Source organism: Paramormyrops kingsleyae, chromosome 7 (genome assembly GCF_048594095.1).
Source record: "Paramormyrops kingsleyae isolate MSU_618 chromosome 7, PKINGS_0.4, whole genome shotgun sequence".
NCBI lineage: Eukaryota > Metazoa > Chordata > Actinopteri > Osteoglossiformes > Mormyridae > Paramormyrops > Paramormyrops kingsleyae.
In genome coordinates, this window is record NC_132803.1 from 20,029,992 (window position 1) to 20,517,578 (window position 487,587).

Here is a 487,587-nt window from a genome sequence, read left to right on the forward strand (position 1 = left end):
GATAGGCTCTGGTCCCCCCTGCGACCCCAGTTGAGATTAAGTGGTTACATTGATGGATGGATGAAAGGTATTTCCCAAAATACAGTCGAAAGGGTGCCTAGCTTAATCAACAACACTGGCATGTTGCTACCTTTCTATGCTACCTCTCAGCTTTGGTGTACAAAGACATTTGTGTCCTTAAAGAACTTTTAAGTTGTTTGTGCAGCAGAGAACATTTTTTTTTTGTGTTGGCACACTTTTATATTGACTGACTTACTGAAAGCTTAGAAGCTTGTGTCATTTTCTGCTAAAAGTAATCATCCTAAGTAAACTTTGGCACTTCTAAAAGGCAACTGACAATTCACAAAAGATAAATATGTATTTATACATATTGTAGATTACTCATGCAATATTGGTTTTTAAGTGAAGTAATTTGCAGGTAAGATGATTAGCAGGATACCTTCCTGAGAACTTATAGAGCAAAAACATTCTCTAAGTGTTCTCCATCTGTCCATTATTGTTCTTAATCGTGAATGCCAGTATCACCTGAGCCTGTCTCAGGAAAGAGTTGGCAGGATCTTGTCAAGTTCAGATTTGAAGGAATCTAGGGATTTAGCTTGCACTACCCCTTCAAGCAGACTATTCCCTACTCTAATTGCGAGCTCGGAGAAGAAGTTCTTTCTCAGATCCAAACTAAAGTGTTCCCTCACTAGTTTCTGACTGTGGCCACAGGTTCTTGAATTAGAACTTATTTTGAACAACTTGGATGAACAGCATGTAGACCTGTATTTGGTGTAGCTAATTTTAGGTTTATAATGGAATAACACAGATGTACCATGTAGGAATTAATTGAACTGAATTTTATTTGAACTGACTTATTCTGTAAATATTCAGTTGAAATTGTTATAATATACTGTTTATATTATACACAGAATCTGTCTTCATTCACTGGATAGTTGATAGTGCAGAGGGGACTGTAATTGTGTACCTTCAATGTGAGTGAGCTATAAGCAAAATGTGTTAGGTTCATCTGGGATGGTTGGTGACTTGGTGTCTTTAGTCAAAAGCACAGAGTTGTTAAGCCAATAGTAAGACTGAGCTACAGTAATCTGGGTAAACCTGTAGATCAGCCAATAGAGAATGTGCATAGAGATTTGAGATTATGCATATCACAGTGTGATAATGGAGCGAGTGTTAAAGTAGTACAGCCTGTGTCATGCGAACTGGATGAGAAACTCTGGTAAGTAGAGACACTAGTCAGATGAGGACATCCAGGTCATTGGGGGGGGGGGGGGGGGGGGTTAGGCCTGGGGTAAATCTTAACCCCAGTTCTTAAAGTAATCCCAGAAGTAGTATATATTAATATCATGGCAATTCTGTGCAGTGAAAAGTACTTGTTGAATACGCAGATTTATTTTTGTCTTCACTTAGTAGGTAGAGTTTATCTAGAACATACTGGGATTTTACGGGGTGGGAAAACTCCATAGCTTGGTGAAGGAAGCTGGATAAAGTCTGGGTAGAGTGAGAGCAGGATGAAGGGAGAGAGTGCGAAAGGAGGGATGCAATGTGCGCATCATTGAAGCTCCTGTCTAGATTTCTAGTTATATTTGGGTAATTTGAGAGTGTTTGTACATGTGTTATACCAATGTAACTGAATCTTATAATAATTGTTATAATATACTGTTTATATTATACCCAGAATCCGTCTTCACTCACTGGAGAGTTGATAGAGGGGACTGTAATTGCGTACGTTCAATGTGAGTGAGCTATAATCAAAATGCATTAGGTTCATCTGGTGGGAACCATACCCCAGGACCCAAGGCAAAAACTACCCCATACTCTTTTCTGTTCGTGTGGCAGAAGGGGGCTACATAATTAATTGAAATCTTCCATCCAGTTTATCCCAGACATACAGTTTTATACGGCTGGAGATGAATGGGCAGGCTAGGTCATTAATGGGAACCGCACCTGCAGAATTGCAGCGCTCGCTCACTCAGCATCTTACGGGGACTCAGCAGTTGGACTCAGATATTCCAAGTTTTGATCCATTGCATAAGATCCTCTTCCACTTTTGTTAATGAACACATGTGAGTCAGATCAGGTTTAACCTGTTACATTGTGAACCCCCACTCACAGAATCCAAATTGCCATGATAAAGCTGAGGCACTTGGCAAGAAAGACATATTCTTCTCTTGGAAAGTTACCATCAGCTCAGCAGGCCCCTGTGACCTTACTGAGTGCATTGCTGCTCAGCTTACCCTAATTCCCACCCCTCTTTAAAATAAAATAACAATTGTGTCATACCCTGGCAACAGCTCTAGTTGGACACTTGTAATGCCAGACCTGACTTTTTCTCTCAGATCAAAACATTAAGCATTATAGTCAACAAAGTAAAGAACAATCTGCCCAGGATAGAGTAAAAACATTCATAAATATCCATCTTCCCAATAAAAGGGCCTCTTTGTTTCTTCAGTATTTATATGCGAATCCACTCCTCTGATATTTCTAAAGCTGGTAGCAGCTTTACTCATAATTTCACTGGATCTGTCATGAAGGCAAATACAAGTGGAGCTCTAGATTCCTCACTTATACTCATGAAATGGAACAATGATTATGCCGTGCTGGTCCCATTGCACAAAACAGAAAGTGGCGACTGCAGACTGGGATGTCAGTAATGTCCTGACACTGGAAAAAGTAGCATGTCAAAATTATGCTTCTGGCAGTCAAACAATTGTTAACTTGACAAAGGAACAGACGTGCCCTGACACGGTTAGATAACGCTGCCACAGAGTGCCACATCAACTCAGACACTGTGTCCACTAAAGTGATTCTAGCCAAAGGCTCTTCCCCTTATAAAAAAATATTTAATTATTTTTATACTCAGGAGCCCCTTGAATGTGCCAGAGTACCCATATACCTCTGATGCCCCTGACCACCCAATGAGTCAGTCTCCTTGACCCACGGGCTGATCTGCTGCAATTGTAGAATCACATGTAGAATCCCAGACTCATTATATTTTAGAGCTTTTTTCTGTTGAATGATGATTGTATGGATATTGTATTTTCACCATCTGTCATTGGAATGTGGATTGGGTGAGGAGGCTTAACACAGTCAATGGACAGTGAAAACCAAGTACTGTACATTGTTGTGTCAGTGAGCTGGGTCTGTGTTTTGGGGCTCATTTACATCTCCTGTCATGTCCCATGGAAACTGTACATAGCCCCTGCGTGTCTATTGTGGTAAATATTACATGTCATGTCCCTTCACAATTCATGTCATGTCCCTGATTGTCACGTGTTTATCTACTTGTGTTGTGTGTGATCCTTGTCCAGTCCTCATGTGTAAATGCTTACCATGTGTGCAACCTATTGTGTGTGACATGACTACCCCTCTGTTTCTCCATTGTAAATTGTCTTAGTAGCAAGTTATATTCTTGCTTGTTGCTTGTGCAGGTGTAGTGAGATTAGCACTTGCTCATTGCAGGTTACGAGAGTGCTTTTCAGGACTAATGATAAGAGTGTGGTTTTACCTGCTAGGCCGTGATGCCTGGGTTTGCTGAGTGCTACACTGGTGCCAGAAGTGGGATGCCAGAACCAGCCCCATGGGAGCAATTGGAGCAGACCCAGGGGAACCTGGAGAGGGAGATTGCAAGGTTTGAGCTCGAGCAGTCCTCTGGACCTCAGAGGAAATGGCAACCGAAAATGGCTGAGGAGGTGAGCAAACCAGGTGTGCAATGTGCGGAAAGTGCTGATGAGCCTACCCTATAGCAGCTCCACCTGCTACCCTGCTGGCCTTGCCTGCCCAGCTCCCATTGTACAATGGGAGTACAACAATGAGAGTACAACAATGAGAGTACAACAGCTGTGGAGCTCTTCAAAGTCCAGCTCGAGCTCACTGCCAGGAGCAACTCCTGGGAAGACCAGATGGTGGCTGCCCACCTAGGCCTGGCGCTTGAGGACGGGGCTCTCCAAGCCCTGATAAATATTACTTCTGAAGTTCAGTTCCATCTGACAGCTCCTCAGACAACGCTGAAGCAGCAGTTCAGGAGCAGGAGAGGGGAGGTTTAGTGCTTGGCAGCTGTTTGGCATCAAGTGGCGCCGAAGAGAGCATCAGCTGGGAGTGCTGCCTGCCAATATCAGTGCGCTAACCCAGCAAGCCTACTCTAACTATCCAGCTGCTGTCCAAGAAGACCTGGCTGTGGAGGCTCTCCTCCCAAACCAATTACAACAGCAAGTGTGACTGTTGACCCCACACAATGTAAAGCAAATGCTGGTGGAGGCTGAAAGAGCGGAAGTGATCCTCAGCTCAGCATCCCAGGAAGGCACTTCGACGTGCTCGGCAGCAACTTCCCGATGGGGCTGACCAGGAAGAATCAGGAAATGAACAGGAGGGGCAGTGATCACATGATGTGCCTATGGGCTCAGACACAAATTAAGGGCTTGAAGACGATTCGATCAACTTTATCAAACGCTCTCCACCTGTGTGGTTTCCTCACTGGCAAATAGAGAGATCAAGCTTGAACGGGCGCATTGTATTTACCCGAGAGCCTCCACTGACCAGAGGAGACATCACATGTTCATTTTGAAGTTGCTGAGCAGCACCAAAAGATATCTAATTTTCCAGGAGTCCAGGAGGTATGGTCCAGCTCTGATAGTGGACGGTCCAAAGCTGAGTTTTGCCCCTGATTTTTCTCCGCTCACAGCTGCAAAGTGAAGCTTGTTTGATGCCGTGAGAAAAGAATGGAGAGAACCCGGCATCCTGAACTTTCTTCTCTATCCAGCGATTTTGAAGGTCATTGTAAGTGGTCAGGTCACTCTGTTACAGTCTCCAGAAGAAGCCTCCCATTATCTTAGTTCCCATGTTCAACCAGTTACACCAGAAGAGGCTCAGAGGTGGGGACTCGAGTTTGTGACTCTAACTGGAATCGCACTTGAGTCGCTCTTAAACTGACTTCCGACTTGACTTGCAACTCGTTGTTTTTTGAGTCAGACTCGACTCCAACTTGTTGATAGCGACTTGTGAACAATAACAGTCTTTAAGGCTGAAGAACACCGTTTTGTGTCTGACATACCGTTCCAAGTCAGCCTGTATTTTCTTACAATTTAGAAAGTGCCGCACCGCTTCATCGTGCCCTTCGTATTGCATATAACACCAGCAAATAATTCAATTAAACAGTAACATCACTGACTGCTCTCCCATAAATAAAAGAGCAACACGACGGGGACGAAAGAGCCAGAAGGACCCCGTGCCCATGTCTGTCCCTGTCCTTACTGCTGCCTGTTCACGCCAGTCTGTCTCCACCCTACGAGCACTTTGCCTGTTGAGAACCACTGCACCAGCATTAAAGACTCCCAGCCCTGGGATACTCACTTGGCCCGCAGTCTGCACGCTGGACCCGGATGAGACCGTCCCTGATCTAATGGTACCTGAGCCCATTCTAATGAGATCTCTGTATTAGGATGAACTCGTGGACGATTACGTCGCCCATGTAGTATGCAAATTGCTTAGATTAATAAGTGTTGTTTACTGTCCCCCATATGAGGTGGATCAATTACTTCAGATACGTCGTCCATGATTCACCCATAATATCACTGTGCCAGGGCTGAATAACTTGTTTCTTATAAAAGGAGCCAGGATGCTCGGACAGTCGTAAAAACTCTTGTCCTGGGAAACTTATTCTGTTTAAAGACACTTATCCTGTTATTTCTAACTTATGGGATGCTTACGCTGTTAAAAAGATGCTCACCTTGTGATTCTCTAAGGGGTTCTTCCTGAGGGGGAGAATAAGTGGTTCCATATGTTGCACTGGTAAGATGCATATCTCGTCCTCAAGAAAATGGAGGATCGGTATGCGGGACACTTGTCTTTAGGAAACAGAGGACCTTCTCTTGTTTAGCAGGGTCGGGAAGGCACTGAGCAAGCAGTATTACCTGGACGGAAGTGGGAATTGGACAATGCATTGCCTGAGGGGAGGGGTGAGCCTGGCCAGCTCGTCCCCTAACCGCACGCAGTGTCCAATTTAGTATACAGGGAGGGGAGAAAACTCAGTACTGACCGAAGCTCAGCTGTGGGATAGAGCATGCATTGCCCGGCACTTTCTAGGGACTTACGTGTTGGTCTCCTGTCAGGACTGAAAAGGGCCCCCCAGTCTGTGTGTAAAGCTGGGTGATGATGGCACGTCCAAGTGTAAATAGCTTTGCAACTGCTTATGCCTTTCGTTGATTCTTGGGAGTAATTATCACCGCTTGTGATAATAATCTGCAACTTCTATGTTTCATTGCTTCTTCTATGTTTCATTGCTTCTTTTCTACTTATATATTTGTATCTTTGCATCTATTATTATTAGCTATAATATATATACTATTCGATACCCCTTGTAGTACGAGGTTATTTTCCATTGTTTTCGATATGATAGCTTGGTATTGATGTTAATGAGAGATTATTTTGTATTACTTATTAAAGTGTTTTTGAGTGCACCTAAGCGTACCTGTTTGTTCCTTCCAGAGCCCTATATCCCTCTCACATCATTTTAATACAGTCTCCCCAGTGTCTTCCAGCTAGTGTCTAATTGCTGAGCTCCTGTGGATCCAAACTTTGTTTCTTCAGTAGTGGTCTGATTACTGCTACTTTAAATTAGTCAGGCACATTAGTTATGGCAGTTCTAGGTTTTTTCAGAACATCCAGGGATTCTTTAAGAAGTTGAGTGGGGATCGGATCCAGTGGACAAGTAGTCGGTTTGTTTTTAGCTATTACTGTTTTTAACTCCTGTTTGCATCGGAATTATTTGTGAGCCATTTGAACATGTTTGAAAATGAACCCTCTGGGGCCTGAGGCCTCTTTTCCACTTTCGGGGTAGTCTGACATGCCTTGACATTTTAAAATATTTCACCTATCTAAAAAACATTTATCCCAAAGTGTTACATGTGCTTTTATTCAGCACAAACTCAGCACCAATAATCTGAGACCACTTAAAATGTTATTATTCTATTTTTTATTAAAATCAACTTTAAAAATATACCTTTCAAAAACCTATTTTCAGACAAGCTGAGAAATTGTAAAAAATCACATGATAGACATTTCTAGCTAAGACTTTTGAGCTCTGAAGCTTTTGAGCTCTGTTTGTAATTTTATCATCAAAGAAGTCCATAAAATGTTCACTACCGATGTTACCTAGTAGCACAGGATCAGCCTTATTTGTTAGATGAGCTAACATGTTTCACCTTTGGTAATATGCGATGCTTTTTCTGCATGTTCGTAAAGGCGCACGGCCGAGACCAGCGGACTTCGTCCGTTATAGACGATATTCCGTTATAAGCGGATCCACTATAACTGTAATTATTTTTTAATTAATTGGAATGCTAAGACGTGATTTTACAGGCTTTATTATATTGATTATGTAGCAATCTCAGCTCTGTTCTCCATATTATGGAAGTATCACGCGGAGCTTTATTTCAGAAAAAATGGTTTTTATTCTCTGCTTTCTCGTCTTGCTTTTACTCACAGCACTGACTACATAGTTCCATTTTTTTATATACGTATATACAAGACTCATTCTCCCGCTAACTCAAACAAAATCATGTAATTTTGGTACACCTTACAGATTAACAAAAAAGTTCAATCAGATAATGTAAAATATAATGTCAGATGAGGACATATAATTCAACAGTTTACATGACATGAATAGTAAGATCGCGGAATTTCGTCCGGCGGAACGATCTTTTGGGAATCTGTTCCCACACGTCGGACGTTCTTTGAGACAATGCCTAAACTAAGCGAGACTGTTAGCCTGGTCTGGACCAGTCTTGTTCGCCGGCGTAAATTTCCATGGTAATTCAGCGGGGATTCATTTAAGACACGTTGATGGAACGGAACTCTCACTTAAGTAAGACTGACTTGTCGAAATAAGTCAGACTTTCCCTTAAGCCTGCTTCATGGAATACCCCCCATGGTATTTTTGTTTGTAGCATTGCCAGTGTTTAATATAGGCTATCTGTAAATAAACCCGTATTGTTTTGTAGAGCCGTAATTGGATTGTCACCTCCATTTTTTCCTGCCTGTACCATGCCCCGAGTCCATGACAAGAACCCCCGAGTTTGTGACATCAGTGTCTGTCTGATAAGTAAATAAATGTAAATTTAAGAATAGTCTTAGTAAATACATTATAATTACAGTATGTGCTGTTGTTTTAATATTGTCCTGGGAATATCCAGTCGTCGTAAAAACGTTTTTCTATTTTTTATTTTATATAAAAAAGGCTACATCACACAGAGGTAACAGCACAGGGACAGTATCTATTGTGAAGGTTAATTTTTATTTAGTAACTCATGCGATTAAAGTTAAATCATTACTGGATATTAAATAGTTATGTTTCAATTCAAGGGCGTAGGTTTGGTTTCAACATTGGTATAGGACCAATTCACCCCCGTAAACACAAGATACTCCAGCAATATTGGTAGGGATGATGTCCCTACCGTCCGTACCCAAACCTACTCCCTTGTTTCAAATTTTAACTTAACTAAAGGCTGTTTCGTGCTTACATCATTAATCACACGTTTTGAATATACAAATTGTAATTAGGCTACAGCCACAGTTTATTTTTAAGTATTGTGTTTCTTGTGTGACTTGTTCCTTCGGTATAATCAGCTATAAATTTAAAGTTTATTGGGTAAGTAACAAAGCTTTTTGCGCAAATACAGGCTCGGAGCCCCATTGCCATGCATGTATGACAGAGCATGTAACATGCATTCCGCTTGAGTTTTCAGGCACCACTGGCTTTAACTTTGACTGAGGTGAAGCCCATCCCCTTACAGTGACGGCTGAATTCATCACTACCCAGCACCAGCCAGCCGAAACATCATTTAGTGACTGCAGTTCCCTTAACATGTGGGGAAACGCGCAGATGCCACGCACAGAGAATGATTTACATTTTGTAAGTTGAATTGATACGGCAGCACGGGCGTCCTCTTCTGTGCATCTTCAGAAAACTGAAATACATCTTTTTTGAGACACTTCTCCCTTCATTTTTGTATTCATTTTCACCTTAAGGAAAGGTAATCATTGTCTTTTCCAAAAACAAGTCGAATACATTTGTGGCTGTGCTTAATAGAGGTAAGTTTTAAAATTAATCTTTTTCAGAACAGATTGATAAAAACATATTCTTTTTAAGTTGGCGGATATCGTGCTTGATGATTAAATAATACACGTTACAGGAAATACAGAAATGCAGACTTATTGTGTGTCATTGTGGGAGAGTCTTAAGAAAATACGACCTGTTACATTTCATTGGAGTTGCTATACGGTTATTTCTGCGTTGTAGCCAAAATCCCCTGATGTTTGCAATCTGCCGTTCTTCCAATTCCGCTTTACTCTGTTAATTATTTTGTTTCCAAACAGTCGTTCGCATATAATATCATTCGTTACCAAAACCCGAGTGGTTTCCTTTTCCAGATTTGTTAATTCGGCTTTTGCTTAGATATGCCACATGCCATATTAGAAGAGATTCTGCTAAAGATAACTGGCTGGTTAGCACAGTTTTCATTCAGCGCTGTATATCGCAGACATGTATTACCTTATGATAACCTATCTACCGGCAAATTAATTCTTTAGATCTCAGCTAAAAATTACACCGATTACATTACAGAAAACAGTTACACATGTTGTGCACTTGTGGCATTGACTCACATTATGGGGTTGGTTGGCACAGCATTAATATTCCATGAATTTTGTAAGAATCTAGCATCATACAAAAATAACGTAACTTTTGCTTTAATCTAGAGTAAAACCGAATATCCAGTGTCAGTGAAATAATGCTTCAGAAACTGTAAAACTACAATATCAAATCAATTTAAACATTGTCTAGAGAACAGTAATAAAACAATAAAATATGGGTCACTTAATATTTCAAACAGGGCATTGTTTCTCCAAATACATTCTTCAATTAAACAACTGTTTTTATTTATCGAACAGAAAATTCTATTAAAATACACAATATTATGTGCCAGCCTACCCTTCTACACTCTTTATGCGCTTCACAATACCAAGGTGGCATGACTTATTGCAGGCTTTCAAATCTTAGCACAGAATACAGCTAATCCACATCTCTATTTGGTGCAATTGATTTGTTTTCAGTATCTCACACAGATACATACAAAATTAGACATTTCCTATTAGGTCATTTTTTAAGGGATCGACACCTTAGCAGTGTGCAGCTTTCCAATCTCTTGACAGGGTGGATGAATGTAGCTAATGTGCTCACATCCTATAATGTTGGATTTGTGCGAAACCTCTCTCTACTCGCTTGGAAATTATTGCTGTGTCAACCAACCCCTACGGCCAACCAGGCCCAGTCTCCCCTACCTGTAGAGGGTAGCAATGTTTGTCATTCCCTGCTCAATCAGTACAAATTATTTTATGAGGTTTAAAAAGCTTTATGATTGATCATCTCCATTATAATTAAGTAATTATATTTTATCTAAGAACTAATATGTTTTAGATTTTGGCATGTACTGTATATACAGTACAGCAGGTTTTGCTTATGAAGGTGTTGCAGAGCAGCATGGCACAGGCAGGAAAAGAATGTCGATCCGCTGGCAGCTTCGAGGACACAAGGGGTTTATTACAGAATAAAACACACTACAAAACTTAAAGGATCACGAAGGATCGGAAAAACGGGAAACAACTGGGAATAAACTAAATCATAGAATAAACACACCTAGAGGACGAAGAAAACACAGGGAACAAGATTAGGCAAAATAGCAAATTAATAAACCGTAATAAACACTTCTGAACTCTAACATACAACTGCACACCATAACCCGAACACACAGAGTAACATCTAACAATGACCAACTGCGGAAATAAACAAAGGCAAGCAGGGGCAGATAACCATATACAAGACAAATTAAACACAGGGATAAGCAATATCAAACTAAGGATAAAACAATAATAAATAAACAAAGGGGGAGTGGGGAACAGTGGACAACCGCTTAGCTTATTCAGCTACATGGCAGCTTGGGGGAGCAAACATACATACTAAGGACTAAGGGCTAAACGACAGAAGGGAACAGGACAGCCAGCAATGGAGACGAGACACATAAAACAGAGACAGACAGGAACCGACCCTGACATCCAGATTTTTAGCACTCATCTTTTCTATAGAATACGTATTTCTGTGCACGTTTGGGTGTCCTGTTTTTTGTAAAACATTGTTTTTAATTTTAAATGTTCAGCAAACATAACCATAGTTAAGATACAGAACGATTTAACAAGAAAGGGAGAAAATATAGGCACACAAACAGATAAACACAATTCTAATGCAAAGACAAAGTAAGATTGCAGCTTCATAGCTACAGGCTAACTCAGGTTATCTCATTTTCCAACACGTCTTTAATGTCTCTATGTGAAATACAAGATGGGACCCCATATTTCTTGGAATTTAGAGTGTGATTCCTTTAGTTATGCATATGATTTGTTGATCCATTGATAAGTATAGTGACATATTCTTCAACCACTGATGATTTCTCTGTTGATCTCTGTTGATGATTTCTCTGTTCCTTTCCAGAACAAAGCTAAAAGACGTTTAGCGTCAACAATACATACATTAATTAACGTGTGTTATTTCTGGTAATAATGTTATTCATAAATATACCCAAAACAATGATTTTAGGATTCAAAGGTAGGTTTATGGAATCCATTTGGAATTTTATTTGAGAGAAGTCCTTCCAGAATTCACTTTTGAGCAGTCACATACAGTACAAAAGTGTACCTTTTGAGACTTACCATTTACTACATGTATCAGAGATATTTTCATTTGATATATTTAATCTAACTGGAGTAATGTACCAAGGGAGTAAGTAATTTTGTAAAAGTATGTTGTGTGTTTAGGGGGACGGGGTTCGGGGCTGATTTGGTTCCTACCAGTGTTGAAACCAAACCTATAGCCTTGTAATAAGCATTCTCATGATCTAATTATATTGTAATAACTTCAGTTGGCTGTTAAGTTTGTTTATGGGAATGTATACATGCCTTGCCATACCTCAGATGGGATATCAGTTTGAAGGTACTTTGTCTATGAGCTAAGTTTATATTCTGAGGATTCTCTAGAACTAGATAGTAAGAATGCTGAGAAAAATGTCAGAACTCTGAGAAAAATGTCAGAATTCTTTTTGTCAGAGTTCTGACATTTTTCTCAGAGTTCTGACTTTTTTCTCAGAATTCTCTGAAATGTATTTTACGTGGCCCTAATCCTCTTCCGTACAGGAGGGATGTAGCCTAACTTCTGAGCTGTAAGTATTTTACAATGTATAGATTTTTTTTGGAATGTTATACTTTGTTGATTTTTAACTCTGTGAAGGACATCAATATGTTATCTTTATATACATTGTGATTTTTTTTGTAATCCTTTTTAATGCATGTTTTGAATTCCATTTCTAAATGGTTTGAATTTTAATTTCCCTAAATTGGAGTGAAGGTAATTTATTTGACTGATCTACATATTTATGAACTTCATACCAAACATCAATGATGTTCACCAAGCATGGGTGATCAGAAATGGTGTTTTTGCTTTTTATCACAGTACTATTTCTATGGAGTATAGCTATAGGTTGAAGGGTAGTCTGGATTTGACAAAAAAATATTCTATTTTCAGCTATGCCAGGAAAGGCGTAGAAGAGAAGTAATTGTTCGTAATTCAGGTGCCCGGTACGTAGTAAAGGTGTTAGTCAACAGTATGCTTTGATGCATTCCGGTGTTCTTCTGAATATACAGTATGCCGTATGTGTTGCTGATGTAGGCCTACCGTAATTTTTGGTAAATGTACCGAACAAATGCAGCAAATGTGGAACCTTTTTGTGTTTGTTGTTTTTCCCCCAAGCAACATTCAGAAAGGGGTGGATGAAGCCGCACCATTACACATGCGTGTTTACATCCTAATGTGAATCGGGAAATTGTTAATATAAATACATGTACAGCATGGGTATTTTTTTTAATGCTGTACCATAACGAATATTTATTATGTTATATTTTGTATTTTTTAGACAATATTTGGAAGCTGCTAATGTGAATACAGTACAGATCAGGTGCAGTTAATTTTCCAAATGTGCACTTTAATGGATATTTATTAAATTTTTATTTACATGAGAGAATATTTATTTTGATTTACTTTTAAGTACATTTTAGTTTTTTATTAGTAGGTTACAGCAGTATTGACAGAGACGTTGTATTTAAAAAAAGAAGCAATTTATGTTTTGTTTCTTTTACCTCTGCTGTACGAAAAACATACCGAAACGTGACTTCAAAACTGAGGTACGTACTGAACCGTAATTTTTGTGTACTGTTACAGACCCTTAGACAGCCAGCAGTAATAATGGAAGTAGGGGTGATCAAAATAAGGTAGCAGTATCGCAGTGGTATCACTCACTGGTTTACTCATGAATTGCTCTGTGGTCCGGATCCCTTTTTCCCTTGGGAGATTTAGCTACATCCCAAGCTAAAATAAGTAGGTTTTTACTACATACTTAAACCTGAATTATATCAAAAAACAGGATCTCTCGGTATAACAGGTGTGTTCTCTTTTCTGTGTGTATCGTTTCATGCAAGTTATACCAGGAAACTTTTCAAGGGGGAGTATGGGGATGCAGATCTCTAACAAATATTCATCTAAGTTACTTCTAGGTTTTAATGCCGAGGAAAGGTATTTTAAATAGCAGTATTTTATATGTTTGCATGTCTTCTTCATATTATGCAAGTGTCCTCAGGGGACTCCGATTTCCTGTCACAGTCCAAAGGCATGCAGTTAGGAGAACTGGCCTCACTGAGTATCCACAGTGTGTTAGCCCTGAGATGGACTGGCATCACACGAAGAGTAGGCCAGTACCCCTGCTTTGTTCTCTGTGCTATCTGGGATAGAGAAAGCACCTCTGGGACCTTGCTGTGGTTAGGAAATCACTGGCTGCATGGATAGAGTATATTGCACTAAATCTACCAGTTGATGACTCCATAGAGTAGGGGCATCTTCACATTTTGTCATGGTCCATTTAAACATGCAAATACATAGACAGTAAAAAAACATAGATGTGATATGTTTATGTAAGACAAAGTAAGGTAAGACATACTGGACGCTGTCTTTCTAACGATGGGATTTGTGGTTCTAATCATACGAGGATCACAATTCCACATCTGCTACCTCAACACTGGAAATAAACCCTCTGTGTTCAAATTCCATTGTCTCACAGAATATCCCAAAAACTGGCAGTTAATTCAGCACATTTGGAGTGTTTTCTGAATGGGGAGTGTGGGTCAAACTTTTGATTGAGCTGACCGATTCCATCAAGTAGCGTGCATTTTCTATCATTGTAGGCATTTTAGAGGAAGGCAATAAAAACAATATCTTAGTACAGCTTGTTTTAAACCAGTGTTATCCTTGTTGAACAGATTACAGATGGACTGATTATATTCAGCATATAGGTAGCAATGGTATTGCTAATGTATAAACCAATTAGCCATGAAAACCACCTGCCTACCATTGTGCAGGCCCCCATTGTGCCACCAAAACAGCTATCAAGACATGAATTCCACAAGACCTCTGAAGGTGTCCTGTGGTGTCTGGCACCAAGACTTTAGCAGGAGATCCTTTTAGTCCTGTAAGTTGAGAGGTGGGGCCTCCGTGGTAACTGGACTTTGTCCAGCACATTCTTGCAGTTTTGCAGGGTGCATCATCCAGCTGACTTGGGGAATACCACTGCATTTAGGTAGTGTGTTTGGTCTGCAGTAATGTTTAGGTAGGTGGTATGTGTCAAAGTAATGAATACCAGGACCTAAGGTTTCCCAGCAGAACATTGTCCAGAGCATCACACAGCCTGCCCCGGCTTGCCTTCTTCCCGTAGTGCATCCTGGTGCCATCTCTTCCCCAGGTGAATGACGACACACATTCGCAGCCATCCACATGATGTAACAGAAAATGTGACTCATCAGTCCAGACCACCTTCTTCCTTTGCTCCATGGTTTAGTTCAGATGTTCATGTGCTCATTGTAGGCGCGTTTGGGGGGTCAGTATGTGCACTCTGACCAGTTTGCGGCAACACAGCCCCTTACACAGCAAGCAGCAATGTAGTGTGTATTCTGACACACTTCAGCATTAACTTTTTCAGGAATTTGTGCTACATGAACTCTCCTATGGGATGACACCAGACAGGCTAGCCTTTACTCCCCATACTATCAATGAGCCTTGGGCACCCATGACCCCAATTCTAGTTTATTGGTTAACCTTCTTTGGACCACTTTTGGTAGGTACTAACCACTGCATACCAGGAACACCCCACAATACTTACCATTTTGGAGATGCTCTGCCCCAGTCGTCTAGCCATCACAATTTGGCCCTTGTCAAAGTCGCTCAGATCCTTACGCTTGTCCATTTCTCTTGCTCATCAATATCAAGAACTGACTCTTCTCTTGCCTAATATATATCAGCACCCTTATCAGGTGCCATTGTAAAGAGATAATCAATGTTATTCACTTCACCTCTCAGTGGTTTTAATATTATAGCTGATCGGTGCAAATGTAGACATTTTACATATATTTTTACAGTATGAATATATAGAAATTGAACAGCTTCCAGTTGAGTACTCTGATGGGTTAAGTGAATAGATGCTTTGTTTGCATTATTAGTAACTGAATAGTTTTGTGAACTATCACTGAATCACAAGAAGCTATCTGTATATTTGTTTTATTGCAAAATTACAATGATGGATACAGATGACTCTAGCTATAGGCAGAACTGACAGTTGCCTAGGGCCCTCAAATTACCTTGAGTTGTGGAGGATGTGGAATAATCATCAATTTTCTTGGTAGTGGGGGCCTCCCAAGCAAAGCTTCGCCTAGGCCTAGAGGTAGTCCTGGATGGATATAAAGTTCTTCTTATACATTGCACTTGGTCTGTAAATATACTGCAATAGCACAACCCAGCCTGTTAGAGGGCTGACTTTAACTAATCAGGTGTGCATTTCATTTTATCCACCTTGGTATTGTTTGCTTAACGCCAGTACAATGCTTATAGATAGGGTTGATAGCTCATACCAATAGGCTGTTGGGTCAGTGCTCTTAGCTGAGGCCAGTGTGAGTTACACTTACTTTTAGTTGCTTTCCAAGACTATTTTGTTTCCTCTAGCAGGATACGGGCCGTAAGGCAGGCGCTCAGCACCTATGGCTGTTAGCTGTAAGCGAATACAGTTTCAGTTTCCAGATGCTTGTGACTTGATCTTGCTTGAAAAGCTGGCTTCTTTCAATGGTCTTCTGTTTTACCACCATTGTTACATACTGTCAACTGTTTTTCCCATTCCAGAGCTACTGGCATCCACTTCTAATTTCAATGGTTTTTCAAACCAAGGAGCAGCTAACACCGGTGAACTGCTGAGCAACGCTTTAACAGAGGCAAAAGCAGATTAGCAAGAGGGAGACCACACAAATGGGGTATTTTACCCAAGCAAACAGGTGAGGGGCAGAACAACATCAGGAAAGTTCTTGTGAAAGCTTTGATAGTACCCCGCCATTCCCCAAAAACTCCTGAGCTTACTTTTTGTCTTGGGCACAGGAAAAGACTCAATAGCCTGCGCTTTGCCATTTAGGGGTCTGACCGTTCCCTGACTTACTAATTTTCCAAGGTGCATAATAGTACCCTGATCAAATTCACCAAATTTCTCCAGGTTAAGCACCAGGGAAGCCTGTTGTGGGCATAGGAACACCTATCCTAATGTCTCCATGTGCTCTTCTCATGTACTGGAGTAAAGCACCACATCGTCGATGTACATTTCACAGTTCTGCACACCCCCTAATACCTCGTGCATTGAGTGCTGGAAGGTAGCTGGTGCGTCACGCAGCCAAAAGGGCATCACGGTGTACTGGAAGAAGGTGTCGGGTGTGACAAAGGCGGATGCTTCGGACGCACAGGGCATCTGGCCGGTTAAAAGTGCTTTGTGACAATGACTGTTGTGAACAGCGCTATATAAATAAAATTGAATTGGATTGAATCAGGGGTACTTGCCAGTAACCTTTCAAAAGGTCCAGTTTAGTGACAAATGCAGCAGATTCGATGCGATCAACACAGTCCTCAGTCCTAGGGAGAAGAAAAGCGTGCAGAATCGATTAGTGCCATCTGGCTTTGGTACAAGCAAACGCGGTGAACTCCACAGGCTACACCTCGGAACAGCCAGCATGTGCTTGGGTAAATATGCGGTTTCCTTTTAAAATAATGTGCATTTGCGTGGACTCACCTGATAGGGATGTTGCTTAATGGGGGCTGAGGTGGGAGAAACTGTCGAAGGATTAGCGACAGACTGATCCATATCGGGCTTCAACATATTTATACTGTATGATACATGCCAGTCTTCCTTCTGTGATTTGGGGTCTGTACTACATAATCCATGGGGCTCAGTTTCTCTTGCACGACATACAGTCCAGAGAATCCGGACAAATGGAGAATAACGAATACCCAATCACCGGTCTGAAAAGCCTGTTCTTTTGTCTTCTTATCAAAGTCTTTCTTCATCACGACTTGGGAGGTACTTAACGAGCATTTAGCGAGTTCACAGGTGCTGTTAGCCACTCTCAGAGTGAGCCCACATAGCTTCGTTTCTCTGTAGACTGAGGAGGCATGGTCGGAGACAACCATTGCTCTTGTAATATTTTTAAGGGTCCTCACAGAGAGTGTCCAATAAAACTCCACTGGACTGAAACCTGTGAACTCTTGTAAAACATCTCTAATTGCAAAGGGAGGGAGGGAGGGAGACGCCCCACTCTTTCCCAGGTTTGAAGCAGAAGGTGGGCACCATATTTTTAAAAGATTGATGAAATGACTCCAGGGCTCCTTGACTCTGATAAGCGCTGGACACAGTTTGCTGAATGTTCAGCTCACAGATGACATGGGCAAACAATTTTGAAGTGAAGTTCGCACCCTGGTCTGACTGCACATACTTGGGTAGCCCGAAAGTAGTAAAAAAAAAACTAATAAGGGCTTTTATTATTATTGTTGTCCTCAAGCTACGGATATGAATAGCCTCGGGGAAGCAAGAAGCGGCACACATGAGCATAAATAGATAAGAATTCCCCAAGTGAGTTTTTGGTAGGAGCTCCACACAATCGATTATCACATGTTCAAATGGTTCCCCGGTTATGGGAATGGGACATAACGGGACAGGCACAACTACTAGTTGACACGTATGACACACCTTACAGTACTGCTTAACTTCCAAACTTACCCCAGGCCAAAAGAAATGTTTTACCACTGTTGCCTCATAAATCTAGTGTTGGGACCAGAATTCCACCTCTGGTCTTTGTGTGTGGATTTTGCATGTTCTCACTGCATTGTCTGGGTTTCCTCCTGATGTTCTGAGGCATACAGTTACTCTGATGTCTCTGAATTATCCTGTGTGTGTCTCGTAATGGACTGGCATCCCTATCAGGGTGTACCCCAGCCTTATGCCCTGTGATGGACTGACATCCCTATCAGGGTGTACCCCAGCCTTATGCCCTGTGATGGACTGGCATCCCTATCAGGGTGTACCCCAGCCTTATGCCCTGTGATGGACTGGCATCCCTATCAGGGTGTACCCCAGCCTTATGCCCTGTGATGGACTGGCATCCCTATCAGAGTGTACCCCAGCCTTATGCCCTGTGATGGACTGGCATCCCTATCAGGGTGTACCCCAGCCTTATGCCCTGTGATGGACTGGCATCCCTATCAGGGTGTACCCCAGCCTTATGCCCTGTGATGGACTGGCATCCCTATCAGAGTGTACCCCAGCCTTATGCCCTGTGATGGGCTGGCATCCCTATCAGAGTGTACCCCAGCCTTATGCCCTGTGATGGACTGGCATCCCTATCAGAGTGTACCCCAGCCTTATGCCCTCTCCTATACAGTATCCTGCACCATCTGTGACTCTCTCCAGTATGCAGAAGACAATAATAACTGTCAATTCTAATCGAACACAATGTTATTTTTGTGCTTCTGTTTTTTAGATTCATCATGAACCAAAGATTGGATCCAAACATTACACTGGGGGAAAGTCAATATTGGTATTTTCCCAATAGCTCTCAGGAATATAGCTACCCTCAGCAGAACATCACATATGTGGTATATTACCTCCATGAGCCGCCTGTGGTGGCTGTCTTCATCATCTCCTACCTGCTCATCTTCCTGGTCTGCATGGTTGGCAACGGGGTGGTATGTTACATCGTCTTAAGGAGCAGAAATATGCGCACAGTCACCAACGTTTTCATCCTGAATCTGGCCATCAGCGATCTCCTTGTGGGAATCTTTTGCATGCCAACAACACTTGTGGATAATATCATCACGGGTGAGTACCATGGTCCATACACAGCACGGCACAGGATAGGGAGAGAAATTGTGCACAGATGAGTATCTGGGTAGCTAATTAACTTTGACAATGGCACCATAAGCAGTTGGGATCTCTGTACTTTTAACCTTTACCATTTAAATAGTATGTCTGCTTTCAGATTTGAAAATTGTGAATTTGGGATAAAAGAAGCTAAAATGGGATTTTAAAAATGATTAATGAACAAAATTTATGACTGAGTGGTTAAAGTTGTTTGACATGACCTGAATTACTCCATAAAATATTAAAATAATTTAAATTAATATCTGATATTGATCTTGCATATTATGTCACTCATTGCAAGATCCTGATCTCTAGATAATATGCTAATCTAAGTCCCAGAAACCCTGCTCCAGTTATACAGTTGGAAGATGGATGAATAGATATAATCTATATGGGTTGTCTTGCCTGAAAGACAAGGCAATTACCATAAAACAAACAGAAGTTTTAAGGTACACGAGACCCTGTAGCTGATGCCCTAAGGATACTACCTTCATATTTGAGAGTTTAATAACACTCTTCACTGAGAATGTTAAATATATACTGAATACATCCACAGGCATATGATTATAGTGATTTTGTAATATTTTAGCATAGCTGAATAGTGAGAGGCCTGGCGGGCAGCATTGTTACATCACACCCTTCAGGGCTTTCTCCCTGTGTTAGGCCGGTTTCCTCTAGGTGTTCTGCTGCTCTGCTTTCCCGCTGTAGTCCAAAGACATGTATTTAGGCTCTAAATTACTCATATTGCATGTACAGTATGTGCCCTGTGATGAACTGGCATTCCATCCAGGGTGTATCCAAGCCTGGTGCCTTATGCTGGCTCGGATACGGTCGGATGGATGCATGAATGCAAGCACAGACTGGCCATCAGAAGTTCAGGAAATTTCCCTGGAGGTCGGACCACCAAGGCCCTCATTTCCTGCACAACAATATTTTTTTTAAATATTGCGATTATACTGATAGTGTTTATTAGTAATATTGATAATAATAATAATAAGAGAAGAAGAAGAATATTATGATCCCCATTTTCTGCTGAAATATAATTAAGACAGTCTGCTATCTCTTTGACAGGCTGGCCATTTGGAAGTCTGGTGTGCAAAATGAGTGGAATGGTCCAAGGAATATCGGTGTCAGCTTCAGTGTTTACACTGGTCGCCATTGCGGTTGACAGGTCAAATCATTTTATATGAATAAACGTAAAACAATGTTTTTGTGTCATTTTTTAATAAAGTGCCCACATTCTAAGTACCATATTTGGCACTTCTAATTTCTTAGAAAATTAATAGAAACTGTTAAAGAAATGCATATATAAAAACGTTGAACCTTATGCAGTAGAACATATTTTAACTTAAGGTAAAAGGAAGTGTTATATCAAATTATTTTGTATTGCTTTGGTCATACAGTGAAATGTACTTTTCCCCATTTTAGGTTCCGATGCATTGTTTACCCTTTCAAGCAAAAACTGACAATATCAACATCAACACTAATAATTGTGATTATATGGCTTCTTGCTCTTTCCATTATGTGCCCATCTGGTGTCATGCTGCAAGTCACCAAGGAACAGAATGTGCGTGTTCTTCTAGGCAATGGCAACGAGACAAGCCCTTTCTATTGGTGCAGGGAAAACTGGCCCAATCAGGGAAGAAAGATTTACACCACTGTCCTCTTTACCAGCATTTACCTGGCACCGTTGATTCTGATCGTGATTATGTATGCTTGGATTGGTGTTACCTTGTTTAAAACGGGCATGCCTGCAGAAGGAAGTTGTGGTCATGAAAACCGACAGATAGTCTCAAAGAAGAAGAGAAGAGTCATCAAGATGTTGCTCACTGTAGCCTTGCTTTTCATCGTGGCCTGGCTTCCCCTCTGGACTGTAATGATGCTGAGTGATTATGCCAGCCTGACCGAGTACCAGTACAGAGTGATAAACATCTACATCTATCCATTTGCACACTGGCTCGCTTTCTTCAACAGCAGCATCAACCCCGTCATCTATGGCTTCTTCAATGAGAATTTCCGAAGGGGATTCCAGGCCGCTTTCAAGTTACAGCTGTGCTCGGCAAGCGTGGGCCGCAAACAGACCTACTCGCACAGGGTCCACACAAATTCCGTTCTTCCCGCCAACCTGCATGTGTCCAAAGGGCTCGCTCCTCTCAGCGTGAACTGCGAAGAGAACAACCGCTCCACAGTAAGCTCCAACCTGAACGACCAAGACCTTATAATGGAGGACCTTGAAAAGGTATATTGCCTCACGGTGTGTGGTACTTCACACATATTTAAAGTAATGATTTTTCATATTCAATTGTCTTATTAAAAAGCATTTCATCTAAAGGTGGTTTTATTATTTAAAAATATTATTATTACCAACTACCACGTTTTCTTTGCATATGTACAGTTATGACAAGTTACCCTCTTCTCAGGCTACGAGTTGAAATTATGCCACTAGCATGCAAATAAAAAAGTAAAACAACTGCAAGTTTAAAAAATGACTAATTAATCTGACCCAGGCAATGTTGCTTTTGATTTGAGTGATGATAAAACTTAAGTTCCCTATACTATGTATGTATATATAGCAATTTTCAAGACACCAAAAGCACCAAACCAGCCCACACCTGGATGATGTGACAGCAGCCATTCACCACACAGTAGCTAATGTGGTGAAGGGACAGGGAGAGGATTTACTAATTAGTTATAGGGGATGATTACTGTAGGAGGCCAGAGTGTCACCAATGCCCAGGGATCTTTTATTGGAAGGACAGTGCCATTGCTACAGTACAGTGTCCCATCACTGCATTGGGATCCACACTGACTACAGGATGGGCTAACCTGTTGTTTACTCCAATGCCTCTTTCAGCAGCAACCCAGCTTTCTTCATTAGCCTCCCATCCAAATACTAGCCAGGCCCAAACCTGCTTAGTTTTAGATTGAGTACCTAATCCTAACTGCAGGTGGTACGGCTACATTGTACTATGGCTACATTGTACTATGGCTACATTGTACTATGGCTACATTGTACTATGGCTACATTGAACTATGGCTACATTGTACTATGGCTACATTGTACTATGGCTACATTGTACTATGGCGTTTAATTTTACCAGCAGCCTGAATTGTCTCAAGCACTCCCAGCAATAACTGTCCCTGCAATGACATCGAAGCTTGTGTTTAAAAATGTTTTTATATGATTCATATAACCTCGTCATTCCATCCCAGAGGACTTCAGAGGTTCTTAATGAGATATACTGAACTGACTGCACTGATTTTGTTCCCTTCCATGTTCAGATATATACCCCCAGGCAGCCTGACAGTCATACCCAACAGTGATGAGGTCCATCTAATGGATTCTTTCAGGTACAGTACTTGTCATCATCCCACACCGGGGTGGCGTTTCTTGAGTTTTTGGTGGCCGTATCTTCAACATGGAGAAGTTAGCTGGCAATTTTTTTTCCATTTATAACACAGATGGTAAAATGTAGGGATTCATATGTGTGTTTCATCCATTTATTGATTGCTTGCTGTTTTTATTTTATTTTATTTTATTTTATTTTAACCAAAATAGAATTAGCTAGGAAGAATTGTGCTCTTTTAAGAGCACAGGTTGGGACAGGAGGGCTATCTGATATGCTGATTCATTAACTCAAAATTAGTCTTCCGTTTGCAGCTGGCAAGTCATTTCAAGTTTGTATCTTTTTCATGTTTCAGGTAGACAGAAGCATGATACCAGTTCACCCTAATGACTGAATAGTAGGAAACAGGTATAGGACTTTTTATGCTTGACTAACCCCAATTAAAATTAATTTGGGGTGGAAAATGTACTTATTATAAATATGGGAAGTATTGTTTACACTTTCATTAATGAATCTGAAGAAATTTGGGAAAAATATTACAATATTTATTTCAGTGACATATAATTATGTTATTTAAAAGAAATATTAAGAAAACATTAGTTTGAAGTGCTCACTATTTTGCTACTAATTATATGAAGCATGTTGTTACTTTCGCTTTTCAGCTATTCATATGCATGCTTCACTCCACTGGGTAACCAAAAAGTGAATACAGTTCGAGGGGCTCGTACCCTGACCATGGAATGGAAATGTACAGCCCTCTTGTTCAGGTCATGCAGTGTTTTGATGTTTGGCCTGTTGGCCCCGATGACTCATATTTAAAGAACGGTGCTTAAACTCATTACTCTTACTGTTGATGGTAATAGAGTGAGATGTGTGAGGCGTGGAACAATTTGATCAGTCTCTTGATGGGGTTTATTTTACTGTCGGCCTTGATTTTGTTTGTGAGGCTATTGTAGTTTCAGAAGCACTGTCAAATGAATGTACTGGCTGAAGCAGGGGTCTGTGTTCCACTCGTGCTCGTCAAACTGTGTTCTGGATTACGTTCAGACTGAGCTCTTAATTAATTTGCTTTGATTGACCTGACGGTCGAATGAATCACATGATTAATTACCCGGGGCTAGGGTACAATGCCAAATATTTAAAGCAGCAGTGGATTAAAATGAACAAAGATCTGCAATGACAGTATTTTTTCTCAAATTGGTCTTCTTTTTTGCTGTTTTTTCAATCCACTGCACAATTATTTTCACATCCTGAGAGAGGGGCAATGCACGCTATGCTTATTTTTTTCAAGTGTTATTTTTATTTTTTGCCTGATTCTGATTTTTTGAGCAACTTGTCATTTTACATACGTGAAGCAGACTTCACTCGGTTGGCTTGCAGACAAATAAACTGGATGGATGGATGGATGTGGACATCTATGTTTTTTGTTTCAGTGTTCCTGAAAGGGAGGACCGGCTTTTTCCCTTACCATTTTGTTAATCTTCAACTGATATACCAGGCACATTAAACGACCTGTTACGTAAAAGTTACACTCTGTCTTTCTTCTATAAATTCTTATTTGTTTTAATTCTTCCATTAAAACCAAAAGAAACAAATTGTGTTTTTTAAACCCCTAATCATCTGCTTGTCATTCCTCTGTGGGAATCTATTAAGTGGCATAAGCTTTCAACCAGTAATCATTTATATCTGGAGTAAATGCATTTGATTAGTATTTGTCCAAACCATCAGTAAGAGTGGGGGCGGTGACTGAGCCGCTGTTCGCATAAACAGAGTACAATAAAGGAGATGTACTTAATATGTCTTAGCCTGCACATAACATGCAACTAGATGTTACATTTAACGGCACTTTAACGTGATATATTAACCATAAAAGTGTATTTTGTATGAAAACATTAGGGCAACCATATATGATGCAAGACAGGAATAAAAGTTGAACATTGATCAAGTTTGAAACCTGCTCAAATAAGTGCAACAAATAATAATAATAATAATAATAATAATGTGCTGTGCCAATTCACCCATCTCCTCCAATGTTATGGAATAGTGACAGGACCAGTTAGGAACATGGGACCCAGATATGGAGCAAACCAGAAACCTAAACGCTAAGCGAGAGTCGTCGTCGGGGACGATAGCTAGGATAAGTTAGGTATTCTGTCCAGAGGAGGGAAGGGAAAGACACACAACTCCCTCGATCTGAATGCTTATTTGCTGTGCTTCGTCTTAATGCCACCGCATTGCGTAGAAGGCAAGTTTTTATTAAAGCTTGTTTCAAAATCAAGCAATCAAGTTTAACCAAGTAAACACAATAGCTCTAAATGTAATTAATGACAGTTCTGTCAGCAGAAACATCTTGTTACTGAGAGCCACCAGGCCACGAGCGCAAAAATAAAATGTTCAGTACAACAATGGTCTGCAGAATGGTTTCTCCGAACATCCAACTCCTCGACCTTGGATGTGGTTCTGGAGACAAAAAGACAAAACGAGTTACACTGCTTCTTAGAACAGCATCAGATATATTTATAAAAATGTAGGTTTTCCTATTTCATATTACATTAAACATCTAATCCAAATCATACAACCAAAGAAGGTGAAAGACAGTACTGTACATGTAAAGAAATATCAAAACTGCATAGGGAGAAAAACCTCAGACAGAGCAATGAGATATAACCAAACACTCAGCGCAACTGTGATTATGCACTGAAATTATTTGGAAATGGGCATGGCTGGTAGAGCAAACTAGATTTTGGAACCAATGTAACAATTGTGTACTATTTTTAGCTTTAACAGAATAATTTGTTCCAAAATGCGTTTATGTCATACCACTGTTTGTCAGCAGAAAAACCAAGCTCACTTACAATCTGAGAAAAGTCAAAACGTATTCATACGCCTCATTTTAAATGACTAAAATGTAACTATTTCTGCCTTACATCTTGTTAAATGGATCACATTATCACACTGAATAAAAGAAATACTTTCCTTGAAGGTTACAAGTTCATAAATTAAACTGTATTGTAAACAAAACTGCATTTGTGTTGATTTTTTATCAGTTGTTTTTCAGCAGTGAAATTCTGCATTGACAGTTCATGGGACTGAATCCAAATGGCATCCTTGCTTGCAACCTAATTAAACTGATATGGCATACCACAGATAACAACAAGTATTGCTTATAAAGATGAGCTAGAAATCCAAAATCAGGCATAAAAAGCATTGTGGGCATAAAATCTATTTAATAATGTATAATACAATGAACTATACAAATAATCAAAACAAATTACTGTCATGGAAAAATTCCCTCTCAAAACAAACTTTAATAACATCAACATCCAGAGAGTCCCTTCGTTACCTGTACTGTAACTATCACCATGAACAAAGGATTTATAATTCAGACAAAATTTTGATCCCCACTTACCCAAGACCATCCTTTTCATTTTACAATATCAACACTGTGTTATCAAAAAATTAGGCACGGCTACACTACTAATGGTGATTTCAACACTACTAATGGTGATTTCTTGTCAGCAAGTAATAGATTTAAAGGACTAAATATAAACTCTTTAAACTAAAAATATTCATTTAAGGCTTACTGTTAATAGATATTGATTTTATTTCATATTTATGTATGTTTTATTAGAACGCATGTCCCTACAATGTTGTCAAGGAAATGGGGACTGGAAATGGATACATGGGGAATCTACCTGATTAGGTCACTTCCCAGTGCCTCCCAGTGCTTGAAATGAGCTATAGTTAACTAGGGACATAAAGGTGCCTAACAAAATAATATGTTTTCCTCCTTTGTCCTGGTATTTCAGCAAAACAACATTTGACATTTTTCGAAAGAGGCCAGGTCCCACTGCGGCCATCAAGGCTGTTTATTAAGTACTTGAGCTGAAGTGTACTTATAACATTGAAGAGAATACAGGGCTGTGGATCTGCAATCCATAGGAACTTTATACAGTCAAACCTCCAATTGCGATTTACGAGTGTTTTGCAAGACGAGCAAAAATTTTAAATAAATATGTATTTATTTAAGGTATGAGGATTGCTGTGTGTTGTATGTAATTTCAAACAGTGTAAAGGTAGCTAAATAAGTTTTGAGTCAATTCGGAATGATCAATGTTATCTTTTTTTGCAGGTTGTTTATGACCTGAGAGAAGAAAACAAACTGAAATGAAGGTATATTTTGCCTCTTTTGGAATGATCCTAAATGGTTAAAAGGTTCCAATGGCTCTTGAATAATTCATGACAGTTGAGAGCTACAATACTAACAATGCGATTAATAAGACAGTACTTCCTTTAAGACATTGATAGTAATGGGCATTTCTGTGTTTGTCAATGTTATGTAAATAAAAATAAATAAATCAGTGTCAAGCAATGTTAATATTTTTGAATTATTACATACAACCATCTATTTACCAGTGTGCTGTGTTGTGTGGTCAGCATGTAATGCTTGAATAATCAAAATGATGGTAACATGGGGCACAAATAATATAGTATTATACTATTACTCATATATATATAATATATATATATATATACAGTGGTACCTCAGTTCTCGAACTCATTAGAACTAGAATTTCTTAATTTCTTAAATAAGTGGAACTAACCAGTTCGAAAAAAAAATTATCTAGAACTCGATCTGAATCTCAGAAGTCAAACCGTGAACACCGGCCTAAGATAACTTGTACACGCGAGGAGATGAGTTACAGTATGTGGCACGTCTCTCAGCAGAAATAAAGGGTAACGCTTCAGTCTCAGCCTCAGCCTCGCATTCGCTGTGATAGCATCGTGCATGTTTACACTAGCTGAATACATACACTCACCTAAAGGATTATTAGGAACACCTGTTTAATTTCTCATTAATGCAATTATCAAATCAACCAATCACATGCCAGTTGCTTCAATGCATTTAGGGGTGTGGTCCTGGTCAAGACAATCTCCTGAACTCCAAACTGAATGTCAGAATGGGAAAGAAAGGTGATTTAAGCAATTTTGAGCGTGGCATGGTTGTTGGTGCCAGACGGCCCGGTCTGAGTATTTCACAATCTGCTCAGTTACTGGGATTTTCACGCACAACCATTTCTAGGGTTTACAAAGAATGGTGTGCAAAGGGAAAAACATCCAGTATGCGACAGTCCTGTGGGCGAAAATGCCTTGTTGATGCTAGAGGTCAGAGGAGAATGGGCCGACTGATTCAAGCTGGTAGAAGAGCAACTTTGACTGAAATAACCACTCGTTACAACCGAGGTATGCAGCAAAGCATTTGTGAAGCCACAACACGCACAACCTTGAGGCGGATGGGCTACAACAGCGGAAGACCCCACCGGGTACCACTCATCTCCACTACAAATAGGAAAAAGAGACTACAATTTGCACAAGCTCACCAAAATTGGACAGTTGAAGACTGGAAAAATTTTGTCTGGTCTGATGAGTCTCGATTTCTGTTGAGACATTCAAATGGTAGAGACAGAATTTGGCGTAAACAGAATGAGAACATGGATCCATCATGCCTTGTTACCACTGTGCAGGCTGCTGGTGGTGGTGTAATGGTGTGGGGGATGTTTTCTTGGCACACTTTAGGCCCCTTAGTGCCAATTGGGCATCGTTTAAATGCCACGGCCTACCTGAGCATTGTTTCTGACCATGTCCATCCCTTTATGACCACCATGTACCCATCCTCTGATGGCTACTTCCAGCAGGATAATGCACCATGTCACAAAGCTCGAATCATTTCAAATTGGTTTCTTGAACATGACAATGAGTTCACTGTACTAAAATGGCCCCCACAGTCACCAGATCTCAACCCAATAGAGCATCTTTGGGATGTGGTGGAACGGGAGCTTCGTGCCCTGGATGTGCATCCCACAAATCTCCATCAACTGCAAGATGCTATCCTATCAATATGGGCCAACACTTCTAAAGAATGCTTTCAGCACCTTGTTGAATCAATGCCACGTAGAATTAAGGCAGTTCTGAAGGCGAAAGGGGGTCAAACACCATATTAGTATGGTGTTCCTAATAATCCTTTAGGTGAGTGTATATTTAGACAGTAAAAATACATTTAGACAATGATAACAGTAATTATTATTATATAATAAAACACACGTAAAAATAAAGATTCTTTATTAATTATTTTAATTTTAATAATAAACCATTAATACATTTAATTATAATAATATTGTTGTGCTGAGCGGGGACGGACCGGAGACAAAGACGCAGACGTCAGGGTATCTGGTAATACGGGGTTTAATTACAGGTAAGGCAGGCAAAACGCAGACGGACAATACAATGACCGGACTGAGGAAACAAACTGAAACGCGGACTAAATACAGAGGACTAATGACAACAACCAGAAACAGCTGATCACACAGGGATTCCACACGGGTTTAACGAGGGGGCGTGGCACACGGAAAGAGCGGACGATCGGGGCAGTACACATTGTTTGGATACATTTATTTTCTTACTTTACAAATTACTGTTTTGATAAATGTGCTTAGATGTGTTCAGTACAGTATATGCTCTTCTTATTTTATCTGGTTCATTTTGTGTTTAAATGTTAAAAAAACATATTTAGGTGTAATTTTTTGGGGTCGGGAAACAATTAATTGGTTTTCCATTATTTCTTATGGGGAAAATTGGATCACAACTCGAACTTTTTAGGATTCGATCCAGAGTTCTGAACGGATTAAATTCGAGTTCTGAGGTACCACTGTATATGATTAACCACAAAGTCATAGTTACATAATGATCTCATGTTAATTCATCATTAATGATTCACAATGCATGTTTTATCTCAAGCAGTTACTGTATTTGTTACTATATCTGTTAATTCTGTACATCTTTTTGAATTACTAGAGGAACTACTGAAGGAACAAGTCATGGATAACACAAGTGAAATACTGATCTCATGTTTGTTCATCATTAATGAATCGTGATGCATCTTTCATCCTAAGCAGTTACTATATTTACTATATCTGTTAGTTCTGTAAACCTTTGTGAACTACTGAAGGAACTACTGAATGAACAAGTAATGAATAACACAAGTGGAACACTAATCTCATGTTTGTTCATCATTATTGGACCATGACGCATCTTTTATCCCAAGTAGGTATATTTGTTCATGATTTGCACTTCAGTAGAAACTGAGTTTCTAATAAGTATTTGTGCCCCATCAAGTAGAGTATAACCAGTAAATGCATGATGTGCTTTACTACATATTTATAAGCAGATTTTTTTGTTTCCAAATCCAGTACCAATTTTATTATAGTTTTTTGGTCATTGTATTATAAAATGATATTTTTGGACATAAATTACATGTTTAAATATATATATATATATATATATATATATATATATATATATATATATTGTTAATACTAAAGAACTAGAGTTTATGAGCTTTGCTCTGTATGTGAAAATTTGTGCACTAAACTACTTGTGTCATTTAATTATTTACCAGCATTTAAAAAAATGTAATATTGTGATTTAGCCATTATAAAAAGAGTGTTATAGCTACAGGTGCTGCTGAATGTAATCTCAGTGTTTATTCATTATGTGGCGGGGGAAAGTGCATACATTTGTCTGGAAGGATCATGTCAAGATGACCCTTTCCATACTGGTGTGCAGTGACTCAAAAGAATTTCCTAAGATTACTATGTTTCATTAACAATCAAGTGTTGTAACATAGGCATCTAAATAAAAAATACTGTACTACTTCTTAAGCTTTATCTTCTTAATACAATAATAAAACACAAATTACAAAGAATAGAGAAGCATTTTTTCAGATTTGTTTTATCTTAATCTTTGTAGATTTTAATTAATCTTTATTTAATTTTAGAAAACAAATTCATAGTTTCCATACTTATTTTTTATGGGAAATCATCTCACTGTTGAAACTGTAAATGTGGCATAAAAAAGCCAAGCTAACTATCCACTTAGCAATGAGTGTAAATATTAGCATTTAACACAGCAGTTAATGTCACAGTCATTATTATTGACCTGAATATACGTATATTCTGTCTCAGAGTTGAAGATGGAGTCAGGTCTTAAAATAGAAGAAAGGACACAAAAACACATCATGTCATGTTATAAATTTGAATTTGAGTTGTTCTCTGTGTGTATGTGTATGTCAGGTGTCACATCCTGTCACAATTAAAATCTAGTAAGTAATGTTTTCCTGTTGTTCCTGTAGTTTTAATGCTGTTCAGTGTTTCCTGGAGAGTTTAGCAAATTACTGAGGAATAGTAAAGAGGGCTGGGAGATCAGCCATAACTGAGTACTGATGACATAACATTAACAACGTCGAGGTGAATATTATTGATTATCTCATTACAATGGCACCTGTCAGGGATACCATTATATATTAAGTAAGTTAACAGTCAGTTCTTGAAGGCTCATTGATACACGTGGGGAGTGGAACCGGAACCAGAACAACACTATAGCACATACTGTATTGCTGAAAAAGTTAACGCTGGCTGTGACAGAAGTCAGAACACATAGTGCGTCACAGTTTGCTCTGTATGGGGCTGCGTAGCCACAGACCAGTCAGAGTCCCCATGCTGACCTTTGTTGAAAGTGCCTACAATTGGCATGTGATGAGTCACATCAATGTTCTGGACAATATTCTGCTGGGAAACCTTGGATCCTGGCATTCATGTGGATGTTACTTTGACACGTACCACCTACCTAAGCTTTGTTGAAGACCAAGTACACCCCTTAGCCTCCAAAATCCTCAGGTCTCAAGGCAATCAAGCATCTGTGACATGTGCTGAACATACAAGTCTGATCCATGGAGACCCCTCCCCACAACTTACAGGACTTAAATGATCTTTAACACATTCAGATGGTTTATTCAATAAACCATTATGCTGCATCTTATAATTTCATTACCCAGGGTCTGCTTGTTTGCCTTACTGAACGCTACCTTTGTATGTAGAACAGTAACCTGTGTGATTTTTGCAATGGAAGAAGTATCAGCCTGTGTGAGTTTACTGTGGGGGGATACTGGAGGCATTGCCCCCCGGCAGAATTGACGGGAGTTCCTGTAAACAGACTGCTTCCAGCTAAATAACCTGTCACTTGTCTTCCCCAGAAGAAGCTGAACACTGAGCGTGAGAGCAGAAAAAGCAAGTGTGCAAAAGAGAGCACAAAAGGTCATGACAGGACCCGGCCAGAAGGGGCAGGCTGTTGCTCAAGTGTAATTTAGTTAATTAGTTTATATTTAGTTGTTTAGCTGAAGGTTTGGTCGCAAGTGATTTCTAATTTCTGATATCATACAATTAATTGCAGTCTCTAGATCGTTAATTTGTAATTAAACTTATTTTATTGATTGGTAGACAAATCAACATAAACAGAGTTTGTTTACAGTCAAGTTTAAATATTATTTTTCAAACACTAATATATTATAATGAACTGATCAACAAGGTACAGAAACTGCGTGGCTCAGTTCCACAGCTTAGTAAGGAACTGTTTTACTTTGGATAGCACATGGACAGTATGCCTTTTGTGGTGTCTACTTACATAAAGACGTCTTCCTTTCTGACATACATTCATCTTTTTGCATTGTGATAGTCATTTTTTTTTATTTCACATTATGTTGCAACATATTAAAACACTTAAGACAATAATTTAGTTTTTTTATACATTAAATTTGTAAATCTATTGTGCTGTTCTGACTGTCATGAAAACAAAAATAGACACAAGTAAAACCAAGTGTGACAAAGATGTGACTGACAACACTGGATTTCACTTTTCATCCTGTATATTATGGGACTACCTGGTGACATCAAATAAAAGAAGATGGCACTGACAAATAGCCAGCAACCCTGCCCAAAACCCAGAAGTAAAACAAAACTAAATCTAGCTCGACAAATTCAGAAGCTAGTCTCTGAACCAAACCAAACTGTAAACCTTACTCTTAACAAATTATGACAACAAATAAGCACTGAGCGATGCTCACTGTTCTGTTGAAACTAGATTGTGTGTCAGCTATACCTGCACTCAGATCCAAATCACACTGACCTTGCTCAGTTACCCATTTGCAATTGCAGTACAGGTACAACACCTCACAACACATTCATTACCTAGTACCCAAATCTGACTCCAGAAAAAGATTTTGAATCCAAATTCAGGTAGCAGCAAGGTAGTGCATTAGGTAGCACTGTTTTCTTACACCCGTGGGACTGTGGTCCCCACCTGGATCAAACGTGTAGAGTTTGTCCATTTTCTCCAGGTGATCCAGTTTCCCCCCAGTCCAAAAACATGCTAAGGTGAACTGGAGTTACCAAGTTGTCCATAGAATTTCAAATTCATACCAGCCACCTTGGTTATCAATGGCTGCCATATTTGCATTCTGCAGTAGGTTTCATTTTACCTGGTGCCCTGCACAGAAACTCCTATTGATTTGTGTATGCAAACCAGATATTTGCTTAGCAGACATGATGCTTAGCACAATGTTTGAAAAACATTGAACATATAATACAAGAAATCATTAAGTCATGCTAAAGCTTCATATAGGCTACAAATATACTCTGTGGACTCAGATGGACTTGGGAAGATTTTTTGAGTCAGTAAAAAGTCAGTAAAAATTCACCCCAGTGCGTAATAAGACCACATCCATTCATATCGAGGCCGGACCTGAGTCCAAATCTGGACTGGAGTACCACAACTCTCTCTTTGTGTGTCTATGTCTCAAAAGGATAGCGTGATGTGAAAAGAAACGTTCCGATGTACCTGTACTCATATGCAAATGGTAAAAAAAGGATCATTTAATTTAATTTCAGATTTTTTGCAGAGGTAGGGAGAATGTGTAGGGAAGGCTTGGATAGTTTTACGGTTTCTGTTTACTGCAGAATTTTTTTGTTGGTTTTGATATCTTGTGGCGAAATTTATCCTGTCGGGCTCAGAGCATCCAGATAAAATCACATTTATTAGCGTTCACCTTTCCAGTTGATCCATCATGTAATTATAGAAATTGTAAAGGTTGGAGATGTGTGGGTGGAAGAAGGATTAGTTGGGGGAGGGGTGATGGGCTGTTCGGGGAATACATTGTTGTCGTTCACACAGCAATTACACATTGCTGTTATATTGCAAACGTCTTTGATGGTGATACACTGTATTAATTGAATTATTTTTTTGTTTTTGGGATCTGTCACCAAAAAATATATTTAACAGATGAAGTTAAATCTTTGAAATCGGATGCTGGCAGTCCTCTGTTCACTACGTCAATCTTTTATCCTAGGTAAAATGTTATCCTCATCATCTACAGATTACCTGTGCTCTTTGAACCCTCTGGTGAGTAACCTAGCATTAGAATGCCTGTCCAACTGACAGAACAATTTTGTTTTAAACACTTGACACAGTTTATTTTTCTTTTGCAGAACAAAAATGACATGCATATATATTCTACGCATTTGAATTCTTCTGAAATTATAATGCCGGCCTTAATAAATATGAATGAATGGGCTACACTTTACATTAACTGCACCTTCATAATGCCTCTGTAATCCATTCATAGAACATTCAATGCACTAGCAAACATTTATATGATAATAACAAATATTATAATTGTATAATCATGTAATGTTTGTTATCAATGTTTATTAAAGCTGTTAAGGAATGTTAGGATGTTAAAGTATACTTACGTGCTGCTTATGAATGTTCTATGAATGCATCATTAATGCATTTGTCAAGACGGGTGTCTGTCTGGCCCTGTCCCATGTCTTCAGAGTTGTGTTACCTTATGGTTGTTACTATGTGTTAGTTCCTACATCATTTAGTGTTATACTCCTTCCTCAGTCCCCACATTGTTTTTGACCCCTCATGGTCCCTTTATGTTATTCAAAATTCAAATGCAAATCTTACAAGCATTATCTGACCCAGCTGCATTTAGAAATGTATGCAGTAAAACAATAGTTTTGGGGCTCTTTATGAAGAGAAACACATTCTTGATGCATTCATAGAACATCATGAATGCATGATGTTCTATGAACAACCTAACATTCCTTAGCAGCTTTAATATACATTAATAATAAATATTATACGGTAATAACAAACATTATAATTGCCTAATCATATATTGCTAGTTATTAATGTATAATAAAGTTGTTTATTTTTAAGTGCACTGAATATTCTACGAATGCATTACAGAGGCATTATGAAAATACAGTTAATGTAAAGCATTACCAATGTTAATATTTTAATGTTATTAATATTTTAATGTGATTTTTTCACTGTTTTTTTTCACTATTTCAAATTGTTTAACATTAACAAAAATGTACTTACAGTATGTGGTTATTGTCTGCTTATAAAGTATTTGTTTATCTGTTTTTGTTCATGAAACTGGCCTAGATTGCCTGGAAAAGTTTAAAGGGATAATTTTATTTCTGATGCAAAAATTGTTCTCTGTAGCGTATGGATTTGAGACACTAATTATAGTGGTCTAAATACTGCCTGGATTAATTATGCCTGAGAAAGTCCATTGTGTGTGCAAGTGTACAGTATGTGTGTGTATAGGTGCTGTTATTGACCAAATGGATAGCTATAAATATTTTGGTATTGCTCTTGATAACAATCTGTGTTTTGAATCCCATGTTGATGATACCTCTAAATAGATCCCGCAAAGACTTTAGTTTTTTAGAATGATGAATTACTTGAACATTTTGATTGAGATGATGATTCTTTTTTATCAAATCTGTTTTATTGCGTGGTCTGGAAACCTTAATTTGTCCAACAAGAGCAGGCTTGGAGGTCTTGTGGCCAGCAAGATCTCTGGGAGGAGTCACGCCAAATTGTTGGACATTTATAATGGGCAGGTTCTCAAAAAGGAGAGCTCATGCTACACTGGACTGTCAGAACCATCCACTAAAGTGGGAGTTTGTGTTGTTGTCCTTAGGTTGGCATTTCAGCATCTCTGTCTGTAGGACTAAGAGTCTCCTTCATCCTCAGTGCTACTCCTATGCTTAATAGCAGATAGCACTGCCTCGTATTGGATATGGGCACACTAACATATTTTCACATTGAATACTGCACTTAAAATTGAAATATTGTGCTTAAAATTTAAAATGGACAAAATTTTCCCTTTTTTCTGCAAAACTGTACATTTGTGTTTGCCTTCTGGTACTTCTTATGTATCTCCTGTATTGTGTTGTGTTGATGTTGAAGTCTATGTTGTTCTTTCATGCTCTGTTGGATGTGAACACTGGCAGCAAAATTTCCCTTGGTGGATAATAAAGTTATCTTTGAAACTTTAACCTTTGAAGTTTTATGTAAACTCACTTATAGCAAGATTATGAAAACAAGGCTATAGTGTTGATTCATAAAAGTCTGTCTAGATAATTTACTGGGGAATTAAGGACTTCTTAAAAACCTTAAAACTGTAGGTTTACTGCATAAATTTGTGATTGCAGTCACAGATGATTGGATCAGATAATGCTTATAAGATCTGCATTTGAATTCAGAATGTATTCTGAACATACTATTATATAATTAGACTAAAATCATATTTTACAATATGCTGACTTCAGTATGTTTTTTTTTACTCTAACAGAATGTAGGAACATTTATGTAGAGATTTATGCAATTCAATCAATATTAAAAGGAGAAAAAACTCAAACCTGTGTATCTTGCAGTGGGCTCTAGACATACTGCTGCACTGTAATGAACAAGCAGTTGCAGTAGATGGAAGCATAGCAACAATAAGGGGCGGGGCTAAACTGATCGTGTTGACAGAATTCATTGGCAAGTGGTTATCAACACTATGCCAATGAATTCCTCATGTAAGCAAACCCTGCTGACCCTCATTTGGGCCACTACTAACATGAGGATTTATGTGGGGGTAGCTGAGTGGATTTGAAGGTGGTTAGAGACCATAATAAGCTCTGGCAGTAAGAGGTTGAGTTGGCGGTTAGGATACCATGTATAGGGAGTTTTTAGTATAGTAGTATGAGATATGCATGGACCTCTGAACAGTAATATTTCAGATGGAGTTCAGTAGAGAGGAGTACAGGGCTTCGGGGTGCATATAGAGGACATCACAGCCAGCATCTCAGCTGAGGGCTCCCAGAATGACCAGCTCAGAGCTCTTAGCATATGCTGAGGCTGCCTGCCAGGCCTTGTTAGGGCTGAGGGTGGCTCCACGCTCCACCTTTCTGTCCATGCCGGTCATGTTGAACTGCTGACAGGCATTAGCTGTGCAGGCTGGTGTGATGCAAACACTGTCAACACCTGACTGGGTAGAGTGGCGCGCTTGTGAGGTGTCCACAGGTACTGTGTGACATGGTTACCTGTCTGAGCATGTAAGGGTTTTATCCCAATTTAGGCTGCTTTTGCAACATAACAAGCAAAGCATTTTAAAAAAGCTATGTGTATGGAAGAACATGATTATATTGTAAGAATTATAATGATTATAAGCAGAAAGCTGTACATATAGTTATAGAGACCAACAATGGTTATGCATTTGCTATCTTCAATACAATACAATGTGTACAGTACAATGAAGCCTACTTTTAGATGGGAGGGGCAGGGGGGATCTTTCACCCATGTTGGCTGTGACCTAATTCAGGCTGGAAGTCCTTAGGTCAATATAGATTTAGCAGTGAGCTTTGTATGGGGATAGGCATGCTGCACATCTCATCCTGTAACCTCTCTTCCAGTCAGTAGCCCAAATCCCTGCAGTCCCGTTCTGGGTGCTTTCTGCTTACTGGGAGTTTACTAGGAAGAATTGCTCCTGTGTCTATTGGGTCCTCGTATTAACAAGTAGCACTCAGTGGAAGATAACGAAGCCAACTAAATATACTTAGCATGCCTGTTAAGTCTAGACCTCATCTAACATTCAGTTCCTTTGGGTATTTACAGCACTCAACATTAGTTAAAGAAAATGATTTGAAAAATACGAATGCTATTTATATACCAGGTACATTTTATTTTTACTATCATTATTATTGTTTACAGTATATATGAATCCTTAGTTTATTTTTTGTACTGAAATTGAAAAATATATCAATGTAACAAAGCCACACTTTCAAACTAGGAACCAGTTCAATTTCTTTCTCTGTAAAGAGATCTTTATTTGCCAGAATTATCTCTCTAAAGTATTAATGCCTCATCTCCGAATTTCCCAAATATCACCTGCAGTTTGACTTTCTACTCCCCAGTGTACAATCCTAGATTCCTAAGTTCAAATATTTACAGAAAGTAACAGTGCTAAATTTTATGAGTAAACTGGTTTTTCTTCAGAATTTGTAAATTCAGTTTTAATGTCTGCACATCAGAGGCGGGGGCAGGGCGGAGCCCACCCCAACAATGACCATAGCACCCCCCTCAGCCCCCCCCCCCCCCCCCTAAAACACTGGTTTATTTTTCTTTTATAATGCCAGTAAATTACCAAAGCCATGAATGGCAATACATTTTTTTTTTACTGTTTTCTCTTGATAATGGAATAATTTTCTTGACATTGTTAGGCTACACGTTTGAAAAGGACTGAAGTTTCTATACAGGTTCATTTCCGTTGAAGAAGTAAAGTTAAAATTGGATATTTTAACATTATACCTATTATTTCATTTCAGATTCAGTGGTGAGTCTATTTTGATGCTGCTTCTATTAATTTATATACACTTGTGATGATTTGAGCAATGCCATTTCTACATTTTTTCTCTCATAGGCAAAGCCCACGCGTTTCCTGCTTTATCAAATTCTGCCTTACAATAATTTTCTTTTTAAATTAGGCATAGACCTATATTTAGCAAATATGTTGTTTTAACTGTCTTGCTGAGAGAAAAAAAAAAGTAAGTGATATATTGGGCTTGGAGCTTTTTTTGTCTAAACTACATATGGGACTTCTCAAAGTTAGAATTTATTTAATATTTTATTATCCTACATAGCTTACACTGCCGTGTGCTTCCATATATCTTGTAGTTTGGCATATATCCATGTAGTTAAAGAGAAATTTATTTGCTGCATATCAGACATTCTCAGCCAGTCACAAAATGTGATTCCTCCATATTGGGGCAATGAACAGAGGGGACACCCAACCCAAGCTAAAGCACCCGCTCGAAATAATTTACCTCCCCCATATCACCTGCAGTATTAAATCACTAGTGCACCCACTGCTGCACATTCTGTATTCTTATAAAAAAAAATGTCCATCCATCCATAACTGCTTATACCGGACACGGTCATGGGGAGATCTGGAGCCTATTCTAGGCAGTCAAGAGAACAAGTTTAGGGCTCACACAATCACAAACTTTGATTAATTTAGCCGTCAGTTAGCCTTCCTGCGCGCTTTCAGACTGCAGACACGTGCAGACACGCTTTCAGACTGCAGACACATGCAGACACGCTTTCGGACTGCAGACACGTGCAGACACGCTTTCAGACTGCAGACACGTGCAGACACGCTTTCAGACTGAGGAAACCAGAGCAGTTGGAGGAACCTGCATGCAAATTCAAATCCCAACCCCGAAGGTATGAGACACCAGTGCTACTCAGTGGGAAACCGTGCCACCCACTGTCATCTATGCAGGGGGCTTATTTATTAGAGAACCAAGAGAAGATGTTAGCAGATGCATTTCCCCTGGGGGATGATAATCAAGCATTTTTTGGTCATTTCTATAATAATTCAAATAGCATTTCTTTTTGGTGAGAAGTATGAACCACTTCTTTCATACCTTTCTGTGTGATATCAATGCATAGCACACAGCTTATCACATGATCTGAATGTGGTAGACAACACGCACCTCTGCACCGCTTAGGATTACGTCTTCAGACTACTTATCCTACCCAAAGAGCCTCAGCAGATTAGCGTCTCTTGTGTCACCTCTCTAAATGGGTGTTTAAAATGTATCCTTCAGCTCCACTGCTTTAGTGGATCCTTGACAAACACATTGTCTTCCTATATACTCATCTTGTCCTTGACTTTCAAGAAATGTTTCACAGAACCTGACCAACCAGCATCTACCATCATTTATAGCACACTGTTAAGGGGATAGTACAATATGTGCCGACACAATTTACAAATATATGCTCTATAACAACACCTAATGGTTCTGTAATCAATTGTTATTTTTTTCCCTTCTTCGTATCTATTTCCTTTCTTTTCAAATTAATGACAACTTCTTGTATGCTTCCTCGTCTTTAAATTTAAAAAATGACTGCAATCAGTTATGACATAGAGAAAGTCGTAGATCAACATGACAGTTATATAACTAAACATTAGAAAAAAAACTTCTTCAATACTTTATGAATATGGAAAAACCTATGGGGGTCCAAGGCATACTGGAACCTCAGCTTCCCTGGGTATGTAAACCTTATACAGCTATAAGAGTATTAAGTGAGTATAGCTAACCCTTAGCTGAGTATAGTAAAACCCACACATTTTTGAGCATTTTTGTATCTCTTTGCTTTTAGGCTTATTACATTGTATGTACATGAGTTAGCCACATGTGCTTTATGTTTGTTTTCAGGACATTCTGAGGTACTCAGTTATGTCATAATTTGATATGTAAATGTTGACACAGTCTTGATATCATCCTTTTTATGAGGAAAGACTACTTGCGCCTATTGAAATTTCACAATTTTTGGTCTCATCTAATAGAAACATTTGCAGGCACTACAAATATGATCTTATAAATGTTGAGATTAGAGTCTCGATGATGCAATGGTTTCATTGGGGACATTTCTTTGACTTAGTTTTGTGAGGGAATGTATGGGTAGTGTATGGGTTGGGAACAGGGAAGCAGGCCAAATGAGCAGTGGATACGAATAAACGGGATTTATTGCAGGGCAACACACTCCAAAACACAGCAACGTTAATGACCGAGCTGGGGAAAACATACCTAATGCAGACTTTGGACTAATGGACTAATGACAGCAACAAGAAACAGCTGGTAAACACAGGGAATCCACACGGGGTAAATGAGGGGGCGTGGCACATGGAAGGAGCAGACGAGCAGGGCAGGACCCCCCAAAGGCGCACACTCCAGGTGCACCTAAGCAACAAGACCGGGAGCATAACAGAAGAACCTGGGGAAACGTCAATGGACCAAAGGGAACAGCACCGACACGCAGAACAGACACAAGAAAACCAACTCAGACAACAAACGACAAACCATGGGGAACGCAGATAGACACAGAGACACGAAAGACGGAAACACAGGACCCGGGAACACAAAAGGGGACAACAGAGGGACAACACCAGGGGGCGCACAGGAATCAGAAGGGAACAAAGGCACAGAGGGATGTCGTGCAAACACAGGGGGCACAAAGGTAGGGGGCAAGGAGGTAAAGGGCAGGGGCTAATGGGGAACTGGAGGGAACCCCGGAAGGCAAGGGGCGGAAGCCGCAGGGGCAGCAGGCGACCATGAGGCCAGAGCAGGAGGGACCCTCAGCAAGAGCAAGGGAGGAGCTTGAGGGAACGTCAAAAGGGGGTGAGGAGGAAGGCTGTCAAAGTTAACGTGTTATCGCATGCAATACATTTTAAAATAGTAACGTGCTATTTTTTAATTGTGTTGACACAATTTGCATATTTCTGATGGGGAGTCCAAAGACTGCTGTGGTGTTGCTTATAACCTTTGAGAAAGAGTTTTCAGCTTCCAGTCAACCAGTGATCTCCAAATTAATGTTAACAGAGACAGTAATGCCATACATGTATTAATGCCATTAATGCATTATCACGGAAGTAACTGCTGGGGCTTTATTATTTCTTTTAGTCCATTTTTGATGTAATCCTGTGGACCCCCTGTGACAATTCTACAGACTCCCAGACAGTTTCCTGCCCCAGGATGAAAAACCCTGCCATAGACTAATTCAATGAACAGTTTACTTATTTTTAATTTTATTTATAATGCTATTAGTGTTTATGAAGTCGAGTGGGGCTTTTTGTCACACCAACCATATTCAGTACGCTGTATAAGGTGACACAAAATAATGTTCCTTGGATATATACAGTATACATAAAGTACATGGATAGACAGGACAAGTGTGTGTGCGTGTGGAGACATGCATTAAAACATTGACACACAAGGTTAAAGTAAACACTGATGGAATGTTTCAAATGGACAATGATGGAACATCAGAATGGTACATAGGAGTAAATACAACACTCCACACTTAACGAGCTACCTGTTTAATGACCTCCTGGACTTACGCTATGGCAGGACTTACCGTCCGACCATTCGGTACTGTACACTGTACGGGAATACTAGTCGTGGAAACGGCAGCATGGCATTTCTATTCTATAGTGTTTGTTCTGGTCCCTGATTTATTTGGGTTGGTGAAGAAAGGTTGTATATTACTTGCTGTAACTGACTTTTATTTTTTGATCAATGAATCAATCAATCAGTTTTATTTGTATAGCGCATTTTCACAACATTACATTGTCTCAAAGCACTTTACAATATCCCCAGTGAGCAAGCCAGACACAACAGCGACAAGGAAAAACTCTTAGAGGGAAGAAACCTTGTGAGGAACCAGACTCAAAGGGGGAGCACATCCTCCAAGGGCTGGCAGGGAAATCAAATGGGCAAGTTTCCAATTGACACTGTCCCAATTTTAACATTTGAGTCTCAATGCAGGGGGCAGGGAGTTGATGGCAAGCAAGTGGTTGTGCTGCTTCCGATGGCAGGATGAACAGTGGTACAGCAGCAGGAGATTCAGGAGAGACATCACAGGCAGAAGGGTGAGCAGGCCAGAAAGACGTCACAGGTAGTGGAGACGTTGCAGGCAGCGGGGTAGGCAGGGTATCTTGATAATTTGGGGTCTCTGTGCAAACGGTTAGGTGAGTGCATTATGTAAGCTCTAGCAGATATGGCCATGGCAGCATAAGTAGGAGGGAGAGGCAGGTGGGAACGCAGGCATGGGGAGTCCCTGAAACACCAAATCCCAAGCTAGAGTGACAGCACTGATAGTTCAGTTCATACAGTATGTCAGTTTTTTTGGATCATTAAAGGAGAGCATCTTCCAAAGTTTGGCTATGTACCGTAAATGATAGAACATAGTATTAGTAGCACATAAATCTGAATCAACCCAGACACCAAGATCTCTGACCACTGTGTTAGGCTGAGTAGGAAGACCACAGAGGTTGAGGTTGTCAAACTTACACTATATTGTCACAAGTATTGTGACACTTGAACTTTAATGACATCCCATTCTTAATACATAGGCTTTAATATGGAGTTGCCCCACCCTTTGCAGCTATAACAGCTTCAACTCTGCTGGGAAGGCTGTCCACAAGGTTTAGGAGTGTGTTGATGGGAATTTTTGACTATTCTTCCAGGAGAGCATTTGTGAGGATAGGCACTGATGATTTGTTATAAAATCTGCAAATTCCTTAGGAAAACTACTATACGGCGGTCTGTACACAATAATAAAAATGATTGGAGGTGAAAGATGAGCCAGCAAAACTAAGAACAAGAATTTCTCAGACACTCCTGAGCTAGACTGAAATATTGCAGCAACACCAGCACCTTTGCCATCTGGTCGAGGGTTATGCTTATAACTGTAATCAGCTGGAGTAGATTCATTTAGTGTCATGAATTCTTTTGGTTTAAGCCAGGTCTCTGTAAGGTATAAGGCACCAAGACTAAAATCAGTAATCTTTTCATTTATTATTAATGCTTTAGGAGCCAGTGATCTCACATTCAAAAGTCCAAGTTTTAGCCTCGCATTACACCTATTATCTAATGAAGGATTTGGTTTAATTTTTAATAAGTTATTATGCCATACACTACGGTGGAACAGACCTCCATGATTAAAAGTGCAGGAAACAGATAGTCTCAATAACTTGAACCCTGGGTGTTGACTCTAAGTGACTAGCAGGCAGTCAGTTATGCCGGTTTGCCTGCCGCCTGGACTTGGCTCTGGTTAGTCAGCGATTTGCCTCGAGACTATGAGCTATGCTTCTGGATAGGAGATCGGCACCAGCCCAAGATGAGTGAATACCATCCCTCTTCAAAAGCCCAGGCCTACCCAAAAACATCCGCCAATTGTCTAAATATCCCACATCATTTATTGGGCACCATTCCGACAACCAGAGATGCAGTGACGATAATCTGCTGCACATTTTGACGCCATGTCAAGCAGGGATGGAGCCAGAGCACGTTGCTGACACAGACATCTTCTTCGCAAGGTTGCACACCTCTATGAAATTTGTCTTAGTGATCTCCGATTCTCTCAATTGGGCATCATTAGTGCCGACGTGGATGACAATCTGAGAATATTTACACTTACTGTTAGCTAACACTTCTAAATTTGCTGAAATATTGCTTGCTCTGGCACCAGGGAGACAACTTACTATTGTCACTGGAGTCACTACTCACATGATTGTTAAAATAGAATCTCCAATTACCAGAGCGCTTTCAACAGGCGTCTCAGTAGGTGTTTCGCTTAGTGGGGAGAACCTGTTGGAAACACGAATAGGTGAATGATGCCAGTGTGAGTTTGGTTTAGACTTACGACTATGCCACCGGGTTGTCACCCACTTGTCTTGCTGCGAAGACTCTGCTGCCAGAAGAAGAATAACTAAACATACTGCACTCAGAACACGGAACAGGAGCAGTAAAGTTAGTGGGTTTGATATTCACCAGGCATTCACAGATCTTCTCTGTATTTGTTCTTTTACATTACAAAAACAAGGAAACTCCACATTCCCAAATTCATGCATGTTCGTGAAATTACATGCACACCTTGGTTTTTCAATTACTTCATCCAATAAATTGTGAAAATGCAAAATAGTGCAGCTACTACAAGGTCCACCAACACTCGTAAAACTGTAAAAGGGGTTCCTAAATTTAAGTTTTTAGTCAAACAACATGAGTAAACCTACACATATCCTGTACTTTGGCACTTGTGAAACCTCTAGGTGATTTGTGAAATTAAATATGTCTCGTCCATTATTTTCTACTCAGGTGGAACATACAGTACAGCATCCTAATGGTCCAAAGCCAAAGAACCCAGCAACTAAATTTCAGCATTTGGTCAAAGGACATGAGTAAACCTGAGCATATCATGCACTTTGGCACTTGTGAAACCTGTAGATAATTTGTGATTTAAATGCCTCACATTCATGGAACACAGAGCAGCATCCTAATGCTCAAAAGCTATTTCACAAATTGCTTACGAGTTTCACAAGTGCCAAAGTGCATGATACGCGTAGGTTTACTCATGTCCTTTGGCACATGAAGCGGAGAGAACTCCGGCCTTGGAAGGTAAAGTCCTTAAAAGTTGACATAAAACAACTTGTTATAAAAGCATTATACTGTATGAATTTGCGCAATTTAGCTATGTATTCCATGAAAGCTGTTAAAATTATATATTTTACAACTGTAGAAGACATTAATACAGATCTGGCTTAGCTGCAATATGTCAGCACCAAACAAGCCATGTTGTGTTCAAGCCACCTTCATATGTATGACTTATCATTTCACACCGAACTTGCAACCAACTTTTATTTCTATATGTTGCCTTTAGTTTGATGTATATACTTTGTATCCTGGAATAGGGGACCTCCAACAGTGCGTAAAGCACAGATGTGTGCAATGTCAAAGTTTCCCTGTGTCTTATTCTTTTCTTACATCTTCAAAAGCAATGGTTGTAAGTTTTTTTACTTGTTTCATGTATTAGTTAATAAGTGAAAGTGACTTACAGTATGTTCTATGTGCTGTTTTAGTTCGGTAATGTGCCAAAGGACCCTAACATTGATTCATTGGATTGCAGGGTTCCTAATTTGCGATACATGTCTACATATGTTAGCATATCATTTATTTGTAATTCCGTTGATGATTAACGTGAGCCATGGACGCCGTTAGGTCTGATCACTCGAGGCTATGGCGCCGAGTATTTTATCCTTTCTTTACTCCTTTCTTATCGACCAATTCATTTTAACGACCTAGTTGTAGGAACGAAACTTAGTCGGTAAGTGAGAATTGTCTATAAAAAATCAAAGGTATTAAATAATGAGAATAAATACCAGAAACAGTACAATAATGGTGCAAATGATGTTATGTTTGTGACTTGTTCAACTTAAGACAGTATATGATTGTAAAACCTACATGACCTTGACCATGGTAAGTGGTTCCAAGTCAGATGGAAGACCATTAAACCAAAGTGTGGTGGTTTTGATTATTTTACTTTTGTAAGAAATTATTCAGGATTTATTCTGGCTGTTGTTTTTCTAGTATGTGAGAATGTGTGTCATCAATATTAATATGTTAATATATTAATATTAATATGGTGCAATTCCATTCAGATTATAATATTTAATATTACAGTGTACCATCATATTAGTCTTTTTCTGAACAATGATAACAAATCTTAGTATATGATTGCACAACTGTCGAGTCATGTGTCAGTGGAGAGATACAAAATGTTTACAAAACCTGTCACTTCACATGAACATTTTCCAGTCACCTAATATTACACCCATCCATTTTCAAGCTGATTTCCAGGACAGGGTTACAGGGGACCGGGAGTGTATGCCTGGCAGCATAGATCAAAAAGGAGAATTACAACCAGGGCAGGATGCCAGTCCATCAGAGGGAACACATCTATAACGGGAACCTCACTGTCATCAAGCATGCAAACAGAATGGGTGGGGGATTCAGCCAAGGAGGTGTGAAGCAGTAATGTTACCACAGGGCCACTCAACATGACACGTGCAAACTTTGTCTACATGAACAGTTAAGTTACAGAATTGCTTGCCAAATGTAGGTAAAAATGAAAGAATACAATTTGAGTTTGCATTGACAAGCAAGTACAGAAAATGGATGGATGCATGAATGCATGGTTGGATGGATGGATGGATGGATGGATGGATGAAGTTAAATCATTATATTTTTAAAACACATTTAATACACCAAGTTGATTGATAGATGTATGGATGGGCATGTTGAGCAAGCTCGGGCTGCTATAGCCAAAGCTTTGGGTACTCGTGCCAATGCCAAACATTGGTTTTAATAGTGCCAGCAGTGCAAATCTTGGGATGTGAACAAGAGTCCACCTTCACTGTCTTGCCCACATCTGGGGGAGTTATGGTGTGGAGAAGCTCCAACGGCCATGTTCACCCAATGGATTAAACATTATACCCTGAAGGTGGTGTATCAGGATGATAATTAGAGATGCACCGATCCAATATTCAGATGGGTATCAGCACCGATCCAGACCTATTAGACGGATCGAGTATCCATCAGATGCGACCATATGCGAACGATCCACATCCACGTTGCTTATTTTGTTTTTATAAAGATGGTTCTTATTTCTTGTTAAATCGATATGTACAATCAGTTGCATGACAGCTCTTTCATATTTTAGATATTTTTTTTGTGGCATTCAGGCTGAACGCTAATGCTGCCACTCATTTTTTTTCGCCACTCATTGGGTGTGAGCACAGTCACTACATTTACATACATACTAAGAAATTCGAATTATTGTGTTAGTCTGACTAAAACTGAACTTTTAAAGTACATGTAAACATCTTAGTCCAACTGAAATCGCACTAAATCGAATTTCTCCAAGTCGGACACCCAGATAATGCGATTGGGAGTCGATTTACTCCTGCATGTACATGTTATACGTTCAATCGGACTCAAACTGGCCTAGGAGCTCTGCTCATGCTCCACATTCCCCCCTGGGCTTGATCTGACCTGACCTGTTAAAATCACTCCAAGACGGTTCGTGAGAATTTTATGTTGAATTCCTTTTTTGTTTCACAAATACCCCAATATTTATTACAACAAAATCACATTGCAACATTTGAAAAATTTCCAATACCGTGCTGTCATAGTGTATTATACAAAATACTTTATTTCTTGTTATCCTATCCTGATCTTCTTGTATCTGTTCTTCCACGTCGCAATCAAAGCTTGTGTTGTCCACGCATCCCCTATTACTAGTTTTATAATTTTTTTGTGATGTGATAGGTCACTCGGAAAAAGCCCAATATTACCAATCATACTAAATACTAACTATCTTCGCTTGGAAGATATTCAAATTGAACTGCAAAAGCCTCATAAATGCTTAAAACAAGATATGCAAACGAGGTGGAACATTGCATTATGTATGGTACCAGTAGCCTAATTAAAGCTTTTTGGCATACATTTTTTTTAATTTGTATTTACTAGTATTAATAGTATATAAAGTATACATATTTATATATTATATATACATTTATTATATTAAAATGTTAAAGCAAAAAGAGCTCTTGTATTGGAATCGGCAGATAGGTATTGGAATCGGATCAGAACTGTTAAAAATGTGGATCGGTGCATCCCTAATTATAATACACCAATTCACACAGCAAGACTGGTGACAGAGTGGTTGGATGAACATGAAAGTGAAGTTGAAAATCTCAAATGGCACAGTCACCAGTCTGAGTATTAATGAGCCACTTGATTTGGAGGAGCAAGCCAGGAAATATTTTCTTCCACCGGCATCACACTGTGACCTGGTGACAGTTCTGCAAGAGCAATGGCTCAAAATCCCTCTGGCCAGTGTACAGGACTTGTATGTCATTCCCAAGATGAATTGATGTTATATTGGCCACAAAAGGAGGCCCTGCACCATGCTAATAAATCATTATGGTCTAAAACCAGGTGTTTCATTTTCATTGTCCAACCCCTGTATGTAGATGATATTAATGTACAAAATGGCAGGGAACGTGTGGTCCTGGCCCCATCGCCTAATCTCGGAAGGGGTGGTGGAAGTTGCTGCAGGATATTGAAAATCAGCACTAGCCGAGTTCCGTGGGCAAGGGAGTGGTCTCTCATGTCTCCACCAGTATGTTGGGCAAGAAGGCCTGAGAGATGGAGTTACAGGAGATACCAACACGGAGACAGTGTTTCATGTAGGGAAAACCAGAGAGCCACACACTTTTAAAATGCTGGGGCTGGCTTTCAGTATTTCACCAACGTCTTTAACCCCCCATTGTTCCAGGGGCACTTGCAGGCCCTGCTGTCTGATTCTCACTTTCATATGTTTAGCAAGAGTAAGTGCTGAGCAGGCTGTGGGAGACTGGAGTGTGAGGGTCATGCTCCTTCCTCATGGCCTTATGAGAAATCATAAGCAGGCTGCTCACCAGCCAGGCCTTCCCACCCATGACACAGGCTGGTGTCTTTCTGCAGCAAAGACAGGCTGGCAGCTGCATCCTGTTGGCTTTGATAATAGGTATTTCCTCAGCTGCCAATCGGTATTTTGCAGTGGCAGCATAGTTCTGATCATCATCCATTAGGTTTTTGCAGTCTATCTTGCACCCACAGCATCACACATGCTCTAATGTATTGATTTTGCACAGTGATCCATGGGAAGCTGTGGTGTGTGTATATATTGATTAAAATATGGACTGGATTGCAGAGACAGAACTATATTAAAATCCTAAAATAAATTCACTTGTTATTTGACTTAACCTTATTAGTATTTATTTTTGCTGTTTTTGATAATAATAATCTTTATCATTATTATAAACAAAAGTCTCAGAATCTGAGACAGGTAATATCAGCCACCAGAAATAAGAATGAGAAAAAATTAAATTATTATTATTATTGTTTCTAAAATAGTTATCTAGTAATTATCAAAAGTCTGATGCAAACAACTGGATAGAAATGTTGCAAAGATTCCATCATGAGTATAATGAAATTGAAATAATATACTTTATAAATGTTGCGCATAATCAATATTTGTTCTACTTAATTTTGTAGATCTGATTCTATTAATTATATTTTATGTATCATAATCATTTTTGTAGATGGATGTATGGTAATTTTTTATGATTGAAACATCATGAACATACACTAACTAACAATAAGTAGCATTAATATAACAAATGGCATTGCTGTTTGTTTCTACTGATACCGTATGTCATCATTAGAAGAATATTGACTAATAAAATTCTGTTTCTTTGGTAACATAAACTCTATAATGTCTGTAAAGCCAATCTATTAATATTTTAATTTCCACCTATAACTTTGGTCTTAATTTGGTTAGGTCAAACATGTATTAATCTGTTTCTACAATATAACCTTATATTTTTAACTGGGGCATGAAAAGCCTCGCTCAAAAGAAGTCATGCAGATATGATGTGATAACGCTGAAGCCAAATCAATAGCAGTGCTGTGCTTCTGCTTAAGCATTGTGTGAAAATCCCTCACGTTTTTTTTCTTTGTGTGAGACAAATCTGATGCAGTTTGACATTCAGGGTTATTTTTAGCAACATTTACCAGGAGGGCCATAAGCAGAATATTGTCCAAGGAGGGGTTAAGAAGACATTACATCTATCAGAATTGATAGATCAAAGCACAAAAGTGGTTGCCTCCTTACTTGGCTATCAAAGATGCTCAGACTATAATTTAGTCAGAAAGAGACACATGCAACCTCAATATGTAACCATGAAAGATTCATCTACCCAGTGTCTTAGCCTCAGTAACCCAGTGGGGACTGAACAGTGTCAGAGTCTTTGTCTCTTTGAAAAACAGGCTTCGAAAAGGGCAGCATATGTACTTCAAGTCAAGTCAAGTGGCTTTTTATTGTCATTTCAACCATATACAGTAATACAGTACATAGTGAAACGAGACAGCGTTCCTCCAGGTCCATGGTGCTACATAGAACATTACATCAGAACAGGAAGTGCAAGTGTGCAAAAAGTGCATACATTGCAAAAACAGTGTGACAAGAAGAAAAACAGTGCAATAGAAGAAATAGAAGAGATGACAGTAAAACATGTAGCAAGACAGGCTTAAAAAAAAGTGCAACAGTGCAATAGGTTGTGCAAAAAGTTATTGAGGTAGTGGACTGTGTGAGGTGTGTGTGTGTATCAGTCCGGTCTCTGATTGTTCAGGAGTCTGACGGCTTGGGGGAAGAAGCTGTTGCACAGTCTGGCAGTGAGGGCCTGAATGCTCCGGTACCTCTTGCCAGAAGGCAGGAGGGTGAAGAGAGTGTGTGAGGGGTGTGTGGGGTCCTCCATGATGCTGGTGGCTTTGTGGATGCAGTGGGTGCGATAGGTGTCTGTGATAGAGGGAAGAGAGACTCCAATGATCTTCTCAGCTGTTCTCACTATCCGCTGTAGGGTCTTGCGATCCGAAACGGTGCAGTTTCCATACCAGACAGTGATGCAGATGTTCAAGATAGTCCCTCTGTAGAAGGTGGTGACACTGCTATGTCTCTGATTAGGTTTCTAGTTACATCTGTTTATTTTGATTGTGATTTAATTAAATTTTATTTTTAATGATATTGCACCTGATTGATATTCTTTATATATTTTTCTAGTGTATTAATCATACAAGATCAGTAGCTAAACTTTCTCGTAGTATGGCACATGGTGCACAGACAAGGACTCCAGGACACTAGGAGTTAGGAAAATACGGGGGGGTTTAATTAAAGAGAAGGCAAGCGAACAGGCAGCAAACGCAGACTGACAATACAATGACTGGACTGGGGAAACAAACTTAAACGTGGACTTAAATATATTGAACTACTGACAGCAACAGGAAACAGCTGGTAAACACAGGGAATCCACACGAGGTTTACGAGGGGGCTTGGCACATGGAAGAAGCAGATGATTGGGGCAGGATACAGTATAAACAAACGCAACCCATCGAAGTCAAATACATTCCTATATGCCTGCATAACCCAGGAAATACATCAAGCTTTATCAATGTGTTACACATCTAGTGCAAAGTCCCTGATGCTCACCTTTTCACTGGTATTCCTTTGTTCTCAACACCTATCAAAATAAAATTGTGTTGACATGAGCACATCATTTGCTTTATTTTGTCATATTTTGAAAGTTGTATAACTGCTGCTACTGCACGAACTTTTATGCGCAAGGAATTTTTAAGGTGTTACACACCCTTGAATACAACATAAATACTATCATCTCTCAAGAGAGCAGGAGGTAAAAGCAAAAAGATGGCTGGAGAGAGGTATTACAAAGTGCCTTTTGTTCTTACCACCTGTAGGTGGGCTAGAAATGGAGCCTAGAAAGGGGACAGTATAAGTTGCCTGAAGTGATACATATTAGATATCCCGAGAAACAGATGTAAAATATATGTATACAGATATGGGTAGCATTTCAGTTAAATGTGTTTAAAATATGTAATTACTTCTGAGTATTTCATAATTTGTGTTTTGCTGAATGGACAAAAATCAGTTGCAATTTGTAGCAAAATATTTTGAGAGAGTATTTTTGTCACGTTCGGTAAGCGAGCTGGCGGTCAAGCAGGCAAGCGGAGCCGTGGATCAGGACAAACGGGGGCTTATTCGACGAACAGGCGGGTAACGGAGGCGGTACATCGAACATGACAATACATCACAATGACAAATCTAGGGTACACTGACTGAGACTAGGCAAACGTAACAGGCAACAGGTGAGATACATCAGGTTTCGACAGGAGGTAATGAGGGGGCGTGGCACACACGAGGAGCGTTCAGAGCTGAACGTGACAATTTTATGTGTTTAAAATGTTTTTAAAAAAATATGAAATGTCATTTATTTGTTTATTTATTTATTTTCTTTCTTGATTGTTTGCTCGTTTGTTTGTTGGATATTCAGCAAAAACCTTAGAGACTTTTAAATATAGCCTATTACCATCTTTAGCTAGATGCAAATAAATCACCTGACACATCCCTTTGAGCGCAGCTTGCTCCTTGTGAACTTCGTTTTCCCATGATTAGTAGTCCAAGGAAAGACGCTGTTTTGGTGCTTGGTGCAAAACGCCTTAACATAAAGTATGTAAGTATGTAGAAAAATAGGCCTATATTTCTCACTGCAATGACTCACTGTCATTATAGGACAGAAAAATAGAGCAACCAGCAAACAGCATTGCTGTGCTCTAGAACTTGTGAATGAACTTGCTAGTGACATTCTGGAAAATTTCAACAGGCATGCATCTTGTGGTTTATTATATATGACTGACTTAATTAGCAAAAAAACAACACTGTTCCTAAGGACAAAATAAATTTATATCAGCTAAATGAAAGTGTTTTATGGGCCTGTGTAAAAGGGAGAACCAACTTTTAAATTTTATGTTGCATAGTATATGCATGGTTTCATCTAGCAGGGAAGAAATTTCACAAGCTCACTTATTCCAAAGGTGGCATCCTATGACAGCACCATGCTTGAACTCACTGAGCTCTTCAGAACGACCCATTCCTGTAAACCTGAGTGCATGGCTAGGTGCTTGATTTTATATACCTGTGGCAATGGGTCTGCAGGAAACATCTAAATTCAGTGAGTAAAAAGTGTGTCCCAAAGCACTTGTTCATATAGTGTGTGTGTATTTTTCTTTCTTTCAGTTAATTGGAAATTATCTTTAATTTTAAGGAAATGGTATTAAAAAGTATTCAGAGTAGTAAGCCATGGATTATAACACTATTTCCACCACACACCAGAAACAACAAAAGTGTCTTAGAGACATGCGCCACTCTGCTTTTTTCCTGATGTCTTGTCTTTCATAGGTATTTGGCAATATGATCCACATTGACCCAAATGAAATGTACTCCTTTGACATACAATGACACTGTGTAATGTTACATTTGGATATATGCACCAGTCTTTTAAACAGCTTCAATTGCAGTTTCTCTCTTGATTGTCTTTTCTGAGATTTCAGCACATTCAGTGTGATGTATATGCCGGTGTTGAATTTGATGCTTGTGACCCATGTAGGTTCTTGATAGATCACGTGCATTTTCAGAAGCCAAACTGTCTTGCCAAAAAAGACATCAAATATCTCCTAAGCTCAGTAGAAATCCTTGAAGATGTAAGATGCTAAACCAAAGGATGAAACCAGATGATGATGATTTCAGATGATTTTCAGCACAAATGTCAAAAAATGTCGCTTCACAACCCCCCTAAAAGAAGGAAATTACTGCAGTTCGTGGTAAATATAATATTTATTTTATTCTTTGCCATCAGTTTATGCATGTAAATTTGACTTACTATGCATTAGATGGATGTTACATTAAATAAGAATGTAGCATATTTATGTGAATGTAATGATAGTGACATATGGATTATAACTTATTTAGCAAAGCAATGAACCAGGGAATGTAGCATTTTTGCATTTAATGAGAGTTTATTTATCTTTTCATTTATCACATTTTAAAATTGAAGTACTGAAAATTATGAAGTGTTACGATAATATTGTATTCATTGTTTATTGTCACGATTGAATACTTTGCGTAAAAGGTCGATGACAATATAAGGGAATTACTGTACATTCCCCCTGGGCAGCAAACTGCATTTCTGAAAATCGCCCCGTTTGTTTCAGTTCTTTTTGGATTTGTTATAATTTCTTAAATGATTTGGTACCTAACTACTGTAAGTGAGGTTTTTTTTCTTGAGGGGGGACAAAACAAAGCTTTACCAGCTGCATTGTTATGTCAGCCTGTACATTGTAAATTCCTTTGATTAGCTGAGTGAATCACTTTCCAACATGCTTTATGTGATAATCTGTGACATCATATAAAGAATCAATAGTCATATAAAAGGATCTTGGCTGTTTAAATATAGTCAATCTACAGTCACATTTAGGGTCAACCTTCTTAAGCTACTGATTTTTTTCTTAATCCAATTGAAACAGTGAGCTTTGACATGCAATAAAACCTGGAATTTATTTGTATGCCATGCTCTGCCATAACAAAAAAATAGCATTTGTTTAAGAAAGCACCGACTTTGGTATTTTTGAGAAGACCTGTTAGCCAGACTGGATGAAACTTGTAAATATACATTTTATTATCAACAAAATACAAGTCTTCAAAATAAAACATAATTTAAAATATCCTCTAGCCTGTGTAAAAGGGGCACAGTGGTCACAACAATAAACAGGTAAGATTAGATGCACAAAAGCATAAAAATTCACATTTATGCTAACAAGAAATATTTATACCAGTTAAGTAAAATTTTCTGTTATTAGTTTGGAGATGTTTTAATGAAATGGTGGCTGTCTCTTTAGTAAGTCCTCCTTGGTTAATACCTCTGCTTGCCCAAGCATAGTGCCTGATACTTGTGTTGAGGCCTCTTGTACTAGAATCCCCAACAGATTTTCGGTTAATTTTTCATACTTATTTTTCATATCTCTGTAAAAAAAAGCCAGTACCTGAAAACAGTCATTACCTACACATAATATGGGGTTTTATTTCTTTGTAGACAGGAAGGATTTGGAAATTCCCTTTGATGTCATCATGGGTGTTACTCAACAAAGCACCTAAAACATAATTAGGAGACCAGGATCAGGCCGGTTAAAGTCAGCAGCTCAAGTGGACAAACCATGAATTACTGGTATCGCTCTTGTTTTTATATGAAGACCCTGTGGCAAGTCCATTGAAGAGTCTAGGCTACATTTGCTGCCACCTAGAGGCAACATTGCAAATTTAACCCTATCCCGGGGCCTTAGGGTGAATCAACAGGTATTTGGAAAACAGGCAATATGCTACTAAAGCATGCTGAATTGTGGTTTCCTATCCGTGTAGGGAGCAGGACTGTCATAAAAACACATGTTGATCTCTGGATATGCCATAGTTTTTCTAACCCTAACCCTAGCCTCAGTTTGCTAACCCTAACCCTAATTTGGGGCCTTAGGGTGAATCAACATGTAGTTGGAAAGTAGGCAATAGGCTACTAAAGCATGCTGATTTTTGTTTTCTCATCCGTGTGGTGAGCAGAACTATCATAAAAACACATGTTGATGTCTGAATATGCCATAGTTTTTCTAACCCTAACCCTAGCCTCAGTTTGTTAACCCTAACCCGGGGCCTTAGGGTGAATCAACAGGTAGTTGGAAAGTAGGCAATATGCTACTAAAGCATGCTGAATTGTGGTTTCCTATCCGTATGGGGAGCAGGACTGTCATAAAAACACATGTTGATGTCTGAATATGCCATAGTTTTTCTAACCCTAACCCTAGCCTCAGTTTGCTAACCCTAACCCTAATTTGGGGCCTTAGGGTGAATCAACATGTAGTTGGAAAGTAGGCAATAGGCTACTAAAGCATGCTGATTTTTGTTTTCTCATCCGTGTGGTGAGCAGAACTATCATAAAAACGCATGTTGATGTCTGAATATGCCATAGTTTTTCTAACCCTAACCCTAGCCTCAGTTTGTTAACCCTAACCCGGGGCCTTAGGGTGAATCAACAGGTAGTTGGAAAGTAGGCAATATGCTACTAAAGCATGCTGAATTGTGGTTTCCTATCCATTTGGGGAGCAGAACTGTAATAAAAACACATGTTGATGTCTGGATATGCCAAAGTTTTTCTAACCCTAATCCTAGCCTCAGTTTGCTAACTCTAACCCTAATTTGGGGCCTTAGGGTGAATCAACAGGTAGTTGGAGAGCAGGCAATATGCTACTAAAGCATGCTGAATTGTGGTTTCCTATCCGTATGGGGAGCAGGACTGTCATAAAAACACATGTTGATGTCTGAATATGCCATAGTTTTTCTAACCCTAACCCTAGCCTCAGTTTGCTAACCCTAACCCTAATTTGGGGCCTTAGGGTGAATCAACATGTAGTTGGAAAGTAGGCAATATGCTACTAAAGCATGCTGATTTTGGTTTTCTCATCCGTGTGGGGAGCAGAACTATCATAAAAACACATGTTGATGTCTGAATATGCCATAGTTTTTCTAACCCTAACCCTAGCCTCAGTTTGTTAACCCTAACCCGGGGCCTTATGGTGAATCAACAGGTAGTTGGAAAGTAGGCAATATGCTACTAAAGCATGCTGAATTGTGGTTTCCTATCCATTTGGGGAGCAGAACTGTAATAAAAACACATGTTGATGTCTGGATATGCCAAAGTTTTTCTAACCCTAATCCAAGCCTCAGTTTGCTAACTCTAACCCTAATTTGGGGCCTTAGGGTGAATCAACAGGTAGTTGGAGAGCAGGCAATATGCTACTAAAGCATGCTGAATTGTGGTTTCCTATCCGTATGGGGAGCAGGACTGTCATAAAAACACATGTTGATGTCTGAATATGCCATAGTTTTTCTAACCCTAACCCTAGCCTCAGTTTGCTAACCCTAACCCTAATTTGGGGCCTTAGGGTGAATCAACATGTGGTTGGAAAGTAGGCAATATGCTACTAAAGCATGCTGATTTTTGTTTTCTCATCCGTGTGGGGAGCAGAACTGTCATAAAAACACATATTGATGTCTGGATATGCCATAGTTTTTCTAACCCTAACCCTAGCCTCAGTTTGCTAACCCTAACCCTAATTTGGGGCCTTAGGGTGAATCAACATGTAGTTGGAAAGTAGGCAATATGCTACAAAAGCATGCTGAATTGTGGTTTCCCATCCGTGTCGGGAGCAGGGCTGTCGTAAAAACACATGTTGATGTCTGGATATGCCATAGTTTTTCTAACCCTAACCCTAGCCTCAGTTTGGTAACCCTAACCCGGGGCCTTAGGGTGAATCAACAGGTATTTGGAAAGCAGGCAATATGCTACTAAAGCATGCTGAATTGTGGTTTCCTATCCGTATGGGGAGCAGGACTGTCATAAAAACACATGTTGATGTCTGAATATGCCATAGTTTTTCTAACCCTAACCCTAGCCTCAGTTTGCTAACCCTAACCCTAATTTGGGGCCTTAGGGTGAATCAACATGTAGTTGGAAAGTAGGCAATAGGCTACTAAAGCATGCTGATTTTTGTTTTCTCATCCGTGTGGTGAGCAGAACTATCATAAAAACGCATGTTGATGTCTGAATATGCCATAGTTTTTCTAACCCTAACCCTAGCCTCAGTTTGTTAACCCTAACCCGGGGCCTTAGGGTGAATCAACAGGTAGTTGGAAAGTAGGCAATATGCTACTAAAGCATGCTGAATTGTGGTTTCCTATCCATTTGGGGAGCAGAACTGTAATAAAAACACATGTTGATGTCTGGATATGCCAAAGTTTTTCTAACCCTAATCCTAGCCTCAGTTTGCTAACTCTAACCCTAATTTGGGGCCTTAGGGTGAATCAACAGGTAGTTGGAGAGCAGGCAATATGCTACTAAAGCATGCTGAATTGTGGTTTCCTATCCGTATGGGGAGCAGGACTGTCATAAAAACACATGTTGATGTCTGAATATGCCATAGTTTTTCTAACCCTAACCCTAGCCTCAGTTTGCTAACCCTAACCCTAATTTGGGGCCTTAGGGTGAATCAACATGTAGTTGGAAAGTAGGCAATATGCTACTAAAGCATGCTGATTTTGGTTTTCTCATCCGTGTGGGGAGCAGAACTATCATAAAAACACATGTTGATGTCTGAATATGCCATAGTTTTTCTAACCCTAACCCTAGCCTCAGTTTGCTAACCCTAACCCTAATTTGGGGCCTTAGGGTGAATCAACATGTGGTTGGAAAGTAGGCAATATGCTACTAAAGCATGCTGATTTTTGTTTTCTCATCCGTGTGGGGAGCAGAACTGTCATAAAAACACATATTGATGTCTGGATATGCCATAGTTTTTCTAACCCTAACCCTAGCCTCAGTTTGCTAACCCTAACCCTAATTTGGGGCCTTAGGGTGAATCAACATGTAGTTGGAAAGTAGGCAATATGCTACTAAAGCATGCTGATTTTGGTTTTCTCATCCGTGTGGGGAGCAGAACTATCATAAAAACACATGTTGATGTCTGAATATGCCATAGTTTTTCTAACCCTAACCCTAGCCTCAGTTTGTTAACCCTAACCCGGGGCCTTAGGGTGAATCAACAGGTAGTTGGAAAGTAGGCAATATGCTACTAAAGCATGCTGAATTGTGGTTTCCTATCCGTATGGGGAGCAGGACTGTCATAAAAACACATGTTGATGTCTGAATATGCCATAGTTTTTCTAACCCTAACCCTAGCCTCAGTTTGCTAACCCTAACCCTAATTTGGGGCCTTAGGGTGAATCAACATGTAGTTGGAAAGTAGGCAATATGCTACTAAAGCATGCTGATTTTTGTTTTCTCATCCGTGTGGTGAGCAGAACTATCATAAAAACACATGTTGATGTCTGAATATGCCATAGTTTTTCTAACCCTAACCCTAGCCTCAGTTTGTTAACCCTAACCCGGGGCCTTAGGGTGAATCAACAGGTAGTTGGAAAGTAGGCAATATGCTACTAAAGCATGCTGAATTGTGGTTTCCTATCCATTTGGGGAGCAGAACTGTAATAAAAACACATGTTGATGTCTGGATATGCCAAAGTTTTTCTAACCCTAATCCTAGCCTCAGTTTGCTAACTCTAACCCTAATTTGGGGCCTTAGGGTGAATCAACAGGTAGTTGGAGAGCAGGCAATATGCTACTAAAGCATGCTGAATTGTGGTTTCCTATCCGTATGGGGAGCAGGACTGTCATAAAAACACATGTTGATGTCTGAATATGCCATAGTATTTCTAACCCTAACCCTAGCCTCAGTTTGCTAACCCTAACCCTAATTTGGGGCCTTAGAGTGAATCAACATGTACTGTAGTTGGAAAGTAGGCAATATGCTACTAAAGGGTGCTGATTTTTGTTTTCTCATCCGTGTGGTGAGCAGAACTATCATAAAAACACATGTTGATGTCTGAATATGCCATAGTTTTTCTAACCCTAACCCTAGCCTCAGTTTGTTAACCCTAACCCGGGGCCATAGGGTGAATCAACAGGTAGTTGGAAAGTAGGCAATATGCTACTAAAGCATACTGAATTGTGGTTTCCTATCCATTTGGGGAGCAGAACTGTAATAAAAACACATGTTGATGTCTGGATATGCCAAAGTTTTTCTAACCCTAACCCTAGCCTCAGTTTGCTAACCCTAACCCTAATTTGGGGCCTTAGGGTGAATCAACATGTGGTTGGAAAGTAGGCAATATGCTACTAAAGCATGCTGATTTTTGTTTTCTCATCCGTGTGGGGAGCAGAACTGTCATAAAAACACATATTGATGTCTGGATATGCCATAGTTTTTCTAACCCTAACCCTAGCCTCAGTTTGCTAACCCTAACCCTAATTTGGGGCCTTAGGGTGAATCAACATGTAGTTGGAAAGTAGGCAATATGCTACAAAAGCATGCTGAATTGTGGTTTCCCATCCGTGTCGGGAGCAGGGCTGTCGTAAAAACACATGTTGATGTCTGGATATGCCATAGTTTTTCTAACCCTAACCCTAGCCTCAGTTTGGTAACCCTAACCCGGGGCCTTAGGGTGAATCAACAGGTATTTGGAAAGCAGGCAATATCCTACTAAAGCATGCTGAATTGTGGTTTCCTATCCGTGTAGGGAGCAGGACTGTCATAAAAACACATGTTGATCTCTGGATATGCCATAGTTTTTCTAACCCTAACCCTAGCCTCAGTTTGCTAACCCTAACCCTAATTTGGGGCCTTAGGGTGAATCAACATGTAGTTGGAAAGTAGGCAATAGGCTACTAAAGCATGCTGATTTTTGTTTTCTCATCCGTCTGGTGAGCAGAACTATCATAAAAACACATGTTGATGTCTGAATATGCCATAGTTTTTCTAACCCTAACCCTAGCCTCAGTTTGTTAACCCTAACCCGGGGCCTTAGGGTGAATCAACAGGTAGTTGGAAAGTAGGCAATATGCTACTAAAGCATGCTGAATTGTGGTTTCCTATCCGTATGGGGAGCAGGACTGTCATAAAAACACATGTTGATGTCTGAATATGCCATAGTTTTTCTAACCCTAACCCTAGCCTCAGTTTGCTAACCCTAACCCTAATTTGGGGCCTTAGGGTGAATCAACATGTAGTTGGAAAGTAGGCAATATGCTACTAAAGCATGCTGATTTTTGTTTTCTCATCCGTGTGGTGAGCAGAACTATCATAAAAACACATGTTGATGTCTGAATATGCCATAGTTTTTCTAACCCTAACCCTAGCCTCAGTTTGTTAACCCTAACCCGGGGCCTTAGGGTGAATCAACAGGTAGTTGGAAAGTAGGCAATATGCTACTAAAGCATGCTGAATTGTGGTTTCCTATCCATTTGGGGAGCAGAACTGTAATAAAAACACATGTTGATGTCTGGATATGCCAAAGTTTTTCTAACCCTAATCCTAGCCTCAGTTTGCTAACTCTAACCCTAATTTGGGGCCTTAGGGTGAATCAACAGGTAGTTGGAGAGCAGGCAATATGCTACTAAAGCATGCTGAATTGTGGTTTCCTATCCGTATGGGGAGCAGGACTGTCATAAAAACACATGTTGATGTCTGAATATGCCATAGTTTTTCTAACCCTAACCCTAGCCTCAGTTTGCTAACCCTAACCCTAATTTGGGGCCTTAGAGTGAATCAACATGTACTGTAGTTGGAAAGTAGGCAATATGCTACTAAAGGGTGCTGATTTTTGTTTTCTCATCCGTGTGGTGAGCAGAACTATCATAAAAACACATGTTGATGTCTGAATATGCCATAGTTTTTCTAACCCTAACCCTAGCCTCAGTTTGTTAACCCTAACCCGGGGCCATAGGGTGAATCAACAGGTAGTTGGAAAGTAGGCAATATGCTACTAAAGCATACTGAATTGTGGTTTCCTATCCATTTGGGGAGCAGAACTGTAATAAAAACACATGTTGATGTCTGGATATGCCAAAGTTTTCTAACCCTAACCCTAGCCTCAGTTTGCTAACCCTAACCCTAATTTGGGGCCTTAGGGTGAATCAACATGTAGTTGGAAAGTAGGCAATATGCTACTAAAATATGCTGATTTTTGTTTTCTCATCCGTGTGGGGAGCAGAACTGTCAGAAAAACACATATTGATGTCTGGATATGCCATAGTTTTTCTAACCCTAACCCTAGCCTCAGTTTGCTAACCCTAACCATAATTTGGGGCCTTAGGGTGAATCAACATGTAGTTGGAAAGTAGGCAAAATGCTACAAAAGCCTGCTGAATTGTGGTTTCCCATCCGTGTCGGGAGCAGGGCTGTCGTAAAAACACATGTTGATGTCTGGATATGCCATAGTTTTTCTAACCCTAACCCTAGCCTCAGTTTGGTAACCCTAACCCGGGGCCTTAGGGTGAATCAACAGGTATTTGGAAAGCAGGCAATATCCTACTAAAGCATGCTGAATTGTGGTTTCCTATCCGTGTAGGGAGCAGGACTGTCATAAAAACACATGTTGATCTCTGGATATGCCATAGTTTTTCTAACCCTAACCCTAGCCTCAGTTTGCTAACCCTAACCCTAATTTGGGGCCTTAGGGTGAATCAACATGTAGTTGGAAAGTAGGCAATAGGCTACTAAAGCATGCTGATTTTTGTTTTCTCATCCGTGTGGTGAGCAGAACTATCATAAAAACACATGTTGATGTCTGAATATGCCATAGTTTTTCTAACCCTAACCCTAGCCTCAGTTTGTTAACCCTATCCCGGGGCCTTAGGGTGAATCAACCGGTATTTGGAAAGCAGGCAATATCCTACTAAAGCATGCTGAATTGTGGTTTCCTATCCGTGTAGGGAGCAGGACTGTCATAAAAACACATGTTGATCTCTGGATATGCCATAGTTTTTCTAACCCTAACCCTAGCCTCAGTTTGTTAACCCTAACCCGGAGCCTTAGGGTGAATCAACAGGTAGTTGGAAAGTAGGCAATATGCTACTAAAGCATGCTGAATTGTGGTTTCCTATCCGTATGGGGAGCAGGACTGTCATAAAAACACATGTTGATGTCTGAATATGCCATAGTTTTTCTAACCCTAACCCTAGCCTCAGTTTGCTAACCCTAACCCTAATTTGGGGCCTTAGGGTGAATCAACATGTAGTTGGAAAGTAGGCAATAGGCTACTAAAGCATGCTGATTTTTGTTTTCTCATCCGTGTGGTGAGCAGAACTATCATAAAAACACATGTTGATGTCTGAATATGCCATAGTTTTTCTAACCCTAACCCTAGCCTCAGTTTGTTAACCCTAACCCGGGGCCTTAGGGTGAATCAACAGGTAGTTGGAAAGTAGGCAATATGCTACTAAAGCATGCTGAATTGTGGTTTCCTATCCATTTGGGGAGCAGAACTGTAATAAAAACACATGTTGATGTCTGGATATGCCAAAGTTTTTCTAACCCTAATCCTAGCCTCAGTTTGCTAACTCTAACCCTAATTTGGGGCCTTAGGGTGAATCAACAGGTAGTTGGAGAGCAGGCAATATGCTACTAAAGCATGCTGAATTGTGGTTTCCTATCCGTATGGGGAGCAGGACTGTCATAAAAACACATGTTGATGTCTGAATATGCCATAGTTTTTCTAACCCTAACCCTAGCCTCAGTTTGCTAACCCTAACCCTAATTTGGGGCCTTAGGGTGAATCAACATGTAGTTGGAAAGTAGGCAATATGCTACAAAAGCCTGCTGAATTGTGGTTTCCCATCCGTGTCGGGAGCAGGGCTGTCGTAAAAACACATGTTGATGTCTGGATATGCCATAGTTTTTCTAACCCTAACCCTAGCATCAGTTTGGTAACCCTAACCCGGGGCCTTAGGGTGAATCAACAGGTAGTTGGAGAGCAGGCAATATGCTACTAAAGCATGCTGAATTGTGGTTTCCTATCCGTATGGGGAGCAGGACTGTCATAAAAACACATGTTGATGTCTGAATATGCCATAGTTTTTCTAACCCTAACCCTAGCCTCAGTTTGCTAACCCTAACCCTAATTTGGGGCCTTAGGGTGAATCAACATGTAGTTGGAAAGTAGGCAATATGCTACTAAAGCATGCTGATTTTGGTTTTCTCATCCGTGTGGGGAGCAGAACTATCATAAAAACACATGTTGATGTCTGAATATGCCATAGTTTTTCTAACCCTAACCCTAGCCTCAGTTTGTTAACCCTAACCCGGGGCCTTATGGTGAATCAACAGGTAGTTGGAAAGTAGGCAATATGCTACTAAAGCATGCTGAATTGTGGTTTCCTATCCATTTGGGGAGCAGAACTGTAATAAAAACACATGTTGATGTCTGGATATGCCAAAGTTTTTCTAACCCTAATCCAAGCCTCAGTTTGCTAACTCTAACCCTAATTTGGGGCCTTAGGGTGAATCAACAGGTAGTTGGAGAGCAGGCAATATGCTACTAAAGCATGCTGAATTGTGGTTTCCTATCCGTATGGGGAGCAGGACTGTCATAAAAACACATGTTGATGTCTGAATATGCCATAGTTTTTCTAACCCTAACCCTAGCCTCAGTTTGCTAACCCTAACCCTAATTTGGGGCCTTAGGGTGAATCAACATGTGGTTGGAAAGTAGGCAATATGCTACTAAAGCATGCTGATTTTTGTTTTCTCATCCGTGTGGGGAGCAGAACTGTCATAAAAACACATATTGATGTCTGGATATGCCATAGTTTTTCTAACCCTAACCCTAGCCTCAGTTTGGTAACCCTAACCCTGGGCCTTAGGGTGAATCAACAGGTATTTGGAAAGCAGGCAATATGCTACTAAAGCATGCTGAATTGTGGTTTCCTATCCGTATGGGGAGCAGGACTGTCATAAAAACACATGTTGATGTCTGAATATGCCATAGTTTTTCTAACCCTAACCCTAGCCTCAGTTTGCTAACCCTAACCCTAATTTGGGGCCTTAGGGTGAATCAACCTGTAGTTGGAAAGTAGGCAATAGGCTACTAAAGCATGCTGATTTTTGTTTTCTCATCCGTGTGGTGAGCAGAACTATCATAAAAACGCATGTTGATGTCTGAATATGCCATAGTTTTTCTAACCCTAACCCTAGCCTCAGTTTGTTAACCCTAACCCGGGGCCTTAGGGTGAATCAACAGGTAGTTGGAAAGTAGGCAATATGCTACTAAAGCATGCTGAATTGTGGTTTCCTATCCATTTGGGGAGCAGAACTGTAATAAAAACACATGTTGATGTCTGGATATGCCAAAGTTTTTCTAACCCTAATCCTAGCCTCAGTTTGCTAACTCTAACCCTAATTTGGGGCCTTAGGGTGAATCAACAGGTAGTTGGAGAGCAGGCAATATGCTACTAAAGCATGCTGAATTGTGGTTTCCTATCCGTATGGGGAGCAGGACTGTCATAAAAACACATGTTGATGTCTGAATATGCCATAGTTTTTCTAACCCTAACCCTAGCCTCAGTTTGCTAACCCTAACCCTAATTTGGGGCCTTAGGGTGAATCAACATGTAGTTGGAAAGTAGGCAATATGCTACTAAAGCATGCTGATTTTGGTTTTCTCATCCGTGTGGGGAGCAGAACTATCATAAAAACACATGTTGATGTCTGAATATGCCATAGTTTTTCTAACCCTAACCCTAGCCTCAGTTTGCTAACCCTAACCCTAATTTGGGGCCTTAGGGTGAATCAACATGTAGTTGGAAAGTAGGCAATATGCTACTAAAGCATGCTGATTTTGGTTTTCTCATCCGTGTGGGGAGCAGAACTATCATAAAAACACATGTTGATGTCTGAATATGCCATAGTTTTTCTAACCCTAACCCTAGCCTCAGTTTGCTAACCCTAACCCTAATTTGGGGCCTTAGGGTGAATCAACATGTGGTTGGAAAGTAGGCAATATGCTACTAAAGCATGCTGATTTTTGTTTTCTCATCCGTGTGGGGAGCAGAACTGTCATAAAAACACATATTGATGTCTGGATATGCCATAGTTTTTCTAACCCTAACCCTAGCCTCAGTTTGCTAACCCTAACCCTAATTTGGGGCCTTAGGGTGAATCAACATGTAGTTGGAAAGTAGGCAATATGCTACTAAAGCATGCTGATTTTGGTTTTCTCATCCGTGTGGGGAGCAGAACTATCATAAAAACACATGTTGATGTCTGAATATGCCATAGTTTTTCTAACCCTAACCCTAGCCTCAGTTTGTTAACCCTAACCCGGGGCCTTAGGGTGAATCAACAGGTAGTTGGAAAGTAGGCAATATGCTACTAAAGCATGCTGAATTGTGGTTTCCTATCCGTATGGGGAGCAGGACTGTCATAAAAACACATGTTGATGTCTGAATATGCCATAGTTTTTCTAACCCTAACCCTAGCCTCAGTTTGCTAACCCTAACCCTAATTTGGGGCCTTAGGGTGAATCAACATGTAGTTGGAAAGTAGGCAATATGCTACTAAAGCATGCTGATTTTTGTTTTCTCATCCGTGTGGTGAGCAGAACTATCATAAAAACACATGTTGATGTCTGAATATGCCATAGTTTTTCTAACCCTAACCCTAGCTTCAGTTTGTTAACCCTAACCCGGGGCCTTAGGGTGAATCAACAGGTAGTTGGAAAGTAGGCAATATGCTACTAAAGCATGCTGAATTGTGGTTTCCTATCCATTTGGGGAGCAGAACTGTAATAAAAACACATGTTGATGTCTGGATATGCCAAAGTTTTTCTAACCCTAATCCTAGCCTCAGTTTGCTAACTCTAACCCTAATTTGGGGCCTTAGGGTGAATCAACAGGTAGTTGGAGAGCAGGCAATATGCTACTAAAGCATGCTGAATTGTGGTTTCCTATCCGTATGGGGAGCAGGACTGTCATAAAAACACATGTTGATGTCTGAATATGCCATAGTATTTCTAACCCTAACCCTAGCCTCAGTTTGCTAACCCTAACCCTAATTTGGGGCCTTAGAGTGAATCAACATGTACTGTAGTTGGAAAGTAGGCAATATGCTACTAAAGGGTGCTGATTTTTGTTTTCTCATCCGTGTGGTGAGCAGAACTATCATAAAAACACATGTTGATGTCTGAATATGCCATAGTTTTTCTAACCCTAACCCTAGCCTCAGTTTGTTAACCCTAACCCGGGGCCATAGGGTGAATCAACAGGTAGTTGGAAAGTAGGCAATATGCTACTAAAGCATACTGAATTGTGGTTTCCTATCCATTTGGGGAGCAGAACTGTAATAAAAACACATGTTGATGTCTGGATATGCCAAAGTTTTTCTAACCCTAACCCTAGCCTCAGTTTGCTAACCCTAACCCTAATTTGGGGCCTTAGGGTGAATCAACATGTGGTTGGAAAGTAGGCAATATGCTACTAAAGCATGCTGATTTTTGTTTTCTCATCCGTGTGGGGAGCAGAACTGTCATAAAAACACATATTGATGTCTGGATATGCCATAGTTTTTCTAACCCTAACCCTAGCCTCAGTTTGCTAACCCTAACCCTAATTTGGGGCCTTAGGGTGAATCAACATGTAGTTGGAAAGTAGGCAATATGCTACAAAAGCATGCTGAATTGTGGTTTCCCATCCGTGTCGGGAGCAGGGCTGTCGTAAAAACACATGTTGATGTCTGGATATGCCATAGTTTTTCTAACCCTAACCCTAGCCTCAGTTTGGTAACCCTAACCCGGGGCCTTAGGGTGAATCAACAGGTATTTGGAAAGCAGGCAATATCCTACTAAAGCATGCTGAATTGTGGTTTCCTATCCGTGTAGGGAGCAGGACTGTCATAAAAACACATGTTGATCTCTGGATATGCCATAGTTTTTCTAACCCTAACCCTAGCCTCAGTTTGCTAACCCTAACCCTAATTTGGGGCCTTAGGGTGAATCAACATGTAGTTGGAAAGTAGGCAATAGGCTACTAAAGCATGCTGATTTTTGTTTTCTCATCCGTCTGGTGAGCAGAACTATCATAAAAACACATGTTGATGTCTGAATATGCCATAGTTTTTCTAACCCTAACCCTAGCCTCAGTTTGTTAACCCTAACCCGGGGCCTTAGGGTGAATCAACAGGTAGTTGGAAAGTAGGCAATATGCTACTAAAGCATGCTGAATTGTGGTTTCCTATCCGTATGGGGAGCAGGACTGTCATAAAAACACATGTTGATGTCTGAATATGCCATAGTTTTTCTAACCCTAACCCTAGCCTCAGTTTGCTAACCCTAACCCTAATTTGGGGCCTTAGGGTGAATCAACATGTAGTTGGAAAGTAGGCAATATGCTACTAAAGCATGCTGATTTTTGTTTTCTCATCCGTGTGGTGAGCAGAACTATCATAAAAACACATGTTGATGTCTGAATATGCCATAGTTTTTCTAACCCTAACCCTAGCCTCAGTTTGTTAACCCTAACCCGGGGCCTTAGGGTGAATCAACAGGTAGTTGGAAAGTAGGCAATATGCTACTAAAGCATGCTGAATTGTGGTTTCCTATCCATTTGGGGAGCAGAACTGTAATAAAAACACATGTTGATGTCTGGATATGCCAAAGTTTTTCTAACCCTAATCCTAGCCTCAGTTTGCTAACTCTAACCCTAATTTGGGGCCTTAGGGTGAATCAACAGGTAGTTGGAGAGCAGGCAATATGCTACTAAAGCATGCTGAATTGTGGTTTCCTATCCGTATGGGGAGCAGGACTGTCATAAAAACACATGTTGATGTCTGAATATGCCATAGTATTTCTAACCCTAACCCTAGCCTCAGTTTGCTAACCCTAACCCTAATTTGGGGCCTTAGAGTGAATCAACATGTACTGTAGTTGGAAAGTAGGCAATATGCTACTAAAGGGTGCTGATTTTTGTTTTCTCATCCGTGTGGTGAGCAGAACTATCATAAAAACACATGTTGATGTCTGAATATGCCATAGTTTTTCTAACCCTAACCCTAGCCTCAGTTTGTTAACCCTAACCCGGGGCCATAGGGTGAATCAACAGGTAGTTGGAAAGTAGGCAATATGCTACTAAAGCATACTGAATTGTGGTTTCCTATCCATTTGGGGAGCAGAACTGTAATAAAAACACATGTTGATGTCTGGATATGCCAAAGTTTTTCTAACCCTAACCCTAGCCTCAGTTTGCTAACCCTAACCCTAATTTGGGGCCTTAGGGTGAATCAACATGTGGTTGGAAAGTAGGCAATATGCTACTAAAGCATGCTGATTTTTGTTTTCTCATCCGTGTGGGGAGCAGAACTGTCATAAAAACACATATTGATGTCTGGATATGCCATAGTTTTTCTAACCCTAACCCTAGCCTCAGTTTGCTAACCCTAACCCTAATTTGGGGCCTTAGGGTGAATCAACATGTAGTTGGAAAGTAGGCAAAATGCTACAAAAGCATGCTGAATTGTGGTTTCCCATCCGTGTCGGGAGCAGGGCTGTCGTAAAAACACATGTTGATGTCTGGATATGCCATAGTTTTTCTAACCCTAACCCTAGCCTCAGTTTGGTAACCCTAACCCGGGGCCTTAGGGTGAATCAACAGGTATTTGGAAAGCAGGCAATATCCTACTAAAGCATGCTGAATTGTGGTTTCCTATCCGTGTAGGGAGCAGGACTGTCATAAAAACACATGTTGATCTCTGGATATGCCATAGTTTTTCTAACCCTAACCCTAGCCTCAGTTTGCTAACCCTAACCCTAATTTGGGGCCTTAGGGTGAATCAACATGTAGTTGGAAAGTAGGCAATAGGCTACTAAAGCATGCTGATTTTTGTTTTCTCATCCGTCTGGTGAGCAGAACTATCATAAAAACACATGTTGATGTCTGAATATGCCATAGTTTTTCTAACCCTAACCCTAGCCTCAGTTTGTTAACCCTAACCCGGGGCCTTAGGGTGAATCAACAGGTAGTTGGAAAGTAGGCAATATGCTACTAAAGCATGCTGAATTGTGGTTTCCTATCCGTATGGGGAGCAGGACTGTCATAAAAACACATGTTGATGTCTGAATATGCCATAGTTTTTCTAACCCTAACCCTAGCCTCAGTTTGCTAACCCTAACCCTAATTTGGGGCCTTAGGGTGAATCAACATGTAGTTGGAAAGTAGGCAATATGCTACTAAAGCATGCTGATTTTTGTTTTCTCATCCGTGTGGTGAGCAGAACTATCATAAAAACACATGTTGATGTCTGAATATGCCATAGTTTTTCTAACCCTAACCCTAGCCTCAGTTTGTTAACCCTAACCCGGGGCCTTAGGGTGAATCAACAGGTAGTTGGAAAGTAGGCAATATGCTACTAAAGCATGCTGAATTGTGGTTTCCTATCCATTTGGGGAGCAGAACTGTAATAAAAACACATGTTGATGTCTGGATATGCCAAAGTTTTTCTAACCCTAATCCTAGCCTCAGTTTGCTAACTCTAACCCTAATTTGGGGCCTTAGGGTGAATCAACAGGTAGTTGGAGAGCAGGCAATATGCTACTAAAGCATGCTGAATTGTGGTTTCCTATCCGTATGGGGAGCAGGACTGTCATAAAAACACATGTTGATGTCTGAATATGCCATAGTTTTTCTAACCCTAACCCTAGCCTCAGTTTGCTAACCCTAACCCTAATTTGGGGCCTTAGAGTGAATCAACATGTACTGTAGTTGGAAAGTAGGCAATATGCTACTAAAGGGTGCTGATTTTTGTTTTCTCATCCGTGTGGTGAGCAGAACTATCATAAAAACACATGTTGATGTCTGAATATGCCATAGTTTTTCTAACCCTAACCCTAGCCTCAGTTTGTTAACCCTAACCCGGGGCCATAGGGTGAATCAACAGGTAGTTGGAAAGTAGGCAATATGCTACTAAAGCATACTGAATTGTGGTTTCCTATCCATTTGGGGAGCAGAACTGTAATAAAAACACATGTTGATGTCTGGATATGCCAAAGTTTTCTAACCCTAACCCTAGCCTCAGTTTGCTAACCCTAACCCTAATTTGGGGCCTTAGGGTGAATCAACATGTAGTTGGAAAGTAGGCAATATGCTACTAAAATATGCTGATTTTTGTTTTCTCATCCGTGTGGGGAGCAGAACTGTCAGAAAAACACATATTGATGTCTGGATATGCCATAGTTTTTCTAACCCTAACCCTAGCCTCAGTTTGCTAACCCTAACCATAATTTGGGGCCTTAGGGTGAATCAACATGTAGTTGGAAAGTAGGCAAAATGCTACAAAAGCCTGCTGAATTGTGGTTTCCCATCCGTGTCGGGAGCAGGGCTGTCGTAAAAACACATGTTGATGTCTGGATATGCCATAGTTTTTCTAACCCTAACCCTAGCCTCAGTTTGGTAACCCTAACCCGGGGCCTTAGGGTGAATCAACAGGTATTTGGAAAGCAGGCAATATCCTACTAAAGCATGCTGAATTGTGGTTTCCTATCCGTGTAGGGAGCAGGACTGTCATAAAAACACATGTTGATCTCTGGATATGCCATAGTTTTTCTAACCCTAACCCTAGCCTCAGTTTGCTAACCCTAACCCTAATTTGGGGCCTTAGGGTGAATCAACATGTAGTTGGAAAGTAGGCAATAGGCTACTAAAGCATGCTGATTTTTGTTTTCTCATCCGTGTGGTGAGCAGAACTATCATAAAAACACATGTTGATGTCTGAATATGCCATAGTTTTTCTAACCCTAACCCTAGCCTCAGTTTGTTAACCCTATCCCGGGGCCTTAGGGTGAATCAACCGGTATTTGGAAAGCAGGCAATATCCTACTAAAGCATGCTGAATTGTGGTTTCCTATCCGTGTAGGGAGCAGGACTGTCATAAAAACACATGTTGATCTCTGGATATGCCATAGTTTTTCTAACCCTAACCCTAGCCTCAGTTTGTTAACCCTAACCCGGGGCCTTAGGGTGAATCAACAGGTAGTTGGAAAGTAGGCAATATGCTACTAAAGCATGCTGAATTGTGGTTTCCTATCTGTATGGGGAGCAGGACTGTCATAAAAACACATGTTGATGTCTGAATATGCCATAGTTTTTCTAACCCTAACCCTAGCCTCAGTTTGCTAACCCTAACCCTAATTTGGGGCCTTAGGGTGAATCAACATGTAGTTGGAAAGTAGGCAATAGGCTACTAAAGCATGCTGATTTTTGTTTTCTCATCCGTGTGGTGAGCAGAACTATCATAAAAACACATGTTGATGTCTGAATATGCCATAGTTTTTCTAACCCTAACCCTAGCCTCAGTTTGTTAACCCTAACCCGGGGCCTTAGGGTGAATCAACAGGTAGTTGGAAAGTAGGCAATATGCTACTAAAGCATGCTGAATTGTGGTTTCCTATCCATTTGGGGAGCAGAACTGTAATAAAAACACATGTTGATGTCTGGATTTGCCAAAGTTTTTCTAACCCTAATCCTAGCCTCAGTTTGCTAACTCTAACCCTAATTTGGGGCCTTAGGGTGAATCAACAGGTAGTTGGAGAGCAGGCAATATGCTACTAAAGCATGCTGAATTGTGGTTTCCTATCCGTATGGGGAGCAGGACTGTCATAAAAACACATGTTGATGTCTGAATATGCCATAGTTTTTCTAACCCTAACCCTAGCCTCAGTTTGCTAACCCTAACCCTAATTTGGGGCCTTAGGGTGAATCAACATGTAGTTGGAAAGTAGGCAATATGCTACAAAAGCCTGCTGAATTGTGGTTTCCCATCCGTGTCGGGAGCAGGGCTGTCGTAAAAACACATGTTGATGTCTGGATATGCCATAGTTTTTCTAACCCTAACCCTAGCATCAGTTTGGTAACCCTAACCCGGGGCCTTAGGGTGAATCAACAGGTATTTGGAAAGCAGGCAATATCCTACTAAAGCATGCTGAATTGTGGTTTCCTATCCGTGTAGGGAGCAGGACTGTCATAAAAACACATGTTGATCTCTGGATATGCCATAGTTTTTCTAACCCTAACCCTAGCCTCAGTTTGCTAACCCTAACCCTAATTTGGGGCCTTAGGGTGAATCAACATGTAGTTGGAAAGTAGGCAATATGCTACTAAAGCATGCTGATTTTTGTTTTCTCATCCGTGTGGTGAGCAGAACTATCATAAAAACACATGTTGATGTCTGAATATGCCATAGTTTTTCTAACCCTAACCCTAGCCTCAGTTTGTTAACCCTAACCCGGGGCCTTAGGGTGAATCAACAGGTAGTTGGAAAGTAGGCAATATGCTACTAAAGCATGCTGAATTGTGGTTTCCTATCCATTTGGGGAGCAGAACTGTAATAAAAACACATGTTGATGTCTGGATATGCCAAAGTTTTTCTAACCCTAATCCTAGCCTCAGTTTGCTAACTCTAACCCTAATTTGGGGCCTTAGGGTGAATCAACAGGTAGTTGGAGAGCAGGCAATATGCTACTAAAGCATGCTGAATTGTGGTTTCCTATCCGTATGGGGAGCAGGACTGTCATAAAAACACATGTTGATGTCTGAATATGCCATAGTTTTTCTAACCCTAACCCTAGCCTCAGTTTGCTAACCCTAACCCTAATTTGGGGCCTTAGGGTGAATCAACATGTAGTTGGAAAGTAGGCAATATGCTACAAAAGCATGCTGAATTGTGGTTGCCCATCCGTGTCGGGAGCAGGGCTGTCATAAAAACACATGTTGATGTCTGGATATGCCATAGTTTTTCTAACCCTAACCCTAGCCTCAGTTTGGTAACCCTAACCCGGGGCCTTAGGGTGAATCAACAGGTAGTTGGAAAGTAGACAATATGCTACTAAAGCATGCTGATTTTTGTTTTCTCATCCGTGTGGGGAGCAGAACTATCATAAAAACACATGTTGATGTCTGAATATGCCATAGTTTTTCTAACCCTAACCCTAGCCTCAGTTTGTTAACCCTAACCCGGGGCCTTAGGGTGAATCAACAGGTAGTTGGAAAGTAGGCAATATGCTACTAAAGCATGCTGAATTGTGGTTTCCTATCCGTATGGGGAGCAGGACTGTCATAAAAACACATGTTGATGTCTGAATATGCCATAGTTTTTCTAACCCTAACCCTAGCCTCAGTTTGCTAACCCTAACCCTAATTTGGGGCTTTAGGGTGAATCAACATGTAGTTGGAAAGTAGGCAATATGCTACTAAAGCATGCTAATTTTTGTTTTCTCATCCGTTTGGTGAGCAGAACTATCATAAAAACACATGTTGATGTCTGAATATGCCATAGTTTTTCTAACCCTAACCGTAGCCTCAGTTTGTTAACCCTAACCCGGGGCCTTAGGGTGAATCAACAGGTAGTTGGAAAGTAGGCAATATGCTACTAAAGCATACTGAATTGTGGTTTCCTATCCATTTGGGGAGCAGAACTGTAATAAAAACACATGTTGATGTCTGGATATGCCAAAGTTTTTCTAACCCTAACCCTAGCCTCAGTTTGCTAACCCTAACCCTAATTTGGGGCCTTAGGGTGAATCAACATGTAGTTGGAAAGTAGGCAATATGCTACTAAAATATGCTGATTTTTGTTTTCTCATCCGTGTGGGGAGCAGAACTGTCAGAAAAACACATATTGATGTCTGGATATGCCATAGTTTTTCTAACCCTAACCCTAGCCTCAGTTTGCTAACCCTAACCATAATTTGGGGCCTTAGGGTGAATCAACATGTAGTTGGAAAGTAGGCAAAATGCTACAAAAGCCTGCTGAATTGTGGTTTCCCATCCGTGTCGGGAGCAGGGCTGTCGTAAAAACACATGTTGATGTCTGGATATGCCATAGTTTTTCTAACCCTAACCCTAGCCTCAGTTTGGTAACCCTAACCCGGGGCCTTAGGGTGAATCAACAGGTATTTGGAAAGCAGGCAATATCCTACTAAAGCATGCTGAATTGTGGTTTCCTATCCGTGTAGGGAGCAGGACTGTCATAAAAACACATGTTGATCTCTGGATATGCCATAGTTTTTCTAACCCTAACCCTAGCCTCAGTTTGCTAACCCTTACCCTAATTTGGGGCCTTAGGGTGAATCAACATGTAGTTGGAAAGTAGGCAATAGGCTACTAAAGCATGCTGATTTTTGTTTTCTCATCCGTGTGGTGAGCAGAACTATCATAAAAACACATGTTGATGTCTGAATATGCCATAGTTTTTCTAACCCTAACCCTAGCCTCAGTTTGTTAACCCTATCCCGGGGCCTTAGGGTGAATCAACCGGTATTTGGAAAGCAGGCAATATCCTACTAAAGCATGCTGAATTGTGGTTTCCTATCCGTGTAGGGAGCAGGACTGTCATAAAAACACATGTTGATCTCTGGATATGCCATAGTTTTTCTAACCCTAACCCTAGCCTCAGTTTGTTAACCCTAACCCGGGGCCTTAGGGTGAATCAACAGGTAGTTGGAAAGTAGGCAATATGCTACTAAAGCATGCTGAATTGTGGTTTCCTATCCGTATGGGGAGCAGGACTGTCATAAAAACACATGTTGATGTCTGAATATGCCATAGTTTTTCTAACCCTAACCCTAGCCTCAGTTTGCTAACCCTAACCCTAATTTGGGGCCTTAGGGTGAATCAACATGTAGTTGGAAAGTAGGCAATAGGCTACTAAAGCATGCTGATTTTTGTTTTCTCATCCGTGTGGTGAGCAGAACTATCATAAAAACACATGTTGATGTCTGAATATGCCATAGTTTTTCTAACCCTAACCCTAGCCTCAGTTTGTTAACCCTAACCCGGGGCCTTAGGGTGAATCAACAGGTAGTTGGAAAGTAGGCAATATGCTACTAAAGCATGCTGAATTGTGGTTTCCTATCCATTTGGGGAGCAGAACTGTAATAAAAACACATGTTGATGTCTGGATATGCCAAAGTTTTTCTAACCCTAATCCTAGCCTCAGTTTGCTAACTCTAACCCTAATTTGGGGCCTTAGGGTGAATCAACAGGTAGTTGGAGAGCAGGCAATATGCTACTAAAGCATGCTGAATTGTGGTTTCCTATCCGTATGGGGAGCAGGACTGTCATAAAAACACATGTTGATGTCTGAATATGCCATAGTTTTTCTAACCCTAACCCTAGCCTCAGTTTGCTAACCCTAACCCTAATTTGGGGCCTTAGGGTGAATCAACATGTAGTTGGAAAGTAGGCAATATGCTACAAAAGCCTGCTGAATTGTGGTTTCCCATCCGTGTCGGGAGCAGGGCTGTCGTAAAAACACATGTTGATGTCTGGATATGCCATAGTTTTTCTAACCATAACCCTAGCATCAGTTTGGTAACCCTAACCCGGGGCCTTAGGGTGAATCAACAGGTATTTGGAAAGCAGGCAATATCCTACTAAAGCATGCTGAATTGTGGTTTCCTATCCGTGTAGGGAGCAGGACTGTCATAAAAACACATGTTGATCTCTGGATATGCCATAGTTTTTCTAACCCTAACCCTAGCCTCAGTTTGCTAACCCTAACCCTAATTTGGGGCCTTAGGGTGAATCAACATGTAGTTGGAAAGTAGGCAATATGCTACTAAAGCATGCTGATTTTTGTTTTCTCATCCGTGTGGTGAGCAGAACTATCATAAAAACACATGTTGATGTCTGAATATGCCATAGTTTTTCTAACCCTAACCCTAGCCTCAGTTTGTTAACCCTAACCCGGGGCCTTAGGGTGAATCAACAGGTAGTTGGAAAGTAGGCAATATGCTACTAAAGCATGCTGAATTGTGGTTTCCTATCCATTTGGGGAGCAGAACTGTAATAAAAACACATGTTGATGTCTGGATATGCCAAAGTTTTTCTAACCCTAATCCTAGCCTCAGTTTGCTAACTCTAACCCTAATTTGGGGCCTTAGGGTGAATCAACAGGTAGTTGGAGAGCAGGCAATATGCTACTAAAGCATGCTGAATTGTGGTTTCCTATCCGTATGGGGAGCAGGACTGTCATAAAAACACATGTTGATGTCTGAATATGCCATAGTTTTTCTAACCCTAACCCTAGCCTCAGTTTGCTAACCCTAACCCTAATTTGGGGCCTTAGGGTGAATCAACATGTAGTTGGAAAGTAGGCAATATGCTACAAAAGCATGCTGAATTGTGGTTGCCCATCCGTGTCGGGAGCAGGGCTGTCATAAAAACACATGTTGATGTCTGGATATGCCATAGTTTTTCTAACCCTAACCCTAGCCTCAGTTTGGTAACCCTAACCCGGGGCCTTAGGGTGAATCAACAGGTAGTTGGAAAGTAGACAATATGCTACTAAAGCATGCTGATTTTTGTTTTCTCATCCGTGTGGGGAGCAGAACTATCATAAAAACACATGTTGATGTCTGAATATGCCATAGTTTTTCTAACCCTAACCCTAGCCTCAGTTTGTTAACCCTAACCCGGGGCCTTAGGGTGAATCAACAGGTAGTTGGAAAGTAGGCAATATGCTACTAAAGCATGCTGAATTGTGGTTTCCTATCCGTATGGGGAGCAGGACTGTCATAAAAACACATGTTGATGTCTGAATATGCCATAGTTTTTCTAACCCTAACCCTAGCCTCAGTTTGCTAACCCTAACCCTAATTTGGGGCTTTAGGGTGAATCAACATGTAGTTGGAAAGTAGGCAATATGCTACTAAAGCATGCTAATTTTTGTTTTCTCATCCGTTTGGTGAGCAGAACTATCATAAAAACACATGTTGATGTCTGAATATGCCATAGTTTTTCTAACCCTAACCGTAGCCTCAGTTTGTTAACCCTAACCCGGGGCCTTAGGGTGAATCAACAGGTAGTTGGAAAGTAGGCAATATGCTACTAAAGCATACTGAATTGTGGTTTCCTATCCATTTGGGGAGCAGAACTGTAATAAAAACACATGTTGATGTCTGGATATGCCAAAGTTTTTCTAACCCTAACCCTAGCCTCAGTTTGCTAACCCTAACCCTAATTTGGGGCCTTAGGGTGAATCAACATGTAGTTGGAAAGTAGGCAATATGCTACTAAAATATGCTGATTTTTGTTTTCTCATCCGTGTGGGGAGCAGAACTGTCAGAAAAACACATATTGATGTCTGGATATGCCATAGTTTTTCTAACCCTAACCCTAGCCTCAGTTTGCTAACCCTAACCATAATTTGGGGCCTTAGGGTGAATCAACATGTAGTTGGAAAGTAGGCAAAATGCTACAAAAGCCTGCTGAATTGTGGTTTCCCATCCGTGTCGGGAGCAGGGCTGTCGTAAAAACACATGTTGATGTCTGGATATGCCATAGTTTTTCTAACCCTAACCCTAGCCTCAGTTTGGTAACCCTAACCCGGGGCCTTAGGGTGAATCAACAGGTATTTGGAAAGCAGGCAATATCCTACTAAAGCATGCTGAATTGTGGTTTCCTATCCGTGTAGGGAGCAGGACTGTCATAAAAACACATGTTGATCTCTGGATATGCCATAGTTTTTCTAACCCTAACCCTAGCCTCAGTTTGCTAACCCTTACCCTAATTTGGGGCCTTAGGGTGAATCAACATGTAGTTGGAAAGTAGGCAATAGGCTACTAAAGCATGCTGATTTTTGTTTTCTCATCCGTGTGGTGAGCAGAACTATCATAAAAACACATGTTGATGTCTGAATATGCCATAGTTTTTCTAACCCTAACCCTAGCCTCAGTTTGTTAACCCTATCCCGGGGCCTTAGGGTGAATCAACCGGTATTTGGAAAGCAGGCAATATCCTACTAAAGCATGCTGAATTGTGGTTTCCTATCCGTGTAGGGAGCAGGACTGTCATAAAAACACATGTTGATCTCTGGATATGCCATAGTTTTTCTAACCCTAACCCTAGCCTCAGTTTGTTAACCCTAACCCGGGGCCTTAGGGTGAATCAACAGGTAGTTGGAAAGTAGGCAATATGCTACTAAAGCATGCTGAATTGTGGTTTCCTATCCGTATGGGGAGCAGGACTGTCATAAAAACACATGTTGATGTCTGAATATGCCATAGTTTTTCTAACCCTAACCCTAGCCTCAGTTTGCTAACCCTAACCCTAATTTGGGGCCTTAGGGTGAATCAACATGTAGTTGGAAAGTAGGCAATAGGCTACTAAAGCATGCTGATTTTTGTTTTCTCATCCGTGTGGTGAGCAGAACTATCATAAAAACACATGTTGATGTCTGAATATGCCATAGTTTTTCTAACCCTAACCCTAGCCTCAGTTTGTTAACCCTAACCCGGGGCCTTAGGGTGAATCAACAGGTAGTTGGAAAGTAGGCAATATGCTACTAAAGCATGCTGAATTGTGGTTTCCTATCCATTTGGGGAGCAGAACTGTAATAAAAACACATGTTGATGTCTGGATATGCCAAAGTTTTTCTAACCCTAATCCTAGCCTCAGTTTGCTAACTCTAACCCTAATTTGGGGCCTTAGGGTGAATCAACAGGTAGTTGGAGAGCAGGCAATATGCTACTAAAGCATGCTGAATTGTGGTTTCCTATCCGTATGGGGAGCAGGACTGTCATAAAAACACATGTTGATGTCTGAATATGCCATAGTTTTTCTAACCCTAACCCTAGCCTCAGTTTGCTAACCCTAACCCTAATTTGGGGCCTTAGGGTGAATCAACATGTAGTTGGAAAGTAGGCAATATGCTACAAAAGCCTGCTGAATTGTGGTTTCCCATCCGTGTCGGGAGCAGGGCTGTCGTAAAAACACATGTTGATGTCTGGATATGCCATAGTTTTTCTAACCATAACCCTAGCATCAGTTTGGTAACCCTAACCCGGGGCCTTAGGGTGAATCAACAGGTATTTGGAAAGCAGGCAATATCCTACTAAAGCATGCTGAATTGTGGTTTCCTATCCGTGTAGGGAGCAGGACTGTCATAAAAACACATGTTGATCTCTGGATATGCCATAGTTTTTCTAACCCTAACCCTAGCCTCAGTTTGCTAACCCTAACCCTAATTTGGGGCCTTAGGGTGAATCAACATGTAGTTGGAAAGTAGGCAATATGCTACTAAAGCATGCTGATTTTTGTTTTCTCATCCGTGTGGTGAGCAGAACTATCATAAAAACACATGTTGATGTCTGAATATGCCATAGTTTTTCTAACCCTAACCCTAGCCTCAGTTTGTTAACCCTAACCCGGGGCCTTAGGGTGAATCAACAGGTAGTTGGAAAGTAGGCAATATGCTACTAAAGCATGCTGAATTGTGGTTTCCTATCCATTTGGGGAGCAGAACTGTAATAAAAACACATGTTGATGTCTGGATATGCCAAAGTTTTTCTAACCCTAATCCTAGCCTCAGTTTGCTAACTCTAACCCTAATTTGGGGCCTTAGGGTGAATCAACAGGTAGTTGGAGAGCAGGCAATATGCTACTAAAGCATGCTGAATTGTGGTTTCCTATCCGTATGGGGAGCAGGACTGTCATAAAAACACATGTTGATGTCTGAATATGCCATAGTTTTTCTAACCCTAACCCTAGCCTCAGTTTGCTAACCCTAACCCTAATTTGGGGCCTTAGGGTGAATCAACATGTAGTTGGAAAGTAGGCAATATGCTACAAAAGCATGCTGAATTGTGGTTGCCCATCCGTGTCGGGAGCAGGGCTGTCATAAAAACACATGTTGATGTCTGGATATGCCATAGTTTTTCTAACCCTAACCCTAGCCTCAGTTTGGTAACCCTAACCCGGGGCCTTAGGGTGAATCAACAGGTAGTTGGAAAGTAGACAATATGCTACTAAAGCATGCTGATTTTTGTTTTCTCATCCGTGTGGGGAGCAGAACTATCATAAAAACACATGTTGATGTCTGAATATGCCATAGTTTTTCTAACCCTAACCCCAGCCTCAGTTTGTTAACCCTAACCCGGGGCCTTAGGGTGAATCAACAGGTAGTTGGAAAGTAGGCAATATGCTACTAAAGCATGCTGAATTGTGGTTTCCTATCCGTATGGGGAGCAGGACTGTCATAAAAACACATGTTGATGTCTGAATATGCCATAGTTTTTCTAACCCTAACCCTAGCCTCAGTTTGCTAACCCTAACCCTAATTTGGGGCTTTAGGGTGAATCAACATGTAGTTGGAAAGTAGGCAATATGCTACTAAAGCATGCTGATTTTTGTTTTCTCATCCGTTTGGTGAGCAGAACTATCATAAAAACACATGTTGATGTCTGAATATGCCATAGTTTTTCTAACCCTAACCCTAGCCTCAGTTTGTTAACCCTAACCCGGGGCCTTAGGGTGAATCAACAGGTAGTTGGAAAGTAGGCAATATGCTACTAAAGCATGCTGAATTGTGGTTTCCTATCCATTTGGGGAGCAGAACTGTAATAAAAACACATGTTGATGTCTGGATATGCCAAAGTTTTTCTAACCCTAATCCTAGCCTCAGTTTGCTAACTCTAACCCTAATTTGGGGCCTTAGGGTGAATCAACAGGTAGTTGGAGAGCAGGCAATATGCTACTAAAGCATGCTGAATTGTGGTTTCCTATCCGTATGGGGAGCAGGACTGTCATAAAAACACATGTTGATGTCTGAATATGCCATAGTTTTTCTAACCCTAACCCTAGCCTCAGTTTGCTAACCCTAACCCTAATTTGGGGCCTTAGAGTGAATCAACATGTACTGTAGTTGGAAAGTAGGCAATATGCTACTAAAGGGTGCTGATTTTTGTTTTCTCATCCGTGTGGTGAGCAGAACTATCATAAAAACACATGTTGATGTCTGAATATGCCATAGTTTTTCTAACCCTAACCCTAGCCTCAGTTTGTTAACCCTAACCCGGGGCCATAGGGTGAATCAACAGGTAGTTGGAAAGTAGGCAATATGCTACTAAAGCATACTGAATTGTGGTTTCCTATCCATTTGGGGAGCAGAACTGTAATAAAAACACATGTTGATGTCTGGATATGCCAAAGTTTTTCTAACCCTAACCCTAGCCTCAGTTTGCTAACCCTAACCCTAATTTGGGGCCTTAGGGTGAATCAACATGTAGTTGGAAAGTAGGCAATATGCTACAAAAGCATGCTGAATTGTGGTTGCCCATCCGTGTCGGGAGCAGGGCTGTCATAAAAACACATGTTGATGTCTGGATATGCCATAGTTTTTCTAACCCTAACCCTAGCCTCAGTTTGGTAACCCTAACCCGGGGCCTTAGGGTGAATCAACAGGTAGTTGGAAAGTAGACAATATGCTACTAAAGCATGCTGATTTTTGTTTTCTCATCCGTGTGGGGAGCAGAACTATCATAAAAACACATGTTGATGTCTGAATATGCCATAGTTTTTCTAACCCTAACCCTAGCCTCAGTTTGTTAACCCTAACCCGGGGCCTTAGGGTGAATCAACAGGTAGTTGGAAAGTAGGCAATATGCTACTAAAGCATGCTGAATTGTGGTTTCCTATCCGTATGGGGAGCAGGACTGTCATAAAAACACATGTTGATGTCTGAATATGCCATAGTTTTTCTAACCCTAACCCTAGCCTCAGTTTGCTAACCCTAACCCTAATTTGGGGCCTTAGGGTGAATCAACATGTAGTTGGAAAGTAGGCAATATGCTACTAAAGCATGCTGATTTTTGTTTTCTCATCCGTTTGGTGAGCAGAACTATCATAAAAACACATGTTGATGTCTGAATATGCCATAGTTTTTCTAACCCTAACCCTAGCCTCAGTTTGTTAACCCTAACCCGGGGCCTTAGGGTGAATCAACAGGTAGTTGGAAAGTAGGCAATATGCTACTAAAGCATGCTGAATTGTGGTTTCCTATCCATTTGGGGAGCAGAACTGTAATAAAAACACATGTTGATGTCTGGATATGCCAAAGTTTTTCTAACCCTAATCCTAGCCTCAGTTTGCTAACTCTAACCCTAATTTGGGGCCTTAGGGTGAATCAACAGGTAGTTGGAGAGCAGGCAATATGCTACTAAAGCATGCTGAATTGTGGTTTCCTATCCGTATGGGGAGCAGGACTGTCATAAAAACACATGTTGATGTCTGAATATGCCATAGTTTTTCTAACCCTAACCCTAGCCTCAGTTTGCTAACCCTAACCCTAATTTGGGGCCTTAGAGTGAATCAACATGTACTGTAGTTGGAAAGTAGGCAATATGCTACTAAAGGGTGCTGATTTTTGTTTTCTCATCCGTGTGGTGAGCAGAACTATCATAAAAACACATGTTGATGTCTGAATATGCCATAGTTTTTCTAACCCTAACCCTAGCCTCAGTTTGTTAACCCTAACCCGGGGCCATAGGGTGAATCAACAGGTAGTTGGAAAGTAGGCAATATGCTACTAAAGCATACTGAATTGTGGTTTCCTATCCATTTGGGGAGCAGAACTGTAATAAAAACACATGTTGATGTCTGGATATGCCAAAGTTTTTCTAACCCTAACCCTAGCCTCAGTTTGCTAACCCTAACCCTAATTTGGGGCCTTAGGGTGAATCAACATGTAGTTGGAAAGTAGGCAATATGCTACTAAAATATGCTGATTTTTGTTTTCTCATCCGTGTGGGGAGCAGAACTGTCAGAAAAACACATATTGATGTCTGGATATGCCATAGTTTTTCTAACCCTAACCCTAGCCTCAGTTTGCTAACCCTAACCATAATTTGGGGCCTTAGGGTGAATCAACATGTAGTTGGAAAGTAGGCAAAATGCTACAAAAGCCTGCTGAATTGTGGTTTCCCATCCGTGTCGGGAGCAGGGCTGTCGTAAAAACACATGTTGATGTCTGGATATGCCATAGTTTTTCTAACCCTAACCCTAGCCTCAGTTTGGTAACCCTAACCCGGGGCCTTAGGGTGAATCAACAGGTATTTGGAAAGCAGGCAATATCCTACTAAAGCATGCTGAATTGTGGTTTCCTATCCGTGTAGGGAGCAGGACTGTCATAAAAACACATGTTGATCTCTGGATATGCCATAGTTTTTCTAACCCTAACCCTAGCCTCAGTTTGCTAACCCTAACCCTAATTTGGGGCCTTAGGGTGAATCAACATGTAGTTGGAAAGTAGGCAATAGGCTACTAAAGCATGCTGATTTTTGTTTTCTCATCCGTGTGGTGAGCAGAACTATCATAAAAACACATGTTGATGTCTGAATATGCCATAGTTTTTCTAACCCTAACCCTAGCCTCAGTTTGTTAACCCTAACCCGGGGCCTTAGGGTGAGTCAACAGGTAGTTGGAAAGTAGGCAATATGCTACTAAAGCATGCTGAATTGTGGTTTCCTATCCGTATGGGGAGCAGGACTGTCATAAAAACACATGTTGATGTCTGAATATGCCATAGTTTTTCTAACCCTAACCCTAGCCTCAGTTTGCTAACCCTAACCCTAATTTGGGGCCTTAGGGTGAATCAACATGTAGTTGGAAAGTAGGCAATAGGCTACTAAAGCATGCTGATTTTTGTTTTCTCATCCGTGTGGTGAGCAGAACTATCATAAAAACACATGTTGATGTCTGAATATGCCATAGTTTTTCTAACCCTAACCCTAGCCTCAGTTTGTTAACCCTAACCCGGGGCCTTAGGGTGAATCAACAGGTAGTTGGAAAGTAGGCAATACGCTACTAAAGCATGCTGAATTGTGGTTTCCTATCCATTTGGGGAGCAGAACTGTAATAAAAACACATGTTGATGTCTGGATATGCCAAAGTTTTTCTAACCCTAATCCTAGCCTCAGTTTGCTAACTCTAACCCTAATTTGGGGCCTTAGGGTGAATCAACAGGTAGTTGGAGAGCAGGCAATATGCTACTAAAGCATGCTGAATTGTGGTTTCCTATCCGTATGGGGAGCAGGACTGTCATAAAAACACATGTTGATGTCTGAATATGCCATAGTTTTTCTAACCCTAACCCTAGCCTCAGTTTGCTAACCCTAACCCTAATTTGGGGCCTTAGGGTGAATCAACATGTAGTTGGAAAGTAGGCAATATGCTACAAAAGCATGCTGAATTGTGGTTGCCCATCCGTGTCGGGAGCAGGGCTGTCATAAAAACACATGTTGATGTCTGGATATGCCATAGTTTTTCTAACCCTAACCCTAGCCTCAGTTTGGTAACCCTAACCCGGGGCCTTAGGGTGAATCAACAGGTAGTTGGAAAGTAGACAATATGCTACTAAAGCATGCTGATTTTTGTTTTCTCATCCGTGTGGGGAGCAGAACTATCATAAAAACACATGTTGATGTCTGAATATGCCATAGTTTTTCTAACCCTAACCCTAGCCTCAGTTTGTTAACCCTAACCCGGGGCCTTAGGGTGAATCAACAGGTAGTTGGAAAGTAGGCAATATGCTACTAAAGCATGCTGAATTGTGGTTTCCTATCCGTATGGGGAGCAGGACTGTCATAAAAACACATGTTGATGTCTGAATATGCCATAGTTTTTCTAACCCTAACCCTAGCCTCAGTTTGCTAACCCTAACCCTAATTTGGGGCCTTAGGGTGAATCAACATGTAGTTGGAAAGTAGGCAATATGCTACTAAAGCATGCTGATTTTTGTTTTCTCATCCGTTTGGTGAGCAGAACTATCATAAAAACACATGTTGATGTCTGAATATGCCATAGTTTTTCTAACCCTAACCCTAGCCTCAGTTTGTTAACCCTAACCCGGGGCCTTAGGGTGAATCAACAGGTAGTTGGAAAGTAGGCAATATGCTACTAAAGCATGCTGAATTGTGGTTTCCTATCCATTTGGGGAGCAGAACTGTAATAAAAACACATGTTGATGTCTGGATATGCCAAAGTTTTTCTAACCCTAATCCTAGCCTCAGTTTGCTAACTCTAACCCTAATTTGGGGCCTTAGGGTGAATCAACAGGTAGTTGGAGAGCAGGCAATATGCTACTAAAGCATGCTGAATTGTGGTTTCCTATCCGTATGGGGAGCAGGACTGTCATAAAAACACATGTTGATGTCTGAATATGCCATAGTTTTTCTAACCCTAACCCTAGCCTCAGTTTGCTAACCCTAACCCTAATTTGGGGCCTTAGAGTGAATCAACATGTACTGTAGTTGGAAAGTAGGCAATATGCTACTAAAGGGTGCTGATTTTTGTTTTCTCATCCGTGTGGTGAGCAGAACTATCATAAAAACACATGTTGATGTCTGAATATGCCATAGTTTTTCTAACCCTAACCCTAGCCTCAGTTTGTTAACCCTAACCCGGGGCCATAGGGTGAATCAACAGGTAGTTGGAAAGTAGGCAATATGCTACTAAAGCATACTGAATTGTGGTTTCCTATCCATTTGGGGAGCAGAACTGTAATAAAAACACATGTTGATGTCTGGATATGCCAAAGTTTTTCTAACCCTAACCCTAGCCTCAGTTTGCTAACCCTAACCCTAATTTGGGGCCTTAGGGTGAATCAACATGTAGTTGGAAAGTAGGCAATATGCTACTAAAATATGCTGATTTTTGTTTTCTCATCCGTGTGGGGAGCAGAACTGTCAGAAAAACACATATTGATGTCTGGATATGCCATAGTTTTTCTAACCCTAACCCTAGCCTCAGTTTGCTAACCCTAACCATAATTTGGGGCCTTAGGGTGAATCAACATGTAGTTGGAAAGTAGGCAAAATGCTACAAAAGCCTGCTGAATTGTGGTTTCCCATCCGTGTCGGGAGCAGGGCTGTCGTAAAAACACATGTTGATGTCTGGATATGCCATAGTTTTTCTAACCCTAACCCTAGCCTCAGTTTGGTAACCCTAACCCGGGGCCTTAGGGTGAATCAACAGGTATTTGGAAAGCAGGCAATATCCTACTAAAGCATGCTGAATTGTGGTTTCCTATCCGTGTAGGGAGCAGGACTGTCATAAAAACACATGTTGATCTCTGGATATGCCATAGTTTTTCTAACCCTAACCCTAGCCTCAGTTTGCTAACCCTAACCCTAATTTGGGGCCTTAGGGTGAATCAACATGTAGTTGGAAAGTAGGCAATAGGCTACTAAAGCATGCTGATTTTTGTTTTCTCATCCGTGTGGTGAGCAGAACTATCATAAAAACACATGTTGATGTCTGAATATGCCATAGTTTTTCTAACCCTAACCCTAGCCTCAGTTTGTTAACCCTAACCCGGGGCCTTAGGGTGAATCAACAGGTAGTTGGAAAGTAGGCAATATGCTACTAAAGCATGCTGAATTGTGGTTTCCCATCCGTGTCGGGAGCAGGGCTGTCGTAAAAACACATGTTGATGTCTGGATATGCCATAGTTTTTCTAACCCTAACCCTAGCATCAGTTTGGTAACCCTAACCCGGGGCCTTAGGGTGAATCAACAGGTATTTGGAAAGCAGGCAATATCCTACTAAAGCATGCTGAATTGTGGTTTCCTATCCGTGTAGGGAGCAGGACTGTCATAAAAACACATGTTGATCTCTGGATATGCCATAGTTTTTCTAACCCTAACCCTAGCCTCAGTTTGCTAACCCTAACCCTAATTTGGGGCCTTAGGGTGAATCAACATGTAGTTGGAAAGTAGGCAATATGCTACTAAAGCATGCTGATTTTTGTTTTCTCATCCGTGTGGTGAGCAGAACTATCATAAAAACACATGTTGATGTCTGAATATGCCATAGTTTTTCTAACCCTAACCCTAGCCTCAGTTTGTTAACCCTAACCCGGGGCCTTAGGGTGAATCAACAGGTAGTTGGAAAGTAGGCAATATGCTACTAAAGCATGCTGAATTGTGGTTTCCTATCCATTTGGGGAGCAGAACTGTAATAAAAACACATGTTGATGTCTGGATATGCCAAAGTTTTTCTAACCCTAATCCTAGCCTCAGTTTGCTAACTCTAACCCTAATTTGGGGCCTTAGGGTGAATCAACAGGTAGTTGGAGAGCAGGCAATATGCTACTAAAGCATGCTGAATTGTGGTTTCCTATCCGTATGGGGAGCAGGACTGTCATAAAAACACATGTTGATGTCTGAATATGCCATAGTTTTTCTAACCCTAACCCTAGCCTCAGTTTGCTAACCCTAACCCTAATTTGGGGCCTTAGGGTGAATCAACATGTAGTTGGAAAGTAGGCAATATGCTACAAAAGCATGCTGAATTGTGGTTGCCCATCCGTGTCGGGAGCAGGGCTGTCATAAAAACACATGTTGATGTCTGGATATGCCATAGTTTTTCTAACCCTAACCCTAGCCTCAGTTTGGTAACCCTAACCCGGGGCCTTAGGGTGAATCAACAGGTAGTTGGAAAGTAGACAATATGCTACTAAAGCATGCTGATTTTTGTTTTCTCATCCGTGTGGGGAGCAGAACTATCATAAAAACACATGTTGATGTCTGAATATGCCATAGTTTTTCTAACCCTAACCCTAGCCTCAGTTTGTTAACCCTAACCCGGGGCCTTAGGGTGAATCAACAGGTAGTTGGAAAGTAGGCAATATGCTACTAAAGCATGCTGAATTGTGGTTTCCTATCCGTATGGGGAGCAGGACTGTCATAAAAACACATGTTGATGTCTGAATATGCCATAGTTTTTCTAACCCTAACCCTAGCCTCAGTTTGCTAACCCTAACCCTAATTTGGGGCTTTAGGGTGAATCAACATGTAGTTGGAAAGTAGGCAATATGCTACTAAAGCATGCTAATTTTTGTTTTCTCATCCGTTTGGTGAGCAGAACTATCATAAAAACACATGTTGATGTCTGAATATGCCATAGTTTTTCTAACCCTAACCCTAGCCTCAGTTTGTTAACCCTAACCCGGGGCCTTAGGGTGAATCAACAGGTAGTTGGAAAGTAGGCAATATGCTACTAAAGCATACTGAATTGTGGTTTCCTATCCATTTGGGGAGCAGAACTGTAATAAAAACACATGTTGATGTCTGGATATGCCAAAGTTTTTCTAACCCTAACCCTAGCCTCAGTTTGCTAACCCTAACCCTAATTTGGGGCCTTAGGGTGAATCAACATGTAGTTGGAAAGTAGGCAATATGCTACTAAAATATGCTGATTTTTGTTTTCTCATCCGTGTGGGGAGCAGAACTGTCAGAAAAACACATATTGATGTCTGGATATGCCATAGTTTTTCTAACCCTAACCCTAGCCTCAGTTTGCTAACCCTAACCATAATTTGGGGCCTTAGGGTGAATCAACATGTAGTTGGAAAGTAGGCAAAATGCTACAAAAGCCTGCTGAATTGTGGTTTCCCATCCGTGTCGGGAGCAGGGCTGTCGTAAAAACACATGTTGATGTCTGGATATGCCATAGTTTTTCTAACCCTAACCCTAGCCTCAGTTTGGTAACCCTAACCCGGGGCCTTAGGGTGAATCAACAGGTATTTGGAAAGCAGGCAATATCCTACTAAAGCATGCTGAATTGTGGTTTCCTATCCGTGTAGGGAGCAGGACTGTCATAAAAACACATGTTGATCTCTGGATATGCCATAGTTTTTCTAACCCTAACCCTAGCCTCAGTTTGCTAACCCTTACCCTAATTTGGGGCCTTAGGGTGAATCAACATGTAGTTGGAAAGTAGGCAATAGGCTACTAAAGCATGCTGATTTTTGTTTTCTCATCCGTGTGGTGAGCAGAACTATCATAAAAACACATGTTGATGTCTGAATATGCCATAGTTTTTCTAACCCTAACCCTAGCCTCAGTTTGTTAACCCTATCCCGGGGCCTTAGGGTGAATCAACCGGTATTTGGAAAGCAGGCAATATCCTACTAAAGCATGCTGAATTGTGGTTTCCTATCCGTGTAGGGAGCAGGACTGTCATAAAAACACATGTTGATCTCTGGATATGCCATAGTTTTTCTAACCCTAACCCTAGCCTCAGTTTGTTAACCCTAACCCGGGGCCTTAGGGTGAATCAACAGGTAGTTGGAAAGTAGGCAATATGCTACTAAAGCATGCTGAATTGTGGTTTCCTATCCGTATGGGGAGCAGGACTGTCATAAAAACACATGTTGATGTCTGAATATGCCATAGTTTTTCTAACCCTAACCCTAGCCTCAGTTTGCTAACCCTAACCCTAATTTGGGGCCTTAGGGTGAATCAACATGTAGTTGGAAAGTAGGCAATAGGCTACTAAAGCATGCTGATTTTTGTTTTCTCATCCGTGTGGTGAGCAGAACTATCATAAAAACACATGTTGATGTCTGAATATGCCATAGTTTTTCTAACCCTAACCCTAGCCTCAGTTTGTTAACCCTAACCCGGGGCCTTAGGGTGAATCAACAGGTAGTTGGAAAGTAGGCAATATGCTACTAAAGCATGCTGAATTGTGGTTTCCTATCCATTTGGGGAGCAGAACTGTAATAAAAACACATGTTGATGTCTGGATATGCCAAAGTTTTTCTAACCCTAATCCTAGCCTCAGTTTGCTAACTCTAACCCTAATTTGGGGCCTTAGGGTGAATCAACAGGTAGTTGGAGAGCAGGCAATATGCTACTAAAGCATGCTGAATTGTGGTTTCCTATCCGTATGGGGAGCAGGACTGTCATAAAAACACATGTTGATGTCTGAATATGCCATAGTTTTTCTAACCCTAACCCTAGCCTCAGTTTGCTAACCCTAACCCTAATTTGGGGCCTTAGGGTGAATCAACATGTAGTTGGAAAGTAGGCAATATGCTACAAAAGCCTGCTGAATTGTGGTTTCCCATCCGTGTCGGGAGCAGGGCTGTCGTAAAAACACATGTTGATGTCTGGATATGCCATAGTTTTCTAACCATAACCCTAGCATCAGTTTGGTAACCCTAACCCGGGGCCTTAGGGTGAATCAACAGGTATTTGGAAAGCAGGCAATATCCTACTAAAGCATGCTGAATTGTGGTTTCCTATCCGTGTAGGGAGCAGGACTGTCATAAAAACACATGTTGATCTCTGGATATGCCATAGTTTTTCTAACCCTAACCCTAGCCTCAGTTTGCTAACCCTAACCCTAATTTGGGGCCTTAGGGTGAATCAACATGTAGTTGGAAAGTAGGCAATATGCTACTAAAGCATGCTGATTTTTGTTTTCTCATCCGTGTGGTGAGCAGAACTATCATAAAAACACATGTTGATGTCTGAATATGCCATAGTTTTTCTAACCCTAACCCTAGCCTCAGTTTGTTAACCCTAACCCGGGGCCTTAGGGTGAATCAACAGGTAGTTGGAAAGTAGGCAATATGCTACTAAAGCATGCTGAATTGTGGTTTCCTATCCATTTGGGGAGCAGAACTGTAATAAAAACACATGTTGATGTCTGGATATGCCAAAGTTTTTCTAACCCTAATCCTAGCCTCAGTTTGCTAACTCTAACCCTAATTTGGGGCCTTAGGGTGAATCAACAGGTAGTTGGAGAGCAGGCAATATGCTACTAAAGCATGCTGAATTGTGGTTTCCTATCCGTATGGGGAGCAGGACTGTCATAAAAACACATGTTGATGTCTGAATATGCCATAGTTTTTCTAACCCTAACCCTAGCCTCAGTTTGCTAACCCTAACCCTAATTTGGGGCCTTAGGGTGAATCAACATGTAGTTGGAAAGTAGGCAATATGCTACAAAAGCATGCTGAATTGTGGTTGCCCATCCGTGTCGGGAGCAGGGCTGTCATAAAAACACATGTTGATGTCTGGATATGCCATAGTTTTTCTAACCCTAACCCTAGCCTCAGTTTGGTAACCCTAACCCGGGGCCTTAGGGTGAATCAACAGGTAGTTGGAAAGTAGACAATATGCTACTAAAGCATGCTGATTTTTGTTTTCTCATCCGTGTGGGGAGCAGAACTATCATAAAAACACATGTTGATGTCTGAATATGCCATAGTTTTTCTAACCCTAACCCCAGCCTCAGTTTGTTAACCCTAACCCGGGGCCTTAGGGTGAATCAACAGGTAGTTGGAAAGTAGGCAATATGCTACTAAAGCATGCTGAATTGTGGTTTCCTATCCGTATGGGGAGCAGGACTGTCATAAAAACACATGTTGATGTCTGAATATGCCATAGTTTTTCTAACCCTAACCCTAGCCTCAGTTTGCTAACCCTAACCCTAATTTGGGGCTTTAGGGTGAATCAACATGTAGTTGGAAAGTAGGCAATATGCTACTAAAGCATGCTGATTTTTGTTTTCTCATCCGTTTGGTGAGCAGAACTATCATAAAAACACATGTTGATGTCTGAATATGCCATAGTTTTTCTAACCCTAACCCTAGCCTCAGTTTGTTAACCCTAACCCGGGGCCTTAGGGTGAATCAACAGGTAGTTGGAAAGTAGGCAATATGCTACTAAAGCATGCTGAATTGTGGTTTCCTATCCATTTGGGGAGCAGAACTGTAATAAAAACACACGTTGATGTCTGGATATGCCAAAGTTTTTCTAACCCTAATCCTAGCCTCAGTTTGCTAACTCTAACCCTAATTTGGGGCCTTAGGGTGAATCAACAGGTAGTTGGAGAGCAGGCAATATGCTACTAAAGCATGCTGAATTGTGGTTTCCTATCCGTATGGGGAGCAGGACTGTCATAAAAACACATGTTGATGTCTGAATATGCCATAGTTTTTCTAACCCTAACCCTAGCCTCAGTTTGCTAACCCTAACCCTAATTTGGGGCCTTAGAGTGAATCAACATGTACTGTAGTTGGAAAGTAGGCAATATGCTACTAAAGGGTGCTGATTTTTGTTTTCTCATCCGTGTGGTGAGCAGAACTATCATAAAAACACATGTTGATGTCTGAATATGCCATAGTTTTTCTAACCCTAACCCTAGCCTCAGTTTGTTAACCCTAACCCGGGGCCATAGGGTGAATCAACAGGTAGTTGGAAAGTAGGCAATATGCTACTAAAGCATACTGAATTGTGGTTTCCTATCCATTTGGGGAGCAGAACTGTAATAAAAACACATGTTGATGTCTGGATATGCCAAAGTTTTTCTAACCCTAACCCTAGCCTCAGTTTGCTAACCCTAACCCTAATTTGGGGCCTTAGGGTGAATCAACATGTAGTTGGAAAGTAGGCAATATGCTACAAAAGCATGCTGAATTGTGGTTGCCCATCCGTGTCGGGAGCAGGGCTGTCATAAAAACACATGTTGATGTCTGGATATGCCATAGTTTTTCTAACCCTAACCCTAGCCTCAGTTTGGTAACCCTAACCCGGGGCCTTAGGGTGAATCAACAGGTAGTTGGAAAGTAGACAATATGCTACTAAAGCATGCTGATTTTTGTTTTCTCATCCGTGTGGGGAGCAGAACTATCATAAAAACACATGTTGATGTCTGAATATGCCATAGTTTTTCTAACCCTAACCCTAGCCTCAGTTTGTTAACCCTAACCCGGGGCCTTAGGGTGAATCAACAGGTAGTTGGAAAGTAGGCAATATGCTACTAAAGCATGCTGAATTGTGGTTTCCTATCCGTATGGGGAGCAGGACTGTCATAAAAACACATGTTGATGTCTGAATATGCCATAGTTTTTCTAACCCTAACCCTAGCCTCAGTTTGCTAACCCTAACCCTAATTTGGGGCCTTAGGGTGAATCAACATGTAGTTGGAAAGTAGGCAATATGCTACTAAAGCATGCTGATTTTTGTTTTCTCATCCGTTTGGTGAGCAGAACTATCATAAAAACACATGTTGATGTCTGAATATGCCATAGTTTTTCTAACCCTAACCCTAGCCTCAGTTTGTTAACCCTAACCCGGGGCCTTAGGGTGAATCAACAGGTAGTTGGAAAGTAGGCAATATGCTACTAAAGCATGCTGAATTGTGGTTTCCTATCCATTTGGGGAGCAGAACTGTAATAAAAACACATGTTGATGTCTGGATATGCCAAAGTTTTTCTAACCCTAATCCTAGCCTCAGTTTGCTAACTCTAACCCTAATTTGGGGCCTTAGGGTGAATCAACAGGTAGTTGGAGAGCAGGCAATATGCTACTAAAGCATGCTGAATTGTGGTTTCCTATCCGTATGGGGAGCAGGACTGTCATAAAAACACATGTTGATGTCTGAATATGCCATAGTTTTTCTAACCCTAACCCTAGCCTCAGTTTGCTAACCCTAACCCTAATTTGGGGCCTTAGAGTGAATCAACATGTACTGTAGTTGGAAAGTAGGCAATATGCTACTAAAGGGTGCTGATTTTTGTTTTCTCATCCGTGTGGTGAGCAGAACTATCATAAAAACACATGTTGATGTCTGAATATGCCATAGTTTTTCTAACCCTAACCCTAGCCTCAGTTTGTTAACCCTAACCCGGGGCCATAGGGTGAATCAACAGGTAGTTGGAAAGTAGGCAATATGCTACTAAAGCATACTGAATTGTGGTTTCCTATCCATTTGGGGAGCAGAACTGTAATAAAAACACATGTTGATGTCTGGATATGCCAAAGTTTTTCTAACCCTAACCCTAGCCTCAGTTTGCTAACCCTAACCCTAATTTGGGGCCTTAGGGTGAATCAACATGTAGTTGGAAAGTAGGCAATATGCTACTAAAATATGCTGATTTTTGTTTTCTCATCCGTGTGGGGAGCAGAACTGTCAGAAAAACACATATTGATGTCTGGATATGCCATAGTTTTTCTAACCCTAACCCTAGCCTCAGTTTGCTAACCCTAACCATAATTTGGGGCCTTAGGGTGAATCAACATGTAGTTGGAAAGTAGGCAAAATGCTACAAAAGCCTGCTGAATTGTGGTTTCCCATCCGTGTCGGGAGCAGGGCTGTCGTAAAAACACATGTTGATGTCTGGATATGCCATAGTTTTTCTAACCCTAACCCTAGCCTCAGTTTGGTAACCCTAACCCGGGGCCTTAGGGTGAATCAACAGGTATTTGGAAAGCAGGCAATATCCTACTAAAGCATGCTGAATTGTGGTTTCCTATCCGTGTAGGGAGCAGGACTGTCATAAAAACACATGTTGATCTCTGGATATGCCATAGTTTTTCTAACCCTAACCCTAGCCTCAGTTTGCTAACCCTAACCCTAATTTGGGGCCTTAGGGTGAATCAACATGTAGTTGGAAAGTAGGCAATAGGCTACTAAAGCATGCTGATTTTTGTTTTCTCATCCGTGTGGTGAGCAGAACTATCATAAAAACACATGTTGATGTCTGAATATGCCATAGTTTTTCTAACCCTAACCCTAGCCTCAGTTTGTTAACCCTAACCCGGGGCCTTAGGGTGAGTCAACAGGTAGTTGGAAAGTAGGCAATATGCTACTAAAGCATGCTGAATTGTGGTTTCCTATCCGTATGGGGAGCAGGACTGTCATAAAAACACATGTTGATGTCTGAATATGCCATAGTTTTTCTAACCCTAACCCTAGCCTCAGTTTGCTAACCCTAACCCTAATTTGGGGCCTTAGGGTGAATCAACATGTAGTTGGAAAGTAGGCAATAGGCTACTAAAGCATGCTGATTTTTGTTTTCTCATCCGTGTGGTGAGCAGAACTATCATAAAAACACATGTTGATGTCTGAATATGCCATAGTTTTTCTAACCCTAACCCTAGCCTCAGTTTGTTAACCCTAACCCGGGGCCTTAGGGTGAATCAACAGGTAGTTGGAAAGTAGGCAATACGCTACTAAAGCATGCTGAATTGTGGTTTCCTATCCATTTGGGGAGCAGAACTGTAATAAAAACACATGTTGATGTCTGGATATGCCAAAGTTTTTCTAACCCTAATCCTAGCCTCAGTTTGCTAACTCTAACCCTAATTTGGGGCCTTAGGGTGAATCAACAGGTAGTTGGAGAGCAGGCAATATGCTACTAAAGCATGCTGAATTGTGGTTTCCTATCCGTATGGGGAGCAGGACTGTCATAAAAACACATGTTGATGTCTGAATATGCCATAGTTTTTCTAACCCTAACCCTAGCCTCAGTTTGCTAACCCTAACCCTAATTTGGGGCCTTAGGGTGAATCAACATGTAGTTGGAAAGTAGGCAATATGCTACAAAAGCATGCTGAATTGTGGTTGCCCATCCGTGTCGGGAGCAGGGCTGTCATAAAAACACATGTTGATGTCTGGATATGCCATAGTTTTTCTAACCCTAACCCTAGCCTCAGTTTGGTAACCCTAACCCGGGGCCTTAGGGTGAATCAACAGGTAGTTGGAAAGTAGACAATATGCTACTAAAGCATGCTGATTTTTGTTTTCTCATCCGTGTGGGGAGCAGAACTATCATAAAAACACATGTTGATGTCTGAATATGCCATAGTTTTTCTAACCCTAACCCTAGCCTCAGTTTGTTAACCCTAACCCGGGGCCTTAGGGTGAATCAACAGGTAGTTGGAAAGTAGGCAATATGCTACTAAAGCATGCTGAATTGTGGTTTCCTATCCGTATGGGGAGCAGGACTGTCATAAAAACACATGTTGATGTCTGAATATGCCATAGTTTTTCTAACCCTAACCCTAGCCTCAGTTTGCTAACCCTAACCCTAATTTGGGGCCTTAGGGTGAATCAACATGTAGTTGGAAAGTAGGCAATATGCTACTAAAGCATGCTGATTTTTGTTTTCTCATCCGTTTGGTGAGCAGAACTATCATAAAAACACATGTTGATGTCTGAATATGCCATAGTTTTTCTAACCCTAACCCTAGCCTCAGTTTGTTAACCCTAACCCGGGGCCTTAGGGTGAATCAACAGGTAGTTGGAAAGTAGGCAATATGCTACTAAAGCATGCTGAATTGTGGTTTCCTATCCATTTGGGGAGCAGAACTGTAATAAAAACACATGTTGATGTCTGGATATGCCAAAGTTTTTCTAACCCTAATCCTAGCCTCAGTTTGCTAACTCTAACCCTAATTTGGGGCCTTAGGGTGAATCAACAGGTAGTTGGAGAGCAGGCAATATGCTACTAAAGCATGCTGAATTGTGGTTTCCTATCCGTATGGGGAGCAGGACTGTCATAAAAACACATGTTGATGTCTGAATATGCCATAGTTTTTCTAACCCTAACCCTAGCCTCAGTTTGCTAACCCTAACCCTAATTTGGGGCCTTAGAGTGAATCAACATGTACTGTAGTTGGAAAGTAGGCAATATGCTACTAAAGGGTGCTGATTTTTGTTTTCTCATCCGTGTGGTGAGCAGAACTATCATAAAAACACATGTTGATGTCTGAATATGCCATAGTTTTTCTAACCCTAACCCTAGCCTCAGTTTGTTAACCCTAACCCGGGGCCATAGGGTGAATCAACAGGTAGTTGGAAAGTAGGCAATATGCTACTAAAGCATACTGAATTGTGGTTTCCTATCCATTTGGGGAGCAGAACTGTAATAAAAACACATGTTGATGTCTGGATATGCCAAAGTTTTTCTAACCCTAACCCTAGCCTCAGTTTGCTAACCCTAACCCTAATTTGGGGCCTTAGGGTGAATCAACATGTAGTTGGAAAGTAGGCAATATGCTACTAAAATATGCTGATTTTTGTTTTCTCATCCGTGTGGGGAGCAGAACTGTCAGAAAAACACATATTGATGTCTGGATATGCCATAGTTTTTCTAACCCTAACCCTAGCCTCAGTTTGCTAACCCTAACCATAATTTGGGGCCTTAGGGTGAATCAACATGTAGTTGGAAAGTAGGCAAAATGCTACAAAAGCCTGCTGAATTGTGGTTTCCCATCCGTGTCGGGAGCAGGGCTGTCGTAAAAACACATGTTGATGTCTGGATATGCCATAGTTTTTCTAACCCTAACCCTAGCCTCAGTTTGGTAACCCTAACCCGGGGCCTTAGGGTGAATCAACAGGTATTTGGAAAGCAGGCAATATCCTACTAAAGCATGCTGAATTGTGGTTTCCTATCCGTGTAGGGAGCAGGACTGTCATAAAAACACATGTTGATCTCTGGATATGCCATAGTTTTTCTAACCCTAACCCTAGCCTCAGTTTGCTAACCCTAACCCTAATTTGGGGCCTTAGGGTGAATCAACATGTAGTTGGAAAGTAGGCAATAGGCTACTAAAGCATGCTGATTTTTGTTTTCTCATCCGTGTGGTGAGCAGAACTATCATAAAAACACATGTTGATGTCTGAATATGCCATAGTTTTTCTAACCCTAACCCTAGCCTCAGTTTGTTAACCCTAACCCGGGGCCTTAGGGTGAATCAACAGGTAGTTGGAAAGTAGGCAATATGCTACTAAAGCATGCTGAATTGTGGTTTCCTATCCGTATGGGGAGCAGGACTGTCATAAAAACACATGTTGATGTCTGAATATGCCATAGTTTTTCTAACCCTAACCCTAGCCTCAGTTTGCTAACCCTAACCCTAATTTGGGGCCTTAGGGTGAATCAACATGTAGTTGGAAAGTAGGCAATAGGCTACTAAAGCATGCTGATTTTTGTTTTCTCATCCGTGTGGTGAGCAGAACTATCATAAAAACACATGTTGATGTCTGAATATGCCATAGTTTTTCTAACCCTAACCCTAGCCTCAGTTTGTTAACCCTAACCCGGGGCCTTAGGGTGAATCAACAGGTAGTTGGAAAGTAGGCAATATGCTACTAAAGCATGCTGAATTGTGGTTTCCTATCCATTTGGGGAGCAGAACTGTAATAAAAACACATGTTGATGTCTGGATATGCCAAAGTTTTTCTAACCCTAATCCTAGCCTCAGTTTGCTAACTCTAACCCTAATTTGGGGCCTTAGGGTGAATCAACAGGTAGTTGGAGAGCAGGCAATATGCTACTAAAGCATGCTGAATTGTGGTTTCCTATCCGTATGGGGAGCAGGACTGTCATAAAAACACATGTTGATGTCTGAATATGCCATAGTTTTTCTAACCCTAACCCTAGCCTCAGTTTGCTAACCCTAACCCTAATTTGGGGCCTTAGGGTGAATCAACATGTAGTTGGAAAGTAGGCAATATGCTACAAAAGCCTGCTGAATTGTGGTTTCCCATCCGTGTCGGGAGCAGGACTGTCATAAAAACACATGTTGATGTCTGAATATGCCATAGTTTTTCTAACCCTAACCCTAGCCTCAGTTTGCTAACCCTAACCCTAATTTGGGGCCTTAGGGTGAATCAACATGTAGTTGGAAAGTAGGCAATATGCTACAAAAGCCTGCTGAATTGTGGTTTCCCATCCGTGTCGGGAGCAGGGCTGTCGTAAAAACACATGTTGATGTCTGGATATGCCATAGTTTTTCTAACCCTAACCCTAGCCTCAGTTTGGTAACCCTAACCCGGGGCCTTAGGGTGAATCAACAGGTATTTGGAAAGCAGGCAATATCCTACTAAAGCATGCTGAATTGTGGTTTCCTATCCGTGTAGGGAGCAGGACTGTCATAAAAACACATGTTGATCTCTGGATATGCCATAGTTTTTCTAACCCTAACCCTAGCCTCAGTTTGCTAACCCTAACCCTAATTTGGGGCCTTAGGGTGAATCAACATGTAGTTGGAAAGTAGGCAATAGGCTACTAAAGCATGCTGATTTTTGTTTTCTCATCCGTGTGGTGAGCAGAACTATCATAAAAACACATGTTGATGTCTGAATATGCCATAGTTTTTCTAACCCTAACCCTAGCCTCAGTTTGTTAACCCTAACCCGGGGCCTTAGGGTGAATCAACAGGTAGTTGGAAAGTAGGCAATATGCTACTAAAGCATGCTGAATTGTGGTTTCCTATCCATTTGGGGAGCAGAACTGTAATAAAAACACATGTTGATGTCTGGATATGCCAAAGTTTTTCTAACCCTAATCCTAGCCTCAGTTTGCTAACTCTAACCCTAATTTGGGGTCTTAGGGTGAATCAACAGGTAGTTGGAGAGCAGGCAATATGCTACTAAAGCATGCTGAATTGTGGTTTCCTATCCGTATGGGGAGCAGGACTGTCATAAAAACACATGTTGATGTCTGAATATGCCATAGTTTTTCTAACCCTAACCCTAGCCTCAGTTTGCTAACCCTAACCCTAATTTGGGGCCTTAGGGTGAATCAACATGTAGTTGGAAAGTAGGCAATATGCTACAAAAGCATGCTGAATTGTGGTTGCCCATCCGTGTCGGGAGCAGGGCTGTCATAAAAACACATGTTGATGTCTGGATATGCCATAGTTTTTCTAACCCTAACCCTAGCCTCAGTTTGGTAACCCTAACCCGGGGCCTTAGGGTGAATCAACAGGTAGTTGGAAAGTAGACAATATGCTACTAAAGCATGCTGATTTTTGTTTTCTCATCCGTGTGGGGAGCAGAACTATCATAAAAACACATGTTGATGTCTGAATATGCCATAGTTTTTCTAACCCTAACCCTAGCCTCAGTTTGTTAACCCTAACCCGGGGCCTTAGGGTGAATCAACAGGTAGTTGGAAAGTAGGCAATATGCTACTAAAGCATGCTGAATTGTGGTTTCCTATCCGTATGGGGAGCAGGACTGTCATAAAAACACATGTTGATGTCTGAATATGCCATAGTTTTTCTAACCCTAACCCTAGCCTCAGTTTGCTAACCCTAACCCTAGCCTCAGTTTGCTAACCCTAACCCTAATTTGGGGCCTTAGGGTGAATCAACATGTAGTTGGAAAGTAGGCAATATGCTACTAAAGCATGCTGATTTTTGTTTTCTCATCCGTGTGGGCAGCAGAACTATCATAAAAACACATGTTGATGTCTGGATATGCCATAGTTTTTCTAACCCTAACGCTAGCCTCAGTTTGCTAACCCTAACCCTAATTTGGGGCCTTAGGGTGAATCAACATGTAGTTGGAAAGTAGGCAATATGCTACTAAAGCATGCTGATTTTGGTTTTCTCATCCGTGTGGGGAGCAGAACTATCATAAAAACACATGTTGATGTCTGAATATGCCATAGTTTTTCTAACCCTAACCCTAGCCTCAGTTTGTTAACCCTAACCCGGGGCCTTAGGGTGAATCAACAGGTAGTTGGAAAGTAGGCAATATGCTACTAAAGCATGCTGAATTGTGGTTTCCTATCCATTTGGGGAGCAGAACTGTAATAAAAACACATGTTGATGTCTGGATATGCCAAAGTTTTTCTAACCCTAATCCTAGCCTCAGTTTGCTAACTCTAACCCTAATTTGGGGCCTTAGGGTGAATCAACAGGTAGTTGGAGAGCAGGCAATATGCTACTAAAGCATGCTGAATTGTGGTTTCCTATCCGTTTGGGGAGCAGGACTGTCATAAAAACACATGTTGATGTCTGGATATGCCATAGTTTTTCTAACCCTAACCCTAGCCTCAGTTTGCTAACTCTAACCCTAATTTGGGGCCATAGCGTGAATCAACAGGTAGTTCTAAAGTAGGCAATATGCTACTAAAGCATGCTGATTTTTGTTTTCTCATCCGTGTGGGGAGCAGAACTGTCATAAAAACACATATTGATGTCTGGATATGCCATAGTTTTTCTAACCCTAACCCTAGCCTCAGTTTGCTAACCCTAACCCTAATTTGGGGCCTTAGGGTGAATCAACAGGTAGTTGGAAAGTAGGCAATAGGCTACTAAAGCATGCTGATTTTTGTTTTCTCATCCGTGTGGTGAGCAGAACTATCATAAAAACACATGTTGATGTCTGAATATGCCATAGTTTTTCTAACCCTAACCCTAGCCTCAGTTTGTTAACCGTAAACCCGGGGCCTTAGGGTGAATCAACAGGTAGTTGGAAAGTAGGCAATATGCTACTAAAGCATGCTGAATTGTGGTTTCCTATCCATTTGGGGAGCAGAACTGTAATAAAAACACATGTTGATGTCTGGATATGCCAAAGTTTTTCTAACCCTAATCCTAGCCTCAGTTTGCTAACTCTAACCCTAATTTGGGGCCTTAGGGTGAATCAACAGGTAGTTGGAGAGCAGGCAATATGCTACTAAAGCATGCTGAATTGTGGTTTACTATCCGTATGGGGAGCAGGACTGTCATAAAAACACATGTTGATGTCTGAATATGCCATAGTTTTTCTAACCCTAACCCTAGCCTCAGTTTGCTAACCCTAACCCTAATTTGGGGCCTTAGGGTGAATCAACATGTAGTTGGAAAGTAGGCAATATGCTACTAAAGCATGCTGATTTTTGTTTTCTCATCCGTGTGGGCAGCAGAACTATCATAAAAACACATGTTGATGTCTGGATATGCCATAGTTTTTCTAACCCTAACGCTAGCCTCAGTTTGCTAACCCTAACCCTAATTTGGGGCCTTAGGGTGAATCAACATGTAGTTGGAAAGTAGGCAATATGCTACTAAAGCATGCTGATTTTGGTTTTCTCATCCGTGTGGGGAGCAGAACTATCATAAAAACACATGTTGATATCTGAATATGCCATAGTTTTTCTAACCCTAACCCTAGCCTCAGTTTGTTAACCCTAACCCGGGGCCTTAGGGTGAATCAACAGGTAGTTGGAAAGTAGGCAATATGCTACTAAAGCATGCTGAATTGTGGTTTCCTATCCATTTGGGGAGCAGAACTGTAATAAAAACACATGTTGATGTCTGGATATGCCAAAGTTTTTCTAACCCTAATCCTAGCCTCAGTTTGCTAACTCTAACCCTAATTTGGGGCCTTAGGGTGAATCAACAGGTAGTTGGAGAGCAGGCAATATGCTACTAAAGCATGCTGAATTGTGGTTTCCTATCCGTTTGGGGAGCAGGACTGTCATAAAAACACATGTTGATGTCTGGATATGCCATAGTTTTTCTAACCCTAACCCTAGCCTCAGTTTGCTAACTCTAACCCTAATTTGGGGCCATAGCGTGAATCAACAGGTAGTTCTAAAGTAGGCAATATGCTACTAAAGCATGCTGATTTTTGTTTTCTCATCCGTGTGGGGAGCAGAACTGTCATAAAAACACATATTGATGTCTGGATATGCCATAGTTTTTCTAACCCTAACCCTAGCCTCAGTTTGCTAACCCTAACCCTAATTTGGGGCCTTAGGGTGAATCAACATGTACTGTAGTTGGAAAGTAGGCAATATGCTACTAAAGGGTGCTGATTTTTGTTTTCTCATCCGTGTGGTGAGCAGAACTATCATAAAAACACATGTTGATGTCTGAATATGCCATAGTTTTTCTAACCCTAACCCTAGCCTCAGTTTGTTAACCCTAACCCGGGGCCTTAGGGTGAATCAACAGGTAGTTGGAAAGTAGGCAATATGCTACTAAAGCATGCTGAATTGTGGTTTCCTATACATTTGGGGAGCAGAACTGTAATAAAAACACATGTTGATGTCTGGATATGCCAAAGTTTTTCTAACCCTAATCCTAGCCTCAGTTTGCTAACTCTAACCCTAATTTGGGGCCTGAGGGTGAATCAACAGGTAGTTGGAGAGCAGGCAATATGCTACTAAAGCATGCTGAATTGTGGTTTCCTATCCGTATGGGGAGCAGGACTGTCATAAAAACACATGTTGATGTCTGAATATGCCATAGTTTTTCTAACCCTAACCCTAGCCTCAGTTTGCTAACCCTAACCCTAATTTGGGGCCTTAGGGTGAATCAACATGTACTGTAGTTGGAAAGTAGGCAATATGCTACAAAAGCATGCTGAATTGTGGTTGCCCATCCGTGTCGGGAGCAGGGCTGTCATAAAAACACATGTTGATGTCTGGATATGCCATAGTTTTTCTAACCCTAACCCTAGCCTCAGTTTGGTAACCCTAACCCGGGGCCTTAGGGTGAATCAACAGGTAGTTGGAAAGTAGACAATATGCTACTAAAGCATGCTGATTTTTGTTTTCTCATCCGTGTGGGGAGCAGAACTATCATAAAAACACATGTTGATGTCTGAATATGCCATAGTTTTTCTAACCCTAACCCTAGCCTCAGTTTGTTAACCCTATCCCGGGGCCTTAGGGTGAATCAACAGGTATTTGGAAAGCAGGCAATATCCTACTAAAGCATGCTGAATTGTGGTTTCCTATCCGTGTAGGGAGCAGGACTGTCATAAAAACACATGTTGATCTCTGGATATGCCATAGTTTTTCTAACCCTAACCCTAGCCTCAGTTTGCTAACCCTAACCCTAATTTGGGGCCTTAGGGTGAATCAACATGTAGTTGGAAAGTAGGCAATATGCTACTAAAGCATGCTGATTTTGGTTTTCTCATCCGTGTGGGGAGCAGAACTATCATAAAAACACATGTTGATGTCTGAATATGCCATAGTTTTTCTAACCCTAACCCTAGCCTCAGTTTGTTAACCCTAACCCGGGGCCTTAGGGTGAATCAACAGGTAGTTGGAAAGTAGGCAATATGCTACTAAAGCATGCTGAATTGTGGTTTCCTATCCATTTGGGGAGCAGAACTGTAATAAAAACACATGTTGATGTCTGGATATGCCAAAGTTTTTCTAACCCTAATCCTAGCCTCAGTTTGCTAACTCTAACCCTAATTTGGGGCCTTAGGGTGAATCAACAGGTAGTTGGAGAGCAGGCAATATGCTACTAAAGCATGCTGAATTGTGGTTTCCTATCCGTTTGGGGAGCAGGACTGTCATAAAAACACATGTTGATGTCTGGATATGCCATAGTTTTTCTAACCCTAACCCTAGCCTCAGTTTGCTAACTCTAACCCTAATTTGGGGCCATAGCGTGAATCAACAGGTAGTTCTAAAGTAGGCAATATGCTACTAAAGCATGCTGATTTTTGTTTTCTCATCCGTGTGGGCAGCAGAACTATCATAAAAACACATGTTGATGTCTGGATATGCCATAGTTTTTCTAACCCTAACGCTAGCCTCAGTTTGCTAACCCTAACCCTAATTTGGGGCCTTAGGGTGAATCAACATGTAGTTGGAAAGTAGGCAATATGCTACTAAAGCATGCTGATTTTGGTTTTCTCATCCGTGTGGGGAGCAGAACTATCATAAAAACACATGTTGATGTCTGAATATGCCATAGTTTTTCTAACCCTAACCCTAGCCTCAGTTTGTTAACCCTAACCCGGGGCCTTAGGGTGAATCAACAGGTAGTTGGAAAGTAGGCAATATGCTACTAAAGCATGCTGAATTGTGGTTTCCTATCCATTTGGGGAGCAGAACTGTAATAAAAACACATGTTGATGCCAAAGTTTTTCTAACCCTAATCCTAGCCTCAGTTTGCTAACTCTAACCCTAATTTGGGGCCTTAGGGTGAATCAACAGGTAGTTGGAGAGCAGGCAATATGCTACTAAAGCATGCTGAATTGTGGTTTACTATCCGTATGGGGAGCAGGACTGTCATAAAAACACATGTTGATGTCTGAATATGCCATAGTTTTTCTAACCCTAACCCTAGCCTCAGTTTGCTAACCCTAACCCTAATTTGGGGCCTTAGGGTGAATCAACATGTAGTTGGAAAGTAGGCAATATGCTACTAAAGCATGCTGATTTTTGTTTTCTCATCCGTGTGGGCAGCAGAACTATCATAAAAACACATGTTGATGTCTGGATATGCCATAGTTTTTCTAACCCTAACGCTAGCCTCAGTTTGCTAACCCTAACCCTAATTTGGGGCCTTAGGGTGAATCAACATGTAGTTGGAAAGTAGGCAATATGCTACTAAAGCATGCTGATTTTGGTTTTCTCATCCGTGTGGGGAGCAGAACTATCATAAAAACACATGTTGATATCTGAATATGCCATAGTTTTTCTAACCCTAACCCTAGCCTCAGTTTGTTAACCCTAACCCGGGGCCTTAGGGTGAATCAACAGGTAGTTGGAAAGTAGGCAATATGCTACTAAAGCATGCTGAATTGTGGTTTCCTATCCATTTGGGGAGCAGAACTGTAATAAAAACACATGTTGATGTCTGGATATGCCAAAGTTTTTCTAACCCTAATCCTAGCCTCAGTTTGCTAACTCTAACCCTAATTTGGGGCCTTAGGGTGAATCAACAGGTAGTTGGAGAGCAGGCAATATGCTACTAAAGCATGCTGAATTGTGGTTTCCTATCCGTTTGGGGAGCAGGACTGTCATAAAAACACATGTTGATGTCTGGATATGCCATAGTTTTTCTAACCCTAACCCTAGCCTCAGTTTGCTAACTCTAACCCTAATTTGGGGCCATAGCGTGAATCAACAGGTAGTTCTAAAGTAGGCAATATGCTACTAAAGCATGCTGATTTTTGTTTTCTCATCCGTGTGGGGAGCAGAACTGTCATAAAAACACATATTGATGTCTGGATATGCCATAGTTTTTCTAACCCTAACCCTAGCCTCAGTTTGGTAACCCTAACCCGGGGCCTTAGGGTGAATCAACAGGTATTTGGAAAGCAGGCAATATCCTACTAAAGCATGCTGAATTGTGGTTTCCTATCCGTGTAGGGAGCAGGACTGTCATAAAAACACATGTTGATCTCTGGATATGCCATAGTTTTTCTAACCCTAACCCTAGCCTCAGTTTGCTAACCCTAACCCTAATTTGGGGCCTTAGGGTGAATCAACATGTAGTTGGAAAGTAGGCAATAGGCTACTAAAGCATGCTGATTTTTGTTTTCTCATCTGTCTGGTGAGCAGAACTATCATAAAAACACATGTTGATGTCTGAATATGCCATAGTTTTTCTAACCCTAACCCTAGCCTCAGTTTGTTAACCCTAACCCGGGGCCTTAGGGTGAATCAACAGGTAGTTGGAAAGTAGGCAATATGCTACTAAAGCATGCTGAATTGTGGTTTCCTATCCGTATGGGGAGCAGGACTGTCATAAAAACACATGTTGATGTCTGAATATGCCATAGTTTTTCTAACCCTAACCCTAGCCTCAGTTTGCTAACCCTAACCCTAATTTGGGGCCTTAGGGTGAATCAACATGTAGTTGGAAAGTAGGCAATATGCTACTAAAGCATGCTGATTTTTGTTTTCTCATCCGTGTGGGCAGCAGAACTATCATAAAAACACATGTTGATGTCTGGATATGCCATAGTTTTTCTAACCCTAACGCTAGAATCAACAGGTAGTTGGAAAGTAGGCAATAGGCTACTAAAGCATGCTGATTTTTGTTTTCTCATCCGTGTGGTGAGCAGAACTATCATAAAAACACATGTTGATGTCTGAATATGCCATAGTTTTTCTAACCCTAACCCTAGCCTCAGTTTGTTAACCGTAAACCCGGGGCCTTAGGGTGAATCAACAGGTAGTTGGAAAGTAGGCAATATGCTACTAAAGCATGCTGAATTGTGGTTTCCTATCCATTTGGGGAGCAGAACTGTAATAAAAACACATGTTGATGTCTGGATATGCCAAAGTTTTTCTAACCCTAATCCTAGCCTCAGTTTGCTAACTCTAACCCTAATTTGGGGCCTTAGGGTGAATCAACAGGTAGTTGGAGAGCAGGCAATATGCTACTAAAGCATGCTGAATTGTGGTTTCCTATCCGTATGGGGAGCAGGACTGTCATAAAAACACATGTTGATGTCTGAATATGCCATAGTTTTTCTAACCCTAACCTTAGCCTCAGTTTGCTAACCCTAACCCTAATTTGGGGCCTTAGGGTGAATCAACATGTAGTTGGAAAGTAGGCAATATGCTACTAAAGCATGCTGATTTTTGTTTTCTCATCCGTGTGGGCAGCAGAACTATCATAAAAACACATGTTGATGTCTGGATATGCCATAGTTTTTCTAACCCTAACGCTAGAATCAACAGGTAGTTGGAAAGTAGGCAATAGGCTACTAAAGCATGCTGATTTTTGTTTTCTCATCCGTGTGGTGAGCAGAACTATCATAAAAACACATGTTGATGTCTGAATATGCCATAGTTTTTCTAACCCTAACCCTAGCCTCAGTTTGTTAACCGTAAACCCGGGGCCTTAGGGTGAATCAACAGGTAGTTGGAAAGTAGGCAATATGCTACTAAAGCATGCTGAATTGTGGTTTCCTATCCATTTGGGGAGCAGAACTGTAATAAAAACACATGTTGATGTCTGGATATGCCAAAGTTTTTCTAACCCTAATCCTAGCCTCAGTTTGCTAACTCTAACCCTAATTTGGGGCCTTAGGGTGAATCAACAGGTAGTTGGAGAGCAGGCAATATGCTACTAAAGCATGCTGAATTGTGGTTTCCTATCCGTATGGGGAGCAGGACTGTCATAAAAACACATGTTGATGTCTGAATATGCCATAGTTTTTCTAACCCTAACCTTAGCCTCAGTTTGCTAACCCTAACCCTAATTTGGGGCCTTAGGGTGAATCAACATGTAGTTGGAAAGTAGGCAATATGCTACTAAAGCATGCTGATTTTTGTTTTCTCATCCGTGTGGGCAGCAGAACTATCATAAAAACACATGTTGATGTCTGGATATGCCATAGTTTTTCTAACCCTAACCCTAGCCTCAGTTTGCTAACTCTAACCCTAATTTGGGGCCATAGCGTGAATCAACAGGTAGTTCTAAAGTAGGCAATATGCTACTAAAGCATGCTGATTTTTGTTTTCTCATCCGTGTGGGGAGCAGAACTGTCATAAAAACACATATTGATGTCTGGATATGCCATAGTTTTTCTAACCCTAACCCTAGCCTCAGTTTGCTAACCCTAACCCTAATTTGGGGCCTTAGGGTGAATCAACATGTACTGTAGTTGGAAAGTAGGCAATATGCTACTAAAGCATGCTGAATTGTGGTTTCCTATCCGTTTGGGGAGCAGGACTGTCATAAAAACACATGTTGATGTCTGAATATGCCATAGTTTTTCTAACCCTAACCCTAGCCTCAGTTTGCTAACCCTAACCCTAATTTGGGGCCTTAGGGTGAATCAACATGTACTGTAGTTGGAAAGTAGGCAATATGCTACAAAAGCATGCTGAATTGTGGTTGCCCATCCGTGTCGGGAGCAGGGCTGTCATAAAAACACATGTTGATGTCTGGATATGCCATAGTTTTTCTAACCCTAACCCTAGCCTCAGTTTGGTAACCCTAACCCGGGGCCTTAGGGTGAATCAACAGGTAGTTGGAAAGTAGACAATATGCTACTAAAGCATGCTGATTTTTGTTTTCTCATCCGTGTGGGGAGCAGAACTATCATAAAAACACATGTTGATGTCTGAATATGCCATAGTTTTTCTAACCCTAACCCTAGCCTCAGTTTGTTAACCCTATCCCGGGGCCTTAGGGTGAATCAACAGGTATTTGGAAAGCAGGCAATATCCTACTAAAGCATGCTGAATTGTGGTTTCCTATCCGTGTAGGGAGCAGGACTGTCATAAAAACACATGTTGATCTCTGGATATGCCATAGTTTTTCTAACCCTAACCCTAGCCTCAGTTTGCTAACCCTAACCCTAATTTGGGGCCTTAGGGTGAATCAACATGTAGTTGGAAAGTAGGCAATATGCTACTAAAGCATGCTGATTTTGGTTTTCTCATCCGTGTGGGGAGCAGAACTATCATAAAAACACATGTTGATGTCTGAATATGCCATAGTTTTTCTAACCCTAACCCTAGCCTCAGTTTGTTAACCCTAACCCGGGGCCTTAGGGTGAATCAACAGGTAGTTGGAAAGTAGGCAATATGCTACTAAAGCATGCTGAATTGTGGTTTCCTATCCATTTGGGGAGCAGAACTGTAATAAAAACACATGTTGATGTCTGGATATGCCAAAGTTTTTCTAACCCTAATCCTAGCCTCAGTTTGCTAACTCTAACCCTAATTTGGGGCCTTAGGGTGAATCAACAGGTAGTTGGAGAGCAGGCAATATGCTACTAAAGCATGCTGAATTGTGGTTTCCTATCCGTTTGGGGAGCAGGACTGTCATAAAAACACATGTTGATGTCTGGATATGCCATAGTTTTTCTAACCCTAACCCTAGCCTCAGTTTGCTAACTCTAACCCTAATTTGGGGCCATAGCGTGAATCAACGGGTAGTTCTAAAGTAGGCAATATGCTACTAAAGCATGCTGATTTTTGTTTTCTCATCCGTGTGGGGAGCAGAACTGTCATAAAAACACATATTGATGTCTGGATATGCCATAGTTTTTCTAACCCTAACCCTAGCCTCAGTTTGGTAACCCTAACCCGGGGCCTTAGGGTGAATCAACAGGTATTTGGAAAGCAGGCAATATCCTACTAAAGCATGCTGAATTGTGGTTTCCTATCCGTGTAGGGAGCAGGACTGTCATAAAAACACATGTTGATCTCTGGATATGCCATAGTTTTTCTAACCCTAACCCTAGCCTCAGTTTGCTAACCCTAACCCTAATTTGGGGCCTTAGGGTGAATCAACATGTAGTTGGAAAGTAGGCAATAGGCTACTAAAGCATGCTGATTTTTGTTTTCTCATCCGTCTGGTGAGCAGAACTATCATAAAAACACATGTTGATGTCTGAATATGCCATAGTTTTTCTAACCCTAACCCTAGCCTCAGTTTGTTAACCCTAACCCGGGGCCTTAGGGTGAATCAACAGGTAGTTGGAAAGTAGGCAATATGCTACTAAAGCATGCTGAATTGTGGTTTCCTATCCGTATGGGGAGCAGGACTGTCATAAAAACACATGTTGATGTCTGAATATGCCATAGTTTTTCTAACCCTAACCCTAGCCTCAGTTTGCTAACCCTAACCCTAATTTGGGGCCTTAGGGTGAATCAACATGTAGTTGGAAAGTAGGCAATATGCTACTAAAGCATGCTGATTTTTGTTTTCTCATCCGTGTGGGCAGCAGAACTATCATAAAAACACATGTTGATGTCTGGATATGCCATAGTTTTTCTAACCCTAACGCTAGAATCAACAGGTAGTTGGAAAGTAGGCAATAGGCTACTAAAGCATGCTGATTTTTGTTTTCTCATCCGTGTGGTGAGCAGAACTATCATAAAAACACATGTTGATGTCTGAATATGCCATAGTTTTTCTAACCCTAACCCTAGCCTCAGTTTGTTAACCGTAAACCCGGGGCCTTAGGGTGAATCAACAGGTAGTTGGAAAGTAGGCAATATGCTACTAAAGCATGCTGAATTGTGGTTTCCTATCCATTTGGGGAGCAGAACTGTAATAAAAACACATGTTGATGTCTTGATATGCCAAAGTTTTTCTAACCCTAATCCTAGCCTCAGTTTGCTAACTCTAACCCTAATTTGGGGCCTTAGGGTGAATCAACATGTAGTTGGAAAGTAGGCAATATGCTACTAAAGCATGCTGATTTTTGTTTTCTCATCCGTGTGGGCAGCAGAACTATCATAAAAACACATGTTGATGTCTGGATATGCCATAGTTTTTCTAACCCTAACGCTAGCCTCAGTTTGCTAACCCTAACCCTAATTTGGGGCCTTAGGGTGAATCAACATGTAGTTGGAAAGTAGGCAATATGCTACTAAAGCATGCTGATTTTGGTTTTCTCATCCGTGTGGGGAGCAGAACTATCATAAAAACACATGTTGATGTCTGAATATGCCATAGTTTTTCTAACCCTAACCCTAGCCTCAGTTTGTTAACCCTAACCCGGGGCCTTAGGGTGAATCAACAGGTAGTTGGAAAGTAGGCAATATGCTACTAAAGCATGCTGAATTGTGGTTTCCTATCCATTTGGGGAGCAGAACTGTAATAAAAACACATGTTGATGTCTGGATATGCCAAAGTTTTTCTAACCCTAATCCTAGCCTCAGTTTGCTAACTCTAACCCTAATTTGGGGCCTTAGGGTGAATCAACAGGTAGTTGGAGAGCAGGCAATATGCTACTAAAGCATGCTGAATTGTGGTTTCCTATCCGTTTGGGGAGCAGGACTGTCATAAAAACACATGTTGATGTCTGGATATGCCATAGTTTTTCTAACCCTAACCCTAGCCTCAGTTTGCTAACTCTAACCCTAATTTGGGGCCATAGCGTGAATCAACAGGTAGTTCTAAAGTAGGCAATATGCTACTAAAGCATGCTGATTTTTGTTTTCTCATCCGTGTGGGGAGCAGAACTGTCATAAAAACACATATTGATGTCTGGATATGCCATAGTTTTTCTAACCCTAACCCTAGCCTCAGTTTGCTAACCCTAACCCTAATTTGGGGCCTTAGGGTGAATCAACATGTACTGTAGTTGGAAAGTAGGCAATATGCTACTAAAGCATGCTGAATTGTGGTTTCCTATCCGTTTGGGGAGCAGGACTGTCATAAAAACACATGTTGATGTCTGAATATGCCATAGTTTTTCTAACCCTAACCTTAGCCTCAGTTTGTTAACCCTATCCCGGGGCCTTAGGGTGAATCAACAGGTATTTGGAAAGCAGGCAATATCCTACTAAAGCATGCTGAATTGTGGTTTCCTATCCGTGTAGGGAGCAGGACTGTCATAAAAACACATGTTGATCTCTGGATATGCCATAGTTTTTCTAACCCTAACCCTAGCCTCAGTTTGCTAACCCTAACCCTAATTTGGGGCCTTAGGGTGAATCAACAGGTAGTTGGAAAGTAGGCAATAGGCTACTAAAGCATGCTGATTTTTGTTTTCTCATCCGTGTGGTGAGCAGAACTATCATAAAAACACATGTTGATGTCTGAATATGCCATAGTTTTTCTAACCCTAACCCTAGCCTCAGTTTGTTAACCGTAAACCCGGGGCCTTAGGGTGAATCAACAGGTAGTTGGAAAGTAGGCAATATGCTACTAAAGCATGCTGAATTGTGGTTTCCTATCCATTTGGGGAGCAGAACTGTAATAAAAACACATGTTGATGTCTGGATATGCCAAAGTTTTTCTAACCCTAATCCTAGCCTCAGTTTGCTAACCCTAACCCTAATTTGGGGCCTTAGGGTGAATCAACATGTAGTTGGAAAGTAGGCAATATGCTACAAAAGCATGCTGAATTGTGGTTTCCCATCCGTGTCGGGAGCAGGGCTGTCGTAAAAACATATGTTGATGTCTGGATATGCCATAGTTTTTCTAACCCTAACCCTAGCCTCAGTTTGGTAACCCTAACCCGGGGCCTTAGGGTGAATCAACAGGTATTTGGAAAGCAGGCAATATCCTACTAAAGCATGCTGAATTGTGGTTTCCTATCCGTGTAGGGAGCAGGACTGTCATAAAAACACATGTTGATCTCTGGATATGCCATAGTTTTTCTAACCCTAACCCTAGCCTCAGTTTGCTAACCCTAACCCTAATTTGGGGCCTTAGGGTGAATCAACATGTAGTTGGAAAGTAGGCAATAGGCTACTAAAGCATGCTGATTTTTGTTTTCTCATCCGTCTGGTGAGCAGAACTATCATAAAAACACATGTTGATGTCTGAATATGCCATAGTTTTTCTAACCGTAACCCTAGCCTCAGTTTGTTAACCCTAACCCGGGGCCTAAGGGTGAATCAACAGGTAGTTGGAAAGTAGGCAATATGCTACTAAAGCATGCTGAATTGTGGTTTCCTATCCGTATGGGGAGCAGGACTGTCATAAAAACACATGTTGATGTCTGAATATGCCATAGTTTTTCTAACCCTAACCCTAGCCTCAGTTTGCTAACCCTAACCCTAATTTGGGGCCTTAGGGTGAATCAACATGTAGTTGGAAAGTAGGCAATATGCTACTAAAGCATGCTGATTTTTGTTTTCTCATCCGTGTGGTGAGCAGAACTATCATAAAAACACATGTTGATGTCTGAATATGCCATAGTTTTTCTAACCCTAACCCTAGCCTCAGTTTGTTAACCCTAACCCGGGGCCATAGGGTGAATCAACAGGTAGTTGGAAAGTAGGCAATATGCTACTTAAGCATGCTGAATTGTGGTTTCCTATCCATTTGGGGAGCAGAACTGTAATAAAAACACATGTTGATGTCTGGATATGCCAAAGTTTTTCTAACCCTAATCCTAGCCTCAGTTTGCTAACTCTAACCCTAATTTGGGGCCTTAGGGTGAATCAACAGGTAGTTGGAGAGCAGGCAATATGCTACTAAAGCATGCTGAATTGTGGTTTCCTATCCGTATGGGGAGCAGGACTGTCATAAAAACACATGTTGATGTCTGAATATGCCATAGTTTTTCTAACCCTAACCCTAGCCTCAGTTTGCTAACCCTAACCCTAATTTGGGGCCTTAGGGTGAATCAACATGTAGTTGGAAAGTAGGCAATATGCTACTAAAGCATGCTGATTTTGGTTTTCTCATCCGTGTGGGGAGCAGAACTATCATAAAAACACATGTTGATGTCTGAATATGCCATAGTTTTTCTAACCCTAACCCTAGCCTCAGTTTGTTAACCCTAACCCGGGGCCTTATGGTGAATCAACAGGTAGTTGGAAAGTAGGCAATATGCTACTAAAGCATGCTGAATTGTGGTTTCCTATCCATTTGGGGAGCAGAACTGTAATAAAAACACATGTTGATGTCTGGATATGCCAAAGTTTTTCTAACCCTAATCCAAGCCTCAGTTTGCTAACTCTAACCCTAATTTGGGGCCTTAGGGTGAATCAACAGGTAGTTGGAGAGCAGGCAATATGCTACTAAAGCATGCTGAATTGTGGTTTCCTATCCGTATGGGGAGCAGGACTGTCATAAAAACACATGTTGATGTCTGAATATGCCATAGTTTTTCTAACCCTAACCCTAGCCTCAGTTTGTTAACCCTATCCCGGGGCCTTAGGGTGAATCAACAGGTATTTGGAAAGCAGGCAATATCCTACTAAAGCATGCTGAATTGTGGTTTCCTATCCGTGTAGGGAGCAGGACTGTCATAAAAACACATGTTGATCTCTGGATATGCCATAGTTTTTCTAACCCTAACCCTAGCCTCAGTTTGCTAACCCTAACCCTAATTTGGGGCCTTAGGGTGAATCAACATGTAGTTGGAAAGTAGGCAATAGGCTACTAAAGCATGCTGATTTTTGTTTTCTCATCCGTGTGGTGAGCAGAACTATCATAAAAACACATGTTGATGTCTGAATATGCCATAGTTTTTCTAACCCTAACCCTAGCCTCAGTTTGTTAACCCTAACCCGGGGCCTTAGGGTGAATCAACAGGTAGTTGGAAAGTAGGCAATATGCTACTAAAGCATGCTGAATTGTGGTTTCCTATCCATTTGGGGAGCAGAACTGTAATAAAAACACATGTTGATGTCTGGATATGCCAAAGTTTTTCTAACCCTAATCCTAGCCTCAGTTTGCTAACTCTAACCCTAATTTGGGGCCTTAGGGTGAATCAACAGGTAGTTGGAGAGCAGGCAATATGCTACTAAAGCATGCTGAATTGTGGTTTCCTATCCGTATGGGGAGCAGGACTGTCATAAAAACACATGTTGATGTCTGAATATGCCATAGTTTTTCTAACCCTAACCCTAGCCTCAGTTTGCTAACCCTAACCCTAATTTGGGGCCTTAGGGTGAATCAACATGTAGTTGGAAAGTAGGCAATATGCTACAAAAGCATGCTGAATTGTGGTTGCCCATCCGTGTCGGGAGCAGGGCTGTCATAAAAACACATGTTGATGTCTGGATATGCCATAGTTTTTCTAACCCTAACCCTAGCCTCAGTTTGGTAACCCTAACCCGGGGCCTTAGGGTGAATCAACAGGTAGTTGGAAAGTAGACAATATGCTACTAAAGCATGCTGATTTTTGTTTTCTCATCCGTGTGGGGAGCAGAACTATCATAAAAACACATGTTGATGTCTGAATATGCCATAGTTTTTCTAACCCTAACCCTAGCCTCAGTTTGTTAACCCTATCCCGGGGCCTTAGGGTGAATCAACAGGTATTTGGAAAGCAGGCAATATCCTACTAAAGCATGCTGAATTGTGGTTTCCTATCCGTGTAGGGAGCAGGACTGTCATAAAAACACATGTTGATCTCTGGATATGCCATAGTTTTTCTAACCCTAACCCTAGCCTCAGTTTGCTAACCATAACCATAATTTGGGGCCTTAGGGTGAATCAACAGGTAGTTGGAAAGTAGGCAATAGGCTACTAAAGCATGCTGATTTTTGTTTTCTCATCCGTGTGGTGAGCAGAACTATCATAAAAACACATGTTGATGTCTGAATATGCCATAGTTTTTCTAACCCTAACCCTAGCCTCAGTTTGTTAACCGTAAACCCGGGGCCTTAGGGTGAATCAACAGGTAGTTGGAAAGTAGGCAATATGCTACTAAAGCATGCTGAATTGTGGTTTCCTATCCATTTGGGGAGCAGAACTGTAATAAAAACACATGTTGATGTCTGGATATGCCAAAGTTTTTCTAACCCTAATCCTAGCCTCAGTTTGCTAACCCTAACCCTAATTTGGGGCCTTAGGGTGAATCAACATGTAGTTGGAAAGTAGGCAATATGCTACAAAAGCATGCTGAATTGTGGTTTCCCATCCGTGTCGGGAGCAGGGCTGTCGTAAAAACACATGTTGATGTCTGGATATGCCATAGTTTTTCTAACCCTAACCCTAGCCTCAGTTTGGTAACCCTAACCCGGGGCCTTAGGGTGAATCAACAGGTATTTGGAAAGCAGGCAATATCCTACTAAAGCATGCTGAATTGTGGTTTCCTATCCGTGTAGGGAGCAGGACTGTCATAAAAACACATGTTGATCTCTGGATATGCCATAGTTTTTCTAACCCTAACCCTAGCCTCAGTTTGCTAACCCTAACCCTAATTTGGGGCCTTAGGGTGAATCAACATGTAGTTGGAAAGTAGGCAATAGGCTACTAAAGCATGCTGATTTTTGTTTTCTCATCCGTGTGGTGAGCAGAACTATCATAAAAACACATGTTGATGTCTGAATATGCCATAGTTTTTCTAACCCTAACCCTAGCCTCAGTTTGTTAACCCTAACCCGGGGCCTTAGGGTGAATCAACAGGTAGTTGGAAAGTAGGCAATATGCTACTAAAGCATGCTGAATTGTGGTTTCCTATCCGTATGGGGAGCAGGACTGTCATAAAAACACATGTTGATGTCTGAATATGCCATAGTTTTTCTAACCCTAACCCTAGCCTCAGTTTGCTAACCCTAACCCTAATTTGGGGCCTTAGGGTGAATCAACATGTAGTTGGAAAGTAGGCAATATGCTACTAAAGCATGCTGATTTTTGTTTTCTCATCCGTGTGGTGAGCAGAACTATCATAAAAACACATGTTGATGTCTGAATATGCCATAGTTTTTCTAACCCTAACCCTAGCCTCAGTTTGTTAACCCTAACCCGGGGCCATAGGGTGAATCAACAGGTAGTTGGAAAGTAGGCAATATGCTACTTAAGCATGCTGAATTGTGGTTTCCTATCCATTTGGGGAGCAGAACTGTAATAAAAACACATGTTGATGTCTGGATATGCCAAAGTTTTTCTAACCCTAATCCTAGCCTCAGTTTGCTAACTCTAACCCTAATTTGGGGCCTTAGGGTGAATCAACAGGTAGTTGGAGAGCAGGCAATATGCTACTAAAGCATGCTGAATTGTGGTTTCCTATCCGTATGGGGAGCAGGACTGTCATAAAAACACATGTTGATGTCTGAATATGCCATAGTTTTTCTAACCCTAACCCTAGCCTCAGTTTGCTAACCCTAACCCTAATTTGGGGCCTTAGGGTGAATCAACATGTAGTTGGAAAGTAGGCAATATGCTACTAAAGCATGCTGATTTTGGTTTTCTCATCCGTGTGGGGAGCAGAACTATCATAAAAACACATGTTGATGTCTGAATATGCCATAGTTTTTCTAACCCTAACCCTAGCCTCAGTTTGTTAACCCTAACCCGGGGCCTTATGGTGAATCAACAGGTAGTTGGAAAGTAGGCAATATGCTACTAAAGCATGCTGAATTGTGGTTTCCTATCCATTTGGGGAGCAGAACTGTAATAAAAACACATGTTGATGTCTGGATATGCCAAAGTTTTTCTAACCCTAATCCAAGCCTCAGTTTGCTAACTCTAACCCTAATTTGGGGCCTTAGGGTGAATCAACAGGTAGTTGGAGAGCAGGCAATATGCTACTAAAGCATGCTGAATTGTGGTTTCCTATCCGTATGGGGAGCAGGACTGTCATAAAAACACATGTTGATGTCTGAATATGCCATAGTTTTTCTAACCCTAACCCTAGCCTCAGTTTGTTAACCCTATCCCGGGGCCTTAGGGTGAATCAACAGGTATTTGGAAAGCAGGCAATATCCTACTAAAGCATGCTGAATTGTGGTTTCCTATCCGTGTAGGGAGCAGGACTGTCATAAAAACACATGTTGATCTCTGGATATGCCATAGTTTTTCTAACCCTAACCCTAGCCTCAGTTTGCTAACCCTAACCCTAATTTGGGGCCTTAGGGTGAATCAACATGTAGTTGGAAAGTAGGCAATAGGCTACTAAAGCATGCTGATTTTTGTTTTCTCATCCGTGTGGTGAGCAGAACTATCATAAAAACACATGTTGATGTCTGAATATGCCATAGTTTTTCTAACCCTAACCCTAGCCTCAGTTTGTTAACCCTAACCCGGGGCCTTAGGGTGAATCAACAGGTAGTTGGAAAGTAGGCAATATGCTACTAAAGCATGCTGAATTGTGGTTTCCTATCCATTTGGGGAGCAGAACTGTAATAAAAACACATGTTGATGTCTGGATATGCCAAAGTTTTTCTAACCCTAATCCTAGCCTCAGTTTGCTAACTCTAACCCTAATTTGGGGCCTTAGGGTGAATCAACAGGTAGTTGGAGAGCAGGCAATATGCTACTAAAGCATGCTGAATTGTGGTTTCCTATCCGTATGGGGAGCAGGACTGTCATAAAAACACATGTTGATGTCTGAATATGCCATAGTTTTTCTAACCCTAACCCTAGCCTCAGTTTGCTAACCCTAACCCTAATTTGGGGCCTTAGGGTGAATCAACATGTAGTTGGAAAGTAGGCAATATGCTACAAAAGCATGCTGAATTGTGGTTGCCCATCCGTGTCGGGAGCAGGGCTGTCATAAAAACACATGTTGATGTCTGGATATGCCATAGTTTTTCTAACCCTAACCCTAGCCTCAGTTTGGTAACCCTAACCCGGGGCCTTAGGGTGAATCAACAGGTAGTTGGAAAGTAGACAATATGCTACTAAAGCATGCTGATTTTTGTTTTCTCATCCGTGTGGGGAGCAGAACTATCATAAAAACACATGTTGATGTCTGAATATGCCATAGTTTTTCTAACCCTAACCCTAGCCTCAGTTTGTTAACCCTATCCCGGGGCCTTAGGGTGAATCAACAGGTATTTGGAAAGCAGGCAATATCCTACTAAAGCATGCTGAATTGTGGTTTCCTATCCGTGTAGGGAGCAGGACTGTCATAAAAACACATGTTGATCTCTGGATATGCCATAGTTTTTCTAACCCTAACCCTAGCCTCAGTTTGCTAACCATAACCATAATTTGGGGCCTTAGGGTGAATCAACAGGTAGTTGGAAAGTAGGCAATAGGCTACTAAAGCATGCTGATTTTTGTTTTCTCATCCGTGTGGTGAGCAGAACTATCATAAAAACACATGTTGATGTCTGAATATGCCATAGTTTTTCTAACCCTAACCCTAGCCTCAGTTTGTTAACCGTAAACCCGGGGCCTTAGGGTGAATCAACAGGTAGTTGGAAAGTAGGCAATATGCTACTAAAGCATGCTGAATTGTGGTTTCCTATCCATTTGGGGAGCAGAACTGTAATAAAAACACATGTTGATGTCTGGATATGCCAAAGTTTTTCTAACCCTAATCCTAGCCTCAGTTTGCTAACCCTAACCCTAATTTGGGGCCTTAGGGTGAATCAACATGTAGTTGGAAAGTAGGCAATATGCTACAAAAGCATGCTGAATTGTGGTTTCCCATCCGTGTCGGGAGCAGGGCTGTCGTAAAAACACATGTTGATGTCTGGATATGCCATAGTTTTTCTAACCCTAACCCTAGCCTCAGTTTGGTAACCCTAACCCGGGGCCTTAGGGTGAATCAACAGGTATTTGGAAAGCAGGCAATATCCTACTAAAGCATGCTGAATTGTGGTTTCCTATCCGTGTAGGGAGCAGGACTGTCATAAAAACACATGTTGATCTCTGGATATGCCATAGTTTTTCTAACCCTAACCCTAGCCTCAGTTTGCTAACCCTAACCCTAATTTGGGGCCTTAGGGTGAATCAACATGTAGTTGGAAAGTAGGCAATAGGCTACTAAAGCATGCTGATTTTTGTTTTCTCATCCGTGTGGTGAGCAGAACTATCATAAAAACACATGTTGATGTCTGAATATGCCATAGTTTTTCTAACCCTAACCCTAGCCTCAGTTTGTTAACCCTAACCCGGGGCCTTAGGGTGAATCAACAGGTAGTTGGAAAGTAGGCAATATGCTACTAAAGCATGCTGAATTGTGGTTTCCTATCCGTATGGGGAGCAGGACTGTCATAAAAACACATGTTGATGTCTGAATATGCCATAGTTTTTCTAACCCTAACCCTAGCCTCAGTTTGCTAACCCTAACCCTAATTTGGGGCCTTAGGGTGAATCAACATGTAGTTGGAAAGTAGGCAATATGCTACTAAAGCATGCTGATTTTTGTTTTCTCATCCGTGTGGTGAGCAGAACTATCATAAAAACACATGTTGATGTCTGAATATGCCATAGTTTTTCTAACCCTAACCCTAGCCTCAGTTTGTTAACCCTAACCCGGGGCCATAGGGTGAATCAACAGGTAGTTGGAAAGTAGGCAATATGCTACTTAAGCATGCTGAATTGTGGTTTCCTATCCATTTGGGGAGCAGAACTGTAATAAAAACACATGTTGATGTCTGGATATGCCAAAGTTTTTCTAACCCTAATCCTAGCCTCAGTTTGCTAACTCTAACCCTAATTTGGGGCCTTAGGGTGAATCAACAGGTAGTTGGAGAGCAGGCAATATGCTACTAAAGCATGCTGAATTGTGGTTTCCTATCCGTATGGGGAGCAGGACTGTCATAAAAACACATGTTGATGTCTGAATATGCCATAGTTTTTCTAACCCTAACCCTAGCCTCAGTTTGCTAACCCTAACCCTAATTTGGGGCCTTAGGGTGAATCAACATGTAGTTGGAAAGTAGGCAATATGCTACTAAAGCATGCTGATTTTGGTTTTCTCATCCGTGTGGGGAGCAGAACTATCATAAAAACACATGTTGATGTCTGAATATGCCATAGTTTTTCTAACCCTAACCCTAGCCTCAGTTTGTTAACCCTAACCCGGGGCCTTATGGTGAATCAACAGGTAGTTGGAAAGTAGGCAATATGCTACTAAAGCATGCTGAATTGTGGTTTCCTATCCATTTGGGGAGCAGAACTGTAATAAAAACACATGTTGATGTCTGGATATGCCAAAGTTTTTCTAACCCTAATCCAAGCCTCAGTTTGCTAACTCTAACCCTAATTTGGGGCCTTAGGGTGAATCAACAGGTAGTTGGAGAGCAGGCAATATGCTACTAAAGCATGCTGAATTGTGGTTTCCTATCCGTATGGGGAGCAGGACTGTCATAAAAACACATGTTGATGTCTGAATATGCCATAGTTTTTCTAACCCTAACCCTAGCCTCAGTTTGCTAACCCTAACCCTAATTTGGGGCCTTAGGGTGAATCAACATGTGGTTGGAAAGTAGGCAATATGCTACTAAAGCATGCTGATTTTTGTTTTCTCATCCGTGTGGGGAGCAGAACTGTCATAAAAACACATATTGATGTCTGGATATGCCATAGTTTGTCTAACCCTAACCCTAGCCTCAGTTTGCTAACCCTAACCCTAATTTGGGGCCTTAGGGTGAATCAACATGTAGTTGGAAAGTAGGCAATAGGCTACTAAAGCATGCTGATTTTTGTTTTCTCATCCGTGTGGTGAGCAGAACTATCATAAAAACACATGTTGATGTCTGAATATGCCATAGTTTTTCTAACCCTAACCCTAGCCTCAGTTTGTTAACCCTAACCCGGGGCCTTAGGGTGAATCAACAGGTAGTTGGAAAGTAGGCAATATGCTACTAAAGCATGCTGAATTGTGGTTTCCTATCCGTGTAGGGAGCAGGACTGTCATAAAAACACATGTTGATCTCTGGATATGCCATAGTTTTTCTAACCCTAACCCTAGCCTCAGTTTGCTAACCCTAACCCTAATTTGGGGCCTTAGGGTGAATCAACAGGTAGTTGGAAAGTAGGCAATAGGCTACTAAAGCATGCTGATTTTTGTTTTCTCATCCGTGTGGTGAGCAGAACTATCATAAAAACACATGTTAATGTCTGAATATGCCATAGTTTTTCTAACCCTAACCCTAGCCTCAGTTTGTTAACCCTAACCCGGGGCCTTAGGGTGAATCAACAGGTAGTTGGAAAGTAGGCAATATGCTACTAAAGCATGCTGAATTGTGGTTTCCTATCCGTATGGGGAGCAGGACTGTCATAAAAACACATGTTGATGTCTGAATATGCCATAGTTTTTCTAACCCTAACCCTAGCCTCAGTTTGCTAACCCTAACCCTAATTTGGGGCCTTAGGGTGAATCAACATGTAGTTGGAAAGTAGGCAATATGCTACTAAAGCATGCTGATTTTTGTTTTCTCATCCGTGTGGTGAGCAGAACTATCATAAAAACACATGTTGATGTCTGAATATGCCATAGTTTTTCTAACCCTAACCCTAGCCTCAGTTTGTTAACCCTAACCCGGGGCCATAGGGTGAATCAACAGGTAGTTGGAAAGTAGGCAATATGCTACTTAAGCATGCTGAATTGTGGTTTCCTATCCATTTGGGGAGCAGAACTGTAATAAAAACACATGTTGATGTCTGGATATGCCAAAGTTTTTCTAACCCTAATCCTAGCCTCAGTTTGCTAACTCTAACCCTAATTTGGGGCCTTAGGGTGAATCAACAGGTAGTTGGAGAGCAGGCAATATGCTACTAAAGCATGCTGAATTGTGGTTTCCTATCCGTATGGGGAGCAGGACTGTCATAAAAACACATGTTGATGTCTGAATATGCCATAGTTTTTCTAACCCTAACCCTAGCCTCAGTTTGCTAACCCTAACCCTAATTTGGGGCCTTAGGGTGAATCAACATGTAGTTGGAAAGTAGGCAATATGCTACTAAAGCATGCTGATTTTGGTTTTCTCATCCGTGTGGGGAGCAGAACTATCATAAAAACACATGTTGATGTCTGAATATGCCATAGTTTTTCTAACCCTAACCCTAGCCTCAGTTTGTTAACCCTAACCCGGGGCCTTATGGTGAATCAACAGGTAGTTGGAAAGTAGGCAATATGCTACTAAAGCATGCTGAATTGTGGTTTCCTATCCATTTGGGGAGCAGAACTGTAATAAAAACACATGTTGATGTCTGGATATGCCAAAGTTTTTCTAACCCTAATCCAAGCCTCAGTTTGCTAACTCTAACCCTAATTTGGGGCCTTAGGGTGAATCAACAGGTAGTTGGAGAGCAGGCAATATGCTACTAAAGCATGCTGAATTGTGGTTTCCTATCCGTATGGGGAGCAGGACTGTCATAAAAACACATGTTGATGTCTGAATATGCCATAGTTTTTCTAACCCTAACCCTAGCCTCAGTTTGCTAACCCTAACCCTAATTTGGGGCCTTAGGGTGAATCAACATGTGGTTGGAAAGTAGGCAATATGCTACTAAAGCATGCTGATTTTTGTTTTCTCATCCGTGTGGGGAGCAGAACTGTCATAAAAACACATATTGATGTCTGGATATGCCATAGTTTGTCTAACCCTAACCCTAGCCTCAGTTTGCTAACCCTAACCCTAATTTGGGGCCTTAGGGTGAATCAACATGTAGTTGGAAAGTAGGCAATAGGCTACTAAAGCATGCTGATTTTTGTTTTCTCATCCGTGTGGTGAGCAGAACTATCATAAAAACACATGTTGATGTCTGAATATGCCATAGTTTTTCTAACCCTAACCCTAGCCTCAGTTTGTTAACCCTAACCCGGGGCCTTAGGGTGAATCAACAGGTAGTTGGAAAGTAGGCAATATGCTACTAAAGCATGCTGAATTGTGGTTTCCTATCCATTTGGGGAGCAGAACTGTAATAAAAACACATGTTGATGTCTGGATATGCCAAAGTTTTTCTAACCCTAATCCTAGCCTCAGTTTGCTAACTCTAACCCTAATTTGGGGCCTTAGGGTGAATCAACAGGTAGTTGGAGAGCAGGCAATATGCTACTAAAGCATGCTGAATTGTGGTTTCCTATCCGTATGGGGAGCAGGACTGTCATAAAAACACATGTTGATGTCTGAATATGCCATAGTTTTTCTAACCCTAACCCTAGCCTCAGTTTGCTAACCCTAACCCTAATTTGGGGCCTTAGGGTGAATCAACATGTAGTTGGAAAGTAGGCAATATGCTACAAAAGCCTGCTGAATTGTGGTTTCCCATCCGTGTCGGGAGCAGGGCTGTCGTAAAAACACATGTTGATGTCTGGATATGCCATAGTTTTTCTAACCCTAACCCTAGCCTCAGTTTGGTAACCCTAACCCGGGGCCTTAGGGTGAATCAACAGGTATTTGGAAAGCAGGCAATATCCTACTAAAGCATGCTGAATTGTGGTTTCCTATCCGTGTAGGGAGCAGGACTGTCATAAAAACACATGTTGATCTCTGGATATGCCATAGTTTTTCTAACCCTAACCCTAGCCTCAGTTTGCTAACCCTAACCCTAATTTGGGGCCTTAGGGTGAATCAACATGTAGTTGGAAAGTAGGCAATAGGCTACTAAAGCATGCTGATTTTTGTTTTCTCATCCGTGTGGTGAGCAGAACTATCATAAAATCACATGTTGATGTCTGAATATGCCATAGTTTTTCTAACCCTAACCCTAGCCTCAGTTTGTTAACCCTAACCCGGGGCCTTAGGGTGAATCAACAGGTAGTTGGAAAGTAGGCAATATGCTACTAAAGCATGCTGAATTGTGGTTTCCTATCCATTTGGGGAGCAGAACTGTAATAAAAACACATGTTGATGTCTGGATATGCCAAAGTTTTTCTAACCCTAATCCTAGCCTCAGTTTGCTAACTCTAACCCTAATTTGGGGCCTTAGGGTGAATCAACAGGTAGTTGGAGAGCAGGCAATATGCTACTAAAGCATGCTGAATTGTGGTTTCCTATCCGTATGGGGAGCAGGACTGTCATAAAAACACATGTTGATGTCTGAATATGCCATAGTTTTTCTAACCCTAACCCTAGCCTCAGTTTGCTAACCCTAACCCTAATTTGGGGCCTTAGGGTGAATCAACATGTAGTTGGAAAGTAGGCAATATGCTACTAAAGCATGCTGATTTTGGTTTTCTCATCCGTGTGGGGAGCAGAACTATCATAAAAACACATGTTGATGTCTGAATATGCCATAGTTTTTCTAACCCTAACCCTAGCCTCAGTTTGTTAACCCTAACCCGGGGCCTTATGGTGAATCAACAGGTAGTTGGAAAGTAGGCAATATGCTACTAAAGCATGCTGAATTGTGGTTTCCTATCCATTTGGGGAGCAGAACTGTAATAAAAACACATGTTGATGTCTGGATATGCCAAAGTTTTTCTAACCCTAATCCAAGCCTCAGTTTGCTAACTCTAACCCTAATTTGGGGCCTTAGGGTGAATCAACAGGTAGTTGGAGAGCAGGCAATATGCTACTAAAGCATGCTGAATTGTGGTTTCCTATCCGTATGGGGAGCAGGACTGTCATAAAAACACATGTTGATGTCTGAATATGCCATAGTTTTTCTAACCCTAACCCTAGCCTCAGTTTGCTAACCCTAACCCTAATTTGGGGCCTTAGGGTGAATCAACATGTGGTTGGAAAGTAGGCAATATGCTACTAAAGCATGCTGATTTTTGTTTTCTCATCAATGTGGGGAGCAGAACTGTCATAAAAACACATATTGATGTCTGGATATGCCATAGTTTTTCTAACCCTAACCCTAGCCTCAGTTTGCTAACCCTAACCCTAATTTGGGGCCTTAGGGTGAATCAACATGTAGTTGGAAAGTAGGCAATATGCTACAAAAGCATGCTGAATTGTGGTTTCCCATCCGTGTCGGGAGCAGGGCTGTCATAAAAACACATGTTGATGTCTGGATATGCCATAGTTTTTCTAACCCTAACCCTAGCCTCAGTTTGGTAACCCTAACCCGGGGCCTTAGGGTGAATCAACAGGTAGTTGGAAAGTAGACAATATGCTACTAAAGCATGCTGATTTTTGTTTTCTCATCCGTGTGGGGAGCAGAACTATCATAAAAACACATGTTGATGTCTGAATATGCCATAGTTTTTCTAACCCTAACCCTAGCCTCAGTTTGTTAACCCTATCCCGGGGCCTTAGGGTGAATCAACAGGTATTTGGAAAGCAGGCAATATCCTACTAAAGCATGCTGAATTGTGGTTTCCTATCCGTGTAGGGAGCAGGACTGTCATAAAAACACATGTTGATCTCTGGATATGCCATAGTTTTTCTAACCCTAACCCTAGCCTCAGTTTGCTAACCCTAACCCTAATTTGGGGCCTTAGGGTGAATCAACATGTAGTTGGAAAGTAGGCAATAGGCTACTAAAGCATGCTGATTTTTGTTTTCTCATCCGTGTGGTGAGCAGAACTATCATAAAAACACATGTTGATGTCTGAATATGCCATAGTTTTTCTAACCCTAACCCTAGCCTCAGTTTGTTAATCCTAACCCGGGGCCTTAGGGTGAATCAACAGGTAGTTGGAAAGTAGGCAATATGCTACTAAAATATGCTGATTTTTGTTTTCTCATCCGTGTGGGGAGCAGAACTGTCAGAAAAACACATATTGATGTCTGGATATGCCATAGTTTTTCTAACCCTAACCCTAGCCTCAGTTTGCTAACCCTAACCCTAATTTGGGGCCTTAGGGTGAATCAACATGTAATTGGAAATAGGCAATATGCTACAAAAGCATGCTGAATTGTGGTTTCCCATCCGTGTCGGGAGCAGGGCTGTCATAAAAACACATGTTGATGTCTGGATATGCCATAGTTTTTCTAACCCTAACCCTAGCCTCAGTTTGGTAACCCTAACCCGGGGCCTTAGGGTGAATCAACAGGTAGTTGGAAAGTAGACAATATGCTACTAAAGCATGCTGATTTTTGTTTTCTCATCCGTGTGGGGAGCAGAACTATCATAAAAACACATGTTGATGTCTGAATATGCCATAGTTTTTCTAGCCCTAACCCTAGCCTCAGTTTGTTAACCCTATCCCGGGGCCTTAGGGTGAATCAACAGGTATTTGGAAAGCAGGCAATATCCTACTAAAGCATGCTGAATTGTGGTTTCCTATCCGTGTAGGGAGCAGGACTGTCATAAAAACACATGTTGATCTCTGGATATGCCATAGTTTTTCTAACCCTAACCCTAGCCTCAGTTTGCTAACCCTAACCCTAATTTGGGGCCTTAGGGTGAATCAACATGTAGTTGGAAAGTAGGCAATAGGCTACTAAAGCATGCTGATTTTTGTTTTCTCATCCGTCTGGTGAGCAGAACTATCATAAAAACACATGTTGATGTCTGAATATGCCATAGTTTTTCTAACCCTAACCCTAGCCTCAGTTTGTTAACCCTAACCCGGGGCCTTAGGGTGAATCAACAGGTAGTTGGAAAGTAGGCAATATGCTACTAAAGCATGCTGAATTGTGGTTTCCTATCCGTATGGGGAGCAGGACTGTCATAAAAACACATGTTGATGTCTGAATATGCCATAGTTTTTCTAACCCTAACCCTAGCCTCAGTTTGCTAACCCTAACCCTAATTTGGGGCCTTAGGGTGAATCAACATGTAGTTGGAAAGTAGGCAATATGCTACTAAAGCATGCTGATTTTTGTTTTCTCATCCGTGTGGTGAGCAGAACTATCATAAAAACACATGTTGATGTCTGAATATGCCATAGTTTTTCTAACCCTAACCCTAGCCTCAGTTTGTTAACCCTAACCCGGGGCCTTAGGGTGAATCAACAGGTAGTTGGAAAGTAGGCAATATGCTACTAAAGCATGCTGAATTGTGGTTTCCTATCCATTTGGGGAGCAGAACTGTAATAAAAACACATGTTGATGTCTGGATATGCCAAAGTTTTTCTAACCCTAATCCTAGCCTCAGTTTGCTAACTCTAACCCTAATTTGGGGCCTTAGGGTGAATCAACAGGTAGTTGGAGAGCAGGCAATATGCTACTAAAGCATGCTGAATTGTGGTTTCCTATCCGTATGGGGAGCAGGACTGTCATAAAAACACATGTTGATGTCTGAATATGCCATAGTTTTTCTAACCCTAACCCTAGCCTCAGTTTGCTAACCCTAACCCTAATTTGGGGCCTTAGAGTGAATCAACATGTACTGTAGTTGGAAAGTAGGCAATATGCTACTAAAGGGTGCTGATTTTTGTTTTCTCATCCGTGTGGTGAGCAGAACTATCATAAAAACACATGTTGATGTCTGAATATGCCATAGTTTTTCTAACCCTAACCCTAGCCTCAGTTTGTTAACCCTAACCCGGGGCCATAGGGTGAATCAACAGGTAGTTGGAAAGTAGGCAATATGCTACTAAAGCATACTGAATTGTGGTTTCCTATCCATTTGGGGAGCAGAACTGTAATAAAAACACATGTTGATGTCTGGATATGCCAAAGTTTTTCTAACCCTAACCCTAGCCTCAGTTTGCTAACCCTAACCCTAATTTGGGGCCTTAGGGTGAATCAACATGTAGTTGGAAAGTAGGCAATATGCTACTAAAATATGCTGATTATTGTTTTCTCATCCGTGTGGGGAGCAGAACTGTCAGAAAAACACATATTGATGTCTGGATATGCCATAGTTTTTCTAACCCTAACCCTAGCCTCAGTTTGCTAACCCTAACCCTAATTTGGGGCCTTAGGGTGAATCAACATGTAGTTGGAAAGTAGGCAAAATGCTACAAAAGCCTGCTGAATTGTGGTTTCCCATCCGTGTCGGGAGCAGGGCTGTCGTAAAAACACATGTTGATGTCTGGATATGCCATAGTTTTTCTAACCCTAACCCTAGCCTCAGTTTGGTAACCCTAACCCGGGGCCTTAGGGTGAATCAACAGGTATTTGGAAAGCAGGCAATATCCTACTAAAGCATGCTGAATTGTGGTTTCCTATCCGTGTAGGGAGCAGGACTGTCATAAAAACACATGTTGATCTCTGGATATGCCATAGTTTTTCTAACCCTAACCCTAGCCTCAGTTTGCTAACCCTAACCCTAATTTGGGGCCTTAGGGTGAATCAACATGTAGTTGGAAAGTAGGCAATAGGCTACTAAAGCATGCTGATTTTTGTTTTCTCATCCGTGTGGTGAGCAGAACTATCATAAAAACACATGTTGATGTCTGAATATGCCATAGTTTTTCTAACCCTAACCTTAGCCTCAGTTTGTTAACCCTAACCCGGGGCCTTAGGGTGAATCAACAGGTAGTTTGAAAGTAGGCAATATGCTACTAAAGCATGCTGAATTGTGGTTTCCTATCCGTATGGGGAGCAGGACTGTCATAAAAACACATGTTGATGTCTAAATATGCCATAGTTTTTCTAACCCTAACCCTAGCCTCAGTTTGCTAACCCTAACCCTAATTTGGGGCCTTAGGGTGAATCAACATGTAGTTGGAAAGTAGGCAATAGGCTACTAAAGCATGCTGATTTTTGTTTTCTCATCCGTGTGGTGAGCAGAACTATCATAAAAACACATGTTGATGTCTGAATATGCCATAGTTTTTCTAACCCTAACCCTAGCCTCAGTTTGTTAACCCTAACCCGGGGCCTTAGGGTGAATCAACAGGTAGTTGGAAAGTAGGCAATATGCTACTAAAGCATGCTGAATTGTGGTTTCCTATCCATTTGGGGAGCAGAACTGTAATAAAAACACATGTTGATGTCTGGATATGCCAAAGTTTTTCTAACCCTAATCCTAGCCTCAGTTTGCTAACTCTAACCCTAATTTGGGGCCTTAGGGTGAATCAACAGGTAGTTGGAGAGCAGGCAATATGCTACTAAAGCATGCTGAATTGTGGTTTCCTATCCGTATGGGGAGCAGGACTGTCATAAAAACACATGTTGATGTCTGAATATGCCATAGTTTTTCTAACCCTAACCCTAGCCTCAGTTTGCTAACCCTAACCCTAATTTGGGGCCTTAGGGTGAATCAACATGTAGTTGGAAAGTAGGCAATATGCTACAAAAGCCTGCTGAATTGTGCTTTCCCATCCGTGTCGGGAGCAGGGCTGTCGTAAAAACACATGTTGATGTCTGGATATGCCATAGTTTTTCTAACCCTAACCCTAGCCTCAGGTTGGTAACCCTAACCCGGGGCCTTAGGGTGAATCAACAGGTATTTGGAAAGCAGGCAATATCCTACTAAAGCATGCTGAATTGTGGTTTCCTATCCGTGTAGGGAGCAGGACTGTCATAAAAACACATGTTGATCTCTGGATATGCCATAGTTTTTCTAACCCTAACCCTAGCCTCAGTTTGCTAACCCTAACCCTAATTTGGGGCCTTAGGGTGAATCAACATGTAGTTGGAAAGTAGGCAATAGGCTACTAAAGCATGCTGATTTTTGTTTTCTCATCCGTGTGGTGAGCAGAACTATCATAAAAACACATGTTGATGTCTGAATATGCCATAGTTTTTCTAACCCTAACCCTAGCCTCAGTTTGTTAACCCTAACCCGGGGCCTTAGGGTGAATCAACAGGTAGTTGGAAAGTAGGCAATATGCTACTAAAGCATGCTGAATTGTGGTTTCCTATCCATTTGGGGAGCAGAACTGTAATAAAAACACATGTTGATGTCTGAATATGCCAAAGTTTTTCTAACCCTAATCCTAGCCTCAGTTTGCTAACTCTAACCCTAATTTGGGGCCTTAGGGTGAATCAACAGGTAGTTGGAGAGCAGGCAATATGCTACTAAAGCATGCTGAATTGTGGTTTCCTATCCGTATGGGGAACAGGACTGTCATAAAAACACATGTTGATGTCTGAATATGCCATAGTTTTTCTAACCCTAACCCTAGCCTCAGTTTGCTAACCCTAACCCTAATTTGGGGCCTTAGGGTGAATCAACATGTGGTTGGAAAGTAGGCAATATGCTACTAAAGCATGCTGATTTTTGTTTTCTCATCCGTGTGGGGAGCAGAACTGTCATAAAAACACATATTGATGTCTGGATATGCCATAGTTTGTCTAACCCTAACCCTAGCCTCAGTTTGCTAACCCTAACCCTAATTTGGGGCCTTAGGGTGAATCAACATGTAGTTGGAAAGTAGGCAATAGGCTACTAAAGCATGCTGATTTTTGTTTTCTCATCCGTGTGGTGAGCAGAACTATCATAAAAACACATGTTGATGTCTGAATATGCCATAGTTTTTCTAACCCTAACCCTAGCCTCAGTTTGTTAACCCTAACCCGGGGCCTTAGGGTGAATCAACAGGTAGTTGGAAAGTAGGCAATATGCTACTAAAGCATGCTGAATTGTGGTTTCCTATCCGTGTAGGGAGCAGGACTGTCATAAAAACACATGTTGATCTCTGGATATGCCATAGTTTTTCTAACCCTAACCCTAGCCTCAGTTTGCTAACCCTAACCCTAATTTGGGGCCTTAGGGTGAATCAACAGGTAGTTGGAAAGTAGGCAATAGGCTACTAAAGCATGCTGATTTTTGTTTTCTCATCCGTGTGGTGAGCAGAACTATCATAAAAACACATGTTAATGTCTGAATATGCCATAGTTTTTCTAACCCTAACCCTAGCCTCAGTTTGTTAACCCTAACCCGGGGCCTTAGGGTGAATCAACAGGTAGTTGGAAAGTAGGCAATATGCTACTAAAGCATGCTGAATTGTGGTTTCCTATCCGTATGGGGAGCAGGACTGTCATAAAAACACATGTTGATGTCTGAATATGCCATAGTTTTTCTAACCCTAACCCTAGCCTCAGTTTGCTAACCCTAACCCTAATTTGGGGCCTTAGGGTGAATCAACATGTAGTTGGAAAGTAGGCAATATGCTACTAAAGCATGCTGATTTTTGTTTTCTCATCCGTGTGGTGAGCAGAACTATCATAAAAACACATGTTGATGTCTGAATATGCCATAGTTTTTCTAACCCTAACCCTAGCCTCAGTTTGTTAACCCTAACCCGGGGCCATAGGGTGAATCAACAGGTAGTTGGAAAGTAGGCAATATGCTACTTAAGCATGCTGAATTGTGGTTTCTTATCCATTTGGGGAGCAGAACTGTAATAAAAACACATGTTGATGTCTGGATATGCCAAAGTTTTTCTAACCCTAATCCTAGCCTCAGTTTGCTAACTCTAACCCTAATTTGGGGCCTTAGGGTGAATCAACAGGTAGTTGGAGAGCAGGCAATATGCTACTAAAGCATGCTGAATTGTGGTTTCCTATCCGTATGGGGAGCAGGACTGTCATAAAAACACATGTTGATGTCTGAATATGCCATAGTTTTTCTAACCCTAACCCTAGCCTCAGTTTGCTAACCCTAACCCTAATTTGGGGCCTTAGGGTGAATCAACATGTAGTTGGAAAGTAGGCAATATGCTACTAAAGCATGCTGATTTTGGTTTTCTCATCCGTGTGGGGAGCAGAACTATCATAAAAACACATGTTGATGTCTGAATATGCCATAGTTTTTCTAACCCTAACCCTAGCCTCAGTTTGTTAACCCTAACCCGGGGCCTTATGGTGAATCAACAGGTAGTTGGAAAGTAGGCAATATGCTACTAAAGCATGCTGAATTGTGGTTTCCTATCCATTTGGGGAGCAGAACTGTAATAAAAACACATGTTGATGTCTGGATATGCCAAAGTTTTTCTAACCCTAATCCAAGCCTCAGTTTGCTAACTCTAACCCTAATTTGGGGCCTTAGGGTGAATCAACAGGTAGTTGGAGAGCAGGCAATATGCTACTAAAGCATGCTGAATTGTGGTTTCCTATCCGTATGGGGAGCAGGACTGTCATAAAAACACATGTTGATGTCTGAATATGCCATAGTTTTTCTAACCCTAACCCTAGCCTCAGTTTGCTAACCCTAACCCTAATTTGGGGCCTTAGGGTGAATCAACATGTGGTTGGAAAGTAGGCAATATGCTACTAAAGCATGCTGATTTTTGTTTTCTCATCCGTGTGGGGAGCAGAACTGTCATAAAAACACATATTGATGTCTGGATATGCCATAGTTTGTCTAACCCTAACCCTAGCCTCAGTTTGCTAACCCTAACCCTAATTTGGGGCCTTAGGGTGAATCAACATGTAGTTGGAAAGTAGGCAATAGGCTACTAAAGCATGCTGATTTTTGTTTTCTCATCCGTGTGGTGAGCAGAACTATCATAAAAACACATGTTGATGTCTGAATATGCCATAGTTTTTCTAACCCTAACCCTAGCCTCAGTTTGTTAACCCTAACCCGGGGCCTTAGGGTGAATCAACAGGTAGTTGGAAAGTAGGCAATATGCTACTAAAGCATGCTGAATTGTGGTTTCCTATCCATTTGGGGAGCAGAACTGTAATAAAAACACATGTTGATGTCTGGATATGCCAAAGTTTTTCTAACCCTAATCCTAGCCTCAGTTTGCTAACTCTAACCCTAATTTGGGGCCTTAGGGTGAATCAACAGGTAGTTGGAGAGCAGGCAATATGCTACTAAAGCATGCTGAATTGTGGTTTCCTATCCGTATGGGGAGCAGGACTGTCATAAAAACACATGTTGATGTCTGAATATGCCATAGTTTTTCTAACCCTAACCCTAGCCTCAGTTTGCTAACCCTAACCCTAATTTGGGGCCTTAGGGTGAATCAACATGTAGTTGGAAAGTAGGCAATATGCTACAAAAGCCTGCTGAATTGTGGTTTCCCATCCGTGTCGGGAGCAGGGCTGTCGTAAAAACACATGTTGATGTCTGGATATGCCATAGTTTTTCTAACCCTAACCCTAGCCTCAGTTTGGTAACCCTAACCCGGGGCCTTAGGGTGAATCAACAGGTATTTGGAAAGCAGGCAATATCCTACTAAAGCATGCTGAATTGTGGTTTCCTATCCGTGTAGGGAGCAGGACTGTCATAAAAACACATGTTGATCTCTGGATATGCCATAGTTTTTCTAACCCTAACCCTAGCCTCAGTTTGCTAACCCTAACCCTAATTTGGGGCCTTAGGGTGAATCAACATGTAGTTGGAAAGTAGGCAATAGGCTACTAAAGCATGCTGATTTTTGTTTTCTCATCCGTGTGGTGAGCAGAACTATCATAAAATCACATGTTGATGTCTGAATATGCCATAGTTTTTCTAACCCTAACCCTAGCCTCAGTTTGTTAACCCTAACCCGGGGCCTTAGGGTGAATCAACAGGTAGTTGGAAAGTAGGCAATATGCTACTAAAGCATGCTGAATTGTGGTTTCCTATCCATTTGGGGAGCAGAACTGTAATAAAAACACATGTTGATGTCTGGATATGCCAAAGTTTTTCTAACCCTAATCCTAGCCTCAGTTTGCTAACTCTAACCCTAATTTGGGGCCTTAGGGTGAATCAACAGGTAGTTGGAGAGCAGGCAATATGCTACTAAAGCATGCTGAATTGTGGTTTCCTATCCGTATGGGGAGCAGGACTGTCATAAAAACACATGTTGATGTCTGAATATGCCATAGTTTTTCTAACCCTAACCCTAGCCTCAGTTTGCTAACCCTAACCCTAATTTGGGGCCTTAGGGTGAATCAACATGTAGTTGGAAAGTAGGCAATATGCTACTAAAGCATGCTGATTTTGGTTTTCTCATCCGTGTGGGGAGCAGAACTATCATAAAAACACATGTTGATGTCTGAATATGCCATAGTTTTTCTAACCCTAACCCTAGCCTCAGTTTGTTAACCCTAACCCGGGGCCTTATGGTGAATCAACAGGTAGTTGGAAAGTAGGCAATATGCTACTAAAGCATGCTGAATTGTGGTTTCCTATCCATTTGGGGAGCAGAACTGTAATAAAAACACATGTTGATGTCTGGATATGCCAAAGTTTTTCTAACCCTAATCCAAGCCTCAGTTTGCTAACTCTAACCCTAATTTGGGGCCTTAGGGTGAATCAACAGGTAGTTGGAGAGCAGGCAATATGCTACTAAAGCATGCTGAATTGTGGTTTCCTATCCGTATGGGGAGCAGGACTGTCATAAAAACACATGTTGATGTCTGAATATGCCATAGTTTTTCTAACCCTAACCCTAGCCTCAGTTTGCTAACCCTAACCCTAATTTGGGGCCTTAGGGTGAATCAACATGTGGTTGGAAAGTAGGCAATATGCTACTAAAGCATGCTGATTTTTGTTTTCTCATCAATGTGGGGAGCAGAACTGTCATAAAAACACATATTGATGTCTGGATATGCCATAGTTTTTCTAACCCTAACCCTAGCCTCAGTTTGCTAACCCTAACCCTAATTTGGGGCCTTAGGGTGAATCAACATGTAGTTGGAAAGTAGGCAATATGCTACAAAAGCATGCTGAATTGTGGTTTCCCATCCGTGTCGGGAGCAGGGCTGTCATAAAAACACATGTTGATGTCTGGATATGCCATAGTTTTTCTAACCCTAACCCTAGCCTCAGTTTGCTAACCCTAACCCGGGGCCTTAGGGTGAATCAACAGGTAGTTGGAAAGTAGACAATATGCTACTAAAGCATGCTGATTTTTGTTTTCTCATCCGTGTGGGGAGCAGAACTATCATAAAAACACATGTTGATGTCTGAATATGCCATAGTTTTTCTAACCCTAACCCTAGCCTCAGTTTGTTAACCCTATCCCGGGGCCTTAGGGTGAATCAACAGGTATTTGGAAAGCAGGCAATATCCTACTAAAGCATGCTGAATTGTGGTTTCCTATCCGTGTAGGGAGCAGGACTGTCATAAAAACACATGTTGATCTCTGGATATGCCATAGTTTTTCTAACCCTAACCCTAGCCTCAGTTTGCTAACCCTAACCCTAATTTGGGGCCTTAGGGTGAATCAACATGTAGTTGGAAAGTAGGCAATAGGCTACTAAAGCATGCTGATTTTTGTTTTCTCATCCGTGTGGTGAGCAGAACTATCATAAAAACACATGTTGATGTCTGAATATGCCATAGTTTTTCTAACCCTAACCCTAGCCTCAGTTTGTTAATCCTAACCCGGGGCCTTAGGGTGAATCAACAGGTAGTTGGAAAGTAGGCAATATGCTACTAAAATATGCTGATTTTTGTTTTCTCATCCGTGTGGGGAGCAGAACTGTCAGAAAAACACATATTGATGTCTGGATATGCCATAGTTTTTCTAACCCTAACCCTAGCCTCAGTTTGCTAACCCTAACCCTAATTTGGGGCCTTAGGGTGAATCAACATGTAATTGGAAATAGGCAATATGCTACAAAAGCATGCTGAATTGTGGTTTCCCATCCGTGTCGGGAGCAGGGCTGTCATAAAAACACATGTTGATGTCTGGATATGCCATAGTTTTTCTAACCCTAACCCTAGCCTCAGTTTGGTAACCCTAACCCGGGGCCTTAGGGTGAATCAACAGGTAGTTGGAAAGTAGACAATATGCTACTAAAGCATGCTGATTTTTGTTTTCTCATCCGTGTGGGGAGCAGAACTATCATAAAAACACATGTTGATGTCTGAATATGCCATAGTTTTTCTAGCCCTAACCCTAGCCTCAGTTTGTTAACCCTATCCCGGGGCCTTAGGGTGAATCAACAGGTATTTGGAAAGCAGGCAATATCCTACTAAAGCATGCTGAATTGTGGTTTCCTATCCGTGTAGGGAGCAGGACTGTCATAAAAACACATGTTGATCTCTGGATATGCCATAGTTTTTCTAACCCTAACCCTAGCCTCAGTTTGCTAACCCTAACCCTAATTTGGGGCCTTAGGGTGAATCAACATGTAGTTGGAAAGTAGGCAATAGGCTACTAAAGCATGCTGATTTTTGTTTTCTCATCCGTCTGGTGAGCAGAACTATCATAAAAACACATGTTGATGTCTGAATATGCCATAGTTTTTCTAACCCTAACCCTAGCCTCAGTTTGTTAACCCTAACCCGGGGCCTTAGGGTGAATCAACAGGTAGTTGGAAAGTAGGCAATATGCTACTAAAGCATGCTGAATTGTGGTTTCCTATCCGTATGGGGAGCAGGACTGTCATAAAAACACATGTTGATGTCTGAATATGCCATAGTTTTTCTAACCGTAACCCTAGCCTCAGTTTGCTAACCCTAACCCTAATTTGGGGCCTTAGGGTGAATCAACATGTAGTTGGAAAGTAGGCAATATGCTACTAAAGCATGCTGATTTTTGTTTTCTCATCCGTGTGGTGAGCAGAACTATCATAAAAACACATGTTGATGTCTGAATATGCCATAGTTTTTCTAACCCTAACCCTAGCCTCAGTTTGTTAACCCTAACCCGGGGCCTTAGGGTGAATCAACAGGTAGTTGGAAAGTAGGCAATATGCTACTAAAGCATGCTGAATTGTGGTTTCCTATCCATTTGGGGAGCAGAACTGTAATAAAAACACATGTTGATGTCTGGATATGCCAAAGTTTTTCTAACCCTAATCCTAGCCTCAGTTTGCTAACTCTAACCCTAATTTGGGGCCTTAGGGTGAATCAACAGGTAGTTGGAGAGCAGGCAATATGCTACTAAAGCATGCTGAATTGTGGTTTCCTATCCGTATGGGGAGCAGGACTGTCATAAAAACACATGTTGATGTCTGAATATGCCATAGTTTTTCTAACCCTAACCCTAGCCTCAGTTTGCTAACCCTAACCCTAATTTGGGGCCTTAGGGTGAATCAACATGTGGTTGGAAAGTAGGCAATATGCTACTAAAGCATGCTGATTTTTGTTTTCTCATCAATGTGGGGAGCAGAACTGTCATAAAAACACATATTGATGTCTGGATATGCCATAGTTTTTCTAACCCTAACCCTAGCCTCAGTTTGCTAACCCTAACCCTAATTTGGGGCCTTAGGGTGAATCAACATGTAGTTGGAAAGTAGGCAATATGCTACAAAAGCATGCTGAATTGTGGTTTCCCATCCGTGTCGGGAGCAGGGCTGTCATAAAAACACATGTTGATGTCTGGATATGCCATAGTTTTTCTAACCCTAACCCTAGCCTCAGTTTGGTAACCCTAACCCGGGGCCTTAGGGTGAATCAACAGGTAGTTGGAAAGTAGACAATATGCTACTAAAGCATGCTGATTTTTGTTTTCTCATCCGTGTGGGGAGCAGAACTATCATAAAAACACATGTTGATGTCTGAATATGCCATAGTTTTTCTAACCCTAACCCTAGCCTCAGTTTGTTAACCCTATCCCGGGGCCTTAGGGTGAATCAACAGGTATTTGGAAAGCAGGCAATATCCTACTAAAGCATGCTGAATTGTGGTTTCCTATCCGTGTAGGGAGCAGGACTGTCATAAAAACACATGTTGATCTCTGGATATGCCATAGTTTTTCTAACCCTAACCCTAGCCTCAGTTTGCTAACCCTAACCCTAATTTGGGGCCTTAGGGTGAATCAACATGTAGTTGGAAAGTAGGCAATAGGCTACTAAAGCATGCTGATTTTTGTTTTCTCATCCGTGTGGTGAGCAGAACTATCATAAAAACACATGTTGATGTCTGAATATGCCATAGTTTTTCTAACCCTAACCCTAGCCTCAGTTTGTTAATCCTAACCCGGGGCCTTAGGGTGAATCAACAGGTAGTTGGAAAGTAGGCAATATGCTACTAAAATATGCTGATTTTTGTTTTCTCATCCGTGTGGGGAGCAGAACTGTCAGAAAAACACATATTGATGTCTGGATATGCCATAGTTTTTCTAACCCTAACCCTAGCCTCAGTTTGCTAACCCTAACCCTAATTTGGGGCCTTAGGGTGAATCAACATGTAATTGGAAATAGGCAATATGCTACAAAAGCATGCTGAATTGTGGTTTCCCATCCGTGTCGGGAGCAGGGCTGTCATAAAAACACATGTTGATGTCTGGATATGCCATAGTTTTTCTAACCCTAACCCTAGCCTCAGTTTGGTAACCCTAACCCGGGGCCTTAGGGTGAATCAACAGGTAGTTGGAAAGTAGACAATATGCTACTAAAGCATGCTGATTTTTGTTTTCTCATCCGTGTGGGGAGCAGAACTATCATAAAAACACATGTTGATGTCTGAATATGCCATAGTTTTTCTAGCCCTAACCCTAGCCTCAGTTTGTTAACCCTATCCCGGGGCCTTAGGGTGAATCAACAGGTATTTGGAAAGCAGGCAATATCCTACTAAAGCATGCTGAATTGTGGTTTCCTATCCGTGTAGGGAGCAGGACTGTCATAAAAACACATGTTGATCTCTGGATATGCCATAGTTTTTCTAACCCTAACCCTAGCCTCAGTTTGCTAACCCTAACCCTAATTTGGGGCCTTAGGGTGAATCAACATGTAGTTGGAAAGTAGGCAATAGGCTACTAAAGCATGCTGATTTTTGTTTTCTCATCCGTCTGGTGAGCAGAACTATCATAAAAACACATGTTGATGTCTGAATATGCCATAGTTTTTCTAACCCTAACCCTAGCCTCAGTTTGTTAACCCTAACCCGGGGCCTTAGGGTGAATCAACAGGTAGTTGGAAAGTAGGCAATATGCTACTAAAGCATGCTGAATTGTGGTTTCCTATCCGTATGGGGAGCAGGACTGTCATAAAAACACATGTTGATGTCTGAATATGCCATAGTTTTTCTAACCCTAACCCTAGCCTCAGTTTGCTAACCCTAACCCTAATTTGGGGCCTTAGGGTGAATCAACATGTAGTTGGAAAGTAGGCAATATGCTACTAAAGCATGCTGATTTTTGTTTTCTCATCCGTGTGGTGAGCAGAACTATCATAAAAACACATGTTGATGTCTGAATATGCCATAGTTTTTCTAACCCTAACCCTAGCCTCAGTTTGTTAACCCTAACCCGGGGCCTTAGGGTGAATCAACAGGTAGTTGGAAAGTAGGCAATATGCTACTAAAGCATGCTGAATTGTGGTTTCCTATCCATTTGGGGAGCAGAACTGTAATAAAAACACATGTTGATGTCTGGATATGCCAAAGTTTTTCTAACCCTAATCCTAGCCTCAGTTTGCTAACTCTAACCCTAATTTGGGGCCTTAGGGTGAATCAACAGGTAGTTGGAGAGCAGGCAATATGCTACTAAAGCATGCTGAATTGTGGTTTCCTATCCGTATGGGGAGCAGGACTGTCATAAAAACACATGTTGATGTCTGAATATGCCATAGTTTTTCTAACCCTAACCCTAGCCTCAGTTTGCTAACCCTAACCCTAATTTGGGGCCTTAGAGTGAATCAACATGTACTGTAGTTGGAAAGTAGGCAATATGCTACTAAAGGGTGCTGATTTTTGTTTTCTCATCCGTGTGGTGAGCAGAACTATCATAAAAACACATGTTGATGTCTGAATATGCCATAGTTTTTCTAACCCTAACCCTAGCCTCAGTTTGTTAACCCTAACCCGGGGCCATAGGGTGAATCAACAGGTAGTTGGAAAGTAGGCAATATGCTACTAAAGCATACTGAATTGTGGTTTCCTATCCATTTGGGGAGCAGAACTGTAATAAAAACACATGTTGATGTCTGGATATGCCAAAGTTTTTCTAACCCTAACCCTAGCCTCAGTTTGCTAACCCTAACCCTAATTTGGGGCCTTAGGGTGAATCAACATGTAGTTGGAAAGTAGGCAATATGCTACTAAAATATGCTGATTATTGTTTTCTCATCCGTGTGGGGAGCAGAACTGTCAGAAAAACACATATTGATGTCTGGATATGCCATAGTTTTTCTAACCCTAACCCTAGCCTCAGTTTGCTAACCCTAACCCTAATTTGGGGCCTTAGGGTGAATCAACATGTAGTTGGAAAGTAGGCAAAATGCTACAAAAGCCTGCTGAATTGTGGTTTCCCATCCGTGTCGGGAGCAGGGCTGTCGTAAAAACACATGTTGATGTCTGGATATGCCATAGTTTTTCTAACCCTAACCCTAGCCTCAGTTTGGTAACCCTAACCCGGGGCCTTAGGGTGAATCAACAGGTATTTGGAAAGCAGGCAATATCCTACTAAAGCATGCTGAATTGTGGTTTCCTATCCGTGTAGGGAGCAGGACTGTCATAAAAACACATGTTGATCTCTGGATATGCCATAGTTTTTCTAACCCTAACCCTAGCCTCAGTTTGCTAACCCTAACCCTAATTTGGGGCCTTAGGGTGAATCAACATGTAGTTGGAAAGTAGGCAATAGGCTACTAAAGCATGCTGATTTTTGTTTTCTCATCCGTGTGGTGAGCAGAACTATCATAAAAACACATGTTGATGTCTGAATATGCCATAGTTTTTCTAACCCTAACCCTAGCCTCAGTTTGTTAACCCTAACCCGGGGCCTTAGGGTGAATCAACAGGTAGTTTGAAAGTAGGCAATATGCTACTAAAGCATGCTGAATTGTGGTTTCCTATCCGTATGGGGAGCAGGACTGTCATAAAAACACATGTTGATGTCTAAATATGCCATAGTTTTTCTAACCCTAACCCTAGCCTCAGTTTGCTAACCCTAACCCTAATTTGGGGCCTTAGGGTGAATCAACATGTAGTTGGAAAGTAGGCAATAGGCTACTAAAGCATGCTGATTTTTGTTTTCTCATCCGTGTGGTGAGCAGAACTATCATAAAAACACATGTTGATGTCTGAATATGCCATAGTTTTTCTAACCCTAACCCTAGCCTCAGTTTGTTAACCCTAACCCGGGGCCTTAGGGTGAATCAACAGGTAGTTGGAAAGTAGGCAATATGCTACTAAAGCATGCTGAATTGTGGTTTCCTATCCATTTGGGGAGCAGAACTGTAATAAAAACACATGTTGATGTCTGGATATGCCAAAGTTTTTCTAACCCTAATCCTAGCCTCAGTTTGCTAACTCTAACCCTAATTTGGGGCCTTAGGGTGAATCAACAGGTAGTTGGAGAGCAGGCAATATGCTACTAAAGCATGCTGAATTGTGGTTTCCTATCCGTATGGGGAGCAGGACTGTCATAAAAACACATGTTGATGTCTGAATATGCCATAGTTTTTCTAACCCTAACCCTAGCCTCAGTTTGCTAACCCTAACCCTAATTTGGGGCCTTAGGGTGAATCAACATGTAGTTGGAAAGTAGGCAATATGCTACAAAAGCCTGCTGAATTGTGCTTTCCCATCCGTGTCGGGAGCAGGGCTGTCGTAAAAACACATGTTGATGTCTGGATATGCCATAGTTTTTCTAACCCTAACCCTAGCCTCAGGTTGGTAACCCTAACCCGGGGCCTTAGGGTGAATCAACAGGTATTTGGAAAGCAGGCAATATCCTACTAAAGCATGCTGAATTGTGGTTTCCTATCCGTGTAGGGAGCAGGACTGTCATAAAAACACATGTTGATCTCTGGATATGCCATAGTTTTTCTAACCCTAACCCTAGCCTCAGTTTGCTAACCCTAACCCTAATTTGGGGCCTTAGGGTGAATCAACATGTAGTTGGAAAGTAGGCAATAGGCTACTAAAGCATGCTGATTTTTGTTTTCTCATCCGTGTGGTGAGCAGAACTATCATAAAAACACATGTTGATGTCTGAATATGCCATAGTTTTTCTAACCCTAACCCTAGCCTCAGTTTGTTAACCCTAACCCGGGGCCTTAGGGTGAATCAACAGGTAGTTGGAAAGTAGGCAATATGCTACTAAAGCATGCTGAATTGTGGTTTCCTATCCATTTGGGGAGCAGAACTGTAATAAAAACACATGTTGATGTCTGAATATGCCAAAGTTTTTCTAACCCTAATCCTAGCCTCAGTTTGCTAACTCTAACCCTAATTTGGGGCCTTAGGGTGAATCAACAGGTAGTTGGAGAGCAGGCAATATGCTACTAAAGCATGCTGAATTGTGGTTTCCTATCCGTATGGGGAACAGGACTGTCATAAAAACACATGTTGATGTCTGAATATGCCATAGTTTTTCTAACCCTAACCCTAGCCTCAGTTTGCTAACCCTAACCCTAATTTGGGGCCTTAGGGTGAATCAACATGTAGTTGGAAAGTCGGCAATATGCTACTAAAGCATGCTGATTTTGGTTTTCTCATCCGTGTGGGGAGCAGAACTATCATAAAAACACATGTTGATGTCTGAATATGCCATAGTTTTTCTAACCCTAACCCTAGCCTCAGTTTGTTAACCCTAACCCGGGGCCTTATGGTGAATCAACAGGTAGTTGGAAAGTAGGCAATATGCTACTAAAGCATGCTGAATTGTGGTTTCCTATCCATTTGGGGAGCAGAACTGTAATAAAAACACATGTTGATGTCTGGATATGCCAAAGTTTTTCTAACCCTAATCCAAGCCTCAGTTTGCTAACTCTAACCCTAATTTGGGGCCTTAGGGTGAATCAACAGGTAGTTGGAGAGCAGGCAATATGCTACTAAAGCATGCTGAATTGTGGTTTCCTATCCGTATGGGGAGCAGGACTGTCATAAAAACACATGTTGATGTCTGAATATGCCATAGTTTTTCTAACCCTAACCCTAGCCTCAGTTTGCTAACCCTAACCCTAATTTGGGGCCTTAGGGTGAATCAACATGTGGTTGGAAAGTAGGCAATATGCTACTAAAGCATGCTGATTTTTGTTTTCTCATCCGTGTGGGGAGCAGAACTGTCATAAAAACACATATTGATGTCTGGATATGCCATAGTTTTTCTAACCCTAACCCTAGCCTCAGTTTGCTAACCCTAACCCTAATTTGGGGCCTTAGGGTGAATCAACATGTACTGTAGTTGGAAAGTAGGCAATATGCTACTAAAGGGTGCTGATTTTTGTTTTCTCATCCGTGTGGTGAGCAGAACTATCATAAAAACACATGTTGATGTCTGAATATGCCATAGTTTTTCTAACCCTAACCCTAGCCTCAGTTTGTTAACCCTAACCCGGAGCCATAGGGTGAATCAACAGGTAGTTGGAAAGTAGGCAATATGCTACTAAAGCATACTGAATTGTGGTTTCCTATCCATTTGGGGAGCAGAACTGTAATAAAAACACATGTTGATGTCTGGATATGCCAAAGTTATTCTAGCCCTAACCCTAGCCTCAGTTTGCTAACCCTAACCCTAATTTGGGGCCTTAGGGTGAATCAACATGTAGTTGGAAAGTAGGCAATATGCTACTAAAATATGCTGATTTTTGTTTTCTCATCCGTGTGGGGAGCAGAACTGTCAGAAAAACACATATTGATGTCTGGATATGCCATAGTTTTTCTAACCCTAACCCTAGCCTCAGTTTGCTAACCCTAACCCTAATTTGGGGCCTTAGGGTGAATCAACATGTAGTTGGAAAGTAGGCAATATGCTACAAAAGCATGCTGAATTGTGGTTTCCCATCCGTGTCGGGAGCAGGGCTGTCATAAAAACACATGTTGATGTCTGGATATGCCATAGTTTTTCTAACCCTAACCCTAGCCTCAGTTTGGTAACCCTAACCCGGGGCCTTAGGGTGAATCAACAGGTAGTTGGAAAGTAGACAATATGCTACTAAAGCATGCTGATTTTTGTTTTCTCATCCGTGTGGGGAGCAGAACTATCATAAAAACACATGTTGATGTCTGAATATGCCATAGTTTTTCTAACCCTAACCCTAGCCTCAGTTTGTTAACCCTATCCCGGGGCCTTAGGGTGAATCAACAGGTATTTGGAAAGCAGGCAATATCCTACTAACGCATGCTGAATTGTGGTTTCCTATCCGTGTAGGGAGCAGGACTGTCATAAAAAAACATGTTGATCTCTGGATATGCCATAGTTTTTCTAACCCTAACCCTAGCCTCAGTTTGCTAACCCTAACCCTAATTTGGGGCCTTAGGGTGAATCAACATGTAGTTGGAAAGTAGGCAATAGGCTACTAAAGCATGCTGATTTTTGTTTTCTCATCCGTGTGGTGAGCAGAACTATCATAAAAACACATGTTGATGTCTGAATATGCCATAGTTTTTCTAACCCTAACCCTAGCCTCAGTTTGTTAACCCTAACCTTAGGGTGAATCAACAGGTAGTTGGAAAGTAGGCAATATGCTACTAAAGCATGCTGAATTGTGGTTTCCTATCCATTTGGGGAGCAGAACTGTAATAAAAACACATGTTGATGTCTGGATATGCCAAAGTTTTTCTAACCCTAATCCTAGCCTCAGTTTGCTAACTCTAACCCTAATTTGGGGCCTTAGGGTGAATCAACAGGTAGTTGGAGAGCAGGCAATATGCTACTAAAGCATGCTGAATTGTGGTTTCCTATCCGTATGGGGAGCAGGACTGTCATAAAAACACATGTTGATGTCTGAATATGCCATAGTTTTTCTAACCCTAACCCTAGCCTCAGTTTGCTAACCCTAACCCTAATTTGGGGCCTTAGGGTGAATCAACATGTAGTTGGAAAGTAGGCAATATGCTACAAAAGCATGCTGAATTGTGGTTGCCCATCCGTGTCGGGAGCAGGGCTGTCATAAAAACACATGTTGATGTCTGGATATGCCATAGTTTTTCTAACCCTAACCCTAGCCTCAGTTTGCTAACCCTAACCCTAATTTGGGGCCTTAGGGTGAATCAACATGTAGTTGGAAAGTAGGCAATAGGCTACTAAAGCATGCTGATTTTTGTTTTCTCATCCGTGTGGTGAGCAGAACTATCATAAAAACACATGTTGATGTCTGAATATGCCATAGTTTTTCTAACCCTAACCCTAGCCTCAGTTTGTTAACCCTAACCCGGGGCCTTAGGGTGAATCAACAGGTAGTTTGAAAGTAGGCAATATGCTACTAAAGCATGCTGAATTGTGGTTTCCTATCCGTATGGGGAGCAGGACTGTCATAAAAACACATGTTGATGTCTAAATATGCCATAGTTTTTCTAACCCTAACCCTAGCCTCAGTTTGCTAACCCTAACCCTAATTTGGGGCCTTAGGGTGAATCAACATGTAGTTGGAAAGTAGGTAATAGGCTACTAAAGCATGCTGATTTTTGTTTTCTCATCCGTGTGGTGAGCAGAACTATCATAAAAACACATGTTGATGTCTGAATATGCCATAGTTTTTCTAACCCTAACCCTAGCCTCAGTTTGTTAACCCTAACCCGGGGCCTTAGGGTGAATCAACAGGTAGTTGGAAAGTAGGCAATATGCTACTAAAGCATGCTGAATTGTGGTTTCCTATCCATTTGGGGAGCAGAACTGTAATAAAAACACATGTTGATGTCTGGATATGCCAAAGTTTTTCTAGCCCTAACCCTAGCCTCAGTTTGCTAACCCTAACCCTAATTTGGGGCCTTAGGGTGAATCAACATGTAGTTGGAAAGTAGGCAATATGCTACTAAAATATGCTGATTTTTGTTTTCTCATCCGTGTGGGGAGCAGAACTGTCAGAAAAACACATATTGATGTCTGGATATGCCATAGTTTTTCTAACCCTAACCCTAGCCTCAGTTTGCTAACCCTAACCCTAATTTGGGGCCTTAGGGTGAATCAACATGTAGTTGGAAAGTAGGCAATAGGCTACTAAAGCATGCTGATTTTTGTTTTCTCATCCGTGTGGTGAGCAGAACTATCATAAAAACACATGTTGATGTCTGAATATGCCATAGTTTTTCTAACCCTAACCCTAGCCTCAGTTTGTTAACCCTAACCCGGGGCCTTAGGGTGAATCAACAGGTAGTTGGAAAGTAGGCAATATACTACTAAAGCATGCTGAATTGTGGTTTCCTATCCATTTGGGGAGCAGAACTGTAATAAAAACACATGTTGATGTCTGGATATGCCAAAGTTTTTCTAACCCTAATCCTAGCCTCAGTTTGCTAACTCTAGCCCTAATTTGGGGCCTTAGGGTGAATCAACAGGTAGTTGGAGAGCAGGCAATATGCTACTAAAGCATGCTGAATTGTGGTTTCCTATCCGTATGGGGAGCAGGACTGTCATAAAAACACATGTTGATGTCTGAATATGCCATAGTTTTTCTAACCCTAACCCTAGCCTCAGTTTGCTAACCCTAACCCTAATTTGGGGCCTTAGGGTGAATCAACATGTAGTTGGAAAGTAGGCAATATGCTACTAAAGCATGCTGATTTTGGTTTTCTCATCCGTGTGGGGAGCAGAACTATCATAAAAACACATGTTGATGTCTGAATATGCCATAGTTTTTCTAACCCTAACCCTAGCCTCAGTTTGTTAACCCTAACCCGGGGCCATAGGGTGAATCAACAGGTAGTTGGAAAGTAGGCAATATGCTACTAAAGCATACTGAATTGTGGTTTCCTATCCATTTGGGGAGCAGAACTGTAATAAAAACACATGTTGATGTCTGGATATGCCAAAGTTTTTCTAGCCCTAACCCTAGCCTCAGTTTGCTAACCCTAACCTTAATTTGGGGCCTTAGGGTGAATCAACATGTAGTTGGAAAGTAGGCAATATGCTACTAAAATATGCTGATTTTTGTTTTCTCATCCGTGTGGGGAGCAGAACTGTCAGAAAAACACATATTGATGTCTGGATATGCCATAGTTTTTCTAACCCTAACCCTAGCCTCAGTTTGCTAACCCTAACCCTAATTTGGGGCCTTAGGGTGAATCAACATGTAGTTGGAAAGTAGGCAATAGGCTACTAAAGCATGCTGATTTTTGTTTTCTCATCCGTGTGGTGAGCAGAACTATCATAAAAACACATGTTGATGTCTGAATATGCCATAGTTTTTCTAACCCTAACCCTAGCCTCAGTTTGTTAACCCTAACCCGGGGCCTTAGGGTGAATCAACAGGTAGTTGGAAAGTAGGCAATATGCTACTAAAGCATGCTGAATTGTGGTTTCCTATCCATTTGGGGAGCAGAACTGTAATAAAAACACATGTTGATGTCTGGATATGCCAAAGTTTTTCTAACCCTAATCCTAGCCTCAGTTTGCTAACTCTAACCCTAATTTGGGGCCTTAGGGTGAATCAACAGGTAGTTGGAGAGCAGGCAATATGCTACTAAAGCATGCTGAATTGTGGTTTCCTATCCGTATGGGGAGCAGGACTGTCATAAAAACACATGTTGATGTCTGAATATGCCATAGTTTTTCTAACCCTAACCATAGCCTCAGTTTGCTAACCCTAACCCTAATTTGGGGCCTTAGGGTGAATCAACATGTAGTTGGAAAGTAGGCAATATGCTACTAAAGCATGCTGATTTTGGTTTTCTCATCCGTGTGGGGAGCAGAACTATCATAAAAACACATGTTGATGTCTGAATATGCCATAGTTTTTCTAACCCTAACCCTAGCCTCAGTTTGTTAACCCTAACCCGGGGCCTTATGGTGAATCAACAGGAAGTTGGAAAGTAGGCAATATGCTACTAAAGCATGCTGAATTGTGGTTTCCTATCCATTTGGGGAGCAGAACTGTAATAAAAACACATGTTGATGTCTGGATATGCCAAAGTTTTTCTAACCCTAATCCAAGCCTCAGTTTGCTAACTCTAACCCTAATTTGGGGCCTTAGGGTGAATCAACAGGTAGTTGGAGAGCAGGCAATATGCTACTAAAGCATGCTGAATTGTGGTTTCCTATCCGTATGGGGAGCAGGACTGTCATAAAAACACATGTTGATGTCTGAATATGCCATAGTTTTTCTAACCCTAACCCTAGCCTCAGTTTGCTAACCCTAACCCTAATTTGGGGCCTTAGGGTGAATCAACATGTGGTTGGAAAGTAGGCAATATGCTACTAAAGCATGCTGATTTTTGTTTTCTCATCCGTGTGGGGAGCAGAACTGTCATAAAAACACATATTGATGTCTGGATATGCCATAGTTTTTCTAACCCTAACCCTAGCCTCAGTTTGCTAACCCTAACCCTAATTTGGGGCCTTAGGGTTAATCAACATGTAGTTGGAAAGTAGGCAATAGGCTACTAAAGCATGCTGATTTTTGTTTTCTCATCCGTGTGGTGAGCAGAACTATCATAAAAACACATGTTGATGTCTGAATATGCCATAGTTTTTCTAACCCTAACCCTAGCCTCAGTTTGTTAACCCTAACCCGGGGCCTTAGGGTGAATCAACAGGTAGTTGGAAAGTAGGCAATATGCTACTAAAGCATGCTGAATTGTGGTTTCCTATCCATTTGGGGAGCAGAACTGTAATAAAAACACATGTTGATGTCTGGATATGCCAAAGTTTTTCTAACCCTAATCCTAGCCTCAGTTTGCTAACTCTAACCCTAATTTGGGGCCTTAGGGTGAATCAACAGGTAGTTGGAGAGCAGGCAATATGCTACTAAAGCATGCTGAATTGTGGTTTCCTATCCGTATGGGGAGCAGGACTGTCATAAAAACACATGTTGATGTCTGAATATGCCATAGTTTTTCTAACCCTAACCCTAGCCTCAGTTTGCTAACCCTAACACTAATTTGGGGCCTTAGGGTGAATCAACATGTAGTTGGAAAGTAGGCAATATGCTACTAAAGCATGCTGATTTTGGTTTTCTCATCCGTGTGGGGAGCAGAACTATCATAAAAACACATGTTGATGTCTGAATATGCCATAGTTTTTCTAACCATAACCCTAGCCTCAGTTTGTTAACCCTAACCCGGGGCCATAGGGTGAATCAACAGGTAGTTGGAAAGTAGGCAATATGCTACTAAAGCATACTGAATTGTGGTTTCCTATCCATTTGGGGAGCAGAACTGTAATAAAAACACATGTTGATGTCTGGATATGCCAAAGTTTTTCTAGCCCTAACCCTAGCCTCAGCTTGCTAACCCTAACCCTAATTTGGGGCCTTAGGGTGAATCAACATGTAGTTGGAAAGTAGGCAATATGCTACTAAAATATGCTGATTTTTGTTTTCTCATCCGTGTGGGGAGCAGAACTGTCAGAAAAACACATATTGATGTCTGGATATGCCATAGTTTTTCTAACCCTAACCCTAGCCTCAGTTTGCTAACCCTAACCCTAATTTGGGGCCTTAGGGTGAATCAACATGTAGTTGGAAAGTAGGCAATAGGCTACTAAAGCATGCTGATTTTTGTTTTCTCATCCGTGTGGTGAGCAGAACTATCATAAAAACACATGTTGATGTCTGAATATGCCATAGTTTTTCTAACCCTAACCCTAGCCTCAGTTTGTTAACCCTAACCCGGGGCCTTAGGGTGAATCAACAGGTAGTTGGAAAGTAGGCAATATGCTACTAAAGCATGCTGAATTGTGGTTTCCTATCCATTTGGGGAGCAGAACTGTAATAAAAACACATGTTGATGTCTGGATATGCCAAAGTTTTTCTAACCCTAAACCTAGCCTCAGTTTGCTAACCCTAACCCTAATTTGGGGCCATAGCGTGAATCAACAGGTAGTTGGAAAGTAGGCAATATGCTACTAAAGCATGCTGATTTTTGTTTTCTCATCCGTGTGGGGAGCAGAACTGTCATAAAAACACATATTGATGTCTGGATATGCCATAGTTTTTCTAACCCTAACCCTAGCCTCAGTTTGCTAACCCTAACCCTAATTTGGGACCTTAGGGTGAATCAACACGTAGTTGGAAAGTAGGCAATATGCTACAAAAGCATGCTGAATTGTGGTTTCCCATCCGTGTCGGGAGCAGGGCTGTCATAAAAACACATGTTGATGTCTGGATATGCCATAGTTTTTCTAACCCTAACCCTAGCCTCAGTTTGGTAACCCTAACCCGGGGCCTTAGGGTGAATCAACAGGTAGTTGGAAAGTAGACAATATGCTACTAAAGCATGCTGATTTTTGTTTTCTCATCCGTGTGGGGAGCAGAACTATCATAAAAACACATGTTGATGTCTGAATATGCCATAGTTTTTCTAACCCTAACCCTAGTCTCAGTTTGTTAACCCTATCCCGGGGCCTTAGGGTGAATCAACAGGTATTTGGAAAGCAGGCAATATCCTACTAAAGCATGCTGAATTGTGGTTTCCTATCCGTGTAGGGAGCAGGACTGTCATAAAAACACATGTTGATCTCTGGATATGCCATAGTTTTTCTAACCCTAACCCTAGCCTCAGTTTGCTAACCCTAACCCTAATTTGGGGCCTTAGGGTGAATCAACATGTAGTTGGAAAGTAGGCAATAGGCTACTAAAGCATGCTGATTTTTGTTTTCTCATCCGTGTGGTGAGCAGAACTATCATAAAAACACATGTTGATGTCTGAATATGCCATAGTTTTTCTAACCCTAACCCTAGCCTCAGTTTGTTAACCCTAACCCGGGGCCTTAGGGTGAATCAACAGGTAGTTGGAAAGTAGGCAATATGCTACTAAAGCATGCTGAATTGTGGTTTCCTATCCATTTGGGGAGCAGAACTGTAATAAAAACACATGTTGATGTCTGGATATGCCAAAGTTTTTCTAACCCTAAACATAGCCTCAGTTTGCTAACCCTAACCCTTATTTGGGGCCTTAGAGTGAATCAACAGGTAGTTGGAGAGCAGGCAATATGCTACTAAAGCATGCTGAATTGTGGTTTCCTATCCGTATGGGGAGCAGGACTGTCATAAAAACACATGTTGATGTCTGAATATGCCATAGTTTTTCTAACCCTAACCCTAGCCTCAGTTTGCTAACTCTAACCCTAATTTGGGGCCATAGCGTGAATCAACAGGTAGTTGGAAAGTAGGCAATATGCTACTAAAGCATGCTGATTTTTGTTTTCTCATCCGTGTGGGGAGCAGAACTGTCATAAAAACACATATTGATGTCTGGATATGCCATAGTTTTTCTAACCCTAACCCTAGCCTCAGTTTGCTAACCCTAACCCTAATTTGGGGCCTTAGGGTGAATCAACATGTACTGTAGTTGGAAAGTAGGCAATATGCTACTAATGGGTGCTGATTTTTGTTTTCTCATCCGTGTGGTGAGCAGAACTATCATAAAAACACATGTTGATGTCTGAATATGCCATAGTTTTTCTAACCCTAACCCTAGCCTCAGTTTGTTAACCCTAACCCGGGGCCATAGGGTGAATCAACAGGTAGTTGGAAAGTAGGCAATATGCTACTAAAGCATACTGAATTGTGGTTTCCTGTCCATTTGGGGAGCAGAACTGTAATAAAAACACATGTTGATGTCTGGATATGCCAAAGTTTTTCTAACCCTAACCCTAGCCTCAGTTTGCTAACCCTAACCCTAATTTGGGGCCTTAGGGTGAATCAACATGTAGTTGGAAAGTAGGCAATATGCTACTAAAATATGCTGATTTTTGTTTTCTCATCCGTGTGGGGAGCAGAACTGTCAGAAAAACACATATTGATGTCTGGATATGCCATAGTTTTTCTAACCCTAACCCTAGCCTCAGTTTGCTAACCCTAACCCTAATTTGGGGCCTTAGGGTGAATCAACATGTAGTTGGAAAGTAGGCAATATGCTACAATAGCATGCTGAATTGTGGTTTCCCATCCGTGTCGGGAGCAGGGCTGTCATAAAAACACATGTTGATGTCTGGATATGCCATAGTTTTTCTAACCCTAACCCTAGCCTCAATTTGGTAACCCTAACCCGGGGCCTTAGGGTGAATCAACAGGTAGTTGGAAAGTAGACAATATGCTACTAAAGCATGCTGATTTTTGTTTTCTCATCCGTGTGGGGAGCAGAACTATCATAAAAACACATGTTGATGTCTGAATATGCCATAGTTTTTCTAACCCTAACCCTAGCCTCAGTTTGTTAACCCTAACCCGGGGCCATAGGGTGAATCAACAGGTAGTTGGAAAGTAGGCAATATGCTACTAAAGCATACTGAATTGTGGTTTCCTGTCCATTTGGGGAGCAGAACTGTAATAAAAACACATGTTGATGTCTGGATATGCCAAAGTTTTTCTAACCCTAACCCTAGCCTCAGTTTGCTAACCCTAACCCTAATTTGGGGCCTTAGGGTGAATCAACATGTAGTTGGAAAGTAGGCAATATGCTACTAAAATATGCTGATTTTTGTTTTCTCATCCGTGTGGGGAGCAGAACTGTCAGAAAAACACATATTGATGTCTGGATATGCCATAGTTTTTCTAACCCTAACCCTAGCCTCAGTTTGCTAACCCTAACCCTAATTTGGGGCCTTAGGGTGAATCAACATGTAGTTGGAAAGTAGGCAATATGCTACAATAGCATGCTGAATTGTGGTTTCCCATCCGTGTCGGGAGCAGGGCTGTCATAAAAACACATGTTGATGTCTGGATATGCCATAGTTTTTCTAACCCTAACCCTAGCCTCAATTTGGTAACCCTAACCCGGGGCCTTAGGGTGAATCAACAGGTAGTTGGAAAGTAGACAATATGCTACTAAAGCATGCTGATTTTTGTTTTCTCATCCGTGTGGGGAGCAGAACTATCATAAAAACACATGTTGATGTCTGAATATGCCATAGTTTTTCTAACCCTAACCCTTGCCTCAGTTTGTTAACCCTATCCCGGGGCCTTAGGGTGAATCAACAGGTATTTGGAAAGCAGGCAAAATCCTACTATAGCATGCTGAATTGTGGTTTCCTATCCGTGTAGGGAGCAGGACTGTCATAAAAACACATGTTGATCTCTGGATATGCCATAGTTTTTCTAACCCTAACCCTAGCCTCAGTTTGCTAACCCTAACCCTAATTTGGGGCCTTAGGGTGAATCAACATGTAGTTGGAAAGTAGGCAATATGCTACTAAAATATGCTGATTTTTGTTTTCCCATCCGTGTGGGGAGCAGAACTGTCAGAAAAACACATATTGATGTCTGGATATGCCATAGTTTTTCTAACCCTAACCCTAGCCTCAGTTTGCTAACCCTAACCCTAATTTGGGGCCTTAGGGTGAATCAACACGTAGTTGGAAAGTAGGCAATATGCTACAAAAGCATGCTGAATTGTGGTTTCCCATCCGTATCGGGAGCAGGGCTGTCATAAAAACACATGTTGATGTCTGGATATGCCATAGTTTTTCTAACCCTAACCCTAGCCTCAGTTTGGTAACCCTAACCCGGGGCCTTAGGGTGAATCAACAGGTAGTTGGAAAGTAGACAATATGCTACTAAAGCATGCTGAATTGTGGTTTCCCATCCGTGTGGGGAGCAGAACTATCATAAAAACACATGTTGATGTCTGAATATGCCATAGTTTTTCTAACCCTAACCCTAGCCTCAGTTTGTTAACCCTATCCCGGGGCCTTAGGGTGAATCAACAGGTATTTGGAAAGCAGGCAAAATCCTACTATAGCATGCTGAATTGTGGTTTCCTATCCGCGTAGGGAGCAGGACTGTAATAAAAACACATGTTGATCTCTGGATATGCCATAGTTTTTCTAACCCTAACCCTAGCCTCAGTTTGCTAACCCTAACCCTAATTTGGGGCCTTAGGGTGAATCAACATGTAGTTGGAAAGTAGGCAATAGGCTACTAAAGCATGCTGATTTTTGTTTTCTCTTCCGTGTGGTGAGCAGAACTATCATAAAAACACATGTTGATGTCTGAATATGCCATAGTTTTTCTAACCCTAACCCTAGCCTCAGTTTGTTAACCCTAACCCGGGGCCTTAGGGTGAATCAACAGGTAGTTGGAAAGTAGGCAATATGCTACTAAAGCATGCTGAATTGTGGTTTCCTATCCATTTGGGGAGCAGAACTGTAATAAAAACACATGTTGATGTCTGGATATGCCAAAGTTTTTCTAACCCTAATCCTAGCCTCAGTTTGCTAACTCTAACCCTAATTTGGGGCCTTAGGGTGAATCAACAGGTAGTTGGAGAGCAGGCAATATGCTACTAAAGCATGCTGAATTGTGGTTTCCTATCCGTATGGGGAGCAGGACTGTCATAAAAACACATGTTGATGTCTGAATATGCCATAGTTTTTCTAACCCTAACCCTAGCCTCAGTTTGCTAACCCTAACCCTAATTTGGGGCCTTAGGGTGAATCAACATGTAGTTGGAAAGTAGGCAATATGCTACTAAAGCATGCTGATTTTGGTTTTCTCATCCGTGTGGTGAGCAGAACTATCATAAAAACACATGTTGATGTCTGAATATGCCATAGTTTTTCTAACCCTAACCCTAGCCTCAGTTTGTTAACCCTAACCCGGGGCCTTAGGGTGAATCAACAGGTATTTGGAAAGCAGGCAATATCCTACTAAAGCATGCTGAATTGTGGTTTCCTATCCGTGTAGGGAGCAGGACTGTCATAAAAACACATGTTGATCTCTGGATATGCCATAGTTTTTCTAACCCTAACCCTAGCCTCAGTTTGCTAACCCTAACCCTAATTTGGGGCCTTAGGGTGAATCAACATGTAGTTGGAAAGTAGGCAATAGGCTACTAAAGCATGCTGATTTTTGTTTTCTCATCCGTGTGGTGAGCAGAACTATCATAAAAACACATGTTGATGTCTGAATATGCCATAGTTTTTCTAACCCTAACCCTAGCCTCAGTTTGTTAACCCTAACCCGGGGCCTTAGGGTGAATCAACAGGTAGTTGGAAAGTAGGCAATATGCTACTAAAGCATGCTGAATTGTGGTTTCCTATCCATTTGGGGAGCAGAACTGTAATAAAAACACATGTTGATGTCTGGATATGCCAAAGTTTTTCTAACCCTAAACATAGCCTCAGTTTGCTAACCCTAACCCTTATTTGGGGCCTTAGAGTGAATCAACAGGTATTTGGAAAGCAGGCAATATGCTACTAAAGCATGCTGAATTGTGGGTTCCTATCCGTATGGGGAGCAGGACTGTCATAAAAACACATGTTGATGTCTGGATATGCCATAGTTTTTCTAACCCTAACCCTAGCCTCAGTTTGCTAACTCTAACCCTAATTTGGGGCCATAGCGTGAATCAACAGGTAGTTGGAAAGTAGGCAATATGCTACTAAAGCATGCTGATTTTTGTTTTCTCATCAGTGTGGGGAGCAGAACTGTCATAAAAACACATATTGATGTCTGGATATGCCATAGTTTTTCTAACCCTAACCCTAGCCTCAGTTTGCTAACCCTAACCCTAATTTGGGGCCTTAGGGTGAATCAACATGTACTGTAGTTGGAAAGTAGGCAATATGCTACTAATGGGTGCTGATTTTTGTTTTCTCATCCGTGTGGTGAGCAGAACTATCATAAAAACACATGTTGATGTCTGAATATGCCATAGTTTTTCTAACCCTAACCCTAGCCTCAGTTTGTTAACCCTAACCCGGGGCCTTAGGGTGAATCAACAGGTAGTTGGAAAGTAGACAATATGCTACTAAAGCATGCTGAATTGTGGTTTCCCATCCGTGTCGGAAGCAGGGCTGTCATAAAAACACATGTTGATGTCTGGATATGCCATAGTTTTTCTAACCCTAACCCTAGCCTCAGTTTGGTAACCCTAACCCGGGGCCTTAGGGTGAATCAACAGGTAGTTGGAAAGTAGACAATATGCTACTAAAGCATGCTGATTTTTGTTTTCTCATCCGTGTGGGGAGCAGAACTATCATAAAAACACATGTTGATGTCTGAATATGCCATAGTTTTTCTAACCCTAACCCTAGCCTCAGTTTGTTAACCCTATCCCGGGGCCTTAGGGTGAATCAACAGGTATTTGGAAAGCAGGCAATATCCTACTAAAGCATGCTGAATTGTGGTTTCCTATCCGCGTAGGGAGCAGGACTGTAATAAAAACACATGTTGATCTCTGGATATGCCATAGTTTTTCTAACCCTAACCCTAGCCTCAGTTTGCTAACCCTAACCCTAATTTGGGGCCTTAGGGTGAATCAACATGTAGTTGGAAAGTAGGCAATAGGCTACTAAAGCATGCTGATTTTTGTTTTCTCATCCGTGTGGTGAGCAGAAGTATCATAAAAACACATGTTGATGTCTGAATATGCCATAGTTTTTCTAACCCTAACCCTAGCCTCAGTTTGTTAACCCTAACCCGGGGCCTTAGGGTGAATCAACAGGTAGTTGGAAAGTAGGCAATATGCTACTAAAGCATGCTGAATTGTGGTTTCCTATCCATTTGGGGAGCAGAACTGTAATAAAAACACATGTTGATGTCTGGATATGCCAAAGTTTTTCTAACCCTAATCCTAGCCTCAATTTGCTAACTCTAACCCTAATTTGGGGCCTTAGGGTGAATCAACAGGTAGTTGGAGAGCAGGCAATATGCTACTAAAGCATGCTGAATTGTGGTTTCCTATCCGTATGGGGAGCAGGACTGTCATAAAAACACATGTTGATGTCTGAATATGCCATAGTTTTTCTAACCCTAACCCTAGCCTCAGTTTGCTAACCCTAACCCTAATTTGGGGCCTTAGGGTGAATCAACATGTAGTTGGAAAGTAGGCAATATGCTACTAAAGCATGCTGATTTTTGTTTTCTCATCCGTGTGGTGAGCAGAACTATCATAAAAACACATGTTGATGTCTGAATATGCCATCGTTTTTCTAACCCTAACCCTAGCCTCAGTTTGTTAACCCTAACCCGGGGCCTTAGGGTGAATCAACAGGTAGTTGGAAAGTAGGCAATATGCTACTAAAGCATGCTGAATTGTGGTTTCCTATCCATTTGGGGAGCAGAACTGTAATAAAAACACATGTTGATGTCTGGATATGCCAAAGTTTTTCTAACCCTAAACATAGCCTCAGTTTGCTAACCCTAACCCTTATTTGGGGCCTTAGAGTGAATCAACAGGTATTTGGAAAGCAGGCAATATGCTACTAAAGCATGCTGAATTGTGGGTTCCTATCCGTTTGGGGAGCAGGACTGTCATAAAAACACATGTTGATGTCTGGATATGCCATAGTTTTTCTAACCCTAACCCTAGCCTCAGTTTGCTAACTCTAACCCTAATTTGGGGCCATAGCGTGAATCAACAGGTAGTTGGAAAGTAGGCAATATGCTACTAAAGCATGCTGATTTTTGTTTTCTCATCCGTGTGGGGAGCAGAACTGTCATAAAAACACATATTGATGTCTGGATATGCCATAGTTTTTCTAACCCTAACCCTAGCCTCAGTTTGCTAACCCTAACCCTAATTTGGGGCCTTAGGGTGAATCAACATGTACTGTAGTTGGAAAGTAGGCAATATGCTACTAATGGGTGCTGATTTTTGTTTTCTCATCCGTGTGGTGAGCAGAACTATCATAAAAACACATGTTGATGTCTGAATATGCCATAGTTTTTCTAACCCTAACCCTAGCCTCAGTTTGTTAACCCTAACCCGGGGCCATAGGGTGAATCAACAGGTAGTTGGAAAGTAGGCAATATGCTACTAAAGCATACTGAATTGTGGTTTCCTGTCCATTTGGGGAGCAGAACTGTAATAAAAACACATGTTGATGTCTGGATATGCCAAAGTTTTTCTAACCCTAACCCTAGCCTCAGTTTGCTAACCCTAACCCTAATTTGGGGCCTTAGGGTGAATCAACATGTAGTTGGAAAGTAGGCAATATGCTACTAAAATATGCTGATTTTTGTTTTCTCATCCGTGTGGGGAGCAGAACTGTCAGAAAAACACATATTGATGTCTGGATATGCCATAGTTTTTCTAACCCTAACCCTAGCCTCAGTTTGCTAACCCTAACCCTAATTTGGGGCCTTAGGGTGAATCAACATGTAGTTGGAAAGTAGGCAATATGCTACAATAGCATGCTGAATTGTGGTTTCCCATCCGTGTCGGGAGCAGGGCTGTCATAAAAACACATGTTGATGTCTGGATATGCCATAGTTTTTCTAACCCTAACCCTAGCCTCAATTTGGTAACCCTAACCCGGGGCCTTAGGGTGAATCAACAGGTAGTTGGAAAGTAGACAATATGCTACTAAAGCATGCTGATTTTTGTTTTCTCATCCGTGTGGGGAGCAGAACTATCATAAAAACACATGTTGATGTCTGAATATGCCATAGTTTTTCTAACCCTAACCCTAGCCTCAGTTTGTTAACCCTATCCCGGGGCCTTAGGGTGAATCAACAGGTATTTGGAAAGCAGGCAAAATCCTACTATAGCATGCTGAATTGTGGTTTCCTATCCGTGTAGGGAGCAGGACTGTCATAAAAACACATGTTGATCTCTGGATATGCCATAGTTTTTCTAACCCTAACCCTAGCCTCAGTTTGCTAACCCTAACCCTAATTTGGGGCCTTAGGGTGAATCAACATGTAGTTGGAAAGTAGGCAATATGCTACTAAAATATGCTGATTTTTGTTTTCCCATCCGTGTGGGGAGCAGAACTGTCAGAAAAACACATATTGATGTCTGGATATGCCATAGTTTTTCTAACCCTAACCCTAGCCTCAGTTTGCTAACCCTAACCCTAATTTGGGGCCTTAGGGTGAATCAACACGTAGTTGGAAAGTAGGCAATATGCTACAAAAGCATGCTGAATTGTGGTTTCCCATCCGTATCGGGAGCAGGGCTGTCATAAAAACACATGTTGATGTCTGGATATGCCATAGTTTTTCTAACCCTAACCCTAGCCTCAGTTTGGTAACCCTAACCCGGGGCCTTAGGGTGAATCAACAGGTAGTTGGAAAGTAGACAATATGCTACTAAAGCATGCTGAATTGTGGTTTCCCATCCGTGTGGGGAGCAGAACTATCATAAAAACACATGTTGATGTCTGAATATGCCATAGTTTTTCTAACCCTAACCCTAGCCTCAGTTTGTTAACCCTATCCCGGGGCCTTAGGGTGAATCAACAGGTATTTGGAAAGCAGGCAAAATCCTACTATAGCATGCTGAATTGTGGTTTCCTATCCGCGTAGGGAGCAGGACTGTAATAAAAACACATGTTGATCTCTGGATATGCCATAGTTTTTCTAACCCTAACCCTAGCCTCAGTTTGCTAACCCTAACCCTAATTTGGGGCCTTAGGGTGAATCAACATGTAGTTGGAAAGTAGGCAATAGGCTACTAAAGCATGCTGATTTTTGTTTTCTCTTCCGTGTGGTGAGCAGAACTATCATAAAAACACATGTTGATGTCTGAATATGCCATAGTTTTTCTAACCCTAACCCTAGCCTCAGTTTGTTAACCCTAACCCGGGGCCTTAGGGTGAATCAACAGGTAGTTGGAAAGTAGGCAATATGCTACTAAAGCATGCTGAATTGTGGTTTCCTATCCATTTGGGGAGCAGAACTGTAATAAAAACACATGTTGATGTCTGGATATGCCAAAGTTTTTCTAACCCTAATCCTAGCCTCAGTTTGCTAACTCTAACCCTAATTTGGGGCCTTAGGGTGAATCAACAGGTAGTTGGAGAGCAGGCAATATGCTACTAAAGCATGCTGAATTGTGGTTTCCTATCCGTATGGGGAGCAGGACTGTCATAAAAACACATGTTGATGTCTGAATATGCCATAGTTTTTCTAACCCTAACCCTAGCCTCAGTTTGCTAACCCTAACCCTAATTTGGGGCCTTAGGGTGAATCAACATGTAGTTGGAAAGTAGGCAATATGCTACTAAAGCATGCTGATTTTGGTTTTCTCATCCGTGTGGTGAGCAGAACTATCATAAAAACACATGTTGATGTCTGAATATGCCATAGTTTTTCTAACCCTAACCCTAGCCTCAGTTTGTTAACCCTAACCCGGGGCCTTAGGGTGAATCAACAGGTATTTGGAAAGCAGGCAATATCCTACTAAAGCATGCTGAATTGTGGTTTCCTATCCGTGTAGGGAGCAGGACTGTCATAAAAACACATGTTGATCTCTGGATATGCCATAGTTTTTCTAACCCTAACCCTAGCCTCAGTTTGCTAACCCTAACCCTAATTTGGGGCCTTAGGGTGAATCAACATGTAGTTGGAAAGTAGGCAATAGGCTACTAAAGCATGCTGATTTTTGTTTTCTCATCCGTGTGGTGAGCAGAACTATCATAAAAACACATGTTGATGTCTGAATATGCCATAGTTTTTCTAACCCTAACCCTAGCCTCAGTTTGTTAACCCTAACCCGGGGCCTTAGGGTGAATCAACAGGTAGTTGGAAAGTAGGCAATATGCTACTAAAGCATGCTGAATTGTGGTTTCCTATCCATTTGGGGAGCAGAACTGTAATAAAAACACATGTTGATGTCTGGATATGCCAAAGTTTTTCTAACCCTAAACATAGCCTCAGTTTGCTAACCCTAACCCTTATTTGGGGCCTTAGAGTGAATCAACAGGTATTTGGAAAGCAGGCAATATGCTACTAAAGCATGCTGAATTGTGGGTTCCTATCCGTATGGGGAGCAGGACTGTCATAAAAACACATGTTGATGTCTGGATATGCCATAGTTTTTCTAACCCTAACCCTAGCCTCAGTTTGCTAACTCTAACCCTAATTTGGGGCCATAGCGTGAATCAACAGGTAGTTGGAAAGTAGGCAATATGCTACTAAAGCATGCTGATTTTTGTTTTCTCATCAGTGTGGGGAGCAGAACTGTCATAAAAACACATATTGATGTCTGGATATGCCATAGTTTTTCTAACCCTAACCCTAGCCTCAGTTTGCTAACCCTAACCCTAATTTGGGGCCTTAGGGTGAATCAACATGTACTGTAGTTGGAAAGTAGGCAATATGCTACTAATGGGTGCTGATTTTTGTTTTCTCATCCGTGTGGTGAGCAGAACTATCATAAAAACACATGTTGATGTCTGAATATGCCATAGTTTTTCTAACCCTAACCCTAGCCTCAGTTTGTTAACCCTAACCCGGGGCCTTAGGGTGAATCAACAGGTAGTTGGAAAGTAGACAATATGCTACTAAAGCATGCTGAATTGTGGTTTCCCATCCGTGTCGGAAGCAGGGCTGTCATAAAAACACATGTTGATGTCTGGATATGCCATAGTTTTTCTAACCCTAACCCTAGCCTCAGTTTGGTAACCCTAACCCGGGGCCTTAGGGTGAATCAACAGGTAGTTGGAAAGTAGACAATATGCTACTAAAGCATGCTGATTTTTGTTTTCTCATCCGTGTGGGGAGCAGAACTATCATAAAAACACATGTTGATGTCTGAATATGCCATAGTTTTTCTAACCCTAACCCTAGCCTCAGTTTGTTAACCCTATCCCGGGGCCTTAGGGTGAATCAACAGGTATTTGGAAAGCAGGCAATATCCTACTAAAGCATGCTGAATTGTGGTTTCCTATCCGCGTAGGGAGCAGGACTGTAATAAAAACACATGTTGATCTCTGGATATGCCATAGTTTTTCTAACCCTAACCCTAGTCTCAGTTTGCTAACCCTAACCCTAATTTGGGGCCTTAGGGTGAATCAACATGTAGTTGGAAAGTAGGCAATAGGCTACTAAAGCATGCTGATTTTTGTTTTCTCATCCGTGTGGTGAGCAGAAGTATCATAAAAACACATGTTGATGTCTGAATATGCCATAGTTTTTCTAACCCTAACCCTAGCCTCAGTTTGTTAACCCTAACCCGGGGCCTTAGGGTGAATCAACAGGTAGTTGGAAAGTAGGCAATATGCTACTAAAGCATGCTGAATTGTGGTTTCCTATCCATTTGGGGAGCAGAACTGTAATAAAAACACATGTTGATGTCTGGATATGCCAAAGTTTTTCTAACCCTAATCCTAGCCTCAATTTGCTAACTCTAACCCTAATTTGGGGCCTTAGGGTGAATCAACAGGTAGTTGGAGAGCAGGCAATATGCTACTAAAGCATGCTGAATTGTGGTTTCCTATCCGTATGGGGAGCAGGACTGTCATAAAAACACATGTTGATGTCTGAATATGCCATAGTTTTTCTAACCCTAACCCTAGCCTCAGTTTGCTAACCCTAACCCTAATTTGGGGCCTTAGGGTGAATCAACATGTAGTTGGAAAGTAGGCAATATGCTACTAAAGCATGCTGATTTTTGTTTTCTCATCCGTGTGGTGAGCAGAACTATCATAAAAACACATGTTGATGTCTGAATATGCCATCGTTTTTCTAACCCTAACCCTAGCCTCAGTTTGTTAACCCTAACCCGGGGCCTTAGGGTGAATCAACAGGTAGTTGGAAAGTAGGCAATATGCTACTAAAGCATGCTGAATTGTGGTTTCCTATCCATTTGGGGAGCAGAACTGTAATAAAAACACATGTTGATGTCTGGATATGCCAAAGTTTTTCTAACCCTAAACATAGCCTCAGTTTGCTAACCCTAACCCTTATTTGGGGCCTTAGAGTGAATCAACAGGTATTTGGAAAGCAGGCAATATGCTACTAAAGCATGCTGAATTGTGGGTTCCTATCCGTTTGGGGAGCAGGACTGTCATAAAAACACATGTTGATGTCTGGATATGCCATAGTTTTTCTAACCCTAACCCTAGCCTCAGTTTGCTAACTCTAACCCTAATTTGGGGCCATAGCGTGAATCAACAGGTAGTTGGAAAGTAGGCAATATGCTACTAAAGCATGCTGATTTTTGTTTTCTCATCCGTGTGGGGAGCAGAACTGTCATAAAAACACATATTGATGTCTGGATATGCCATAGTTTTTCTAACCCTAACCCTAGCCTCAGTTTGCTAACCCTAACCCTAATTTGGGGCCTTAGGGTGAATCAACATGTACTGTAGTTGGAAAGTAGGCAATATGCTACTAATGGGTGCTGATTTTTGTTTTCTCATCCGTGTGGTGAGCAGAACTATCATAAAAACACATGTTGATGTCTGAATATGCCATAGTTTTTCTAACCCTAACCCTAGCCTCAGTTTGTTAACCCTAACCCGGGGCCATAGGGTGAATCAACAGGTAGTTGGAAAGTAGGCAATATGCTACTAAAGCATACTGAATTGTGGTTTCCTGTCCATTTGGGGAGCAGAACTGTAATAAAAACACATGTTGATGTCTGGATATGCCAAAGTTTTTCTAACCCTAACCCTAGCCTCAGTTTGCTAACCCTAACCCTAATTTGGGGCCTTAGGGTGAATCAACATGTAGTTGGAAAGTAGGCAATATGCTACTAAAATATGCTGATTTTTGTTTTCTCATCCGTGTGGGGAGCAGAACTGTCAGAAAAACACATATTGATGTCTGGATATGCCATAGTTTTTCTAACCCTAACCCTAGCCTCAGTTTGCTAACCCTAACCCTAATTTGGGGCCTTAGGGTGAATCAACATGTAGTTGGAAAGTAGGCAATATGCTACAAAAGCATGCTGAATTGTGGTTTCCCATCCGTGTTGGGAGCAGGGCTGTCATAAAAACACATGTTGATGTCTGGATATGCCATAGTTTTTCTAACCCTAACCCTAGCCTCAGTTTGGTAACCCTAACCCGGGGCCTTAGGGTGAATCAACAGGTAGTTGGAAAGTAGACAATATGCTACTAAAGCATGCTGATTTTTGTTTTCTCATCCGTGTGGGGAGCAGAACTATCATAAAAACACATGTTGATGTCTGAATTTGCCATAGTTTTTCTAACCCTAACCCTAGCCTCAGTTTGATAACCCTATCCCGGGGCCTTAGGGTAAATCAACAGGTATTTGGAAAGCAGGCAAAATCGTACTATAGCATGCTGAATTGTGGTTTCCTATCCGTGTAGGGAGCAGGACTGTCATAAAAACACATGTTGATCTCTGGATATGCCATAGTTTTTCTAACCCTAACCCTAGCCTCAGTTTGCTAACCCTAACCCTAATTTGGGGCCTTAGGGTGAATCAACATGTAGTTGGAAAGTAGGCAATAGGCTACTAAAGCATGCTGATTTTTGTTTTCTCATCCGTGTGGTGAGCAGAACTATCATAAAAACACATGTTGATGTCTGAATATGCCATAGTTTTTCTAACCCTAACCCTAGCCTCAGTTTGTTAACCCTAACCCGGGGCCTTAGGGTGAATCAACAGGTAGTTGGAAAGTAGGCAATATGCTACTAAAGCATGCTGAATTGTGGTTTCCTATCCATTTGGGGAGCAGAACTGTAATAAAAACACATGTTGATGTCTGGATATGCCAAAGTTTTTCTAACCCTAAACATAGCCTCAGTTTGCTAACCCTAACCCTTATTTGGGGCCTTAGAGTGAATCAACAGGTATTTGGAAAGCAGGCAATATGCTACTAAAGCATGCTGAATTGTGGGTTCCTATCCGTATGGGGAGCAGGACTGTCATAAAAACACATGTTGATGTCTGGATATGCCATAGTTTTTCTAACCCTAACCCTAGCCTCAGTTTGCTAACTCTAACCCTAATTTGGGGCCATAGCGTGAATCAACAGGTAGTTGGAAAGTAGGCAATATGCTACTAAAGCATGCTGATTTTTGTTTTCTCATCAGTGTGGGGAGCAGAACTGTCATAAAAACACATATTGATGTCTGGATATGCCATAGTTTTTCTAACCCTAACCCTAGCCTCAGTTTGCTAACCCTAACCCTAATTTGGGGCCTTAGGGTGAATCAACATGTACTGTAGTTGGAAAGTAGGCAATATGCTACTAATGGGTGCTGATTTTTGTTTTCTCATCCGTGTGGTGAGCAGAACTATCATAAAAACACATGTTGATGTCTGAATATGCCATAGTTTTTCTAACCCTAACCCTAGCCTCAGTTTGTTAACCCTAACCCGGGGCCTTAGGGTGAATCAACAGGTAGTTGGAAAGTAGACAATATGCTACTAAAGCATGCTGAATTGTGGTTTCCCATCCGTGTCGGAAGCAGGGCTGTCATAAAAACACATGTTGATGTCTGGATATGCCATAGTTTTTCTAACCCTAACCCTAGCCTCAGTTTGGTAACCCTAACCCGGGGCCTTAGGGTGAATCAACAGGTAGTTGGAAAGTAGACAATATGCTACTAAAGCATGCTGATTTTTGTTTTCTCATCCGTGTGGGGAGCAGAACTATCATAAAAACACATGTTGATGTCTGAATATGCCATAGTTTTTCTAACCCTAACCCTAGCCTCAGTTTGTTAACCCTATCCCGGGGCCTTAGGGTGAATCAACAGGTATTTGGAAAGCAGGCAATATCCTACTAAAGCATGCTGAATTGTGGTTTCCTATCCGCGTAGGGAGCAGGACTGTAATAAAAACACATGTTGATCTCTGGATATGCCATAGTTTTTCTAACCCTAACCCTAGTCTCAGTTTGCTAACCCTAACCCTAATTTGGGGCCTTAGGGTGAATCAACATGTAGTTGGAAAGTAGGCAATAGGCTACTAAAGCATGCTGATTTTTGTTTTCTCATCCGTGTGGTGAGCAGAAGTATCATAAAAACACATGTTGATGTCTGAATATGCCATAGTTTTTCTAACCCTAACCCTAGCCTCAGTTTGTTAACCCTAACCCGGGGCCTTAGGGTGAATCAACAGGTAGTTGGAAAGTAGGCAATATGCTACTAAAGCATGCTGAATTGTGGTTTCCTATCCATTTGGGGAGCAGAACTGTAATAAAAACACATGTTGATGTCTGGATATGCCAAAGTTTTTCTAACCCTAATCCTAGCCTCAATTTGCTAACTCTAACCCTAATTTGGGGCCTTAGGGTGAATCAACAGGTAGTTGGAGAGCAGGCAATATGCTACTAAAGCATGCTGAATTGTGGTTTCCTATCCGTATGGGGAGCAGGACTGTCATAAAAACACATGTTGATGTCTGAATATGCCATAGTTTTTCTAACCCTAACCCTAGCCTCAGTTTGCTAACCCTAACCCTAATTTGGGGCCTTAGGGTGAATCAACATGTAGTTGGAAAGTAGGCAATATGCTACTAAAGCATGCTGATTTTTGTTTTCTCATCCGTGTGGTGAGCAGAACTATCATAAAAACACATGTTGATGTCTGAATATGCCATCGTTTTTCTAACCCTAACCCTAGCCTCAGTTTGTTAACCCTAACCCGGGGCCTTAGGGTGAATCAACAGGTAGTTGGAAAGTAGGCAATATGCTACTAAAGCATGCTGAATTGTGGTTTCCTATCCATTTGGGGAGCAGAACTGTAATAAAAACACATGTTGATGTCTGGATATGCCAAAGTTTTTCTAACCCTAAACATAGCCTCAGTTTGCTAACCCTAACCCTTATTTGGGGCCTTAGAGTGAATCAACAGGTATTTGGAAAGCAGGCAATATGCTACTAAAGCATGCTGAATTGTGGGTTCCTATCCGTTTGGGGAGCAGGACTGTCATAAAAACACATGTTGATGTCTGGATATGCCATAGTTTTTCTAACCCTAACCCTAGCCTCAGTTTGCTAACTCTAACCCTAATTTGGGGCCATAGCGTGAATCAACAGGTAGTTGGAAAGTAGGCAATATGCTACTAAAGCATGCTGATTTTTGTTTTCTCATCCGTGTGGGGAGCAGAACTGTCATAAAAACACATATTGATGTCTGGATATGCCATAGTTTTTCTAACCCTAACCCTAGCCTCAGTTTGCTAACCCTAACCCTAATTTGGGGCCTTAGGGTGAATCAACATGTACTGTAGTTGGAAAGTAGGCAATATGCTACTAATGGGTGCTGATTTTTGTTTTCTCATCCGTGTGGTGAGCAGAACTATCATAAAAACACATGTTGATGTCTGAATATGCCATAGTTTTTCTAACCCTAACCCTAGCCTCAGTTTGTTAACCCTAACCCGGGGCCATAGGGTGAATCAACAGGTAGTTGGAAAGTAGGCAATATGCTACTAAAGCATACTGAATTGTGGTTTCCTGTCCATTTGGGGAGCAGAACTGTAATAAAAACACATGTTGATGTCTGGATATGCCAAAGTTTTTCTAACCCTAACCCTAGCCTCAGTTTGCTAACCCTAACCCTAATTTGGGGCCTTAGGGTGAATCAACATGTAGTTGGAAAGTAGGCAATATGCTACTAAAATATGCTGATTTTTGTTTTCTCATCCGTGTGGGGAGCAGAACTGTCAGAAAAACACATATTGATGTCTGGATATGCCATAGTTTTTCTAACCCTAACCCTAGCCTCAGTTTGCTAACCCTAACCCTAATTTGGGGCCTTAGGGTGAATCAACATGTAGTTGGAAAGTAGGCAATATGCTACAAAAGCATGCTGAATTGTGGTTTCCCATCCGTGTTGGGAGCAGGGCTGTCATAAAAACACATGTTGATGTCTGGATATGCCATAGTTTTTCTAACCCTAACCCTAGCCTCAGTTTGGTAACCCTAACCCGGGGCCTTAGGGTGAATCAACAGGTAGTTGGAAAGTAGACAATATGCTACTAAAGCATGCTGATTTTTGTTTTCTCATCCGTGTGGGGAGCAGAACTATCATAAAAACACATGTTGATGTCTGAATTTGCCATAGTTTTTCTAACCCTAACCCTAGCCTCAGTTTGATAACCCTATCCCGGGGCCTTAGGGTAAATCAACAGGTATTTGGAAAGCAGGCAAAATCGTACTATAGCATGCTGAATTGTGGTTTCCTATCCGTGTAGGGAGCAGGACTGTCATAAAAACACATGTTGATCTCTGGATATGCCATAGTTTTTCTAACCCTAACCCTAGCCTCAGTTTGCTAACCCTAACCCTAATTTGGGGCCTTAGGGTGAATCAACATGTAGTTGGAAAGTAGGCAATATGCTACTAAAATATGCTGATTTTTGTTTTCCCATCCGTGTGAGGAGCAGAACTGTCAGAAAAACACATATTGATGTCTGGATATGCCATAGTTTTTCTAACCCTAACCCTAGCCTCAGTTTGCTAACCCTAACCCTAATTTGGGGCCTTAGGGTGAATCAACACGTAGTTGGAAAGTAGGCAATATGCTACAAAAGCATGCTGAATTGTGGTTTCCCATCTGTATCGGGAGCAGGGCTGTCATAAAAACACATGTTGATGTCTGGATATGCCATAGTTTTTCTAACCCTAACCCTAGCCTCAGTTTGGTAACCCTAACCCGGGGCCTTAGGGTGAATCAACAGGTAGTTGGAAAGTAGACAATATGCTACTAAAGCATGCTGAATTGTGGTTTCCCATCCGTGAATGAAGCAGGGCTGTCATAAAAACACATGTTGATGTCTGGATATGCCATAGTTTTTCTAACCCTAACCCTAGCCTCAGTTTGGTAACCCTAACCCGGGGCCTTAGGGTGAATCAACAGGTAGTTGGAAAGTAGACAATATGCTACTAAAGCATGCTGATTTTTGTTTTCTCATCCGTGTGGGGAGCAGAACTATCATAAAAACACATGTTGATGTCTGAATATGCCATAGTTTTTCTAACCCTAACCCTAGCCTCAGTTTGTTAACCCTATCCCGGGGCCTTAGGGTGAATCAACAGGTATTTGGAAAGCAGGCAATATCCTACTAAAGCATGCTGAATTGTGGTTTCCTATCCGCGTAGGGAGCAGGACTGTAATAAAAACACATGTTGATCTCTGGATATGCCATAGTTTTTCTAACCCTAACCCTAGCCTCAGTTTGCTAACCCTAACCCTAATTTGGGGCCTTAGGGTGAATCAACATGTAGTTGGAAAGTAGGCAATAGGCTACTAAAGCATGCTGATTTTTGTTTTCTCATCCGTGTGGTGAGCAGAACTATCATAAAAACACATGTTGATGTCTGAATATGCCATAGTTTTTCTAACCCTAACCCTAGCCTCAGTTTGTTAACCCTATCCCGGGGCCTTAGGGTGAATCAACAGGTATTTGGAAAGCAGGCAATATCCTACTAAAGCATGCTGAATTGTGGTTTCCTATCCGCGTAGGGAGCAGGACTGTCATAAAAACACATGTTGATCTCTGGATATGCCATAGTTTTTCTAACCCTAACCCTAGCCTCAGTTTGCAAACCCTAACCCTAATTTGGGGCCTTAGGGTGAATCAACATGTAGTTGGAAAGTAGGCAATAGGCTACTAAAGCATGCTGATTTTTGTTTTCTCATCCGTGTGGTGAGCAGAACTATCATAAAAACACATGTTGATGTCTGAATATGCCATAGTTTTTCTAACCCTAACCCTAGCCTCAGTTTGTTAACCCTAACCCGGGGCCTTAGGGTGAATCAACAGGTAGTTGGAAAGTAGACAATATGCTACTAAAGCATGCTGATTTTTGTTTTCTCATCCGTGTGGGGAGCAGAACTATCATAAAAACACATGTTGATGTCTGAATATGCCATAGTTTTTCTAACCCTAACCCTAGTCTCAGTTTGTTAACCCTATCCCGGGGCCTTAGGGTGAATCAACAGGTATTTGGAAAGCAGGCAATATCCTACTAAAGCATGCTGAATTGTGGTTTCCTATCCGTGTAGGGAGCAGGACTGTCATAAAAACACATGTTGATCTCTGGATATGCCATAGTTTTTCTAACCCTAACCCTAGCCTCAGTTTGCTAACCCTAACCCTAATTTGGGGCCTTAGGGTGAATCAACATGTAGTTGGAAAGTAGGCAATAGGCTACTAAAGCATGCTGATTTTTGTTTTCTCATCCGTGTGGTGAGCAGAACTATCATAAAAACACATGTTAATGTCTGAATATGCCATAGTTTTTCTAACCCTAACCCTAGCCTCAGTTTGTTAACCCTAACCCGGGGCCTTAGGGTGAATCAACAGGTAGTTGGAAAGTAGGCAATATGCTACTAAAGCATGCTGAATTGTGGTTTCCTATCCATTTGGGGAGCAGAACTGTAATAAAAACACATGTTGATGTCTGGATATGCCAAAGTTTTTCTAACCCTAAACCTAGCCTCAGTTTGCTAACCCTAACCCTTATTTGGGGCCTTAGAGTGAATCAACAGGTATTTGGAAAGCAGGCAATATGCTACTAAAGCATGCTGAATTGTGGGTTCCTATCCGTTTGGGGAGCAGGACTGTCATAAAAACACATGTTGATGTCTGGATATGCCATAGTTTTTCTAACCCTAACCCTAGCCTCAGTTTGCTAACTCTAACCCTAATTTGGGGCCATAGCGTGAATCAACAGGTAGTTGGAGAGCAGGCAATATGCTACTAAAGCATGCTGAATTGTGGTTTCCTATCCGTATGGGGAGCAGGACTGTCATAAAAACACATGTTGATGTCTGAATATGCCATAGTTTTTCTAACCCTAACCCTAGCCTCAGTTTGCTAACCCTAACCCTAACCCGGGGCCTTAGGGTGAATCAACAGGTAGTTGGAAAGTAGACAATATGCTACTAAAGCATGCTGATTTTTGTTTTCTCATCCGTGTGGGGAGCAGAACTATCATAAAAACACATGTTGATGTCTGAATATGCCATAGTTTTTCTAACCCTAACCCTAGCCTCAGTTTGTTAACCCTAACCCGGGGCCTTATGGTGAATCATCAGGTAGTTGGAAAGTAGGCAATATGCTACAAAAGCATGCTGAATTGTGGTTTCCCATCCGTGTCGGGAGCAGGACTGTCATAAATACACATGTTGATCTCTGGATATGCCATAGTTTTTCTAACCCTAACCCTAGCCTCAGTTTGCTAACCCTAACCCTAATTTGGGGCCATAGGGTGAATCAACATGTAGTTGGAAAGTAGGCAATATGCTACTAAAATATGCTGATTTTTGTTTTCCCATCCGTGTGGGGAGCAGAACTGTCAGAAAAACACATATTGATGTCTGGATATGCCATAGTTTTTCTAACCCTAACCCTAGCCTCAGTTTGCTAACCCTAACCCTAATTTGGGGCCTTAGGGTGAATCAACACGTAGTTGGAAAGTAGGCAATATGCTACAAAAGCATGCTGAATTGTGGTTTCCCATCCGTATCGGGAGCAGGGCTGTCATAAAAACACATGTTGATGTCTGGATATGCCATAGTTTTTCTAACCCTAACCCTAGCCTCAGTTTGGTAACCCTAACCCGGGGCCTTAGGGTGAATCAACAGGTAGTTGGAAAGTAGACAATATGCTACTAAAGCATGCTGATTTTTGTTTTCTCATCCGTGTGGGGAGCAGAACTATCATAAAAACACATGTTGATGTCTGAATATGCCATAGTTTTTCTAACCCTAACCCTAGCCTCAGTCTGTTAACCCTATCCCGGGGCCTTAGGGTGAATCAACAGGTATTTGGAAAGCAGGCAATACAGTATCCTACTAAAGCATGCTGAATTGTGGTTTCCTATCCGTGTAGGGAGCAGGACTTTCATAAAAACACATGTTGATCTCTGGATATGCCATAGTTTTTCTAACCCTAACCCTAGCCTCAGTTTGCTAACCCTAACCCTATTTTGGGGCCTTAGGGTGAATCAACATGTAGTTGGAAAGTAGGCAATAGGCTACTAAAGCATGCTGATTTTTGTTTTCTCATCCGTGTGGGGAGCAGAACTATCATAAAAACACAGGTTGATGTCTGAATATGCAATAGTTTTTCTAACCCTAACCCTAGCCTCAGTTTGTTTACCCTAACCCGGGGCCTTATGGTGAATCAACAGGTAGTTGGAAAGTAGGCAATATGCTACTAAAGCATGCTGAATTGTGGTTTCCTATCCATTTGGGGAGCAGAACTGTAATAAAAACACATGTTGATGTCTGGATATGCCAAAGTTTTTCTAACCCTAAGCCTAGCCTCAGTTTGCTAACCCTAACCCTTATTTGGGGCCTTAGAGTGAATCAACAGGTATTTGGAAAGCAGGCAATATGCTACTAAAGCATGCTGAATTGTGGTTTCCTATCCGTTTTGGGAGCAGGACTGTCATAAAAACACATGTTGATGTCTGGATATGCCATAGTTTTTCTAACCCTAACCCTAGCCTCAGTTTGCTAACTCTAACCCTAATTTGGGGCCATAGCGTGAATCAACAGGTAGTTGGAAAGTAGGCAATATGCTACTAAAGCATGCTGATTTTTGTTTTGTCATCCGTGTGGGGAGCAGAACTGTCATAAAAACACATATTGATGTCTGGATATGCCATAGTTTTTCTAACCCTAACCCTAGCCTCAGTTTGCTAACCCTAACCCTAATTTGGGGCCTTAGGGTGAATCAACAGGTAGTTGGAAAGTAGGCAATATGCTACTAAAGCATGCTGAATTGTGGTTTCCTATCCATTTGGGGAGCAGAACTGTAATAAAAACACATGTTGATGTCTGGATATGCCAAAGTTTTTCTAACCCTAATCCTAGCCTCAGTTTGCTAACTCTAACCCTAATTTGGGGCCTTAGGGTGAATCAACATGTAGTTGGAAAGCAGGCAATATGCTACTAAAGCATGCTGATTTTTGTTTTCTCATCCGTGTGGGGAGCAGAACTGTCATAAAAACACATATTGATGTCTGGATATGCCATACTTTTTCTAACCCTAACCCTAGCCTCAGTTTGCTAACCCTAACCCTAATTTGGGGCCTTAGGGTGAATCAACACGTAGTTGGAAAGTAGGCAATATGCTACAAAAGCATGCTGAATTGTGGTTTCCCATCCGTGTCGGGAGCAGGGCTGTCATAAAAACACATGTTGATGTCTGGATATGCCATAGTTTTTCTAACCCTAACCCTAGCCTCAGTTTGGTAACCCTAACCCGGGGCCTTAGGGTGAATCAACAGGTAGTTGGAAAGTAGACAATATGCTACTAAAGCATGCTGATTTTTGTTTTCTCATCCATGTGGGGAGCAGAACTATCATAAAAACACATGTTGATGTCTGAATATGCCATAGTTTTTCTAACCCTAACCCTAGCCTCAGTTTGTTAAACCCCCAAGAAACATGTATTGGTTGAAGCTTAAGAGTTTAACCCCTCTGTATGATAGTTGATTTTAGCAGGGATTCCTAGCAGGATATGTCTCATCTCATCCCTGGTGAACGTTTTATATGGTGGAATCTTGACAAATCTGTATTTTCAAAGCCGCAAACTCTAGTGGAACTTGCACAGAGCAGCTCTCTTAGGAGCTGACCACATGATGTCCTCATACGATGCACCTCAGCTAATTCCTCTCAATCCAAAGGAACAGTGACTGTATTTATGGTCAGTAACATTTTACGTAAGGCTACGTTTTTAGTAGTTCATAAACACATTCATGACAATTAACAATGCATTCATGAAACATTATAAACATGGCTATAAATACTTATAAAAATGCATAACATTATAGCCATGCGTATTATGCATTATGAATCCTCTATGAAGCTCTATAAATACCTTTATAATGCATTATAATCATTGGTATAAGCATCAAGGATGGTTTGCTGCATTATAAAGGTATCTACAGTGTGTTATAGATGAGAGCTTCATTAGACAGTCATAATAATGCATAATAAACAGCTATAATGTGTTATGCCTTCTAATAAATATTTATAGACATGTTTATAATTCTTTTTGAATGCATTATAATACATTATGAATGTGTTTACTTAAGGCCATGTTTTTAATAATTTATGAAGTGTTACCTTAAGGTCTCTCTGGATGTAGAACTCCTCACCTTGTCAAATATGTGAGTCCACCAACCCTGTAGAGGAAACTCAGTTCAGTCACTGTACTTACTACCTTTTTCTTTTGGTAATTACTCACAAGTCAAAACCAACCATGAGGACAGAACAGTAACCCAAAGGGTATGCCCAGTATCTTGGCCCCCCGATACACCACCATGGATCTGCAGCCAGTAGCTGGTGCTGACTTTATAACTGTAAGTGTTCTACATGTTTTTAATATCTTTCTTTGTAACTGGTAGAAATCAACATACTTTAAAATAAATTTTGTTTGCCAGCACAAGGCGCAAAAAGGTTGTCCTAAGTCTCTTAATTATTCAGAGGCGCGTTTTGGACGTAATAAGCTATAAATGAATCGGAATGATGCGTCACTTCAACTTCAAAAGCCAGCAGTGGATGGGCTACTGTGGATTGCTATAACAATGGTGCATTTGCTCGGCAAGCCAAATCGTTTTTTGCCCGAGGAAACGGACGTGCTGGTGCGCAATGTGAAAAGCCGTAAGCATTTCATCTATGGGAGCACCACTGTTACACCTGAGCCTTTCGAGGTGAAGCAGGCATGGGGTGAGGTAGAAGCGAGTGTGTCCTCATTTTCCGGCATCACCAGACCGTTGGCATTGTGCTGAAAGGGGTTTAATGAGAAAATGGAGAAAACGGAAGCTCCCTGCTGAACGAGCACAGCGGCTGGGAACGGGGACTTAATTATCCATGTGTGTTTTTTTTCTTTTAATTCTGTGTCTGCAAACACAACCTACAGTTTTTACGGTGCTTTAAAATGTTCAAATAAAAGCCAATAATGCTGTTATTTTACATCCTCCAATTTAGATTCCTTTTCACCTTAGCTGTATAATAACATGTATGCAAACTCCACAGACACACATGCGGTATTGAGGATGGATGAATGGTCACATTTGCATTGTTATATGAATTGTTTTAATTTTTAATTTTAAGCTTGTGAAAGGGGTTTGTTGACAGATAATTAATGATCCAGAAATAAGCTGATGAGGTCATTTCGAGTTAAAGGCTGCCATTGAAGTACTCCAGCCATCCTTATGTATTTATTATGAGAAATACTTTAAACCCAGTGAAATTCACCTCTAATCTTTAGAATCAGCTAAGATGTCTCTTACAATGTTGTTGTACATTTTTTTCTCAAGGTTTTTCTTGAGGGAGTGTATGTGCTTTTAATCCTGCTTTTCATCATTAGTCTGAGTTGCATTGTGTTTCAGCCTGACTGCCTGTACATTATATATGCTTTTTTGAAATTAGACGCACAGAAGCTCTATGTGACCAATGCTCTGCTTGTTGAACACCTGTAGCTTAAAAGTAGAGCACTGTACCTGCAATGCTGAAGTCAGGGTTCGAATCCCAGGGAGGGGCCCATACAATTGTTAACACTTCCAACTACTGCAAGATGTGTTGGGTAAAGCTGCCAAATAAATAAGTTATTGCTGTAGTACCTCCCCCCACCCTGCCCCAACGTAGCAGTTGCTATTTTAGCTGTGCAGAATCATTATGAGGTCATACTATACATGGCATAATTTAATATAGTACAACTGAGAAGTAAAGGGAGAAAAACCTCACATTGAATACTATTTAGGTTTTAGATCACATATATTATGTAAGATCTGGTTCTATACTTTCAAATTCATCCTGCTTCATGCAACAATAAATCATCAATAAGAACCACTGAGCCAATTTTGAAAGCAGAGATGCACATAAGTGATCATATTACTTGCATCATGCGTTACTGATAAAATGCTGCACTTGTGGTCAGTCATGTTTCATTTATGGTCATAAAACACCGTCCACGGCACTTCTCACCATTTTTTTCTTACTTATTCAGATTAATATTTATATCAATATTTCATATTGATATTTAGTAGATGCTAAATGAATGTGACATGCAAGTGAGTAAAGCAAGACTATAGCACTCCTGGCACAGTTGGAGTGATATGATTTCTCCGCTGAGATTCAAAAACATGACCTTCCAGACCATGCAGGGAAGACCCATGAAAAAATGGCTCCTTGGACCCCCTGCTTAGGTTGGCACTTTCAATGTGAAGAAATAAGGGTAATTTGCCAAGTGATTGGAACCCCTTGACAGATTTTGCAGGACTGGGGGATGCCAACAGTAGATTTTGGGGCCCCTGTAAATTGCAGGGCCCCCTGAGTCATCCAGGGTCACCAATCTACCCATGCCGCATCCCAATGCCCCTGTTGCAGACGCAGGCACAGATCTCTAAAGCACAAAGCTACACAATGCACTAATTTGTTCCCGCTAACAATTCAAAACCAGAGAAAAAGAATCTCTAAATTCTAGAATCAATTTAGAGATGCCAGTTAGTCTAGCTTCATGTTCTTGGACTGCGAGAAGAAACCAGAGTATCCTGAGGAAGCCTGTGTACCACATGCAAGTTCACATACACAGAAGAGTTCGGATTTAAACCCTCAATCCATCAGTGCTATCTACTTAGCCAGCATGGCACGCACACTAAATAAATGATACATAGAAACACAAAATAACTGATTTGCCAGGACATTCTCTGATTACATTGAAATTGTGTTCACAGATAAAGGTTTCTGAGTGCCAAACAAAGAAATAGAGAGGCATGCAGTGACATAAGTGCATAATATTCAGTGAAATGCTGACAATAACATAACAACACTGCTGGCGTCATTCTTTCCTACAATATGATATATTTCTTATGGAATAATATTTGAGCTAGTATATGACTAAAATATCAAACATCATAAAAATATTAAGCAATAAATTCAAATAAAATTCTGTAAAATCATTTAATGAAAACATCCACAGCATGAAGTAACAAATTCACTGTGGTTGTTGCATTGTTTCGCAACAAGGAATCATTGACATGGAAGAGAAATTACTAGGAACTCTTTCATGTGTTTTAATCAAACCGCTTTGACAGTGGGAGACAGTAATTCAGTCATTCCATACAAATGACAATGTCTGATTTCAGCTCTCACTGAAGTTGCGTTTACTGTATGTTTTTAATGGTTTGGGTGATCATAGCTGAAGGTGATGTTTTTGAAGGAAAAACTGGAAAATAAAAAATGAAGACAACAATTGAACATGTATTGATTTTATGATAAACACTAATCTTCCGGCACCACATGTGCCACTCCACATCACTGTTCTGTCCCTTTGTTAATAATAGAATGACAAGCAATCATCAGCTTTGTGCCTGTTCTAGAATCAATACATGTTTATTGCTTTTATTTCAAAAGTTTCTCTCCGCCCAAACATACAACATCATACTGAAAGCCTCATGTTGATATTACTGACCTACTAAATAAATGCCATTTTTTAAATATGCAATGTATTCAGGATATTATTATCCTATCTATCCATCCATACATCCATAAATTCCTACAGTACAAAATAGTTAATGAAACCAGCTATGATTTTTATTTTTTTCAGTGTTAGTCTTTTACATAACAACTGTACAGCTAAAAATTTTCAGAAAAGAATATTTAAAAGCATTCTGGCACTGGGCAGATCGAGACATTGTGGCAGCAGCGGAAAAGAGGAGAAGAAGGGGACTCACACGAAGTTGGTCCTTATATCGGAGCTATATACATGGCTCACAAGCATGCCGGGACATGGAGATGTCTCTGATGCCATAGCATATTTAAGCCAAGTTACAGTGTCAAACTTGACTTGACTTGACTTATAGTTCTTAAAAACAGAATTGACACATAAAACACAACTGGGTATAGTTTTATTTTACTAGCTACTTTAAAAACCACAAAACCACTTTTATTTGGTCTTTTTGAACTCAAATGATACTATTTTTATTGTTGCATTTCATTGCAATATATCCAATAACTCATTTACAGAAAGTTAGTTCTTACAGTTCTAAAATATGAAAATGGATTAATTTAACTCAGAAGAAATTATTAAAGGCTAAGAAATTATTAAAGCTCTGTAATATACCAGATACATGGATCTGAAAGGTGTGCTGCTATTGTGTGTTTGCCTCATTAAAAATATGTAATTTTACTTCATTAGGAGCTATATATAAGGTTTTGATATTTGAGATCAGATATTACATAGCTTTCTAATGTAACACTTGGCATCACAGAGTATTTTTAAACGAAATGAGATCAGACTCAGATAGGTACAAATTCCATTTGTATTCTAAACTGTATCATGGGCTGTGAATTTAATTAGCCAATAATGACAGCTTAAATGTCATTATCAAATTATTTCAGCAGCACTTTCAGTTCCTCATGATTCATCATGAGCATCTGCAGTTTCGGCTGTACAGTATTTTTTCCATCTGTCAATTGTACAGTTTCAAGTGGATGCTTATCACTTTGTGGTCAAACGTAAACCAGCACAGCTTTGTATACTGGGAAGTGAAGTTCAGATTTGACTGTTTGCACCACCATATGTTTTTAAAAATCGAGTACTGGGAGATGTCTGTAACAAACAAGTGATTCTTGTCGCTCAGTCAATGGGCCCCCATTAAGATCTAGAGGAGGTACGCAAGTGGCAGGAAAAGATGAATAATCTTTAATGGATGATACTGACCAGCAAGAAGGTATATAATATTTTAATATAGACTCTGAATTTTTAATTATGCAAGCAACTTAATAAGCAAAATACAAGCAATAAAATGTATCTGTTTCACTACTGTACCATAAATAGACAGAATGAGATCTAGACCAATTAATGCATTCATAGCAATGCAGGGTCAAAACATATGAAGTTTCACTTAAATTTTTGTAAGAAATTTATAAGTGAACAAACCCACTCTACTTTTATTCTACTCATTTTCCTCACAAACCCATGCTGGTTATGTTCAGGAAGTGCTTTGATATTACTATTATACAGAGATACTCTTTAACCCACTATAATACAATGAATCAATATATAATATATATTTGACCTCTGTGATGTGGTGCTGGATAAGAGGTGGGAAGATGGATGGATGGATGGATGGAGACCAGACATTTAGTAGAAATACCTGCTCTATCCAAAACAGTTCAATCACTCAACAAAGCTATACAGAATGGAATGTTTTTCTAAAAATTCCCCTTTCACTCTCATAGGCTGTTTTTGTGTTTCTCCTAAAGCAATGCGATGGCTTCATTATACAAATCCTCTGTGAAGCAGAAGTCTATTAGATGTGGGAAGCCTGCCTTGCAGATTAATTTATTAGATCCAAAGTTATATTTACAATTAATTCACACTATTTTAACTGAGCAATGAAGAATTTAAATCTTTAATCTATATGTGCTCTTGTTACGTGCCGTAAGTGAGGAAGATACGTGCCGTAAGTGTTACGTGCCGTAAGTTCAGGAGGATGCCTACAGGTTCTTCGGACGTTCTGCCCACTCGCCCATTTGTCAACCGCTCCATAGACTCCGCCTCTTGGACCTGTTCCCGCCTCCCTTGCCTTCGGAGCAGTTTCTGGTTCTTCGACAGAAGAGGCTGCAACTTCGTCATTTCGTCTGCCCGCTGCTTGCTTCTCGCCTGCTAGTTCACTCTTCATTCGCTTTGTTTTCGGTGTGACTGCTCGTGTACTGTATGACTGTTTCTATTATTGATTTCCGATTTTCGCCTCGTCCTTATTGTACCATTTGACTGCCTGTTTGGTTTTGAACTTTCGCTCGTACTTCGACTTCACCTCTGGATACTGTTGCTTCGGCTGTGTGCATGTACCACTACTGTAGGTGTGTGTAAGGAGTGTCTGCCTTTTTGTTTTTTGTTTCTTCGTAAACGTGGGGATTACTGTTGGTTTGGTGGGAGATAGGCTTAGGCATTGTTGTTTCGTTTTACCCTTTTGTTGTGTTCACTTAGGATTAGCTTAGCTTGGGGTTATATTCGGTAGATGTGTTTTTGTTTGTTTCTTTGGCCTCTGTCACTTCTGACGTTCGTTACACCTAGTATTTGTAAAGTGTCTGTGAAAAACTATAAAAATTTGTGTCCCGTGTTCCCTTCCTCCTAGCTCTGGTTGTCTTGTCCTTCTCAATCCCTCCTTCCCTTTCACTTTGTTAGGCTCCAACCCTAGACTGGAGCGTAACAAAATTGAGGGCTCGCCCTTTCCTTTTTTCCTTCTTGTGCTTGTCTGGCAGATTTTTTTTGTGTGGGGGGGTGTTGTGGTAGTTGCGGCGATAGTGATGGCCCGGTTCGACCTCATCACTTTTACCCTTTACCCCACACTCGAACAATTTGATGAGCGCCGTAAGGACAATCTGCTGCAAATTGCAGAGTTTTGGTTCCCGCTGAGGCTTCCAAGCGGGTTGTTAAGCAAACCCTGCTCGACGAATTGATTCGGCAAGGTATTCTGCCTGAGTTGGGTGGGTCCCCGAGTGTTGCTGCCACCCCGGTTCGGTTGTCTGCTGCAGTGGAAGCCAGCAGCGACGATCTAGGGGTTGGACACCGTATGGATTTTGGCGATCCCTGCTCAACCAGGGAGGACCTGTTGCTTACGATTAAGCTAAGGGAGCTCGAACTCGAGATTGAGACAGGAGTACCAGGCTCAGCTACTCCGTGTCCAGGCAGTGGAGACTGAGGCTGATAAGGAGGTGGCATTACAAAGGTCGAGGATGGGTGACCAAAAACTGGTGCCTCTTCCGCGTAAGGTACCCACACCAGGTACGACTCCACCAGCAGCCCGCCCCGCCCGAGACCAAGCCGATGCCCTAGACGCTCCTATGCCCAGTCCCCGGTCTCCCTTGAGTTCCCCCCTGGATTAGAAAAATCTTGACACCCATGCTTTCTAGAGTAACACTCTGTGTAAAGTTTACACTAGTACATTTAGTCAGCCAGAAGTATTAAATCAGAATTGCATCAAATCATCATTCATTGTTCGACCGATAATTTTAAGTTCAATTTCATTGCTTTCAACTTTTTATAAGTTTGTGTTTTTTCTGGCCAATTAAGAAATTAAGATGAACTTCACTACAGGAAACAGTGCAGATTTTCAACCTAAAAGCGTAACTAGAAATCTAGACAGCATGTGTGTCAAGATTTTTCTAATCCAGGGGGGGTTTGCAGGGGATCCCCCTCAGTTGGTTTTTGCAGATAAAGTGTGTCCCTGCTTATGCCTACAAGGCTAGGAGAATGTCCTGTTTTAATAAGCATATGTAAATGTTAAAATTAATACATGCAAAAATAAGCTGTCTTCTTCACCTGAAATGTGCAAACCTGGAAAGGAGAACAAATATGATCTTTTTTTAATATACTCAGCTAGGATCTTTTACTTGTGAAGCAGGAAAATCAGTCCAATCTTCCCATTAATGTCCCCATCATCATGCATGTCCATTGCAGGCTTCCCAGTTGGATTTGTAGTTCTCAAACTGAGTATTACTAGCCGTTCTCTTTTCATGAATTATAGCTTCTAAAGGCTAAGTTAATGGTGGTAACATCTAAGTTTAAGTGAGACTTATTCAGCGCTGTTCATATACTGCACTAAGGGCTTTGATGAGGAAAACAGTAATTAGCTTTGCACTCAGTGGGTTTCACTTGTGTTTCCATCCTGTGCTAATTAGCACTATGTGTTTCAAAAGATAAGGTAACGGAGGGAGTGCAGTGTCAGTTCAAAGGGAAATTTTTCTGTTTATATTATTTCTAGCTGTTGGTGTGTTCAGCTGCCTGTCTTGGGATTTTTAATCAATTCCTTGTGCATCGTCCATGCAGTAAACAAAAGGCAGGGGCACTCTGGACGTAATGCCAGTCTGTCACAGAAGAGACACCTGCACACATACCTTGGGACAAATCAGAGGCATTGAGTCACTGCAGGAAGAAACGTGAGGGACACATGCAAGCCCCCACACTGGAGGTGTGAGGCTAATTTAACTGATATTAATATTAACATGCAGTAAAGAAATATCTGTTTGTTCAAATGCCTAAAGAAAGATTGCCAGTTCAGGTTTTTGATAGACCAAATGCTGAATTATCCAAACAAATATCCATGCATTATGTACACATTAGTGTTCCTGCAGCAGAATAAACATTCTAAAAAATGCTGCAAAGTCTTGATAAGATTGTCGCTATACTAAAGGAATGTGTCAGAAATTTCTAGTTTTCAGTATGTTTTTAAAGGTAATAATATTTTTAATAATATTTTTTCAGCCTTCCCTTGGATGGTTATATTTTTCCATTTCCAATAATGTTTTCATAACATTCACAGACTCAAATGAAATGCTTTTGTGAAGAACCAGTCTCAAATTTCATTATGTATAAATTTCATGGTAGCTCCTGCACTAGTTTTGAGTCAGTATATATCTGGCACATTTAATCAGTGCTTTGTGGAATAGAAAGTAGTGCTTATGTAATGTCAAATCACAGTAACGCAAACAGGAACAGACACTAGAAGACACTTCCATGCAGAGGATCTTCCCAGAATCTGAAGAGGAAAGATACTTGATTTGGGGGGGTACACTTTTGTTTAGTTTTTATATGGCTGGTTTCATTTTCAGGAAAGTTTGATCTTCAGGATTAATAGTTAGTAAAATTTAAGCAATGTGATTTAGGTAGAATGGTAGTAGCCTCAACAGGTTAAGTATTATACTTTCTGGACTATTATTAGAGTGTCAGATATTGGAATATGTGAGCTGAACATAATGACTTCAGAGTTTCTATTTTTGAACGTTATTATTTAAAAGCCCAGGGGTGGCACAGCGGTGGGTGCAGCAGTTAGCACTTATACCTCTGGGCCTTGGGTTCCGTGTGTGGAGTTTGCATGTTCTCCCCATGTTGTCGTGGGGTCTCCTCTGGGTTCTCCAGTTTCCCCCCACAGTCCAAAAACATGCTGAGGGTAACTGGAGTTACCAAATTGCCCATAAGTGTGCATGTGTGAATGAATGGTATGAATGTGCTCTGCGATGGGTTGGCGCCCCATCCTGGGTTGTTCCCTGCCTTGTGCCCATAATAGAATAAGCAGTTACAGAAGATGGATGGCTGGATATGAAATCCCCTTGTGAGAGATTTCAGAAGAATATTTCATAAAAATTTTGATTTATGGGACTCAGAATCTACAATTTGTGAAATATTCAGCTTGATTTGAAAGAGGTGGTCAGCTTTGGTGTCTGAGTGATCAGTGATGCTGCTTCCTCTGTTCCTGTCTTAGGACTTTGCACCAGTCACTTGCAGCTTCAGATTTTTGCTCCTTTGTATTTTGATGGCCAGTTTTCCAGACTCTTCTCATAAAATTCCATGTCCATTGCCACAACACTGAGCCATGTCTCTTCCACAAACCGAACAGGCACATTAGCTGCCTTGATACTGTTGTCATCCACATCCAGAGAATCACTAAAGCCTGAAAATGTCTTGAGCAACTTGCTGTGGCTATTTTCTCTTGTGCTGACAGCCACTGACTGAAAGCATAATTTTGTCTGAGTCGTTTTTAGTCAGCCACATGCTGTGCACTTTCTGTAGTGGCTACTTGTTCTGCAAAAAGAGAGATAAACCATAAAATGTGGTGAAAAGAATGAAAACATTTTGCTCCCCAACTTGACAGCTTTAGCAAAGTACAAACACATAAACTAAACACACAAACTTGAAGCCTCATCAATGCTGAAAATGTAGCTATCACCTGATGCATGCTTAGATGTTTCAATTGTGAAACAAGAAAATCAAAAAGTTAATCCTTCTATTAATTCCCCCATTTTCATGCATGTCCATTAGTGAGAAAGAGGTTCAAGGTTAAGTAAGTAATCTTACAAATGCATCACCACTGGGATGATATTCAACTACAGGCTCCATTTTCTAAAAGCTAAATGCTAATGCTAAAGAAAATAATTAGCGATGGACCATTTATTTTTTAACTAATTGATTGCCCAATGTATCATCTGCCTAAATATGTTTTAGAGCCCTTCTTGACAATTTTCACAATTTCTCTGAAGTTTTATAAAATAATTCTGTAGTTTTATGTAGATATAGGCAATCCCCGGGATACAAACAAGATCTGCTCCCTACGTCTGTGGTTAAGACGAATTTGTAGGCATAATAATAATAATACAGTACATTATAAGAAGACAGTGGTAATAATAGTAACTATAATAAGCTGACGAACCGTTGAAGCTGTGCAATGTTTTCACTATAGAGTCTCAGCATACTTTGTATGTTCTTTATTACAAACCATTGTATTTAACCCAAAGTTGTAGTGTAATAGACTTTACGGCAGTCACTTCATCTGCCTCAGCTCGGTCTGTTTAGAGTTTGGACGTTCTTAACCCAGGAGCTGCCTCTAAATAAAAAAATCATGACCACATGACAAATGGAATAGATATAAGAATGGTTTGTTCTAGAACAGATATAAGAATCTTGTAGGACATTTGAAAGTAGCACAATTTGCATTAAACTGAAATAAAATAAATTACAGAAACATTTACAAGTGAAAAGTGCAGTGCTAAAGGGGTTTAAACGTCAAAGTTGCAAGAGAAGATGTGAGCTTTTAAACAGGTATTCCTGGTGTACATCTCAGCTCTTAGGGCGATTAATCCTGTTTTGAGCAATGTACTAGCTAAATGCCTTGTGAGTTACATATTTTTAGATGATCCATCCTTAGTGATCTAAAAGCCCTGCCGTGTTAGTACTGAGAATGTCAGACATGCATTAGGTGATTTTTTAACAAGTAGCAGCACCTGCTGAGGAAAAAAAAAATCCTGTGGCAGTTTCAGAAATGAATAGGCAGGTAACACCGTCTGTGCCCAACTCGCACTGTGCATGCTAATTCTTCACAAGCCTGAATCTACTAAATTGTAATGAATACTATGAGTTGTTATATTTGAGTAGTAAACAGTAGTCTATAGTAGCTAAATGTCTTTACTGTTGGCTAAGGTCAGTTCCTCGAATTACAGCTGAAGCTCAGTTCATGCCAAAATGAAGTCTGTCAGGCATGGGGCAGAGAAGAAAACACACACACACTCACATACACACTTTGTATTTGTATTTTTGTATTCATATCTTTGTGGGGGTCATCCATTCATTTCTATATGCATAACCGAAATCCCACCAATGACAAACTTAATCCCTACTCAACCCTAACCTTAACCATAAGTAACCAAACAAAATACAACAGTTTTGGCATTTTTAATTTATTGATTGCAGTCACAGACTTTTATAAGATTTCTATAAAATTAAGTTTTGAAGATCAAAATGGCCCCCACAACATCAAAAAAACAGGTTTAACAAAATAAAAGGAACATTTGGTCCCCACAATGTAATATATATACATATATATACATACACACACACACACATTGGATAAGTGGTTAAGGAAAATGGATGGATGAGTCATGAATTTTCCGCAGATAATGTTTATCAGCTTATCATAAAGTACTTCTCATTTATTTAAACATACTTCTGAAATTGTTATTCCTTTTTAAAATTCCACAAATGGACAAACTCTGCAGTAGAATTTACTGGCATATTTTAATAAATAAAAATTATTTTCATGTAGAATCATAGGTTCTTAGGATTTTAATAACTATGTTTTTTTGATCACCTAAAACATACAATCTAAATAAAGCAGTGAATGGATGGTTGAACTCACTTGTCTCATGTTGTTGATTTTATTCTGTGTCTTATTTTGTCTTATATCTTGTCTGTTATAAGTAAAAGATGATGAGAAATCTGGATTAGTTGACATATATTTTTTTAACTCTGAGAACAACCAACCAAAGGTTTTTAAATTGTCCATTAAGAGGAAATTGTTTGGAAATGATCAATTCACTCCAAAATTGCAATGCTGCAATACAAAGATATTGCCTCATCAAAGCTTCAATTTCTTGCTCTCCCCAAAAATAAGCAGAATTTCACAATGCTTGAGCTGAATATTATTAACATTAGATGAGTTTCAATTTTTGACAGTCGTTACGCTTTCTATGAATGCCATGTCTATAGGAATCTATGAACACATTCATAAAGCATTATAATACATTCATAAAGTATTATAAACATGGCTATAAATATTTATAAAATGGCATAACACATTATAGCCATGTTTATTATGAATACTTTACAAATCTCTCATCTATAGTGCATTATAGCTACCTTGATAATGCATTACAAAACATCCTTAATTCTTATACCGACCACTGTAATGCATTATGAAGGTATCTGTAGTGCATTATAGATGAGAGCTACATTGGAGCTTATGAAGTCTTTATGCTATTATGCCATATGACTATTATCTATTATGCTATTATGCCATATGACTTTCAATAGAAGATGCTTTAATGCTTTATTAATTCTAAACTCATTATTATAATGCATTGTGAAGGCATGTGTAATGCATTATAGATGACATTTTAAGTAAAGTGTTACCCTGACAGTCTAACTGCAATATAAATAGTGAACTTTAAACACAGTCATGCACACAGTGTTAATGATAAGCATGTTTCACTGGGAAACCCAGGAAAGCTGTGGGCAGCACTAATATAGAGGACCACCAAGGAATCTCGGTCCTGAGGAAATCAGTTTTTCCATTCACACAGATATATTCTTGCTTTGTAAGAGGTTGTTGTGTAGCTCCTCCCCCAGTGATACTTACACTTGTATCGGGGCATTTGGAAGCTCAGCCTAGCTGCACTTATACCTGTTTGACTTTCTGATAGAATGTATGTCTGTAATGTGCTGTTTGCCTCATTTGTTCATCACTTTGGTCAAAAGCAACTCCTTCAAATATGTTGAAATTAATATAGGAAACATCAATGTGTTCTCTTTAATTAGTATAAGTAGTATTTACATCTTTTTCAATTTTAATTTCCAAATTTTACTTGCTCAATTCCCTATTTTAGCAGTGGATTTTTTTCTATCAGATTAATAGATTGTATATGTTTCCTGTATTTATGCACTGAACCGCTTCTTACAGATATGCATACCTCTCACACAACCACTGTAAGTTTGAAAAATATAAAAATAAAATGTCGCTCGGATCTGGTGCAGATATTGTGAGTCATATCCATCATCCATGGTGCAAAAACCTAAATACATTGTTTTGTCCTTTGCAACCTACAAATAACTTAATAAGATGCCTTGTCATACCGTCAGAGCTCTACAAATAGGCCATTACTGGATCAATACCGTAAATTAATTTTTAATCCTGATATTAGAATTCTGTGGTGTTTATCAAATCATTTCTAATGCATTAAACTGGGCCTTACTGTGAAAGAGACATGCAATTCATTTTTGATGGGCACAGTGTTTACAAAACCAGAAGATACACTTAAATTATTAATTTAAAAACCTTGTATTAAAGGCATTCAGAATTTGCCCAGAATTTGAAATGTGGAAACCACCAATAAAATATCTTCACTTGGGGAAATCAAAATTAGTAAATAAGGATAACAACGAGAATAATAATAATAATCTCCCATAACTGCATATTGTTATGGGACTGCATCGCTCATAACTGCATATTTCTCCATGACAGCAAGCCTGCTGCTGGTCTCCATATTTAATTAACTGTTCATAATACATATGTTCAGTAGCTGTTTTATTTGGTTCACCTGCTGGCTTACACCAATAGCTCACCCCTACAAACAGTGAAGCAAGCAGACGAAGTCAAGAAATTCAGCCGTTATTCACGTAAGAATTAGAATATGATTATTAATGCCAGATGTTTCAGTATCTTAGAAACAGTCACCATCCTAGGATTTTCACACAGCACAGTGTCTAAAGTTTGCAGAGGATGGTGCAATAAACAAAACAAAATCTGTGGCTGTAAACACCTTGTTAATGAGAGTGGGCAGAGGGACTTGTTAAAGCCAACAAGCTGCAATTACCAAAGTCCACAAGAAAAGTTTAAAACATTTCATCCCTCAACAAATTTACATCAAGTGGCCATTGAGTATATGAGTACTCCCTCTGCAGAGGTGGAATATTCAGGTCCAGAAAGTACAAATCCGGACTAAGATTTTGTTTCAACCAACCAATTAAATATAAAGAGTCAAAGTCAAAGAGTAGTGAAGTGGTTGATTGAAACAAAATATTAATCTGAATTTGTACTTTTTGGACTTGAACTTTCCACCTCTATCCTTCTGAACTGTTTATATGCAGACAACGGATCTTCCTCTTCTTGTGTGTTCTACTCGCAAAACTGCATGTCTTTTGACTGCAGGAAGAAACTGGAGTTCTCAGAAGGAAGCTGCGTGGTCGCATGCAAACTCTAAACAGACCGAGCTGAGGCAGATTTGAACCCCCAAATGTGGCAGTTCGAGGAAACAATGCAAAAAATCTATTAATTTTTAATGCATGCACTTTATGTGTGCTACAACACTTGCAATTACGCAGTGAATGCACGAAGAATGCACATGTGCTCCATGCATATGATACTGTCACACCCTGCACTCCTGCCCCCTTCTTCTTTCCCCAGTGTGGCTCTCACATGCCACACCTGTTATTAATTTGTCTTACCTCTCGTTTCAGCCTTTGTGTAATTCACACCAGCTGCTTCTCATTTGTTCCTCATCAGTGATGTACAGTATGAGTGCCTCCCATTGCTGTGCTCCCCAGTCATTGATGTTGCCCCAGTATGTGCTACAGTGGTTTCCCTACTTGCCAGTTTTGTCTTGTGTTTGAGCCCATGTGGTCAGCTTTTGTTTACCCTGTTCCCATTCCTTAATAACCCTCCTATCGGTTTACACTCTCGCCTGCTCCTGTCTCCTCCATTGCTGCAATGTGACAAATACTGTACATAGCCAAAAAATTTAGAATGCAACTATAAGGAAATGTTGTCCTCCTACATCATCTTTAATTTGTTCCAAACATCTTCAATGATGCAGGACCCCTGGTTAGCTTGAAATGCAGAATGACACTTTTGAATATACGGAAAGGTCATTTTTTTATTTTCATTGAGCAGGAAGAGCAGTGCAGACCTTGAGGCCACGTTGGTGATGCAACATCTAATGAACCATGGGTGAACTGCCTGTGCTCAGCTTCTTAAGATCAGCAGGACTGCCTGTCCAAGTGAATGCTAGGGAAGATCAAGCACATCTCCTGATTTTCTTATTTTTAGCCACAAGCACTGTTTTTATCCAATGCCTCTAAATGTTATCTGACCCTAAAAAGACCTGCTACAGCAAAAATAAAATAATATTTATCTCTTATCTCTTAATAAGTCTTATCCATATTCTAACTGCTTATCTAGTATAGATTCATAAAGGGGACTCCAGACTACCGCGGTAAGCACAGGGCACAAATCTGAATGTGATGCTAGTCCATTGTAAGGTGCAGACACACAAAGTCAGTCACATGATTACACATTGTGAGAGATACCAGGTTACCTCAGGGTTCCCCATTCCGGTTCTGGTGGGATAGTCTGCAACACAGTTTGCAGATTTTACTGCTCAAACACAGTTGTGTTTAGCTCACCAGCCAACTGCCAGGTTTAGTAGGTGTGTTTCAGCAGGTAAATCTGTAAACTGTGTTGCAGACTGGCCCACCAGAACCGGAATGGGGAACCCTCTCCTAAGTGCATATGTTTGGTCTGCAGTACCCAGAGGAAACGTGTAATATTAGGATATTAGGAGAACATTCCAGATTCACACACACACACACAGAACAGGGGCAGGATCTGGGCCCCCAACTGAGACATATTGCAAGATCCATATGTAAAAACAATAGAATATTTGGCATTGATTAATATCATTATTCTGTTGTTTTACTTTAAATCAAACCTGCTGTCACTGCATAGATTTAGGAATGCAACTGTATTATGGAATGTAGGATGTGGAAGCAAATGAGGAAGATGCAAAGGTAAAGATTAAAGTTTGTGTTTGAAACTGACTTCATTAGCAAGAAATCCACATATACAGATGGTTCACTGGCCTAATCTTCTGGGGGCTTTTCAAAGGTGCTTGTTCTTGTGTTGTGTGCAGGTAAGTAAATGAGATGAAGAATAAACTGATTATTGTATGGCCGTTAAACATATTTAAGTATGGATGGAAAAATATTGTTTTCTAAATATTGCCTCCTGGACTAGCATAGAGAAATGTTTAATTGAACCTAAAAATCCCAGTGGTTTTGCCCTAAATTGGTTTTGACATGTCTCCTAACCACTGCTGAAAAAGATTAACACAGATAAAAGAATAAGAATCGTTTCATGTGGTCCCCCAGGAGAAAATGTCATTTCCCTATCTTCTCTTTATTTTCCTAGAACTGTCAACATCAAGTACAAATAAATATATGTTTTGAATTTCTAATTCCTATGTTTGTACTTAATGGAGTTGATGGTGTTCAGATATAGGCCTAGGATGGGGCATGCACCTATTGTGTCCTACTGCCTTGCAAAAATATAGAGATAAGTGTGTATTGTATTTACAAGACTCACCTATAAGAATGAGATGTCCATTTAGCATTGTGACTGTAGTAGGGGGAAGAGAATAGACCAGGATGAATGATTATGTTTTTCACTACCATGTAGAAAGAGTTACTTTGATTGCATGTACTTGTTTGGACACTGTGAAATGTAACTGTTCTTCCTCTAATTATATGATTTCAAAATTCAGTGTCTAATTTAACTATTTCAGAAATGGAATTCTAGACTCAGACCCTAGGTAACACTTTACTTAAAACTCTCATTTATAATGCACTATACACTCACCTAAAGGATTATTAGGAACACCTGTTCAATTTCTCATTAATGCAATTATCTAATCAACCAATCACATGGCAGTTGCTTCAATGCATTTAGGGGTGTGGTCCTGGTCAAGACAATCTCCTGAACTCCAAACTGAATGTCAGAATGGGAAAGAAAGGTGATTTAAGCAATTTTGAGTGTGGCATGGTTGTTGGTGCCAGACGGGCCGGTCTGAGTATTTCACAATCTGCTCAGTTACTGGGATTTTCACGCACAACCATTTCTAGGGTTTACAAAGAATGGTGTGCAAAGGGAAAAACATCCAGTATGCGGCAGTCCTGTGGGCGAAAATGCCTTGTTGATGCTAGAGGTCAGAGGAGAATGGGCCGACTGATTCAAGCTGATAGAAGAGCAACTTTGACTGAAATAACCACTCGTTACAACCGAGGTATGCAGCAAAGCATTTGTGAAGCTACAACACGCACAACCTTGAGGCGGATGGGCTACAACAGCAGAAGACCCCGCCGGGTACCACTCATCTCCACTACAAATAGGAAAAAGAGGCTACAATTTGCACGAGCTCACCAAAATTGGACAGTTGAAGACTGGAAAAATGTTGCCTGGTCTGATGAGTCTCGATTACTGTTGAGACATTCAAATGGTAGAGTCAGAATTTGGCGTAAACAGAATGAGAACATGGATCCATCATGCCTTGTTACCACTGTGCAGGCTGGTGGTGGTGGTGTAATGGTGTGGGGGATGTTTTCTTGGCACACTTTAGGCCCCTTAGTGCCAATTGGGCATCGTTTAAATGCCACGGCCTACCTGAGCATTGTTTCTGACCATGTCCATCCCTTTATGACCACCATGTACCCATCCTCTGATGGCTACTTCCAGCAGGATAATGCACCATGTCACAAAGCTCGAATCATTTCAAATTGGTTTCTTGAACATGACAATGAGTTGACTGTACTAAAATGGCCCCCACAGTCACCAGATCTCAACCCAATAGAGCATCTTTGGGATGTGGTGGAACGGGAGCTTTGTGCCCTGGATGTGCATCCCACAAATCTCCATCAACTGCAAGATGCTATTCTATCAATATGGGCCAACATTTCTAAAGAATGCTTTCAGCACCTTGTTGAATCAATGCCACGTAGAATTAAGGCAGTTCTGAAGGCGAAAGGGGGTCAAACACCGTATTAGTATGGTGTTCCTAATAATCCTTTAGGTGAGTGTATATACCTTCAAAATAAATTATAATAGTCAGTATAGGAATTACTAAAGTATTGCAGCAGCTTCTATTGACAGTCATAAGGCATTACTGTTTTGATAAGCTCCAATGAAGCTGTCATCTATAATGCTCTATAGATACCTTCATAATGCATTATAATGATCGGTATTAGAATTAATAGACCATTATAGCATCTTCTATTTACAATCATAAGGCATTATTGTGTTCATTATAATACTTCATAAGCGCCAATGAAGTTCTCATCTAAAATGCACTACAGATGCCTTCATAATGCATTATAATGATTGGTATAAAAATAAAGGATGCTTTGTATTGCATTGTGAAGATATCTACAGCACATAATATTGGAGAGCTTCATAAAGCATTCACGATTCATATTTATTTGTTTGTTTGTTTGTGTCACGGATCTGGGCAGCTCGGGCGCGAGAACGTGGCATAGTGCACACAGAAAAAGGTGGACGACCCACTTGCGGCTCAGAGACAAATGGGGATTTATTTAAACAAAACAGAAAACACTAGAAACGCAGCAAAATCAAAAGGACCACGAGGGGTCAAAAACTAAAAAGGATTAACAAAGACTAAATAACAAAAACTGGGCAAATAAGCAAAATACACACCACACAAACATCTCAATACTAACCAAACACGATCAATACAAACCAAATACACATCTAACACTGAGAATATCTAACATCACAACCATCAAAACACAATCAACGAACCACTAGAGAACAGAAGCAGGGACTTAAATACAGAAACCAAAACTGGGTAATAAAACTAACACAGGACAGGTCAGACTAATTAACAGAGACCAGGAAAACAGGGCACAGGTGAAACGAATAAACTCAAAGGAACAAAACAGGGAAACTAAGAACTAACCAAGGAAACAGGGAAATAGAAACCAACACTAAGGAATTACAAACAGGTAAAGACACAAGCAGAGGCACAAGGAACAAAACAAAAACCAACTGCAAAATCAGACACAAGAACTAGAGAAACTCAAATGAAACACCAGGGATCAAAATACAAAAACAGAGGAGGTAGGATTCAAACACAGGACAGAAGGGTTCATAAACAATGGGCTGCTCAATGTGTTGAGCTATGATGCTAACAGAGACAAGGGAAAACACAAAGACTAACATGAAGGACGGGATGACCAGCAACGCCTGCTGGTCAAACGGGGAAGGACACAGTAGGACCACAGGGGCTGACCCTGACAGTTTATTTATTATTAGATTGATTTATGGGTTTTATCATGGTCTGGAGGACAGTATATGTATATATTTGAAAATATAATGTATAAGGTATGTTGTTTAAATTGTAAGGTGTGATTCTGCTGAACGCAATCTATGTTATGGAATGCAGTGGCTTGGAGTCCAAGACAAATTTCCACTCAGGGACAATAAAGTATACCTTACCTTACCTTAACATGCCTATAATGTGGTATGCCTTTTTATAAATATTTATAGCCATGTACAGTACATAATGTTTTATGAATGCACTATAATGTGTTATGAATGTGTTCATCGATTCTTATAGACGTGGTATTCATAGAAACTGTTACTCTTCTTGAAAAATGTTGGAAGATAAAATATGTATTATTTTTGAAAAGCAATGTCTTGGATGAACAATATGATTTGACCATTTGTGCTGGAGAATAACAGATTTCTCAAACAAACAGAATATATGTGTCTTTGGTAAGCTCAGAATAGTCAAATGAGATCTGAAACACTACTCATGTGTGCAGCATTCTCCACTGAAGAAAAATGTAATGTTTACATGTAACCCAAAGAAAGGAAATTTTACACTCAGACTCTCTGTATGGTTTCCAGCATGGCTACAGTTGGACTTAGCTGCCTCAGACCCCCACTGCAGTCACAGCCAATCAGATAATGTTCCGAGTCACCAGAAAACTTTAGAAACTTGCTGCACATTTCTTAATTAGCCTGAGATAAAAAAAAAGAAGTTAATCTAAACCAGGTCCTACAGTATGTGAAGTATTCAGAACAGGCGTCTCTAGGCTTTTCACCCAAGGGGTGCAAGGTTAGAGAGCCCAACCATGGATTACACATGAGTATAACTAACACAAGGCACATCTTCAAATATAACTTTACAAAATAATTAGATTCTATTGAATTTTATTTAAATAGGCTCCAGACCCCCGTGACCTTATGTAGGACGAGTGAGTATAGAATATGCATAAATGATTCAATGTTCAAATATCATTTTCATTTGACCAATAGGGGGAGAAATTGTCTCCCTTGCGCACCTAGAAAGAAGTAGGTTCAGGCAAACCAGAAGACAACCAAAGAATGAAAACCCGAGACCAGGAGGGAAAAAATGTTCTCCAGAGATTCAGGTCCAAATGGTTGCCCATCATGCCTGGGTATGTTCTGCTTGTTGTGAGAGTAATATTAGGAATGGACTGCCAGATTAAAATAATCTGCTGCCTAGGCTGAGGCTGGATACAAAGGCCAGCAGATAATATTCAAGCAGATGTTTTTGACGCAGAATGGAGAATGAGTCTGCTTATGACGTACATAAAATATACAGGAAGCAACATAACTGCATTAGGAACTGGGACTGACTCAGGCTGAACTGTAATAGTGAAGAATTAAAAACTTGAGTTATGTGGATTGGTGACTAAAAACTGCCACCGTGTATGTGTGTGTGCGTGTCTTTATGTATGTGCATGTGTGTCCCCATAACGTGATGAATACCTGTTTTTTTACCTTATTGGGACCTGGTCGCCATATGGGAAAACTCTATTTATAAAAATCCATGACTGCAATGAAAAAACTAAAAATGCAAAAACTCTTGTATTTTGTTTGGTTACTTATGGTTATGGTTAGGGCTGGGTAGGGGTTAAAGTTGTCATAGTTAACGTTAGCATTCTTCCCATAGAAATGAATGAGTGGTCCCCAGAAAGATATGATTACACGACAGTGTGTGTGTGTGTGTGTGTGTGTGCGTGTCCTGATGTGTGTGCACTCTTGTGTGTGTGTCTTTGCCCTGCCATGGATTGGCATCCCTCCCCAAATGTCACTCTGCCCTTCTGCCTTGTGTTGTCAGGCTTAAGCTCAAGGCCCCTGTGACCCTGTACTGGGAAAGATGCATGAGTTAAAGTCCAGATCTTATATGTTTTGTCCTGAATTCATCCAAGCTTATGATGTCCTCTGCATGGGGAGAAAAAGAAACAGTTTTTGTCATGAATCTACAGTCTTACATGTGAGCTGAAATTTAGGTTTTTTTCAAAGGACATTAAGATATAGTTCATGGATCAAACAATGATTAATGGGTGAATGAGATTAAAACAGAACAATTATATTTCTTTTGTCCTTGAAACTTTTCACTAGGATTCAGTGGAAATAAAGTAAAAACAATAATAATTGTTTCACACTAGAAAGGTATTAAGATAGTCAATTATTATTTACAAAACTCTTACCTTATTCCATTTACATTTCTACAAATCACAATACAACACACAGAAACACAACAACAGATCACTGTTAATTTTTGTATCCTTGTAGCTGATTTTTTTTTTGCAGGGGAAATAGTAAAAAATAGAATCTATATTACAATTTGATTAATGTACTTTCAAGTACCACAGTGGTTTTCAAGGTTATTTTCACATTTCGTTTCCTGCAGATGTGCAGTAGCACTGTTACCTCAGGGTTGGCTGCAGTGGCACTGGATCATTTGCATGAGGCTGCTGATCCTTCTTCTACATTGTGCTAATCGGAGCGCAGTGAGATTAGCCCTGTCAGGGTCATAAACTACACAAATGTAGTTTTAGTGCACAACCAGTCCAGTGAGGTCAATATAATTTTAAATAATTATCTTCACCATAGAAATGCCATCACACTGCTGAAACAATCACTTTTATTGATTTAAGTAAAACATTCACACTAATTATTTTAAAATATTTTGTGTGGTGAAACATTGTGGTTTCCTACTCATTTATGCTTTTAAGTGATAGTGAAATCATTTGTGCATGCTTGGTTGTCAAGACTTACCCTTTGAGTGGAACATTTTTCCTCAACATTTGTCATCATTAGACAGTAAATAGATTTTAAAGATTATTTTCTTCATGGGTTTCTCAGTCTTACTACCCATATATATTAATTCCCATATGCAGATGTCATAAAATTTACGGTCATTATCTTTCTAACTGAGCTCATTACTTATTGGATCTCGAAGCAATGGACGTAGTTAAGATATAAGCCCCACCACATTTCATATGAAATATATCTTTTCAGTCAAAGATGTCATTATATGACCAATGTAGATTAATCAAAGGACAAATTAATGAAGGAAAAGGTTAACCTGACCTATATGCAATCCCTGGAAAAATACTGTGTATGCCTGACTGGAGGTGTATTCACAATGAAAAACGATGGAATTGATGCAAAGAAAAGGTCATATGTGACAAACCACAATAAAGCAGCAAGTAGCTTATTTGTAGTAAGGAAGCATCCCCTGAAGGAGGCCAATTAAAAAATATTACCTGCCGGCCCAGGTTGACCAGGGGTATTAGAATAATGAGTGCTGCGATGAAAGTAAAGAGGCGTGCTAAATGGTGAATTAGCTATGTGTTGCTGTTAACGTTTGTGCCATCTGGGCCTGCATGTATGTCCTGTGCTGTGTCCTGCCAGGCATGAGAGCAGCAAGCCAAAGTGAGTAAGGCTGGATGTGATGACTCGCAAGCAGACAGGAGGCAGAGACCCCGTAATGCTGGAGAGCAGGTGCTTTATTGTGTAACTGGGAGCAGACAAAGCCAAAGGGGAAATCCTAGGTCAGAGTCGTGACGGAAGCAGGAGGTCGTAAGCTGTAAGTCAGTCCTACGAACAGGCACGACACGAAACGACGAAGGGGAAGGAGGAAGCGGGGGAGACAAAATAATGCTTGGTAATGCTCCTGATCATGGCAACAATATTTCACAAGGTTTGCGAGGACTCTTCTGCGGTAAGTAGCGGAGCTAACACTGGGGAATTGCTTGCAGCTGCCCTTGTGGGCGTGACACTGGATGGAATGGAAATTGACTATAAGATTTTGTGTGACCCTTAAAATTCTTTAAAAAGTGAGCAGGTTCTGCATCAGGTACATAGGGGGTGTCTGAGGGTGGATACCTGAGTATTATAGCTTTCTCTTGTCTAATCTGTTCCATTCTTATCTACAGTCATGGCTGAAATCATCGGCACCCCTGTAATTTTATCGGCACCATTTCTCCCAGAATATCGTTGCAATTAGAAATGGTATACACATGTTAATTTCCTTTATGTACATTGGGTCAACACAAAAAATCAACCCAATCAACTTCTAAACAAATTCAAGCTGTTCTGCAGACAGTGTCAGCTCAATCTATACGTTGACATCTGAACGATGGCAGGAGACCCAGGAGGACCCCACTGCTGACACAGAAACATAAAAAAGCCAGAGTGGAGTTTTCCAAAATGTACTTGAGGAAGTCAAAATCCTTCTGGGAGAAAGTCTTGTAGACAGATGAGACCAAGGTAGAGCTTTTCGGTAAAGCTCATTATTCTACTGTTTACAGAAAACAGAATGAGGCCTACAAAGAAAAGAACACGGTACCTACAGTCAAACATGGTGGAGGTTCTAAGATGTTTTGGGGTTGTTTTGTTGACTCTGGCACTGGATGTCTTGACTGTGTGCAAGGCATCATGAAATCTGAAGACTTCCAAAAGATTTTGGGGCACAATGTAGGGCCCAGTGTCAGAAAGCTGGGTCTGCGTCAGAGGTCATGGGAGTTCCAGCAGGTCAATGACCCCAAACATACCTCTAAAAGCACCCAGAAATGGTTGAAGACAAAGCACTGGAGAGTTCTGAAGTGGCCAGCATCTCACTTCTAGAGAGATCTAAGAATTGCTGTTGGGAGAAGGCGCCCTTCAAATCTGAGAGACCTTGAGCAGTTTGCAAAAGAAGAGTGGTCGAAAATTCCAGTTCAGAGGTGAAACATGCTTGTTGATGGTTATAGGAAGCGATTGATTTCAGTTATTTTTTCCAAAGGGCATGCAACCAAATGCTAAGTTGAGGGTGCCAATAATCTTCTCCGGCCCAGTTTTTGAGTTTTGTGTGAAATTATGTCAAATTTGACTTAATGTCAAATGTTTTTTGTGTTGTTCCAATGTTGTTAAAAAATAGTAATTTGCAATATTTGTTTTATTTTGTTGAAGGCTAATACCTTAAAATGAGGGTATTTTCAGTTATTAAGCACACTTTTAATGGTGGTCAGGAGGGGGTCCTACACAGGGTCGGCTAATGTACAGCAAGGTCCCACACACATATGACTGTGCTGCTGAGGTAGGTGCTAAAACCTGCAATTTTCTGATCACAGGCACCGAGATTTAGCCCACTGAGCCAATCACTGCCACCTAACAATGGAAATGACCTGCTAATATGCTACAGATTCACTACAGAGGGCCATTCATTTGCTGTGAATTCGCATGTGAAACTCTAGTGCTGCTTTTCAAATAATTAAACCATAAATATAAATTAATGAATGCATTTTATTTTTGATATTTAATATATTTTTAAATATTTATGTTTAAATTTCAGCAAATGTTGGTTGCTACCTTAAATCATGCCATGTCTGTGCTGTGGACAGTTTAAATAATGAAGCTAGTGCCTAGAAAAAAGACATTTTAATGTAATACAGAAGAACTCCTGGCAAGCTAATCATTCTTATAATATCCTCAATGGTTCCTCTTGTGATTTAACACCTGGAACCTTAAGAAATACACAACTAGGATTACTGCATTACCACTTGCCTGGATTAATCATGCTCGAGATGCAGCATGTGTACCTTACCCACAAAATCCTATTCATCTTATTGAGATATAGAGCAGCTACACGAATAAAGTCTGGAAACTGCTCTCCAAAGGAAAAAGGACAATGATGACTTCTTAAAAGTACAAAGTGGTTTCCTCAATTTCTTTCCTTGCCATTTTCTATTTTGTTTGCAGTGATATGACAATGTAATGGTTAGGTTTTTAAATTTTAAACTCCCACAGGGTGCAGAAAAATGCAAGGCTTTTTCAGTTTTACATTACAGTATACTGTATCTCAAAACCAATAATTTGAAAATGTCCCTACAATATAAAATGTTTAGTTCATCCATCCATTTTTCACTCACAGTACAAGGTGGTGGTGCACGGATATTTACTTATTTTCTATTCATTGGGTAAAATATTTGTTGGTATATATTTTTCAGACCACAATTAATAGATTCACTTGCAGTGAAGTCACTCTTTTGTTGGGATGGAAATGTAATAAATAAACAGCAAGTTTGCTATGCATTTCTTCTAAATGTCATTCATCAATGAATGTCCGTAGTGACATATCACAGTTTCTGACTCCTTTTCAACCTAAAGTTTTTACATATATTCATGTATAGAAAATAGCCAAGCATATTGCGATAAAGTGCACATTGCAGCATCACAACAATACTCTGCTTAACAATTTTTTGGTGAACACTTTATAATAATGTTCAGATATACCACCTATATAAGCTTTTAGTTAAACATTAGCCTGTAGTTAATGATGAACTAATCATTTGCAAAATCTTAAAACATTTATAAATTATTAAAAGAGGAAATTATCATGAACAAATCATTACTAAATGATTACTAAGCCTTTAGTTGATGATGAACAAACCCATTTACAAATTCTTAAGATGTGTATTAACAATAAGCATGTTACGGGTTTACAAAACCATAATATACATTTATAAATGATTAAAAGGGGAAATGATTATAAACAAATCATGGTAACACTTTACTTGAAGTGGTCATCTATAATGCACTATATTTATTATAATGGTCGGTATAAGAATTAATAAAGCATTAGAGCACGTTCTATTAACAGTCATCAGGCATTATAGTGTAGATTATAATACTTCAGTGTATCCACACTTTTCAATGTTTATGCAGTACAAAAGCAAAATGAAATTTACAATAAAACCCATGGTTCACCCTCCAGAGAGTATGCAACACAAAAGCAAAATCAAACATACAATAACCAACAGCAAAACCTTTGGTACAAACATACCCATGTAACACAGGAATTATTCTGAGCACTTCTTATAAAAAAATATATATATAACATGCATATGCATGCTGGGGGCGGCATGGTGCTGCAGTGGTTAGCACTGTTGCCTCACACCTCTGGGACTTGGGTTCGAGTCGCCGCTTGGGTCACATGTGTTTGCATGTTCTCCCCATGTCATCGTGGGGTTTCCTCCAGGTACTCCGGTTTCCTCCCACAGGCCAAAGACATGCTGAGGCTTATTGGAGTTGCTAAATTGCCCTTAGGTGTGAGTGAATGGTGTGTGTGTGAGTGAATGGTGTGTGAGTGTGCCCTGCGATGGGCTGGCCCCCCAGCCAGGGTTGTTCCCTGCCTCGTGCCCATTGCTTCCGGGATAGGCTCCAGACCCCCCACGACCCAGTAGGATTAGCAGGTTGGACGATGGATGGATGGATGGATGGATGGCATATGCATGCTATACTGAATGTGACACCTTTCAACACAGCCTATAATGGCGCGTACATGGCCGAGCATTCACAGTGCGATTACCGCGCGTAGCTCAGGGCGATGACATCACCCACTCTTCTTTAAGACACAAACACCTACAGTATGTCTCTCTGCCAGTAGAAACTGCAGCTTTACTGCTCATACGCATAATAATCCATGAATAAGTCATCTGTTAGCTAATGAAATGCTAGCATTAGCTTTTTGACTGATTTTTCAGCAGAAAAATGCCATGACATTATGAAACTATCTGTGATGCATTATAGGTGACAGCTTTAAGTGTTATCATGATTTGTTTATGGTCAATTCTCCTTTTAAGAATGTATACATGTTTATTAAGGTTTTATAAATAATCACTACAGGCTTCTAAATGTCATATAGAGGTGTTGTAAATGATCGGTTAATACTTAACTAAAGGGTAGTATATGTGGTATAACTGAACATTATGAAGTGTTACCAGTTTTTTTTTTTGTATCTGGTAGCTAGAATTGTACCAATGACAGCAACAATAGTGGATGCAAAAGTGATGCTTTTTTATAGACTTTGACCAGAGTGAACCTGTGACTGAGCCTGGGGTTTTACTTGCCCTTCATTTTCCTTTTTAGGAATGGTTTACTTCTGTGTACCGACTAGCCGCCTAATCATTTGCAGAGGGTGAATGAAACACTTGAGTGTCACTGAACTACTTGCTCCTCTGCATTAAAGCTTGATGAATACTCTTGGGCCTTGTCTCTCCACCATGTTTTCGTAGACCACCAGACAGTCCACATTTTTGCTCCCTGTCAGACAGTCCACATTTTTTCAGAACGTCACCTGCAATTCTCATTAGCCGATTCTTGTGGCTAGCTATAATCATCTTTCATGTTATATGCTCTATAAGCCAATGTAATGCACCTGTCTTTGCAACATACAGCAAATGTTTTTGAATTCATATTATCCTTCATTTATTTATATGTTTGTTTATTATTTACTCACTAGTCACTACAAGCCTTCATGGATGAGCAGTTGAAAGGAAGATCAAGATGCTAGGCATTTATGACTATAAAATCTTAGTACTTGTGCATTTCATAAAACTTATGTATTACATAGATTGTACTTTTTTCCTAATAAATTGTCCAGATTGCATTTAAATGCAACTTTTATCAGGCTCACAAATAAAACAAATGAATTATATTGGCAAAAAATCAAATTTTTGTTACTATAAAAATTTTGCAATATTTACTTAGGACTTTTTATAAGTCTATATTGCCTCAAATTAATATAATAAAGCTAAAACAATATTCGGTAACACTTTCGATGAATGCCATGTTTATAAGAATCTATGACTCATAACTCATTGTAATGCATTCATAAAGCATTACCAGAAATAACTGTGTCCTAAGTGGCCTGGGATAGGCTCCAGTAACCCTGTATTGGATGAGATTTAATGATAGCTGAAAGGATATATGTATGTGAAAAGGGACAGTTATCTTGAAAAAAAATTGACAATATGGCTCCATCTATTGACCATATTTGGAAATGCATTCCCAAAGTACAACGTACAAGTTTAGTACATACACTATATCGCCAAAAGTATTGGGACACCTGCCTTTACACACACATGAACTTTAATGGCATCCCATTCTTAATACATAGGCTTTAATATGGAGTTGCCCCACCCTTTGCAGCTATAACAGCTTCAACTCTTCTGAGAAGGCTGTCCACAAGGTTTAGGAGTGTGTTGATGGGAATTTTTGACTATTCTTCCAGGAGAGCATTTGTGAGGTCAGGCAGTGATGTTAGACTAGAAGGCCTGGCTCGCAGTCTCCAAACTAATTCATCCCATAGGTGTTCTGTCAGGTTGAGGTCAGGGCTCTGCGCAGGCCAGTCAAGTTCCTCCACATCAGACTCACTCATCCATGTCCTTATGGACCTTGCTTTGTGCACTGGTGTGCAGTCATGTTGGAACAGGAAGGGGCCATCCCCAAAATGTTCCCACAAGTTGGAGCATGAAATTGTCCAAAATGGCTTTGTATGTTGCAGTATTAACAGTTCCTTTCACTGGAACTAAGGGGCCAAGCCCAACCCCTGAAAAACAACCTACACCATAATCCCCCCTCCACCAAACTTTACACGTGGCACAATGCAATCAGGCAAATACCGTTCTCCTGGTAACCCCCAAACCATCGGATTGCCATACAGAGAAGCGTGATTCATCACTCCAGAGAACACGTCTCCACTGCTCTAGAGTCCAGTGGCAGCGTGTTTTACACCACTGCATCCAACGCTTTGCATTGCACTTGGTGATGTAAGGTTTGGATGCAGCTGCTCGGCCATGGAAACCCATTCCATGAAGTCCTCTACGCACTGTTCTTGAGCTAATCTGAAGGTGACACGGAGTTTGGAGGTCTGTAGCTATTGACTCTGCAGATAGTTGGAGATTTTGCACACTGTGCGCCTCATCTTGCGTTTACCTTGCTCTATGGTTTTATGTGGCCTACCACTTCGTGGCTAAGTTGCTGTTGTTCCCAATTGCTTCCACTTTATTATAATACCACTAACAGTTGACCGTGGAATATTTAGTAGCAAGGAAATTTCATGAATGAACTAATTGCACAGATGGCATCCTTGAATTCACCATGCTTGAATTCACTAAGCTCCTGAGAGTGACCCATTCTTTCGCAAATGTTTGTAGAAGCAGTCTGCATGCCAAGGTGCTTGATTTTATCGACCAGTGGCTATGGAAGTGATTGCTTTATTAATCTATATTATCTCAAATTAATATAATAAAGCTAAAACAATATTCGGTAACACTTTCTATGAATGCCATGTCTATAAGAATCTATGACTCATAGCTCATTATAATGCATTCATAAAGCATTATAAACATGCCGTACATAAGGCATAATGTATTATAGTCAGGTTTATTATGCATCATGAATGCTTTTTGATGCACACATCTATAATGCACTAAATATACCTTCATAATGCAGTACAAAGCATCCTTAATTCATATTTATAAAGATATCTATAGTACATAGTACACTGGGAGGAGGCCCCGGGGAAGACCCAGGACACGCTGGAGGGACTATGTCTCTTGGCTGGCCTGGGAACGCCTTGGGATTCCCCCAGAGGAGCTGGATGAAATGGCTGGGGAGAGGGAAGTCTGGGTTTCCCTGCTGAGACTGCTGCCCCTGCGACCCGACCTCGGATTAAGCGGGAGATAATGGATGGATGGATGGATGGATGGATGGATGGATAGTACATCATATATGAGAGCTTCACTGTAACTTATGACGTATTATAATCAACACAATATTGCCTTATGACTGTAAATAAAAGATGCTGCAAAGGTTTATTAATTACAACACCATTTTCAAAAAAAGTTGGGATGCTGTGTAAAATAAAAATAGAATGCATTATTTATAAATCATATGAACCCATATTTAACTGAAAATAGAACAAAGGCAACATATAAAATGTTGAAACTGAGAAATGTTATTGTTTTATGACAAATATATGCTCAATTTCAATTTGATTCTAGATTTCAACTGTTTCTCTCCATTCATCTCCTATCATGGAATCTCATGAAATATCATCACATAAAGTGTCTCTGCTTGTATAATGTGTGTATTCAGAATGAAATGTTATTCAACCAGTCTTTTGTCCCTAACTCTACATAACATATTCTTTGTCTGCATTATGCCTTGTTCTTCTCATATTATTCTCTGTATTCATTGCAGGTGGCTTGCCATTCACATATTACACTTTACTTGAAGGTAAACAAATAATATAGTAATATGTATTAATTAACCACATACTAATTGTTAGTTACAAACTGATGTCATGTTTGTTCCTCATTATAATGAATCATGATGCAGCTTTTATCCCAAGTAGTTATTATATTTGTTACTATATCTGTTAATTCTGTAAATCTTAGTGGACTACTGAAGGAATTAGTAAGGAACTATTGAAGTAACAAGTAATGAATAACACAAGAAACACTGATCTCACATGTGTTCAGCATTAATGAATCATGACACATATTTCATCTGTTAATTTTGTTGAAAAATTTTCATCATAGTTATCGTCAACTACCTTTATTTTCAGACTAAAATGAGAAGATAACTAAATACCACTTTGCAAGGCCTAAGACTATGACGAAGTGTATTGACAATTTCGTGAACGAATAAGAACGAGATGAAAATGTTTGCCTGAGACGAGATCCAATCAGAACTAATGTATTCTAAAGGTATTAAACTAAAATTTAAAGAGGTCCAGTTAGAGAAAATTTATTTTAAGCAAAGGTCCGGAAGATTAGAATGTCTAAATATTTAGTGTGACATATATTTAAGTAGCCTATTGGTTATATCAACATTGCATGTAATCAATACCTGACTGTCAAATAAAATTAATTTAGTACAACTGAAAAACTTTTAGACAGTATTTATTGTCACGTGACATAGAACTGAACATATATGTATGACTGCCAATATGTATAATGTTTTCTCATTTACAAAATAAAAGTAGGACTGCTTTTCCAAATAAGAGAAAATAAATAAAATGTGAAAATTGTGCATGTTTAAATAAAGTGCTTAACTTAAGCCGTAAAACCCTAATACATTCATGTTCATGTCATATATTTTAGTATTCATGGATTTAAGTATTGGTTTCGATGGTTTCAGGTGAAAACTGTGGATTTTACCTTTCATTTCAAATAAAACGCAGGGTTGCTAACTTCGGCCAGCAGGCTGGAGTGAGATTTTCAATTCAAGACAACTGTGCACATATGTAACAGTTCTTACCTTGTAAATAGTCTGCTTTTATATTTAACTGTGTAAATACACCTTTGATGTAGCTAATTTTATGTTTATAATGGTATAACATAGATTTGGCGTAAGATTTCCTGTGTGTGTCTGAGAGCGTGAGTGTCATGCCAGATTCTTGAGATTTGGCAACCCTGAAAACGTACATTTTTTTGTTTCCCCTGAGTTGATTTATATAACAAATAACATTACTTATTACAGTTATTAAAAAGCAGAAATTTCAACAAACATGAAATCACCAATAAACTATGTCTACATACTGTATATTTATTTTAATATTCAGAGAGAGCAGGCCTGGTGGCATTATAGCCAATGCACTTTTTCTTTTTAGTGCTTTTATTTTTGCACTAATGGCACTACTGATATTACAGTACTCAGTTTCCAGGTAAATAAACATATGTTTGTGTTTCAAATAAGAGTTAAATCTGTGTCTTTGTGTACTGCACAGTCAGACCTTAATATAATTCCTTAACATTGGTTTCATTTCATCTTGGTGAACAAAATGACTTTCTGACATCAAAGGGAAACTTTAAACATTACACTTTGCACTTTTAATTTTAGTCGACTAAATCAACTGTAGTTTTAGTCGACTGTAATCTTATGATATTTAGTCAACTAAAACTAAAATAATTTAGATGACTAAATTATGACTGAAACTAAATTACATTTTAGTCAAAAGACTATGACTAAAACTAAATGAAAATTTGCTGCCAAAATTAACACTGCATCTTAAGTAGCGACTACTGTATATTTGTTCATGATTTGTTCTTCAGTACTAACTGAGTTATACTGACTAGTGCTATTTCTGTCTTTCTGATTAGTTCAGTAATTGATTCAGTGAGAGAGGAACGCAAGGTCAGACTTATGCACAGGCTAATCAAAAGGTCCCGTTAGCAAGTTACACAGTTAGAACCATTCAGTCACATTGTTCCAACTATGTAAGATGCTAACATTGTTAGCAACTGTGCTTTTGGAAAAAATAACTCCTGAGTTGTAGGGAGGCTCGTTTTTTTTCTAGTTGTTGCAGCACAATTTTCGGCTGCAGGTACTCCAGGGTCCCCCACCCCCTTAAATTTGCCCGTGGAGGAAGGGATGAGTCTATGACTCTAGCAGCAGGTATGCAAGTCCTTGTTTATGGGCCACTTCTCACTCAGTGGGGGTTGAAATGGTTCCAACAAATATGAGAGAATGAGTGTGTGAGTCCAGTCCTGTTAGATCTTACTTGTGAACTTCCACCGGGGTGGAAAACAGTACACCCAGAGAAGCCCAGAATCACAGAATACTGTGGTGCTGGAAGCCTTACAGCATGATTTCACATCTAACAAAAATTGGCAAAAGTGTTCAATTGAAACAAAATGCAGTACATCATTAAGTCAATCACATGTCTGCCGTATTATGGCAGCATAATATTATGAAGATACTTCTCAGCAGGAAACTTTGTTCAACCTGAGGGAAATATGAGAAAAACTATATATATATATATATATATATATATATATATATATATATATACAACAAGAGTATCTTTCAGCTTAATAAAAACTTATTTTTAAAAACAGAGAAATTGAAAACAGAAATTGTTGCTAAAACTAATATGAAACTGTAATTTTTGTTTTGAGTATCCAAGTTTTTGGTTTATTTTTAAATTAAGGCATTTAATGCCCCATGATGGCCTTGCAGCCTGTCTAGTAAGTTCACCTGCTTCGTACCCTTTGCTGCCTGAAATAGGATCCAGACCATCCCCCCAGGAATCTGCATCTGAGTTGTTGGAAGATAGATTGAAAATGAATTATTTTCAAGCAACAGGCAGTAATGAGAAGCCAAAGTGGGTAGCACTGTTACCTCCTGCCTCCATGGTTGTGGGTTCAAGGCTCACCTCCAGTCTGTGTGTGTGGGATTAGCATGTTGGGGCATGTTGGGGCCTGGAACTAAGAACATGCATTTACACTAATTAACATCAATAAATTGCCCATTGTGTGTGTGTGTGTGTGTGTGTGTGTGTGTGAATGCCCTGTGATGGACGGGCATCCCATGTAGGGTGTACCTCAGTTTTTCGCCCTGTGCTGCTGGTGATAGGCTCCAGAAAACCCTCATTAAGATAAGTGCTTTGAAGATGGATGGATAATATGGATTGTTTTATTGTCTTTTCTGGAAATGGAGCAGCATAATAATGCTTTTGAATACTTTTCCTGGCATTTTATATTAGCCTATTTATTCTTCTACTTTCACAGCCCTATTTTCCTGGAACTGGATCATGTTGGCAGAAAGATGACCAGGACATCCCAGATCTCATTTACCCCAGAAACAGATTCCAGCTCCTAAATGGTACATTTAATCTGTAATACACAACCACTCAAAACACCAGTCTATACCCAAACTTCAAGTAATGTGTTCATTCTATATCCTGTCAGAACTATATGAAAAAGAGGAAGAAGAAGAAGAAAGATGAAGGAAAGTCATTAGTGATGCAAGTGCATATATTTGGGTATAGATGGTAAGGACATGTCCATACCAGTATTGTTTCTGCACCAAAATTTTTAGTGATCTTCAAACTTTTTCATGTTAAGATCCTCATGGTAGAATACAATGTAGTTCTATTCTTTAAAGTTCACAGTAATGATCTGGGAAGGAAACTACATGGATGAAGGAGTCTGGTTTGGAAATTGAATTAGAGCAGAAACTGCGAGCCAGGCCTCCTCGTCCAACATCAGTGCCTGACCTTACAAATGCTCTCCTGTATGAATGGTCAAAAATTCCCATAAACACACTGCTAAACCTTGTGAACAGCCTTCCCAGAAGAGTTGAAGTTGTTATAGGCAAAGGGTGGGCCACACACTATGTATTAAGAATGGGATGTCATTAAAGTTCATGTGTGTGTAATATAGTATATGTGTGTGTGTGTGTGTGTGTGTGTATATATAAATCCATAATATAACAAAAACCTGTTGTTTTGACCTTTGACCTGTAATGCAATCAGTCATGTATTTTGTTTGGTTACTTATGGTTAAGGTTATGGCTGGGTTAAGGTCGTCATGTTGGGATTGGAGTTTTCCCCATAGAGATGAATGGTGAGTCCCCACAAAGATATACAGTAATTACAAACCTGTGTGTGTGGGGGGAGTTGAGGGCTGATTTGGTCTCTACCAATGAAATCAAACCTATGCCCCTGAAGTGAAGTCATGACTGTACACAGTCACCTGACTTTAACCCCATTGATTTGATTTGGGATGAAATGGATAGAAAGATCAAGGCAAGGCTGCACATACAGCTGGTGCTGATCATTTGTGCATTTATTTATTTGATTACATTAGAACAATTTAACTGATCCCAGGGGGAAATTCTTGTGCAAACAGCAGCAAGGTACACAGACAAGAAATGGGTTTAGTGCGGAACAGGCAATGTGCCAAAACAGTACACATTGTGCAAATAAGTATACGTAGTGCAAACAAATAAAAAAAAGTACACAGTACACAAATGGAATCCTGAAAAACAGAATATTACAGAATATTAATTAAATAAATATTAAGAAAAAATAAAATTATAAATTGGGGGTGGTGTATGTGCAATTAGAAAACATACAGCACTGGAAATTTACTATTGCAGAGATTTTCTTATTACATAGGTGGTGTTCATTATTTGTTAATTTTTCTCCTTAATTTTGTGCATTATTTCTTTTCTTATGTGGTACTGATAGTTCTTAAGATAACAAAATGTAGGATGGATGGATGGAAACTACCAAGTGTTCAGAGACTTTTAAACATCAATCCGTTTAAGGTTTGAAGTCTTATCTCGAACAAAGCTTCGCATAAGCCTCTTATTTGTAGACTGAAATGTAAATAAGAATGATATCTTAGGAAAAATTTTGTTTTGTGCTTAGTGCAAACAGACTGCTGCGGCTGGCATGTGTGTATATGATATGGTGTCCTTTAACATATACTCTTTCATGTGCACTTCCTGAAAGCTTTAAACAAATTGTAGCTCACAGCATTCAATTTAGAAATGGGTGAAATAAGGTGGCCCTACTCGGCAGACTTTTAAAGTGCTCTAATTAATGCTGTACTGACACAACACACTTGAGTGTGTGTGTGTGTGTGTGTATCACTGAAGGTCAACATATTAAGATGAAATATTACAGCTACGTCTAACCCTTCTGTGTATAACATGTTGTATTGTAAAGAGAAAGAGTATGAGAGGAAGAGCAATGCAACACCTTGACTCAGGCAGTCTGTCACTCGCACATCCCTCATGTCATCAACTTTACTTTGCTCTGTTTCCCTCATTTGTTGTTCTCCCCTGACTCTCATTTCTTGAGTCATTTCATGGTTGCAGTTCACGGAGTGTCAACATCTTTGTGTGATTGTGTGAGTAGTCTGTGTGGGTTCGTTCATTTTCCTTGTTTGGTTGCTGTTTGTTTTTGATTTCTCAATAAAATATATCATAAACCTTCAAATCTTTTGTACATTCCTTTTGTCTGCAAGGTCTCTGTGTTTGTCATAGACTTTGCCTTTGAACAATGCATGGAGCTGAATGTTTTGACAGACCCAAAATGTTTTGACAATTTATCAACACGGTCAGCTTCTAGGATAACGAAAGGAGAAAACACCAGATATCAGTGGTTGAGCATTTAGCTCAGTGGATGACCAAAACACCAAGCCCTGCTCCCACTCCTCCCGCAGCCCCTCAGGCAGTTCCCCTTTGGCTCTGCCTTCCTCATGTGAGTGCCTTCAAGCTTTTCTGGAGTATTATAATGATTCCCTGGATGCTTGTTTGGTGATTCCTCCTGCAGTGTTCCAACTGCCTCACTCAGGAGGAGGCCCATTACCACTCTGGTGCCTCCAAGCACACTTTCATCATCACACTGTTGGAGTGGGACACAACAGCGTGGTAACAGCGAGGTGAGGAAAGGAGATAATAATCTTAGTTCACAGATCTCTTTCAGGCAGTTTTCCAGCATCCAGCAGAGGGATGGTATGGCAGGAGAGCAGCCGCTAAAGCTCACTCAGGGCAATAGGTTGACTGTAGATTATGGTTTTTCACTGCAAACCATAGCAGCCAAAAGTGAGTGGAATGAACAGTCCCTCATTGCAGTCTTCCAAAGTGGGATAAAGCAGGATTAGTTGATCTCGATATTTCACCAGTCCCCAGTCTCTTCTTTAGGTCTCAAGGGGGAAACATGAAGGAAAGGTTCCTGGTCACCTGTGCTGATAGGACATTCACGAACCCCAAATCTCATTTTACAATGATGTCAATAATAAAACATTTAGAATCACCAGCTTACAGGCCAAGGACCACCTGGATAAGAAACAACATTTTCTCTCAGGAGGTTCAGATCCATAACATTGCCTCCAAACAGTAATACAAGGCCTGTCAGCCCTTCACACTACTTCCCTGAACCTTCAACTTCCCAGCCACAGCCCCCACGCATAACACCTCCTCTCCCCCATCCTCTCAGATTTAGGAATCTGTATATATTTGCTCACCATTGTTGCTCATGCTGCTAAGGGTAGTGGCTGTTCTTGTCTTGTACAATCAGGTCAGGTTAGGTCTGGTTGGGGAGCATGCACTGATGCAGTGTGTTGCTACACCCACCACATGGCGAAACTCCTTCAGATCCGTTGCAGCTATAACAGCTTCAACTCTTCTGTCCACAAAGTTGCGGTCATGTTGGAACAGGAAGGGGCCATCCCCAAACTGTTCCTACAAAGTTGGGAGCATGAAATTGTCCAAAATGGCTTTGAATGCTGCAGCATTAAGATTTCCTTTCACTGGAACTAAGGAGCCAAGCCCAACCTCTGAAAAACAACCCCACACCATAATCCCCCCTCCACCAAACTGTACACCTCCACAATGCAGTCGGGCACGTACCATTCTCCTGGCAACCGCCAACTTCAGACTCGGCCATCAGATTGTCAGCAAGAGAAGCGTGATTCGACACTCCAGAGAACATGTCTTCACTGCTCTAGAGTCCAGTGGTGGCATGATTTACACCACTACACCTGACGCTTTGCATTGCACTTGGTGATGTAAGGCTTAGATGCAGCTGCTCGGCCATGGAAACTCATTCCATAAAGATGTCTATGCACTGTTCTTGAGCTAATCCGAAGGCCATATGAAGTTTTGTGCGCCTCAGCATGCATTGTCCCTGTTCTGTGATTTTACGTGTCCTACCACTTTGCAGCTGAGTTGCTGTTATTCCCAATTGCTTCCACTTTGTAATAATACCACTAACAGTTGACCATGGAATATTTAGTAGAGAGGAAATTTCATGAATGGACCTATTGCACAGGTGCCATGCTTCCTGAGATTACCTATTCTTTTGGAAATGCTTGTAGAAGCAGTCTGCATGCCTAGGTGCTTGATTTTATACACCTGTGGCTGTGGAAGCGATTGGGACACCTGAATTCAATGATTTGGAGGGGTGTCCCAATACTTTTGGCAATATAGTGTATATACAAAATCTGTATGGTTGTGGCATGTGTGCATCAAACATGTGTGTATATTGCTTAACTATTCAAAATATTTTATTGTTGTATGTTGAATGTATGATAGATTTTCAGAGTGTGTTTTATATTTTTAACTTATCTTACCTGGAGACGTGACATTTCATGCTAGTCATTTGGGCCATGGTACACCAATGTTTGTGCACCAGTTTCCTTATATGGTGAGATGAGAATAAAGAATCTTGATTCTTGAACATCCCGGTCCTCTCCTTCCTTTTGTAGTCGAGGTGTACACCTCAGCAAAAGGGGGCCATCATGTCACGGAAATCTTACCAGATTATATCCCTGGGTTTCCTTCTCGAAATATCACCTGGTGTGAGAGGATATTAAGTAGGGAACAGGGAGCTGTTAGCCATTAAATTAGCGCTGAAAAAGCAGTGTCACTGGCTGAGGGGAGTTCAGCATCTCTTTAGTATGTTCGTGGATCATTTAGATCTAGAGTTTATACATCATTATCAGCAATTCCCTCCCTGTTAGGCTAGGTTGGGCCTTGATTTTCATTTGCTTCTCATTTAATATTTCATACAATATAAAAACATGACAGCTGATACCTTGACAACTTGAGGGAGACCCATTACCCTGTAATACCCACTCAAAAAACATCTCACCAGTAAATAAATTATTTTGTAATAATTAATTTTTATTTGACTTTATTTTACCGGGAAGCCCCATTGAAATTAAAAATCTCTTTTACAAGAGAGACCTGGCCAAGGTAGCAGCCATACAAACTTACGACATGTTAAAAATACAACATACACACAAAAAAAATCCAGACATTACACAGTTATTCAAACTCACTGACCTCTCAGGAAAAACAGCTTCATGTCTCCTTCAGCAAATTCTTTATGATGCCCTTAAATCCATCAATGGAAATTAATCTGGCTAATTTTAGGTTGTTCTGCAGATACAGTGAGAAGGTCTGTGCTTCAGTGAGCAGCATGGAGACAAAGGGAACGAGTGTCGACAGCACATACACAGCCATCCCGCTGCCCCTTAAATTTTTTTTTTATATGTATATATATATATATATATATTAGTGCTGCCAAACATTTAAAATTTTTAATCAGATTAATCACAAGGTTGCTGTGGATTAATTTCGATTAATCACGATTAAATATCATTCATTTTTAATCTATATTAATCGCATTTCATTTTGCATGAGCAAACAGACTCAAGAAAAAATGGGATATATATGCACTTAACATGTTTATTGAACATCTTGAGCATGAGTCGGATGCATTCCATCTGCCACAGAAGTGCAATACCATGGATCCATATCAAAAAGCAAGATTAGCCGGAAAACTTGTCGGATTTAAGGTACCTCAGTTTAAATGGTCTTTATCTTTGTTCACTTACAATAAGCCCGAACTACCGTAAATCCGACAAATAATCCGACTAATCATGAAATCCAATTCTAGCCGGTTAATTGCCATTGTTATCAATATCAGTTGATTACACATTATGCGCGGTGCTTTACGTATAAAACTCCATAGCAACATGTCCACAGATAAGTTGGACGGTATAGTATGTGCGACCGATTTAAAGAGCCACAAATGAGAAGTAGTGCTTAAACAGTATAAAACTACAACTTTCCCTTCTGTTGATAAAGGGCGCAGCCATCTTGGATTCTGAACTCGGGATCCTTTGTGCTGCACCGAGATATTTCTCGGATCTCCAACAAACGGGAGCGCACATGTCGTCACTTCCGGCTTCAAAACTCGGAATCCAACTCAGAATACGAGTTCCGAGGGCAAATGGAACGCACCAAAACTGCCCGAAATGGGTTGACAGAGACATTTCAGGGATTTTGAGTCATTCTGCGCTGCAGATGGGTTAATTGTGTTAAAAATTTTAATCAGATTAATCATGATGATGGATTAATCCGCGTTAACCCGTTAATTTTGACAGCCCTAATATATATATATATATATATATATATATATATATATATATATATATATATATATATGTGTGTGTGTGTGTATGTTTGTATGCCCTAAAATTTGTGTAAATAGGGAAAAATTAAGACAACTGCCTGCTGTCCTGTTGGTGAAGAGGCAGGAGTCCACAGAGAATTTGTGATGCTTTTTGTAAATGCTGGAAACACCTTAAAGGGACATAGTGGGGCAACATGACCCGGCCCATCCAGAGTGTCCACCTAAAAAGGCTGCTCTGCTCTGTAGACTGGGAACCACTGATTCTGATACTATCTCAAGAGCTGAGAGCTGAGCGAGGTTTTACCGGGCAGTGGGAAACTGGCGTGTGTGTTCAACTATTCTGAGTCAGTGTTGTGCATCGTCCCACTTGCGAGTGGGGAGTAAGACACTCGGAAATCTGGCAGATATCGAATGATGCTCATAGCAGTAACTTGGAGCTTTTGAATCATATCATTATGCCTATATTGAAACGGAACAATGAGTCTAATAGCTCCTGGAGCGTTTATTCCTCAGGATGTGGAAATTCTGGTAATGATTGACATATTCGTCCATTAGGGGAGACAGCGATTTTTTTGTAATGCGAAACACACCCTCAGAAATTAAAGTCTGTCTGTGGTCAAAAGCTCCTCCTTTATACCTCTTTTAATGATTACACTGGTTAACAGGTCATTTTCATCAGAGGTAATTGTATGTGGGTTTTGTAGTATTTTTCATGCTGAATTCAAATCTGTGTTTAGTTTTTCTCTAGCACATCAAGTTTTTGTGGTGAAGCTATATGTAGTATGATATTATGTAGTCTGCCTAAGTGTATTACAAGAGTTGTCTGTGTTTTTTATCTTAGACAGCATCACCATTCTCTAGGTGACTAAATATTGATTTATGTTTTATTGACACTTGTCTAGTTGTGATTTGAGTATAATTAATTTGACCTAGTGCCCATTGTGCATGTCTTGTGTACAACTTAGTTTGGCGGGAAACATAGGTAGTTGTGCCTCAGGTTTCGTTTTGTTGACGTAAGCTTCTCGACAAATTTTTTATTTTCTCGAATCGTTGCAAAAGAAATACTAAATCTAACTCTCGAGTTTCAATTCTGGGTCATCGACCTGGAAATCGAAGGCGGAGGTGACAGACAGCATCAACAAAATGCATCAACATCAGCTAAATCGGCGAAAGGCAGCGATGCCATTTGGAATTCCGATGGTGTGGAGGGAACCGCGAGACCATCTCAATGACTGCTACTTTTGCCACACGAATACAAGTGAATTCTCAGCTAAAACTAAGCACAAAATTGTATATCCCAGCCTAGATTCTGCAATCAGGCCTGTTCCTCATGATGATTCATTGCCTGTTCCTGTACCGCCACAGGATGGTCTTGATTCTGTAGAAGGTGATGAGTATGGAGAAGGTACAGCTGGTTACAGTGAAAGCATGATGGCCAACTACTGCTGGATGCTGTATCGTGACAATCCAGACAAGGTGTACACAAGAAAATCAAACAAAGTGTTTTTGAAGAAACAATGGTGGTTATAAACTCTTTTCAATTTCGTTATGCCCACTGTCTGTTTATTTGACTTTGCTCTAAAGATATTTTACCCTATACTACAGTGATGCTTTTGTTTTAGTATACAATACTTGCAATTACGGTATTAACTAGCATTACACATAAATCAAAAAGTTGACATGACAGAAAACAAACTGAAAACAGATACGGAATCAGCATGAAAAACTGATTTGGAAAAATGTGTTTTGGTCTCTGATGATTTAAAAAAAATGTTTTGTTGTTGTCCTGTGTTATCAAACCACAATCAATGGATACAATATGCATGTGTTCCACAAGAGACAGTATTACAAGGAAGTTCTTTGCAGCAGTGCATGTATGTGTGGTGACTGTCTAAATAAGCACAAGATACACTAATGCTTGAGCAAAAGAGAAGGGAGGAAGACAAAATAGAGAGTAGGAAGAGTAGGAGTTATGACAGGATGAGGGGAATGGAGAATAGCAATAGAAAAATAAAGAACCAATTAGTACAAGAGAGATAGAATTTTTTTATGATACATTAACCACTTCTATAGGAACATTCTGAGGAAAATACTTCTAAACTAATGGAAACCCATATCTCAGGAGGTAAAATAGTATCTGAATTTGTGATTAGCTAGCACACCTCTAATTAGCTGGAGAATGTAAATGATCCACCTTAACTTCTTTCTGATGCGTCATCTTCCATCCTTTGAGACACACAAAGATGCACAAGTGACTATACAACTCTGCATCCCATCCAGTACAGAGAACTATTGAAGCACTTCTGGTCCATGTGAGTGGTTCTGGATGATAACATCCTCAAAATAAAAAGAAAAGAAGAAAAGCACAAATTCAATGGTGTAAATATTTGGAGTTGCAGGGGGTAGGAAGCTCAGGTTCAGGTTTACACTGCACATAGTCAGTGTTGTGTACTCACTATAGGAAACTGAACAAAAGGATGCATACCTTCTGCCTTCACCTGGATAATCATCAATATTTACTTGATGGCACAAATTGGTTTTCCACATTGGATTAAGTTAGCAGGTATAACCAAACCACAGATTCAGAAGTGAACAATCTAAAAAAGGATTTTTTTTGCCTTTCGAGCTTGTATTACACACCTAGTCTTGATCTTATTTTCTTTAATAGCTCATGTAGTACCAGTTTTGTAGATCTTGGGACTCACTGACTTTTTAAGTACTTGTGTAGGACTTCATGATGGTTACAACCAATGGCAAAAGTGAATTATGTGAAGGATTAGCATGTTTTACCTGAGACACACATTCCTTGTAAATAGTAATATAATTCCATCTGAAAAAGGTCACCTCTGAATGAACTGACATCATTAAAATTACATTTATTATTGCATAAATAATTTGTCATTTTTAAAAATTATCACGTTGCTATTTTGTAAATCAAATGATTTTATGCTAATTACTTGTTAGGTATTATATTTGTTTTAATGAAGCAAAACTGAAGCGATGTATTTTTACTGCATTTCCTCAGTGAAAACTTTCTTACATCACAAAATAAACTCATTATAAATAAAACTCAGACATGTGCTCTTGTTTATGGGAGTTTTCATGCATTTTCTTGACCCAGTAACAACTGTGAGATTATCATATCGTTATCATATGAATAGCGCTATTTGAAAATGGGTGGGCGATCAGTGTGGCTTCAAGACTCAGTGAGTCAGTGACTCTTGTGCTTTTTATTCTCCTTACAAAGCTCTAAAAATATATTTAGTTTCTTTCTATTTATATTTAAAATGTAGCCCTTTCAAGGTTTCTGACACAAACTTAGTTTCCTAAATGGTTTGTCTAGATTTCTGTTTGATTCCGCGTGCAGGTATGCTGACTCCAGATGGCCAAGCATTCAGTGTTCTATAAACATATAATCATTTTCAAACCATGTGCTTCTAACTCTTAGCTAATAACCCAATTTCACAAATTTAAGAGGGTCTAAGACAGACATCTATGTTAAAACACAGGGGCTATGGTTGTTTGTCTTGTGTTGTCTTGTAATCACTTGCTTCTTCACATGAATAAAAAGAAAAATATGAGGTATGTTTATCAATTTTCCTTAATTGCTGACCCAGTATAGGGTTGCAGGAAACCAGAAGCTTTTCCCAGGAAACATATTGAGGCAGGACACACACACACACACACACACACACACACACATGCTGTGGGCAGTTTATACTTTATGTCTTATACTTTGAGAGACTCTCTCAGCCCTGCTCTCCAAAACTACGAAAATCGAACTGGTCTCTCAACGCAATTGACACCATCTTCTCGACGAGAAGCCCAGGTTCAGGGGAACCTGACTGTCCTGCAGGAACGTACGCAGCTGGCTAGACGATGGACGGATGGGAGAAGTGGAGGGTCGTGTGTCTGGCAGCTCTGTCCGTGGAGGACATCGAAGATATCTACCTATTCGGAACCATGATTACAGGTCTTATGCTGATTGGATTAGGCATTGCCTTGGTTTATCGAAGATTGAAGAAAATGGTGACAGCCGCTCAAAGCCCCACTAGGCTGGCCAGGATGGCAGAGCTGTTTGCACTCAGACTGTCACTATAGATCGCAAATTGGATAACTTCACTGTGACTATTGATCACAAATTGGATAACATCACGGAGAAGCTCACGGCTTTGCAAAGGATTTTGGATGGCGGAGACCAGCGTGGACATTAGAGTCACGACTTTTTATGTTGTAAGGTGTAGTGACTTTGTGCTTATGTTGCTGAGGTGTTTTTTTCTGTTCCTACATTGTACTCCCTACTGGAGTACAGTCTGGGGGCTGTTTTTTTATTCTCCTCCTCTCTCCTCATGTAATTCTGTTTTCTCTGTTCTTCCTGTATCCCCCGTCTTCCTGACCTGTCTACCCCCTATAATGTGATGTTTGTGTATGTATGGTCGGGTTGATGGCCAGTTTTTTGTCGGTACTTGTGACTAGTGACATGGTGTATTGCAGCAGCAATAAAGGGTTTCATCAATCAATCAATCAAATGAACCTAATCACATCTTTCATGGGGGGGCAGTGGTTAGCCCTGTCAGCTCACACCTCTGAGACCAGGGTTCAACTCTTCACCATGGCTCTATGTATGTGGAGTTTGGGTTAACTGGAATTACTAAATTGCACTTAGGAATGCTGCGTGTGTGTACTGTGTGATGGGTTGTCACCCCATCCTGGGTTGTTCCCTGCTTGTTTCCTCCAAAAAAGGCTCCAGACCCCCCACAACCCTGAATAAGACAGATGGTTACAGAAGATGGATGGTTACAGAGGGCGGATGGACAGACATCTTTTCTGACTCTGGAAGGAGACCTATGAATCCCACAAACCTATGAATGAGAGATTAGCCACTATGTTCCCCAAGCAGCATAATACTGTAGGTCAACCTAAATCCTTTCTCCATATACAAATATATGCAGCTCTGGAGACGATGAACACATGCTGCCTAATCTGGGTAAATCTATGTCAGCACTGCAATTTCCAAAGGCTTAAAATAAGCAGACCACAAAAAATCACATGAAATAATGGGAACACAAAAAAGATACTTCAAATTCAAGAAGAAATAATTTTAAGTATATTTAATTTTGTTTATATAGAATAGTAAGTAACCTAATTCAAATCAAATGCAGTAGATAGCATAAATTAAGGTACAGGAAACTGGAAAGTGTCACACAGGACAGTTCTCTCTGGGGATGCAGTGGCACGTGCTTGTTAAGGGAAAAAAAATCTGTGAGTATCCTGAACAAAAGGCCGTGATGAGATGTAAATAGGACAAAAGCATGGTAATCAAGTACTGATTTCATGGCCTGCCATGGCATGAAACTTTCATTCCATTTGTAATTTTAATAGCATGTCAACCTAACCCTCATACTACATATAACACAAAAAACTTTTATGCAAGACTTTACCTATTGTCCTCCTGAGAGTGGGAGTATCTGAACTTCCTACGCATCACATTTCCCAAAGATAGAAAATTGGGTTCCTTTAATTTGAACTGCAGGCATCGGTCTTTCCTGCAGAAAAATGGGTCATTAGTCAGACATTCTGCTATTACCTTTCAAGTTCCCAGAGATGAGCTCTGCCTCTGAAACCTAATGTCTGAAGAACCAACTTCATTAGCCAATAGCACTGGATGCTGATGTGGCCTCTCACTAATTTCATATTCAATTCAATTTATTTTTATATAGCGCCTTTCCCAACAGGGTCACCCTCTTACAGGGGTGTGTTGTGATACATTACATCATTAAGGCAGAATAATACAAAAACCTATGCACCCTTAATGATTTTGCTCTGGACCCACACTGCTGCGGTCATCTTCTCCTCAATTGTTGAGCAGTTCTTGGAGTGGCAATGAATAAAACAGCTTGCTGACTTTGAATCAGATATATATTCAGGCAGAATAAATTGGGCTCTAGATGTAGAAAAGGTGATCTAGTCTTAGGAGTCCTTCTGCAATTCTATGCCAAGAAAGAGCATCCTAATCGTAAAAAGTAGGAATGTCTATTTGCCTAAGTATTGGATCTTGTTTGATAATAGAGAAGGCTGATGGGGAAAATGGAAAGCCTTGTCCAAAGTAACATACAACTGAGGCAAATAGCCCTCATACTGTACCTTTGACCTAACTGTTCTTTCAGTGTTGGATCAAAAAAGAGTGAGGTCTCTTTTATATAATTATAAATTTGTTACTTCAAAGATGGTATTGATTTTCTACATTGATTTCACATAATATTCCACTGTTGGATGATGTATCCATTAGACAGAGATACAGACACATACCACTTTTGGACTATGATGCTGTAAATGCCCACCTGTATCAACATGGTAGTGTAATGCTGCTGGCCCCACAGAAATCTGTGGTTCTGGATCCTTTGGGTCTGCAGTGTTATTCACCGCTGTAAATTCAGCTATAGAGAGACTGAACATGCACCCACTCATATATCTGCTGGATCAATCTCAGCCCCCACTGAGCAAGGAGTGGCCCACAAACAGGCACCTGCAAACCCCTCCTTGCCTTCCCCCCTCTCCCCTTGCCCACTTGTCCTTTGACTGAGTTCACACAAAGTCCACAAAATCCACATAGAATGAGACAAGTACCTGACTGAGAATCCGGACATTACTTTATGATGCTAAGGATAAGGGACTGTGGATTGAAAGCCAGAATGTCTGCTGCTTGGGATGGTGTGAGACAAAATTAAAGAGTAGCAGTCAGACAGACACTCTGAATATGCACATCGCAAAGCCAGGTCAGTCATTTCAAGTTTGAGAATTTTAAATTGGATTTATTTGTTTGTGTACCTGGTATAGTAGTTTTGAAGTACTACTAACTAATGAATTTGGCAATGGCTAATTCCATCAAATACTAGAATCTTTGGTTGCATCTATTTAGAATTATACTTTTGCAGTCTTAACAAGATAATTGTGGTTCTTAAACGATGTGAGCTATATTATCCAGGTGGTGGGGCTAGAGAGTATGTTAAGCTGGGTGCTAAATTAAATATTGTGTTAATGAGGGATTGCTGTGTGAATGAGAGTAATTCATGCAGCATGGAGTCTAACATGCGCATCAGAAATATAGCTAAATATAGCTAATTCCCATTTCAGACCATTGTTTACTGATTAATGGTTAAGATATTTGTTGCAAGTAAACCATTTCTCATAATAAAATACCCCATTTTGTTTTTCTTCCCTGAGTGGGCTGATTTAATTAATGTAGTGACAGTGGGCAAGCTACCTAGGTATCAAGTAGCCTGTGTTGTCCAAGAACATTACGGTATTGATTGATTAGCATCTGCAGCCAGACCACTCTCACACTTACTGTGTGTATACTGTACTGGGTATGAATTTCTTTGACTCTTTGTATTGTTTTGTACATGTGCAATATAGTTGTGTTATATAACTAAGTGGTAACTCTGTGCTTTGGTTTGAGTTGTAACTGATGTGTATTGTTCTTACCCAGCAATTACCTTGTGTTTATTAATTGTATATCTTGAATGTCTGTCTTGGTACTTGGATTATTGCAATTCCTGGCCAGGATTACTACACACTATAGCATAAGTATTGTGGATTACAATCTAATGACTTAGACAAACTTCCAGTCACTGAATTAGACTGACCTAACAAACCAAACTTGAGCTGAACCAGTGTGACATGCTGAATTTGTGCAAGTCCCTCAGCTGACTTGAATCAAATGACATTGTGAAGCCTCTGAGCTGGATTGACAAAACAAGTTGAAATTGTGGTAGTTTATAGCTGCCCTGCAATCCCTGAACCAGAATCAAACTAGTTTCACATAAGCAGCTAAGAACAAATCCTTTTCAGTATCACAGTCTGTAAACTGGGTGGGTATAATTTTTTTGTTTTTCATTATAGATTACCGTAATATCCGGACTATAAGCCACTACTATTTTCACTTGCTTTGGACCCTGCGGCTTATACAACGGTGCGGCTTATCTATGGATTTTTACAGCTAACGGTCACCAGGGGCGCACTATCAAGGAAGCGCAAAAGTGAGACAGACAGTTCGCGCCAAGGAAGTGTTCATGCACACACCCTCATTATGGAAAACAAACAGAGAAGCCGTGTTACTGCACCTTTACTGCCGTGTTACAGGCAAGCACTTTTAAAAACGAATTTAATTTAGCAATTTAACGTTATTGCCTCGTCAAGCGCTGTAAGCTTTGTTTTTTGTTATACTGCACTACTACGGTACTATGACTGCAGGACGTGCCCTGGGAGAGCACCGTTGTATTATTTGTGCACTGCACGAATGCTGTTCGTCATGTCAAAGATGTGAAAGTTTGATTGATTGATTGAAAGATTTAATGTGTTTCTCAAATGTTAATAAATGGGACGCTTTGCGTTCCCAAACAGTCATCTCTGTCCCGACAATCTCCTCCGTGGTAGCAGGAACCCTTATATATGGTAATTAAACATTAAAACACCTGCGGCTTATAGTTGGGTGTGGCTTATATATGGAACAATCTGTATTTTCCCCAAATTTAGCTGGCGCGGCTTATATTCAGGTGCACCTTATAGTCCGGAAATTACGGTATTTGAATTTAAGTGGGTGCCATTTGGACTGTGCAATGCCCCTGGTTTTTTCCAGTGACTGGTGTTTGGAGATTTGGGGTCTATATCACAAAGCAAGTCCTCGCTTAGCCAGATAACTTGTTGGATTTAAGGTAATGTGGGCTGAATGTAAGTGAACAAAAATAAAGTCCATTTAAACTGGGGCACCTTAATTTCAACAAGTTATCCGGCTAAGCAAGAAGTCCAGCTTTGTTACAAAGGTCCCTAAACTATCAGGATGTACTTTTATGACATTGTCATTTTTTCATCTCGTGTGGTGGGCCACTTGGATCTGATACTTAGCACACACCAGGGAAACTCAGAAAAGTTCAGGAAGTATCATGTTTAGACCATGTAATTATTAATGACGTGATTTCTACTAACCCAATCAAATAGTGGTGTTACATTCATATATGAGGGTGTGTATACAGTATCTCTCCATCTCTCTTTAGATCCCATTTCAATTCCGCCATCCAGCCAAGCCAGTAGTGGCTGCCCATTATTTTCCACGTATGAATTGTTTCTCTTTGTTTTTTGGTTAGTGAGGGAGTGAAGGTGGCAATTGTCTTTTGTTTTCTTTTCTTTAGGTTTAGGGAAGTCTTAACTGGTGCTTACGTAGGTAGTTCACTTGATTTGTTTATTGTTTTAGCCTTTGCCACTCCTGAGGTTCATCCTGGTGTTTCACATACTATATCAAAATATACTCTAAATATATCAGATCTTAACTATAGCTATACTGTCAGTCATTTCTTTTTCCATCCCATTCTCCTTTCTCCCTCCCCGTCCCCTGTTGTTCCCCCTGTTTACGACCTTAGACTGGGACGTAACAGTGGCTATCGCTAATTGGCCCCACCCCACAGCTGTCTCAGAAATTAGGTCCTTTTCGGGATTTTCTAGCTATTATTGGAAAATGTGTGATCTTATGTATAAAATTCAAGGGTTTACATAACCACCAACTGGTATAACTTATATAAGAACATAAGAACATAAGAACTATACAAACGAGAGGAGGCCATTCGGCCCATCGAGCTCGCTTGGGGAGAAAAGTATCTTGTGACTGGAGTCCATTTTATAATAAATGAATCTTGTCTTGTTATGGATTGCATAAACGGTAGCACTTACTTGCTATTGAGCTCAGGGCTATGGCAGGAGAATCTGTCCTGCAGATACTCCCCTATTGAGGGTGTAGTGTATGTGAGCTGTTGAAAAAGGTGTCTACTTACCAGTAAAAGTAGCCTAGTTAAGTACAAGGGTCTGCAGTATAACAGTTTTAGGAGGCCCTAGGTTTCTCCACAACCATGACTATGCGCTGGGACATTGTCATTCCCCATTCCAACTTCCCAGATCTCAGTAGATACTAGGTTTGTTCTTCTTTATATGGCATTCCATCAAGTTTCAAGTTTATATATGAAAAGAATGCCTTTGAAAGCAATAAACCTCTAATTGATGCACCAGCCAGCTGTCTACATACGTAGTTATTAGACTCAGTTCCAGAGCCGGCTTGTCTATGTTAGGCTTTTTTAGATGGTCTTCCAACAACTTCAGGGACCACTTTTACTGATATATATTTCAATTCTGTACAGAAAGTGAAGTGTTTTATTTCTGACAGTTATCCAACTCGGAAGAGTAGTAATTTATTAACATATATATTTTTAAATTATCCAGCTATTCTTCTTTTTACTTACTCTTATTTGCTTTATTGCATGGCAGAACAGTGTGTAATTAAGCACAAAGAAAATTCACTGAGGTACAAATATTTTTAAAGAAATCATCAAGCATATGCATGTTAGAAAGCTTATAGTGTTCTAAACAGTTACAGAGTTCTAGAGTTCTGTTTACATTTTTTACAAGTTAATCTATTCCGGATAACATTCTTTTTCACATTTTACCATTCCATCAGACATACAGCAAAGCAACAATGGGTATAACACAATGGGGAACATCTGAGGCTGCTGTGGCTAATAATTAATAGCATATGTTAAAATTGGATAACCCTAAAAAGTTCTGAATTTAAGTCAATGAGCAGTAATTCTTTTTCTAATTGAAGGGTCCCAAGTTCACTCAATGGCTATCATAGGCATTCCATATTCTTGCTGCGGTATATGATTCCACCAGATACAGACAGACTTATGCAGATACAGATTACGTCAAATGAAGCCCAGTGAAGACATTCAACAAAATGCGACAAGCTTAATCCTTGTAATCAAGGATTTAAATTGCCATGGCTATAGCTTCTGGAAAATTAATTAGGTGCCTGGTGTTCAAATTTTTCCACCAAAAAGAATCATAGGTCTGTTCCAGCTGTAACAGATTAGACTGCATAAATTGTGAAATAGGACAGAGTATCTCATTTTTGTGCTGAATACAGTGCTATAGGGTTCCAACATTTATTGTCAATAAAAGCTGTAGCAGAGTTACAGTGATTAAAAATGTGCAAAGATTTCCTCAGCAAAATATACTGTCATCATACAGGGTCATTTGGCAGAAACAGCTTTCTGTTATACCTAAAACATGATAGCAATAGTACCATTTGCAGTATAGTTGTTGTCTTTTTAATAAGATTTTGAACTGCACTTTGAAAAGCATTGCTCTGTTGGTTTATATTATTGTTTGATTCTCAGTGCATCCTGTTCAGTGTCAGGTAACATGTGAAGGGAATTGCATATTTTATATATAACACTTTAGTGTAATCTATGTTTATTTTGTCTCATTAAATATAATTTTAAAGTACATGAATTTTATATTTTATAAATATTGTTTGGTCCCCTCTTACATGCAACCATATTTCCCCAAGGTAGTCATGTTTTTCCACAATGGCCCTTGTAGGAAATCAATGCTAGTCAAAGTCAGTTTCAAGAAAGATTGTGTTTAAACCTTTTTGCGTGTCGTTAAGTTCAATACAGAAAGAAAAACATACCACAGTCAAGATGAATCCATTCCTAATCCAAATTACTATCCCTAATGCAGTTTCCCCACTATCATGATGAGTATGACCAAGGCTCAACAAGGGTGGACTTGTTTTTGACACTACAATCACGTTTCCAGACTAAGGTGATGACGTATTAAAAAGGCTGTCACAGGGCTTGCCAAGTCAAAATTCTTGGTTTTTTGGCTTTTTGTCTTTTCTGAAATGCTAACAAATCTCACAGCATAAACTTAAAATACCATTAAGTAAATACCATAACAATCAGTCTTCAAATGCTCAAACACCAGCTAGATTATGAAGTATTAGATAAATGTTTAAAAATGTTTGGGCTTGTATCATTTAATGACACAAGATTTTTAAATTCATCAATAATCACACAACATTTAAAGAAAACTAGACCTTTTTGAAAAATCAAAATAGCCCCAATCAAGGTGGCCTCGGGTAATGATATGGAGCAGGGCAATTGTATGTCACATAAAAAGAATCAGAAACAACTTCTTGGTACATTCTGGTACAGTCAGATAGTGGAAAAATCTCACAAGTTACTCTTAACAACCTGAAAATAAGAACAACGTATATCAGCATAATCAATCAAGCATTGATAGTCAAATGTTTCATGTAAGCAAAGAAAAAATTAGCGTGATCTTCAGCTTCTATTTTGTATGCTTTGATTCATTTTAAAAATCACATTGTTATAATGTGGATCAGAGTTTGTAAGACATTCATTGCAGAAAAAACAAATTATTTTAGAATGTTCCTTATAGATATGATGCTTTCGAGTGCTGACTTGACATTGTAAATTCAAGAATAGAACGATAAAGCACAAACATTTTTACATATTATCTGAAATAACATGTTCTTAATATCCACAGTGTAAACTTGCATGTATTTAGAATATTTCACATACAAAATATTGTAAGTAAACAAATATAATGCAAAGTATACCTGCAGTACTTCAGACAATTTTACTTCAAAATGTAAGTTTAACAGTTACAGAACACACATCACATGCAATCAGAATCAATTTTGTTTTTTTTTTCGTCTTTTTTTTGGCCTCGGGCTACAACTTACCACCAAAGACTAATTAAGTACACTTCAGGAGAAGGTGCCTTATCCCTCATACTGTACAGGATATGTTTAAGTCGGATTAAACTGCATGTAGATGTGCCAGATGTGCCTTTAGGATGAATATAATTCAAACACGAAGCCACAAAATGTAAAATAGCTAATTATATGTCACACTGAAAATAATTAAAGTGATGCAGAATGGAAAATGTGCCTTAAAACACTACAGGAAGGTTGTCGTGTGTTGTTTTATTTATATTCTTGAAATATTCTGTAAATAAATTTAAGACCTTCATCACTCCTTCAAAACTGTGTAACAGCAATTTAATAATAATCATGATCCAAATTCTCCATTACTGGCCATTGAAGATTTTTAACATTCTAAGTAAAATGTAATACATTTTGAGTAATCTTAAATCATTATGGAATGTGAAATCATTAATGAAAAATATAAAATGTAAAATTCTGGAAGAATGTAGGAACTGCATAACTTAATAAAACCACTGAACTGAAAATCTCACTATCCATTAAGTCGTGTAGAAGTTTTAAATGTATAAAAATACAAAACAGTAGTGGCGAGGCTTTATGGTTACACAATCACTGCTTGTTAATTGGATACAGGAGATAAATTGTCATCACCTAGCTAAATGTAATTTGAACAAAACTTTTTATTCACAGCCCTGGGAAAGCTTGCAAGACATACAACTTAATGTGCTTTATGATTGTGTACATAATTACATGGACAGAATGATACTATATTCAATTTTGCAAATTAGGAAATTGAATTTAAAAATTAATGTTTTGAAATTTTGTTGTTCCTTGTTTACCAAAAGAATAGTGATGTATTAACAACTCCATAAGGTCATAGAAAACCGACTGCCTCACTAAAATATCTCTACTGCAGCATTAGAATTGCCTTTATCATTTAAGTTTATTTGAATGAATTGTGAGTAAATAAACTGCTACAAATATAATGATTATATGTTATACTTTTTATTGAAATATTAAATTAACTTTTTTAAAATAGTAAACCTTTTTTATCATGCTTTTTATAATTCTGTATTTGATTGTTTTGATTATTATTACAGCCTAGATCCTGTTGTTTGGGGTTGTTTCAATATTTGCATGGCAACTAGTTAACATACACTAGTTCACATACACATAGAAGTAGTGGCTCTCCCCGTTGTGTTAGCAATGAGGAGGGGTGACCGGCGTCGGAAGGCTCTCCACAGTGATTTTCTTTTGTTAAAGCTGGCCGAGGGAGAAAGGGATTAAAAAAGACGCAAAAAGAGACAGAAAATCAAACAACTGAAGAAACGTAGTAAAAAGTTGTGCATCAGCTCTTCTCTTCTTCACTCATCTGTGTTCCAAGCATCCTTGGATTATCCTGTAAACACAGAACAGAAACCTTTTCTGGGCAGGCTCAAATAGTACATTACTGTACAATGGAACTAGAACATCAGAAGTAATTGAAATACATACAGTATACAGGGCATAGATACTTACTTCTCATACTAATCCTGCAGCAGAAAACAGAAATACTGCGGTTACATACATCATTTTTGTCAGTAGACTAATGGTTAATATGAAATAACATCACTGAACTTATTTTTAAGGTTAATGTAATATCATCGCAGCACTGATAATATGACAGACCCAACCTATGTTATCATCTTGATCTTCACTCTCGTCGTCACTAACGACCAGTTTGGCACTGGCCCGGTTTTGATGTTTTTTGTCCTTGTCGTGGTCACTTTCATCAGGTTTTATATTCACCTTCATAGCTTTTGCTGAAAAATTAAATTTCAAATTTCAATTGTTTTGCACCAAAAATGTACTAAATAAACCCCTGGTTAAGTTAAGGCTTGGTATCAGTTCCAGGCAGTACATACATTCTAATGCATTATAACACAAGAGCACAGCTAATGATAAAATCGGTGGGGATTTTTTTTGGATTGTATTTGCACTATCAAATAACAGTGCAATATTTGTTAATAAATGGGCTACCTAAGAAGCTGTGTACTTTTTGGAGTATTCATCAATGGAAATGACAGGTGTTTATGGCATTCTGCGACACTGACATGGTGAGATGACATGATATTTCCAAACTGTAACAAACTAGAGGAATCGACTTACAATCAGGCTCCTCTTCATCGTCATCAGCTGCGCTCTCATCTTTGTTCTCCACTTCACTCGTTATCTTCTGCCTGGCACTCCGAAACACTGACTGGAGGACAATTGAGTCCTCATAGACCTGCAAATTTAAAAAAACCATCGCACCTAATTTCAATGACTAAGACAACTCGGCATTAGGGTCCAATTCCTGTCCCTGCCATTGTTAGGTGATCATTCAATTTTCTCCAGTTTAGATGGGCTGATGTCTGTCAGTTGTGAGTGTGTATATTTACCACTGCTGATGAGATGTACCAGCAGGAACAAGTTAAAACACGTTTTTCTCAGATCACTTACATTGCAAATGTCATATTGCTGTGGCTACTGTACATTATATAAGTAGTGATACTGCTTTTCATAAAAAATAAATATTAATTTCTTATCTATTACAACTACAGCATTGTTCTACCACCAGTACGTCCAACTTTTGAATTTAATATGGATTCATGGGACAGTTCTATCAACAGACCTGGGATCCCTCCAGGTTAAAAGTCTGAGCATTATGACACAGAAGCATGACATCTTCCTCCAGATCTTCCACGCTTCTGTACTTGTGGTTACGGACACGTTCCTGAAAACACAAGTCAACCCCCCAGAGTTTAGCATTTGCAGTAACCATCCAATATATGTGTGTAAATGTAATTTATTGTATATATATAAACTGAAAATTGTATATATGAATATATAAAATTTATAATTATTCTATAATATCTCAATAATTGCTTCTCTAATGTATTTGGACTATGGAAATAATAAAATATTCTATTGCCAAGACTGGAGGAAAGCTTCAAGTCAGTATTGATTCAATTCATTATTGGTGTTGGATGGACCTTTATCTTTCTGAAGTCCACAGGCTTTCTTATCAGCTCATAGTATTCCGGCAGTTCTTTTCTGGAGGGCAACCGGACAAAAACTTCACTGAGCTTTCGGCCAGACCTGAAATGAATAAAAAAAACATACTATGCGAATCAGTACAGCTAGCATAAATGAATCTGATGTTCTAAGTGTTAGGGTTAGATGTCACTGAGGTTATACCAATCGAGTTGCAAAAAGACTGAGTGGCAGTGTTATAGTTCAATTTGGATACCACAAAATCACAGCTAAAATGGGAAAGAACGATTGCACAACAGCTCTTTCCCATTTTAAATAGAAATCAGAGCTGTCTTTTTACAGATTGCTGAAAACTTCAGTGCAATACGCAGAAGCAACTGGTATCCAGGCTCTAAAACGTGAGTTCTAGTTTGGGTCAGTTATGTTGGATTTTAAGTTATATACTGTATTGACTACTCATCAATTAAATATTTAATAGTCTTGTGTTCTGCTAACAAAGTGGGGGATGGTATTAGCTATCCAAGATAAAGCTGGTTTTCCTTATAAGGGGCTACTCCACAAAGCAAGTGCAGATGGCCAAATGTCTTTAAAAGTTTCTACAAAATACGTTGTCAGGAAACCCAATTCCAGGTCACATATCAATGTCCAGGGTCCACTGGTCCTTTGGAAGTTAAATGGTTCCCTGTCGAGTTCAACTGCCTTCAAACAGATAATCTTTTGTTGCACAGATTCCCCGACTAAAATCAGCCATGTTTGCCACTCCATTCATCTGAGGTGGCATGTTCTGGCAGGAAAGTGACGTTACTGCAAACCCTCTATGGAAATTATTCTGAATTAAATTAATATTTTTCATATTAAAATCATATTAAGCAAAAGTTCATCAATAAATTAAAATTATGAGTAGAATATTGAAATAATAAAACACATTTCAGTGCATTCATACATTACTTTATAAGCATCTTTTTACTGTTACACCATTAAGATGCAAATATCTTTGTTTAAGATTATTCAGGTTAAACTGTATTCCTGCATTCCTGTCTGATGTTGCATGAAGCTGATATACTTGTCAGAGATCCACTTATTTAACTGTTATGGGGCCTAAAACTAATTATTCCCGGTACACACACCAAAATGCTAACATTAAAAGGACTGGCAGATATGGTCATAAGACAGTCGTCTGTTTTTAAAGCAGTTTGGCCCAGAATTTCGATGATACAGAATATACCTGTCAGCACTCTTATGCAATAGCCCTGGGTATAGCTGGTGCCATGGCAACATAGAACAGCACTCCCGTTAACAATTATTCAATAACGGTTTATTATTTAATAATGGGTTTCTTCAAATTGCGATCCTAAAAACGAACCATGTTTACCTGGCTGAATTATAAAAATAATAATTATATTTTTGGACAAAGCATTTGTTTGATGGGATTATGTGTGTCTGACTGAAAAGCCAAGTTTACCAAGATAAATTTCCCTTTTTGAGTGCAAAAATATTTAAATCCAGGGGACCTTCTTCCTCAGGTCATAAACCAATGATTTTTGTAAGAGAGATTGCAGCCAATGTCTTTATGTAACCCATTATTATACAGTACACTGCTCAAAAAAATTAAAGGAACACTTTGAAACCACATCAGATCTCAATGGGAAAAATTATTATGCTGGATTTCTATACTGATATGAACTGGGTAATGTGTTAAGAATGAAAGGATGCCACAGTGTTCGATGGAAATGAAAATTATCAACCTACAGAGGGCTGAATTCAAAAACACCCCCGAAAATCAAAGTGAAAAAATGAAGCGGCAGGCTAGTCCATTTTGCCGAAATTTCATTTCAGCAACTCAAAATCGTACTCAGTAGTTTGTATGGCCCCCACGTGCTTGTATGCATGCTTGACAACATGTCCTAGGGGATCTCCTCCCAGATCTGGACCAGGGCATCCTGAGCTCCTGGACAATCTGAGGTGCAACCTGGTGGCATCGGATAGACCGAAACATAATGTCCCAGAGGTGTTCTACTGGATTTTGGTCAGGCGAACGAACATTCAATGGTATCAACTCTGTCATCCTCTAGGAACTACCTGCATACTCTCCCCACATTATCGTGCACCAGGAGGAACCCAGGACCCACTGCACCAGCGTAGGGTCTGACAGTGGGTCCAAGGATTTCATCCCGATACCTAATGGCAGTCAAGGTGCCATTGTCTAGCCTGTAGAGGTCTGTGTGTCCCTCCATGGATATGCCTCCCCAGACCATCACTGACCCACCACCAAACCGGTCATGCTGAACAATGTTACAGGCAGAATAACATTCTCCACAGCTTCTCCAGACCCTTTCATGTCTGTCACATGTGCTGAGGGTGAACCTGCTCTCACCTGTGAAAAGCACAGGGTGCCAGTGACGGACCTGCCAATTCTGGTATTCTATGGCAAATGCCAGTCGAGCTCCATGGTGCCTGGCAGTGAACACAGGGCCCACTAGAGGACGTCGGGCTCTCAGACCACCCTCATGAAGTCTGTTTCTGATTGTTTGGTCAGAGACATTCACACCAGTGGCCTGCTGGAGGTCATTTAGGGCTCTGGCAGTGCTCATCCTGTTTCTCCTTGCACAAAGGAGCAGATACCTGTCCTGCTGATGAGTTAAGGACCTTCTACGGCCCTGTCCAGCTCTCCTAGAGTAACTGCCTGTCTCCTGGAATCTCCTCCATGCCCTTCAAACTGTGCTGGGAGACACAGCTAACCTTCTGTCAATGGCATAAATTGATGCGCCATCCTGGAGGAGTTAGACTACCTGTGCAACCTCCATAGCCCTACTATTCAAATCACGGTCCTCGAGGTCCGAGCACTGCTGGTTTTCCAGCCTTCCTTTACCTGTCAGTCAGGTGTGAAGCCTCTGACCAATCAGAATCAGTAATTATTAAACTAACTACCTGGGAGAACTGAAAACAAGGCCTGGATTTGGAATCGAGGTCCAGATTTGAAGAACCCTGCTCTATAGGGTCCAGGTATCACCTCGTGCTACCAGTAGTGACACTGACCATAGCCAAATGCAAAACTAGTGCAAATACAGTCAGAAAACATGAGAAGGGTAAATGCCAGTGGCCCTCACCTGTTAAACCATTCCTGTTGGGGGTCGTCTCATTGTTGCCCCTCTAGTGCAGCTGTTGTTAATTTCATTAACACCAAAGCAGCTGAAACCGATTAACAACCCCCTCTGCTGCTTAACTGACCAGATCAATTTCCCAGAAGTTTAATTAACTTGATGCTATACTCTGATTAAAAAGTGTTCCTTTAATTTTTTTGAGCAGTGGCCAAATCACTTTGGTCAGATGATTGGGTCAGAGCATCTCCATAATGACCAGGCTTGCGTGGTGCTGATGGTCAGCAATGGTGAGCACCAACTGAGAGTGAGTGAACGAAAGCTGTCCCATGTGGTACCAACCAACAGAAGGGCTGCTGCAGCACAAATGGCAGATCATTTTGATAATGTTCATGGGAGTCACAACACACAGTGGATGAATCCATGCTACATATGGGCTTGTCAGTTCAACCAAATGTTAGCTTAGCTAATATATCTCACACCATAACATGAACGGTTTTTACTAAATAGTCAATATTATTTGCTTTACAAGGGGGCAGAAATAATGTTTTGGCTGATCGATGTTACATACATCACATTCAAACATTGACTGCGGTTTCATAGAATTCACTGAGTGTAATTTTAGAATTATTATACTTATTTAAAGGGGCAGTGATGCCGGGTAGCTTACATGATTATGGCTTTACTAAAAACAACTTACTGTCTTAGTCTTACCCATCTTTGTAGTTAATGACAGTCTCCACAATGGCATTCATCTGCTTGGTAAGTTTTGGAGGGTTAGGGGGGAACTTTTCAGCCGGGGGTCGGCCACGTCTTTTTTTCACTATTTCCCCATCTTCTTTCCTCATTTCCTTGACAACGTGCCTCCTGCGCTTTCGCTTCTTTAGACGGACCTCCTCCATTTCCTCTAAGTTCCCACCTTCAGACTCCTGTGTAGAAATAATTTCAAACAATGGTTTATTACTTGGGATCTGTCTTTTAGATGTCAAGAAAATGTACTGTAATCTACTGAATGACAAATTAAAAAAGGAGGGTCTGTCAACCGTCAATAGATTGTATTCAGGTTTTTGTATAGAAAATAAACAAAACTTGTCTTACAAAATGTTTTTTTTGCATTATTAAACCTGTAATATCATGCCTACAAGTTTCTCCCATTATAGTTTTGGATTACTCTATTTTTTCTGAACCAAAAAATGCCACGAAAGCTTCGGTGAATCAATAGCTGACTTGACACTTTTATCCACCAAAGGCTACTTTTGTACTGCAGCTTCTACAGATCAAGGACGAGTCACATCTGTCACTGGTAGAATGTGGGAACCTTTGGATAACAAATCATTTAAAACTACTTGTCCAGAGGCCAGCTTGAATACCATGGCCAACTTAAATCATCCCATATCAGAGTCTCAGGTGAGTTACAACATTCCAGTGCTACAAGATAACCAGGTATAATCTGGAAACAACTTAAGTCATTCCTCATGAAACAGTTTGGAATCAGCTGCAACTGATTAATTTACTGGTAAGTCTATTCGTCACTTTTTTTTAAGAATATTACATTAAAAAGTAACAGTCCACATACTAGTAGTATAATTGTTAACAGTATTACATACTAATACTACATAAATTTAGGGTAAAATTAATATAACCTTGCCACTCTGGACAAGCAGTTAGAAGATGGATGGAATATAATTATACTCACAGAATTTAAAAGTTTGATTGGATACAAAAAAGGAAATGCTAGGTATGATGATATAGACAGAACACTGATAAATTGTTGTGCCTACAAAGACTGTAGTATTTTACTGTTATATTTTGTGGATAATATATGACTGTCGTTTTGTATGCGTTACGATGAATGACCAGTCTAATTAGTTGAGTCGCCACACAATTAAACACATACTCCATTTCCGGAGATAATCTGCAGAAGGCTGCGTTGTTTTGCAGATATATACATAACATAAACCGCTGCCACATCTGCATTTTGCTTGATCTGGCATACCTCAGTATGTAGCGAATAATGAAGGACAGACTTCATTTTTAGAAAGCATAAAATATTTGATTGCAACCACCCGCTGAATTTCATTATTATTTCAATAGAAAACTATAAAATACTAGGAAAAGACAAGAAGCATTCACAACTAATGGCTGAACATACTGACATGCTGAATTACAGTATAACCACAATGTGAAGGCGACTCGCTGCATTCCTGTAACAAACGACAATGACACTGTAGATTCTGATTATATGAAACACGATTTACTTCACCACATTCTTCAAGAGTGTTTAGTAATCTCACTATCTCTCTAAAGTTACTGCATTATAGAACATTCTTTCCGCAAAAAATCTCACAGCAATAAGCAAACGTCTTATATATCCATGCATATATATGTCTATTATAATAACCAGTATATGATGCAGTGCACTATAAATATGAAAATGCAAATAGTACAAAAAGACCCTTGACTTCAAGAGGCTTGTATTTCCAAAGTATAAAGTACTCTCAGAGTCCGTCATGCCTGCAGAATTAAATATGTCAAATATTCCTGAACTATGCAAAAAGATGAAATTAATCAGCCTGGCATTTCTTCTCAATCTTATTTCTTTTGTTCACGCAGAGAGGAGAGGCACCAGCAGCCCTTCCTATCTCCCTTCTGCAGACAGAACGAGCTTACTCTCCTAGATTTTTCATCTTCCACACTGCAGCACCACGGTAAACGCAGCTAGTGCATTTCCATTGCAGAGCAATGAAATAGCACAAAGACATTTTGTGAGGCTAGCATTAACAATACACTAGGCAGAGAGATGTGTTCTAAGAGAACTGCACCTAATATGACCAGTCCACCCGGCTGCAGCGAAAGGAAGGAGAAAAAAAAAAAACCCTGAGCAGGGAGATTTAACTCAAAAGCTTCAACAGCCAGCCGATGCTTGAATCCGGCAAACAACAAATACATATCCTCAGGGATCTTGTGGGAGCAGGCCTAATAATCAACAGCAAAATCTCCATCATTCTCCGAGTGAATGCAGAATATTCCACAGCAAACGTAAATACCGGAGACGAGCGAATACGGCAAAGACGACAGGGACAGGAAAATCTGTTAATAATTGGTTGACTGCGGTAAGTTTAAAACGCTTCAAGCGTCTCCTCAGAGAGCTGCAGTTATTTTGGCTGAATTCCAGAGGATAAAGCATTATCTATAAAATAAAAAAAGAACTGCTGCATGCATTTTGTTATGTTCCATTTCTGTATAATCGCCACAAGTACAAGGCTGCCTTTACTGAGAATATATTTGATCTGTTGCACACTTACATGTTGTGTCTGTGATGTAGCCTCTCTAAATCCTGTGGATAAAAATAAAGAAGGATATTTACCTGACTGCAATCAGTAGGCCGGCTATCAGAAATCACAGTTAGTGGGGATAAAATTAACAACCCAGCAAAGCTGCGTGCAGCTAGTCTCTTCATCAGCTGATCAGTCAAACAGAGAGCTGGGGGAATGCTATGTTTTCAGATACAAGTAATTTTATCTTTTCTGTTTGAAAATTTAATACTGAATGAATTATCCGCTCCAGCTCTGCAATTTCATTCTTCTCTGTGCAAGGCCTGAAATCTTTCTCCCAAGGCTTCTTATAATATTGACAACCACTTACCAGTTTTTTTTTTCTTTTTCCACGTGTTTAAGCGGTCGGATCTATTTTTCTTTATTATTAGTATTATTTCGTTTTACATGCAGTTTCATTTGGCGAAACAGAGATGCCTGCTTTAATGCACACTTCAGCACTGCCCCATCTTAAAATCCAATCACTGCACAGGCAATTTGTCAAGCACAGCAACAAATAATGATGTAATGGTTGATGAAGTCTATGCTTACAATCATGCTGCAGTTGTTGAGTTATAATTGGGTGAAAAAAGCAAATATCTCATCAAACTGTGTGTGAGTAGTCATTTTTACTAAGAATTAAATAGGCTATATTTTCAATTACAATTCTATTAAGACACAAAATTCACACCTGTAGGAGGTACAAAATTAGCCTCAAAGTCAAAATTCACTTTGAGCAACTGACTGTAAATATCTCCATGAGATACTTTAACAGACCAGCTCCGTCCTAAAAAATTTTAATGAAATTGTGGGTGCAATCATAGCATAGCTATGTAGAAGTGCGAAATTCAGTCAGGAAAAAAATTTATGTCACACTTTTAAAAAAAGATTTGTGAAGATTTTGAGAAGAAATTGTTGTGTCTAAACTGCAGTCATTTTTGCACAGCTCTTTGCAGATTTGCAAAACTTCACATACATAAATCCCCAGAAGCTAGTGCCGAGGTAAGTGTAGCTATTTTTATGCACAAAGTAGCAATATGTCACGTGCATGAAAAATTATAGCAAATGGCACTTTTGGACAAAGAAAATAGTTGCCTAGAAAGCATAACCTAAGCCAATAGACATTTGGTTTCTTGGCAAAAATGCAGTAGATACATATGCAAGTTACAATAACAGGTCTGTTATTATACAATAAAATGTGTTTGGATATTATGCATTTCCACATTAACAGTGTAAATGGGCACACCTTATTTTACGTACCTTAACATTATTTTATTATGTATTTATATATTGTGGGCAGTATTATTGTAGAAAATAATTGAGAACAAAAGTAAAGTATTTGAGCAACAACACATTAACATTTTTACTTTTAGATCTTAATGATATTATTTCAAGTTCTAAATTGTATACTTATATGCTGGAGCTGAAATGTATCATTAGACACTTGTTATGTTATACATGTCTTATATATGTCTTCTTGTGCCTTCTGGAAATGTTTGACTGGTTTTGGAAACAGAATACATTATGTATGTGGTACACGGTAAATATACTTTGAACATAAACAATGTAGGCTTATTTCTGAACCATTCTCAAGCACTATTCTTAAAGAAGCCAATAAGGTGTAATTTTACATCATATTACAATGCTGGTGGCTTAAATGTGTGCTTCAATGCTCTTTAGAATCCATGGCATCATTTAATCCATTGTCAGTTTCCAAGCCTTGGTTGCACTTTCCCCATATCTTCCTTGTGTTACTGCTGGTATTGTGCATGCCTTACACACGATAATGTGATTTAGCTAGCCCTCGTACGTAAGTGTAGGCATGATTAAGCTACATGAGGAGCCTGGGGTCTAAATTCCACATCTCAAACATGCACATTATGTCCAACGATCAAGATAAGTCTAAAACCTATGACTCAAAAACAACAAGACCAGACCGAATTCACATGCCATAAACAAACTGCCAAATATACCGAAACCATTTAGCATTTAGCATGCAAACAATTCAGAGTGCAGCATAAATTCATCTTTCATTTCTTCGGTTGTTTCCATACATACATACATACATTTTCAAAAGCAATCAAGCTCTGAATTTGTATGCCTTCAAAGAACTGAATAAATTAAAGGCTTAAATTTGCATCTAATATATAAAAAAAGTGAATACAGGTATTGAAATTCAAATTATATTGTTTCGGATATGAATATAAAATTTTAAATAATATAAAAACACACAAAATAACAATTCAAATTAAAAGCAAATTCTGTCATTTTTGACACTAATCTCATTATATAGACTCCACATACTCCCAAACTTAATCTTATAGAGTATACATTGTGTTTACCACTAAGGCAAAACTTTTTTTCTTGGAAAAAAACAGTCTAGCATAATATGGTAACAAATATTGCTAAGGCCCTGAACAGAATTATCGTTCTAATCCCAGCTATGAACTAGCTACCGTAAAATAATTTTTCACACTGTACATTGTGTATACGTGGGCATGAGTAGTTGATTGTACACACAATGGATAAAATGGGTTCAGGGTGATACATTAGAAATCTATGAGGGAGAGCATATGCTGCTATGCTAGCACTATGGATATCGCTAGCAGAAGGCTCAAAGTAAACTGCATACCCTATGTAAGGTCATGTTATAAGACAGTTGATTTACCTGGATGATAAACTCACCTCATTAATTATTGTTTTATGAACAACTAAGTACATATATTCATGTTTCTTTTCCAAGCAAAGATCAAGTGATATTGGAGATCTGTGTGAAGGCTTTTGTCTTTGACTTACTAAGTCAATGACAAAGCAACCACATAGGACAGAGATAGTGAAAATTCAGTCAGTTTTTACATAATACTGACCTTTAACTAGAAAAGCCAAAGAGAGGATAATATAATATTTTCCGTATTTTGATAAGCCATTTTCACATTTCTTTGGCACAAGAAGGAAGAAAAAAAGAATTGAACAATTTACAAACAGTCACATACACGTATAGAGGAAGTGGCTCGATGAGTAGCAATACTACCTCATAACTTTAAGGTAAGGGGTTTGAACCCCAATTCCAATTTGGTTATATAGAGTTTACAAGTTCTATCCGTGATGTTGAATCCAAAAAATATACTTAAGCTATCTGATGCCTGTAGAATGTAATTTTTCATGTGTGTGCCCTATGATTGACTGGCATCATAACCCTGACTAGAGTAAGCAGTTGCAAGATGGACAATCATACATAATTTTGGGTAGAATTCTTTGACACACCTCCATGTCAAGTTATTTGCTTGTCAATTTTTTGGTAAACAAATTCAAAACTAAACATTACTGCAATCATTACAAATATACAAATGTGTACTCTATATAAGCAAAGCTTGCTGAAAGTAAAGAGATGGTACACATACTGGTATAAAGCGGCAGGTTATTACCCCGCTTTCACAATGATCGCTTCAGCATGAAAAATATGCTCTCAGTTATTTCTGTGAGATATTCTGATGCCGCTAGAAATGTATTATGTAAAAGTAGTATTATATTGTGGGTAGTCTTAAATCAGCAAATAAACGTGCTATACTTATATTACATATTTCAACATGCATTTGTCTAGCTACCTACATAGCAGTCATCAAGGTTCTGTGTACAGACTTTTCTCATCCACATATAGGCTACTAAGACATGATGTACCTGTAACCAGAATTTCTTCTGTGTTGGAAGCTCCAGAATCACCAGGGGTGGCAGCCACAGTTGTATCTACAGCCCTTTGTCTCCTCCTCCTCTTTGTCTCCAAAACAACATTCAGACTCCATTTTGTTTTCAATAATCCAGTACGGCAGCTCATTCTTCAACAAATGCACCTCATACTTCGCGTTCTTGGTCTCTCAGTGCTACCAGTTGCTATCCATTACCTGAAAAGAACCAAGTAATGCATTTTAAAGTCACACATGCAGTGGATTTATCTGGTCCATTGACATGTGTTACATCTTTGAGACTCATCTTTCATTTCTCCAAACACAATCCTAAATGACTTGTAATTGTTATTAATAAAATATTAAATGTATGTGAATATATAGACCAAATTAAGAAAATTATCCTTGATGTTTCTTTTTCCCCTTTTCAACTGAAACAAGTCCCCCTAAGGAGCATTAACATTAATGAAACAATTTTTAAAGAGAGAATTATTAATGTGAATTTGAATAATGTTTTTAAAATTCATCTCAGAAAAGATTAAACAGGTTCGAAAGCTAATTAAAGAAACATTGTGAAGAGGGAAGGAAAAAAAAAAATATATATATATATAGAGAGAGGGGGGGGGGGAAAAAACATATATATATATATATATAGAGAGAGAGAGAGAGCGAGAGAGAGAGAGAGAGGAAAAAAAACATATATATATATATATATATATAGAGAGAGAGAGAGGGAGAGGGAGGGAGAGAGAGAATATTGTGTTCCCTACCTTTGAAAAGATTTAATGCATTTTTACCATGACTTAAAGATAACCATGTTTTTTTCATGTTGTGAAATCAACCTTGAACTGAAGCATGAAAACAGCATCCAGGTACAGGAGTTAACATAAAATAATAGCAAATTATTATTCTTGGTAATGTCATTTGTTAGTCTTTAATGTAATTTAGCACCATTTTATTTGTCTATTGTGAGTATGAGTGGTTTTAAAGGTCAGTTCAGCATTTTTCACAACATTTCATAATATCCGTGAAAGAAAGCCCTTCATGGACTAGAATCGATTTTATCTTAAAGTACCCAGTTCCTCCTCTTTTCAATTCATCTTTTATTTCTATTTCTATTATGTATATGCATGCTATATTAAGTGGCTGAAAACCTTATTTTACTTGTATTTCACAAACATGTACAAAATTCTATAAATAACCACATGTGTTTCCTTCAGTGAAATATGAACATGTGGCCATTCACATTGATTTCCATACTGCATAGACCTGTGATCCACAGTAATTCCTCTGATGTTTGTTGCCATGACAACGGTAAATTAGTAGTGGATTTCACCCAGGGTAACAAATGAGAATTCTCTTTATATCTGCTGTGGCAGTGCTATACTGATTCACTACTCAAAATCCAAGGATAAGCTTGACTGTGTTCCTCACATATAAAGTGTAGAATAAAGGGCTGCCCTTTGACTCAGTGGATGACCTAGGTTACTGAATTCCATCACCCTGAATTTGTATGCAGCAACAGACAAAACAGTTAAATTGGCATATTTTAATAGCATAGACAACTAAACCTATACTACGATCTGTTGAATTATTATGATTTATTGGCTTATAGCATATTTTACTCAAGTTGCACAGTTTGCATACTCACACAGAGTCTTTTATGGTGCATCACTAACCGTACAAATCATGTTTACATAGTGCTTCTATTTAAAGGCACTATACATACTTAAGAGTATTTAACAATGCCAGGAGCCAAAATAACTCTCTCCCAGTACAGTACTACAACCCAGGACACAATACATTCATTTTCATAAGGCTAAAATGGCATGCTGTGTTGTGTTTTGATTCACAGCATTTAGAAAAGCACATGGAAATAGTATTAACATGGACGTATGTTGTTGACAGTGACAATGATCGATGTAACCATTCTTTTTGTCAGCTATTAAGATCTTCCATCTCATATCACTTTCATGAGGTACAATAAAATATTCATATTAAAATTTGCAGTTATTGCAGAGATGTTCACGTTCATTTTTACATGTCTCAAGCCACCACGAGCATTTTTAGCACAGCATTAATTATTCAGGTCACAGCATTCAAAAATCAATGCAACAAAGAAACAAAGGAAGGCTTTATCTGTTGACTCTATTTGGGAATAAATTACTTCATATATACATTTTGTTTATGTATGCATACACCAGAACACTTTCTGAATAACTGACAACCACTAATTTAACAAATGCAGCAGACACATAAAAAATGCTGCACTGTTTTTCATGTCAGTAGCTATATTTTTCACAAGCAAACAGCTAATGAAATCATGGCTTTCCCAAAGGCGACTGTGGTAATTAACTGCCTGTCCAGCAAATTGCGGATATTTACTTAACATGAAATCTCCATTGCATTTAAAATCAGCTACATCAGACATTTTATGCAGATATCAGAATTCTTCTAATTCTGAGAATAACAACAATTGTCAGATTGAACATCCTCAAAATAATACAGTACATGCAATTAGTTTATAATTGATAATTAATTATCTATTGGATCCAACACAGGATCATGGTGACCTGGAGCCTGACCCAGGAAGTCTGTGGCATAAAGCAGGAAACACTCAGGTCAGAGTGGCAGTCAATCGCAGAGCACACATACACACTCTGGTCGATTTAGACACACAAAATCACCCCACATTTGTGGACCACAGGAGGAGACCAGAGTGAACTGAGGAAACCGATGCCAGCACGAAGAGAACATGCAACTTCCACACACAACGCCAGGGGCAATAGTTCTGAAGATGGTGCTAACCCCTTAACCACAAGATTAAAAATACATCTTAACTGCATCAATGAGCTTCTTAAAGTTAAATTCAACTTAGATATGTACTCATTTTAATTGTAAAATAGTATTCTGTGTTATATTCATGGATTTAAAAATGCAAAATTTCTTTAACTCTAGAGTCAAAATATGATTGATTAGATAGCAAAAGGGGTTTATTTACACTATAAATTATAATTAAACTTAAATTTATTTAAAAAGAAAAAGATGTCCTTCCATTTCTGAAATGGGTAATATTAAATATAACCAAAAGGGGGCAGCAAGGACTAACAACTTATAAAAATTACAAGGATAATTTCCTGTTAAGAAGTTGTCAGTGAATAAAAACAGAAATCATCAAAATAATTGACTACACAGATTCAAATGCGTGAAAAAACATTTTTACAAAATTTCCGTAGCACATATCACAATCATAATTCCTTCTCATAGATACTTCGAAGAAATAAAGCAGGGTAATCAGGTGCTACCCAGACGAATCCGAAATAGTATTTATGAAAATGATTAGTCAGAAATGCTTCTGCAAGCGCCTGGTCTTTCTTTGGCTGCTATACTGTGATCCTGAAAGACACGCATCTCGATGGCAAAGAAGTGATGCATTATGGGAGGCAGTGATGTGCACACCCTGACAAAGAAATTACTCCCTGAATGGGGAATGGAGCATAACTATGACATTTCTATTAAATTCAGAATTTGTGAATTTACAATTGGATGCTAATAAATATGAATCATGACATACATTAATTCCATCTACCCCCTTTCTGAAACTTGTCCTTTTCAGGGTCGTGGGCGGTCCAGAGCCTATCCCGGAGGCAGCTAGGGGCACAAAGCAAGGAACGACCCAGGATGGGCTGCCAACCCATCGCAGACATATATGAATTTTTATATAAAAATCTGCCAGTAAATTCCACCCCACGCCACAAAAGTGCTGCCAACACACAACACGGAAAGCATTTAAAAGAAGAGCTCAATGAATTTTTCAAAATCACTTCATTCTATATATCAACATGATTTCGATATGTAGGCCTTTTTCCTGTAGTTGTAGGTAAATGATCTCATATATATATTTAAAATATTAGATAAAAACTTTGTGCATATTTGGACAGACTAACATCCCAAAATCTATGTCTCTTAAGTGGACCTAAAACCTGCCAGTAAATTCCACCCCACGCCACAATAGAGCTGCCAATACGCAACAGAGAGGGGAAAGAAACACTCGATCTTCTTTGGTATGTACTGCACATGTACTTGTCCACTTGTTGAGGATGAGTCATCTGACTGTTTTCCACTTCTCAGTGGACCACTGTCTGTGTCTTAACTCACAAAAAAGCAATTGTAATAATTTATTGTAATGTCAAAAGGGGTTTATGTTCTGCAACCCAAGCATACTATTCCTCTCTCAACACTCTACTTTATCAAAGTGCAGAGTTTAAAACTGGCATTTGGAGTCAACGAGCTCATCTGGTGTAACCTGAAATGAACATTATGGGGTATGTTCTTCATTTCACAGTTACTCCTAGATGATGATGTCTTTTCCCTCAACCAGCATCAACCTAACTAACCAGTGTTACACCAAGCGTCACTGAGGCTGTTTCCAATTAAACTGAAATCATTCAAGATCATTAAAAATCACTTTGATCTCGTCCTATAGGTCAGTCCTGATAGTCAAAAATAACAGGGACCTGAACCTGTCCAGCATTTTTATCACAGCCCAACGCATGATGGGTTAATTGAATAATTGACTCAGAAAACATGCTCCTGTCGTAAGTAACAAAGACTAAAATGGTCAAAAGCTTTATACATATAAAAAATATTTTAAATTAATCATCAATTTTGGCATTTCTATATCTGAATAAAATTATTTAATCAAAATTACACAATAATGTATTTACTATAGTGATTTATACACTGATAAATCAAGTCTTTGTAATAGAATAAGTAAAGTTCCAAGACCCAGGTTAGTTGATGAATGAATCGTTAATTAACAGATTAACTGTATAGCTGTACATATATGCCATGTATGTATATATACATATAACACAAAACAGTGACAAGCAAGACATCTACAGTACATATAATATAGATGTAACTTATATAATTATATAATAGATGCAAAGTTAAATAGTGTTTATTTTTGAGCAAATACCCTCATACTGAAGATACCTTTAAACATAATTGTTTTTAGTAGCTATATACACACATACACACACACACATACAAATACATAAAAACACACAATTGTAGGAAAGCCGTTGTGTCATGTGACACAGAAAGCTTTGTTTGTGTTAGAGCTCTGAAAGGGAAGATGGCACGTCTCCAACACAAGAAAAACACGAACATGTCTTCTTGCATCAAACAAAACATTGCCATTTTGATGGGGGGGGGGGGGCAAACGACAGCTTTATTGTTCCACTGAGCCATGGGTCTGGGATGAAGGGGCTCAGGTCTGGGGTTACTGAGAATACAAAGGAAAACACACATATACAAACTGAAAACCACAATTAGGAACAGGTGACACACTCTACAGCAAATAGGGACCATCAGCTGACTCTCCATCCTGACGTCTTCATCTTTGGAAAAATATAATTAATTTTTGTAAGTTAACACCTCTTTAAGCAATTTCCTCCAGGATAATAAAAGTATTCTGAGTCTGATTCGGATGATTAATGCATATTTTAAACATAATTCGTTAATGCAATCTCAGTTTGGTTACTTTTTTATAATGAGATATCAATGCCAGCTGAACATGGTCATCCATTTTTTTAAAATTTGTTTATGTGTGCAGTTCAAGTCCTGACAGGATGATAGTGAAATTCTACCTTAGGATCCTCCTGCCTTTGCTCCTGCCCATTATGGAACATGACTGACGGCACGATGATGTGAGATGCGATGTTTACTAAGGGCCGTAACATATCACATACACGGCATGAAAAATGCTGCAAACAAAACCCAGTTTACATAGTGTATTATTGGAGAGTGCCAGAGTTCTGGAAAGGCAAAACTAAACGGGCTCAGTGACATTTGCATTCTCGGTTATCGGAACACTTTATTTACCTGATACAAAGGTTTGTGTTTTTGCATTTGGATTTGAATTACTAAGAAAGTGTCTAGGACACGTATTTGGAGATCATTATGTACTCTTTTTTAACTCTTCATAGTAAAAATTCTAAAACACATACATAAACCTTGCCTTTTCATGCACTACAATAGTAACAGGTTTTTTACACAAATTCATGAATAAATTTATGCCAAACCAGGCAGGCTATACGAGAACTATATTATTAAAATAGTAATCAATCAGCATTTGGTATCAGGTTCTCTTTGGGGGGACTTTAAGAAAAAGATGTGATCTTTAACCATTATTGTCATATGACTACTGGAACATGAGAGCATTCTTATTGAATCAAATGTTGACACTTGTGTCTACTGCAATTGAGGCTACAGCTGTTTTGTTGTTTTTAAAACCTTTTAATATTAAAGGAATTATGTCTGGGTTAATTGTTTTACAACAGATGGTATAACACAAATATCATAAATATCTTATTATGGTTTAGTGTGCAAATACTAATAATAATAATAATAATAATACTTATTATTATTATTATTCCTATGAATAGGAGATGATAAGAACACTCCACGTCTCTATGATTGCTTTCTTTTTTTAACTGTCAAAAGTATCTGTTACATGAATTACATATAAATTTCTAAAATGCGTTCTTTTACACTACAAGTTAATTAATTGAATTATTTGTCACCAATGCAGATATAACAGTCACTTTAAACTACCATGTCACCTCCCCCAGTTCCCCCCCCCCCCCCCCCCCCCGACACTCAATGTGTTTGCACAGTGACAATGCTGACATTGAGGGGTGGAGCAAAATCATTAGATTTGTTTTTTGCAGGTGTATTCTAAAGCAACAAAGTGTCTGCTTGCTTTATATTTAGCACACCTTGTATTTGCATACGGCATCTGGCGTGGTGTTTATTTTCTCACAGTGGTCTAGCCTGGCTGATTAGCAAGGAAATAGCTTGTGAATATAATATCGATTAAAATCAGCTAATAAACACAAGCTGGGTAATATTATACTATTATCCTGTCGTAATCTGTAAATGCCACAAATAAATCAGTGTATATTCATTACTGCATACATTTAAAAGGCACTTAGTAAAAATGAATTAATAAATAACCTGAGTGTTTGATTCCATACATCCCCAAGAACATCTGGTTTCTGCATACCCGGCATTTCTGCTTGTGAACATGCTGGTTTACAAGCGAAGTTTTAACTTGCCATGAGAGCTTGCCGTGTAATGGTAGGACAGGTCTTCTTTCAAGGTATGGTGGGTTCCTAAGAGGTCATGTACTTCACACGACTAAAGGAAATGGGTGACAGGGAGTTCTTTGGACTTCCTTCATTTTTTGTTTTATGTATATATCCCTTGAATCAATTTAACACAGTTTGTGAGTAGATTTGCGCCATATATTAATATAGCTAACAAACAAAATGGTTTCATCCATTTTAATATTGCACTGAAGCCTGTATAATGTGTTCCTAACACTCCTTTGTAGAAGAAAAGATCATTATTCTCAGATGGTTCGAACTTGTCACACTAAATACTTTCCCCTTCGACAGCATGAAGTCAGTTGAAAACGTGCCCACCACAATGTAGTGAACATCTGTGAACTGTTAAAGCTGACAGAATCGCTTTATTGTAAAAATAATCTTACCGGCAAACCATACATGTTTAGTGTAAGATAGAACACCAGTAAAAACATGGAAGTAGAATGGCCAATCATTAGTTTGTGCTTCTAACATAAATTTCTATCTATTATGATGAGTTTGTTAAATAAGTTATTTTCTTTAAAATTACCCTAAGCAGGGAAAACACACAAGTAGTTAAAATTCTGAACTTGCCCACAACTGTCCTACATAGCACAGGTGGTCAGTGTCAAAGAAATTTCTCCATAATACCACTGATGTCAGTTTTCATGGCCCACACATCAAACATTAAACACCCTTTTTAAAGTAAATGCTATAAACAGCCTGGGCTCTAAGAAATTTCACGCACTTTTGCTGGCAAAGACGTGGCTCTTTAAAGGACAGAAGATAAGAAAAAAAATACTGAGATCCCTAATATATTTTTCCACTCATTATTTAGATAACTTTATGCTTGACTGAGTTAGCAAGCCATTACATGTCAGGGTATGTGGATAAACTCACTCAAGACCTGACAAGCAGGGCTTTTAATATGCAATGTGTAGCTCATTTTGTTGGCAATATGTTTCTTTTCAAGTGCTGAAAAACCTTAAAAACAGTTTGCATTGTTGCACCATCAAATTGTTCTGCATCTGTCAAACGTTAAACATTTCCATCTGATACTTTTTTGACTAAGTCCCCAGCAGCCAAGGTAAGGCTTGTGCACTGGATAAATATTTTCTCCTTGGATTATAATGAGAAAGACCCTTTATGTTGTTTTTAAAAGAACAACTATGTTGTTTTTGAAACATTCCTTTAGTCATGTTTAAAATGGGTTAATGTAAACATTCTGCATTTATTCTTTATGGGCAGCACATACAGCTCCTTACTTTAAAATATTTGCAGAAAAACAGCTATAGTTACTGCCAGGTTACAATAGTAGCACAATTACTCTTTCACTTAAGGATGTGATTTTATTGTCATAAAGGTATGTGTTTGGTTATGAAACATTTTCTGTTTGCTTGGCAGAACAATTAATTAATAGCGCTATAAATCCCATGATGTATCTTTATGACTATAACTGCAAAATATATAAAACCTTATGCATCTGTTTGCATCAAGACAGTGATATATTAAATATGCATCGATCATTAAATGGGTTTTTTTTTAAATCCTTTATTTTCACTTCATGAAAAAGATCATTCATGCTTTTTCAATGGAACAATAATTAATGTTGGGATTCTGCTGTTGTCTTTCCTGTACTCTATTTATTTAAATGCACATCACACAGTTCAGACCACTTTTAACCTTGGCTTGTCTGCATAGACCAGCGGTGGCCAATGTTATCCACAAAGGGCCGGTGTGTATGCAGGTTTTTGGGGTAACCTTTAGATCAGCTGTTCAAACCCAGGTGTGAGGACTCTTCAGTCAATCAGTCCTCTAATTAGTAATATAATTAGGAAGCTGCAGCGAAAACCCGCATACACAGCAGCCCTTTGTGGATAAGACTGGCCACCCCTGGCATAGACAAAGAATACATTTATACAGTGCTTTAAATATATTCCAGGACTGTAACAAAATTCGTAATCGTATTTTTTATTTTTTTTGTGCTTCAGCCAGCCTAATGGTGAACGTAAGAACATAAGAAATTTACAAACGAGAGGAGGCCGTTCGGCCCATCAAGCTCGTTTGATTACTATTTTTTTCCCAAATACAGAAGCTACAGAATATGCCAAGACTGCACCCCAAATGCTAGCCGATTTTAAAAGGTTTTCATTTGCCGATATTTTAGGATATTTTTAAAAACTGCATCCACACCAGTGCACACATTTTAGAATCTATAAAATACCTTCCATGAAGGCAGTCAATGGGTGGTCTGTAATGCGATATACTGCAAAACAGTGGACTGATATGGTGCATATTTTATATGTGCCACAAATTTTTCCACTTACTTTTACAACCCACTTCTAAACAACAAAGAAAAGTGTGTGTCTAGTGTGAATTACAGTGTTGAATGATGGCTTCTCCATACTTAACTGTGTTAAGCCAAAGAACATGCCAGTTACTATCAAGCCAATTTAATGCAGAAGGTTACTTTATGCATGGAGGTGTTGAAGAATCCTATATCACAGATTTCACAAAAATGTGAATAAAATGTGTGCACTAACATCATTTTGGCAGATAAGCCTTCCCCGGAGCAGAAATGCAACATTTTACTGACCTGACAAGGATATTACTGTAACATCCTAAATATATAAAATTATACACAAAAGCTTATACATAAAAAGCTAATCCATAACAGATCCAGATATTCCTGAGACATCATTCTCTCTTCATCATCGTTTATCCCTCTGTCAAATGTTATATTTTGTAGAACTGAAAAGCAAAAGCATTATCTGAGCAAAGGAAATCACTTTCTGTTGTTGGCATGGCTACAAAAACCAGTTTGATCCATGGCTTATAGCCAATGAGCTCAGTGAAAAGTGTACCTACTGAAGTAATTCGCAAAAGTGCATATTAAGTGATCAAAAGATTCAATAAGAAGGAACCAAGTTTGTGGAAAATGTCCCCTAAGTGACCTGAACCTTTTAGGGAACAAATCCAGCTTTTTCCAGAATGCAAAGTACAGTACAGAATGCAATGCAGAATGAGAAGACTTGTGGGACTGAGTCGACTTTTATGCTGATTGTAGATATACCTTTTCTACTTGTCTCTGACTTCTGTCTGATCCTGGTCAGAAGGAGATAGATCACTTAAAACAGAGAGGAGATTGCAGTTGTAAAAGTGGCAAGCCACCAGAAAGAGGGTGACCAAGTAAGTCAACCGAAAAGGATTGTAATAGGCAGCTGTGGAGAGTGAACCAGCTAAGGCAATGTCTACTGCATCAATCTGAAGTAACCAAGGAACACATGGCTTAAGAAAGTCACACTCAGGAGACTCAAAGTGGCTACCAACGCAAGTATAGGATAAGAAGACATATGGAGATTAAACAACACGACTCAGGGTGCCAAAGGTGGGCAGTGTCAGCACAAATTACAATTATCTTGTCATGGCCCAGGATCAGAGATATTCCCCAGTGATGCTTAAAAATCTAGACAAAAATGCCCCCTGGAGTGAAGGTGAAGCTGCAACATGAACACCAGTGACCCACTTACAGATGCACTTCACAGAACCACTAAGGCCTGTTGGGGTTTATAAATATTTCCACGTGATCATAGATCTTGGAAGCTCTTGGAAGCCAAAGTAACACAGGGGGAAAGAGCAGGTAAGGCGCTAAACACAAAAGTATTCTCTACCATCACTGATTTTGACTAAGGCACCCATGATGCATTGGGGTGGGGGGTGGGGGTAAGACAGAAGTTCCACATTTGGTATCTTTAACAAAGCCCAGCAGGAGAGGAATGCATGACCCTAACAATAATACACGATAAAACAAGGTATCCAAAAGACAAGTCGATCAGCCCAGATGTTGCTAGTAATGTTACGGAGCATCAGAATTACTCCAAGATACTGAGGGCAAAGGACTTTATTCTTCACCAAGATATGATATGAAAAACATACCAAAACAACAGTATGAAAAAGACAACAAAAACAGAATGAAAATCTGCAGAGCCATGCGAATTATCAAATACATGAAGCCTCTGAGGATGATTGAGACAATGCCATGAATCCACAGTCAAGATTGAAGAAGAGCAACTGGTGCAAATTCTTAAAAATAGACTAGGCCTGGACGATATGGCAAAAATTTATATCACGATATATTTTTTAATTTTGGTCGATACGATATAATTCCGATATCGATATGGACAATATTAAAAAGCCTCAGGAAAAAACTGCCAAGGACACGCACAATGGTTGTCTGCAAACTGAATTTGCAAAGTCTATAATACCTCCAGGCTCCTCCTATTAAAATTATATAATTTTTTTTTTAAATAAAAACAGTACAAAAAAAAAAGGTTCACTTTTTATTTGTATTTAGCCTTTACAAACAAGAAATGTGAAATAAACTATCAAATAAATAAAACTCTCAGACTCAGCTTATTAACAATAATATATTTCCATTTAAACTAGAACAGGCTGATGATTCATATACAGTCGAACCCGGTTATGTCGCCGGCCTAGGGGGTTGCCAAAAAGCGTTGAGATAACCGATGATCGAGATAACCGAAAACCAATATGGCAGCAATATATTAGCATGTGCTTGAAATGTATTTATGTGCGTTAATAACTGAGAATGTACATGCACGGGTTTTTGGCATTGCCGCGATTTGTTTGACGCGATCGGCATGCTATAAATATGTACATACATCGGGGCCGGTTCTAGACATGCATATATGAGGGGGCAGACAGAAATGTGAAGGGGGCACATGGTGGCGACAAAGGCGGGAAAGGGGTGGGGTGGTGCTCTGGATAACTGTTTTTGTCATGTAATTGGATTGCACTTTGTCAGGCCTCTACCCTAAGACCTGTCCAACTTGGGTGTCCCACCTGAAGGCTAAGCTTCTGCTGGTGTAGCTCTTAGGGTCACTGAGGCAGGCAAACCCCCTGACCACATAAGGTGGCAATCCCTCAGGGGGAAAACTGAAAAGTAAAACAAAAAATAAAATAAAATATTCCTCATCAGATTAAAAACAAGACATTTACCTTAATTGGATAGCCTATATCAAACATATTTGAACCCAACAAAACACTTTTCACTATTGCCGATATTAACAAAACTAAAAAGGGTAGGCTAAGTTATGAAAAAATCAATTCACCGAGTCTTGAAATATAAAACTGAAAAATAGGATCGGTCAGGGTTCATTTCACTACATGTTGTACTTGTTATAACTATGTATGTGACGAATAAAGAATCTTGAAATCACAATGAACAAGTCGCTCAATGAGAATGAATGACGTAACCGACTGGCTAAGCTGCTTCTAGCGCCAAGGTGGTTCAAATGGTACGATCCACACTAGGGGTGTCTAAAATCGTTTTACATAAAATTTTCCTACAAGGTGAGGTTCTTTCTTAAAAAAAAAAAAAAACAACAAGAAAAATGTTAATACCCCCCCCCCCCAAACTGCTATTTTTGTCTATTTGGGGGGGGTCTTGATCGGGGGGTACTGGGGGGTACAGTACCCCCCGATCAAGACCCCCCCAAATAGACAAAAATAATTCGAACCATGATCTCACTAGTCACTATGATTTTGACGAGAGAGATTGCGGTTTCCTCCAAACCTTCCGCAATCACGCAGCTCATTTCGCTTTGCCCTGCCTACTGAGAAACTGGCTCATTTGCATACTAGCAGTGATTGGATGTTTAGCTGGGGGGAGGGTGAGTGGGGGATCTGCCGAGTGCTGCGTGAGCCCGCGCACAAACAGAACGCGGAGGGAAAGAGCGAACAAGAAGTGAAATTTATCATCTCGTTTGTGCCTTTTTCAGTGGATTTTTCAGCTACTGTAGTAAATCTTGTCCATATTCAGTTTGTGGGTAATTATTATTTTCTTCCTCAACTTCTAAAAGTTTGATTTAAGGGGGCAGGACGTTTGCTTAAGGGGGCGTTGCCCCAGCGTAGAGCCGGCCCCGACATACATGTTGGCTAACAAAAGGCATACCACCAACTAACAGCAGAGATTTACCAGTATACAATAAAAACCACCGTCGTTTCTTGATACAAACCTTTAATTATATTCTCCAACATTGAAAACACAAAGATCGCTCACAAAATCACAAAAAACCTGCGGGGTGTACTGTAGTTCGTTTTCACAAAAAGCTAACCAGTGTCAAAATTAAATTAACGAGTCATTTCCCTCTGACGCAGCTCTGAAAAGTATCATACACGTGGTTACTATGGTTTCTTTACAAAGTCTAAAATGCTTTGTTGCTTTTGCTTTTAACAGTCTGCTTGAAAACAAATGCTTCAATATTATTTATGCTGTCTAAAAAAGTTTTACCTGGATCACGTTTCACAGCTGCGTTGTTCAGCAAATTAACATGCGAATGCGATTTGAATACGCGCTGTTTAGCACTTGTGATACATTTTTAAAAGCCGGTGAATATATATAATATTCAAATGTATATCGAAATATCGGAAATGTGTTTAAAAATCGTATCACCGTTATCGAAAAAAAGTATATCGCGATATATATTGATATCGAATTATTGTCCAGCCCTAAAATAGACAGATAATAGCTTGTCTACCTCCTGCCAATATGCTTCATAGCTATGTATTTTGCTGCATGAAACTAAAATGAGGCATGGCTTACTTTTGGTTAGGAAATGTGCAAGAGCCTTAGCTGCGGCAGCAGAGTCTGCTGGAAAACAATCAGAAATGTTTCCAGCACCCAGGATAAACATCAAGATAACTGCAACCTGCTGGTCTGTCATCCCTTTCTCTTCAAGCTAAGAAACTGAAAACTTTCCAAATTTAACCTTTTGTATTACAAGACATATAAGACAAGCGCAAAGTGCAACTAACATTTATAGGCATATGCGGCACGGAAAAAACAGACTTCGCACCAGCAAACTCTCTTTATTCAGAGGCGTGTTTTGGGCGTAACATGCAATGAACCAACCAGGAAGGCGTGTCACCTCACCTTTAAAAAGCAGCGACGCAAAATCTACAGCGGACTGCTATTACAATTTGCACGTTTTCCCGGCGAGCCAGATCACCTTCTTCCCGAGTAAACGGACGTGCTCATACGCATCTACGGGAGCGCCACTGTTCCATCTGAAGCAGGCGTGGGATGAGGTAGCAACGAGTGTGTCCTCGTTTTCTGGCATCAGCTGATCATCTGCGTATTGCCGAAAGAGATATAATGATGTCAGAAGACGGAGACAACAGAAGCTCGCTGCTGAACAAGAGCAGCAGGTGGGAAGGGGGACTTAATTATGCTTGTATGTTTGATTTTAATTTTGGGTCTGAGATCACAAAATATAAATAAAGGTACAGTACAATCTTTGTTCATAAAACCTCCAGTTTTTAAGGGTGTTTTAGAATGTTCAAATAAAAGACAATAGGGCTGTTGTTTTCCTACATCTCACGATTTAGATTCCTTACCAGGCTACAGACGATTCAGCTCCTCTGCCAGCTGACCCCTCCTTGCCCGCGCTGCTGCCAGCGTACTCTCCTTTGTTGGCATCGGCACATGCAGTTCAGCATCACGCCTTCTGAAGTCCTATAATGTGTCCTCATTTATGTCCGACAGACATCCATCACGCATGGTAATGTCACGCAACATACAACATACCACAAAGAATACCGTGACCTTCTGCGGGCTGCATTGTAATATTTACATGACTTAATATCTGAAATGCATTTTCAGCCATCCAAATGTCCTTTCAGTTACAGTATTACAGTATTTAATCCAGATAATGAACTCGAAAGGTTTTTTAAAGATACGGTTTGTTCTTTACTTAATATATTGCTTTTCTTGTGGTGTTACATGAAACAGTATGATTACAGGAAGGGACCAGATGTACTCTATGATAAAAACATATATAAATTAAATAAAATAAAAAACCATCAGTGCACCTGGAGTGCATACCTGTGCCAATAACGAGTGTTGTGTGCCCACACGTTTATAAACGATGCGGCACCATTTTATAAACGATGCGGCACCATTTAACAATGATTCTAACCTATTACTATGTGCAAAATGTTTATGGCGTCAAACATACTACATACAAGACAAAGCAAGCACAGGTGATAACTGTTTTTAAGAAACAAAATAAACACCATGCTACAGTGAAATAAATTATTTTTACTCATCAGCCAAAATGTAGCTCATAATTGTAATATTGACAAGAATCCTAAATATAAAACAAATTATCACTTTAAGAAAATACATTGATGAATGTTGAGTAATATTCATACTCATACAACTACTTTAAAGTAGTACTAATGATAATATTTTAGTTAATGCTTCAGATAAGGTCATTATTAATTTTTTTAGTTAACTTGCCACATGAAGAAGCAGTTTCATGTTCATGACATTCTCATGCAAAAACTCACTGATACTATAATACACTGACTCTACTGCTGTTGGACAGAAGCAATAAATGAAATCTGCATATTATTCCAGATATTATATTAAATACTATATTAGGGGCGTAACGATACAGAAAAATCGGTTTTGAAATCACTGTTCGGTACGTTTTTCACAGAACCCCATAAGAGACATGGGGGGATAGGTTGAGATGCACTTTTGTGAGATCTTGCAAAACGCCATGTCTGTATTTCAGAAAGTCTATAATAAATCTTAGATTTAATAGGCAATATCTAATGCATATTTCAGATAATAACTAGCACAGCAAAGTTCCAGGATTGACATGACCTAACCACTACTGCACCTGTAATACAAAACAGTGTCAATAAGTAAATAAGTATGATTGTAAGTGTATGAGTATCTACCCAGCACACAGCCATCGCCACCCCGCCGCTTCAGGCAATGCACAGCGAGATCATGAAGAACAGAGCGCGCCAAGATGACGCTGCCACTTTCCTTAGTGGGGTATGGCAAGAGGTTGAATGGTGCAAACTACACACATGTGGAACCCTGGCAGAGACCTGAACCCAGGTTCCAGAGGTGTTCCCACTGCACCGTGCTGATGAAGAGCAGAACTCCTAGAAGAAATGTTATCACTGTGTCCAATACTCACTTTGCCAGATATGAGGGTCACGTATCTGGAATTTACAGCCAACTCCTGTCTTAATTCCCCACTTTCAGCCCCATATTTGTATTAAATTTTGATCTTGGGATTGACTTTTTACTTGGACTGACTACCCTTGTTGGATTGTGATTTACCTTAGTTGTGTTATCTTATAACTGGTGTATTTTATGTTTGTCCCTGGGTAATTCTGTATACACAAAGGGTAGTGGCTGCCTTTTTGGTTCCTGTTTATATGTGTTTGGGCTGTTTTGGCTAGTTAGGGAGTTAGGGGCAGTGTTTGCCTTTTATTTGTAATTTCTATTGTTTTAGGGTATGTACGTTTTATGCACCTAGTTAGTCATCTGTTTTTTTTTGTTGTTTTGGACTGGGCCATTCTTGAACTTCGCGTTGGAGTTTCTGTATCAAAGTGTTTCTCGTTGTAGTTCACGTACTGCTCTTCCCTCTGACTGAAAATCACGCAAATACAAATGTTCCATGTCATATTGAACTTGGGTACTAATATATCAATCATGTTAGAATAGACTTGCGGTGTGATGTCACATGTTGTAGCAGGATGGACTGTACAGGATAAAACAATAGCTACAATTTAATAAGATAGAGAAAGTATCACCATGACATTAGTAATTTCATGACACAGCTGACATGCATTTCTTTTTGTCACAACACAAAATAACAGTATGCCCATCCATCCATTCATCCATCCATCCATCCATCCAACCAAAACAGGGTCACAATACAAGTAGGCCTAATAGTCATAAAATCAGGGATGGGCCGATCAGATTCCGATACCAATACAAAAGCTCTTTTTACTTTAATATTTTAATATAATAAATACATAATAATAAATATTTATATATTCCATCACTGTAACTGCTTAATCCCAACTGGGGTCGCAGGGGGGGACCAGAGCCTATCTGGGGAACAATGGGCACAGGCGGGAACCAACCCTGGGCAGTCGGCAACACTCCGCAGGGCACACACACACACAAATAGAGGGCCAATTTAGACTTCCCAATCAACCTGCCCGCTTTTGGACCGTGGAACAAAACTGGAGCCCCCATGCGAACTCCATACAGAAAGAACATATGCCCAACCCCGGGATCGAACCCAGGACTTTCTTGCTGTAAGGCAGCAGCACTAACCACTGCACCACCATGCTGGCCTATTTGACATATTTTCAATATTAAATACAAAAAAAATGTAAATACAAATAAAAAAAATGTATTCCAAAAAATCTTTAATTAGGCTACTAGAAACACATAACATACTGTTCCACTTCATTTGTACAACTTATTTTAAGCGTTTTTGAGGCATTTCAATTAGAATATCTTCTAAGCAAGGATACGCAAGTGGCAAATGTTTAAAATGCTCCACAATTTTTCTCCCACAGGTAACAGTGTCACTTGTACATTGTTGTGATCGCAGCCCTTCATATATCACAAGCTGTAGCGAGAGCACAAAACAGCCCAAGCGACTCCCAAATCATCCACTGCTTTTTTCATGTTACTCGTGTTGTCTCACACAAATGCATGCAGTCTGTTTAGTGTGATTTCCCACTAAATGCTACTTCCACCTCTCAAAGCTTTGTTTTTATAAAGATTGCAAATTGCTGTGCTACTAGTTGCTGTTAAAAGCGTAAAATGCTTCATAGTCACCCTCTTATCTGATGTTCTTCCACCCCAGCTGCTGCAAAGGGTATGCGCATGATGTCACAGCACGCCAAAGTCACTGCGATCACACCCACTGAGTGGCAAAAAACCTGAGTGGCAGCGTTAGCTTGAATTCCGCAAAAACACAACTAAAATGGGAAAGGGCTATCGTGTGATTTAACAAGACATAAGAGCTATCTTTTCACAGACTGTCAAAAACAAATAAGTAAGAATTGAAAGTGGATCAGTTGGTCGATACCTGATCTGCCTAATAGGTCTGAATCAGTGCCGATACCGATCTGAATATCGGATTGGTGCACCTCTACATAAAATATTAATATTTTGAGCTCAATCAATATTCCAATAACAATATGTCTTATTTGAATACTCACCATTAGCAGAATGCCTAAGAGGCTGAGTCAGAACTGAGTCTATCATTTCTGAGTCAGAGTTAGGCTGAGCTCATGACCTTCTCCATGAACGTTTCGTGCAGAGCCACTTCCTCCTGACATTGCCTCCCATTGTGGCTCCGTCGTCCCCAAACCAGGCTGCGATTTTACTCCAGGCATCGGCTTTCTGCCAATATGGTAGGCAAATACCTGTAAGGCCACAAAATTCCTGCATGGTTTTTTGAAAGTCTTATCAAAAGCCAGAACATTATTATTGTAAATCGCCTCTACATTAGAACGATAAACAAACTTGGAGCCAGACTTTGAGGCTAATTGTCTTTGTAGGATTTATATCCATTTTAGGTGCTAGAATGGTCAAATTATAGACATATTCAATTTTAGTATAAACTAATTATTTAATTCTAGATATATTTAGCATAATTTTAACTAATAGTTATCATTATTTGCTTTCTTATTTGAGAATTATGTTTCTTTATAGCAATAGCAGTACAAAAGTATTATCTGAATGCACAGCTTGGAGTGGTTCTGGAAAAAAGGGGACTCTACCTGGAACTACACAGGCGAGTGGCCACTGAATGTATGTTAGTAGTAGAAATATAGTGGTAGGAAGCTCCCTGTGGAAGTTATACAGAATTATCCCAATTTCCTTCAAAATGAGGAGATTTGGACCTGCTCCTGAGATACTGAAAAACATACTGAATTTAATTTTTTTTTTCATTCAAGACATATATTGTATTTTCTTCTTAACTTGGAATTGTGTCTGGTAGAAAGATCATATGAATATATTTTTGGAATTTTAATAGCAATAATATATATTTCTAAATGTATGTGTCCTTATTTTGCCTTTGTAGATGGGTATCAAACAATGCATATTAATAAACTACTAAGTTCATCAACTGCATCGTATTTCTTTAGAGATATTTGTTCTTCTAAGTGCCCTTGTTTTCTGGTTTTATTCTTTAGATGTATTATTTTGTTTACACTGCATCTGTGTTAGTTTTTAACAGGCTTGTGACCATGTTAAAATTCAAATTCATGTTCACATACTTACCACCATTTTTAGGAAAATTAACAGAAAGCAAAGGAGGTAGATTCGACAGTGACATCCACTTCTGCTACAAGGCAGTGAGGATGCTTGATTATGAGCTGAGCTGGGAAGATGACCTCTTCACTTTAACCTCCTCCAGAAACAGACACTTCATGTGGATACATTTCCACTGAACCCCCTTTTCTGCTCTGATACTACTCTACTTTGCTCCCAGTTTTGCTGCAATTTCATTCCACTGGCTGGATTTTGGCTGCCAGGAGGTTTCATGGGCCAAAAACTCCCATCTCAGTGTTATTTCTTTCAGTTTCCTCTTCTTCTTTGCTATATTACATCCAAAGTGGTTTCTCTTCTGCGCAGTACATAAAAATGCATAATAATGTTAAAATAAAATAATATAGAATAAGTCGAGAGAGAAGGGAAGTAAACACTGTTCTCCTTCAAACAGTTTTATATTTCCGATGATTAGATATATTTATATATTTATATTTATAGTAGCTTATAATGTGCTAATAAATGTTCGCTCAATATGTATCAAAAAACCCTTCAAAGACTGCATATTCACGCATTTTTACAATACTGATTAATCATTACATAAAGTGATTTTATTTTTATAAATAATGAGACGTATGACCTCGACGCTAACAATGACACTGCTGTCATTTCGAGCCGAGAGGATAAATGAAATCCAAAAGGTCCCACGACATACAGTTTATGATTGTCTGTAGTATGATAATTAGCGTGACCTAAAAAGAACGGGATGTTTTTATATTGTTAATTGATCAAAGGATACAGCTAAATCTCACTGCCGACATAACCGAATATCATGGATTCGGCAATGTAACGTAGCAGTGGCTAATCCGAAAAAAACAAGACCTGTAAAACAATGTAGTAAAAACGCACGAACTCGAGTAACCAACAGCAGGTTAAGTAATGAAATAAAAACAATAAAACCACATACTGCTGACTAGGTAGTTTAAGGTATCATGTAGGTTATATATCTAGCAAATAGTACTACATGATTATAGTACAGGAACAAGAAAAGCTACCTATTTCACTTTAGTGCAAAGAACGGCTGTTCGCGATATTCTTGTTTCAGTGGTGAAGTAACCTACTTAGAACGACATGTGCGCATTTTGTTATTCATTCAGCCTACATTTCTTTTCGCCACCTTAACTGTCCTCGTCTTCTATTTCGGCGGTTGTTTTACTAAATCGTATGAAAATGATTTATGGTATAGCGCCGCCTACTGTAATGGAGGGCGGATCCGAAATTAGTTGAACTGCCAAAAAGAGATTCCGGATTGTTACCATAATAAGAATCTTAGTGTAGTATTGTGACACTAGAGTTACACTAGTCTTTGTCCTCGAATAGAAATTTTTTAATTTAGACATTACATGTCATTTAAACTCGCACTGTATTATTTTTAATCTCATAAAGCTCTTTCTTGTTTTTCTTTGGTACACAAATGAAAAATGTACACAAAGAAAACAATTCAATGTGGGGACCATTTTTCAGGGGGTGGAGGCTGCGTATATTACATTATGGGGTTCATATGTGATAAAAATTATTTTGACCTTGTTGGGACATTTTTCCAGGGAAAGTTAATTATATTAAAAAAATATGTGAATGCGATTAAAAAAAAGAAAAAGAAAAAAAAATGCCCAAAGTATTTTTGTTTATCTAGTTATGATTCAGGTTAGGGCTGAGTAGAGGTTAAGGTTGTCATAGTTGTGATTAGGGTTATGCCCACAGAAATGAATGCAGAGTCCCCACAAAGATATAGATACTAGATCTGTGTTTGTATGAGTGTAGACTCTCCATTCTCTCCTACTCTGTTTTATTAACAGAAGTGGCCCTACAACAAAGAGTGTTACCATTCATATTGAGTGCCGCTTCAGAATGAAGTGTAAAATTAATATGAGGAGAAATGGAACAGGGCCTGAATGAGCATGCATGAGCGGATTTTCTGTATGCTATAAAGTATGCTTGCACAGAAATTATGCAAAAAGACCCTTTTCTGCTGTGCATGAGTATCTGGTTTTTGGCATTTCCCCCTGACCATTGATGCTTCCCCTATGGTCTATGCTAACTGAATTCCTGGCAGATTATGTGTAATATTATTTTGTACATATATATTTCTGGCATTAAGTAATGTATACAGCATTTCTTTTTCACCCTCCATGTAAATCATACCTTTTGTAGGTAGGGTTGCAGCAATATACTGTTTTCACCATGGTTTATAACACGGTATAAAAATCAAAATCATACTATGTACATTTGCTTATTACTGGTATTGAAAACAAAATGCAACCAAACGTCTGAACTGCTGTTAATGATTCTGCTGACTGAAAAAAATAATCAGTTTTCTTTACTTGTCATTTTATGCATTCACTCTTAGTTTGACTTCAGAATTCACTCCATTCGTCTATTTCCAGGTTTTGGATTAACACTATTACTTAGGCCCAAATATCACACTTTGAACTGAAATATGAAGTTTGGCATATTTCACATTTGTTGCAGTCATATTCATATCACTCCAAATCAGTGGGATTAGAAAAAAAAAAACGTTTCAGTCAGTATTTACTGTGAGTATTGTTGCCCCTCATTAGTCTTTGTAAATAAGTCCCTGTTTTTCTCATCATCCCCCGTTTGCTCATTTACATAAGTCCTCCTGCCTGCAGCCTCCCCAGTGCTCGTCTTCCCATTCTGATCCCTTGTGCTTCCTTTTGTTTCCCTGCTCCTGTTTGTTTTGCCCTTGGGTCCTTTGTCTTTTGTGTCGTGATAATGACATTGGTTGGTTACACCAAGTTTTGATTTATTTCTCACATTTATTTAGGATTTTTTTTGCCTTACATGTGACTTACGCCGTTTATGCAATTAGAAGTGGACGATAAGATGACAACCAATTGGATCTGTATCACCAGAACTGGAAATTCTGTTTGAAACCAGCAAACTCTGCAATCAAATAGAACAAATTGTTCTGCATATTTTTAAATTTAGTTCAGATACTTTTTCTAGTCCAAAAATCTAATTAAATCTATCAGAAGAATTAACCAAATAGGCCTTAAATGCGGGGTTTGAAGAGTCTCTTTGGAAAACCAAATCCGAATATAAATTTAAATATCAAATTTCTGTCTCTATTTCAATTTTGTTATGGAGCTATGATCTATATCAGGGGTATTCAACTAAAATTTAAAGAGGTCCAGTTAGAGAAAACTTCTTGAAGCAAAGGTCCGGAAGATTATAATGTCTAACTATTTAGTGTGATCTATATTTAAGTAGCCTATTAGCTGTACCAACATTGCATGTAATCAGTACCTGACTGTCAAACCAAATTAATTCAGTACAATTCAAAAACGTTTTGACAATATTTATTGTCACGTGACAAAGAACTTCGGGCAGCTGGCTGGAGTGAGACTTTCAATTCGAGATGTCTGCACACACATGTAACATTTATTACCTTGTAAATAGTCTGCTTTTGTATTTACCCGTGTAAATACACTTTTGACATAGCTAATTTTAGCTTTTTATAATGAAATAATATAGATTTGCCGTAAGATTTCCAGCGTGAGTCTGAAAGCGTGAGTGTCATGCCAGATGCTTGAGATTTGGCAGCCATGAAAATGTACATTTTTTGTTTCACCCGAGTTTATTTATATAACAGATAACATTACTTTATACATGTTAAAAAGCAGAAACTTCAACGAACATGAAATAAACAATAAACTACGTCTATTTATCCAATATATAATACATACTGTATTTGAAAACTTCAGCTTTACGATTTCAGGACAGACCAGTCACTCTGTTAGGAACATTACGGCTTTTTGGTTGTGGGTTTTAGCTTCGATGCTACTACTAACACTAACGGCACATTAGCGCAGACAAAGGGCTGCACACGCCGAACTACATCTTGCTTGGCGTTCAAAGGCGCTTGACGTTCATTGGCGTGGGAAACGGCGGCTCTACTGCTAAACCACTACCGAAAAGATTACAAACGCTGCGCCGGTTCAAATAGAAGCGTCCCGTCAGGTTTTAAATAATAACTTAATGTTTTGGCTATCGGTCCGGGTCCGGGTCCGTATGGGACAGCTTCTGGGTCCGGACCCGGCCCGCGGTCCGCCTGTTAGTGACCTCTGATCTATATTGTCTAATATTGTTTACTGTTTCTGAACAATAATGGTTTTTGGGCATTTTGTTTAAGCTTGCTAAGTTGTCTGAGTGTGTCTATAATCAGAAGTGCATTTGGATATGGTTGTAATGTCTGTGTGGTAATACAATTTTTTCATATTAAGGGGAGACAATGGTATTGTAATAATGTTGTTGTAGGAAAAGTGGCATAGCTGTATAAAAATATATAGCTTTCTCTTTGGTGGTATATAATGTATTAGGTATAAATACGGCTTTAGATAGGAGAAGTTCCCATTAATGTAAGTGCATCGTTTGACACTGGAAACAGCTCTGCTCGCAGAACAATTATGCAGACCGAAATATTACAGTGAACATGAAATGGACATTTGGATTTAGTTTTAGGGAAGCTCCTGTTACAGGGATTCCCATGAAATTGTAAAAATTCCTGTCATTTGCTCTCCATCTGCAATTAGTTTTGCTTTGGCTCATCAAAAGTGGCGGCGGCAGGTTGCATGTGAAGCACCATCCCTCACAATGACATGCACAGGGCAGAATGAAATATGAAATATCATGTTTCCATGGTTGTATAAGCTCCTGCTGCCCCCCCCCCCCAAAAAAAAGAAAAGAAAAAAAGAAAGGTACAGTAGGCCTATATAAATGCTTTCACACTCAGTAATGTGAAACATTTGCTATGAATTGTATGCCTCAGAGGTTAAAACACTGGAGTCAGAAGCCGTGGGGGGTCAGAACAGTGACTGGCAAATGTTAAAATGATGGAGGTGAGTCAGTGAGACATATTCATTATGATGTCATTAAGGTCTAGAGCTACACCCCCTCATGAATGACTACATTTGCCAACACCTACCACCACAAAGCAAGTCAGATTTCTGTCATTTTGTGACCTCCATCTTAAAGGGCATGTGATGTATCAGTTTAATCTTCTTCCTCTATATCAAACGACTTATAGGCTTGAAATGCACGGGAATATGAAACATTGAATACAATAAAATTATCTGTGAGATTATAAAATATGGGGACGGCACAGTTGTCTCACACCCCTTGGACCAGGATTTGAGTCTGTACCATACCTCCACATATGTGGCGTTTGCATGTTCTCCCTGTGTCATTTCCTCCTTGTACTCTGGTTTCCCCTCACAGTCCAAAGACATGCTGAGGCTAATTGGAGTTGCCAAAATGCCCATAGGTGTGAGTGTGAATCCCATCCTGGATTGTTCCCTGCCTTGTGCCTGAAACCTCCAGGATAAGCTCCAGACACCCATTCATCAAATCGCTTATCCGCCGACCCATCACAGGGCACAAGGCAGGGAAAAGCCCAGGATGGGGTGCCAATCCATCACAGGGCACACTCACACACCTATGGGCAATTTAGTAACTCCAATTATCCTCAGCATGTCTTTGGACTGTGAGGGGAAACAAGAGTACCCAGGGGAAACCCCACAATGACAACATGCAAACTCCATGCATATGGAGCCATGGCAGACACTCAAACCTGGGTCCCACAGGTGTGATGCAACAGTGCTAACCACTGCACCACCATGCCACCCTCCAGCCTCCCGCAATCCTAAATGGAACAAGCAGTTTCAGAAAATGGATGGATGGATGGATTTTAAAATATACCACATGTGCTTGGGACCATCTAGTTCTTTAGTCATGGATATTTTTTAGTTTGTTGCTGAGAATGCCATTGTTACAGACATAATATATTCATAAGCAAATTTTTATGCAGTAGTCTTTGTTTAAGATAGCAAAGCCATTCTTAAAAAAAACATAATAAAACCATAATAATACACATGCTGGTAATATATGGTTATTACCTTGTAAAGCAGTTTATTATTTTGAGCAGGCATTCTCTTGGACACTCCCATCTCTTGCTCTGGGCCATTAACTTTTTAGGGTATCTATTTTGAATCATTTATTTGACCTCTATTTCTCTATCACTAGAGAAGGAAAGAGAATCAGAATTTAATCATGGAATGGATTAGAATAAAATAAATAAATGGATGTGGCACAAAGTAAACCATACCATTAGCTGTGTCCTTAGCTAGGATTAGCTAGAACACTTTAGTTTGATGGTGTTTTTTCCTAAGCTCACTAAGTGTATGTAAGCAAGAATATAAGCTACATAAAAGCATTGGTTCTGAAGAGGGATCTAAATCAAAGCTTTGACTGAAGAGAATGCCAGCAAACTGTAGCTAACAAATCTGATTGTTAGTAATTAAGACATTTTCTGTTGGTTTTGGCCCGTGCATTGAGTTCAAATCAGTTATACCTTTAATGCCATTATGATTTTTTACAAATATTTTGTTAAACAAAGCTACATTTCATCTTAAACTTAGTGTGACACTGGCCCAGAAAAGTCCGCGGCCTATGGAAGGACAACACGACCTCAGAAGATTACAAACTGTGAGATTTACCCACTGTGATAGGAATATAGCAATAGCACACATCAGTCACACTATGGTTTCACAAAAGCACTTTACAGTCTTACAGCTAGATATAGGATTTTCCATCCATGCACCTGCAAGTCCTTCCAACACACGATCATGGTGGGTTTGAGTCTATCCCAGGCAGCACAAGGCAAAATGAAAATGAATATATGGACAGGAAGCCAGACCATGAAAGGTAATATATGCACATACACTCATACAATCACCATCCTGTATATGGTTAATAGTATTGTATTTCACTACATCACACCTGTGTGATTATATGAATGTGGGAGTGGGTTGAGCTTAACTAGAAAATGTGCCTGTTTTAGGTTACAAGTACAGTTTAATGCATGTGTGCAAAGCCCAAGTATATCTGATACAAGCCCTCAGTTATGTCATTATTATTAAATGTCATTTTCTATTTTGTGCAGATTTTCAAATAAAAAACAGTTGATTGTAAAACTTGTTGTAAAACTCATTATACTTTCACTAATGGAAAGAGTGTTCATTCACCATGGTGACATCACTCGACAAATGGTGTCGACATGTGTTCAGCACCTGAGAAGGGCCTGAGAGGGGTCAGAATGCGGCTGATGAGACGCAGCACACAAGGTCACAGAGCAAAATGCAGGGTTTCTCAAACACAAACAGTGTATCTTGCATAGAAAAATCCAAAGGGGTTCAACAGAAACAATCATAAACTCTAACCACTCCCTGTGGTCCATTTAAAGGCACACACACACACACACACACACACACACTGTAGAGGATCAACAAATAATGTTTAGTGCAGATGCTGTCATCAGGGAAAAGGCACTATTCCACACAGACTGTTTTTGATTTTTTTTTCTGGAAATCCTTCTGTACAAGCAAGAGAATCATTGGTGAACTGATACCAGAGATCCTCAATAATCAGGACCGTAAAAACATCCACTGTCTATCATTAATATTTGAATCAGACTGCAACCTGTCACAAAGATACTTTAAAGGAGACACTAAATCACTCTCACAGCATAAACAAATTTGAATACCAAAAAGTAGCCACCATTTACAACAGTGCAGTGAGACTTGCTAAAATGCTTTTTTGTGTGTTTTATGTGTATATTAGAAAGTATTAGATAATAGATTAAATTTTAAAAAGTCAAAATACTTTTTGGAGGTTTTCTGTTGAGTCAGCTAAAATATACGTATTATCCATCCATCCATCTAATCATCTACTACCCATTTATCCTGGTCAGGGTGGTCACATGTGCACTATGAGTAAATTAGAGATGCCAGTTAGACTGACTGCATGGTTTTGGACTGCAGAAGGAACTCAGAGTACCTAGAGAGATATACATTAAAAACATTTAATTGTCTAGAGTTTTACTCATTTTTATACCATTATATATTTCATTAAAATTTGTCACTACTGTATAGCTTTTATTATTTTCCATTGATGCTAAAAGTAATTCAAATGAAAGGCACTTATGGCTCACTTTCCTGTCTTTTGACAATTTATGACAAAACAACACAAGATTCTTCCTCATAATCACATTGACAGCCAGTTAAAGTTTGATTCATTGCTACTATCCAACATACTGATACATTAATTTTCAAAAATGTTTACAATATGACATTCTGAATATGCAGGTATGGAGGCTGATGTGTTAACAATATGATTCTTTATCCTGAATGACTGCATAAAATGAAGCATTCGTTAGTCATAAGTGGTCTTATACCATCAAGAATGAATATGTATATGAATACTATTGAATACTATTTTCCCTCAGGAACTGACATAGTGGCAATGGGTCAAGATCTTCTGAACATCTGTAAGCAACCTGAAATACCAATTACTACATTGTTGTTTGATGGCTAAATTTAAGATTTAACTGTGCTAAGGTGATGCAAGCCATCAGATTCTACAGTATGTAGGAGATTTTGCTCAATTCATTAAAACATAAAAAAGACTTGTCATTTGCTGCAGTACTTTTCCTGTGGGCATCTGTCAGCCCACATCAAGGAATCACGTACACTAATTGGACAAATCATTGTTTTGCTCTAAATGTAAAAACAAAAACTGCAGCCACATCAGATAATTTGTAGAAAGCACAACAGTGGTGTTATGTTTACTTATTGCAGCAAAGTCAATTTTTTTTTAATAAAATGATGTGGATATGGGGCGGAACGAAGCCCCGCATACATTGTCGCCCACAGGAATGAGAGTTTTGTAATCTCGCTACCAGACAGTAATCCCATATTGACCTGATAAGGGATGACAAACTGAAATTGATATGTTTCTTGATTCCTTTTAAACATTGAAGGGGATTTCCATCTACATAACATTAGTAAGTTCATTTTATTTCTCACCAGGTTACAGAACTCAGATTTCCGTATAGCAGTTACCATGGACTGAAAATTTAGTCTTTTTTATCACGATCCTCATACATCTCCAGAAGATTTCTGTTTCACTTCCCACTGGAAGTCAGTGGAGATTATAATCTAATTTGTAATTTGTATTTTGGCAATCTATTTAATTTCAAATTGCAAATTGAATTTTTTTTTTCCAAATAACATTCCAAGGGTATGTGATATTTACATCTGCGAATGATGTTTAATATCCATTTTCAGTTTTCTAAATCTTCAGTGTTAGAAGCTAATGACCGGTTTTGATGATGAAAATCTCCAATGTTGAAAACTGAACATCCCAGCTACACATTGATGTAAAAACTTATCCACATTCAGACTACAAAAATATGATTAACAATTTGAACTTATGGCTTGCAGTGTCTCTATCTTCTGAGTCCAATTCAAAATAGCACATACGGTAATGAAACATGTGTTCTCTTTCTGAGACAGATCAGTGGTGTCCATACAGTGACTTGGCTCTCGCCACAAAAGCAGCATCTGTTGGTTAACTAATGCCTGCTTCTTTGCCCCTTTTAAAGCCTTTGGAGATACAGTGTTTCCATTCTTCAAAGTGACTTATCCTCCTGGCATGTTTATGATGTGAGAGAAGATTGGTTGACAGAGGTGTCGAAAAATGGAGGTGAGGCCAAGCCTGAACGTTGCCCCTGAGCCTCACTCCATAGATGTAGAGCAGCCGAGATGTGGAGCACGAGTCAAGATTTTAGACGCCAACGTATTTTGATGGGAAAGGATGGCAGCCTCAGAGCGAGACATAAAACGTGAGGCTCTTCTGAACCACACTCCAGTCAGGCAGCTGGTCAAACGGGGCCGTTCGTCCACAAAAAGAAATAAAAGCAAGTATAAAGTTATGGTTGCACTTAGCTCCTTCTCAGGTTGTTAAAAGCATGTCATGGGGCCCTGGAGGATGGCTTTTTTATGGTTAGTCTTCTGATGAGCCCTGGGAAGAATCCTGACGGCCATTCCTGCCAGGAGATCTTCATTCCTTCCTCCCTACACCCTGCACCACTTGTCACGTTGCTCCGAGCACCATCTGCCATTGTTGAAATGTGCAGGCAGAAGGGAGGGCCTCATGATGAGCTGAACATAAACATCTGGCCACAGGAAACCCCTGAAAAAAAGGAGTAGATATAGGTCTTGATATTTCCTACAGATGTGCTAGACTGTATTTCATTTTGATGAGGTAGAGAACCGAGCAGGTTGTAGTGTACATGTACTGCCAAGGTGATTTTTTTTATTATTTGTCTCTCCCAAAATTATGTTTTTGTCAAGACAGCCAACTATAATGACAGGTGTATTTTGGAAGAAACCATTCTTGAACCTGAGAAGAATGTTCCATGCCATACGTGTTGCAAAACTAGACTTAAATAGGATTTACTGTACCCCAGCATCAAAATCAAGATGTTACTTCTGACCAGGTGTTTGTAATGACAAGGTAACCCAAACTTTGCCAAACAAAAAAGACTTATTAAAATATTTTTAAAGACATATGTACATAAGTATTAGATTTGGATTCTAGTGTTGCACTGGAAATACACTGATATCCACTTACAAGTCATGGATTTTCACCATATAACTCCTTCCTGTTCACTCCCTTCTACCAACACAAAAACACATGTGCTGAATCTATACTCCTCAGATACAACAGGAGATCTGAACACTGTAACAAAATGCACTTTATCTGGATTTAACATTAGAGACTTGGTCAAGAAGCCTAAAAATGTTTGTGCTGATCAAGAGAGATGACGGGAGACTTTAGATGATAGGTAACTCCATTTCAGGACCAAGATGGACTTAAGTAATTAGGCCCTGGATCTGAATAAAAATGCAGAGGTGAAACTAAATGAAACCAAGAGTTCACGTTCATGGTGGAACAAACTGAGAACCTCTCTGTTACAGGGACACATATCCATAATAGGGGTGCACCGATTGCAGTTTTCTGGCAGATCAACGATCACCGATCCTTAGACAACCTTACCTGCCGATCTCGATTTTTTTTTTGCCGATCTTGTTTCTTTCATAACTAAAAGACAATTACTTCAATATTTCCATTTTTATTGAGTAAATTGATATGAATACTCACAAAACATGAGGTAGTGTCCTCAAATATAAATAAACATATAAATGAGCATTGCTGTTTGAACTACAAAATCATATTTTTTCTTCCAGACTTTAATTTCTCTAATTTTGTAAAAAAAAAAATATATATATATAGCTGTTATGACACACTTGTCCAAAAAATAGGGAGGGAGGCAGCCTGCACTGCACCTCTCTCGGGAATGGGAGAAAAGGCTAATTTAAAAGCATATAACTAAGATCGGTGGATCTCATGGGAATATGGTCGATTTCTGATCCCCTCAAATTAACGTGATCGAGGCCGATAGATCGGTGCACCCCTAATCCATAAGCTAATGAGCTACACACCAACTTCATTGTGAATATGGATAGCAATGTGCATTATGAGTACCTAATTGACAAATGAAAGATATGTTATTTAGAATGTTAGTAAAGCAGATGAGAATAACAAGAAAGTTGAAGTTTGTGGGAAGTAATGAGTAGCCTTATGTATGTGATATAGATACAATGTACGGTATAACTTGCTGTGCTTCAACCTATTTAACTAGCTAGATATACATAACTTTCAGGAGAGGGCAAAAAATTATTGTGCCAAAAAATTCCTCTTTAAACAAAACACACAACTCATCCCTGAAGCTCAGTATAATTTTTCTTCATTTTCACACTGCAACATCATGCCTGCATGGATGATCTACAGATGACAGGAGTGGTGTAACTTTCACTTGTAAGTCTGCAGAAGGAATTTGTGCAAAGGCAAGCTGAGATGACCTTTGCAGTGTAAAAAAATCCCACCTGCACTGAAAGGATGCCAGTTCTCTTACACCATCAAGGAACCCCACAGTTATAGCTATTCAATGGTACACATACGTCAGACTGTTCCCACATAAAAAAGAAAAAGTCCTGTACAGATAATGTATTTTTTTCTATCAGATGTCTATGAAAAATTAAATAGTTATATACAGTACTGTGCAAAAGTCTTAAGCAGTCAAAGAAAATGATCTGGGTAGTAAGTGTATATTTGCTGAGAAAAAAAACACAGTTTAACGTCATAACATGAAAATTAAGAGTAACACAATTAATAACTTTTTTTCTTCAAAAAGTTATTGATATCCAATTGGATGTCTAGATGAATGCAGCTTTAGTTCCCAAACATCTCCTCAAGGGCATCTCAGCCTGTAAATGATTGTCCTATTCGGGGTGGTGGAGGCTATGTTGGAGACTAGGGGCTCAAGGGAAGGAATTACCAGGATGGTGCACGTCGCAAGACACACTCACGCACCATTCACTCACACATGCACACCTACGGGCAATCTGGCAAACCCAATTAACCTCAGTATGTTTTTGGACTGTGGGGGGAAACCAGAGCACCTGCAGGAAACCCCACGACGACACGGGGAGAGCATGCAAACTCCACACGTATGGAGCCATGGCAGAGACTCGAACCCGGTCACTGGGGTTTGAGGTGATGGCGCTAACCACCGCACCACCATGCCGGCCCTCAGCTATTCCATGTATTTGTTACGTTTCATCACCAGCTCACGTAATTAATTAATTTATTAGTTTAACAAACGTCAAAGAGCTATTGACTAGCCATACAAGGTGTGCTAGTGGTTGAAAAATACATGGGTGTAATGGATGGTTACTGCAAATACAAGGTAACCTTAGGGGAGGTTTTAAAATGGCTAAGCTGACACACGTTAACAGACGTAATATCATAGCTTTACGTCAACATTAATATTATTTAAACATCATTTTCTTCTATGCAGTTTTATGAAAGATATTGACATAAATACATCCATATAAGAACATAAGAACTATACAAACGAGAGGAGGCCATTCAGCCCATCAAGCTCACTTGGGGAGAACTTAACTAATAGCTCAGAGTCGTTAAAATCTTATCTAGCTCTGATTTTAAAATATTTTTATATTTTTATAATTATATAAGTTGTATGTAGAACAAAATATAGAAATCTAAGAAACAAAAATACAATATTCTAGCCTAAGTAAATATTTTGGACGTGTTTTTTTTGCATATTTGTCCTCACCAGTTTATGTTAAATCCCATTTTTCAACAGTTTACAATTAAAAAACTAGACTGCACAGGAACTGCACACACCTGGATGTCTTCAACTTTGAGTCATTACGTTTCCCTTTGTTTACCCTTAGAAACCTCCAGTAATAACAGCATTGTAAATGTTCAAGGCCTTACAAAGTGCCTTTATTTTGTATCTACCTATACATTTTGCGTTAATCTTTTTATACCACAGCCTAAATTCACCAAATAATTTCATGAATAGGATTTGGACTATATACTGAATGGCGTGCTTTGTGTCAACAGACATTAACCAAAAACAACTTCTGTCAGATAATCTACTAAGATGACAGAAAAAAATCTTTATAGATATTTTTTTAGTATACTTACTCCACTACTATTACTTTATTATAGGGGTTAATGTGTAACATACTTCTGACTATAAAAAGGACATTTCAAGTAGCATTCTGATGAACAGTAGAGCACAGATTTCTTCACCCAAATGTGAATGCACAAGATTAGGAAATTCAAGGAGGATTTATCTTATAATTCCCGCTCCATGCCCTTTTCATGGCCATTGTTGCTTTTAGTAACCTGAGACCTAAGTCTGGAGCCATCTTTCGCTATGTGTCTTGTAAGAATTGTCATCAGAGGTTTATCTTGTATCATCACACAAACACAAATGGAGTTTGATTCTTAGTATCTGCATTGCACATTTTAATGGAGCTTATATTTCCAAGTCTGCAAAGCCTCCACAGCTACTCCAACAGGCTTGATTTTGATTAGATTTCATTTATATTTCCAACTTATTTTCACTGTTCAGATTAAAATTTCCATATAGTCAAATAATTATTCATCCATTGACCATACAAACACATATCTAATCAAGGTCACAGAGGGCATAGAGTCCATCACAGGCAGGACAAGGCTGAGGTACAGATCCATATGGGATGGCAGTTTGTTCACGGCACACAGAGAGGTTGTTCCAGGATTGGTTGCCCTTATAACAACCAGTTTTTTAAAACATGATTTTAAATTGTACTGGCATGTACTTCTAAATATATAAATCGATTTCCCTTTAACTAGTGCAATGGTTTTTTTTTTTTTTTAATGAACTATCATATCTTTCTTGAGTTGGTTAAAAAAATAAGCATTTATCAATATAACTTATTATTGTGAGGTAGGGAGCTTGTGTCTTGCAAAAATGATCTGAATATTAAAAAGGGTAGAATATTAGCAGAGCATTTCACATGCACAAAATTAGGCTGCACACAACAGTTTGTAATGTCTGAACATGGCTTAACACGCGAGACCTTACAGTCAATTTTAGCAGAGCTGCTGCATTAACACTTGCCATCTTCACTTTCACTGTCCAGAGGTTGGCTAACTGATTACCGTGCCTCCGCTCTGCTGTTTTGATATTATGCATTTTAATCAAAAGTCATTAAATAAGGTTCATTTGTGCTCCATCTCTGTATTTCGCTTGCATTTTTATTTAAAATTGATAAATGTTTTGAAGTAGAAAAAATCTCCCTTATCTTAAGCAATACACATCACATCACTATTTTCATATTTACAAGCATTTATTTATGCACTATACTTTTGGCTTAAAAATTTTTTGCATTACAAAATTAGTAGGCATAGAAAGAAGTCACATTTTGCAGTAAGGTTCAGAAATTTCACAGACTGAATGTGAATCAAGAGTTAAAATGGTGATGGAGTGAACAGCATCAGCCACAGCGCCAAGGTCGTTCATGTTATTGATGGGCATAGTTTGGAATAACTGAACGTTTTTTCAGGATTGACTCAACAGAAAAAGGCAAAGACACAGTGGATGAAAGCTTTACTTCCATTCTGTGGGATGTCAGTCCCTTTGTACATCTATCAGTGGCTCTAAAGCTGTGGTTTTCTTCTGCAGGGCTGTCACTGTGTTTCTTTGCAGTTTCTCCTGAGTGCTTTTTATAGTTTGGTTCAAGATCCAACTTGTCATTGAGCTCCTTCTGGATCAGGGACTGGAAAGAGTTTGACTTTGTGGAGAAGCAAGGCTTTGTGCTGTCATTAATCATCTGGCTTAGAACATTCTCATGCCGGTCGTGGAATGTTGCATTGGGGAATGTCTGCATGGGACAGTTTTTGACTGTGGAAATGGTCGACCACTCCCTGGAGCTTTGAATGTGCCCCCCTTGAGACTGCACCCGTGCTTGCCAAAGTCCACAAGCCCCCCGAGCCATTTGTGAGTGTTCAAGTTTTACTGACACTGGGTCCCTACCTGGTGTGGAGCTCCTCGGGGTTGACAATGGTTCGGGGTAGCGTGCATCCTTGGGTTTTACAGTCTGAACAGATGTGGAATTCACCAGGCACTGTTTGTAGAGCAGACCATCTCCAACATCATTGTGCCCTGACCACATCTTGAACTGGGGTGGAAGGGGATATTGTTGGTAAGAGGTTGCCATGCTCACGTTGGATGAGAGAAGCTCCATGTTCCCAGGTCTGCCATACTGCAGAGAAAGGTCCAGGCATCGTGGGAGAACATTGCAGATATCACTGGGGAGCAGTTCCACTCGCGGGGATGCATATTCTGTCCTGTGGGAACTGAAGGCCCCTGCTTGGCTAATGCCACTGAGAAAGAAGGAAGAACTTGGCTTCTGCGTGGACTCCAGCATCTCTCGTTCTTTGTGCTCTCGCTGCATCATGATAGTCTCTAGCTCCTTATCAGCAAAAGCCCTCCTTTTCCTCATACGGTCGCTTAGAAGAGGCAAAAATTGGCTTCCTTCCAAATAAGAGCTTGTTTGAACGGGGTGATATCCTACTACATGAGAAATGTATTAAAATCCCAAAAATCAACATTTCCTGCATTCTTTGTTTACTGAATTAAACAATCTGTAGAAATATTTGCTATTCACTAACAGTTTTAAGAAAAGATAACGAAGAATATCAAAAAAAAAAATTAAAATTAAATCTAAAATATAGGCCTGGACAGTACAATATCATACAAAAAGATAGATAGATAGATAGATAGATAGATAGATAGATAGATAGATAGATAGATAGATAGATAATTTGTCAGAAGTAGCAGTATGCTTGTGAAGAAAAACGACCGTTGATAACTTAAAACAGAAACCAACACAGAACTAAAGAAATCAGAACAACACTTATCTTACCTTGGAGGATACTTTTGGACAATGTGTTTATTGGCTGAAAATGAAACATTGTCCTGTTTTCGGGCGTCGTTTGTTTTCGTGAAATGCCTTTCTTATCCTAAAGTGATATAATGTGTTACTAATAAATCTTTTTATTTATTAAATATATGATGCAATAAATGATAGCAATTCCATGAATTAATAATAATTCAAAACATAATAAATAATACTAAATACACAGATGTGCTATAATTATTTCTCCTCATATTCATACTATTAAATAGCAAATTTAGGCGGTACATCATAACGTTAATCCGACGCGGTCTTTGGGATGCAAACCTCCGTGGCCTGCTGCCTCCTGAGCGCCACTTGCGCAGCCATTACGCGCTGTCTCTCCACCACCAAGAAGCAATTAGCACATTGACAGTCTCGCCACCGACAAAACCGTTTGTGGCCTTTCAGTGAAGAGACAACTCCGTGATTTCTGCACCGGGCACATTTCGGGGTGCGACCCAGCTTCTTAGGGTCCCCTGATAAATGCATATTCTCATCTGTCCTTTCATCGTCAGTTTTAATTGTTTTGTTGTCCTCTAATTCAGAGAAGTTGAGTTCCGCTTGGTCATTTTCAGTTTGTAGGTTCTCCACATCTATTTCTATATCCGTCATGATAACTCAGGTGAAGTTCTTAAATAGGCTTATTCTCAGGTACTCAGACGTGTCCCCGTCTAAAAAGACAAAAGAAAAATTTGAGACACCATATCCTGTAGTATACCGTATACATATGGGAATCAGTATGAATATTAAATAGCCTATAAAATATAATTCTCTGAATGCACGTAAATGTAAGTAAATATTCTTCATATTTAATTTTTAAACATATTAAATACTACGATTTAAAAATCAAACTTACCTAAATGCGTCCAACACTCGATTGTGTACAGTGAAAAATCAACTGTATTTTAAAAGCCTAAATAATTTTATTTTGAAGGGACATAACTTAAGGGTTTTGAAATATTGTCGATTAAGCGCAGACTGTGATTTGAACTCTCAACGTCTATTACCATGCATAAACTTCCACTAAAATAATTACCACCTGATTGCCATCGGCTTTTTCCCCTGTGTAGCGTCATAGCGCTTCGTTTTTAAGGCAAACTTGAGTAACTATAGCCTGCGTTACCATTGGGCCGCTCGGTACCTTCGCCCCTATTGGATATTCCGGATTTTGGGGTGTTGCTTGTCCCATATTGAAGAAGCTTCGGCGGTGAACAGCCGGGTTTGCCAAGTTTGGTCAGCTGGCTGGAGTGAGATTTTCAATTCGAGGCAAATCTGCAAACACATTTACATGTATGTAAGAGTTTATTACCTTTTAAATAGTCCGTTGGGTTCGCAAACTACCCCAACGCTTTTGATGTTATTAATTTTAGCTTCATAATAGGATAACATAGATTTCCTGAGTGCTGGCACCCCCGGGAACAACCAAAACTAAATGTTGAAGAGAGTTAGGTTGTATTAAAGTTCGTAGTATATTTACATTCGCATTTGTGTTTGTGTGATTTATGTTAAATTCGTGTAAATATTAAAGAACACACCCAAAACTTTGATGTCTGGGAGATAGTCGAAGATATCTTAAGCTTTCAAAAGGACATGGGTAATAACTTTTTATTTTCTATGATAACATATTTTAAGGGATTTTTAAGGGATGTTTAATCGACAATAACGAAAGCAATAATGGAAGCTCGTCCTTTGTCAACAAAAGGGAACGATGGGCATCTAAATTCAAATCAGTCTTTGGAAATGCAAAAAAGTGCTCAGGGCTTTTCATGAGTATTCAAATTCTATAGACTATATAGCAAAGTTTCTTGCCTGAATAATCGATATTTTTAGAGGGAGGCATAGCTAAATACAACGCATGCGGGTTAACAATGCAAATACTAAATGCCATGCAAATACTTAGCTTTCAGTTTACGCTGTGGTTTAACACCTCAAGTAATTTGAATGGAATTACAGAAGCGACAAAATGCCTGCCATACCTATCTTATTTTACTAAATTGTCAATATAAACACAAGAATATTTGTAGAACGATGTATTATTTGATGTGGTAAACGGGCTATAAAAAAAACCCAAAAAAATAGTAACAGTATATCACATACCCTGTAGGCCTATATTACAACTGTGCTCAATCTAAAAATATATTTCTTTGGGTTATTGTAATAAATAACTTATTTATTATTTTATATAACTCTATGTATTGTATATATTTATGTGGTCCCATTCATTTATTTTCCATGTAACAATCTGTTTGCTTATTTATGCATGTAGATCTGGATGGCTATAGCACTATGTATGAAATGTTTGCATTATGTTTGTGGCTCCCTTCCACACTCCATAGGCATCCCTGTACTTCTTAGGACAGCCTGCAGTATCTTCACCACAAAAGTAATGGCTAATTGGTTTATTGAAAACGGGTACATTTTTGCATGTAGACTGATACCAGCTCTCTTCAGAACTTTTTTAGCTAGATCCCTCCAAACACCCACCTTTAAATTCAGGCATCTTCTACAACTTTAAAACAGTACAGGGTCTATGTGAAGCCTGAACACTATCCCAGGAAGGATTAGAGACACCTAACCCTAACTAGAGATGACCGATACCGATATTCGGATCGGTATCGGCGACGATTCAGACCTATTTGACGGATCCACGTCCTATACTTACTTATTTAGTTTTTGGCAATCAATCGCACGACAGCTCTTTCACATTTTACATGTGTTTTTTGCGGCATTCAAATCGAACGCTATCGCTGCCTCTCAGTCTTTTTTGCTACTCAGTGGGTATGAGTACAGTGACTTCCGCCTGCTGTGACGTCATGCGCATACCCTTCGCAGTACGAGGAGCGTAAGATAAGACGTGACGATCTGGGAGTATTTTACGCTTGTAACAGAAACCAGTAACACAGCGATTTGCAATCTATGTAAAATAAAGTTTTGAGGTGGGAATAGCGTTTAATGGATAATCCCATTTATCAAAGCGCGCGCAACTGCGAGACAAAACAAAGCAATGGATGATTTGGGAGTCGCTAACTTAATTGGACTGTTTTGCGAACTCGTTGCAGCTTCAATGAGCTCAGCTTGTGATACAAGAGGGGCTGCAATCGCATCAAAAGTGTAACTGCACTGACGCCAATGGGAGAAAAACTGTTAATTTTAAGCATTCGCCACTTGTGTATTCTTGCTTTGAAGATATTCATATTAAACTGCAAATGCCTCAAAAACGCTTAAAACAAACGAGGTGGAACAGTACGTTATACATGTTTGTAGTAGCCTAATTAATTTTTTTTGTCATACATCTTTTCCATCTGTATTTACTAGCTTTAAAAAATAATATATAAAGTATATCAAAGTAAAAAGAGCTCTTGTATCGGAATCGGATCGGAACTGAAAAAATGTGGATCGCCCATCTCTAACCCTAACCACACACATGGGCCGTAACTGGCAATCCCGCCCCAGACCTGTAGGTGTCAGGCTACCGTCACCCAGGCTGTCAGAGAAAAGTCTACAGCACTGGTATACGGTATTATACCCAAAGGTATGAACACCGTTAATATAGCCCCAATGGTACAGAAATGTTCCTCGCAGTCCATTTCTGTACCTTAAAAGGTACAATTACCTACAGCTATAGGGTTCAACTATCAAACCCTTGAGGGTACAGCCTCAGTGACAAGTAATTGTACCCTCAAAGGTACGAATTGGTATTTTTTTCTGACAGTGCACATTGTTGCCTGTAAATCAAAGGAGTGAAATTGTTTTACCTCCTTTAACACAGTAGTGTTCATTATGAAGCCATGATTCACCAGGATAAATGTTCAACAGGCTTATTTTGTTTATGATGAAGGACGTTCACAGCAGGGTCAAGTTGGGTTCATATTAAGTATTTGTTTCCAAAATATTGTTTTCGCAGTTAAACACATGGTTTAGTAGGCCTGAGATATGTTTCATTGTATTCTTTCTATTTGTTGATTATAAAATTGTGTTCACTATAAAAACAAATAATCCAATAAAAAATAATGTGGATATTGAGCTTTGCAGTATAGTACCGTATGAAGGCAGCAACAGCATCACCACTGAACCAAGGCCACTGGGCAAGACTTCTAAGTCCATGTGATAGAATGCACAATATAACTAGTAATTCCTACATATACTGCAGAATATCCTAAATTGAATTTGCCATATTAGCTATGTTTTAACTCGTTTTTTCAACACTCTTGTTAACGTAATTTAAGTATACGTTAAAATATTTTAATAAATGCTTTTCAAAGAGACTGAAAATTAATGGATCACTTTGTATTAGAATTGCTCTGAAGGAACTGTTCGAAATGAAAATAAGTACTGTACCTTGCCAGTAGATGGACGTATTGCTCCATTTTTGTCATTGTTACCGTAGTACATCTACTATATATGTATTTACCGTAATATACTAAAGCTATGAAATTTATACACCAAATGCATACTGACTGCAGGTGGTGCTTGTGTGTTTTTCATGCAACTATGTAAACTATTTTATTTAAAAGACATTTTCTTCACTATATTCAGTAAAAAAATATACCATTTTGGTGTATTTAGAAAATACAATGCATAAAATGTGTAGTATCGCGACTATATCAAGGTGCAGGTAACGTATGTGTTGGCTTGGTGTGATGGCTGTTATGTGCACATTTTACCAGACTAAACCTGGTAAACAGGGTGATCTTGATTCTAATGCCTCCTCTCCAAATACTGTGTTTCTAGGGTCATTAACAAAAGAGGATAACAGTATGTCGGATTATTTCAGGTTATTACCGACGTGGGATAGCCTACCTGAAGTAGAATACCACCAGGAATTTCAGTGGCCGAGAAAAAACAAACCACATTACCATCTTTTCTATATGCTTGAAACTGTCCTCCCCATTTTAATCATAATACAGCCGATGTCTTTTATTAACGCCTAGTTCAAGTTCACTCCCAAAATTAATTTATTGCGTAACTTAGTAAGAGTAACTTTGTGCGTAAATAAGATGTAGTGCATCATAAATTCATATGATAAAACAAATTAGAATGATTCCAGAATGTTATATGGCTTACCAGCTACATATTTGTCTTACGGTATTTGCTTTTTACAAATATTTCTGAGCGTTCGCATTTTTAAGCGAGGAAAAATTATTCATTAATCCTGTTTAATTGCCATTATGAAATTGTTCTTTCTGTTGTGTTTTTGTGTATATGAAACATTTTGCACAAAAATGGAATGTGAAGTATTTACCTGAATGGTGGAATGATGTTAACGTACTTTGAACGTCTTTTTCTATTTTTTACGAAAATGAATATAATAATATAGACATGAAAGAACACTACATATTTCTTTGTTTTTTATATAGTTAATCATATAGGCAAATACCTTCTAGGGAATTTGGTGCTTCAAATTAAATCCAAAAAGACACAAATTAAGCAATGGCATCCAGCAAATTCACAGTATATCATTTTACAGTTGCATTACACTACATTTAGCGGATATTTTTGTCCGAAGTGATATGCAAGTGAAGTATCATTAATTGTTTTACAGTAAGTGTTTGCAGTTCTTTTAATCCATCAATCCTCGAACCACTCCTGTCGGTCAGGCTTGCAAAGCACTTCTTTTCAGTAGTGTTAATGTCTTGTCTAAGGATCAAGCATCAATATATAACAATCTCTTAGAAATCTCGTGAAAAACGTATTGATAGGATGGCTATTAGATTCCCCTTATCTAAATCTGCATTTCTTGTTAGATCCACTATTTGTCTTTATTTTATTCTTTAGTTTTAATTAATCTGTCTCATATCCTGTAAAAACAGAAAGAATGACACAAAATACATCACATGGGTTTATTTCGTTCACACTCAACATGCTACATAATTTGGTCATTTCTAATTGTAGGGCATATCCATTGTAGATTACATGCAAACTTGTGATACATATCAATATTAATGGACAAAATGGGCTTTATACATGTTTTAATTATTTCTGCATCTCATTTTCTTCGGAAGTTCTAGAAGTGCCAAGTGCCATAGGGCTACTTACTACTTAGGAGTATTTCAAGCAAAAATCAGCACGTGACATTTCAGTGAAGTTTTTTTCATTGTTTATTTGTTTAGATTTGTCTTAGCTATTCGGGTCAGGCTGAGGAATTTAAAATCCTAGAGTCTGACGAGTCGGATCTCTCATCATAGTCATCTTCTGTGTAGACAGTCTGTTTGGGTACCATGGTGCATCCATCCTCCTGTATTGTAATCCTGTGATCATCAGAGGGACGGGAATGGAGGACAGAGGAGCTGAAGATGCTGCTGGACGCGCTGGAGAAGGGAGAGACATACTGGGACCTGAGCTGATATTGCTGCTGCAGAGTCATGGTATTCCACAGAGTCACATCACTGGGCACAAACGGGTTAGTCTGGCCCCTGGATATGGAATTCCTCAGCATTAGGGGATAACGAGGCCCCTGGGAAAAGGGATGCTGCAGAGGAACAGCTAAGGGACTGGGGACAACATTGGTGGTCTCAGAGGGGAACCTCAAAGAATCAGGAACTCTGAAAGCAGATCCCACTGACCACTTAGATGAGGATACAGGATAGGACCCCAAGGTGTGTTCAAACAGGTGCCTGTTAGATGGTAAGTTAAGGTTGTCACTGCCTTCAGTGGGTGCTCTATCTACTCTGGCGGTCGATCTACTGGACAGAAGTACCTCAATGGCTCCTACCAGATCCCCACCACAACCTTTAAGGATCAACTCAAGAACTGCTGGTTTGTGACTGGGGAAGATCTTTCTTAGCACCTCTAAGGGAGGACGATTAGCCTTGAGATTTAAAGGGAGGGACACAGACCCTGAGAGACCCTCGATGACTAAGCTCTCCTCTCTGTGGAATTTGGCACTGTCAGATTTGGTCTCAGTGTCATTGCCGCTCTCTTGAAGATTGTAGTGACTTTCCTTTGATGCAGTGGAGACATCCGTAGAATCCAGATTGTAGCATAAACTGGACTTTGACATCTCAGGGGAACTTGAGCGGTCATGCTCCTTGTCACTATTGCTGCCATGGTCTGTTTCTGAGTGCTCACCTGACCGATCTTCATTAGGGTCTAAAAGGAAAAGTATCAATAAATAATCAATAAATAGCTTGATGTTTTCAGTCAGTCTGAGGAACATTGTGTAGACCTAACTGTAATGATCCATGACACATTTCAATTATTAAAACTGAGAGACTCTAATAACCATAGGGACACGATTATAGTTATCTGGTTATTGTTATTTATTTTTATTTAACAAAAACATTTTATGCAATGCAACTTTCAATCTAGTGTAAAAAAGAAACTACTTGGAATTGACACAGGAATTTCCAAATTAAAAGTTTTCCTTGCTCTAAGCTATCTGCAGAAAGAAATGAAGGCCAAGTATAAAATTGTATTAAATTGGCACAATATCCGTTATTTCACAATAACCTATTAAAAAGGAAATATGCCTTGTATGGATGATCCATAATACGTCTACATACAATCGATTTCCAACCAAGGGTCTTAAGAGTTTATTGTTCATCAAAGTCTTCAAATGAAGAAAACACAAATTCTCCAGTTTTAAAGACTCGTTTATCAGTGTATTTTCTCCTCGCTAGCAACAAATTACCTCAATTTAGGTTGTGTTTAAAGTCGATCATCCCACTGTGTCACTGAATATAATGTTACCTAAAACTACACAACTCATTTCCAATGCTACCGTTATCAAACCATTGCAGTTTTGACGTTTAAATGTGTCAAAGTACTAGTTTCATAAGATGTACACAGTCTTCCGTTAGAAGACTAATAAAAAGTTTGTCATAAGATAAAAAAAAAGTGGAACGATAGTGTTCTTTTCGAACTTGATATCAGTCAAAATAAAAACATTTTATTGCATTTATAGAAAGGTCTTACTAAGCATAGCATGGTATTCCCTCTATAAACTAAATATAATTAAAACAGCATATTACAGTACGATTTCAACCGGATTTTTATATTTGAGTACAAATTTAGACTCCTGAAAAGTGTGAATGAAAAGTTTTAAATATATTTAGGCCTACTTTTGAATGTTAGGGATCAAAAGATTTTAAATATTTTTACTTCATATGTTTGTTACCTGCTTGCCTATATGTTGTCCTTCAAAAATATATTCGGTAAATAAGCAACATTTGTGTACGTCTTGACTGTTAATTTTTATTAAACAGATTTCATTTAAAAAAAACTCCTCTTTAGAGCAGCCACATCGGGACCCATCGGGATTTGAAAATAAGTTTTCAAAGTCGTCTTTTACGCCTTAACTTTGGTATTATGTATATCAATATATACTATTTGAAAAAATAATAAAAATAATAAGTTAGTAATTAGGCAGAAAGATTCACGACTAATACTTAAATATTTGGGAAAAAATCGAAAACATCACTCCATCTTACCTGCCGTAGACTGTGTGCTACAAGACTGCTCTGACACCCACTTCACGTCCATTCCTCCGATGCGCGGCGGTGGCCCTTCGCTGGCTTCGTCCGTCCCAGACACCGAAAGTCCGGGTAAAGTTCTTAGCGTTTCCGGAATAAGACTTTCTAAACTTTCATTTGCTTGCTGCCTTCTAAGAGCAACCTGGGCTGCCATCACTCGCTGTCTTTCAATAATCAGAATGCATTTTTCACAAGTACAGTCTTTAAAACGACAGTATCGCTTATGTCCCTTCAGCCACGACAGCACCCCGTGGTTCCTACATCGAGCGCACTTGGGCGTCCTTTGGATAGGTGCTCTTGGATGAGGGACTGGACCTCCCATATACAGATACGGTGATCCGTAGCCATTCATTTGCCTCTGACTTTTGTTAGAAATTCTGATCCAGGACGACGCAATATTGACAGCTGTAGGAGATCAAGCCTTGTGCTTCCCTCCGAGCATAAAGCAGCCTGATTTAAAAAAAAAAAAAAAAGTTTGATCGGTTTTCTAGTGATACAGCAGAACGTCAGACGTTATAACAAACGTTAATAGACCCGAGTTACTAAACATCTCACTTTCCAGAGTGTCATTCGCAGACCAGATCACAGTGATATACCAAGGATTGCTCCTCCTCTCTTCCTTTATGGCGAATGATTACGAATCCATTAAAGGGAGTGTTTCAAACAGCCGTTGTTTATGTTGAAGAATCCAACCCCAATCCACAGCAGTTGTCATGTGCATTGTAACTGGTTATCGCAATTGCTACGGTCTGTTAGTCGTCAAAGCACACCTACCTGGTGTATATTACCGAGATTTATAGACTCAGCATTCTTTTCAATACATTCTGAAGAGTCACAGAAACCCCAGCTCATACAGATAACAATATTCACGAAGAAAGTTTGAAATAGGTTTTTCATTCATTCATTCATTCATTCATTATTCATACTTTCTTTCTTTCTTTTTAGATTGTATTGTTGTCGCCCAGGGTCTAAGCTTAAAATGATTTCTGTCAAAAACAATGTCTTGATTATAACATATCATGTATTAAATTTACAGATTTTAAGTTGAATTTTAATTTTAATATATACATTGTAGCATATTATTCCTTAATCTCGACTGAGGTGTTATAGGCCTCATAACTGGCTGGTCTTTGACAGCCTTTCAAGCTTCCAGGCCTCCTAATACTCGAATTAAAGGATCCTGTTCAATAAATGAACGTCCACGAAGGGCTGACTAAGAGTTAATCAGTGTACGTTTTGTAAATACATTTAATCGCCGTGATTTATAACGCCGACCACCTATTAATCTGGAATTAGAAACATTGCGCTGTAATAACCTAATAAGGGTAGTTATTGCAAATTCGAATATGAATTTAAAAAGCGCATATGATGTAGCATTTTGTTTTATCCTGTTAGCTGCAAATTCGTGTGATGTGGACATTTGAAATCAGATGTGAACAACTGCAGTCTCTTGCATGCTAGACGTAGCTCATTGTGCCTATTAATCAACAGTAATTATGTGAAAGAAATGTAAATTAATTTTGTTGTTAACTAACCGTCTCCAATATTTCATCTAATTATACTTATAAGTAAGTGATATCCTTTACAACATATTTGTATATGGAATTATTTTTTACCTTAGCTGTCTATAACAGAAATTGCGATTTAATTTTCCATAGGCTAACTGTTATATACATTACCGATATAGGTTTGTAATATTATGGGGAGCTAAACGGTAGCTGGCCTTTGGATCTTTCATTGTTTGACAACATGTATGATGAAAAAAGGTGTTTGTTTGATGCTGAAATGTCCTTAACCCTCACCATATTAAAACACTACAACTAAACTGCAAGTCCCATTTCGCTCATTAAAAAGGTTTATTCAAGCAAATAATGGGATCCTAGCATAACGCCTTTAAGAATAGGAACCATAATGGTAAACTTCACCACATGAACTCCGTTTCCAGGGCTATTAATCTTTTAATTGGAAAATAGCACAGGAATATTTAACGTGACTATAATGTTCTCGAATTTTGCACATGGCGAGTAAATTTGCAGGTGGGAGTGTGAGATTGCAGGGGACATGTAGGGACCAATTCTGCATAATAAATGGTTATGCTTCATATCACCATTATTAGAGGGGATCCTTTTTCCTATAGGCAACTTTCGAACGGCAACTGGCCATATAGTGTAACAGTGTTTGGCTTGGTTTTCCCTAAAATACAGTTTTCGTAAAAAGAGGGCTATAATGACGCTGTTATTCTCTTATTGCTATTTTCACAGATGTGTATGACGCTGGTGAGTAGCAATCAGTGATTGACTTTTTTTCGGCTTTTATGCCAATCTTAATATTTTAAGCATATCTTATGTATAGTTAGGCCTATTTAATATAAACAATTTGTACAGAAACGGATTCAAAATGTTATACTGGAATTTAAATTTCATTGAAAAAGAAAATAAGGTAACATTTTATTGGGAATAGTCCGCCTACAGAGTATTTGTAGCATTTCAACAACTTAGCTGAGATTTAACAGCAATTCAGCTGTTTCGCTGTCTGTGGATGTTTAACAGAATACACCGTATAGAGAATATATGTAACGATTTATGGACATACCTACATATTCTTAGAATAATTTAATTGAATTTGACTACTCACTCAATCGATGATATATTAATTGTTGAATTTCAACGTTTTTGAAATGTTTCAAATACTCTATACCCTCTGTATACAGACTATCCACATAAAAATAATATATATAAAGCATACATAAGTACATAATATACATGTAAGTATATATAGGCCTATAGTTCTTCATATAACCGAGAGGTATAAAATATTTTCCCTGACATATAATGAGCAAACCAGCCAGCCAGTTACCTCGCTGTTCAGTTGGACTGAGAAAATCTGATTTGCGGATTGGGGTTCAACCATAATAATTTTATCTAAGTAAAATATGTGGAATATCGTTGAACAAAAAAACAAACAAACAAATGAATAAACAAACAAGCTGCAAGTGTATTGCATGTTAATTTATTCATGACGCCTGTTTCATAAACACTGCCAGTATGGTTTTCAGTGCATTGCACAAGTATTTCATGTCTTGTTAAAGTTGTGTGAAAAACTATAGGCCTAATATTATTTAATAATTATATTGTTCTATGATAAAGAATACATTAGTAAGCTTAAGGGTAATGCTAGAAGGAAAATAATTGTTTTGTTTGAGACAGTGGTGAGCAGATAAATTAAAATGGGTGTTACCGGTGTGTTTCAAGAAAGTGAATTATTGCTGGACATCTGCCCTGTGAAATTTCCTTTTGCTCCTTAATTGTTGTAACAGAAAGCTGTGACAAGCTACACACATGACAGCCCCCACATTCTCAGCACAAACCGAAGAATCGCGCTGCATTTCCAAACCCATATGTCCTTTCAGCCATAAGGTTAATCGTCTAACATTTTTTGAGGTAATGTTTTGTTTTTGCAATTCCATGCACCCTACCAAGGCTTCGCTGGACAAAATACAGACAAATAAACATGCATTCTATTAAAATAAACCTCAAACACAATTCATTAAAAAAAATGTTCATTCGGACCGGTGCTTAGATCCAAAATGAGAAAAATCAGATGAACGGTCCAGGATAACTCGTAGTAGTCAAAATAATTCTGCTCGTTCGTTAAAACATAGAAAAAGAAACTACCCAACAGTCTTCACTAACCTTTTTAACACTAATTTAATACGCATTCGATATAAAAATCAAGAACACGATCAAAGGAGCATCTAAGTATTTAATTCGATTAAAACTTACAACAAAACAAATAAATAAAAAATCATAATTACATTAAACATAATATGTTAACGAAGCCTGAGGTGAGTGGATTGCCAGACCTGAACAATCGACTAGTAGGCAGGATGGTGACATTTTATACATTTATATAAGCCTATAAATAGACCCCAACAGGGACCTGTGTACCAGCGACTGGCACCGCCCTGTCGAGGGGCGGCAGGCCTATGAAATGGAAAACCAGTGTTAGACGCTGGGTGCAGTAAATGATAACGAGTTTCGCATGGAATAACGCTGATTTCTATAGACCCCGCACCCACAAAAAAGTGATGAGAGAGAAAGACTCCGATGAAGCCGCAAATTAGGAGCTTAATTTTGCATTAGCCGGAGACTATATTGCAAAATGCTTTAATAAAAAGAATGAAACGTTTCTAATTTGGATTCCAAGAGATCCATGATATAGCCTAAGGAAAATAACAGTAAAATATTCACTACCTTAACAACATTCCAAACCAAGTAACTGAACTAGGAAGAGTTTGGCTTTTTAACCGACACGACCATCAAAAAGTTTAAGACCATGGCTAACGAAACCCCCGCAGGCCTGGTGGGTATATACTGACACCTTATTCTAAAATTTTAATAAATTCATAAATCCTTTTCAGATTTACATTATAACTGCATAAATATAATGCAATTTATGGAATAATGGTTCGGATTGCTGTCCTAGTAAACAATTCAAATTAGCAATGTCTCCTTTCACCTTAAAACTATTTTGGCCTCTGGGTGTTTATGGGCATGTAAAATAAACCCCATTAAGGTACTAACGGTGATTCCTATTTTCATTTGTGGGGATCACTTTAATATATGCAGACTGCGCATTAATAATATGCTGGCGGCGAACAGCACCTGCTACGCACTAGAACGTGTAAAAGCTCTGAAGGCAGCAGCAATTACGACAGCCCATCCAGAATAAGTACCGCGAAATTTGTAAAAGTTTGGTAAACTTTCATTTACTCTTCAGCTAACTCAATGCAGCAATAAGGTCAAACTGAAGTAAAAAAAAAAAAAAAAAAAACGTTTTTCTGAGCTTCACTGACCTCAATTAAAATTGAAACAAACTTAAGGTGAAACGTTATTCAAGGTCGCCGCATAGGCAAGCGCAGCAATATAGGGACTGATTTATTATAAGCAATCATCCACTATAGTTTCTATAGGCATACCGGTTTGTGATAAAAAAATAATAATAATAATAAGTGTATTAAACACATAAACGTTTAAGGAATTGTATGGCTATTTTAAGAATTTGATGATGGCCTTAATGTGTTTTCCGGTTATTAACATTTAAAGGTCTATTTGATCTATAGTGAGCTCTACTCAGAACAAAATAGTGTTTAATGTACAACCCTATAGAATGAAAAGACGGTCACCATCAAACTCGCACTGTCAACAGTGCTTATATTTACCATTATGTCAGCAAGCTTTCGGGGTGCTGTCTATGGGATGGATTCGGCTTTATCTGCAGTGCACGAAACATGATTCATTGCCCAGCAGGTGAAAAGAGAAAAAAATAATCTAGTGACACTATATCGTGAACTTATACATAGGCTGGGTGAAACAATAGAAGAATCCAGCACTTCAGAGGAAGTACGTGACAACTATAATAAAACTGTCTTCCTTAAATAAACATAAAGCCACACGCGATAAAACTCAATCTTCCGTAAAATCAAATTAAGTCATTATCTGACTGATTGTATCTTTAATTGAAAACAGAAGTGACAGTAAATTTCTGTGATATATCAGGATCAATCAATATTGCCCTACAATCCAGTCTCAAGAAATGATTTATAATGTCAAACCTATATAGGTAACCACATTATTCTCTCTAAAACCACTGGTGGATGAAATTAAGAGTAAGTGGATTTAATAAAAAACAAGATGGTAAGGTTATTGATTACAACAGATGGGTCTAAAACAAACTGATGTTTTAAAAGCACACAGCAAAGAGAATACAAGTTGTTTTCTTCTCCAGTTCATAAAAACATCCCAAAACAAACAAATACATTTTTATTTTGACAAACTCTGCAGTTACAAAACACAGTTGAACATTAAACATTGCTTTATTTAAAACCATTGAAACAAGCCTTCTAGGATAATGAAAACAGATAGATGTATTTTGTTAATTACCTGTGGTTTATGTAACCAAAGCACACAAGAGCACACAACTGCATTATAAATGTCCATAAAAACAGACCCATTCACAACAAAAAAGTAAGTAAGCATGCATGTGATTATTTTTATAAAACTAATCTGAGTGAAGTCGCTACTCATGTTATCACTGAACTGTACACTATCAGGGGTTGGTCCTTCAATGACAATGCAAGCAGGATACTTTATGACAAGGTGTTTGCAAGCATCTTGAACTAAATTATACTGCCAGAATGTAGCCTACCTTTTCACAAGTGAGGTGACCCTACTAAATCTGGAATGGCCAGCAAAGAAATCCTTCTAAAATACAACTTACTTAGGATATATAGCTAATTACTTACAATTATTAGTCCATATTTTCCAACCTAGTTCATAATAAGAAGCGGACATATTAATTTTATCAGAAGACAAGTTGGAAAAATTATACCAAATTGAAGCAAAGTTGTGTATTTATACACTAAAAATAGTAAAACTATGTAATCAAAGGTTCAAGATAAAAATCTTAGCATTGCACTTTTGAAAAGTATTAAGAATTATGATCCATAAGAGGAAAACAGTAAGTGCATGAACATGAACTTCAACACAAAAAAACCTGAAAATGCCTTTGTTAATAAAATTCAGTTTGAGTGATGCAGATATAAACAAACCTCAGCAGGGTATGCAGTGTGTCACATACAAAACAAAACATTGCTTGTGACAATAGCATTGAAAGTCTGAATACATTTCAATTGGCATTGACCGCTGATGATTCTTTTGACTGCTGTTCATGCATTGGAAAAAAATCTTTTTTAGTCAACATTTACATAAATGTTACAAAAAAGCGTTCCCTGAATTGACCTGGTTAGTATGTCAATGAAATAAAATGTTTTAGAAAGAATCATTATCAACAGTGGTATTTAAAACTATAATTTGTAACTTTTATACAGCTGATTCAAAATACTCATATTCTGTTCCTTCCCAAGCATAAAAAAGGTTTCATCAGATTAAGTAAATAGAAACAATAGTGTAACAATGTAACAAAAAACTGAGAAACCCCTTAAGGCAAGTGCTATACTCAGGAACTGACAGTAGTATTTTTGATCAGGAAATAATTAGACTCTAGCACTTCTCTTCTTCCCTTAGCGCTTCATTCACCAGTCCCCTGAATGACCGAGTCCACAGCGAAGGCTCCTGACTCAGAACTGCTGTTGCACTCCTGCTTTGCCTCAGAAGTCACCAGGGAATTGATGGACAGGTAAGCCGGGCCAGAGTCATTGATGCTGCCATGTGGAAACACTGCAGTAACACAGGACATCAACACGGCCACATTCAGCGAACACATGCTGGATCTAAGCACTTCTGCAGGTAATGATGGATCAAGGGTAACTCATGCAACACTGATACCACAACATCTCCTAGCCCTCAAACTGTGGTTAAGATGAAGGGGAATAAGAGACAAGCTGTCAGGTACTCGGGGGCATTACACACACACACACACACACACACACAAACACTCCTAACTTAACAACCTACCTGTTTACCCACTGCCTGGACTCATGACCAGCTCGCTGACCAGTCGGTATTGTACGCCATACGAGAACTTTGCTTGTGGAAATGGCAGCGCGGCCTTTCTAATCTATTCGGTTTGTTCTGGTCTCTGATTTATTTGGGTTGGCAAAGGAAGGTTTTATATTGTTTGCAGCAATTGACCTTTATTTTGATATCCCACATCAGTTTACATTGACTATTTCGATACGTTGCCTTTAGTTTGATGCATATGCTTTGTATTGTGGGAGCAGGAACCTCCAGTAGTACGCAAAGCATACATGTGTGTAACGTTAAAGTATCCCTGTATCTTGTTTTTGAAAGCAAAGTATTTGGTATTGTGCGAAAGGATGCTAACAGTGATTCACTGGATTGCAGTGATGCTAATTGGCAATACATGCCTATATATGTTAGCATATTATTTATTTGAAATTCCATTGATGATTAAAAGTAGCAGCTTGTTGTAATTTTGCTATGTTGGATAAAAGATCTCCTAAGTCTTTTCTGTGTTTTGTTTATTACAGTTTTTCTCACATACAGAGAAAACACGTAGCGGGAACAGTACAATACTTATTACAGTGTACAGTATACTACATTATAAACATTTAAAAACATACTAAAAATGCTATAAATGGTGCAAAGTTGACATTAAAACAATAAATAAAGATGGTTGACACAAATCCACTACCAGTACAGTACCCCTGAAATATCGGTAAGGGGTGGCTCTTCTCTTATCGACCAATTCACTTAACGACCTATAGTCATAGGAATGGAACTCGGTCGTTAAGTGAGGAGTGTGTGCATGTGTGTATATGTATGTATGTATATAAATAATATTTAAATCTGGGCATCATACATAGAATAATATTTAGACAAATAAAACAAGTTTAAATATACAGATAAATAAAAATGAACCATAGTAACCTTGGAAGTACAAAACCCATCCATCAACCCATTAAATTTCTTTAACTATTTATCCAGTACAAGATGGCAGTGAGCCTGGGGCCAATCCCGTCCCCGACAGCACGGGACACGAGGAAGGTGACACGGGATACCAACATGTGCAAAACGATATAATGAAAATGCTGAACTTTACAAATAAACATAAAAATGCATGGACTCCATTTGTGGTCTTAACAGAATCAATGCATGTTTGCTTAAGTTATTAACATTGTAATCAGCAGAAACTGGCAAAATAACCACATTAGCCTAAATCAAACCAGTATAAAATTAATTCCAATATCTTGGCTTCCTCTGTAAAATCCTGCCCCCAATGACGGCACCAACCTCATCTGCGATAAAAAGGCAATATACATGCAATGCTGGGACAGTCTTTCACATGCGAGTGTCGGGAGTTGTTTACTATGTTCACAAAGATTATTTTGTTATCTTTTAAACAAGCCATAAATTGGCTTGCTGCTGTTTTGTCGTAGTAACAGTCACCTACGGCAGAGAAAGCTAGATGGACCTAACGGCAATTACAGAGCTGCTCAAAGCTGCTTGAGCACCATGACCTCCATCACTGTATCTGCTCTGCATAAGTACCAAAACTTCATCTTGGTGGGAAAACATACAAATAAGAAATTCATTATACAATACAGATTAATTAGTGTCAATTACAACTACACTTCATAAGTTTTGCTACTTTTGGCTTTTAAGTTGCTCAGGGGATATATACATACCTATATTTAATTTAAAATTTAATTTTGGAGGGACTATGTAAAAGGAAAAAGTACCAACATAACAGAATTTCATTTATATATAGTATCAGTCAAAAGTCAGGAAATACCGACTTATAATGCATTTGTCTCTATTTTAGCCATGTTATTCACCAGATAAGTTAATGGCCTGGAGGAAATGGACATAAATCATTTTCAGCAAGTGTGTCCAGACTTCTGACTAGCACTGTACAGTCAACCCTTCCACATCACGGGGGCATTTATGAGTCACTAAGCTTTCTGCGTGTCGTCTGCTGGCCTTCACTTGTCATGTACGGCATTTGCAAAACTCCCAAAAAAATCCCACATCATTTCTTATGACGACCCCAAAATATTTTAAAACAGCAATGGGGAGAGTCACAGTGCTTAAGAGTCGACTGTATATGCAACATAAGGGTGACATAAACAATTTTATAGTATATCCTTGAAAACGAATTATTCATTTGCAATTTTTATTTGTAATGTTTAGAAGAATTTTGAATGCAAAAACTGAATATGGAAATACGTTAACAACCCATGGATGGTATTCTCAATCCTTGGCAAAACATTTGTGATTTTTAAATCAGATTATCCAACGAAGCAAAAATCCTTAACACAACCCCCTCCCCCCAACAAAGGCTATTCAACTGTAGGATCTTCTATCTTGGATTTGCATTAAAAACAAAAACATATACTATCAATTATCTACCAAACACAAAAACTTAAAAATACACCCCATTCTCTCATAATTTACATTTTATCTTAGTATTTTATGTCATTTTATTTCCAGATCATCAGATAATTAAGTGACTCCTACAACAAAATAATTTCAACATATCGACTGCCAGCTTACCAAGGAAACCTTATGGATGCATATTACACAAAGAGATCAGAGCGTATTTGGAATATTACCATGCTGGAAAAGGAAATCGGAAGATACAGAGAAAGTGTCACAAGATAGCAATGACACTGCCTCAGGCAGATTGTGATAGAGACTGAGAGTTTAGGCCCAAGCTCTAAGTGAAGTGGAAAAGGAACAAGGTTATCAAATCCCAAATAATTACTAGACATCAGGAACCAATTTGAGAGATGGTGGACATTACTGACAAAGAGTCAGAGGAACTGTACAGTGATTTCAAAGAATCTAAGAAAAAACTGGTCAATAGGAAGAAAGAAAGTATTGAATTAATGAAGATCACATCCAAACTAGTTGGATGTAATGCTAGTTCAGAGCAGGGTGTGTACACACACACACATAGGTTTATAATTATATCTTTGTGGGGACTCTCCAATGTCAAAATAACAGGCTTGTATAACACTGTGGGGGACACCTGGTCTCCACAATGTAATATAAACATAATCCACAGACACACATACAAAACGAAAGTGTACAGGCAAATGCCCAACACTGGAGTTGTGTGGCAAAGGTAATACCTATACCATCCTGATTTTAATAAATTTTAATACAATTTCAAACATGGATAAACAGATGCCAAATGACTGATTGGCTGAACTATCTGACATGGGAAATTGTTGCATTTCTTTCTATGTTTAATAGAGATAACTATCTGGAGGCATATGGTCAAATGAACAGTTGATTATTTTCGTCTCAAATGGTTTACATGAACACGAGATACATAAAGAGCTAATCCCTGCTAGTCACCTGTCCCCCTTGGTGTCTACTATTGATGCAATTAGGAAGCAACAGATTTAAGTCACTTACCTCCCCATTAATTTCCTGATTGGTTTCCGCCTCAGGATTCAGCCAGCTTGCAGTTTGTCACTGCTTCAAAATGGGAGCAATCGTTAAAACTAATGCTTGTGCAACTAAATGCGTGATCATTCCACCATACTCCTTGTACGGCAATAACCTCTAGGCTTTCAAGTAAAGCTGCTGCTTGTTAATTTGCGCTGTACTCATCATGCCGGAATCATGGATGCAATTAATGGGGTGAACAGAAAGACATGAACATGTGAAGAGTTTTCTGTAGATTTAGAGAACACTGCACTGCAAACTGAGTAGAACAAAGCAGCCTTTGTGGTTCACAGTCTTATTATATGCTGCAGTATCAATGGATGAAATGAGTTGTGCTCCTCTGTTTTGTTGACTCTTGAAAGCAAGAATACTGTCAGCCCAACAAAGCTGAGTTAAGCTAAAACATTTATAAATGTAAAACTAAGTATTTTACTGAAAAGCACTACTTTTTACAAACAGCAATATGTGCAATGCAATGAACTACCAGTGGTCTGTTTTGTTATGAACTGAAAATCATACCACAATCTGGGGAGAGGGGGTCAGAGGGCAGAAGGCAGAGGGGAGGGGTTTCTGTCATGAGCCCCCATAGGCTGGCTGACTGGAGACAGCCCCTGAGAGCACCGAGGTTCACCTAAACAATGGCCTGATGATCATTAGGGCAGTGGGGAAGCTTAATGATGTGGAAAACTGTCAAACAGCAGCGGATGGTCCTTCAAACAGACACAGATGCTTCAGAGTCAATACTGCTGGAAGAAAGTGATGCTGCCCCCAGTATTAAAAGGGTTTAACACAGTCACAGTTACACATCCCTCCAGATAGGATGGAAGTCCATGCAAAAGGATCAAGTCGTCCCCAAGACCAACAAAGTAACAAAAGAGTAGCCTAACCCCTACCATTTCAACTGAGCGGACTTCCACACTATACTGTGTCTGCATCTGTTTTTCGACAGGATTTTGTCCTGCAGGGGTGGTTTGCTTAAATTCCCATTATCACTCCTTTAAGAAATGTACCCGCTGGTGTGTGATCACTGACAGAGGTAATTGCGGTGGGGTCAGAGGCTAATTAAAACATAATGACCTCTAACCCTGCACTGTTAACTAATCTGTCCTGAATGAACATGTCATTGGGAAGTGTCGCATGCCACTGTTAAATCACTATATCTGGTAATAATCCCATCAACCCTCGATGCTCACTGAACCCCAGATGATCACTGCTCAAGGTTTAGGTCTTCCATCTGATCTGTCGAAACATCCTAGAGATTAACTGGCAATCGATGAACGGAGGGAATTGTTTACGTTAAGTAATAACAAGCGTAAACAAACCGCATGTACCAATTCAGGAGTTTAGCGATGCTGCAATTTTTTTCTCCAAACAAAAAAAAAAACAATTAACAACTGCAGAGAAATCACAAATATTATTCAGCTAGATGGAGCTTGTACCTCACAGCAAATGAAGCCACGTGACTTTTATCATTTGAAGATGGGGACATAAAACAAAGCCCATTCACTGTCTGTTTGCTCTTTCTATAGCCTAAGGCAACTGTTAATGGAGACGCTGTACATCACATTAAATAAGTACAAGAGTGTGTAGCAGGCAATTAAAGCCATGTTTTAGCGATCCATAGTTGTGTAGCTGGGTGCTTATTGTTAGTCATGGGGATTGTGAGAGGTCGACCTGGACGTGTTTGCCTGAGGCTGAACAGACATCCTAAGCATTCTGAGACATTCATCAACAATTAGTCTTCGTGGATAAGGCCAAGTAGCAGAAAAGATGGTCAGTTATTGCGTTAAATCCAATATACATCGATACTCCTCATTTTACAATGTTTCGAATTAATAGCGATTCAGTAGTAATCAAACTTCTCGTTCCTGGGCTGGCGATACGCCATGTGATTCTTTGTAATGATGCTGGCCAATGGTAGCATCCACTCAGCCACGCTTCCAGTCTTTGAACCAATCATCAGCATTAACATCTCATGAAGAGCTTAAGATGTTAAATATGTTAGAATTCGGTGACGGTAGTTATTTATTGATCATATCATATTCATATTTAACTTATGATATCTTCAACTTATGACGGGTTCTTTGGAACGTATCACCAGTTGAGGAGTATCTGTATATGGGACATAGCTAAAGATAACAGCAAAATTACAAAGGGCTAATCATACGGCAATTCCACGATAACTTCCCTCACTGTTGATATACCAGACTAACACAGGACGAAGTTAACCGAGGAAAAAGCCATACGGTCCCATTTCAGGGAAAAAAACTTTCTCCCAACAAAGGAAGCAAAACTAACAATGGCCAAATGCTGCTGCTCGTATAACACTGAAATTTCTACATAACTCAACAAGGGCACCTCATCCGGGATGCCGGGGCCTCAATCGGCAGCGTGTGGTGCGCGAGGCGGCAGGTGAAATATGGCCGCGTCAACCGCCTCGGGGGATTTACAGTGGCCCGCCGCCGCCGAGCGTCCCGCAGTAAACACAGCGCAGGGGCGTATTTCACAGGGAGCTGGTTTTTATGAAGAACACTTCAAGCCTCCGCCATCCTGCCAGCGTGACGGATGGGGAAAGACGCATGACGAGCTCCATCATTGTTTATAAATCCTAACTGTTCCCGCTCACTAACTCAAGAGGCAATTTTCGGCAGGGCCAGCAGAAGGACGGCCCGGCACTCCTGAAGGTTATTTCACCCCGTATTTGGTCAGGGATGGATATGAGCTTCTTGTGGACCTCACTGGAGCAATTTCTGTCAAGGCCACCGTCTCTAACAATTGGTTTCGCTGGAGGGGTCAGTGTTTCCTAACTGCAAGAATAACCAAACTGTTTTCCCAAAAAAAAAAAAAAAAAGAATTATCTTGATTTAGATGTAAAGGAATCGAATCATATACCTCAATGTGGCTAACCTTTCAGCACTTCATGTCACATTTTAATTAACTATTGGCTTTGTGGAAAATTTACAGCCTCACAGTGAAACAATGAAGAGTCCCTGAATTATTTACAATTTGTTTTTTATTAATAGTCTTTTTTTCTTTGACTTAAAGGTGATGTATTTTTATGACTAAATAATCAGTACATAATTGTGTAAATCTTATAGTGCCATTTTTCCCCCCACTTTTATCTACGTGCCTTTGAGGACTAATAGTTATCGATAACCTGATATTCCTAAAACTCTCTCCTTTGTGCAAAGCCATAACGGCTTAAAAAAGTATTTCCTCTACCTTCCCTGCATTCTTGGCCCTACTTCTTCCAAAGTTGAAAAACCCCGCTTCTTAACATCAATCTCTTCTCCTGTTCTAGCAGGCCAGATTTTCTTTACGATTGCTGGACTTTCACATATTTCTACAGGATATGTGTCCTTGTCTGTATGCTAAAAGGGACCACATATTCTAGCCCGAGCCTAATAGTGTCTGTGCCCCGACTCTCTACAGCATGACACAGTGAGTACAGTAAAGAAAGCAAATGTAAAACCCAGCAAGACAATCAATACAGTGCTTCTAATGTAATTTTCGCTAAACCATAAAGAAAAGAAATTTTAATTAAATCCTCAAGACTAAAACATCAATAAAACATACAGGTTCATCTGCACACAGATGTAATCTCCCTCTGGTAGTTTTCACCGATTCTCCCAGTGCCTTAGAGACATCACCAAAAGGGGAAGTCTGATTGTGGTACACGACACATGATCTACAAGAGCAAGATCAACATGAACACATCAATCCCAGTACACAACAATATGCCCGGAACGGCCAGCGAAATGGAGCGAACACCATTCCCAGGACATCATTCCATGCATACAGCTATATGGAACATTGCTCAGAGCCACAGATAATCTACTACATTTGTGCAGAAACACCAAAGCAGTTGATCTAACACAGCAGGGTTAGCTAATCTCTGCCAGTGACGGGCGGAGCAGTCGCACAAGGTCACCGCTCACCCTATAACCACCAGATATTTGTGTCAGCGTGTATTATGACCATAAATCATTCAAACCGAGCTGTGGAGTGACACATCCGTACGTCCTCACACCATTTCTGCCTGACACGTCTGTCTCTCTGTCTTTCTGGAATAAGTAAGAGTATTACTGTGTTTTTTCTGGTGCAATGTACTGTAAATGGGGAGTAAGGAAATCTTAAACATAAATCTTCGGTCCGCACCATTGTTGATGTGTCCGTACATGTAGGTGGCCTTCATGCACAAGGACACTGACACACACATACAGCTTAATGTATTGAAAATCAAGATCTTAAGAAAATTAATTCCCAAGATATTAGCTCCATGTTTTAAACGGACTTTTCTTCACCTCTAAGAATATTTTCAACATGTTTCCAAATGACATTAAAAATGGCTAGTTCCGGTCACCCTCGCTAACTGGTTAACACATCACTCGAGCTAGAGAAACCCTCTACAGCTAAATAATAATTTCATGCAGAAAATAAGGCAAAATGCAACCAGGTTACATCAAAATGGCACACAGCTCCATTTATATGAACACTTCATCCATACCACCCTGGTAAGAAAATGAAATGGCACAAATTTATAGGCAAGGAAAACTGCCTACATGAATTAAAATTGGCAAGTTGACTACTGAGCTACCAGAGGCTGAATTCTGAAAAACCTACAGTGAGGTTCTTGTAAATGCTCCACCTGATTTAGATAAACAGACACAGGGACCACTGATGGGGCTCAATAAAATGAAAACTATTCATTCATTCTTACACTATTAAATTGAAAAAATAAACCTGTTAGTATCTAATGATTGAAATTACTTTTACGGACAGGAAGTCTGAATAGTTGCTTTAGCCTGCTTTATTAAATAAAAATTCTATTAAATAAAAGTAAATAATAAAGTTTCCTAGCTTTCTTGCAAAGAAACATAAGAACATAAGAACTATACAAACGAGAGGAGGCCATTCGGCCCATCTTGCTCGCTTGGGGAGAACTTAACTAATAGCTCAGAGTTGTTAAAATCTTATCTAGCTCTGATTTAAAGGAACCCAAGGATTCAGCTTGCACTACGTTATCAGGAAGACTATTCCATACTCTGACTACACGCTGTGTAAAGAAGTGCTTCCTTAAATCCAGTTTGAAATGTTCTCCTGCTAATTTCCACCTATGGCCACTAGTTCTTGTATTTGAACTAATGCTGAAGTAACTATTTGGTTGAACAGCATCCAAACCTGTTAGAATCTTATAGACCTGGATCATGTCCCCCCTCAGTCTCCTTTGCTTGAGGCTGACCAGATTTAGCTCAACTAACCTTTCCTCGTATGACATTCCTCTAAGACCAGGAATCATTCTTGTGGCCCTACGCTGCACCTTTTCTAAGGCCGCAATGTCCTTTTTAAGATATGGTGACCAAACCTGCACACAATATTCTAGGTGAGGTCTCACCAAGAAATTGTATAATCAAATCAAACATATCTTTTTTCAACATATCTATATGGAAACATATCCAATAAACTTAAACACATGAGACTTTAATCATATGAGACATAATATCTCCTATAATGCTGTTCAGGAAGTGACTGGAAGACTAATGGATGAGTATAGTAACTGTGGGACTGCTGCTCCTTGAATGTAAAAGGTGCATTTCAAGTAACATGTCAAATAGCTAGCAGCACTATTCATAAAAAGAACAGCAGAGCATGAACAGTATTACAAAGTGTAACTATGTAAGGTGTCAGTACCCACAAACGCACAGCGAGGAATCACGTTTAGCTATGAAGTATAAAACTCTCAGTATTGTAGTAGTACATCATTTTATTAAATTATGGCTAATAAAAAGTTTTACCATGCACATCAAGAAAGATAGTAAAACAGATTATTAATCAATTCATCCATTTAATATCTTAATTCTGCTTTTGGCGACCAGCAGCAAACAAGTTTTTGTTGTAGTTGAGCTAAAGATTATTATGTTAATACTGATGTTTCATTTAATTAACATTTTAATTAGCAGCAATTAAAACAAACATTTTGTCATGTTATTTCACTTAAAGATTCGCTTATCTGGAACTTTCACCTGCAAGTTCTCCATTAAGAATAAGTATACTGCTTTGTTTAAATGACCTTAAAATCACTTGATGGATCTAGGTTTTAGCTTGACAGGTTACCAGAAACATAATTTCTGTTAAATAAATAGTGTAGTCTACATAGTCGTTTTTGCCGATTATAGCACCAGTTTCCTTTAGTTAAACTAATTATTGTCCTTTATTTATGCAGTAGGACACCCACAGCAAACCTGTGCTCATAAAAACAAATCTTGTATTGGCTTGTGAGCTTCAGGTAGACTAGCTGGTCACAAATGGGACCACCCAGTCCACCAGTGTTTTCCTATCCTGTAATGGTGCATGACCGGCCCATCTTGACTTGGGGAAAGGGACCCACATAGGGAGACAACAGGCATCGTCAAGGTAACCGCATAAACAACCACCGGCAGGTGAAAGGACCCATGGCCGCTCTCCCACCCAGCAAGGGTGCTCATGTGTCCCAGGCAGTTTGAGTATCAGTGCTAAAATGTCCAAATATTTGAATTCCTCCGTCCTATTAAAGCTCTACAACTCAGTCCAGGATAAGCGATTCAAGGATGGATGGACAGGGCATCCGGTTAAAACCTGAGCAGCAAAATAACGGTACAGACCTCTGTAAAGTAGCCAGATCAATAACAAATTACTCACCACAACTTTACTTCCAAACAAAAGGTGTTAATGAAAAGGGGAAAAAATGTCCTACTCTCTGGTTTTGTAGCACTGCACATATTGTGTGGATTTCCCACACTCTCAGCGGAAATGTAATAGAACTTTCTGGGTGAGCGAGTGAGCGGGGGGGGGGAGTGAGCGCTCGATACTCACCGGGCGTCTCCTCCAGGGTGAAGATGGGGGGCACACAGGCAGGCGTTCCTAGGCCCTGGCTCAGGTAGGAGGCTGCAGAGTAATAGGAGTGCATGCGGTACTGCGGGGGGGGGGCACTGTGGCCAGACAGGCGGCCCTCAGCAGGCACCTGCAGGGAAACACAAACCCCAGCAGGAACACTCACAATACGAAACGACAGAATCCCCCCCCCCCCAGTACAGCAACCACTCCATCATCATCCCCCTCTCCCCATTCCTGTGAAACTTAGCAGAGCGTATATTCCGCTGGAACAGGTTCAACAGTACATATATTAATTAGGATGACTGAGACGAAAACCATTAAATTAAAATTTAATTAGCCACAAGCATTGTGAGCAAAAGGGCACGCACACATAAAACTGGTTACCATTACTGTTATTACACACTGCCAACAAAATGTAACATTTACCAGCAGCACAAACAAATTCTCATCATGGCTTTTACCACAGGCTTGGGCTGCATTACTGTAATATGGAACACAGTGGTTTTTTTAAACCTTTGCCCTCCCCCACTCGTGACTTTCATGGGGGACCCACCCCCCATCTGGAATAGTGAAAATATCACCCAACCCTACTTTACGATTTATTGTGTTAAGACTTAATGTTACAATCTTTATCATGGCTATACGTCGTTCTGATTATACATGTGGTCAGACGAAAAACAAAATCCTCAAGCTTCAGGCAATTGACTGTTTGGGTAAACTTCCAAGGAGTAGCTAATTCAGAAATAAACAGCAGAACACAATATTGGCAAGTTGTATTCAATCTCTGCAGAGCCTTGAAAATAACTCATTTGCTCTGCTGTGGGTGGCTGATAGGGTTTTCAATTTTGTTTTTATAGAATTTGATTTCTGTCAGCCAGTAATATGTCACCATTTATAGTACACACCATCAATTTCCTACCTGACAGCTTAATAAATGGTTATTTAAACATTACTGACTTCTAGCATTACTCATGGGCAATATAGCAGAAGCCAAAGTGGACTTTAAATATTTTCAAGTAATAACAGCTACCACCAGATTAGGATCAAATACAAACAGAATAAAGTTAAAAAGAAAACTTTGGAGAAATGTCTCCAGCTGGCCAATATTTTGGAGCATCTTTACGGACACAGAAATTGTACAACTTTTTGTCGAACTGCGTTCGTTCACCTTGCAAATAGTTTGCTCAGCTTCTACTGAGAGACTATCCCAACATCTCCCTGACTGCCAAACTCAATCTCCTTGATCAGTGCATACCATCGTTATTAATGTGCTGCTTTGCTTTACCTACCCCAAAGGCTCTTATCTGGCACCATCGGATGTCTGGATTATGTATACCGCCCTTATATTTTCATTTTCTACCTGCATTGCAGCAGAGACCTCTTCATGTACTGGGAGGTAGGAGATGCGAGAGTAGATAAAAACATTTTTACCCGGGATACATGCAGATTGGTCCCTGTACCTGATTCCTATTCCTACTGTGCCCCCAAATACTCAGGACATCATGATCCATGTGCTTCACGTTTCCACTGTCAGGACCGATGTTTCACGCACAGGGATGAACGGGGCCTCGATTTCACAGCATTATCACGTTCCGTCTTTGAAGTTTACTAGCTGCCCTAAAGGGGATCCTGGTTTCTGGTGGAAACAGAACGATCTTTGTTTTTTTTTTCTTCCTCAAGTGCACTTTGCTACAAGTTTGGACAAACTGAAAATTACAGTGGAGCATTACACTATAAATTACAGTAGGATTTCATTAATCTTGCAACATTTAAAAATGGTCTTTAATTCAGACATCACTGCCGTGACAATAGGCTTTTCATTGATATATGACAGATCAATAAAGTAATAAATCACATCCTTTGAAAAATACCTAAGAGAACACAAACACCGGCCCTATCTTGTATAGTTCAGCAGTTGAGCTAATTTTTATTGCTATGATGCTGCAACTAACAGAAATATTCAGTGAAAAAGCAGAAGTCTGATGATAGTCATGCATACTGTACTTAAATGATATAAACTATAAATCTATACGGCGAACAAGAATTCCAGCAGATGAATCCTTCATATAGGTCTCCTAAGTTTTGATCGTGTGAAGATTCCAACCACTCAGGAAAGAGATTTTCCTTTAATGGAATTGTTTCTTTGTGATCTCTTCATTAGGATGTTAAACTATTCAGTTAGTCAATTAATAAAATACAGCTCATGCAACAGCTTAATGTATCAGTTGCATCATGTTAAATGCATTAATTGGTGAACAATAAATACATATTTTTCTTTAATGTTCAAAGTTAAAGCAAATTGCAGAAGGTCTTTTCTTCCTTGTGCCTGCCTATATGCTCTCTGTTTCTTTGTTTTTAAACATGTTTCTGTATTTTAGCTCCAAACATGATTGATTGTGGAAGTGACAGCTAAAATGCTCTCCTTTATTCCTCCTACAGCAGCCCTGTGGTCAGCTGTCTACAGATATAAAGTGCCCAAGATGTCAGACTGAAAAAGCAAGAAACAACAGACAATACTGTTGCACAAAACAATACTATTATTGTTATACAATATAAAACAGCTCTATAGACAAAAGCTTGACTTGAAGGTGAGATTGAAATATCTACTAAGAACTACTCAATCTATGTCTTGTCGAAGATTTTGAAAATCACACTTTTTGAACAGAAAGTGTCTATATACAAATGATTTCATTGCTATGATTAAACAACACACTGAAGTATTTCCACATAACACATTAGCAACTGATCATCAGCATCTCTGCAACATAACTGCTTCACACAGATGTGCATCGATACTTCTCCTTAAAGCCAGAGTTTGTTCTGCCCGGCCATAAATCCCATTTGTCATTGCCTCAGTGGTGCATTCAAACTCACAATATCAATCTCCCCGGCACACACCATGTAATGTGCCCCTATAAGCGTTATGATACGATAAAACACTCACATTGGCTTTCTGAATAAATATACATTTAAAAGGTATCACACATGAGCTCCCTGACAAAACAAGACCGTCTTAACATCAATCAAAGTAATGAATTTGCAATAAATTAAGTATCCCATATTCCCCAAGTACAGATTTTTGAGCTAGCTACCTTATATACGTTCAGCCTCTATATGGACAAAAAAAAAAGCATCGTATAGTGGAAAGTATCACTAAATATGAATATAGTATTAAGGTAGAAAGAGACAGTCAGTGTTTACCGACTGAGGAGGAAGGTAAATCGTTATATTCAGAGTGTAACAGGTTACAAAAGTACAAAGAGCATCATTGTAATTATACATTTGGTAATGAAATAACTGCAATGTATGTAAAACTTCATTTGGGGAGGGTGGTTTCAGTACCAGTCATGTGTGTTATCGCTGGCAGAAAACAACTCTTCACATGTGACCAAGAGAACTGCACTTAGACAATGCACAAATAATGAAAACATTTTAATGGGAAAATGGCGGGATAATGAATGAAGTGTACTTGCTTTTTGGCCCTGTTTGGTGTTAGTACAGTATGTAAGACAGAGAGTAGGGTAAAGGTGGTGGGCGAGCGGGTTTGGACGCTGTGCCTGTGATCAGGGGGTCACAGGTCCATATCCCAGGCTCAGCAGCGTTCTCTCACTTTCGGGCCTTTAGCAAGGCCCTTAACCCCCAGCTGTTCCAGGAACTTCATGATTTTCCAAAAAAAAAAGTTGAATAAAAGTGTCTCAGATAAATAACAACAGGAAGAGACATTGGAGCTCAATAGCGACCCTACAGTGACTTTGCCCATCATTAATATGGGCTAATAGCCCCTGCAGCATAAGGGTAAGGAACTCCCTGTGGCAGAATTAGTTGCAGTTCCGGCCAAGAAGAATGGGGAAATGTAAACACGGTGTAGGCGTGTAGCACAGCGTGACGGCAGCGCACCTTCCTGCTGTGCTCGGGCAGTCAGTCGGAACGATGGTACAACCGCTATCGCGGGTGCACTGGAGCTGCTGGAGGGGAGGCGGAGGCCAACCCCCCCCGTGGGTCTGCCAACACAAACATAACAAAAGCCGGCGGACTGACAGGAACCACCATCAACAATCCGCCTGTGCAGTCGGTTGATCGGCACTTCACCACATTAGCCCGGCATCGACCCGTGTATCTGTGTGTGTGTGTGTGTATGACCAACCGCTCTTATCAATGTGCAGGGTGAAGGGAAGGGGGAAGCCCTTTGCACGTACCAGCTTGTTCAAGAGAAGCAGACGTCGGACACTAAGCCTCTCCACACTCCAGTCATCGTCTCCCCTTATTTCTGATTCACGCGGAACATGCTTGCAGAACACAGAGGGCCGCTATTCCCAGAATTAAGCAGTGACCTTTATCCCGCACCGGCCAATCCAGCAGTCTGTACTTTAATAGCAGACAGGTCCCAAGCTCCTTCCCTCATTCAGAACAACAGACAGGACAACAAACCGCATACGAGAGGGGAAGACTTAAGCCATAAATAAAGTTTTGAGTCATTTAACTTGTTTGGACCCATTTATTTTTAATTACCGCCTACCCCTGTGCGCTGCTTTTGGAAACCTCTATAAAGATTCATGGCCCTAGTTACAAGACAGCCCCTTTTACACTGTACAGCCACACCAGTACAGTGTGCTGTTCTGTTTGAGAGACTTGGGTATGATGTCATTAAATGTAATTTCTCCCCTCAAGTCAGATTGTTTGCAAGATAAGAATCTTCCATTGTTTTCTCGGATAACGACATGTGTAATAATGAGACTCATCTGTGCCTGTTCATTGTAATACCTGCAGCTGCCAGGGCGATGAAGTCCAGGGGAGAGTGGTAGCACTAAAGCAATCAAAAGCCAGTTTTATGTGCTTGCATAGAACATTGAATTCCTGCATGACAGCCATTCAGGCTCAGGATCAATAAAGACAAAGAGCTGATCTAGGCACCTGGTACTGCTGGTAGTTGTACAGATTGCTGTAGTAAGTTGGGTAGCGTGAGGGCTGATAGAAGTTGTAGTATGAGGCGTCTACCACAAGGTCAGATGTACCCTCAGAGTGCCCCCTGCTGGTGGATGTAGGGCTGGACACCAGAGTGGAACGACTCCCTGGAACAAAGAACAGTATAAATAAACTCCTCCCATCTCCACTGAGGAACCTTATGCAGTCCTGCTATTAATGAAGCATGGTTTAAAATGTAAGGTCTTCTCTATTCAGAACTGTGACCTTTTGACTTGTGCTTTGAAGAATAACCCGTTCAGTTACACACTGCAAAGAACAGAGTGTCTCACTGCAAACTGCCGGCTATAAGATACGTATTTCTTCTCTTATCCCTAATAGAAAAAATGTATAGTTTATTGCCATCTGGAGAACACTGGGAAAAATATTAAAGAAAAAAACATATGTCAACTTTGACAAAACACAGTCTAAAATTCCAATGTTTTTATTTTCCACTCACCAGACTACTATTCTTTTAAAGCATTGTTTTAATGGAAAAACACTAATTGTAAAGTATTAAATAATCAAACCAATTCTCAACCATAACTTATAATTTTCCATAAATATATGCACAGAATATCAAATTTTTTTTCCAACATATTAACAAACGGGACCTAAAAACGAACCGAAATTAATTTTAAAAACATGCCACAATTGTGCTCAGACGTTTTCTCACGTTTTACCTACCGGATATCTAAGAGAGGTACTGTGGTCCTGTTAGAATGGACCCAGAGCGTACCTCGTTAAAAATGAGACACAAACTTTAAATACAAAAAAGAGGCATTATTTTCTCGTTTGACGCCATCGTTTGTATGCCTGACCTCCCATTCTCAGTTATCTGTTCTGATCCAATTTTTAATAAAATGAAACGGCTGCTCCGTACTGAGGTCTTGGGACCTTGGTAGCAGAAAGCCAATCAGTGCCTAACTCCTTTTGTACCACTCTGTCACCAGGGGCGGTCATCAGTGGAACGGGGCAGCCTTGACCTAGCTGGTATTCTCCTCCTCCGGAACACTGGGAACAGAGTGTTTCTCCCACCGCTGCGCGGAGTGATCAAGACGTGGCCCAACTTGGCAGCACGCAATCGGTGCCCAGCAGATATGCCAGCAGCATAATGCATTGTTGCGTAAAGAGCAGCGCTCTTCCCACAGCCCTGCGGAATGGTCACTTCCGTGAGGGCTCTGGGCTGCTATGCTAATCGCTAAACAGTGCAGTTCAGGGGTGCAGATTATATGGCCATCTTAGTCTTTTACTGAGTCACATGCAGGGTTATAACAGGAAGAGATATTAACAAACTACAGCAGATGAAGCAAATAAATGTCTGTATTACACTTTATACTAACTGTACATTTTAAAAGTAATAACATATGACTGGAATATTATATTTCACAAGCAGGATGTATAGAGTGTCGTGTCCAAGTGTGACTCGTAAGTGCATCAAGTTTACTTTAAACAAGCCAGAAAACTTGTAGACGGTTCACTTCCTAGTTGTCACTTAACCACATCAAGACAGTTTTAACTGATATAGATTCTGGGAAAAAAAATTAAGAGAGCACTATATATATCTGCATTATTACATCGTGGTTTAATCGTGGTTCTGCTGGCAGAGGCTACACTGCGTTGCAGGGCTGCTTCCAGGTTCAAAATTTCTAAGACAGCAGTACACAAGAATAAGGGAAAGCGAGAAACACTGGGAGCGACCAGAAACCAGCCAGGTAAAGGGCAGAGGTGACTTTCTAATGCCACAGGTCACCGTTAACTTATCTGACAGTTTCTCATGAATCGTAGGATGACATGAAAAGGAATGGGAAACATTAAGTGCAGGTGTGAAGTGCACTGCTAGGACAGTTCGTATCAGGCTCCTAGAAGCAGGACTGAAGTCCCATAATGTAAGGAAGAAGTCCTTCAATAATGAGAAACCTATATATATATAATTTTGTGTATATATATATATATATATATATATATATATATATATATATATATATATATATATATATAAAAAATCACAAACGCACACCCATAAATTGAGAAATGAGTGAAACAAAAAATTGTGCTGTGGTCCTTTAATCTTTTCCAGAGCTGTATATCACAAGAACCCACATATCCATTTTATGATTAAATTTCACAGCACCAAAATAACTCATGTGTATTATTATTAAAAATATATGTTTTCCAGTCACAGCGTTGTTTAACCTTTCTAAGCATATCATACATTTTCTTTTTATTGCATTACTTCACACTTTTAGCATTCAAAGTCCTAAAATGGAAAAACCTTTTGTTTAAAAATATGATTGAGGTTTTAGGCTCCTCTGGAAAGTGTAAACTCCCGAACTGCCCCCTTTGGCTGAGTAGAGCATGTGAGACACTGGGCTGGCTGTACCTGCAGCAGAGGGGGATGTGGCGGTGCTGGTTGTGGATGCAGGTGGGGACTTCTCCCCCACGGAGAAGAAGCAGGCCCTGTCCCTGGTCGCCTCGTCCTTAACCACAAGCTCAGTGCCGGACAGATGAATAGGACTGCAAATGCCCATCTCCTCCTCCTGCGCCTGCTGCCTTCGGAGAGCCACCTGGAGTCAGTAAGTAATGAGAACACAAATGATCCTGTGTGTCATGTGCTCAATTCATATCATTTCTGGGTAACTTGAATTTCAAGCTAAGGACCAACAAATGAGGAGCCTATGCTTTAAAGAACAGGGCAGGCACAGGGCAGAGGTATACCCTTCACAGGATGCCAGTCCATCACAGGGCACAGGGCAGAGGGCAACTGTATACCAACGAATGTATACTAAAATGCTGGATGACTTTTCTAAATATAATAAATTAAATGTGAAATTACAAACTTAGTCTTTGAAAATTTCAGTATATATAGACCAGCTACCTTGTATGTATGTGTGATTGGCAAAAGGGTGCAAAGGAAGCATGCAACAAAATAAAGCATAATATGTACTGGTAACAAAAATTACTTCCATGTAAGAAAAACGTGTCAGTTTAATACATAGTATCCAACACCAGTCTTGAAAAGTAAACAAATATAACTAGGTCTGCTGTTAGGGTAAACATATTTAAAACTATTAATTAAGAGTAAAGGAATCTGTACTTCGCTGGCAGCAGACGATACAGGAGACTCCAAAGCAATTATGTACCTGTTTCATATGCATCTAGCTAATGGCCTATAGGCGACAAAGGAAAACCATAAAAACCTACCTTAATCATGCTATTTATTGCAAAGTAAAGTCCCGGTACGCGCCTTTTGTAAAAGGCGATCACATACTGTACCTGGGCCGCCATGACCCGTTGGCGTTCCGAGATCAGTTTGCACTTCTGACACTGGCAGTCTTTCCAGTTGCAAAAACGCTTGTGCCCCTTCAAAGGCGACACGAAGCCGTGGTTCCGGCATCTGGAGCACTTAGGCATTCGCGGCAGCTTCTTGCCAGTCGATGGCGACAGGGACCTGGCACATTCCATGTGATGTTTCGTCTGGTCGTCGTCGCTCATCTGAGAGTAAGGGGGACAAAAATTTGATTTTGAGGGGTTTCGACACTAAAATCTCCTAAACACCAAATAATCAAGCAGTTATGCAAGTGTACGTCTGAGAAGTCTACGGTCCCCACAGCCTTGTCCGGGAGGTCAAGTGACGGGCTGAGACTTTATACGCAAGCAACGTGGTGTCCTTTGCAATGCAACAAGCTTGCATTCTGCCGCGCGAGTTCCAGCCCAGTAAGCGCGCGCTTTGGCGCGTTCCGGGGGCACGCGACGGTCCGGCGGGGGAGCCGCCCCGGCACTGCCTCCCTACCGGGGCCGCTCGGCGTGTCTGTGTGTATCCCGCGCCGCGGCCATGGCGTTTGCCAGTTTATCGTCACCAAACCCATCACTCAGGATAACCAAAAACACACAGAGCGGCCAGGCTTGTGTAGGCCCTCGCCGTATGTACCCATGCAAGCCAGCATCAGCCCAAACCAGACATTTTACATGTAGCCTGTAGGACCGCTAACCTGGGGGCGGCAAGTCAAGTGTGAAACGATAAATGAGATTAAAACAGGGCAGTTGACGGTAAAATGACAATAAAAAATATTATGTCTGATTAATATTTTGTTGACGCCGTGGTTTTATTGGCTTTGGTAGGCTAATGGCATTTGATAAGGTCGGCTACAAATTTACATTGTAAATGCAAAACATCATGCAAGCACAGATTTGGATTTAATTCTTCTCAATGTTTGTCATTATATAAAGACAATATGGAGACTTCGTTTAATTTCAAGTACGCTTTACCTGCGAGTTTCATCGGGAAACGCGGTCGAAAGATGAGATAAGATCACACAGGTAGCCTACGTTTAAGTAATTATGTATGGTTTTTGCAACGAAATATGCAGATAACATTTATAAATATAATACGATATAGCAAGAACGATAATCAAAATTCAGATGCATGCATAGCTATAATTTCATATTATAAATATGCTTACCTTTTTGGCTAAGTTGCAATTTTTGCAAGGGTACACCAATGGCCGTGGTGCAATAAATTTATTTTCTCAAACGGCTGAAGATTCTCACTGTTATAAACAAGCAATCCTCCTTTAGATAATTATCGGTCTATTCACTGAAATTAAGTGCTAAAAGTTATTTTTGCAAGGTAATGTGCTTACTTTAAGGAAAAACACGAGCAATACTGTATGCGATACAGCCGTTTTTCCGTTAGCATACAATTATTTTTAAAAATAGGCCTATATTGGTCAATATTACCGAAGCATCATGAACGATACTAAAATACCGAGGGATACAAAAATATAGTAATTTCAGATTTTACAGTTAGGTTTTTGCATTTTGAAGAAGGAAGAAAATATGTAATCTCAAGGCATCTCAGAGAGAAGACCAAGTATCAAGTTTATGAAATGTATGCTCAAACAAAATAAATGAGAAACACACCCAACGAAATCTAAAGTTAAGTAGGACAAATTACAGTTCACATCCTCTTGGTACATTATGTCATGGGGTTTCCGGAGAAGTGGCAATCTCATTTGTGTCATGAAGGAAGAATTGATTTATTTGTGACTGACCTTAAGGAATGTGACATTTTGTAAAAGGACATTCCTATTTTATCTATTTAAAAAAAAAAAAAAACATTCATCCACACTGCATAAAACTTCACTGTGGTTTTTACCAAAGGTAAACAGGAGGAAGAAAGACAGAAAAGAGAATTGTCATGCATTATATCAGGCTAATTTCCAGCTTTATTTGTCAATATTAGCACAATGGTATTACTGTTTAGGGTTGATGGTAGGGGATAGCAAGAATGATATTTAGATTTGTTTGTATGATACTGCATTTACTGTTAGGATGATTTATACCATCATTGTTTATTGCCATGTACTGTGGTAATACTGAGCTGCTAGTCTATTTGAATCAGTATTTCAGAGACATGATATGGTATTCATCATTGCAAGATATTTCCACATTTTCTGCACTAATTCTTGAAAAATCATTACCCGAAGAGCCCAAATGAATATCCTTCACACCTTAAAGTACATGTTTGTACTCCCATAGAATGTACAAATGCTAATTTTAAAATAGTTCATTGTTTACCAATTTCTTGCATTTTTTGTCAAAATGAAAATGCCCCCTTCCTTTCACTCAACACCCCCAATTTAATACCTCTGAGTAAGAATTGAAAAGGATCTTGTAAATGGTTTAGTCCTGCTTCAAGCCCATGCTGGGAGCTTCAGTTATGTTGCCCCCTTATCAGCATTGCTTCACCAAGGGTGGGTGGGAAAGTAGGCTGAGGTGGTTCTTGTCCTGCTATAGCACATGGATTAAAGTCCATCAGGCACCTGTGAGTTCCTGGTTGCCAGGCGTGAGGGACATGCTACTGGTCTTATCTGCAAATTTCCCACTTTTGTGGAGCTTGTTAATTTTGAATGTGAAAAGATGGCAGAGTGGGTTGGTACACACAAGCAAATGAGAGGCCATTCTGTACAGACGAGAACAGACACCAAACCGAACGTGTCAGCATTAAATAACAGTATGCTGGGTTTCTGGGTATCCACTTTGTAGTAAAGTAGCCACAACATAATACTAACATTTCACAAATGGCAATAATATGTCTTACTTACCTTGTGCACCAATTTTTTTTTTTAACTGCTAATGTGTGAGCAGCTCTTCCAGAGTCACAGTAACACACACTCCATGAGAATCAGCATCAGTCATATGAAGTGCAGAGTCACAGTAACACACGCTCCATGAGAATCAGCATCAGTCATATGAAGTGCAGAGTCACAGTAACACACGCTCCATGAGAATCAGCATCAGTCATATGAAGTGCAGAGTCACAGTAACACACGCTCCATGAGAATCAGCATCAGTCATATGAAGTGCAGATATACACACAGATGTTAATCATATTTTGTTCTTGGTAAGTCTGTTAATTTATTTAATAATAAATATCACCGAAACAAATAATATTCCAAAAAGGTTTTATTTATGGAATGGCAGGATATTCTCAAGAACATGTTTTTTATATCATTATAAATAGAACAATTAAATTCTTATTGTTCTGTGACCATTTTTTCTGTATGGTAAATACACGGACTTAGGTCTGTTTTTTCTACTCAAAGTCAGGTTAGCGAAATATTCTGTTAAATAATGTAGCTTGAACAACATCTATTTTCTTATTTAAATAACAAGCTTTAAAACATCAGAAATGCTTAAACAGACCACAACGTCTTAGGACAATCTGTAACCGTGAGGCACTGAATTAAATGTTATGTGTTTTGTTATGTGTTATGCTATGCATTATGCTCAGTTATGTGGCATTTGAATCTGCTGGGCACTTCCGGTGTCTTTTTTTTTAAATCTAAAACTGCTAAAGCAAGTTCCATTAACTGCCAGCAGAGGGAGACAATGAGCTATACAACATGTAAGATATTTGACATTTTGCAAAGATTATAAATGTCTATAACATCTAAGAGAAAACTGACTGAATGCTGATTAAAAATAATCACTTTAAAGCAGTTTTTTTCTGTTATGCGGCAGATGAAAGGCACTTAAGATTTCAATGCGTCAAAGTACTTTAAATAATAAAATTCTAAACATATAAAATACTACAGTAAATGTTGTTTCTAATATCTCCCCGTAATACCATATATACAGTGACATACAACTTGTATGAATAAGCAATTAAAATAAAATTGATACTCATTACACTTAAAATTTATAAAAAATATGAATCGGGTAAAAATACGATTTCTGAAATACATTTAAAATTTGTATATAAAGGTTTAAATTTAGATGTTTTATGTAAATTTGATGTGTTGTAAACACATATACATGGATAAAATGTGTATTGTGGTGCAAGGCTGACAAATTCCCATCACACTAATATTGCAACCTCCAAAACAATGAGTAAATGGAGAGTTTAAGCTAATACTGTAAAATATATAAATAAAACAGAATACGATACATACAGCATTTCTGTGGACAAGATAAGGCATGTTTTAGGATTGAATCATCTTATTTTCTAGAGACAGTATAAACTACAAATAAAATGGAATATATAGGCACAAGTGAGGCATCATGAGCTATATGCTATTTCCAAATACTGCCTTTCAGTATCTAAAGTAATAAGAATCTTTGTCCAGTTTAAATAGTCTTTAGCACATGCGTAATATAATGCTTTCTGACTGCTTATCATTGCTGGTGAGCTCAGGCACAAAATTATCCACTTATAAATACATTCAGTATCTGTTCAGATCAACATGCACCAATAGCAGCATGGGGAAAGGAAGTAGTAGATGCACTAATCAAAAGTGCTTCTCCCTGTGGGACTGGGGGGCGCCTTTCTCCCAAGGCGAGGAGTCCCCTGTGGGAAAAGAGGATATTGGAAACACTGAGCAACTCGCAAAGACATTAACTGATATCCCGTGTGATTATCCAGTTACAAGCTCTCTTTAACTACACAGATAAAAAAACTGTGTGTGTATTTTTAGCAGCTAGTATTGCCTCTGTTACAAGGTTATTAGTGTATCTGCTAATGCACTGGCCTCGTGACACTGCTCAGGATATTGAAAGACTTGATGGACGGATGGTTCACTAAATAGTGCCATTTTGTAAATTTACACATAGTATTGATACGCTCCAATATCGTACAATGATATGCATTTTGAATATATTGCGTAAGCAGCAACACGCACACGATCAACTGCACTTATGTATTATGAATTGATACAGATGCATTTTTTTGTTGCTCTAATGCTTCTGTTTGTTTGAGCTGACCCGTAAGCCGCTTCAGAGAAAATCATCTGCCCCATAAATGTAAGGTATGTTTTCTTTACACCATAATTGCCATTCTATCAGACAGATGTTAATGTAGAGGTGGGGGGGGGGAAAAAAAAAACGAATTTGTGTTTAATGAACTGCAAAGCGTGCAGCAGTCAAGTGACGGCCACTGAGGAGAAGCTCAAGGTCAGGATGTGGTTTTAAACACAGGTGCTGGGGTGTGTTACAGTCAATGATGTTAGATGACCACTCCAGTGAGCAAGACCTTCTCAAATACCCTGAAGAAGAGACGGCGCACATACCGGGGACTGTGTTTTGGAGAAGTTGACGTGGGCATACAGTAGCACAGCAATGTCTTTGTGTCCAGCTTCGAGGGCTATCGAAAGGGCATTACTCCCATCCTGGATACGCGAGGACACAGAAATCAGTTACCTTACAGCTAAAGCCTCTGAGTATGAATCGGCAGAGGTGGAAGTCGTTATGTCAGCCTCTAGGAAACTCACGTTGTCGCTGAGTGTGGCGTCACAGCCGGGCTGGGCCAGCAGGAGCTTGACGATCTCGGCGTGGCCGTGCTCACTGGCACACATGAGCGCCGTGGAGCCCTCGTCGTCCTGAATGTTGACGTTGGCCCCGCACACCAGCAGGGCTTTCACCATGTCCATCCTCCCGTGACTGACGGCTAGCATGAGCCCCGTCTGGCCAGCCTGGGGACCGAGGGCATAGGGGTCAGCCATAAGTCAAGCCACCCTCATGCAGCATTCACTCAGGTACTTGTATTGAGAATAAATAAAATGTGCTCAAAACCAAATTCCATTATCTACAATTTATGCTTATGAATCCAGTGTATTCTGGGAAATTGATGAATGTAAAATAATTGGCATCAAGGCAAAACGGAGATTAGCATGTATCCCATCAGTATCTATTATGCAAACTACTAATAGCATATGAAAGGTACAGAAGAGGCCAAACCTGAGTTTCACCATGTCAGCAGGGGGCATTTTTAAATTACATTTAATTTTTGGTTATTTTCATAGCCCATGAAAACTGCAAAAAAAAGCATCTTAGATTTTCCTTTTTTTTTTGAAAATCAATAGAACTGCATTTTTCACAATTTAGTCATTTAAAAATCAGCCCCTCTCAAGAAAGCTGAAGTTTTTAAAAAATGTATTTGAATGATTACACTGGCCAATTCAAATTATTATTATTAATTATTATTATTAGTAGTATACATTTAATTTATAAAGCACTTTTCATGTGCCTACATAAAGATAAGATGAACGATCTTTTGCCTAGGTCTACAGTAAAGAGTCACAAAAGCGAAAATGTTTCCTCATCTAGAGAAAAACTTAGGGAAAGTTCTTCAGAAAATAACAATCAGATCTCACGCTAACCTGACTGGCTTTAGCGTTGACATCCCCCTTGCTGAACAGCTCCTCCACAACCCTCATATCCTTCTCAGCTTCCACTGCTGCAAGAGCAGCAAGCATGATGGGCGTGTAGCCAGCCTTGTTCTGCTGATCAACATTGCAAATATCTGCAACAATAAAGTCAGGGACGTGAGCAGTCCTCCAAGGCCAGCCTGGCGGGGTAGAGAGGACTCGAGAGCAGACACTGGTGAGGGAGGAGGGCACTATACATGCAAGCTTATTCAAGCAAGTTCCTGCTGAAGAGGAGGAAATCCAGCTTCAAAAGCAGGGGGAAGCCAGAGACTCTGGATATGTAGTGATGAACAATGCACACAAAGGCCAACCCCTTCCGGCACAATGGACCAAGGGCTAAGCTATGAGCACGGAGGGCCGGAGAGGCTCGGCAAACAAAAGCACAAAACAATGGGCACCTCCCTGCCCTCACATCACATTCTAAGTCGTATTCATTGCACATCACTTTTCCCGGGCTGGAATTTGAAGATGGTCGACATGGAACCGTCGCATTCGAGAGCAGATTATCAGATTTCTATGCAACTGCAAAGGTTGAGTGTGTGCAGATTAATTAGCTTAATCTACCATCTCATATTTGAAGAAGAGTGGAAAGCGCCACGAATAATTTAGAAAGAAAATACAAAAGCTGAACTGTTCAATGGTACTTTCACATGGTACTTCTATCGAAAGTGACTTAGAGTTGGGGGAAGGGTTACAATTTATGCCTGCCCCCTGGGATTCAAACCCATAACTTCTGCAGTGTCAGCAAACGCCTGCCATACATAGCTACAGGAGCAATGTTAGCTGCTCGCATAATGTTGAGTAATGCTAAAGCTTGACATTATAATTTCATATATCATAGCATTGTAAATGACTGTCAAGACAGTGAACTGCGACTGCATCTTAAGAAGGACAAGGCAGACCGCACCTGCATCCAGTAGCCTCTTGACAATATCAAAATTAGAGTGGGACACACTGTAGTGGAGAGCAGTGTTGCCATTGCCGTCAGCCATGTTGACAATGTGCTTCAGCACTGCAGGGGACACGGCTCTGAATGCTGACAGGTAGTCTTCCACCATGGCTGGAACTGCAGACTTCTGACTGGACACTCTGAACCACTCGTGCTGCAGTGTGCTCAGGCACGCCCTCTGTGGGAGAGATCCGGCACTGGATTTCAGCAAACGCCTCCATCAGAACAAATGGCACTTATTTTATCTGATAAAACAGCAATCATTATGTAGTAATTGAAAAAGATATGGCCCTGCCCCAGTTCCCTGTTCACATAAAAATAAATGAATGAATGAATGAAACAAGCAAAACAAGAGGCGATTTAAAAAAAAGAAAAATAAACATCTTCAGAAAGCTGGTTCATCTTCAGAAAGCTGGTTCCAGTAGTCGGGCCTCCTGCCAGTACATTGTTGGGCATGTCTAGAAAATCTGGCACGAAGACCCACTATTTTTGTGGGTCAGTTAAATTTATAGCAAAACATATAAAAGCAAAATGGTTCTTGTCATTCTGGACCACAGTGACCAAGATACTGCCTCTTAATCACTTAAAATGAGTGTAAAATCAAGCAAGAAACAAAACATTAAATCACAGAAAATACAAACATTCTCAGAAAGTGCTGCAGTTTTAGGGCAGCAATTACTCAACAATGTATACTTCATATTTTGAACCTCATAAAAATGAACCGGATAATTATAGAAAAATACTGAGCTAGCGCGTAATACAATGATTTATCCAAATCAGACATTTTTTTTTGTTTGTTTCACGAGACAAATAAAAATATCCTACAGTGTAATTTCAAAAAAAGGGCAGAAAATAGATACAGTGATGCCTGTGGTTCATGAACACAGTGGTCTACGAACAATTTGGTTCATGACCAAAAATTTCATGAAAAAAATGCATTGGTTCGTGTGCAAAATTTGACTGACGAACAGATTCCTCGGCCAGATTCCTTTTTATATACTAGTGTAGCACCGGCGGGGCACATGTCCCAGCATGCCCTGCGTGCAATTGTAAGTAGCAGGACCACAACAGGCACCCAACGAGCACCGAACCCAAATACACAGACGGGAAACACAAGGTTGTAAGATATGTGAGATGCACACGGTGGTGGACTGGGTACACACAAGACACGGGCAAACACACCCGTAACAATAGAAAAATGCAACCATTAAAATGAACAACAACAATACAAGGGTTAAGGACTGCTAATAAAGAGCGTGATTTCCCCGGCAAGCAAGTCTCCATGTCTCTCTCTCTGCTCCCACGATGCATCGGTCCACCCATTGCCATACTATATTGTGTTTGTCTTTAGAGTTTTTACTATAAAAACCAGAAAATTAATTAAAAATTATTATTTCATAGGCTTTCAATGCTTTCTTATGGGAAAAATTGCCTTGGTTTGCGTACAAATTGGTTCACGACCACTTTCCTGGAACGAATTGTGTTCGTGAACCGCAGGCACCACTGCACTTTAAAACGGCATCATTCTATTTCTAACGCCCGGTCTGAGAATTCTCACCATGTCTTTGCCGACTAGAGCCTTGGAGTCATTCAGATGGTTCTTCATTAGATGGCATGCTGTCACCATTTTCTCACTTAACTCGTACCTGACAGAATATACAGATTTTCTTTCATTAGTTCGCAGTAGGGCAGGAAAAAGAACTAATGTCATAGAGGCTGTAACTGTACTTCTGTCAACATGAATTAAGGTGAGAACTTAAGATTCACATACCTCTCCCTAAATTCCGCCTTTTCTGGATTCCTCTCTGCTCGCCCTTCCACGGCTCCCTTGTTACAGAATTCCTCTGCTCTACTCCCATCCTCACTCCCCTCCTTCCCACCGAACACCTGTTGCTCGCTCCCAGATTCCTCCGAGCTGCTGTCCTCCGAGCTGGAGTCATCGCTCGACGTTGTCTCATACCTGTAAGCGGGACACTTCAGAATGAGGCTGGACAATATCGCATCACAATAATCGTGATTATATGGCACGCAATAATCACCAGGGCTTTAGACAGCTTTAATAATCTGTATAAATTTGATGAATCCTTGTGTTTAGTAAATTGGGTTAGGGGAGCAGTCCACATACTACGGTTTTGGTAAATCATGGAAGCGATAAGCACTGAAGTGGCAGTGAAGAAAGGAACAGCTCAGCAGCCACAACACCTTTTGAAAGAGGAGATCTTGCAGATAAACAAGGTAAAAAGACATCAATGGTGTGGTGGTACTTCTTGCAGTTTAAAATTTGACACGTTTACTAAAACATAAGGATACGCTGAATTTATACAGATTACTAACTTTGGTTCACCTCTCATAAATTTTTTAGGTGCACTACTAATCTGCTTATCAGATTGTGGGAGTAAGTAAACGTCCGTATAGTACTGAAAAGCTGGCATCCGGAGAAGTGTTTACACTCATCATCTAAAGTCCTAGTAACTATTCGCATGGGCCATATAATCATGATGTGATATCGTGCAGCCCTACTCCTGAACTCTTCTGAACCATGACTGACAGAACCACAAATCATCTGCATTTGCTAATTTGCCTAAAAAGAGTATGCACTGTATTGTTGCATATTAAAATGTTACAGTCTGAAGTAAACAAGCACCGGTCTTGGTTTCATCGAGGAATTGACTTTATTTTGACTCGGTCTTGTCTCTGTGTCGGACATAGAGGACTCAAGGTTTTATTTCAAGACCAGTCAAGATCACTCATCAAAATGCCTCAATATTTATGTTTTGATTGCTATAGCAAGTTTAACACATTAATACTGTATAAAATTGTTTCACCTTGATTCTCCATTAACAAAAAGTCTTTCCGTTAGCACTTTCATACATTCTGCACTCAATTATGATTCCTAGCGGATGCCAAGGATTACCCAAAAAACTTGAAGCCTGCGCAAAATTTTGCTTGTAGTACTGTTTTAAGTGATTTAAGTGAATGTTGAATAAATATGTTTAATATAAATATAACAAACAATATAAGGTTTTGTGTGGGTGCTATTGTAGGAACGTGATGAGCAATAATAAGACCAAACCTACGGTGAAAAAGGACACCACAAGTCTGAATGTCTGATGAAGGGCTTGGGCCTGAAACATCACATAAGGTAGCAAAATTCTAAAAAGAATTGGGAGCATCATCTGATGTACAGAATCCATCCTTTTCACTGACTATTTCCTTTGTCCAGTACCCAGAGTTTATCATTTGGATGTGCATGCATTGCGTGGGTTCTTACACTGAGACAAACCTACGCCCTAGCGTCATGCAGTAGTAATACCTCTGCTTTACCTATCCAGAAGTATTTATATTGAGATTTAAACAAAAAACATGTCCATGGTTCAAACTATACTGTGACACAAATTTTAGGCCATACTGCCTAGCCCCAAGATGGTGCCTATGCTCCACATTTTATAGTGTGTTATGTCATGTAGATTCAAGCATTAGTCTGTTTCTGATCTTGTCTCGGTCTCACCCTGCCTTGGTCTTGGTCTTGTCTCAGTCTCAATACACTCTGGTCTCGGTTTAGGTGATCTTGACTATATCACTACTATGATATCAAAACTTCAATACTCACCCTCCATTGACACCTACAAACTGCAGGTTCTTTTTTGTGCCGTTGGCTCCCTGACCGCTGTCTTTCTTTTTCATGATTGACTTGAGAGTGTTCTGGCTGCCAGGCTGTCCTGGAATATTACAGTAGAAGTTCAGTCTAGGATCTACAGAGCTTTCAGCACCAAATGTGCCCAAAGGCCAATTAAATCCAATGCAGTGTCTCTGGGCCACTTAACAGGAACAGTGATCATTGATCAACAAAAAATAACAACTGTAAATGAGCCGGATTTAGCACTATAGGCTAATTTTCATCTGTTGTCCCTGGCCAGTTCTTAAAATAGCAACCAAGAATTAGAGTAAGATAGCTTATATATACAAATGAAATACACACAGACTAATACCCAAACCTGCACAATGTGTGCACACACACACACACACACACACACAAAAACAGATTGATAAAGAACATATAATACAGATAACAAAAAGGCAGCAGAACAGGTTGGTAAGCAAAAAAAATCTATTTTTGGGGAAAAAGATAAATGTATTATAAATGCATGGCAATTTTATGTTTACTTCTTCTATTCCCTCAAAACCATAGTTTAATATTATATAATGTATTGTAACTGCAGTAAAGCTAGCAATGTGTTATAATATGATGGTATACATTACAGAATTCAGTTCTCTGAAGAACTGCTAAGGAAACAAATTCAATAAGCTGCAAGAAAATGTTTAGAATTGCTGGTATTAACTATTGTTTTTGTTTATCGAAAAGGTCCTTAAGGGTCTCAGGTTTCGTTTGAACTGAAACAAAAGGTTATTCTTTGAAAGATGTAGACCACGGCCCTTCAACTGACAAAGATGTAGACCACGGCCCTTCAACTGAACACTCTCCTGTCTTTGGAAACTATTTTAGACCACATCAACCACAGACCAAAAATTCTCTGTGGGATAAGACGCTTCCAAAACCGAGGACTCTCTAAAATATTTTAAATACAGGGTTTCCTTTGCCAATACTATGCTGAAAAACATTCTCTTCGTCTCTGCAATGCAAGTCAATAGTACAAATGCGCAAAACTGCTAGCTCCACCCTCTGTAGGTGATCTATTTCTGCTGATTTAACTGAAAACCTAGGTCTGAAACCTGAACGAAGGTCACTCATTTCACATTGGACCCATGTGCTGACATACGCACATACAGCATAAGTACAGATAAGGGCAGCTGAGCCGGCCGGCGCGTACCATGCAGGGCTGAGGACATCTGCTGGTCCATCAGGCTCTTCTGGGTGGACGAACTCTGCTGGTGTGTGGAAAGTCTAGGACAAACTGAAGATGACTGGGACAGTATTGCTTCTACATGGGTCACCTCTGTCTTCCTCTCGGCCAGCTGACCCATATCTGATCCAGACAAAGTGAGAAAGACAGACAGACATGAAAATTCAAAATTAAAAGACACTGCAGACAGATTCAGACAACAGTCGCAGGAAAACAATTTAAAGCAAACAATCTATTGTGTGTAGCAAGTCTGGGAAAAGTGAAGTGTGGTTTGCTCTGTGACAAACACAAAATACAAGTTAAAAACAATTGTGATTATTTTGGAATATATTATTTTTGTTAATAGTGCCCTTACTTATCATAACTAAATTTTGCCATAATTTAATACTGCAATGCACTGCTTATAACAACAGAACATACATAAAATTAAACCAAAATGACTCAGAATGTTACATTTTAGCAGCCAAAAGGTAATACATCAAAAAATGTGCATACAAAGAAGGTTTATTACAATAAAGGTATGTTCTGTTTCTGAGCTACTAATTACACTAGCGTGATCCTTTAAACTCTCACTTAAGAAGTTAAACCATTTGTTTTATGTTCAGAAACTGCTCCTTATATTAGGAAACAATTTTACAATATTACTTTATCAACTCTGCACATGCAGAACCTCATGTGAGAAACTATGCATAATAAAATAATTTTCAGTTTTCAAGTTTAAGTACTGCATCTCATATTAAATGTGATACATTTAATAAGAACATAAATTTACAAATGAGAGGAGGCCATTCGGCCCATCAAGCTCGTTTGGGAAGAACTTAACTAATAGCTCAGAGTTATTAAAATCTTATCTAGCTCTGATTTAAAGGAACCCAGGGTTTTAGCTTGTGCTACACTAGCAGGAAGACTATTCCATACTCCAGCTACACATTGTGTAAAGAAGTGCTTCCTCAAATTCATTTTTAAATGGATGGTTACACAAGTTTTAAAATTGAATGGTTACACAAGCTAGACAGACATGACCCACTCCACTTATATCAATCAACCATCACTGATTTTTTTTTCTTTCATGAATGATTTAATTATATCAAACCATACTGGAAAAATGTTGCATAAAATTGGAACATACTCTGTTCAAACAAGGGGTATAGCCTGACATTAACCTGATCCTTCCATATTCAGCACACTTCTCTTTTCATAAAAAAAAAACAAAACACATTATTCAAATATGACATTACACCCCACTCTGTACATTCTCCCTATTAAAATCAACAGTATGTAGATATTAATCACACACACACACACACACACACACACACACACAGCTCAGAAGCTACAAATCCAGACCAAGATTTTGCTTCTACCAGCCAGTTAAATTCTCTGTAACTGTGGTTCTTTATGGCCAGCTGGTAGAAACAAAACCTTGGTACCCGACCTGAAATGTCCAACACTGCATGTAGGTCTGTAATGTTTATGGAAATTATCCATTCATTTCTATGTTCAAAATCTTAATCCGAACAATGACCTTAACCCCTACCCATCCATAACTTCAACCATAAGTAACCAAACAAAATGCAAGACTTTTGGTATTTTTAGTTTTTTGATTGCAGTCACAGATTTGTATTAAAATGAGTTTCCCCTTGTGGGAGCCAAAAAGGTCGTCCCCACAACATCAAAATAACAGGTTTTTATCACACTGTGGGGACATTTGGTCCCCACAATTTAATAAATACATACATACATACACACACACTTTTTATTTTTGATTTTCTCACAGATTATTGTTTAACTTCATAGCTGTAAAACAGAGAATTCAAGATCAGAGTTAAAATTCTAGCCAAAATTATGCAGCACACAGTTATTTACTCATTTAACACAATTTGTTGACCCCAAAAATAAATAAGGTAATTGTTGGGACCTCTCCAAGGGTCTAAGAATTTTTCAGGATCAGAAATGACTAGTTTTGACCTGTCAAATACAATCAGGACAGAGACCAAAGACACAACATTAGAAGCTCCCCTCAGCTCCCAGCAAGGGGCTGGACACCCACCCAGGCCAAAAAGACATTTGAACAGCAGCCATTATTTCAGGGCATGGCGATTACATTAACATGTTAATGTGCCGCTTTCAATATTTTATACTACTGCTAGTTATACTTCACCTTGAGGAAACTACACCAAATGGGAAACTGTACTTATAAACTTTAATGAATGGTCATCTTTTTCCGTTTGTTTGCCATTAAGTTTAGACTCAATGACCAGGATTAAGATTATTTTTTTTTTATGAGATTATGAATTACCTAACATGGGTTTTAGTAGTGATTTTATATTATATAATACCATGCATTTGTATGTGAGGGCACATTCAGAAGCATTTCCCCACCTGAGACAGTTCCTGCAGCACCAGAACACAGCTTCAAGATGTCCTCTGAGCTGGCGTACTTCATCACAGTGTTTATGGATGACAAGGTACTGACCAGCTGGTTGTTGATGGAGCCAATCTGGGTGTGAGGCTGCCCAAAGGCATCTGCCAGCTCACTGTAGTTTTCAGCTAGGAGCATCTGTTGCTCCTGCAGCAGCTTCTGCACCCTTTCGATGTAGTGGTCCAGCCCAGCAGCCATTTGGCTCTGACATGCCTGAGACTGCACAGGTTCTGCCACGGTCTCATCTCCTACTCCGATGCTCCTGGTTTTGGTAGAGTTAGGCAGCCAAGAGGGGCCACAAGCAATGTTCCTTGTTCTCAACCCTACCAGAAAGTTGTCGTTTATATTGGCTGTGCCAACCCCAGTGTGTTTGGTCTTAACTGCTGATGGCTTATCCAGAGATGCATCCCCTGTAGTTCCCACAGCAACAGAGCGAGTTTTTAGCAACTTTTCATCTTTCACAAGGCCTTCCCCCACTGACACACTCCTGGTCTCAACTGGAGTTGTGCTGATGCATTTGTCTTGAGTATTGACACTAGTATTAGTGCTGGAGTCTTTGAAAACAGTCCTTTCTGTGTTTGTACATTTAGTTACAGTTTCAACCTCTGTATACGTCTTACGAGAAATAGTCTCAGGTACCACCATGAGTTCAGAGTCAACATGGTGCACTCGGTCAGTGTTTGTGCCAACAGAAACCAGATCTTTCATAGGACAAACCCTCACATCCACAGAACAGTCCCCACAACCAACTGATGTATAATTCTTTGATCGTCCTATTTTGCAAATATTTAGATTGTCTTTGACGTCTTCGATATTGACTCCAATTTCACGAACGCCACCTTCCATTCCTACATTTTGGTTACATATTGCAACGTGTCTGCCGACACACTTATCATAAGCTTGCACCCCTTCCTTCATAAGCCATGAATCCATAGGTGTATCAGGACCTACAGCAACATGCTGCACATCAATCCTGCATGAAACAGCCACAGAACGTGACTGAAAGACACTTCCAGTGCAAGCATCATTGTATTCCACATGATTTCCCACACCTTGATTTTGCATGGTCACTTTAGCTTCCACTGCAGTGCTGTAAACAGATGGTTTAGCCATTGAACCCTTATCAACCTTCTTCCTTGACCCTGCTGCCCGAAGCTCCAGTTTCAACTTTCCCATCTCCATCTCATGTGTGGTTTCCTTCAGCTGGACCTCTAGCCTGTAAATCTTGTCCTTGAGGGCCTCAATAGTCTGATGCTGCATCTCAATTTCCACCTCAGCCTCGGTGGTCATGCCAAGCATAGCTTCAGTCACACTAACTGCCACAGTCCTCGTTTCCACCTCTGTAGCCACACCAGCATCTCGGTGGTGCCGCAGCGACCTGTGATAAACAACAACATCATTCATATTCTCATTGGGACCTGAAGCAACAGACCTGTACTCTCGAGTCTGCGTCTTCTCCACTGGGGTTTGCGTGAGTCTGGGTTGTTCGTCTGGGAGGGTGTCGTGAATATTTTTTCCCAGCTCCAGCATGTCTGCTGTCAGCTGCCTGAATTCCTCCAGTCTTTGGCAGCCCTGTTTAGTGTTGTCCAGCTCATCTTCAGAATCTATGTGCAGTTCTGTCCCCTTTCCAACCTGGGAGAGCTCATTGAAATGGTCTGCACTCCCAACACTGTAAGACCGCTTTCGGAACCCAGTGCTTCCTGGAAACTGACTGGAAGGTTTTTGGTTCTTTATTTGTAAGGAGAGTTGCCTTTTTTCTTCTTGCAAGACTGAGATCTTGACCTGCAGGATAGGAATCGTTTTGACTTGTTCCTCCAGTTCCTTTAGCTTCTTAAGTGCCACGACCATCTGTTCCCGGATGTGCTGCAGGTGCATAGGGCTGACACTAGTGACAGGGGTGGTCATCCCTGAGCTCAAAGGGCTATGGCGCATAGAGCTACCCATCAAGGTGTTGAAGTTAAGGCTGTAGTCCCCATTAGGTTGGTATCCATTGTGTATGACTTGATTCTGACCACTTGACCCCGGGAATGAAGACAGGGAGCTGGTGGAACCCAACCCCCCGAAGCTGGCCAGCCTCCTGCGGGGAGGTTCCTTGAAAACCGGCTCATGAAGCAGCCGCTCCTGCTCTAGCCGCCACCGTGTCTCCATCAATGTTTTCTCAACACGTGGATTGTACCTGGGTGAAGCCGGGGAGGGTGGAGGCAGTAGCTTGCCTTCGTGGCTGGCCAGGAAGGCTGAAGGGACCTCAGAAGTGCCTATGGTTCTGGCATGAGAACCAGGGGTCTGTTTTTGGGCTGTGAAGAATGGAGATTGCTTGCTTTCATCGCTGCTTGAGGACGACAGCGATTCAGTTGAGGTCCATTCAGACTGCCCGCTGCTGCTCCGTGGAGCTGCTCTAGGCCGGGCCACTTTGGGTTTTCTCTGGATGTTTAGCTTTTTGATGGTGTTACCTCTCTCAATGTCATCTACATACTTGAGGAAGTCTAAATCTAGCTGATAACCATAAGGCGTTTCCAAGTAGTAGGGTACCACCAGCTCATCTTCAACACGTGCAACACCTTCTCCTTTTTCTGTAAAAGGAGAGAAAAAAAGGTTTATATTATTAATTTTGTATAAAATGAGGTTCTAAAAAATATGTAATAAAATATGTGAAACCAGATTAAATCAGGAAATCATGGGCACATAAGAGATTGTCTTTTTGCCAGCACAAAAAAGAAACATCATTTCATCACACACATACTTTTGCTATGAATTTACAAATTATTTAACAGTAATACATAAATTACAAATGCTTAAAGAATTAACATTAGAACCAATATTCGATCCCTAAAATTTCACATCTAGTGAATGAGACAGAATAAAAAAGAAGTACATAGAAGTATATGTAGAAGATTTCAGAAATATGATAATTTGTCATGGATTAAACAGGGGAAAGGCAGTTTTCAAAGGGCTACAATATTATGTATATTCAATCACTAACCCAGAAACTATAACAGAACGTGTAGAGTACATTACAGAAACATCTCGTTACCGGTGCTGATTTGGCTCAAGTCAAACATTGCACAATATTCTCTGTAACTCCATAGTAGAAAGGTTAATTTTGGGGAGATGGAAAGAAAAGGGTTAGATGAGAAAGCAAATATATAACAGACACAGTACAAATAAAGGACAAACCGTAAAACAAAACGTTGCAGTTAGCTTGGAGCGCAGCTTCTAAAAGTGTGAAGTTTTGCCACATACTACATTTGTCACCTAAGGCAGAATTTCACAACTATGTTACGTTCACTCCCTGCACGTCAGGCGGCTCTCTGAAGCGAAACAAAACATACATTTAAGGAGCAGCATAAAGCACCGATTCATGTTAAGTCTGGAGCTTCTTACTGAAACCAGTTGCTAAAAATGGATAGAGATCTACTTCAGTTCGTCTCACACGGCACATTACTGTTCAGCCAGAGCCTTTATTCAGCGGAGTAGAAGTAAAAAGAAAGCAGTTTAGGTAACTAAAATCCCTGTGATTCCTCAGGCCCTACTCACCCCCAGCTTTAACAGCAGTCCTCCGCTTCACTCATGCTGCCTGTACGGAGACCTGCATTCTTGTGGTGAGAATACAAGCCCACTGCTATTGCTGCACTGTGCTCCACTGAGCCCTGCTGCGGCCTCCTCTACCCATAAGGGGAAAAAAATCCACTATTGGCGTAAACTTAGCTAAGCATACCGTGGGCTATCATTGGCTGAGTAAGCCATCCAATCACATTCCTCCTTCCATCAGTTCCTCCTGTACTCTACACTGGACCTTTCTCTGCTCTTACTGGTAACCATCCTGCTTTGAAGTCTCAGGAAAAAGAAAAAACCATACAAGAACAATAAACATGCATTTAATGCATTTATAAACAAGTCTAAATATAACAGAAAATCAAAAAATCATGTTCTCCCAGATTCAGATTATCAAAACAAAGATACTTATATAACGGCCCTGCAATCTTTTCACTTTGCAATGAAGCGTGCAAAATCACAATCTACCTGGAAAAAATAAAATAAAACAGAGCGAGTGAATTATATTTCAGTCAGCATTCACCAAGGCTGCATTTTCTGATTCTAACATCTGTGTGACCAGAACAATCAAACTGTTGTAATCAGGAAAACATGCTCTGTGTTCAGCAACAGTGACGTAAAATCAAAGGTTTCTGTGTCTAACTGCAACACCATAGCACACAATAAAACTGTGCTCAGAGCCTGAGAGCGCACACTGGACATTAGGGAAATAAGTGCCTATTTGTGTCACTGCTATGAAGAGAGATTTTGTTTAGCTGACAAACAGCCGGCTGCCCTCCTTGCCACCTCCCCCTTCCTAAGAATACCTGCACCTCCCCCCACTGGCACTGGTCACTTTACCTTATTATTAGTCTATTTATTGTCAGTTAACTGACACTATTTATTCCACTGTCATGGCTGTTGCATTATTTACTATTTTACATGCAACTTTCAATGCACTTTGTAGACAAGCCCTTGTGTCCAGCCCTCTGTTTTGTACAGTGAAGCCCTCCTCTTGTCACTCGCCGTCTGCATGTCACTGTGGTCTAGGGGGAGCGTTATTTTGTGCTACCATATACCTGTATATGGATGATATGACTAATTATTTGACTAACTACAAGTACAGATAGTGAAAGTATATGGGAAAATGAAATTAAAATTACGTTATTAGCAGTTATTACATTATTGGCCGCTACAAGGCATAATATCGCCATGTAGGTTCATAGAGTAAAAGGAGCTGCTGCTTTTAATTAGCTGTAAACGCTAACCACAGAAAATATTTGGGTGGCCACATAATATAACCATACATTACTGAAATTTAATTTTGACAGTTCATGCAGTCTACGAAATGTTAAGAGTGGTGATAATACTGTAGTATTTGTAATTAACCATGCCAATCAAGAAAACTGCAAAAGTTTGAAAAACAAAAGACCTCTTGCTTAACAACAATGTCTCTCTAATGGCTCAGCAGAAGAATCACCACTGATCTCCATAATCACTCTCATGGGTGGTTTGGTCAGCTTTTGACTTGGACTTGGTGTTCTGTGACAAATTAAACACTGCATACAAACATATTACCGCTGTGGCCTGCTGCACTTACAATTAGAGAAGCAACCAACCAGATCTTCAGAATAACAAACAGATGATCATTTTCAGCCATACCACCTACTTAGCTGGTGCTTAATATCAGAACAAAAGGTCATTTTGAATCAGATTTTTATTTATGTGTAGGACAGACCGGGGACAGTTTTTGAATGGCCTTTTAACACTCTTAAATAACTTGCCCCGACTCTGCATCCCTCTACTGCTGAAAGCCTAAGGCTTCTAGCAACAGCCATAACATATCACAGTAAAAATACACTGATTAATAGGTAAATAGACACCAGATTCGATTCAACAGTTGTCTATAATCTCCCCTTTGTTTTATTTAGTCATTGCGGTAATCAAATGCAAAGAAGTTACAGTGCTATGTAACAAACAGTATATCAGATAAGTGAATTAACTAGCCAACTAAGTACCAGGATTCAAGGGGTATTTCAGAATGATATATCCACCCCCCCCCCCCCCCCCCCCCGCGGCACCAGAAACCAATCTGATTACAAGAAAAAAAAAAGGGGGGGTGTCATTTTGCCTGGTTATATGGTTATATAGTCAGGTTTTTCATGTCATGATACTACAACAACATAAATAACTATGGACATTACATCTCAGATATTACATATTCATCCTGCTGTGTGATTTTGTGTATGAACCAAACAAATGCACCAGTTGTATTTCAAAATAGTAAACAATATTTAAGAAGGGAGAAAGAAAAATCTTTTTTGGGGAGGGGGTAAGAATTAAGATTTAGCCACTCACAGTAGCTAACATCCATGCAAACATCTTTAAATGATAAATATTCTAAAATTAAAAACTATACTATTACAACGTCATGGCATCTTACCTGATTCTTAGAGTTAGTTTGTCGACCTAACAAAGTGATAAAATGGCCTGAACCTTTAAGAAGCACAGCAGAGAGGCCCTGGTTCTTATGAGGTTAACTGGAGCCTGAAGGAGGAATCAGGAGTTTACAGTAGCGCCCCTGAGAACGACTCTCTCCGCACATCCTGACACATCAGCACGCTACAGAGCTCCCGTCCGCTGGGAGGGCTCTCACGCGCCCCTGGAATTTCCTGACCCAACCCGGAGAAAGCCTGCTTGCCTTTCGGCAGAAGCTTAATCGCTCTCTGCCCCCTGTAAGCGGCTGCAAGGCTGCACTTTACCCATTTGCCTTCGTTAAGTTTTGAACAAAGAACGGTGTGACAACAAGCTTAACGTCTTTTTTTTGTTTTTTCTTTTTTCACTTGAAGGGGAAACAGAGTCTTGCATAAATGGTCCCTATCTAAACAACAGAGTGCAATGGGCTGCCAAAAAAAGAGCAGAAAGCGGGCTGAGCATTACTGTAAGGAGCGCAAAGCAAAACAATTCCTCGTCTAATTAGATGAGTGTGTACACAGAAAAATAACAATTACCTACCGGCTAAAGAGCTACATCATTTCTCGTTTACAGCTCTGTGGTAAATAGGCATCTGGAGAATTAAACCCATGTAGAAACGGCAAACTTAGGGCATTAATAAGAGACTCCATTCTGCTGGAGACCGTCATGTACATACTACCCTTAGTGCTCAAAATTTCAGTGGAAAGACAATTAGATAACCAAAATCAGAATCTGTTTTCCGCTTAACCCAAAAGGGCATGTACTCTTGCTTATTTCTTTTGTTGAACGGCATGTGTACACTTCTTTAAATATAGAGCTCAGCTTAGCTCTGTCCAGTGCACTCACTTTCAATTAATACTTTTGAAAATGCTTGCTAACATAACTTTTAATCAAATTAAAGAAAATGATTACGATAAGCAACAGAATAATGAAATTCACCGAGTCACTAGTAAAGCATACAGTATATTCACTAGTAAACTTTACGGCTGGGCATGAATAGCACCTGGCTGCCACACACACAGAATCACAGTTTCAGCAGCCTGTTTACAGCATGGAGCTCATCTACTAGGAATTTCTGCCAAGACAGTGGTCAGACTTTTTTTCATAATTATTTTAAACCTCCACCCTTCCCCAATACCACAAATGACTCAAAGGTGCACAGGCCTGAGGTGAACTGCACATACCAACTCTGCCTAACTAAAATCTCACAAAAAACCTTTATTCTTGCTGCTACAAAAACCTTAATGAAATGCAGGACAAAGAATAACATTTTATTTCTAACAATAATTTACTGAAAGAGTCTAAGGTGAGTCTTCATTCATGCTGGCCAACAGTCAGGACTTTGTCCTCAAAATAGGTTGCTTGCAAGTTGCCCAACTATTCTAGTCACAAAGTGTGTTTGTGGAAAGAATGACCTTTATGCTTGCAGAGTTAGAAATTGTAAAAATAAACATGGTAATTACTGACTCGGGCTCTGAAAGCTGTCACTCTTGACATGGCAAACTGTTTGCCACAATAGTTTTCTACAAGGAATAATTGGTACCTAATTAGTAATTTAGTATTAGTAATTTAATTTTCAGAAGGTAAAACTACATCGTTTCCTCTTGTCCAGACTATGATTACAGAATGAGCTAACATTCTTTGTGGGGAGAGGGAGGACTGCATATTTGTCAACATACTGTGAAATTCCTGAAAACAGAGGTGGGAAGTGTTGAACTTCTATTTGCTCTGCAGAAAGTACGGTATTTGAACATCACGACTTCTACAGGAGTCTGGCTTAGGCAAGAACAGCAAGAAGCTAATAACAGACCGGTACCCTGGATTTCACTGCCATTATCAATCGATCGGTTCCAATACAATTTGATGTGTCTATATGTGATTCTATTACACATTTACACTTGCAAAAATAAGCATTTCAGAAATTTCCAGGTATTAAATAAGTTTTATAATAATCATTGTCATTTCTATTGCACCATAACCTACCTTCAGGGATAATAGAATGAATTTGATACTTCAAAATTTAGTTATAATAAAACAAATAATTTTCTGAGGGAATGTAGGAAAATAGTTTTATAAAAAAAAATACATAAGACTTAAAGAGCTAAACAACACAAGTCAAGGAGTGTGTCCGTTGTAATGCAAAGACAGAAGTAAACTCACAATTAGTAAAATGTCAGAGTGAAAGTATCAGGGTATGTCCAAATGCTAGCTTTGAATCCCCTCAGTATTTTGTGCAGTTACCTGTAACTTCTTTTCTCATTTAGGGCAAGCTCCTTTACGTCCTGTTACCTAGCAACCAGCTGCAGGAGTTTCAGGGCACAGTGCTCTCTTGTCTTAGGTATACAAGTAGGTATGGTTAAAGGTACAAATATCGGGAACAGTGCCACGTTCCAAATGCCATACTGGCATGCTGACAGAATGCGTATGTGCATATGCATGTTTATGAAACATGGAAGCATGTGAGTTCACCCCACTCAAAAATATGGGAAATAATGTGTGTGGAGGGGGGATTTTTAGGTAGCATATCACAGGCTTCTTTGAATAACAGAAGGGCAGTGGGAAAAAAAAGTTGGTCAACCCTGTGGGAACCACACAAATGGCAACAAATTAAGTAATAGCGAATAAATCAATCGCTATGTTAACATGCACACTAAGAAAATCGAATTATTGTGTTAGTCCAAGTAAAACCTGACTTTTAAAATACATGTAAACATGTTAGCCCAACTGAAAATCGCACTAAATTGAATTTCTCAGTCGGACTAAGACACCCAGATAATGCGACTGGAAGATTTATCGCAGCATGTATAGGTGCATTCAGACTCAGCCTGGCCTAGGCACTCTGCACATGCTCCATAGTTTACCCACCTAGGCTTTGACCCAGAAGTAACAGAAGAAGCCGGTACACAGAAGAAGCTTAGAGCATAGCAGAGGTCGTACAGCATGTATGAAATGTACAACGCTGTAAGGCTGTCCAATTCACCGCTCAACTAAAGGGCGCCTTTCCACCGTACCACATACCGTACATGTGGTACTTCAAGAAGGTACCAAAAGTACGGTACTTCAAGGTGTTGGTTTTCCACTGGCATAAAAACTGGTACTTGTGCCGAATGACTCACAACGTGAGGCCGGTATTTCGTGCTGAATTCAAAAAATGGCTGTAGTAGGACTGGATGACGCGCAATATTAATACCAAGATGCACATCCAATTCTTACAATTTGGTACGAATATTATTATAGCAAAAAAAAACCTAAAAAGTTTTGCAATTTCAATGATTATTCATCTTCCAGATTATCTAGAAAATGTTTAAAAATTATTTTAAAGTTTACCTCTGCTGCTTTTGAATGAGCGCTGCATGCATTCTGAGACAATCATAATCATTGTCATCCTTAACTGCAGTTTAAATCACTCAAATTTTCAACAATTACACACATTTAACTACAACAACTTATTTCATAATAATACTTACATTATATAACCTCAACAACTAGTTTAAATGTTATTTTACTTGCAATAATTTAAGTAACTCTACAGATGAAAAAAGATTACCTGACATATTGCCGTTAACGTGTGCCATTTTAGCCATGGGTGCTGCTGACTGAAGTCACTTCCACGTTGACATGCAAAGCAAGCAGTCATGCAAATGCCATGCATCAAGTCTGGATCCCCACCTACTATTTAACCTGCAAGCTATTGGGAACAGGGGGAGAAAAACACACAGGTTAATCATCTGTTATCACACCAAAACACAATTTATATATGGTGTCCATACATAGGCCTACGTGTAATGGGTATCTGGATAACGTATGTTGTTCATATCCCTCTACAAATGTTGACAATCAGGATACACTGCACCATTTTAATTGTTTGTCTTTCACTACATCACACCTTCCATCCTCCTCTACCCCTGCCAGTGTCCTGCCTCCTGTCTTTTTACATCTCATCATTAGTGATGTCATTAGTGGGAAACAGCACCAAATCGTTTTACCTAGTGTTCCCTGAAGGCATCGTTTCATACGCACTTTTCAGGTCAGGCCATTTACTAGCACAGTGTAAATCACACTGATGGCTAAGAAAAACAAATCATCTAGGAAACATTACACAACAAAGACTGTTATAGCAAAACACCTGACATACAAGTTACCACAACTACCTGTGCAACAACTGAAATGAATGAAAATGCCAAAAATGATTAACTTCTTGTGTCCTTCAACAGTAACTATTTTCTTAAATTCTGTAAATAAAAAGGTAGTTTTATTTTCTAATTTTTTAGAGAATGCACATGTTCTTGTTAACTTAAATAAGAATAACAGTAATATTTGATTAAAAACAAAAAAAACACCAATGGAGCACATCCGGCATGATGATGATGATGAAGAAGAAGAAGAATGTTTTGGCATGTGTGGTTTTCTGTGTCTGGGATTAATGGTTTTGAAATAACAGAGCACAAACATCAATGTCCTAGACAAAGGGTCAAGGAAGCTACACAGAAATACTTTAGAAAAAGGAAGTCAACACATTTTGTGCAGCTTTAAGTATGATTCTCATTTTCTTTCTGTATTTGCTATTATTATGTTAGATTACAGCAATTTCAAGATGTCAGCATCAACATGTTGTCTAATTTTCATTTAAAATGAACACGACAAAGACAGGCAGCCCAGATCCTCTCTGGACAAAGACATTACAACCTAGGGCAGTCCCATAAAATATCATTTAGCATCTCACATCAACAGAAGGCAATTTCGTTAATGACTGTGTGTATCAACTGCAAAGTAAATAAAACCATTATAAAATTAAACAATGATGACAACAGTTGTTGTCATTTACCAGAGGGGATTATAAATGACGGGGCAATGGTCTCACGCCGTCCCATATATAAATATGCAGTGTATGGGAGTGGCTCCGTCTCCATGATTGGAGGATCCCTGGTTCAAATCTTGTGGCTGGCAGACTGATGTCACAATTACTGCCGGACCCTGCTCTCTGATCCTCACTGCCAAGTTACTTCAGACAATTACAGCTCAGTTATTCAAACAAAAAATTGGGTGTAACACTGCAGCAGCGTTCAGATTTCTAGCTGAAGTATTATGACCTTACTGCCCCTGGGAAAAAATGTACAAACTCTTGTTCAGGACTTTTGTTCTTTAAATCTTTTAATAAAAAGCAATATACAGTCACGTTCACTGATACACAAAACTAATCACAGACATGTCCAGACCAGATAAGAACACGCCCACACTTACAAATTCCAAGGAAATGACAAAATATGGAACAATCCCTTCATGTTTTCAGATACCTCCATCCAGAAGATGTGCTGTGAATGCAAAAGACATCGTACCTGGCACTGGGGTTATATTTACTGAGGATAGTTCTGCAGAAACACGTTCCTTTATGGATAATGACTTTCCCACATGCTTCAGACTGAAATGACACCTAATGACAAGCAAAAAATGTAATCGATTAATCCAGCGTTCAACCGAGTGCTAGTTTATACACCCCTGTGGAGACAGATGGTCATTTTCAGCAAGTGCAATAAGGTGTTTGATGTTACTTTTACTGGGGGAGGAGACATCTGTTACTTGAATATGAGATTTATAGTTTTAACTTGTTTACTTCACAAGCGACAGAGACATCATAATTTTTTTAAAAGCAAATAATTGTAAAGTACATCCATCTATTTTCCAACTGATAACTGAGTGCAGGATCATAGGGTACAACATGTCCTTGAACTGTAGTTAGAAACTGTAGAACTCAGACAAAATCCATGCCAACTTCTCATATACAAAGCAAGTGTGGGATTCAAACCCCCAGCCCCAGAGGTGTGAGGTCACAGCGCGACTGTAAACTTCATGAGGTTTATATTTGAAGAAACCATAGAGGGAGCACTGATGTCCCAGGAAACCCTGGCAAAACAATTTATTTAATTCTTAAAAGAATTTTAAAAAGTATTTAAGTTGAAGAAAGAAAAAAAAAACTGCAAATAAAGTAATGATGTTTGACTATCACACGTAACAAATAGCTTTACATACAGGAGAAGCAGCATTCCATTTTAAAACCCCAAAAGTGAAATACTTAATAGCAAACTTATTAGCTACATTTTCTAGAAGCTATTTATTATTATATGATATTTTTATATCTTCCTTTGCTGGCAAGTCTTGGCCATGAACAATTTATATAAAAGTATTTTTGGATTAGCAAATGAGTCACGCTAAAGAAATGTCAGTTCTAAACCTAGACCACGACGCAGCCAATACTCTGGACCATGAACGACGAATGTATCCAGAATCTGCTGGGCAAAAGTGTCTAGGAAGTTCTGACCAAAACAAAAAACAAAAAACATAATTTTCACATACAAGAGCAAACAGGGATAAAAATGTATACATAGGAGGGCTGCCGAATGAGGTGATGCCTTTGGTCTCCAACCTTGGAGACCCACTCCCACCTTCCATAATGAGAACTATGCACAATGCTGGAGTCTCCAGCCTTGAAAGGAGGTTAAAGGGAGCGTGACTCTGCAGGTAGCAAAGCAAACTCTCACTCAGGATTCATGGCCTGACGCTTCAGGGACTGAAAGAGGATTCCTGCTGACGCCATGCTGCTCCTATTAGCAACTCCTCAACCAAAACCAATCAATTTCTGCACCATCATCTGACATTTAAATCCAAAACCTGCTGTCAACACCTGTAATCCAGAACTAAAGAGAAATCCACGTATCATTTTCAAAGTTATATTCTATATGCCCACAAAACACATTACAACAGACACAAGACAGTCGTACCTCTACGAATAAACAAGGCTTTTTAAACTAGTTGAAATTTTAAAATAGTACCTAGTCATTTTCAACCTGCACAGCATTTCATAAACAAATATAGACATTTCCCGCTGACACTGAAACGCTCAACTATATTTAAAAAACAACTACGCAGCTTTACAGAAACCGATGATTCAAGATAGTTTAAAAATACAAATAAAGCATAACGAAATATATAGCAGAATACAGTGAAAATTCAAAAACTGGCTAATTATCCCAAACACAAAACGTTTTGAAATGACATTTCTTGCTGTGGCAATAATTTCCACAACATGTAAACAAAATATGTCTCATAATAAAATCTTCCAAGTTTACCCAAAAATCTACATAAGACTAGTGTCATAGCCTTGAACAAAAAAAAAAAAAAAGACATAAAACTTCAAACTTGTGTTTTACGTCACTCCTTATAACACGCATATCTGCTAAAGGCAGTAGCTAATGGCAGCAGCCTGTGCCGATTCTTTTTTTTTCCTTCACTTTTGAACCTCCATCAAAATGCACCAGTTCTTACCTGACCCTTTCATACTGGTTTTCACACAGCTTGTGGACAGTAGGAGTGATCTCACTTTCCACAGGGAAGAGTTATCCTTAGTGTTGGTTCATGCTAAAAGGAGATACTGGTTACAGCTATGTTTAGCAAAGTTCCTCTAATGACAGGGGTCTTATAACAAGAACTGGGCTTTTACATCACCAGGACACCGGGGGGGGGGGGGGGCATAACTTGTGTCTATGCTACCAGGTAATATTTCAGAGTAATTAATGCATAGTGTTTGCTGCTGGGATGGGAAGAGAAATGACGGTGAAGGACTGAAACTGGCTATGTAAAAACCCCTCATCCTAATTTGATGACATGTAAATCACAGCCTGTGACCCAGACCGCTATAATTCTAATGCCATTTGTTAAACCATTCATCAGACAGAATAATAAGGAAATGGGATCCCCCAATTGCTGGGTGAATTCTATTGAATAATTTATAGAATTTTACTTTAAAATTTTTAATTTTAAAAGGACCACATCTGGTTTGAAGTACAAAAATGCATGTTTTATACAAAGTATAGGCATATGGAACCCAACATTATTATGACCTAGTAAATACACAGTATGATGTAGAATTTAATGCATACAAAATCCAGAAAGTTTATATATCTACATGTTTATTTTTGGCACATCTTCATTGTTTTTTCTATCCCTATTTTACTTCTATTCATCGTTTCTTGTTGCAAATCACTTGTACTTTTTGTACCTGGCAAATAAAAGAATCTGATTTTGAGACCCCATAAGAAACCGGAGCTGATTGAATTCAAGTAACGTTATATTTCATATTTAAAAATGGAATCGTAGCAAACTGAAATTCCCTGTACTAGTTTACTTAAGTCTCGCATACAGTTACAACATATCAAACAAAACAAAAGAAGAAGAATATGCTTTATTTGCCATCCGCACAAGCACTGGTACATTGAGATGCCTCCCTTTGCTGACCCATCTGGCTCTCCATAGCTTCCAGGGTCACAGTGCAGGTCATCTGCTGTGTAACACCCCTGGAGTTGGGGTTAAGGGCCTTGACTTAGTCACAGAAAGGGACAGAGACTTAGCCCGCTGAGTCACTCACCCCCCCACCCACCCCAATAATAATAATATTATTAATAATAAGGTACCTAGTGAATCATAATTATAATATAAAGTCTGAAATAGCATTTTAAATTTTCAATAAACTTTAAATTTTGAATTAGTGTATTAGTGATGTCACAAAGCTTTTTTTAAAAATAAAAAAAAAACCCATCATGCATGTCACTTAAATCTTTGCCTATAAATGCATTCTAACTAATAATTCACCATAATTCAACACATTTTGTTCTCCTTGCTGTCAGTGGAGTCTGCATTGGCTAAACACCGGCCACCATATTAATCTGCTTCATCCTGATTTCTGCTGTTTTTAACATGAGAATAATACTTTGACAGATGCCGAAACCGATAAAGGGTTAAATCAACCCTTCTAATCGGTTCACATGAGAGGCAAGGTTTTCCTACGGTAGTTTGACATGTATTTACACGCAAACATTCTGTTGAGCTGGGAATTATTCTAGGCATGTTAAAGACTAGGCTTGCACACCCTAAGCATGTGCCTGCCCCCCCACCCCATTAGAGAATGCATTCAGCTCTGCACAACGAGTCCAGGTACATAAGAACTTAAATTGATTTTATGAGAAGCTCTGTGGCTTTGCGTAACTCATGCAGCTACATTTATTTTAGTGGGATGACATGAAATAGAACAATGTTCTTTGTGGTATATTAAAAAATGTTTGACAGGGAAAATCTTATCTAGCTAGCTAAATAAATTGGCAAAGCAGGGGCAGGACATTGGCCGCTTACCAGCCAATCACAAAAGGAAGCTTTATGCTGTAGGTGATACAAAGGTCATGGTAATCAGATGTAGGCCAGAGCTACACAAGAGAACCACAGGAACAAACTGAAGGGCCATGCAGATCTTTGCTGAGCAGCAGCGTGCTAAGCAGGCTCTCCGCACACCTCAATTAGCATTCCTCTTCCAAGACGCGACCCCCATGTGGCAGGCTTGGGGGTGCCGTTCTGGGACACGTTTCAGCAACCTGTTGACAACCTGGAAGTAGGCCCTCTGCTTTTGAGATCACAATTTAACAACAATAATAAGAACTCAAGTCATCAAGAGAAAAGCAGCAGGAGCATTCCGTAGGTTTCCCATTGCGGAAGCAAGTTCCAAATATGGAATATAAGCTTGAGTGATGGGCAAACACGCATATTATTTCTTCCTGTTATTTGACACTGTATATTAGTCACAAGCATAACGTGACATACACATTTCACTCTGGGCTAAACTTTACTGCCTTTACTGCAGTCCTAACGGTAGACATTTCATAAAGTACCCCAAGCCCCCACTGGGTTTCTCCTGGGTTTTTTTTGCCCTGGAAAGGTACTTATTTAATTCAATATACTGGCGAAAAGTTAAACGGAATCATCGACAAACATTAAGGTTTCACATGATTTGCATTACACAACACATCCAGTCAAGAGCTCTAACAATACAAAGACTGGTTAATTACAAACTTAGCTTGAAGAAAAATCAGTATAAAAGTTCAGCCTCTGAGAATGTGAGGCCTCCAAATCTGACTTTATTTATCTGTAAACTACATATATTTATATTAAAATGTAGGTGCCAGAAACCTGTGATTTTCTGTAGAGTGAAAGGATACTTAGCCAAATCAATCATTCCTTCGATATTCCCCTTCTTCAGCACTGGGAAGACTTTGGATTAGAAATATGATTTTTTAAGACTCCTGTTCTAAGTATGGGGAGAGGCTCACATCACGGAAATGTATGTTTTAAACCAGCAAATAACCACCAAAAAAAAGATATCCCTTCCCCTAAATCGATCGCCTATTGAAAGTTGCATAGCTCAGTCTGGTCTCTCTAGATCTATAACAGCTGACTGAGTGCAGGCACTGATTCTAGCCTCTCCTGCTGCTTGAGAGGACAAACCCAGCTGAACTTCCACATCAGGGCCAGTCGGCACACACAAACTGAACTCCGTCGGCGTGGACTCTGCACCCTTATTTTTTCTTTCCCCAGAGATGTTGCCATGTAGACCACTGCTAATGTTTATTTAATGCTAAACCCTAGAAGGCCTTTTAATAATGGCAACAGCTGAGGAGAGAGGTTAGAACAACAATACTGAATATAGCTAGCCCAGAAAGTAATGGCTCAGTCAGCTAAGAACAGCTGGTGCATTGAAGCCTAGTCTAGATAACATGCAAGTATAATTGGGTTCCTGTTTATCACTGGCATCTTTTAGGGAAATTAAAACTGGACTAACTGCAGCTTCCTTACTTGAAAAAATATATAAGCAGAAAGGACAGAGAGGAAGTATGTAGAATTTCTGAGCATCAATTGTAAACACACCATCTTAAGGTACCATTTTAAAGGTGATACGGTAACACTTAAAAGCCATGTTTTTAGTCATTTATAAAGACATTTATAACAAATAATGCATTCATAAAGCATTATAAACATGCATTATGAATATGTTTATAAATTACTAAAAACATGGCCTTAAGTAAAGTGTTACCGGATGTACTAGTTCCACAGGTTATATTTAAACTTGTAGTACATATATAAACCAGTGAGACAAATAGTATTGGTTTGGGAGGAAACGTTGAGTTCTGCCTGAAATTTTCTAGCTTGTGAAAGCGGGTCAGTAGATGTACATGACGTACCAAATCCTGTGCAGATTAACAGAAGACTGACTAACACAGATCTCCTCGCATTTTCTTCAGTTCTTGAAGAGCTCCAGCAACCTGTGTTCTCTGTCTGACCACCATTTGGACCCATTGCTGCTGCCCTAGTCCTTAATTTGCCAGTTAAAAAAGTTACTAGGCTGCCGCTGGAGCTGACTGAACTGGAACTCTCTCTTTAGGAGTCAAACACCAGAAAGAATTATAATCCTGGTTTTAAAAAAAATGCAGAGTACATCGTGTAGTTTGGTAGCTGTGGAATGTGCCACAAAGGGCAGCTTTTCTAATTAGCCTCATGGGGGGTCCAGTTTCCATTATGTTTACATTGCCTGCAGCCATAAAGTGGTTGTTTCACTGCTAAAGGTGTTGCAGATCTTAAGACAATTTTTAAGCCAGCAGCAAGCGCTGCTACATTTTACAGTTATGTAGTTTCATAGCTACAATCCAGCTTTCTGTAATAACCTTTAAAAATTTATATTGCTGAATAGCATTTTCTGGGTGCTGTTACGAAAAAAAATAGTTTAGAACACATACAAATGAACCTCACATTAAACATATAATTACACAAGAAAAGCTACAAAGAAACTTATCCAGCATCTGCATGTCAAGCAAACTCTGTATAGAAGTGTAAAATGATAAAGAATGAAAGAATGAACATATGGCAGATACAAAGATGGGAGATACACAAGAACCACCACCTCAAAGAGACCAGGTGGGGAACTACTGCTGACAGAAATGCACAAGGCATTTCGTCTGCCAATATCAGTGTAAATGTGCCACATCCATAATGCTGGAATTGCCCAACATTTAAAAAAAAAACAGCTTACAGCCGCCCCTATACTGGTAACCAGTATGTAAAACACATACTTGTGTAAAAACTTTTTTCAGCCATTTTCCAAGACAAATAATCTTGATATATTTAAACAATGGTACAAACTTCATATCAAGATTAACAGCAAGGTCCTCTTCAGTTACGTTAAAGGAAACTGAGCTCAGTGTGTGCTCTCACCTAAGCGAGATTGAAAGGGGGCGATTTGGGGGCCACCGCTTTGCGAATGCAGGCCTGGCTTTGTAGCTCCTCTATTTTAGGAATGTGTTTTATCTGCTCAAGCGCCGAGACCACAACTGGCAGTGCTGCAAGCCACGAAAATGCAGCCCCAGAGACATCAGACTTCCACACCAAAGGGCAACTCCAAATGCAAGAATGCGAACCTTCAATTACTTCCAGGAAGTGTGCAGGGAATGGGCTATTTTCACATCATCGTATGTAACTACACGAGGCAAAAATGGCACCCTGGCAAAACAAGAAACTATTGTTTTTTTTCCCCTTTGGATACGAGGATTGGAGTTTGAACACCTTTTTGTTTCAGAGGAAACTGCTAAAATGGCATTGTTTGTTCACAGTAAACATTACTTTGCTATTTAAACCATCACAACAAATTTTAGGAGCTATGTATATGGGTCAATGATCAACGCTTCATCCTCGGAGAACCAAATAAGCATAATTAACATTTGTATAACAGAATATTTAGATAGCAAAAAATTTAGTGTTAAAATCTCCAAAAATGTGTTCCCTGCTTCTGTATTCTTAGGATCTATTGCCTTTACTCGGCATCTCTTGTTTTTATTGTTTTGGTTCCCATAATCCAACAAAACTGTTCAGGATCACAGTTATTCACCATCTGGGTATTGTGTAAGCAACACATCCACAGTAAGCCGCAATTTAGACCTGATGCTTTTAAAGATTAAGAGTCTGACAACACTGCCATCTGGAGGCAGACTAATCTGATCTTAACAGTTTTTAAATATGTGAAATGTTTATCATTATGCATTCAGAACGAACCCAAAGCAAGTTCTTGAATTACAATTTCATACTAGGTCAGATGTAGCTAACAAAGTCAAATTAACTAGTCTAGCATACTGCTTCTTTAAAAATAAATAGGTGTGTGATTCTGGCACTAATAACATGGCGAAAAGAAAACAAGGAGCTCAATAATGGAAAAAATATATAGGAGGGGCAAAAAGCACACAGCCAAACACGTAAGGGATCGGCACGTGGTAAAGACACGTTGGTGGCTGTACTGTATCTGTTCCACACCCGTCACTATAATCTCTCTGCGCAGATATTTGTCAAAGCTCTGATTGGAGCCTTTTCCATTCTGCCCTTCAACTGAACATACTGTAGCTGATAATACATCCTCCAGCACTTAGGGAACAGGACTTTCAAGCCAGTGTTTGCAGGTTCTGGCTTCCATATCTCTGAAAAGTACTAGATAATCCCAAAAAAATAAGCAAAAAAAATTTATTAATTAAAATCCATCAAAATAATCATTCTGGTCAACAATTAGAATTCTAGAGCCATAACTGTAGAAACAATAAAGGTTCTTTTGAATCAAGTTATCTGTTGGCAAGATGCTAATAATGGACATTATACTGCTTCAACCCAGTCAAACAAACAGTTCAGCTCCAACTAAATAACCATCACACACATCCTTAAAATTCTGAAACGTGTACATGGTTGCAAAGGCATGACTACAGACTTGCTTGCCCAAAATAATACCCTTTCCTCCCCCTGTGCAAGATATCTGAAACAGAACTGGTCCTTTGGCCTTTTGCTGCTTCGTCAGTTATGCTTTTTTTAAGCACTGGTACGTTTACATTTTAGTTATTTAGTAGCTACTTCTATCCAAAGCAATGTACTTTTTTGAGAAATCAGCGAGAGCCGGTCCCTGAAAAAAATTAGGGGTTGAAGGCCTTACTCAATAGCCCAATGAGGAAATCACTCTGCTAACTCTAGTATTTGAACCAGCAACTCTCTGATCACAACGCCCTAACCTGGTGAATCACACACTGTCCCCTAGTAACAGGAAGCAGAACAAAAGGATAGTTAATTTAAAAATTCATGACAGCCTAAGTTTTGATGGAAATAGACAGAGAGATAAAGTTCCACTGAAATAGAATTGTACAGACAATTACCCAAACAAAAGTCTCGGAGACAAAGATGAAGAACTAGGCTAGGAAACAGCTCTTGCAGCCAAGGAACTAAATGGACCTTTAAAACCTTTCTGTGAAATCCTTCAAGAAGCTAAGGACTCCACCAATGAAGCAACTGTTTCTGTTACACCAGGCGCGCCATGAATCCATTCAAACTGTTGTATTCGGCTTTAATGGGACAACTTGGCCACAGTGACTCTGTCCTGCGAACTTAAACACTCAGAAGGACCAGCATTTGAGAACTGGGAGTCAGACGGTGTGGAGGGTTACTGACCTGTGAAAGACAGACAGCAGGCAAGTTATAAGACTAGACAATATAAAGAAAGGCATGCGTTCCAAAATAAACCCAATTAAGCTGACACATAACAAAAAGTAAATGATTTTCCACAGGAACGCACAATAATGACCTTGATAAAGCTCTTTTCAAAGGGCTTTGTTTCCTTTGCTTAAAAAAAAAAAGTGCTCATGACTCACACTGAAGCCTGGTGATTAGCACTTACGGATGTTACACACAGATGAACACCAGCCATGAAGCTCCACAAGCAGCCTAATTACTGCAGGATTTGAGCTTCAGCTCCACGGACCTTACTGCACCTTATAAGGGCCGCGTCCATTTTCTTCTACTTCCCAAACAGACATTAAAAATGAAAATTGCGTGGATACATGTAACTATGGTTGCTACGCACATCTTCAAACACAGATAATGTTACAATACAGTGCAAAAGCTCTTATCAATTTCAAATGAATTGGCATTCATTCTTAAGGCAAGCCACCGTCAGAGCCAAAACACGACATTCACGCCATCCTCAGTGCCAAACATTACACACTGGTGTGCCTAGACGGACACTTACATTCATTAGGCTTATTCATTATTGATTAACATAATGAGCTCATCAATTATAGATCAGCGCTGTGACGAAGAACAACCAAGGCTGAGTGGGCTGCTAGTCTGGCACTGGCAGCTCATTCCTGTTTCAGCACAAAAAAAAGATCAGAACCGATCCACTGTGTATGGCAGAGGTGAGTTTAAACAGCCCTGTGCTTTTACACAGTGTTATATACATAGTGCTGTGAGTGATCACCTGTACTAAAAGGTACATTCAGAACATGGAACTTAAGAATTAATCTACAGGTGTCAGGTTCTTATTTGTGCTCCAGGATTAGTTTTTATTGTTGGTTTATCTGAAAGATGTTTTAGATTAAAGCAACATACAATCGAGGAAGCAGGATAACCCAATTGCTCCAGGGAGTAAGGGTCTTGCTCAAGGTCCCAATGATAAAGTCTGCCTGAAACGGGACTTGAGTCAGCGACCTACCAATCATGGGCACGGAGTCCTAACCCAGCGGCTACGCACCAGCCCTTCCTGCACATCAATTCAGACTCGGCTCATTTCTAAAATGGACATGCCAGTGCTTGGTTTAATCATCGGTTTTCCTTTCTTGGGAGGATCAGTAGCAACAGTCCTTTAGTTCTACACCGCGATGTGCCATTAGCACAAACATCACGTGTTTATGCAGAGCAAGGCCGTAGGAGATTTCCATATTGGGAGGGTACACAACTTATGTAAATGTAAAGGTTAGTTTATTGGGGGGCAAATGAAGCCACATTAAATATTGGGGGGGGTACATGTCCCCCCCGGTTTCCACGCCCCTGAGCCAGTGTACAGCTCACGTTGAAAGCCGCTGTTAAGCTGTATAGAAGCTTCAGTTGTGTTAAAGAAATTCCAGAGCTACAGGGGTAACGTGATGCCCATTAAAAACACACTTAGGTCCATGCAGAGGAGTAAGAGTGGTAATGACTGCATGGATTAGGAAAATAAAAATGCGTCAACTGCTGAAGCCCAAAGCCTTGGTCCCTGACTTAATCACTTAAAAGATGCTGAATAATATAAAACAAAACATTGGTTAAGTAATGTTGTTTGTCGCATCTGCCTTTAACAAAAAAAAAAAATCCAAAATTTTAAGCCATTTTTTACAATAATATATCTCGTTTAATTTTTAACTACAATGAGTAAACCAGGGAGCTATCAGCCATTTGAAAATGTTCCCTTAATAAAATCCATTTTTTTGTTTCCAATCCCTTTCTTGTGGAGATCAATAAAAGAAAACACAGTATGACCAAAGTTATATTTGTGATTATTATTCACATTACACAATTTTAGGGTGTCTACATTGGATATTACATTGAAAAAGGAGGATGGAGCCAAACCCAATGAATGCCACAGCCTTTATTCCCCCGTTCAGAGAGAAAGCCAGTAACTCCTGCTTACACTGAACAGACCCATGTCATGCCAGTCGAACAGTGCCGAGGTTTATATGATATGGAGAGAAAACTAAGACGAATCACCATCCTGATGACTATGTGATCTATGGAACATGAATTCCCATATGCATCAGTACATAGCAAGTTCCAGAGTGGATTTAACAGCCTGGTCACCTTCACTTTGCAATCTTACTTTGCTTCATTAAAAAAAAAATTATAATAATAAAAAAAATTATGATCGGATTGATCCTGACGGGACTGAAACATGCATACTGTATTTTTGCAGTTTTATCTTTGCAGCTCTTCCTCAAGGTGCTCCTATTTTATTTTTGCCCAAGTTTACATCCTGCCTCACATCCATAACCGCAGCTCCAATCACGGCCTGTCAGAGGTGTGAGAGGGAAAGTTAATCCGATTTGGGTCGTAGAGACCCGATCTGTTCCGCTCCTCCTAAGGGGGTGACAGCTGTATGGGAGATGCGTGAAGGCAAACATTACGGCCAGCGTGAGGCGCTATGCTGCCCTCCACATTCAGCTAACTGTCCATCCAACACAGAGGGGCCCCTTGTCTGCTGTGACATCACCACCAGCCCCAATCAGACCCTTCCCCCCCCCAGCACCACTCACTTCAGTCAGCGGCTGGGCCAATTCAGCTTCACACAAACACGCACATGAAATTTTAATTGCTTCCTGAAGTAAAATAAAAGGAGCTCGAGGCAAAAGGCCACAGGTGTTATAACAAAGGAGAGTGGCCGGCCAGGGTGTGACGCCCCTGGGTTGCTTTGTCAATCCTTGGGTTCTGAATGCCCCTTCAGACCCATTACCACCCCCCTCTACGTAAGAGGCAACATACTTCAGCTGCATGAACATGGACTTTGGAAAGACAAACTTAGAGTCAACTTTTCCATATGCAAACCTGAGAACTACAGATGTTCTTTCTTACCCACAGTCATATGAGCACACGATGCCGCCGCTTACCCAACTCTACAACGTTACATTTACAATATACATTTGCATTATTTAATATGTATATGCTATTTGCACTATTCACCACAGTGGAACACTATGCCCAGTTCTTATGTCTTAGTTCTTTTTAAAATTAGTGTAATTTGATTTGTTTTCCCTTACATGTTTATTTACTTTTATTGTTATATATATATATATATATATATATATATATATATATATATATATATATATATATATATATATATATATATATATATATATATATATATATTTTTTTTTTTTTTTTTTTTTTTTTTTTACCAAAAAATGAAATTTCCCCTCACAGGGATCAAAAAAGTTCTCTTACCTAATTTCTCTAATCTTAGTAACACTTAAAGCTGCTTAATCCACTTTGAGCCTTTGGGGTCGATTGATTACAAACAAAAATAATGAGATTCTTGAAATAAAATTATATCCCGAGCGTGGTCAACACAAAATGTTAGTCATGTTTACTGCAGATTTACATCAGGTTGATATTTTACTTCAAATTCCTAAATAGTTAGTTATTCTTATATATAAAGTAACTAGTCCTTTGACAGAACCACAGCTTCACAGCAGACCTCTCAGAGTGCAGCAGAGTATTGCAGTATACTTCCCATGTACTGCAGAGACGTGAGGGCTGGAAAACTTTCTATAGGCACGACTTCAGGTAACGCAGAGCCTAAATGGGCAGCACTATTGCCTCTTTCCTCCAGGGATGAGGGTTTGAATTTTGCCTCCTCTATCGAGTTTGCTCATTCCATTTCTCTAGACGCTCCAGTTTCCTTCGGTAGTACATAGACACGCTAATAGATTAGCTGGCACCTTTAAACTGGCAGCAGCTTGTGTATATGTGGTACGTGATGCACCGGCATCCCATCCAGGGTGCCGCCTGAGAGAGGCTCCAAACCCCCCGCGACCCTGTCCCGGATAACGGTTAAAAGACTGATGGAGGGTCTCAGAACTCCCCACTTCACCAAAGGGGCTATTGTTGTCCTCTGCACATCAGACATGCCTCATTGCTCCGGCACCAGTCCCCATGTGATCCCTCGGTCAGGGCTGCCCAGAGATGGGGAGGGGAAGAGCTAATTCAAGGCCAACCAAGCAGTACATCTGCCACTGATTTGAGAGACACCTGCTACACGCCCCAGTCACAGATGTGCCCGTCATCCTCTGCTTCTGAGCATACAAAATGGAAGCACACAAGCAAATGCCGTACCTGCCCATTCTACATGGAGCTGGCCTGCATCTTCTTCACATACTTGCCCGAAATAAAAAATACAGCTCACATGGTTAGTGGCAGACTGGGAAGCAACAAGGTGGAATTCTTTGAATCTCCAGATCTGACCAAATATCAACCCTGCAGTGTAGCAGAGAGGCTTGAACAGAGATATTTAATTAGGGACAGCATGGAGAAACAGCATCTGCAGACGTGTGACAACCGTGATGATTATCAATTTGGGCCACATGTGCAAGGCGAGGAATAACCCAGATCGAGGCACCAACCCATCACAGACTATACACATTTATATTTACACCCTTTTATCCACATCGACGAACAGTTGAAAAATCGGGGGCCTTGTCCAAGGGCCCAACAGTGAAACCACTCTGCTGACCATAGCATGTGAACCGATGACCTTCCAATCAGAGGTACAGCACCCTAACCTGCGGAGGCCAAAGGCTGCACACACAACACCCCTCCTACCCCATTTCGTGATTCAGACTCTAGAGAACAGAATCATTAAGAAAAACATATTAGCCAAAACATGAAGGGGAAGAGATTAGTAGCTGTGTTAAGAAATCAATGAGCACTGATCATATTAGTCAAATCTTTAAGCAAAACAAATCACTCCCGTCAAGCCTGACGATATTAGTAGATAAAGGCTGTATGTTTTGGATTATTAATAAGCTTCAATGGTCTGTTTCTTTGACCAGTACCAGCCCTAATCAATGTGGCGGTCAGCACTGCTGGCGCTCCCAAGTCCAAAGCAAAGTCCAATTCCCTGGCAAGTCAGTGCCCCCTCAGAAGTTGCCCCCCTAGGCGGCCGCCTATATTATCTATAGGATTCACTGGACCTGCCATTGATTACAGACTAGCGGGGGTGATGTAGCAATATTTTATTGTAACAAGTTACAGTTATAGCCATGATACACATTTCAGAGGTATCGCTAGAATCATGATGCAACACGCTGTCAAATAACCAGACAGTCCAACTCTGATAAGGAAGAACTGGTTGCAAAAAAGGTTCTACTTTGATTGAATGGAAATGGATTGTATTCGAGAATTTCAACGTGGACCAATCTACTATCATTTGCAAACACTGCAAAGATACTGCTTGTATAATAGGTGGCAACACAGGCTATCTATTCAAATTAACATTACTAACATACATTACAAAAAATTGTGATGTATCTTGCAAATCATAATTATAACCAAAAAAAATATTGTTATATGACATATATACCAACAACAGGCAACATATGCTAAGCTAATGACTTGTGGGAGAGCACATGTTCAAGTAGCCACTAGCTGCTAGCTCAGCTGTTTGCTACTGCAATAGCAGAGATTTGACCCCATGCTGTTGCATCAGGTATCAGCACCATTATTTTACGCATATAATAAAATGATCCATCATAAAAACAGGAAAAATATTTCATTAGATTGAAAATAAAAATGAAGAAAACACTCCACAAATTTAGTATGTCAGCTGTAAAGTTTAAAATAAAACGATGCCTTTGGAAGAAGCCATAGAACCAAAGCAAAAAGAACACCTCAAATACTCCGGTGAATAAGTTCAGCTTATTATTATTTAGTGGTAATGTCGGGTATAAGTCAGTAACCAAAACGAGTTAAGTTCCTGATCATGATCAGAGGAAAAAGTCATGTTTAATTAAGGCACCACACTGAGGAGCTCCTTTGAAGACACAGCTGTAATTTGCGAAGTGCCATTTACTGTGGCCTAAACTCTGAAGGCCCTGGAAGCTGAAGCATTTGGCACCGTTTAGCGAAGGATGCAAATTACTGACAACTGAGCAAGTGCACCAGCAGCACATAGCGGAGAGCCGTTTCAATACGGAAGCCGGCTAAGGAGGCCGGGTTTGCTAGTGGAATTCCTAATATTATCTGGTTGGACCTGTACTCTACTTTTAAACATCCAAACACTACAGAAAAAAACCTATCAAAATACGATAAAAAGTAATCAATGAGAGCCTAAGATCTAACCGGGGACAATGCTACGTTTTGATCCTTAGACGGGCTTAGCATACAAGAGATATGGGACCTAATCCCTAAATGGACTTAGAATAAAGTTCTCGGGGGACTGGCAAACAAAAAAAATATGGTGGCTGAACTTCTACAAGAGTTACTACAAGAATAACCCCGGGAAGCCTTCAACGCCTCATGTCACATGACTGGAGAAGTGCAAAGTCACACGTCTGGGAAAAAGAGGTCACATCCTCTTAAGCCAATTATTGCAAAACAAACACAGTGGAGCTGGTTAATCAGTATAACAATGGTCTGATTGTGACCACCTCAAAACGTAACATTTAAGTAACTGACATTGGAAATAGGAAGAACTTTCAAACTGCTCAGCTACAATAGGAAAAGCAACACTATGAAAATATCCACATGAATACAATTACACTAACAATATTCTTATACTATCCATAATGCTGTGTCTATGAACATAAACTCAATGTAAAGCAGTATACATGCTCAATAGAAAATCACCTGCATAGTTCAAGAAAGTCACGTTAACAGGAGAATGAAGACAAAAACAGTAAATTGCAGTGTCTTTCACCGGCATCTTACAAACAAAAAGGCTTCAAAACCATCATGAACATTGCAAAAGAAAACATAACACATTACAGGTTCTGACAGACATGTCCCTTTGGCTTAAAGTTTGTGGAACACATTAGGAATCAATTTAACACGGCAAACCCCAGTAACCAAGCAGTAACCAAGGTCAGCTCACCCAGTGGCCTGTAGAGAGAGAAACCCGAGAAGGTCATTTTTCGGCCGGAACTTCAAAGCCAAGCCAGCAGGTGGTGAAATGCATATGGATGCACATACAGCCCTGTGTCTACATGCGAACAGCACAACACCACACAGCCAGGTCTGTTTGATTAGAACACTGCCATGGGCGTTTCATGTTTCTCTAATAATGCTTCATATTGCATTACATGCAAATTCTACACTGTGGAGTATAGTGGAGTAATATGTAAAATCTCTCTTTGTATAGACGTACATGTGTTCTTACATTTAGAAACTTGACAAATATTTTACGCTGAACTCCTGATACAGATACTCCTTAAAGCACACCAACGTCTTGATATTTTTCCATTTAATATACAATATGAACAAACTTCACATCTCTGCATTTAAGTCGCTTTCCCATGTATTCTGGCTTCTACATTCTCAAGTTCCATGTAACCATCAACCAAAGCAGCCATAGCCAAGACACCTTAACCATGGTGTAACAAGGCAAAACTTGCAGACAATAGGACCGAGCCTTTTTCCACGGTATTTTTGTGTATAAGTAAGAAACCAATAAGCAATACATATAAGCAAAATGAAATGACATTGATTGGTATATGCAAACAAGTGGACCACGTCTTCCACAGTTACCAACACAAGTAAGCAATGAAATGAGCCAGAAGGTACAGAGAGAGTCAAAATATCACATAATCCACCCAACATCAAACTCAATGAGAAAGTGGCCTCTATAGGCATAAAACAAACACTCCAAATCATACTGTTTACATGTTATGGTGTTTACTTATCAGTAAATAAACAGGCAATAAAATGTTATTTTCAATTATTAAAACTGAAATTATTTTAAGCAGAATCTGACCTATAATTAAACCAACAGAGCCAACACTTGTCTGCACGTCACTCCTCCCAGAAAACTGCTGAAGAGGTCCTTTGTTTGTGATTACCTTGCCTGTCTGTCAAGCCTGGTTTAATTATTCCATTGCCCAGCAATACTAGGGCATACCATGAAAGGTTGTTTTTCCATTTCACATTTTGGATGACTGGGAATATTTCTGTACTAGGAATCATTAGGACCAGAAACTACCTTTAACCAAGCCGGATTTCCATCATTGTGATCTTACAGAACATCATTTCACATTTAGATTTGCTTCTATAAATAGCAGATGCTTTTGTCCAAAGCAACAAGTGAGAGAAGTAGCACATTAAAAACATACAGCTCTGGAAAAAAATCAGGGACCACAGCAAATTTTTTTGTTTCACTCAGTTCTCAATGCATGGGTGTGCGCCTGTGAATAATATATCTTTTTTTTTTTTTTGCAAACTGCAGTCTGGTTCTTCTCTGTTTCTCATTAATGAAGGGCTTCTTCCTTGCTTTATGGGACTTCAGTCCTACTTCTAGGAGCCTGATACAAATTGTCCTAGCAGTGCACTTCACACCTGCACTTAATGTTTCCCTTTCCTTTTGAAGGTCACTGGATGTCATCCCATGATTCATGAGAAACTGTCGGATAAGTCAACGGTCATCTCTGGCATTAGAATGTTGCTTCCACCCTTAACCTGACTGGTTCCTTGTCATTCCCAGTGTCTCCTGCTTCACCTTATTCTTGTTTACTGCAGTCTTAGAAATTTTGAACCTGGAAACAACCTCCTGCTCAGCATAGCCTTCTGCCAGCAAATGCCAGCAGAACCACAATTAAACTGTTTTTTTTTTTTTAAATTTGTAGAGCGGTCTCTATTTTTTCCAGAGCTGTATGTGCTGTCAAGCAGTAAACTAGGCATAAGTGCAGCTAGGCAGAACTTCCAAAGTATGCACAGTTACAAGTGTAATAAGAATTGGAACAAGAGCAATTTTAGTTCTCTTTATACAGTTCTATCATCAAGTCCCATCATTTTTTTCTGACAGATGAGGGAGGACATATGAAATAAATGCACTGGGATGCTATATTATGATAAAAGTTAGTGAAGCTAGCACTTTGATCATTTTTAAATATGTTACCACATTACTTTCAAAGCCTGGGCTTCTGATTCAAGAAAAACAAAAGCCTGGGTTGTTTCTCCTTGTTCTTGCTTGGTATGACAAAACAAAAACACATTAGATTAGATAAGGCTTCCCTCTGTGTCTTCAGATTAGCCTGTAGCTAATCTAGTGAGCATGCATTAGCGTGCTATAAAGCAAATCTGCACGTAAATGAGCCAGAAAACACAAACAGTAAAACAGAGTACATACTCACACCTCATATAGAGTAACAAACAGCTAACTAAAAATAAGATACTATGGCTGATGTCTTATAATTGCAGGGACACAAAGTATTTTAAATTAAGCAAATTATAATTTTTAATATCATCTTACAATAAACAAAATAATGGTTCTACTGTAATGATCCCCCACCATTTAGCAGAATGGATACACTGCACATTTGCAGTTAAAGATCATATGATTATGGATATAGATCATATCAGTTGGTGTGACCGTAAACAGCGGTTATGGAAGTGTGACTCCAAGCAAAAAAATTACTTCTGTTTGAGGGATCCCATTTCACTCTTTGAAGAAGCAGTGTTTATTTGTAGCATCTTTTTTAAACTTTCAATTTAAAATACAACTAAACTCATATTAGATCACTCAAAGCCCTCCCCAAGGACTTGGAACAGAAATCAATCCAGGATGAGATCCAAGCACAGGAACTAGTCTTAGCTTGTAGCAAAAGGCCAACGAACACCTCCGCTCTTCTGTATTTCTCCACTTTTTTCCTTTATTCATAAAAATCCAGCCAGCTCCCTTATCATGTTCGGTCCTGTCCTGTCACAAGGCTTGGCAGCTGGCAGTGCCAGCACTGATCTGGAGGGTCCAAGAATACGTGTCTCATAAATCAATTCATATTTATAACAGTAAGTCTACACTAAGAAATGAGGCTTTTCAGCAGGCAGATGTGGTTTAACCCTGTTTAAATGGGGATTTAGCATAGGCTGTCAAACCTTCTGGTTGCACGTAGCTGTCATAATTGCAATGCTTGGAAATGTTAATTTGTTGGTGTTATGCGACTGAATTGAGGCAGTAGACTTGCCATGACCAAAAGACTCTCAGACCTGGTTTCTCATGTTCACTGAGGGTGAAGAAAATGTCTGTAATAGAGATTTTTCAAAACTAGGCTCTTCTTAACTTGCAAACATAAATATTATATTAAACATTCAAGCCATTCTCTTTAAAACTTTGCACAATTAAAGGACAGTCTTTTTGTCTTAATATAGTGATCACAGTGGTTTTTTAAATAATTTGAGGAAACATCTGCAATAATAATCCACCATCATCTCTCCTTCAGCAAGGGCTATGGAGAGCCAAACGGTAATTATAAAAGTCTAACATTTAAACCTGCAAAGCTAAATATTTTTCTCAATGATACAATATCTTCAACATCTTTAAAAGGGCTGTGTTTGAGGATAATCTGGTTGAGAAGGTACAAAAGTTTAACACCCATGTTAAAGATTTCATGAAAAATCCAAAAAGGAGATTAATAAATTATATCTACATTTTATGTACATTATTTATATATATATATATAAAAAATATATTAAAAATATACATACATACATACATACATACATACACACACACACACACACACACACACACACTATACAGCATTATTCAGTTCTAAAATATAGCTTCTGTAGGAAGCAAAATACACACTGTTTACTTGAACTTTAAAGTACAACTGCACAACTGGTGGGGGGGGGAATTGTGCATTGCCAGCTGTACAAAGACACATTCCTTGCACATATTTTCACCACAAGATTAGAATTCAAGATTTAAATCAAGAGATATGAATTTCACCTAGTCACCCAAAGGTAAAGTCCTCACATATTTTAGACATAATACAGGACAATTTAGATTTGTAAATGTCATAAAATTTCTCCATAAGGTAGAATATTGCTCATTAATAAGCCCAGACATAGCACAAATAACAAAACTGCCTTACCAAATAGTTTTCAGTTACTCCAGTAGATTTATGAGAATTAAATTGCTCCATTCCTTTTCATGTTAAAACATGCTAGTCTTACTTATGCCATTTTTTTACAAGTGAAAACACACAACCCATCGCAATGAGAAACCTTTCCAATTAATCATGACAGCTCACGAAAAACAAAACAATTACCACTAATGAACAGTGTACACTGCAATTTATTTCATTGCTGCTCTTGGCTGCATCTATCACCACGGTAAAATATATGCACCAAGTAGGCTAGATACATTAATGTTTCCATGTCTGTCATCTACAGACACAGACAAAGCATTCTGGGTTCACACCACATTGCAGGTCACATGTAGATTACAACAAGCTGACAGTAAGCTGGCCTCAGACAAGTTGCTTGACAATTCCTACAAATATGGGAAACGGCAACTGGAAGCATAAAGCATGAGCACTGTTTACACTAATAGCCTAACGTTGTGCCCGCATGAGCAAACAAGTCATAATCACCCCTCTGAGCAATTCCCCGACAATTCATTATAGGCCTACATGAACAGGCTCAGATTTTACCTCTACAGCTCCATTTAATCCACGGGAAGTCAAATGCAAAATATCCCAATATAAAAAAAAGTAGATTAAATAACAGCACTCACGCTTTCTTTCTTCTATTTCTTGTAATGAAGGAGAACTTTGTTAAGCCCAGTATGAAATCATGGTATCACCCTAGCCTCGGGTAGCTCTGTATCAAAACATGTTCGAGAATGCATTGCAAGTCACATGGAGGTTAAACCCTCAGCATTATCAAAAGGAGAGAAGTCTTCCTGCCTCTCTGAAATAGCCGTCTTTTTTATTTTCCCGAAGAACTCTGGTCAAACCAGGGGGTTAATTATTAATAACATTTCAATTTATATAACAAATGGCTTAGGGACAAAAAAAACAAAAAAACAAAAAAAAGAGCAAAAACCACCACACTGCATTTACTTGAAATACTTCTTTACGTTAACGTCATGTAATGTCTTATCTATAAATGTACAGCTTGCCATGTGAAACCATGTTCTTTCTAGCTGCGATCATAGTTAATTGTATACTATCACTTTAGTCAGCCCATGGGCAAAGCAAGTTATCACCAGTACATTTTATTCCATATTTTGCATATTAGAGTTTGTTACAGGTTATGCAAAACTATTATTTCATATTGGATTTCAATTTCTGTAATTGATGAAAAGGGAGTGTCCTTTTACACACATCCAGACACAATGAGCCTAAGGAGACATGCTGGGTCAGTTTTGTCGGGCTCAACAAAGGCTACCTTCTCAAGTGCAATGGGTAAATAATTATCTTTATCTTGAGGCCCGTAAATCAAGCAACACATTTAAATAACAATATATCAATGATCAACCTTTGCCAGTAATGTTTCAAGTTCAGGGTGTTCAAAGAGAATATTTTCTTAACAACTGAGACAAATTGCAGAACAACAAAACAGGTGGAATTTGGAAAAGCTTTCAAGTTATAAATATATTGTATAAATATAAAGTGGCAATCCAAAATTTTTTTGGGGGTTTTCTTAAAAACATAGTACAGATTCTCCTCTACTTACGAATGAGATACGTTCCAAACGGCCGTTGGTAACCTGAAATGTTCGTAAGTCGTTATTCAATATATAGTATATGCAAGTACTAAGAACTAGGATGCTGGGAGTACGCACGCTACGCTGCTGCGCGGCGGGAGTAGCGGCCAAAAGTCGTATTAGGTGGAAGAAAAAAAATATTGATATTGCGGACAGGAAACAGGAGCCCAATACACACAATTTGGACTTACAGTCCTCTTCGTTCGTATGTCTGAAAGTTCATAGGTTGAAAGTTCGTCAATAGAGGAGCGTCTGTACTTTGTCATACTGATGCATGTTTTACTGGCACAAATGACGAAATACCAAGTGATTCTAAAAAGGTAAAAACTTGTCGTTGAAATACAATCAACCCACAAGCATAGTATCAGAACAAAATGCAAATATTTCTTAAAACAGAGAAGATTCACTTTTTTTTTCCCAAAAAGCAGAGTAGAGACCTGAACTATTTTCACAGGTAAAGACCACAGTAAAGAAAATAATATGGGCACCATTTCAATGTTTATCATCTGTACTCAAGGTCTTAACAAGGTTCTCTACTGCTGCTCAAGTTCAACCAATAACAATGGAATCGGGACAGATTTATTGTAAACTGAATCTGGCATCTGATTTCCTGGCTAAAGTAAACAAAGTCCACAGCATGTCAAGTTTACACAGTGGTTAAGCACTACCTGGAAATGAAATAACCAGGGAAACATATTAAAAGTAGAGATGAAAGGATAAAATTGTTTTTAAAAAACAATCCGTACCATGCGTTACATTGAGAAGAAATAAAGACATTTCAGAGGCACCAACATATGGTACAGACACAAGCAATCGATTTCTAACAATAATCTGTTTACCATGTGCCCATAATTCACATAACATGCAAAGTCATTTAAACATTTCACGTTATATATAATCTACCAAGATGTCAGCAAAGGCATACCTTACCTGTGCACAGGGGTGTTTTAAAGGGGGGGGGGGGGGGGGGGGGGGGGGTAGGATGATTCCAAGGGCCCCTGAGTGACAGGACTCACAGGAGCTCCCAAAAAAAAAAGAAAAAAAAAAAAGAAACACATAATTGGTCTGGGTGGGGGCCCGACATTTATAGCACACCCCTGCCTGTGCACCTAATGTAATCGCTCTGATTACTCAGATGTACAAATCTATCACAAACATAATATAATTAGGCAAATGTATGGTAGGAAATGTTCATTATTTTAGGTTGTCAAAGAGCTATCCTATTACACAACATAAGCAGTAAATAATAGTGAATAAATAATACTATTATACCACCTGACTATTTCCACCAAAGGCTGCATTTAGGCCTACCACTTTCTCGACAAAATATGCTAATTAGAAGCCTGTTACCGCTGGCCCGTTGCCAGCATGCTCTTAACGTCAACCGAACCATCGTCTTCCTGTGGCTGAAGCTGAAAAACGTACGGCTCAAGAGATTAAATGAAGATTTCTGCTCAATTCAAAAAAACCTGAATGCGCCTTAAGCCTTAATAGGCTCTTACAGGTCAATGGAACAGCCTCCTGCGTCTCAGCTGGCTTCAGGTTCAGTTTTAACAGACTTCTAAGCCGCTGCAGAATGTTTCCTGGGTGCCAAATCGCTTGTTTCAGTTCTATAAATCCAGCAAACTGACATTTAATAAGATGCCCCAAGTCCTGCCAAGGCTTTTATGACCCCAAATCGCTTCCTGCTCCAATCCCTAGAAGTGCAAAGGGAAACCTGCAGGTTACTAAATAAGACACCCCTAGTAAAGTCGCACTTTCTATTCCATGCTGTTTCTCCAAACAGTCCCTCCTTTTCCCATGCAAGCAACAGATATCCAAATAAACGTCTGAAAACTGAAAAATATGTATACAAGCTTCTGCATCTAAGACTGGTCAAGGAAATATTTGCCTTGTGTGATTGTGGATTTTAATACTGAATTTTTCCCCCCAGTCCAAACATTCAATCTGATTAGAAGTACATTACTAGTATGCCTTTAGAAATGGATGCAAAATGCACAACAGGATGAGATTGTTTTATTATAGACCAAGAGTCATCCGCTGTCCAGCAAGGAAATATATTGATGAAATGTGTTCGAAATAAGTGTCTAAAACATCTCGTTCATTTTTCATTTGGCCGATCAACACTAGCAATGGCTCATATTCCCAGTTTCCTCAGGCATGGAAAAGCACCTGTGGTAACAGAAAACACATAGCCAGTGTTAAAGGTCACAGAAAGGGGGGCGCATATGGATTCTGCTTTAGAAAATACAAAAAAAAACGGTAAAGACTGTCCATAACACATATTTCAAAATGCAGGATGAATCTACACCCTTTATTCTCCCTGCACATAAAGCAGCAAAATGTCCCTCAGCGGCACTCAAGGCAGCAATGCAGCATATACAATATGCATATATACCAATATGCATATACCAAAAGCTAAAAATGCACACAACCACTTTTAGTTGTTTTTAATTATCCCAAACAATTATAAGCTGATGTAAGAAAACGGGTGCATAATGCATCCCTAACATATCTTTCAATAACCGTCAAACACCACAACAAAAATGAGCCATTTTACAGCCCTTTGCTGAGTGACATGTGACTATGGGTGGGTGGGGACGACCTGGACTTTAATGCTTAGGCCTCACAGCAAGATGCCGATATGGGTGCCATGGCCAGGTGGACGGTGCCGAAGCAGGGCCCAAGCACAGCGCATACGCGAAGGGCCCCGTGAAGGGAGGCTACGTGCCCTGAGAGAGCCATGCCTCGCTTAGAGACACAAACCCGCATCAACTTTCCAAGGTGCCTACTCAAGCTCAAATAGAAATTCAATTTAAAAATGTGATTTCAAAACTGTAGTATGCCATTGTGAAAGCCAACCTGAAAAGACAAGAGACGTACTGACTGACAGATACTATAGGGTACTTTTGTTTTTGTTGCCATGGGGAAACATTATCAGGAATCATAACCTGTTAAGAAACGGCAAATTCTATTCAAGCTATTGTACAACTTTGCCGATTTTCACAGACTCATATTTTCATTTTTTTTTTATCATCAAATCATCAAAGACTTTAATAACTATGGTTCACACTAAGAGACTCAAATGACCTTCATCTACCCCTGGGAAAGTTTGTAGTCTCAAAACTACTCAAATCCAGGCTTTGCACAATTGATACCTTGGACATCCTGGGGACAACTTACTTTCTAATCCACAGTCTCACAGTCTGGTTTGGATTCTCAAAGGCTACATCAAAGAAAGAAAAGGGAAAAGATTGGTGGGAGAGTAAAATAAAATATTATTCTGTGCTGAAAGGTTCTGGTGAGTGAATCCAAGGAAGTGCATCTGAAAAGGAGTTGGCACACATCACTCTATTACTCCCCACAGTGGCTTCATTTACACACAGCATAACATTTGTAAGTTACTGACAATTCCTTTCACCATCAAATAATAAGGCTTTTGTTGGTACCCCGCACATTGCATTTCAGGCTACGTCATCTAGATTGCACAGAAATAATCCTCAAGCTCAGTGCAGGATGGGGATATCTCTCTCTCTCTCTCTCACACACACAAAACTCAAAAGGAACCATCCTAAAGAAATACATTTTAGAAAGATCCAATGGAATGATTAAAGGGTTTATTTTCTCAACTGAAATCTGAAGGTAAAGTAAAACAGAGCAACAAATGTAAAGAACAGTGCATCTTAAAAAATCCTGACATACTGGCACTTCTGTAAACTAGTGAGATCTGAAGCATGAATAATAATAATCCAAAATTAAATATGATTTACAAACATAAATGAATTATTGACCACCAGCCAAGATCTATCGTGAATAAACAATGTGACTTCAAAGATATCTACAACTACAAAACAAATACTATAACAAAAATACTTGATATGCATCATACAAGTCCACATCTAACCACAAAGCCTTTATAACCACCAGTAACCCAGCTTTATAGTATTGCAACATTTACTTGAAGCTTAAAAGTGAAGTTATCAAACTGCACTAATAATTCTGTAACATATTCTTACAATACTGAGAAAAACAACCTGTTACACTTACAATGGCCAAACACTACAGCACTATAGCCTAACTATTAACACTCGGACAAAAACATAATAAAGAGACAATCAAATTATAATTCTGGCAAACAGCTCACAGGGGAACTATTATGCTTTGGAGATCTTGTTGCCCTCGACTTAAGTAAAACAAATAAGCTTTTGAGCGCGGAAACTTTACACTAAGAACGGTGGCATGTCTACGCCAGTAACTCTACTTTGAGATTAAAGAATGTATACAAACTTTATACTAATTTCAAGATAGATTTGATGCAGATTGGGAGTTGGGGAAATGCCTTACCGTCCCAAACACATAAACATTCCCAAAGGAAAGAGATGGGAGTCCCACTTAGTGTGTACGATACATCAAAAAACTGGATCAATTATATAATAATCTAGTGACAAATTCAAGTATTCATGTTGTTTATATAACAATGCGAATTTATATGACTAACTAAACAGCAATTTAAATACTTGTCAGGGTGCTTTGAGAGTTTAGTACGCATGTTGAGATGGCAACCCCAAACCAATAAGCGGAGATAAACGTTTAACATTTGGTACCACCTGTAAAACTTTACTGTTGCAAAGCATGCACTACACTATATACTCACCGTTTAACAGATTGCAATTTTAGGAATTCGTCCTCCTGTCTTGTTTCTGTTGTTGTCGTTTTAAGAAATTCCTTTCCCCCCCTACCCACCCCCACACTGTAGGACCGCTTCCAAAGTAACTTCCGTGGAACTAAAATTCATACAACCGTGTTCGAAACTATAGTGATAATAAACGAATGAATGATCTGAGTTTATTTCTTTTGTAGTTTTGCAGTCCTTGCTCCCTACTAGCCGCTCGGTCCACGGCGCTCATGCGCACTCAGGCGGCCACCCGCAAGTCATATTTCACTCCTGAGCGCTGAACAAAGGGGTGAGTCCGGCGGCGTGACGTTACACCGCAGCACCATGACAGGTAAAAGTTGCACTGTGAAACATTAATGAGGCACGGAAGGTGAGACTAACCTGCTTCACCTCTTACTTATTTATAATGCTGCCGATTGCTGCTATTCGAAGTCATTCTTGATTCTTTTAAAAACACCGCAACCTTATTTAATTTGACAAAACTTAAATGTTTGTACTCATTTCTTTTAGACTGCTTGGTCTGGTATTCATTAATAATTAGCCGGAGTGGTGACAAAACATTTGGGCTGACGTGCTTGACGCGACGGTGGGCTGATCGCATATGCATGGCTTGTTTTATGTCCTTTGCAACGGTTTGCGACAATGTTTGCTGTATCATGGTGGCAGTTTAGTTCAAGCACAACAAAAGACCAAAGACCCGGGGACCAGAAAAACAATGCTAAAAAGAGAAAATATAAAAATGTCAATAAAAATAATTAATTTAAAAATAAATGATAATTAGGGATATAGACATAAATAATACTATATAGTCATATTTTCATCCAATGATGTTCAGTTTTTGCGAACGATCTTGCAATTTTAATACACCAAACTTACCCAAAAAGTATTACAAGTTTTATATACTGTGTAATGGTTGGATGCATTTGATTAATGATTAATACAATCTGAAAGAAAATTTACTTTAAATGTTAATATTTATTAAACTGCACTTATTTGCCACAAAAGTAAAAACCATGTGGGTTGTTACAAAAAGCTGCTGCAGCATTTTTAACCAATAGGGGGCAGCCAAATACTGACGAATAATGTTAAACTAGTATAGTATATACTGTATTTTAGATTCAGAATTGTGATTTTGTACAAATAGCATCTGCTTACATCTGGAAATCTTATATTTACATAAATGTAATATTTAGTATGTTTTATATTGTTAAACTTTGATAGTTCGTTTTATATTTACTAAATGACTGTAAATGTTTACACATATTCATTAATACTTTTTTCAGATGTATAGGAGCAATCCTCAAACAGAACTAGTTTTATTCTATAAATTTAACAGCAATAAATAAGAATGATTGATATGTTACACATTTTTCCAGAAAATCTACTCTCTAGAAAGTGAAGCCAAACATAATACGTCCTTCACTGACAGTAATCTTCCTAAAAGAACACTTTGGTCCATAACAAAGTTCAACAGAACGTGTGGTTGTGTAATCCACCATAGTTTTTGAACTAGTTTTATTCTATTAATTTAACAGCAATAAATAAGAATGATTGATATGTTACACATTTTTCCAGAAAATCTACTCTCTAGAAAGTGAAGCCAAACATTATACGTCCTTCACTGACAGTAATCTTCCTAAAAGAACACTTTGGTCCATAACAAAGTTCAACAGAACGTGTGGTTGTGTAATCCACCATAGAGATTTTTGCAAACATAGTATTATGAAATAAAGTGGCCCAGTTTTCATTAACCAAATTTACTGGTATTCTTTAATCAGTAGCCTGTCATTTTCTGTAGTTCATACCCCACTGGAGAATTAATATACAAAACATACAAAAAGAACACAAACTGGTCATTGTAGTTGATCATTTGACAGACAATCTTCCAAGCTTCTTATTTTTTAAACTTACTGGTTTTCAGCAAAATTATTGATAGCTAAAAGTGTCAATAACCTTTCCAGTTAGTGTTTGTTCACATATCCAAGAAAGAGTCTAATTACTAGATGGAGTTCTGGTAAAACAGTAACAAGTGTATACAGTCATCTTACCCTTGGTTATCTCTGTGCTATCCTAGTATAAAATCTGCCACCAACTGTTATCGTAAGCACAACAAAAGAAATTTCTATGTGTTTTATTGTGTAACATAATATGCATTATTTCCAATAAATTATTAATAACAATAAAGTTGTGATTTTTACTTAAAACACTGACTACAGTCAAAAGTGAGTTACATTGTGATTTTTTGTGCAATTTACTGTAACCTTCAAACTATAGGATACATTAACAAGGATTAGCCCACAAACTTGCAAAGTAAAATTTGAAGTGATTATATGAACTCACGGCTGTCTTACGTGGACAGTATGTGGACAGAAATATTGGGACACCTGGCCATTACACCCACGGGAACTTTTATGACATCCCATTCTAAATCCATAGGCATCAATATGGAGTTGGTCTCACCTTTGCAGCTATAACAGCTGCCACTCTTCTGGGAAGACTTTCTACGAGATTTTAGAGTATGTCTGTGTGAATTTTTGATCTTTCCTCCGGAAGAGCAGAGGTCAGGCACTGATGTTGGACGTGAAGGCCTGGCTCTTCATTTTAGTTCATCCCAATGGTGTTCGATGGAGCTGTGTGTGGGCCAGTCAAGTTCTTTTACACCATACTCACCCACTATACTTGCTGTATGGATCAGGGCACAGTTTTGCTAGAACAGAAAATGGGCCTTATGCACTTATGGGCCTAGCCCAACCCCTGAAAAACAACTTATCCCCATTATCCCTCCTCCACCATACTGTACAATTGGCACAATGCAGTCAGGCAGGTAATGTTTTCCTGGCATCCACCAAACCCAGACGTGTCCATCAGATTCCTAGACAGAGAAACGTGATTCATCACTCGACAGCACGTCTCTACTGCTCTAGAACCCAGTGGAGGTGTGCCATACACCACTCCATGCTTGGCATTGCATTTGCTTAGATGAAGCTTGCATGCAGCTGCTTGGCCAAGAAAGCCAATTGCACGAAGCTCCCAGCACACAGTTTTTGTGCTAGGGTTAATGCCAGAGGAAGGGTGGAACTCTGCAGTAAACAGATCATTGGTGACTTTTGCGCACTATGCGACTCAGCACTTGGTGACCCTGCTCTGTTACTTTACATGGTCTGCCACTTCGTAGCCACTTCAGTTGACCGTGGAATTTCTAGCAGGGAAGGAATTTCCCGAACTGACTCATTACAAAGGTGGCATTCTATGATAGTATCATGCTTGAATTTCCTGAGCTCTTTAGAATGACCCATTCTTTCACAAATGTTTGCAAACCTGACTGCATGGCTAGGTGCTTGATTTTATACACCTCTGGCAATGGGTCAGAATGAAACATCTAAATTCAATGATTAAGAGCCGTCTTCCAGAACTTTTGTCCATACAATGTGATCCAAATGGGTACTTCCACATAACATTTACTTACACAATGAATATTCACTGTTCACCTTGGATCATCCAGACTATCTCCATCAAAGTCTGCTGGGAACCTAGGGGGAATGAGAGACAACCAACTGTCCTTTGCTGAGCACATACCGGTCTCCCGATCTTTCAGATTTACCCTGTAGATACTCAAGGAGATCAGGCCTTTCTATCTGAGTATGCAGCTCAGCTTCTTGTCCAGGTACTCCTTACCTCACGACTATGAATATTGCAACTCTCTACTGACAGGCCAGGCAGCTTGTGCTATCAGACCACAGCAGATGATCCAAAATGCAGCAGCCCATCTGATATTCAGTCATGATCTATGTCCCATCTTGCCCCCTTCAAGCAGCAAACTAATGCTACTTGGAGCTCCATCTGCCACAGGAGAAGGGTCACTCCATACAATTCTCTTGTGTGGTTCCCCAATGGTTGAATGAGCTGCCGAACCACATCCTGTCATCATCTTTAAAAAATGCTTCAAGAGCCATCTGTTCCATGAATTTCTCTATTAACCTGATGCTTCATTATGTTCTTTGAGTGCTCTGTTGCACTTACTGGCTACTGAATATCTTGAATTGGTTTTTACTCTTTTAGTAGTGATTGCGTAGTTGTTATGTAGCTTTTGGGTAGCTCATGCTCAAAAACTGCTTACACTTGCATCAGGTCATTCATTGGAAGCTCAGCCTAGCTGCACTTATGCCTATTTGACTCTATGGCAGCATGTATTTTTGTAATGTGCTATTTGCCCTGTAAAATGTAAATGTATATACAATTAGCATCAAATTAAACTCCAGTGTGCTGGAGATGACCCTCTTTGATAATTGTATTACAGTGAGTATTACAAAACAATATCATCCATCCTTCCAAATTCTTATCCTGATCTGGGTCACGATGGGTTAAATTTTTTGATTGAATGAACCAAAATCACATTTATATAGTGCTTTTCAAGACACCCAAAGCGCTTTAGAGAACAAATGGGGAGCTACTTCATTCATCAACATTGTGTAACACCCACCTGGATGATGCAACGGCAAGCATTCTGCACTGGTACGCTCACCGCACAGTAGCTAAGGTGGTGAAGGGGCAGGAGAGAATTCACCAGTTAGATATAGGGGATGATAAGGGGGCCAGATTTGAAAGGGCTACAGCGGGCAATTTTAGCCAGGGCATTGGGGTACCACCCCTACTCTTTCAAAGGACTCCCAGGGATCTTTAATGCCCTCAGAGAGTCAGGACCTTGGTTTTACATCTCATCCATTTTTACAGCACAGTGTCTCCATCACTGCACTGGGGCATTGGGATCCACACTGGTCACAGGATGGGTTAACCTGTTGGCCACACCAACACCTCATTCAGCAGGAACCCAGCTTTCCTAATTGGTCTCCAAGATGTCAACTAGCCTAACTGCATGTCTTTGGACTGCGGGAGGAAACCAGAGTTCCCAAAGGAAGCTCACATAGCATGAAGAGAAAAGTTTAGTGGAGGTCAGATTTGAACCATCAATTCTGGAAAAGTGACGGTGCTCTGCACTGACTCACAAACGAATATCAATATGCTGCAATTATTGAGGGTGTCCGGTTTGGTGACGTCAGGATTAGGCCTCTGCTTTTTGCAGATGATGTGGTCCTGTTGGCCTCATCGGACCGTGACCTTCGGCTCTCGCTGGGACAGTTCGCAGCTGAGTGTGAAGCGGCTGGGATGAGAATCAGCACCTCCAAATCCGAGACCATGGTCCTCAGCCGGAAAAGGGTAGAATGCTCTCTCCGGGTCGGGGATGGGGTCCTCCCCCAAGTGGAGGAGTTTAAGTATCTCGGGGTCTTGTTCACGAGTGGGGGGACGATGGAGCGGGAGGTCGACAGGCGGATCGGTGTGGCGTCCGCAGTGATGCGGGCGCTGCATCGGTCTGTCATGGTGAAGAAGGAGCTGAGCCAAAAGGCGAAGCTCTCGATTTACCAGTCGATCTACGTTCCTACCCTCACCTATGGTCACGAGCTGTGGGTAGTGACCGAAAGAACGAGATCGCGAGTGCAAGCGGCCGAAATGAGTTTCCTCCGCAGGATGGCTGGGCTCTCCCTTAGAGATAGGGTGAGGAGCTCGGTCATTCGGGAGGGACTCAGAGTAGAGCTGCTGCTCCTCCTCATTGAGAGGAGTCAGATGAGGTGGCTCGGGCATCTGCTTAGGATGCCTCCTGGACGCCTCCCTGGTGAGGTATTCCGGGCATGTCCCACTGGGAGGAGGCCCCGGGGAAGACCCAGGACACGCTGGAGGGACTACAGTATGTCTCTCGGCTGGCCTGGGAACGCCTCGGGATTCCCCCAGAGGAGCTGGAGGAAGTGGCTGGGGAGAGGGAAGTCTGGGTTTCCCTGCTGAGACTGCTGCCCCCGCGACCCGACCTCGGATAAGCGGGAGAAAATGGATGGATGGATGGATAAATTATCTGTAATTAATATGCAATCTGATGGGGGTGGGTATTATAGAAATGTGCACGTTTAACATTCCTTTATGTTGTTCAGTGTCTAGATAATAGAACAGACGCAACATTAGAAGATTGTAATGGGGACTAGTGGAACTTGGGTTGAAATACCTGAGTGTTTCATATCTGCAGGACATGCTTTGGTTTTGAAAGTTGGATGGTCCGTATGTTCTGCTCAGTCACCAGATGTCTGTGATTTTTCCTTCTCACATAACATGTGTCCAGGGTTGCTAACATCTCACACTTTCAGACTCTCATGCTCACGCAAGAAATCTTTCAGCAAATCTGTATTATTCCTGAAATTAGCTGCATCAAATGCGTTGGAGTAGTGTGGAAACCCTACAGACTATTTGCAAGGCAATTAAACTGCTACATGCATGTAAATGCATGTGTATGTGCGTGCAGACTTTTCCGAAATTGAACATCTCACTCCTGCCAGCTGAGCAAAGTTGGCAACCTAGCATGTGACGTCAACTGTATGGTTACTCTCCGAAATGTAAACGGAAAAGGATAAGAGAAGACAACAAGCAGAATAATCTTATGGTTTCAGAGGTCACTGATGTTAGATGCGCCAGAGTAGGATAGCAATTACGACAGATTTTTTTTTCATTTGCAAACATTTATTCAAAACGACGTAGAATAGAGGGAAGCGTAATGCCTATGATTTGGACACTTTGAAGGTTAACCGTCGCGTTGTTGGCGAAATGCTCTGCTTGTTGAGTTACAATAACCGACATAACAAAGCAAAAGGAACAAAAGGGCTAGTGTACATGTTACTGTACGTGGTGAAAATGGGGCAACAGCTACAAACAAGCTGCTTTTATAGAAGGTGTACCGTGCCCTCCACAAAATGAAAAATATTTGATCAATACATGATTTCAATTTTTAATCATTAATATCCCATCTACTTTCAAAATCAACAGGTCAATATAGTAATGCGGTTAAAAGTCAAGAAATGAACTTTTATAATAGTCCAACATATCCATGATGATAGAGCGGCTCGTTTGGACAAGTGAGCTCGTATAGAATCTATTATATTTATCGAAATGTGCCTCCCTATCACCCGGAACTTTGCCCTCTTTGATTCTGCAAAGCCTGATGTTTTTTTTTAACTGAACCACTCCTCGCTGCCACTGCTGTTTCATTTCGGATTGGCCACCTCCCTGCAACACCCCCTTTTTTCAAGTTTCCAGTTAAAAACTCTAAAGGCGGAATTGGCCGATCTTCTGTTCCACACAGAGTAGGAGAAACACTGCGGCCGCCGAGATGTCAGAGAGAAGCGCCTTCGACACCAATGTTATTACTCTCACGCGTTTCGTGTTGGAGGAGGGTAGGAAAGCCAAGGGAACGGGAGAGTTAACAACCCTCCTCAACTCTATGTGCACGGCAATCAAAGCTATTTCTACTGCTGTCAGGAAGGCAGGCATCGCTAATCTGTAAGTATTTGTCTGCATTTGTCTTCCTGAGATACGATGTGAATTGTTCAGAATTATGTGCATTTCAATGCGAACGATGCATGCATGCGTTAATTCTAACGCACATGTTTACCCAACAGCATGCACTTGGCCTCTCAAATAAAAACGTGCAATAAACGGAAGTATCAAGTTCCGAAAATATTTGTGGGGATTTTTAGCTTCGGAAATCAGCTGTGTTCGTGAGTTTGTGTCTGCTCCGCAAAATGTAGTTTCCGCATTGGGGTTTGTTGAATAACTTGTCTAACTTGTTTGAAAAGAATGTGTGTTTCTCAAACATGCCAGACGTGTTAGTCTTATTGGATGAGATCCTACTTGAATGAACTGTATGTCTGTTATTCAGTAAGACCTGCCCTGCTTTTAATCTGTGTTCTATCCAGCGGAGTAGCTAGACATAATTGGATGGGGGGCGGAGTCTTTACTGGGGAGGTGACAAACTATTTATGACTTAAGCCAATAAATACACATTTATTATTTTGGGGGCTAAACCCCCCTAAAATAGGCCTAGCAACACCCCGGGTTATAGCAAAACTGGACTGAATTTAAGTATTACCCATTCACATACTTTGCCCTGTGTGGTGCATGGCATCATTCTGGCCTTTAGGCATTTAATATTTCACAGTTGTACGATAAAATAGCCTCAACAAACATAATAATTAACATGGACTTTGGCTTTTAACAATGATTGTGCAAATAGTCACACAGGGATTAGTCAGTCAGACTTTAAATAAGTGCTCTGTTTGGCTGCCATTATACTGCTGTAAATATCCATATATGTTGCTGCATTAAACAATTTTAGAATACATCTTAAAAATGCTATCCTGCTGTTATTACCTGTATCGTTCATCCTGTCTGTACCATGTCCAATCCCCTTCGAGCAGCACCCTGGGAAGGCCTTCACAAAGCACTGACTCTTCTTATTGTCTCCATCTGCAGCTATGGCATTGCAGGCAGTACCAATGTAACTGGGGATCAAGTGAAGAAGCTGGACGTCCTCTCCAATGACTTGGTGATCAACATGATCAAGTCCTCCTTCACCTCATGTGTACTGGTGTCCGAGGAGAATGAGCAAGCCATAATTGTGGAGCCCGACCAAAGGGTAAGTGTTAATCAGATTCTTTACAGCGGCTTAGTAGTGATATAGTTATGAACAGAGCAGGATGTTGAAATTCTCACTTTTGTCAGAATGCTGTACTTTGCAGCTAGAAGTATTATACTTGTGGGTTTGTTTTCATTCCCTGTGGAGTGTTTAAGCAGCAAGAGCATTTTTTTGTGCATGACAAAGTACTTACTTTTTTAATACAGGGTAAATACATTGTTTGCTTTGATCCTCTGGATGGTTCTTCAAACATAGACTGCCTCGCATCTATTGGGACAATTTTTGCCATCTACAGAAAGGTTTGGTTATTCTTTTTTCACTCAGTGCATTTTTAAGAAGTACAGACACTCCCCAGGTTTCAATGGGGTTATGTTCCGATAAACTTATCATAAGGCAAAAAATATCATAAAGCAAAAATGCATTTTAATACAGTACATCTAACCTAAGAAACATCATAGCCTAGCCTAGCCTACCTTAAACATGCTTAGAACACTTACATTAGCCTACATTTGGGTAGAATCATTATCACAAAGCCTGTTTTATAATAAAATTTTAAATATCTCATGTAATTTGTTGAATAATGTACTAAAGTGAAAAGCATAATGGAATTGGAATATCCATTGTAAAGTCAAAATATTGTAACACGGGCCATCGTAACCTGGGGAGCGTCTGTATACTGTATGTGAATGTTTTCCAAACAATAGCACAACCTTTAATAATTTGTGATACACCAGGAATAACTTATAGGACTGTTACCTTATTTACTTGTATATATGTACAACAAATTTTTATTATGCTCTTCTGCATCTCACTGAAGCACATGGTTATGATTCAAAAAATGTTGGGGGCTGTATTATCTATGAAGGGATCACAGATGCTCAGTGAGTGGCACTCTTGTCTCACAGCTCTAGTGTGGACAGTTGAATCCTTCCCCTGCTCTCTGTTTGTGGAGTTTGCATGTTCTCCCCGTGCCACATTAGTTTTCTCCCTCTGCCCTGGTTCCTTTCTGCATTCAGTCTGATGTCTCTAATGGTGCTTTTCCATTACCACCAAGAACCGAGCCATACCTGAGCCTTACTGTTGTTACAATTCCCAGCGTAACAGTATTAAGGGGAGAGGGGAATGGGTTAAAGGGACAAACAGGGTAAGGTACAACAAGGGAACAACAATGGACAAAGGGATATTTTTTTGTGTTTTTACATTTTTTCCCGCACACAATACTCACACTCATCAAGTAACCTGGTGCAATAGACTTCGGGAGTGACCACAGCCAAAATAACAAACAAAACATCCCCAACTACCAAGCAATCCACAGCTAATTTCACTTAAGTGTAAAAGACAAGGAAACCAAAAGACAAGCACTCCACTTGAATGAAATGGGATTTACATATAGAAAAGCCAAATGAAAACCACCACTAACGCCTCCACAGAAGAAAACAAGATTACAGTGGGTGAAAGAGAAGCAATCAAGTGTTTGGATGAAAGTGATATTCAATGATGAATCACAAATCTGCACTGCCAAGGAGATGATGCTGGAACTTTTGTCTGGTCACATTCTAATGGAGCATGCAGATCTCCCCACTCATTTGTGATATGGGGTTGCATGACAGGCAAAGGCAAGGGGAGATGGCAATCATTATTTCAAAAGTCATGGAGGTTTTGAACACTTTTCTTATTATATGGATAGACAATAGGTTTGGTGAAGATTAAGTAATTTTTTCAGGATATAATGCATCTTGCAACAGGGAAATGAGTGTTAAAGCTTTTTTTCAGGAAAGACATATAAACTTGATCATGGCCACAGCAACCTGCCCAGATCTCAATCTCAATTGAAAATTTATAGCGGAAATTTTTAAAATTGGTCCATGACAAGGTTCCATCCTGCAAAGCTGACCTGTCAACTGCTATTCAAGAAATTTGGAACCAGCTTGCTGTAGAATATTGTGTTTCATTAGTGACGTCCATGCCCGAAAGGTCTGTTGATCTCATAAAATTCCTAGGAGGAGCAACAAAGTACTAATTGTGATTGTTTTTTTCATTTGATGATTCTAGTATTTTTTTTCCTCAGCGTTGGGAAATTCCATAATTTTTCCTCTACTTGATCTGGACAAAATTTTGCCATTAATTACAATAATTTGTTTGAGGTATGTTTCAACAAGCCAGAATGTTCAGCTATTAAACAAAAATTATTTTGTCATATCTGTGATTTGTTAGTTTGCTGCGAAGTAAAAAAGTGGAGTAAACGTTCTCGAAGCATGGTGATTCCATCATGATTCCAGGGGGGTATTTGCAGCAACCTTCCAATACACCAACCTCCTACGGCTAATCAATACCACATTGACTTTTCTAATTTATTTAACTAAATTTCATCAACAGCTCAATTAATTAATAAACACATGGAATGGCTGAAGTGCTCCTGAGGAGAGGTTTGGGAAGTGAAGTAGTGTTCTACCCAAGTAGTGTTCTACCCAAGTAGTGTTCTATCCATCCAACAGGATGTCAGTGAGACAAGAATAAATTACTCTTAATTTGCTTTTGTTCTAATTTTTAATGATGTTTTTGTTTGAGCAAATACACACATACTAGCCAGATAAATAGCTTTAAATATTTTCTTTGTCTGTCATATAGGTTGTACTAGGCTCACGGACATGTATCTACTTACAAGTGAAGAATTCCCTGTGTCAAAGACCTTTGTCACTAATGCACATTTTTATGTGTTGTTGCTCTTTCAATTCTGTTGGGCTAATGTTCCTTCCAGTCAGTACTTTGCAAGATGTTTTACTAGGGCTAAACCACAATCATTTCAAGATTTTTTTTTTTTTTTTATCAAATGCCAATTTAAAGCCCCATATTTAGAATTTTGTAGTTTATAGATAACACTGGTATACAGTGATTTTGGTGCCAACAATGTCTGAATGGTTTTATATTAAGTTTATGGTGCTGATTAAGATATTTAATACTTAATTAATGCAACACAGTTGCTGGGACACAGTTAGCAACACAATTGCTGGGACAATTGCTGGGACACAGTTAGCAACTGTTGGAAGTTGTGCCCTACATACCCATCACAACTCAGTCAAGACTGGTTTTGAAGAGTGGATGGTGGAGAAAGTGCTCAAAGCACTACATTTTTTTTTCCACTCTGCACCAGCCAGAAGAGAGGACTTCACAGCTGCAACATCATCCTCAAGATTCCCTCTACCTTTCTGTGGCCATTGGTGGCTCGAAAATTTGCCAGCTGTCGAATGAGCATTGGAACTCTGGCCCTCTATTGTGAAATATGTGGACCTGGTGAAGTCAAAAAAGGTGAAAATCCCAAGGACATCTTCTTTTGACTGCATTTGTGAAACCCGAATGGATCCCCTTCTTCTGGCCAAACTACATTTTTTCATAGAACTACCACGAGCATTTCAACCATTTCTGGCTAAATACCAGACAGGTGTTCCCATGATGCCCTTCCTTTGAAAGGACTTGGCAGATTTGATCTGGGTAAATATTCACCAGCACAGTAACAACAGCAATAAATGAACATGCAAACATGCACATGTGAACTTAACTCTAATTTTATTTTCAGACTCTCCTTCAACGCTTCATAATTCATTTCATTACCCAAGACACTGTTAGAGTCAAAAGACAGACCAAAAGCTATTGCATTTGTTATCACACACAAGTCACATTGGGGGAATGCAGTATTTTCATGGATGTCCATTATCTCAAAAACTAGAACCAATTCAGCAAAAGCAATGTGATTTCTGAGTTCAGCTGCCTCAAAATACCCTAAATCCATTCAAAAAACCTTGGCACCTGAATTTTTTATTTTTTTTTTGTAGACCTGTGTAATCTTGTTATTGTTGGCTGCGTGTTTTTAAAATATTTACCTTTTCCAGTTTTTATTTCTTTTGTTTTTATAGCATCGATCAGATTTTTGAATCGGTAACAGCACCGATCCAGACATATTTGATGGATAGGGTATCCATACATGACCTACACACGTCCAATACTTTTTGGCAGTCTCTAAAAAGCTACCTCCTATTTTGTGTTAAATCTATTTGTACAATAAATCGCACGACAGCTCTTTCCCATTTTAGATGTGTATTTTGCAGCATTGAAGCTGAAGGCTAAGGGTTTCTTGCTACTCTGTGGGTGTGAGCGAAGTGACTTTCGCCTGCTGTGACGTCATGCGCATACCCTTTGCAACAAGGAGCGTGAGAACGTCAGATAAGACGGTGAAGATCTGCTGGTATTTTACGCTTTTGACAGCAACTAGTAGTGCAGCAATTTGCAGTCTTTGTAAAAACAAAGTTTTGAGAGGTGGAAATAGTGTCTAGTGGATAATCCCACTAAAAAACGTGTGCGAAATTGTGCGAGATAATGCGATTGAATATGAAAAAAATCAATGGATAATTTGGGAGTCGGTGTTTGGGCACTAGCTACAGCTTGTGATACACGAGGGGCTGCGATCGCAGCGAAGTGCAAGTGACGGTGTTGACAAAAGGAGAAATTTTGTGGAGCATTTGAAGCATTAGCCACATTCATATCCTCGCTTGGAAGACTTAAGATTGAACTGCAAAATGCCTCAAAAACGCTTAAAGCAAACGAGGTGGAACGGTACGTTATGTATGTTTCTAGTAGCCGAATTAGACTTTTGGCATACATTTATTCAGCTACATTTACTGGTTTAAAAATATTAATAATATTGGAATGGATCGGAACTGGAAAAATGTGGATTGGAACTGCAAAAATGTGGATCGGCCCATCCCTAATTTTTTAAATAATATTATATGTTTGTATTATATGTATCTTTCACCATAAATATAGCCATAACTGCTAACTAACACTTTCTTGGACAACCTATGACTTTTGCATAGTATTATAATGCAGAATATTGTAGTGCTCTGTAAGGATGCAATTACTGTCATATGTAACACAACGTCTTAACCCCCAAGGTGACAGATGATGAACCAAATCAGAAGGATGCTCTACAGCCTGGCAGGAACATTGTGGCTGCAGGCTATGCCCTTTATGGCAGTGCGACCATGATGGTGCTCTCAGCTGGTCAGGGGGTTAACTGCTTCATGCTGGACCCAGTGAGTCATGTTGGATTGATGTCTTTGTTATATGGATCAAATCATTATATGTTGAATGATGGTGTTCTATCTTTGAATACTGTATTTTATGTAGAAGCAATTTGGTGTATTAAACATCATTGTATTAATACCATGTCTTCCTGTATGAGACATTTATTGTTTTAAACAGTTGGATTTTTTTTTTAATTTAATGTGCATGTCTGATTATGAGGTAGGAACTAATTTATTGTGTTTTCCAGTCAATAGGGGAGTTTATTCTGGTGGACAGAAATGTCAAGATAAAGAAGAAGGGCAAGATCTACAGTCTTAATGAGGGATATGCCAAGTTTTTTGACCCTGCAGTCACAGAATACTTGAAAAGGAAGAAATTTCCAGAGGTAATCATTGAGAAAATTACATAAACAGTACAGCTGAAAAACTATGTCTATTGATTTTGCTTAAGATTACACCTGGTCACAACTGTAATATTTCTGATGTTTCATGCTAGCATAAAACATGGTTGCTCAGTATTTCTGGCAAGATCAAAAATGTATTTATAAGTTGTCCAACTAAAACTATGGGTAGCACTTTGTGAGGGAGTGCAAGTGACTTAGTAACTCAGTTACTACTAATGTACAAATCATGAACAAATATAGTAATTGCATGAAATACATGAACTGTTAATGTTAGTTAATGATCCCATGTTCGTTCATTAACACTTAGTGTGTGGTTAATTAATGCATTAAGTAAGAGTGTACTACATTATTTGTGCCCCCTCAAAGTGTTACCAAACTAAATGAAAAGATTAAAGCAGCATTGAAGTTATAATCAACCTTGAGTTCAAACAAATAAAACAAACATCAAACTTCTGTCAGGATGGAAGCGAGCCCTATGGGGGGAGGTATGTGGGCTCCATGGTAGCAGATGTTCATCGAACTCTTGTGTATGGAGGCATCTTCCTGTATCCTGCTAATGTCAAGAGCCCAAAGGGAAAGGTAAGACATGCTTGATAAAGAACAAATAATCATATACATACTTGTTTTATATACCTGTTACATAATATATACACAATTTTAAACCCTTTTTACTTTAGTCTGGTGATATGAGCATGTGGTATGAATTAAAACATAATGAGTCTTAGTGCCCTCTAGAGGTGTGTATAGGTGTCTGCATATAGGGGAATTTCAGCTGTAATGGGTCTGCCTTATATAGAATATATATGGCCACTAATAGAAAGCATTACACAGCCTGCAGTGTGTAACGAAAGCAATGCATTTCTGGGAGGACATCAAAGTAGTGTTACCCTGCCTTAGAGAAACCGTGGCAGGCTTGAAAAAAACGTGACATCTGACATTAGGATGGAAAATGCTGTCCTTGATGTGAACTGATAAAATAAAGCCCTACATTTTTGTTTCTCAGCTGAGGTTGCTTTATGAGTGCAACCCCATGGCGTACATCATGGAGCAAGCTGGTGGAATGGCCACAACGGGGGCCTGTAATGTGCTGGACATCCAGCCGGAGTCCATCCATCAGAGGGTTCCTGTGGTGCTGGGCTCCCCCGATGATGTACAGGAGTACATATCCATCTTCAAGAAGCATGCCAAGTGAATGCTGCTTAGCCAGACCAAAGACCCAAGCCTGGTTCTTCAAAAGCGGACGCTTTGAAAAAATAGCGCCCATGGACTTTCACATAATTTCCATTTTTTTCTGGGAAATAGTTTTATTTCATCTAATATGTGGACTAAAGAATATGGTGAATAAAATGTCTTTCAAGCTCCTGTTTCATTCACGTTCTTATCTTATTCAGAGTTGCAGGGAGGTCTGGAGTCTATCATGGAGGCTACAGGAACAAGGCTGGGAACAACCCAGGATGGGCTGCCAACCCATCATAGTGCACACTCACTCACCATTCACTCACACACCATTCACTCACTCACCATTCACTCACACACCATTCACTCACACACCATTCACTCACTCACCATTCACTCACTCACCATTCACTCACACACCATTCACTCACTCACCATTCACTCACACACCATTCACTCACACACCATTCACTCACACACCATTCACTCACTCACCATTCACTCACACACCATTCACTCACACACCATTCACTCACACACCATTCACTCACACACATGCACACTTTGGTAACACCAGTTCACCCTAGCACATTTTTGGCCTTCATGAAATAAAAAAATATTGCACAAAATACACATGATGATTCAAATGTTATTCAAGCATTAGGGGAAGAACAATTTTTCAAATATAAAAAATGTATTGAGTAGTACAATTATTTTATGCAAAACATAGGCTTCACAGTTTCTGGTACCCTGATGTCTGAAGAATCATTCACTTGAGAGGATTACAACATGGGACCTCCTTTAAAACATGACAAGGTTAGAACACACTTTTGGAGGGATCTTGTACTCCATGCAGAATGTTTCCGGATCCATGATCCCCAAAACTTTCTCTGTTTTGATCTTGATATATCTTCGGAGTTTTTGTGTTTTTGAAAGGCCAACCTACAACGAAGTCCCAACTTCTGGGCAGAAGCAGTTGGGTTTTGGGCTAAAGAAAAACTGAAATTGATTTTATCGATTACCCCTGAACCACCAGCCACTAAACAGTAACAATGATCCACCGCCACGTTTTACTGTTGGTATCAGGTGCTTTCCATTGTATGCAGTCTTCACGCATGCTTATGGTGTTCAAGGCCAAAGAGCTCAATTTTGGCCTAATCTGACTGCAATACACAATTCCAAACATTGTTCCAATGATGCCTGGCAAGTTCAGGCACTGACATGGGAGTGGTGTTTGACTCACTGGGTTAGGACACTGTGCCTGTCATCAGAAGGCCACCGGTTCACATCCTGTGGCAGGCAGAGTGACGTCACCATTAGTCCCTTGACCAAGGCACTTAACCCCAGTTGCTCCAGAGACTAGCTGACTGTGCTTCCTCAAATGCATGTCTGGTAAATAAATACTTGTAAAATGAAATGCGTGGGTTGAGGTCAGGAAGGACTTCCCTTCTGCCCATCCAAAGAGTATGTTGACAGCTACCCCCCAGAATTGGTGACCACGGCCCCTTTGCTGCCACAACACGAATTTACATGTATACCCTGAATAAATCTCCCCCTTCCAGGGGTTTGTGTCTGCACCATTGTCTCCTGTTCCTCCTTACCCTTCTACTAAGGTTCCTGGAGACAAAGACCAAAAAATACTGCTTCTGTTTTAGGGTAGTGTGTGACTCAGTGGGTTGAGACATTAGACCAGCGTTCACAAGGTAGCTGGCTCAGATCCTAGGGCTGGGCCCTTGAGTATGACCTTTGACCCCCAATCACATAACAGGCAGTCAAATCTGTTTTTCTCAAAAGTCTATCTCAATTAAAAAAATATAAATAATTTATGTGTTACTCATCATTGTGGGGAAACTTCATGCATCTCCCCCAATGTGATCTCTATAGATGAGAGCAAGCTGGCCACAAAGGGCAGCCACCCATAGCAGCATCCAGGGAGCAAGAGTCTTGCTCAAGGAGTCACAGAAATACTGAGACTGGACACAAACCAGCAACCTTCCACTCAAAGGCACAGAGGCTTAGCCGACTGAGTCACACAGTGTCCCCCTGTTATGGGCTCAAAGTGATTTGGATAATATCATCTGCTAAGTCAGTTTAATGTACATTCTGCATATTATTTAAGGGTGCCAATATTTTTAAACCATATTTATTGTACTGTTTAACCCACTTCATGTTTGAAAAATTGTGTGGAAAGCATGTATTTTCCAAAAAGCTTGAACATTTTATCCTAGTTTTTTTACTCAAATTTGTGCTTGTTACACTTGAGATGACTGTAAATATGGTGCAATAACTAGATGAACTGGGGTACCACATTATGATTCAGTTACTTATTCTGGCTATTTAAGTCACTGACTGCTAAGAGTACCTGCAATGCTTTAATTAAAAATCTCCAAGTCCTATCAAAGGTACCTCCCTCCTTCTTATACTACATTTACCCTTTTTGAGGTGTTGCCAACTGTGGAAAAGAAAAAAAATTCAGAAAAGCATGGTTGACTCGTAACTCTTCTGGAAAGGGAGTCCACTTGTTAAAAACCATAATGCTGTCCACAAACTGTACAGGCACTATATTGGCACAGTGACAGATTTTTTGCATTTATGACTAAAACAGCACTACTCAGCAGGTATTAATTTTATGACGAAGGCTGTTTATGTCTGTTATTTTTGCACTGTCACTTTACTGTTCAGAATCTCAACCACTACAGTCACCTTTTAATTACACTATGACGCTTGATATTGCGCTTCATTTTCAACATACATGCTTCATTATCTTTTATTTATTGTATTTATTTACTGTAATTTTAAATATATATTAACTTTCCTTATTTTACTGTACTTTTGTCAACTTATCATTTTGTGGTCTGCAAGGAGGGTATGCAAGGAAGGATTTTATTGTACTTAGTACATTGTTCATGACAATAAAGCTTCAAATCTTGAATATTTTAGCACTCCACTACCCAGAATGACCCAATATTGCCTGAAATCCATAACAAATTGTACACGTTATTTTGTTGTTTATGTTCTCTGTGACAGGGAGGTATGGTGGCGCAGTGGTTAGCACTGTTGCCTTACACTACTTCAACCTGGGTTCAAGTCCCTGTCGGGGTTTTGTGTGTGTGGGATTTGCATGTTTTCCCCATGTCATCGTCGAGTTTCCTGCAGGTACTCTGGTTTTCCTCTACAGTCCAAAAATATGCTGAGGCTAATTGGGGTTACCAAATTGCCCATAGGTGTCCGTGTGTGAATGAATGGTATGACTGTGCCCTGCGATGGGTTGGTGTCCCATCCTGGGTTGTTCCCTGCCTTGCGCCTATAGGCTCCAGACCCCCTATGACCCGTGACTCATGGTTGCAGAAAATGGATGGATGCTCTCTGTGACACTTTGGCATCTAACGGTCTATAATGAGTCATGATATTAACATTGTCAGTCATTCAGATTTCTGCTTTTGTAAAATCAACATGATTTGGTGTTCAGCTAGACCTCTGTATCAGACTGAATGTTATTTTTGGTACCTCTGTTATGGATTCAAAGTAATTTAAAAAGAGCTTCAATTTGAAAAATGTTTGCTGGCACAATAGGTGGTGTGTAACTCAGAAGGTTAGAATGCTGTGCCTATGATCAGAAGGTTGCCAGTTCTGAACCCATGGTTGGCAGAGTGACTGAGCCTTTGCACACCACCCTTAACCCTCTGTTGCTCCAGGGATTGTCTAACCCTGCTTTCTGGAAAACAATGTATGTTGAACTGGATTAAAATGTAAACTTCTTTGCCTGATATGCTAAATGCTGGAAGTCAACACGATGCATTCCGGAGCATCTGGACGCTTGTTTTAGAGGGAAACAGTGGCTAGGACATGGTTTAAGTTAAAGAAAATGCAGAAAACATCCATTTCCTGTTCAAATGCCTTATATGCTTATGACCACCAGATGGCCTCCCTTACAAGCAAAAATCGGTGGCATTTCTCATTATTGAGGCTTGCTATCAGAACCTGACAAAAGGAAATTGTTATATTTCTATACAAAAATAACGTATTAAAAATAGTTTATATAATTAGCTTTGCTTTAAGAAGCTTCTTTGATTCCTTTTCATTGTTGTTTTTAACATTACTTTTATATTGTATTGTGTATCACATTACTGATGTTGATATCTCTCCATTCAATAGCTGCTGATCCAATAACAGGTGAGATTGTAAATAACTTCAAATAAGCAGTGAATGATAGACTGGTGGTTGAGTAAATTATGCGTAAAACTTGCTGACCAGCTGAGCTAGAAGCTGTTTGCTGAGTTGCAGAACAACAAAGCCAAACACACGCAATCTGATGCTTAGAAAGTATTGCTTCAGTTCAAACGGATGAAGCGATGTCATCCATGAAGTCACGCTGTTGTGGATGCTGTGTTAGCACTTTCCTTTTGCAAATCCCAAAACTTGAGACATTGAGCTGTAGTTTTAAGGAATGAATGATGTATAATCAGTCACTGATTTTGTTGAGTCAACAGCAAAGACAGCAATAATGGTATCTTTTGATCATGAGCAACAAAGAAATACAATTGTGACCCCTTAGATAAAGAAGGACATGTAACAAACAATACCAGTTTCACAAAGGATATGATTCAATTAAATACAGAAACAACTCTACTTCTGCACATTTTCATGTCATTATGGATTATTCATTGTTTCAGGACCTGGTTACTTAAATCAGCAAGCTCCCCATAAACTTTATATTCAGTATCTGTCATTATGATGCTTTATTGAATCTTGTGACTCAGTAATGAATTTAAAACAACATAAACTATGCTCTCTTCTTTAATACTACGTGTTCCCCCTAGACACCCAGGTATGATGGCTTAAATCAAATTAACTTCCTGAATATTTCATGATGTGCCATTAATTTTTAAGAAAGCTATGCAATTGCAATGGAACAGTCCACTCTCAGAGTGCCCCTTGTTGGTGTTTTCTTGTCAGCAGTCATACCACCTGAAGTCCAGACTAGTAATCCACCTGAAACTAAGCAGGTTTGGGCCTGGCCAGTACATGTAAGGGAGATCAACTAGGAAAGCTGTTGGAAGAGGTGTTGGTGTGGCCAACTGGTCAGCCCATCCTGTGATCTGTGTGGATCCCAATGTCCCAGTGCAGTGATGGGGACACTGTGCTGTAAAAATCAATGGGATGTATAACCAAGGTCCTGACTCTCTGAGGTCATTAAAGTTCCTTGGGAGTCCTTTGAAAGAGTAGGGATGGTTCCCTGATGCACTGGCTAAATTGCCCACTGTTGCCCATTCAAGTCTGTTAAATGCTAGTAACAATTTTCTTGATGGGGCACAAATACTTAAGTATTATACTATTACTTAAGTATTAATTAACTGCAAACTAAGTCATTGTTAGTTGATACATTGTTATTGAATCATAATGCATGTTCTATCTCAAGCAGTTACTATATTTGTTAATTCTGTATATCTTTGTGAACTGGGAGGAATTGAAGGAACAAGTAATGAATAACAAGTGAAATACTGACCATGTTAGTTCATAATTAATGAATTGCTATCTCAAGTAGCAACTATATTTGCTCATGATTTGTTGATTATTTGTACTTCAGCAACCAAGTTATTACTACAGTAAGTACATGTATATGTGTCCCGTCAAGTGTTACCAAAGCTCTTTGAGTGTCTTGAAAAGCACTATATAAATCCAACATTCATTCATACTGAGTATGAATGTTATTTGACATGGCCCATAAGCTGTTTATGCTTTAAGTTTATGGGTACATATTGTCAGTACCTTTACATTACAGCTTATTTATACACACAACTGTCAGAAGCTGAGACTGACTTGTTCCAGGCCAATGTTATGCAAACTCACAAAATGATAGCTTGTTACATTATCACTTAGTGCTCATGTGAAACCATTTGTATGAGCTTGTGTTTCTTCAGTGACTTGAGTCATAAAGGCTTTTTCCCCCTCAAAGGAAAACCTTAGTGCACAAGCCCCTGAGGAGCCATGTTCTATGACAATGATTATACACCAATACTGCTAATACATACTTACCCATAAATTTAGAGCATATTGGGTATTTCATTCAGAAATGCCTAACTAATGAAAATGGAAATTAATGCAGTCAAACTATTAGCCTGGTATTGGTGTGCTTAACTTTTTCTATGCTCATTTTCCACACCCTTGTCTTCACCTGTCTGGGGCTCAGACTACACAAAAGATGGTGGGGCAGGGGGGCGAAACAAAACCAACCAACAATCCATCAAATTCGTAGTTTTTAATTCAGACAAGCACAGGAAATACTTAAATTTGCCCTTTTTACCTATTGTGTGAAGTACCATAATCAACTTTTGAAAATCCAAATAGCATTTCACCCCAAGCATATCATACTATAGATACATTAAAATGAGTCCTTCACTGCCAAATCAGTGACATTTACAAACCCATGGGGATGGAGAAGCTCCAACTGAAAGGTCAACTGAAAGGTTCAGCTTGTTTACCTTCCTCCTACTGTATACATAGACGCTCATTTTACCGAAGTTAAGTCTGTAGTGTTCCATTAAAAAAATATATAATAATCTGAAATTCCATAGAGTGTATGCTTGAGTTGACCCCAGCTTAACCCATTTGATGCATTGATCCCCACTAGACGGAAACTAGGCTTTTACACTATGCTGGAGTGTCAGTGTAAACCGAACAGCTAGCTTTACCCCAGTACCAATAGGGAGGGACATTAAGGAAAACTAGAGGCCACAGAACTCAATTTAAAAATCTTTAATTACAGGTATAAAATGCCACTTTGTACATTAACAGAATCCATGACTGCATTCATTCAGGAGTAAATATTTACAAGCCAATTTCTAATAAAACCAAAAGTATTTTGACTCCCATTAAACTGCCGACATTCAGGCACGGCCCTTTAAAACCCAATGCACTACAAGGTCATGTCCATGCAGGCTACACCAAAGGGTAGCTTGCTGCAGTCGCAATCCCACAGTGGTTCTTCCTATCTTTGGCCATGTAGATATATCCTTTATCACCCCATTTTTCACTCCAGCTGAGGAAGGGGGGAGAGAATAAACATCAGCATTTGAAATCAAATGATTTTTCCCCCCACAGGAGAAAGTGATTCAGAGTCTGAGTTGCACTCCCCAGTCTTACCTGTTCTTCACAATCCAGTACTTCTTGCCATCAACATCTTGACCCTCAAAACCATAGCCAACAACTAGGACACCGTGATCAAGATCCTGACTGCTGCAGTCTTTCTCATAGTAGATTCCTGTAAACAAAGCCAAAATACTTGTTAACCTGATGTGTGCTAGAAGAGCAATACAGTGGAATCAAAAAAAGCTGGATTAGACAACTGCAAATGCAACTTACCCGACTGGTAGAACTGGAAAGATTCGTGGCCTGCATCAATGGCAACTGATACCGGGCCAACAGCTGCCACAGCCTTCATTAGGGCATGTTCTTTCCCACTGGGAACGTCCATAAAACCAGTATCATTAGCAGCACTGTTATTGGGATCATAGTGGCAGGGCTGGTCATCCTGGAAGAGGAAAAATGAATAACCACCATGTTCATCTATCCTTTCACAGGATGGGATCTTGTTCGATCTATACTTACCGTGCCTAGGTAAGGGTAAGAAGCTTCAGAATCAAGGCCATGGTTGTCATTGATATACTGGAAGGCCTGGTCCATTAAGCCACCATTGCAACCTTCGTTTCCCTCAGGACGAGAGCAGTCTACCAGGTTCTGTTCACTGAGTGATACCAGCTTGCCAGTCTTTCTGAACATCTGGCCTTCCATGGCACCAGTGGCACTGAAGGCCCAGCAAGAACCACACTGACCCTGAAGCAGGAGAAGAACTATTAAAAACTACACATTCATGCTTCAGTCTTGTTCATCCATCTCCAAAAGTATACATCCACTGTCAATACAAGGCCATTTAGAGCATTTTTAAAAACCCAATACAGATTAGCCCCCACAATTCTAACCTGGTCCTTCACAGGAGTGACATAGCCCTGTGTTCTCCAGTCAACTTGTTTTGGTGCCTCAAAGTTGTTGGGCTCCAAGAAGAGTGACCCCAGGAGCTTCTTCTCAGATCGTCGTCTGTAGCCATTCATGAGCTGCCTGTACTCTTCATTAGTCTAAATGAAGAGAAAATTCATGCGGTAGCTGAACTGGCACACAATTTTTCCTCCCCCCATTAAAATAAAACTGACATGGGGTAATTGGACCACATACCATGTCACCAAAGTGATTCATTCCCAGGCGATAAGAATGCTTTCCCAAGGAGTGTTCAAGGTTGTGCAACTCAATCTTCTTCAAGTTCTTCTCCCAAATCATTCTCCTCCAGCCCTCTTCAGTCTACAAGAGGCATTTAATGGTACATGCACAAGTCAAAAAACAAAGTTAAACCACTTTTGGACTACCGGAACAAAGGGCCACTTCCGTCAGACACCTACGTGATGGTAATCTTTACTGTGCCAAGACTTCCACAGATTCCAGTGCTTGTCCAGCTGGGGGTCCAAGCTTGGGGCAGCAAAAACCGCCACGCACAGTGTAGACAAAATCAAACTGAGCCTCATCTTGACACTGCTGGGGAGGGAGGGGAATAAAATAAAATGTCAGGTTTCATGCAAACTATGATTAACTCAAGCCATTCACGTCAATGCAGGACACGGCTCAGAAGCGTCTGCCAGATATAAATGGACGTCATTTCATAGCCGAGACAAACATCGGATTCCTACCTCTCTTGCATACAGAACCGGGCCTAGACCAGTTTACATTTATCGAGGTTATCGGTATACAGCCATGATTCCAAAATTTAAGGCGATGGCGGCGATAACCAATATGACCGAGGAAATAAGGCAGACGCAAACTGAGATTAAGACAAACACGACCGCAGTTGTTTTGTTCGCCCTGATCACGCGACACGGGCGGTTTCGACGCGGCGAAATCGTTCCAGCAGGAAAACAGCAGATGGATCGAAGCCAGAGGAAATCGAAAACAAAAGCCCTATAAGCCATGAATGCTTCCTTTTTCAAATCGTATCGCTAGTATAATCACATTATACGGACAGCACCAATAAATGAGGGGGGGGGGAATAAAAAAAAAGGGGGGGGGGGGGGAAGAGACACGTTCACAGACAAGAACACACAGCCGCAGTATAAAATAAAGTCAAAAATCAACACTATATATCCACTGTGCTTATGCCATGTTGAGTGATCAGATACTGGCTTGCATTTAAAACCGTAATAAGAGACGAAATTAATTATGGAACTGGAAACGCTTCGTACAGGTCACTGATGAGCTAATACACTGACCTACTGCTATAGACAAACACTTCGTTAAACATTTAAGTAGGAACCCAACATACAGCAGAGACGGAAAGCCAAGAATAACTTACTTCCAACGTATAACTGCTCCGGCAAAACAATAAACAGCTAAGCAGCAAACCTTAATTTATAGCTCCGGACTGTGGAAGCATCCGGCGCTTCCATTGGCTGGAAGCGTCTACGCGCACACATTGATCCCGCCTCCCTGAAACTCATCCCAACGTGATGCCCTTTCACGTGACTCTCTATCCCACGCGAAACTCCATGGAAAGGAATTTCCTACAAGGAAAGCAGCTGGCGAATCTATAGCGACCCTCAGTTAATAACAATGTTCAGGAAGTTGCATCAGTTCAAAATCGATGGTCTCCTAATAATGTGCATAGTTGCAATGTTGCCATCTCTGCTCATTCCATGCTTTTATCTTTTTTAGGGGGTGGGTATTATCTGGAAATGAATGACTAAGCAAAACAGCTATAACTTTAAAGTTGCCTTCATATTTTGATATTAATGAACCAATAAGCTAAACTTTTATAATAAAAAATTACGTTTTTCTTAAATTTGATAAAAACGAAAAATAACTTTTGTGTATACGTAACAATTTCGTGCTGATGTTGACTAAAAGTTAGCAATACTTCACTTCGCATAATTCGGATGTATGTGTGGACATTATCGTATCCATTATGTATTCACATTATAGTGGATACAATTATAAAGTATATAACCTATATTATTAAAAATACTACTTGTTTGAATAAGTAGTATGACGTCAGTCAGCGCCTGACTACATTTCGACATTGACAGCATGTTTTCAAAAAAACGAAATGCCTGTAAATCGACTTCTTGCTATTCTGCATTATATCAGTACTGTATAAATGTACTTAATTAATATATATAAATTCTGTTATGCCGATATGTGGTATAGACCACGTAGTCGCAAAACAGTCGATCACGGTCGACAGGTCAATCCTGAACACCATCCCGCCCTCGGTTCTTCGGCAAAATCTGCCGTGGGCGACAATATAGTTTTGCTCCCCAGATTTTCTTTGAAAAAGTAGTTCTCACTATGAAGTATATTGTACCTACACCACTGGTATAGAAATTAGTGCGTCTGAATTATATAATCTAATGGAGCTTGCAAACCCTAGTGTGCAAACCCTACAGACTGTTTGCAACCAAGGCAATAAAACTGTTATATACATTTAAATGTGTGTGCAGTATTGTCTCAGGCTAGCCAGCTGACCAAAGTTGGCAACTATATTCATGTAAAATACATATGAAACGAATCTAATGTTTCATGTACAATCCATATTAAATGTATATGTCATTAGTAATGTATGCCCCTTTTGATGTAAAATACATATTAATGTTTTGTCAGTATTCATTTTTATGCATAAATCTTTGAATGAACTTTATTAAGAACATAAGATCATGGACACTGGTTCCACACAACTAGAATGAGTATTTTGAAAAGGAAACATCCATTTTCAGTTGATGCATTCACTTTGTGTTCTGAACATATTCAGTTAATCTCTGCAAATTTGCTGAAGTGTCTAATTAAACCAACTGAATGTGGAGAGATCATAGGCTACATGTCTTTCATTAGAATAGTGTAAAGCTTTAAGAAACAACAAGCAATAAACATGTATTTCCTGCTAAAGCCATATGTAATCATGTATGATAAAATGTAAAATTCATGTATAAGTTTCATATTTTTCCTGTATGCTTTTCCCTTGACTGCTTCTTATATGTCAAGTGTGTTTTGTTTGGGATGAATGTGGCCAAAATTATACAAGAAAAAAAAATGAACTGGACATATAAAAACATCATGCATTGCATATACAAAATCTTGATAGCCTTATATGAACTATACTGTTTTTTTCATATGGGAATTTTGCTGTACTTGCATGGAATTTATGTATGTTACTGTATGTTTCCTGTTTCCGACCTGGTGTTTCAATGACTGACAACTCTGCATAACTTGTTGTGACTAAGGACATTTTCTGGGAAATGAAAGCTTTGAACTTCCTCTTCCTCTTGAACATCACTCAGTGTCAGTGGTTCAATGAGCTGCTTCATCCACATTTTTATCTGAATAAATACCTATTCAGGGAGCTGCGAAATGTTTTTGGAAAATGTTCACGTTCAAAGTGAAGGTGTAAAAATAATTTTAAATACTTTAGTGATCTGGCACATGATGAAACATTTAGTTGCTTTATGTGTTCTGTGAGCTGTGGGGATATGAAATTACATCCTGTCCAAGATGCCCATTTACTTACTGGGATCAGCTCCACTGTGGAAAATAAATGGGTGGATTATTAAATTTATTATATTTTCTGCATTTTACATCACATACTCATACTGTTTCAGAAGTGTCCACATGTATTATTTACAACTACTATTGGAATCTTTAAGGGAAGTAGCCTTAGTGCTTTTATTGGTACTCAGGTTTGTTTCATATTCTGGTTGTTTGTCAGTTGGAGCTCAGAAGGCGGCAAATGGGCACAGGGGAAATGACAGATAGGGTGGTTCCATGGGCCACGGCCGCACGGGTAATGTAGGCCTAGGGAGGTGGAACCCATGTTCCATGACTGAAAATAAAAAAAACATAGTTGTCAATATCAAACATTTATTTTTCAACATTTATACATTTCAGTGTTGCACTGTTGGTCCTGGGTGTTTCCTGTGGTATACTGTAGACAACAGACAGAGCTACCAACTAATGACAGATATACTTCAAAAATTATTATGATTTAGCTTACCATGTACTGAGATATTCCTAGCAGTTCTGAAGCTCTTTTGCAATTGGCTGCCTAATTATTTGCCATTAAAAATAATGGCTTACTGTTAGGGGCTTATAGGTCTGGTGGGAAATTATGTCTGGGTAGGAGTGCAGTGTGAAATACTGAGTCTGGTAAGGCTGTAATGTGACTGTAAACGTGAGTCTCAATAATATTTATAATATTTACTACTTTTATGTTAAATGTGGGAATAATGCTCATAGGTGAAAAATACTCAATAATTATATTCATCCACCCATTTTCAAACTATTCATCCTGGCAGATTTGTGGGGCCTGGAGCCTGTCTCAGGCAGCACAAGGCGCAAGGCTGGGGAGCCCCCTGGATGGGATCCTAATCCATTGCAGGGCACAGTCGCATTCACAGTCGCATTCACAGGCGCATTCACAGGCATAAATAGACTCCTTCTACCTAACTGCATGTTTCTGAACTGCGGAATGCTACCAGGGTGCCCTGAGAACACCAGCACAGCACAGGGCGAGCATGCAAACTGCACACACACACGGCGGGGACAGGATTCTAACCCTCAGCACGAGACCTGTCATCATCATCTTTATTTGGTTAAAAATATATGAGTGGCACATTTATTTTAATGAATAACATTTTGGTACAATCATTTCCAAAACATAGTAATATCAGTTTTAATGGTTAAAAAAGACGTCACAGGAATTGATCAAACACTGCATTTCTTGTTTTTTAAACACAAAACAATAATGGCTGGATTGCATTAGCAAGTCATTTTCCCCCATTGGAAAATGGAGACTGACAAAGGGTACTAAAGTAAAAAAAAAAAAGCTTCAAACTAAAGTCAGTGACCTAATCAGCATTCAACTGATCAAAGCACATCCCCTTGAATAACTCACAAGTGTGGTCAGTAAATCAATCTTAGAAAAGAATGGAAACAATGTATGATAAGCTAATTAAATTCAATTTATTGTAAAATGCACAATATCCTTAACATCGGAGAAAGTATTAAGAAAATATCAATGCATGCTTTAAAATCACAATAATCAATATAAATAAACAAAAAGATGTGCAAAACCAGGACTGAATCTTTAATGCATGGTTTCTCTCTCCCCTAAATTTAATTCCCTCATGTAAAGGAAATGTTTTCTTTAGGTAAATTTTGTACATAATTAAAATGAATAATTTAATTTCTTTCTAAATTTAATTTCTTTTGTAAAGTGCCATTTAAAACTACTGAAATATTATTTTGTCTGGAGGGAAAAAAGACAAATATATTTTTTTTCCCTCTGTGCTTTAGACTAGTGTTTGTGAACAGTACATATATGCTCTCTCTCTCTCTCACTCATATTTAAATAAACATACATATTGTGTGTGTGTGTGTATATGTATATATATATATGTACAATATGTATATATATATATATATTTATATATATATATATTTATATACATACTGTACATATATATATATATATTTATATATATATATATTTATATACATACTGTACATATATATATATATATATATATATATATATTTATATACATACTGTACATATATATATACACATATACACACACACACACACACACACACACACACACACATGGGTCATGCGGTCTACAGTTTTTCCAATGTGTTTCACACTTCAATTACTAATTACATTTATATGGATAATAAGATTGTGGGGTGTAACTCAACTATTGAAAAGCTGATTGACTCTAGGAAAAGCCCATTTACTTTATATCCAGTTGGGAAATTTAATTAATCAGTTAAGCTCTGAGACACAGTGCAAATGTGAAGACCCTGTGACCACTGTAGAACAGAATTGGAAACCTTTGATTTTTATGGCAAGACACTTAAGCAAAGTTTATACAAGTATTTTCTCTGCAAATAATTCTGAAACCTTTCCACCAACCCAACGTGAAAAGTATCAAAACTCTAACAATATTTTTAACTTTATATATTTGATCTTTAATATTTAAATATTTCACATAGACTAGCTTTGCCAGATTAATACTTTAGAGCAGACAGCTTGCACATGGGGTTAGAATAGATACAAATTAAAAGTGCTACTTTGTATTTTAGTCATCAATGACAGTTTGTGTTGAGGGTACTAAAATGGAAACTTGCAGAAGTGGAAATAAAAAAAAAAATAAAAAATGATTTGACACACAGGATTTGAGTGAGGATCTTCTAGGAAAACAAGATAAGTAAAAATACTCAAGAATCAAAATGTCAAGAAATCCATTTCGAGTCATCTGACTGTCCCACTGATTGCAATGGGACATTGACCTTTCAGATAGTCCCAACTCCCGGGAAAAGAGCTCCCCCTGCTGGTACATCAAAACCATTTCAAGCAGTAACTTGATTCACCCTGCAAGTCTCCCACATGCATGATAGTCATGATGAACCTAGCGTGCTTCAGGTTGGAGTGCACATGTATGACAACACTGAAAGGCTGCTACAGGTAGCTAACATTCCCACTATCAGACAAACAAAAACACCTCCCCCTTGCTTTGCTAGTGTCTCAAGTGTGAATAACCCTTTAAAGATGTACTTTGTTGTTTTTTTTAAAATTTTATATTAATACAATGATTCTCTCTATGCTAAGTAACAAATGTCACTTTCTAAATTGTCCATTACAATTAATCAAATCAGTGGTACCTTACTTTTATTATTTCAATGGATTAGAAAATAAATAAACAAGTATTGTTTATGTTTTTCTACAGGAGGGGTATGTCTGCTATTTTAATGTGTGGGTGCGAAACCTTAGACAGCTTCAGAAAGGTAGCTTGAAGTGGATCAAGAAAATGTGACCATATTATTGACTTGAGTTTATGTATTGATTAATTAATGAAGCACTTTTCAGTAACCACTCATCCAGTTATGGTTGCAGTGAACTGCAGTATATCCTGTAAGATACTGTTGTGTAAGGTATGTCTGCATTGTAGCATATCTGCATTGCACAATGACCAAAGAACAACACAAGAAACATTCAATCTGGCAGAGAGGGATTCAGACCTGTAGCCCAGGTGCAGTGGGGTACTGAGCCATCTGCTGATCTGTTTCTCAGTAACATTACATTAACATATTTAGCAGATGCTTTTGTCCAAAGCAATATACATTTGGGATGGTAGGGTCAGCCAGTCCCTGGATAAATTGAGAGTCAAGGCCTTGTTCAGTGGTATTTGAACCACCCTATCACAGGCAAAGACCATTAACCCACACATCACCCCACAACTTTTCTGGGCCTTGATCCTATAACATTCAGGTTTTCAGTTTTTGCTATTGACCACTATTCTGTTTGCTGATTCAGCAAGGGGTCCTGCTGTATTAAGGATCTTCACTTACTGAATTGATTCAGTAATAACTCTAGTATTATAACTGGGTAAAATGTTAATAAATAGTGTCATATAATAATTAAATGTTAATTATTGTTGGAAGGAGTTAGTTGGGGCCATGTGTCTGGTATCATTGCTTTACTGTCATAAGGATCACCTTCTAGATCTGGTAACTCATATCATTAAGTTGTTCTACATGTTAGGTTACCTACTCATTTGGCAGCTCTGGTTGAAAAGACCATGCTGTAACACAGAAGATCCTAAACTGAAATATCAACAATCAAATAAATTAAATATCAGCAATCTACTGTCTGCTGAAAATGAATAATGGTGTAGCAAACCTCGACATCTCAGCACCTGTGCTGTCTTGTCACAGCACAGGATAGGTGAAAATCTTTATGTTGAAGTGTCTCTACACTGATGTGGAAGCTATGATGTCAGCGTAGGTCACCATATACAGCGGCAGAATGATTTCCATTTATATAAACAATAAATGTTCGTCTATTATGTAAGAATCATAAAAAGGTAGAAAAAGTAATAGATCTATCTTTATTTGTAAACACTCACTGTATTGATCTCCATCGCATATTACATATGACAATATGCTTTCAAAGTGAAACTGGTTGACTGAGGAGAAACTCCTTTACTTTTCTAACTACTTAAATATTAGACTATTCCACTACAATAAATTAGGTAAAAAAAAAATCTTACTTGAAGAGGGTAGTAGGTGGCCCTGCAATGGGTCACATCACAAGTCAATTACTGTCTTCTGGTTATTAAGTTACCCTTCTTTTTAGCTGCAGTTTTCCCATCTTCTTTATGCCTTATAACTCCCACAAAAGTAGGCTCAGCAGGGTAGAGGAATGATTGTACTCAGCTTCTGTTGGGAGGTTTTTTCCAAACTGGCTAAGCATTAAAAATGTCAGCCAAAATAATGCCCAATGGACCTTTATTATACAATATATCCAGAGAGTTTAACTTCTAGAATACTGCCTTACTTATAACAGCAGGTAATGCAGAGTTCATTATTAAGAATAAATTGTTGCAAATGTATATTTAGTCAAACAGTATAAATAAGTAATGCTAATGCTGGATTATCAACATACTTTCTCTGATAGACTCTGGTGTATTTAGGGACAAGAGACTATGCTTCTATGGTAAATGGCCATTCATAATGCATCTAAGTGCATTTAACCTGGACATGACACATACCAGAAGTCAATACAGTAAATGGCTGCATCCCACTTTGATTGAAATTCCACCTGCTTGGCTGATTGTTTCACCGGGATATTACAGAGCTGATGGAGTTGTGGGAGGTCCCCCCATTGCAAGTAGGCCCATAGTTGTCCAGGGTGGTCACCTCCAGGTTGACCTTGAACACTGGGGATGACCTTAGCAGAAAATCGGCTGCATCCCTGCGCCCCAGTGCCCTCAGCTTGGCAGTGAGGACGCCAATCGTGCTGCTAGGATGCCTACTCCACTCCTGCAGGAGCAGGGCAGTGGGGCTAGGGTAAGTCACATCTGCTCCAGGAGTATCATTGGCACGGTTGTATTTAGCCACAAGGTCTGACAGGCCCAGGTTCATGGCGAGAAGGCACCAGTCCTTACCCATGGCATCCGGTGGGTCCAAAAGTCGACAGAGCTTCCTCCTTGCCAGAAGGCCAATGTCTGATATGTGAACATCCACACCCAGGTTGGCCTGGTGATAGACCTCTGTGCAGCTGAGGCTGAGGATGCTGCTGAAGCTTTCCTTGTACCCTCCCATGGTGTTGGTGAGGGTGGTCTCCCTCTGTGCCTGGGCCCTGAAGAAGTCCCTTGGCTGGTAGACCATGATGGGCTCATGGTGCTCTCTCAGCTGCTGGGGACTCAAGTAGTGCTTCACTGTCATGAGCCCAGGTAGAGTGGTAGCTAGAAGGTTGTCAGTGAGGTTGCACATCACATCCAGCAGGACATAACATTTTAGCGAGTCCAGTCCACGCACTTGGACCTCGATTCCCTGGCCGTGGTTAACCAGCCGCAGTATGACCTCCACACCCCTGTGTGAGATTTTGGCCCCATTGGTCCACAGACGGATGGAACTTCCTTCTGGTTGCTGCTGATGGATCCAGCGACAGAGGTTGACCTGCAGCTTGTGAAACAGACCACATGGGAAGGGGGTGAGATGCTCTGCGGGCACCACACGCACACCACCATACACAAAAGCTTCCTCATCTTCTTCCTCATCTGTCCAAGAGTGGTGCAGGCCATTGGCCCTGATGAGGGCTGGGATGTCCACCATGGTAGAATTGAGGGGGTCACGCACACACACATCCATGGCATCCAGGATTTGCAGCAACTCGTCCACGTCACGATCTGCCAGCAGGCTCTGAAGCTCCTCTAGGCTGAAGCGCCCCCTGTAGTGGTGGATGGCTTTCGGAGTGTCACTGGACAGAATCTTGGTGAGGACGTTGCTGCAGAGCCACCGCGGGTCCAGCAGCACAATATCCTGGATCATCTCACTCTGCAGAAGGCTCATCTATGTGGGACAGAGGCAGGATTAGTATCACACCTGTTGCTGGGTCTGAGTAAAACCTGAGTAAGGACAGATGCTGGAGAATTGTTTGCAATGAGCTCATAAAATATTCTGGTCTGTTACAAACTGTTCATCATTTCCAACTGCATGGTAAAACTTAATTGTTTTTATATATATTGCTTGAGTGGGCAGCTACTAATCAAGTACAAATCATGAACAAATATAATGACTGAAATGATGAACCATTATGATCTAATGATGATAACTAATAGTTAGTTTTTGGTTAATTATTACATCAAGTAAGAGTGTACTACTACATTATTTTTGCCCCCTCAAGTAAAATGCTACCATTTTTATTTGACCCAATATAGACAAGCCTACAATACTCAGTAATCTGTGATTCTAGTTAGAGTTTTATGTTAAGATTTTTTTCTTGGGTAAAACGTAAAGAAAATTGGCACAAGAGCATATGTTTCAACATTTTTTGTAAGTGGTGTATTCTGCACTCACTGGCCAGTTTATTACATGCATTTGCTTGTTGATGCAAACACCCTTCTCCTACAAACAGGGAATCACATGGCTACAACTGAATATACACAGCAAGCAGACGGGGTCGAGAGGTGCAGATACTATGAGGATTATAATAGTTAAGATGCATGATCTTAATTATTTTGAATGCGGCATGCAGGTTCCCAGATCTCAGCAGCAGCCGAGCCTCCTGGGATTTTCATACAATACAGTGTGTACAGTTTACAGAGAATGTCAGTTTGCCAGTTCTGCTGCCAAAAGCGTCTTGTTAACGAGAGAGGTCAGAGGGGAATGGGCAGACTCTTAACAGCTGACAGGAAGGCCACAAGTGCAACATTAAAAACTCAGTACAATAGCAGTGTGCAGAATGCCTTCCCTCAGCACATAACTTGTCAGCCCGTTAAGTGTTACTGTAGGAGTGCTACATAAAGAGGCCACAGAGTGTGTATTATGCATGATTTTCAAAGATTGCATATGAACTGTGCTGATTTTATAAGCACCCTGGATTATACAGAAATACATTATTCAAAACTGATGCACAAATAGCTGGAGACTGAAGTGTTTATATTTAAGAGTATTGTTCTGTAATGTGCTAAACACGTTTTACCTGGGTTCATGTTAATTTGTAAAGCTTCAGATAATACTGCAAACCTTCTATGAACATAAGTACAGTAGAACCTTGGACGCCTCTTAACTTGACCAACTCAGACATCGAATGGGTCTGTTGAATTTTTTTCCAAAATCTAGGAACTCGACTGCTTATGCTAAAACTTATACAGGTCTAGACGCATTCAACTCTACCAATTGGGACCTCGAACAGGTCGGTTGAGAAAAATGTATCCGCAACTCAGCCAAAAACTTGGAACACGACAAAACAAAACAGACCTGCTAAAACTTTTACGGATCGTGATGCATCTCTGATGGGACCCAGAAGCAAACGGACCCACTGCATGGGATGCTGAATGCCTATGAATCCCTTTCAGTGTTGCAGGATCTCTGCACAGAGTCTGAAATGCGAAAGCTGTGTTCCTGTGTTTGGTGTAAAATTTTTGTGCTTTATCTACAGTACATTTACTGACCATGGCCCCTAAGACAGTGAGCAGTGATAGCAGTAAACTAAAGAGTAAAAGTGAGAGTAACTGTGGAACTTAAAAAGGAAATTATAGCGAGACTTCAAGGTGCCGCATGTGTGTCTGCTCTCTCTTCGGAGTATGGGATTGGCTTTTATTTAATTTTTATCGCTTTTGTAATGTGTGATTTTTCATGTGCGTATTAGTTTTATATTGATTGTTAATACGTTTCGTCATTAGTTAGGTAGGCAGATATGTTTAAATAGGCAATCATTTGGAGGTCTGGAACAGATTAAATTCCCATTTACATTATTTCTTATAGGGAAATTTCACTTGGACCTCGACGAAATCACAACTTGACCGGTCTTCTGGAAGGAATTAAGTTTGTGCTCCAAGGTACCACTGTAGATGATTTTCCTGGCAACAAAATAAGGCTTGAACCATGAGCAAATCTGGGCTGCTTAACAGCAACGGTGTATACATTTGCATTCACACACCTCCCCCATGCTGTGCAGCTGCGAGACCACCTCCCTCAGGGTCTTCTCGCTGGCCAGGGGGTTCATGTGCTCCTGAACATCCGCCACAAACTTGTGCCAGGGCATGAGCTGATTGGGCCGGTGATGCTTTCTCCAGGAGGGCAGGGTTGAAAGAATTTTCTCACACAGTTGTGTCATAGGTGGGCAAGACTGTGGATAGAGACCAAAAGCTGGACTAAAGCATGTGAGGCAGACCTTCACTGTGCATTATCCAGTGTGACTGTAAGGTCCTCCTCAGTCCTCAGCTCACAGTCATTTAGCATTCTGTTTGACTAAACTGTCAAATTTTAAAACATTTTGATTATATAAAGGAGCAAAAATAATCTTAGCAAAATTAACATTTCAGCCAATTTCAAGAATATAGAAAAGACACCACAGCATAATCTACAGTAAGCCTTTGTTATAATGGACTTAGTGTAGTTTAGCAATTGGATTTACAGTAATATACTTGCTGGGTGTTAAATCTCCCACATTTTATTTTACTTAAAGTATATTCAACAACAGTACTTCGTACATTCAGTGTTACCATACTTTACATTAACACTGATCATGTCTATGTGTGTGCTTTGCCCTAAGTTTGCCTGCCTGCATTTACCTATGTGTTTGCTTTGGCTACAAACACACATGTTTTTGTAATATTGGACAGTCCTGCTTGCAGTTATTTTTTAGTTTGAGGAACAATTTGATAGCTTCCATTCCTTTGTTGTCATTTATGCCCCTCCCCTTTACACTTTACACTTAACACTCACAGAGATAATGGAGCCTCTCAGGTCCTGAAGGTGGTTTCTCAGGAGCTTCATCACTTTGGAGCTTGATGCCCCAGCATCCATGACAAAGAGCTTCTCTGAGATTCGTAGATCATTTGCAAACCTTAAAATACATTTAAAATGTAAATTTAATTAAATTTAAAAAGTCCTCAATGACAACATGTGAATTGTTGGTATGTTGTACCCCCCCCCCACTGCTGTATATGAATTTTTGTTTGCTATTGTCATAAGGCAGTCAGCCTGCCATACATTACCTGTTCCTGACTTCTTTGAGCAGTGATTTCTCCTTGTCGTAGGCAAATTCCCCTCCGCAGTGATGAGGGAGGTTCACAGTGTCTGCGTGGGTCGCCACCAGCACAACACACAGTGGGTGCTTCACCTTTCCACCAAAAGCTGAAAACAAAAAAAGAGCGAAATGCGAGATAGTCACGTTTAATAAAAATGTTAAATCATCATAAGGGGCCCAGAACATAGAGAGGTAAGACACACAAAAGAAAAATACCCTGAAAAGGATCAATGTGATATACGGTTTAGGCCCAACCAGCTCCCCTACAGCAACTGGGGTCAATGATCTTACTCAAGAACCCAGCAGCGATATGATTCCCCTGCTGGCCATGATACCTGAACCCGCAATACTCTGAAAAAAGGGACAGATCCCTAATCCAATCAGCTACATGGCATCCCCATGTCATCACATCATCCCAAGCATTTTGCAGGCTATAATTGTCATAAAAACACCCCAGAGAAAAGAGCTGTGTTGTCTTTAATGAAATGGTAGAAGGTATTGATGCAAATATACATCTGGATAAAGATCACTTCAACAATATTTAAGCCTCCAAAAATAACATTGTACAGAGTTCCCTCTGCTGGTCAACATTGGCATTTCACATATGGCTATTTAAAAACAACCCATAAGCTTAGATCAAGGGTGGGCAATCTTATCCAGAAAGGGCCGTTGTGTATGCGGGTTTTCGCTGCAACTCCCTAATTAGATTACTATTAGAGGACTGATTGGCTGAAGAGTCCTCACATCTGGGTTTGAACAGCTGACCTAAGGGTCATCCCAAACACGTACATACACATCGGCCCTTTGCGGATAAGATAGCCCAACCCAGGCTTAGATCAATCATTCTCCACCCCCAATCGTTCTATGCAAGGGTCCAGAGCCTATCCCATAAACAACAGGCTATATACCTATAGACAATTTGGCAACTCCAAGCCACTTGTCACCCTTCAGGGACGCCCCTTTTGATTAAATGTTTTATTTAATTTGACGGAATTCTGAAACACACACACACACACACACACACACACACACACAAGATGGACCTTCATAAAGTACGTTGACTTCATGCGTGTTCTGGCGGTGACAATTCTGATAAACAGACACTGATAAACAAGCAGCACTGCAGAGCTCCCTGCAGCAGAGAGATTACACAACGGAGAATCGACTTCAAAGAAGTGACGCTGGCAACCATACGCACTGATGCTGTCTTCCAGCAGGGTGAGCGACTTGAGGAGATTCAGCCAGAAGGTGACCTGGTTGAGCTGGGCCTCGTAGGGCTCCTCCAGACTGAAGAGCACCAGGTGTATGGCCGTGTGATCGTTAGCAGCAAAGCAGTCATAGGAGCAATAGTACACAGGGTTACCGGAGAATTCCCACACACTGAAGTCTCCCACTCCTGCAAGCCAAGAGCAAGAAAAATATGTATTAGTCTATCAATCCATCTCTTAACTGCCTACCCTGGACAGGGATACAGGGGCATGGAGCCTATCGGAGGCAGCACAGGGCACAAGGCTGGGGGGTTCCCTGAATGGGAAGCCAGTCCATCACAGACCTCACACTATGGGAAACTAAGTGCCACCACTTTAATTCGCTTCATGTCTGTAGAATGCAGCAGGATACCAGAGCACCCAGAAAAAACCCACGAGGCAGGAAGCTCCACATACAGAAGGGAAATGTGGGATTCAAACCCACACTCCTGAAAGGCAACAGTGCTACACCAAAAGCCACTATGCCACCCATCGTATTACCATATTTATACATCCATCCCTCTCTCTTCTACACACTTATCTTGGTCAGGGTCATAGGAGGGCCAGGACTCACCAGCCTAATTATCTAATTGCATGTCTTGGGGGAGGGAACCTGCGTGATACAGGGAGGACGCACAAACTCCACAGGGATTCAACCCCCAACCATGAAGTTATGAGTCAATAGTGCTATACACTGAGCCACCCTTGGTATTACCACGTTTACCCTTCCATTTTCCGTAACTGCTCAGTATATATAACAATGGAAGTATGCGAGTATGGCACAGTACACAGGATTGTAATCTCACACCTTCAGGGTTTCTTCCTGTCCTGCTCTGTTATTTTCCTCCTACTTATGTGCAGGGTGGCACTTTCACTAAATGGGTAGCGCTCCAGAGCTGTGGATGCAGAAAGGTGTGCAGTGTTTAAATGGCCTCTTCTCTTGCTTGTGGTTGTTTGATTTAGCTACCCCAGTTTCCTCCAATGGTATATAAGCATACTAACTGCCATTAGTGTAGCTCTGCATGTGAGTGTTCTAGGATCACATCATGGCTGTGACTCGCTGAAACTGATTACGCGAAACAGGTGAGTAGTAAGAAATGTGAAGCTAGAGCCACTTTTAATGTGCTTCAAAATGTTTAATATTAACACCTTACCATTGATGCTGATGTTCTGGATGTCGATGGCTTTGGTAGACTGGTCGACCACTGTAGACTGAGCACTGTGCATGGGAGAGAAGACCGCCAGGACCCCCTTGGCAAGGCTGGGCTCAAACATCATGCTGCGTCGCCGGACGTTCACATTCTCGCACCCGGGATACAGATTGGAGACGCTCATAGACACTGTGAATGGAAATATACCTAGTCATTCATTCAGTTTTACAGCAAACCATACATTTGCTGTATAAATACAGCACTGCAAAATTTTCACTTTGTTACGCTGCAATTCATATGCCTGACCAATGGGTGGCAGAGTTGAGCTACAAAAAAATGTCATATAACAGCTGCATGGCCACAAAATATGATTTCCCTTTAATTTTTGCAGAGGTCTGTTAGATAAAATTTATTTATTTTTTCATAAACAAGTAAGAATTTTAAAGCCATTCCATTTTTTATTTAGCCAAGTGTGACGTGTATGAAAACCTTTACATAAAATATTTGGTGTTTGAGGTATTATTTTGTACAGAGGGGTAGTTTCGGGAGTGTGTCAGATGACAGATGCCATGAGGTAAGCGGGAGAGACATCAATCATGAAAAATGTTCACACCTGTCTGTGAAATGGTATGACTTATATAAAGCTGTCATGAGAAGTATCACCCATGCTCCAAATTCAGACAAAAACCAATAGCAGCCAGGACATCAGCCATATTGGCCTATCAGGCAACAGACAACCAAGGCTGCATGTTTCTGTCACTGAGTGCTGCCTAGATGTTAGCTTCTGCAGGTCTATTTAAGATACGTTACAAGAAATAATAGAGAGGGATTGCATCAGCCTTAGGGGGCGCTGGTGTATTAGGTAACAGTGACAATGAACCACTCCACACCTGTGGGTACAGGAGGTGTCGGGGAGAGCGTGAAGCGCGGGGAGCTGGCGGAGGGCAGGCGGGACCTCTTCCTGCGGAAGAAGCTCCTCAGAATGCCACACTTGAGGGACTCCAGCAGGGTGCTCTTGCCGGCACCAGAGTGGCCGAACACTTTCAGCTTGATGCGAGGCTGTGGCGTCTGCGTGGGCCGCAGTTGGTGCAGGAAGCTCCCCTTGTGGTGATCCTTGGTAACGCAAGTCATGCAAAGGGAGGCAAAACCAGAGGCTTTACTGCTGATTGAGTTTGTCAAGTTAACAGACCTATATCAGCATCAGTAGGGCAGATGTTTCGCAGGACAATGACAAAAAGGAGCCCCTTACTTTCTTGAGCTTTCCCAGGAGACTGATGATTTTGTCATGGAGTCCCGTCCTGGTGAGATCCTCGGCTGATTTCCCATCCTGTCGAGAGAGGCAGACAGCGACTTCACTGGCCAATCTCTAACGGCAAGGATGTTGGTGCAGTGCGGCCATAGGCCGGGTGGAAGCTGCAACAACTTCATTGGATTTATTGACAGAGAAAGTTCAGGGGGTGGGAGCCGCAGTCAGTGGTTGCGCATGAGCTGAGAGTCACGCCGATGAGGTCGGCAGTCGTTTGCTAAGGATGCTGACAGATGCTGACCTTCGAGAGGCATTTCTGGTCCCTTTCTACACCAACAGCGAGGCACCAAAAGCTAGCAAAATATTATAGGGTCACGAGCAGAGTGTAACACAAAACATACATTCTCATATATATACACACACACAGCTCAAAAAAATTAAAGGAAAACTTTTTAATCGGAGTATATTTTTCCTGACTGTATTTTTCACTAGTTTTACATTTGGCTATGGTCAGTGTCACTACTGGTAACATGAGGCAATACCTGGACCCTACAGTGGTTGAACAGGTAGTCCAACTCCTCCAGGATGACGCATCAATATGTGCCATTGTCAGAAGGTTTGCTGTGTCTCCCAGCACAGTCTGAATGGCATGGAGGAGATTCCAGGAGACAAGCAGGTCGTTAACCCATCTGTTGGACAGGTATCTGCTCCTTTGTGCAAGGAGGAACAGGATGAGCACTGCCAGAGCCCTAAATGACCTCCAGCAGGCCACTGGTGTGAATGTCTCTGACCAAACAATCAGAAACAGACTTCATGAAGGTGGCCTGAGAGCCCGATGTCCTCTAGAGGGCCCCGTGTTCACTGCCAGGCACCATGGAGCTCGATGGGCATTTGCCATAGAATACCAGAATTGGCAGATCCGCCACTGGCACCCTGTGCTTTTCACATATGACAGACATGAAAGGGTCTGGAGAAGCTGTGGAGAATGTTATTCTGCCTGTAACATTGTTCAGCATGACCGGTTTGGTGGTGGGTCAGTGATGGTCTGGGGAGGCATAACCATGGAGGGACGCACAGACCTCTACAGGCTAGACAACGGCACCTTGACTGCCATTAGGTATCGGGATGAAATCCATGGACCCATTGTCAGACCCTACGCTGGTGCAGTGGGTCCTGGGTTCCTCCTGGTACGCGACAATGCCCGGCCGCCTGTGGCGAGAGTATGCAGGTAGTTCCTGGAGGATGAAGGAATTGATACCATTGACTGGCCCCCACACTCGCCTGACCTAAATCCAATGGAACACCTCTGGGACATTATGTTTCAGTCCATCCGAAGCCGCCAGGTTGCACCTCAGACTGTCCAGGAGCTCAGTGATGCCCTGGTCCAGATCTGGGAGGAGATCCCCCAGGACATCATCCGTTGTCTCATTAGGAGGATGCCCTGACATTGTCAGGCATGCATACAAGCACATGGGGGCCATACAAACTTCTGAGTACGATTTTGAGTTGCTGAAATGTAAGTCCGGCAAAATGGACTAGCCTGCCGCATAATTTTTTCACTTTGATTTTTGGGGGTGTCTTTGCATTCAGCCCTCTGTAGGTTGATCATTTTCATTTCCATCAAACAATGTGATACCCTTTCCTTCCTAACACATTACCCAGTCCATATCAGTATAGATATCCAGCATGATTTTTTGAGATCTGAAGTGTTTTCAAAGTGTTCCTTTAATTTTTTTGAGCAGTGTATATACTGTATATATACACATACACACGCACACACACAAACACACCACACACACACCATTCTATGAAAAAATGTGCACATTTTCACAATATAGTGCTTGTGAACAAATAATTTCCTGGACTATTCATACATATGAATAAACCTTTATATTAAGGCTATACTACTACTTCTAATATTATGGATTCAAATAGTCTTATTAGATTCTTGCTGTTAGAAGTTCTTGGGTAGTTCCTGCTTTAGTGCTGCTTACATTTGCACCTGGCCATTCATTGGATGCTCTGGCTAGTTGCACCTATGCCTAGTTGAGTCCTTGACAGCACGTATATTTACAATGTGCTATTTGCTTCACTTGCACATTGCTTTTTAAAAAGCATCAGCTAATCATATTACACATGTATGAACATTGTAATAGTAGCTTCTACTCATGTTTAAGATTATATGGGCTAGGGAAGGGGGTCAAACTCCAGTCCTGACGGGCCGGAGCCCTGTGTAGCTCAGTTCTTTCCCTGCTCCACCACAAATGATGCAGCTCAAGAGCTGTGTGGTAATTAGCACAAGGAGCTGAATCAGGTGTGTTAAATGAGGGGAAACCCAAAAATGTGCAGGGCTCCGGCCCTCCAGGACTGGAGTTTGACACCTGTGGGCTAGGGTGAGAATTTACACATTTTTGAGTTTAAATTCAAACCTGATCTTCCATATATGGCACAGCATTTTAACAAAATGCAAAAGATCCAAGGTTCCAGCATGTGTAAGATTCACATTTACTAAGAGGACAAAGAAATTAAACAAATAAATAAGCGTTTGTCCACCAGACAAGCTGTCCTTCAGCTTCCTATTAAATGATGTAAATCAGAGTGACATGACAGAATGTATATTGTAGGTTTTTTCCCCCTTTACTCTTTTTCTGTCTGTCTGTATTTTTGTCTCTGCCTACTAATGAATGTCAGCTGTTCCTGCACTTCACCTTCTCATATCAGCTCCACTCCTCCCACAGGACCAGGATCTGCCTATCTTCCTCTCTCCCATTCCCTCCTCCTCTCTACTTTTAGTGTTGTCACTTAGCAGGGATCAGAGGAGTGTAGAGCGATCTGCCAATGCACAATTAATGTGCTGCAGGCTGAGATTATCTGACAAAGTGTGGAAAAACTGGGTTTTACTGGAAGATAACCCAGATGCCTGTCTTGCATGTCACACCCCAAATAGAGACACAGTAAGTTGTCTTCTTGTGCAGGAAACAAATTAAAGATATTAAAGTTCCACATTCGTGCCAAAATGGATCATTTGAAACATTTGATAATATGTGTCAAAGCAAAATATACATCCAAAACCTTGCAACACCTCCAGTTTCAATTCATCTTCAGGGAAGACAGTGTGAAGAGCAAACATTTGCCATAAAACTGGACCATGATACTTACATGTTTCTACTAGCCAACCACAAACATTCTTTACGCTTACTGTAGTTGTGTACACTTATGACTAATTCTCATTTCTATTCAGTGTTACATCAGGTCAACTTGACATATTTTTTTATTTTCCAGTCATTAGTGTTGGGATTTTTGCCCACTTAGAGGCTACGTACATCTCAAGGTGAACTGATATCACACCAGTAATGATTATTGACATTACTGTGGACGATGTGGGATTTTAGCTCCACACATTATAACATCAATAAAAACAATCAAGATTTTGAATCAGCCAGAAAGATATGGGAGTAAATGTGCTCTAGATTAAGGATCCAAGACTGTATTGTTGGAATGTGGTGCCATTATCTCAGAAGGAGTTCCTACAGATTACACTGGTTATAGACGGTTCTACCGTTGCTATGACAAAAATCACGTCTAAAGTCAGTGGCGCATTATTAAACGGTATTTAAGTGGTGCGTTTTAGAAACATACGGGTGTACGACGCTCATTATAGACACAGGTTATGCCCTCTTGGTGGAGGTACTACTGTTTTTTTATTTTACCTATATACGTTTTATTATGGAGTAGGCCTAAATTTGGTATTTTCACGTAATCAAACCATTTTACACCAAAATTATATATACACACACACACACTACATAAAGAACAAACTGTATCATTAAAAAAATCTTTCGAGTTCATTATCAGAATTAACCACGTACTCGCGTACTGTAATTGAAAGGGCATTTGGATGCTCAAAATGCGTTTCAGATATTTACATACGTCATTACAATACAGCCCTCAGAAGGCTGCAGCATTCTTTGTGGCATGTGTGATGGATGTCTTGGACATAAATGAGGACACCTTAGAGGACATTAGAAGTCGTGATGCTGAACTGCATGTGCTGATGCCAACACAGGATCGTACACCGGCGGCAGCTCGGGCAATGAGGGATCAGCTGGCAGGAGAGATGAATCGTCCGTAGCCTGGTAAAGAATCCCGGCCACTGATTGTCCACTAGGTGCTAAAGTATTTTATAGCTAAACGTGCATTGGTCGCCACCTTTAAAAACTCGGTTGTGACTGGATAAATGTTAGTTGAGTGGAGGGAGAGACTAAAACGTTTCATTATTGCAGGCTACATTTTTATTTAACCGCTAAGTGCAACAAGAAAGAGTGTCCTTGGGAAAGTAAAGACATCACAACAAATACAAAGTGCAGGCAAAATGACGAGTGTTTATTACGGTTGTACAGTATTTAGCATTAACTGGTCACATGTGATGCTGAGGAGTGTTCACTGTGTACGTCTGCGATAATTATTTTTTTTTGTGATACCACTTTAATTAAATGGCACACTTTGCCCCCTTTACAGCAAAACCCACTTTCCATACTTTCGTTTTGCTTTGTCGCTCCCACAACTCAAGAAATGGATTTACTGCGTACTGATCAGTTGGCAGAACACATGATGGCACAGATAAAGATGGCACGTAATAAGGCAGTATGTAGCGGTACTTTCTTGGTCATTTGTGTAAACGTTCAGCACGATCCTGAAATGCGGTATCTGGCCCGGGGCTAACTGAGTACCGACTGAGTACTGATTTGTCGCGAAGGCATTCCACACTTTTCGTTTACTTGAGAAACGCGAGCATAATCACTATACCGCGATCATGTAATTTTAAAAGGCACAAACAATTGCGATCTGTTTGGTTGAAATCAGTCGCAAATCGGGGGAGGGGACTTCACGCTGGTGTCACGTGACCACGTAAACATTTATGTCTCAGATATTAAAGCAGCATAAACGAAATTTTTAACGGCACAAACTGGCACAAACACTGGTGACGTCCCAGTCTGAACAATCATTAATACTGCAGAAACTAAAACAGCACTAATGAAAATTATAATGGCACAAACAATTAAGACCAGTTTGGTTAAAAGATGAGGTGACATGCCAATTGGTTTATTGCTAATTGTTACGCCTTTGAAGAATTAAGGAAGTTAAGACAACTTTTTTGCGCCTGTCTGTTTTTTCCACCGGCAAAATAGCGAAATGGATTTGGACACACCCATACATGTTAGTTGCGCTTTGCGTTAGATCATCAAAATAGGAGCCCCCATTTGTCATTCAAATAAACTGAAGTATGTCATGAAACTTCTGGCTAAATCAAAACCTCTGAAAAATTAACAGAGATCTGAGAAAAGCTGAGCATAAACAGATTTCTCCGGAATTACCCCCTCATAACATACATACTGCTTTAGTACAATGTCCACAAAGGAATCAAAGGAAATCTCATATTTGGATTGTTTGATCAATGAAATTCTGTTAAAATCTTATATCAAATTCTAGCCTCAAATCATCCAGCTGAGCTTAGTGAGAAATTTCTCATTTCTTTATTAACCGGGTCTGTAACACTATAGGCCACATTCCCATGTTTTGTGAGAATGCTTGCATTTTTCAAATTCTCTTGCTGTAAGAGCAGATGAGCCGCCTGAAATGGATGAGAGGGACGAGAGTGGCAGTGTCTGCTCCACATCATCGTGAGCGTACACTGGAGGACATTTTGTTCTGCACTCACATGCTGGTTGTTGGCCACTTCGTACCAAACCGCTTTTACACGTGTGACACTCAACTCTGTCATGAAAACCTGCTGATAATTTGATATTCTGCTTGAAATCTCCCTTTTTTTCTGGCTGTGAGGAAGTAGAACTGAGGTGTTTTTCTCGAATCTGGTCCTGAAGCACAAATCAGAATCAAACATGTCAGTGAGAAAAAGAGACTCGGCTCCAGGAGAATCTGCTCGGCTTGCGGTCCAGCTCCATGACAGCTTTCAAAAAGCACAACAGATTAGATTACAGATTACAGAGCTGCAGTTCCCCTAATATGCTGTTTATGTATGAACATGCCATATAAATAACGAAATATATTAATACATGAAGAATTCCATCACTGTTTGTTACACCAATGACTCCGAATATTGCTCCGAACCTCACTGAGCCAAACAGTTGGGTATACGTATCGCGATGGCGTAAAGCAGTCAGAGACTCAGCGTAATAATTGCCTGTTTGGAGAACATGGTACTTTCCCCTACAGCGGGAGCTTGAGTGACAGCAGCACCCCCACCCCCCTACAAGAGGCATCAAGACTCCCGGCTCTCTAATTAAGCTCACTTGCTGGTGTGGGTTGAATGCTGAATGCGAAGGCTGATGATGAAGCGCGGAGTCACTGCATATCATCATTAGTGTATCTCATAGGCAGAAATAACAACGTAAAGCTGCATTAAACAAGACATGCTCAATCTAAGACCCTCATAGATACTTACAAAACATGGAACCCGAGCTTTAACTTTTATGTATATAAAATCATTATCAAAAGGTCAAACCAAAGGTTGTCTACAAAACTAGCCTGTTATGTTATATTACTTGTTACTCATAATCATCTTGTAAAGAATTCACATGCCAGTAAATTGAAGAGCAAATTTCAGGTTCATAAGAAAGCCTGAAAGTTAAAAGTTTTGAAAGTTTCTATTGAAAGTTTTTCTTTGGATTACATGAGTGAGTTGTGGTTCCCAAGGGTGTGTTCCTGATAACGATGACTCTTAGCATTTAAAGATATGTGTTACGGAAGGTATTTCTTTTCCCAAGTCTGTTTCTCGAACAATCTCTTGAGAGATTGCTTGAGGCTGGGAGAGCTTCTTAAGAGTGACATTAATAGGCGCGAGAACACCTGATTGGTTGACATCAATAGCTTGAGAATTGATTATTGACTGCCGCACGAGAGAAAGTGGTGTTCTTTATAAATATAACACCGCAGGAATCCTTTAAAATATTGCATTAATCAGAACAGGGGATAACCTATAAAAATAAAAAATATATACAAAATTAACAAATATGATTTTTGTCGACTGGGTGCACAAACCCACCTCCCCAGATTGTAGTAGCACCATAAGTGTTACTGTCTTAACATAAGAGAATGTTCTATGTGCTTCAGCATTGACTACTAAGGACTATTCCAGGGTACTTTGTTTGGGAAATATATTAGACATACTGTATGTAAATCAACCTCATGAACCAAAGTTTTGACATACTTTGGTACATTTAGAAAGGTGTGTGCATTCCACAGGTGTCTGAAATAGGGGGAAAGTGTCCACCCCAATATCGGTGGAACCTACCCCCTTCCCAATTAATAAATAAATACATAATCAACACCACGTTCCTTATCTTTCATTATGAATCCGTGCATTGAGGCCAATTCACTGCACATTCAGAGCGCAAGGACAAAACGTAACGATATGGATAATTTATTTTTTAGTTAAGTCATGTTTGGTTATGAAACTGTACTCGTAGCAATGTTAGTCTTATTTTAAATGAGCAGGCTGAGCCAACACCAGCAATAAGTGATAGGTAAGAGAGGCTTACACCAACCTTTCAGAAGAATATCTCACGGAAGATATACTTAACTAAGAATGTTTCGGAGCATTAAGAGACAACTTAATGTAGCACTTACGAACGATGTAGCATTAAGAATTTTCAGGAAATGCACCCCAGAACATATGAGGAAGCCTAACTTTAGGTCATTAGCAGGCTCAACTCAAAAACAACAAAAAAATAATAGACTGAGTGACTTTTGGAAATTTTGGTTTGGTTTAAATAGATTTATCATTATTTTAAAACAGTATTTGGACTGCAACCGATAAGCTTATGAGGCTGTACATTTTTACAAGGACATATTGTAGAGCATTAAGTATAACGTTACTATGACTGAAGATGATCTCAACCCATCAAACAAGATACATATTTCATTAGTTTTGTAATAAAGGTCCCAAATTTAACAAAGAAAACAAATTAACTGAAGATTAGCTTTTTTATTTTCAAGGGTCTAAAATCCTATGAGTCTGAAAATGCTAACTAGGTTGAAGTAATTTCATACAGCCTTTCACTTACATTGTCAGCAGCATCCATGTTGGCGCCAGAGGCACAGAGGTGTCGTACAACTTCAAGGGCTCCACTGCTAGCAGCCTGGTGCAGTGGTGTCCTCCCAAGCTACAAAGGAGCAATGCAGCCAAAAGTGTTACCCGGCAAACCAATAACACAGCTGATACCCTGAAAGAACCCGTGTTGAAAGTATAGTCAAAGACTAGATAATGGTAGTATGACCTAATACAGCACCGAAGCCTTCCAAAATATAATTTTTAAGATGTAGAATTTTCATTATACTTCAGTTATACAAAAGCACATTTGCTTACAAATAAAAAAAGTATTTGCATGTCAGTCATTTAATAGAATAACTTTTGTACCAACGAAAACTAGTGTAATATTAATTACCTGTGTGCTATTATATTAATATTTAACTTAATATTCATCTATACTAAGTTAAAGAAGTACTTCCAAAAGAGGTCCTTGCAAGACTCACTTGTTTTAATGTAATGTATATCCACTTTTTCTGCTACATAAATAGCTCTGTTGTCATTTTATTTGGGGTTAGAACCAGAATGTGCCTTCTAGCCTAATGCCACTTCTCAGTGATTGACGCCCAGGTTACTGGCAGTGTGCAGGTTGGCCTGCTCACTATATTTGGAGTGTCCAGGTTGGCCTTGGCGTTGCAGAGGGCCCACACGATGTCCAGGTTGCCGTCCTCGCAGGCGACGTGAAGAGGGGTGTTACCATGGTGATCCTGGTGGTCCACGCGGCAGCGGTGGCCGATGAGCCACCTCGCCACCTCGACCTGGCTCCTGCGCACGGCCAGGTGCAGAGCAATGCGGCCGTCCTGAAAGTCAAACACGGCAAATGCAACATGCAGCTGCCGGGTACAACAGGAAGTGACGCCTTCGAAACCAAAGGGTCAAACCAACTGTCTGTCGAATTAAGTTCTACCTGCAGAGTTTTTAAACAGAATTTTTTACAAATTCCATTTTTTTTCCTGTTATGATTGGCCTTTCTGACTAACCTTTCCCTTTCCTCCCCTGAATTGTTGGAAAAACGTTTATTTTCCTCAGATAAAAAAAAAACCGAAATCTGAGATTTTGGATAGACTGTTACAATACAAACACGTCTGTGTTTGTCACCCCAGTCCTCAGGGAGCCCCAGACACATTTTTGTTCCCTCCCAGCTCCCAACACACCATTACCAGGTACTGGGTGTTAATGATTAGCTGGGAGCTGGAATGGAAGTAAAATGTGGACTGTCTAGGGTATCTCCGAAGACTGGGTAGAGAAACACTGGTGTAAATGAATCTGCTCTCTCTGACATTTGGGTCGGGCACCCTGGCTCAATCGATCGGACTTTCATCCCCATGACCTTTTTCAGATGTCTAGTGTACTGCTGTGAGATCAGTACCATCCTGGGTTCACAGGGGAAGGCTAACCTTGTCCATGGAGTCCAGGTCGGCTCCATGCTCCACCAGACACTCCACAATGTCCCGGAAGCCCCTGGATGACGCTGTTAAGAGTGGGCTCTCGCCCTCACTGTTCCTTACATTGACTTGGCAGCCCGCCTTGCACAGTGCCTTTGCCACAGGGTAGTATCCATGCCAGGCTGCACAATGCAGCGGTGTCTCATTTTCCTAGAGAGGGGGAGTTACATCATGTACACGTGCAACCTGCCTTTCAGCACACTGGTGTTTGCAGAATTGGGGAAGGAAGCCCTCAGGCAGTTTAACCTGAATAGGCTGAATCACTTCAATAAATCATTGACATCTGCATAGTCATAAATCGCGTGGCTAAATGTGCCTGGTGATCAACAAAATATAATCTGTGGCAGAGGCAAATAAATAAAAATGACGGGCCAAGTTGACTCTGAATTTGATTTCATCTGTATCTCTCCAGATTTAATGAAGATATTAGCGACAGTAGTGATGCATGATTATATAACGGAGAGCTGGCACTTACCTTATCTACAAGGTTGGGGTTGGCGTGAATACTGCAGAGGTACTGGACCACGTCCATGTTGCCATACCTTGCTGCCACGTGCAGTGAGGTTTCTCCAGACTAGGTCAGAAAATATATTTTAAAATTTCATACACACATACGCACACACACACACACACACACACACACACACAAATTATGACATATATTTCAATTGTTTTGACATATATAATTTGATTACAACCTAAAAATCCATTGTGATATCTAATTATATAAAATAAGGCATCTCTAAGAATGGTTTTTAGCAGAACTGTACCATTTCAAATATGAAAATACATATTCCTCTTAAATTAACCCTGAAGGAGCAAAATAACAGGATTTAAAAAAAAATAATAATTCTAACATATTAGCATGACATATGTTCATTAAAGTTCATTGAGTGCAGAGAATGAGTCACACAAATTACCGAATTTCAGCAGGGCCTCACCGTAGCCATAGTAACAGCCAATAATAATCTGATGCATAGAGGCATTACATAAACTGTTTCAGGTTGTTAAAAACGGGAGAATCATGACATTTAAAGTGTTAGGTAACCTTTAATGAAAAAACTCAGGAGATGTGCTGACAGTACAAATGTAGGTAAAAGTGTGTGTGTGTGTGTGTTTGTGTGTGTGTGGGCGAGGGTGAAGCTACCATGTCCTGAGTATCAAGCGGGCACTTCCTTTCATGGAGAAATTTCAGGGTCTCCACATGTCCGTGTCTCGCCGCGTAATAAACCGCATTTGCACCTGCCTGCAAAAGAAAAGGAACCTGAGTCAGTCCCACAAACTTAGTGTGCCACCTCGCAGTCCAGGATCTAACCCGGCCAGTCAATGCTAAGCACGTGGCCAATCGCAGACCTTGTCGTGGGCCTGGATATCAGCCCCTTTCTTCACCAGCACTTCGATGATGGGGATGCTTCCGCAACCTGCAGCTATGAGGAGAGGTGGAGTTCCGTGCTGTAAACACAGGGAAGATGGATGCATCACACAGCTGCTGTCAAGCCACACATCTTCCTACACGCGATACACTTAAAGAGGCAATTCAAGTAGACACCTTTAATACAGTAGTTTCAAAACACCTAATGCTCCTTAATTTCTAAGAACCTCCATATGAATGTTACAGATTCGAGTCACACTACTACCTGCATCACCAAAAAATGAACAAATGTGATTTTCAATATATTATTATCATCTCCTGATTTTTCTCCATGTACCATTTGTTCAGAGCATTTGTTCTGACCAAATTTCCATAATGGGCAACAATTTCACCCATTATTTATTGACTAGAAGGACTGGTGCATGTTCAACGTTCCCTAATGCAAATACAAAGCCTGACACCTCTAAGCAGTGTAATCAACACCATGGCATCTTCCCATCAGAGCACAAACCGCGACTCTGTCAGCACCTCCCTCCCACTTACTGATACCACATTTCAAGACATTTCAATTCCTCTTCTCATAAAATTTATGCAGATAAAGATGGACCAGGTTTCACATAGATGATATAACTGCTAAGGGACATAAAATGCGATTCATGCCATATATTGTCCTTTTCATGTTGTTTTCCTTGAGGTGAAAACTGGAGATATATATATATACAGGGATCGAGGTCCGATCGATCAGTAATATATATATTACTGATCTTCATGTTGGTATAAAATCATGACATAAGTGTGTTAGTTTAGTAATTTTAAAATGATTCCTGTCTTAAAACCAACTCACTACTTGCAGTAACCGTGCAATATACCCATGTGTTTGTTGACTTGACCACTAGTGCACCATGTTTGGCTAATCAATACCTCATTAAATGATTTGACTGATTAATAAAGAGATTAATTAAATGAGCTGGTGGAGAAATTTAACGACCACATGAAATGGCTGAGATGCCCCTGAGCAGAGGTTTGGGACCTTAAGCATTGTTCTTCCAGCCATCCAGCAAGATTTCAGTGAGTTTTTGGAGAACATAAAAAAATATTATTCTATTATTCTATCATTTTGCATATATTACAATGTTAAATTATGTTAAAAAGTAGTAAATATACATTTAGTACTCTGATAAACAGCTTTAAACATTGTTGATGACTTTTGAATAGTACTATACGCATATGTTATATTTTTACACAACAAGAGATATTACTGAAGCAATTCTGTTTAATTCCAGCTATGAAAGTCTCCTGTCTAAAAAGCTGTCATCACTATATCAGTTGTACTGAGATGTCATCAGGTTTGCTCACAAAGCATGTGGTAGCTTAGGACTATGAACACTGTCAACTTGATTACCTTGTTAGTTTGGTTTATGTCATATCTTGTCAGGGACTGAAGAAGGTTTTGGAGCCCAGGAACATTGTTGTCGTTAATGGCATGGATGATTGCCTTCATTACAAAGGAGTCCTCTTCCTCCTGCAGAGAGAGTATCATTGATATCAAAAACATTCAGACCACGCTTAAATGCATACTAACATGTATACACAGTGTTGGGGAAGCAACTTTTAAACGGTAGCTTTTCAAGCTACAAACTACTTATGATTAAAAGCAGCTAAACTACAGTCAAGCTACTGTTTTAATACAGTAGTTCTGCAAGCTACAGAGAAAAAGTAGGTAACTACATCGAAGCTATTTCGTCGGGTAATACTTCATATATGTGCTGTAGGATACACTTAACCTTCTTATCACCATTATAACCAGGGCTCTCAAGTTTCGTTGGGACACTTTGGCATGTGAGGGTGTGAATTGGCTGTAATGTGTGTGTCTGTCAATGTTTCAGACTTGAGAGCTCTGGTTATAACCTTTTCATCACCATTTTCCTAGTTCACTATTGTTATAACCTTTTTATCAACATTTAAGCTGCACAAAGGGATATGAATATATACAGTAGCCTGAGCGAGATGAATGAATGACCGTCTCGTGCGGATGCTCGCGCTGCCAGCAGCCGAGATGGAGGCTGCCGTACAGTCACACTGGGCACCTCATATTTGCAGTCTCGGAACAGTTGTAAAGTTGATCAGTCATAAGTTGCATAGGTTGTAAGTTGACGACGACATGTAGAATTTTTTTTGCTGATGCGTTTTGCCAAGGTATAATCCAAGCGGTTTGCCGAGCTATAAGGTATTCTTCTTGGTGCAGGTGTCAACATACAGTAATGACAACCCAATAAAATGTGTAGAAAAGATGAAGATATACAAAATACAAGATAAAAGATATACAAAACATATAGAAACACGTAAATAGACTATGCATGACAAAACTACAAATACAAGGATCTGCAATGTAACAGTGCAACAAGGTAAAGTGCATCTGTGTCTTGACTGCAATATTGGACCTGGGAAAGGTTCTTACTCATTATGGTATATGATAGACAGTAATAGTCTGCATTACAATGTGTGTGATAAAGTGCATGTGCAGCAGTTAAAAGAGGGATATCAGAAGGGTCCTTGTTTAGAAGGAGGAGGGCCTGAGGAATGAAGCTGTGGAGGTTGCTCTTGGTCTTCAGGGCTCTCACCCTGGGATGCAGTCAGAGCAATGTGGGGTCACGTTTAGCCCGCAGCAGGAAATTGGAGTACCCTGTGTTACCTTGGAGTAACACGCCAACTCCACACATACACAGTGGAGTTGAGACTCAATCCCCCTATCATGAAGGTGTGCGGCAACAGTGCTAACCCACTGAGCCACACAGCTGTACTGTGATTAATTATCATCTCTAAGCCATAATAAATATTTTTCAAACTTGTAGATCTATGATTGCCCTACGATGGGCTGCCCCCCCGTTCTGGGTTGTTCCCTGCCTCATGCCTGTAGCTTCTGGGATAGGCTCTGGACCCCCCGTGACCCAGAAGTTTAAGCGGGTTGGAAAATGGATGGATGGATGGATCTATGATGTGATTAAATGTGACATCCCAGCTTCAATATTTTAGCTTTGTTTCAAAACAAAAGACTTTATTTCGAAAGCAGAACAGGACCAAAATAGTTAACCTGTTCAGAAAATACTGACCTGTATAGTTTGAACCGTGCTTAAATATTATAAACAGCTCTGTGCTATCTACATCCGTTTGCCTGGTCGAACACCTTGTGAAAGGCTGGACTGGGATGACCTGTCACGCTGATCTCCTCATCGCAACATGAACCCAATGTGCCATAACTGTGACCAGTAGGCTGCCCATGCATGTCCTAATCAGCTGCCGTAACTTCACAATTCTATGTGCACAAATTCACAGTTCACTTTTCAACAGTGTGACTGAAATAATAGCTGCTTGGACTTGCTTGCAAAGCAAAGGTTATGTTGATAGCACAAAAAAAACTGCTTTCAGATCTGAGTGGGAAGGAAGATCATGTATCATATCAGGGCATGTTCTAAAAATCGCTATACACGTAATCTCTGCTTTTACCAGGGTGTCATCACTGCGCGTCATGCTCACATTGCTCCTGGAAATAAATGATCTTGAAAGACGATTGCAAAGAGAGATGAGATGCACCGATTGCTGCAAAAGAGGAGGAAAACAATAATATAAATAACTGGTTTTTACTATACATCAAAAAATATTGTTATAAGGATAACAAAGAAGCATTAAAGTAAGTTTGAGGGCTGAGCTGCAAAATAGTAACATTATTTTGAAGATGTATAATACATTAAGTCATATATGCAAATTCGCAAACCCACATATACTGTCCATTACTGTCCATTGCAAACCAAGCTTCCAGGACAGACCCAAATCCCAAGGTATTCCAAACAGCGTGCCTGTACTGCATTTAAAGCTAGCGCAGATATTTGCGGTGAGCCACAGCAATATAATGTAGCGGCCTCACTGCAGTGCTGAATTTGTCAGAGAGCACTGTCACAGATTCTACTGCTCAGCATGACTCAACAGAAACATCCTCACTGACACTGCAGTATTGCATAGTCTGGAGTATTGCTGAGTGGACTATGCACAGAGTAAAAATACATGGTGTCCACAAGTCTGATTTTAGATAATAAAAAAAAAAAACTCAAAATAATACAGCTATTCCTTTTTCCTCCTGGATACATGAAAAAGTAAGAATTAACTGGAAACACTTTACTTGCAGCTGTCATCTATAATGCACTATAGATACCTTCATAATGAATTATAATGGTCGGTATAAGAATTAATAAAGCATTACAGCATTTTCTATTGACAGCCATAAGGCATAATAGTCTTGATTAATATACTTCATAAGCTGTTATCAGTAAAACATATCCACCTCTTCGTAATGTAACTTATGTTTGTTAAAAAATTATTATTTGTTGAGGAGGGATTTGTTTTTCTCTGTATAAATGTATTTCAGTTAAAGGCTGGATTTTTCTCATTTATTCTGTGTGAGATGAAGCTACGCCACCAAGAGATGGATTTTTTTTCGAATCCTTTTTACAGATCATTATAATTGAGGCCATTATTTGTGGAGGACACTGTACGATGCACAATAGATACATTATAATATGAATTATATAGCTTATATGAGCTTTGTATTGCATTATTTTGTACCGACTACAAAATGCTGCTATTAACTTATTTAGCACTAAATGGCTTTGCACCAGAATATCTTAGAGATCTACTTGTCTCTTACAACCCTCCTCACTTTCAATCTCAAGGAGCAGCATATCTATTAGTACCTAGAGTAGAAAGAACTACAGCAGGCTGCAGAGCAGCAATCTTTCAATTACAAGTGTGCTTCCCTTACCATTAAGACACCACTGTCCACTCTATGGGGACTCTAGTTGTAGCTTTAGCTAAGTGCTCATCCCCAGTTAGACCTACAGTGTGAAGTGCAGAGCTGGGTGTAGATCAGTGCCATTGGCTTGATGAACTGAACTGTCAGTTCTATCACTCTAGCTGCACACTCCCTCATGGAATTGCAGTGCTCCCCATGCCTGCGTCCCCACCTGCCTCTCCCTCCTACTTATGCTGCCATGGCCATATCTGCCGGAGCTTACATACTGCACTCAGCTAACCGTTTGCACTGCCTCTAGTCTCACCTACTTTGGCTAATTGCACATTTTATTTCCCCTACTCCTCCTGGGGTGAGCTACCCGGAGACCCCAAATAATCAAGATACCCTGCCTACCCCGCTGCCTGCGACGTCTCCACTACCTGTGGCGTCTTTCCGACCCGCTCGCCCTTCTGCCTGCGACGTCTCTGTTGTAAGCCCTGCTGCTGTACCACTGTTTGTCCTCCCATCAGAAGCAGCATCAGCATCTGCCTGCCATCATCTGCCTGCCCCCTGCTTTGAGACTCAAATCTTAAAATTTAGACAGTGTGAACCAGGATTTTGCCATCTTGCTCATTTGACTTCCTCTACCAGCCCCTGGAAGTCTGGTCCCTCCCAAGGTTTCTTCCTCCTAGGGTGTTTTTCCTTGCCAATGTCGCCTCTGGCTTGTTTACAGGGGGCTTTGGGCGGGGATGCTGTAAAGAGCTTTGAGACGATGTAATGTTGGAAAATGCACTTTACAAATAAAATTGAATTGAATTATGAAGGTATGTATAGTGCATTATAGATTACAGCTCCATGCCAGTGTTAATATAATTGCTGCCATAGGTTGTATTTTTATTGGTTATTTTACTATTTTTATTTTAATTACTTTATTGTTCTTATAGTTCTATCTAAATCTCTTCTATCATCTGTACATAACTTTCCTAAATCTTTTATTTTCACCAGGAGTTTGTTTTTGTAATGTAAGAGAATTTCCCCACGGGGATTAATAAAGTAATTCTGATTCTGATTAAGCATTAATAATCCATAATAAACATTACTACAATTAATTATAGCTTTTTATTAATTTCTATAGCCATGTTTACAATGCTTTGTGAAAGCATTATAATGTGTTACGAATGTATTGATACATTCATAGAAAGTGTTACCAATAAATGAAATTACTTTACCTTCCATTTTCTCCGGGCAGCAAACTTCTTAAACATCTCCATATTGACAGTGGATTCTTTCCTGCTTGTGTCTTGCTCATTGTCTTTTGGCTGAAAAGGAACAACATATCTGCTGGTAAGTTGTTTTTTTTTTTTAATCGTGTTGGTGGTTATATCATATTTTCAGTTTGTTTAGAAAATTAATCAGCAGCCTTCACATATTTAGAAATACTACACGTTACCTGTTGACACAGAAAGATATTTTACATAAAAATTATGTTCTCTGTTCTCCCAAATGAGAACAGATCAGTACTAGGGTAGTATTTCTTGCCTGGGGTGGGCAAGATGGCAGAAACTGGTTTATCATACCAACATTTAGTCAATTTATGCTACATTTCTGTGAACCCCAGGCTACTTTGAATGATCAAGAGTCCTTAAGCTATTGGTTTCTAAAAACACACTATCTGCTACAACAATAAAACAGTAATACATTTATATGAGTCTTTTGCATTCAATTCACTTTATAGGCCTTTAATTATATACACAAAAGTGGTGTATTGCCCCAGAAATGTATTGATGTTCCAACCTTGATCCATGGATGCTGCAGACTGTCCCCTATGCTCATTCTTTTTCTGTGATAAAACAAAATCATACATGTTCACTATAACCATGAAAGACAAGAACTCATTTATGTTTTCATTTCACAGTTTACAATAATAAAATTAAGATATAAAGACTGAATGTTGGTATGGTCTTTTAAAACCACTGATCTGAATAAGAACTGACTTTAATATCAGATATTAGCCAATTAGAAAACTTATGATAGAAGGATAAATACAGTACGACTTTTCCCTATGCCGGGTATATAGCAGTAAGTAAAACATTTTATGTTATCATTGAATGGAATTGTATTTGCTTCAAATGTCTAAGGCTGCAAAATGAAAAAATGAACTGTATACTTTGGGTCTTTGACCAAGAGCCTTGCTATGAAGTCTTTGGCGAGAGTACTGGTGTTACTGAAGAAATCTTCATCAAATTTGTAGTTCACTGCAGAGACGTTGACCAGAGTCTCCTGTTTGCTGTCTCCAAGGAAAGGTGATGCCCCACTCAACCTGTCAGGGGAAATTTGCCAGACAGTTTTGTTCTCAGCCTCTGTCTCCTCTATTTTCTACCCAATGTCAGTGTCATACAATTCTAATGCTGGCAAAGATGTCCTGCCTACTAACCTAGTCAACCCTGGAAGTGGATGTGCATGTGTGTTCCTGCAATTATGGTACATTCTGCACAGATTGTTATTGACCGCTAAGAACACCATGCTAACAACTAGCAAGTCATAGGTGCTGCTTTGCAGAGATATGCAGGCCTCTCTTTACTTTTGGGGGATGATGATTACATTTTTCCTACCAGTAGGCTCTTAGCAACAACATAAAAAATAAAGCACCTTCTCTGAAATAAATTAATTATTATAGCTTAAGATGTATCACAAGGAAATATGCACAATGTCATAGGGTGATGCCTTCAGTAGTATATAATCAACAGAAAACACCCACACTCACCCTTCTGAATATTACTTATTTTTTTAAAAAGCGGCATGGAAGCCTACAAGGCCATTATTACTGTATAAGAAAACCATCATGTCTTCATCTGACTTGGACAGGTTCTAACCACAAATTAAATAGCAATCAATAAGTGCACTTGTGTATCAATTATTCCAGCATATTTCATGACATATATCATAAACCATTCATCCATCTTCATAACCACTGTTCCAGTACAGGGTTGTGGTGAACCTGGAGTCTCTCCCAGGCAACGGAAGGCACCAGCCAGGACTGGATACCAGTCGATCGTAGGGCAAACACTCATACAGTCACTTGCACATTTGGAAATTTCAAGTATACAATTGATCTGCATGTCTTTGGAGTGTAGAAGGAAATTATACGTATACAGACAAAACCCACAGTGTCACAGACACACACACAAACACAGGTTTGTAATTATATCTTTGTGGGGACTCCCCATTCATTTCTATTGTGAAAACTCTAATCCCAACATGAAAACCTTAACTCCTACCCATCCCTAACCTTAACCATACATACAAACAAAATATATATATATTTTTTTTTACTTTTTGGATTGCATTCACAGATCTTTGTGGGGATCTGAAAAAGAGTCCCCACAACATGAAAATAACAGGTGGACATTTTAGATACATTGTGAAGACATTTGGTCCTCACAATGTAATATAAACATAACACTTTTGGAATTTTTAGTTGTTTGATTGTATTCCCAGAAAAAATTGCATTCATCAAAAAAAAATTCCCCACAATGTAATACATGCATACACACATACACAAATCAACAGATTTCTAATGTGAAGAGCAGGTAACCAAATGTCTGTGTTTTTTATATATGGCAGGACAGGTCAAACTCAAACCTGAACTCAACCTAACATTAGACTGCACTTGTCCTCTTTTAAAGAGGTCATTCTCCTAGATGTTCACATAAGATATCCGGAATTGTTTAACCCATGTGTTCTTCAATGATATAATGTAAACATGCCTTGCGTTGTTTAATAAGGCTGACTACGATGACTGGAAAGATCCAATAAAAAGTCAGGAGCTGTGTGGCCAGACATTTCCATAGGGTTCACAAACCTTCCCCCACATCTGTATGTGCCTTTTCCATAAGGCATCAGGCCTCCACGACCGGCTACCCAGCCACCCGTTAGCAGTGAGAAATGCATCACGTTCACAGGCAGCGCTAACCGCCTCATGTGGTGCCGTGTGAACATCTTCTTGGTGTGAAAAATAATGTGAGTTGGCGGGGGTGTGAATCCTTGGAGTGCACGTCTCTGCTGCCTGATGCGAATGGAGGGAGGATGGGCAGGCTTTGCAGCGACATGAAATAATTCAATTGTACCGGATTTCCTCACTGAAAAATCATACGCTTCCATGCACATATTTTTCATTAGTCTAACGTGTACACAGTTTAATGGAACATCAAGAAACATTTAACAAGACAAACTAAAAAGTGTTAATTTTACTTTAAATGTATTCATTTAATTTACATTACAGTAAAATCCATTTTTAACGGACTTCAAGGGACCTGGCAAAACAGTCTGTTATATCCAGAGTTGCTTTATGCCCAGAACACAACTACAGGACACCATTTACTCATGCCACACCCCAGCAGACATACTTGTGGTATAGATTATTATATTGTACATGTATTAATCCAACTTTACCTGACCAGATGCGTGACTATTAATAATCCTGACTATGTATCTGCCCTGAATATCACCAGCACGCCAGGCACCTTGTAGGCGGAGTGGCATGTCGGTTATAGCCGAACAAAACTATAACTAAAAGCGGCCCTGGGACCCAATTGTTTGTCCGTTATAAGCGAAATTCCGTTATATGCAAGTCTGCTATATCCGATGCTTTTTCTGCATGTCCGTTATAGCTGAACAAAACTACAGCTAAAAACGGCCCTGGGGACCAAATTGTTTATCCGTTATAAGCAAAATTCCGTTATGTATGAGTCCGCTGTATCCGATGCTTTTTCTGCATGTTCTAAAAAGCGCACGGCCGGGACCAGCGGACCTCGTCCGTTATAGACGATATTCCGTTATAAGTGAGTCCACTTATAATGGATTTTACTGTACTATATAATATGCTAAAAATAGGATGTGGTGGAAAATATATGCAATTGTATCAATATTTCAATTGCTATCATATCTTAAAAAACAATAATCAGAAACCTCATAAGAAAGTCGACAGCGGAAATTAGCATGAAAGCATTGCTAAGGTTTTTTATAAGTTATGCAACTATGCTGAATGAAGAATGAAGATTCATAGCATCACAAAGGGCATTACATGGGCAAATTATTTTAGTCCACTTCTTTCTTATATCTGTACCCTGACGTATACATTTCCCATGGCAGCTTAAGGGACTTATTTTACTTTAAGGTACAACAGATAGTCTTGTATTACAAGATATGGGGAAAAATGTACAAGCTGCGGATATGGAGAGAGTATAACTGCATTGTCATTCTGGACAGGACTTCCCGACTATATTAGCAGGGCAGATGGGCTGGTTGGAGAATTTATCGCATAAAAAGCAGGTGGGCAGCGGGATATTTATGGCTTAAATGCAGATAGAGAAGTAACTGGATGGTGAACTTCGAGTCACATATCCCGTAATACCAATCAAGTATAAAAAGGCTAACTGTGTTTCAGTATCAGCTGGTGAGTTTAAGTTCGGGGGAATCACTGTCCAAGACATCACCAACAGGGTCCCCTCAAGGGTCTTATTCAACAGAGATAACAAATCATTCGAAGCCCTTATCACAAAAATACTCAAAGCCAGCTCGTTACATCAGCAGCATACACTGGGAACAAAGCAACTCTTGAAATTATACCTGGAACACAGCCACCCGAATGAGGGAACTGCAGCAGACAACAGTACTCAGGGCATGTAATGTTAAGGAAGGGCTACATACGCATATTTCTATCCTTTTAGAAGTTTCGTAACAGAAAAGCAACATGACGCTGAAAGGCTTGTGTTGGGTGAGATTGTGCTTGACTTTGCTCAATGATTCTCAAGCATAATCTCAATGTACGGACAACAACAGAGTAGCAGGAAATAAGAACAAGCCCGAATGGAGTGGGTGTGGGGCGGGGGTTGGGGGGCGGAAGTGCCGATGTGTCCTAAATTGTATCCACTTGAAATGGATGAAGTTTACATAAGTCTCTCAGAGTAAACATCAGTCAGTAATGCAATAATGCAACATTAATAAACTCCTGGTATAATACATATAGATGCTACTCAAATGATTTTGCATGAACTGCATTTTATTGGTTTAGGCTTTGTCTAAGTATGCTTGTCATTTCTCCTGCTCTACAAGTTACAGGTTAAAGTCTTACCTACAGTGATCATTGTTGACACACCACTGCACACAACAACAATACATGTCCTCTGCATTTAGCCCATACGTGACAATGTGACATAGCAGGGGGCAGCCAATTCAGCGCCCGGGGAACAGTGCTTGGGGGTGGTATCTTGCTCAGGGTACCTCAGTAGTACCTTGCGCTTCCCTAACCATTAGGCCACCACAGCCCCTTCGCATATCATTGTATTTCTGAATTGTGAAATTTAACGCCACGGTGAGTTTCATGGGCGAGTAAGACAAAAATATGCACATCTAAGTCACTTTAAATGTTCCAGTTGAATTTACACATTCTGCATGGTGTAATATGCCCTGCAGTGTTTAAAGAGGTCAATGTGCTTGGTGGGGGAGCATGTGAGATTAGCATACAGTACGTGTGTCCCTGTGCTTGTACAGAACTGTATATTGCAGAGCCTGGGGGGAAAACAACAGTTAGGGGTTTTGGCATCCGACTTACTTAGAGTACTTACAGTATGTATGTAATGACACCAATACTCCTGCAAGGAAAAGGAAAAATTTCACAAGAGAAAGGGGGAAATCCTCAGCGCATCACCAATGGCGCAGTCAACGAGCGGCTCACCACATGTCAGCCTCCAGGCCAAGCGGCTCGTAATTCACAACTTCTGGAGCTGTAGAAGCAAGACGGAGAAAAACAAGATACAGATGATATAGTTTTAGGGTTATGGCTCTAGAACGCCATTCTCATCCTAACTATAGTAAAATCTATGCTAAGATTCATAAAACAGAAAGCAGAACAGTAAGCTTGAACATTCTGGCACTTAAAGTTAATACTGTATATCTATTTCTCCAAGATTCCCAAAATGCAAACAGCACAATCATACAGTGGCTGTCTAGTGTCTTCTTACTGGATTTGGTAGTGGCGACTTGGCCACTCATATTAACTTATTGCCTAGGCCCCTAATATTATGCACCTAGCTAATTTAAGCCTGACTGAGCCCAAAAAAAAGGGAAATTCTGGCAGCATCCTCTGTTTAACACTGCTGGTCTCATTAAAATTCAATGTATTAATATTTAATTATTAGTTAAGGCTTATGCCTTTATTTAATATAAATATGAGCAATAATTTTTGACCAATAATTTTATATTTAGATTGATTCCCCACCAGGGTTGGGGCCATTCCGGAATGCATTGATCAATTCCAGTCCAAATCGGGAAATGGAACTGGAGCTGGGATTGGAAAAAAAACTACAGGGAACAGAATTGGAGTTGAATTTGAATTTCAGGGAGATTTAAGTTCCAACTCCAGTTCCATTTCCTGATTTGGACTGGAATTGATCAATGCATTCCGGAATGGCCCCAACCCTGTTCCCCACTCTAAACTGTTTCCGTATCTCTACCATATTGAACTGCACAGTATCATTTTCTTTTGAATCGCATTGTGTTCAATCAAATTGCGTCGAATTGCGCCGCGTCACAATAGGGGTGAATCATATCATATTACATTAGCAGTTGCTTCATATGTATCTTTAATGTATCAGATCACTGCCAATGCTTTGAGATGTGTATCGCATTGCCTCAGTGATGGAGTTGCACATCCCTAGTTTATAGGGAGCCATGCCCATTTGACATGTATGGTTATCATGCTCCTCCTCCCCAAGGAGGACAAAATTAAATAAAACAAGCAAAAGAACAAATGAATGAATGAAAGGAAATAAGCCCCAAATAAAACAAACACAGTGTAAAATGAGCCACTACATGGGAAAGTTCCAGGACTGCAAACTTCCATACACCCAACCAGACAGAAAAGACTGTCTTCCCTCATTCTGCCACCAATACCTCTGTCCCACCACTAGAAGGCTCCTTGTGATAGTTGGTATAGCTAATGACAAACTTCAAGACCACAATGACTGGCTGAGCCAATCAGCCTTAAGACTGATGTTTCATTCCTCTGCTACTACTGGCTACTGCAGTATGGAAAAAGGAGGGGGGTTTTCTGATGCAAACAGAGCTGATTCTCTATAAATTCCCATTTGTAGATTTTTCGGATTTCGAGTTTTTTTGCTAAAAAAAAAAAAAAAAAAAAAAAGAGAGAAACTGACCAACAAATTCTGGAGTCCCAAAGATGTTTTTGAAGTCGTGACCAAAATTGATCTTGTGAGCCAGACCAAAGTCGATGAGCTTAATGCGTGGATGAGGCACCATGTTGTCCAGCAGCATGATGTTCTCAGGCTGTGGAAAGAGAGGAGAATACAGGAAGCAGCTGTTGGGGCAGGTAAAGCACACACAACATTACAGGATGCCTCCCTAAAAATCAGAAGCACATGCGAGCAGTAACAACATTGTTACCATTTTTTTTGTTTTTGTCTGCATGCCCAGCTATGCTGAAAGACTGCCAATATTTTCATGGGCGGATAAGACAAAAATATGCACATCTAAGTCACTTTAAAGTAGGCTAACTTAAGCACACATTTTAACAGGAAATTCTTTAATGACATTGGCTGGATGATAACAGTGATGCCGTGTTAGAATGCTGCTTTTTTAGAAGCTCCCCAATGACTTAGCTAGTAAAGGAACTCGACTCAAGTGTAGGCTTGAACTGTAGGCTGTAGCTTGAAAAGCAAATGTAGCTTTGAGCTATGTCATCTATGGAACACGACCAAGAGAGCATAGAGGAAGGGGTGGCTTATTTTAGTTTTGGCTGACTGCTCTATAAACAGATATTAAAGAGCTGTATTGCTTTGTGTCACCAGTTGCCTGGACCCAGTGATGTGCTTCTTAGCCAATGAGCGATAGTGTGACAAATAGCCTTTGGCTAACAAGCAGGGGTATTGAAAGATCAGCACATTATGTCCTTGATGCTTCCTGGCACTTACAAGGAGGTGCTGTGGACAGCCAAGTAAAAGTGGTAATCGAGGACTAAATGGAGGCGAGAATGACAATAAAAGTCCCCTCCATTTCTGCTACCCTTATCCCTCTCTGTTGCTGACATTCAAGTGATACGTTATTAATTGAAAATATATTGTGCGGTGTGAGTAACTATATTCTGCTATTGGTTTCAGATTTTTTCTATTCAATAATTAGTTACATTGCATGAAAATGAACATAGGGTGCAGTGAAAGCGATAATATACCTTTGAAATTTTAATGATATCATTTTTAGTGATCTTTAAGCCATCAAAGCTTGATACAACAGGACCCTGTAAACTTTGAATTATGTATCACATGCTGTATATTTTTTAAATTGTACCTACATCATACACTATTAATCCTTAAATATAATTAAGCATTATTATAGCAAAGACACAGGAATGGGTGAAACCACCATGTGTGAGAGAAAAAGCTCCAGATTCCAGGTGTAGGGTAATTGTGCTCAAAAGCAATTTAATAGCCTGGGAATGCTGGAAGACACAATTAAGGGCCCTGCAAACTGACAGTAGAAAATGCAAGAAAATGCAAGCCTCTGTTTGGCCAGAAAAAAGAAGCTAACACCTTCAAATCAAAGTGGGCGATCTGCTTTGAGTGAAGGTACGAGACGCCATCCAGGATCTGCCTGAGAAACTGGGTCGCTTCCTCCTCTGTTAGGGACTCCTTCTCAGCCAGGAAATCGAAGAGCTCCCCCCCAGCCACACTGTGATGTCAAGAAAGAAATGTCATGTTGGTGAAAGTAAGAAACAGGATGTCTGTCCTTGTCAAATGACCAAAAGCATTGTTTGAGTGTTTCTGTGATGAACATGGTTGTTATATATAGGTTATTTATATATTATATATTGTTCGTTTATACATATATTTAAGGACAGTGAATCAATAAAAAAAAACTAACTAATTAATTGCATGGATTTCTGTGACTAATAACATCAAAACTTACAATCACAAATATTTACACAATGAATCCCTAAGTTAATGTACAATTAACCCAATTGGAGTATATGACTCATTCTCACAAACTCATTACTGTAACATCAATTTTGTCTGATTTTTTAAATTATTTTGAAGACGGACTTAAGTTATACAACTTCATCATTTAAACTGCCTATGGGGAAGTTAATCAGTTTTGTCATATTACCATTTATATGTGTAATAAACAAAAGTACTTCATCATCATTCGTCTCAGACAGATCACTCAGCTAAGGAGGGAGGAGGCAGCTTTTAGTCACTATGGTCCCAAACTCCGGAACTGTCTCCCAGAAAGCCAGAGAGCTACTGAATGTCTTAATACTTTCAAAATTAGGCCAAAAATGCATCTTTTCACTACTGCATCTAATAATCTACAGCAATTAAATTATTAAATTTTATGTACATATTATAACCAGTTACTTTATCTAGAATTTTTTGACAAAATCAGGATTCCACCCCCCCCCCCCCCCCCCAAAAGAAATAGGGGGTAGAGTCCTCAGTAAAGTAGGGGTAGATCCCTCATGAGGTAGGGGCTAGAGTCCCCTGTGAGGTAAGGGCTAAAATTCTAGGTGAGGTAGGGGCTACAGTCCCCTGTGAGGTAAGGGCTAAAATACTAGGTGAGGTAGAGGCTAGAGTCCCCTGTGAGGTAGCGACTACAGGTTCTTGTGAGGTAGGAGCTAGAGTCCCCAGAGAGGTAGGAGCTAAAGGCCTTGTGAGATAGTGGCTAAAGGGCATGGTGAGGTAGGGGTTAAAGTCCCCTATACAGAATGTGAGTTGTCCTGGGGTTCTGGTGGTATTTCATTTTTTGTGCTTATTTTAATTTCTTTCTTTTTCTTCTTTTAAAATGTCTGTAAAGCAATTTGTAAACCCTGAGGGTAAAACAGTGCTAAATCAAAAACAATGATAAAGAGAAAAAAAAATGGCAACACTAACCAGAAATTAAGGAAAAATATGTTATCATAATGTGGGTTATGTGCAATAAAGTTGAAAAATTTACAAACATTACATCTATTTTTTTGTTCTTTGATTTTTGGCCACCTATTTGAAACCATTGTCAGAGAATGGAAGAATGGAATGAATGGAATGAAATAATTTTAATATATCTAAAAATTAAGATCATGTGAATTGCTCTATACGAAAAACAGAAGAAATAACATGGGTCCGCCCTCTCGTGGGCCCACCCCCTGCAGGGGGAGCCGTGGGGGTTGGGTGCAATGTAGATCGGGTGGCAGTAGATGGCAGGGGTCTGGTGGGAAAGGAGCCTGAGCTGGTGCGCGAGGTTAAGAGATACGGAATGGATATAGTCGGGCTCACCTCGACGCACGGCTCAGACTCTGGAACCAAACTCCGGGAGAGGGGCTAGACTATATTCCACTCTGGAATTGCCCCTGGTGAGCAGTGCCGGGCAGGGGTGGGGCTACATATAGCTCCCCTAGTTCAGTGCCATTGGATTGAAGTTTACCTCAGTAGATGAGAGGGTCGCCTCCTTTCAACTTTGTGTCAGGGGACGCACTCTGACGGGTGTTTGTGCCAAACACCAGTTCGGAGTATCTGGCCCTCTTGGAGGCCTTGGTGGGGGTGCTGGAAGGTGCCCCGTCTGGGGACTCCATTATTCTCCTGGGGGACTTTAATGCTCACATGAGTAAAGACAGTGAAACCTGGAAGGGTGTTATTTATGGAGGGCTAAGAGTGCCAAAATTAAATAAATAAATACACCAATAATTAATTAATTAAATGTGCCATGAATTGTTTAAAATGGGAAATGTAAAGATAAATTATTACTTAAATGTGTCATGAATTATTTAAAATGGGAAATAAAAATATCGTTAATTAAATGTGCCATGAATTATATCTACCATTAGAAATAAAATCATTATTAATTAATTACATGTGTCATTTATAATTATTTCACTATTTATTTAATTTTGGCACTTTCAGCACATCATGAATTAATTTTATCTGTCAGTGTGACCCATCAAAGTCAGTAGGCGGGACAAACAATGATCTATCTGGATCTTGTGCAGCCGATTGTTTTGGTCTGAAGCTGTGTCATTTCCAACATGGCGCTACCAATCATGGACCAGGCCCAATACTGCGCATGTATTCACATTTTGCGGCAGACTGTGATTCAGGGCATGGATGTCGTGTATCATCATTCATTGGTCACGTATTGTGAGATGGGTCATTGATGTTTATATTTATAGTTCAGCCGTCACTTTATTGTGGTATTTAAACCATATTGCTTTGCAGATTGTAATATTTGCATGTGTGCGCGTTGCTTTTAGTGCCGGTGTTCTGACAAAACATCCTACCTATCGAGACGTGCTATCGAGCCTTTCTGCGCATGTGCAGTTCCACCGTTTTGGGATTAGGGTTAGGTTGTAGGGGTTAGGGTTAGGGTAAGAGTTTTAGGGGGTTTTGGGGGGTTATGGTTAGGGTAAGAGTTAGGGTTAGGGCTATCGATTAGCACTACGGTAGGATGTTTTGATAAAGTAGGACGTTTTGTCAGAACACCGGACAGTAATCTTACACTTTCCCAATTGATATTGCTGAACAGATGCCTTTTCTTTAGAAATCGTAATAAAATTGGGGTGTATATCAATCTTGTGTACCCATATTGCTTATCAAGGGGCTGTGATATATGTACAGCATTTTCTAAAAAAAAAAAAGTCACTCCAAAATAATAGTTAAGAACTTTTATTTGCACAACATAAACAATGTTTATGTTGTGCGGTTTGGCCCAAGATAAAACAATCGGTCGTCTGTCAGAAACAAATATAATTTGCTTCATTTAGCACCACAAAACACAGCTGCCATAACTGACAGGAGTGTGTGGTAATTACACTGATACAATTAAGAAAAGAAATGACTAAGGAGAAAAAAGCAGGCTTAGTTTAAGTAACTTCACAGCACATCGAACTGGGAGTAGTACATAATGGTAACATTAAAGTAATGTCACCATTGACTAAAATTGATGGCCATACCCTGTATTTTACGTCGCTCCTTCTGAAGCACATTAGGCATTAAAGGCCTATGCGAAATAAAATCTTTTAAAGTCGAAGGACTCGATCATTATCCGGTTAATTCTCTTTCCTCTCGCTGTCGACATTATCATAAAAAATCAACAGACGATGAAATGTGACGCGATGCCATAAAAATAGCACGCCTTCTTCCAGAAGTCGCAAGCGTGCGCATGCGTAGTAGCGGAAGTTACATTTTCGGTAGTGACAGACACCCCTACCTATATATCGCTCAATTAAGGCCGTTGCGAAATTCTTCTTCTTCTTGATTATTATAGGTAGCAATGTAAAAACAAATACTGCCATCTATTGTCTCGGAGTATGTTGACGGGTCCCATACCGATCCATTATCTGGGATCTATTTGTTTTGACTTGCTGTACAGGGTAACCAATCAGATGTTACTCTCGGTTGACGACCCGCAGTGACCCGCCTACTGACTTTGATGGGTCACACTGACAGATAAAATTAATTCATGATGTGGTGAAAGTGCCAAAATTAAATAAATAGTGAAATAATTATAAATGACACATGTAATTAATTAATAATGATTTTATTTCTAATGGTAGATATAATTCATGGCACATTTAATTAACGATATTTTTATTTCCCATTTTAAATAATTCATGACACATTTAAGTAATAATTTATCTTTATATTTCCCATTTTAAACAATTCATGACACATTTAATTAATTAATTATTGGTGTATTTATTTATTTAATTTTGGCACTCTTAGCCCTCCATAGTTATTGGGAGGAATGGCCTGACTGATCATAATCCGAGTGGTAATCTGTTATTGGACTTCTGTGCTAAGCATAGTTTGTCCATAATGAGCACGATGTTTGAGCATAAGGGCATAAGGGTGTTCATAAGTGCACTTGGCAACAGAGCACCCAAGACTGCAGTTCGATGATCGATTTTGTAATCATATCGTCGGATCTGGGTCCATATGTTTTGGACACTTGTGTGAAGAGAGGAGCTGAGCTGTCAACTGATCATCACCTGGTGGTGAGTTGGATCCGATGGCAGGGGAAGATGCCGGATAGACGGTGGGTTGACCCAAATGCATAATGAGGGTGTGCTGGGAGCGTCTGGTGGAGGCCCCTGCCCAGGAGATCTTCAACTTGCACCTCCGGCAGAACTTCTCTTTTCTTCCAAGGGATTCAGGGGACATGGAGCCTGAATGAGCCATGTTCCATGACCGGAATTCCATTTCTGAGCTGGCAGTGCAGAGCTGTGGCCGTAAGGTCTTTGGTGTCAATTGCGGCAGCAATCCCCGAACCCGGTGGTGGACACCAGCAGTAAAGGGATCTGTCAGGCTGAAGAAGAAGGCCTTCAAGGCTTGGTAAGCTTGTGGGACTCTGAAAGCAGCGAACAGGTACCAACAGGTCAAGGAAGCGGCTCAGGCGGATGCTGAGGCAAAAACTTGGGTGTGGGAGGAGTTGGGTGAGGCTATGGAGAAGGATTTTCGGTTGGCCTCAAAAAGATTCTGGCAAACCATCAGGCGACTCAGGAGGGGGAAGCAAGGCTTCACCAATGCTATTTATAGCAGGTGTGGTGAGCTGTTCGCCTCAACTGGGGATATAGTCAGGCAGTGGAAGGAATATTTTGAGGATCTCCTAAATCCCACTGATACGCCTTCCTCGGAGGAAATTGAGCTGGAAGACTTAGAAGAGGACTTGCCTATCTCTGGGGCTGAGGTCACTGAAGTAATCAAACAACTACTCAGTAGTAGGGCTCAGGGGGTGGATGAGATTCGACCTGAGTTCTTGCAAGCTCTTGATGTTCTGGGGTTGTCTTGGCTGACATGCCTCTTCAGCATTGCATGGATGTCGGGGTCCCAATCTTTAAGAAAGGAGACCGGAGGATGCGTTCCAGCTTTAAGGGGATCACACTCCTCAACCTCCCTGGAAAGGTCTTTGCTGGGGTACTGGAGAGGAAGATCCGTCTATCCATTGGTTGAACCTCAGATCCAGGAGGAACAATGTGCATCAGAACACTGGACCATCTCTTTGCACTCACAAGGATACTGGAGGGTTCATGGGAGTTTGCCCAACCAGTCTACATGTGTTTTGTGGACTTGGAAAAGGCATACAACCATGGGAGGTCCTGTGGGGGGTGCTCCAGGAGTATGGGGTCCATTATTACAGGCCATCAGTTCCCTGTACAAATGGAGCAAGAAACTGGTTTGCATTGCCAACGGTAAGTCAGACTCGTTCCCGGTGGATGCTGGACTCCATCAGGGCTGCCCTTTGTCACTAATTCTGTTCACAACTTTTATGGACAGAATTTCTAGGCATAGCCAAGGGGCAGGGGGTGTCCGGTTTGGGGGAATCAGGATCACATCTTTGCTTTTTGCAGATGATGTGGTCTTGTTACATCAATCGGGCTGTAACGTGCAGCATGCAATGGGGCAGTTTGCAGCTGAGTGTGAAGCAGCCGGAATGAGGATCAGCACTTCCAAGTCTGAGGCCATGGTTCTCAACCAAGAATGGGTGGATACTGCTTCAAGACATTCGGGAGGGGCAGAAACGAGAGCCGCTACTCCGCATCGAAAGGAGCCAGTTGAGGTTGTTCGGGCATCTATCTAGGATGCCTAGATGGGGAGGTGTTTTGGGCATGTCCAACCAGGAGGAGGCCCCGGGGCAGACCCAGGACACGCTGGAGAGATTATGTCTCTCGGCTGGCTTGGGAACGCCTTGGTATTCCCAACCAATCCTCCAATTAGTGGAGCTGGAGGAGGTGGCTGGTGAGAGGGAGGTCTGGGAATCCCTGCTTAGACTGCTGCCAACCAGGAGCCGACCATGGATAAGTGGTGGAAAATGCATGGATGTATGAATTTAATACATTTTAGACAATGAATTATTGTTTTCATATTTTATCAAAGCAAAACTGTGTGGATTAGTTGCAAGAGAGAAAAAATATGTCACGCAGAAGTTAACTGTAGAAACGGTGGTTAACTATATCTCCATGACCCTCTTGATCAACACGTTAAAGTTTTACTGTTGAGGTATGTGAAAGGCTTTCCAAGTTAGCTGGGTGAGTGAATATGTGGGATGAAAACTACAAATCAGTCTGGTGAATGATTAACTAAAAGGGGCAGCTGCTTTCTACGGTATATATTAGACATGAACTGACATGTTATAAAAATTTGTTTTTTTGTCATCTTATGTGTGGATTTGTTGGTTGTTGCATTTGATCCAAAGGTTGCTGGTTCTAATCCCTTAGCTGGCACAGGGAAATCACTGTGGGGCCCATGAATAAGGCCCTTAAATCCAGTTACTCCAAGGACTGGCTGACCCTGCTTTCTCAGCTGTACTTTACTCCCTTGCTAGCTAAACAAATAAATGTAAACGTGATGGCATCCAGTACAGTAGCCAAGGGGAAGTGAAGCACTGTTTTGCAGCTATACTCACAGTTCCATAATGAGGATGACCTCGGCCTTGTTCTCGAACACGTCATGCAGTGCGACAATGTTGGGATGTTCAATCTCCTTCAGGATGCCAACCTCACGGTCGATGGCCTCTCTGGTCACACCTCGACGGCTGGACTTGTTGCGCCGCTTCCTGATGAACTTGGCTGCATACTCTACTCCTGTGCCTTTCTCCAGACATTTCCTGACCACTGCGAACTGGCCGCTGCAGACCAATGACCCATGCAAAGTCAATAAACTTTTGGAGGAACATGGAGAAGCATTGAAAGTACAAAGGCAATCCAGAATTACAGTTCTGCTTTGTTCATTTCTGAGGTTGGTATATCAGTCATACAAAATACATTAATTCTCCTCTTTTGCATGGAAATATTACATTTGATTATGTCAAGAGATTGGTTTTATAATTCTCCAGTAAATGAAAACTGTTGTGATACAGTTGTAATATCTGTTTGCAGTACTTATTTAGTTAACTTGTTTTGTTAATCTGTATATTTTTCAATACTTAAAAATTGTATCTTCTTATGTGTTGTAAGCAAACAAGAGAATAGACCTTGAAAATTAAACAGTGTTTTGTTTTGTCGTTGTTTTACCATCACAAACACATGCACCCTCCAAGCTGGGGTAAACCCCGATTTTAAAGTATAAACAGATGTCGCCTCTTGTGCACCAAGCCCCACTCTGGAACATACTTATGTTCTTTTGTTCTGTTTGTGAGGTGAGTCATAATGAATCAGAGTGTTTTGAGTCACACGGGGTACAATGCACCACTAACGATGCGGGTACGGAAAAGTAGATGCTGTGGTTTTTCAGTAACCGTACGTGGCCAAAGAGCTGGACAGGGAGTCAGACCACCGGGTAATCTCTGGATTATCATTTTTAAAAACACACCGATTCCATTGCACAGTACAAGTAGCTGAGAGAGCCACATGAATAAATCTTATATACTTGTGCTTAAAAGGTATATAATGGGACCCCCCCCCCCCCAAAAAAAAATAGAACTAGCTGTAGTAGCACAACTTCTTAAAGTTACCGTAATTGCACAGACACTGGAGCTCAAAAAACAGTGAGAGGATCTAAGAAACTGTTTCCACATTAATTGGAAGTAGAGGACCCCATCCATTTTCGATTTGGTTCTTATTCATCAAAGCTTTTCACAAAATAAAAACTCGTAGTACAATAACATTTTATGTAAGGCTGAGTGTTTGCTGGAACTGATCCATGGAAAGCCTACTGCAATTGTGAAAGGTGCTTCAGCACACAAACTCAGGTACATCCTACTGATATGCTTAAAGGTCCATAGACTGCTCTGATAAAGAAAGGATTTTGTAAGAACCTTTCAGGTTAAAAGTTGCAGAATTGCTGATCATTTCCTGTACTTCATGGTGTTATCCTATTTGGTTCATTCATGGTTTTGTCTTTATTACTGTTTGGTTTCTGTTTTTTGAATAATCCCTGAAATCTCCTGAAATTAGTTTTTATTTATCATGCATTCTTAATTTACTGAAATTAGTTCTATTCATCATGCATTCATCAATCTCAGACTTCTTTCAGTCAACTATAGCATAAGTCCACCTAATTCATATTGTGCTATATATATTTTTTTTTTAATGCAGCCTAATATGAAACTTGCCTTTTAAAACACTTAAAAATCACAATAACTTGGGCCTTACACTTGTTGTTGCCTAGCAACAAAACCACTCAGACAGCACAAAGTTGGAGACAAATTTGCAGAAGTCTATTTTCATTGTTTGCGTCTCAATTAGCAAGTTGCTTCATGCATAAATTTTTATTGTTTACACAGTAGCCACGTGTGTCTTCAAAGGAAAACTGCAGTGCCAGAAAATTGGCCCTGAATGTGTGAAAGAGAAAACACGCTTGGGAAGGGCAGAGGCAGGGCTACTCGCACATATACTAACATACACACCGACAGTCACTGGCCATGCCAAAAACACTCAGTTACTTCAGCTTCTGTTTCCATGGCGTTTGAAGTGGAGAAATGGCTCATGATTTTAATCCCCTGCAGAGAATACAGCTTCATTTTGAAATGTAAATTGTTCACATTCAATGTTGCGGCTTTCTGACAAAAAAGGAAGTCTCTTCAATCTTCATGTGGATTTGGCAGTTTGAGCAAAGGCAGAAGATGCAAAAGTTCTAAGGGTCTTTAATTCCTAACTCGCCAAAACCATGGTGATGAAGTGTTTCTATTTGGCTACAGGTGCAAATTAATAGCTTAATGCCTGCTTTCTTATACCAACTCCTGTATTTACAAGATACTTACTAAGAAAAATGTGATGGGTAGCTTGCATCTTGTGTCACTGTTTAACATTTACATTACAAAATATGAAATAAAACAAATCTTCAATGAAATGGCATACATTTCATTAATTATAATGCATATGTGATTTCTAGATATGAAGCCAATAAAAATATACCATAACAAACATTATGGTATACCTATCAATTTTTATATAAAACTATTTTATGACTGTAGTAATGGAGTCCCAAATGTATGCATCTCGGGGCTCTCAGAACATTAATATAGAAAAGAAAAACACCACATCTCTAAAAGTTCATTAATCTGCAAATAAGCTTCATTCAGCATATAGTACTGGTGTTCAGTGGAAATACACAACCTCAGAATGGAAGCTTGTTACATTTACCTAAGGCCTAATGCAGTTTACTTGCTTGAAACACTACAAGCACCACAGACTCCTGCGTGGGAGATAAGAAGCTACACAATCGATGCTCCTGAGAGAAAATGCTTTGGCCTGAACTGTCAGAATATCATCTTCTGAGCTCCTAACAAAGCAAACAAGGCAGCTGTGCATATTAGCTGGGTAATTAATGACCCCAGATTAGGCTGTGCAGCTGTGCTCTTAGGAGTATTCCAGCATGTAAAGATCTGCGTTGAATCTTGCATCTCATCCCCATATTTCCTCAGCTTGTTCGTCAACTTATTTACATATTTTCAATAAATATACTTCATTGCTTTTTGTGAACATGGACTTATTTGAAAATATAGCCAGACATTTCCACATTTTACACATTTATTCACCTTGGTGTTAAACCAGATTCATGTTCGTGCCCATCCTTGTAATCACACAACTTACCAAGAATATGACACAAAACAGAACGATTGCTGTTTTTTTTGCACGACCAGTACAAAAACAATAAATAATAATAAACAAAACTATTTTCAAAGTGGAGTGTTTTTTAGATTCACTTCACATGCTAAAAATGCTTGGCTCAAAACTAAGGGGAGACATTCCTGTTTGGAGCACTGTGGCTCAGGCTTTGTGGCTCAGGACTCCCTCTGTTATTGAAAGGCTACTGGTTCAAATCCCATGGTCAACAGGATAAATTCACTGCTGTGCCCTGGGCCCATGGCCCCAATGGCTCCAGGGAGAGGCTGACCCTGTTCCCTCAATCACATGGTGCTCAAAGGTAGCTGCCAAATAAAAGAATAACTATCTCGCTCAGTAGCACAACATCACAGTCTGGTTAAAAACCATTGCATGCCTTTCCTTCTGTTTATCAGTAAATATATAACAGCAAAAATCTCCCCAGCAACCAGAACAATACAACACAGGAATTGGATAAAAAAAAATGACAGCTGTTTTCACAGACAGGTCTCTATTTCAGGAATTACAGGTGTGATAAAAGTGAAGAATCGCACAAAAAAAATAAACAACAGGCAAAAAAATAAAAAATTAAACAAGGTGTAGGAGAGGCGGACAAGCATGCAAAACATGTACTTCACAGCAACATCATTACACACTGGTATGGAGTTTCTTGCTAGAGTTACTGGGAAGGGTTAAGAAACCCAGCAACGAAGGACAGGCGGAATAAACTGGCAAAATAAACTGTGGCCGCTTGACCCTTCACTCCATGGACCGTAGGACTGGGGTGTGTTCAGCTGAAGCTGGCCGGGTAAATTTTGAAGCATCATTAGGAATGCGGCGAACACGAAAAAAATCAGCTACAAGAAATTTAAGAAAAAGTATTATTAAAACTCTGAATTATATGGGTGTTTTCAAAACAACTGTAAATAACAATTAAAATGAACTGGCAGGTCTGACAGGAAGTGTGGTGGTGCAGTAGTTAGCACCGTTCCTTAAACCTCTGGGACCAGGGTTTGAGTCTCTGCTGTGGCTTGACAGCATGCGTGTGGATTTTGAATGTTCTCCCCATGTTGTTTTGGGGTATCCTCCAGGTTCTCCCACTTCTACCCATTGTCCATGCTAAGATGAATTGAAGTTGCCAAATTGTCCTTGGGTATGAATGGTGAGTGAGCCCTGTGATCTGTCTTTAAGTTGAATTTGTAGGTAAGTCAGCACAATAATAATAATACAGTACATTTGTCATGACCTGCTCGTCCAACCCTCCTGTGTGCCACGCCCCCTTATTACCTCGTGTTGAATCCTGGTGTTTTCAGCTGTGTCTAGTTGTTGTTAATTAATTCAGTGTATTTAGTGCTTCTGTGTCTGTCTTACCCCTGTCCGGTCATTAACGTTGGATGTTGTTTGAGTTGTGTTTGTCCGCATTAAATCCTGTGATACCCGACTTCCCGACTACTGCGCCTGATTCCCCGGCTCGCTCCATAACAACATAATAATACAGTTGTAAAGAAAGGAACTACATACAGTGCTGTACTTCACAATGGGAATGAGTGCATAGAAGATGGATGATTATGATTTTTATGTTATGTCTCTGCATCCTTTTCTTGGAATAGCAATCAGCTGATCAATACCAGAGGAACTATACTGTATGTTTTATCCATTCCATCAGTTCCTCATTATAGTTTCTAAATTATGATTGATGATACTTTTGTTTCTTATGTGACACTTGTTCCTGAATTGTGGATACATCTTTGTTTAGACAAAAATCTCCTGTTTCTGTTTTTGTTAGACAACATACAGTTTATGTGACATTCTGATCATTATGTGGCTGGGATCATTTCAAGAGTGCCAAATTCTTTTCCATGGTTTCCACTGTTTTCAAGTCTATTACTTTAACTTCATTCATTACCGATATTATGTAATTCAGTCTTGCAAAACTCAGCACCACATGAAACTGGTACAAAATTCTGTTTCTTTCTTTTTGAATTGCAAGGATGCAATTATTTTGTTTTAATCCAGATACTTTAACCGATTTTCCCAAAATAACCCTTAAACTATTTCTTGACCTAACGTGAAATTTTTTGGCCTTAGTAGATAACAAAATACTGTAAAATGTAGAAAGTAATATGGGCACTGCTGGCAGACAAGCTGACATATTACTCTACCAGGAGAGTGAATTGAACCATTATTCTGTCACGTATCAGAGCTTTGTAGCAAACAATACAAATATTGATTCTCTGTTTCCTCTACCTGCAAAATCCATCAATTTTTCATAAGGATTCATTCAGTGCAGGTTCGAGGCGAGCTTTGAACTTATCCCATGTCCCATGGGGCACAGGCCATAATGCAAGGGACCACCAGTACTGAGTGCTAGTCCACACCCGACAGACTCGAACACAAACTCGCTGCCCAATAAACCACCGTACAGTCTCCCTGCAGTGTGAAACATCAAAGACAATCTACTTATAAAGCCAGGTCAATGTCAGTTGTTTCAATATAAATCTCCTTAAAGACTTCTGGAGAGGTACTGATATCAAGATGTTTCTAGAGAAGTACAGTGGTACCTCAGTTCTCGAACTCATTAAAACTCGAATTTCTTAAAATTCGAACCAACCAATTAGAATTTTTATTTTTTTTTACCTGGAACTCGATTTGAATCTCAGAAGTCAAACCGTGAACACTGACCTAAGATAACTTGTACACACGGGGAAATGAGTCACGCGGTACTTATCTCAGCGGAAACAAAGGGTTAGGCTTCAGTCTCAGCCTCACATTTGCTGTGATAGCATCGTGCATGTTTACACTAGCTGAATACATATATTTAGACTGTAAAAATACATTTAGACAATGATAGACAGTAACAGTAATTATTATATAAAATACATTTTAAAATAAAGATTTCTTATTAATTCTTATTAATAATAAACCATTAATAACTTTAATTATAATGATATTGTCGTGCCCAGCGGGGACAGAACGGAGACAAAGGCGCAGATGTTAGGGTATCGGGGAATACGCGGTTTAATTACAGGTAAGGCAGGCAAAACGCAGAAGGACAATACGATGACCGGACTGGGGAAACAAACTGAAACGCGGGCGAAATAGAGAGGACTAATGACAACAACCAGAAACAGCTGATCACACGGGGATTTCACACGCCGTTAACGAGGGGGCGTGGCACACGGAAGGAGCGGACGATCGGAGCAGGACACATTGCTTTTTTTTTTTAACTTTACACATTTTTTGGATACATTTATTTTCTTACTTTAAAAATTACCGTTTTGATAAATGTGCTTAGATGTGTTTAGCACAGTACATGCTTTTCTTGTTTTGTCCGGTTCATTTTGCGTATAAATGCTAAAAAAAACATATTTCAGTGTAATTTTTTGGGGCCGGGAACCAATTAATTGGTTTTCCATTATTTCTTATGGGGGAAATTCGATCAGAACTCGAACTTTTTAGGATTCGGTCCGGAGTTCTGAACGAATTAATTTCGAGTTCTGAGGTACCACTGTACTTGAAACCGGGGACGGATTACGGACCGGGCCAGCGAGGCCGCTGCCCAGGGGCCCTTGGGGTGCAGGGGGCCCGTGGGGCCCCTAGCCCAAAACAATTTGCAACGCTTATCAACAATGTATTTTCGTTTGTCTATTTTAGAGGGCCTACATTCTTTGATCCTCTGCCTACAAGGGCCCCTGACCTTATAGGGCCTCTGATGGAAACATGGAGGGAGGGCGTTTGGCTGCCAGGGGCCCACACAACCCATAATCCGTCCCTGCTTGAAACACAAATGAAAACCATAAATACTACTTTGAACCCAGAACATAGTTTAAAATGATTAGACTAAATACAAAAAACAGATGTGTGATATAAAAAAGATGCTCCTGTGATTTAAAGAAAATTTTACGGCAAAAAGTTTGGTTAAATATTATTTCTAGAATAACTTCTATTCTAATCTACTGTATACTGTTGTCCTAAAAGAATATGGCCTTAAAAGATTCAAAACACAGTAATACGTTTTATAATGAAAGTGCCGTGATTGTGGTTCTGTACCTACAAAACCTTAAAAAATAAATTGCCTCTAAAACCAGCTAACACTTACTTATTTCAGCCACCACTTCAAGGTTATTAAAATCACACACATCACTGGACCTACTCAGAATGCAGCTAAATTAATGAATGACAATGTGCTACATCAGCTAATCATAGTCAAAATATTTATTTGTATATACTGGACTTTGTTCTGTTCTAGAAGTGATGGATTTATAAGTCTCAGATGCCTGTATACCGTGTCATACACTAAATAGCCACTGGTAACAAAACACAGTGATAAATCAGCCTGTATTGGAAAAGCGATTGATGGATGGATGGATGGATGGATGGGTAGACGGAAGGTTTGCAAACATATTACACGATTCATCTTTTAGTTAAAATATAAACATAGACCAAGTATTTTAAACATCTCTGTGTTTGTATTTTTCCTGCTCTCTTTGTCAACCAAAGGGTTTCCCCAAGTAACTCTGGTGTAAGCTCACCTGGTGCCCCTAGATTGTACATAGAGTATCAGAGCATGAGTGATTAGCCCTCAATCCCATCCAAGGTGCCTCCTTCCTTGTGCTCTGCACTTCCTGCAATAAGCACCAGACTCACCATGGCTGGAAGTCATGGAAGATGCATGGAAGATGCATGGATGAAATACTAATGAAAAATGTTTCTTCAGCAGCCATATAATTGTTTAGAAATAATCATAATATGATTTCAACTGAGAACTGGCATAATTATAAATGTATACTGCTTTTGTACATCAAAATTATTTTATGTAAACTGAGTAATATTGTTATATAAAGCTTTAAAATAAAAATAAAAAAAATCATATGATTTCATTAACATCTGTTATGCTAAGGCCTCAGAATAGTCAGCGGCAGTTCATATTATATGCTGATTCAAATGCAGGACAAAACAGAACTACAGTACTCAGACTGCACACCAATACAACCTTTTAAAGTAGCTTATGGCATGTTAAGCAGAGGTAAAAACCTAATCTGCGGATTAAATGGGTGGGGCACTGCACTGTGTTTATCATTAGTTCTGCTAGATACATTAAGAGGAAAGCTCAGGATTTGCTGCTTCATTCTCCCGATGGAGATCAAACAGGTATGTTAATGGAACGTAGATGAAAGGCTAGCTGAGGGTCTAACAGCATTAATGAATCATCCTCTCCGGCATCTTTGCCCACAGACCTGGTCTGCTTGTGCCTGTGTTGCCATGGCAAACGTGCCCATCAGCTGCTCTCTCATCTACCCTCTATGCCCCATTACTAGGTTATTAACCTCACCTAGAGATCATTTAGAATTTATTTAGAAGTAGAAGGATTGCAGAGTCAGGGGCCCACAGTCACAGGAAGTGCAAAAAAAAAAGAAAAGTGAATCACACTCAACTCTCATTTGACAAAATCCTATTCAGTCCATTGTCAACCAATTTAAGAAAAATAAGTTCTGCTTGTTATTTTTGGAATAATCTCCATAAAGGATTATATGAATATCAATCAAGGTGTATTTTGCTGTAATTTCAGTATCATATTCCAAATCCCTACCAATGCCCACTCCCAGTGTTGAAAGATAAATGAGAAAGATCACTGCTAGAAAATTTCCAGTGCATGTATAAATAAAATTCAGACTAAATCAACTGAGTCAGCATCCAATTTGAAATGCACATGGTGATTGGATATACCTCCAATTTCAGAAGCTTATTTACCATGTAAAAAGACAACTCTGTAACAAACATGAAGTCAATGAAGATGTTGGAATGGTGTAGCGCTTCCTGCTGATCCGAAACACAAGATGTGTGCTGGTGCTGAACAAAAAATGACTCTGCCGCTGTGTTTTGTTACTGTCTTTTTAACGGGAGAATCTGAGAGGAGACGTATTCCCAGTCTACATCTTAATGGCGGGCATATAAAAGACGGGATCAGTTATGATGTGCCAGACAGAGATCTGGACACTTCAGCGGATGTATAAGAACATCCTAAAATATGAATACATTCACACTTATGTCAACATAGACAAAAGAACAGTGTTAGCTTGTAAAAAATACTAAGCAAAAACACTTCTCGTAAATTCATATAAAATATTTAATAAAAAACCTTGTTTGAAATCTAACACGAAAAGCTCTTAATGTAAAAATATCATATGCCACAGCTCACATCCATTCATCCATCCATCCATCCATCGATGCATCCTCTTACAAACGGTTTTCCTGGTCAGGGTCATGAGAGAGCCTGGTACATATCCCATGTAGCAGAGGGAACAGGGCAGGGGTGTTACCCTGCATGAGATGCCAGTTCCAGTTTACATGTGATTCCCTATTTCTCTGGTATTAGGATGGCATTAGTATGACGGAAAAACTATTTCTTCTGTTATTCTTCCTCTATTTAACAGCCCATATCAACGGATGAAGTGAGCTAATAACATCATTTTTTCACTGTGACCCCCACATCTCAATAACAGAAATGAAATGTAAAATGAAATGAAAATTTAATATTGTAACATTAATCAACATTATTGTACCCTATGTTACCGAACATCTTCTAGAGTGAGTCATATTATTCATCTGTGGAAATACATGTGGGAGGACAGTGACAGATCATATAACTGAGATCCAAGCTCAGCTGTCTCTCAGAAAAAAAGGAAAAAAAATATTATGCAAGAATTTCCCATTTGGACACTATGACTGTAACCAAGGAAACTGCATTACCAAAGCTACTAGAACTATGTCTCAATGTTTGGGTCTTTTATCATCATCATCATCATCATTGTCACGCCCCGCTCCGTCCGCTCCCGATGTGTGCCACGCCCACCTCATTACCTCCTGTTTCGCCCTAATTGTTCCCACCTGTGGCTCGTTCTGTTACCTAGTCTTGTGTATATAGTCCGAGTCTCAGTCTGTATTCCCCAGATCTGTCATCGTTGTATGGTCCGTCGTTGTCTGCACCTGTCCTTTTGCCTTCAATAAACCCTTCACCGGACCTTTTGGCTTCGTTCGCCTGCTTCCGTGCTCGCGTTCACCTCCGAAGCTGACAGAATGACAGATCTCTCGGAAAGCATGAAGCAGCAGTCCGAGCACCACCGGCTCGGACTGCTGCAGGACTTCATGTACTGGCATGCCCAGCCCGAGGTGCAGGAGGACCCGCTAGCCCTGGAGCTGGCTAGCCGGGGCCGGGACCTGCTCCGGAAGGAGCGCCCGCCGGGGCAGGAGTACCCTCTGGGTAAAGCCCGGAAATGCCTCCGTCGGCTGCAACGCCGGCTCGCCGAGCGTGGGGAGAAGCAACAGGAGGAGACTCCGTCGCTCTTCTTAGGAGCTTGCTATCTCCTCCCCGCCTTTGCCGACACCAGCGCTGCGAGCCTGGCAAGCTCGCATCCGGAGCAGGCCCCTCCGATGGAGGCCTATTACTATCGGCCGGAGCGTCTGGGACAAGGCGGAATTCGCGCCGCGAGAGATGGCATTCCCCGGGTTCCCGAAGCCCTGAAAGGGAGGACGCCCACGCGCTCAGCACCCTTCCTGCCGGCTCCGGACCTGCGTGTTCCGGCTGTGCGTTGGACGGCACCGCCGGCTGCTGATGCCGCCGCACTGCCCGCGGCACCGCCGGCTGCTGATGCCGCCGCACTGCCTGCGGCACCGCCTGCTGATGCCGCTGATCTGCCAGCGGCTTTGCCTCTCCTGCCTGCTGATGCCGCTGATCTGCCAGCGGCTTTGCCTCTCCTGCCTGCTACCTCCGCCGATCCGCCTGCGGCTGCGCTGCCTGCTGCCTCCGCCGATCCGCCCGCGGCTGCGCTGCCTGCTGCCGCCGTCGATCTGCCCGCGGCTGCGCTGCCTGCTGCCGCCGCTCCGGATCTGCCCGCGGCTGCGCTGCCTGCTGCCGCCGCCGATCTGCCCGCGGCTGTGCTGCCTGCAGCCCCGCCTGCTGCAGCCTCCGCGAGGACAGCAGCACCGCCCGTCCTGCCTGTCTTCCCTGCTGCAGCTGCCGCCGCTCTGCCTGCGGCACCGCCTGCTGCAGCTTCTGCCGCCTTGTCAGCGGCACCTCCTGACCCGTCGGTCCCATTGGACCCGCTTGACCTGCCTGGCTTGCCTGCAGTCCCGGTGGCTGGCCGCGGGGTGACAGCGCCCGCCAAGGCGCCCCCTGCTGGCCGCGTGGAGGCTGCGCCCGCCGAGACGCCCCCTGCTGGCCGCGTGGAGGCTGCGCCCGCCGAGGCGCCCCCTGCTGGCCGCGTGCTGGTGGCGTCCGCCGAGGCGCCCCCTGCTGGCCGCGTGGAGGCTGCGCCCGCCGAGGCGCCCCCTGCTGGCCGCGTGCTGGTGGCGCCCGCCGGGGTGTCCCTCTCTGGCGCGCCCGGAGTGCGCGCCTTTGGGGGGGGGTTCTGCCCCGCGACGGCGCCCCCTGCTGGCCGTGGGATGGCAGCTCCTATCCTGCCGGCACCTGAACTGCTTGTCCTGCCAGCACCGGAACTGCCTGCCCTGCCGGCACCTGAACTACCTGTCCTACCGGCACCTGAACTGCCTAAGGTTGCCACGGTTACGCCCCCTGCTGCCCGCGTGCTGGTGGCGCTCAATGAGGCGCCCCCTGCGGGCCGCACGCCCGAGCCCGTCTCACCTGACCGGCCCGTCTCGCCTGTCCAGCCGGCCCAGCCCTGCTCACCTGTCCAGCCGGCCACCGTTCCAGTCCTGCCCGTGGCCCCGCCTGAGGCCGCCGTTCCAGTCCTGCCCGTGGCCCCGCCTGAGGCCGCCGCTCTGCCCGCGGCCCCGCCTGAGGCCGCCGCTCTGCCTGCGGCCACACCCGAGGCTCCGGCTGCCCCGCCTGTTGCCTCTTTGGAGGCCAAGACACTTGTCTGCCCAGACTCGACCTCCCTCCTGACTCCTTCTCCCTTACCCCGGCCAGACCGACACCGCCCAGGACCCCGCCTGTCGGTGTCCCGTAAGGGACGGGGACACAGGCGTCGGGCCTGGGTCCCGCCCGCCATGCCCCCTGGCTCGCCCGTTCGGCCCCTAGCTGTGGCTCGGTGGCTGCCTGCGGGTCCTGCGCCTCGGGGTCGGCGGTCGCCGCCGGGTCTCCCCCTGGTCCCTGGGTGCCGGTCCTCGGTCCCGCCTCCGGCTCCCGGTCGGCCGCCTCCGGGCCCCCCTGCTCCGGCTTGGCGTCGGACGGCGCCTTCGCCGGCTACGGCTGCGCCTCCGCCTGCCGCGGCTTCCCCCTCCTGCCTGCCTTCCCTGGTGTTCCCTCCTGCTCCCTCCGTGTCCCCTCCGTCACTCCCTCGTCCCGTTCCCTTGGTCCCTGGGTGGTCCCCTCCTGCTCCCTTCTCCCTCTCCCCTGCGGCCCCTCCGGCCGCTGCCCGTCGCCCGCCTGGGCCTTTTCGTGCTCCCCTTGCTCCTCCTCCCTTTTCGTTCGTCCCGCCTGTCTCTCCTTCTGGTCCCTTTGTCCCTCCTTTTGGCACTCCTGGCCCTTTCGTGTCGCCTGTGGGTGTTCCCCCTGTGTCTCCCTTCTGGGTCTGTCTCTCCGCCTTCCCTGTTCTCTGTCAGGTCCTGTCCTTCTTTTCGTCCCTGTTCGTGTTTTGCGTCTCCGTCCTGTTCCCTGGGTTTGGTTGACGTTCTGTTTTGTCTTTCAGGTCCTGTTCCCTCGTCCCGTCCGTCGCCTCCTCCCTGGCGCGCCCGGTGTGCGCGCCTTTGGGGGGGGGTTATGTCACGCCCCGCTCCGTCCGCTCCCGATGTGTGCCACGCCCACCTCATTACCTCCTGTTTCGCCCTAATTGTTCCCACCTGTGGCTCGTTCTGTTACCTAGTCTTGTGTATATAGTCCGAGTCTCAGTCTGTATTCCCCAGATCTGTCATCGTTGTATGGTCCGTCGTTGTCTGCACCTGTCCTTTTGCCTTCAATAAACCCTTCACCGGACCTTTTGGCTTCGTTCGCCTGCTTCCGTGCTCGCGTTCACCTCCGAAGCTGACAATCATCATCATCATTATTTGTAGTAGTAGTAGTGGTGGTAGTAGTAGTAGTAGTAGTAGTAGTAGTAGTAGTAGTAGTAGTGGTGGTGGTAGTAGTAGCAGTAGTACTAGTACTGGTAATAATAGTAGTAGTATTGTTCTTGTTAACAATTGTAAAAGTCATTCAATTACTGTGAAGATGTGTGTTAATGTATAATTAGTACTGTCAGAAAACTAATGTGTATTGATGTGATAGTGACATTATTCTGGCAATCATCTAAATCTTATAACAACACAACCTCAAAATAAACACCTCCTCCGTGTCAAAGAAAACTAATGCTTCACCTGGAGACTAATATTCTGTGACAAAAGCAATATAAAGAGGATGCGATCTATCTAGACTCTTCTTATCCATTTCTCTATTTTACGATAGTGTGTAGTAATTAGCACATTTGTGTATCACCGACTTCATTGCTGCAACCTAATCATCCTATTGGTTTAAAAAGCTGCTAGTTTTAAAGTGCATAAAGGGAAAATAATGTGCTGTTCATTTTGTCTACTGTCTTAGGATTTTCACCAAAGAAGCCTTATTTATTTTCTGATGCATGTAGCTTATCTGTAATAACTGTGGGCGGGGGTTATGACACAGAGGTGAGAAAAAATCCAGATGGTTTCCTCCAAACACTTAAAATATAAGAGAAACTCATTCATTCTAAGTAATTGTGAAGACGCGGAAGAGGAGACCAATATCAGAAGGAGTTGAATTATCATTTAGATATTAAACAACAATGACAGGTTTCAGAACATTTAAGAATTTGTTTGACATAATACTGGGATTGCAAATGGTGAGATTAAAAGCACTCAAAAAAATTTGCCTCTAGACCAAAGAATAAAGCGGTCAAAGTATGACTGTGTTTAAAAATCACTGGTGGTTGGGTACCCTTGAAAATAAAAAAAATAACAATCCTAAAATGACTTACATCAAAATATTCTCAATGATAAACTGCATTATGTGGGTTATGGGGGGGTACGGATGAGACCTGCCATGTCATTGTTAGTGGATGAATCACAATGTGGTGTAGGCTTATGGCTTAATTGTATTATTAATTATTATTATTATTATTATTTATTATTATTATTATTATTATTCTTCAAGTAGTCTACCAAATATATGCAAAAACAGTCTTAAAAACAGGACATCTTTTATTCTACAGGAAAAAAGTGAGTCATCGACTTTTTCCTCCAAATTCAACTTAATGTACTATATTACGCCTATTATTATTCTTTAGCAATGAAAATATGGTTACTTTTTGAAGAAGGTTCACTACTGGTGTTGCCAATCAGTAACCTTAGCTATCCAGACTGTAGAGCAAATGTTATTGTTTTCATATACGGCAACAGCAGGTAACATTTACTGCTCCATAATAATGCACGAGAATGCAACGTCGTGCTAATAATAACAATAACACGGGTAATCAATAAACTTCATTATGCTGGCCTTACTTCTCAGGAGATAGACCCACCCAGTTCCAGTACATCAAGTGCATCTGACCTTTGGAGAATGAAGATCCTTTAACTATACCTAAATTATTCAAGAAAGGCTTTAGAAATGTACACTATTGATGTGAATATGTACATTTGCATAATTATCTAAATTAATGTATAATGCATACATAATTAGTTATCTTAACAATCATTTATTGGAGGTGACCAATAGTTATTTGTAGCACCGACCCCTCTGGGGCTCGCATGCTGAGCATAGGTAACATTTCAGTACAGCTGTCTTCTCTGCTGATACTCATAATATTCACCTTCTGTAGATGTACTATTAATCTATTTCTTTTTCTATAAGTATCTTTAGTTTGTCAGAATGAAAATAAAGTATTTGAAATATAATCTTATTATGGCAATATAATGTGGATTATTTAGGATGTAAATCATTTTACTACTTCTTTTGCTCTTCTTATGATGGATTTGATGATTTGTGATAGATTTGATGGATTTCTAGGACCTCCAGCACTCCATACATGTGTCCTGTTTGCCATCAGCACATCTAACTGAACTCATCAAGAAAATTAATTGTCACTCATTTTGACTAATCATCAATCGTTTGATTACCTGAATCGGGTAAGCCGGCCTTGGAATGGAAGAAAAAAAATGAATGGAATAGTTACAAATGGAGGTTTGGAAACCACTGTGTTAGATAACTATCCAATTTCCAGATATTTATAAAGAAATATGGCCTCATGGAAATTATATGACCTCACTAACCTGCAGGTACAGGACACTGCGTGTAAAAGGAAACAATCCCTGAAAAGATAGATATTCTCTTTACTGTCCTTTTGCAGTGTCTTAAGTCTAGCATAAAATGAAAATCATTCAGTTAAAACCATCGACAATCATTTTGGAATTTATATATAACTAATTTTCTTTCAGGCATCCCTGAAAAATAAAGAAAGGGCAATAGGTTTTGGTACTGGCTTTCATTCTTTACAGCCAAACCACATGCAGCTCTGACTAAGTAATCCACCTGAAGCTATGTAGGTTTAGGCCTGGCTAGTACTTGTAGGGGAGACCAACTAGGAAAGCAGTGTTGCTGCTGGAAGAGGTGTTGCTGTGGCCAAGAGGTTAGTCTATCCTGTGCTCTGTGTGGATCCCAGTGCCCCAGTGCAGTGATGGGGACACTGTGCTGTAATAAATGGTGCCGTCCTTCAGATGAGGTGTGAAACCGAGGTCCTGACTCTCTGAGGTCATAAAGGATCCTTGCGTATCCTTCAAAAGAGTAGACGTGGTACCCCAATGCCCTGGCTAAATTGCCCACTGTGGCCCTATCAGGCCTGGCCTCCTAATCATCCCCTATATCTAACTGGTGAATTCCCTCCTGCCCCTTCACCACCTTAGCTACTGTGCGGTGAGCGTACTGGTGCGGAACAGCTGCTGTCTCATCATCCAAGTGGGGGCTACACAGTGGTGGAGGTTGAAGTGGCTCCCCATTGCATCTGTAAAGTGCTTTGGGTGTTTGAAAAGTGCTACATAAATGTGACTTTCATTCATTCGTATTCCTGTATAAATAAATTAATATGACTTCAACTTTAAATCACAGCTTGCGGTGCCTCCTTTGGTTGTCAGAAGTAAATATTCTGATCCCATCATGGCAGCATTGCAACACTGCATGAATGCCAAACAAGAAAATGCTGTGATTATCTAACAGAACCCAGAATCACCTGGGAAGGGGGATGAAAAATGGAGAGAGTTCAAATGCTCCATAACAGCGTCTTCTTTTGACATGCTACTACTGTGGAGATTTTCACTCTGATTCTACCCATGTACCTTCCCTCCACAATCTCAGTTATTTTGTTACTTTTGTTTCTTGAGCTTATAAATACAGGCATCACCGTGTGCTACTGTGGTCCACTGCAGTATGACCATCAAACCGGATTAGCCATTTAAACTACTTAACAAACTTCTTAAATATTTCAGTTGATATATGTACACATCTAAGTTGAATGTTTATATATAATGCAAGAAATTAAGATGAGCTACTTTTAACATGCAGCAATTCTTGTCATCTTTCAACCTGCACTTTCCAATACTTGTGATTGACGACTCAAACAAAGTGCTTCCAAAATGCTTCCTATTATGCAACTTGGATTGTAAAATATAGGCCTATCCCTTTCAGCAAGAAAGTACTGACCAATACTGACATTGGTGAAACATTTACTCATAGCAAAATTATATTTATAATGTGGACATCTACGACAACAGAATTTTAGTTATTTTAGTTATAAATTTGCAAGGCTGTATATTTCTAACTTTGTATCATGTAAGGCATATCAATGTGTAATTACACTTAAAGCCTATATTGGCTCCAAATATAAAAAGAAACACTGAAGCTTAAATGCACTTAAAAAATCATATATATATATATATATATATATATATATATATATATATATATATATATATATATATATATATATATATATATATATATATTAGCCCCTATACAATGCTTAACTTGCATTATTATTTTCAAGTCCAAGAATCAATATCTAACCCAAAGTATTTTTCAGAAAATAGCATTTCAATGTTTCTGCTGGTTCAAGAATCAGTTCTTGTCGTAGGTTATAGCCTACGATTGTAATCAGACATAAAAAATAATAAGAATGAATCTTACAAACAAGAAATATCCGTCAATGCGTCCACTACATGAAACAGTATGATTTTATAATTCCAAAAAACCGCTTACCTTCCAAGCTCCTCTCCGATTTCATAATATTCCTCAACATCCTCCTGTTTGAATATGAACATGTTGATAGAGGAGCTTTCTGCTGCCGAGAAGCCGAACTGCTCACAGCGTTCCGCGCTCCATCTCCGTCAACTTTGACGTTTGTCAGCGATCACACCTAAACATGCACATCGCCGTTTTAGGTAAACGTGCTGCTTATTTTAGCTAAAAGGAGGGATCGAATGAATCACATTGCATCGTTATATCTTACAAAACGTGACTCTAGGTACGCGAACATCACAAGGTGATTGCATTATCATAAATCAGTTTTGGTAGCCGCTCTTGGCAGCTTGATCGGTTGCTTCCAGCACCTAAAAACTTATTTCTAAATGCGGAATATATTATGCCGTTTTTGGAAAAGCATTGCTATACCTCGGTCCACCTTTTTTCTCGAAGGTAGACAGGAATACCGAATGTAACCACGAACAGATATGTAGCCTATTTATTAAGTAGGTTGCTACAACCACATAAAATAAACACAATAAATAAACCTAAACATTACATCCGGTTGCCCAGTACATTTTAACATATTGCATGTCTGTGTATATTAATATAAATGCAAACTTTATATTATCTACGAAGCAAAATGACTGACCACATTTAATAATAATAAAGAAATACCTTTTTGTAATTTGCGCAGCAGAATTACCATTAGCAGTAAGATGTGTGAGCACAAATCACTAAAATGAACGATGCCGCATTCATTGGAAAGACCGCATATCGGCTGCATAAGTAAGGAGTGCCGGCTTCACATGAATATTCCGACGTGCGTGCGTGTGTTCAGCTGCTTACATCAAATGCACTAATGGTTTGATCCGAAGCAGGCGGTCTGAAGTTTTGGCAGCAAAGACATTAGGAGTATGCCTTGCACTGATGAGCGGTAAGATGGAAATCCTCGATTTTTTCCCACGCAGTCTCCCAAAAAAAAGGTACAAAGGCGAGCAACCTCTTGTAATCCAATGTGCATGAAAACAATACTGTGTGCGCACGTATCATTGTCTCTCTCAAGTGTGATTCTAAATGTCAAGCTTTAGAATCAAGATGAACCGAATACAAGTCTGCAAAACCAACACTGCTGACAAATCAGTAAGTTTATATATGTATATATTTGCAAGGCACGTATTCGATTGTGTGGCACCAAATTTGTATTTTAGGATTACTTCCTTCTAACCGGTTTGCTTTAATCATCGTTGCACCCAGCTGCCCCCTGGTGGACGTTTTGTTTCCGAAAAAAAAATCTAGAACGTGTTAATCTGATGATTTTGATGATATCATTATTACAACTGTCACACCAACATTTCGTATATATATATATATGTATATATATATATATATATATATATATATATATATATATATATATATATATATATATAATATATATATTTCATCTATATTAGTTTAACTTGACATATAGTATAAATTCAATTCATGCAGCTCCTGTCTGTATCAGGGTTGCAGGGATAGGGCCATGCAGCATTGGACACAGGACTGGGGTAGACTGGGTGGGATACCAGTTCCTTGCAGGGCATATATATATATATAAACACCACACTACAGGGGTAAGTCAGGCACTTCATATAACTTGCAACATGACTTTAAACTGCAGGAATAAGCTCCACATATAGAATGGAGGTATGACTTGAAACCCAAACCCACAGGTGTGAGACAACAGCACTAACCACTACGCTTCACCCCCATACATTCTGTGTATTTTTACTGAAATTAACAAAAAGCACTAGGAAGTATATCACCCTACAGTTTACATAACAAAGAGGTTACTGTAATCTTACAGCCAGTATGCTGAATATATCATGTTTTTCACTGAAAACACTTTAACCTCAACATTTGTTTTGGACAGTGTGTGTGTGTGGGGGGGGGGGAGTATCCAGAGGAAAATCCCATGGGGAAAATATGCAAACTCCACAAACACAGAGCAATGCTAGAGACCCCTTCCACCTACCATCCATAGCTGTTATTCAGCACAAGACCACAGGGAGTCTATAATAATTTGACCATACTTTGATTAATGTTCTCTTTCCCTAACCTAGTCAATCGTTAAAGGGGGGTTGTGGAGCGTCACACACACCCAAAAGAGGTCGCCTGTCCATCACAGGGCACACATACGCATGCACACAATCATACTCTTCAGGCAATCGAGAAACATCGATTAGCCAAACTGCATTCTTTGGACAAGTAAGCATTCCTTGAGGAATTACGCACGATGGGGGAGGACTTCGAACAAAAATTTACTATAATTTCTTTAAGAGTTAAACAAATATTGAGTCAAACTAAAAAATTAAAAAACCCAGTATATCTGTGGGCTTAGATACATAACATACATAATGAACTTTACTCATACAAATGCTTAATTTGAGCTCCACAGTAATTATAAGCCCACATACTACCTAATTAGTATTGTTTCAGCTTCAGAGGCTACCTTGTAATTGCAGTTTTACACCCAATGCACAATTTATAACACTGGTCACAATCTAGCTTAGTTTGCAAACATCTGGGATTTTTGTGAGGCATGTAATGCTTCATATTATTCTCAGAGAGCAACTTTACTGTTGATGACTACAGGCTGGTTTTATGATGTACATTGATAGGCGACACACATTTCCTATGATGTGGCAGTATAGTATGTGTCATGCCTTGAAGCACTTCATCATTAGGAATACATCCAAACGTCCAAATCACTGTAGTGAATTAAGGCTATGAAAGTGATGGTTCTTTTGTGACCCAGACAAAACACTGAGAGCTCAAAACACTAGCAAAGAAATATAGCATGGGGTGGCGCATATTTGAATTGGGCTAGGTTGGGGGCCCAATATGATATGCTTTCATGGCGTCCAAAATCTCTAATAGCAGGACTGTGCTTTGGAAGCAGCCCACATGACATGTGCAGGCCTTTCCTCCAGTTTCTCTGCTGTCTTACACATTGATCTTGTTGGTAAATGGAATTGTTCCACAAGTCAGTGTTTATCCTACCAAAACTCTGAATCACTGGATAAATGTTTATTAATAGATGAATGTCCTTTATGTGCTTTCTGTCTTTTTGCACATTATTCATCTAATCTAACTATCTGTAATCCCAAAATGGTCAAAATAATTAGGGGCACTGTGCAAACCTTTAGACATAGGATGATGAAGCTGCGACAGCTTTTGGTAAAGTAGGTGATATGTGTTGGTTTATTTATCCAATAAGATTGTCCCTGGATGGATTCTCCTGACTCACTATAGAAGGAATTGGCTTGTTACAATCAGTTCATTTTTTTTATACTCATATTTTTATATTGGGAAAATTAGCAAATACCATCATACAGGGCCATAGCTAGGATTTTTTACTGAGGTAAAAGTGTTAGCCCTTCCTTGGTGCATCGCATAATGAATCAGGGTCATTGGAGTTGTAGAAATAGCACTGACTTGACCTCAGTGTCCTCAATGGTAGTTATGGGCATGCATCACACAATCAAGGAATACTGGTATGTTGTCCCAGAAAGCTTTGTTAAGTAAACTTGTGATTAATAGTCAGTAGTTTTTAACTTTCGTGGCCATAGGTGGAAATTAGTGGTAGAAAACTTTAAACTGGATTTCAGAAAGAATTTTGTAGGGTAAGTTAGAGTATGGAATAGTCTTCCTGCTAGTGTAGCGCAAGCTAAAACCCTGGGTTCCTTTAAATCGGAGCTAGATAAGTTTTTATCAACTCTGAGTTACAGTATTAGTTAAGTTCTCCCCAAACGAGCTTGATGGGCCAAATGGCCTCCTCTCTTTTGTAAATTTCTTATGTTATTATGCTTTTATAGGCAACTCAATACCCTATTCAGGGGGGCTTTAGCCACTTTATTTTTTGTTTTCGGCTCCCTGAAAAATCTATATATCCATTAAACAAATTTGTCCCATATTTCCTGGGGGCTGAGCCCTGCTAAGGGCCAAATCCCATAGTCGCTTTTGGTTTTTAGCAAAGAAAAATGTAAAATAACAAGAACAAAATTCCCTGAAAATGTTTTCACTATAAAACTGAAAACGAATATAGTCTTCATTTAGAAAACTGAGCCTGCCATTTTGGTGTCTTTGATTGTTTGATTATACTTTTCTTGAGGCGGATCACTTCTCTGTACTGCACTGTTTCATCATGAAATAATACGGTAACTGCACTTGAAGTTGTAGTGACCACAGGACTGAAGCTTCGAAACTCAGGACAGAAGGCATAATTAAATCTGTCAGTCTCCAGCAGGTTTAAACCTTTTCCTTTTATTTACATTTTTGGTTCACTTTGGTTAAATTGAGCAGGGAGTGAGTGAACACACTGGCTCCACTCACACTGAATCTCGAAGCATCATTTGTCCCAGTAACTAGTAACTTGTTTTCCTCACTTCCTGTCTCTTACAACAACATCCTAATGACTGTGGTTACTAAATATTTCCTATAGGCGTGGGATGGGAAATAGATAATATCTTTTACAAATCGAGCTGCACTAAAATAAAGGTTAAAAATAACATAATCGGGCCTGAATTAATACCACAAATGCATTTTTGTATCTTATTAGTCCTGTTGTGTACATACATATTTAGTATAAAATCATATTGTTTGTATTGTGTCTACACTGAAAGAAAGATCTGTACAGGGAGAGTAAACAAATAAAAAGAGAAGGAGTCTTAGTTCTAATGTCTGTATGGATTTCCTCTGGTCCACTACTAAGACTATGTGTTTTTACAGCTAATCCAGATAGCAGAAGGGAATTGTTACTGGTATGAGATTTTTTTGTCTAATCAAACAAAGGATGCTTTTATTTCAGCCTTATGTAGGAAGGAAAAGTCAGAGTTTAGACTTGCCAGTATTATCGGTCACTAGTGGGGCATAGATTGTGTGTTTCCCCCACCTTGAGATGGAGGGGGACTTTATATTACAGAAACATTAGTTACAGTACCTTCATTAATGCACTTGTGGGTTTTTGGTATAATAATAAACTGAGGTTTGATGCACAGCACCATATTTACACTTGAAAAGAACATAGGTTGTCAACACACATATGTAACCTCCCTGAGAGAAATCAGTTGATGAGTCTTTCAGGGATCATATACAGCAGGGGTGGGAAATCTTATCCACAAAGGGCCGGTGTGTATGTGGGTTTTCACTGCAACTCCCTAATTAGATCATAATTAGAGGACTGATTGGCTGAAGAGTCCTCACACCTGGGTTTGAACAGCTGACCTACAGGTTATCCCAAAAACCTGCGTACACGCCGGCCCTTTGCGGGTAATATTGGCCACCACTGACATACAGGATGCCAGCTACACCATTATAGAATTTATGCATTTTACTTAAGCATTATGCTTTAGTAAATGGGCATATTTTAATGACAGCACATTTCTACGTCAGACAGTGATTATTAAATACCAAACAAATAAAAAATTAAAATTAATCTTTAACCCGAAACTGTAAAACCTTCAAAGACCACTGGAGGGCCCCAGACCATAGGACAGGGGAAACACTACAAGCAAAAGTGTGTGATTGAGGTGCATCTTACATAGTTTCACACGCTATTCAAGAAACTCACGCATGGAAGCAAATAAGTAATAAGTGCTGATTCAACTTATTTTAGACACCCATATTTGAAGTACTCTGTACCCAAAAGTTCAAAACCATACTGGAGTAATTTTACATACATGAATTATATTATCCTAGTCAAATTCCTCATAGAAATATATTAATTATGGAGGACTGTGAGTCAGAGCCAGATTCAAATAAAATAAATACTACAGTAACAGGCAGAAAAATAAAAACATGTTAAATAGTTTAAAAATGGAGGGAAAAAAATCACTCTCTGCACCCTTCAGTCTGAAACAAATACATAAATAAAATTTACTAGTTGGCCTTTTTCAGTGTTGAGTCAGAAAATGATGAACACACATAATTCCTTACCCTTTGTTTTACATTTTTGGATGTATTAATGAAGGAGCTTGTTGGAATGTTAATTGATAGGTAAAAACCCTTTGTGTTGCTTTTCATCCTACACAAAAGGGCAAAATATCACCTTGTAATAAAACTAAACTTAAAAATATGGCAAAATACAAGAAATATGGTTAAAAGATGACAGTTGGAATTAATTTATAAATTTCTAGACTGTGTCACCTTTTTCATGTGTGATACATTGAGTGTGCAGTCTGTAAAGAGTACTGCTTGTACAAAATATCTGGGTGTTGTAAACACTTTAAACTGGCATGGAATCAGCAAAAATCATTTTCCCAAGAAACATTTTTTCCCCTAAGAAAATCAGTCTACAGTGTGTATCTTAATGTTATTCTGACTCGTTGGTGTGAGCCAAGAATTTGCTTGCCAAAAATGTATTAGTATCAACAAAAGAGTAATGGGAGATGATGTGAAAATGACAAATCCAGCTGATAAATTATTTAGGTGATTAATGGTCATGATGTTATATGGAGGATTTTTATTGTGGGGGTGGGGATAAAATGATAGAAAACAGAAAAATGGTGGAGTGAAACATTTCAGCATGTTGGAGACTGGACAAACACAGTCATGTGACTCAGCCTCTGTTTTGGATTGGCTAAGAACATACTCTATAGGAAACTTGTGTGTAAATCTTATTTGCAATCTGAACATATAATGATGGTTTCAATAGTTTGCTGTTGTCTAATTTTATTTACTATGTAGTGTGTGGAAAGTATAGACCGTAAGGGACATACCAGATTCAAATTGACAAACTCAGGGTGTGGAAGGACAACCTTGTGTGTTAAGCAAAGGGCCCGTCTTCATGACTGTTCATCTATACACAATACCAACAAAATTAATATCTGGCTCTTACAACATACTGAATAGTGATGCATGTGGACAATTTGTTCTGTCCCTTTACATAATATTTCATCCAAAAATTCAGGGGAGGGGGAGGCGGGAATGTTGTAAAGTACTGAAGGGCAGAGTATTTCCTGGGCTTAAAAAAAAAAACTAATTTAATTCATATTACAAAACTCTTTTCTCATGGCTCAAGTTTTAAGCTAAGTGAAAAAATGTTTGGTCTGGTCCATTACCAGCGTACATTTGCAGACGGCTTCAGGAATTTTGTTCCTCGCCTAAGTACCCTTGGCTTCCATTTCATGGGATATTTCGGCAGACAGAGCTGCACACAGACTGCAGTTTATTTCCATTCTCTGCTGTGTGTGAATCTGATTACAGGTCAGTAAGCCAGTGGACAGATGGCACTTGGGCAACTTTTATTTGTTCTCCCAAGATTACATCTGCCAACATTTTTGAGTAATTTGAGTAATTTCAGTTACAGGAACCATTTCAATCACACAACTACATTTTTTCATTCATTTTAAATGGTATTTTATTCACCTATTCAAAGACACCAAGTTTTAATGTGGGGAAATGTAAATTCATTACACTGACAAATTTATTTAAATATGTCGAAAGTTAATGTACCGCTGTTTAAGCCACATAATATAGGCTAAAAACAGGACCTTCCTTTCGCCCAGATGCCACTAAGAGTTAAATATTTCCTGAAAACTGAGACCAGTTCATTATGAAGGAGTTGGAATTAACTCTCAAAAGGCAGCTGAAGATAAGAAATAAGAAATGACACCTCATTATAATAATGGGTCGTAAAAAATGGGACTTTTCTGCTGGAACTGCAAGCTAGTTTTATAAAAGAGAAAACTATGTGCAGAGCCACTTTTCAAAAGCAATGCACCTCCCCCCCCCCCAAAAAAAAGTAAAAGGGTCTGGACGCATAAATCCGGCGCTGCTCCTTGCCAACTCTGTGCCCTGGGTGATCGATCAAGCACCGGCGTGTAGGAAGAGGGTTCGCTGCGCCCCGTCTCGCATCTGGAACTGATTGTGCGAAGGACTGGATTCACCCCTCTCCCCCCCCCCACCCTCCCGGAGACCAAGTCGACGTCGCGTCTGTCAGTGACGGGGCCGGATCTGACCGCCATACTCCGGTCGGTGTTTGCAGGCTTTTTTCACACGTCTGCTTTCAAAAGAAAGCTACTCTAGCATAGTGGTGCAAAGACATCAGCAAGAAATTAATCTTTAATTCTCAAAGGCTTCAGTAAGTACAATGAAGTTTTGCCATATTTGACATGTTAATTCTTCTAAAAATCTTTCTTTTATAAGCAGACATTGGAAAATCTGACCAGGTATTTCATAGATTATGAACTGGACGCCCTTAAAAGGTTAGCAACTATCACAAATAATTTCACTCTATTTTGCATTTTTGAAAAGTTTCTGGCAAACTATTGGACACACATAACATCTATGAATATACCATTTAAACCAAATGGAGAAAAATTCATTCTGGCCACTGTGCTGAAATGCCAAAGTTACAGTACCATGAAACTACAGTACTGAATAAAGTTCCTTTCTTTTCTCTTCTCTCTAACTGTGTTAACTTTTCTTTCTGCAAGTCCTGCCTTAATATGGGCGGTTTGACATATTCATGACATGCGCAATCAGCTCCAGCATGCACAGCTAATTCCAAGTTTATAACCAGGAACAGACGGCTCGAGACATGACCAGCGCCTTTAGCTCTGATTAACGCACAATCTATAATCTTGCTGGAGAAACAGCTACAGATTTTACATCATAGGCTGAAGCAATTTTTTTTCCTCTTTGTCTGGCATTCTTATTTTATGCCAAGATGCTCAGATTACTGCTCTGTAAGATTACTTTTAAAAAGTCTACTGCAGTTCCACCCATGTCTAATCTACGTCACTGTAATCAGTAAGAAACCCTCTGGGATGCAAATAGTTTCAATTTTTTTTTTCTGAGCACAAAACCTATTTTGGGCACTTTGGTTTCCTTCCACGGTCCAGCAGGGATGCCATTCAGGTGGAGGGGTGCCTTTAACTGGATCCAGTGTGCAGTGGTCTAAGCGGATATGCCTCCGCATGAGTACACGCCAAACGTACCCGCATCCTGTCAGAGATGCATGCCAACCTTGTCAATGTTCTTCCCGGCATCGCCTCCAGTGCAAAATTAATCTGATGATGGAAATTTGTGAAGTTTCCTTATGTACTGGGCCAGAAGTGAACTTTGCCACAGCAACAGTGACAATGAAGCCATATTCTCTGTTCATATAAACCATGTTGTGCTGGTGGTTGTGAAGCCAGGAATATTTACATTTCTAACACAACAATGTATCTGTAGAACAATGACGGTGATGATTCATCGTTTTCTATACTGCTTGTCCTGTTCAGAGTCGTGGAGGTCCAGTGTCACCCGACAGTGATCATATTTACTCAAAATGTCATTTATGACAATGGTTTTCTTTCCATTTCATTCAATCCAAATCCAGACTAACCAACTATACCCCTGCAGCACCAGAATCCAGGTGTTTCCTCATATAACAATGAGGTGTCTGGCCACAGCACCCTAAATAAACGCCTATTCATAAACAGACTAAGTTTGGAAAACATGGAGCAGGACCAGGTGGGGTAAAAACAACTATTTACTCTAAATAAATAAACTGTATCATGGAAGGGGGCCTGCTGGCTCGTCATCAAGGAACATTAAAGTCATTAGCTTGAGGAATTAGTTTACAATTAGCATGGCTGATATTGGGGGCAGTAACCGCTCAGGCCCAACGAGCTACCAAAGGCCTAACTGAAGTTTTATTATACTTAAATTCAACATTTTCTGAGGAGACCATGGATTTTGCCCAGGGCACAACATTATTTAGCTGGAATAAATCTTGAAAACCATTTTCATGTGTGCATACAATACTCAACATAATATAAAGCCAAGATGTAGCTTTTAGCCCAGTTGTCCTGAACCGCTTTAGTTAACAACTTCAACGGCACAGTCAGGCAACACATACAACTGCGAGCTTTTAAGGTCACTTTGGATAAGTGTCTTGCTGAACAGCGAAACAGTGAATTATACATTGTTTCAACATTACACAGTTCTGGACAACTGCCCAGGCCATCGCTGCTCTTCATCCTTGGAACAACCGAGAGTGAGATGTTGTTTAAACTGGAGCAACTGTTCTTTGTTTCTTCAACAAGTCACTGAGGTCCGAATGGACTGACGTTCCGAGACAGGCTTCACCCCCACTAAAGAGATCACTCCCTCATTGCATCATCTTTATGGTTGGTCATGAGTAGAATGAGAGGAGACAGGCTAGCTGCACTATATATACTGTATGCATTTTTGAGTCTGTAAATATATATGGATTTTTATCCTTCAGGCAATTCATTAGGGGTATGATTCAATGTTTGTTTGAAATACAGTTCTTTGTATGCTCTGGTTTCACAGGTAAGTAAATGAGGACAGTCACATTATCCTGCTTATGCAGAGAATATCTGAGCATATAGAAGGAATATATTTGTGTTTCAGTTAATAATTCATTCTTATTATCATATATTATTTACTCTGTGGGATATATATAAAACAAAAGGGCTATGATATATTGGGTTTCCATAATCATTTCACAGTCTGACACAAAAAATGACCTTCAGAATTGACCTTCAGCTGAAACATGATAGGAATTTAAACAAATAATACAGATTAAACACAAACTGACACTCTTTCCATATATGTACATGCTGAATATGTATCAAACGGTTATGAGGAACAAAAACTAACTAAAAAAGTAATAGGACAGGATACAGAAGCATGTCAATATCAATGGGAATGACCAATAATATTTGTTGTAATGGGAGCCCTGCAACAGTAGCTGCTAGATGTACACAAGCACCTGTCACAGCAAGATCGCGTTATATCACAAAACATCACCGTTAACGCCCTGTTGTTATGACAACATGTAAGAATGGCTGACTACAGACAGGCACATGGGACAAATGCACAACTATGGAAATGTTTACAAAAAAATGTTTACATTGCCCCTTTTTGGTGGTCTATGGCAGAAATTTAAACAGACAGAACACAGGGCAGTATTAAATAGGGTACTTATATAAACAAGTGAATTGGCCAAAAGCTGGGTGTGTTACAGTGTATGTGCTGAACTGAATTCACTTAAAGGCCTTATGGCGCCACATTGTGACAATGACTGACGTTATGCTTTTGTTAATATAGCTGTTACTAAAATAATAGCACTTTGAGGCAAATTTACATTGGAGAGAAATGGAATGTGGTGGAAAAAAAGCTCTTAGTATCTGCCAGAGATATTTCTTATAACCAACAATTATAACTATTTCATATGATAAATAGTTTAAAAGAAATGAATGTACCTATACAATCATTTGAAAAGGCCACAATTTTTTTCAGGATTTCTTTTTGTTGTTTTTTAAAGGGATCTGGTGCTCAGTACAGTTTCATCCACTGTACAGTAGATATAATTTAATATGAAACACTTTTATTTTGCACAGTGTCTGCATTTTGACAGCTCTGAATGGTTCTGATTACTGACCTAAGCTCAAATGCAGTGACTCAGACTTTCTGATTATGCCATTTCCAGTGACTTCCTGTTGCTGTTCACAGTGTTCTTAAGTTTTCACATGACTCCAGGAGAAAGCTCTGCTTTCACTCTATTTGCCTCGAAATATTTTCCATGGCTTTTATGTCCAGTGAGTAATCAGCCAACTTACATTTTTTCCATCCATTATTTGTTCATAAAAGTAATATTCTTTGTAGTGTAAAAGAGAAATGCTTTTACAATAGCAAAATGAAAGTGTTAAGCGTACACTACCTTTAATATGATTTTCCCATAACAACAACTGCATGTACTTACTTTCTTACTTAGTCTCAGTTGGCTCTTACTCCCATGGGTAAATTAAGTGTTTGTTTTCATTTTAGTCTACCAAATAATTAAAAATGAAAATAACTGCTGCTTCTGTAAATTCTTAAGCTACATGATTATTATCAATACTATTATGATCTGCTGGTGTATCTTCGTGTGAAACAATTGCAAATTTATAATATGTGAGATATGACTAAAAATGCTCAGTGCGGTGTGTCTGGCATCACCTGATATCTTGGTTAGTCTGAAAAACTATAATGTATTCACTCTAATTTAACCTCATTCTGTTTGGTGTAGCTGGGAATTCTAATTCCTCACTATTGTTTATTTAATGCATTGCACTAAATAAATTCTTAGGGCAGTTCAGACTGAATCATCAGTGAAACAATCATTAGTAGTTCTTAATGGGACATAATGGAAACCAGCTGTTGGCATGTATTTGAAAGACATGCATTTTGCCAGAGTTAGCAACAGTGAACCAGTAGGAATACACTAGGAATTGTGTGGTATCTGAAACAACAAATTACTGCTCTAAGATTGCTACACTTGACTGTATATCATTGACATATGGCTCAGCGGATAGTGTTGTGGCGTCATACGTTCAGGTTTGTATGTGTGGAAGTTGGCAGGTTCTTGTATTTTTGTGAATTTCCTCCTACAGCCCAAAGATGTGGGTTTGTGTCTGTAATGTGTGCTTTTGGGTTTGCATGTGGACTAGGTTTATATTACATTGTGGGGACCAAATGTCTTCTACAATGTAATAAAAACCTGTTTTTTTTATGTTCCCTCGAAGATCTGTGAATGCTGTCAAAAAAGTTAAAATGCCAAAAGTCTTGTATTATGTTAGATTACTTATGGTTAAGGTTAGGGCTAGTTAAGGTTGTCATGTCGTGAGTAGAGTTTTCCCCATAGAAATTAATTGATAGTCCCTATAAAGTGTTTGTGTGTGTGTGTGTGTGTGTGTGTGTGTGTGTGAGAGAGAGAGAGAGAGAGAGAGAGAGAGTTTCAGTCCCAGGATAAGCTCCAGGCTCGCTGTGACCCTGCACTAGACGAGTACTTGGAAATGGCAAAATGTTATTTTTAAAGGATTATTTTCAATATAATTGTGACATTATACACATCCTTTGAGTATTTGTGAATAATGTCTATTGTAAACCATAGTCACTCTGGGCTCAGCTAACCCTTAACAGTGGCCAATCAAATATTCAAATGCAAGTTTTCAAGCAACAAGCGAGAACAAACAATGAAATTAGCACTGACAGCAATCCTCAACAATCAGTGTCTTTACATGCGTTTTATATTGGTCATTAGTCACTGTGGAAGTGGTTTGGATTGCTGAAATTCTAACCTTTTCTGAAGGCAATAAAATGCTCAACAAATGTATAAAAAAAAAAACTAATTGATTTAATAAACTATCAGTGGCAAAGCACTGCGGATGTGACAGTGTAAGAGGAGTGTCTGTCCTATTGACCCTGCCTTTGAGGCATTCTTAGTTTCCTATTTGCCGTCTTTCCATTTTTTCTTCAGTAGCACAAATGAAGTTTCTGCTGTTTTATTTTTTTCAGGATTTATACAAAAGTGCAGTTTGTGAATTCTGCAACAAAATATACAAGTTTCCTCACCTACGAAAGCAAAAAAAAACAGAACAACATCTGTGGCTGTTCTGACAGCAATAATGCTATCCGCTCCCATAAATGGTTAACAGCTTCTTGCCATGGTGGCAGGACAAACTGATGGTCATTTTTAGAGAGTGATAGCTTTTTAAAACGTACCATTGTAAGCAAATGTCTTAGACCACCCGGCTTGGAATAAAACACAGAGCCATCCAGAGCCGGCCTCCAGCCTCCCGTCTGTCTCTAACAGCATACCTATATTTGGGACTGAGAAGGCACTACTGTTTCTGGAATCCACTGGCTCACGTTTTACTACAGTAAACATACTATCCTCTCCTGGCGCAAGATTCATATGTATTATTTATGTTCAAAGATTGTGTTCTGCTGGAGATTGAATCTTTGGGTCTTCCTCGCATTAAAAACCTTAAAACTCAATCAAATTTCAATTGCCTGACAAAAGACTGCAAAAGGAATTTCAACTTTAAAAGTTTCCTCATAATTTTTTTACTCATTATACCAAACACCATTTATTCATGTTACCATATACAACATTTACATGCATGAGTTTTCAAATGGATTAAAAAGTCCCAAAATAGACATCAAATAAAGTTAGTTTTAACTTTAAAGTTAAAGTTTCTTTTTAAAACAATGCTTTTCACCATGTATCTGTAAATATCCTTCACAATGAAGACAAATTTCCAGGTGTAAAATTTACTAGTGAAAAACAGGGTTGCAGAACTTATTTCAACAGTTGGCTTTCCCTCACGCAGTTAAGTAGTGACGAGCCGATAGGCCTTTAAAGGCAGCTTGAGCCTGCACTCCTCCTCAAATGTACCAAGTGGAAAGATTACCTCAAACAGGAAAATGCTACTTTATGTAATTGTTCACAGAGAAACCGTGCTCCATAAATCAAAATTAATGTAAAAAAAACATGGAGCTAAAGCTGTGGTTTGAGAAGGCTGTGACGTCGCCGCTGTAGGGCAGACGTGGGACGGTAAGGAACATGTCCAGAGGAAGTTTGGGAACTTAACAGTGTAATAGAAGGCTGTGCTCGTCGTGAAACTTACAGCAATAATAATAATGTGGCCCTACTCTGCTTACAGTAAGGAGGGGCTCTTGGGTAAAATTCACAAGCCCTACTAAACTATTGTAATCTTCCATTTGTGGTCATTTTGCAGTATATATAGCTCTGAATGAACAGTATTATAAATGTATGCATATATACGTTCTGTGCTATTCCCACATTGTTCAGATTTTGTACCATGAGGGCAGAAGATCTTTTACCCCAGCGAAATGATTAGAGTAGGTCATATATTATTAATAACTATTTAATAGCCACACATCTTCCAACCTCTTATAAGCACAATCAATAGGCAGTTTTAAAAGTATGTGTGTAAAATGTGCCTGAAACGTGTTTTAGGCACTGAAATATTTACCAGCCCCTTGATCCAAGTGAGATATATACTTCAGCATTTACTGTTCAAATTTCCATTTTCATAAAAAGGTTTGATTTAATTACCCAATAGTTAACTGATGAGCCATATTGTGCTGTGTTCCAGAAACTCTGTTCACTGCAAACAGTTACTTCACCCTGAGTGTTTAGCAGTTAGCATTTCGAAGTTGGTGACATGGCAATTGGGAAACAGTTCAAAATATGCCCATGAAAATATATAGCTTTAATAACATTATATGCAATAATACACTGTATCATTTATAAAATTTTGTGATATTTATTGCAACTGTACAATGCATACCGGATCACTCTAAATTTAATTCAATGAGCGGAATGACATGGGCGGGCTAAGCATTGTATCAACATATTCAGCAGTTAATCACTAAGGTGACTAACTGACGTAATGAAAATGCATAAATAAATGCTCAGCTTTGTAAACATCATTTCTTATTGACCCGGGAAAGAGGTCATTTTAAGTGCTATACAGTCTTTACAGCACAGGGATGGTTTATCTGTATTGCAGTGCTCGATTTTCATTGCTCATGTGTTGACTTATATATATTTTAAGATTTCAATGAACTTTGTAGTTTTGAGTTTTCTCCTCTGAGATGCAGCACATCCATTTTTAAAAAGACAAACCTAGTCAAGAGAAGTTTGCCAGGTCCCTTGAGATGAAGCTGGCCCCTCTGGACTGAAAACACTGGTTTTGAAGGGAGGAACCAGGCTGTCGTCTCCTGAAGCTGCCTTTGTGTGTACAGTGCTGTCAAACAGGGGGAACACATCCCTGCCGCACTTCCCAGATTTGCGTGCTGAAGGGTCCCCCTGCTGCTTCAGAGAGCTGCTGCTTCAGAGAGCTGCTGCTCAGTGTTTAATGATCTGATCATTTAAATGGACCTTATAACATTTCCCCTCTGGTTGATGTAAGGCTCCTGTAAAACTGGAGCTTTTCACGTTCTGTTATTATATTAAAAAGTCACAAATCTAACAATGTCTTTAGAGGATCTGGGTAAGAAGGAGGTGCTTACTATGTTTACCAATTTAATGATCACAAAATTAACATGATTACATCCTGCTTTCCAGCTGTCACTTACACATTTGCTACTTTATAAACCACCTATATAAACAAACTGTTTAATCACTAAAGCATGCAACTTGATTCGTCCTTATCAGTCAAATTCTTATTGGACATAAGACAAATATGGAAGGTCTAGATCATCTTTCAGTTAGAGCTTGTATCTTCCTTCAAGTTTCTTTGAAGTTTGTTTTGTTTACAGCGAAGACACTATCTTCACCCCTGAAATACCAATGTCTGTTGTCCTGGGCATTTTCCATGATCTCTGTCTCAGACAGGCACACGACCAGATCAGTCTCCTTGCACTGGCAATCTTAACACTGATGGTGTTTTTTTCTGCAGAATGATACTCTGAGTGTGAATTGAATACTGCCAGTCTCACTGTGTATGCAACAAAACAAGGGCCTTTCAAACTTTTGTTACCAAAGAGGATGTGTAACAGCTGTAGTTACTAATAAAATCATAACATCAAAGAACAGCTGATATAAATTCTCAAAAAGCATTAGACTAGGTGCAGCTTATCAGTATTTCATTTGCACTTTCAGTAGAGCCAGAGTAAATGCATTCCTGATGACTTGGGATATTTTTTACAGAAACGGAAACACATTTTTCATAATAAAAAAGTAATAAAAACCTTAAAAGACAAAATCTAAAAGCTGCTTAGACCATGATTGGAATAATCCATATATATATACGACAAATGCTATGGATACACATAAGTATACGTTATTTGTATATTTCACAACACACTAAAATAAAGAAGTTTGTACATTCAAAGAACAGAAACGCTTTATTATTTCCTGCCTTTAAAACATATGAAAGTTCTTCCAATGACATTTCAGAAGTTCCAAAGTAACTCTGGATGTTTTTTCACTTGCTTTTCCAGCTCTTTAATTCCTGTACCTCACAACTGTTTGGCATAACACCATACAGAAGATAAGCTTAGCATATGTATGAAACACCTACAACAAACAAGCAAACAAACATACAGTCAGCAAATGAATTCTGCGATGATTTCTCAAAACGTAAAGTCAAAAAAGTTTTAGCAGCTATGTTGCAAGCTGCAGTGGGTGGTAAGAGTTTAAAATGGGACATGAAATTAAAGACACAGATCGAAAAAAACACAATTATTTGGCTTGTATGATGCTTTCATTATATAAAGGAAATGGGTCGTACTGCCATCTAGAAAGCATTCTAAAAATGGTGACAAACTCTTCAGAGTGCATAAGTTCATTGCATTGCAAAGAAACAAACTCAGTAGAGTTTTGAGGAGATGTATTGCTTCTGAGCAAATCCAAGGGCCTCAAGACTATATTTTCTTTTCTTAATAAATGACCTCATCTGTCATAGAGCTACGGCAGACAGAATTTTAAAGACGTTTCCTGGAAAAAGCATTTTGTCTCAGCCAGCCATTGGGCCCAACCTGGAATATAACAGATAACAGTGACTTGGAGGTAATAGCTTAAGCTCTATTAGACAGCAAATGGAACAATTACCCAAGAACTCCTGCCACATGGATGCTATTTTCATAACTAACTAATAGCAACTGAACACATGTTAAATGTATAGTCTGCCCTATGGTGGAACAAATGGATACTGAGCGGCAGGAATAGAAAATAAGCTTTAGAAAAATGCAAGTAAAATGTCCTGAAAAGGTGTAACTAACTGGTGTCTAAAATCTAGACTTGATGTCTAGATTCATTTTAAATCATATTGCAGCAGTGATTCCTGGGGTACAATTACCTGCTCCCTCCGTGGCTGTGGGTCACAGCCGGCTTTGGTGTCTAAGAACAATGCTTTAACAACATAAATTACTTGGGCCTGTGCTGGCAGCAGGCCAGGGGCCGGATCTGGCAGCAGCTTGAGTTACACTCCCTGGAAAGTCGCCTTGCGAATTCCTGTCTGTTTTGCATCTCAGGAAGCCCCAAGTGCGAAGGGGTGGGATCGCAGTTTAAAACAATGGGTCTGATTTAAACTCCCACCATTCCTCCCCCTACTTTGGAATAAAAAAGAAATTTGCAGTTAACATGTATATTCAACCTGAGCAAGAAAATAAAGTGATTGGAGAATGATCATAGACACATTGTTATGCTGCAGTCGCTTCATAAAGACATTCAGTACGTTTACATGCACACTAAGAAAATCAAATTATTGTGTTAGTCCAACTAAAACTGGACTTTTAAAGTACACGTAAGCATGTTAGTCCGACTGAAATTCTACTACATCAAATTTCTCTAAGTTGGACTAAAACACCCAGATAATAGGATTGGAAGTCGATTTACTCCTGCATGTATACGTTCAATGGACTCAAACTAGCCTAGGTGCTCTGCACATGCTCCACATTCCCCCCCTGGGCTCAGACCTGGAAGTAACAGCAGAAGCCGCTACACAAGAGTTTGGAACATAGCAGAGGACATACAGCACATACAAAATGTACAGTGCTATAAAGCTGTCCAATTCACTGCTCAATTAAAAGGTGCTTTTCCACTACACCAGGTACCATTCTTTTGGTACTTCAAGAAGGTACCAAAAGTACAAAACTTCAAGGTGTTGATTTTCCACTAGTGTAAAAACAGGTACCAGTGCCAAATGGCATCACAACGTGAGGCGGGGTATTTTGTACTGTAGTAGGACTGGATGACGTGCGATATTAATACCAACATTGCATGTTATGCACATCCAATTCTTACATCGCTAGTCAGCTAGATTAAGACCAGGCCTTCTTTTTTCCTTCGGTTAAGTATAGAAATTATAGTGCAGGGAGTTTAAGTCTTGCTACAACGTTTTTACTCTGTCATAGGAAAAAAAACTAGCAATGTTTGCAATTTTAATGATTATTCATTTTCAAGATTATCTATCTGTTTAAAAATCGGTTTAAAGTTTACCTCCACTGCTTTTGCATGAGCGCTACATGCATTCTCCTAGACAATCGTAATCATTTCCATCCTTGCTGTTTAAATCACTCCTAGATGGTTTTGTGAAAAATTTATGTTGAATTCCTTTTTTGTTTCACAAATACCCCAATATTTATTACAACAAAATCACATTGCAACATTTGAAAAATTTCCAATACCGTGCTGTCATAGTGTATTATACAAAATACTTTATTTCTTGTTATCCTATCCTGATCTTGTTGTATCTGTTCTTCCGACCAGATCGCAATTAAAGCTTGTCTCACTTCATTTGTCCTTGCATCCATTATTATTATTTTTATTTTATCTGTGACGTATTAGTTCAACCGGAAATATATTGACTAATGCCCTCATAACAGTCTGCTTTCTTCAAAGTCTCCTTATTTCAAAAGTATGCAGTGCAAATTCTTAATATTTAAGAGAATTGTACTTCCATTACAAAACTAGTGGAGATGACTATTGGATGCTTGACTTTTTGACTTTGACTTCTTGGCTATCTTTAATCAAGAGTGACTTTTGCATTCCTTCAACTTTCCTCCTATTGTAACACAAAATAAATAAGCTAGTTTGTGCAGCCAGCATGGCCTGTCTCCTTCAGAGGTCTCACTTCTCACCTCACACCTGTCCTTGTAACCAGCATCTGCTCTCTGAATCCTGCCACCATTTGTTTGGGCCGCAGCTGTGAATGCTCCCTCCCGTGCCAGCTGTCACCGGCAGACGCGGACTGATTGTGTTTCTACCCCGCCCCTACCTAAAAGACGCTGTTTCCATGACTCATTACTCTTTTCTGCACGGCAGCAAATGATGTTTTGACCCAATCTGTCTCCAGTTGTCAGATTGTATGCAGCCAGGTTATGGTTCTGAGTTTGGGCCCAGCACTACACCATAGCGATGCCACTACCATTGTGTATATAACCTGCAGTTTGCGTATTCTCCCCATATTTGCACACATTTCCACTGGCTTCTCTGGTTTCTTCCTGCACTGCAAAGACATCCAGTCATGCTAATTGGCGCCGTTACATAGGCCATAGTGTGTGACTGTTCATGAGTGTGTGAGAATGTGCCCGGTGACCTGTTGTCTCATACAGGGGGTACTCAGCCCCAGCCCTATTCTGGGGACCCTGACCAGGAAAAACAGCTGGAAGTTGGGTGGACCAATACATATAGACGTATAAACTTACACATATAGATAGTGTTACTAAAAAATATACTGAAAATCTGTGTGCAAAAGAAACCAGGTGTCTCATCTTGTTTTAACTTTCAGCAACTGTTAAAAGTGAACTAAACTGTATTTTGTATCTGTATTTTGTAAAGGCCATTAAAGTTTTAAACAATTTGCATAAACTGATGACACAACATCTAGCGACTTAAGTGATTTAAATACACAAGAATAATTGAGACAAATCTTTGTATCTCACTGTCACTAGGTGCAGCCACCTTTGCATTTAAGCGATACATAAGGCATTATGTCAAATTTTAAATGGAAATGTTTCCAGATCCTTTGTAATCCCTCCCCCCCCCAAAAAAGTAGGGTTTCTGTATATAGACTAAATACATTTCCTAACAACGGAACATGGAATTACCCCTGGCACTTCGTCAGACTGTATTTCATCTACATTCATTTATGCATTTTCCTCTGCTTATATGTTGGCTTTGTCCGTTAGATGTGCTTGTATTTTCTTGTCATACTGCCCTGGTACCCTCGTTTATAGAAACAAAGCTCTGTCTGTTTGGAGTGCTTTTCTCAGGACAGGTATTTCCTGAGGGAAAAGGGACATTATCATAGCTGAGGAGTCTCGTATTTCCCGTATCTTGAGGCTTACCTCTCAGAACTGATACTAGGGGCTGAATGAAGTATCTGTGCGCCACGTTCAAGGGAAGGCTCAATATTGTTATATTAAATATGGCTGCCTTTCAATCTCAAAGGGATGCAGGCTCAATGCAGGCTGCAGACTGTGCAAGCACATACATCTCCTTAATCTTGACACCATACGGGTGAACAGCTGCTGGTAGGTTAAAGTTACAAGTTGAAAAGGTCACGCAGTGATTTGTGGAGTATAGTGTACTATCAATTGAAGCCATACTTTTTACTTCCAAAAGCTGCTGGTCTTCCACTACATAACTTTTTAAATCCAAGGCAAAATGGAAAATGTAGCTTTTATCATTTCCACAAGTACATAGAATATATTACATTAAAGTGGAACTCGTCGAGGAAGAGCTGAAACATTTTGATAAGCAGTGGTTTAATGCGTATTGTTTGTCTTTGAAAATGGTATAAAATGAACTTTTATGGAGATGAACATTTTCAGAGGAGAAAGGACTTTGTATGCCTGGGGATATCAAAATTAGTTTTAAGAATGAAGAGAACGAAAGATTAATTTCCGTTGTAAAAGCCAAGAGAGGATGTGGAACCTAAACATAGAATCCAACTGCAAATCCTTGATGGAATGTCTTGATTCTAGTGTTCTGATGGCGCTCAGGTCAGCAAGATCAGCACTTTCACTATTTCCTGGCAAAATGTTCAAAATAAAAACAAATGAAGATAGCTAATGATAAAGATAGCTGTTTTATTTAAACACATGGAGCCATTTGCCCTAGCTATTTTCTATAATTAAGTTCAATTTTGTCCTTGGTAAAGAAACTTATCAGAGTCTACTAAAATTCTTTTCCACTTATTCTTTATTATTCCTCTTATCTGCCTTTTCACATGCTTGTGACTCTTTCCCATGCTGAACTGCTGTCTATGCCACTTGCCTCACTACTGCAGATGTTTTGATCTTCACTGCTCTCCATACAGTATGATTCTGTATCAGGTTATTTAAAACTTGTATTGATGCCATGGCCAACAACATCTTCCCTTTTCATGGCATTCTCTTCATCTTGACCTTATCATTCCTCTGCTAAAAAGCCTTCAGCCTTCATCCATCACCTGGCCAGAACTTATAAGTGTACAAGTGTGCAATCCTGCATTTCCTTTAAAATACTGAAGAAACAGCCGTCATCTTATATATCTTATTTAAACTGCAGTCACCTGGACCTCAAGCAGTCTCTGTTGTGAATGAGACTTCATATCTTGTAAAGCCGTCCTCAAAGAGGACACAATCACTCATTTGTTCTGCTTTGGAACGGTGGCTTAACAAACACTGGTAAACACTTTTTTTAAGGTAAAGGTATCTGTGAAATATGCCATTAGCCCACCTTTACCATGTCTTCGGTGTCAAAGTAATGACTATATTGGAACAATTTGCAGCCAAGAATGATTTCAGTCCCCTATACAGGTGTCACTTTCATTTAAAAAAAAAAAATCATTTGAGTCAACAACCTCTAAAACTGGTTTACACAGGTTTCAATGCCATTTATGTCTGTACAATAATGTAAGCATCTTCTTTGATTTTGTAATGCACAGATAATCGCTGCTGTGTTTCTTCACCTTAATGTCAGCTTTATGATGTTAATATGAAAGCCTGCTGCATACAAGTGTTATCCGTTTTATGTTTTTATACATTAGTTATTTTGGAACCGTATTCCATGCATTTTTCATTTAGGCACAGTAGGCTTCATTTGTTGTAGTTTAGCTGGCTGTCTACAGTGATCACAAGGGACTGGTTTACAGACGGCTTGTTACTGGTTGGCATGTGCTAAAGGTTGGTCCAGAAAATCACAGATAAATTTCATTTTTAAGACTTAATGTCTACCTATATGTTACAATATACAGTGTCCAGTTTATTTGGCCTGTTAATGCAAACAGCCTGCTTCTATAAACAGTGAATCATATAGCTTCCACTGAGTACATGCAGTATGCAGACAGGGTCACAAGGTTCAGATGCTGTTTGTCTAAGCATTAGAATGGTTATGTGAATTAAGAGATTTTGATGTGTGATTAATGATGCTAGTTATCACCTCAAAAATAGTGATCATCCCAGGATTTTCACAAAGTACTACTGTGTTTACAGAATTTATAAAGAATTATGCAGCAAGCAAAAAACTTCAGTCAGTGATAGTTCTGTCAGTGAAAACACCTTACTAACAGAAATGCCACAAGTGCAAAAATAACAGCTCAGCAAATAGTATTGTGTGGAAGTAGTTTCTCTGAGCACACTAAGCAACCCTCGAAGCATTTCTGGAGGTAAAAGTGGGTCCTATCTGGTATATATAATGCATTTAAGTATTGACACTAAAGCGCAATATCATACTGTATTTTCAAAATTGTCATAGAATGTTTTCCTCTGTTTAACAGGACTGGATTTACTTGAAAACTAGAAAAAGAATATGAGTTCAAGAGTTCAAAATTTATGCATACTGTAACTGATTTACACATAAGAAACAGGAATAGAAATTGATGGATGGATGGAATATAACTTTTGAAACCTTTTGAAACAGTTAATAACTTTGCTTTCATTTTCAAATTTCTATTTGTTCTAATCAAAAGAGAGTGATAATATTTTGTATGATTTTTAATAATGGGACGGAGTGGTGGTTCTGAGGCTAAGGATCTGTGCCAGTAACTGGAATGTTGCTGGTTCAAATCCCGTGAATGCCTGGAGTGATCCTACTCTGTTGGGCCCTTCAGCAAGGCCTTTAACCTGCAATTGCTTCACCCTGGGTATGACATTAATCTACATCCAGCCCTATAAGGAGACCCTGTAACTTACAGGGAAAACTTGGGGTTTGGTGGCAGGATTGGCACTCCAGCCTCCGGGAAGAAAACTCACACTGGTCCATTTTGGACTGTGTGGTGCTGAGGTGTCACCTGTCACATGGCTGCACTCAGGCTCTCATCCCTGAGGTGCTTTGTCATGTGGTGGGTGTAGCAACACACTGTATTTAGTGCATGTTCCTTACCTCTCTCTCCCCTGTTTTAATAACAGTAGTTTTATATCTATAACCCCATTTTTAACAACTTAATTCTTTGTGTATTATATTACCTAACTACAGATGCACCTCTACTTACGAACTTTCAACTTACAAACTTTCAGATGTACGAATGAAGAGGACTGTAAGTCTAAATTGTGTTCATTGGGCTCCCGTTTCCTGTCCAAAACATCAGTTTTTTTTTCTGTGCACCAATTCCACCCAGTACGACTTCTGGCCGCTACTCCCGCCGCGCAGCAGTGTAGCACGTACTCCCAGCATCCTAGTTCTTAGTACTTGCGTATACCCTTAAAATTATGCTGAATAACGACTTACGAACATTTCAAGTTGTGAACAGCCATTTGGAACATATCATAGTAGAGGAGCGTCTGTATTGATTTCTAGCATATTTTGAAAATGCCTTTTACAAACTAACCTTTGCTAACCTCAAAAGGCTAATGCCAAATTATGAGTCTGTTACGTTCAGATTATGTACAAATTGTTCATTAACCATGTGGTAATATCTAAGGCAGTGTTAACATCTACATTTACATTTTACTTTAGATGCTTATATCCAAAGCGATGTACAAATGACACAACAACACAAACATATCTAAGCATAGCACCTAAGGTGTTAATAGCTAAGGTCTAGGATCTAACAAATTAGGAGTTTTAGTTTCAGCTCAGTTCAGAACAGGAATTGTGAACTCATAACTGGGTATTAAGAGACTTATTTCAAAGGATTCAGTGCCAATGATCCAAATACAAAGACAGACACAAGGTGTTCCCCACATGGTAGCCATCTTAAGTTCAAAGCGTTGTGGTTTTTTTTTTCTCCTTCTGACAGTCATACTTAGCTTTTGGATATTTGGTGTCCCTGAAAAGGGCTCTTCTGATAACAGCAAAATGAATGGTTTTTGACTGCTGAAGTTCAGAGGATTTCACCCCAGACATGCCTTGGCCTTCAAAGTGATAAGATCACCCAGTTCAAAATCCAGATGACAGCAGAGTAGGAATCACATTACTCAAATGTCACAATTTATCCATCCAGATCACCAACATCTATTCTTCTTTTAGACAATTACAAAGACTGGTCCATATTAAACTTCAGCATGAAGCAACATCCTTCTGAGTTTTCCACAGGAATGTATAAAAATATGATGGGAATATATTTATCACCTGAAGTGCACATCATGCCAAGAGATGGTGAAATAGTCACTGAGAATGTATTGTGCCACTAGCAAGAATATTGTAGCCTCTAACTATGCTAAATCATTACTTGAGGATGATGCATTTTCAGATGTTTCAGTTCACCCTGAAATTTTCTACAGGATATGAAGTAAATTAAAGCCACATGGTAGAACAAAGAAACAGAAATGGATTTTGATGGTTCCAGCCTAGCAAGGTTAAATAAGATCTTTTACCCTTAAAAGGATATGATACAATTTTATTGCTCACGTTACTATGGAAATCCACAAAACCATACTATCCAACTTTCTTGCAACAGTACATTTTTTAATTCAATGACAGCGTTTTAGAAGATATTTTTTTCTATTCAGTTGTTCCTGAAAGGGAGCAAGATCATAAATTACAATATCCGGTTATCTAAGTTTCAAGCTCTGATGGATCATTGTTAATACACTTTGACATTTATCTCCAACCAGGGAAAACGTGACATTAAGCATGTCTCACATAGCAGATCAGAAGAATGCTAAATTCATTCTAGTGTCACCAGAGACTAAGTGGATTCTTCTTCCTGTGTTCTGTGCTGTTGGAGCAAATAGTTTAGCTATCTGCTGCTTGCTGAAATTCTGTTTCAACATTTCAGTAATGTTGAAAAGATTTAACCAAGTGGCCACTGTGAACTTGTGAAACGAGTCATCTCATCTATCTTAAGTTTAAATGAAGGTATTTCACTTTGGGCTAGTTAAGCGGTTTGCTGTAATTTTCATGAGTCCTTGTTCGTGACGAGCAGTCTTGTGTGACCAGAGTGATTGTATAGCTGGTATGTCTCAATGCTGCATAGATGCCAGAGTGTAGGTGGATCTGACCACTAGAATTCTCTAAAGGCTCCATAAGATGGATCTCACATTGTCACAGCAGACAGACAGCAAGAACTGTGGCACAATCAAAGGAAGGTGCAGTTCTGCTATTATTTCTTCTTGAGGCACTAAGTTAAAGTGGGGGGCTTCTTCTGTAAAGAAAACCAAATCAACTAAAAAAAAAATGGGCATGCCAATGTGCTGAGACAAGAAGCAGAGGAGGGAGAAAAGACACCAGAGATTTGCAATGTCAGGGCTAAAATAATATAATTCAGATGCATTATGTGAAGTATGCATTATCCATTTCACTGTGTATGAAAGGTCTGTTCTGTAGCCATCCATAGCCAGTGACTTTTACAGAAATTTACACGACCAAGAAGAGCTACAGAATTTCTGGTCAGGGACTGCTCTTGACATTTAACCAAGAAAGTTAATTGATTAAAATGATGTGCAATTGGAGGAGAAATTGTTTAAAAACAGTTCTTGTCAGTGTTGTAAGACACCATGTTATTGTTTTGGTTCGTAAAGTCACATTTTAGAAAGCTATGAAGCACCTCTAATGACTTAGAAGATGCCACACAAGATTTAATTCTCATGAGCTTTTTTCATCATTGTGGTTATTTAATTTAATCTGGCTTATTTGAGCCATAAAATACGACATTACTTTTAAGGTTTTTCATCTGTGCAATTTAAGAGGTAAACATTTTTATTTTCATATATGAACACTGCATGGAGGTTTTGAATGTGCAGAAACCTTCTCTTCACTCTGTCAGGAAGCCCAAAACCAACATTCCACAAGAAGTATGCAGAGTATTGCACATGTATCCAAACAATCACCATGTTTTCATTAAGTGCTCAGCACAAGCGGGTATGGTTAGTAATGACATTCGACGAAGGGCTGTTTGGAACGCTAAATACTTGCTAAGAAGCCTCTGAAGAGCCCTTTCACAGCCGCATAGTGACCGCAAACCACTGGGAGCCTTGGAGCTGAACCATGCTACTCCAAACTGTTTTGCTGTTGAATGCAATCCATTGACTACAAGAAGTTCAACACTGTCTTGCGCTAACATGTTTTGTTTAGCCTTAATTGAGCTTTTCCTTGTTTAATTTTAAACAAACGTGAAACAAACACTTTTGCAAAAGACATGCTTTCACAGCTGTTCATTCTTTATACAGAGCTTTGTTCTTCCATTATTACGTTAATCTTAAAGCAAATTATTCATAATGATAAACCACCAATTAGCTAGGTAAATTGATTGCCTATTGCTTGGCATGCTAGCGGAGTCAACAAATGATTCAAGATTCTTGATTATCACCATGTAAGGACGTGCACAAACATCCGTGCTCCTCTGGTGCCACTGTTTAAAAAAACATATCAAACTAGAAAAAGCTTCCACTCATCATTCAGGCCTCTGACAGCCAATCATACATCCGACACACAAACAATGCATGGGTATATTGAATGGTTGCTGAAAAAACCTTAATGGGATGACTTTAATAGAGATTTAGAAATGGCTAAGCTTGCACTCTTTGGCAGATATAATATCATAGTTTGAATACCATTGTTACGTCCCGGTCTAGGGTCAGGCGCAACAAAAGGTGGAGTGATACCACTATTTTGGTATTTGTGGTGGGTTATTTAATGGTGGGAACCACTTCAGGAGCTGACAAGACCAAAATAACAAACAAAACACCTCTAACTGGAACCTAAACAAGATACCACTTACCTAACCCAAACAACAGAAAACAAAGGTACACAAAACTAATCTATCTCCCTGACTAATTCCAAAACAGTGAGAGAACTTAATCAAAGCAAAATGGCGTTGTGCTCCCTACTTCCCTAGCTACCCACGGAGAACCTCAATAGGTGCAGATATGTACAGAAATTTACAGATGTTTACAGAACAGAATCCACAGCAACCAAATCCAAAGAAAAGGGCTAGGCAGAAATCAATGGTCAAACAGCAAAAGGGCTCAAGCACAATAAATCATTAATCATACGTGCCCTAAATACAGCAGGAAACTCTTGTAATACCACAACGTCACTCAATTCAGGCACATCAATTACTTCAGGCAAAGGGGTAACTATTCCCCCAGCTAAATCATTCCCAAGAATAAAAGAAACCCCTGCCACTGGTAACTGAGTCCGGAGTGCGACTTTAACAAACCCAGAGACAAGGTCAGAACGCAGATACACAGTATGCAGAGGAACCTTGACAATACCAAGTTCAATGCCCTGAATCAGGACATCAGAACCACAACTAGAGTGATTAGAAAATGGCAGGACACTCTCCAAAATGAAGGACTGTCAAATCAATGGTCAAACAGCAAAAGGGCTCAAGCACAATAAATCATTAATCATACAGCAAATAACAAACAAGTACAAAGCAAGAGGCCTCCTTCTTCTAGGCCTGGACAGGCCTTATAAAGGAAGTGAATCTGGGACATAGGAGGAAACCCGGCCAATCAAAGCAGAGGGGAAGGTGATGCAACAGTGGGCAGGGCCAGGAACAGAATGACACTCCCCCCCCCCCCCAGAAACATCCGCCCCTATAGGGAGTAACTTGTCCCTGGGGGTCGTAACAACCATTCAAACACATTTTACTGCTTAATTGTACGTAGCTATACATACATACAAATTTATTTATTTACTTATTTATTTATTTGTTACATTTGCATCTTATTTTGAGCCTGGTCTGATCCTCTGTGAACTTTGATCTGTAAAGTATGTCAGTGTGAGTATGTCAGTATGGGTATGAGTATGTGAGAGCCCCTCACCTGGGACGTCTGCTAGGCCTGGCATCATACGAATGACCCCCCCCCCAAAAAAAAAGCATGATCTCAGGTTACTGAGAACTAATGGGTCTCTATTGATTCAATTAAAAACAATCTGTTTTTCTGCAGATGGTCATACTTTGTATAGGTGTTTTTTTACTCGCATAATGATTATTGAATATTTAAATTACAGCTAGTTTATTAGCAACAAACTTGGATTAAGTGTTCATTTTAGTGATTCAATAGAAGATAAATTAATTTGGTTGAGATTTTTTTCCAAGCAGGACTTAAAGCAGAAATTATATATTATCATCAAAGAGTGAAAATTAACTTTTGGTTCAATACACTTACAAAACATACTTTTTTTTTCTTTGGGGGGGTGGGGGGCATTATTAAACTCCAACAGGGCATTTCAGAAGTAATGCAGATCATTTGGTGTAGAATTTAAAAACAAGTAGTTTAAATAGTTTTAAGCTTATAGTTTAAATGAAATTTAATGTGTTCATTTCACATTGGTAGATGCAAATAACACCAAAGAAGGTGGTTGTGATATGGCATGATGTGACATGGCATGATGTGATATGGTATGATGTGACATGGCATGATGTGACATGGCATGATGTGACATGGCATGATGTGACATGGCATGATGTGATATAGTACGATACGATATGGCGATATGGGAAGCAGGTAACGTGGGAGTTAAGACCAAGAATTTCTAGCTAAATATCAAATGGAAAATCAATTAAATTAAGGTATAAGATACTTTTATTAATACTGTATGGTTATTCTTCTTATTACTATTAGTATTAGAGAACAGATCTCGTTCATAACCTGGGGACTGCCTGTAGCTAAGAAACAAAACATGCTCAAATGTTAAAATTTGCTCAGTATTAAAAAGTGAGGCATTAATATTACCTGTATGTACTGTATGTCCATTCTTGGTGAATGAGGGTGAGCCTAGATCCGGTGCCCATGTCCTGATGGTTGTTCAGACCCTGTGGCCGAAAGAGTAATTGTATTGTCCTTGAGACCCTGAGCAAGGCCCTTAACCCCAAATGCTCAGGGGGCAATGGGAACTGGCGGACCCTACTCTCTGACCCCAAGGTTTGCTCATTTGCACAAAAGTGTATCCTGTTGGATGTATTTTTGGTTTTATATTACAGGCAAATTACATACATTATAACATGCAGAATGTTCCTAATGTACACAAGCATACAAGCTTTGCATAAGAGAAAATTCATTTTCTGTTCTTGTTTTATAATATGCAAAATGTATCTTACAAAGTATTTTTCATTGTATTACCTGTATGAAATATTTTCCTTGAACCGAAGGAGTTAAATTTTTGTTTGGTTTATTAGTTTTCTTTCAGGCATCAGCCTCTTTTTTTCCGTTGTTTCCCCAAGATCATAGTTAGATTTTTTTTTTCGGGGGCGGGGGAATAAGTAGAGCCTCTTTCCACATCACAACTTGGCGGGAGATATGTTTGCCAGTGGAAAACCCAGCCTGAGTTCCCCACTGGCTTTTGTCCAGCGTAGGGTTACACATGGTTTTTTGTTATTTTTTTTTCCTATTTAAAAGAAAACATATTCTTGTAACGTTTGCTTTTTAAAATTTATTTCTGATCTTTGGTCTCGGAATATGATATATGTGATACCAATGATAAAGCTGTTAATGCTATTTAAAAGTGAATATAAATGTAAATATAAAAATTTCTGAGACTTAAAGCAGCTTCAGATTATTCATCGCTGTTTTTCAATCATATACATCATTCATATCAACAGCCAAAACCATATGTATTTAAAAATATACAAAGAATAATCCTTTCTATGGTATAGAGTAACTGTTACTGGTGTACCACCATTCATTAATTGTCATGAATGAGATTACATAGCAGTTTTGCATATCTAGATTTTAATCCAGAATGAAATGTTTCGTACTGAACTTTACTTCTGTTTTTTTTACCCCAAATCATAAAAAGCAAAACACATTTAAAGTATACATGCAGAGCTTCCTGAAACTAATCCACTTTCCTGGGAATCGCATGTATTAATTCACAAGAACATAATTTATGTGGCTTGATTGTTCAGCAAAGCTCACATGAACTTCCTGGCTTTAATAATTCAGATTCCTCCTTCAGCTCTAGCTTGGCCTTGTCTTAAATCTCCAATCCCATGGGCTTCTCTCAGTTAGACTGAGGAAATGGGCTGCAGGTGTGTTGCCTCTGCAAAAATGACCTCGCAGCGTACATGAAAGACAAAGAATGCTACATACCTCCACAATGTGTAGCCTAATATAAAAACAATACATACACATTAAACACAGCAAGAAAAACCTGTTTCCAAATGTATTAACGTCTCTTTCATTCACCTTGCCATAGTTCTTTTAGAGACTACACAAGACATCAAGCACACAGAAATTGACTTTGGCTTTAAACAGCTTGAACTGATTAAATTTCCTTAGTGAAAGAGATCTTTTAATATCAAAACATACTTTTATTAATCTCATATTTTTTTTCTTTCAGTTTGATTATAGTTAAAAATCACACCAATATTCATTATGACCTACTGTATGTGTGCCACGTCTAGTAAACAAAATATGTTGGCTCGATGGTCATAAAACCCCATGTGGCAGAGGAGGAGAGGGGGGTTTGAAGTTTCTGAGAAACCGTTACTTCTGACCACAGCAGTGTCAGAAAAGCAACCATAGTGCCGCTTTTGCCCATCCTCAGCTGACATTGAGTGCATTGTCTTCCATAGAGGCTTGATGGCTGGCCTAAAGGTAAATTCCAAAGAGCAAAGAAGGAGTGGAAACACAAGGCCCTTTGTGCCCTTTTCCCTTCTCCCCACTGTATCTGCAGACCTTTTTTGGAAAACTGAGAAGGGCATTCATGTGTGAACTTGTACCAGATCATTTTACTCCACTCGCCAGGCCTTAAGTCACAATAGCAGAAAAGTAGACATACCCGCAAAGATTCAACACACAAATATCATAATTGTGCTACTTACCATCTTTTTGTAATTAAATTCAAATTTCACTCCTTAACTCAAAAAACTCCATCATAGCTACTATTCTATTATACAGTTCTATCCATGTTAGAAAGTGCCACAAAACTATTAACAATTTTAACTAATTCTAACTCATTTAATTCATTTTTAGTACCTGACTGAAAACTGTGTCCAAAAAACTGAATATGTCATTGATCAAGACATGGAAAATGTAGAAATTTACTTCACGCATATAATTTGTATTAACTATGGATGTATATTTGGAAACATGTAGTAGCAAATCAGGGAAGGTAATACTGAAATGCCAACTATTTATGTAGCTTTGAGCTAACACTTGAAATGCATATTTTACAGGTGTGGAAGCGACTTGAGGCTGAACCCAAACATCATTCACTACCAAAACCTGAAAAGCCTCTGGGAAGAAACAATTAGCTCTCTATGGCTAAAGGCATATGTCTCCAAAGCACCTATCATATCTGTCAAAAAATTCTCTTGATACTTGGAATTGAGTTCCCCATCTGTGGGGAACCTCATATCAACTCACAGACTTCTTTTCTTTTTGCTGTCCAGTCAAAAGTCTGAACTTCAGGCTTAAGGCTGACCTTACCTTCAGGAACAGTCATATAAGAAGTTTACTCATAGAGTGTTCTGGCAGATATGATGAAGGGTGTGGATAAAGTTAAATCAAAGACAGCCCCACGTGGAAATTGCCATCTAGTGTATGTCAGTGTGACTCATTCTCAACAGAAATACAATCAGGATTGTGTTCTTCGCCAGGGTGTGATGTGAGTTATAAAATTTGGAACGACAATTTGAGTATGAACTTCATTTATGTGATAGTTTTCTTTAATTGTTTCCATCTCCCAAAATTCTCCCTTTATTACCCGTGTGAATGGTGTGTGTGTGTGTGTGTGTACGTGTGTGTCTGTAAAGTTTTACTAGAAAACGTGTGTGTCTGTAATTTATTATATTCTCATTCACACTTTTTCCATTATTGTACTTTAAGTTCTTCTAGGGATTACGAACAGCTTTGGCATTAATGGAAAAATTCATGATTACTTTGTAAAAAGAAATTTCCCAGGAATTCTCATAAATGAAGTATAGGGCTCCTAGGAAATCTATCTCACGTTCCACCCTTGTCTGAGTAATAATTACATAGTGCCAAATGTTCTGTGTATCCCTGCTAGGTATACAGCTCTGTCACTGAATCCAAAATGGAACACAGGGTAGTAAATTTGATCCATAAACAGATTATGTCTCAATCCTTAACTAACAAAGGTAAAAAAAGTGTATCATCACCCTACAGTGAAAAATGTTATGTATATGTTATGTGCTGTTTTATTATTCCATGGCATATGAACACTTTCAATGTAGTTTTATATACAAAAAGAAGAGCAAGTTAATGTACTGGCCATAGCAGGGATAAACTGAGCCCAAGTGGTTGGAAATAATATGAATAAATGACCCGAGAACTATTATATACCCATTAAACCGGTTCAACTATGATTCTGCTTCACTGGAAGGTCAAATGAGATAAACCAACAATATAAAAGCTAAAATATTTGTATGTGAATGTCAGATAGTATGTGTGAATTGAAGAACAGAATCCTAGTTCCTTTGCTGTAACTATTATCTGTGTGACAGCTGTACTAAACACAGGATCTGTATGTGCAGTGTTAAAGGTAAAGGTTAATTTCACATAAAAATTATCTATTTCAAAACCAACTAATATAAACAAAAGGTCAACAGATTTCGGTTTTGGTATCAAATAAAATCATGCAAAATGGAACCTGCTTTCAAGGAAATATAACTGTTAAAACTCAACATTTAATACTGACCCTCAACACATCAATCTTCAAAGACAACCTGCACGAAAATCATCCATCCATCCATTTTCAATACCTGCTTGACAATCCTAAAAACAGAAGTGGGGCACCAATGTATGTGTGACCAAAAAATATTGCATAGAAATATTTTACTAAGGAAAAACATCTTAGTGCAGCAGGGGCACAACGCGACGCGGCGCACCGCCCTCAACCCAACAGATCGTCTTTCAGAAACTGCCTAAGTCATAAAACTTTCCAGTGCTTTAGATATGGAATAGAAAGTTCGCAACCTTCCACCAAACACATGAACTTAAAACCTTCTTACGCATTAACTGCCGCAATGTTAAAAGTAGTATGTGATTGTCTGTTATAACTTTATACTCTTACAATTAAACCTCTAACTTCATCTTTTCAATCTGACGCCCCGCCCTGCACACCCCACCTACTTGTCGACGTAATTGTACGCAACAATTGTTTGGACCAATGAGACGCGACTAAACGTAAAGTCGAGGTCCAAGTAAAACGGGAAACCGGAGTGGATCCCGCAGACAGTGGGCAGCCGTGGAGTGCTGTATTGTTAATGAGTCTGCTTTTCCACGCTTGCTCCACGAAGGATGAGCCATGCTTCCATAAGATCATGCACCGAATGCATTTCTTAAACCTGTGAACACAGAAGAAAGTTATTTACCTTTTCCCCCATAAAAGGGACAATAAGAAGAGGATTGTTGGCATCTAATTTACAAGCCACGACGCCAGTGATGCTGCTTACGGACTATTAGTCGTGTTAAAGGAATGCGTGGAGGAACTGGAATGCTTCACCCGAAGATAAGGGATCCCCAGGGAATTATCAGCAGATTTTAGATATAGAACTAATCATCCTTGTTGGACTTTTTAAACTGGTGCCGAAGTTAAGTAAAAACACTGAAGTTGTGCACACTTCAATTAGTTAGAAATTGCTACTTGAACTGAGCAGATTATAGACAAATCTGGATTTTTTGCTTCTATGCCAGAATTCTTTAGGATTTAGGATCTGAAGTTGGATTTTTTTCCCTCTGGTGATTACTAACATACTCCTTATGTTTACAGTCGACGTGAGTTGTACTTGATATTTGTGTTTTCTGAAATGGAAAGTTCTGCCAGCTTGATACACTATTCCCAAAGACTATTTTGGCCCCTCTGGTGCTTCATTGTGATTTTTAGTCATTTATCCAGCACATCACCTTCTCATGGCCGCCGGTTGATATGCTGGCAGGCGATCGCGAAATGTCAACAGGAGTCGGAGTGCCTGTTTGCATACGAGCAGTATCGGCACGCATGCATGCCGGTGATAAGACGCGACAAGACGACGTGCCCCAGTCACTGCATCTCGTCCCTCGTCCAGCTCAACATGACAAAAAATGGACCCTCCTTGGAGGACTGTGACTGCGCCTCGGATGTCATTTGCAAAGACATGAAGCGTGCGATCGAGCCTTGCCTGCCCAGGACCAGCAGCATGGGATGCACCGACGCACGGCGGCAATGCGAGAGGGACCCCGAGTGCAACAGGGCTATGTCCGAGTATTTATTACACTGTGGGAAACTTTTCAGTGGCTTGAGGTGCACGGACGCCTGCCGCAATGTTATTCAAAATATGCGCAATATTCCCAAAGCAGAACTTTTGGATACATGCGTCTGCGACGGGGCAGAAAGAACTATTTGCGAGTATATTAAAATCAGCATGAAAACCCTCTGCTTCGAAACACGGGTCGAATATACCGGCAGTGGTTTCGACGATACCGAAGAGGGGGATTTGCCGGAGTACCCCGTGGAGGAGGAAAGTTCAGGTAGTTTTGTAAGAGCCCACTATGTTTTGACTGTAGTGGCATCCATTTTAGGTCTGCTGTCTCATCTTTAAACACCGAGTTAAAAAAAATCTTCCAGGACTTTTTGACTGATAAATGGCCCTTATGAAATGTCGCAGTCGAAAGTACACAATGAGACTCCAAAGAATACGGATTTAGCTCACAATACACGTATTTCGAATCTGAATTTGCGCTGAGTATTTCACTTTTTAATTAGGATTTACTATGCAATATGCACAGTTAAGATACTTGCACTGTTGGAGATCGTATATGGCTTTCAGTGTTTTAAGTTGAATAACAGTAACTACGTAAAAGTGAAGTCTGCACCCTTCGGAATGCTTTCAGTATAATTGTCATTCAGAAAATGCTTAAATCTGCTTTTTTCACTTTTTAAATAATTATACATTCAGTTTCCTTTGTTTGTTTCATCAGCACCGAGAAACAATGAACGCTGTGCACTACCAAACACACAAGTGTCTAAAGCTGTTTTCTTAATGTTGCTTTGAGTGTCAGCAGCTTAATAATTATATATCTCCTTAAGGCTGGAGTTATTATGGAGGTAATTTACTTGTGGATCTACATAGCTGAAATGTTAAGAATGCATGCAGCTGAAAGTAATTTATTTACCCGTGTTGAAATCCCATTTCACTCTGTGCTCAGTCAAGACTTCAATATTCCAGTTATAAAGGAGAAGCTTGTGGTATGAAATTCTTGTTTAAATTGTACATTGTATAATATAGATTTATTTTGATTGTGCTATGATAAGATGATTTATTCACTGTCCAGAAGTGTCAACATCCACTGTATGACCATATTAATTTTGTATTTGTACAGAAGGTTATAAAAAGAAAAGAGACTCCTTAAATAAATACGTGGATATGTGGCTGGTGATTTTTCTAGTAATAAACTCATGTTTTATTTTTTATGTAACATCTTGTTTTGTAAATGGATATTAGGTATCCTTGGCAGGAAGCCAGACAAATACACACACACACACACACACACATATATATAAGTGTGTGTGTGTATTGTATGTGTTAGTGTGTATAGTTTGTGTGGCTTAAGTACACCTCACCTTGTAAATAGAAATGTTTGCAGATAGATTAAGATTAAGCATTTCTACATTTTTCACAAAGAAAGAAAAAGTGCTTCCACCTCTGGGGATTCTTACTCCGAGCACGCCAAGATAAAGCCAACTACATTATTTACTGTTTTGTTTTTAGCATTCAGAAATGCAGTCAGACATCCGCAGATGAGCTGGGATTTGAAGAAAGCAAACAGTGCTGTTTTTGTATGAAGGTCTGTGTAAACAACTTTGTTTTGATAATTGTAACAGCATTTCATATCCAAAAATAACTGGCTGAGTCATAACCACAGTTTCTTATGTTTTCAGTGTGATAATCCCAACCAATTAATTTGTTTCTTAAATTTAACGAAAATAGGAACCCAATTCAGAAGAGAGCTGTTTCCTTACAAAAACATATAAACAATAAGGGGTTTTGAAGTGCAGGTGGACTATATAAACCATGACAAAACCTCTGTTTTATAGACTAGAATAAATCAGTAGGTTGTGGCTTTCCGTTGTGTACACAAGGATATTTTTTGCAACCTTACACATGCACTGGCATCATATTCAGCTCGTTCAGGTTTAATTAAAGGGTTTACTCAACAGCTTATTTAAGTGGCTTGTCAATTTGAAAATGTCTGCAATTAATCTGTACACTTCTTAACGTCTTGCCGAAGTGCCAAACCACATGGTTTTACAGGCTTCTAATTGTTACATATAGATTTCGATTTACATACCTGAGAGACGGGAGAGAGGCACGCTTGGCTAGAGTTACTGCCTGGCCAGTAGTTAATGCCAGGTTTGCAGGTTCCGATTTGACGTCGACACCTTTAACATGAGGAGTTCATGTGATCTTGTTTTCCTTTAAGTATCCTCTTTAGAGAAAGGTTTACCCAAACAGTCTGAAGGAATGCTGTTCTTATAAATTTTTAAA

General features: G+C 39.9%; 10 protein-coding genes and 1 long non-coding RNA gene across 40 annotated transcripts; 4 read left to right on the forward strand and 7 right to left on the reverse strand.

Annotated features, from left to right (window-relative positions):
• Positions 1-8,855: 8,855 nt before the first annotated feature.
• npffr2a (neuropeptide FF receptor 2a) lies at positions 8,856-23,453 on the forward strand. Of its 6 annotated transcripts, none has more exons than XM_023791722.2 (7): positions 8,856-9,087; positions 18,988-19,044; positions 19,213-19,325; positions 20,439-20,538; positions 20,796-21,606; positions 22,650-22,718; positions 23,070-23,202. In XM_023791722.2, the coding sequence occupies exons 2-6, from the start codon at positions 18,995-18,997 to the stop codon at positions 22,689-22,691; spliced, it is 1,116 nt and encodes a 371-aa protein (XP_023647490.1). In that variant the 5' UTR covers positions 8,856-9,087; positions 18,988-18,994; the 3' UTR covers positions 22,692-22,718; positions 23,070-23,202. The 6 variants fall into 6 exon arrangements, 4 of the variants coding, with proteins under 4 accessions (XP_023647490.1, XP_023647489.1, XP_023647488.1 ...); XR_011992242.1 differs by lacking the exon at positions 8,856-9,087 and adding exons at positions 16,331-16,464; positions 23,377-23,453 and having other exon boundaries at positions 18,988-19,325; positions 23,074-23,122; XR_002835757.1 differs by lacking the exon at positions 8,856-9,087 and adding exons at positions 16,331-16,464; positions 23,377-23,395 and having other exon boundaries at positions 18,988-19,325; positions 23,070-23,122.
• Positions 23,454-223,170: 199,717 nt separating this feature from the next.
• LOC111847076 (probable global transcription activator SNF2L2) lies at positions 223,171-259,152 on the reverse strand. Of its 13 annotated transcripts, none has more exons than XR_011992398.1 (13): positions 259,044-259,152; positions 257,935-258,280; positions 256,866-257,072; positions 253,212-256,567; positions 252,748-252,945; positions 238,637-238,857; positions 234,950-234,981; positions 232,359-232,573; positions 228,546-228,651; positions 228,185-228,286; positions 227,680-227,797; positions 227,050-227,333; positions 223,171-226,930 (listed from the first exon to the last, which is right to left on the reverse strand). XR_011992398.1 is itself a non-coding variant. In XM_072714476.1 (13 exons), exons 5-12 carry the CDS (start codon positions 238,788-238,790, stop codon positions 227,053-227,055), a joined length of 867 nt encoding a protein of 288 aa, XP_072570577.1. In that variant the 5' UTR covers positions 238,791-238,857; positions 252,748-252,945; positions 253,212-256,567; positions 256,866-257,072; positions 257,935-259,134; the 3' UTR covers positions 223,171-226,930; positions 227,050-227,052. The 13 variants fall into 13 exon arrangements, 2 of the variants coding, with proteins under 2 accessions (XP_072570577.1, XP_072570578.1); XR_011992392.1 differs by having other exon boundaries at positions 258,978-259,134; XR_011992395.1 differs by having other exon boundaries at positions 257,935-258,804; positions 258,978-259,134.
• A 13,441-nt stretch (positions 259,153-272,593) lies between these two features.
• On the reverse strand, positions 272,594-277,031 carry LOC111847060 (doublesex- and mab-3-related transcription factor 2-like). Of its 4 annotated transcripts, none has more exons than XM_023817920.2 (5): positions 276,886-277,031; positions 275,365-275,495; positions 274,509-274,894; positions 274,191-274,287; positions 272,594-273,838 (listed from the first exon to the last, which is right to left on the reverse strand). In XM_023817920.2, exons 3-5 carry the CDS (start codon positions 274,833-274,835, stop codon positions 272,787-272,789), a joined length of 1,476 nt encoding a protein of 491 aa, XP_023673688.1. In that variant the 5' UTR covers positions 274,836-274,894; positions 275,365-275,495; positions 276,886-277,031; the 3' UTR covers positions 272,594-272,786. The 4 variants fall into 4 exon arrangements, with proteins under 4 accessions (XP_023673688.1, XP_023673687.1, XP_023673689.1 ...); XM_023817919.2 differs by having other exon boundaries at positions 275,347-275,495; XM_023817921.1 differs by lacking the exons at positions 275,365-275,495; positions 276,886-277,031 and adding an exon at positions 275,080-275,297 and having other exon boundaries at positions 272,594-273,835.
• Positions 277,032-280,049: 3,018 nt separating this feature from the next.
• Positions 280,050-283,404, reverse strand: dmrt3a (doublesex and mab-3 related transcription factor 3a). Its single transcript, XM_023817922.2, has 2 exons — positions 282,653-283,404; positions 280,050-281,312 (listed from the first exon to the last, which is right to left on the reverse strand). The coding sequence occupies exons 1-2, from the start codon at positions 283,044-283,046 to the stop codon at positions 280,354-280,356; spliced, it is 1,353 nt and encodes a 450-aa protein (XP_023673690.1). The 5' UTR covers positions 283,047-283,404; the 3' UTR covers positions 280,050-280,353.
• Positions 283,405-288,165: 4,761 nt separating this feature from the next.
• On the reverse strand, positions 288,166-310,431 carry dmrt1 (doublesex and mab-3 related transcription factor 1). Of its 6 annotated transcripts, none has more exons than XM_072714472.1 (7): positions 310,390-310,431; positions 309,930-310,016; positions 308,743-308,961; positions 307,850-308,033; positions 305,419-305,576; positions 300,487-300,634; positions 288,166-289,932 (listed from the first exon to the last, which is right to left on the reverse strand). In XM_072714472.1, the coding sequence occupies exons 3-7, from the start codon at positions 308,959-308,961 to the stop codon at positions 289,784-289,786; spliced, it is 858 nt and encodes a 285-aa protein (XP_072570573.1). In that variant the 5' UTR covers positions 309,930-310,016; positions 310,390-310,431; the 3' UTR covers positions 288,166-289,783. The 6 variants fall into 6 exon arrangements, with proteins under 6 accessions (XP_072570573.1, XP_072570572.1, XP_072570570.1 ...); XM_072714471.1 differs by lacking the exon at positions 310,390-310,431 and adding an exon at positions 310,110-310,380; XM_072714469.1 differs by lacking the exon at positions 310,390-310,431 and having other exon boundaries at positions 309,930-310,380.
• Positions 310,432-311,916: 1,485 nt separating this feature from the next.
• kank1a (KN motif and ankyrin repeat domains 1a) lies at positions 311,917-361,260 on the reverse strand. Of its 2 annotated transcripts, XM_023817930.2 has the most exons (12): positions 360,971-361,260; positions 332,960-333,100; positions 323,367-325,976; positions 320,952-321,107; positions 319,733-319,841; positions 317,894-318,082; positions 317,681-317,768; positions 316,081-316,300; positions 315,126-315,268; positions 314,238-314,438; positions 314,037-314,135; positions 311,917-313,318 (listed from the first exon to the last, which is right to left on the reverse strand). In XM_023817930.2, the coding sequence occupies exons 2-12, from the start codon at positions 332,994-332,996 to the stop codon at positions 313,256-313,258; spliced, it is 3,915 nt and encodes a 1,304-aa protein (XP_023673698.1). In that variant the 5' UTR covers positions 332,997-333,100; positions 360,971-361,260; the 3' UTR covers positions 311,917-313,255. The 2 variants fall into 2 exon arrangements, with proteins under 2 accessions (XP_023673698.1, XP_023673700.1); XM_023817932.1 differs by lacking the exons at positions 332,960-333,100; positions 360,971-361,260 and adding an exon at positions 336,733-336,869.
• Positions 361,261-368,083: 6,823 nt separating this feature from the next.
• On the forward strand, positions 368,084-376,341 carry LOC111847095 (fructose-1,6-bisphosphatase 1-like). The gene is made up of 7 exons (XM_023817996.2): positions 368,084-368,365; positions 369,338-369,500; positions 369,707-369,799; positions 374,447-374,587; positions 374,827-374,964; positions 375,442-375,561; positions 375,986-376,341. The coding sequence occupies exons 1-7, from the start codon at positions 368,196-368,198 to the stop codon at positions 376,172-376,174; spliced, it is 1,014 nt and encodes a 337-aa protein (XP_023673764.2). The 5' UTR covers positions 368,084-368,195; the 3' UTR covers positions 376,175-376,341.
• Positions 376,342-382,899: 6,558 nt separating this feature from the next.
• On the reverse strand, positions 382,900-385,710 carry ctsla (cathepsin La). Its single transcript, XM_023817999.2, has 8 exons — positions 385,553-385,710; positions 384,609-384,741; positions 384,388-384,510; positions 384,138-384,290; positions 383,767-383,991; positions 383,521-383,689; positions 383,302-383,419; positions 382,900-383,197 (listed from the first exon to the last, which is right to left on the reverse strand). The coding sequence occupies exons 2-8, from the start codon at positions 384,729-384,731 to the stop codon at positions 383,098-383,100; spliced, it is 1,011 nt and encodes a 336-aa protein (XP_023673767.2). The 5' UTR covers positions 384,732-384,741; positions 385,553-385,710; the 3' UTR covers positions 382,900-383,097.
• A 5,736-nt stretch (positions 385,711-391,446) lies between these two features.
• On the reverse strand, positions 391,447-451,403 carry LOC111847091 (death-associated protein kinase 1-like). 4 transcript variants are annotated; one of them, XM_072714479.1, is made up of 26 exons: positions 451,268-451,403; positions 450,437-450,593; positions 433,086-433,307; positions 426,245-426,383; positions 424,856-424,985; positions 423,376-423,424; positions 423,266-423,292; positions 418,807-418,959; positions 418,434-418,479; positions 417,869-417,958; positions 415,361-415,453; positions 413,259-413,378; positions 411,838-411,936; positions 411,632-411,730; positions 410,960-411,058; positions 410,437-410,634; positions 409,642-409,872; positions 409,017-409,115; positions 400,936-401,013; positions 400,577-400,799; positions 399,690-399,875; positions 398,487-398,684; positions 397,257-397,395; positions 396,985-397,105; positions 396,197-396,385; positions 391,447-394,104 (listed from the first exon to the last, which is right to left on the reverse strand). In XM_072714479.1, exons 2-26 carry the CDS (start codon positions 450,496-450,498, stop codon positions 392,869-392,871), a joined length of 4,326 nt encoding a protein of 1,441 aa, XP_072570580.1. In that variant the 5' UTR covers positions 450,499-450,593; positions 451,268-451,403; the 3' UTR covers positions 391,447-392,868. The 4 variants fall into 4 exon arrangements, with proteins under 4 accessions (XP_072570580.1, XP_072570581.1, XP_072570582.1 ...); XM_072714480.1 differs by lacking the exon at positions 451,268-451,403 and adding an exon at positions 451,097-451,261 and having other exon boundaries at positions 415,391-415,453; XM_072714481.1 differs by lacking the exon at positions 451,268-451,403 and adding an exon at positions 451,097-451,261 and having other exon boundaries at positions 409,642-409,839.
• On the forward strand, positions 451,318-482,731 carry LOC111847078 (uncharacterized). Its single transcript, XR_011992399.1, has 3 exons — positions 451,318-451,404; positions 451,504-451,561; positions 482,275-482,731. It is a non-coding gene; the product is annotated as an uncharacterized lncRNA (long non-coding RNA).
• A 1,534-nt stretch (positions 482,732-484,265) lies between these two features.
• LOC111847082 (growth arrest-specific protein 1-like) lies at positions 484,266-486,478 on the forward strand. Its single transcript, XM_023817978.2, has one exon. The coding sequence runs from the start codon at positions 484,870-484,872 to the stop codon at positions 485,638-485,640; it is 771 nt and encodes a 256-aa protein (XP_023673746.1). The 5' UTR covers positions 484,266-484,869; the 3' UTR covers positions 485,641-486,478.
• Positions 486,479-487,587: the final 1,109 nt, after the last annotated feature.

Excerpts from the sequence above, each read along its gene's own strand:
- LOC111847091 (XM_072714479.1), bottom strand. The coding sequence starts at position 450,498 with ATGTTCATATTCAAACAGGAGGATGTTGAGGAATATTATGAAATCGGA. Across the intron at positions 401,014-409,016 it reads ACATGGATGCTGCTGACAAT|GATGGGAAATCAGCCGAGGA; the intron begins GTAAGTGAAAGG and ends CTCTCTCGACAG. Across the intron at positions 394,105-396,196 it reads AGCTGCACAGCATGGGGGAG|ATGAGCCTTCTGCAGAGTGA; the intron begins GTGTGTGAATGC and ends TGTCCCACATAG.
- ctsla (XM_023817999.2), bottom strand. The coding sequence starts at position 384,731 with ATGAGGCTCAGTTTGATTTTGTCTACACTGTGCGTGGCGGTTTTTGCT. Across the intron at positions 383,690-383,766 it reads CTTACCCTTACCTAGGCACG|GATGACCAGCCCTGCCACTA; the intron begins GTAAGTATAGAT and ends TTCCTCTTCCAG. Across the intron at positions 383,420-383,520 it reads TTTCCAGTTCTACCAGTCGG|GAATCTACTATGAGAAAGAC; the intron begins GTAAGTTGCATT and ends CTTTGTTTACAG.
- LOC111847082 (XM_023817978.2), top strand. The coding sequence starts at position 484,870 with ATGGAAAGTTCTGCCAGCTTGATACACTATTCCCAAAGACTATTTTGG.
- kank1a (XM_023817930.2), bottom strand. The coding sequence starts at position 332,996 with ATGGCTAAAATGGCACACGTTAACGGCAATATGTCAG. Across the intron at positions 325,977-332,959 it reads CGTTAACGGCAATATGTCAG|AAAAAGGAGAAGGTGTTGCA; the intron begins GTAATCTTTTTT and ends CTCCTTTTACAG. Across the intron at positions 314,439-315,125 it reads TCAACGCTAAAGCCAGTCAG|GCTGGCCAGACGGGGCTCAT; the intron begins GTTAGCGTGAGA and ends CTCGGTCCCCAG.
- dmrt1 (XM_072714472.1), bottom strand. The coding sequence starts at position 308,961 with ATGAGCGACGACGACCAGACGAAACATCACATGGAATGTGCCAGGTCC. Across the intron at positions 300,635-305,418 it reads ACAACTACCAGCAGTACCAG|GTGCCTGCTGAGGGCCGCCT; the intron begins GTGCCTAGATCA and ends GTTTCCCTGCAG. Across the intron at positions 289,933-300,486 it reads CACCCTGGAGGAGACGCCCG|TGTTTCCACATGGCAGCATC; the intron begins GTGAGTATCGAG and ends GTGTTACTGCAG.
- dmrt3a (XM_023817922.2), bottom strand. The coding sequence starts at position 283,046 with ATGAATGGCTACGGATCACCGTATCTGTATATGGGAGGTCCAGTCCCT. Across the intron at positions 281,313-282,652 it reads TAGCACACAGTCTACGGCAG|ACCCTAATGAAGATCGGTCA; the intron begins GTAAGATGGAGT and ends TTTTCCTTTTAG.
- LOC111847076 (XM_072714476.1), bottom strand. The coding sequence starts at position 238,790 with ATGAGCTGCCGTACTGGATTATTGAAAACAAAATGGAGTCTGAATGTT. Across the intron at positions 227,798-228,184 it reads TTAACCTGGAGGGATCCCAG|GTCTATGAGGACTCAATTGT; the intron begins GTCTGTTGATAG and ends TTAAATTTGCAG. Across the intron at positions 227,334-227,679 it reads CGATGAAGAGGAGCCTGATT|CAAAAGCTATGAAGGTGAAT; the intron begins GTAAGTCGATTC and ends TTAATTTTTCAG.
- LOC111847060 (XM_023817920.2), bottom strand. The coding sequence starts at position 274,835 with ATGACGGATATAGAAATAGATGTGGAGAACCTACAAACTGAAAATGAC. Across the intron at positions 274,288-274,508 it reads GGAGGCAGCAGGCCACGGAG|GATAAGAAAGGCATTTCACG; the intron begins GTTTGCATCCCA and ends ATATCACTTTAG. Across the intron at positions 273,839-274,190 it reads GTCCAAAAGTATCCTCCAAG|TAGGATATCACCCCGTTCAA; the intron begins GTAAGATAAGTG and ends TTTCTCATGTAG.
- npffr2a (XM_023791720.1), top strand. The coding sequence starts at position 16,439 with ATGGGGTATTTTACCCAAGCAAACAG. Across the intron at positions 16,465-18,987 it reads TATTTTACCCAAGCAAACAG|ATTCATCATGAACCAAAGAT; the intron begins GTGAGGGGCAGA and ends TCTGTTTTTTAG. Across the intron at positions 19,326-20,438 it reads TGTGGATAATATCATCACGG|GCTGGCCATTTGGAAGTCTG; the intron begins GTGAGTACCATG and ends TCTCTTTGACAG.
- LOC111847095 (XM_023817996.2), top strand. The coding sequence starts at position 368,196 with ATGTCAGAGAGAAGCGCCTTCGACACCAATGTTATTACTCTCACGCGT. Across the intron at positions 368,366-369,337 it reads AAGGCAGGCATCGCTAATCT|CTATGGCATTGCAGGCAGTA; the intron begins GTAAGTATTTGT and ends CTCCATCTGCAG. Across the intron at positions 375,562-375,985 it reads TCAAGAGCCCAAAGGGAAAG|CTGAGGTTGCTTTATGAGTG; the intron begins GTAAGACATGCT and ends TTTGTTTCTCAG.